This window comes from Panthera onca, chromosome B1 (genome assembly GCF_046562875.1).
Source record: "Panthera onca isolate mPanOnc1 chromosome B1, mPanOnc1 haplotype 2, whole genome shotgun sequence".
In the NCBI taxonomy this organism is placed as follows: Eukaryota; Metazoa; Chordata; class Mammalia; order Carnivora; family Felidae; genus Panthera; species Panthera onca.
Window position 1 is genome coordinate 30,792,412 of NC_138342.1, and position 576,716 is coordinate 31,369,127.

The 576,716-nt window shown below is 41.2% G+C and overlaps 3 protein-coding genes, 1 long non-coding RNA gene, 1 other non-coding gene and 1 pseudogene across 9 annotated transcripts; 2 read left to right on the plus strand and 4 right to left on the minus strand.

Moving 5' to 3' along the window:
• Positions 1–85,205: 85,205 nt before the first annotated feature.
• LOC132692622 (uncharacterized) lies at positions 85,206–117,987 on the minus strand. 2 transcript variants are annotated; one of them, XR_009616464.3, is made up of 4 exons: positions 117,728–117,987; positions 111,948–112,012; positions 90,742–90,891; positions 85,206–85,310 (listed from the first exon to the last, which is right to left on the minus strand). It is a non-coding gene; the product is annotated as an uncharacterized LOC132692622 (long non-coding RNA). The 2 variants fall into 2 exon arrangements; XR_009616465.3 differs by lacking the exon at positions 85,206–85,310 and having other exon boundaries at positions 90,733–90,891; positions 117,728–117,986.
• Positions 117,988–205,115: 87,128 nt separating this feature from the next.
• Positions 205,116–390,811, plus strand: NWD2 (NACHT and WD repeat domain containing 2). The gene is made up of 7 exons (XM_060655267.3): positions 205,116–207,856; positions 282,873–282,961; positions 299,280–299,396; positions 365,623–365,826; positions 374,257–374,401; positions 379,345–379,934; positions 384,612–390,811. Exons 1-7 carry the CDS (start codon positions 207,706–207,708, stop codon positions 388,542–388,544), a joined length of 5,229 nt encoding a protein of 1,742 aa, XP_060511250.1. The 5' UTR covers positions 205,116–207,705; the 3' UTR covers positions 388,545–390,811.
• Positions 227,359–227,465, minus strand: LOC132693387 (U6 spliceosomal RNA). The gene has a single exon (XR_009616773.2). It is a non-coding gene; the product is annotated as a U6 spliceosomal RNA (small nuclear RNA).
• A 4,715-nt stretch (positions 390,812–395,526) lies between the features above and the next one.
• On the plus strand, positions 395,527–482,549 carry PGCKA1 (PDCD10 and GCKIII kinases associated 1). 3 transcript variants are annotated; one of them, XM_060655265.3, is made up of 5 exons: positions 438,196–438,249; positions 441,005–441,056; positions 466,413–466,462; positions 479,753–479,806; positions 480,843–482,549. In XM_060655265.3, the coding sequence occupies exons 4-5, from the start codon at positions 479,775–479,777 to the stop codon at positions 481,768–481,770; spliced, it is 960 nt and encodes a 319-aa protein (XP_060511248.2). In that variant the 5' UTR covers positions 438,196–438,249; positions 441,005–441,056; positions 466,413–466,462; positions 479,753–479,774; the 3' UTR covers positions 481,771–482,549. The 3 variants fall into 3 exon arrangements, with proteins under 3 accessions (XP_081651630.1, XP_060511248.2, XP_060511247.2); XM_081795504.1 differs by lacking the exons at positions 438,196–438,249; positions 441,005–441,056 and adding an exon at positions 395,527–395,659 and having other exon boundaries at positions 466,419–466,462; XM_060655264.3 differs by lacking the exon at positions 441,005–441,056.
• On the minus strand, positions 426,702–427,066 carry LOC132675039 (small ribosomal subunit protein eS27 pseudogene; annotated as a pseudogene).
• A 13,085-nt stretch (positions 482,550–495,634) lies between the features above and the next one.
• RELL1 (RELT like 1) lies at positions 495,635–565,149 on the minus strand. Of its 2 annotated transcripts, none has more exons than XM_060655262.3 (7): positions 564,952–565,149; positions 531,775–531,999; positions 529,577–529,648; positions 522,304–522,361; positions 519,429–519,665; positions 514,595–514,733; positions 495,635–497,705 (listed from the first exon to the last, which is right to left on the minus strand). In XM_060655262.3, exons 1-6 carry the CDS (start codon positions 565,037–565,039, stop codon positions 514,598–514,600), a joined length of 816 nt encoding a protein of 271 aa, XP_060511245.2. In that variant the 5' UTR covers positions 565,040–565,149; the 3' UTR covers positions 495,635–497,705; positions 514,595–514,597. The 2 variants fall into 2 exon arrangements, with proteins under 2 accessions (XP_060511245.2, XP_060511246.2); XM_060655263.3 differs by lacking the exon at positions 495,635–497,705 and adding an exon at positions 505,135–514,121.
• Positions 565,150–576,716: the final 11,567 nt, after the last annotated feature.

The window sequence follows — 576,716 nt, forward strand, 5'->3', positions numbered from 1 at the left end:
ATTTTATTTACTACTCTTGAGAGAGAGAGCACCCCCGTGAGCAGGGGAGGGGCAGAGGAAGGCAAAGACAGAATCCCAACCAGGCTCCAAGCTGTTAGCACAAAGCCCAAAGCTCGGCTCAATCTCCCAAACCCTGAGATCATGACCAGAGCCTAACTCCTTCTCATCAAAGCCTCTATTTTATATGCATTTCCTGCTCCATTCATTTGTGTGGAACGTAATTGCATTCTGATTTTTATTTTTATTTCTGGAACTTATTGTATTTTTATTTACCAGCTCTGACTTTTATTCTAACTGACCTTTGTAATTTCTTATTTATTCAGATTCATATCATCCTGCTGTTGTAGGTACCTTTATGTATAGTGGAATTGCATTCCAATTTAGTCGGTGTTCCCAAACCAATAAATGTCATATCCCACTGTGAAAACAGAACTGATACAAAATGAGTCTGCATTAGAGAATGCAAAAGGTGGCAGGATAGAGGTTATATGTGAATTGAAAGTCAGGAATATTAAAAATAGAGTTAAAGGGGCAATTTTAACTGGAACAGCCAGCGCAAAGCCTTCCACACATGCAAGTTCAAGGCACTATGGATCTAAGTTGTATTCCTACAGAGTTCTCCAACCCTTCCCATTTGAATGTGTGTGCAACACACGCAGGTACACTTAAGCGTCATGAAACAATGATGAGGCACAGCAGCCTCATCATTAATGGTAAATTAATAGATGGTCCTCTTGCTCTGACCATTTCATGCTGATTATGTTTATGTGCACAAACATTTTGACTTTCCATAGACCATTTACTTTAACAAGTTGAATTATCAAGCTGCTCAGGGTAGTCACACTGATTTCAAAAAGTTTTTGAATGTCCTCAAGCGCTCTGCTGAACAAATTGTCTTGGATTGTTTTTATTTCCCCCCCAAATAACAACCTATGTGGTATAGTCCGTGGTAGTACATATTGTGTTCTAAAATGTTAATAAAAGGGAAAATATTTCTCAGAAATTATTAATGCTCCAGAGATCCTTCTAAGGATTTAAAGCATTTTAAGAAGTCCCTCTCCTTTTAAGCAAACAAAGCAACAATATTACATTTTGTCTGAATAATGACAAGAAATTCAAAAGTATTCTAACAATAGTAGAAACTCAGAAGAGAGAGCATTTGGCCACTTTGTATGTGGTGACTTTCTGCTAACATCACATTCTTTTTTATTATTATTATTATTTTTTAAAAATTTTTTGACATTTATTCATTTTTTGATAGAGAGACAGAGTGTGAGTGGGTAAGGGGCAGAGATGGAGGGAGACACAGAATCTGAAGCAGGCTCCAGGCTCTGAGCTGTCAGCACAGAGCCCGACACGGGGCTCGAACTCATGGACCATGAGATCATGACCTGAGCTGAAGTCGGACACTCAACCGACTGAGCCACCCAGAAGCCCCTAACATCACATTCTTGAAGAATTTTCTGGAGGCCCAAAATGATGCCAGATCCCACCAAATGACAATTTAGTTGTGAAATGTTTTCAAGTATTTTCATAAGATGCTCTAATTTCTTCAGGGTTTATAGAATTTTCTCTGTAGTAGCAGGGTAACAAAGTGCTGTGAGCATTAAATCAAGTTCTGAGACATACATTCTGTCCCTCATTCAACTGCTGATTTTTCCGACTGTTGATTTGCTCCTGTATTATCCATTTACCCATTTTCTGGTAGCCACTCCCTGATTTCTCTGTGGAGAAAACCCACTCCAGACTGAATCTTATAATAAATAGGATTCTTTATGTTGCAAATGAATGCCTATCCAAACTTCCTTCCCCTCTGTTGCTGTCAGGTACCATCAAGTACTTGGTAGCTTAGAAGGAATGTTCTGTATCTTTGGCCAGGTTACTATTGGGAAAGGTCATCAAAAAGATGTGACTGCCAGTTGACCTGTGAGCTGAATGAAGCAAGGTGATCAGAGGCTCCTCACATCCTCCCCTGTTTTTGGAGTGTGGGTTCCACTTGGCTTTCCTGATCTCAGAGGCTGCTGTAAGAAGTCTTGAGATAGTGATGTGGTGTTGAAAACACCTGCATGGTAGACATGACTGAACCCAGTTAACTTTTAAGATTTGGCGGGCAGACGCAGGGATAAGTCTTGCTGCGCAAGACAAGCCTCTTATGGAAGTTCCTTTTGTTTATTAAAACTGCCACTTACAACCTGGAGTGGCTTGCCCCTTTCTTTGGTCTCTCCGGCCCCCCTCTTATGGGATCTGGTTTCAGATTACACCTGAGAAGCTCTCAGGAGAGAGTCAAACCAACACTTACTAAGCTTCACTGCACTAAATTCACGTCTCTAGAAATTAATACATTTGTTTTCTTTGCACACTGTTACTTGTGCCTAATTTCCCTCCAGAGATTTGTCAGAAAGTGTGGCTTGGTGAGATACAGGATTTGGGTGTTTCTGGATCCCTGGGTATAATAGCATCCTAATGCCAAAACAAAAATTTCATCTTGTTTTCTAAAAGTTGGAGGTAAGGCTGACTTCCAACTTTTGGATACTGAAATACACAGTTTTCACCAAAAACAAAACAAAACATTTATCCAGGGATTGATTTCTCACCCAAATAGGTGAGAAATATTTTTGAGAATTCAGTTCTGAAACCAGAATGTCACTTATTTGTGTCACACTCCCTCTGAAGAGACTGCATAAATGCGTAAAGCACTAACACGATGCGGGAACAACGTTGGAATATGTTTGTAGAAAATAGCTTTGACATTGAAACTTGTTCTCGAAAGCCAGAAAAGTCACATTTAGAACATCACGGATGGATACAAGGACAGGCAGATGGAACACGCTAGCAAGTGTTTTATGGAAAGCAGAAAGCATGTTTGAGAAATGGGAGTCACTTCCAAAAAAATTAAAAACCAAATGTCCACCACTTTTTCAACTTCAGTCTGTGGGTAATTCATAAGCCTGTACATTTTCCCAAGGCTTCCTTACTTTGTGGTGTCTCACCCTCCATTTACTATCCCAAACAGAATGGTGAATTGTTTAAATCAACGATATGAGTTGTATTTTTGTGAAAATAAAAGTCTTTGTTATAGATGACTAACTCAGATAAAAAAAACTTTTTTCTTTGATGGTAGAATTCATTAATTACATAATGAGAATGAAATTCAGTCATTCTGTAGAGAGGAGAAATATTTCTGGATGTTAGAGAAACTCACTTTTAAAAAAATTTATACTATTGGAGCACCTGGGTGGCTCAGTCGGTTGAGCATCCGACTTCAGCTCAGGTCAAGATCTCATGGTTTGTGAGGTCGAGCCCTGCATCGGGCTCTGTGCAGACAGCTCAGAGCCTGGAGCCTGCTTTGAGTACTGTGTCTCCCTCTCTCTCTCCCCATTCCCACTCACACTCTGTGTCTCTCTCTCAAAAATGAATAAACATTAAAAAAATTTAAATAAAAAAACCCTTATACTAATATTTTACTCCCCACAATATAGCAAATATTATGGTTTCCCATTTAAAAAATAAAAATAAGTTTTAGTTGAAAACCAGGCTTATACACAGCCTTGAAAAATCAATTAACTCTATGAATTTTTTCAGAGGTGATGTATTAGGATTTTTGTTTCCCAATGGTATGAATCAAATGGCTTCCATTTCAAAATCACCGTTTTGATCTAGGAATACTAGGAATGTTTATCTGATTCTAAAAATACTTTATCTCAGCAAAGGCCTTGGAATAAATCCTCCAGTCTCAGTATATACTCAAAATTTGAGTGTGACTTAAGCCTGCTAAAATAATGATAGTTACCAGGTTATAACGTTCTGAAAAGTTGATTACTCTGCTATAAGGAGAAAGCTTTAAAGGCTGATATGTTCTAAGCTGTAAAAACTCTCCTAAAAAATATTGTGAATAAATCTAAGATCCATCAAGTTTCTTTGAGTTTTCTTAAGGAACATTTTAGGCATATATATCAAACGTTTCTCTGGATTAGGTCAGGTCACCTGAAAATGGCTTTGCTCTACCAAAGGTATCGCCCTTTCATATAATGATGCTCACCTAAATTAAGAAGTTGTATGAGGAAATGGCGTGTGAAAATTATTTTATTTGCTCTGGATATATTGTTGAGGGTACTTCTGACTTCATTAAACAGTCTTGTATTTTTGACACCTGCTAAAACTCACTCATCAAATGATAACAAGAGAACACCTGTACTCACAAAAATGTACAAAACACTTTTGTAAAAGTACAAATTACACAGTTGTTTCATTTAACCTATTATAACAAGGGAGAAGGCACCCAGGGGACCATTAGGAGAATCTCAGTTAAGGGAAAATGGGAGGGGCTTCTTAAAGAGTTTGAGCAAAGCTGGGCAATTCTGAGGACAGATTAGGAAAGTGGGTTGGATGCTATTCAGTGATTGGGTATTGCAATGATTTTTCTTTTTTGTTTTTCTTTTCTTTCCTTTTCTTTTCTTTTCTTTCCTTTCCTTTTCTTTTCTTTTCTTTTCTTTTCTTTTTTTTTTCCTGAGGCAGGACAACGAGAACTGGAGGAACAAGAACTATCCCGTTGTTGTAAGGAAGCAGACATAACACAAGAATGGGATATAATTCATTTCATGGTTGTAGTATAGTCTTGTGTATGTTTGCTTAGAAACTTTCCTCTGGCCTTGTCTGCAAGGGTGCTTGGTTCTGGTTAGGACCATCACTGATTGTAAATATGGCATATTCTTATTTCCACTGGGAAATTATTTGTTTTGTTTTATTTTTCCTACTAGAGATATTTTGTGTTTCTCCTTGACCACTGGTTTATTTTTCATCTTATGAGTACTGAAAATTGCATAGCGGACTATGGCTTGATCCTCTCAGTGATTGCTAGAAAGCTTAGAGATTGATTTTCAACCCCTACTCTGTCAATTTCATGAGCTAGCACAGCATAACACATGCATTTTACACCAATGTAAAACCTTATTTTTTTTACTCCTCCTTTCTTTTTATCCAATTTTCCGGCTTCTATTTTTTACTTCATACACATTGACCATCATGTCATTTTTTTTTAAGGTAGAGGCAAGGAGTAAATAAAAAATAACCTTTAAGTTTATATTGTCTTTAGTTTACTAACCCAGTTGTGGCAGGGAGAAGTCAGGAAGGTGCTAGGGGTATAAACGGGGTCAGCGAAGAATGCTCGAAGACAAAAGCCAGTATCCTGAACTGCACCCAACTCTAGCCTAGACTCCATTGTTAACTGGCCTTGTGATCCAGCGTCATGGAACTTCGTGGAACATTATTTTCCTCAACTGTTTTTTAAATTTTTTTAAACATTTATTCATTTTTGGGAGACAGAGACAAAGAGTGAGTGGGGGAGGGGCAGAGAGAGAGAGAGAGAGAGAGAGATTGAGAGACAGGATCTGAAGCAGGCTCCAAGCTCTGAGCTGTCAGCACAGAGCCCGACGCGGGGCTTGAACCCAAACTTCCAGATCAGGACTTTAGCTGAAGTTGGACGTTTAACCGACTGAGCCACCCAGGCGCCCCTCTTCAACTTTTAATGTAGAGATTATAGTGCCAATATAAAGATAAAATGAGAAAAGTCATCTGAAAGACTTCAGGTAATTTTACGCAACTCTATATGAATATTTTGTTAATGATTGAGAGCCAAATGCTTTGTGTACAGAGGCATATTTTTAACAAACTTATGTTTACTTATTTTAAATATTTCTGTTATTAACAACTTTAAAAAAAATTTGAGCTTATTTGTTTTGAGAGAGAGTACGAGTGAGTGCGAGCAGGGGAGTGGCAGAGAGAGGGGGAGAGAAAATCCTAAGCAGGCTCCATGCTGTCAGCACCAAGCCCAATGTGGGGCTTGAACCCACAAACTGTAAGATGACCTGAGCTGAAATCAAGAGCCCAACGCTCAACTGACTGAGCCGCCCAGGTGCCCCTATTATTAACAACCTTAAAACCATTTAACATAATATGTGAAAGTAGAAACAGAAAGAGTTTCTGAATTTTCTAAAAATAGTAATAGCCAGGAGTTCTTAAGACAAATGAAAAGCAATTAAGTTTTATGATGGACTTAAAATAGTCACAAAAGAAGGAATAAGAAAATGTACTTTTCCTTGAAGTTGACTATAATAAAATCTTTTACATTTCCTTCAACTTAGCAAAAATCATAATTTTGCAGTTATGTAAAATCTCCCATGCTCATACATGCTAATTTAATGAGCCCTAATTCCTATTCTAAATCAATTATATGTTACTTTACTTAGTCTCTTAAAAAAGACTTTACACTATTCTATTCATTTCTTGATCTTTGGACATATGGAATATAGGTTGATAAAAAGGACTACTGCTAAATTGTGTGCATGATTCTAATGAGAAAGCAAGCAAGCAGGTAAGCTAACACAGAACACTACACCCAACACATAGCATAAAAGTATCCGTAAAGTAATGGAATATACTTTTAGCATATACATCTAAATTATACTTTAAGTGTTGTCTCCTCGAAAGAGTAACTAGGGACATATTGTGCTCATTTCTACACTGCTATCAGTGATCAAAATTTACATGCACTTCATCTTTGGTATTTGCCTTCAGTGACAGTTTAGAAGCAAAATACGATAATCAGTTTTATATCAAACTTACTTCCATATCAGTCACACATAGTGTTCTTTTCCATGGTCACCTATCTTATTTAATTAAAATAGCTCTGAATGAATGACCTTTGGTTGTTTACAAATACCAAATCCCCCTTTATGATATTCAGCTTTTGTAACATTGGAGGCACGCGGAACTAGGCTCTGAAATATATTTCATCCAATGGCAGTATCGCTAGGGATGGCTATCCCACATGAGGCAATGGTCATCAGGAGGTACGTGTGCTCCTCTGGTTGGTAAACTGCCACCTTGCTTTAGAGTTACTGTGCAGCCACACGCCAGCAGACTCTAAGCCAAGAGTAGATGACGGTCCAGTGAGACTAAAGAAAAGACCCAGGGACAGTAATCAAGATACAGGTTTCTTGGCGGGGGACTTACCCACAAGGAGTCCAGGGGCAGCCAACTGGACAGAGCATCTGCTGCTGAGATCTATATGCAGCAAACTCTTATCATGTAGCAACTTAGCCTCGCAACCATCTGTAACCCTCCCAGCGTTGCAAGGAGATCAAGCCCTGCCAAGTGGACATTCTTCCTTATGAGGGAGATGTTCCCGGTTGGCCACGCCCACACCCCTGAACTTGACTGCCAAAAACATGTTCTTCCACACATTCTGCTTGGTGGGAACATAGCGGGAGGACAGGATCTCTGCATCCTCAAGACAGTGATTAATAGGGACATTCAGGTGTGCTTGAACAAACCATCCTTCAGCACATACCACACAGGCACCCTTTAAATATACTGTGTACGTTGTATACATAAAACTAAGGTGAAACATTTACAAAGACAACAGGCATTTTCTCTTCTGACTCAAAAATTTGACCCATTTTATGTTATTAAAAAATATTAAAATGCTAAGTTTGCAAAAGCCTGGCATTTCAATAGACTAATCTTCAACAGAAGCAAAGTGAAACAAGATGGGAAAAAGTAGTTTCCATTCCCATTCTCTGTTAAGCCAAGAGACTGCCGGCCTACCTAGAGGATTTCATTTTTTCCTAGTTAACCACTTTAGAAGGTGATTTAGACTAGTGTTTAGGTCTGTGTTTAACTTTTTGTTCAACCACCTTCAGCTTCTGTGAACATGATAAAGATGAGGAAAAGGGAAGATTGCTTCACAATCTGGCATATAAGGTCAAGGTCATTTAGATTGTATGATATCGACATGGAGTAGTTTGGAGTCTGGATATGGCCTGTTAGTTGTAGCACAGGATGAAATAGGGATCCCAAGGCAAGATAAATTATAAAAGTCTTTCTTTGGGCTCATTTTTTTTTAAAGGTATTATGTTGGTGATGGAAAGAGGAAGAATTGGGAGCAGACTAGAACATAATAAGATGATGGGCTTATGACATTTTTGTGAGATTCTCCCAGTCTGAGTCAGACCTTGTCAGGGACCTTGACAGACTCTCATGGCACTATGGATGCTAGGTGGTTAGTAAAACTAAAAACCTAGGAATAAAACTAAAAAAGTACCTGTAAGCCACAGCAGATTGCATCCTCCTGTAAGAAACATGGATTTTTTTTAATATTTATTTATTTTTGAGACAGGAAGAGACAGCATGAATGGGGGAGGGTCAGAGAGAGAGGGAGACACAGAATCTGAAACAGGCTCCAGGCTCTGAGCTGTCAGCACAGAGCCTGACGCGGGGCTCGAACTCACGGACTGTGAGATCATGACCTGAGCCAAAGTCAGATGCTTAACCAACTGAGCCACCCAGGCTCCCCAAGAAACATGGATTCTTGATGGGCCCTGGAGTCCTGCTACCACTGATACATCTTATGGCCAAGGCCATTTGGGGTATGTGCCTATAGGTGTGTGCATATGTGGTTCATTTTATCCCCTACAAAATGCTCAGTGAACATGAAAGTGACTTTTAGAATGTGAACCCAGAGTGTCAGCTAGGTTTATCAAAAATGTAATTAGAAAATAAAACATATATATTTATATATACACACATATATATGTGTGTGTATATATATATATATATATATACACACACACACATATCCCTGTTATGTGTTATGTGTTATATATGTATATATATATACATATATATAAAACATATGTATATACATATGTATAAAACATATGTACATAACATATATATATATATATATATATATATATATATATATATATATATCCATCCCTGTTTAATCTGTCTAGCAAAAAGCGACTAAGGTTTTTTGGTAGATTTGGTCTTTGTTGTCACTGTTGTTTTCTTTGTTTTACTTTTATTGTTAATTTCTATTCAATGTTAAACAATGTGCATGGACTGAAATGCTACACAGCTGTGTAGGCAATCTATGGGGAAACAAAGAACTGTCAGACCCCAGCCACCCAGTCCTGTGCTTCTCCCCCCTGCTACAAGAATATGTCTTAAAGACAGATCTGAGCTCATGACACAGTGCTGACACTTGATGCTACCTACCATCCAAAGTCCTTACTTAGCATGACAAGCACATCATGTCAACTGACCTCTCTAACTGCATTTCTTGCCTCTTTCCTATACAAGGTCTATGTTCCAACAATACTGAACTGCTGGATACCCTGAATTTGAATACTGCATAACACTTTCTTGCCTCACGGTACCCTCTGCCCAGAATCTTTTTTCTGGTTTCCTTCTTTGCCTAGGTAATATTATTTGTCTTCCCCACTCCTTACTCATATATCATTTTCTTTGGGAAGACTTCTCTGACTTAGCCTTATCCTGAGTTAGATGTCCCTTCTGGTGGACACCTATTGTTTGCTGACCAGCGTCCCTTATGCCTCCATTCTAAAAACAGTGTAATAATGGGCCACCAGAGTTGCTCGGTCAGTTGAACATCCAGCTTTGGCTCAGGTCATGACCTCGTGGTTCATGGATTCAAGCCTTGCGTTGGGCTCCGTGCTGATAGCTCAGAGCCTGGATCCTGCTTTGGATTTGGATTCTGTGTCTCCTGCTTTCTCTCTGCCTCTCCCCTGCTTGTGGGCTTTCTCAAAAATAAAGATTTCAAAAATAAATAAATAAAATTTTTTAAAAAATAAAAACAGAACACTGTTCGTCTTAAATAAATGGCTCCTGCCTCAAGCCTCAAGTTTACTGGGACCAAAGGGTTGCTGGATGTTCAATGTTAAAACCAGGACAGGATAAATCAAGGTGGTTGGTCAGCCTGCCAGAATGGGCTCTGACTCCCTATCTAGGCAGTTTTTAAAATTTGTCTGTTTCCCTCATTAAACTCTTAAATTCTTTGAAGGCAGCGTTTTGCTTCTGGTCCCTGCTATATAATACTTTTCCTGATGCTTAATACATATTCAATCAATGAATTCCTATTTTCACAGAGTTCATAAAAAGGAAAGTGATACAAGGTTTTGAGGTCCGAACACACATTCATTTAATGCATTGTTTCCTTGCTGTTAATAACAGCATTGTTAATAAGGTAAAAAAAAAATCTGAAAACAATCCAAATGCCCACTGAGCAGAGAATACATAAGCATATTGTGAATGGATAAATATACAATAGTATACTCACATGATGAAATATTCTACAAATGCAACAATTAAGGCATTATAGATGCACACAACAAATAAATCTTAGAATTATAATTTATATCATATTTGTTACATACAAACGAATAAATATAAAATATGTATCAAATAGATTTTAACACATTCTAAAGGGGAAAGAAAAAAAAAGACTTCTATTATCAATTCATCAATAGGTGAAGGGCTTTTAAGTCTTTTCACCACCAATACAAGTATTACTATCATTACTATCATGAGAAGCTATTGTTGTTGAACACTCATTTCATACTATATACTACATTAAACACTTTACATAAGTGATCTCATTTTATTTTAATTTTTCAATACTTCTCCCCACTTCATTGGTGAAGAAACCGAGATACAGAGAGGGTAAATGCCTTACTCAAAAGCACACAGCTAGTTAGTACTAAAGCCAAGTTTAAATCCTGGTCTTACCTAGTTGCAAAGCCATATATTTTTTTTTTTTAATGGACAATATTGATAGTCCATCTAGTGGTCTAAATTGTTTATTAATAGCAGTGGACAGAATCTAGTTTGGTCCCTCATGATCCTCGCTTCCTAGAGTTTGCGCTTTTGTGCAATCCTCTTACCCTTGAATGTGGACAGGATCTGTGACTAACCAATAGAATATGGCAAAGGTGATAGGTGCCATTTCTGTGATTGCATTGCATCGTATAAATTCTAACTCATGAACAGGATTGCTCTAGAGACTTTCTGTCTGGATTTCAGGTCCCTGTAACACCCTCTAGGAGTGGAGAATAGCCTCCAGCTGACTGCCAGTAAGAAGCCAGGGGTCTCAATCCTATGGATACAAGGAAATTAATTCTGTCAACAATCAAAGTGAGCTTGGAAGAGGTTCTTCCCAGTTGAGCTTCCAGATGAAAAACGAGCCCAGCCAACAGCTTACTTACAGCCTAGTAAGACCCTAACCAGAGGTGCCAGCTAAGCTGTGCCTGGACTCTTGACCAGCAAGTAATAAACATGTGTTGTTCTCAACTGCTATACTTGTGGTAATTTCCTAGGCAGCAATAGAACATTAACACACTATTCCTTTTTAGCTGTTTCTTTCCTTGAAGATAAGTTATGTAGCTCATTGCTGAAGATTTACTCTATAAGTTTACAGAAAACTTGACAGTTTGGAACTGAACTGTCTGACTGATTATGCGATTATACCGATAATATCTAAAAAATAATTAAGAATCTTTTGAAATGTCTGAGAGCAAAGGAAACATGATTAAGAAAGCAAAATGCCATCTTTCTACCTGGTGACCATCTTGAAGCTCAGTTTGTGGTACTTTGACTGGGCATGGTGTTATTGAAACATGGTGTTATTGAAATGTCATAGCCATACTGGAAAAGATGCATCTATGGGTCCTCATCAGAAACATAGCTGTACTAAACCTTGCTCTCTTCAAAAGCCAAGACATATGCATTCCTACATGAATAGCTTTTAAAGGTTAATTAAAAGCAGTGAGTCATAAAAATTTATAAGCTTCTGCTTATAATTTTTTAATGGTATCATTTCCAACCTTTTGATTATGATGCCACGTTGTGCCATCCAGACCCCGGCTGTTTACCACACCCATCCACTTAGAAACTCAAGAGACTGAACTGTCTTTGCCTTTTCCAGGAAAGATTTTTACAGGATTTGTTCTGGTAAGCACAACTTTCTTGAGCTGTTAGTAAATTTTCTGTTGTCAATAAAATGTCCTCCTCTCAAAGATTTACAATCTACATGAGCATTTCATAAACACCTAAAAGTTCCACAGCTAAGAAAAATAATTAGCTTTTTTTTTAAAGCTACATTACTTACATTCATTTGCCCTCAGAACCTTTCCCATTCTCCACACATTTTTCAATCTAAATAATTCCTTCTGGAGAAAGAGGGTATGAGAATGACCATCAATTTGCAATCTTTCTTCAAAGCAATACTTCCAGTAGCCTTGGTAATTGAATTTGAAGCAGCAAATCTATTAAATAATACATAATGTCAGACAAGTAAAGCTAAATGTTCACATGGGAAATTTTCATAATAAAACATTATTAGAGGTAAAATAGTGACGGATGACCAAGACTGGTCCAGATATAAACTTGGATACATTAATGTTACATTTTGCTTCTTAAATCTCAACTTTAGACTAAGGAAGTAGGAGATCAAGGTAAGGAAGAAGCAGTAAATACATGCCAATATATTTGTATCAACAACTTGAATATTTCTGTGCAATTTCAGTAAATGGTATCACTTTGAATTTTGAATCTAGTTGAATTGCCTTCTATCTTCAACTTTTACTTGAATGTATTAACACTGATAAGGGATGGGTTATGTCTCCACAGACTTACCCAGCAACAGTGATCTCTTTGTAGTTTTACAGACACGACAAACGCCTCCCACCTTAGCACTTACTGTTACTTCTGACTGAACTTCCCTTCCTCCAGATGTCCGAATGGCTTGCTGTCTCACTTTCTGCTGATATTTGCTCAAATGTCACATTGTAGGAGGGGTCTTTCCTCGTTCCTACTATAAAAAGAGCACACCAGCAGCCTCACTGCCGATATACTCATTCATGTATTCTTCTGTATTTTTCTTTTCTTCTTCTTCTTCTTTTTTTTTCAATTTGCATACAGCTGACACACACTGTTACATTTGTTTCAGGTGTACAGCTTAGTGATCTGAGAAGTTTATACGTTATGCTATGTTCACAAGTGTAGCCACTATCTGTCCCATTACCTTGTTATTACAGTTTCATTGACTGTGTTCCTCATGCTGTGCTTTTTATTCTCATGACTTACTCATTGCATAACTGAAGACCTATATCTCCCTCTTCCCTTCACCCATTTTTTCCCTATTCACTACCCCCATCCTCTCTGGCAACCATCAGTTGTCAGGCATGACTATATTCATAGTTCTGATTCTGCTTTTTGTTTATTCATTTTTTTATATTCCATTTATGAGTAGAGTGTTTGTATTTGTTTTTCTCAGGCTGACTTATTTCACTTAGCATAATACCCTCTAGGTCCATGCATGTCATATCAAATAGCATGATGATCTTATCCTTTTTTATGGCTATGTAATATTCCAGTGTGTGTGTGTGTGTGTGTGTGTGTGTGTGTGTGTGATCACATTTTCCTTATTCATTCATCTATTGATGGACACTTAGTTTGCTTCCATGCCTTGGCTATTGTAAATAATGTTGCAACAAACACAGGGGTGCATATGTCTTTTCAAGTTAGTGTTTTTGTTTTTCCTAGTGAATGAGAGAAGATATTTACAAGTGACATATCTGATAAGAGGTTAATATCCAAAATATATAGAAAATGTACACAAAAAATAAACATTCTGATTTTAAAAATGGGCAGAGGGCCTGAGTAGACATTTTCCAAAGAAGACATACAGATGGCCAACAGGCACATGAAAAGATGATCAACATCAGTCATCATCAGGGAAATGCAAATCAAAACCACAATGAGATATCAACTCACACCTGTCAAAATGGCTAGACTCAAGAAGAAACAAGAGTTGGGGAGGATGTGGAGAAAAAGGAACCCTCATGCACTGTTGGTGGGAATGTAAATTGGTAGAGTCACTGTGGAAAACAGTATGGTAGTTCTATTTTTTCTTAATAAAACTTACTAGTACTTTACATAGTGTATATCTGTATATTTGCTTGTCGACTATTTACCCAACTAGCATATGGGCTCCCTTATAGCAGAGACTTTGTTCTATCCTATTTATTGTCCACCCAAGCAACTAAAATCGTACATGATTCTCAAGGATGAACTAAATAGTATGTGAATTTTTTAAAAATATTTGTCATGTTTATTTATTTTTGAGGGAGAGAGCGCACTCGAGAGGGGAAGGGTCAGAGAGAGAGGGAGACACAGAATCTGAAGCAGTCTCCAGGCTCTGAGCTGTCAGCACAGAGCCCAATGTGGGGCTTGAACTCACAAACTGTGAGATTATGGCCTGAGCTGAAGCCGGATGCTTAACTGACTGAGCCACCCAGGTGCCCCAATAGTATGTGAATTAATGAAATAACAGATGTTCGCTCTTCAGCACAGAACTGCAAGCAATTTTTTAAGGCAAGTTTAACAACCTGTGAGGATCCATGTAATTCAGCATGCTAAAAGACTACCAAAGAAACCAAATATGATTATCTCAGTGGATGCAGAAAAACATTTGAAAAAAATCCAATATCCATTCCTAATGAAAACCCTCAGCAAACAAAAAATAGAAAGGAACATTTTCAACCTGATATTTGTATCTATAAAAAACCTACAGCTAATCTTCCCTTAATGGTTAAAAAAAACAAAAACAAAAAACCTGGATGCTTTTCCCTAAGATTGAAAGCAAGACAAAGATCTCCACTGCCAACACTTATATTCCACACACTAAAGGTTCTAGCCAGTACAGCAAGGTCAGAAAAAATAAATAAAAAGTATCCAGACTGGAAAAAGAACAAATAAAGCAGGTCTTGATTCAGAGATGACATGATTGTTTCTATAAGCATTCTATAGAATCTATTAAAATTCCATAGAACTAATATGTACGATTAGCAAGTTTGCAGGGTGAAAAATTAAATATACAAAATCAGCTGCATTTCTATAAACTAACAATGAGCAGTTGGAAACTTTTGAGGCTGATGAATATATTCATTTTTTATCATGATGGTGGCTTAACAAGTATGTGACATATGCTAAAACTTATCAAATTTTGCCCTTTAAATATGTACAGTTAATTGTGTATCTGTTATACTTCCACGAGGCTTCTAAAAGAGAAAAGCAGCAAATTTGAGGAGACAGGAGAAAGAATAAAATTGCTTTCGGCCTGCCGCTACCAAGTTGACCTCATTCAATATGCTGGTTATATTTCCTCATGGGTTTGTGTGGGATAGAATGAAAATATATATAAAGCGGTTAGCACATGTCTCCTTTTTCTTACTGCCTTGGCTGATTCACAATTATGCCTCTTGCTTTAAATGGTTCCTAGCCTGAAATCATTTACGGTTTTAGGAATTCTCAACCTTAACTATCTCCTCCTCAAAGAAACTCATTTGCAAATTTAGTTGGATTATTAAAAGTAATCTCAAAGGAGAGTTGCCTAGTAATGTCAATCACGATTCCTGTTTCTAGGCGACTAGTCACTAGATTCAAGGAACAGAGCTAGATGTTTCCAGTTTTCGGTTCATCTTAATCACTTAACAGGCATAAAGTCTATTTATAGTGCTGTTGCTTCCAACATATATTTCACAATGGATTAAACTCCAATTATGCCTTCTATAATGATCTTTAAGTGCTAACAAGCAATGAAACCAGTATATTGGGATTCTCATTTTCAACAGCCTTCTAAACATATGCACTTAGATGTCTTCTGAAATTGAAGATGCTTAAAAAATAATTATTGTATTTCCTCTCTAAAATTGTGTTCTCCTCTGACTTCCTTGTTTTTAAGTGTTTAATTACAAACCCAGAAGCATATACCAGGTACACTGTGGCAGAAAAGAGAAATGATCAAATTATTTTCAGGGCATCAAAGAGAGGGCATCAAAGAAAGCCTCAGTGAAGATGTTTGAACTTCATCTTGCATCAAGAGGAGGAGTTCTCCAGGTACACAGGAAGATTCAAACCAACGCCTAAAATAGATGCAATGGCATGATGGCTTGGGGAACTGCAAGGATTTCAGTATGGCTATTACAAAGCATAGCATAGGATCTGTATGTAGATGGAAGGCACCAAATCATGGGGAGGGATGGTGATATATTAGCCTACTTTAAAATAATTTATCATAGGGGCTCCTGGGTGGCTCAGGGTGTTAAGTGTCTGACTTCAGCTCAGGTTCACCGTTCATGGGTTTGAGCCCCACAGCAGTCTCTCTGCTCTCAGCAAAGAGCCTGCTTCAGATCCTCTGTCCCCTCTCTCTCTGCCCCTCCCTCGCTCATTCTTTCCCTCCTCTCTCTCTCTCTCTCAAAATAAATAAATAAATAAAATAATTCATTATAGATATTGGGATATATGTTTATCTACAACTTACTGCATATCTACCCTCTTGAGTAGTTTGTTAACATTGGAAAGCATTACTAATACTGTGGTTCCCCAAGAAACAGATTCTGAGACTCAGATTTCCTGCAAGAGGTTACTGTGGAATGTTCTTAACAACCACAGCTGAGAGAGGTGAGGAAATCACCCCTGTGATGTGGTTGCCACAGAGGCCTTATTCTATCCTACAGGGAACTCTGGATGTGGGATGATGCTTCAAAGTGACATTAATTGAGGCAAGCAGTCTGGACCAGGCTTTTGTGCTGCCCACATGGAGCAGTCATTGGATGCCAGCTACCTCTAGGGGACAGGTTTGGTCTTCTGTCATATGGTGTTACTATACTCTGTTGCAGCTTGGATTCTCTAGGAAGAAAACACTGAAACTGAGTGAAGAGGGCAGATTGATTTCTCCAAAAGGCAGGCCCTGAGGCCTTGTTAGAAGTACACAAAGTTCATTAGAGAGTAACCCCCGTAGAAAGAAAGAGACAGAAGCCAGCTTGAGCAAGAGGAGCCAGCAGATGGCCATGCAGGCTTATTTGGTCTCTGCCAGCCCAGTGGGGAGTTCCAGGGTGAAGATTATTCATTCCAGGAGTCCCATGATGGGTGGAAATGCCTTTGTACCACCACCTTGCTCAGTCATTGTCCCAAAGCCACCATGAGAAAGTGTAACTTCGGTCCAAAAACTAAAGCAAGAACAAACTGAGACTCAACAGCTGGAGACTGTCTGCAAACCACACTCCTTGCAAATGGACACCAGGGGCTTTCTTGAAGAAAGATCTGAGCTGCACACCTCCTAGTCTGCTACATCTTTCTATAGACATTTACCACATGTACCTGATTATCTCCTAAGATCCATGGTTTGCTTACAGAGCCTCACCTTTCTGTGTTTATCTCTGTGACTGGTTCATGGTGATATACACAAACACCTGTCATTTGACTAATCATTCCCTGAAGTTTCTTTCATGGATGGGATTCCTTTCTTTTGTTTAGGTTTTGCTGATATATTGCTAATGCAAATGCCAAATGATCATATAATAAAGTCACTATTTTACATTTTTTACATTTATTTTTTTATTTGAGAGAGAGAGAGAGAGAAAGTAGGGGAGAGGGGCAGAGGAAGAGAGAGAATCTTAAGCAGGCTCCACACTCATGAGGTCATGACCTGAGCCAAAATCAAGAGTCAGATGCTTAACCGACTGAGCCACCCAGACGCCCCTTAGATTTTTAAATACACACATCAGCATCTCTGAGGCTTTTGAACTGCTGACTAAGACCAACTTTTATGTTTCCAATTCTTGCTAATAAAGAAAAATAATTATCTCTATGTTAATGTTGGATTCTAAACTATATACTTGTTTTTAGACACTATTAAGTACATTTTAAGTTTTAAATTATATTTTATTTATCTTTTCCATTATGACCAAAAAAGGTATATTATAGGGAAATAAGTCTCCAATTTTTCTTTTACAGTTCAGTTTCATTAAAAAGAAATAACTACATCACTGAGAAGAAAAAGAAGCCCCATATGGAATCAGCACCATTTATGAAGTACTTTTTAAGTATCAAGCACAGCAGACTGCATTCCACTCTTAGGAACCCCTTCCAATGAGGAATAGAGGCCATGTAAACCAATCCCCATAATTTAAGGTGAGATGCTGGGGTAGCAATATGAACAAGGTGCTATGGGAATGGAGAAAGGAAGAATTTAACTGGAGCTGGGGAGTGCTGGAGTGTTCTAGGTTAGAGGAACAAATCAAAAAGACTGCAAACAGGCCATTTTGAATCACAGGCAGCCAGATAGGACGTAATCATCTTAAGATCTGCTCTGAAGGGGCACAGGTTCATTAAACGTGCAACTCACATGTTCTACTGCAGAACGCCAAAGATCGCATGGTTTACCTTTCTTTAACTCCTCTTTGTCAGGTGCTTGATATCTCAGGAATCATTTAGGAGGTAAGATTCACATGTATATGGCTCAGTAAGAGTTGGAGTCCTGTTCACAGATGTCAAATCTCTGTTATCTAATGTTAGCATTAATGAATCATGCTTAATCTAAGATGATTGCTGAAAATAATGCTGCAGATAAATACATGTATTAAACTCATGAAACAAGTTGAGGACCCAAGAACCAGCTCCAGGAACATGAGGTCAGGGGAGCTTGGACAATGTGCTCTAGTCGGAAGACATCCAGCCAAGCTTCTTGTGGACAAGGACAATTATGAAAGCTCATAAGCTCCTTAAAATTAGCTCAATTCTAATATCCTCAGGAGAGGCATAAAATAATGTATTCCTACTGATGGTTATTTGAGAATTTTCCTCAGGTTGAAAAAAGTGCTGGCTAAATTACTGGTTCTAACCGCCTTAAAGCAGCCAGAGATTCAATCTTAAGATTCAATCTCTAGGATGCCAAAGGAAGTAACTTATTTCTAGGTGCCACCAGGAAGCAAAATGGTGCACATCAAAAACGAGCCATTTGATGTATCTCACAGTTTCCAGGCACTTCATACTTGGGGAAAAAAAAGATGTGATATATCTTATACAATGGAATGGTATACAATGGAATACTACCCAGTGATGAAAAAGAATGAAATCTTGCCATTTGCAACAGTGTGGATGGAACTTGAGGGTATTATGCTAAGTGAAGTAAGTCAGTCAGAGAAAGACAGATATCATATGATTTCACTCATATGTGGAATTTCAGAAACAAAACAGATGAACATAGGGGAAGGGAAGGAAAAGTAAGATTAAAAACCCAGAAAGAAGCAAACCATAAGAGACTCTTAAATACAGAGAACAAACTGAGGGTTGCTAGAGAGGAGGTGGGTGGGGAGATGGGCTAAATGGGTGATGGGCACTAAGGAGGGCACTTGTTGGGATGAGCATTGGGCGTTATATGTACGTGATGAATCACTGGGTTCTACTCCTGAAGCCAAGACTACACTGTATGTTAACTAACTTATATTTAATTTTTTTTTAAAAAGCCATTTGATTTCTCTCCAAGTTTCCAAGCACTTCATACAATACACAGTCATAAAACTGTGTTCTTATTGCACTTGAGAAACTATTAAAATGCTAGGAAATTTTGTTTGTATAATTCCAACTCCAATATGAAATATACCTGCTGTTAAAAATCAAACCAGTAGAGACAGAAAGAATAGCCAATTATTAAGTTTTCCTTCTATTAGCCTTAGAGAATGGGAACATATCTTTTCAACTGTTTTTCTAAAATTTGTTAACAGTTAGAAGAAAATTCTGAATTTATATAGAAAGAGGTTCACAGGAATGATGTTAACTGTCCTGCCATAAGAAGGTGATTTAAGCCGTTGGATTACAGAAGGTTTAAGATGTTGCTCTTGTGGTAATGCAGTGTTTTAACTTAAGGGCCATTGTGAACATCAGTTTTCCCTTATGAAACAAATCACCCGCCAACCAAAACGTCTATTTCTTCTATATTTCCCGAAGGGCTCTTCCATTCCCAAATTGAATCGATGAATTGCAGCCTCATAAAGGTACTACAGAAGTGTGACAGTCTCATTTGGAGACACACTTTACAAAAGAAACAGGTTTCTGGACAGTGACTCAGAGCAATAGATTATTGAGATGAAGAAATGAAAGAGATATTGGAAATCATTCATTCCAAAGTCAATTAGGAAAAGCAGTTAATTGTCAATGGCCTGTACAGGAAAGCAGTAAAATTTCAAAAACTAAGAATGACTATCAGATTTTAGTAACAGCGTGAAATTCTGGGGACCCTGGGTTGGTTAAGCATCTGACTTCAGCTCAGGTCATGATCACACAGTTCATGAGTTCAAGCCCCACATCGGGCTCTCTGCTGTCAGCACGGAGCCCACTTCAGATCCTCTGTCCCCCCCACCCTGCCCCTTCCCTGCTCATTCTCTTTATCTCTCTCTCTCTCAAAAATACATAAACATAAAAAAATAGTGTGCATTTTATGATGCCCAAAAAGCTAGTGGAAAATTTACTATTTACTCTTTTAGTTTCTCTTTTTTGCATATTTGTTTGTTTGCTCTACTGAGTTGAATGTGTTAACTAGCATTTAAAATTATGCTCTTTAATGCATTAAAAGTTATGTTCCCATCGGAAGGGAAATCACCAACCAGACATAGGTAATATAGAATACAGTTGAGCAAATAATACAATTGTATCAAATTTATAACAAATTTAACTAACATATTAGCTAAAATGCATGCCCATCCTACAGTATCATATTAATCTTTGCCTCTCCAGTGTCTGTCTAGTACCATACTTAGTGTGCAGCAATATTTGAGCAAAACATAAGTGAACACCCTGGGAGCTGACAGAGAGCTAGTTAACATTATCATCAGATCCCAGGATATGACTATGACCTGTATTGGAGCAAAGGTTGAGTACTATTTTGCCATACACTATTGCAACCTATCCACTATCTAGTTCCTCATCCTACTTATTAATAAAACCTAGATTTTGATTGGATAAGGCATTCCAAATTGGGACAGCAGGATGTCCAGATGGAAAACTCGCTTTTCTAACCAACTTGTGTTGAGATACAAACACAAGTCAGTAAAGAGGGCATCCTTTCCAAATGAAAAGGCAAAGACCCTTTTGCCTTTTGTTTCTCCCCTTCTTCCTGCCCAAAATGCAGATACAATACCTGGTGATGGGCAGCCATATTGCAACCATGAGCGTGAAAGCTTCGTGCTTAGGATAGTAGAGCAAGAAGTTAGAAAGAGGCTAAAAATTTGATAACATAGCAGAGCTACAACTCCAGTCACTGACAGCTTACTTCTAGACTTCTCATTGGGTAGGATAAACAGACTCATTGTAAGCTGTGGTTTTCATTTGTTGGAAGTCAAATGTATTCTTTCTCTGTGTATCCTTTTGACAATGCCTTTAAACTAACAAATTACATAAAATATGACTCTTCACCTTTATTCTTTTGTAAATATCGAATTGGTACCAGAATGTTGAATTGAAGTAAATGAATGATTAATGTCTGAAACTTCCCTGAAGTTTCTTGCCTCTAACAAACACCAGAAGGAAGAATTATTTGCATATTATTTATATCTTTCTAAAAATTCTTCATATTTATTTTAAGAAATGACTTAAGGTAACTATGAGCACTATTAGCCTTGTTTAAATTATTTACCCATTTGGGTGAAATGTATTTATGATTTTGCAACACTGCCTAGAAGTCTGTTCTCTTGAGATCATTACCTATTATAATCACAGAAAAGAGCTGTTCAGAAGGGCATCCTGAACATTTTGGTAAACAACACACAAAATTAAATACAAACAAAGCATCACTTTTATTATTGGAATAACACATAAAATTATCATGCTGACTCACAGCTCCCTAAATGGAAGATACCCTATTTGTTTTTTTAATTTAAGGTGTGAGAGAATATATCATGCTCCTTAACTTATGCGAATTATGTGAATCAAAGATGTCTAAAATAATTTCAAATTGGGTGTATTTGGCAGAAAATTTTTTTAATAATAATGTTTGAAAAATTGAAATTATTTGCCATATCCTTCTGTTAATTGAAGTGTAATTGACATACATTAGTTTTAGGTGTACACCATAGTGATTGGATATTTGCATACATTGCAAAATGATTACCACAATAAGTCTAGTTACCACCTGTCACCAAAGTTAATACAATATTATTGACTATGTTCCCCATTCCACATTACCTCACCATGACTTATTTATTTTATAAATGGAAGTTTGTAAATCTTGATGGCCTTCATCCATTTTGTCCTCCTGAACCCCATTCCCACTGGCAGTAGGCAATCTGTCCTCTGTATCTATGAGTGTTGTTTTTGTTTTGTTTTGGTTTTTTAGATTTCATGTATAAGTGAAATCACACATTATTTGTCGTTATCTGTTTGACATTTCACTTAGCATAATAACCTCAAGATCCATCCATATTGTCACAAATGGCAAGATTTCATTCCTTTTTATGGCTGAGTAATATTCCATTACATACACACTCAATTGTGATATATAAATACATATATATGCATATATATATATATCATATACATATACACATATACATATCATACATATATATGTGTGTGTGTGTGTATCACAATCTTTTTATTCATTCATCCATCAATGTATTCTTAGGTTGTTTCCATATCTTGGCTTTTATAAATAATGCTGCAATGAACATGGAGGGCATATATCTTTTCCAAGTTATTGCTTTTATTTTCTTCAGATAAATATCCAGAAGTGGAATTACTGGATCACATGGTAGCTATATTTTTAATTTTTTGAAGAATCTTCGTAGTGTTCTCCATAGTAGCTGTGCTAATTTACACTCCTACCAACAGTGAACAAGGGTTTCCTTTTATATCCACATCCTTGTCAACACTCATTATTTCTATTTGATAATAGCCATTTTATAGGTGTAAGGCAGTTTGTAACTTCCTCATGATTAATTATGTAGAGCATCTTTTCACGTACCTGTTGGCCATTTTTGAGAAAAATGTCTATTCAAATCTTCTACCCATTTTTAATCAGATTACTTGTATTTTTGCTATTTAGTTGTATGAGTTCTTTATATATATTTTTAATATTAGCTCTTTATCAGGTATGTGATTTGAAGGTATTTTTACCATTCTGTAGTTGTCTTTTCATTTTATTGATGATTTCCTTTGCTGTTCAGAAGGTTTTTAGTTTGATGTAGTCCCACTTATTTATTTTTACCTTTGTTGCTTTCGCTTTTGGTGTCAGATAAATAAATAAATAAATAAATAAATAAATAAATAAAACAAAAACACATTGCCAAGACCTATGTCAAAGAGCTTACCACCTATGTGATTTTCTTCTAGGAGTTTCATGGCCTTAGATCCAACATTCAAGTCTTTAATTTTGAGTTAATTTTTGAGTCCATTTTGAGTTAATATTTGTTTAGGGTGTAAGATTATGGTCCAGTTTCATTGTTTTGCATGTGGCTGTTCAGTTTTCCCAACATCATTTATTGAGGAGACTCTCCTTTCCAATTGTATATTCTTGGCTTCTTTGTAATAAGTTAATTGACCACAGATGTGTGGGTTTATTACTGAACTCTCCATTCTGTTCCACTGATCTTGGTGTCTATTTTTATGCCAATACCATACTATTTTAATTACTATAGCTTTATAATATATTTTGAAGTCAGGGAGCATATGCCTTCAGCTTTGTTCTTTTTTCTTAAAAATTCTTTCTCTATTCAGGGTCTTTTGTGATTCCATAAAAATTTTAGGATAATTTACTCTATTTCTGTGAAAAATAACATTGGAATTTTTAAAGGAATTGCATTGAATCTGTAGATTGTTTTGAATCTGTAGTTGTTGGGTAGTAGGGATATTTTAACAATATCAATTCTTCCAATCTGTGAGCACAAAAAAATCTTTCCATTTATTTCTGTCTTCTTTAATTTATTTCATTAATATTATTAGTTTTGATATACAGATCTTTCACCTCATTGATTAAACTTATTCCTAGGTATTTTATTCTTTTTGATGCAATTATAAACTGGATTTTTTTTTAATTTATGTTTTGATAGCTTGTTATTAGTGTACAGAAATGCAACAGACTTTTGTGTGTTGATTTTATATTCTGTAACTTTAAGGGATTCATTTATTAGTTCTAACAGTTTTCCTATGTAGTCTTTAGGGTTTTCTGTATATAATTCATGTCATCCACAAATACTGCCAGTTTTACTCTTCCTTCCCAATTTGGGTGCCTTTTATTTCTTTTTCTTGTCTAATTGCTCTGGCTAGGAGTTCCAATACTATGTTGTATAAATGTAGCAAAAGTAGGCACGCTTCTCTTGTTTCTGATCTTAGAGGAAAAGCTTTTAGTTTTTCAGAGAAAAAGATTTGCACAGCAAAGAAAACCATCAACAAAACAAAAAAAAACCTACAAATGGGAGAAGATATTTGCAAATAATATATCCCATGAGGGGTTAATCAAAATATATAAAGAACTTATATAACTCAACACCAAAAAAAAAATTTTGATTAAAACATAACAGAGAACCTGAATAGACATTTTCCAAAGAAGACATAGATGGCCAACAGGCACATGAAAAGATGGTCAACACCACTCATCATCAGGAAAATGCAAATCAAAACCACATGAGATATCATCTCACACCTGTTAGAATGGCTAAAATGAAAATAACAAGAAATAACAAGTATTGGTGGGAATGTAGAGAAAAGAGAGCTGTCTTGCACTGTTGGTGGGAATGTAAATTGATACAGCCACTGTAGAAAACAGCGTGGAGGTTCCTCGAGGCATTAAAAATAGAAATGCCATATGATCCAATAATTCTAATATTGGATATTTACCCCCCAAAATGAAAACACTAATTTGAAATGGTAAATGAACCCCTATGTTTATGGCAGCATTATTTACAACAACCAAGATATGGGAACAACCTAAGAATCCATTGATGGATGAATGAATAAAAAACTTGTAAGATATATATATGTTATATGTACATATAATATTACTCAGCCATAAAAATATAATGAAATTTTGCCATTCATGACAACATGGATGGATCCTGAGGGTATTAAGCTAAGTGAAATAAGTCAGACTGAGAAAGACAAATAGCGTATGATTCCACTCATAAGTGAAATCTAATAAAAAATGAATAAACGAAGGGCAGAATCATACCTATTAATACAGAGAACAAACCAGTAGTTGCCAGCAGGGTTAGGGGTGGGTGGTTGGATAAAATAGGAGATGGGGAGAGAGAGATACAGGCCTCCAATTATGGGATGAGCAGGTCATGGGAATAAAAGGCACAGCATGAGGAACACATTCAGTGATATTATAATAGGAACATAACAGGACAGATAGTAGCTACACTTGTGGTAAACATAGCATACTGTATAAACCTGTCAAATCACCAAATCGTACACCTGAAACAAATGTAATTTTGTGTGTCAGCTAGACTGGAATAAAAATAAATAAATAAAATTTAAATATTTAATTTAATTTAATGTAATTTAATAAAATTTAATTTTAAAAGATATGAGAATTTAACCAGAAAAGAAGATGTGGGATCATTTTTAGAATGTTTATGATGAGGAAGGAAAAAATCCAATATTGAGTTAGAAGATTGTGATTTTAGGATGGGCTGTGTTGAATTAGTGGATACCTACCATTCCTGAGCCTCAAATTTCTTATTTGGAAAATGGGGATGAGAATGATTACCTCACTGCATTATAGTCAGGATTAAAGGAGACTGTATGAAAGTAGTTTGTGAAGCACAAGGATTACAAAAATGACTCAGAGTTCTTGAGTTCTTATTATGTCAGGCACTGGAATAATCATTTCATACAGATGATCCCTTTTAATCCTCAGAACAACCCAGAGGAAAAGGCATTAACCAGGTTTTAACATCAAAGGCAGAGAGCCCAGAGGGGGCTTGGGCTGGGGGCGGGTGGGAGGAGGGGAAGGAACAGATCTCAGTAAAGCATTGCCTTTCTTTCACAACCTGCTCTAACAATCGCCCTGACATTCACCTCTACCTGGGCTTATTTCACACTTGAACCAGGAGGATGACATCAAAACGTGTGGTCACCTGGTAAGACTCACACTAAGCACCTACTGCCGTGCTCTGGCAAAAAATACACATTCAAGACCTGGGGAGATTCCCTGATCTCCTTGGGGAGGAAAATGCATCCCTTAGAATTCATTTTTGAGGGTTAGGTGGTAAACTGTTAGTAATCCAAGTATATTTTAAAGGATAGATTTCTTCACCTGCCATCACATGCAAATTTCTAAGCAAGTTAGATTGCTGTCAAACATCTTCCAGAGACTTGGGGAACTCTTGCACAGAAAGAACATATACCATAAATTAGAAAATGCTAATAGAATTCTAAATATGCCAATCAGGATGTACCCAAGCGGTATACTTTGCCTCATATAAGTTATAGAAACTTAGGGATGTTGATTCACTACATACAGCCTCATTTTTTTCATATGTAAAATGGAAGTATAAACATGTCACTCGAGTGTTACTGTGCCAGTTAAATGAGATGATATGTATGAATCAAAGCATAGTGTGCTGCTCTGGGAAAGTACTGAGAATGGTAATTTTTTCTTTTTACTAATTTGTTAAGTTCTTCAATATTAAATGTTCATACTTGCTATTGAGAGTAAGTTCATGATATAACTTTAATACCCGAATATTAGCCCTTCAATAACGGTCTTTGCAGCATGAGTTGTCATTCAGTCCAAACCAAAATTAACAAAAATGCCGAATACTAGAATAAGTTTCCTTAAAAATTAGTTTTCTGGGGACTATATGATGTGTCTTATGGTTTGGTATCAACTCCCAAAATAGAGATATTACATGTGATCTCCTTTCCCAGAAAATCCCAGCAAAACCAACCATTTAATCCTATATAGTAAATGTATGCATTCAGTACATTTACATAAGTTCTAATCACATGGAATCATTAAGCCTCCATGCTCTCTTATTCTATATGTAGATTTTGTTTCAGTTCTCAAGAAGGATTACTTCAAAATCATCTGTGGATTCATTTCCTCATTTTCTTGAATCAATATATGCCAAAGGAGTTTCTCTCTTTACCAGAAAATTTGCATAATATATTATTCTTCTAATTTAGTGCCTGTGGGGAAATATCTTAAAAATTTAATATAATTGTTCTAAGGAAAAGACATTTCATGTTCATTACTCTTGCTTTCCTGTGGGTAATTTTAAGAGTGGAATTAGTCCCTTACTTAAGCTCTGAGATTTATTTACTCTCTCTTAAAGAGGGAGATGACTACTAATTGAAAATTAAAATTGCAACCTAGTGACTCACTCAACTACTTAGTAGTATTTGCAGTGTTCATTTTGAAACTTCCCTCCTCCATTGACAGAGTGAATTATAATCATATCTGTGTTATTATATTTTTAGTAGTTGTACTCATGGCTGTTTCCCCAACTTAGATTGTAAACACTTAGAGCATGGGCCATTTAGTTGATCTTGGGAACATCCACCTCTGCTCCCAGGTCATCTGTAATAGCAGATCCCCTCACACACTTAAAGCAGGTGAATGAACTTCATGATATGTAAATTATGCCCCAATGAAGCCATTTGAAAGCAAGTGTTCAGTTTAATTCAGTTGTTCTCCAATGTTCCCTGGTGTTGTCTGGATGGAATGAGTGTAGTGATGTGTCACCTAGTCAGTCCCTGGTCTGTGACAGGGAGGTATTGTCTAGATTAATAGGAATCTCCTCCACAGAAATCTCTTCACAGACAGCACAGCATACAACAAGTGTTAGGGTTTTTCTTATTTACAAAAGTATTATTATTATTAATGCATTCTATATCTGCCTTTAACCTTGGTGGGGGGATGAGAAAGAAAGTGAGCTTTGATCAGATAAAATTCTATTATGCTAAAATATTACCATTACAGAGAGTGTTATTTTGACTTCAATTACCAGAATACATCATTTTATCGTCCTTTTGTAACCATAGTAAGAAATCCATACAGTAAATAAATAAATAAATAAATAATAACTAAAAAATTCAAGTGGAAGAGTTTACAATCTATGGAGTAAATCTAATGTGTTTAAATATCCAGCTCTTCTGAGGAAACCAAATTTACTGCCAAACAGAAAATTTGCTTTTTCTTGTTTTATCCAATTTAGGTGATATCTACCAACGCTCCATTATGAAAGATGAGGAATTAGTTTATTTACAGCAGCCCCACCCCACTAGCCTCGTTGCGTTCCTCTGAAGCTCAGGGTGGTGATGGTGGTGGAGAGTGGATGATCTTAGCTCCCACTTCAGATGACTTACCGTATTCTTGTGGTTCCACTGACTGCAACTTTCCTGGTCATATTCTGTGTCTTTACTCCATACCACGGGAGTTGAGGAATACTGAATGAATATCTAATTGGTAAAATTAGGAAGAATAAACTTAGCATGGTTCTCTCCTGATGCTTTGCTTCTGTTTCTGGACTGCTCCAGAAGTTCTCTGCTGTTCTCTACTGTGAGGAAGGACCTGCCCCAGCCCTACACTGCAGGATGGTTAGTCTGTCCATCACTCAGGTTCGCTTAGCAAGCCTATTTAGACTATCCATTTTGTACCAGGAACCAAAGTGGTATTTTTCCTTCTCCCTGCCACTCATTTTTTTCTTCAGTCATTTAGGAACCTGGGTAAGGATGAGGAGTGTTATTTATTAAGCCCCCTTGAAAACAACAGTAATTCTATAATTTTTATTTTTCATTTTGGTAAACTTTCTGAATTAAAAAATACATTAACCCTCTATTTAATTCTGAGATTTTAATTAATTACTTGCCCCTTTCTATTGAGCCCTCACCTATACATCCCCTTTACCTTCTTACCTTCCATCAGGAAACATCATTATATAAGAATTATTAACACTAAGGTTTGGTTCTATAACCGTAATTAAATCTTCATGCTTTGTCTATAGAGGTGTTCTGAGAGTTGAACACTAACAGCCGTTATAACATAATGACTACATAAATATTCAGTGGAGAGCCAACTAATATGCAAAGATTCTATTTCCTTCACTGTAGGTCCAATATCATCACCCCTGTACTACTAATCAATGTGTAATGATCCTAAGCATTCAGGTCAAATGGACTCTCCATAATTATACTTTACTATTTGCTCAAAACCATGCCTTATGTAGTTTATCCCACATTTGGACAATGACTTTCTCAGACACATTTAGCTGTTATTTTTCCTGGACTTTCTATTTGTCTCATTTCTTATTTTTGAGAGAAGCAGCATATGCTTTCTTCGCTGTGTCACCACTATCATCCAGCTCATTTGTCATTGTGTTTATTGCTTGGATTCCCCATTCATCTTTTTGAGGGCACCCTTGAAGCTTACTTCATTCCAGTTCCAATTTGGCATTGATTTCTTTCTGGACCTGTTCCCCACCTGTTAAGCTGGGATTGCTTTCTACTGAATTCCTGGGTTAGTTCAGCTGGAGGCATTTGTTCAGCACCTATGTGTTTGTCAAATTCAAAGCAAATCAAAAATTTATCCTGTATCAAAAGAATTTACAAGCTAGGACTTGGACACACATATAAATAATCACAATGTAAAATAAAAACTGCACTGGGAGAGTAAAGTAGTAAAAGAAATGGAGATAGACCGTGAGAGAAAAGAATAAAAATGAATCAGATGGGAAGACATGGAGGAGAGAAGGGGCACAGTTGGAGATGGCCAAGGGAGGTCAGAGAAAGGAAGAGGATGTACCATGTGAAGTAATAACAATGCAAAAACATGGACATGCTTGTAGAAAAAAATGGTAATCCAAATTGTGGAACTTTCTTTTTTTTCTTGAAGTATAGTTGACACACAATGTTACATTAGTTTCAGGTGTACATCATAGGGATTCAACAGGTCCATATGATATGGTACGTTCACCAAAAATGCAGCTGGATCTGTCGCTATACAATGCTATTACAATAACATTGACTATATTTTCTATGCTATAACTTTCATCCTCATGACTTATTCATTTCATAACTGGAAACCTGTATCTCCCACTCCCCTTCACCCATTTTCCCCATTTCTCACCCCTCCTCTCTGGCAACCATCAATCTGTTCTCTGTATTTATGGGTCTGCTTCGGAGATTATTTTCTCAACTGGAAATTACCAAACATTTCCACTTGCGTTCCACAACCTTTTCCATTGGCTGAGCAGTGTCTTTACTTTGGTAGTCATGAACCCAGTGAAAAATCAGGGGGTTTACTACTGTGGAAGAATGGTTATATAGGGATAAATAGTATTCTCTGCACACAGTAGTATAGAGAATTATCAAAAACATTCTAACTTTTCATTATCTCTGGAAAAATTATTAGCTACTTGATTCCCTTAGGCATTGAAAAACCTGTTAATATAGTTTCTCAAGGCTTATTCTGACTGAGGTTTATATAATGTATACTCTTATTCAAATTACTGAATTCCTTTTCATTTCAGACATATCTCTGGCTACCCAATAACTCATGCTATCATGAATGAGAAGGTATGTATGCCTGCAATTTCAATGTTGTATCCAGTTCACAATCTTTGTTCTCACATGTCTCATCCAGTAGCAGTTTCTTCTTATTTTTGGCAACTGGTCTGTTCCAGGCTACAGAAACAACCTGGGGGGACCAAAGAAGTTCCCAGGTGTATACTGGTGCTAAATATATCACTGACATCCATGAGTGTCTGTACCATTTTTTCCCTCAATAGTCCAAGGTACAAAATTATGGATAATTTAGTTACCTGTGATTTGCCCAGTCCCACGCATAGTTAATAGCAAACAAAGACCTAGAACCCAAGTTGAATAATTTTCATTGTTTGTTACTAATATTCCAAGACAATAAGGAATGCAATTTTCACAATTCGTACATAAGGGAAATGCAATATATTTGTAAATGTTTTACGCTCTTCCCAAAAACTCTCATGAAAGAAAAACACATATCAAAGCAGAGTGAGAGCATATTTGTACCTCTTAAGTTCGTAAGTACAGCTATCACCAATTTCATTTGTCCTCTTTTGTCAGGCCACCTCAAAACTATTTGTTCTTCATTGCATCTCAGAGGGAGCAAATAGCATGCTGAAAGTTACACATCTAATAGGCAGCAAGGTTGTAATTGCAAATTTGTGTTTTCTTAGTTAAAAAACACATTTTTCACTACAAGGAGACCTGGATTTTTCCCCCATTTTCTTTAGCATATAGAAATTAAGAGTATTGTCACTGATTTCAGGCATACTTTTATTTACAAGGTATTAATTAAATTCCATCTTATTTACATTTAACTAAATTAGATGCCAAGGTATTGGGTTCAGGTGTGTATTTTTAAAAAATACTGCTCTTGTCACTTACTTATTCTTAATGTAGTTTTCATCACAGAATATTTAAAAATGGGCAATATCTAATCAAAAATTGGAATGCACATGACATGATACGCACATGTCCTAATCTATAACTGCTCTCAATTACAAAAAAGAAAGGGAATTAAGGGGACTGAATTATTCTGTCTATCTGACTGTGTGTCCCTGAGTGACTCCTAATTTTCTATATCATTGCACTTGGCAATGTTAGCAAGGAAGGATTAATACATTTTAATCCTCTAAGATTTAGACCTATTTTTCTTGTTCTTGTGGTTTGACTGTATTTTTTCAGTCTTCAATACTTTCTTTTGCCTTTGGTTAATTTAAACAAACCATGTATTCACAGAGCTTATACATCTTTTCCAGAGACTTTTTAAATCTCTTAATGCTATTTATTTTAAGATGTATTTTGACATGATGATAGTTTCTATGTTTATCTTTCCTTTCAATTGTATTTGCTTTTATACTAATCTGTTGAAGTGCAATTTGATCATGTTTTCTGATATAAAGTTGAAGGGGAAAGAGATATAAGAGAAGTCATATAAGACCTTTTAGTAATCTTTATGATTCCAGAATCATTTAAACAGATCAGTCAGGAAAAATATATTCAGTTCAATATTTATGTTACATTATGGCTCTATGAGAACTTCTAAAACAAGAAAATGTCATTTTTTAATCCAAAACTCTCAATTTTTTTTCTTATAGATAATTTTCGATTCATTTTAATTGCATTTCTACAGTTTTGTTATTTTCATAGACATTTTAGGAACACTGTAAAACACACTTACATTCCTGACTTCATTTTACAAGTGTAATTACTGAGACTTAGGTTCTGTGAACGGCCAAAGTCCCATAAATAATAAATAGTAAACAAGGCACTAAAATCAATGACAAACAAGGACCCAGAGAGCCCAATTCCCATTTATAGACTTTCTTTATAGTTTCTGACCTCCTTGTGCACATTAAGGCATAAGGAAATGCTAAGATTGGTGAATACAGAGTACCTTCCCGGTATAAATAATTCTCAGATAGACCTGGAGAGAATTTAAGCATTTCAGATCCTATCCACTCTCCCTACTTCCAACCACCACCATTTCAAAGGCATCTACTTCCTTTGAATCTCTGGGAGTAAGACTTAAAAATTAGTAACTTCACAAACCTATCTAGGTGATTACAAAACAGCTGTAACTATCCTAGAGAACCATATCCACCCACAGAATCATTGTCAAGATGAACAGTCCTATAGCATTACCTGCAATATACTAGCCATCCTTCCCAATCCCACATCCCGAGGCCAGGGGTCACATTTCTAAATGCTCACACAAGATCAGGTGAAGGGACATGTGAATACATTTATGAGTTGTTTAAAATGGGGCCAACAGGAAAGTTTCAATAACAAACAGCCCTGCTAAGCTATATGTTACTGATTTCCAAGATAATCTTGAATCAAGATTTTTGTGTTTAAAAATCCTGGTTTTTAACATTGGTCAAAATTTCAACGGCATGAATGACTATACGTCTTTATGGATATAGAATCCCATGAACTGCAGCTTATGATATATGCTTTTAATCTGAGAGACACCATCTTCTTTCTCATCTTCTATGTTTGGACCTGAACCATGTCTTCAGTTGCTCTAAACCTGAGTTAGTCTAAGTGATCCCAAAGCACACCCTATGTAGCCAGGGTACTGGGTTCTAACTGATGAATTTAGAGTTCTGTGGAGGAGGGATCTGCTTGATTTATACATAATCATGGTAATATTTTGTTTATGCCAGATCTGAAATTGATAGTTTGGTATACATTCATTAAGACCAATTGAACCCCATGTGAAAGGCTTATTAATAGCAAAGCCTCAAAAGGAGGCATAATTAATCTATACTAGTGTTTCTGAATTGTTTTATTCTGAAATAAGGTATATTAGTTTAGTTGAACACGTTGTCTTGGAGATTTTTTTCCCCCTTTCAAATGCATAAGAAAATTTGATGTCGGCTCAGTAATAGCACAGACACTTAGAAAGTTCAGTTTTTATTATTCCTTTTGTGAGATGGAAATGAGAGATCCCCAATCCAAAAAATGGACATCATTCTTTTTCCATCAAGTATGAGCTAGTTGATAAAGTGAAGAATGACAGATCAACACACAAAAAATCAGTCTCTTTTCTAAATTTGTCAGAGGTCGAGCTAAAATATCTCCCTCTGCTAGTTGATGGATGTCAGCACAAATGGAGTTTTAAACAAAATCAGAGCCCCAAAACTCATTGCCACTATTTACCATGGGTTCAGCAATATGTATGTCTCCAAAGATATTATAAAACAGGTTTTGGGGGTAAACTAGTCTCTAACTTAGATACACACTGCTCTCTAATTACACTAATAAAGACAAAGACACAGTAGCAGATGGCAAACACCAATACAAATAGCTCAGTCTGTCCTGGTCTTCATAATACTCCCAAACACTGATGAAAGTAAGATCATATCTTTCTGCGTTATTCAGAGAAAAAAAAGCAAAAGACATTTTTAAATGAGGTTAAATATTTTAATTTTTCAAATTTCCACTTGATTTTCTTTCTCAACAGCTAGTATACAAATTTCCTAAGTTTTTGTTTTTATTTGTTATGGAATCCTCTAAAGTCCCTAGCCTACAGCAGAAGTTACAACAAATATTTGCGGGCTAATCAGTTATTAGAAATGACAGAAGAAATGGCTCTAACTTAAAACTAATATAGGCCCTAAAGCAATATGCTTTTTGATTCACTTCTAAAGCTTTTCAACATATGCATGCAAGATCTTTTTAGAACTTTGTCCAATGCAGCAAAACTAGAAGGACACTGTCCTTGCTAAGTTAATGATATTTGTAACTAAAATAAAGAACAGAATATTATAAAATCATGGCCGCATGCAGACCCTCTATTGAAAATAATTAATATGTATTTTAGGCAAGCAAGAATCCAGCACTTATAATTTAACCATGGATTTTATTCCATGTGTCTTTCCTGAAGTGGGCAATGAATTTTACTTCAAATATCTATAAGTTTTCAAGTGGTTACATCCTCAAGCACAAGGTCTGAAAAAAGAATACAATAAGCAAAAATGGTCAAAATTTAGAAGATAAAATGAAAGCTGCAGGGGATAAAAACATCAAAAGTAGGAATGGTAAGTGGCTTATGGTTGAACCATGGAAGAAAAAGAACTTTTAAGAAGTGCATTACACAGAGGCCACCATAACGATTAGCTGGATGTCAGAGTCGAGGGGGAATAACAAACACGTCCACTAGTACAGTCCTCATGTGAGGCATAAAATCCTTCTCCAACAGCTTCTATGTAATTACCTACATTAATACATAAACACTTACAATTTTACAAACATCACAATTTCTTGAGGTCCCATTCCATGTTGACAGCTTAGAATATGAGAAAAATCTTAATTATAATGAATTAATATTTGCTTCTTTGAAATTACTACCTATCGGTCTTTGTTATGTCTTTGACAATCACACAGGCATAGTTTTCCTCCCACACATGGCAACTCCTCAAATATTGAAAGCTTGATACCACATCCATTACTAATTCTGGTCATTAGTCTATTCTACCTTCAGAACACACTATCTCACAGAAATAAAATGACCCAAGGAAAGTTTGGCGGGACTTCTGGGAAAGAACCTCCTTGTCTTGGAAGACTACCAAGAAATGACTCCCACCAACTAGATGTGAAAGAGAAATGTTACAACCTAGGACTTATTGGAAACCATCTTGCAACTCGGCATGAAGAACCTATCTGAGGAAGAAAAGTCAAGAAATAAGAAGCTATCCTGGCACCCCTGTAGTTCTGCGTACTCATCATGCACTCTTCCCAAAACACACACGTGTAGTCACACAATAATTTGTCATGTCCTTACACCCATCTGCAATACTCTTCTCTCCTCTTCCCAGAATTTACTTCTATCCTGCAATATCTCAGTTCTAGTGTCGCTTCTCCAGAAAAACTTTTCCTAACCTCCCTGACCAGGTCAAATCAGCACATTATCCTCCTTGTTGCCATGTGTGTCAGGAAAACTGTTCCTGTGTGATTGTCAGACATAACAAAGGCCAATAGGTAGTAATTTCAAAGAAACAAATTTTGACTCATTACAATAAAGATTCCTCCCTTACCAGGCCTATTTCCTATCTTCCCTGACCAGGTCAAATGGGCACACCTACTTTGTGTGTTTATCACAATAGCAATATTACATTTCTTTGTATGATGATTTGATGATTATCTTCTCCACTAGAATGTAAGCTCTTTGAGGTTGAGTATCTTATCCATCTTCTATATTACAGTACCCTCAGGGCTTATCAGTACATACTTTTTGAATAAATAATGAATGACTGACGTTAAAGACCACATGTCAAGGGAGATTTCCATATGGATGATGAGCTCATCCAGGATGGTGGCAACATGCAACTTGGTGGTACAGTTTGTTCTGAGCCATGTTCTCCCATAAATCAAAAGAAGTTGACAGATGGTATCTAATGAAGACACAGAAGCAAGTCAGAGGTTTTGAGTGCCAAATGCCATAAACCTCAAGGCAAGAGGGGTTTTAAATGAATGAAAGACTAATGGTTTAGAAATAAAATTAGGAAGTAAGGAGGCCTCTCCTCTCCAGACTCCATCTTCTTGGGGAAATGGTATTCCCTGACTGCTAGTTTAAGGCTGGAACATCTGGTGAGCATTCAAGGAATAGATTGATAATACAGGGGAATTTACTTCAGAGGGTGCACAAATTAGAAGGTGGAGGGAGAGATGGATGCAGGGGTTATATGGAATTTTAAAAACGAAGCATAAGGGGCTATGAGGAATGAGATGGAAATCACCTGAAAACTCAGACAAATGAAGTGACATTGTACACCATGAAGCTAATTCAGAGTAGAATCCATACTAAAATGCATGTCGTCTGCCTTCTTAGTCACCGCCCCCCCCTTTTTGGCTAACTATATAGCAAAGTTGGTGATAGAAAAACAGTGGTCTCAAAAATTAAGCTAATAATCACCTTGTCGTGGTGATTGGTTTTTAATGTGAGATTAGAACACAATCCAAAATACATGTAAGTATTGCAGTTATATATCATAGCTGCAAATATTGCTTTCTCTCTGGTAATCTAAACTTTTAAACTCTTCCAACTTTCTCCCATAGCCTCAATAAATACCAACTGAACAGGAATAAATTAACAAAAAGTAATTGAAAATGTCAACATTTCCAGAAGCTGATAGTCAGGCTAATGATGCCAATTAAGAAAAATGATCTTGAAAATAAGACAGTTGCCCTCATACATAGTCAGAGTATAACTCATGAAGCCTCAGGGCCCCAGAATAGAGAGAGGGGTTGGTACGATGAAGCAAATGTTTGATGAGTACAGCCAGGGACACATATATTACCATAGATAGAGTATAATGTGCTAGGACTAGAAAAGAAATGTATATAAAGTATTAACAGGACATAGAAAAAAGAGCTGCAAACTTTCACTAATGAGATACGTGAAGAATTCATTCATTCATTCTACAGATATTTACTAAGTGCCCATGAGGGACCAGGTACTGTTCACGGGCACTGGGGATACAATGGTGAGCAGCACAGTAGAACATTTCTGCCCTTTTAGCTGACATTCTAGTAGGGAGAAACAGAAAATATATATAATATGTCAAGTGGCAACAAGTGCTGTGTAAAATAAAAAAGTTGAGTAAGGAAATAAAAACCAGTATGGTTAAAGACCCCCTTGATAAGGTAATATTTAAGTAGGCTCTGATATTTGACTTGGTTTTAAAAGGATATATATATATATATAGGAAGTCATCAGAAAAAGAAGCAGAGAAGTAATTTCTAAATGTAGAAAATAAGGAATGAAAAGTCCCAGAGACAAAAAAAAAAAAAAAAAGAAAAGTCCCAGAGACACAAAAGAAATAAGTTTTGTTTCTTTGATTGTTTGCTTGCTTGTTTGTCTTACCACCTAATGCCCATTGTCTCTTCTGATGATACCTTGAAATTCCTTTAGAAAAACCTTTCTTCCCATTCTTCATCCATGTATGTCAGACTAGAAATGGAACATGTACCCTAAGCCTGACCAATTAAAGGTTCCTATTTCCATAGAGTAATAAGTAAATAACTCAAAATTATCCAATCATGGTATTTCCCTGGACTTGTGTAAAAATTATCAAAAAGAGATAGTCTCCTTTCTTCAGTGGGATTGCCAGTAGCTATGATAATGTGAGCCTAGAACTCTCGGAAGCCATTATGCAGAGCCTGGGTATGAAAACAATATAACACAAACAGAGCCAAAGACAACGAAAAGTAGAAAGCTGGTCTTTATTTTTGAACTCTTAGATAAAACCCTGTCTGAAGCTGACCTTAGTCAGGTGCTTATAAGCTACATGAGTCAATAAATTTCTCTTTGGCATTGAACTTGATATTCTATCACTTGCCAGCCAAAAAGTCTTTTTTATAAAGAATATATCGTGTTCAAGGAAAGAACTATCAGATATTATATTATAAATTATGATGGTACTTGGCAAGTGTCCCAAAAAGACTTCTACAAACTATATTCCAAAGCCACAGTAATCAAAACAGCCTAATACAGCCATAAACCCAGAACAATAAATTAATGGAACAGAATACATAGCCCAGAAATACTCACACATATACTGTGAATTAATTTATGACAAAGGAAGTAAAAATATACAATGACAAAAGGATAGTTAATTTTCAACTAACTGATGTTAGGACAACTGGACATCTACATGCAAAAGAATGAAAACAAACTGCTATTTTATCCCATATGCAAAAATCAACTCAAAATGAATTAAAGAAATGAACATAAGACCTGAAACCATAAAACTTCAAGAAGAAAGCATAGGGGGTAACCTTCTTGATATAAACCTTGGCAATGATTATTTTAATTTGACACCAAGAGAAAAGACTAGAAAAGCTAAAAATAAATAAACAATCAAGTAGGCAAATAAGTGGGACTATATCAAACTAAAAAGGTTTTTGCACAGCAAAGGAAACCGTCAACAAAATGAAGACATCTTGTAGAATGGGAAAAAAATATTTGCAAACCCGATATCTGATAAGGAGTTAATCTCCAAAATGTATAAAGAACTCATACAACTCATTTTCCAAAACAAGCAAACAAGCAACCCTGACTAAAAATAGGCAGAGTAACTATATATACACTTCTACAAAGACATACAATGGCAAAGGTACACGGAAAAGGTGCTCAACATCACTAATCATCAGGGAAATGAAAATCAAAATCACACTTGTTAGAATGGCTATCATCAAAAAGACAAGAGACATCAAGTGTTGGCAAAAATAAAGACAAAAGGGAACCCTTGTGCACTGTTGGTAGGAATGTAAATTGGTACATCCACTATGGAAAACAGTATGGAAGTTCCTCAAAATGGTAAAAATGTAACTATCGTATGATCCGGTAATCTTACTTCTGGGTATGTATCTAAAGGAAATGAAAACAGGATATCAAAGAGGTACCTACATCATCATGTTTATTGCAACATTATTCAAAATAGCCAAGATATGGAAGTACGGTAAGTGTCAGTCAAACAGATGAATGGATAAAGAAGTTGTGGAATACACACACACACACACACACACACACACACACACACACACACTGGAATATTATTCAGCCCTGAAAAAGAAGGAAATCCTGTCATTTGCAACAACATGGATAGACCTAGAGAGCATTATGCTAAGTGAAATAAGTCAAACAGAGAAACACAAATAATGCATGGTATCAATTGTATGTGGAAACTAAAAAGTCAAATTCAGGAGCAGGCAGCAGAAAAGTGGTTGCCAAGGGATGTGGAGTGAGGGACGCAGGGGAATGCGTTAAGAAAAAAAAAAAAAGACTTCTAGGAAAACTTTATTCTTGCCATTCAGAAGTGCTGAGATCATGGGGGAGGCAGTTTCAAAAAATAGAATTAAATGTTTTGAGGTGTTTTAAAATGCCCACACAGAATTCTGGAGAAGTCACCTTCTCTGGATTACTTACTCATAAAAATGTACACATGTGTTAAGCACAGTAGGTACTGTGGTGAGCAGCATTCTGTGGGTACAAAAATAGATTTAACATTTATATATTGTTAAAGAGAACCAGAGCTGAACAGTAGTTAAAGCAGTAAAAAAAAAAAAAAAAAAAAAGAAAGAAAGAAAGAAAGAAAAGAAAAGAAAGGAAAGGAAAGAAAGAAAAAAAACAGATTAGGAGAAAAGACACCTCAGTATAGAACCAAGCCCAGTTCTAAATACAAGGAAAAATAGGGATTTACAGCCAAGGAAAAGAGTGAGAGGTCAGTGGATAAAAAATTACCAAGAGGAGACATCAAGAATAGGGGAAATACTTGCTAAACAGGATTCTTGCTAAAGGCAGGCCAGGGTAACTAGGTTGGCTAGTATGGCTGTGTTTATATAACATGAGAGCTGGGGGAACACTTGTCACAGTAAAAATGACTGCACTTTAGAATCTTGAAAAACTGTCTATTGTTTTGAACTCAGCTAAACCCATACTTCTCCTTTTTCGCTACAGACTTATAACACGGTCACTGAACTGTAACCTACATAAAGTTAGTAATGCATTGCACCCTACACTACACATCCACCAGTCTGCCTAAATGGCTCTTGGGTAATGCCTTGGTTAAAATGTGGTCCAAGTGCACCTGCATCACAGTCACCCAGCAGACTCGTGAAACCAGAAAGCTAGGCCGTATAAACCATGCATCAAGAATATGCATTTTAGAAGAATTCAAGCCTACTCTTATGCACACTGAAGGTGAGAACTATTCGGTTATGGAGTAAATATTGGTTACATTTTAGATAAAACACGGAGACTAAAATTTATTGACACCTACTGTGTTCTTTATATGCTGTATATACCTGTCTCATTTAATAATCAAAACAGAACGCTGAAACAAATATTTTCCCTATTTCGCAGATGCTAAGATTAATCATGCACTCAAATCCACATGTCTGGGAAATGTCCACACTGAGAGAGAATCTGACACTAAAGCCCATGACCTATCCTAACTTCGCCAGGCTAGCTCCTTCTCCTGGTTCTTATTTCTTGAATTATTCCATGAGAATCTTCTATCCACAAAAACACTCGCTAAAATGTTGACAGTACTACTTTTGATTGGAAATACCAAACTACATACAACTGTATTGATTCCTAACCTCAAGAAAATGTCAGAAATGTTTCCCAGATTACCATTCCTTTATAAAAGCCAGCTAATATTATATATCTTTGGCCCATACCAGTCTCTCTCCCTGTGATTTCTGGAAGTCCTAAATCTCAATATCTGAGTCAGCTGACCATGTCCACCCTTGCCTTATTCTGACAGGTGGACTAAAAGACATTACAGTAAAGAATATCTAATTTCTTTAACATCTAATTTTACCCACATCCTTTTACCACTTGAAGAAAGTATGCTGTCTTGGCTCTTTAATGTGTTGAGTTAAGTAACCATTCTAATGATAATAAGTCTTTTATTATGAATCTAGCTTTTCTAGTACTGAACCAGACACAAAGGACTCCTGAGAAACCTCACTCTCCAGATGGCCTGAGAAACATTAAATAATTACAGTACAATGGATTACATATGCATATATATGAAAAGGTGTGTGCAAGAGGATGAATTGGTCCAGGGAAGTGAATGAATTAATACTTCACAGAGTTTTGTGCCAAGAGATCACAGAGCTGGGAAACAAAGGCCATCACAAGAATAGCATTATTCGGAGACCTGTAGCTCTACAGTGCTTGCCCCTTAAATACCTGCCCGGGTCTTTTCCATCTTTTTCACTCAGCTCATCAGGGACCCAGATAAATGACTTCATTTGCTGACTTTTTAGGGACCAAGAGGCAAACTCAACATTTTTTGCTTAGTTTATTGAATCACTACCATGAGTTATGCAGATTTTAAAGACTGGTCCCATAGTAAGCACTAAATCCGTCTAACTCCTTCCATATCCTGAAATGACACCAGAAAACTTTGAAACAGAATGGAAGAAGAATTTCTTATGAGGAAACAGGAAAATATTTGATAAATACTTGGGAATTTCCTAATAAAACTTTGAGAAAAAATCTAAAGTGCTAAGCCCAAAAACAGGAACATAAAAGTATATGATCTCTTGAGGGTTTATTAATCCATAAAGGAAGCTATGGACTTTATGTTAAACTGCCTTTGTTAAAAAGAACATTAGGGTAAGGACTCAAACATTTTTGGGTCAGCATGCTTAGTTTACTCTGGACATTTACCCATTATCTCCGAATTACCGTATTTCCATTTTGTATGGATACTCACTCCTATTCTTTCAACTACAATTGTAATTGCCTCCTCAAGACAGTATTTCCTGAATAAATACTGATGTTACTATTTAAATTAGAAAATGTTCTCAGTTTTAGCACTTCAACATGTTAATTTGTGGCTACATCACAAAACGAAATTGCTATCTCCATAACTTATAAATACTTGCTCTACTATTCCATAAAACAATGGAAAATGATTTCAAGTAAGTTAGAGCAGAAAATGGAAAAATATTTATTCAAAAGTTAATAATTCATCAGACAATCCATTCACCCTTGTTTCTGAAAGACTGTTGTTATAGCATATTACAAATTCAGAAACATTAAACTTCAATCTTGAAAAAGCATGTTTATTGGGATGCCTGGGTAGCTCAGTCAATTAAGCATCCCACTCTTGGTTTTGGCTCGGGTCATGAACTCACAGTTCGTGAGTTCCAGCCCCACATTGGGCTCTATGCTGGCATTGCAGAGCCTGCTTGAGATTCCCTCTTTTTCTCTCTCTCTCTGCCCCTCTCCTGCACTCTCTCAAAATAAATACTTAAAAAAAGAGAAAAAGCATATTTATTTATAAAATATCTGACCATCAAGATTCACATTATATTTCTCCCATTTTTCCCATTAATATAACCTTAATGATATGAATAAGTGAGGAACTAGACATTGAGACCCGTCTTCAGGAAAGTTACCAGTCCAGGACATAGTCTTAAACAACTGAAATCTAATCTGTAAAAACATAGTGAGATAGGATGCAACAGTAATGATGCATATTTCTTAGTTCACATGTCTGTTTCATTTCAGTTTTCTCCTCAAGACATCCTAAAAGATGTAGGGAATCCACATGTCAGTCATCCAAAGTCCCACCCTCTCTGTTTTTCGCTATACTAGACACTGTGAACTTCTCCTTCATGCCATTCCATTAACTCATTCCTTACTCACATCCTAGAACTTATCATCAACCAGGGTTACTATGCACCTTAAATACTAGCACTCCAGCCCCTCATGCTCAGGCCATGCATGGTCATTTTCCCATCCGTGTACCCCCTTATTTTTACTATGGCCACATAGAAATCTCAAGTCCCTTGATTCCACATTTGTTTTCAAATCAAAGAGCCCCTGTCTGACTCTACTTCTCTCCGAAAACATCACTTCAACAACTACCTGGACAACACCCTCAACCTGCTCACTCATTTTCCCTTCTCATGCAGAAGCCCTGGAAATCTCAAGCATTTTCCAATTTACAAAGCCTCAACTTAGGGCAGTATTTCTGGAAAATAATCGGGTCATCAGTGAAGAGTTGCCTATTGTGGTACTTTACAGATTCCTTTCAAATCAGATTGCTTTTCAGTTAACCAAAACGTCTGAATCAGTTAATATTTGTTGGTGGCAACAAGAGTCAGTGTCAACATATTCAACAACTAGCCAATTGAAACAGATCAGGTAAAAAAAATATATTGGCTGTTAAAACCAGCCGATAGCAATTCTAATAGCAAGCAATAGGAAACAACTCCAGAAAAAGAGGAGAGGGAAGAGGAAAAAAAATAAAATTAAGAGAAAATAAGGTAGCTCACAGCCAAGAAAATAAAACAAGTATTGAATGAGAAAGCCTTTGGAGAACCGGAACAAGGGCAGGTGTAGGAGTCATAGCAGCAAAAGATCTTCAAACTTCTCTCTGGGAATTGCCATAAGATGACTTCATTCTAACTGCTTTCTGCCTCTGTATATCATCTCTCAAGATTAAATTTTCCAAGGGCATATACCATATACCATGAACTACTCACTACAGCCAACAAGATGGATTTCTGTGATTGACTCAGTCTAGGACATAACTCCACCGATGCAGCCAGGCAGGCTGGCTTCCCAGAAGGAAAAGGGATGGGCAGACAAAAGCAAGAACCAGTATAGCATCCTTTGCCATCACTGAAAATTTCTTCTTCTGTTGACTTAAGGAACCTTCGTGTTATAAAGAGAGAGAATACTTTTTTGCTTTAGCCATAGAGTTCAAGTAAAACGCCAACCAAATTCCTTTAAATTCTCCTTTGATTACTTTTAGAGATAGCACTTTCTCCCGGTTTTTCTTCCCGGTTCTCTGGCCTTCCCATTCAGCTTGGGATGGAAATATTGGTACTTTCCAGTGCTCTGTCCTTATTCTTCTTTTATTATTACTCTAAAACCTCTCCTGACCATCCCATCCACACGTGTGGCTGCAGCTTCCACACATGTGCTGGCTGACCCTTCCCGCCATGGCACAGACTGACCCCAAGAGTTTCAGACTCATCAACCCAGCGACCTACATGGCCATTCCCCTTGTTGTAACAGGGGAAATCTTCCACACACAAAAAGCTTTAAATTGAATGTCTCCAAATAAAATCCATCATCTCTGTCCCCCCCTCCCCCATGGCATTCTGTCTTCCCCTATGTCATTCTGGCCTCCTGCGTGGCATCACCATGTGCTAGAAAATCCAGTTCTGAAATCTTGGAATCTCCCTGGACTCAAGCTTTCTCCCAACCTTCCATCCGTAATCCACCAGTGGGTCACAGCAGTTCTCATTTCTCTTGCCCCAGTAAAAGCCTTCATCACTTCTCTTAACACAATTTCCTGCTCATGCCTCAACCACCTCAACATAGCTTTCAAAAGGCTGCTAGAATAAACTGAAATGCTCATCTGTTCATGTCCCTTTAAAAGTTGCCTGCGGAATAACATCCAAACATAATGGCCTGAGAGGCAAGATCCTCCAAAGTCTATCAACTCACTTTGTGTTTAGCCTTCATCTTGCCACCAACACCCTGGAACAACAGCTGTAGCAAACGGTGGTGTTCGCAGAACGTGGCATGCTATGCGATCCCCTACAGAGAGACAAACCGTCCTCATGGTGCCCTGTCCGAATATCTGTCCGATTGAATCTATGAGTATAATAAAGCGTATACAGTTTTACACTACTCAGTTTGGACTTACATATTACACAGCAATATATAACTGGAAGAGGCCCTTTTCTGATTTGTGATTTTCCAATGATGACCATCTCCAGCATTAGCTGGAGAACAAATTTTATCTTTTAACTGAATCTTTGATTTTTCTTTTAGGGGCTATTCTGTAAAATAGTAGAAAATATATGAAATTTGAGAACAAACCTGGGTTCAAAAAATATTTGCTTCCCTTATTTACTTTTGTGACCTTAGGCAATTTTTTCCTCACGAAATACAGATAATACCCACCTTGCAAGTAGTTGTGGGGCCTAATTCAGCAAACGAGGGTGAAGCTCCTAACATCTCAGACAGAGTCAGAGTTTGGAAACCAAGAACTCTCTTTCCCCATGATACTTAGCAGTAAATTTATAAAACAAAATAGGTATGATAATAAAATACGGGACATTAATCTCTGAAGATCATGCCGTTGTGTATTTGGAAAACCCAAGAGAACCAAGTGAAAAAAATCACTGAAAACAGTAAGCAAGTGTATATGAGATAGCTAGCCACAAAATTAATATATAAAAGTCAATAGCTATCTTATGTTCCAGGAATAATCAAGTGTAAAATATAATGGAGAAAAGACTTCAATGACAACTAATCATAAAATACCCAAGAATATGAATCACAAGAAATGTGTATAAGTGTTTCAGAAAAAAATTCAGCTCATGTATATCAAATAAAAATTTAATATATGGTGTCCAGCAATGAATAATTGTTTCAATGAATATTAGATCCTTCCCTGTAGACTTCAGGGGTTATAGGTGCAAAGAAGACAGCTCTCCAGCTCCCCTTACACAGCCACCTTAGATCTTTTTTCCCAAAGCAGTTGGGGCAGATATCATCACTTGAGAGGTTAGAAAATGCCTGCAACTTCAGTGAATGAAAATTTCACATGGAAACCAATTAAAAGTCCTCTGGAGGCCATTTCTTACTGAAGACGATCAAAGGAAATCTAGAGATCAACCTCCTCAAACTGACTAGAGCCAACAATTAGAAGAGACATATATGAAGCCCTCGCTTATAACAGATTATTCTGCCCATGTTTAAAGACAGATAAGTAATTTACTTTTCTGAAAATGTAGTACGGGGAAAAAACAACCCAAACAAAGAGAAAGGTGTAGTGTTCTTTAGACTTACAGAAGAAAAACATGCACCTGTTGAGGGAGTGTTGGGTTCATTTTTAATTGTTTCCAAAGATTTATATTTGGTTTAATGATATGATCTTGATATTATTATGGTAATAAGATGCATTTGCTAAGTGTGCTGCACAAGATAATTATTGGTTGTTTTGAATCTAAAGTCTTAGAGAAAAATGTTTAATCATATGCTAACTTGATCATAATTGTGCATATTTTAGGAGGAGTTGTAATAACATAGATTTGGATTTACATTGAGTTTTAGATCGTAGAGATAATGATAAGGTGGCGGGACATTTGTCCAATTTTCAGGTCAATCACATTTTTACACTTTAATGGAAATTTTGTTTTTGTTCAGAGACTTTTGTGACATAGCCTGATATTCCTCTTCCAATATATGTTATCTCTTTCTTTCCCTAAAATCTGATTTTTAGCTAGTCATAACCAATTGAAAAAAGACATTTGCCAGCATCCCTTGAGTTAAGTATGTTTATATGACTAAGTTCTAGCTGATGCCGTTTATATAAACTTCTTGACTTTGACTTGACATAAACTTTGACTTTCTAGAAGAGGGTTTGCCTTCCTTTTCTTCTTCCCTCTTTCCTGCTAACCAGACTTATTTCACACACATGACAAAGAAATAAACTTTTACTTTATTTAGGCCACTGTCATTTTGAGTATTTACCATCAGTCAGGCTAACTTAGTTCCAACTAAAACAAAATTGAAGAAATAGATGGAAAAAAAATTATAAGTCTGCCTTCCCATTAGGTAAGAGAAATTATATAGAAGCAAAATTGTTTTAAATCTTGTTAAAAGGGTATTTTTTTGGATCCTATAATTCTCCCTTTTCTGGCTTATTATCTAAATTGCTTAAACTTGTTAGTCACTGCTGCTATGACTCAGTTAATAATTACAATAACATGATCAGAAACCTCATTTTTAATAACTACTGCAATGTGTGTTTGCTGCATTATTTAATAATTGCAGTTTTGACAGAGGATAAGGAAAACAAATGGGACAGATAAAACCCATAAGATATGCTAAGCACAATTAATGTAGGTTAATAGTACCTTGTAATGACAGGAAACATTCATAAAATGTGTTACGGATAATACACAGGTTTGAACTGTTCAGGTCCACTCATATGCAGATTTTTTTCAATAAATGTTTTCTCTTCCTTATAATTTTCTTAATAACACTTTCTTTTCCTAGCTTTCTTTACTGCCAGAATACAGTATGCAACACATACATCACACATAATACGCATTAATTGACTATTTATGTTATCGGTAAGGCTTCCTGTCAACAGTAGGCTGTTAGTAGTTAAGTTGTGGGGGAGTCAAAAGTTACATGCAGGGGCAGTCTGGGTGGCTCAGTCGGTTGGGCGGCCAACTACTGCTCAGGTCATGATCTCGCAGTCTGTGAGTTCAAGCCCCACATCAGGCTCTGTGCTGACAGCTCAGAGCCTGGAGCCTGCTTCCGATTCTGTGTCTCCCTCTCTCTCTGTCCCTTCCCTGCTTGCTCTTTGTCTCTCTCTCTCTCTCAAAAATAATAAACATTTAAAAAATTTAAAAAAAATAGTTACATGCAGATTTTTGACTGTGTGGGGTCGATGCCCTTAAACAAGTTAATAAACTAAGATGCACGTAGGACATAAATTTAGTGTTAAACTTCGAAAGGAGCAAGAGGCACTTAGTATTCAAAATAACTGAAGAAAAGTCTTGAAAGTAATTATTTGGATATTTTTTAACCCTCTGGTTACTCCTCATTTGTTAGTATTGAGACTTGATAGTTTAGTTGAACATTTTTTTCCCTACTTTTCAGAGAGAAAATGGTAAAAGCTTCACTACAGACAACAGTAGGCATCCTGAGATCATTATCATGCATTGACTAGTCAGATGTTCATCACTACCTTTGGAATTTGCTTACCGTTCATTTTGGAAAGTCTCCGTCCTCCCCTCACATCATGCCTAGGTTCCTTAGTCGGTTTATACACTGTCACTGCCTAATAATATACTGGGCGGTGTGTCCCAGTTCTATTTGCTTGCTCTGAATTCTGTTACAAAAATAGTCAAATTTTCAACTGATGCATCTGTGTTCCCATTTAACATGGCTGCCTGCTACAAACGTCAGGCTTCCAAAATGGTGTCTGATGAACTTACTGATCCTTGAGCTGAAGGAAGCATTGTAGGATTACTGGCTGCTTCTAATGAATGTGGCTGTCACCATCAACAGAACAATGAAATATTATAGCTATAGATCCACTCCTTCACAGCAAATAACAAAATGGATTAACTCTTCAGAAGAAAATAACAGCCACAGCCTGATATTTCATCATTTTATCATGCCATCAATTGAAATGGAAAAGGATCTAAAACCAAATTTATCAGTAGCTTGGTAGAAGAGATTAGTATCCTAGACATTAGTAAATTAAAAATAAATTTGGCTATTTTAATGATCCATGGATAGAAACAAAAAAATTTCTAAATGAACCCAACACACAGAGATATTAACATTATTGATTTTTTTAAAACGTGTATGTGTTTTTCCACTTAGAGAAAAATCTGTATTTGGTTATCTTTTCTATAATTTCTTTTTTAATTCAGAAAACTCAGTCATGTGTATACAAAAGGGCTGCCATGGTTAAAATACCTTAGATTTTTATCAATAGCCTGGTTTCCCTGCCTCTGGTCTTCCTTTTCTCCAAACTGTTCTCCGTCCTGCCACCAGATAGCTTCCCCCCACCCCGCTCCCGATCCAGCTTTATTGAGATATACTTGAAAAATAAAAATTGCCTATTTTTAAGGCATACAATTTGCTATTTTGATCTTCATACACATTGTGAAGTAATTACCACAGTCAAGCTAATGAACATATCCGTCTCCCCTGATAACTGTTTGAGGGGTCATCAGCTGGTGAGGACCCCCAACCAACGTAGCTCTAGGACTCGTACACCCTCCCTGCTTTAGGCGCTTCTGCCCAGCACTTCCCAGACAACAGCCTCACTCTCTGTCCACACTTGGAGCTTTGAGGCCTCTTGTGTTCCTGTTCCCCTTCCTCCTTATCTTGTTCTTTCTCACATCCCTCTATGGTCCTGTTTCACCAGCCACAAAACAAACAAAACAAAACAAAACAAAACATCAACAACAAAACGCACTTTAAACAAATCATTAGAATCAGAGGGATGAGACCTGGGTGGGGAGCTTTTCTAGAAAATAAATAGATAAGTACAATAATAACACACACGTACAGACACAGTTCTTCAATCTCCACGCCCTCGAGGGTAAGGATGGGGAGATAGGCAATACCTGCCTTGTAAATCAGCAAAGATTGAAATACGCATAGACAAATATGTGTGTATACGCATATGTGTGCATAAGTCCATTAAATATTTATATCTTGTTACAGAGGTAAAAATTGTGATACAATGGGAAATTTTACTTTGGTTCTTAAATAAAAAGACAAGAATGAATTAATGGCAACATACAACTTTTTTTCTGTCTCTGTTTCTGTCTCTCTCTGTCTCCCTCTATATATGTCTCTCTCCCTCCCATTCACATATTTGCAAAACATTTAGCAGTAAGCAGAAGACAGGCAAAATTCTTGCTGAATTTATGAACATAGAATTTATGTTTCAGAGGAAGACAGACAATACACAAAAATAAATGTAAAAAGTTGGTGACAAATTCCAAGCCATTAAATAAAGCAGGATAAAATGAGAGAGGATGACCATAGTAGGGGGGAGTAGGGAAGGACACAGCTATTTGAGGTATATCCCTCAGAAACCTCCCCAGATTTCAGCATTTGAGTCAAATCTGAAAGTTGCCTTTAACCTCCAGAGGACAGGCCTAATTAGTGCTTTTTTTTTTTTTTTTTAATTTCAGCATAGTGTTTCCATTTGTATATTTATAATGTGGTTATTTCAACATTTTGATGCAGTTTATCATATAACTGCCAAAATATCACTCAAAAAGTTGAATCCCAGGGGCGTCTGGGTGGCTCAGTCAGTTGAGCATCTGACTCTTGATTTCAGCTCAGGTCATGATCCCAGGGTCATAGGACTGAGCCCTGCATCAGGCTCTGCACTGGGCAGGGAGCTTGCTTGAGGTTCATTCTCTCTCTCTTTCTCTCTCTCTCTCTGCCCCTCTTCCTACTCCTGCTCTCTGTCTCTCTAAAAAAAAAAATTTTTTTTAAGGTTGAAGCCCATTAGTATAAACCCTAACATAAAAAAAACATAAGAGGGGCGCCTGGGTGGCAGTCGGTTAAGCGTCCGACTTCGGCTCAGGTCATGATCTCGCGGTCAGTGAGTTCGAGCTCCGCGTTGGGCTCTGTGCTGACAGCTCAGAGCCTGGAACCTGTTTCAGATTCTGTGTCTCCTCTCTCTGACCCTCCCCCGTTCATGCTCTGTCTCTGTCTCAAAAATAAATAAACGTTAAAAAAAAAAAAAAAATTAAAAAAAAAAATAAGAAGAAGAAAGGAGGTGGGGCTTTGAAAAAAGGTACTACCTCTTCTACCAGCCAAGCTGGGCTGAAGGGAAGTTTTGCAGTCTAACAAAGCTGACTCTAAATTGTCAAGGCAAAGAACACCAAAGGGCCACGGGGCTCTTCATGATGAAGTAAAGGAAGTCTAACAAATTTATTAGGTTTGTCGTTAGTAAAGCTAACCAAGCTCTTCCCTTGTTCTACAGTCTTAGGGAAATGCGTACATTTTTTAAATTAAACAGAATAAATGATATTCAGAAATCATCTCCTTAATCCATCCTCTGTTAGGGCTAAGAGTATAATATTTAGTTGCAGCCAGGTAAAGATCATGTGATAACTTGCTTTATGGAATTATTGGTTTTCTCGTTACATAAACATGCATTTAATAAAAAAATGACATATTTTAAACTTTTCATTTGAAAATAATTGTGAACGTGCAGAAAAGTTACAAGAATAGTATAAAGAACACTTGTTCTATTTTACACAGCTTCATCCATTGTTAGTATTTTACCCCATTTGCTTTACCTTTATTATTTGCTGTCTACATTTTTTGAGAACCACTTGAGTATAAGTTACATACAATATGACCATTTACCCCTCAATGTTCAATGTGTATTTTCTAAATATTAGAACATTCTCTGACATAATCATTATATAGTTTTTAACTTTTAGTGGTCTACCAACTATATTGCAACTTTACCAATAAATAGAACAAAGGCCTACGTAGCTTTTTTTTTTTTTTTCTTCAGTATAAGATCTAGTCTGGGATCACATAGTGAGTTTAATTCTCACACTTTGTGAGCCTCCTTTAATCTGAAATAGATTCTTGGCCTTTCTTTATCTTTTATGACATTGACATCTTTGGACAATACATCCTTTCCCTGCCCTTACTTAATAGATTATCATTTGGGGTTTATCTAATGGTGCTCTGTGATTAGATTAACATTCTTAGTATAAAGATTATGCAAGTAATTTTCTGTCTTTCTCAGGGTGTTACATGTAAAGGCACATTATGTCCATCTGTCCTTCATTCCTGATGTTAACTTCGATCACCTGGCAAAGATATGGTCCAGTTTCTCTATTGTGTACTTTTTTTTCCTCTTGTAATTAACAAGCAATCTATAAGGTGACACTTTAAGACTATGCATATATCCTGCTCTGCATCAAAATTTCCCCCTTGATTTATCATTCATTGATGACTCTTCTAATTTTTACTGTGATGGTTGCAAAATGATGATTTTTAAATTCCACAATTCTTTGCACAGTAGCCAATCATCACTCAGCCTTCTTCAGCAATCAAGAGCCTTCCTCCTCCTCCCTAATTATTTACTCACTTATTTACAATCAGTGTGTACTCATAGATTTCCATTTTGTTCAGTATTTCTGAACTTATTATTCTACTTAGTTATTTTGTGGTCAAATGTCTAAGATTTGGCCTTTGCCAATGCTTGAAGCTGGCATCTGGCTCCCGAGATGGTACATTCCTTAATGTTTTGTATGGTAGGACTATGGGCACAATGTTTTTCAGTATCTGGTCTCTCTATATCCTGCTCATATCATCTAGGTGCTTACAACTACAAATTCTTTGTTCAGTAAACCTACTAGATTAGCAAAGGTAGATGATTCTTATGAACAATAAAGATAGAAATCAGTGACATAGATAATGTAAAAGAAGAAAACAGACAAGGAAGACTTTATTCAAGACTATTGTAGTAGGGGTCAGGAGTAATATTTTAGGGGATAGAAATGGAACTCAGCTCCACTGAAGCAAAAGGCAGGGGTGAGCTCATGAAAAAGTACTATGGAAGATTAAGAAGGAGATTGGTTAATGTGATCAAGGCATCTGTGTTTGCTAATTGGCATTTATCCAAGTTAGGCGCTACCCTCCCACAGAAACTGGGAGAGAGAATTCTTTCTTGATGATTACGTTTCAAAGGGATGACCCCCAGCAACTTGAGAAAGATATTTCATGACTAGGTTTCATCTCAAAGGGGCAGAAAAAAATTTACTACTGCAAATTTTCTGAAATAAATGCTCTAATAAGGAAGGTCAGGAGCCTGTAGTTACAAAGAAATGTATCTAAAGTTTAGTCAGGCTGAGGACATGTTGGGGCCACCTTGGTAGATAATAATCTCCATGAAGGCAGGGACCAGACCTATTTTGTTCATGTCTGAATTGCCTCTGGCTAGCTCAATTTTTACCCTGCAGTAGGCTTTCGATAAATATATGTAAAATGTGTGAATAAATTAATCACTCACTTGATGACCAGAGTCATCAGAAAATTTTATTTTATTTATAGAAATTAGTTTGAGTTCTACAGGCATTCCTCTGTTTCTTTAGGCAGTGTCTTCTGAATCTGTTTGAAAAAATCTGACAATCACCTAGAGAGCTTCATAAAAATCTAATTCCAGAGCTGTACCTTAGATATTACTGAATCAAATGTCAGAGAGTGGAGGCTAAGTATCTATATTTCAATGCAATTTATAATGTGATCAAAGGAGATGATTTAAGTATCTGTGTCCTTAACATAGGATCCTACTTTTTTTTTTAGTCCCAACCCGTGTTTATCTTCATAAGATATCGGGTGACTCTTCTGAGCTCCAATTTAAAGAAAGGGTTCAGTTGCCATGGTCCGCAGTGTTATTGAGCACTGATCTTAATCATACCTTCTTCTATTATAGCCTTCAGGTTTTATGGGAAGCCTGAAAGCAAGCCCTGCTGAGATTTTAAATGCAGCCTCATCTACTGCTGTGTTTTGAAATCTAGAGGGGTTGAGCTATTAGCATTTGTATCAATTACTGTTAAAGTAAAAGTTTGGCCCACAAGACCTTCTTGAGGATGCCTGTGATTAAAAACAAAAAATTAAATGCTTTCCTGTAATGCAATCTGTATACTATCCTCAGGGTGGCGGGCAATATATCATCCTAGGGAGGCTTATGGCACGTGTCCCTTTCTGAAAATTAGTTAGAGAAAGTAATTGTCTATGTAATTATTTTAACTGGGATTAAAAAGAAAAAATATCCACTAATTAGTACCAATTATGTAACTTTCAGAGTTGGTGAGAAAACCTTTGCATCTTGTATTACTGTAAAAATTAAAGTTTTATTCAAAGGCTCTAGGGATTGGAATAAAAATAATCTCCAATGCTGGTTAAGGGCTTGCTATGTTCCCGGCACTCTTCTAAGTGGTTCTTGTGCATCATTTCATTTAATCCTGATAATGGTCTCATGAGGTAGGTCATTATTATCCTTATTTTCAGATGAAGACAGCGAGGCTCAGAGAAGTCAATTAACCTGGTCGGTAAGTGTAGAAGCAGGGTTTCAAATTTGGGAAGGGGGAGGTGTAGATTCACAGCCCTCTCTGGAACTTTCCTGTTGTAATCTGAAACCACCCTCCCTCCCCAGCCCACCCTTACATAGAGGGTAGGAAGGGAATAAAAGAGGCCACTCCAGATTGCTTAAGTGGCAGTTCTAATAGTAGAAAAGGGAATTTACGTTTGAGGCACGTCTTGGGCAGCAGCAAAAAAAATGGACCCCCACAGCAGCTCTCCAAATCTTAAAAGCTTGTAGAAGCCCTAACTGGGCCCAGTCACATATATATACCATGCAGATGTTTTCAAGATCACATCACTATTTCAAGGTTATGTCCTTGGAGCAGACTCTGAGTGTGGGAAAGGCAAGTGGAACCCACATTCCAAGGATGGGGAGGGGACAAGGAGCCAACAAGTGCCTGGGTCCAGGTCACTGGTCAGTCGGTGGTTACATCATTTTTATCACACTTCACAACAGAGGAGACTTCAAATTCGTATGTGTGCGAATACTCTGTCTTCAGAATTAGCACTACTGTAAATACTTTAAAAATGGTAGTTCTCAACGAGGGATAATTTTGCCTCCACCCTTCAGGGGACATTAACAATGTCTGGAGACATTTTTGTTTGTCACAGTGAGGGGCAAAGGGATGTGTGCTATTGGCCTCTTGAGGGCAGAGAGCCAGGGATGCTGCTAAATATTTACAAAGATATAGAGAATAGACCCTATAGCAAAGAGATATCAATATATATATATATATATATATATATATATATATATATATATATATATATATCTCAGTGGTATCAAGGTTGAGAGAACCTTTAACATAAACCTGAAATTCATTCAATAGCAAATCAGAGTGGAATGTTTGACATTACCAAGAATCCCTCAGGCCAGATGAGAGAAGATTTCTTCCCTGAAAGCTAAAATATAGAGAGCTGTAGAATCTTTTGGAAGACTAGTGGCAGGGTGGGCAGGGAACTGAGCATACCAGTAGCAACCATTCTCTTTGAGAAGGACTTTTTCATGTAAGCTAAAGAAACAAACTTAGCTCATTAGAAAACAAAACCTTGCGAGGCTGGTATTTTATGGGAAAAATATAGATATAGATATAGATATAGATATAGATATAGATAGATGCCTTAAGTCATTAAAGAGGAAAATTCATAGTTTCAATTTCTTGTAATTCACTTTGCAGTAATAGTAGCTTGGAGAGAACACTGAAAAAAAAGAAGAAAAAAAAAAAACCTCTATGGCCTATTGAAAATCTTTATTTTAGTCAGTGTTTCATCAAAACTGCTTGCCAGAACTGTTGATTATAAAGGTGTCTGTTTCCACAGAGAATCTCTGAGTCAGCTCCACCAGATGTTTTATTTCATCAATAATTGTTTTCTCCAAAGATATTTTCATTTCAGAGCACGACACATTGAAATGTTAATTTCCGTGAAAATGAAGTAATTTAGGTAACATATCTTCAATGTTATATTCATTAAGAGCTAAGATTCTATTTAATTGCAATTAAAGTTACTTCTCTGATTTAGAATTAAATTTGTATAAAAGTAAGCAATTCAAATATGGCGAAGTCTTAAAATGTTATTAAAAATCAACATAATTTTACATTTCCTCACTTGATTTTTTGAACACATGAACTAAAATATATTCCAATTGGAAAAGATTAAAAAAAAGTTAGTGAGAGTCTACCAGAAATTAAATTTAATCCTTCTTTTTAAGGACACAGCTGACAAACCTTGGGAAAATATCAAAGGAATATTTTATACTTCTTTAAGTTAATGGGCTAGATGAGTACTTCTTTCTTCAGTCATATTTCAAAGTCACTAAACCTAAGCAATAGGCATTTAATATAGATTTTAAGTGTTTGGATGATTCTTTTCTAAACCAGCATCTTTGAGGTCTTTGGAACAGATGACAATAAAATGAAATTTTCCTGATACTTCTGATAATTCAATCATTTTATAAGGAATCCAAATATTTTTAATTTTTTAATGTTTATTATATTTTTATTTTTGAGAGAGAGAGAGAGAAAGAGAGAGTACTAGGGAGAGGCAGAGAGAGAGGGAGGCAGAGAATCAAAGCAGGCTCCAGGCTCCAAGCTGTCAGCACAGCCCAATGCGGGGCTCGAACCCATGAATCATGAGATCATAACCTGAGCTGAAGTCACGATGCTTAACCAACTGAGTCACCCAGGTGCCCCAGGAATCCAAATATTTTTAAATATATCTTCCTAGTATAGTTGTTTTCAGTTGCTAACAATAATTTCTTGTCAAATGAAAAATGATACATGCAAAATATTTTTCAAACTTAAAACTGTTATGGATGAACAATCAAAGTGCATTTTCATTTGTAAAGAGTAACCGGAAGTTATTACCAAGCAAAGCAATTTTAGAGGAAGAAGAGTCTTGAGAGTTTACCAAGTACATTCCATTCCTTTCACAGCTGAGAACAGGGACATCAGAGAAGGTGACGTTTCCAAAGAGTAGAGCCAGAACTGGAAGTGGACCCTCGATTCCATGCAACCTCTTTCACTGCTTATGTCTCTATTCTTAGGAAATAAAATCTAGGTTTATTCCCATTCAACACCTAGTAGGCCATGCCTGGTGTAAAATACCCAACTAGCTTTTGTTGCCCACAGATGCAAAACAGTTAAATATCTAATTGGAGGGGAGCCTAGTTGGCTCAGTCGGTTAAGCATCCAACTTCGGCTCAGGTCATGATCTCACAGCTCGTGAGTTCGAGCCCCCCATTGAGCTCTGTGCTGACAACTCAGAGCCTGGAGCCTGCTTTGGATTCTTCCTCCCTCTCTCTCTGCCCCTCCCCCACTCACACGGGGGCAATCGCTCTCTCAAAAATAAATAAACGTTAAAAAATAATAAAATCTAATTGGAAAGGGAACAAATGGAATAGACAGTGAATGGTAAGTAATGCATAGCACATATAATAATAGAGGAGGATCATTTCCAGTTGGGAAGAACAGGGACATCTTTAAGGAAAATGGTTATTTTCAGCTCTTCAAGTGGGCATAGACTTCAGGAGAGGCCATCTGGCTGAAAGACCTATGTGAACAAACACAGAGGTAGGAAATCACAGGCATCGTTGGGAAAAAATGAAAAGACTAGTTTTGTCAGGGCATATGATTTGCATAGAAGATGCGGTGATAAAAGTTAAGAAAGATGCTGGAACCAAATGGATGTTGTTCATCACAAGCTCTTAAAGGTAGTAGAAAGATTGTATAGCACCAACTAGAAGCAAATGATGAACCGAATTCACAAGAATGGCTCTTTAAGTGACCCTGTCTAAGGCTGCTTTGTCACTAGAACACAAGCAAATAACAATATGAAGGAAATTTTTATAATATAAAGGAAATTTTAGTTTTTTCTATATCTAGGATTTTCAAAATTTTTTAATGTTTGTTTATTTAGAGAGAGAGAGAGAGAGTGCACACAAGCCGGGAAGGGGCAGACAGGAGGAGAGACAGAATCCCAAGCAGGTTCCACACCATTAGTGCAGAGCCCAACGCAGTGCTCAAATAATCTAATCTAAGCCAAGATCAAGAGTCAGACGCTCAACCGCCTAAGCCACCCAGATGCCCCTAGGATTTTTTTTTTTTTCGGTCAGATATTGTGGCTCCTAGGTGTGGCTCCAAGATGTAACTTTATGAACCTACTAAAATGGGTCCCCATAAACGTTTGAAGTCGAAATTTTAAAAATTTCCAGTGATTTTCTATATTAATTTTGCTGTAGCAGTATTTTGATACTTGTCAATAACGTTTGGAAAACTATAGAATTAATGAATTATGGTTATAGTTCCGCTGAAAGTTAAGTATTTTGCATTTAACAGTGAAGCTTTTTGTGGTAAAAGAAAATTGATAATTAAATGGCCAAGAAAATAAGTCATTAAAATAGAATTTTAATAAAGACCTGAGAGAGTATATTTGTTATTGCTATTTTTTATTAACATTTTTGTAAGAATCCAGGGGTACTGTTACTGTGCAGCTTGGATGCCCTCTTATAAAAAGTTTAGGATTCTTTTCTCTTGTTAGACAACTATTCTTTGAATGTGATGCTGACAAAGGAAATCATCTAGGTCAGTACATTTTTTAGTCGATTTCAGGATGCCAAGGGTATGAGCATAAAAAATGCTTGTTTTCATCAAAAATGAATATTTTCAAGTTTGGAGGCAATATTTCAGTTTGAACCCATGATTGCCTATCATAATGTAAACCATGTAGTTCCAAAATTAATGATAACTACTGTTTATTTAGCACTTAGAACTAAATATGACTCTGAGAGGTTTACATGCACTAAGCACCAATCCTATGAGGTACTTAATAGAGAGGGAAATGAAGCACAGATTGATAACTTGCCCAACAACGAAGCTGAAAAACAAATAGAGGGAGTTTGACTCCAGAGAACAGTTCTAAACTACTGTCCCATGTTGTTTTGTGGGGGGTGTGAGGAGTGTGAAGGAAATTCTGGATCAAAGAGAAAAATGGGAAGAGAGCAGGAAGGACTATTAGATTAATAAAGCCTCATATTAAAGCAAGACCAAAAGAAATTAAACCTAGTAAAGATAGGAGTAGATTAGAAATCATTATGTGAATGTACATTTTTATCATTCCCCCCCTAAGAGGAATCAGGACTCCTTGCAGAATAGCTGACTCAATTCAGGGCAGAAAATCTTGAGGTTAGTCTATCACATTTTGTTACTGCAAAGAAACATGGATTCTTCCACAGCTTTCTATGGCTAAACTAAGAATCTAGATCCAACGGGCTTCCATTGCTATACTATCACAACTAGAACACAGGGCGGTACCATGAGAAAACCTAACAAAGAGTTCAATTATTGGAACCAACTGACGTGGAGAACAACTATAAATTCATGATGAAGCTCAAAATGAATAAACAGTATAAACTATGCCAGAAAGTATGGGTTATTTTATGTTAAAAATTTTCAACAACATAAATATATGACCAGTGATGGCTGCAGAGGTGACCACATGACCTCTCCGTCCAAGTTTGAGTGTGATCTACAGTGAAATGGCTTGATGAGTGGGGTCCCAGGATTCAGTATCAGAAACCTCCCTAATAAAAGGGCATTAAATCAAAGTGAGGTGATTTGCGACAGAGAAATAGGTTTTCTGCAAGGACACAACCTTGTTGATCTGTATAGAAAGCAAGGACCAAAAAGTTCTTGGATGATATGTGTAAATATAGATGGTCAGAGGTATAGATTGTTCTAAGTTCTCTCTGAATGGTAATGTATGTCCTGATGATACAAGGTCTGGGCACAGCAAGAAAAAGATTTCTCATATCCCAATGTCTCCCTCCTTACTCATATAGTATTCACAGATACTGTGTACCCAGTAGAGATTTTGCCAGCCAAAAAAGGCTTTGCTGTGACACAGTGTATCACTTCCTTCTCTGAGTGGTCAACCCATTTCCAGTACTTTTTTTTTTTCTTTTTTTTTTTTTTTGCATCTCTGGCTAATCAAATAGTAAATGTGATCAAATACTACAATGAGTGTGTTTATGGTAACTTCTCTCCAACTTGCGTGGTTATCTAAAATAATATGATATTTACTACACCTTAGTTCCTTAAGACCTGGTAGTCTTTTTACATTGGTCATGTTACTTAACCTTCTGTATCTCCATTTCTTCATTTGGTAGATAGATACTTACATTCTGATTATATGTTTATAATAATACCAAATTCATAGGATTGTTGGAGACAATGCCTGGCACATGGTAAGTTCTCAAAAAAATGTTATGTATTACTACTACTACCATTGTCGCTATTGATTGTATCCTAAATAAGTGTTATATCAGATTTCACATGCCTGAAATGATAGTGTTTTCTTCTATGGTTATTCCTAGCCTTTCAGTACTTCTTCACTACCTAAGATTAGCTTATGTGACACAAAGCTGACTTCTAGCTAACAATTAAGGTTTTTAGGTATTTTTTGGCCATAGATGTGGCTAAATTTGAATAATATGAAGATATGTTTAGGGAGTAACATTTTTCTATTAGCTTCCATTACTTCTGAAATGTAGGCAGTTTTTAGCATGTATGCTATCTGTGTTTTCTGAAATTAGTAGAGTTAGTTGTTTGTTTTTTTAACGTTTATTTATCCTTGAGACAGAGAGAGACAGAGCATGAACAGGGGAGGGGCAGAGAGAGAGGGAGACACAGAATCTGAAACAGGCTCCAGGCTCTGAGCTGTCAGCACAGAGCCCGACGCGGGGCTCGAACTCACGGACCGCGAGATCATGACCTGAGCCGAAGTCGGACGCTTAACCGACCGAGCCACCCAGGCGCCCCGAGTTAGTTGTTTTGAATTTATAATACATCTTCCTCTAGCATTGAGGCAATAAATGAGAGATTCTCACCTTAGTATATTAGGGGGACAACAAAGAGGGTCAACTGCATACTTCTCCAGCCCCTTAAGAATGTAATTGATGTGAGTGTTGTAGGAAGAGTATCCCTAGCCCATGGTACTAGAAAATCCTTGTGCCCTAAGGTGCTGGAGTTTCTCCCAGCCTTAAAAAGCTGTTGCCCCCATTCAATCTCTCTCAGCAATTTCAAAGCTCATGAAGGAAAAGTCAAATGGCAGGAGAGAAGGAATAAATAAAAAAGAGAGGACATTTGAGCAGAGACTATAGGCAAGATGTAACCACTGAAAGATGGCCAAAGAAAATAAATTTAATTATTTGGAAATCATATTTAAATAATTGCAATGACCCAGAACTTTTCCTTCGGGTTTGAGACCTGGAAAAGGAAGGATAATATATTCTGCATTTTCATATGTCACTCCCCTTGATGTTCATTTGTACTACCTGTCATTCAAGAGAGCCCCCCCCCCCTGGTATCCAGGCCAGCCTGATTAAGTGTAATTTACTTAATTCATAACATATATATACTAAAAGTCCTGAGCTGCTCTGAAGACTGAACTCTCTTTCTCTCTCCAAGTTCTGAGAGGACAATGAGTAAAGAAGAACCACTTTGCAAGTTACCATCACCTAACACGTTGAGGTAAGAGAGAGGAGACAAAAAGCAGAAGCTCTCTGTATACCCATGGTGAAGGAAATCAGGGAGAGCAGATGGCAGCTGTTATTCATATTTGCAGGGTGTTTGGAAATCAAGAAATAGCACAGTTAGCTACACTAATAAACTCCAAAATTTACAGTGATTCAATAGGATAAAAGTTTATTCTTACACATTAAAATTTTAAATGGATATTATCTCTAATCAGTGAGTCAGGAATTTGGGCTCTTTACCTCATGTATCTCTATTGTCTTTAAGTTCTAATTTCTAAGGGCACTGTGCTGTCTGCCTCAATCCTAAAAGAGAAAGAAATCCTAAAAGATCAATCACCCATATAGGTTTTCGATATTCAGCACTGAATGTGGAGAATTAGGTCACATGACCACACCGAACTGCAAAGGAAACTGGGAAATGTAGTCTTGCTGTGTGCCTAGGAAGAAGGGAATGTACACTTGGTCAACTGTGAGCCACATACCTCTTAAGAAAATCATACTTTAAAATTCTAACTGTATCTTTGAGAAGCATTCTGCTTTTTTTTAATTATATAAAGCATAAATGTATTTTTTATATCTATATATACATATACATGCATATTTATGCATTTTTAACTTTCATAAATCGGGTTTTCTGCTGTCAGCATAAAAGCAGCTTCGAATCCTCTGTCGCCCTCTCTCTGCCCCTCCCCTGCTCATGCTCTCAGTTTCTCTCTCAGAAATAAAGAAAACATTAAAAAATAAGGACAGACATCAGCAGGGCCCCCATTAGAGACTGTTTTCATATGTATTTATATTGACCCTAAAGCTATAGGAGTGGCTAACTTGGGCAGAATTCTAGGTGTTCAGAAATGTAAAGTGAATTGCTACTTCAATTAATGCTTAAGAATAAATTGCCTTAAGAGAATATACAAGACAAGATCATCTGTCATAATAAAAAAAGGTTTCCCATATTTGCACAGTATGTGCAATCTAAACAAGTTCCTTCAGCAGATTTTAATTTTGTATTCATTTGTACCACTCAATAAACTTTCATGTGGGTGTTACGAGACCACGTATGCATGTACTACTTACTGGAAAAATGTGAATGATTTGTTGATCCGCTGTTATTACAACCTGCCTCATGAAGTGACTTTGGAAATACTATGTCATCCTGCCATCCCCGATTTTATAGCCCTGGTGTCCTTCCTTAATAAATGTATGGCTGAAGGGGACTGCAGAATAGGGAAACTACCTCAGAGTCTGGCTTTGGTGAAAAACTAAGTAGAGGAGGGAAGCTATTACCGAAAGTGGCCCCTTGCCAGCTGGGAAACATTTCAAATTTAAAGATAAAAGGCAGTCGCAACAACCCAAATCACATATCAGATGAGTGTGTTAAGGACCTGTCAACAATTACTCTAAAATTCCACTTCATCTGTTCTACAGGGAAAGAAATAAGTTGGGACACTGTTTCTTAATCGGCACGTTCATTAGGTATCTCTTCATGAAAGACATTCAAATGGCTTCTGTGAAGCAAAGATCAGTAAGAGCTGGCCCCTCCCTTAACAAACCAACCACCTGTTGAGAGCCACAGGAAAGCAGCATCAGGGAGAAAGACAACATCTCAAGTGCGAACGCCAGGAGAGATGGGCTGACTTGTTGTTTTCTTATGTCGTAGAATAAGATGGGCAAGAGTGTGGACACATAGTAAGTAGAGATGTATTTGCATATACTGTGCTGGAAATTAGCTTCACTGATACGTGCTTTTATAAAAGCAGGAGGGCAGGGGCATCTGGGTGGCTCAGTCGGTTAAGCCTCTGACTCTTGATTTCAGCTCAGGCCATGATCTCAACAGTTCATGGAACCATGGTACCAGCCTGCTTGGGATTCTCTCTTTCTCTCTCTCTCTGCTCCTCCCCTGCTCATGCACTCACTCTCTCTCTCTCTCTCTCTCTCAAAAATAAATAAGCTTTGGGGCACTTGGGTGGCTCAGTCGGTTAAGCGGCGACTTCAGCTCAGGACACGATCTTGCGGTCCGTGAGTTCGAGCCCCGCGTCGGGCTCTGGGCTGACGGCTCAGAGCCTGGAGCCTGCTTCCGATTCTGTGTCTCCCTCTCTCTCTCTCTGCCCCTCCCCCGTTCATGCTCTGTCTCTCTCTGTCTCAAAAATAATAAACATTAAAAAAAATTTTTTTTAAAAATAAGCTTTAACACAAAAAAGCAGGAGTGCAATTCAAAATATTTACCAACTAGTGCATTTTGGGTACAAACTCAGTAAGTTCTGAGTCTAAGCAACTGATCTGGCTTTAACAACGAGAGCCAGCAGCAGGCACCCTGCTCTCTTGTTAACACTGTGTAGCAAGAGAAAGTTGTGCTGGAACAGAAGCTACTGGAGGCTACCCAGGCCGACTGTTAGGGGAGAAATCGCCAAACCCTTGAAGACAATTTTTTTTTTTAATTTTTTTAACGTTTATTCATTTTTGAGATAGAGAGAGAGACAGAGCATGAATGGGGTAGGAGCAGAGAGAGAGGGAGACACAGAATCGGAAGCAGGCTCCAGGCTCTGAGCCATCAGCCCAGAGCCTGACGCGGGGCTCGAACTCACCGACCGTGAGATCGCGAGATCGTGACCTGAGCTGAAGTCGGACGCTCAACCGACTGAGCCACCCAGGCGCCCCAAGACAATTTGTGTCTTTGCTGTGCAAGACCACCCCTGTTGTTACATCAGAAGATGGGGGGTGGATAAAATAAAACCACTCACAGCAGTGGAGACTGTCACACTGCGATTTCTCCAGGCCCATCCAGAGGCTCCGTGTCATCTCCTGGTGGTTGATAGGTTTCTAAGACACTGGTGCTGGAATTGTAACCAAACTATTGCACGTATCCAAGATGGTTGTAATGGCTTCTTTGAAAAGAAAATGAAACTGGGGCAATGAGAAAAATGCTGGGTTATACCTGTTGAAATGTGTGCACATGGAACATGAGGTGTCCTTTAGCACTGTCATCACCCAGTTCTGTTCAAGTCAAACAGCATGACTGGGGACCCCCCCACACTCCCACACACACCCCCTTCTGCTTCACGCACACATGAAAACTTGCCTCAAATAAATAATGCCCTAACCTCTCCGATCTGTCTCTTTTTTTTTTTCCTACAGTGTGAATCATTATCTGAAATCACATTATTTTTCTCCTCCCCCACTAGATTATCAGCTTCATGAGATCAGGGTTTTATCAATATTGTTGTTCATCACTGTACCCTCCATGCCTAGAACAGTGTTTGGCACCTAATAGACTCTCAAAAAATACTATGGTATTTGTGAATGATTAATAACCATAACGATCATCCAGGAAGCAGTGAATCTGTTTCAGCAGCAGGCACTTTATACACATTATCTCATTTAATTTTTTGCAGCCTGAAATGTCCTTACGAGGTTTTGGACAGAAATGGGGTGAGGTCAGCAATAGCAACTTAAATCCCAACACTCCTCCACCCCCAAAAGTATTTTTCACAAGGTGCCTCCCATTTGCTCACAAACTGGTCCTAATCTCAAACCATCTTCCAGCAAGCTTCTCTGGCATTTTTGTTCCTCATGCCCCATCTCCATCTGATGGCCATCCACTGAGCCATGGGACAGTGCCTCCGACAACCACAGCAGCCATTCACCATGAAAACACTCACCGTTGCTTCTCTCAGAGCCGACAGTCCTCAAGGGGTGATAGTAGTTCTGTGGTCCATGCAGGAGGAGGAGAACGCCCTTTCTCTCTAATGGTGTCTCGCTGTAACCAGCACTCCGAGTGCGAATTTTTGTAGATGTCTAGCTCCCATCTCTGTCCACTGTGACCAAGATCAAACCAAGGGACTGAGAGGGTGACAAATGGCCTGACTCCCTCTCCATCTGCCTCCTCCAACTCATCTTCCTCTCCTTATGAAGCACCCCTGAAAATTTCTTTTTTCTGCTTTAAAAGAAAATCAAGCCCCGTGTGCATGAGTCACTAATTTACCAGCTCCGCAATCAACAATATTCTGGATCCCACTTGGAGTTCTATTCAGATATTTTAATACCCTACAATAACACTGTCACGTAGGCATTATTCTCATTTTACAGATGAAGAAATTGGCGTTTGTCCAGTTACAGTAACTTGCTTAGAAATCACAAAACTAGGGGGCACCTGGGTGGCTCAGTCGGTTAAGTGTCCGACTTTGGCTCAGGTCATGACCTCATGGTTTGTGAGTTTGAGCCCTGTGTGAGGCTCGTTGCTGTCAGTGGGGAGCCCACTTCAGATCCTCTGTCCCCCACTTTCTCCCTGCCCTTCCCCCATGCTCTCTCTCTCTCTCTCTCTAAAATAAAAAAAAAAATTACATAAAAAAATCACAAAACTAGGCAGTGATAAAAGATAAAAATGAAAATCCATCTCAGAATTTTTCTTTATTCTCAGGTCTACGCTCTGAAGGACTAAACCATGTTTGGTTAAAATAAACATTCTGAGAAACTTAACAGAAGACCATGGGGGCAGGGAAGGGGAAAAAATAGTTTTAAACAGAAAGGGAGGCAAACCCATAAGAGACTCTTGAATACAGAGAACAAACCAAGGGTTGATGGGCAGGGGAGCAGGGGAGGGGGGAAATGAGTGATGAGTGTTGAGGAGGGCACTTGGGATGAGCACTGGGTGTTGTCCATAAGCGATGAATCACCGGGATCTTCCCCCAAAACCAAGAGCACACTGTATACACTGTATGTTAGCTAACTTGACAATGAATTATATTTAAAAAATAAGCAAATAAACATTCTGAGCAGCATCACTGTTTTCATGAAACATACCAATAGGGAAAGAAGGAAGCAAACTTACTGGCTGCCAGAGTGAGGGGCTAAGGAAGCAGGAGATGGAGGCTCATAATGACTATGGGCGGAGCTGTAATCATCTCAATTGGGAGGAGGTAGATTCTGATTTCAGCTTCCACTCCACCCCTTCCTCAGTCTGCGGGGCAGTTAGCAAGGCCAGGGAACAGACAAGGCAGTGGTTCAGAAGGGGCCCACCAACTGGACCCTCCTCCTCCAACCCCCTCCCTAGTTAAAACATTTGGTCTCATTGCCAAACCAACTAAAAGCGATTTCGCCTCATTATGTTGAGGATCTGAGAATAAAGCCTGAATGATTTCCTAAATTGTTGTTAACTCAATTCTATAAATTGTGTGATGGCTCCTCTGAAAGTGTAAAACTGATTAGTAATTAGGGAATGCAAGGGGCTAACATAAAATTTGTGAAGCTATTAACCTAATCAGGATAAACAGTTAGACTTCACATCCCAGAGAGCCAATTCCTCTCCATCCCTATGAAGTGGAGAGGACTTCGAGGTGTTACATCTATTTACACAATGGACATCTTTACTTTGGAGTCTGAGCACAGTACTTTCAGCAGTTACAAATGTTTTTAATTAATTTCAAAGCAAACTTTAATCATCTCCTCCATCTTTCGGCCAGTAAAAGGTGGTCTCTGGGGTTATAATTCTTTTTGTCTTATAACTTTAAATTTCTCAAATTATGGGTAGCTTCACAATTTCCTTAGAAATTAAATTAGATGAAGGGAAAAAAAAGAGAAAGTCTATAAAATAATAATGAAGCTTAACTCCAGCCCAGTTCTTCATAAGTCTCCCAAAATACCTTGCAAATGCTATATTTCAGGCAAATTTAGAAAGCTACTTGTACCAGTGTCAAGGGAAAATGCAAATTTGCATGCCTGAGGCAGAGACTGTGCCAGAATGCACGGGGGCTACGGAGAAATGTTAAGCGTTAACAGATGCTAGATTGAGCACATTAGCATAGAGATTCTTCCCCCTGCGTGGAGAGGAGAGGGAGGAATGGGGCCTGGGAGTTTTCCTAGTTACCATTCAGTGAGTACATCTTCCTCTGCCATCCTCTTCCCCTGGCAACCCCTTCTCTGCCCTCTGACTCACCTCCATTCACTTCTCTCCCTCCCGTGGCTGGCTGCTTGCCTCTCTCAATCCACAAAGTATTACAAGGGCAGCAAGCAGGGGGAGATGGTAAAGGTCTTCAAGTGCCCTGCCTCAAACACCTGAGCAGGGCTCAGGACAGCCGACCCAGGTCAGGTAAGGCTGAGCCTTAAAACTGGAAGATGTAGATGGAAATACGAATCACTATCTGGGCAGTATTTATGTGATTTGTTCTTCTAAATTTGTTTTAGCCCTCTCGTTTAAGGTATAGCCTTTCATTTTTGTTTCCAAAGATGGTCAATATGAAGTCAGTCTCAGGCTTTCTGATTCGCTTACAATGACGTTCTTTAAAAAATTGAACATTTTTGGAGACAGGATCTGTGATGAAATGTAAGTGTCATGTCAAATGTTGTTGCTCAAAGTTTAGGATTATCAAAGAAGATCCATGTCTCCATTAGCAACCCATCAATAGGCTCAAAACGTGGCACTGAGAACAACGAGAGGGCCAGGCACTGGGTGTTGTTTATGTTATCTTATTTAGTCCGTACCGCAAAGATAGCCTCTTTTATTGGGGCAGAAGTTGGAGCCTAAAAGAGACTAAGCAATTTGCTTAAGCCAGATAATCAGGTCCAGGACTAAACTCATTACAGCTAAGCCATATTATCAACAATCATCTGAAATTTCCTCTTCCCAACATCTTCAAATGGTTTTCCTATTATCTTGTATACGTCTAACACCCCAGAGTGACCAGGCACTCGATTCCGCGTGGACCTCTCTCTCCTTTCTCCTCTTTTATCTAAGGTTGCTATTGTCTAGTCCGTTTAGATGACCTGCTGTGAGAGAGACAGAGGTAGCCATCAAGCACCCTGCCCCAGACAAGTGCCTCATGAGACTAATCTCTAAGGTAGAGATCCAGAGCAGGATCCAGGGTTCCAACTGGAAGGCAAGTCCTTTATTGCTTTATTGTAAACCAATCGCCAAGCAAAAAAAAAAAAACAAACAAAAAACATTGTAACTAGATTAACCACATGTAATCAAGTGACCAGTGGGAAGAATGATCAGCCAAACAGTTGGAGACATATCTTGATTAGTCCAATGGCCATTCAACAGGAACAAGAAATAGATGAGCTATGAGACTAGAGGACAAAATAACATTTGACTAATGACCTCTGCACCAGAGGCATGGAACTGACTTCGAGGAATTACAGTGGTGAAGGTAGATGACCCCGGCTTCATGTGCACAAGGAACCCTGGACCAGCTTCCTATGTAGGAGCAACTGTAGAGGATGCTGTAGCCCCAATTTACAGAGATCCCATTGTATTTATACCCACTCCACCAGGTGTAAACAAGGAAAACAGGGGTCATGCATGCTATGGACTGAATGTGTGTGTCCCCCTCAAATTCATAGATTGAAGCCCTACGCCCCAATGGGGTGGTATTTGGATGTAGGGCCTTTGGAGGGCAATTAAGTTTAGATGAGGTCATGGGGCTGGATCCCCCACAATGGGATTAGTATTCTTATGAGAAAAGGAAGAGACCAGTACTCCACCATGTGAGAACACAGCAAAATGCTATCTCCAAACCAGTAAGAGAGCTCTCACCAGACACCGAATCTACCAGCAGCTTGATCTTGGATTTCCCAGCCTCAAGAACTAGGAGAAAGAAATTTCTGTTGTTTAAGCCACCAAGTCTGAGGTATTTTGTTATAGCAGCTGAGTGGCCTGAGACAATGCCTGAAGTCTTTGGTAAAGACCAGCTCCAAGCACTGAACATTGTGGATATTTACAGACCTACTGACCCAGAAATCCTGGTATGATAGGATTATCAACATGATAGGTTATGATAGGTTAACATCAACAAACGCCTTAAGCATAGGGAAGAAGATGAACAGAGTTGGAGGGAGGCCCGTTTGGGAGAAACTCTGAGAGAATTTCGTTCCTGGTATCCCTGGATGGTAATAAGACAAATTAATTCTAATACCGGAGGAACAGAAATTCTCGCAACTGATAACGCTTCCTAGCCTGGTGTCCTTGGCCCCCAGCAGACAGGGTGGCACCAGACTGCAGGGTCACCAATGAGTCTGCAAACACAACAGCGGACAGACTCTCCAGTGTTGTTTCTCCCTGATGATAGGAACCAAAAATGGCACCTTAGATTGAGAATCCCTAAGGTTCACGGAGTTACCAAAGGAGCAAAGACTTCGCTGAGGGAAGGAAAACTATTTTTGCAATTGCCTTTTGCAACTGGGGAGACAGCATCGTTTAAATTGGCTATGAATAATGATTCGTGTTGTGCTCCAGACTATAGAAGCTCACACACACCTACCCAAGACTATCTTAGAGTTTCCAGGCTAGCATTCTAGGGTCCCATCTGCAAATTTATCTTCATTTATGGCAGACAAAACATTACAGAGACAGCAGGGTGCAATTCAGAGGTGCCTTGCTGGTAAGTGTACTCTATTTCTTTTCCTCCAACTTCTAACAAGGCATTCACAGGCAGAAAGTCTGTCCTTTACTGACCATGATGTCAATTTTTTTTTTAATTTTTTTTTTTACCTTCCTGGAAGTCAGGAGATTGAGCCAGTCCTTTTCCCACTGGATGAATTCCCTGAGACCCTCAACTGGGCTTTCCCAAACCCCCCGTTGCCCCCAAGGCACTTACAACAGAAGGGCAACCTTGGAGCTGACAATGCCCCCCGCATCTGGGGGTGCTCTAGTTGGCCACACTGTATACACAGAATGTCTCACAAAATATAAGGTTGAACAAGTGCCATATTTACATACTTTATTTAAACCCCCTCAAGATAAAGCATTTTTACACTGGTTAATAGTAAGTCACTTGATTTGTTAGCTTAGACCTTGTAGAATGAAAGGTCTGAAGTACCAAGAGAGCCCTGGGAACACAGGCCTCTTTCCTGGAAATGGTCAAGGCCCACTTTTCAGATGAAGCTCTGTAACTTAATCACTGCATTTCTTTGAGCAAGTTACCTCACTGCCCTCTTCTGTAAAAATGGGAATAATAAGCTAAATAGTTTAAAAGCTAATCGTTTTTTAGGATTGTTCTGAAGAGCGTATGAAAGGCTACTCCTGGCCACGGTGTCCAGCACATGGTGGAAATTCCACCAAAGCCATTGAGGAAGACAGGGGAGGGGCCGCCCAAGATCCCACGACAATTACCCAGGTGGACAAAGAGAGGAGGCCCCCCCGGGAGCAAGATGTCTAGCCTCCCGGTGAGACGCAGGCCTTCGGTGATGCTGGGTCACGGGCGGGGAGGGTGCAAATAAATGAGGATAAGGAGGCGGAGCCAGATCAAAGAAACCCAGCCCTTGGATGTCTCCTCTTCTCCCTCCCCTGAGAAGAAGAAGGATGGCCCCTGAAACTACTGCCAGTGACACAGGCAGCGGTCTCTTTCTTTAAAAGTTAACAAAAGGGGAAAGATCCCTTTCTGCATTTTGCTTATTAGCCAAAATAAAAATAACCCAACTATGCCACAGCTAAATTTGGATTTCGTTCTCTATCCTGCCTCTCTCTCTTGTTTACCCAGTCCCCATCCATCCTTCAGCTCCACCTTCAAAACTCCATGAGTAATTAACTGAACTTTGCCATTGCTTGGAAGGACAAAAAGAGCCTGTTCGAGCCCCTGCAGACACAGAAGGGCAGGACGACCCTGGATGGAGACAGAGCTGCGCAGGGCTCTGGGACCAGCTCTGACTTGGTACTTCTTGGCCAGGCCACTGGCATGCTGCCTTATTTGAGTTCCTTCACTTAGGATTCTTTTCTTCTTTTTTAATTTTTTTTAACGTTTATTTATTTTTGAGAGACAGAGAGCACGAGCAGGGGAGGGGCAGAGAGAGAGAGACACACAGAACCCGAAGCAGGCTCCAGGCTGTCAGCACAGAGCCCGACACGCCTGGAGATCACTAACCGTGAGATCATGACCTGAGCTGAAGTCAGGAGGACACTTGACCAACTGGGCCACCCAGGCGCCCCTCTTGGGATTCTTTATTTGTGATCCTTCTATTATCGCTCATAGTGCGCAGATTACCGCATGCATACGTAACAGGCGGGCAGGAGGAGGAGCGCCTACCACTGATAAGGTGCTTTTGTGCAAATCCCGGGAAAGCACTCACGGAGGCTGATGCAGCCCCACACCAGGGCCCATGGATTAGTTTGCAGAGCGAAAGTTGGAGTTTCAGCTCCCACCTACTCTCGCCGTCCCAGGCACCTTTGTGCAAACCAAAAAGTGCATCACCCTACCTGTCAGTCCTCCTGTTCAGTAAATATTTCTTGATGCGATGTGCCTCCTCGCTGATGTCTTTTAACTGTTTATGTGACAAGTAGGCTATGACTTATAGTAAGCATTTCAATGACCTCAAGAGTGGGGGTAACAACTTTATAATTACATTTCTAAGCTCAGGAAGGTCCAGTGGCAATAGAGTGCAGAAAACATAACGGTAACAGTTAATTTTTCCCGAAGATTTACTCATGCCGGTTAAAAGCTTTCTGTTTGCTATCACGCGAATATTCACCATTCAAATGAGGTACATTTCAGTTTACAAGTGAAAAAACTTTAATAGAAAAAGTTTATTAACTTGAGACTGTCGGAGCAAGGACATGAACTCATGTTGATTTATTTCCCAAATTTGTAGGCCAGAAGAATATGACGTATTTCAGGTTTTACTCGCTCACAGTTACGGCATTAAACACCACGGAATCGTCTGGTGAGATCAGCATTCTCTTTCAACCTTCTCTCGATCCTTGCGATTGTGCCTCATTCTAGTGCTGGCATGCCTTTAACACGCACCCTTGCTGTCTTCCTCTTCCAACCAATAGAAAATAGGTCTCAGGCTCAGAGCCTTCCACACACAATAGTATCCAAAAGAACAGTATACAGTTTTAATTATATTATCTTATGTCTATGGCAAGGGTTATGTGTTCTCCGTTTCCCAGCTATCGTACAAAATTTCCGTTCTAAATAAAATCAAGAACGTTGTAAGAGCAAAATCCTAAGCAAGTAACAATGTGGTATATTCACCATGAGAAAAATCATTACAGGGGTAGTTATAGGTGTGCAAATATAGCAAAACTCAGGGAGGTGTTGAACCAACAGCTAAGGATTCAGAAATGTGCTGATATATAACCTCCATATACAACTGGAGGGAGAATGCCAGGTAATTAAATATATCACTCTAGCCCTGAGGGTAGTGAATTAGACTAATAAGCATTTCATTCCACTATTTCTTCTTTGTCTGCCTAACCTTCTTAAGGGCTTCATTTTCTTTTTAATAATCTGGTCTCTGTTTTTAAGTCCCATGAGTGTACTTTGTTAAAATTCAGAAATTGGGGGTGCCTGGGTGGCTCAGTCAGTTAAGTGTCTGACTCTTGATTTCATCCCAAGGTTATGAGATGGGGCCCTGCATTGGTCTCTGCACTGAGCACGGAGCCTGCTTGGGATTCTCTCTCTTCCTCTCCCTTTGCCTCTCTCCAACTTGCATGTGCTCTCCTTCTCAAAAATAAAAATTCAAATTAAAAAAAAATTTTTTTAAAGAATTCAGGTATTGTTTTGGAATTTTTACTTAATTCACATTGGACTAGAATATTGTCAAGTACCCTGGTGCTTATGATGCATTTGGTTTTTTGTTTGTTTGTTTGTTTGTTTTGGGTTTTTTTCCTAGTATACCCTTTGCAGTACAACTTAATAGTAAGTCCATTAGGAAAAAAAAAATTATTTGCAGATAACATTTTAGCAATTCCTTATGTGAAACTATCAGGGCTTTTTATTTGTTTCTGCTTCCATTGTTAGTAAAATGAGTTGGAGATAACTTTCTAGGCAAAATGTTTGTCCATGACTAATCATGAAATTATTTTACAAATCGAATGAATGTCATTACTGATACTAATGAGGGAGAGCATCTACATGAATTGATTGAAATGTTAAAGTGTTATCAAAATATTATGATCATAGCTATTCATACTTAGCACGTGAGTTACCTAGAAGAGTAAGGAAGGTTAGACAAAATTGATCCCAATTATCACTAACCTATCCACATGAACTGATCACATTATTCTACTGCTGGATTATAACAGTGAATGAAACACTATTGAGCAAGATCACTGGTTAGCCTCTCTGGCTGATTGGATCCTCCAGCTGTACCCCACAGTTGTATGGGGCTAGAGACTATGTTCTGAGTTGGGGTGGGATGGTCACTGTCTGGGATACCAGGTCTGGTAGGGCTTCAAGCTATAGTCTGTGACTGGGCTTAATCATTGACTCAGCTCCCTGCCTGGGCATATCTACAGTCTCTGTTCACCAACTGGGCATGACTACATGCTGGGCTCTGCTGGTGGGTAGGGTAGTTGACTGGTCTCTGAGACTGCTCAGGGTCACTGGTCAAGCATCCTGGTTATCTGGGGCCAGAAGCTATGCTGAACAGTTGGGTGGGACTGTTGACTTGGCTCTCTTCCCAGGTGGGACACAGGATATGATCCTCAGCTGCTGGGCATCTGTGGCCATGCCTTCCAGTGGGGCAGAACTAAAGGCCATGCTGAACAGTTGTGTTGGACTATAAGTTTGCTTCCCTACTTGGGTAGGCCATAGGATGTGCTCCCCAGCCAGCAGGGCTCATTGGGTGGGGATCCAAATCAGGCAGAACTACTGAGACCCTGGCCAGACAAGACCACCAGCTCAGCTCTGTAGAATGGCTGCTGTCTGAGATCTCTGCTTGGGCACTGCTATAAATAGGAACATAGTCCACCAAGATCTCAGCACTGGTTGCTCTAAGCCCTGCTCCCCTTCTCCATCTCTATCTGGTCTGCAACATTGGAGCTCTGAAGTTTCCCCCAGTGATCCCATAAAGTGAGAGCTTAATAAACTTAATAAGCCTCCCAGGAAGCATCACCCAGCGCTGGGGATGCTGGATGACCACCCTGGGTTCTCTTTTACCAACTGGAGAAACTGTGGGCCCATGAAGGGCATCTTACTTTGGCTTCTTACTGCTCTGTGGCAAGGGTAATGCAGTCAAAGTGGTTGTTACCCTTCTAATACAGTCCTTTTTAGTCTCTGTGGTCCAGGGGATGCCTCAGTTCCACTCTCACATTCTGGGATTAACACAATAGTGTCTTGGCTCTGGATCATTGCTAGTTGATCTTCTTGTGATGGGGACTGAGTCATGAACAGCCTATGTCACCCGCTTGATAATGTCAACCCACTCAAGTTTGATTTTTTTTTAAATATTAATACATACATTAAAGAAACTTAATGAACGCCATGAAGGATAAACTTAAAGAGATCCACACCTAGACAAATCATAATCAAACTTTCAAAAGACAAGAATCTTACAAGCAGCAAGAGAGAAGTGACTCATCCTATACAAGGAATTCTCGCTAAGATTAACAGCTAGTTTGTCATCAGAAACTATGGAGACAAAAGTTGGTAGGATGACTTATTTAAAATGCTGAAAGAAACAAATTCTCCATCGATAATTCTGTATCCAGCAAAATTAATTTTTTTCATGAAGAAGAAATTAAGGCCTTCCTAGATAAACAAAAACTGAGATAATTTTTCTCTAGCAGGTCAGCCCTGTAAAAATATTAAAGTCTCTCAAGTGGAGTTGAAAAGATACTAGAATAAAGAAAAAATAAAATAAAGAAAAAATAAAGAGCGTTGGTAAAGGGAAATTACAGGTAAATGTGAGACAGGTTAAATGTATGTTTTTGTCAGCTCTTCTTTTTTTCCCCTCCATAAGATTTATTATTTGTTGGTTGGTTGGTTCGTTTACTGAGAGTGAGAGTACTTGAGCAGGGAAGAGAGGCAGAGGGAGAGAGAGAGAGAATCTCAAGCAGGCTCCAAAATGCTCTACGCTCAGCATGGAGCTCAACACAGGGCTTGATCTCACAACCACAAGATCATGACTTGAGTTGAAGTTCAGAGTTGGCCGTTTAACTGACTGAGCCACCCAGGTGCTCCTCCCTCCATATAATTTAAAAGACAACAGCATACAGCAATAATTATATATTGTGTTGCTAGGCATTTGATGTATAAAGATGTAATATGTACACCAGCAATAACACAAAGGAGGGGGAAAGGTTGGAGCTATATAGGAGCAAAGTTTTTATACACTGTTAAATTAAGTTGTTGAAAATCTGAACGATGGTTCAGAATTGAAACTGACAGTTTCAATTATAATCATCAGGAAGGGCTAAGAAAATGATTTTTAAAATATAGTAAAAGAAATGACAAAAGAATTAAAATGACACAATAGAAAATATCTATTTAATACAAAAGAACTCAGTAATAGAGCAACAGAGGTTGGGGAAAGGCATGACATAGAAAACAAATGATTAGAATTAGACAGATATGGGTTACATGTCACCTCTGCATCAGCTAGAAATTTCCTTGGAAAAATTTCCTTATACTATGTTCCTCAGTTCCCCATGTCCTATATATAGCATGGAAACAAGAACGTCTACATTACTGCCTTGCTGTGAGAAATAAAGCAAGTGAAATACATAAAATACTGAATTTGACATTTGGTAGATTCTCAGTGATTATTAACAATAATCATTGTAATAGATACCATATAAATTCTGAGAGGTCTTAACTTTCGAAAAGTAAAATGTATGCTCAAATATATTTAAAAAGCAATGGACGCAATATATAGAATATACACAGAAGTACTCTTTACGTTTTAAGTATCAAAATACTAACTTAATCTTGGAAGATTTTATTTTAATAAAGCAGCATAAAATACCACGCAAAGAAGCATTACCTATATTTCTAAGGTGTCAGTTTATTAGAAGTGGACTTTTGTTAGATAAGAATATATTGAGACTAAATGTGTAAAGGTCTGTACCACGTGCATTCAATATTTTTAGAAAACAAGCACGATATGCTTCAAACGATTTTGAGTTGAGTGAAAAACAATACTGAAAAAAATCACTCTGCTATTTAAAGCATATGAAACCAAACAACCATTTTTTGGGGACTTGATCTTGCTGGTTTACATGCTAAAAAGAAGTACTTCTCATGGTTCTTTCACGTGAGATAAAGTTAGCAAAAAATCTGGCGAAGCAAGGATACGCATAAGTTGAGATATTTGAACAGTTTTGCTGGCATATGTCAGAATCTTAAAAAAAAATGTTGGGGAGGCTAGAGTTGTCTTGGAATTAAAGGCAACCATGAAATAGGAAAAGAGTATTGGGTTGGGCATCAAGGAACAAACAGGGACCACATCCTGGACCCTGTACACTCTCAAGCCAGAAGATCTTGACAAGTTAACTCTTCTGTTTCTTAATTTCTTTCTTTCTAAAGAGTGAGCATTTTTTTTTTGGTGGGCTGTGTGATCCTTCTCCATTCTAATATTGTATGGTTCTGTGTAATATTTCCTCTTCTGGAAGAAAAATGCCAAGGCTCTACACAGGCTTTTTCTCTTTGAGTATTATTAACAAGGTAGACATGAATTCCAGAGTTTGGGTCAATTTGTCCTTAATGGGTGACTAGCAATTCTATGGTGCTTCTCTCTCCAGCTTGTTTTTTTCTTCTTTGCTGTTATGATTCTTCCTGTTATTTAAAAAAATGCAACTAGAATTCATGCTATGATCCTCTTATTATACCTAAAGTCAGAGGGGTATTCCAAACATATGGCAACTAGCATAGCACAGGCATGAAACAATCAACAGCTACGGATGCTGGCCATACAGACATGTATTAGCCCTGCATAAAACTAGGAGAGGAACTTGATCGATTTATTTTTTTGCTCTTCTCAAATTTTTATTTAAATTCTAGTTAGTGCACATACAGTGCAATATTGGCTTCAGGAGTAGAATTCAGTGATTTATCACTTAAAAACTCTACCCAGTGCTCATCATAAAAAGTGCCCTCCTTAGTACCCATCACCCATCTAACCTATCTCCCACCCACCTCTCTCCATCAACCCTTAAAACTTGATCAATTTAGATAAGGTTTACAAATATTTGTGTTCTTCAATCTGTGTGTATATATACACATGTATTAATGTGGGATCATATTCACTTCAAAATGCATTTAGTTTATAAATTGGATTATCCTTAGTTATGTCTAAGACGCTTAAAGAGATAAATAAAGGAATAATATTCACTAACACTGAACAAAAAGGTATTCACTAGAAAAGGAGATAGATGAAATAAAAAGAAGTAGATATGGGAAAATTAGAAAATTTGGGAGTTGAAAAATCATCATTGAAAAAAATTTAAATATGTAGTAGAGAAGATAAACTCGAAACGGGAAACAAAAAGTGAATTGGTGAATTGGCGTTCATAAGAATTTCACCTAGAATGCATCAAAAAGAGATGACAGGTGCAAAAGGTGCAAAAAGGTGCACCTATAATGCGTGCAAAAAATATGACAGGAGTTAGGAGTGAAGGAGGATAGGCAAGAAACTCTAACCTAAACCTAATGGCAGATCCAGAAGAGAATGTAGAGAGTAGAAAAAAACCACAATGTTTAACAAGACAAAAGACATTTTCACAGCTAAAGGGAGACATGAGTCCCCCAATCAAAAGTACAGTAGGATTACAGAGCAAGAATAATAATTAAAAAAAAAGACAAATAAAAATATATCTAGTCTTAGATTTTTCTTACCAAAGCTACAGAACATCAAGGGAACAGGGGTAGAGGAAGGGAAGACAGAGATTTTAAAAAGTGCCAGAGGGGAAAGCAAGATTAATTACAAAAATTTGACAGGCAGATTGACAACAGACTTTTCATGAACAACTATAGATCCTGGAAGGCAAAGAAGAAATATCTTCAACATGATGAAGAGAAAATTACTCTCAATATTGAATTTTATATCTAACCTCATAGTATTCAACAGCAAGAGCAAAATAAGGACATATTCAGCATGCAAAGAGAATTTACCTGCCAAGTACCTTTATAAAAAGAAATAATGAAGGAGACGATCTATTAAAAAAAATAAATCTGGGGCGCCTGGGTGGCTCAGTGGGTTAAGTGTCCGACTTCAGCTCAGGTCACGATCTCCCGGTCCGTGAGTTCGAGCCCCGCGTCGGGCTCTGGGCTGATGGCTCAGAGCCTGGAGCCTGCTTCTGATTCTGTGTCTCCCTCTCTCTCTGCCCCTCCCCCATTCATGCTCTGTCTCTCTCTGTCTCAAAAATAAATAAACGTTAAAAAAAAATTTTTAAAATAAATAAATAAATAAATAAATAAATAAATAAATAAATAAATCTGACCCAGAACAGGGATCAAAATTGAACCAGGGAAGACTGAGTTCATAAAATAGGCCAGTGAATTTAATTTTTGAATTCTCACTTTTTGTATTAAAAAGAAAAACAATAGAAAACAATATCACATGTTAGCAAGTGTTAAACGAACAGTTAAAGTGTCCTCAGAGATATACAAAAATGCAAAATTATTTTTAGTATGCGTTTTTGAAATGGAAGATATTCACCAAAAGAATAGAAATGCATTCTATGATTTACAAACCATAAAAGGGAAAGACAAATATATAAAAGTATTTATTATGCAACAGAAAACAATAAAGGAAATGAAAAAGAGAAGGGATGATCAACAGAAAATTTGAAGATGGTAGAAAATATCCCAATAGAAACATTTTTCTCCTAAAGTCAGTATCAGTCCTTAAAAGCAGATATTCCATGTAAAACACTAACCAGAAGCCTATCCTCCTTTGTTTTAAGGGCTAAAAAAATATGAATAGTACAGTTCAATTAAAAATTCTCAGTGGCGCCTGGGTGGCTCAGTCGGTTAAGCGTCCGACTTCAGCTCAGGTCATCATCTCGCTGTTTGTGGGTTTGAGCCCCGCGTCGGGCTCTGTGCTGACAGCTCAGAGCCTGGAGCCTGTTTCGGATTCTGTGTCTCCCTCTCCCTCTGCTCCTCCCCCACTCGTGCTCTGTCACTCTCTCTCTCAAAAATAAATAAACATTAAAAAAAGTTTAAAAAAAAATTCTCACCCAGTTTCAATTTTCTAAAATGAAACTATGACAAAGTAAAAAAAGCTTATTTGTATAAGTAACAAATTATAATGATAGGTGATGAAATGCTTAAAACATTGCTTCCTGATGATCAGTTAATATGGTTGTTAGCACACAGTTGCCTTATATCCAATGGCATGATCTCCCTCATTGCCAGGAACTCTGAGTCACATTTCCTTTTTGTGGACATTGGTGCACTTATCAAAATGTCCCCAAATAATTCTGAAATTCTATTCATTGCATTTAGAATATAACACAAGAGTTTTCTCATACGTCAATTTGTTGAAAATGTTAGTATTGGACTGGATGTAAACATAATTTCTTCATACGTAAACAGCAGCCAGAAGGCATAGTATTGCAAAATAGGAATGGTTTAAGAAGGCATTGTTAAGGAAATTGTTCTAGAAAAACATTGATACGAAAGATGTTCTGTGGAGTATAATTAAAACAAATTATAATCATTAAACATACCAATTAAAAGACAGAGACTATCAGAATGGATAAATAAAACAAAATCTAGTTATATAATGCAGAAAAGACACACCTAAAACAACCACACAGATGGTTGGAAGTAACAGGATAGAGAAGACTTACGTATTAGATAGGATTCTGCTATGAGTGACAGAAAAGCCAAAACGATAGTGACCAACCAAGTTCGAAGTTTGTCTCTCCCATAAATGGAGTCTGGAAGCCAGTTTTTAGGGCTGGCAAGACAGCTTCACTCCATGGAATTTCAGCAACCCAAACTCCTTGGTCTTCACAACTCTACCATTCTTAGGCTGGAGCCCTTGATTTTTGGTTCAATATGGTAGGAACTACATTCTAGGTGGCAGGACTGAATTAGGGATGAAAAAATAAAAGGAATGTGCCAGCCATCTTGAAGAATGCTCTTCGTTCATTTCACCTTCAAACTGAAAATTACCGCCATCATCACAGTGCAGAAGAGGCAACTGAGGCACAGAAAGATGAAGTGAGTTGCCCAAGTCATCACATGACCAGTAAGTGGTGCAGGCAGAACTGGACCCTAGAGGGTCTGTTCTTATACACCACACCATATTGATAAATAGCTTAACTTCTCTAGACCTGTATTTCTCCATCTGTAATATCAAAAAGATGGTCTGGATCTTTGTGGGCCAAATAAGGTCTACAAGTGGGTTTTGTTTGATGTAATTGCTTTTTTATTGTTGGTGGTGGTTTTTTGTTTTTGTCTTTTGTTTTTTGGGTCTTTTTGCAATTAGAATGTCTTTAGGTAGATTACACATCACCCAGTCATCCAAGACCCTACCACCTCCCCCTTGTTTTTCTCTTATATTAGCTTTTCACTTTATTTCCCTTCTGGCACCAGAAGACGTTTAGGCTGGGAACCCCTAGATAAGATGCTTCTCCTTTCAGCTCTGCAGGGCTACTGTCAAGGAAGGAAAACAATCTTCTGAGGGATGTTCACCAAAATTATCCAGGGTTCATTTGATTCAGGAGTACGTCATTGAAATAACTCAAATAACCAGAAACTTCATTAAAATGGAACGAGATAAGCAAGGTGTAAGCAGTTTGAATATCCTTTGCTAAATTTATGTATACTAAATATGTGTGGCAAACTCCAAACTCGAGAGATTAATGCAACACGCTAATCCTAGTTTTCAAGTCCTACTCATCACAATATAGGAGATCCAGGACAGAACTATTTAGTAAATAGTCCATCTAGTTGGGGGTTCTTTTTTCAAATTTTTATTGAAAGTCAATAAATTTTTAAAAGCAGTTTTAGGTTCACAGCAACATTGAGGGGAAGGTAGAGATTTCCAATATACCCTCTGCCCCCACACAAGTAAAGCTTCCCCATTACCCACATTCCCCACCAGAGCGGTACATTTGTGACAACTGATGAACTCACATTGACGTCATTATCACCCGAAGTCCATACTTGACATTACGGTTCACTCTTGACTCCACTTATTTCTATATCCATCTCCCGTTTCATCGCCTCGATTTCCTGTCCCTGACTTAACCCATCTGAATCTGTTCCCCAGTCAAGGTTACGCTGGCCCAGTTGGTTACCTGTTTCAATATCAATAGGCTAATGGAGGGGAATTCTCAACATCTCTAGCTGCGATAGTTGTGGTTGAGTGGGGCTTTAAAATCTAAAGCCACTGCTTCATGTACCATATCATGGTTCATGTTTCATTGTTTTAATACTGGCTGCTTTTCTCTTTTCCAGTGGCTATGGCACTCTGCTTCAGGAGCTGTTAGAGTGTCACTTTTGTGTGTCTGTGTGGTGGCTGAGCTGTCAAGTGTGACAAAAGGAAAAAGGAGCAAAGGAGTGAGAGCATCTTTATGGTGACAAATGTTAAGTCTACCCTGGCAAAGGGGGAAGTGAAAATGAAAGAAAGCCGCTGGAAAAGAACATATTGGGAACACATGCTCTGGGAAGTACATGTTACTTCCCAAAAAACCATTCAAATATTTGTGTTCTGTGTCTTGGAAATTCGGTTATGGGTGAGAGCATTGGAAGCTAAGCTCCCACAAGAAAAAATTATTTTAATTGATGCTACATTTGCTTTCAATAGGAATGTTGCAGTTGATTAATCCATAAATCAATAAAATGCTAAGGATGAAACTCACGTTGGAAAGAAATTAATTAGCAGACTTCAGATAGTTTAAAAATTAAACCATGATAAGGAAGGAGGTTGTCACTTCTCATTAAGCCTTTTCACAATTAAAAAAAAAAAAGCCTCTGTTTTTGGAGACAAGAATGTGCTGCTAGAATTCAATGCTTCATCAAGAGATGGGACATGAAAGAAAGCAGGCAAAAAGATAAAAGAAATGAAAAGAAATGAATGTTTTGTCTTGTTTAATCTTCCCCAAGTAGAGTCATATAATGATGGATGGTTCAATTTATTTAGCATGCTGCAAAACAGCAGAAGGCAGGTGACCTCGATGGATATTTGCATATTTAGAAACCTTTGGTCCATTACATAAATAACTCATCATCAAATATTTATTTCTTGTGAGAAAATGTGAATTGTGTATATGATATGAAAGAGAGAATACAAACATAGAAGGAAGTATAACATGTTCTAAGACTTTTCCATGATAAAAACTTCTATATATAAGGTACATGTGTAATCAAAGCACATGTATCTGGATAATAGTCTACGATATGAATAAGTGTTTCTCATACATCCCCAATCTGTTCTTAAGGCACCATCTTGGGGTACCTGATCCTTCCCCATTCAAACTAGATTGATATTTCCCTTGCCACAGGGTAGATTCTACCAGCTGAACAAAGATCACAAGGGAGTCATTTCTGTGATTTTTGAATAATCTACAGTCTCTTGAAATTTACGGCAGAGGCACTAGTTTGAAAGAAAAGATGTTTTGAGAATCAAAGTGAAGCCCTGAAGGATTCAAGACATAAAGTTTATGTCATAAAAAAATGCATTTGGGAGAATAGATAAAGGCCAGGGTAACCTTGTCCTCTGAATTCTATAAACTAGTGGGGGAGGAGTTGCCAGGGGAAAGAGGAAAGCTACTTCAGTGTGTCCCTGTTAAGGATCTTGTGTCTTACCTCTCACCTGAGGTCCAGAAGCAAGTGAGCCTCTCAAAAATTTATGCAAATCGCAGGTCTGTCATTCCAATTACACATAATATGCACTGGGAGTCTCAGATTCATTAAATCCTCATTTTTATGAGGATGCAGCTTTGGAGAATTGAAAGCAAAGGTTTGGAATCTGTACCTGGCCTTGCAGGTAAAGAAAAGACACCTTTGCTCCCCATCACTGGGGAACAGGCCAATGAAAATGGCCACAAAACACAGTCGGGCAGAGACACCTAAAGCAGTCTGATAGAGTCCTTCTGCTTTCCACTGTGGCACAGGAAGACACAGAAGTTTTCCTCGTGTAGTCAAGAGCGATAAGGGCATGGCCTTGGCTGCTGAAGGCCCTGAACCCCTGGAGATGTGACGGGTGAGACAGCAAGGGTACTGAAGTAATCCACAGAGACCGCCAACCATAAGCTGCTCAGGGCATCACCTATGAACTTGGGTTCTCTTTCCCAAGGTGTAATAGGTGTCTGCAAAGAAAGGTTCCATAATCATCTCACTCCTTTGGGTCACAAATGGGGTTAGAGAAGGAGTATGGAACAGAATAGAATGTGGCATGTAAGAGGATTTCTTTTTCCCATAATTCTAGGCATGCAAGCTTACAACATTCATTCAGGACACCTACGACCTCCAGAAAGTACAGGACAACAAAACAAGCAATTCAAGGTACCTGCTAGTTTGGTGAGGGGAAAAATGCATTTATACGTGTAGTTGATTCTTTTTTTTTTTAATTTTTTTTTAACGTTTATTTATTTTTGAGACAGAGAGAGACAGAGCATGAACGGCGGAGGGTCAGAGAGAGGGAGACACAGAATCTGAAACAGGCTCCAGGCTCTGAGCTGTCAGCACAGAGCCTGACGCGGGGCTCGAACTCACAGACCGCGAGATCATGACCTAAGCCAAAGTCGGCCGCTTAACCGACTGAGCCATCCAGGTGCCCCTGATTCTTATTATTCAGGGTGATTACGTTCTATAAAGTCACCATGAACACTGAATTAGCAAATACTGAACCATTACTTCTTGGGGAAATACGGGCTAAGTTCCTATATGCCTCTGGTCATAACACTTTCATCAGTCGATTAACACATAAACTTGCTTTATGTATGTTTCTGTTTAAAGACATTATTCAATATACGTGGTTACTTCAATAATCACAGCCAATAGCACTATAACTCTGCCTGAGGGAAGCTCATCTAACACAAGTATTTTCTCCAAGAGGCACATCACAGGCTTCTCCCTAGCATAGGAACACTAGACAGTATTTCAGCACTGTGCTTGGGGGCCACTTTAAACAGCAAAATCACCAACAAAAAGAAAAGACAAAATGTGCAAAAAAAACAAAACAAAACAAGAAAAAAACAACTAAACTAAATACACCATGAAAAGGACATTTGTTTTCAGTGCGAGAGCTGGAACACGAAGGCAGAATGTCACCTTGTTCAACCTCAGCTGGGAACGTCTGTGTCAGGCAACTCAAAGTTTTCATCACTCTGCACATATCTGGAAAGCCTGAAAGTGCTGGGAGCCCTGGCTTGGAGGTTACAAGAAATTTCAGGGAGAAGACAAGTGTGCAAGCAGGGTTTCTGCAAATAATGAGGACTGACCGCATTTAAGACGCATGGGTATTAAGATGTTAGTGGGTGCAAACCCGGGAGGCAATCTTCGCTTCATTGATGAGAGTGCACTGTTGAAAGCTCTTTTCATTCCTATTTGTACTCAGAATTAGGAAAGCTCCAAATGCTTGCAGGAATCCACACATCTTCTATCAGGGTATATTGCAGATGGTTCCCAGGAAACCAGCTCTGAACGGGTGATTTGCAGCCGGTTTACTGGGAAGTGTTCCTGGGATCAACCCCTGTAGGGAAATGAAGGCAGTGGATTTGAGTACAAGGGGACACTGAAGTGACTGAAATGAAGTCACAGTGAATCACGGCAGGGGTGGGGCTGAAGCTCAAATGACCTCAGAGTTGCCCCCACATTAAGGCCGAGGAGCTGGGCTTTCGTAACTCCCCCAATGGCAAGTCACTAGACGCAGGCTGTCCCTCAGAAGGCACAGTGACTTTACGTGCGATGATGATCTTCAACAGATGACAATTCCCAAAAAAGACCAAGCTGCATGAAGTCACCATGATCATTCCCAGGAGCTGGAGGGATGGGTTCCCCGTCATGGAAAGAGAATATAGGCAGCGCGTACCTCCCTATCACCCCCTAAACTGTGCCAAGCACAAGAGGGTGTTTCCAATGATGTATCTGGGGACAGCCTCAATGAGGTTTTAAAAAGGCATGGAACTAACTGTAGTGGCAGAATGACGGACCCCAAAGATGTCCACTCCCCATCCTCAGAACTTGGGACTGTGTTGCTTTACATGGCAAAAGAAACTGTGCACACAGGATTACAGTTAAGGACCTTGAGGTGAAGTGGTTTTCTTGAATTATGCAGGTATATCCAACGCATCCATATGAATTCTTAAGAGCAGAGAAACTTCACAGGCTGCACATATGCAGAGATATAACAATATGAGAAGCACTCCATCTGTTCTTGCTGACATTGAGGATGGAAGAAGGGGGCCACGAGCCAAGGAACGTGGGCAGGCTTCTAGAAGGTGGAAAAGCCAAAGAAATGGATTTCCATCTAGAGCCTCTAGACAGGACTCAGCCCCGAATTTTAGCCTAGAAGACGCACGTTGGACTTTTGACCTATAGAACTATGAGAGAGTGTATGTGCATTGTTTAAGCCACCAAGTATGCGGTGATTTGTTACAGCAGCAATAGAGAGCTAATTCACTACCTATCAATATAGTGACAGTGGCTCCACATACGGAGAGAAAAGGGAGGCATCTGAGTGTTCCAAGCGACTGACTGAATCTGCAAGGATTTCCCAGCCAGCGGCGGAAGCCATTACAACAGCTTCAACTACTGTTGATCACTTTCCAGGTGATGTCTTCTTTTTTTTCTTCACTGTTTTATCTCAGTGTATGCCTCTGGAGCCATTTGTTTCCTTTATGTTTTCACTCCTTGAATTGCTCACTACTGAACCTCACAACTGCACAATTGTACACAATTATAAATTAATCCTGTAGCCCCGAAATTCTGTGTGATTCACAACCAGGCAGCTTGGCCCAGCCTAACAGCTGTGCCTTCAGGAAGGCGAGAAAACCAAAACATCTTTTCTGTCACTCTTCATGCCCGTTCATTTCCCCTGAGAGGGAACATTTCCCCAAGTCCACTGGTAAAATACAAGCAAGCGTGCAATTCCATTACTTACCCAGGAACATGCCTACCTACTCTGGGTCTGACCTTGAACTTGGTGAAGGAGGGAAAATGGTGAACAAGAAAGATTCAGTCCTCACCTCAGAGAACTTGGAGTTTGGTGAGGAGTATAGCAAGAGTTCATTTTAATGCAGTGTATTTATGTTCATTGATAGACAAATACAGGCTCCTGTATGACTATATGGAAGAAACAGTGTTAGACCGTCAGGGAACGCTTCTCTGGAGAATTGGCTCTGAAACTGAGACCTGAAGAATGTATAGAAATTAGCTAGACAAATGGATTTAAGAACAAAGCATGCTCCAGATCAACAGAACGTGGACACTGCAGAGGCAACGGCGAAAATCACTGCCATTTACTGTACGTTTGCAATATGTGTGGTCTTACGCTGAAGTGCTTTACATACATGATTTCATTTCATCATCAGAACAACCCAGTGAGGTATTATCAATCGCATTTTCCAGATAGAAAAACTAAGGAACATTGAGTTTATAGATCTTGCCCGAAACAATGTTGGTAGTAAGTAGTTGAAAATAGACTTGCATCCAAAAAGTCTGGCCCTAGAATTCCTACAATTCCCTTAGAACCCTGCACCGTCTCTTGCTCAGTCCCAAGCAAGCGATCCAGTGACTCATTCCAGGAACTGAAAGAAGTTCCAGATGCTTGGAGCTAAGGTGACAGGGGCAGGCATTTAGATTTAGGGGCAGCAGAAAATGAAGTAGAACTTAGTATTTACCACCAGATCATAACGTATATGCCCAATATGCAAGATTTCATCAGTTTTGGATAAGGGTTCGGAAGCTGTGGGATTCCGTGAAAAGGGCATAGTCTTTGGTGTCAAACAGACCAAGTCCCAATTCTTCCACTTCTACTTCTACGCTGAGCAATTTAGGTTCCTTAAACTCCCTGTACATTTCCCCCTATGCTCCCATCTGTGACTTGGAGCTTATAATAGATACATGAAGGAGTTGTGAGGACTGCATGGTGTAAAGTACATAAGTGTCTGGCATATAGTGAGGAGGTACTTAAATGTTCAGTATTTCCCCTTCCTCATCCCTACGGGAAGGAGCAGAGCAGACTGTCTAAATACCTCTGAACGGTTCAGCCAACAAAGAGCGAGAAGTTGAACAAAAATGGATCCTGACCCACAAATTTTAAATTGCACTTGATTTGGGTCCAAACCTCATATTTTGTTGAACCAAACCGTAAACACCAAGGACAGTGTGGTATGGAGGCAGGCCAGTGGAGCAGAAATCAGAAATGTCAGTGTTTGTGTTCTCTCCACCCCAAGTGACTATGGTGCCCCCTTCTCTGAGCCTCAGCCTCCTCCTCTGAAACAAGAGCAGGTGGCTCTTGGTGGCCTCTGTGTACCATTCGGCCTGAGCTTCGAGCTCCCTCAGTGCTTCGAGCATCTGAGCAGGAACAGGACTAGAAAGTCAAATTGATCTCTGAAGTAGGCCAGGATTCCCAGGTTAAACAAACAAACAAAAGTTGTGTATGGATGGATGGATGGATGGATAGATGATAGATAGAAAGATAGATAGATAGATAGATAGATAGATGATAGATAGATAGATAGATAGATAGATGATAGATAGATAGATGATAGAGATAGAGATCTTAAATACCTTAACAAAAAAGGGGTATATAACAAATATCTTCTTGGGAGATACAGAGAAGCAATGTAGGAAGGATATAAAATGCTGGGGTTCTGATGTAAGACAGACATACATTCTAATTTTCTCTCTGTTGTTTGCTGAATCTGTCACCCAAAGTAAATAGTTACCTCTTTAACTTTGTCTCTTCATCTGTAAAATGGAAATGATAACCTTCTTTCATAGACTTGTATTCAAATTAAAGGGTGTTTACAGCTTCAGTTCACTTTTCATCCTCCATGAGAAAAATAAAAATCGACTCAGCCCATCACTCCACGGAAAGTTAAATACCCCTTCGTTTTTGCTCCCACTACACGGGGTGTACACAATGCCTCATCAAAGCATTTATTTTTCGAGCCACCTCCTATGTGAGCGCTGTCCTCCGTATTGGGCTTCTTGAGGACAGAGACTGTCATATTCACATGTATGTCTAAAGAGGGGCACTCAGATTGGCACTCAGCACGTGGTGATTTTTCAATGAATGTTGGTTATTCAAATAAATAAAATGAAAATTAAAACAATGAAATTGCACGTTTTGTCCACACTAGATGCTGAAGATTTCTAAGAGATATATACACTTAATGCAGGCAAGTGCACATGAGCTGAATCAACCTTTCTTGACATCAACTAAGTAATACATCTCAAGAGTCTTAAACCTCTACCCTTTGATCCAGTAGTTCTACTCTGAGGGCTCCAACCAGTGGAGATACTAGGCTATTGGCCAGGTAGAAGGCAATGGATGGGGAAAAGAGACTAAGTAAATACACCAAAGTATGAATAGCACCATTTCTGAGTGGTAGAGGGATTAAAAGTGATTTTAATTCTCCATTTGATACATTGCTGTATTTTCCAAGGCTTAATGGTCATGTAAAACTCTTATAGGAGGATTATAATGTACTTTTATAGTTCCAAGAGACATTTTTACAAATTTAAATATATAACCCTAAATATATTAAAAAGATGTTCATCTTCCTCAAATACATAAGCTGCTTTTATTTACCTTGATACTCAACATAGCGCCTTGCATCTTGTAGATACCCTACAAGTTCAATACACATATATATGATTTTACATGAGTGTATCTACTTGGGGCCTTAATTAATCTATCTTCACTCTCTAAATTTAGAAGTGTCACTTGTATTTTTCTTCTGGTCATTTAATTGCCAGAGACATGCAAGTGTCAGCAGATCTATCGTTCTCCAAAACAGGTTAATGCTCCAGTTAAATGCTGTCCAGATAGTTTTTATTAAAAAGTAGCACAGTTCTCCCCATGAGGTTTCAGCATCACATGCCAGGAGGAACAGAAAAGCTAACTAGGTTGCAAGGATTTGTTGGAGGGTCTGATCATTGCTGTGTTATTGCTGAGGTAGACACAAATGAAGTGCTTAAGTAAAACGTCATTATTGTGGCCCTTCTCTCTTAACGGAGTTCTTTGAGACCAAAACATCTGGCTATAGTTCTTTTCTTTGTTAAAAAAAAAAAAAAGGCCAGCGTTGGGGTGCCTGGGTGGCTCATTCGGTTGAGGGGCCAACTCTCGTTTTCAGCTCAGGTCATGATCTCACAGTTTGTGAGTTTAAGCCCCACGTTGAGCTCCACGCTGACAATGCAAAGCCTGTTTAGGATTCTCTCCCTCTCTCTCTGTCCCTCCCCCACTCATACTCTCTTTCTCCCTCTCTCTCAAAATAAATAAACTTAAAAAAAAAAGACCAGTGTTTACTTGGCCAAAATTTTTACTGGGTAAAGATGCCAGTCTCTCAATAGAATTGGCCATCATTGCATATTTTTCAATAGTCATGTTGTAAAACTTTTCCTGTGTCATCTCAAGACCTCCTCCTGGAGTTTATTACATCAAATACCCAAATTCTTATATTTCCATAAGACTTTGACTATATTCTTATCCCCCTCAGACCCCAATATGATAAAAATCATTCCTGCTCCATTATTCTTTTGGGCTGATTCTGCTTCTCTCATTTCCTAAAGTGTCAATGTCTTAAAACAGGTAGCTCACACTTGGCTGGAAAAATTTCGCACACTTCCTCCAGTCCCCCAGCATACTCCAACTTCTGATTTCTACTCTTGCTTTCTACTCTGATGAAATTATGTTCTTGAAAATCTCCCATGAATTCTTGCTACCAAAGCCGCGGCTCCTTTCCATTCTTCAACTTCCTCACCTTCTCTGTTTTCTGTTGTTTGTTCTATCTTATTAAAAATCACTTCTTTTCACTTCAATGCTTGGCAGGGTAGGATGTCAATGACCAAGGAACTGGGATTTTGCCCATGCCCCCAGTTCTTTATCAGTATCAAGCAATAGTTTGAAAGTGCATTTAACTTTGTAAAATGTTCACACAAGTTAAACGTAAGTATGTTTTTACTGAAATATGGAAAATGAAACACGTGCAGGAAAGTCTGTCTTTATACCCTGTCCTCCACACCAACTCATCCCATTCCTCCTCATGTAAATAACCTGGTGAATCTCTTCCAGTGCTTTTTCTGTGTATCCAAATCGATATATGGGTATGTAAACAGAAATAGACATCGTATAAACATAAACGATACACACATAGTTTTTGCCAACAAATGAGCTCATGTGTGTATTTTTTCTGAAACCCGTCTGTTGCTTTAAAAGTAAAAGGAAGAGATACTAAGGGTGGGAAGGAGAGTAGCATGAAGAGTAGGGAGACACAAAGGTGGACAGATGGCTTGCCTTTAGGCTGAAAATATCTCATGAATACACAGGCATATTTCATGTCCATGACACATAAAGCTTCTTAAATTTAGCAACGCAAGATTAAGAGCAGAATCTTGGATTTTGATTTCGTTTTTAACAGTCGTTTTGTTGCTAATGTTGAGAATGAAACCACAGAGAGCTTAATTTGAGGGCCATCAATAAAATTCAATTTCAGTTTTTATTAGGAACTTGGGAAAGAAGGAATTATTTCTACATGACTTAATTTTAATAGTTGGTTTTGGTTTTCAAAAGGTATGAGGTTGAAAGTAGTTACAGTCAAGGAATAGAAAGAGAGCAGCTTAATTTGAGTGTTTTTTTTTTTTTTTTTTTTTTCACATTCTGGCTACACTGAGCAAGGTGATTGGATTACACGGTCTACTCAGATGCTGTAAATATCTTTACATGAGGTAAGCCTTTCCCTAGCACAGTGGTAACATGCCTTAAACAAAGTATTAAAAGCTTTGAACAAGATGGCATCTGAGTATAATGAGGTTTACTAGTTTTCTAGAAAAATGAAACACCTTTTGAAGTGACTTTTAGAAGATGAAGAAAGATTTGTACTACACAGAAGAGGCTTTCAGTGTTTGGGTTAAAAAGAACTCCGGTTCAAAAGACTTCAGGGGATTTTTCTATGAACTAAATGGTTAGAGATTGGTATCTCGTCACGCACCCTGTTGAAAAAGGAAAAGGTTATAGAAGGGCAGATATTAGAAAGGGCAAGGGAATTTCAAACAAGAATAAGCAACATTCTATTATTGCAGATATAGTCATTGCCAAAGAACTGGAGGTATCATTAATCATGTTACATTGAAAGAAATGAGCAATTGATTTGGAGATGATTGGTAGCTATCACCTGTAAAGACTAGAAAAGAGAGATTTAAATAAAACACTTTACGATAAAGATCCAAAAGTGAAAAATACCTTAGAATTGAGGGACACTCAAGTTAGAGATAAAGAATGCATTAATACATGTTTATTGAGAGGTTGAGGACTTTGGTAAGGGCTTGAAGACTTTCGACAGCCTAACCTTCAGATGCATGCAGTGAAAAGATTACTTAAGCAAGACAGCATTGATTGATATTTTCTCACACTTATTCCTATTAATGGGGCTAAAAGACATTAGTAATTAATAACCTCAAGATTGATAATTCTCATTTTAATCATTGATGTTGGTCATCACACATACTGGGAGCATTAGAGAAACGTGGCAAACATTTACTTTGAGTTTTAATGATGGGCTGTTTGCAAGGTTTTACAAGGCAAGTGCTTGGGGGCTATTTATCTCTTCTCAGGTAAGGCCCCAGCTGCTGCATGAATACTAACACGAATTCTCAAAATGAACCGGTGGACTTTCCACAGGTGCGGTTACCTAAAGAAGAAATATGACACATACTCATTTTCTTTGAAATAAAAAGACAACATTTTTAAAACCAAGAAGCCTTACACTACCTAATCACTTATCACTGTCCAATTAAAATGCAATTCAGAAAACATTTTGAATAAATTAAAATACCTAAGTGCAAACAGACACCTCTTGAAACCTGGGATCCTACACATATATTGTCCCACCCACTCTCATCCAAGATTCTTACTATATCAGTCTAGGGCTTTATGCTGGTGAGCGTGTGCTTACATATTCTTCCAGGAGAGTTCAATATGGATGCATCTCATCACCACAACCAAATGAAAACTACTCTTTCAATGCTTCAGTAAAGGGTAATTGAAAAGAAATCAAAAGGCCTCAGTGTATGATCATGGTGCAGTTCACACACTTACCATCTATACTGATTTTTGTTTAGCCTTCTACAACCAGAAGCTCTCTTTCCAGGGGCAACCTCTTCCTCCCACTTTGTATGCCCTGAATCCTATTATTTCTTTATTCCTCTCCTCTTGGCCACAGGAGTGGTCACATGACCCAGCCCTGTCCAAGCGTTTATCCTATTCCTCTGGCCAAAGTGACTCAAAATGGGGCAGAGAAAGTACTCTCCAGGATTTTCTGCCCCAGCCGCTAAGACGAGCAAGTGTTCCTTTTTCCACTGCGGATGTTAAGCTGGTAGAATGTGTCCAACCTGCTATGTGATTGCTTAAATTCTTTGGCTTATTTTCTTCACCTATAGAATTGAAACAATGGCATCCACCATGTCTGTACACGAAAGCATTGAGACATAACATTTAAGCTCACATACATCCCTCCAAAATAAATATTTAATTCAGACAGTAAGTCATCCGAACTAATTATTTAGTATTATATAAAAATGTCTTAATTTCTTAATCCTTAAGGAGTTATTCCATTGTCATGTAAATAGTGCTCATCAGCAAACAAAGCAAAAACCTCAATCTATTTATAAACCAATAATTAATAACAATGAATAATTCATTCTTCAGCCACTGAATAGTTTAATCACGTTATTAGTTATATCTTAATAGCCCTTTCCTCCAATATTAAAATTATATTTTAAAACTTCTAATTTCCTGGTACAATGTGTATCAGTCACTCTCAAATTTATCAATCACCTGGTAATCATATAAAATGCAGATTAGGATTCAACAGGTCAGGGTGGGGCCTGAGATATGGTATCTCCTTTTTTTTCTGGCTTTATTGAGCTATAATTCATATATAACATTGTGTAACTTTAAGGTGAACAATGTAATATGATACACGTATATACTGTGGAATGATTACCACGACAGGGTTAGTTAACATCTTCATCACATAATTCACATAATTACCTTTGTGTGTAATTGTGTGTATGTGTGTGCATGTGTGTGGTGGTTAGAACACCCAGGGCACCTGGGTGGCTCAGTCAGTTAAGCTTCCAGCTTCGGCTCAGGTCATGATCTCACAGTTCACGAGTTCGAACTCCTGCATCGGGCTCCCTGCTGTCAGTGTGGAGCCTGCTTCAAATCCTCGGTCCCCCTCTCTCTCTGCCCCTTCTCCACATGTGCTCTCTTTTTCTCTCTCTCAAAAAATAAATAGACATTAAAAAAATAAGATTTACTCTTTTCAAGGGAGGCAACCCATAAAAGACTCTTAAATACAGAGAACAAACTGAGGGTTGCTGGAGGGGAGGCGGCAGGGGGGATGGGCTAGATGGGCGATGGCCATCAAGAAGGGTATTTGTTGGGATGAACACTGGGTGTTACATGTAAGTGATGAATCACTAAGTTGTAGTCCTGAAACTGATACTACATATATGTTAACTAACTTGAATTTAAATAAATTAAATAAATTAAATAAATAAATGATTTACTCTCTTAACACTTTTTTTTTGTTAATATACAGTGTAATATTAGTTTCAGGTGTATAATATAGTGATTCACCACGTCCATGCAACACCTGGTGCTCATCACAAGTGCCCTCCTTAACCCACATCACTGATTTCACCCATCCCCCCACCCACTTCCCCTCTGATAACCATCAGTTTGTTCCCTCTAGTTAAGAGTCTGTTTCTTAGTTTGCACCCCCCTCTCTTTTCTTCCCCTTTGCTCATTTGTTTCGTTTCTTAAATTCCACATCTGAGTGAAATCAGATGGTATTTGTCTTGTCATTAGTTTTGAGCAATTTGATTATGATGTGCTTTGATGTGGTTTTCTTTGTTTCTTCTGCTTGGGGTTTTTGAGATTCTTGGATCTGTGCTTCTATAATTTTCATCAAATATGGGAAGTTTTCATCCACAGTTTATTCAAATGATTTTTTTCTGATTTTTTTTCTGTTTTCTTTTTTTTTAATTTAAATCCAAGTTAGTTAACAATACTTTTTGAGTATATAATAGCATTTTTAACTGTTGTCACCATGCAGTACATTAGATTCCCAGAACTTATTCATCTTCTAATTGGAAGTCTGTGCCCTTTGATCAACATCTCCCCATTACCCCTACCCCCCAGCCCCAGCAATCAGTGTTCCGCTCTCTCTCCCCTTCTATGAATTTGACATTTTTAGGTTCTACATGAAAGCGAGATCATACAGTACTTGTCCTTCTCTGTCTGACTTATTTCATATATGCATATAACACAACTTCTTTATCCATTCACCCATTGATAGACACGTAGGTCGTTTCCGTGTCTTGGCTATTGTGAGTGACGCTGCAGTGACTATGGGGTTGCAGACATCTCTTCAAGATAGTGATTTCATTTCCTTCAGGTATATTCTCAGAAGTGCAATTGCTAGATCATGTGGTGGGCCTCTTTTTACATTTTTGAGGAACCTCCATACTAATTTCCATAGTAGCTGTAGCAATTTACACTCTCATCAATAGTGCACAAGGGCTCCCTATTCTCCACATTCTCCCCCAGTTCTTGTTATCTCTTGTCTTTTTGATAATAGATATCCAAACAGGTAGGAGGGGATGTCTCATTTTGATTTGCACTTCCCTCATGATTAGTGATGTCAAGCACCTTTTCATGTACCCGTTGGTGATTTTCATGTCTCCTTTGGAAAAAATATCTATTCAGGCCCTCTGCCCATTTTTCAATTAGATTATTTTGGGTTTTTGCTATTGAGTTGTAAAAGCTCATTATATATTTTGTACATTAACTTCTCATCAGATAGGTGGTTTACAAGTATTTCCAACAAACTCTAGATGACAGGTGTATATCTGGGCTGCAGACCAGCTTCGAGCATCAAGGAGCTAGAACAAAACCCTCAGATCAATATAAATACAAATTAAATTAGTTTAGTTGGGAGTTGAAGATTGAAGACATAGCCTTATTTTTCTTATTAAAAAAAATGTGATTATGACAAATGGTTCTCTGGGCTTTTGTCTCCTCATCTTAGATGAAAATATTGAAATCTGTTATACAAAAAAACATAAGCATACAGTGGGTACTTAAGAAATTATTGATTGACTGACATTGGAAAATACCATAGAATCACATCTTGGGATTTTTAAGGACTTACTATTCTAAGTGAAAAGGCTGGGCATTTTTTATTAGGTAATTATTGTAGAGCTTCCAGATTTATATTCAATCTTCATTTTCACATAATAGTCAATTTGACAAATATATATATATATAAGATCCTGTCATTTTTAATGAAGAATTGAGCCTATAATTAAATGTTGTTCACAGTTCAGTGACCTAGGGTTCATACTGAAAAGACAAGTTAAAATGGTAGGTAAACAATGAAACACATTTCTGACCAAGCGACTTCATGAAAATATACACTGGAATATGATTGTCAGTTAAGGTGGCTTCTTAAAGGCAGCCTGCATTAGAATAGGGTGTGCATTTCCTTCCCATGCCTTGCAGTGCTGGTGCAGAATAGTAAACATATCATTTTAATATAAAATAGACATCCTGGTTCAAAAGTTGCAGCATAGAGTTGACTCTTTAAGCCAGAAGACGTTGAAATATACTGAGAGGCAACATTTCACCAAGAAATGCACAAAGTTCATCAAATTTCAGTCATGAAATTTCAGCTAAGAATATTCCTTCTTAGCATAAAAGATTTTGACATTCTCTGTTTAACAGATTTTAAAGTGAGAGTAATTTAGTGTATCTCAGATAATATTAGAGTAATCGACGGATCGGGTTTCCTTGTTCCAAGGTAGAATACCAAGTATTCAGTTGAGTTGTTGATGATGGATTGATTTGACCCAGACTTAAGGATATCCCTAAAAAAGCAAAATAATAAGATCAACGTTTCCCAGGGTGGTTTCTTTTTTGTTGTTTTTTGTTGTTGGTTTTTTTTTGGTCATTCCTTGATCAACTAAGTCGATTTTGGCTTTTAGTTACTAATCAATATTCCACTAATGCCTGTTATAACAATTCAAAAAGACTTAACAGAACCTCATAAGAGTCAATTTGGTTAATTCCCACCCCCCCCCCCCCCACATAGGTAAATGTGACAAATGTATTTTTATTTAGTGACACCTGAGGTGGGTTAGGATTTTTTAAGTTTATGGGCAGGCTTTTTTAAGAGACCTGAGTGAGAATTTCAAGCTAACGGCAACATTTCCATGAAGTATATCTCTAAACAAAAGAAAAATCTGACAGTTGTTTTGAAATCAGCATACCATGTTAAGTTTAACACACATTCCAGCACAAAGCTGGTCATTCCATGACCAGTCTAGAAAGAATTACCCACATGGTATAGATGAACATTTGTCCATTCAGCTTCAAGATAGCTCTTAACGTCTGTAGAAATCATTTTTTTTTTCACTGAAAAAAAAAAAAACCATCAGGTGTTACATGGCACAATTATTTGTGACATTGTCGGGGATCCTTTTATTTTTGCTATATATTGCCTCATAATTGCAATTTTGAAAGTGGATTACTGAGTTGAAAGGGCAGAAAAGTTGAAGGAGTGAGTTTATGAGTTGAGCTCTGTGTGGAAACCTCCCTTGGGTAGCTCAGCATCCAGCAGTATATAGCATACATAGATTAATGATTTGAGTTAGAATAATATGACTTGTTATTTAAGTACAAGGATAAATAATGAACACTACCACGTTTCCCAATCCATAAAAAACCTAACCCTTTAAATTTTTTAAAGTAGCTATATAGCAGATAAAAACTTTTTTTTTTTTCTGTTCTTTTCTCAATCCTTTTACTGTTACGTTGTTGTCTAAAGGTTGGAAGTAGATTTCTGAATCTTTTGGAAGTTTCTTGGTTGAGGTTATCCCATGTAGAGTTTCATTATCTTGGCAGGAAAACAAACATAAGGCAGATAACATTTGAGGCATTTAGCACTACACCTGGCACATAGCATCCATTTAGCATTTGTAAAATTATGTATGGTATGCTACATAATTTCTTCATTTGATATTATACTAATCAGAGACATTTTTCATGTAAAATAAAATGTTTTTAATCACCAACACAGAAAAATGGGTCTTTAGGCCAAACTTCATGGTGATTGCAAAATATTTAGATTATTTAAAATACTGATGAAGAAGCTCAATCTTTTCCCCTTTTAGCAGATGTGAGATTTTCAAGATAGCTCTAGTGGTAAGAACTGGGGGCCTACTTCAACGCACATGTGCTGAAATGTTCTGTTTCCCAGCTTTATAATTAGAGATTATTTCACAGTGATTTTCAGCATAGATAAAATTTAGCTCACTTAAGATATGACAGCCATCATCTCTTATTTTCATTAAACATGCTCTAGAGCGGGTGGTTATAGAAATAAGATAGGAATTAGCATCTGAAAGTTTAAAGATGATTGCAAAATCTCTTCCTTAGAAAATTATGGGTTTCCCTTGGCTTAGCTTCCCTAAAATAAATCACGATTGCTCCAAGTGGCAGCCTCTGCTGCCTGATGTATCACATTCAAGCGTTCATCCACATCCACAAAATAGAAGTCTGACTTCAGTTGTTCCAAAATATAAGCTGTGTCTCGCTCTTGAGATGTAGGGACAATTGGCTGAGTGTGTCACCAAAGCCCATATGCCCCTGCATAATTTGCCCACTTTTCCTCTTCGAATGTGTCTTGGCATAAATGCATCTGCTCCACCATACATGCTCTTCAATGACATGCAATTTTCTTATGCCTGGGAGCAAACCTTTAAAGTGAAATTAAAAAAAAATAATAATTAAGAAACTATTTCTAGTTCTGTTTAAAAAACGAATAAAACTTTGTCTATGGAGGGCCATCAAACAAATCAACTTAGCTCTTCCACTGATGATCATTTCCTGTGGTGTCCATTTATCAAGGGGAAGAGTTCATGTTGGCTGGCTTCCACATTCAATGGTGGTTCTGTCAGCATTCAGGGACTATGAGAGTTGTTGCTCTATTTTTTTGGAACCAAACTCCGATGCTCTGGGAAAGACAGTCTGTGAAATGCTTAGGATAGGAAAATTTTCTAAGTCCTCTGTCTCCCACTTTCTACGTGAATTATTTTCATCTCTTCATTGCTGTGATATTCAAGGACATTCTTATTAGGAAGATGTTGCTGATGGGAGTGATCCTCAAAGGGACCTTAAGACAAAAACGACCTTGGATATTTCATCTGAGTGTCCCAGGTCCTTCAAATGCTTCTGAAAAAAACCTCAGGAGGAGTCATAGAAATAAGGGCATACATCTCACTGTTCTTCTTCACTAATTTCAGAATACAGGGCCACCAATTTATCCACTAATGTTTCTTTCTCACTACAGAAAACATAGGATTTAGTAAGTACTTATTACTTGGTATTGGACCAGTCAGTATGGAGGTCTTGTGGACTTAGGGCTTATTTGACACAGGTAAGACGAGAGAGTAAAGGGCAAAGAAAAACACATAAAGCAAGTGTGCAAAAGCAGACAGAAGACCATTTGGCCGCCACAAATGAAAGATGTGACCTGGGTTCTTGACTTTATAGTTTCTACTTCTGGTAGTGAGCGAGACTTTCTGTATTTCCTATGTAGATAGTCTGTGAGATACCACGGCTTTCTTCCAATAGATTCTCCAAAGCATTCAATCAACAAATATATATTGACTTTGTACTATGTGCCCAGGATTGTAGAAAGTTCTAATTAAACAACAGAGTATGAGATAGACATGGAAACTATCTTCAGAGATTGTATGGTTTGACAGGAAAATGAAACACTGAATAGATAATTCCACCAAAAAAACATATTGTGAGAGGGGAAATACAATCTGATATGAAAGCATGTAGTTTGGGTAGCATGAGTCATTATGCAGCATTAGTCTACCAGTCATTAGTCGGGTAGAGAGGGATACTGACACTGGTTAAACAGGGCCTCTTTGAGGAAGTAGCATGTCAAAAGAGACCTAAAGGATTATGGACAATTGACTAGGTGAATGGAGAGGGAAAAGTGAAAACATTCCAAGCAAAAGAAAAAGGTAAGAGCTCTGTGAAGCCTCAAGATAGGTAATTGGTATTCTGGGAAATGCCAGTATGAAGAAATCCAATACAGCCCCCAAAAATTGAAGAGGTAAGTAAAGGTTAAAACTTAGGAATGCTTTTATAATTAGTGTAGATTTATAATATATTTTAAAGTCAGAAAATTTAATGCCTCTAGCTTTGTTCTTCTTTCTCAAGATAGTTTGGGCTATTTGAGGTCTTTTGTAATTCCAATGAATTTTAGGATAATAAAATTTTTATGTTAAAAAATGCCTTTGTATTTTGATGGGCATAGCATTAAACCTTTGTATCTCTTTAGCTAATTAAAACAAAGTGGTATTAACATAAAGACAGACATATAAACAGTGGAACAGAATAGAGAGCCCAGAAATAGATTCACATGTATACACTCAATTGATCTTCAACAAAAGTGCCAAGAATATAAAATGGGGAGAGGATAGTCTCTTCAATAACAGGTGTTGAGAAAACTGGATAACCACATACAAAAGAATTTAAATTGGACTCATACTATACAAAAATCAATTCAATATACATTAAAAACTTAAAGGTAAGACCTGAAAATATAAAACTTCTAGAAGGAAACATATGAGAAAATCTTTTTTTTATGTTTATTTATTTTTGAGAAAGAGAGAGACAGAACATGAGCAGGGGAGTGGCAGAGAGAGAGGGAGACACAGAATCCAAATCAGGCTTCGGGCTCTAAGCCGTCAGCACAGAGCCCGACACAGGGCTCAAACTCACGGACCATGAGGTCATGACCTGAGCTGAAGTTGGATGCCTAACTGACTGAGCCACCCAGGTGCCCCAATAAAATTCTTGACAGGAATGTTTGCAATGATTTCTCCAAAAGAAAAAACAACAAAAGCAAAAATAAACAGGTGAGACTCTATCAAACTAAAACTCTTCTGCACAGCAAAGAAAACAATCACCAGAATGAAAATGCAGCCTATGGAATGGGAGAAAATATTTGCAAGGAGTTAATATTCAAAGTATATAAGGAACTCCTACAACTCAATAGCAAAAACTAAAAAAACCAACAACCATAAGAAACATGTGACTCAACTTAAAAATGGGCAAAGGGCTTGAACAGACATTTCTCCAAGGACACAAATGACCAACAGATACATGGAAAGCTGCTAAACATCTCTAATCATGAGGAAAATGAAAATCGGAACTATAATGAGATATCACCTCACACCAGGTTATTCTCAAAAAAAAACAAAACCAAAAAAAAAAAAAAATGTAAACAGGTTGTGGAAAAATGGGAATCCTTGTACACTACCAATGAGAATGAAAATGGTGCAGCCAAGATGTAAAACAGTATGGAGTTTCCTCGAGAAATTAAAAGTAGATCTACCATATGATCCACTAACCTACTTCTGGGTATTTATCCAAAGGAAATAAAAATCACTATCTCTAGGTGATATCTGTATTCCCATGTTCATTGCAGCATTATTCACAATAGCCAAAATACGGAAACAACTTAAATGTCCATCAACAGATGAATAGATAAAGAAAATGTGATATTATTCAACCTTAAAAGAAAGGAATAAATCCCATCATATGGGACTACGTGGATAAACGTGAAGGACATTATGCTAAGTAAAATACCAGTTGCTGAAGGATAACCACTGCATAACTCCACATATGTAAGGTACCTAAAATAGTCAAACTAACAAAAGCAGAGACTAGAATGGTGGTTGTCAGAGGCTAGCAGGGGAGCTGTTGTTCAACGGATGTAAAGTTCCAGTCATGCAAGGTGAAGAAGTTCTAGAGATCTACTGTACAACATAGTGCCTATATTGCGCACTCTTAAAAAAATTTAGTAAATCTCATGTTAAGTGTTCTTATCACAAAAGAAGAAAAAAGGGGGAGGCATAAGGAACTTTTGGAACTGATAGATAGGTTTATTATCTTGATTATGGTAATGGTTTCACAGGTATGCCTGTCGTACTCATCAAATTGTATATATTACATATGTGCAGTCTTTTGTATATAAATTATGCCTCAATAAATCTGTTAAAAAAGCACTTGAGAATGCTTTTAAGAACTCTGAATTTTATTCTAAAGTCATGGAAAAGCAAAATAAAGTTTTTTAAGAAGTTATGATAACATAATCAGATTTGCATCTTTCACCATTTCGGGCTGTTGCATTAAATAAGAAGGGAAATGATATTAACTGGGACTAAAGTCATGGTTCTCAACTGGAAGCATTATTGCTTCCCAGTGAACATTTTATAATGCATGGAGACATTTCTTATCATCAGGACCCAGGGGGAAGGAGGAAGAGTTGCTATTGGCATCTAGTTGGTAGAGGACAGGGATGCTGTTAAACATCCTACAATGCACAAGATGATCTAACACAACAAAGAATGATCTGGTCCAAGATGACAATGGTGTTGAGGTTGAGAAACCCTGGAGTAGGCTAAAGGCAATGGAAATGAAGAGAAGTTATGTATTAGATACTTAAGAGGTAAAATTAATACAATTTAGTGATTAGACAGAGGGGTCAGGCATAAAGAGCAAAAAAGTTTAACCCTCTGGTCAACTGCATCATATGCTGCTTTGACTTCAAGTAGATCAACAATCAACTTTTTTTCCAGATAAGTTGGGAGATGAGAAAGTCACCAGTGACTTGGGAAACGCTGGTTTGGTAAAGCAGTGGGGAGAGTTCAGAGTGGGTTGGGGAGTGAAGAGAAGAAATACAACCTTTTAACAATTCTTTTGAAAAGCTTGACTGCAAAGAGCAAGAGAAAAGAGCCATAGCTAAAACAATATACGGTTGATTTATTATTATTACCCATTACTGCTTAAGAAGGGAGAGATTTGGTATGTTTAAATATTAATATCAGGGTTAAATGTCAGTAGAAGAATACTAAAGATACAGGATACAAAGAGAATAATTGTTGGGGCAAGACCTCCAAGAAGGAAGAAAGGGAGCATGACAAATAAATAAGACGACTGATGGAGCCCACATAACAAACAACAGCTTACTGATGTAGTCATTTTCTTTCCATAGGTGGAGATAGTTGATGCAAACTACGGAGTGAAATCCCTAGGAAACTGAAGCAAGGGCATTGCCAAAGGGGTTCTTGTTTGTTTGCTTTTCTCACTTTGGTGGTATTTTGAATATTAAGGGAAAATAAAAGTCTCCTTTTAGGACTCTCTTCACAGGCAATGTTTATTTAAATTCACTTTATGAGCTGAAGGGATAATAATGTGTTCTAAATCAGTATCTTGTCTGTGGCCGTCAGAAAGAGAAATGACTCCTGCTCATAATTGCTAATATATTCCCAAATGTATTTGGACATGAAGAGAAGCATCACTTTGAAACTTTTCTTAGTGTACCAAAGGGCTTTACAAGGTATATGAGAAGGGGTTAGTGAAGAGGATCGAGAAATCATGGATAAATACCTTCACAGTCCCTTGTAACCTGTAGATTAGCTGTCGGGGAGGGAGAAGGTGGGGTAAAGGACAGGAAGTATGCCACCGACCAGCTACGTGATCCTGAGCAAGTTGTATAATACCTCTTTGTCTCAATTTCCTCATCTGAATAAGGGGAATTATAATACCACTTTCATATGGGTTACTTGGAGGATTAAATGAGATAATGCCTGTAATAATCGTCAAGAAATATTATCATCATTAGAGTGGACAATTTGCCCTTGCCAGTTCAGTGATGTAACCATTGGGTCAGTTTTATATTCACAACGGCATGGAGCTTTACTTCATTCTCTTAAACATCTAACGTTAATTCAAAATCCTGACAATGGGCTTTGATAGCTAGAATAACTGAGCAATAGAGCATTCTCACTTTTGCTCCATAGGGCATTGTCTATCTAAAAGCATCTGCTTAAATCCTAAAGATGAGAGAGAAATCATGCAGAAAGAGATAGAAACTGCCTTTGCCTGTTTGGAGGCCTTCCATTGACTGCCCTGATGCTCTGACCTCTCATTTATTATCTCTCTTTCAAGAAGACAGCATGGAGAGGGAAAAACAAAATGCTCTCGATGAAAATATCTGACAAAATGAAAACCTTAGCTTGGAAGTCATCGTCATACACTGAATAGCCACTGTCTTTTGATTACTCAGCTTGGCATTTTATGCCTTTGGGGGGGAAAATGGAGAAAAAGGCTCAGAAGCAGTAATGACAGAATTGGGGTGATCTCTGTTCAGAAGGACACGGACAGGGCAAATGCCATGATCCTTCATTGCTCCAGAACCAAAAACTAATGAGTCTGATTCACCTCTTTGCCTCAAACATGCCTTGGCTGAAGGTTAATCACATTAATTCCTGTGAGTCAACATTCTGCCATGTCATAGGGAAAAAAAAAACAAAAACAAAAACCTGTCAACCATTCCAATAGTTAAAGCCCCATGTGATGATTTTCAAACTTTCCTGAACCATAAGAATCCTGCCATCTTTATATGTCCTTTAGGTTAACTCTTTTCTATCAACAAATATTTGGCTGCTGAGAGTCTAGAAACTAGTGTTTTTGCAAATCATGGGTTTTTAAATTGAGGGGCACGAGCATTGTAAAAGGAAAGAGGAGAGCCGGAGGGGAGAAAGACTGGAGAAAAGGGATATCAGAATTGTGAATGGATGCTTTTGCAGACCAGTCATATCAAGTCTAGAATAAAATAAATCCCACGTCTTCCTCCCTGTTTTCCTCTCAAACTAGCCTTTTACCTAAAAAACATCAGGGCTTACAGGTGATGAGCTCATCTTTAGACCAAAACCATAAAAACCAAATGGGTGTTTATGGGAGTCAGCATCGCAAGCCATCACAATACTTAATTACTACAATGCTGACCTAGACCAGTGCTTTCTCAAATTGCGGTGTGCATACAAATTCCCTGAAGTTCTTATCAAAATGCAGATTCTGATTCAGTCACTTTGGAATGGGGCACAAGATTCTGTATCTCTAACAACGAATTCTATTGCATTCTATTGACTTTGAATGCCTACAAATTGCATTGATAGGTTCAAAATAAAATCACTTCTAATGATCCATTTCATTATTGCTTAACCTATGCCAGATTTTTGTGATTCAGAATCCATTCCACTATTTCAGGGCATCAGAATCATCCTAAAAGTAAGTTTTTCACAGTGTATTGATGACCAGCTTATGTCCAACCAACCATGAAGATTATTCAGCGCTCTCCAATAACCCAAGTCTTAATTATGAAAGGTTTGTTGAAATGGGTCATTATGATGTATACAGAATTTTTTTTTAATTGGACTCTTGATTTTTTTTTCTCAGATGTGAATCTTAACTTCTTAAATTATACAATAAAATTTAAGGTGTAAATTTAGGGTCTATTCACGTGAGTATAACATTAACATTTTTTAGTATGGAGTGACATAAGTGACGTAAAAGAAATCTGAAAGTAATCAATGATGTGCCCTTGTGACCAAAGTGGAATAAATGGGTAGGCTAGAGCAAAGGCATTTAAGTATCTTATGCACTGCTTTTAGACAAAATCTCTGGCACCAACAGCATTAATAGTATATAAACAGCAAAGTCCTAGTTTAAAATACCTAGCACACATCAGAGAGGCTAACAGATACTGAAGTTGCTGTAACAGTGTGTTGAATTTAACTGAACTGCAAGGCTATGATCTATTCACCAAAGTCTTTGCCAGAAAAGACCAGTGAGAGGAAAAATACTACCATAGTAGAAAGACTTTTGAATGAGAGGGATGTATTCCCAAAAGCCTCTTTCCTTATAGAATATTGCAGCCACCCTCACTCTCCATTGTCTTTTTGTCACTCTGCCACACCCGGTTAAGTCCTAACCTTAGGTAAACCGGACTGTCTGTCTTCCCAGTACCTGCATTCAAATAGCTGAAATGTTCTGGAACAAATCACATCACCAGGTTGATTGATGGCACTTTCAATTTGTAATTCCCAGTCTCAAGGTAGCTCTCAACATCCCTTATGATCTTATCACATTATTCCAATCAGTTTCTGCAGATTCTTTTTGCCCTTCACACTCCTCAGATGACCAACCCCTCCCGTATCCCCTTCACCATCTCTGGATGGCCTTAACAAAACATGGCTTGTTGTTCGGCCAGCTGTCTAAAAGCGAACTGTCCAGGCTTTTATTCAGCTTCCGGCAATTTATCTAAATGCAACTTTAGATATTAACTCCTTATCTGATGCATCATTTGCAAATACCTTCTCCCATTCAGTAGGCTGTCTTCTTGTTTTGCTGATGGTTTCCTTTGCTGTGCAAAAAGCTTTTCATCTTAGGGTAGTCTCAATAGCTTAATTTTATATGTTAATTATACTTGAGCAAATAAATAAATAAATAAATAAATAAATAAATGTTAAAAATTAATGTAACTTTAGGCATATATGTCCTAACAGTTCTGGGCTTCAGGTTTGTAGTAGTAAAATAGAGATAGTAATAGTTCCTCCCTCATAAGTAGTGAGTCAGTACATGTAAATGTTTTACACAGTATCGGCTGTCAATAAACCATCAGTAAAAGTTTTCCTATGATTCTAATTATATTTTCACAGGAAAGATGAAGCCACTGGATAGAAATTCCCTTAACTTCCCAACCTCATATCAACAAATCCATCTGCACTTTCATGGCCTCATCTAAACCGGATGTCTTCCAAAAGGCCCCACCTTCTGATGCCCTCGCATTGGGGTTAGGATTTCAACATAGGTATTTGGGGGAGAACATAAGAATTTAGTCTGTAACAGTAACCTACAACTAAATGACTCCTATTCCCTCCACCAAAAGCCCTCTAGGTAAAAGTTACAATAATTCCTATATTCCTAATTTCTTTTTTTTAATGTTTATTTATGTTTGTGAGAGAGAGAGAGGGAGAGAGAGAGAACGGAGGAGGGTCAGAGAGAGGGGAGGACAGAGGACCTGAAGCAGGCTCTGTGCTGACAGCAGCACAGAATAGTGAGATCATGACGCTCAGCCGACTGAGCCACCCAGGTGCCCCTGTGTTCCTAATTTCAATGATCATTTCGCTTGCGATCTTCTCGGCATTCAAACATTGACTACCTTTCTCTTTGACTTCCATGACGTTATACCCTCCTGATTTTGTTCCTCTTATACCGTAGCTCATGCCAGAAATGTCACAATATCCAATCACCAAGTCTGATGATTCTCCGCCCTAAATATTTTTAAATGCATCCACTTTTGCTCGTGGTTATTGAATAGACAAAATAATATTCCTCTACCTAACCATCTGAACTATCCTTTTTATTCTCCACATAGCATCTTAAAAACCGTATAGCTCTCCTTAAAGTCTTTCAATCACTATTCATTGTTTTTAGGTTGAAAAGAATACTTATTACATTTATTTTAACTGTATCATAAAAAAAACTCAAATATACTTCAAGGTAGGGAAAATACTATGATACATTCCCATATATCCATCACCTAGCCTTAATAATTGCAATTTTATCATATTTCCTTCCTCTATTTTCTCATTCGTTCAGTTGTTTTTTGATTGTGGTAAAAGACACATAACATGAAATTTACCATTTTAACTATTTTTAAGTGTACAATTCTATGGCATTGAGTACCATCAGCACTACCCGTCTCCTAAAGATTATATTTTTACTACACAACAAGGTTGAAAAGCATGAACTGCTCTCCATCCTAGGTCACTAGAGCCAAGTCACTTTGGCCTTTATATAGTTTCTTGTAAGTGCCAAACTTGTTCCTTGCTCAACACCTTCACACATGCTTTTCACCTTGCTTAAAATGCTTTTTCCCACCCATGTTGCTGGCCAAATCCTACTCACTATTGAATATTCAGTTTATTTTTTTTTAAATTTTTTTTTCAACGTTTTTTATTTATTTTTGGGACAGAGAGAGACAGAGCATGAACGGGGGAGGGTCAGAGAGAGAGGGAGACACAGAATCGGAAACAGGCTCCAGGCTCCGAGCCATTAGCCCAGAGCCTGACGCGGGGCTTGAACTCACGGACCGCAAGGTCGTGACCTGGCTGAAGTCGGACGCTTAACCGACTGCGCCACCCAGGCGCCCCCAGTTTATTTTTTTTTTAATGTTTATTTATTTTTGAGAGAGAGGGACACAGAGTGTGAGTGGAGGAGGGGCAGAGAGAGAGGGGGGGGGGGGGTACACAGAATCTGAAGCAGACTCCAGGCTCTGAGCTGTCAGCACAGAGCCTGATGTGAAGCTCGAACTCGCAAACCATGAGATCATAACCTGAACCGAACTCGGATGCTCACCCGACTGAGCCACCCAGGAGCCCCTGGAATATGCAGTTTAAACATTAGCTCTTTCCATGAAAATGCACACTAGGCAAGGTCTCCAGCCACATGATCTTGCTATACTCCCTTACTTCTATAGATGGAGGTAATACAACATAGGTCAAGCTCTAGAGCCAGACTGCCTCAGTTTTAATCTTGGCTCTGTATGACCTTGAGCAAGTCACTGTGTCCCTGTGTCTCAATTTCTATCTGCAGAATGGAGATAATAGGACCTTGTGTCTAGGTCATTTTGAGAATTATTTAACTGTTTAGAAAATGGCTTGGACTTAGGGTTGCATAAGCATTAGCAATTACCACTCTTCTTCAAAATACTTAAGGATTTTGTGAAAGTTTCGTTAAATGTCTGTCTGCCGCTATGAAGTCTCTCTTGGTTACCTCTGTATTTGAGAACCTAGTTCAGTGCCTGTTACATATTCCTCAACCAATACTGGTTGAATATTGGTCTTCTCAAATATTTTTGGCTCAGAATATTGTCGTTAAGATCAAATTAAAGGATTAAGAAAGAAAAGAAAAGAAAAGAAAAGAAAAGAAAAGAAAAGAAAAAGAAAAGAAAAGAACAAAAAAGAAAAGAAAAGAAAAGAAAGGAAGAAAGAAAGAAAGAACGAAAGAAAGAAACTCATGAAAACTTTCTAAGCTTTAAGCCCCAATGTGCATCACGATGCTGCTATTGGGAAGTTTAGGCATAAACAAATGATAGTAAAGTGTATTTGAGATGTTAAGGATGCATATATTAAATTGCCATGGTTCATAATATATATTAGTGTATCCCAAAATGAGTTCTTTGAAATGCTAGTTTATGAAGTAGTTAAAAGAAAAAAATAGGAACTTTTTACCCTGATTGATAAATTTGGGAAATGCTGCAAATAATTGTCCCCTCCCCCTTTGTAGTTTCACAATATACATTTCCCTGTGAAGCACTGGAAAATAAAATAATTCAACTTCTTTAACTCAGAATTTCACCAGCTTACTTTTTTTCTGTCAAAGAACTTTTTTTTTTTCAAGAAAACCTATTAATTAGCCATAGGAACCAAATTTCATTCATAGAATCCAGCTTGATAGAAACTGGGGAAGACGTGATATGATTGAAGCGAGAGCAAGGTGATTGCAGACTCAAGCGATCTAACAATGTTTCAGACACAAGTTGGAATATGAGCCTGGCAATATGGAAAATAGAATTTAGAAAGATAAAGAGAGGATAAAAGCATTTCACAGATAACAAAATGTTAGCCATAGAAATGGAATTAATCTGGTAAATATGGAGCTGAACTATGTCTTGGTATCAAATCTCAACGATCCTGCCAATTTTTCTTTAGGATGTTTAGTAAGAACTGCAGAAGTATCTTTCTTTAAAGTTTCACAGAGAAGTTGAGAATTTAACTAGCATTTGAGGAGGAGTTGGTTGGGTAGGTGGTGTGGAAAAGAGAAGGAAAAATGTAAAGGTTTCCGAGCCTTAGTGGGGGTGAGGGCGGGAGGGGTGGGGGATTGGACAGGCAGATTTGCATTCATTGAGAGTTCCCCACTCAGGCTTTTCTGTATATTTATTGTTAAATTCTAAATTCAGCAATCCTCTAAAGTGGTTATTACTATATCTCTTTTGCAAATAAGTAATCTGGGGTTCACAGAGCTTATGTAATGTGTCCAATAACACACAGCAGAGTTTCAATTGTAATCTAAATTACACACACTCTTCCCATTATACCACACTGCCTCTTAAATTCAATTGGAAATTAAGCACACACACACTTCTCTCTCTTTTGTTGTTTCCAGTCCTATCACCTCATTACATTCTCAATAAAGTCTCTCTCTCTCTCTCTCTCTCTCTCACACACACACACACACACACACACACACCCCACTCCTCTCCCATGCCTCATCTCCACACAGACACACAGACAATGTGCTCTTAATTTATCTGAATGTAATCATGCTGTCCTGTATGGTAGCCACAAGCCACATGCGGCTGTTGAGCACTTGAAAGGTAGCTATAGTCCAAACTGAGATGTGAGTGTAAAATACACATCAGATCTCAAAACCTTAGAACAAAAATAAGGTAATAATAATAATTAATAAATTTTATACAGATTATATTTTTAAGGATAATAATTTGAATATATTGGGTTAAATATATGATTCTTAAAGTTAACTTCACTTGTTCGTCTTTCCTTTCTCGAGAAACTGCTAGAAAATTTTGAATTACATGTGCAGGTTATATTTGTGGCTCAAGTTATATTTCCGTTGTACAGTCTGGTATATAATATCAACATTTTTTTTTTTTGTCCTTTTGAAATTCTCAAGATTCCTCCCACCATTAGGATTAATCCCCTGAAATGCAAGTCCTCGTAAATGTCTGACACATTAAGCCATTATCTTTTCTGAATGAATTTATCGGAAATTAGCCCAATCATCCGGAAAGGCCCTGAATGAATGGGGCTGAGGCAGGAGGGAAAAAAAAAAAAAAAAAAAGATTCAGATAAAATCAAGTCCAGGTAGAGAAGGTGGGGGAAATGAATGGCCTGCTGCATTTGGTGATACAGGAAGCTGGGCAGGTTACCAGAGAAGAAGGGGCTCAGGAAGTTGGAAAGACACTGCAAAATAAAAGAACTGCCAATGTGACAGTGTACCCAGGATGGGCCCTAAACATCCATCTTCATGAGTTCTCTTTTAAAAACTAAAGTTTGGAGGGGCGCTTGGGTGGCTCAATTGAGCATCCAACTCTTGGCTTCAGCTCAGGTCATGATCCCAGGGTCTTGGGATTGAGCCCTGCGTCCAATTCTCTCTCTCTCCCTTTGTCCCTCTGCCCAACTCTTGCTCTCTCTCTGAAACCTACATTTTGCTCTGTAAAAAGTATGATCTTTTTTTAAAAGAAACTTTCTTTTTTAATGTTTATTTATTGCTTTTGAGAGAACGACATTCCCAAGCAGGCTCCGCACTGTCAGCACAGAGCCCCGTGCAGGGCTCAAACTCACGAACCATGAGATCATGACCTGAGCTGACATCGAATGGGATGCTTAACCGTCTCAGCCACCCAGGCACCCCTCTAAAACTTATGATCTTAATGCCAAAGATAGACTCTGATCCCATAATTCCAAGGAAGATCTCAGTGCTGCAATCCAGCCAGGGCTTTCTGATGCCCCTCAGACTCATCAAGTGCCATTGATGTTGTTGGGGTTGGACTGGAAGGAGAGTTGTCATGCTTGTGCCCTTAACAAATTACCGGCCCAGTGAGGCTGGCTCAGAGTCTCAGGGCTTGGAAGAGAAAGGATGAATAACGAACAGCAAATAGTGGGGTTTTATTTACCTCAGTTATTTTGAAGAAAATGATCACTATTTCTGATAATAGAGCCTCCCTTGCCATCAGTTTTCAATTAGTTGTTTCATTACACCTATACGTTTATCCCTGATGTGGAAATAGTCTCTGAGGACATATTACAAGCACATACTTATTTAGGCAATTTGAATACTCTTCTGACTGGAGGTGAGAAATCGTGTGTGTGCTTCAATCACAGTTTTAAAATGTTAAAATGTGTAGCAAGTAGTGAAGAAAATGGCACTATTTTAGATTCTTTTGTTTTATGTAACTTAGCATTTAGATATCACTGTACATGACCTCTCAAGTCAGGACGATTTAGAAGACAAAATGCGATTTTTAAAAGCAGGTGAGGGTGGAATCTTATCTTTTGAAATACTGTGTTTATGTAAGTGACCGTATGTTTTGTATGTTGTAAAAATACAAAACTCCATTAAGTGGTGGGAAAATACTGGGAAAAGGGTCTCAGCCCAGTAATGATTAACTGTGTCACCTTGGGTCAATTACTTCATGAAATTTGTTTCTCTCCTCTAAATCGAGGATAATTAAATCTCCCTCTGGAGGTTGGGGTGAAAAAAGCAAATTCAATGGACTATAAGTTACAACTACCACCCTGGAACAGAACAGATGCTAACACCCTCAGTGTACTGCTGCCATTTTTTTTTAATGTTTATCTATTTATTTTGAGAAAGAGGGAAGAGAAAGAAAGAGAGAGAGAGAGAGAGCAGGGGAGGGACAGAGAGAAAGAGAGAGAGAGAATACCAACCAGCCTCCATGCTGTCAGTGCAGAGCCCGACATGGGGCTCGATCTCACAAATTGTGAGATCATGACCGGAACTGAAATCAAGTCAGATGCTTAACCAACGGAGCCACTCAGGCACTCTGTACTCCTTCCATTTTTAAAGGAAAGGCACTATCTCCTTCACTCAAGGAGCTTCAATCATGAATCAGAACATCTTAGAATGATTCAAACTTTCTTAGTAAATTCCTAAGTCTATTGTCACAGACACAGAGCACCTGTCTCTGGGAGGCCACTCCATCCCTGTTGCCCAGAGGTACTCCTTTCACCTCTCTTGCTTGTGTAGTAAGAAAACAACAATGTTCTCTATCTCAGACGAGTGATCAGTTTGACTCTTACAACATTTCTATCTCTATCCAGTAGCCCTTCCTTAAAAATGCCATCTTCATTTTGCACTGGAATCTTAACTAGAGAGCCTTTCCAAGACCGTAAGATGATGACAGGACTCGAGATTTTATCTCGGCCTCCAACACTGTGGAAACTTTCCAGCTCTCCTGGAAAGTTATAGGACCACTGATTTCTATTCATTCATCGGGAAAAGCTTTCAAACGGGCAGATCCTTCCAAAAATGGATCCAGTAGCCTCAGGGGATAATAAGTTTCCCATCATTGGAAGTGCTCTGGCAGGTGTTAAAAGACAACATGTTTATTCACTGAGTAATTATTTAATGAGTCTCTACCTTGTGCCTGTGATGGGGTCCTGTGGGTAGAAAGTGAGTAAGAAAGGTAAGCTCCCTGAGTCAGGGTGCTTTTGACCTAGTAGAGGAGACAAATACAAAGGCAAATAATGTTATATTTTGCTAAATGTGTCATAGCAATAATTGTTAGGTTTTAGAAACATGGAGGAGGGCAACTAATACCTAATGAAGACTTCCCATAGGAAAGAACATCCAAGTAAGATCTACAGGAAATATGAAGGTAGAAAGAACAGAAGAAAACATGCTTAGACAAAGAAATAGCATTAGAAAATCCCAGAGTGGAGAAAAAAATAAGGCTCCAATAAACAAACTGTAAGTATGAAGAGGACCAAGGAGGTGGGGGAGGGGGGGTGCGGGTGGCTGCGGAGGCACCTGTAAAGATAAACAGGAACCAGAACAAGGATATTTAAAGGGTCATATACACACATGGAAGAGCTTGGGCTTTATTTCCAGGGAAGCCAGGATGCACAGGTGTTTTTCCACAGATCCTGTGCCTGGGGGGTCTGGCTGCAGCCCTGACGTCAGAGGGCTGGAATGGAGACCTACCTGGCTCATGTCCTTATACCTCCAGTCCAGGGGAGGGCTCTCTCTGAGGTGTGGGCATCTCTGACCTGGGAGTGTGAAGGGAAAAAGGAAGTTGTTCCAAACTTTCTGAGTTTTGCTTCTTCCATTATCATTTCTCTTAAAAAGCCAGAGGAAAGGAAATTTTCCAAGGAGCCCTGACAGGACCCATAGGAAAATGAATGACTCATCAACCAGAGATCTATTTAGTGATTATCAATGTGCAAGGAATTCCTTTACAAAGAATCCATTGGCACTCCGATAAATAAATTTTATTTATTTAAATACTGGTAAAAGAAAAATAAGAAAAGAAATAAGAAAAGAAAAATAAAAAAGAACATTTGAAATAAGTACTACAGAAGAAAAAACTCCTATATTATGCACCTTTCCAGGAACAGATACATTCCTCCCCAGCCCCCCATCTTCATAGGCACAAAGACATAAAAAATTTCTAGTGGAAAGAATGACTCAATCTTTTTTCTGTAAATGACTAACTTCTCATTAGTATAAAAATAGCTAACAGTAGTTGAACATTTACTTTGAACCAGAAAGACATTAACTGTTTTACACACATTGCTTTATTTAATCCTCCCATGACTGACAGGTAGGTAGGTATCATCTTTATTCCCACTTCATAGATAGTAAAACTGAGGCTAAGAGGTTAAATGACTCACTCACCATCACAGAGCTCACAGTGATGGTACCAGGGATCCAGACTCAGAATCTCAACCACTACACAAGGGTTTCAACAGGCAGAATTCACACCTGCATCAACAACATCTAGGGTACTTGTTAAAAATACAAATTTCTTCAGGTCCACTCCAGGCCTATGGAATCAGAAATTCTCCATAGGGGTCAGGTCTAGGGACCATATTTTAATCAGGTACCCACGGCGATTCTTAGGGACACTGAAGTTTGGAGAAACACTCCACTCTCTACGCCATTCAGAAGGACTTTAATTGATAAAAGTAACTGTCCCAACCTTCCAGGGGGGAAAAATGATCTAAGGGAGGAACATTAGCTTTTGATATCTTTGAGTATGAATGCTCCCAGTAGTAAAACTGTCAGATTGGTAAAGTGAAATCTAGCTACCATCTGCCTCAGGGCTCTTGCTCTAATAAAAGTTGGGGCTCCTCCCCACAGTCGGCACCCTCTGGTACCCCTGCTCTTGAGCCTGGGGCAGCCTTTCCTGACTGCCATAACTGATGGCACTCAGATGAAGTAGAAGGAGAGGCATCCATTGGCCTCCACTCCCAGCTCTGTCCCTTACTAACTGTAAAAACGGAAGAGTTCCTTAAATTCTCTGGACCTGTTTTGTTATCTGTGAAATGGGAATAGTAACTCTTGGGAAACAGCTTTGCAACAAAGAGTAGGTTAAATTTTATCCGATACTTTATGTAAGATTTATCTAGTCTAAAGACCTGATGTCTAAGAGGTCCTCAATAAATGGTGGTGGTGATTTCTATAAATAGCCACTCTGGGATGGTCCTTCGATTTTGTGTCCAATTTCAGGACAATGGGCAAAGAGCCTTGGTCTTTTAATTGGACAGATGTGGGCTACGTCCGGGCTTGGTCAGTCCCTGGGAGACCCTGGGCAAGTTAATTAAACTCTCCAATGTTCATCTTCTCACTCCTTACACAGGAAGAGAGGTCTGCTTCTTAGTTCTTTAAAGAATTAAAAGAAAGTATGCAAAGTTCTCATACAAAGCAAGCCCTCAACATCTATTGTTTTCCCTCCCACTTCATAGCCAATGCACCTTGGTTTCTCAACAACCTCAAAACACGGTTTATTATCATTTTAGCTTTGTGTATTTTATTGAATTCTAATTCCTTTTAAGTCAGCAAGATAGAACTTCCGTAATTTCTCATTAGTTTATTGACTGGGACCCAAACATTATCCGAATATTAGATATGGACCATTTCCTAGCCCTTCCTTATCAGCCCAAAGGATTTGGCCAGACTTTGCTCCCTTAGAGACCATGTAGCTCAAGCTGTGTCTCTTCCAGGCAAGATATTGGCAGCCAACAGAGGGGAAGGGACAGAAAATCCAGGTCAGCTGCAAAGATGATCAAATAGTTGGAAAAAGGATTCGTGAAAAAATTGATTTTAAAAAATAGAAATTGTTTCTTCTGGAGATATTGAGGACAATTCAGTGTGGGTCGTCAGCACACCAATGTTTTATGCTCCAAGGAAAGGTGCTACTTGGTTACCTCCCATTGCCACAAAAGACAAGGGGCTCTGGGCCGAATCACAGCAGGAGAGATTTAGAGTAAATGTGAGAAAGATGATGGCAACAACAAAGCTGACAGTTCCTCTGATTTGTCTTCTATTAACCTTTGTAAACCTCCCAGAATCATGATTCAAACGTCAGGCTTTGGCCGCAGATGATTACTTCTCTAAGCCTCATTCATTCATTCACTCAACACACAACTGGGGAGATAGACAACACTGTATCTGCAGCAAGCACTGTACTAGCCTCATGTTCCCCGACTGTGTGGCATTACAGTCCGGCTGGAGTACATGTTACATACAGGGTCTGTAGAAAGGCATCTCTAGGGTGTAATGATCATTTATTTCCTTGTTCAGGAACTTTGGAAATTCCTACGCCACCCTATCGGTAAAGATACTAAGTTGCAAATTCCTTGGTATGCCATTCAAGTCCTTTCAAGGATCTCACCTTCCTTTCTAGTCTCATCTCTCAAGATTCCTATAAGATGTCTCAACTACACACAGTTCCCTAAATCTACTTTGGTGAAGACATGCTCTTCTACCTTAGGGATTTTGCACATGCTATTTCTTCTGTTTGGCATGTTCTGCTTCCCACCATCACTGAACCTCTGGAAGTAGAGCGGCCCTTGTAGTAAGTAATTGACACATTGTGAGTTCTGTGTATCAGCACCCCTGATAGATTGGGAGCCTCCAGAAACCAGGAATCATGGAACATCCTTATGGTCTACTGGTTAGCTAAGTAACTCACATTATGTCATCAATATGTGGATGATTGGTATAGTAAGGAAGGAAGGGATAGAGAGAGGGAGGTAGAAGGAAGGAAGGAAGGAAGGAAGGAAGGAAGGAAGGAAGGAAGGAAGGAAGGGAGGGAGGGAAGAAGGAAGGAAGGAAGGAAGGAAGGAAGGAAGGAAGGAAGGAACTTGATCCATATAATGGGATAATACTTCTGAATCTTAATTATAGTTCTCTCCAAAGGCCTCTTTTCACTTCCTCCACCATCCCTCCACCCCCACCTCTGCCTTGAACTTGTAACCCACTATAGAAACTGAAGCAAAAACAAAATCAGCTTGAGTCAGAACTCAGACACACATCTACAGAGTGAGTTTTTATGCTAGCAGGTATTAGCTAGATGACCCTGACTGAGAAAGAAGGGGAAAAGAAGGAGTAGCTCTCAGATCAGAGAGGAAGACACAGAATAATCTCAAGGTCAGTAGGACTAAGGTTTAGACCGGGAGGGTGAGGAAAGACCTTCCTTTGAGAGCACCTGGGAGTTACGTCAAGACAGACTTAGTTCTAAGTTGTCATGCTTCCTCCCATCCAAGGAGGACTAATTGCCCGGAGTCTACCTCCTGCCCAGGGAGCATCCCTCTGGAGATAACTGGTCAGGGCACTGGAGATGCTGCCCTAGCTTCTGCCCACCATGACAACCCTGGACTTCTACAACCCAGAGATCCTGTATGAGAGACATGGATGCTTGTGGCCTGAGAGTGGTATGAAACAATCCAACATGGTCCCTCCTGGGTTGAACTCAAAACACAATGAACAGGAACACGATTACTGAGACTGTCTGAAGGGCCACCACGGTCCCCTTCAGTGATTTCCTGCAACAGATTTTATGAAAAGTGGGAGTTCCAACCTATGGCCACCAGCACGGGCATCCAGAAAGTTCATTTGGAACCTGTGTTAGTTTCCTAGGGCTGCTCTAACAAATTAACACAAACTGGGTGGCTTAAAACAACAGTAAGAACTGGTATGAAATCTACTATCGCACCATTCCAGAGGGCAGAAATCTGAAACCAAGGTGCCAGCAGGGCCACGCTCTAGAGGCTCCAGGAAGAATGCTTCCTTGCCTCTTTGAGCTTTTTATCGTTGCTGGCAATTTTTAGGGTTTCATGATAGAGGCAACATAACTCCCATCTCAGCCTCCCTGTTACATGTGCCTTCCCTCTCCGTGTTGGCCTGTGTCTCCCTACACTAGTGATTGGATTTAGGGTCAATCCTAATCGATTATGACCTCAGCTTAATTTGCATCTTAATTACACGTGCAAAACCCTATATCCAAGGTCACATTCACAGGTACCAGGAGTTCAGACTAGACTATAACTTTGGGGGAACATAATTCAACCTACAACAGAATCTTGTTATTTCTTACCATAGCCTTCAGTGAAGTGGCAAATTAGATGCTATGTGATAACTTGCTCTGTACATGTTTTTACTCAACTATTGGAAAATCACATCCAAAAGATGACCCAACTACATTAGAATTTCCTAATTAGTGGGGGCGCCTGGGTGGCTCAGTCAGTTAAGCGGCCGACTTCGGCTCAGGTCACGATCTCGCGGTCCGTGAGTTTGAGCCCCGCGTCGGGCTCTGTGCTGACAGCTCAGAGCCTGGAGCCTGTTTCAGATTCTGTGTCTCCACCTCTCTCTGCCCCTCCCCTGTTCATGCTCTGTCTCTCTCTGTCTCAAAAATAAATAAACGTTAAAAAATAAAAATAAAAAAAAAAAAAAGAATTTCCTAATTAGTGTTTTGCAGAATACCATATCTGAAGATGTAATTAACTGTGCCAGGACTCAAGGGTTATGTATCTATTAGGGCCCCAATCAGAAGCAAAACCAAAAAATGATATATATTATATGTTATGTATCATAGACAAAGTATGATATATAGCATATATAATATATATATATATTGTCAAAAATTAAGAGATGGCTAAAGTAAAGTGCAATTAGTAACAGTTTATTGTGCACACACCTAAAAGGCACTTTGCAAACTGGGAGCATTCAAACTAAAACATGGAGTGAGGCTCAAGGGTACATTGTTACAGACCAGCTACTATAGTGAGAAAGTAGTGACTGTTTTTTCTTCCCAGTGATCTGTTGTAATAGTAAATTTTCTTAAATGATAGGGAATCGGTCAGTGGTTATTTCATATCAACCTTGGGAAACAGTTCAAGTTTTCCTCATGATTTCCAGAGGCATAAACAAGAAATGACCCTGGTTGAGTTAGACTTGCAAAATAAGCTAAATTAAGCTTTGTTTGTATGAATAAACTGGTTTTGTCTGCTCAGGGAATTTTCAAGATTAGTCTCCATTTGTTTCTGCTTTTAAAAATATCACATATCATATGGGGCGCCTGGGTGGCTCTGTCCGTTGAGCGACCGACTTCGGCTCAGGTCATGCTCTCACAGCTTGTGAGTTCGAGCCCCACGTCAGCTCAGAGCCTGGAGCCTGCTTCAGATTCTGTGTCTCCCTCTCTCTCTGCCCCTAACCCACTCGCATTCTGTCTCTGTCTCTCTCAAAAATAAATAAACATTTAAAAAAATTTTTTTTAATTTAAAAATATCATATAAATACACAAATTTTATATTATATAATTTGGGAACTTTTAAAGAAATCTCAGTAAAGCCGTTGTCTTTCTGTCTGTTGTTGGAGCTTGAAGTCCAATGAAGAAGGAAAGATGAATGTAAAGTGGGGGGGAATAAAGATACGCTAAAATCCAACGGCACAGCTAGAACCCAGGTCTCACTGCCTCTTACCACACTGGCATGGGCATCCTCCTGTAGGAGAAGCTGGTGCTCTGCACGTGGGAGTTAAACATACGCCTGGCTTCAGGGTTGGAGAAGCTGAGAGAGGATTCTTGGAAAGGTAGAGAAGTTGCCGGGGCAGCTGCTGCCCCACATCAGTAAGGTGGGTCAGCAGATAAGCAACCACGTGAGAGCTACAAACCGCTGCGCTCCATTTCCTCCATTTCCGCCTTGTAACTTGCGGCCTGCCCTAACTGGAAACACAGAGAGAAGGGAATTCTGGGAAATGTAGTTCAGCCTAGCCAAGCTGACACATTACAAAGCTACCATATATCCCATAGCCCACCGTTGAAAACCACAACATGCCCTATGTCTCGGAAAGACTCACAAGCACATTACTGTGTTAAAGGCTCAGCCAAGTCCTGAAGTTTAAAAATAAATATTTAACTCTGATCTAGGATTTCCCACACTTAGAATCACTGCTTTTGGAGATTATTAACTCATTGTAGAAACTCAATGATTACTTATTATTGTGATGTCTATTTGGGGGGAGGGGGGATAGTTCTACGAGTGAATTTCAGAAAAAAACTTTGTACTGAGGTGCTGTGTCTTTCAGAATGTCAGTATAAGTGCAGGGTACTAAGTGGAGAAGAGCTTCCTCAATTTACTCCTCAACGAATTCAGCCATTCCCAATTTCAAAGACAAATATATTGAATTTAGGCAGCAGTCTGAAGAAATGTAGAACTTTTCAAATAATACTAAGTAACCTATTTTAAATGTGGTAGCTCTATTTTATTTTCATTAAAGGCCTGATAAGGAAAGCTCAGTTGATTTCCTATTTGCAAGTAATATAACTTCCTACAGAAGCAACATGTACACGCACATCTGGTAACTTATAGTCATTGTATTAAACATTTTAAAAGTAGATTGAAAAATCGTTACCATTTGAGGCAGCATACTAACAGTAAAGAAAACAGACTCCAAAACCAGACTGCTTAAACTTGTAACTCAGGTCTGCCACTTATTAGCTGTGTGACATTGGCTAAATTACTCAACTACCCTGAGCCTGTTTTCCTATATGTAAAACGGGGATAGTAGTAATATTTCCCCCTCCATAAGTTATAACGAGTATTAAAGTAGGTAATATTTGCAAAGTGCAAACATTACAATGTGCTTGGCACGTTGTGAATGGTGTGTGTGTGTGTGTGTGTGTGTGTGTGTGTGTGTGTGTGTGTACAGCTCCTCACAGCAATCCCTGCAGGGTTTATACTATTATACCAATTTGATAGTTGAGGAAATCAAGTCCTCTTGAGGTGAAGCCATTCTCTCTCAGGTCACATGGCATGAGTCAGAGCCAGGACAAAACCCAAAATGACTGACTCTAAAACATGGTCTCATTCCACAAGGCCATGGCACCTCCCAAGCAAAGCTTAATGGCTCTCTGAGACTTCTTCCTGAAAGTCTCAAAAGACAAAATCAAATTGACTAGGTCCAGAAATGGAATTAGTCCCTCTCCCCAGGGGTACTAAAGTTGTTGCTGTCACTCATTCTTGACCTAGACTAGATATGAATGCAGAGCTTAGAATGCAAGGTTCCGTGGGTTTATTTTGCCCTGAGCTTACACGGTCCCTAGAAAGTTCTCTAAATACTTTCAATCAAGGGCTCAGAAAAATTTTTAAAAATAACCTTGCACATACAATTAGAAACTGGCATGTGGGGAATTAAATATAAGATGAAATTGTCTGTGATTTTCAGGGACTACTTGAAGGGAGGTGCTTTGAAGAAAATACCTCAGACTCTCAAAACCCACACAAGGGGTCCGACATGACTGTCCACAGCAGGGCTCACGTGAGCTCGAGGGCAGAGACTCTCAGCCAAGCGAGACCCTCCTCTCGCTGCCCGTCAGAGACGGAGAGAGACCAGGCTGGAAGGGTCTGAGGCAGGTGTAGCTGTGTTATCATGATTTTAATGACTATTACAGGAATGTGAGTCAGGAGAATATTTTAAAAGCAAGTCTGAAATAATCCCTTTCACATAAAAATCATGTACCTGTATGAGCATGGTTGAGAAACAGATCAAAAATAAATTTCCACACATGTCTATAATTGTTCAAGTAATTTGAAGGATGGATGCCTTCCGGACACCAGATCATGGTTTCTCTACAGGCTGTGAAATAGTGAAAAGGAGAAAAGAGGTTTGTTCGCAGTTCTCCAGGAAGCTTCTCTGATGCCTGCCGCCCGTACTGATTTCTTTTTTTTTTTATTTTTTTTATTTTTTTATTTTTTTATTTTTTAATATATGAAATTTACTGTCAAATTGGTTTCCATACTGATTTCGCACATCCCTGGACCCCTCCTGCCAATATAGTCAGCACAAAATGTTTTGAGTCTGTGATTTTTCTACTTATTCCCTGACTGACCTAAAGTAAACTTCCTAACTTCTCTCATCCTGTTTCCTCAATGTCAAAATGAGAAAACTAATCCCAGTCTCACAGGTTGCAATGAGAATGAACTTAGCCAACTACAAGGGCAGTTTCAGCAGTGTTTGGCACAGAGTAAGTGCTCAATAAATGGTAGTGTTTCTTGGGCTCTCCACGTCGCTGCCTCCTGCCTCGCAGGTCCTGGTCCTGGATATTAGCCATGGGAACTATTGTGAGACTCACGAGAACTTGAAAATATCTGTTTCTGAGATTTCAGCTCTAAAATCATCACAACGTTGGATCCAATCACGGAGTTAGCTTAAAGTTATAAAATGACCCTCAAGGCAGAATAAGGCCTGATTTAGATATTAATTTTGTAAAAGAATGAATGTGTGAGTATCTGTGAAAGGCACATTGGTGGCTTCCTCAGAACTCCTTTGGACACAAGTGACAGAAGCCAAATTCAAATAACAGTGATAATAATAATGGTAATTTATCACATCATTTAGCCGGAAATTCAGGAGAGCTCTTATTCCCAGTGCTAAAAAAAAAAAGACAAGTGCTCAAACAGTGTCATCAAAAGTGTTTCTCCATTTCTCAGGGTGCCTGGGTAGCTCAGTTGGTTAAGCGTCTGACTTCAGCTCAGGTCGTGATCTCACAGTTTGTGAGTTTGAGCCCCCTATGGGGCTCCAGGCCGATGGTTCAGAGCCTGCTTGGGATATACTCTCTCTTCCCTCTCTCTTTCTGCTCCTCCCCCACTCACACTTTCTCACTTTCTCAAATTAAAAAAAAAAAAAAAACTTTTTAAAGGAGCATTTCTCCATTTCTCTGTTTTGTTCTCCTCTGTGTTGGCTTCATTCTTAGGCAACCCCTCAAGTGAGGTTGACGTAGCTAACACTATTACTAGCCAAGGACTCTCAAAGTATTCGATTTGCTGATATGGAATCCCATACAATATGTCCAAGGAACCCATTTTACAGTCAAGCAGGCAATGCTGTGGGCACATAATAATGGGACACACTGGTCCTAGCACATACCACTGATAATTAGCAGCAGGGGTCCAGTAAGCAGTGATATGGCCATTTGAAGGCACTGCTGGGGCACTGGCTTGAGATGATACCTTGCAAAGATAAGAGGCCACCTTATGTACACTCCAAGATATCTCATATACATGATATTGGTGACCATTATGGGTGCTGGTGCAATATTCCTTGTCGGTAGAATATACGTACGTGGGAACCAGAGGGTGAAACTAGAAATGACCTCACTGACCATCGCTCTCAAGGATCCATGAGAACACCTGAAGGATCTGGTTCCCAGGGACTTCCATGCTTCCCATTTCCATACCTTTGTGCTGCATGAGCCTAAATGTCCTGGTTTCTAGAAGGCACAGAGCAAGGGTCCCATTAAACTTTAAGCTATAGCTTCTGCCAAGTTATTTCAAGGTGTTCATGCCAAGAGAACAGTGGAAAGGAGTCACCATTTTGGCAGAGCTGGGATTGTGATCACCCGGAGAAAGCTGTCACACACAGGAGGCAGAGAAAAACAGATTTAGCACCCCGATGGCCACAGGGGTGCTTCTTGGCACTCCCCTGCACCATTTTGATGGCTAACGGAAAAAGACAACAGCCTCGGCATGAGATGGGCATGGAGACTAGGAATGAAGACCCGGGTTGCCCACCAGCTATGCCACCTAGACCAAGTATGAGAGGGCTCTGGACATGTGGTAGAGGAGGGAGATGAGGAGTATGGCTCTGGCCTTGAGACAGCCACAGCAATGAGCACTGGAGTTTATTCCACCAATGTTCCTCTCATATCTTTACTATCGGAAGACTCCTGGATGAATCCTGGAGGCATTCATCCCAGACGGGACACATCCTCTGTGTGAAGTGGACCCAAGTGCTACATGGATGAGGTGGGGGTGGGGGAGCACTGTGGTGTGCTGCCTGACCCCGCGGGACTGAAACATGCCCACTTTCATAGATACTGGGAACGTGGGCGGACAATTTCTCCCCACCGAATCACTTTCAGGGGTTTTCTCTCAACAAAAGGACTTACCTTAACTCCACTCACCTCTGTTTTATGCAAGGGTAAAAGAGGTCCAATATCCTCACCTCAATCCAGGACAATCTGAATGGTCATCCCGGCACCAGATAACCCATGGGCCTCTGTGGCAACCCCACTTTCGACGTCCTCCTCTGCCCAGCTGTGCCTTCCTCATTTGTTTGTAGTGATGTTCCTGAGATCAAGCCTCAGAGCAGCTCCTGCACAAAAACCTTCAACTAGAGTCTGTTTCTCTAGGCCCCTTACCTGGGACAATAGCTGACATCTATGGAATGTTTACTGCGTGCCAAATACTTTGCAGATGTTGACTCATTCAATGCTCACTGAAAATAATATTATCCCCATATGACAGGTGAAAACTTTAGGTTTAAAAGAGGCTAAATGACATACGTGAAGCCTGATAGGATGATTTGAATATTAAACTTGGGACAACTATGTACTTTGATCAGGTCGGTCTCATTGAAATTTGGAATGCCACCAATGTCTTCATTATCGGCAAATGGCTCTGATGATCCGTGACATGTAGTACTCTGTACCCACAAAGGTTCCATTTACATCACACATATTCTGAGACAACTAGTGACAGTGCTTTGGAGTCTACCCAGTGGCCACGTCTCAATGGGGTTTTATTGTACCCTCACCAATTCCAAAGATCAATTTTATTTATTATGACCAAATCCCAGTATACAAGGCTGGCAAAAAGTAAAATAAAAAAGGAAAAGAAAGGAGCGCCTGGGTGGCTCAGTCAGTTGAGCAGCCAACTTCAGCTCAGGTCATGATCTCGCGGTCCGTGGGTTCAAGCCCCGCGTCGGGCTCTGTGCTGACAGCTCAGAGCCTGGAGCCTGCTTCAGATTCTGTGTCTCCCTCTTTCTCTGCCCCTCCTCTGCTCATGCTTTGTCTGTCTCTTTCTCAAAAATAAATAAACATTAAAAAAATTTAATAAAAAAAGGAAAGAAAGATGTTAATATTTATTGACTGCTTTGCCCTGTACTAGTGCTTTTCAAACTTCTTTTACCTCAACTTGTAGTAAGAAATACAGTTTTCATGGTAACTTGGTGTGTGTGTGTGTGTGTGTGTGTGTGTGTGTGTATGCACGAAACTGAAGCAAGAAAATGTCACTATCCAATACATACCTTCATTAATGTGACACACTCTGATATTTTCTATTCTACTTGAATGTTTTTAAGCCGGTCACTGTACACTATATTGATTTCATACTTAATGATCATGAAGTACACTTTAAAAAACACCACCCAATGCTAAGACTCTTCACATGTATTTACGAATTTAGCACCTCCCAAAGAAATTATTGTCATCCCCTTTATTAATCAAGTACATGATTTAACAACTCTCCATTCTACAATTCATAAATGACAGAGCTGGACTTTAAACTGATTAAACTACTAAATTATTGTTTTTCAACTTCTTGGTTGAAATAAATGCCAAATGTAAAAGGAGAGAGAGAGACACAGAGAGAGAGAGAGAACAGAAGAGAAAATAAAGAAATAGAGGTGTTCTCTGCATTCATTTTCTTTTGCCTCTTACAGCAGTTCCCTCTCTGTTCTCAGGAGGAGGTCAGAGCTAGCAAGATTCCCGGACCCCATGCAGATGGAGTAACTGAAGGCAAATGGTGACCACCTTGCCATTCCTCATGAGATTTCATGGAATTGAGCGTGTAGCTCAAGAAAACGTGTCTTCCTATCGAGGCGATGTGCTCTCCCACTCCGTGTACGGCAAGACATCCAAGTAAGGATGAGGTTGTTTCTCATCATCCTAGTTTTAAGCACCAATTTTTTTTTTTTTTTTTTTTTTTTTTTTTTGCTTCTTGAGGAGTAAAGGAACTGTCAAGTCAATCAATGCTCCTATGGACTTCTTTCTGGAAGTCAAAAAGTGAGAAAATTTGCCCTGTTGCAGCTTAAGCACGTTATTCACTCTGGACTCTTATGGGTAAATGAAAGTGAACTGTGATACATTTCCTGAGCTGCCCAAGTTTTAGTGTTTGTTAGCATTTGAGGAAAAGATGAATTTGAGGGATGAAATTCTCTTAATCTCTCCCCAGCTTCTTTAGCAGCACTGTCCTCACAACCAATACATTGATGTGAGGTACACAGAGCATCTTCCTCTCCATGCAATTTATTTTTGGTTTTCTACTGTTCCTCAAATACGTGTATACTACAATGAGAAATGTAGACCCTGGTGGTCAACAAGAGCTATAAATTTATGTCTTTTCTAGTGAAGTGGCGGGTCAGAAACCTATTTACGTGGATCATGTGAGGAAGAAGAAAGAGCAATTTCAGACAAGTGTTTACAAAACGATCTTCAGATTTAATGTTTTCCTCGTCTAAATCCCAACAGCAATCATATAAAACTGGCAAACAGACTTTAAAAATTAATTAAAAGTGAGAAGGGCAAAAATAGCTAAATCATTTCCCAAAAAAGAAAACATGTCTGCATGTTTTTAGTGAGTGGACAATTGTTCTTGAACATTTGGTGTGTATTTGATTATAAAGAACATAGAGGCCTTGGTGTGTTGAAGCAAGACCCAGGCCTCAGTATTTTTACCAAGATTCCCAGGTGATTTTGATATCCCCCAAGGTGTGATAACCACTTTCCCAGTAGGCAACAAGACAAATTACAAGACTATAGCAATTAAACAGAGTGGTACTCATGTAGGAAAAGATAAAGAGACCAATGGAACAGAAGAGAGAGCCTAGAAACTCATAGGGCTAGATGCATGAGTGATATATAATGGTGGCGGCTTACAGACACTGGAAAAGAAGAATACTCAAAAATAATGGTAACAAAGTGGTTTCCATAGTAAAATAAGGTTAGATTCCGAAGGTCAACAAAATCAAAGGTAATTAAAGACAAATATTAAAAAGCCAAAACTTTAGAACTTTTAAAGAAAAGCAAAGGAGAATAACTTTACCACCTATAGGACATAATGAAAACGATTTTATTTAGAATAAAAAGGATCTCTCAAGGAAAGCTTTATAAAGCACAAATGATAAGGAAAACATTGGTAAAATGTTTTCTTAAACGTCTTCCATTTAACTGTTTATCTATAAGAAATCACAAGTTTCTAGATTATTGCTTAACAAAAAACAAAAATATTGGAGGCTAAGGAATATAGTTGTCATTCCTAACAAGGGTTTAAAATGTTTATTTTTTAATTGTATAAATAAATGTCCCAAAGTTCAATATATATGATACGTTTATACTAATATGACACTGGTTGAATTTCTTTTCCATGGTTATGTTTCATATTAGATTTTATTTAAACAAAATGTCTTCCCTTAATTTAAGCCTCATGCTTAACAGACAGCAAACCCAAGTCCAAAGAGGTTACTTAGCTTGCCCAACATGATGGATTTAATTAGTCAAAATCAACTTTTCAGATGGAATGAAAACACTAAATAACTTTCTAGGATATTAGTTTTCCTTAAAGCCTTCTCTTTTATCATCTTAAAGTTGTTATTAATAACCTCAGCACTAAAAGCTTGAAAGTAAAATGACAAAGTCTTAAGTGGCAAATTTGGATTGTGAACATAGGTTTCATGGATAGGTACAGCCATTTAATTGCCAACGAAATAGATTAGTAGAAGTCATTAAGGTTTTGTGGCAAGAAATAAACCACCAATGTCTCCTTCCTTATTTACTTTCCTATATAAAATTTGATTATTATTAGTATTTAAAATGAGTCAAATCAATTACCTTTTCTTTCCCTCTAGATTCTGAACAAATTGATAACTATACACAGGCAACACTGAGCTCAAAATATCAACCTGATTGCTAGTAAAGCTGGACCAAAAAAGGCAACTTGGATATAAACTCCAAAACTGTGCCCCCCAAAATTGACCTTTCCCCAGTCACAGGCATCAGTAGGTCATAAAAACACTATTCCAGGGAGCTTCTCCAAGGAAGGAAGAAGAGAAAACACACAGATTGCTGGAAGGCAGGCTGATCCCAGAGCAAAGGCAAGATGCAAAACTATGATCCTGCACTGATATTTTCCCCACTCTTCCTTTTGTGCGGAAATAGAATACACATGGGCCCCCAAATATTTATCCACCACTTCTTTTGAGGAATAAAATTGAAGACCCTTCATGGAAGCACAAGGCTGATAAAATAAGGTGCCTTTTTATCAGTTGGGGCCATAGCAAAAATCCAATGACATAATTCAAATGGAGGATTGATTGTTTGAATCGATGGGCTGCTCACAACACTGTGGGTAGTGCTTCAGGAAAATGACAAAGGAGAGTGACGCTCTCCAAAGCTAGAAGCTCCTTGTGGCATACTCTTCTTTAAGACCTGAAGGGCAAAGGGAAGAGGGAAAAGAAGTGTCCAACAGAATATGGCAAAAGGTATGGCTATAGGAGAGAGGAATAAAGCAACTGCCAGGCCATGGCCAAGCAGAGAGGGAACCAGAAAAACAAATACCCCAACCTCCCCTTCTCTACTCACCCTCAGGTCTCTTCCAGATGCCACTCCTTCTCCCTAGGAAAGCATGGTTGATGCAGTCCAGAGAAGTCAGTCTTCCAGGATACAGGGAAGAGTGGACAGGGGTGGAAGGTACATCTGGAGTGTCAGAGAATATCAGCTCAGCCCCTAACATGTGCAACTACTAACCACTATAGGGGACTGAAGCTGTAATACCTACATAACATTATAGCAGCCTGTCTTCAGTACCTCAGTACTTGACCTGTCTTAAGTACTTCGGTGCTTCAGTGCTTTAGTACTCGACCTGTCTTCAGTGTTTCAGTGCTCAACCTGTCTGCAGTACTTATTAAGGGAAAATGTTTATGGATTCTTTAGTCTCCAATGAGGAGAGTGATCAGATTAATCACAAAAAAGCACTTTATTAAAAGGGTTTTTTAATTCTCAAAATACAGATATGATCAAGATTTCTGATAAATTTTTAACTTCATCACACATAAGATATCTTCTTGTATATATACCTGAGCATTTCTAAAATTCATGATACAGTCATGGAGGTATTTCAATGCAAATGAAACTAAATAAAAGTAGTACAGGAAACACTTTGTATCACACATATAAGTGTGTAAAACAGAGCTTCTTCCTGCAGAAGAAGATGATGGGGTAGTGGTCAGGGATAACCCTCAAACCATGGCATTGCCTTCCAAAGTTGAGGTCACTTTGACCCAGCTCAGTTTTCTTCTCAAAGAATGTCAAGATCACTTGGAAATACCACTACTTAGGCTTGGATTCCACCTTTTCATTCCACCACTTCAGAACTATTTAGCTAAAAGCTACACCTCTGCCAATATTTTACCAGCATTTCTCAATAGTTAAAATTTCCCTTTTAGGTGATTCACCCTTTAGAAAATATCAACTGAAGAAAACAAAATTTCCCCTAACATATCAGGAATAATAAAGGATCCAATTTTTCTCTCTTTTACATGAAGTCTACACAAACCTAAATTCCCAAGGAAGCACAGATCATTCCCATCATTTACCCTAGCAGCCATAGTCTATCTCATGAATCGCCAAAATGTCAACTGAAGCAGCAGCTGAATGGTCCACTATCCTTCTTTCTGTGATTCCCCAGCTGTTTCACCCTGTGGGCCATTTGTTCTCTTTGTGGCCCTGTCTAAAAGAACAATGCAGAATGTATTCGTTTTGGAACAATGTCTGAGTTGTGCTTCTGAAAGTTCCTACTTCAGTGATCATATAATTTTTTCAGGCACTGTGCATTTTTTCAGTCTCCAAAAGGACATCAAGTATTGTAGAAAGTGATTTCCAGGTAAATTTGAGCTGAGAATTTCAAAACCCAGCTTGAGATAAAAACAACAATAAATGCCTACGGTCTTAAAGCCAAAGGCAAGAATCACTGTGGTTCATTCATTAAATGTTTGCTGTTTCTGCAATATGCCAGGCAGAGTTCTGGTCGCAGTGTGTCAGGAGGAAGGATGGACAGGTAGGAAAAGACCCAATCTACCCAGGAAAGACAAACTTTTATAAATAATTAGAATACACTGGGTTGAACTCCATGTGTAGACCTACCTATTTAAAATACCTCTTTTCTTTTTTAATAAGAGACTCTTGATTTTCATTGCAATAGTAATGTGACCAACTAAAAAGGTTTGATTTCCTGGACTCCCCTGCACGCGATATAGTTCTGCCAATGAGATTAAGGCAGAAGTCCATGAAGAGGTTATTGCTTCCTGAATAAGAAGTCAAAAATCTCTCTAAAAATACAACTTAGCTCCTTTCCCCTTGGTTCATCCCTCTTCTTCTCAAGAACAGAAGATACCAGAAAGTGCAGCAGTCACCATGCAACTGTGAGGCAACAAGCATGAGGAGAAAATCCTACATCTAAGGATAGTAGAGTAGAAATATAGCAAATCCTTGAGTAACCCTGTGAGGCCTTCCCCTAGAATGTCTGTCACATAAGACAAACTAAACCTGTTTAAATCATGTGGGTTTTTTAAATGTTTATTTGTGTTGGAAAGAGAAAGGGGGCACAAGCAGGGAAGGGCAGAGAGAGAGAGGGAGACAAAGAATCCCAAGCAGGCTCTATGCTGTCGTGCAGAGCCGACTTCTGGCTCCATCTCATGAACTGTGAGATCATGACCTGAGCCAAAATCAAGAGTCAGACTCTTAACCAACTGAGCCCTGCAGGTGCCCCTAAACCATGTTTAACTGTGGTAGATGACGATAGAAGAATGCCTCATCCTATAAAATACAAAAGAAGGAGCAAAGAAAAGTTTTCACAAGACACACTGGCATTTGAAACGTGAGGTGTAAGGAAGGCAGAGGCAGTAAAGTCCAGGGGTTAAGGGGAACTGGACTCAGAATGCTTGAGTTTATAACAAGTTTCTGCAACATACCTACACTTGTGTATATTTCATCTCTCTGTACCTCAGTTTCCTCATTTGTGGGAGAAGGGGTAATTTACTTCTTAGCACAGTTTTAAGTATAAAACAGTTATCACTGGTGACGCTGCTAAACGATACTGGGCACACTGGCAGCAGACACATGAAAAGATGCTCAACATCACTCATCATCAGGGAAATGCAAACCAAAATTTCAATGAGATATTACCTCGCACCTGTCAGAATGGCTGAAACCAAAAACGCAATTAATAAGTGTTGGTGCAGATGTGGAGAGAAAGGAACCCTCTTGCACTATTGGTGGGAATGCAAACTGGTGCGGCCACTGTGGAAAACAGTATGGAGGTTTCCCGAAAAAGTTAAAAATAGAACTACCCTGTGATCCAGTAATGACCGTACTGGGTATTTACCCAAAAAATACAAAAACACTAATTCAAAGGGATACATGCACCCTTATGTTTATTCCAGCATTATTTACAACAGCCAAATTATGGAAGCAGCCCAGGTGCCTACTGGTTGATGAATGGATAAAGAAGATATATATATAGCGGAATATTATTCAGCCATAGAAAGAATGAAATCTTGCCATTTGCAACAACACGGGTAGAGCTAGAGAAAAACAAATACCATACACTTTTGCTACTGTGTGGAATTTGAGAAATGAAACAAACAAGCAAAGAAAAAAAGAGAAAGAGAGGCAAACCAAGAAACACTCTTAACTATAGAGAACAAACTGATAGTCGCCAAGGGGGAGGTGGGTGGGGAGATGGGTCAAATAGGTGATGGGGATTAAAGAGTACACTTATCATGATGAGCATTGGGTAATGTACAGAATTGCTGAAACACTATATTGTACACCTGACACTAACATACCTCTGTATGTTAACTCTACTGGAATTAAAATTAAAAACTTAATTAAAAAAAATACTGAACACATCATATGGCAGGTGCACGTAGATGTACAGGGGACTGAGCTGCTATCCTAATAGCTGAACACCCAAAAGCAGTTGTGCATTCTGCATACTGGCTGTCTGTTATCAAATATTTCCTAGATAGATCTGTATTATCAGTTAATTCACTTGGATTAAGAAAGGCTGATCAAAATATGTCCCTTTCTTGGGATGGGACTGAGCAATATGCAGGTTGAAAATTTTTACAGCTATCAGATATGGGCTCTAGATGGGTGCCTGAATAGACCTGCTTTTCAGTTTGACGATTATTTATCATCTACATGGAGCATTCCTCTCTGTCACCTCTATTTTGCCATCAGACTGTTCCTATTAGATTGTTCACTCCATATTCAATTATGCCCTCCACCTAACCAAAGGCGTTTCTAACTCACCCTAACTTCTGATTTCTTCCTGAAAATACTCCCAAGTTCCTGTGACTTTGTTTTGCGCAGGATTTTGTTTTTATTCAGATATAGTGAAGCCAACAGATCAGGAGACGACTGCCATTGAAAAGTGTTTTTCACAATTTCTAACAGAAAGGGACACACCACGCCATGCAGGGCTGCTTGGGGAAGCACCAGGGTCACTCAGGAAGTGGAAGGAGTGAGGCAAAAACATGGGCAAAAGCCTTTATTGTGGTTTTGTGGGAAGGAGTGGGTGAGGCAGAGTAAACAGTTTCGGATTGCATCGTTTAAATATTTTCTATGGGTTCTGGGCTCTAGAGGTTGTCCCTAATGGTCTGGTACTGGGCCTTGGGATGAAAAGGGCATGGGAATATTGCCTCCTGGAGTATAGGAGGTAGAGAAGCTTGTTCAGAGTGTGGGCTCTGGGATTGGTTGGTTTGCATATCAAGGGTGTGCTCATAGACAAGTCATTTCCTATCTCTAGGAGTTAGCTAGGCCTGAGAGGGGCATCCTTTTCCTGGTCTAGCTAATGTATTCATTATCTACATTAATTTGGTCAGTGAGGCCCCCAAGACATCAAGGTCTCATAAGATACAGAAAATAAAAACATGACTGATACAGTCTTGGGCTCCAGTTTTGTGTTTTTGATTTACAGTATTTCCATTGTATGTTAAATTTTCTTCCGTGCCATGTAAATGTTAAATTCTGGTAATCTTACAAATAAGTAAGCTACTCACGGTTAAAAACATATTTTTTTTTTTCAAAATGAAATTATACAAGTATTCAGATTGTTTTGGCTGGACCGTTCTGGTGTCTTTATTTTCCAGGTCATTGCTATGACTTTGGACTGTGAAGAGGCAGGCATAGTCAGTTAAGTCTCTGAATAAAGAGATACTTTCCAGTTTGCACTCAAACAAGATTAAACGTAGTGCCTCCACAATTACTACAATTAGTCTAATATATGTAATTATTCTGTATCATACACATACCCAAATAGCTATCATCTCAACATCTTGCTCCAAATAATTGCATCTTCTTTTAGAAACCATATTTGATTTTTGGAGGTTGGGGGAAGAGTACAGCAAATGCTAATAGGCAATACAAGGTTTTTTTGCAATAAAATGTCATAATTTTTTTTTCAAATGTCCTTTTGTCTTCATGTTCTCTAGACCTGTAAACACCCTGTGTATAGGAACATGTCTGACTTATGCTCGTCCATAGTATATAACCCAAGGCTGGCACATAACAGAAGCTCAATAAATATTTGTTATAACAATGAATAGTGAAGAAATTAATGTAGACAGTGAATACATTAGTGTACTGTAAAGTAATGTAAATTACAAACATGAGCGTATTTTCAGTCTGTGTGAAGAAATCTCTCTGGAAGTCTACTGAACTAAATTGTTAAAGTTCACTTCTCCATTTCCTGAAGGCACAGGAAGATATGTCAAGAACAGTCACATTAGCCAATATAGTACTATACAAATCACTGCCCTTAAAGTTTTCATACCCAAACTCAAAAAACTCCCAAATCACAAACTCTTATTGATTTGACCTTGCATTTGAATAACTCAGTAGAGTTTGCAAAGCTCTGTTAATACATGATCTCATTTACCCTTCATAACCACCTTGAGAGGAAATTAGGACGGGCCCATACTCCCATCAGCCCAGGTACTTACACAATCATGAGCTCCAGAGATTTTGAACCTAAAAAAAAAAAAAAAAAAAAAAAATCATCTTAGAGTGCGTGGGAATTGGGTACTTCATTAGGCTACTGCACTCAGAAATCTCAAAAACAGAAGAGGCAGATCAAATTATTGTGCCCACCACATCTTATATAAAAAAGAAGATGTCAGCTTTAAAGTTTAAATTATATACCCAAACAGCCAGTGACCAGACCAGTGACTGGAGTTCAAATTATCTTTTTGTTCAACCTGCCTGGTTGAAAGTGATCTGCTAGAATTATTTAATCCAGTAATGAAATTGCTGACCTTCAGTTCTTTGAAGTCATTGATATAAGTTTTTGCCTACTTTGTGTCCTCTCTCTATTTATCTCTCTCACATTAGGGGATTCCTTACAGGCCCATGCCCTCAGTTTTTCTCTACTTCCCATAACTTTTGAAAAGCAATCTAATAAACTCACTCACTGGCTCTCCAGTGATAAAAGCCTTCTTTTGTAGTATTTGCCAGTTTCTGTGATGTAAACAGTCCCTCCATTGTCAATTTCAAGGATGGCGGTTTTTAACAAGAAGATTACAAAATTCCTGAAAATTTAACAGTTAGTGACGAAATCAAGGATGAAGATTATTTACTGCCCTTCTGAAAGTCATTCGCAAAGCAATGCTACTTCCCAAAGTATACCTCAGCTCCCCAAAGTATGGAGTATCACCTCACCTGGAAGATGGTTGGAAATGTAAATTCTTGGGCCCCCCTCAAACCCAGATTGTAAACTCTGATTGTGGGGCTCCAGAATCTCTATTTTAATAAACACTGTGCATACTAAAGTTTGAGAAGCACTTTATTAGTTTGTTAGGCTGCCATAACAAGGTATACCATAGATTAGGCAGCTTAAAATATGGAAATTTATGTCCTCACAGATCTGGAAGCTAGAAGGCCATGATGAGGGTATCAGCCGGTTTGGTTCCATTCTGATGTCTCTTTCCTTGGCTTGCACGTGGCTGCCTTCTCCCTTTGTCTTCACAGCGTCTTTTCTCAGATTATGTCTGTGTCCTCATCTCTTCTTATAAGGACAATAGTTGTTTTGTATTAAGGCTTACACCAATGAACTCATTTAACTTTAATTACTTCCCACGTTCAGAGGCACTGGGGCTTAGAAATTCACCATACAAAACTGGAGGACAAAATTCAAACGTTAAGAGTGTCCAATAAATATTCGTTAAAATATTTGTTTCCATTAATGAATGAATGAATAACAATAATTCAGGAGGGAGATACAGAACCAATTTATTGAAAGGCTAGGATCTACAATGCTAATCTAATTACTCCCGAATATTGACTCCATCTATTTAGTTAGCAGGCAGAGAATGGTAGTTATTAGCAAAAGCACTCAGTAGTTACATGAAAAAAGTTGCATCATCAAGTGGCCTTGGTTTTTATTAACTAGTCTGTTGGCTATTCTTACAAAGTCTAGAGTGGGATATACCGCTTAGGACGCTTGGGCTGGGCAGGTCTAACTGACACTTGTCATTATTTTAGCGCTCAAATTCAGTAAGACAAGGTAATCTGGCTCCATTACAAAATGGAGGCTAAAAAGGGTCTCTTTCTGTTGCTGTCCTTCCTTTTATACAATCAGGCATTAACCACAGTTTCCCAAGGCCCATATGTACCCACTCACACAAATACATAAAATAAAAGTGGGACAATAATAATTCTTTCTTTTCTGATATAATGGAGTCTGCTATTTAGGGTTACTCAATTATTAAACTCCAATTTTGGAATATTTACTAATTCTACTTTGTCAGATTCATTAAATTGTGTCCATAGGGGCATTTGGGGTACTTTATATTAAAAGAAACGGTGTTGTAACAATGCTTAGACATAGTGTCACATTAGCAATCTCACATTCTAAAATGGTTCATGATAAAATTATAGTCTTAAACTTTTCTAACATATTCTTTAAAATTTTTGTTGTGAACATATATTGAATTCTTGCACATAGAGAATCATTCTGAGTCTTGCTGCCATTAATATCATGAATATTTTCTGTTTTATACGTGAGAAGGGCAAATATAAAAGGAACCATTTATTTTTAAATATTAAGGTGAAAGTAGCAAATATCACTCTCTGCTCCCAAAATTTGTCAGATGGCTTCAAGGAGAAAAAAAATAACACATCATCATTAGCAAACTCCCCAGGCAGAAGCGCTGACATATCGCCTTTGATTAAATCTAAAGTATCACATGTTTTTTGTAACTAGATCTGACAGATAGTTCCCCTGGCATATCAACCCAAAACTATTCAAATACTGCTTGCAGTGCAACTTGCTTTTCTGTATTTAGGGCACCAGTTTTCTCAAACAAGAAAGAAAAAAGGTTTTCTGATTCTTCCTAGGAATTCCTGAAAAAAAGGACCATAGAATCCCAGAGCTAGGAGGGACATTGGTGTTCACATAGTTCAATTTTCCATATAATTGGGAAATCCCTCTACACTAGTCCTAACAAACTGCCGCCAGCCTTTGCTTGTACACTTCCCATAACAATGAACCTGCTTCTTTTGCAGGATCCCACTGGCCCGATTCTGCACTATAGGGTGTCACTAAGTTGTTGACTTTCACAAATTATCAGTCAGATGTTTGAACTTTACTCTCAGAACCTTTTAATTCTTCTCAACTGAGTTAGAAAAGAAATCACCAAATACTCTCCAAATAACTTTTTAATGCCTCTTTACCCTCAATATGGATACATATTTATGATGCAGCAATTAAAACATTAAAATAAAAAATAACCAAAAAAATCCTTGCCTTGAACCTATGCTTTGTCAGACTGTTGCCTTAACTCTCTTCTTCCATAATATTAAGTTTCTAGAAAAGAATATTGTACACACTGTTTTACTTTCCTACTTTCCATGAACTTCAGAGGCAACTGGGCTTTCGCCCTTACTACATCACTAGAATCATTATTCTCAGTCTTTATCAGTGAACATTTCTAAAATATTTGAACACTCCTGATTGCACATTTCTTTGAAAACTTCCCTCTCTCTTGTTTTCTCTGACACAATTCTTTATTTATCCTCACCTATGTCTCCAGTCAATCCATTGTGGTTTTCTTCTTGGACTTATCTTACTTGCTCACTCCTTTATATTTACTTGAGTTTATCTTTTCTGTTTCTTTATTTTTACTCAAAAAAGAAAAAAGACAAATGTCCTTCTGGATATCTATGAATCCCAAAAAATTATATCCAAAATTTTGTATCTACATGTGTGTGCATACTTCTAGGACTTAAGAGTACTTATTGAGAGCTCAAAGGATTCTTTTACTTTTGTTTGTTTTTAATTTTATTTATTTTGAAAGAGAGAGCACACACACAAGTGGGGGAGGGACACAGACAGAGGGAAAGAGAGACTCCTAAGCAGGCTCCGTGATGTCAGAGCAGAGCCCCATGTGGGGCTGGGTCCCACAAACTGTGAGATTGTGACCTGAGCCAAAATCGAGTTGGACACTTAACTGACTGAGCCACGCATGTGCCCCAAGGGCTCAAAAGATTCTTGAAATGAAGTTCTACAATGTTCCCTGAGTAAGCACATCCACTCCTAAGACATCATCTGCCTCCTGTATACACCACTAGGTAGCTCCCCTGATATTTCACAAATGCCTCAAACACAACAGTACAAAAGCAAATCACTAATTTACCACCGCCACTAAATTTGTCTTTCATACATTATCTTCTGTCTTTATAAATTCCAACACTTTGGGGCACCTGGGTAGCTCCGTCGGTTAAGCATCCAACTTAAGGTCAGGTCGTGATCTCACGGTCCCTGAGTTTGATCCCCGCGTCGGGCTCTGTGCTGCCAGCTCAGAGCCTGGAGCCTGCTTTGGATTCTGTGTTTCCCTCTCTCTCTACCCCTCCCCCACTTGGGCTGTCTCTCTCTGTCTCTCAAAAATAAATAAATAAATGTAAAAAAAAAATTATAAATTCCAACACTATTCAGCCAGTTGTCCAAACCATAAATCAATAACGAATTCATAGCACCCCCTCCCACGCTCCAAATCCAGTCGGTGATGAATTCCTCTCAGTGTCACCTCTCTGACATCTTCAGATTCCATCCTCTCTTCTCCACACTGCTGCCTTAGTTCAGGGTGCCATCATTTCTCAACTCAATTAGTCTAACAGATTCCTAACTGGTCTTCCTTTTCCAAAAAGTTCTTCTCCCTAGGACATTTCTATACTTCTGCTAAGTATATGCCAAAGTCCAAATCTGATCCAGGTACTTAACTATTTAAATACCTTTTGTACTTTACAAGTGTCTTCAGAGTAAAGTCCATAGGTCTTAGAATAGTGAGCAATGTTTTTCATTGCTTCTGCCTGAATGTCCAGCTCATCTCTTGACTATCTCATCTTCCTACCTCTTGCATTCCTCCTTCTGGTGCCCCCTTCCCTCCAGTGTTCCCTGCTACCCTCTCCATCCCCACTCATATAGCTAACTGATACCCATTCTTCAAAACTCAGCTCAGACATCATATCATCAAATATTTTATTCATTCATTCAGCAAATGTTTCTTAGGAGCAATCTCTTTGCTCAACACCAGGTAGATGTGGAAGACGTAATATTGGTAAGACAAACATAATCCCTGCCTCCTAGAATTTACCTTCTCTTTACAAAAGAATTCATACCAATGAAGTTAAACCAATAAGCATATAACTAACTGTTTTATTAGAACTACAATAAGTGGTTTTAGAAGTAGATATAAATTATGCTGAGAACATGAATATGGTTCAGACCTAGACTGTGAGATCAAGGGAAACCTCCCATAGAAATCACATTTAAGCCGAAGCCTGGAAGATTTATGGGTGTTCCTGGGTGATGGAGGGGAAAGATTCCAGATGAAGGGAACAGCAGGTGCACTGTGCAGAGGGCTTAAAGCAAAAACGCTTGTGTTGTATTAGAGGAATTGAAGGAGGACCAGTATGGCTGTAAGCCAGGGTGCAAGACAGAGCAATACAGATTGAACCTAGAGATATAGGAGTGACCAGATCATACTGAGATCTTTGGCATCTTAGTAATGATTTAAGTCTAATTGTAAGAATAACAGGTAGCCCCCAAAGATTTTTTTAATAGGCAAGTGATTTGATTAGATATGACTTTTTATCACTCTGACTTCTGTATGCAGAACAAAGGGGCTAAGTGGAAAGAGTAGATGCAAAGGGAGCATTTACGAAATTAGTACAATAGTTTAGACAAGGTGTGATGGGGCCTTATACTAGCGTAGTGATGCTGCGATTAGAAAATAGAAAAATATGAGCATTTTTAGGAAGGTAAAAGCAATAGGACTTGACGAAGGATTTATATGGCAGTTAAAGAAGAAAGACATTAAGGGTGACACCTATGTTTCTACCTTGTACAAGTAGGAGGATGATTATGCTATTCATGAATACAAGCCACACTGAAAAAGGAGAAAATTTCAGGGTACAGTCCTTAGTATAATTTCTACTATTTTAAGCTTGGAGGTCACATTAAGTCTGGAGGTGACATTAAGTAAGCAAACCTGGAGGGCAAAAGTAGTAATCTCAAAGTTGAAGACATTAACATGAGTCAGTATATAAGTGGTAATTGAATTTGGAGATGTCATCATCCCAGAATATTAAAATGATAATAATAAAACTAATAATAATAGCTAGCATTTATCAAGATTTTACTCCATGCCTATCACTTTCTTAATGGCTTATCAGATACTAATTCATTAAATCTTCACAAAAGCCTATTGGTAAGTGTGACTATCATCCACATTTTCCAGATAAGAAATGTGAGGCTCAGACAGATGAGGTGAATTATTCAAGTCACACAATGAGTCAAGTGACAAACTATGGACTCAAACACAGGCAATGTCAGCTCTTTAGGTCCGCAAGGTGGTGGAATAGAAAATCCAACACCTCCTTCCCTGACAAAAACGTTGACTTGACAATCATATATGGGCCCTCATACCTTTACAAGAAGCCCAAAATCCAGTGAAGTTTCAGTAGCTTAGACAAGATCAAAGCCAAGAACAGCAGCACTGAAACGAGTAAGAAGGGCCATTTCACTTTAGTCGCATCTGTCCCTTCCGCAAGCCAGCACATCTCAGAGCTAAAAGGAATTGCTGCGACTGGCAAGGTTCTGATCAACTGGGAGAAGGTACCGAAGCTCGGGCTTCTCCCCCAGGAGGGAGAGAGAGGAGTGGAGCAGGCTTGCAAAGTCCCAACCTTTTGGTGCACCACCTAGGGGGCCAACTTCTGTCCCACCTCACTCAGAGTGCTGACACGATTGGCAGCAAAGTTGCAGGATACAAAACTCAATGTCCAAAAATCACTTGTTTTTCTGTATATAAACAACAAACTACCTGAGAAGGAAATTAAGAAAACAATACCACTCACAGTAGCACCGAAAAGAATCGAGTACTTAGGAATAGATTTAACTGAAAATGCAAAAGCCTTGCACGCTGAAAACTATAAAATATTGATGAAAGAAGTTAGAGAAAACATAATAAAAGGGAAGACACACCCTGTTCATGAATTGGAAGACTTAATATTGTTAAAAAGTCCATACTACCCAAAGTAATATAATCCTTATCAAATCCCAAATGCATTTTTCACAGGAATAGAAAAAACAATCCTAAAATTCATATGGAGGCACAAATGATCCAAAATAGCCAAAGCACTCTTAAGCACGAAGAGCAAAGATGGAGGCATCACGCTTCCTGATTTCAAAATATATTACAAACCTACCGTGATTAAAACAGTATGATATACTGGCATAAAAGTAGAAACGTAGACCAATGGAATCAAAGAGAGTTTAGAAATAAGCCCATACATATACAGCATATACAGTATACTGATCTTCAACAAGAGTACCGAGCACACACAATAGGGAAAAGATAGTCTCTTCATCATATCATGTTGAGAAAGCTAGATATCCATAAACCAAAAGAAGGAAACCAGACTCTTAACCTGACACCATACACCATAAACTAAAACTGGATTCAAGGGGCACCTGGGTGCCTCAGTCAGTTGAGCATCTGACTCTTGGTTTCAGCTCAGGTCATGATCTCATGGTTCACAGGATTGAGCCCCGCACTGGGCTCTGTGCTGATGGCACAGAGGCTGCTTGGGATTCTCCCCTCTTTCTGTGCGTCCCCCCACCCTCTCAAAATAAATAAATAAACTTTTAAAAAATGGACTCAAGACTCAAACATAAGAACAGAAAACGGTAAAACTCCTGAAAGAAAATGTAGGGGAAAATCTTCATGCCACTGGTCTTAGCAATGATTTCTTGGATACCTAAAGCCTATGGGAAAAAAAGCAAATGTAGAAAAGCAGGCCTATAGAAAACTAAAAAGCCTCTACACAGCAAAGGAAATAATCGATAGAGTAAAAAGGCAATCTGTGGAATGAAAAAATATTTTAAAACCATATATTTCACAAAGATTTAATATTTTAATGTTGTTTCTTCTTAGAGAGAGAGAGAGAGAGAGAGACAGAGACAGAGCATGAGCACGAGCATGAACATGAGCAGGGGAGGGGCAGAGAGAGAGGGAGACACAGATTCTGAAGCAGGCTCCAGGCTCCGAGTTGTCAGCACAGAGCTACCAGCTCAAATTCACAAGCCATGAGATCATGGCCTGGGCCCAAGTCAGACATTTAACCGACTGAGCCACCCAGGCACCCCAAGTGTTAATATTTTAAATACTTAAAGGACTCCTATAACGTAATAGCAAAAATAAGAATGATAACCCGATTAAAAAGTGGACAAAGGACTTTAATAGATATTTCTGCAAAGAAGACATAAAATGGCCAACAAGCACATGAAAAGACGCTGAACATGACTAGTCATCTGGGAAATGCAAATCATATCCACGATGAGGTATGACCTCACACCTGTAGGGGTGGCTATTATCAGACAAAAAAAAAATAGTAATCACTAGTTAAGTGTTGGCAAGGTTATAAAGAAAGGACCACCCTTGTACCATGTTGGTAGGGATATAAAATATGGTGCGGCTACTATTAAAAGCAGTATGGAAGCTCCTCAAAAAAATTAAAAATGCACCTACCATATGATCCAGCAATCCCACCCCTGAGTAGACAGGCAAAAGGATTGAAATCAAGATCTCAAAGAAGTATCTGCACTCCCCCGTTCATTGCCTTATTACTCACAAGAGCCAAGATATGGCAACAGCCTAAATACCCATATGTCTAGATATGGGTAGATACATATGGCAGAATACTGTTAAGTCATAAAAAAGAAGTAACCCCTGTCATGGGTAGAACACAGATAAACCTGGAGGACATTATGCTAAGTGAAATAAGCCCGTCACCAGGGGAAAAGTACTGCATGATTTACTTATATAAGGTATCTAAAATAGTCAGACTCATAGAAAAAGAATAGCATGGTCGTTGTTAGCAACTGGAGGAGAGAGAAATGGGGTGTTGCTGTTCAATGTGTATAGAGTTCCAGTCATGCAAGAGAAATAAGTTTCAGAGAGCTGCTGTATAGCTACTATTTTGTGTAGTAGTTTCCAATCACTGAATTTGTGATAAAATTAAACCTCTAAGTCTTTTTCACACAAAGACTTAGTTTTTGAACACGCCAGCGTTTCACCCTCCTGTATTTATCTAATTACAGATTTAACCCTTGAAGGCAATGTTAGGATTACAACCGTCAAGTTTCTTGGCCCTGCTTCTGCCCCGATGCCACATTACCAAGTTCACTTTGAATCTTTGTGACTGGTGGCATTAAAGGAGACCCAACCCATGCACCCCTATTTACTCTTCCTCCATTCTGATCCAAAGGAGGAGTTAAATTTGGAAAACTAACGCAGAGGGTAAATTAAGATAGTACTTTGATTTATGAGAAATTATAGTCAATGTGACTTAAGTATAGAGAAACAATGGCATCCTGATATTGTACCCCAGAATGACACAGTCAGCCACCCCATCCTAGGCAGCTCTCTGTAAAGGCGTCTGCCCTTGTAAAACTTCCAACACAGAGAAGCAGAGTTGAATACATCCTTCCAAAGGCATCTGAGTTGCTAACAGCAGAGGGAAGATCAGCAGTCTTCACAGAGAGGAATAAGGGGTGAACAAAAAAGAAAGCACAGAGTGCTACAAAATCTACAAAAAATCACTTTACAAAGAAGAGAAGACCTATAAGTGTAAAAATAGACAATAATTGCCCATAAATGGATAAATGATCATATTGGCTTAGTTTATCTTACAGGTTTGCTGTGACAATTAAATGAGAGAATGAAAGTAAAAATTCTTTGGAAAAGATAGGACATCGTTAGCTCGTAAGATAGATTTATCCTATTTATGCCCAGGCTATCCTGAGTTTGGGTCCCACCTCCACAAGCCATTAACCGTGACCTTGGGCAAGTTGCTTCACTTCTCAAGTCACTCATCTATAAAATAATAGTCATCTCAGAGAGTTTTTGAGACTTAAAAAAGCGGTACGTGTGAAATTTGACACGATGCTCATCACACAGAAAGCCAAAAAATTTTGTAGTAGTAGCAGCCCCCGGTCGTAGTAGTTTCTATTACTATAAAGAAAAGGTATTTATCATATCAGCGTGAAGTCTTCAGATTACAGAAACATTAGCAAAGGTTTCGTGCTCTTTAATGTCCGGCTATTTTCATTCAATACATCAAGGTGAGGATCTGTGCTATCTTTTCTGACCACTGCCTAATATTCTAATCGAGTGATAACATCATAATTTAATTATTATAACCTCATTTAAATGAATATAAATAAAGATATCACGAACCCACATGTACACACATCAATTATGTTTTTAATCAATTCCTAGGGAAAAAAAATCCATTTTTAAAGAAGTATTAAGGTAAGTGTTACAAGTCTTGTATTTTTGATACTTCCCATTGTTATACATAGATATGGAAAATATCCTGTATTTTTTCAAAGCCCAAACTGGGATCTCTCCCTTTTCATGAAGCTTTCTCTGATTGTAAGTCTTACAACCCTCCTTCCCTACAGTGTGGCATTCTCTCATTTATTATTCTGTGTTTTGTATCCTAACAGGTATAACATTCCAACTCTTTTACAAACTCCTGGAAGTTATATACATATTTTTCCTTTACATGATTCAAACACACTAAGGATATTAAACCAACATTAGTTTCAATTAGTCTAAAACCATTTCCCTGAACTGGTGCTATTTACCTCCCTGCCCTTTTACCTTGCTTATTCATGCCTTGTCTAAAAAAGAAAAGGTAAAGAAATTTTAAAACCTCGAAGACAAAAGGTTATTTTAAAGGTTAGCCAATCAATAACAGGCTGAAGTGCATTTACTGCAAGTTTATTCTCAGCTCTTTGGGGGAGAGATCTGTCCACACACCCACAGCAGATGTAAAGAGAACCAGATCACCCATGTAACCCTCCGGGGCGGCTGCTGGCCATTGTTGGCCAGATTAGCGGCCAGATAAATGTGCTCATGGCAGACTTGTGGGACCATGATGAGAGTGTCCTTCACTGTCAGCAGTATACACTTCCATATGGACAATTTTCAACATTGTACAGGAGCACAGGTTCTCAAATTTGACCAAAGTGCAAGATCATGATCCAAATTTACCCTGTTCTCCCGAATATGACGTAGAGCTACAATTAATTTACAGGTGGGGTCAATGCTACAGATTAAAATATCATGTCATAAGCTTTCAAAGATAACATTTTAAAATAGTTTTGCTGAAAGTAATGCTATGGTGTAGGCGAAATAAATGAAATTTAAATATTATGCCTAAACTAGATTATTCGCTATTTTAAGAGTTTCATGTGCAAGACCTTCGTTTGTATTGAAAATGCAGGAATCTAAATTATAGACTATCTTACTGGACCTATTTTTCAGTGTAAGAAGACCATGAGATATCTTTATTTTTGCCTCCAGTATAGTTTAAATAAGGTTTGTGGGCTTTTCAGTGGTACAAGTACCCTAGCTGATTGCTTCTATATTCAGGAAATCGTGTATTTAAAGCTGGTCCTTCTGTGGAGACAACTGCTGATAAGCAAAGCTGTTTCCTTGGAAACATCTAAGCAGCATCTGACAGCTTGCAGAACATTCGAAATTCACAACAATTGATCTTGGTAGCCTCTCCTTAGACAAACTGACTTATGAGGAGGGAGTGGAGGGCTGGGGCAAGGAGCCAAATTTGAATATTAATTGGACAGCGAATTTCTCACTGTCAGTCTTCTTCAAAGACTCTATTCTGGCTCATTTTATTATCTTAGAATTCATTCAGTGACCGCAGCATTGTATTTAAAATTCAACATGCAACAAAATTTTAATTTGGGATATGATATTTTCTGGTTTATACTTTGAAAACATAAATTGCTAGAATGCCTATTGAGGGCCTCATATCCCTTAAATGCAGAAGCCAACTAGAGGTCAATCAGGGCAGACCTTGGGCATCATTAAAAGAGACAGTGTTTAGCACTGTCACTTGTCTACCTTGTCCGAGAATAAAACCTGAGGAATTGTTGGAGCATAGAAAGAATCATAACAGCAAAGCAAGTTTTATGCATCAACATACTGCAAAAAGTGTATATTTAAACATGTTTAGGGGTGCCTGGGTGGCTCAGTGGGTTAAGCATCTGACTCCTGATTTCAGCTCAGGTCGTGATCCTAGGGTCATGGGATCAAGCCCCACCTTGGGCCTCGTGCTGAGTATGGAGCCTCCTTAAGATTTTCTCTCCCTCTCCCTCTCTCTCTCTCTCTCTCTCTCTCTGTCTCTCTCTCTCTCACACACACACACACACACACACACACACACAAATAGAAAAACACGTTCATCATATGTTTATATATATATAAAACTCTGGGATAGTGTCCAGCCGTTTGTGTTCTAACAAGCCCTTTAGGGAATTCTGATGTAAACTAAATTTTGAAAACCACTGTTCTAGCATATGAATTGTGGGATGGTTACATCCACCTGAAGATGGTCTTCATATGCTTCTGATAATGACCTACAGTACACATTATGAAGGTGCCAGAATTGCCTTGACAGAGGATTGAAAAAGGGGTCAGTAGGTTCACAGCAGTGGACAAACAGTGTGTTATTATGTAAGACCAGAGAACTACAGTCTGCCTGATCCCAAGAGAGTGAGAAAAAAAAACAAGTTACTTCACTAAATCAATAGGGAATTAATGAGGGAGCACTGGCACTGCTGAGAATCTGTCGAATGTCTATTCTCTGTAGCCAAGGTCGATGGGAGGATATGTTGCTATGGAGCCAGGCTCCCTCCTGTTGATGGGGTGATACAGATGATGGTATTCTGAAACATCAGAGGCCAAGTATTGCACACAATCATCAGAGGCAAAATGGATATAACTACTACAACAGGCAGAAGTTAGGATGGCAACAAGGGGTTAATAGACCATTGGGTCACTAAAAGAAAGATAAGCTGAGGAGGCAAGGAGGACGTAGCTTGGCTTATACAAATGAAAATGGTCGAGAGCTGATGAGCAGCTGCTACATGGAAAAGCCATGATCCCCCTTTCACCTCTCAGACCTGAGGCCGATTTTTCAGTTCCAGAGCCCATCCACTGAATTTGGAACATTAAAGAAGGATCTTGTGGGGCGCCTGGGTGGCTCAGTTGGTTGAGCGTCCAACTTCGGCTCAGGTCATGATCTCACAGTCTGTGAGTTCGAGCCCCGCGTCGGGCTCTGTGCTGACAGCTCAGAGCCTGGAGCCTGCTTCGGATTCTGTGTCTCCCTCTCTCTCTGCCCCTCCCCTGCTCATGCTCTGTCTCTGTCTGTCTCAAAAATAAAAAAATAAAAATAAAAATAAAAAAACATTAAAAAAAAAAAAAAAAGAGAAGAATCTTGCAATACCACAGAAGGTATATATGATTAGGATTCCCAAAAATCTTTCCCCAAACAACATACAGTTATGTACTAGATGAAGCAAGGTAGGGAAAGGAAAACAGCCAGTTCCTTCAAGGACTGCTGGATAGAGGGCCTGAGTGGTGACAACAAGAGAACAAAAAGTACATTGTGACCCATCTGTTAAAATGGAAACATACAGAGGGAGGCTATACATGGAATCTCAGCCCATGCCCACATCACAGTAGGTGCAATAGTCCCAAGGATGCATACTGTTGTCATATCCCTAGTCCCTGAGTGCGTACCTGAGATGGATAATTGTAGTTGCTATACAACTTCCCGTAGATCTCTGACCAGCAGAGTAAGATTCATCACGGTAGCAATGGCCAAACCCTACAATAGTCCCCTTTTATAGGCCAAGATAGTAAATCTGAAGCAATACCAAATACCAGGTGGATTATCAAAGATTAGTACCACTCAAAAATTTAAAAGACACACAGTAAAGCCCCTGCATAAACCCAGGAGATCAAGCAAATGATCAGACACTGCCATAAACTTAACCATGTGGTAGCCCTGACTGCAGCTGGTGTGCTGATGTGATATCTTCACTAGAACAGGCCATTGGCCTTAATTAATCTGGTAAATGCATTTTCTAAATATAATGCACTATTTTCAAATACTATCAGGAAGGAGAATCAAGAGTTCTCATTAGCATCAGTCCATAGCAGTTCACATTCATTCTCTTGCCTCAATTACATTCGCTCTTCACTGTCAAAATATAATCTGAAGAGAACTCCATCATCTCAACCCTGTGCAAAACATCACACTGGTCCACTATAATGTACCATTATACCTTTTTATTAGCTAAAATGTAATCAGAGCATAGTACTCGGGCCCTAAGTTCTTGGGACAATGACAAACTGATTCAAGAGAAGTAAATGAGTGAGGATATTGCAAAGAGACATTTGTGATTGACTCAACAATATTGGCTGCCCTGCCCTATGTGAGGATTCTTACTCTAGTAACCTTAGATGAGACCATTTGAGCTACGACTCTTCCACTGGAAACTTCAAGAGCCAGTAGGTGCTTCCCTATGTATTCTTTTCCCCCTGCCACAACAACTGGCACTGTTCCAGATAGAAGCTGATCCATCTTCTTGGATCCCAGAGTGAAGGTGATATGGAACAGAGTCGTAATGAACATTATCCATAATGAACATTGTTGATGCAAGCCAGAGAGATTTTCTATATTGTCTTTTATACTGCATAACCTAGCCTATCTTAGCCAAGCCAACATCCTTCTGTGATGAAGTTGACCAAGACCAACGCTGCTCCCCAACAGGAATGAAATGAGATGCCTACAAGAAAACTTCCCAACCCTAACTACTATATTATGTGATTAGTTCTGAAAAAATGAAGGACTTACCTGTATGCTAACTGAAGAGGTGATCAGTATAAAATGAATTATAATGTGCCAAGAAAGTCTGTTGAAATGATAGATGAGGTTGCAAAGTCATCACAAACAAAAAGGAGCAACACCCCTGGAATCTACAAAAAGTAGAGTTGAGAGGAGATATTGTTAGGTCTCCCTAAAACATGACTGGGAGGAAAAAGTTGTTTTATGTGGCTGACAAAGAACTTATGTCAATACTTTAAAGATTTTCCATTTAATAGGAAACTAATTCACTGGGCTCCTATACTCTGGTAAAAACAACACTTAAGGCCATCTTATTTTTGTCTCTCATTTTATATTTCCAACATTGTTTTCAAAATTAATATCTATGGTTTCTGTTGATTATTAGAGACAGAATACACTGACGAACCAACAAGAACATTCTGATCACTTGGCAGTCACATCTCATTACTAATTAATGATCAGCATTCTGACCAAAGTGGAGGCAAAGCTTCTTAAAAAATAATAAAACACATTACATATTAGTCTTTTACTCTTTCATTATCTCCAGCTTTGGCAATCTCATTGCAAACAATTTATCATACAATGAAAACACTCAAATTTGTGTCTCCAACATTGGCAACTTGTCAATACCCTAGTTCTGGTTGATGTCTTGTCAACACCTCAAATACATATAAGCAAATTTCATGAGATAAATAGAATCATTTATCTCCCCACCCAAAACCACTCCTACTCATCTTTCTTTATCTGTCATTGGCACTAACCAAATAGTAATCTTCTCTCTTCTTCCTCCCTATTTTGTTGTATCCAAAATGGTAATTACCTCTTTTCCCACGTTGATTGCCCATTTGGTTTGGCCTAGATTTTCACTCCCAAATCCCCAGATGTCCTCACCAATTCTATCATCAGTCTCAAAAGAGTTCAGAAATACGGTAATAGTCTCTAGCTACCTCTCCTTTTATAATATATTGGGTATTAAAATTAATACCGAGGGCCACTACCCAGGCATAATTGCTGAGTGTTTAGATTTCTTTACTGCCAGTCAGACCTAGGACTCAAATATACAATACCAAGCAAGCCCTGAACATATATGTGACCTACAGGTCAAGTCAAAGCACTTCTACTCTTCTCAGTGGTCTCACCATATAGGACTGGAGCCCTATCCTAACCTCAGTTCCAGTGAAATGGGTCCTAATACATCACTTGGGTCTTCTCTTCTCACTTCCCTTTTATGGGCCTCAGTTCTTTCCCCATTCCTCTACTATGTATTTGTAGATCTGCCAGAATCTCATCATTGCCCCTGCTATTTCTGGATTTCATAATGTTAGACCCAGTCCAAATGCTCAGATGTTCTGACAATAGACACCACTCCTAACATCATTTTTAAGACTATTGTTTCACCAAAATGATATGTCTCAAACGTCTCCAGTTTTTTACTATGTTGATTTCTATGGCTGCTGTAAGAAGTTACCATAAACTTAGTAGTCTAAAACAACAGCTGTGTATGACCTCACAGTTCTGTTGGTTTCAAGTCCAGGTTGGCTCAACTGGTTGCTCTGCTCTGAATTTCACAGGCCAAAATCAAAGTTTTGCCTGGCTAGACTCATCAGAAAATTCAGAGCAAAATCCACTACCTGGCTCATTCAGGATATTGGTACAACTCAGTTTCTTGAGGTTGTAGGAGCGAAGTCCCCATCTCCTTGCTGGCTGTTACCTGGGAGCCACCCTTAAATCAGAAGCTCCATGCATTCTTCCTCACGTTTCCCTCTCTGTCTTACCAGCAGTGGGACAGTGAGTACTTCTCACATCTCAGATCCCTCTGACCTCCCTTCTACCATATCTCTTGTGTCTCATTTTCTGCCTTCCTCTTGTGTATTCCTCTTCTGTTGATGAACCTGGAAAATCCAGAATAATTTCCTTACCTTAAAGTCAGCTATTAAGTATTCTTTTTTTTATTTATTTTAGAGAGAGGGAGAGAGGGAGAGAGTGAGAGCAGGGGAGGGACAGAGAGAGTGGGGAAAAGAGGAACTGAAGTGGGCTCTGTGCTGACAGCAGCAAGTCCGATGCAGGGCTCGAACTCATGAACCATGATATCATCATGACCTGAGCAGAAGTCAAATGCTCAACAGACTGAGCCACCCAGGTGTCCCAGCTAATAAGTATATTTAATTTAATTTATAAAGTCCCCTCACAGAAGTACCTAAACTAGGTACCAAACAGTGCATAGATTACTATATAATGGGATAGCCAAGCTGGGAATCCTGGGAGGACACCTCTAGAATTCTGCCTACCACCAATACTCTCCAGACACATGAACCAGAGAGACTCAGGAGCCTGTAAGTAAGCACAGCGATGGCAGGGAGAAAGCAGGAGACTGAAAACAAGGGGATTGTAAAGGTCTTCTCCTGAATGATCCAAGGCACCTCCGTCCACTCAGCTCCTAGAACACCGGAAGTTAAGCTTTGATACCCCAGGCAAAGGACTGGAGAATTTCTCCCTGGAGAAACTAATGGGCACAACAGAAAAGGTTTTTGATGAGGTTTGATGGGTGGGTCCCCAGTGAATTAGTTATTCCCCACCAATCACTCTACAGGGAAGCTCAACAGGGAACAGCCCTGGCCATGCATCCACAGTACCCAAACAACTTGGTAAGTCTCTCTGTCAAATATGATCCCAAGGAAAATTAAATTAAAAAATAAATTTTAAAAATAATATAACCGTTACAACCTAACTCAAATCTCTCTTTTCTTATAACAACCTTCCTGCCCTCTTTAGGTGCAAAGAATATCTCCCTGAATGCCACTAGCACTTTGTCTGTAATTCTCTTGTGATTTCCATCACGTCCTTTCTATCATTGCCATACCGCTCATTTTCATTTACTAAGCTATAAGCTTCTAAATATCCATTTAACTTATATAATCCAGAAATTTCTCATCCTGTTCTCTGAATAGTAACATCAAGAAATATTTCTAGAATCATATACTATAAGAAAAAAAAATCAACAATGTTTCTTTTATCCTGCATTAGATTGTGAGTTCCTTGGGTGCGAGCACTATCTTGCATGCATTTTCTCCCCAGCTTATGCTCAGTGGTTAGCACTCATGGAGTATCTGTAAATGAGTGAATTCATAAAAAAACATGTGTCTAGTGCTCTGTTGTTTCCCGGAGATTCACATTCAATCTCATTTGATCCTGACACCTCCATATGTGGGCAGTTCAGTTGTCATAATATCTGCTAACACTTATTGAACCCTGTTTTAAGCCCTCACGAAACACTACGATAGACACAAATTCATTACCATCCCATTTATAGTTAGGAACTCAGGCACAGAAAGGTTACGGCTAGGAAGAAGTAAATCGAGGCTTGAACATTGGCAGCCTGAACCCTGAGCTTTTGCTATTTACCAATATCCTCCACTGATTCACTATTCAAAAAACAAAACAAAACAAACCATTCCATTTTATGGGAAACTGAGATCAGTTGACAACTATTCTAACTCGAGATCTTGAGTCACCTCTATTGTCTTATTGTTTTCCAAAGATACTTAGTGTATTAATGAGAAAATAAAGATGAGATCCACGAAGACAGGGATTTCGTCTGTTGTGTTCATTGCTACAATCCACCACCTAAACCAGCACACTTTTTGGATATTTGTCAATGATTTGAATAAATGGTCATTTGATAGTGAATAAAATTGGTAAATATCTCTTGGGTCAAATCAACTCTGGATAAATTGGCCATCAAGTTTCCAGATCTTGTAAGGTGTGAAATATACTCTCAAAGCCCATAAAATTACAGCAACCCAGGATTCTTGGAATAAATAATTTCTTACCAATTCAGTGCAGTTTTCTGGGAAGAGGGTGAGCATAAAACCACTGAATCATCATCTTGCTGTAGTTATGATAAACGTTACACAAAGGAGGAAAAATTACATGCACGTATGTATATTACAAAGTGGGAAATAAGGTAATTATCTGGAAATTTAGAGGAAATGAAAAATCATTTGCCTTGAATATAGTGATTTTCTAGGGAAAAGCCCTTTCATTACTTTTTAAAATTGTTTGATTGGGAGCACCTGGGGAGCTCAGTCAGTTGAACATCTTACTCTCTGTTTCCACTCAGATGGTGATTCCAGAGTAGTGGGATCAACCCCACTCGGGCTCCATGCTGAGCATGGAACTGCTTAAGATTCACTCTCTCTCTCTCTCTCTCTCTCTCTCTCTCTCTCTCTCTCTCTCTGTCGGTCTCCCTATGCCCTCTCCCTCCCCAGACACTCTAAAATTTAAAAAAAAAAATCTGTTTGGTTTATCATTCCTTTTCTGTGTGTGTAGAAGAGTTCAGCTGTAGGTTTACTCTCCCTCAGGGTTCTTTCCTTCTCTGCGTCACCCCCTCCCATGCAAATGATGACTGACTTCAACACATTCTATTCTCCTTACAGCTTCTACAACGGGTCTTCTCTCATTGTTCCTATGGAAAGGATCTGACCTGTACCTGATGCCCACATACTATTGGCATGGTCTCCCTCTACATCCTATTTCTGATTTTTGAGTCCTACAGTAGTAGAATCTGATTCTTTTGCAGCACTAAATCATACCTAATCAGATAGGGGATCTGTTTTACAACACAAATAGTAAGTGTATGAAATAGCTTCACCCTTCAAGGTGAGCTGACTTTTATACAATGCTTCCCAGCTTCTCCATCAAGACAGAAATCTCCATTCAGCAACTTATTGAGAGAGAATGGCCACCATGCTTCATACTGTTAAAGTTACTGAAGCTTCTTATGTTCTCTCTTACCTAGAGCACATTCTTTAAAGGTCTGTGCTAACCAATTGCCAGGCTGTCAGCAGGCTGCCGGGCTAAGATGAATTTTGTAGGCTTAGCCACTAACCTGAATCTCTTTCTCTTATCAGCCAGCCCTACTACAAAATTCTTTTTAACTGATAAACAATATATATCTAAATTTTTCAAAAAGGCTTCTATTTCATTATCTTTATGATGAAGAAATATATGGAAATATACAAATACAAACATTTTTAAAATCATGGCCAATTAAATAATTTCCCAATGACGCATGGCCTTTACCTGCCAGAATATTTTTGTTTTTATTTATTCTATTGATGGAGGGAAGACATAACTGCATTGATGCCCTTTACTCCCCCTAAGGGAAATGCGATGCCCAAGTAAGAAAAAAAAAATTCTGTGAGAAGAGAAATTCTGTATCAGAAGCTCAGATGTAATTTAAGGTTCACCAAAATGCTCACATATTTTTGAAACCTTATTGATAAAAGTGGGGACTAGATCTAACAAAGAAACTCCCACATACTTTTAAATCTTTATCCTTATTTTGTTCAGCTTAATCATTTCTGGGTTTTGCAAGGGGCATTTGTTATTTCTAGTTTATATTTAAATATTTAGAGGGAATAGAATGCAAACTGCAAAGCTCTTGGATATTTTTTCTTCCATTTCTCAAGTTCTCCCACAAGTGAGAAAACAGGGAGGATCTAAATTTTTTGAAAGGCATTACATCACCAGAAAAACAGAAGTTCACCATTCATGAAAGACCAGCTATGTGCCAGACACTGGGTTGAGCTCTGGGTTGGCATATAAAACTGAGGGCAACATGGTCCCTCTGAATGATCTAGCAGAAAATATGCAACTAGGCTCTGACACTGTGCAAGGAATACCCTAGCATCATTTCCAAAGTCTTGTAGGAACACGGAAAGAACAGCTTTTATTCTTCCCAGATGGTCAAGAGGCAAAGAAGCAGTGTGGCTCTTGCCCTGGAGAAGGAGTATAATTTTACCAAGCAGTGGACAGTCCTCCCCAAACCCAAATCCAAAAAGAAAAGAAGTTAAGAAGGAATGAATGAAAGGAAGGAAGAATGGAGAGAGGGGGAAGAAAATAGTTTGATTTAATCTAAATTGCCTAATCATTGAAGGCTGATTTTCTCATAAGAAAATGATTAGAATTTGGAAAATATTTTGTCACACTGAGCATTTACTATCACCTAATCAACAGAAAATGATACTGAAGAAAAAAATCTTAAAGTCTTATTTTGATCTCCAGCGAATGCAATCAACCTACTATTTGATATATTTTTGATAAAGCTGCCCTTACAGAACGATCTGGCCAGATATTCCAATGATGTCACAAGATGAGTGGTCCCAGTGAAACAAGATGATGGCCGGGGTTCATCTCCCCACCCCAGAGGTTCTAATGATTCTCTGACAACTCTTCTGACTCATATGACCAAAATAATTCAAGCTTCGATATTTATTTATAACCTCAAAAATACCTTGAAGACTCATAACCCAGACTACTTCATTATTCTAGTGATTATGGCAATCAAAATCAACCTTAAATGCCCAGGATAGCACAGCATCTCAAAACTTTGCTATCTACAAGACAAGAGGAAAGTCATAAAGGGGAAAAAAATGGTCAAGTTTGGCTTTTTACCAACTCTGATTATGCTACTGCCTCCGTCAGATCTTGTGACATCAGGGATTGCAAAAGTAGAAAAGTCAGTCATACAGTGACCTAGTTAACAACCTCACTAGACCAGGTTAAATGAGAAGGTTGTGTTATGATGGTGACTTCCACGTTCCCACAAACTTTCCAGGGTTATCACTTGGATAAATACAAACAATAGCCCTCACAGAAGCTACTGGACATTAATTATTTACATCAACATTTTGGTCATTGTGAAAATAATATACGATCATTGAAGAAAATTTGAAATGTATATATAGTAAACAAGAAAAAAATATCCCAAGATACTAAAGGAAACTGCAGAAAGGCTGGTATCCTGTTGTTTTATGACAAGGAAATATTATTTGAAAATGTAATTTTAATGATTATTATGTGTCATTCCATAATCTACATTAATATTCTCTTAATTTTAAAAATTAAGATGATTTCCAACTTTCTCTATAATAATTTGTGCTAAAATGAATGTCCTAACTGTAACCTATATATTGATCTTTGCCCGCATCTCTACTTAGTTCTTTGTGATAGATTCCTAGAAGTAAAATTAACTAATTAAAACAACAGAAAACGTTTTCTTAATACATATGGCCAAATGGCTTTTCAAACACCATGTACCAGTTAATACTTCAACTAACATAATACAACGTCCACAAACCCTCACCAGCATTAAGTAATACCATTTTGTTGTTGTTGTTGATCTGATAAATGAAAATTTGTAACTTTTTACATATTCATTGCCACGATGAAGAGTGAATTGAAAATTTTCTTGGGGCACTGCGTGGCTCAGTCGGTTAAGTGGCCGACTTCCACTCAGGTCACGATCTGGCGGTTTGTGGGTTTGAGCTCTAAGTAGGGCTCTGTCTGACAGCTCGGAGCCTGGAGCCTGCTTCGGATTCTCCCTCTCTCTATGCCCCTTCCCTGCACATGCTGTTTCTCTCTCCCAAAAAATGAATAAGAACACTTAACAATTTTTTGTTAATGAAAAATTTCTTGTAGTTATTCAACATTAGCATTTCTATCATATTTTTTTGCCCATATTTTAGGACCTTTGTATTTTAATCATCGATTTGTAAAAATTCCAAAAATTAGGAATTGTAACATTCATATGTGTAACAGGTATCTCACTTCATAATTTGTCTTTCATTTTGGCTACTATGAAATGTGAAGTGTAGGATAATTTTATGTAAAAAATCAAAATGTTGATTTTTTAAAATCAATTTTTCCAATGCTTTTATGAATGGAAAGTCTTTCCCTATCTTGAAATCAGGCTAAAAAATTAGGGGGGGAAAACCATAAATAAAAATCTTCTTTACAATTAACTCTTTTATCTAGTGAGACTGAGAATCTTAGCCATTTAATAGGATTTTAATACATAACCCTTATCATAATTTAAATATTTGGTCTTCAGATATCTCATTTTATGCTCTTATTTTCTATGCTTTATTGCTACTCTTTTGTTTCTGTAGAATGTTTTTCTACTTCAATCATTTGAAAGTTACAAATTGTGCTTATTTTTTGCTTACAGACTTTTCCCACTAAGGTATTCCCAAACTTTCTTTGGCCGTTATTCCAAGGTTAACACCATCAAAAATGAAATAGCACTTTTTACTATCCACTCTAAAAACTAGGGATTTTAGCCTACTAAAACTTCCCTCCCCACCCCATCTAAATTTCCAGTATACTTTAAAACAACTTGACGGGGGCACCTGGGTGGCTCAGTAGGTTAAGCATCCAACTCTGGCTCAAGTCCTGATCTCACGTTTCCTGAGTTCAAACCCCGCATTGGGCTCTATGTTGACAGCTTGGAGCCTAGAGCCTGTTTTCGATTCTGTCTCCCTCTTTCTCTGCCATTCCCCCACTCGCACTCTTTCTCTCTCTCCCTCAAAATAAATAAACATTAAACAATTTTAAAAGAAAACACTTGACATTGAAATTGTTTTTTTTTTAATATTATATAACTTTTGTTTCAGTTTGCATTCAATTTTGCAACCTTAATCTAAAGTATGAGAATTCACGGAATGATTATGACAAGAAGTTTTGCTGATTAGAGAGACTTTACCGTATTGATTAGATATTCCATGTATTTTTAAGTATCATTTATTCAGATTGACTACATATTCTTTTTTAAATCTTTTTTTTTTTTTTTAATGTTTTCTCTCATTGATTCACAAGCACTTCTCAATAGGCAATGAAGCGTAGACGGGCCAGCTGTGCTGCTGATGGTTTAGGATATGTTCCTTGTGTCATCTGAATGTGAGACATGAAGGGGGGAAGCCTGGAACCAAGATGGGCACAGTTAGAATGTTATGTCTCTCCATTCAGGTGTGAAACTCTCAATGTCCACAACAACATAATCCCTTCCTAAGATTTAACACTTGCTATTTTTAGAAATTATTTAAAGTTATGTTTTCATTGTACTCTTTCTGAATTCTCTTAGCTCTGTATATCTTTGCTTCTCAATAAAAGGTGCTAGCAATCTGCAAGTCATAAAATTTATTGCATTGGTTCCTCAAGGGGAAAATCAGTTTTGTGTCATTAAATAAAAAGCAAGCTATGGAAAGAGTGATTCTGTGTTCAAATATAATTTCAGATGTATCGTGCTTTACTTAATAGATTCACTTCTAGCCAGTAGTTTCTTAATAAATCAAGTTACGTATTAAACGTACTGAAGACGTTTGCTATTTTATCACACGATGAATCCTTTTGTATAAGTATAGTCAATCCCTTTGTAACCTGTTTTTATGTATGTGAACTCTCTAATGTCAAGATAATTTAGTTAAAATTTTTTTTAATGTTTATGTATTATTGAGAGAGAGTTCAAGTGGGGGAGCAAGCAGGGGAGGGGCATGGAGAGAGGGGGATTGCACTGACAGCAGAGAGCCCAATGTGGAGCTCAAACTCATGAACCCTGGGGTCACGACCTGAGCTGAAGTCTTATGTTTAACCAACTGAGCCACCTAGGTGCCCCAAGAAAACTTAGCTTTAAACCAGTATGTTCTTCCTCTTATATATATATTACATATTATAAATGAAAAGCATAGTAATTCCCCTAAACCAGAGGAAGAAACAATTGCATCATATCCTCAAGTCTTCTCTTGGCAAAATAAGTCTTTAACTGTCAAGGTGGGAATAAAGTGAGTATTACCTTAAATACATGAGATAAAAAGAATCCGGAAGGTAGGCTCTTGGAGAAACGGGCAAGATGAGAGATGGGGTAGAACATCTTACCCAAGCAATGCATGAGACAAATACAACAAGTCTTGAAGAGGTACCAAAGGCACAGCTATGAACCGTATTTCAAATCAGAGGTCATACATATCAAACAAGGAGGTAGAGAAGTATAGAAGATAAAATATAGAGCCAAAATGACATTAGGACCAAAAAACAAGCAAAAAACGAACAAGAAGAGAGATAAACAATAGGAGAAGAGAGAGGTGTATTTTGGGTTAGTCAAACAGTGCAGCGAATGAACTACAGCTATGCAAATGGAAATGAGGGAATCACAAAATAATGTTCAATGAGAAAAGCCTATAAGTAGTATAGCTCCATTGATATATGCAAAATATACAAAAATTAAGAATATACATGGTGAGAGTATTTACACCATGGAAATAAACAAATGCTACCTCCCCAAGAAAGAAATTTTTTTCTTCATTGTTTGAAAGTCAGATGTTAAACATTTGCTAACATATCAATGCATCCATCCACACGGAGATGGAATGTTCATCAGTTGGAATGGCATCTCAATCTCCACATGTCTAAAACCAAACTTATTATCTCCTCTCCTCAAGTTTGTGTATCCAGTATCCATTTTCCAGTTAATGGCATCACCAACCATCTGCTTGCACAACTCCAGAACTGTTACACTTCCTTTTCTTCACTTACACACTTACTTCAAAATGTGTCTCACATTTGTTCTCTCATATCCTTTCCTCATGCTGTTTCTATAGGCAAAATAATCTGTGATCTGTACATATGTTTCCAGGGTTGCTATTCAAAATATTTAAAAATGAATTATGACGACTTGACCAATCAGAACAGAAGTCAGCTGTAATGCAGGACAGGCTCTGGAAATGTGCTAGCTGCTAAATCAGGAGAAGGTCCTGAGTCCCTAGAGGTGCAGCAGGTGGCCAGAGCTCTAGGCAGGTGGGGGGGGGGGGTACTCAGGAGCTCAGCGCAGTCACTGTTTAACAACTGGTAAGGTGGCATTTCAATATTTTAACAACTTAAAAGCCACATCAGTGTATGCCAGCTGAATTTTTGTCATGAGTATGGCCTGTGTATTGTGAAGATACACAGGATAAAGAGGTGCATATACAAACTTTTTAAAAATAAAAGATGTATTTTTATTACATTTTAAAAAATATAATACACTAAGGCCAAATTTTGAAATATACTTAGTATAAACCAGATAGATAGATAAGACTGATAGATGATAGAGATAGATGATGGATAGATAGATAGATAGATAGATAGATGATAGATAGATAGATAGAACACTTAATAAAATTTAGATGGGTAACAGGAATTTGGAAATTAAAAAAAAATTTGTTAATGTTTATTCATTTTTAGGAGACAGAGAGAGACAGAGTGTGAGCAGAAGAGGGGCAGAAAGAGGGGGAGACACAGAATCTGAAGGAGGCTCCAAGCTCTGAGCTGTCAGCACGGAGCCTAATGAGTATGCAGGGCTTGACCCCCCACAAATTGTGAGATCATGACCTGAGCCAAAGTCGGGATGTTCAACATACTGAGCCACCCAGGTGCCCCAGGAATTTGGAAACTATGATGCCTTGCCTCCACTTTCTCCCCACTTCAGCTTTTCTCTTTCAGAGCTGCCAGAGTATTTTTTCTCAACAAAGATTTGATCCTTTCAACTCCATAATTTAAGTTGACACTTTTTGTTTAATCTAACAAAGACCAAATTCCTTAAAGCATACGGTAGTCTTGCAAATATGGCTTCATAAAATTACTTTAGGCATCTCACCAGAACCTTTACATACTTAGCCACATTTGTCCAAGTTTTGCTTCAGATTCTCCCAGCTGGTAAACCCCAAATGATCATTCAAACTTCAGTGTAATGCCATTTTTTTTCCGTGAGGCTTTCCCCAATGCTTTAAATAGAAGTAATGGCATCTTTTCCTTCCTTCCAACACGTTTCATTCACATCACCATTTAGAAGGGACTGTACACTACTTCTTCCAATTGCCTGTTGAGAACATTTGATTGCTCATTGACAACTCTCTCCCAAAGAATGGGCGCAAAATAATAGAATTCTATGTTAATTGTGGCACAACCTAAGCTCTTAAAGCAAAGAGAGTTCAGCAAAATAGAAGTTTATTTCTTTCTCTTGCAATAGCCCAGGAATGGTAGACAAAGTGTGGGAGGGTGGATCCATGGTTCTCAACCTCCAGTCTCCATCCCTGTTTCCAAAGTGTCTGCTCCACTCCCAACATCATGCATGTAAGTAGCAAGCAGGAGAGGCCATGTCCAAGCCTGCTTCTTCACTCATAGGGCATTTAGTAGAAGTTGCACATATCACATCTGTTCACACTTCCTTGACCAAAACTTAGCCAAATGGTCCCATCAAATCACACCAGAGGCTCCCTGGTATCTCCCAGTATAACTCCCAGTATCCTACTGGGGGGTAGTCATTACCTGGTCAGCAATGTGCCCAGTCAAAATCTGAGAGGTTCTATTACTAAAGGGAAATGGGGAGAAATTGAGACAGAACATAAATTAACACTTGGTACCTCGAACATGAAACACAAATTTCTCCATTTTACTTACATATGAAGCATGAAGATAAAAGGTTTTATGGGAAAACTGTCGGATTATTGGTCACAGCCAGGTTCCTGGTTACTCTGGCATTTTAGTCATTTATGGTCTCCTTTTATTATTGCTCCATTTATTATCTCCTGTTATTATTGCTTCAGCTTCCTCCATAAAACCAAGCATATATATGATCACAATCCCTCAGCCCACGTGTAAATTTTGTTATTTTATGGGACCACTAAATTCTGGGCCAGCTTGTGTACATCCCTTATTTACAGAGATGGTAAAGTAAATTAAGTCAACCTTATTTTCCGTATTTTCTACTTCAATAGTATAAATCTTGCTTCCTAAAAATAAACCTTCTTCCAAAAATACAGTTATCATATTCTTTTTTTTAAATTGCATACCTGACTCTAGAATTATCTAGCAGTTCTTATCTTGAATTTTTTAGCTGACTCAAAGTTTTTGCAACTTGACCACAGTTCAGAAAATAATGCACTAAATAATGCACTAAACCTGAGTAGGAAAGTACCCGCACTCAAAGTCTGCATACAATTTGCTAGACACCAATTATATTTTTCAAACAGTGCTCTTTTGGGCATAATAGTAAAATCTATGAAGCTTTTCATCTGCCCTCGAATTAATAAACATTTGCCTTCTTCACTGAGCAAGACTGTAGTGAAGTGAGGGTTAAGGAACCATAATGAGATACAATTATCAACTGTAGGTGTTTGGCTTGAAGCAGTAATACATTTTGTTTTTGTATGGTAGAAAGATACTCTCATTTATCCTACTGGGGGTTCTTCTTTCTGGACTACTGAGTATGAATTACTTCTAGAGGCCAAACATGTCCCTCATTGAATATTTCAGCATAATTGAGAGCTGCCTCGGTGAGCCTGCCCACATTAACAGTGTTCTCCAGTGCCAAATTAAATTTAAACTAATAGCTTTTCATGACCCTCTGGATAATCTGAAACCGAGGGCCTGCATGTCAAAGACGGCAAACTGGTCTACCTAGTACCACCACAATGCTTTCTATGCCATATGTGAAAACAGCTGCCCTACCCACCCTCTCCCCCTACCTTAAGAGTTGGTGGTCAGCAAATGCTTGCACTATGGGACAAAAGTTAACTAATGTAAGAGTGTCTGTCTCCAGGCTTCCTCCTCAGACAGCCTACTGCTGAGGATTTGATTTTGACCCTCTTACTATTTGGGTCTTCCACCATGAGAAGAGGAGCTTTATGATGCAGGAAAAGAGTTAAGAGGGAAGGGACATGAGCTTGTAGACATAGACTAGAAGGGACCTCTCAGAGGGAATTTTGAAGCAAGACATATGGGGACAGCTGCAGTATTTGAATGCAGTGGATAGAACAGAAAATTGGAAATACTTAGAATTGAGTGGATAGTCTAAGAATCATGGTGCTTAGGAAATATAAGAATACATATGAAACACCTGGGTTGCTTTGAAATTACGTTTGGTTGCTGGAATTTTGTCCATCAACTATGAGATTTCCCTGGGATTGAATAGAGTGGGTACTAGTTTTAAGACATTACCCATATATTCCCTCAACACCCTCTATTGCAAGAAGAAAGGAAGAAACCAATTCTGATATTATATTTCTCAAATACTGTCAACTCCTGATCTCGGCTTTCATCACTTTTAAAATCACATTTATGAGCAACTAAAGGAGAAGTCTCTGTTGGTTATATTGAATGTAGGGGAGGCATCTGTGCTCAACCAAAGTAGACAAACAGGGAGCAAAAAAGACAGGACCAAGGAAGAGCTCGAGATGTCTCCATGTTGATGACTTAAACTGTCAGCTACAAGGCAATTTCATCTTCCTCACATAATCTACTAAAACTCTCCAATAACTACTCCCTCTCATAACTATTTTACTTCATTTCTTTGCCTTCTCATGTCTGATCTCTGCAACCTCATTGATATGGAGACAGTATAGCAAAGCAGGGGAGAAGAAACAGAATTCACAATCAAGCAGCACCGAGTTCAAATTGTGATTTGACCATTTACTTCCTTGGCAAAGATACTTGAAATTGGTAAGCTGTAGTTTTCTTGTCTATAAAGTAGGGGTAATGATATAAATCATTATATGGGGTTATTTTGAAGATTAGATGAGATAGAAATTATAAAGTACTAAGCCTGACACCCAGCCTATAAGTTCTAAGTAAACACCAGCCATTTTTTATTATCATTAACACATTACCATGCTGTAGGTCACTATTTATTAGCAATAATTGTCACTATTGCCATCTATATCACCTTCTTTCTCTCTGCACACTTGTGTTCCTCAAGGCCATATACTGAACCTAATCTGCCTGGTTATATGTATGTTATTGCAGTTAGGAGTGGTCAGAACCCATTACAACCACCATCTGAGGATTTCAAGATGTTATCCTATCTAGTATCCATCCTGACCAGCCAACAGTGTCTCACCTGTGTCTCCCTGGTGTCTGCATCTGGCCTGAACTCATCCCTCTTCCCTGACACCAGTGAATCTAGCCTCCAATAGACAAAGCAAGGCCAGAGTTTAATCAAAACATTTCCCCCTGTATTCTAACCTTGCATTGGGACACCTCCACTCAAAAACAACAACAAAAAAAAACCCAAAAACCAAAAAACAAAAAACAAAACTAATATGAGGCATGCCTGGGTGGTTCAGTTGGTTAAGCATATGACTCTTGATTTCAGCTCAGGTCATGATCTCATGGTCATGAGATCAGGTCGTCTGTCGGGCTCCACACTAGGCATGGCACCTGCTTGAGATTCTCTCTTTCCCTCTCTTCCTTTCTGCCATTCCCCTGCTCATGCTCATGGTCACTCTCTGAAAGAAAGAAAGAAAGAAAGAAAGAAAGAAAGAAAGAAAGAAGAAAGAAAAAAAGAAAGAAGAAAGGAAGAAGGAAGGAAGGAAGGAAGGAAGGAAGGAAGGAAGAAAAAAAGAAAGGTAATTTGAATGCTAATTTTTATCACATAATTTTCTAAGGACTTCTGAGAAGAAAGGAACTGGATTTTTCCTATTACGTTTGAAGTATTTTAATGAAATATAATACTTTAAAAAGAGAACTTTTAGGTGAGAACTTTAAAAGACCTATTCTGATCTTAAAAAAAAATCTAAATCATGGGTGCCTGGATGGCTCTGTCAGTTGAGCTTCCAACTCTAGATTTGGGCTCAGGTCATGATCTCACAGTTAATGCGATCCAGCCCCACATCGGGCTCTGTACTGCTTGTAATTCTCTCTCCTTTTCTCTCTACCCTTCCTCTGCAAGCACTCTCACTCTCTCTCAAAATAAATAAATCAACTCAAAATAATTTAAACCAACTAACCCATAATTATTTTCTCTCTACTGAGAAAAAAGAAACGCACAGGGGACAGGAGAAAGCAATGAAACAGTAAATCAAATAAATCTCAATTTCCTTACAATTGTCTATCTTCCCAGATATTTTGTGAGATAGGCGGTATCATCTCCATTATACAGATAAGCAACTAAGGTTTAAAGAGAGGATGTGACTAAGGCACTCAAACCAGAAAGAGTCAAGGCTGGCATAGAAGCCCCAAGTATCTGACTTCAAAGATCATCACAGTGCGAAACACTGTACCCAGGAGTAGACCCAACCCTGTGAGAGAGACCTTCCCCCCACACACTTCCTCATTCCCTCTCCACTCCCCAAATGTCCATGATAACACAACAGGGCACTATTTTAAAAAGGCACATTTTATTGGCTGATGCTTGCACAGTGTGAGCCATTTATCCTGTCTACAGCGTACGGACGACTTCTGCATTGAGTCCACGTGAGAGCCTGGTGCTCTGAATCATGATTCAACTCAGTTCTGTTACCAAACTTCCAGACACTTTTAAAAATCACTTTACTGGAGTTACCATGATGAGAAAACAAACTACCCAGAAGCACCTGCTGAGAGGGCAGCTGGAAGGTGTCCTGAGCAATTACAGGTCAGCAGCATTTCCTCCTATTTCATCTTTACAATCACAACAGATTCAACATTTGGAGGAGAAAAATAAGAAAGCTCTCAGAAAATCGCCAGTGAGTGAATGAGAATATTTCTGAGTTCTACTGCATTGTGTTTGTACTGTGAGCATCACACCTCCTTCCATGCCAGTTACTAGCAAAGGCCCACCGGGAAACAACACCATGGAGGAAAGATAAGAGGGTTGTATTATTTTCTATACTAGACCTGAGGGATCTTGCTCTCAACACTTATTTTATCAAGCCATCTTTACATCTTTGCCCTGTTATTGTTTTCAACATCACTTCCTCAGTTTGCAACTGATAATGAAATGGTAGACATTTGATGTGTGTGGAAGACATCAGGGCTGCTCACCCATAGTTATAGGTTCTTCTTTCCAGGTATGCAAGGATATCTTGTTCTCTACACTCTTGAGATTAGTCCTGGCCAGGTGATTTGGTTTGGCCAGGGAAATATGTGCAGATATGAAGTGTGTCACTTTTGGCCAGATTAATTAACTGTACTTGACTGAATCAATCTTTCCCCTGCTGCGGTGTTCATGGTAGCATGTGTTGACATGGAATTGCCATAATACCTGCAATGCTGAGCTGACTCATGGATATCACCTAAACCACAGCAAGCATACCAGAAGCAGGAAATAAACTCTTTTTGTAGGAAGCCACTGAAATTTCCAGGTTGTTCATATATTGTAGCATAAACCAGCCTAACCGATTGCAACATGTATCAGTTGTGTTTGTCTTTGGTTGACAGAAGCAGAAAACTCCATTGCAATGGCTAGAACAAACAAGGGTAATTAGCTCACAGCATTAGAATGCCCAAGGAAGTAATGCAGGGCTTGTTGGGTGGTTCAATAGTATATTCCACGCCAAATCTGTTTCCATCTTCCTACCCTATTATCTCTGGTTGTGGCATTAGTCCTCATGGTATCATATGGCTCCTGCTCCTATCGGCATCATGTCCGGGTTGCAAGCAGGAAGAAGAGGTGAGCCCTTGTCTTTTACTTTGGGGAAGGAAGGCATCCTTGGAGATTTCTGCCTTTGTCTCATTGGCTAGATATGCATGCTATGATCAGTGCTAGCTGCAGGGAGATCTCGGAAGATGTTTCAGCTTTGTACTCTCCAAAGTAGAGGAAGATAAGGGAAAGGAGGTTTGGGGGTAGCTAATTCACAGTTTCTGTTACTATGTGATTTTTAAGAATATCAGGTTTTTGCAAATTGTTTGTTTTGTCTTTTATGCATCATAGAATGACTATCACATCCATTCTCTCTTTTCCCCTTTTTTAAAATTGAGGAAGAATTGACATGTAACATTAAAGTGTACAATGTGTTGATTGGATACATTTGTATACTGCAATGATTACTATCATAGTGTTAGCCAATACCTCTACCATATCACATAATTCCCATTTCTTTTTTTTTTTTTTTTTTTTTTTGTGGTAAGAACAAGATCTCATCTCTTAGCAACTTTGAAGTTTATTATTTTTTTTAATGTTTATTTATTTTTGACAGAGAGAGAGAGAGGCAGAGCATGAGTGGGGGAGGGGCAGAGACAGAGGGAGACACAGAATCTGAAACAGGCTCCAGGCTCTGAGCTGTCAGCACAGAGCCTGACACGGGGCTCAAACTCACAGACAGCGAGATCGTGACCTGAGCTGAAGTTGGACGCTCAACCGACTGAGCCACCCAGGCGCCCCTTTGAAGTTTATGATACAGTATTATTGACTATAATCACTATGTTGTTCATTAGATCTCCAGAACCTATTTATCTACCAGTTGCAAGTTTATACCCTTAACATCTCCCCAGTTCCTTCACCCTCCAACCCCTGGTAACCACCATTCTACTCTGTTTCTATGAGTTCAGCTTCTTTAGATTCCACATAAAAGTAAACAACATACAGTGTTTGCTTTTCTCTGTCTGACTTATGTCACTTAGAACAATGACTTCAACGTTCATCCATGTTGTCTCCAATGACAGGTTTATTTCTTTCTCATGGCTGAATACTATTCTATTAATATAATGATGGACACTTAGGTTGTTTCCTTATCTTAGCTATTGTGAGTAATGCTGCAATGAACGTGGGCATGCAGACAGACAAATTGTTTCCAAAAATCTAATAGTTCACCAAAGGTAGTATTAAGGAGGATACTATATAATAATAAATGTTATTTTATAGCAAAGTATATGTATTTCCTCCACTTTTGTATGGCTTACTATCCATTGACCTAGACTCAGGGACAGTTATCACAGAATTACAGATTTCCCCAAAAGGATTAGCAGGATTGGGCGTTCCACCAAACCAATAATTGCAGTCTTTATAATCTGAGTCTTTAACATCCCGAGTCTCCAGAGATACATCATCTAATTTCCATGTAAACCCAAAGCCTGATCAGGTCACAGAATGGGAGATGCTTGTTCATTCATTCCACAGATGTTTACTGAGCCACTACTCTGGAATAGGCAACTTGCTATGTCCAAGATCTATAATTATGATAAGTGAGGCACCAACTCCACCTTCCAGAAACTCACACCATAGGAAGAAATCTGTACTGATCAACAAGTATCTAAGTGCAATGGGACAAGAGCAATGACAGTGATACTTACAAACTATAGTTATTGCTCTGAGGAGGAAACACTCAGAGTGTGGAATGCAGAGAGGATGGGAGATTGGAGAACATATTTGAACTGGGTATTGCAGGATTGAGTAGGATCTTGCCAGGATAAAAGGGTTGGGAGAGAAATCCTTATAATCAAATGAAAGAAATATCCATAGTATTTAAGATCTGAAGATTTTCCAAGCTTTATATGTTTCATCAACCCTTATTTAATACATTTAAAGATATGTATTGCATCAATATCATGGGGGCATTATATAAGCCTACTATCACTAGATTTTTCCCCAATAAATTTCCCCCAGAGAAATGGGGCATAAGGGGAGATAATTAGGGCATAAGAATAGATTCAACCTTCACTTGCAAGACATATTGAGTTCAAACGCCTGCCGTCTAAAACATGCTGCTATGGTTAGGAAAGACAAATGTACTATTTTTATATGTGATTCCATAAAACAGAATAAAAAATTACAGATTTTCCCACAGGGGCCAAGAAGGGCTTTTGCGAGAGCATCCAATGTTACTGAAAATATATTTGGTGGTCTTTATGTGCCTCAATTTAAAAGTATCCCAAGCAACTGAATCCATATATCAGACCTCCCTTCTATTTCCTCTTACCTTTTTGTATATGAGACCCTGGAATATAGGGGGAAAACCTTACATAATGTAAGACTTATCAAATTGCCTACTTACATCCAATTAAATCATGAATGGGTAAAAATGGGCCTTTTTCCCACTGCAACTATACACATTTTATTCATTTGTACCAAGTATGATAGAAAGTCTTGGCTTCAGACTCCTTGGGTGAGTGAAAATTCTGAATAAGACAAGTGTCTTGTGAGCTCCGTGAAAACATAAACCATGTTGGCTTTGCTTTTATATGCCACTGTAATAATATAATGTAATAATATAGTACATGTACCAGCCGCATCATAAAAACTGTTTGGCTACTTGGTTGAATGAGTTCATAAAAAAGAAGAGAGGCTGTGAAGTTTAATATAAAATAGCAGAATGTCATTTATCCCAATGATTTGTATTACTGCAAGATCTTGTAGCAATTACTTACAAACAAAGAAAATATTGGCCTGTGTAACAACAAAATTTATTAAGGACCAGGAAGGCATTGTTCTCAGTGCTTTGCATATGCTAACTCACTTAGCTTTCCCAACACCCTATGCAAGTATCCTTGATGCTGGCAGAGATTAATCAACCCAAATCACATGTCTGAGAGCAAGAGAACTTTGAATTTCACAAAGAGAAATTAGGGCTCTGAGTAATAGATGCTTGGGTGGAATCCAGAAGTGCCCACCACGGTCCCAGGATGAGTAACATCACCAAGACTGAGCCCACATCTTCTGCCTCAGACTAATGAGCCCTCACTACACCCTGCAATCCACTTCCCAGAACAAAAACATATATGATGACTCATTAATATATGAATATTCTTTCTTATTCATACAATAAATATTTCATTCATTCAACCAACATTTATTGAGCAGGATTTGTATTGCTTTCTTTACGTACATAAGGAAACTGTGTCTCAGAGACGTTTCTGACTAAGGTACCCCATTCAGCAGAGAGTCTTTTGGAAGAAATTCTTCAACTTGCCAGAAGCTTCATCTTCTCTCCACGCAATACTTTGAAGTTAATCCAGTTTCACCTCAAAAGGCATGTGGCACATGTTTACAAATGTGGGATCGATGTTTGTGAAAGAAATTATTAGAAAAGGCCCACCACAGCTGAGGATTCGTAATCATCTGCTACATTAAGCTGCATTCAGCTTAGAGGATAGGAACCTCCTGAAGGCTACCTCAAAATAAAGGAGCTGTGCAGACTTCCTCTTACTATTCCATGGAAAGCAGCCCTTCCTGGGAACCTCTATGAGCTATTTTAACTCACCACACCATCTGCAGGGGGGACTCCAAGTTTCAAGCCATGAGCTCAAAGGAGTGGTCCTATGCTCTCTCCTCTTCTTTATACACATTTTACAATTCTATTTCCAGGTAAAGAAAAGTGCAGTGAGACAAGAATAAATGGGAATGGAATAAACAGCCCGTTAAAGAAGGCTCACATCTTTCTCTCTTATTTTTAGATCCTGTCCCTTCAACAATTATTCATCACATGCTTAACATGGGGTAAGCCCTGTTTGGCACAGGTGAAAAAAAAAAAAAAACAAAAAACACATAGGCAATTTTTGCCCCTGGGAAACCTGTGTTCTAGTGGACTTTATATTCTAACACTATTTGAGGAAAACTGGCTAGGGCACAGAAAATAATTGAAAAGTTTAAGTCTTTTGTGAAGTCAAACTCAAATTGTCAACTATGCGTCTTCAGTCTCAAAGTACCGTGAACAAGACCCTTCCCCCACCCACACCAGCATCCGAATGATAATCTCAGAGAATGGCAACTGTCATCAATGCTGACATAAAGATGTGCCTTAAGTGTTAGGAACTTTAAACTTAGGTGAAAGTAAACTTGGGAAGGAGTCAGCTTTTTAGTCAACACTATGTCACCTCGAGAATTAGGCAAAAAAAGAAAAAAATCTGAAGACAGCAAGTCAAACTTGAAGTGGTTTAGAGGAGAAAAAGATGGGGTCAGAGACCCCCATAGAAAGATATCATCCAATACAGGAAAACTGGGTAGTGCCTTATATTATGTATAAATAACATTTGATGAATTAGATTTCAGGGAAGTTTTTGGCTCGCTGTCTGTTAATGCTCCCTAACAGCCTCTGTCTAGACATGGAGAGCTGGTCAATTGTCCAGACTCTGTCAGAATCTTATTGTTATTCTGAACAGATGCTTCATCATGCAGGGTAATTTGGCATCATCAATGAAGGAATTAACCAGATGACTCACAGAATTTATAATGAGCTCAGGAGCTCTCACCTGTTACACCTACAAACAAGACCTCAAGTTGGGGTTCAGGTTTACTAATGACCACATATTAATTAATCACAGGAGACATATTTTCCTGGCTTTAGACCTGAAAGATTAAGAAATAATAATGATAATTATAATAATTTTTTTTAAAAAAGCTCTGTAATTTCTGTGAAACAAAAGGGTAATATCTACTGTGATTCATTAAATACGGTCTCAAAGTAACAGCAGCAATTGAGTAGTGCACCATCTGCTGAAAAGTTATTGTCATTTGAATACAGTGAATCTCTGGTGCTGTATATCCAGGAACATGTAAATCCAAATAAATAGAAGTTGTTAGGTGTTTCAGTTTTCCCAACAAGTTTCCAAAAAGTAAGAAGGAGAAGACTTCTAACATTTACGAAGTGACTCTCATCTGATACGTCTCTTATCACACTTAATCTTGCAGAAATCCTGAGTTCTATATTATTACAAATCTACTTTGTAAATAAGGAAACTGAGACTCAGAGAGGTATGGTAACTTGAGTAACTTTCCCTTGGTCACACAGTGAAAAAAAAGTAGAAAAACCAAGTCTGAGCTTTCCAGGTGCTTACAGCTGTGCATAAAACTGCTCAGCACTATGAGGGTTCCCCTACGGGTAGCAGCCATAATCCCTACCTTTGTGGATTTATGGTTCAGTTAAGAAGATGAAGCACATAGATATAGAAGTTAAAGAACAAGATCATAGAACACATCAGCACAAAAGTGTAATAATGCCTTACACCCACACAGGGCTTTACACTTTCCAAGATGCATCCATTTACGTTCAAAAAGCTCCTGACACATATGTTTCAAGCAAAAAAGTATCCCCATGTCTTTGTTTAGGATTTGTATTTGAAGGAAATCGGGACTAATCTTCACACTTGTAAAATTTAATCTTTCTAAATATACTGTACGTGAATATATTCATGAGTATCATGCCGAATACACCGGCCTAGACCGTTAGTTTTCACGTAAGTTCAGCAGGCAGAGCATCCAGGAGCCATAGAGACCACTTTGAAGAGGGCTATCAAATATGGTTCCATAAAGCCAAAATATTAAAAATAAAACACATTGTGTGTGACACTGGATATCATATTACATTGGTATAGTCAAGTGACAGCCAGTGCTGAAGGTCTAAGGAAAATGCAGAGAGGTAGGCAAACTTAACATTAAGAATGACTCTTCCATATACGCTAACTAACTTGGATGTAAATTTTAAAAAATAAAATTAATTTAAAAAAAAAGAAAAAAAAAAGAATGGCTCTTCCAATGCTTTTGGTTGACATTTCAGTAAACTGTAAAAGTTTCTTCTGCAATAATGGATTATCATGATCCCCTTCCTGGAACTCCAAAGGGGAACCCTGAGAACATCCAAGATGGTGGGCCAGGACTTCTGGTCCATAAACCTCCCAATGAATGCTGTATATGCATTCATGAGACTATAACAACACATTTTATATCCATTGATGAGTGTTTCATCAATGGCCTCTTTAGGGTCATACTTCCATTTAAAGAATAGGAAGATGTGGACAGTGATCTCCCCAGAGCCTATAGCCACACAGTCAATAAATAATAACACCTCACTTTGTAATAGCAGTCCTGCCAACCTCATAGAATTCTATTAAGGATCAAAGGAGGGGGCATCTGGGTGGTTCAGTCAGTTAAGTGTCCGACCCTTGCCTTAGGCTTGGATCATGTTCTCATGGTTCATGGGCTCGAGCCCTGTGTCAGGCTCTGTGCTGACAGCGTGGAGCCTGCTGGGGATTCTGTCTCCTTCTCTCTCTGCCCTCTTCATCTCTCTCTCAAAATAGATAAAAATAAACTTAAAAAAATGAAACAAAATAAAAGACAATAGCCTTTCAATTAAAAAAAAAAAAGGATCAACTGAGGTAACACACAAAAGAATAACTTTGAAAATTTTAAACTTTCACCTAACTTCACTGTATCATCATCGCTATAATCATAATGATCATCAACATCACCATCAGTCATTATCATCAGTGGGTCACTTTTTTAACGAGTGGCAGTAAATCTGTTATGTGATAACAAGTATTAGCATCGGAATTATTTTTCTTGACTTATGGATAATTTTCATCAAGATGGTTTTAAAACTAAAACAGCATATCCAATGAAGACTGAACAGTACGGTTTCATTTTGCCTGAAAAGAGAAAAATAAATGAAGACCTAATAACTATTCAGTGATTCAGTTCCAAAAGCAACCTAATGAGAAAGCAAGAATGGTAGCCAATAGAAGAAATATCACACTTAGCCCAAGCATGCTAACACATCATTGCTCTCTCCAGATTTTAATATTCATTTTCTACATAGCTACATTCAGTGGACATATAGATATAGACCCTGTTTTTAATTCACAAACATATCTCATAGTCATTTTAAAGGGTTATTACATGATCTTTATAAACCCTTATTTACAACAGCTCCATAATAGGCCACATTGTATATTATTTAACAACAGCCTTACTGGTGATTTCTAATCTTTTCATGACTACTTATGATCCTGTGATTTAACGAAAATACTTTGTACACGTATTTTATCATTTGGATTTTTTTAGGAGACACTAGCAAAACTTTCTGTAAGAACAATCTGTAGTTCCAGATTCATTCTAATAAATATGTTTCCCTGAAGTCTTAACCAATATACACATGTCAACAACAATTAGCACTGGCCTCACCAGATACTTGTTACAACTGTTTTATTATTATTTAAATTTACTTTTTTTGCTGATTAATGAGAGGAAAATTTCACCTTTTTATTCTAAAATATGCTTCTTTGCTAGTAGTGAAAATAAATGCTTTCCAATATGCTTGCTAGTTGTGTTTGTTCCTTTTTTAATTGAGATAAAATTGACCTATAATATTGTTTAAGATGTACAGTGCATTGATTTGATACATTTATATATTGCAATATGATTATCACCTTACCATTAGCTAACACCTCCACCAGGTCCAATAATTATTATATTTTGTGCTGAGAACGTTTTATGAATTCTCCCATGAAGGCCTTTACACACTGAGCTATTACATTCTTTTTTTCAACGTTTTTTTTTTTTTTTTTTTTAATTTATTTTTGGGACAGAGAGAGACAGAGCATGAACGGGGGAGGGGCAGAGAGAGAGGGAGACACAGAATCGGAAACAGGCTCCAGGCTCCTAGCCATCAGCCCAGAGCCCGACGCGGGGCTCGAACTCACGGACCGCGAGATCGTGACCTGGCTGAAGTCGGACGCTTAACCGACTGCGCCACCCAGGCGCCCCTGAGCTATTACATTCTTAATGGTATTTCCTTAATTTATATGAAGACTTTTTCTAAAGACGCTATTTCCCTGACCATCAGTATTTGCAAACATTTTTTCTCAATTTGATGTTTGCCTTTTTGTTTTGTCTTTTGTATTTTTTTTAATGTTTATTTATTTTTGAGAGAGAGGGACTAAGCGTGAGTAGGGCAGGGGCAGAGAGAGAGAGACAGAATCTGAAGCAGGCTCCAGGCCAGATGCGGGGCTCGAACTCACAAACCATGAGATCACGACCTGAGCCGAAGTCGGTCACTTAACTGACTGAGCCACCCAGGGGCCCCTGCCTTTTTGTTTTGATTGCTAACATTCAAAAATGGTAGCTCTGTGTTCACGTAAACCTCTTTATTTCAATGTGAATGTTTTTATTTTCTTTTTTCTTTCTTTTTTTTTTTTTCTTTTTGCCACTTCTATGCTTAGAAATTTAGTGCATCTGCAGAGGTTTAACAAATATTTATTTCTTGTTTCTTCAAGTTTTGATAAATTTTAAAATACCACTCATTGGTCCAGTACAGCTTAGAGTTCAGTGGCACAGGCCTCCCTCAGGTCTTATCACTGACTTGGCTCACATTCTCTGCATTAGGCCTTGATCTCAAGTTTCTTTACACTCCTCTTGCTCCACCCAACCCTTAAATGCTGGGACTTCTCAGACATCGGCGCTGGCCATCTCCTCTTTTTCCTCTGTACGGTACAGCTCCCTGGCCATCCTACCCATGCCCATTATTTCAGCTCCTCCCAGTATGGCTTTGACCTCCAGATCTGTATCTCCAGACCCAATTGTCTGAGTCAGAAACCCAGCCATTATCCTTGACTCTTTCCTCCCTCACATCCTTGGCAATCAGATTCTGTAGGTTCTGCCTCCTGATGTAGCTCCTCTCCCCCTGCCTCCACTCCAGCCGCACGGCCATTCTCTTAGTACTGGCCTTCCTCTGGAAGGCTGCAACTGCCTCCTTACCAGCATTCTCGCCTCCATTCTTGTCCCTTCTGACGCTGCCTCTTCACAGATCCAGGGGATCTCGTTACCAAGCACATACCACACTCTCACCTCCCCGTCCAACATGATCTGTTCATCCACAGACCAGTAAACAATTACCGACCAGGAATTATAGTGAAGTTACACGAAGGAAATCTGGAAAGAGGGGTGTTAACCAAGACTGAGATCAGGGGTCAAACACAGGTGAAAGAGTTGATGGTGACTATGGATTTAAAACAAAACAAAACAACAACAAAAAACACGCAGAAGGAGAGAAGGCAGTTCTTCACAGAGGAAGCTATGGGGGTGGATTCTGCCATCTAACATGTATGGAAAGCCTGACTCTGTGCAGGCATTTCACCTGTAATTCCCTATTCAGTCTTCCAACACCCATCTGAAGCAAGTACTATCATTAACCCCATCTTATAGATGAGGACCTGTAGCAACAGGATGGCAAAGATACTGTCTTTAGTCACAGTGCCAGAGAGTAGAAGAGCCAGGCATTTGAATCTCTAGGCCAATGCTCTTAGCTATTATGCAAAACTGCCTTTTATGGGGGGAGCAGGGAGGAAGGGACGGAGGGAGGGAGACAGAAATGGTTGAAAATTGACAGAAGTATGGCATTAGGGATCCTGGTTAGGTAGGCCATGAGTCTATTGTGTTCACTTCAGAATAGTAATTAAAATGTATGCACCTTAATTTCAGTATTTATAAAATTCAGTTACTGGTACTTCCCCTTCTAGTTTGTCACCATCAAAAATCATTTTACATATACCCTTGGAGTATTACTAAAATTAAGTGTTATCAGATCTATTACATGAGAAAAACTCCTCATCTTGACAAACATTCCCAACATTGTTCTATCTCAAAATGGGTGAAGGAAGCTTAATTTTCAATGCCCTTGACCTCTGCATTTCTTGGAATCTTATGCGACATCACTCAGGTCTGAAGTGTGCTTGCCTTCTTCCCCCAGCTTTTAGACCTAGTGAAGAACTTCTTAGAGCTTGTGAACCTCATTGTCAAGTACTCTATACAACTTAAAAAAGAGGTATCTTTGGGGAGTACAGGTTCCTAAAAGCAAGACAGGCATCTCAAAGAGAAGGTGTTCCTAATTGGCCTCCTTGCCTGTCACCTTAGTTCTTCCAGTGTAAGGCTTGGATCTGGACTTTACTGGAGACAAACACTGCTCATAAGTTATTCTGGGGATGAAATTCTATATGACCTTTGCCTCCAAGAGCATCAATTTAATCCACGTTGTCTCCCAAGCATTAAACTTGTTCTCTTAATGGAAAGAGAAGTTTGTTGAGGAACTTTGCCTCAGTGGCAAAGTTAATCTAAAGGTGTGAGGATTTTCTTTCCTTCTTCAGGAAGGTATCTTTTAACTAAATTGACACTCAGCCACCTACACTGTTTCTATAGTAATCCCTTACAAACCAGGGTCTCAATTCCAGAAAATAAAAAGCCTAGACCGTGAGCCACAGGAAACATTGAAAATTATTATATTATATGTAAAGCCTTATTTTTTTTTTCTTGTTCCCTTGCCCTTATAATTTAAAATTATTGCACAGTGACTCAGTGTTTCTCCTTCTAAACCTATTTTCCAGAAAGAACTACAATATCTACTGTGGCTAAGGATAATATATCAACATTTGGGAAGAATGAAAGTACAGATTTGGCAATTTCTGTGCATATTTTGGGAACCCATGTGTAGCTCTAAGGAATGTTAATATAACCTATCCCTGTATCCTTTTAGATTTTTGTTTTCCATTGATTGCTACACACAAAAGAGGCCTAAGCAATTTGCAGAAAGTCAGTGTCAATAATCCAAAGACAAAATGTCCTAAACACTTGAATGACAGCTGAAAATTAGCTGCATTATGTAATGGATCAATATGGATTATAAAAGCAAAATAAGTCTGACATTTAGACAAGAAGTCAAAAACATTTGCGGCACCCGGGTGACTCAGTTGGTTAAGCCTCCAACTCTTGGTTTCGGCTCAGGTCATGATCTCATGGTTCATGGGATCAAGTCCTGCATCAGGCTCTGCTTGGAATTCTCTCTCTCCCTATCTCCTCTGCCCTTCCCCAGCTCGTTCTCTCCCTCTCCATCTCTCTCTCTTTCTCTTAAAATAAATAAATAAATAAACATCTTTTTTAAAAAAAAAAAGAGTCTGTAAAAACAAAGCATTTAAGAGATGAGAACGTAATTTTTCACCGTAAAACTGTTATGTAATTCAGTTCTTAAAAATGTAAGGGACTCCTGAAATCATTGTTGCGCTAATTTGGTGCAACTAATGCTAACTAATTTGGATGTAAATTTAAAAGTAAAATAAGATAAAATAATAAAATAATAAAAAGAAAGAAAGAAAGAAAGAAAGAAAGAAAGAAAGAAAGAAAGAAAGAAAAAGAAAGAAAAATACAACAAGCAAGTGTTAATGAAATAAGCCTCTTCTCAGGATGAGATGTTATACAAAGAAAGAGGAAATAAGCAGTTAGAAATCTGTTTTGTCATCACCTCCTTTCCAAACCAAACATAAGCTGCAAGTGCTGTAGACTCAGTCCCAATGCCTCTAATTTTCCTAAAGCCAGGAAGGCAGAAGAGTTATCTTAAGATTCCAACTGAGTGGCAGTGTCACCTGTGGAGCTGGATTGCAAAGAAGGGTGATGGGGCACCTGGGTGGTTCCATCGGTTGAGCCTAGAACTTAGGCTCAGCTCATGATCTCATAGTTAGTGAGTTCCAGCCTCAGATCAGGCTTGCTGCTGTCAGTGCAGAGCCTGCCTCGGGTGCCCTGTCTGCCCCGCCTCCCTGCTCCTCCCCTGCTAATGCACATGCACAAGCTCTCTCTCAAAAATAAATAAACATTAAAAAAAAAAAAAAAAAAAAAAAAAGAACTGTGAGGTTAAGACTGAACTCAGCAGGAAAGATATCTGACATGGATTAGTGATGTCTGCCATAGACACTGAAGGATGGGGGAGGAGGTGGTAAAAAAGGTACTATGTACCCACCTTAACTCTCACGGCATTTTTGTGGGACACAAGTGACATATATCAACATCCTTTGGCATGCCCCTTAGTATACATCAGTAAGCTATCACTGGGTTGTGGAGAATGCAAATATTCAACTTTACAAGCTGACACCAAATTGCTTTTTCAGAGTGGTTGTACTAGTTCACATTTCCACTAAAAATGAGGAATCTCCGCTACAGAGAAATGTTCCCATGGTTTCCTATCTATAAGTGATGGACACAGATTTGGATACAGACATAGTACCTCCAGAATCTTCTCTGTTTGCAACTGCATTAACCACAGAGGTATATATGAAGGCCTAAGGAAAAGAAACCTGCTGAGGAAGTGTTGAGCAGAATTCAGGATATACTGGATTTCCAAGGAAAGTTCTGGTGGCAATAGAGCAATTTTGATCAATATGGAGATTTTGGTCATAGAAAGAATGACACAACAAAATGGAGATTCCTGTCTGACACATGTCACAGAAAGAATCACCATTCTGGATTTGAGGGGGAAAAAAAAAACTGAGCTCGAAATCCAGTTAGAGTGGAATGAATCCAGTTTTGCAGAGCAAATTATACTCCTTGACCATTAATTACCAGTTTCCACCTTAAAGATTATTTGCCTTGAATAAAAGGGGCTTTGCATGCTTCAGTATTTTGTGGGCAGGCTGAAATTAAGTAGTCCTCAGAAGAGAAAGGTAAAACATGTTTCCAAAATCCTGCTCCAGAAGGACATTTCTGATTTGTGGCTCAGTAGAGAGTTTCCTCTATTTGGGAATATACTGGTTGATGGGGTCATAGTTAGAAGTCACATCGTTTTAGATGTATTAGATATGGTTTTTAGCTAGGTCTGCAACAAAGAAGTGAGCTAAGAACATCTAAAAATGTTTGATCTTGAAGCATATTAATAACAAAAATGGGAAGGTTATAAGTTAAATTAATTGCCTCTCATTTATACCTTATATTTATAAATGTCTGTTTTTAAGCTGAATCAGGACTTCACCATCACTTGACACGGGAATAAAAATAAAAGCAAACTCTTTCCAAGCCATGCTGGATGTGCAGCATTTTCTAAGTTGCTCCTTTTGTGTTGGCTTGACTTTTTAAATATTGTAACATAAAGAATTAGAAGTAAACCTAAGGTTTATTCACTTCTCAAACACATAAATTGAGTTCTGGGTTTTGAAAGGAAACCTCCAGACTCTTTCTAATTCTCAGCTTCAGAACAACTTTTTAAAATCTGTTCTTTCACTGAATTTATTTCTTTTTTTAATATTCAATGCAATTCAAGTTTATATTAGAATTTGATGTTTATGAAATACCTTACTTCTTATGAAGAATTCTTGACCCTCTTGTATAGTTTCTATTTTTTCAAGTTTTATATAGTTTCTATTTTTAATTAATATATACAGGATAGTTTCCCATAGGTTATTAAGCACTGAATGTAAATTTTTTAGGTTACAAAAATAACAAAATTCCCTTGATCATTGCTCCTTAAAAGGTAATGTCGGGCTGAGGGCCACAATTTGAAGATCTGTTTCCAAAGAAGAATCTATAGTTTTGCTGACCTTTATGGTATCACATTCCCTTTGTGTTCAGCCAGTAACTTACTATTTGGTCCAGGGTTGCTTTTGTTTTGCTTTAAATGTCATCATGGGTTTCATCTTGTTTTAACCCAGCATCAACAACTTCTATATCCCCTCGACAGCTCCTTCTATTCTTAGGGTTCATGTGTGGGTATATGTGTGTGAATGGCTATAAGGCATCTCTTTCAGATTTCAAGTTACCGTTGAGGACAGGGTCATTAGCCACGCGCCCAAGTAGCTAACAAGACCCAAAACGTGGAGACAGGCATGCATGTGGACCCTTGTCAAGCAAGTCCTGCATCGCAGGCTGCCTGATGTCCACCGCTCACCCATGTGGGTCATTACAGAGATGCCTCTTCCTCTCGCACTGCCAATGCATGGATTAATCTGCCCCCAGTGCTTTGAGGCTGCGGTTGAATTCAGTTTTGGCTTCATACAATTGCATAAATAGGTTCTGTTCAGGCGCGTTAGTCAGTGAAGTGCTTTTTTCTCACATATCCCTTCACACAGCCCCAATTCCCTTAGCCATACAATACAGTCTTTTCTGTTATAAAGAAAACACAAAACAAAAGGAGATGAGAAGAAATCCCAAGTAAATGCAAAGTATAGACCTTTTCAATAGTTTTGATTCTGATTCTAGTGGCACTCCACTCCAGAGCTGGTGATAAATGAGATAAGGTGCCCATCTGGAATGTAGTCATTTATCACCCATTAGGTAAAACGTCTGTTGGAAGTGTTATCACGAAAGGTTGCAGTAATCAGGAGGACGTGTAATGCTGCCCAGCCTCCCTTTCTAACTTTACCAGGAGCCTTGTGCTGCGATTCTGAGCGGTAAGGGTTGCTTACCAATTAGCAAAGCAAACCACACTCTGAAATGTGTAAACGATCCTTTAAGTTGGGCAGAAAGCCCAGGAATAAAGCTTCTCTGACCTGTTATAACTAATGTTACCACCGTTACCTCTTGCCTTCAATTATTCAGGCTTCCCCCATGCCTGGACTGGATTCCTGCTGACAGTAACGTGGAGTGCATTCATTAATCATTTTCTTGTCATTGTACTCTGGCAGGGGGGAAGGGAGGGATGCTCACAACCAAAAATAGAATGCCTTCTCTCTCTGATAAATAGGGGGAAACTGTAATGAACATGTTATCTTGTCAGGAGCAATTCCTTCTTCAATTGTTTTGAGAAGAAGCATATAATGATGGTGCTGTATATCTATAATCATAGGCACCCAATACTGAAGATGTAAATAGATATTAAATTCAAGTAACTGCCTTAAAAAATAACTATGTAAACATAAACTCTCAGTTATGCTAATCATTTCCAAGTCATGGAACACTGAAGTTTCTCAGCAATAAATGTCAGTGCGTGAAGACTGACGTTTGAGTTTTTTATCATTCATATACATGAAAAAGCCCCATTCGTGTGTGTGTGTTTATGCATAAAGAAATATTTTCATCACCTGACATGTGTTTGCAAAACCTCTCATGCTGGGTCACAGCTTTCAAGGGTTTCTAGAAGATTGCCATTGCACACAAATCCAATGTCATGATGATGTCATAAAGTCTAACATTTGTTAGAACTAGAATTGCTGTTAAGAGCCATTGTGTCCCGTCTCTTCACTTTATTTTTTTTTATTTTTTTTAAAGTTTATTTATTTTTGAGAGAGACAGAGTGTGAGTGGGGCAGGAGCAGAGAGAGAGAGGGAGACACAGAATCCGAAGCAGACTCCAGGCTGCGAGTCGTAAGCACAGAGCCCCAAGTGGGGCTCGAACTCATGAACCATGAGATCATGACCCGAGCTGAAGTCAGACGCTTACCAACTGAGCCACCCAGGCGCCCCCCTCCCCCCCCACCCCCGTCTCTTCACTTTATAAGTCAGGAGATGGAAGCTCAGAAAATTCTTTTTTTTTATATAATTTTTTTAACATGTATTCACTTTTGAGAGAGACAGAGCATGAGCAGGGGACGGGCAGAGAGAGAAGGAAACACAGAATTAGAAGCAGGCTCCAGGCTCTGAGCTGTCAGCACAGAGCCCGATGTGGGGCTTGAACCCACAAACCATGAGATCATAACCTGAGACAAAGTCAGACGCTTAACCGACTGAGCCACCCAGGTGCCCCATGACAATTCTTATTCAAGAGGCTGGAGGTCCTCTCTGACCCTTGTTCCCAGTGTGAATTTTCCTTAACCCTTTGTATCAGTTCATCCATGTTCCCATTCTGGCTTAATGTGAGGTCTCATGAGGCAAGCAGGGGAGAGACTCAGTGCTCCCTGACCACCCTTTCAAAGGCCGCTCTATCATACTTTGACTTTAATTTAAAAAGAGTTGCCCCATTTTTCAGTTGAGAAAGCAGAGTTAAAAAAGTCAAGTTGAGCAAATTAGTGACAGAAGGACTAGTTAGTTGGAGCTAGGCAGAGTAGGGATTAGTATCCAGGTTGCCTAATACCTAACATCCAAATGCGAGCAGTATTCTTGTCATCAAGTCCCTGGTATTTAACTACATTTTTCTTCTTTTACTCAGAAAAAAAAGTACCTTTCTTTTTCTTGTTTCTTTCTTTCTTTCTTTTTTTTTTTTTTTTTTTTTTTGGTGTATCTATAAAAATGACTATGTTTGCCTTCATACAGGTATAAAATTTGGGCTGTGAGGGCATTGGAGAGGCATGACTCCAAACATGCCACTTGGAACACTCTCCCAGACGTCACGCCAACAGTGTCCCAGGAAGTCCTTGAGAGACATTCTTGGGCTGGATGCTTCGAAGGATGGTTCTAGAACCACTGCAATTAACTTTGAGTTTCATCCATCACCATCTCTCATCTCTACAAAATAACCTAATGAAAGCAAATTAACACTTATGGTTTTCGACATATTGGCCTGTGGAGGAAAAATGTCGGCTAATCAGTTTAGTTGATATATTGTAGAGGAAATTGGCCCCACCCACTGTCATATAGCAAAGTCAAGCAGGAGAGACGAGTTGATTACCCGCTGTTTAAAAGGCACCATCTGTTTCACAAGTTGTTTTTTTCCTTTTGTCTTCCCTTCATCCACAACTTTTCTTCATCCGTGACTTTTCTTTTCTCCTACTCAATATTATCTTTCACAAAGCAGAGAAACCAAAACCTATTTGTTCTATCATGGTGCCTAAAAGCATCATTTCCCATTGATGAGATGAGCTACAGGTTGACAAACATGGAAATATCATCAGCCAGAGTAATGGCAGGATATTAAGGAGACTATACGTGACTGTTCTTAGTAAATTAATTCCCATGTAAATATTATTTTTAGCCCCCTCACATTTTAATTAGGTTCCCATCTTGTTTCACCTGACAAGGTAAAATCAGTGACTATTGCTATAGATCGCACCATCAGATTTGTACTTCCAAATTTCTACAACATAATTTGAGACAGGAAATTCTAGCCAACGTAACTTGAGAGAGCATTTGATACCTAAGCCAAATGTTAATAAAATAAATCACCGTAGCATGTAACTCAATTCCCATCTCAGCTGAATAGTTTGATCCAGAGCTGCTGTTTGTATGGAAGCAAGACCTGCCAGCAGAATCAAAGTGAAGATTAGAGGGCAAAATGGGCCCAAGTGTAAATTGTATTTATAAAGTTTATCTGCCATCCAAACCATCAAAACTTCAACTAAAATTTATAGCACTCGGGGTTATACCATCTCATCAGCGCTCCCAGCCACATGGGGTATTCTTATCTTTGTGTGTCTTATCTGATTGACCGGAGAGGAAACAGAAATTCTGTCCTACTTCCTGCTGTCCTATCTTTCTGAGCTAAGAATGTCTGGCCCAGGATTGCCACCAAAAGTGAGCCCAGACATTTGTCAAAAACATTAGAGTGCCTTTATTGTGCAGAGGTATCCTCAAGAGTTTCTCCTGAATCCATCTTCAATGAGTTTACAATTTTTGATAGAGAATATTCTGGAATAGCAGGATGTCAACAGAAGTCAATGATAGCACACCCTTGTACGGGAATAACAGTGAAATGTCAAACATCACTGAAAAGTAGATTACAAATTCGGCAGTAAGAGCAGTATTTGAAAAGGTAGGTTAACGGAGGTAGTGAAAATGAAGTTTGTGAAGAGGAAAAGGAAACACTTTGAATATTGTTCATGTTAAATAGAGCTTCCAAAATGTTTTTCATAACTTTCAGTGACTCCCTCCTTACCCTCACAGTAAATTTCAAACCCCTACACAAAGCATGATTCATTCAAGTAGTTATGGAATATTTATTCTCAGCCAAGTAGGAGGGAGAACACAGCAAACACTAAGCTTCGGGGATCAGTTCTCTACACCTTTCCCACAGACTGACCTACAAACTCCATACATCTATACAAGTCCACAACTATCCACTAATCTTTCTGCTTCTTTACCTTTGCTCATCAAAGAAGAGTCTTCCCCTTCCTTTGCAACTTTTTTCATCATTCAAGGTTTAGCTCAAAGTCACTGCCTTTAGAAAGCCTTGGATAATCCATGAGGCCAACTTTCAAAGCACTCGATTATACCTCTGTCTTAGTCCATTCAAGCAGCTACAACACAAATACCATAGACTGGGTCTTCTCAGCAACAAAAATTGATTTATCACAGTTTCGGAGGCTGAGAAATTGAAGATCAGGACACGAGCAGATTCAGTGTCTGGTAAGATCCCACTTCCTGGTTCATAGATGGCCATGTTCTTCCTGTGTCACCACAAGGCAGAAGGGGCGAGGGAACTCTCTAGAGCCTCTTTCACAAGGACACAAATTTATTCATGAAGGCACCACCCTCATGACTTAATCACATCCCAAAGGCCCCATTCTTAAAACTGTCACATTAAAGGTTAGGTTTCAACATCTGAATTGTAGAGTATACAAACATTCGGTCTATAGCAACCACTATGGTCAATTAATAATGAACTAATTAATGAACTAATCCATCAGGGAGTGTGTCATACGTAACGGGAAAGTACACTTTGGATACATGTCCACAGAAGATGCCACACGAAGCCGTTCGCAAGCGTATAAAGCACCTCCTCACTCCTGGCCCTGAATCCTCCCAAGGAGATTGTATCACAGGTTTGCTCCATGGCAGTTATCAGTAAGGCTGGCATCCACTGCACTGTTGAGAAGTGAGGTGGAGGAGTAAGGAAAATGAAGACAAAATCGTAAGACTTCAGTTCTGTTCACAATCTAGTTATAAAGCCAAGTGTGTAAAATAAGTGTTTCTCGTTGATAAATGGATGTGAGTTCCTGAAACACTTTACACGGAAGGCAACCTGACTCCGTTGGATACTACTTCTTAAAAATGGCTCCAAGAGGAAGACTTTGGACAGCGGTAATCTGATCGGGGAGGTGGAGGCAGTTCCTTTCTTCTTTTGTGGCCTAAGGGAAATCCAGTCCCAAGGCCTTGGCTAATCATCACAGTGAAGTTAGACCCCTGGAGGAGGGAGCAACCGACTGAAACGATACAACCTGCATCTGAAATTCAGATTTATCGTACCTTTTCGATTTTCTGAGAAAAATCTATTTAGAAGTCATGAATAATTAAGGTTAATATTAAAAAGCACACTCGTAAATCTTGTTAAAGTCTTTCTCAATTTTTTCTCTATTATTTCCTTGTAATTTGTAAGGAACAACCATCCCAGACCCTGGAAGTTGGGAGCTCGGGGTATATTTTAAGCTTATTATTCACTAGAATTCTTCACAAGGGGTCATTGGTAGGATTTTTCTCACTTGTGTGTGTGTGATTTCCAATTGTAGTGAGAAAATTGCTTACAAATATTTCTGATGATTCAGAAACTACACATTCTCTGGTAATATCGACGAGGAGCCAAGTATTAAGTGAATACTACCATTTGCAAAATGATTTCTGTGAAAAAGTCCAAAACTAAGGCTACTGGTTTTCATTTGCCCTGTCCATTTCATGGGAAATTGCTTTCACTAACAGGTAGGGCTTATCTGCCCAGTTTGTAGCCCACTGACAAATTTCACTTTGCCTTGTCTTATATATAGTCAGTACATTAGGCATGTTAAACAGCTCTCAGGTTTTATTTTGTAATGGGAAGGGGGAAATGTTGCGGAACCTGTAGGCAAGCTGGGTCAGGAGAGAGTCTTTTGAAACTATAGCCCTTAACCTTGATGAGGAGTCTCTCTCCTTTGACTTTTCCACCACGAAATTGCATTCTATCAGAAAATGGAGGTACCGGTCATGGTTCCTAAGTAGTCAAAAGAAAGAACCAATTGATTTAAGCAGAAAAGAAATGAATTGAGGATACTGGGTAGATTTGGCATCTCTGGGAGGAGGGAGAACCAGGCTTGAGGCTTTGTGGCCAAATATAATGTTAACTCTCCACAGCAATGGCCCCAACAGACATGCAGCACTATATCTGGCATCAGCAACACGAGGGCCTGCATACACTTTCAGAGGCTTCTGTTCCACTGGCCCTAGAAACTGCGCATCTCTCTAGGGCTGTCTTCACCACAGATTCTTCCCAGGGCCTGCTTCCCTCCATCACTCCCTTCCAAATCTATGACCTACACACAGATCTCTGGATGGGAGCACCTAGATCACATGCTTGTGCATAACTGCAGAAAGTCTGGAAAAATTAGTTTCTAATACCTTCCACAGGGACGTGCTGACACAGTAGGGAACTCCCTATTGTAGATATGTTCAAAGGTGCCAGACTGCCATGGAGAATGACAAACGTCCATTGTCTTGATTTCTTGGCCAAGCTGGAATATCAGCCAACATTCCAGGTCAGGGAGAACGTGAGCATAAGCAGGAAATGGTGTGTTTCCATTCAACTCCTCTATTCTGGCTAACCCCGTCTCACTTGGGCCTGATTTACCAGCTGAGTGTCTTTGAGTAAATTACTCAACATTTCTAATCCAAGCCATCCATCCATTTGGAGTCCCTCTGGTTCCACTCTTGCTGTCCAATAGCTCATTTTTATACCCAGTTGAGCTTTTTACAACATATATGTGATGATGTTATTTCCAGCCTTTAGATCCTCAAATGGTTTCCACAGCCTGCAAGACCCTAAAAGAACTGATTGCTGCTTATATTCACTTCAAGGCATCTAGAACCATCCTTCCTCTCATTAATTGTTCCTCTATCCCACTTTCTTCTAACACAAGCAAGCTTGTTTTGACTCAGGGCACCTGCACTCGTGGTTTTCCCTACCTGTAATATTCTTCTCCCAAATCAGTGCATAGATGGATCCTTTTGATCATTCAGGTCATAGTTCAAATACCATTTTCTCAGAGACCTTCCCTGACCACCCTATCTAAACTGGACACCCCTCCCAAACCCTTTCTACCATACCCTCTTTTAAAAACATATTTCTTGGGGCACCTGGGTAGCTCAGTGGCTGAGCCTGTGGCTCAGGTCCTGATCTCACAGTTCCTGGGTTTGAGTCCCACGTTGGGCTCTGTGCTGTCCGTTTGGAGCCTGGAGCCTACTTTGGATTCTGTGTCTCCCTCTCTCTCTGCCCCTCCCCTGCTCACACTCTCTCTCCATCTCTCCAAAATAAACATTAAAAAAATTAAAAATCATATTTCTTTAAAAAATGAATTTAAACTTAAAAATAAAATAAAAATAAAAATCAACTCTTACCCATGCCTAGATTATCTTTGATCTGTTTATTAAACTATTTTCTATTTGCTCTACTAAAAGATGAGGTTCATGTTTATCTAGATCTCTAGTGCCTAAAACCATTCCTAGACAATTAACAAGTGTCAAATTCCTGAGCCTCTGGCTTAATTCTTTCCACACTCTGCTTCATTCCAGGCTTCCCTTTGCCCCACTTCCTCGCACCCTAACTGAGTTCCCCGTCATGTGTTTGAGCAGATGGGACCTCCCACTTCCCTCGAAACAGATGGCACCCTCCGTGGCTAGTGTAGGCAGGGTATCAGTAGCCTGGGAGTTGAGCACGTGATCAGAGTGTGCAAGGCTGTGGAATTTGGAAGAAATTGAGTGGGAGGGTGAGGAAGAAGGATTGGAGATGTCAGGCGGGCCGGAAGTTAAGTGGGCAAATATGTGACAAAGGTGGCTATGGATACAGGGTTGATATCCAACGTCAGTTGACTTGCTCTCTGGCCAGGGCCTAGCCTCAGTCATCATTTCTTCCTGGATGAGCACAGCAGAGAGAAGCGGACGACACATACAAACCATGCGTCTCATCAAAGATCTGTTTCTTAGAGACACAAAGACGACAGGATTAGCTCAAACATCCATATGCTTATTAATGCCTCTTGTTAATACAAAGTCCCAAGACCCAGAGTATTCCAAACGGAAGAGGAGTACATTTGGGTTTGAATTATCCCAGTGATGTGTGAGTTATCTGTGCTTTCTCAGCTACAGGTTCGAAGGAAGGATGGCACTTTTTCCCTTCAAATAAAGTCCTATGTTAATTATGTTTCCTCTTAACATTGAGCTAAACTGATTTCAGGTATAGCTGCAAACAAACATGTCCTCAAATGGAAAACAGGCATCCACTGAGAATCTCTCCATCATAGACCTTGACCTGAATGTTGTGATGAGTTGATTAATACTTTTCAGTCACAACTACTTTCCTTTTAAGTATCTGAAATATTGAGATAATCATTCACGCTAATGGAGAAATAGCCATGATGTGGTGAACTGCAATTTGTATGAGGTACAACCTTTCACAGTTGTGAAATTTGTCACAGTCGTGATAACATAATGCAATCCAAAATGCAATCCAAACTCTGACAAAGGTCCAAATCTCCCCCTCTTTCATCAGAGGACTTACCAGGGCCCAGGACTATTGGATGGTAGGTGATGAGTGAGCAGGCAGGAAAGTGTTCATCCTCTTGGTTCTTCCATTCTGCTCTTGATTCTCCTGACTGAAGGTTTTCACTTTGTTCCTCTAAACCATCCTTCCTCTTCCACTGATTGTTAGACGGGTTTCTGTCCCCTCTCTCCCTTCCCCATGGGCAGTGACATCTAATCTCTTCAAGTGGGAGTGGAGAAATGGACCATCAGGCAGCTTCTTAACGGTCACTTCAATAGAAGATTGTTTGAATCCTTGTTTCTACTTTGCTGTGAGGTAGTAGAGGGAGAAAGTTTCTTCTGGATCAAGTGAGAGGCTAGAGGGCAAATAAATGCCCAGAAACAACTACATTATTGCTTGGAGATACAGTAAAATCTTGGTTTGCTTGAACATAATTCGTTTAGGAAACATGCTTGTAATCCAAAGCACTTGTATATCAAAGTGAATTTCCCCATAAGAAATAATGGAAACTCAGATAATTTGTTCTACACCCCCAAAATATGCATATAAAAATGATTACAATACTGTAATATAATACAAAATAATAAAGAAAATACAAAATATAAAGAAAAATAAACAAACTAACCTGCACTTACCTTTGAAAACCTTCCTGGCTGGTTTGAGAGAGACAAAAGAGGGGAGGGTTATCGTGTAGCACAACCTTCACTATCACTAACGGAATCACTGCTGTCTATGGGCTCAATGGAATCTTTTTCTCTTCATGCAGCTTTAACAAGAAACCTATCCCATGACACTTGCTTTTGCCTCCTTTTGAAGAGTTCATGGAAATGTGACATTGCATTGTCGTTAAACAGATCCATCACTCACACCGCTACAGCCTTCTTTGGATGGTGCTTTTCTACAAAGTTTTGCACTGCTTCCCACATTTTAGACATCTCCCTCATCTCATTTGAAGTGAGGGATTCCTCTGCCTTTTTTCTCCCCCTCTGCGGACGAGATGCAGACGTAGACGTCTTATAAAATCTTGAAGTTTTGGCCACTCGCATACCCTGTTCATACTTCTCAATGATTTCCTTCTTAACTTCCACCCTAATCATCTCCTTCTTCTTAGCGCCTTTGTTTTCAGCCTTTTTCTGCATGGGGGCCATTGTATATGCTTACACAGATATTGGCCACGGTACAGTATTAATAAACTCTTGTCATATACTGTATTTAATGTAACTGGCAATAAGGCAGCAGAGGAAGGGGTTTACATCTGCAGGCAGCCTGACCTACAATGAAGCAAAGCATTCCTAAGCTTACTCACATATGGAAAAGCAAAGAACTGTCCATAGATGCTTTTAAGTGCCAGTTGTGGGCACCTTCCAACGTTATGAAAAATCATTGATTTCTGCAAAACACCACAGCCTGAGACTGAGCATCTGAGCATAGAAGACAATCACCCACAGTCCAGCAGCGAGAGAAAGAGAGAGAGAGAGAGAGAGAGAGAGAGAGAAAAGAACCGAAAAGAACCATTGGTTCAGCTGTGATCATGTGACATTTGGGGTCATGCACTACTCTTATTGCAAGACATTGCTCATTTGTCAAGTTAAAATTCATTAGAAATATTTGTGTCTTGCAGAACAAACTTCTTGCAATCCAAGGTTTTACTAAATAACAGGGACAAGGTTGCAAGTAGAAACCATTTGAGGAACTCAGAAAGGGGGACTTTATTGTAGAGGAAGTGTTTCCCACGAAGCCGTATCTGGACCCATTTTCTGCCTGTTGTCTCCGTGTCTGTTGCCTCTCACTCCCTCTCACTCTTCTCTCTTTCCAGGTCTTTCTCTCCTTCTGGTGCTTATTATAGTTCCCCTTACCCTACTCTAAATTTCTGACTAGACCAGCTTCCTCTGCTTCTCTAGTGCACGTGGAAAAGAAACATGCCTCTTGGATTTACTTGTTACAGATCCAGCCACTGAAATTCCCAGGGAAAGTCACCCAAGTTTTGACGGGTCTACCCTTGGAGTATCAATAGGAGAGGTGCTAAGTCAATGTCACATGAACATGGCAGAGTCCTGTAACCATGTGACAGGAAGTCATGGAGTGGGAGAGCAAGGAACAAAAAATAAACACCACATATAATGGATATCTACTATACAGTTTACTTATAATGCATGGCAAATTGTCTTCCTGATTTATGAGTATCATACCAGTTGCCTAGTGTATTTCATCTCACTTGAGAACAAAGAAAAGCACTCAGCCCTTAGAAACATTTGCAAACATGCCTATCCATATAGTAGAGATCTTTGAGAAATCTGCATGAGCTATCCTTAACCGGAAATGGGATGCGGCTCTTATCATTTCAGTTGTGAGAAATTTCTTGGTGTTCTGTGTGGTTGCCCACAAGATCAAGTGCTTTATGCTACATTTTTAACAGATGGAGAGCTTTCTTTACTTACTATAATTTTCATGTCATTGAGCCAGATGGGAGTAAGGGAATTGGAAAATAACAATAGATACAACAAATATCAGTTGCTGCTCCTTCTTTTTTTAAGACAAAAATTTTAATGTCATTTTCTTCCTTCCTCTTTCCTCAAGATCCTACTTCAATACTCTATATCCTGTGGTGACATATATCCCCTTCACGGTACAAAAAAGGTAATAGGTGCTCCATAAGTTCTTTCTGAAATAAACTGGGTTTATCCAACATGCGCGCGGTCACATGACTGACTTCGCCATCTCCCCTCTGATGGACCCAGCAAATAGGGAGGAGATCAATGTTTAAGCATTCATCAGTACACATCAGAAGTCCTTTATGGATATTTCAGAAGTATTATTCTTTATTGTCTTTGCAGTGTTAGGCTGTGAAGGGTTTTTTGTTTTTTTTTTTTTTTTTTTCTCTTTTTTCAGAATTAGCAGTAGGTGTGGTTCCCTTAGGGAGGGACTAAAAATATTCTGCTCCACATATGGCTTTCTTGGTGTTACTGCAGGTATTTGTGCTTTGCTAGATGCAACTGACTGTCTGCTACTTTGAATATATTCCAAGATCATTTGCCAGGGTGTGGGCAATTCATTGCAGAAGCCTTTATTAAGCACCTCCTCTGTGCTAAGTGCTGTGTAATTCCAATAAATAAAAAGCTAACATAATTGGTGATGGTAAGGAAATGATTTATTCACTTTTTCTGTTGTTAAATGATTCACAATCCCTTATTCTTCCTATAATCATAAGAGTAGTTTTCAAAAACTGAGATCTGCTCCCATATTCGTATTTATTTTCTCTCATTTTAAAATAGTTTACACAAAGATTTACATGTGCTAGTGCTCAGTGCCTTTTTTTTTTTTCTTTCCTGGCTTTTTAACTGAAATTTTTATTGTTCCCTTCTCTTGGCAGAAGGAAAGAAATATTTTTAACTGAAATTAAAAAAAAAAAAACAATAAGGACTCTTCGTAAGAATAGAGTAAGTGTTCTCTCTGTTCAGAGTTGTCTGCCAGCCAGAAAGTAGAGTGTGGCCGCTATTAGGTTATTTGGTCCCTATAACAACCAATACTGATAATGGACACATTAAAAAGGCTTCTTAAGGGAAAAGTCTCTTTCCCAAAGAACCGAAATTAATGAAGATACATGTTTAATAGGAATGTGAAGGAAGTAGAGATTTTGACTTCTGCCAGCTAATACAGTGCTCAACTTTGGGTTAAGAGTCCATATATAATGACAGAATTAGCAATGCCTTGAAACCACACTCAGGATTCCTTTTCATTTAACAGCCTCTTCATAATGTAAAAATGACTCAAGTTATGTATAACTGTAGCGCCTAATGAATTTCTGGAAAGAAGGGGGTCTTCGTTCAAGCACTGCTGTGAAAACTCTGAATTCAGCAGCATACAGAGTTGACCTCCACACTGACCAGTCAGGCTCTGACATAGTCAACATTCCAGATCTATGAAGTACCATTTGCTTTCTGATAGATTTTGCACACAATATTCACAGCATCTTTTATCACAGGGCTTTCAAGTGTTCTATGGCCGCAGTTTACAGCCTTGATTTGCAAATGGAGATTCAGAAAGGTGAAGTGATTCCAGATCCTATTCTTTGCTGCCCTCATTAAGCTCGTAGGGCTCTGTCCAAGCCGTATCTGAGAAGAAAACAGTGACACAGATAACACCGTCCATCTGGGTCACTGCGGCAGCCCCCAGTGATCCATCTGTACTGATACAAGAGACACGGGGTTGGGAACATGGATGGCCATGCTGCTGCCACCTCAACTCACCTTGAGCTCCTCTCTTCTGAACTCCTGCTACACTCATCCTTAATTCACACATCGGGCTCTTAATCATTCACGACTCTGCACTGTGCTTAATCATTTCATGTTCATTGATTCATCTGGCACACAATGATGAAACATTTGCAGTAAAGAAAGCACTATTCTGGATGTGCACGTATGTGTGTTTTCTTTTTAATCTTACTCAGGCAAATACCTCCATGTTATTCAAAAATTAAAAAAAGAATTGAAGGAGACTTAGTCTTCCATTGCAGTGAGGAAATACAGAGTCACTGTTCTCTGGAATTCAAACCTAGAAAAAGAAGTTAGGCCTTACATGTTGTTCATTAGGACGCTCCATAAATATCCTAGCTCTTCTTTTCTCCTAGATATATGGTTGAATTGAAATGACTCACCTCTCAAGCGGAATGTGACCATAAGACTTCTTTGGGCCAATGACACATGAGTTGAACTGATGTGTATAACTTCCTGGTGAAAATTTAAGGGCCAATGGGCGATTCACCATATTCCTTTGGTCCTACCTAGTGATCATAGAAGTATATGATAATGCGAAGCCTCCATCAGCCAGGGTCTTAAGAGTATCCACTCTGATCAGAGCCCCTCTCCCAGCCCTCACTGAGTGTGTAGCATGAGTGAGGGAATACATTTTCATTGTATTCAATTACTATGATTTTGTAACAGCTTCATTAAGATAGAATTTATACACTGCAAAATTCTCCCATTTAAAATGTGTGGCTTGATGTTTTTTAGTACATTTATAAAACTACACAACCATCACCATAACCTAATTTTAGAATGCTTTCATCAAAACAACACCATTTCGATTTCATCAACAAGAAATCCTAAACCCATCAGCAATCACTTGCCATTTCACTCTCATCTTCACAGCCCTAGGCAATCACTAATCTGCCCCTGTCCCTATAAATGTACGTATTCTGGACATTTTAAGTAAATTGACTTGTACAAAATGCAGTTGTTTATGACTATTTACTTTCACCACCCATGAAGTTTTGGAGGTTCATGTGGGTTGTGGTATCCCAGTGACATGTTCCCTTTTAGTGCTGAATACGTTCTATGTGGTTACCACATTTTGTGTGTCCATTCGTTGTGCGGTAGACATTGGGGTTTTTCCCACTTTTCGGTGTTTATGAATAATGCTGCTACAAACATTTCTCTAGGAGTGAAATTGCTGGATCATACGATAACGTGTTCACCAGTTTAAGGTACCGCCAAAGTATCTGCCAAAGTGAATACACCATTTTGCATTCACGTCAGCAATGTGTAAAACTTTTTATCTCTTTACCTCCTTACCAACAATTCTTATCGTCTGACATTTTTATTAGAGTCAATTCAAGTGGGTGTGCAGTGGTACCTTGCATGGTTTTGATTTGCATCTCCCTATTAAGTGATGATGTTGTACATCCTTCCATGCACCTACTCATCATTTGTAAATCTTTTTTGGAGAAAATGCCTACTAAATACTTTGATCACTTTATAATAGGTGTATATGTCTTATTATTGAGTTTAAAGAGTTCACTGTATAAGCCATATACAAATCCCTTGTTAGATATATAGTTCATGGATATTTTACCCATTCTGTGGGTTGTCTTTTTGCTTTCCTGATAATAGGTTTGCAAGACAAAGCTTTTTTTAATTTTTATAAGGTTTAATTTTTTCTTTTGTCACTCATGATTTTTGTGTTATGTCTATGAAAGCATTGCCTAAGCCAAGGTTCCAGAGATTTACTCCTATGACTTCTTGCTAAGAATCTGATAGTATTAGCTCTTACCTTTAGAGCTATGATCCATTTCAAGTACATTTTTTAAGTCTTTTTTTTTGAAAGAGAGAAAGAGTGAGTAGGGGCAGACCAGAGAGAGGGAGGGACAGAATCTTAAGCAGGCTCCACACCCAACATGGAGACGGAGCCTGACATGGCGCTCAGTCTCATGACCATGAAATTATGACCTGAGCCGAAATCAAGAGTAGGACATTTAACTGACTGAGCCACCCAGATGCCCCTCAAGTACATTTTTATGCATGGTGTGAGGTAATGGTCCAAATTCATTCTTTTGTGTGTTTATATCCAATTGTCTCAGAACCACTTGTTGAAAGGATTCCTATTTCTCCTGCTGAGTTATCTTGGTACCTCCGTTAAGAAGCAACCAACCATTCTACACATTCAATGCAATCCCAATCAAAATTGCACCAGCATTCTTCTCGAAACTAGAACAAGCAATCCTAAAATTCATATGGAACCACAAAAGGCCCCGAATAGCCAAAGTAATTTTGAAGAAGAAGACCAAAGCAGGAGGCATCACAATCCCAGACTTTAGCCTCTACTACAAAGCTGTCATCATCAAGTCAGCATGGTATTGGCATAAAAACAGACACATAGACCAATGGAATAGAATAGAAACCCCAGAACTAGACCCACAAACGTATGGCCAACTCATCTTTGACAAAGCAGGAAAGAACATCCAATGGAAAAAAGACAGTCTCTTTAACAAATGGTGCTGGGAGAACTGGACAGCAACATGCAGAAGGTTGAAACTAGACCACTTTCTCACACCATTCACAAAAATAAACTCAAAATGGATAAAGGACCTGAATGTGAGACAGGAAACCATCAAAACCTTAGAGGAGAAAGCAGGAAAAGACCTCTCTGACCTCAGCCGTAGCAATCTCTTACTCGGCACATCCCCAAAGGCAAGGGAATTAAAAGCAAAAGTGAATTACTGGGACCTTATGAAGATAAAAAGCTTCTGCACAGCAAAGGAAACAACCAACAAAACTAAAAGGCAACCAACGGAATGGGAAAAGATATTTGCAAATGACACATCGGACAAAGGGCTAGTATCCAAAATCTATAAAGAGCTCATCAAACTCCACACCCGAAAAACAAATAACCCAGTGAAGAAATGGGCAGAAAACATGAATAGACACTTCTCTAAAGAAGACATCCGGATGGCCAACAGGCACATGAAAAGATGTTCAACGTCGCTCCTTATCAGGGAAATACAAATCAAAACCACACTCAGATATCACCTCACGCCAGTCAGAGTGGCCAAAATGAAGAAATCAGGAGACTACAGATGCTGGAGAGGATGTGGAGAAACAGGAACCCTCTTGCACTGTTGGTGGGAATGCAAATTGGTGCAGCCGCTCTGGAAAGCAGTGTGGAGGTTCCTCAGAAAATTAAAAATAGACCTACCCTATGACCCAGCAATAGCACTGCTAGGAATTTACCCAAGGGATACAGGAGTACTGATGCATAGGGGCACCTGTACCCCAATGTTTATAGCGGCACTCTCAACAATAGCCAAATTATGGAAAGAGCCTAAATGTCCATCAACTGATGAATGGATAAAGAAATTGTGGTTTATATACACAATGGAATACTACGTGGCAATGAGAAAGAATGAAATATGGCCTTTTGTAGCAACATGGATGGAACTGGAGAGTGTGATGCTAAGTGAAATAAGCCATACAGAGAAAGACAGATACCATATGGTTTCACTCTTAGGTGGATCCTGAGAAACATAACAGAAACCCATGGGGGAGGGGAAGGAAAAAAAAAAAAAAAAAAAGAGGCTAGAGTGGGAGAGAGCCAAAGCATAAGAGACTGTTAAAAACTGAGAACAAACTGAGGGTTGATGGGGGGTGGGAGGGAGGGCAGGGTGGGTGATGGGTATTGAGGAGGGCACCTTTTGGGATGAGCACTGGGTGTTGTATGGAAACCAATTTGACAGTAAATTTCATATATTAAAAAATAAAAAAAATAAAAAAAAAATAAAAAAAAAAAAAGAAGCAACCGACCATAAACATAAGAGCTGATTTCTGGTCTCTTAATTCTATTCTTCCAATTCTGTTCTCCATGTGTCTATCCTATGCCAATACCACACTGTACTAGTTATTGTAGCTTTGTAATAGGTTTTAAAATCTGGTAGTGTAAGTCCTTCAACCTCATCATTCTTATTTCAAAATTTCTTTGGGTAATCTAGATTATTGCATTTCCATGAGTTTTAGGATCAACTTGTCAATTGCTTAAAAACAGGAGAGAGAAAAAAATCCCAGTTGGAATTTCAGTGGGGATTGCATTACATTTGTAGATCAATTTGGGAAGTTTTGCCATTGTGATGATATTGAGTCTTCTGATCCATGAACATAGGGTGTCTTTTCATTTATTTAGATCTTTAAATTTTTCAACAATGTTTTGTAGTTTTTGGTATACAAGTCTTACACTTTTTGGCCAAGTGTATTTTTAATAAGTTTTAATATTTGAATGCTATTGTAAATGAAATTGTTTCCTTAATTTCTTTTTTTGCATTGTTCATTTCTAGTATATAGAAATGCAGTTGATTTTTTAATATCGGTCTTGTGTCCTGCAAATTCGATTAATTCATTCATTAGTTCTAGTATTTTTGTAGTGGATTCCTAGGGCTTATCTACATAGAAGGTCATATTGTTTGCAAATAAAGATAGTTTTGCTTCTCCCTTTCCAATTTCATGCCTTTTGTTTCTTTCTGCCTTTTGTCTAATTGCCCTATCTAGAACCTCCAGTATGATGCTGAAGAAAAGAATCCCTGGGATTTTGACATTGGTTGTTAGGAAAGACTTCTAAGAATGACTTGGAGAGGCTAAGCCTTGAAGGACTGAAGTGAAACCGTTCAATATGAAAAAATACAATATTGAGTTCTCTGCCTTTACTTAGAGTAAATCTGTACTGGAAGAGAGGAGAGAAGACAGGAAATATAAGTTGGGAAGAGAATCTTTGCGAAAAGCTGTACTGGAGAACTGAGAATGAAGATAGAAAGATCAATTGGAGATTCCTGCAAAAGCCTAGCGAGGAAATAGCAAGTGTCATAGCTAGTTAGCGCTGCCTGTTCCAAGATCTCTCCAGTGCTCACACTTAGAGCTCCAACAGTAGCTAGACTCCACCTCCTCAGGCTTCCAGAACCCCCCAGCTCCAAACTAGAGGATATTTACTAGCTACTGAGTATGAATCTAATGGTGAACCTTGTCCCTGACTCTATCTTCTATTCTGGACCCCTATATCAGGAACAGCATGGGTTTTCCACTTTCAAATTGCAAGAATGCCTTTCCATTTTGTGATCTTTCTGCTTTACCAGAGGCCTAGGAATCAGTGTGCTTCACCTGTGTTTTTCACATTGCTCTAGCTCATTCCTCACCTAGGTGTTCTCATCTAGCTAGACTGCCTGTGGAGTAAAACCCAATGTCCTCAGCTGCTACTGATAGCCCTGCAACCCTTGTCCCCATCCACACAAAAACAAGACACAAAAGGGCCAAAATTCCTCAAATGAAGTTTTGTTAATTGGTTGGTTTGATTTTGTTTTTACTCCAACCTATGGATATAAACAAGAAATAACAAACTATAAAGTTTTAGAAATCTGGCAGAGTTTTGCTGTCATGATCTTTTGAATTAAAAAAAATTTTTTTTTAAGTTAACTTATTTATTTTGAGAGAGAGAGCACAAGGGGAGGGGCAACAAAGAGAGAATCCAAGCGGGTCCACACTGCCAGCCCAGAGCTCATCATAGGGCTAGATCTCAGGAACGGCAAGATCATGACCTGAGCAGAAGTCAGACTCCCAACCGAGCCACCCACACACCCCACGATCTTCTTTTAAAGCAATAATTGTGAGTCAAAGCGGGCCTCTCTTCTAACAATAATTACCACCAGTGAGTACCAGGCAATGTGCTGGTCCTTTAACATGCTTACCATTCACCATTGCAAAGTAGGCATCTTACTGCCTTTTCACAGAGGATGCTAAGGCTTAGAGAAGAAGATTTACTACTACAGCCACAATTAGTGTCGGAGCCAGTACTGGAACCCACATTAATTAATTTGTCTCCAAAACTCACATCCTAATATTATACCCTACTGCCTTTTTGAGTAGAGTTCATCAAACCCCTTTTAGATTCCTGTTCTTGCATTGTTGTGACACTCTTTCATTGTGACCCTCCTTTTCCCTTCAATCCTTTTTTCTAGAGTGTTAACCAATGTCTTTTCAGGGATGTACTTGTCTTCATGGTTTTATTTGTATTTGAGAAACCTCTAAACTGATTGATGGTCATTTCATTAGAGTCTTGCCCCACACAGGCACAATCATTTTTAGAGTCCCATATTAGATTCAATTTCCTGAGAACAAGGCTGAGCTCAGAGCAAAGAAGTGCTTAACAAATGATGAATAAATAAAAAAATAAATGAAATAGATGAATTTATGAATGCACAAATTTAACAGATCATTCTTGCAACTGGCATTTGCACTGTTTAGAGGCAATGTTACCCTTTAGCAAAAACGGCAGAGTCCATCATGGAAACTGAATCCCAGCTTCATCACTTACAAGCTCTGTAAAGATGGATGTATTACTTAACCTTTCTAAGCCTCAGATTGTTCATTTGTAAAATGAATAATAATCGTACAGCATATGGAAGGCCATATGAACACAACACAGAGTAAACATTCATTGAGCATTATTTCCCTTCCCTTCCCTTCTCTTTCCTTTAAGACAGATGTTGCAACCTGAGTTTCCTTGTCTTAAGCTAGTTTTCTTTTGCCTGGTATGCTACCTAGCATCTACATATGGAGTATATCAATGTTTGAAACTCAGATTCTGGAGCCTGACTACCTGCATTAAAGTCTATGCCCCACCGCACCCCACCTGTGTGATTTAGGCAAGTACCTTCACATTACTTTGCCTCCGTCTCTTCATCTGGAAAATGGGAATAATAGCTCCTCCTCCTCAGAGATTCCAACTTGGAATTAAGTAATATCTATAATTCCCATAAAAGTCATATTATTGTTACTGATAATAAGAATAATACCACTACTTTAGGCACTTAAGTAAAAGACACCTACAATGTTCTTGTTGGAAATACAGTTCTAACTGAATCTCTGCCTACTTCATTTGCTGTTTACCTTCACCTCCTTGATGTTTACTACTGGATATCATGAATGCTAATTATCGTGGGTTGTCTGCTGCTGAAAATTGCCCCTAAGTACTTGCAACACTTTAAAGTTAGTCTGTCTCAACTTCAGGATTTATTGATTTTTTTTCTGTCCCATTTGGGATATATAGAATTCTACCGTTCCAAAATTAAATGGCCTCTGGATCATGATGTAGTGTGTGTGTGTGTGTGTGTGTGTGTGTGTGTTTGAATACCTGTCTCCTCTGCTGTCATATGTTATCTGACTCTTCACTGTGAGCAGTCATTTCTTCCAGATAGCAGCTGTTCATTGTCTCTAATCTGCTGTGGTTTTGCCAACCAGGAAAAGCCACCTTGTTTGAATTTTGTACATAGTAAGTGTGAAAAGACCCTGACAGAGAGCCTCTGGAGATTTCCCACTGAGTCCAGTAAGTGAGGGTCAGTGTGTGTTAACATTGTAACATGCTGTCTAGCTGCTTAGAGAATTCTTTTTAGCTCACTTTCTTATTTTTGGTTGTGGTCCAAGAGAGGTGAGCTTTGCCAGGCATCTGAGTCTTAGAGAGGTGGAGCATGATTATTCTAATTTTCTTACAAGAAATGCAAAAAGCATTAAATTCACCTCTTATCCATAGCATCCAAAGTTCTGGGCCACTTACGAGCACAGGAAGTATATTTTGCTGGTTTGAGCTGAGTAATGGTCTGACAATCTAACCTCTAAACCTCTTTCTAGTGTTTAGAGAATTCTACACAGCCTAAGTCTAAATACAGGGCAGACAGTATCTCTTCCTAGGTTCCCAGTCCCAGAAGCCAGAGTAAAGAACTGTACAGAACGATAGTGATGGCAATGGAGCCATGGTGGGATCCAGTAAATGGTACTCGTGGCGGCAATGGTGTAAATGCTCTCCTGGATGTCTGTTCCTGTAGCACTTTGAGTGTGGATCCAATGGGCTGACCTCTTCAATCTGCTCCCATTTTACAAGCCTGGTTCTCCTGCCCTCCCGCAATAATGCAATAATTTTCCAGTAAATTGCTTGTATGCTTAAACCTATCAGCACTAGTTCTGGTATTTTTTTTTTTTTCAGCCAAGAACCCTGTGTAGGACATGTGGGTAATTTCTTGTATTTCTATCTAAATCATAATATAAGGCAATCACTTGATTTCAAACCATAGTTTAGCTATATATTTGATTATGGTCAGTAAATTTAACTGTTCACATTCTTATTAACACACTCAGAGAAAGTGTCAAAATTCTGTTTTGACTTACCACTTCCTGTTTAGTTTTACTCTTCTCAGTACCTGAGAAACTAGCAAGTAGCATTTAGATCATTTTTAGAAAAAATCACTTTTTCCAGGGTTCCTGGGTGGTTCAGGCTGTTAACATCAGACTCTTGATTTTGGCTGAAGTCATGATCCCAGGGTCATGGGATCAAGCTCTGTGTCCAGCTCCACACTGAGCATGGAGCCTGCTTAAGACTCTCTCTCCCAGGGCTCAGTTGGTTAAGTGTCTAACTCCGGCTCAGGTCATGATCTCACTGCTTGTGAGCTCGAGTCCCTCATCAGGCTCTGTACTGATAGCTTGAAGCCTGGAGACTGCTTTGAATTCTGTGTCTCTGGCTCTCTCTGCCCCTGCCCTGCTTGCACTCTGTCTCTCTCAAAAATAAACAAACATTAAAAAAAAAAAAAAAAAAGACTCTCTCTCCCTCTCCCTGCCCCCCCAGCCCACACTCACATGCTTGCTCTCTCCCTCTCAAAATAAAATTAAAAATTAAAAATCATTTTTCCTCCCATATTTTCTTCTACAATTTTTATGGTTTCACATCTTACATTTAAGTCTTTAATCCATTTTGAGTTGGTTTTTGTGTATAACGCAAGGTAAGTTACAACTTTCCTTTTTTTTTTTTTTTTGCATGATATCTAGTTTTTCTAACAACATTTATTGAAGAGACTATCTTTCCCCCTTTTTGTCTCCTTGGTACCCTTGTTAAAGATTAGTTGACTGTATATGCATGGGTCTATTTCTGGGCTCTCTATTCTGTTCTATTGCTCTGTTTTTTTGTTTTTGTTTTTTTTAATTTTTTTTTTTAACGTTTATTTATTTTTGAGACCGAGAGAGAGCATGAACGGGGGAGGGGCAGAGAGAGAGGGAGACACAGAATCTGAAACAGGCTCCAGGCTCTGAGCTGTCAGCACAGAGCCCGACTCGGGGCTCGAACTCACGGACCGCGAGATCATGACCTGAGCCGAAGTCGGCGGCTTAACCGACTGAGCCACCCAGGTGCCCCATCTATTGCTCTGTTTTTATGCCAGGACCATACTATTTGATTACTGTAGCTTTGCAACATAATTTGAAATCAAGAAGTGTGATACTTCCATCTTTGTTCTTGCTCAAGACTACTTTGGCCATTTGGCGTTTTTGTGAATTTCAGGATTCTTTTTTCTATTAGTTTTGGCAATCATGTTTTGGATATGACTCCAAAAGCACAGGCAATAACTGAGTGAGATTACATCAAACTAAAGAGCTTCTGTAAAGCAAAGGAAACCAACAAACCTACAAAATGGAAGAAAATGCTTGTAAAACATGTATCTGATAAGGGGTTAACATCAAAATAGGGGCATCTGGGTAGCTCAGTCGGTTAAGCATCTGACTTTGGCTCAGGTCATGATCTCGTGGTTCGTAAGTTTCAGCCCTGTGTCAGGCTCTGTGCTGACAGCTCAGAGCCTGGAGCCTGCTTTGGATTCTGTGTCTCCCTCTCTCTCTGCCCCTCCCCTGGTAGTGCTCTGTCTGTTTCTCTCTCAAAAATAAATAAATATTAAAAAAAATTTTTAACAATCAAAATACGTAAGGAACTCATACAACTTAAAAGCAAAAACAAAACAAAAAGAAAAAATCCACAAATAATCTGACTAAAACATGGGTAAAGGAACTGAATAGATAGTTCTCCAGAGAAGACACACAAATGGCCAACAGATACATGAAAAAATGCTCAACAGCACTAATCATCAGGGAAACACAAATCAAAACTACAATGAGATATCACCTCACACCTATTAGGAAGGTTGTTCTCTAAAAAACAAAAGATAACAAGTGTTGGCAAGGATGTAAAGAGAATCTTTGTACACTGTTGGTGGGAAGGTATATTGGTATAGCTTTTATGGAAAACAATTTGGAAGTTTCTCAAAAAATTAAAAATAGAACTACCATATGATCCAACAATCTTACTTCTGGGTAGATATCCAAAGGAATTGACATCAGGATCTCAAAGAAATAGCTGTACTCCCATGTTTATTACAGCACTGTTCACAATAGCCAAGATAGGGTGTGGTCCTTACACATACTGGAATATGATATTCTGTCTTAAAAAAAAAAAAAAATCCTACCATCTGCAACAACATGGATGGACCTGGAAGACATTATACTGAATTAGATAAGCCAGACACAGAAAGACAAATGAAAGCATGATTTCACTTAAATATGGAATCTAAAATAGTCAAACTTATAGATAGAGTAGGGTGGTGGGTTTCCAGGGGCTAGGAGAAGGGGGAAACGGGGAGAGGATGACGAAAGGGCACAAAATTTCAGTTATGCAAGAGAAATAAGTTTGGAGATCTCCTATACAGCATAGTGCCTACCGTTAACAATACTGTATTGTACACTTAAAATTTGCTTGTTAGACAATCTACCACAATTTGACATTAGTATTTGTGTTGAGGTATGGTAACTTCTTAAAAGAGTGGGAAGATCTACACTTAAATATCAACTCAAAATGAGTACAATCACTTTGTGTCCATTAACTTCTAAAAAGATTTCAAAAAAGATTCGGTTACTCTTTCCATGACCTAAGGCCTGAGATGAGGCTTGACCATACCCAGAATGAGTATTAGATGCCAAAAAAATGTGGAAGGGGGGAGGGAAGGGGGGGGACAGAGGGGGGGGGGTGGGGAGAGAGAGAGAGAATATTCATGATGCTAAGCAAGAACCAGAGATGAAATGTGGAAAAATAATATCTTTTTTCCTAAGCACATTTCCAATTCTAGGTTCCAGTTTTTCCTGAGATTCATTTACACTTCTGCCCGTGCAGTCTGTATAGGATCCTATATTCTTTTTTTTTTTTTTTAAGATCCTATATTCTTAAAAACAAACAAACAAAAAACAAAACAAATCCTCCTATATATATGTTTTTTTAATTTTAAATATTTATTTTTGAGAGATAGGGAGAGACAGAGCCTGAGTGGAGGAGGGGCAGAGAAAGGAGACACAGAATCCCAAGCAGGCTCCAGGCTCCCAGCACAGAGCCGAACACAGGGCTGGAACCTACAAGCCGTGAGATCATGACCTGAGCACAAGTTGGACCCTCAAATGACTGAGCCACCCAGGCCCCCTAAACCTCCTATTCTTGAAAGAAATTCCTCCTTAGTTTCAGTTATTTACCACTAAAAAAATTTTGTCTAATGCAGAATTAGATTTGTATTCACTGTCTTTTAAAAATGCCACACATACTTATATTTTTACAATAAAAATATATATTATAGTTATAAATAAATATATAAATATAATAGATATATTTCTACACCATATTTATTTTGAGAGGAAGAAAATAAGTCCCCTAAATTTTAAATCTGTTCCAAAGACTCCAAATGATGGCCAAATGATCTTTTGGCCCCATACTTTTCAAGTGATAGGAGTACAGAATTTAAACCTGTTTGTGAATCATTTGATTTGTAAATGTTTCTCAAAACCTCAAAGCAATCATAAATAACTGCCTACTCTTTACCCTGACTAAATGTAAATAACCTGTCAATTTCTGCCTATTGTTTTCTAAATTTAGTCAGTAGGATCATTTACATTATGTGACCCAAGCAGAAACATGGTGTAACTCTGTCACTAATTCAGGCTAAAGGACTGTGATGGGGACCATTATTTTGTGAAGAAGTAATGTCAATCAAATAACAAATATAAAGCAGAACTGCAAGAGTATTTTTTTAGAAAATAGAATCCATAGAATTATGTTTAGAGACACTGTGATAGAATTATCATCTATGCTTAATTTTTACAGGAAAAATATCCAGGAAAAGAACACTTGGTCCCATTAAAACTTTGGGGGACCAAAAGTAAAATTAGCATACATTCAAGTTTAATACTCTTCTAGTTAAGTACAAGCATTTAAACAATAAGATGATTGACCCGGGCAGTACATTTAAGATATTGGGGCCATGTCAGTATGGAATACTATAAAGAGAATATTTTTTGTATCTTATTCATGTGGATTCAGTCTTCTGTGGTAGAAAGATCTCATTTAGTAACACAGGGAAAGAAATCTGGTTCACATTCTAGATTTGCTATTTACTAGCTACCTGAATTTGGACAAATTATTTAAACTTTCGGAACCTCTTGTTACTTGTTACTGTAAAACTGAGCTGTTAATAGAATTAAAGGATATGGAACCTAGCTTTTGCTCAATAAAAAATACGGAAACCAATGTAAATAAGCCATGTAGGTAACACTGCAATCCAGGTGGAGTGTTTTATACCCTGTATGATTTGGCTTGCCTAACAACCCATATAAATTTCATAGAGAGGTACAAATGATGTCCATCAATTTGGCCAGATGGATCTTGTTATATATTGGTAGTCATGTGATACTTTGTAATTAAATCCATGGTTTGGTGGTCAGAGATTTAGTTTTAATACTGGCTCTGCCAACCACTAACTGAATGAACTTGGACATGCCACTTAAATCTCTTGATCGACTTTTTCATATTAAAAAAAAGGGGGGGAGGGGAGAAGGGTAGTATAGTTAATGCAGAAACTACCTCTCAGGGTTAGAATCAAAATGTGTTAACATGTGTGAAAGAGCTTTGTAAAAAGCAATTCTCCAAACCAGTATCAGATAAAGGGACAAGAGAGGAGAAGGTACTGTGTTTAAGATTAATGGCATGGGGGGAAAATATTTGGCAATCATATAATGAAAATGAAATATCTGACTGAGAAATATGAAATAAACTACAAATTTTTAAACAACTCACCTTACTTTCTTCTACTTTATGTGGTATGCCCAGTGCTTACAAAACAATGTGAGTATTTAGAAGGTTGTAAGAGGCAGACTGATCAAAAAATACATTAAACAGATTTGGAAGGGGGTGGATATAAAGTTAGAATTTCTGAGTCATGAAAACATCAGATAGCAATTTCAGAAAGGTGTAACTTTATTTAAAACCAAGCTGCTGTGAATTCTATTATGTCACAGACACCTCTGAATCAACCCTCTCTGTTGGCAAATTGTTATGCTGACAAATTCTCACATACACCGAAAATTTCCACTTTGTAAACAAGTAAGTGGGTTCCTGATGGCCCAGCTTTCCTCCTGAGCTGGAACCTTGGAAAGCAGAGTCCTCATCTGAGTGGACCTGTATAATCTACTCCTCACATCCCCAAAGCAGATTCAAACCTTTATCATTCACATCCAAGGGCCACCATGAACATTAATGTAATATTAAATTTGACATTCTTGTTCAAGTCTGGGAAATACAAAAACACATCATTGGCTTCATTGGCTAGATTTCCTGAGATAGTTAGAATAGGGTGTGATAATTTGGTCATTTTTATAACACCAGGGGCTCTATTTCCACTTCTGTCCATGTGGACAAATACAGAACACTGGTCCAGAAGAACCCAGGATATTTGACATGCAGAAAAGTGAGTGTACATGTAGGTAAATATAGCTTGAGGGGTAGCCCTTCCTTCTGCTGGGTCAGAGTCAGCAGCAGGGGCTCTGGTTGTGTGCTTTATGATCACCAGCCCTGTCATCTCAGCAGGATGACCTGGCCAAGGGATAGAGCCATGCAGTTGGGTGAAAAACCACTGCCAGGGCAGGGAAGGGGAGTAGGTGAGGTATATTTCCATAACATGGACCTTAGACAGGGGAACCTGCACATACATCGCCAAAGATGATGTGTGCACATCATAAAAGGTATTCAAGGGACAACAGTGTCCAAAATGGGATATCAAGTGGGGATATTAGAGGTGTTGGGCCCTGGCCCCAGATACAGTGCGATTTAAAGAATCTATCACAGTGTCTAGCTTACAAGTGCTCAGTATATCAATATATTAGTTTAGGTTTCCTTCCTCCTGTTTTATAAAACTACCTTGTGAGAGGGGCATTATCATATATCAAGGGGAGTTGGAGTCCATGAGCACACCGTTCCTCCTAGCTCTATGAGTAGGAAGAACCTAGCAGTAATTGAACCTTTGAACAGTCCTGTTTTTATCAAGGGCTGCGACCATTGTTGCCTAAAGACCATGCCTCTCTGTGGCCCTCCGTCCTGTTAACTGGGGTGTGTGGGAGGATGAAGAGGGGAATACCTGTCCTTGGTCACAAGCTAGGTTCCCAACCCATTTTTCCTGTACTTTTATCTTCCAATTTCTAAACGCTTTAAACTTTCCAGCCAGCTGCAAGGGTTTACCTGTGGTCTTATGAGGAAACAACAGGAATACAAGGCATTCTGCAATTACATTGGGAGAGTCTAGTCTAGTGTGATCTTGTAGACAGACCTTCTCTGCCACACGGAAGCAGAGGTGATAACCAGCCTTCCACACCTGTGAACACAGACCTGAACATCTATTTTCCAGGTTACTAAAGATGTCAGCCAGGGCCAGACCCAGGCAAAATTAGAATATAGAAGAGGTTTGTTGCAAAGAGTGCTAAGACTGGGGCCACAATACCTAGATCCCATAGTTATATGACCTTGGACAAGCCCCTTCTCTTTTTTGAACGTTGGTTTTCTCATGTGTAAAATGGAAGGAATAATAACATGTTCAATATTTGATGAAGAGGAGAAAATGTTTGTAAAGTGTTTCAAATGGATATAAAAACAAAACAGTCTCCCAGCTAGAAGTCAGGGCCTGCCTTCCACATTCAAACCAGCTCCTTCCCTTCCGTTTTCAGTTCTTTTCTCTTTTCTTTCTCTCTCCACTAGTATAGTCACAAGTGCCTTGGGGTGGGAAATAAATCTAGTTAATTCCTAACAGTGTTAGTGCCAAGGGTGACATTTCCCTTATGCCATTTCCACACTAATGAATGAATCTCTGGTTTTAGGAGATCATACGTTAGCAAGAGACAGAAGACTTCGAAGAAGATAGGAGAGAGATGTATGTGTGTATGTGTATGGAGGAGGGAGGTGGTTGATTGGGTGTCCTAAGGTAGACAGCTCCCTGATAACCCAAAGACAGCGCTGGCTCTACCTATGTGAAGCTGGCTGTGCAGGGAGCCCTTTAAAACGCCGCCGCACAAAAAATGTGAAAGTCTCTCTCCTCTGCATCCTTGGTCTGCAGTGACACTGGCAGATGCTAAACTTCGGCCTGTCTAGAACAGTTAATTAGGTTATAGAGGCTGCCAAAAATCCCAAAGTCATCTTAAGAAAGTGCAACACTTTGAGATGTGAAGCAAAGGTCAGAAGACACAAACACTAATCTGATTTTTAAGAGAGAAACCACCAAATAAGTAGGGGGAAACGAAAGAAAGGAAGGCAGGTACCTGACAATCCGGCAACTTCTTATCAGTTTCTTATAAACAGCATTGAGATTAGGCATAAAGTGGTCCTGGCTCTTTTCTCCAGTAATAAATACTGTATATTCATAAAGGCTGGTACTGTAACGGACACTGTATATTCATGACCTGTTCCAGAACTCTCAGTCCATACCTCCTGGGATATCAGGAAATCTTTCAGAGACCTCCTTCCTGCTGGAGAATGTTCCCACCTGGGAGTAATAAAGCTGGAGAGGGAAGGAGATAATTTGCTAAACGGAATCAGTTGAACAAATGCCTGGGTATGTTCAACGTTTCTTTACTGGTTGCATCAAATTATTACAGAGTACGAACGGTTGACTGCCCCCTGGTTCCCAGTAGTGGAGAGGCAGCCTTAAAAACCCAGAGACCCAATTCCTCCGAAAGGTTACCCCAGAAAGCATGTTTTGGGAACGGGGTGGGGTCAGAAAATAAACAGCAGTGCATAGGACTTCACTGCCACCAGCAGGACCTAGGAGAAGTGCAGGCCAGGAGGAGGCCAGGAGAAGCCCCAGGTGAGAAGATAAAATTTGCAGCTGAGCTGCCCGCACCCTGTGCCCAAGCACCCCCTTTCCAATCCCAAAGGTTTGGAAAAGCCGTTCTTCCTCTCTAAGAGCCAGGAGTTCCTGCCCCAAAGCTCACAATGAGAGGTTTGGACGCCAAACTCCAATTAAGGCTCCAGACACACCTCCTCCCTTCCCCCACCCCAAGTACAATCACACTTTTAATTCTACGAGGTCTTCTTCCTGTCCTGGAATTTGCAGTACTTGGCAAGAGCAGTGAGCGTGCACCGGAGACGGTGATTTTACGTTGGGGTCCCTCGGCATCTTACGTCACCCCGCCGTAGACCAGACCCCTAGAGCTACGACTCCCAACCCCAGGGTAGCAGAGTTCCGCGACCGCTCTGGCCCCGTCGGATCAGCGTCAGGCGAAGCCTGCAGGGACTTGGAAAAGCGGCCAAAAGCCAACTCTGATCTCTCGCACCCCGCCCCAATCCGTGGCCACCTGCACTTTGCGGGCTCTTGCGCCAAACAGCGCTCCCCGGAGCCCCCAAAGGCCTGCCGGGCCCAGGCGCGCACCGGGCGGCACGGGGCTCCTGGAGCCGCCCAGCTCGCGGAGTGGCCCAGGAATGCTCCAGGGCGGGGGCAGGAAGGACCCCTCTGGAGCCTTCCAGACCTCGGGAAGGCTTCCCGCGGAGACCCACTCTTGGAAAGGTTCCGCGACCACGCGGCGAGGAGCACGTGAGCGGCGCGGCTTCTCTATAAAAACCCCCGGCTCTGCCGAGCGTGAGGCTAGCGGAGCGGCAAGACAGTCACCTGCGCCACCTGAGGCCGGGCTACGGTGACAGCCCCTCCAGGACGCTCAAAAGGGTGCCGAGTTTTGATGCTTTGGACCCTCGGGGGCCGGGCTCAGTGCGTGAGTCTAACTTTGAGGCCGGAATTGGCGGCACGTAGGCAAAGAGGCGCCGGCGCCGGTAGGCGTGCGTTCCCCAAAATGCTGAGGGCTTGTTTGACCTTTAGGAGAGTTGGAGGAGTCAGAGGGATCTCGGGCTAGTTTCTTTCATGTTCTCCACCAAGGAGACAGCCACGAGCGCTCGGGATCGTCCTCAGAGAAGCCCGGGAGGCCCACGGGCAGCCCGCGGCCCCCGCGCCCCCGCCCCTGCCGCCCATTAAGCCGCGGGTGAGTTCACCGCCCCGCGGAAGGACGTTCCCATAAAGTCGGACGCCTTTAGCAGATAAAGTTCGAGCAGCTCTCCTCCGCTCGGTCCCCGTCACCTCGGCGACCCCTCTTCCCGCGGCAGGCGCGGACGGGGAGATGGCCGCGGGCTGGGCGGCCGGCGCGGGCGCTTCCCGGCGCAAAGAGGCGCCGCGCGCGTAGCCGCCGCCGCCGCCACCGCCACGCTGACCTCCCGCCGGCTGCTGTGCTGAGCCCCCGGCGGCGGGCGAAGGCTGACGCCCAGAGGGCCGGGAGGCGGCGGCGTCAGCGGCCCGAGGGTCCGTATGGCCGCCCCGCGCCTGCCGGTGGTGTGCGCCGCGGAGCTCGCCGGCGGCGCCTCGGGCTCGGGGCGGCTCTGAGCCGCGCCGCCTGCGGGGATCGACCTAGCTGCTCCGCGGAGCCGCGGGCAGGAACCGAGGACCAGGAGGCGGCGGCGGCGGCTATTCCTCCCAGAGGGCGATGTGGCCGGCCGGCGCGGGCACCAGGCTGCCCTGTCCCCGGGACTCTGCGCTCCGGCGGGCGGCTTTCTCCGGGAACCTCAACGCCCTGCCTTCTCACCTCGTGCCCGCCGGGCGAAGCGTGCGGGTCTTCATCAGCGCCAACCCTGAAGGTAAGTCCTTCGCCCGGATTTGCCCGTCAGTCCTTCCGTCCGTCCGCGCGCGCCGGGAGCCGGAGAGTTTCCGCAGCACAGCCGGGCGCGCCGTGCGTGCCCCAATCTCCCTTCCTCCAGCTGAAAGCGTGGATGGTCTGAGCGCGTGGGAATTTCATTTGAATCACTTTTATTCTCCCTTCGCTCATCCCCTCTGCCCGCTGGCTTCCCCTGGGACCCCCATTCTCGCGCCCCTCGCCCGGGTTACTAATTCAGATCGAGCTAAGAAACGTCCGAGGCATTAGACGCTTCTGGAAGCGCCAACCTGCTTCCACTACCACCTTTTCTTTTAGCGGTGTCTTCTCCGGGGTCGTCGCGAACGCAAATAGTAGTTCGTCTCGCTCCCGGCTCAGCTGCGGGGTCCTGAAGGAGGGCTTCCTCCCTTGCTACTTGTTCGCGCCGAGCGGGGTGAGCATATGGGGTTCCCTGAGACTAGCCTCTTGTGAGTGCGACGGTGCCCTTCGCTTTGGAGGGCGGAAGAATCCTCTGTGAATCGAAGGCCCGCGGCGATTGCAGAGGAAACGCGCTGTGGGGCCCCGGGATAGATGGGCGTTCATCCCGGCGCTGGTTTCGTGGCGAGCGCTCAGGAGTTCATCTCCACAGCTGGACCCCGGGCTTGATTTCCCGGTTTGGAACCTGACCTACTCAGGCCTGTTTCTGCTCAAGGCTGGGCACCTGATAGGCGCCAAACGCAAACTTGTTGATTTCTCGCATTCGCAAATCACAGCGGCTGAGCGCTGGATGGTTCATTTCTTTTTTTGCTCAACACTGCCTTTGAGTTTTAGGACCTGAATATTAACTTTCCTTACTAGTAAGTGAAGAAGTAGGAAGCATTTGACTTAAGCTGGATAAAACTGCAGGAATTGCTCTTTTCTAGAAAAAGTAAATGTGTGGCCATAAGATAAGTTTTGCAGGAGCCTTTTTCATGCACTCTAACAAGCTTTGAGTCTGACAAAAAGTAAGCGTTAACAATCACTAGATATAATCTTTTTAACCCAAGAGTCTGGTTGCTTTTGAAAAGCATTTTGAGAGAACCAACAAAAATAACTTTCTAAAGAAGTTGTAAAAAACAAAACAAAAATCTCAGGGAAACTTTACATTATGCCAGGGCATTGGGGAAAGACTCAAATAGGTAACTCACAGTTCTATAATAATAGAATGTATACTTTTTGAGACAGAGGCACAACTGTGCTAATAAAGTTTGCAGCTCATTTTCACAAAATTTAATAATTGAGGCATTTAGGAAATTACTGTCCACCCTTTTAAAACCTTTTAAAATCTCAGATATGTCTTCCAGGATTCTTACTTAAGTCTGAATAAAGGAAAACATGGAGATATGCAGCCTGTTTAAAGACTACTGGTAATCTGCAATTTAAGTATTCAAGGTTGTTTTTTTTTTTTTCTTTTAATGCTAAAACATTTTTTTAAGTGGTTGGGAGAATTGTGTTAGAAAATGTTGTCTTAAAATTTTCACTTCTCCTAAGCTTGAAAGAAATTTCATGAGAAGTGTTTAAGTCTGCTGATGTAGAACCAGCAAAATTACTGTTTTTCTTTAAACATGTTCCTTCAAAAATACTGTGAAAATGTTAATATCAGTAGTTTGTTTTTCCTTTAAGTTTGTAATTTCTAAAATAAAAATCAATGATCATGAATGTGTGTTAAGTCAGGTTAATAATGAATTAATATTTAAGATTAATGTCATTTTTTTCATAAGCTTGTCCATATGATTCTTCAAATTTTCTAGTTTCTTAAAAGCTTTGCCATATGTTACTCTTAGGAAAGCAAACAGAAGGGAGGCTTTCGTGTCTCCTGCTTACTGTTTGAGCTAAGCTTGTACATTGATCTTGAAGGACCAGAAATGTGACTTCTATGTGAGAAGTTGTAACAGTGTTAGCACCCAGATTTGATCAAATTGGAGAGTCGAGGGTATATTAAATAGAAGAGACAGAAACGGGTATTTTTGGGGGGCCTGTGCGTGAAACCTTGCAATCTTGGTAAATGCTCTATCAGAGGCAGCACTCCACCACGAAATTTTTGTGGATGCAATTCAGGAAGCAAATGGTTGTGTTTTGGTTCCATCCAATATTAGATTCTTGGCCAATACTCAAGAGTTTCTCCACTGTCCAATTAAGACAAAGAACATTGTCTCATGCTTTTCTCTACAAGTGGAAATCAATTCATGCTCTAGATAAAAGCTGCTTTGTGTTGAACTCCTAGCAGTATGTTTAAGAATTCAGCTAGGGTCTCCCTTAGGTTATTGTGTTAATACGTATTGCTTTAAAAGGCTTGTATGGACTTTACTTATCAATAATAAAGGTAATACATAAAAATTACTTTCCCATGTGTTAGCTCATTCAGTATTTTAATTTTGATTTCCATCCCCAAATCCTGTCAGGATGATGGACCAGGGGCTGTTCTCCCTGTTTCACAGATAAGGAAACTAAGGTTGTGCCAGGTTAAGCTACTTGCCTGAACCTGTATAGCAAAATAACGTGGAGCTTTCAGGGGACTCAAAACATCTCTCTTGGTACTCTGTGGCCCAGCCTAGGTTTATGCCAGATTTCTGTGAAATCTCTTCCACCCACATGGACAAGACAATCAGCTGGATATATAGTGGATAAGTGTTATCCTTACTCTTGAATCCTGACAGCCAGCCAGAAGCTGACTAACAGAGAGGGAACATGGCTGCTCTGACCTACTTCACTTACACCAGAGGGGTAGCCTCAAGGGCATTCAAGGAAATTTCAGAATGTTCTGGACTCTAATGGACCTGTTTCGGTCCAAAAGTATATCTGCATACGACCAGTCCACGCCACATTAAGGACACTGGAGAAGAACCAGTGTGGGGGAGACAATAGCATTGTCCCAGATTCTCTTACATGAATAAGCCTTGGACTTCATCTAGTCCCACCTTCCACCCAAGGTAGAAATTCCATTTGTGGCTTCTGTATTAATCCTTGGGAGTCTTCTAGTTATTTAGCCATGTTTCTCTGCCAGAATGGCACATACACCTTCTTGGAACAGTGATTCTAAAACGTGTATAAAATCTTCCACTGTGATGAGCCTGAATTGTCCATGAATATGTGGAGGAGAAGAGCCAGCATAATTCTCTCCCTGTATTGAAATTCATGGGAGCCTAATAAATAATCCTCTTTGCCTCAATTCCTGTTGGTTTTTTTTGTTCGTTTGGTTTTTTTTGTTGTTTTTTTTTTTGTTTTTTTTTTTGAGAGAGAGAAAGAGGGAGAGAGGGAGAGGAAGGGAGGGGAGAGGCAGAGAGAGAGAGGAGAGAATCCCAGGCAGGTTCCATGCTGTCAGTGCAGAGCCTGATGTCAGGCTTGATTCCATGAGTTGAGAGATTGTGACCTATGCTGAAACCAAGAGTAGAATACTTAACCAACTGAGCCACCCAGGCACCCCTGCCTTAACTCTTAATCAGTTTAGAGCACAGTAATGTCTTACTTAGCTCAGGCTGCTGCAACAAAATACCATAGACTGAGTGGCTTCAACAACAGACCTTTTATTTCTCACAGTTCTGGGGGCTGGAAAGTCCAAGATCAGGGTGCTGGCAAGTGTGATTCCTGGTGCGGGACCTCCTTGTGATTTTCCAATGACCATCTTCTCACTGTGTCCTTACATGACAGAGAGCACAAGCCCTGGTCTTTCTTCTTTTTCTTTAATAAGGATGCTGATCCCATAATGGAGGCCCCACCCTAATAACTTCATCTAAATCTGATTACCTCCCAAAGGGTCTACCTCTAAATACCCTGACATTAGGGGTGCCCGAGTGGCTTAGTCAGTTAAGCATGCTTAACTCTTGATATCCACTCAGGTCATGATCTCACCATTCTAGAGATTGAGTCCCTAAGTCAGGCTCTGTGCTGACAGCTCAGAACCTGCTTGGGATTCTCTCTCTCTCCTCTCTGTCTGCCCATCCCCTGTGCAGTGTCTGTCTCTCAAAATAAAATACCATCACATTAGCTGTTAGGGCTTCAACATACGAATGGGGGAGGGGCAGAAATATTAAGGCCATAACATTCTGTCCCTGCACCTCCCCAAATTCATGTCCTTGTTGCATACAAATGATATTCATTCCATACCAACAACTCCAAAAGTCTCGACCTGCTCCAGCATCAGTTCTAAAGTCTACAGCCCCAAGTGTCGTCTAAATACAACCTAAATCAGATATGGGTGAAATTCCAGATATGATTTATCCAGAGGCAGGAATCCTTTCCTGCTATGAGCGTGTGAAACGAGAAAAGTCGTGTGCTTGCAAAATGGAATGGTGGGAGAGGCATAGGATTGACTCTGTCATTCTAAAAGGAAGAAATTGGAATGAAAAAAGGGATGAAGGGTCCCAAGTAAGTTCAAAAACTAGCAAGGCAAATACCATTAGGTCTTGAAGCGCTAGAATAATGGTCTTTGGTTTGATGCTCTGCTTTCCATACCCCCTGGGGGTGGCAGTGCTACATCTGTAACTCTGTGGAAGGGAGTTACCCACCAAGACTCCAGGAGGCGCTGCCCTCAAGGCTTTGGACGACGCCATCTGCCCTGTTGAAGTCCAGGTGATGCCTTCCCCTACCTTTGAACCAAGATGCAACCCTGATGATCTCCAAATCTCCTTTGAGGTCATTCTCCCTTTGTGTTGAAGAACCACAGCTGAATCGCCTTACGGCTCAGTCCTGCAGCATCTCGGTCCACCTATCTTCCTTGCAACCCCTGTCTTCCTCAGTTCCAGCTGAACCTTGCCTCTGCTGGGGTGGTCCGTGATTTATACCCGTATCAAAGGGTTGCTCGACCACACTCTTGGTTTTCAGAGCAAAAACTTTCGGTTTGTCCTTTGGTGTGATACGGATAAGCTGAGACTTTTCCAGATCCTAAAGTTCTGGTTCCTTTTTGTTTTAACAATTCCTTTCTCGGTTCCTCCTTTTTTTTTTGTTTTTTTTGTTTTTTTTTTTTTCCTCCGCACGCAGGAAGAACCAAGCCACCCCTTCATCCAGTTTCCTGGCTTACCAGTGCTACCTTCCACAAAACACTAGAACACAGTTCAGCGACATCGTTGACCACTTTACAGCACTTGCCTCTGCTCTCTTGGGCAATAACATGTTCCTGGTTTCAGTCTTAGGTGTCGCCCGGATGGCCAGTTCAGCAGAATGGCCATATTCTGTTCACAATTTCTGGATTCTCTAAGAATCTTTCTCCACAGCTCTCCTCTTTCCTTTCTGAGCTCTTCCCAGAATTGCCAGTAACCGTCTCTTTGTGGCAGTCGTGGCTTTTTCTAGCATGTACCTCCCAAACTCTTCTAGTCTCTACCCATTACCTAGTTCCAAAGCTGTTTCCCCATGTTTTAGGTGTTTGTTACAGCAGCACCTGCCTCTTGGTAGCAAACTCTGTCTTCGTTTCCTAGAGTTGCCATGACATTGGCCCCAAACTGGGTTTTAAAGTACAGGAACTTTCATGATTCTGGAGGCCGGAAGTCCCAAATCAAGGTGTCAGCAGGACTGCACTCCCACTGAAGGCTCTAGGCAAGGGTCCTTCCTTGACTCTTCCTAGCTTCAGGTGGCTCCTGGTGGTCCATGCTGTGTGGTCCATTGGCTTGCAGCTTTATCCCTCCAGCCTCTGCCTCCATGGTCAACGGCAAGAAGGTCATGTCCTCATGTGGTGGAGAGAGAACTATTGTGTCTCTTCCTCCTCTTATAAATAGGACAGTAATCCCATCATAGGGCACCTTCATGACCTCATCTATACCTAATTACCTCCCAAAGGTCTCACCCCACAATACCATCACTTTTGGGCTTGGGGCTTCAACATATGAATTTGGGGGGACACAACCATTTAGTCCGTAACTGGTAATGTCTAAAGCAAATAGAAGGTCAAGATATTGCTTTTATTACTGGTAAAAACTGATGTGGGCCCATGCTCCTTTATCATCTTTTGGGCCAGATACGATTTTGGAATTTCATATTTTTTAGGTTTAGGAAGAAAATGGTATATATGCTATTTATTATGTAGGGTCTGGGTCATATCCCGTAAGCAAGTATGAATGTGTGTATAAGGAAACATGCCTTCACTCTAAGCTGTACTTTCTGCAGTGCTGGAAGGTTTTCATCTGCCTTGTCCTGTGTGGTAGTACTAGTTAAATATAGCTGTTATTGAGCTTTTGAAATGTGGCTGGTAGGACTGAGAAGCTATTGTAACTTAGTTTAAATTTAAATAGGCACATGGGGCTGTTGGCTACGACATGCAACACAATGCTCTAAGGGGAAAAATGAGGATTTAAGTAGTTTCATGTCTGTTAGGGTCACGTTTTGCCACTGGTGACTCAGGTCACTTAAGGTTTTGCTGCCAGATGAATCGGGGAAAAATTTTTTGTTTTCATTACTTTGTGGATTCTGGAAGTGCAGGTAAGGACTGTGGACCTTTTGGGGGAAATATGGCTTTGGACTCGAGCCAAGTAGGGTTTTCCAGTGCTGAACCTCAGAACTGCATAAACTTATCCTCCCAGGCAGTGTCAGCAATGGACCAGGGCATAAACCTGCCCCTTCCCCCCGCTGGTGGACAGAGTTGGCCCTTTGAAAATTTAAGACATGGAAGAACAGAGAAGAATGACAGGTTCACTTACAAGAGAGAACAAAGGGGACAGACTGTTTGTGCTCAGATTTTCCTTCCAAATGCATCCATCTGATTAAGACACTTCTGCCCTGAATAGTAAGTAATGGTCCTGTCCAGGGCTACTCTGCTAGTGGATCTCCCTATGTGTGTTGGGAGACATCAGGATTGGAGAAAAAGCTTCTCCAACACCTATTTTTGTCCCTTTTCACACCCGCTCCGATTTATCCACTGGTCGACTTTGAGAGTCGTGCACGTTTGTCCATAGTATTCGTGATCAGCTGCTTTGTCCATTTCCACGTGGACTTTGTATGTCTTTGCATGTTCCCGTGCTCTCTCTTCCATGTTTTTGAGGTCTTAGTAGAAACGTTTGTTCTCCGTTCTGGCAGAAGCCACAGTAAAGAGAGAAATATTTTCCCTACAGTTGTTGCAACCAGTGTTTATTTGACTTTTACTTTATCTTGTGCTCCCAGGCAAGAGGCAGAAAGATGTGCATCAAGAAATTCAAATGAAAGCTACGAATATTCTTCACTGTGGTTCTTCTTACCTTCCCTGAAATGTCAATTATTTCTGAGGCTCCCTGGTTTTTCTTTTTTCTTTTTAATGTTTATTTTTTATTTTAGAGAGAGAGAGAGAGAGAGAGAGAGAGAGAGAGTGGGGGAGGGGCAGAGAGAAAGGGAGACACAGAATCTGAAGCAGGCTCCAGGCTCTGAGCTGTCAGCACAGATCCCAACATGGGACTTGAACTCATGAACCATGAGACCATGACCTGAGCCAGTCAGACGCTTAACCAACTGGGCCACCCAGGCGCCCCATCTAAGGCTTCCTGTTTTTTCATTGTTTTTGCGAGTAATCAGAAAAAAATAAAGTTAAGGGGCGCCTGGGTGGCTCAGTTGGTTAAGCGGCCAACTTCGGCTCAGGTCATGATCTTGTGGTCCTTGAGTTCAAGCCCCGCATCAGGCTCTGTGCTGACAGCTCAAAGCCTGGAGCCTGCTTCAGATTCTGCATCTCCCTCTCTCTCTGCCCCTCCCCCATTTGTGCTCTGTCTCTCTCTGCCTTTCAAAAATGAATACATGCTAAAAAAAAAAAAAAAAACCTGTGTGTGTGTGTGTGTGTGTGCGCGCACGTATACACACAGCTATTTGAACCACAAAGTTAATAGTCTTAAAGGAGAACATACTGAACTGCTACTTTATGGTAAATGCACATAGAGCATTTATACCGCATTCTCAACTTCTAGTGGTTGTATCTTCATGTCCTGGAGCAAGTATCATTCAGACAGGGGAAGATGTTAGATGCAGGTACAAGACCAGAGAGCCGGACTGCCCGGGCTTGCCTCCACGGTCCACCTTTTAATGCTGTGATTCTTAAGCACGTTGCTTAACTACTTTGTTCTCAGTTTCCTAATCTGTAGAAAGAGGACAGTAATAGTGCCTGCCTTGCAGGGTTACTGAATAAATAACTTACAACAGGGCTGGGCCCATAGTAAACATGAAATAAATGTTTGCCATGGTCACCCTTATTCTCTTTATCACTATTAGTTTCCACTGTGATCCAGATCCTGTGCAGGCCTGGGTATGGAAGGATAAGCCCTCCCCTCCTTATAGAAATGGAGTCTATGGAAGCATATTAGTTAGAATTCCACAGGAAAACAAGAAGCACTCCAGATACTTCAGGGAACTCAGCAGTCCCAAAAGTCATTGTTAAGAGTCTGAGGAGTGAAAGGGATACCGCTAGGCAGTTTCCAAAAGCCATCACCTAGAGGGCAGGAAACCGTAGAAGCCACTGCCAGTTGTCCTAGCTGCGAGCCGTGTAGCTGGCCAGTTTGTACAAACACGCCCATCTGCTGAAACCTCGTATCAGCCGCCACAACTCAAGGCAGAAGAACTTATCCTGTTCCCTTGTCCTCCATATCTCATGCAGGCGCGCCCCCCCCCCCCGACCCCCCCCCCCCCCCCCCCCCCCGCCCCGCTCCCTGGCAGAGTCAGAATTGCACTTGGACCCTCGCAGTGAGTAAGTCTAGGCACTTCCAGGCTTCCAGCACAAGAGAGAGAATTAAAGGAAGCGGTGGGGCGCCTGGGTGGCGCAGTCGGTTAAGCGTCCGACTTCAGCCAGGTCACGATCTCGCGGTCTGTGAGTTCGAGCCCCACGTCAGGCTCTGGGCTGATGGCTCGGAGCCTGGAGCCTGTTTCCAATTCTGTGTCTCCCTCTTTCTCTGCCCCTCCCCCGTTCATGCTCTGTCTCTCTCTGTCTCAAAAATAAATAAAAACGTTGAAAAAAAAAATTAAAAAAAAATAAAATAAAAATAAAGGAAGCGGTGATGGACACTCACCACCAACACGCAGGGTCTAGTCCGGGGGGAAGCAGGCGCATTGACTTATTCAACCAGGAGACATTCATGGAATACTTACTCCACATGGAGGGCTGTTCTGGTGCCTAGAATACAGCAGTAACAAAACAGGCAGGTCTCTGTTCTCATGCAGTTTATGTAAATAATATATGCGATGAGCACCGTGCTAAAGATATGAGCAGAGCAGTAGAGAGACGCTGAGGAGGAGTAAGCCAGCCTAGAGCTCAGAATGAGGGTTGGGAGGGCTCCCCAGAGGAGCCAACGGAGCCAGGGTGTAAACACTATCCTACATGGTAATCAAATACGAGGCAAAGCGATGATGAGCTCTCTGGAGGGAATAGAAAGAGATTATTATTCAATGAAGAGCTTTTATCCCTTTCAGCAAGAGAGTGGAGCTGATGTCTTGAGGTCATAACTATGGTTTGTCCCTTAAAGGTGGCCCATTTAGAAAGCCACTTAAAAGAGTGCTACTTAGAGTATATAGGGCCGGCTACAAAGACATTGTGACTTTATGGTTTAGTCAATCATCTACAGCTCTTTTAAGATTCTTGTCACGCCGTAGCAATGACACCACTTACTGTTTTAAAGGGTGTGTGTATATATGCGTTTTATTTTTTTCAGTTGTCTGCTGCCATGTATCATGATGCCCACGCTGAAATTTAGTGACTTAAACAATGATTTATGGTTTCCCACAGTTCTGTGCCTGCCGGGGAATCCAGGTAGGGCTTGGCCTGAAGAAGACAGGTAGGTACCTTCTGCCGAGCATTGGCTGGAGTCACTCACTTGACTGCACTCAGCTAAGCCTGGGTGGAACTGGGCTGTGGAAGGTCCAGGAAGGCCTCACTTCTGTGCCTGGCTTCTCAGTGCTCCTCCACGAGGGCTTGCTCTCCAGCCTTTCTCCTCACTCAGAGGTCTAGCCCAGGATTCATTGTAGGGGATTGGCTACCCGAGAGAAGGGAAATGGCAGCCACCAGGCCTCTTAAGGCCCTGGAAGTCCCAGGATGTCATTTTCACTGTGTTCTGTCCATGCAAGTCCTAGGCTAGCCTAAATTCAGAGGGAGAGGAAATAGACCCTCTCTCTCAGATGAGCAGAGGTAGATGCACGTGGTGGGGGGAGGGGTAGGAGTTAATGGTGACCAACTTCAAAAGCTACCAAAACCCCAGTTGTATTGTGAAGTTTCTTTGGCCTGTTGTTGTCCTAATTAGGTTAAGTGAGTAAATGCTTGCAAAGTGAGTAAACTGGTGGCCTGGCACGTAGCACGTGCCCAACAGGTGTTAACAGTTGTGCTGATCAGTGAGTTGTTGAGCACTGATGGGGACTCCGTGCACAGTGCCCTTGTAGAACCTTCCAAATTCTAAACTGAGAAAAACGGAGCCTGCAAATAGATTAAAATACCACCATTGTTACTGAAAAGGTAATAACGGAGAATGCTTTTGTGCTTCTTGATACTAAACTCCAGAATTAGACATTCTTCTACCCACACACTGGCACCGGAGGGTCTGCCCCACAAAACACTGAGCCTGGAGAAGAGAGCATGACCTCTGTGTGGACAGGTCAATTCCTGGGGGAAGGAGTGAGCGGGTGGACTGAGCTTGCCTGGTTTATTTTTTCCCACATTTTCAGTCAAATGAGTCACCCCTTAAACCTTCCCACCCCTGTTCCGGGAAGTAAGGAAGGAGGTAAAAGGAACCCAGGAGTCCCATGCTCCAGAAGAAGCCTCCAGTTAGGGGAAGAAGGGCTTCTCCCCTAACCCAGATACTTACCTCTTTCAGTTTTAACATTTGTACACAGGATCACTTATATCGGATGTCTAGTTTGAAATAGCCCAAATTCTATCCCGGCCGGTATCTAACACATGATGCTAAGCTATAAGGTATGACATGCTTTGTATGTAATAGCAGTAACTATATCAGCTGTCTGTATCAGATACTTTCATAAGGTAAGTGCTTCAAGTGGTCCAGGTGGCCTTGGGGTAAGTCACTTCATCTCTCTAGAAACCACTACATTTTGGGGTAGATTGATAGGCAGCAATAGACAACCAAAAAAAAAAAAAAAAAACAAACAAACAAACTCACAAACACCTTTTAAAATGGCAAATGATACAGTTCCTGTAGTGTGACAGGAATTCATCTACAGGGTAATTGGGTTTGATAAAGGCTTAGAGTTCTTTGCAACTCAAAAAAATTCTTACATGTTTTGCCCTTACTGGTCATGTGATTTAAATCAATGTAAAACCCCTAGGAGGTGGTTCAAAAGTATATGTATATGCTGAGTTATGGACAATCTAAAAGAAAGTCTGGTGCTACTAACTTAAAGACCGATTCCTTCCTGTTGCTGTTTCAAAGCTTTATCTTTCATATTTTTTACTGAAATCAAACAGGATTCCTTCTGCAAATTAAAGTAAGTAGGCTAATGTATAATTAGGAAAAGGATACGTGATAGAAAGTTAATAAAGAGATTGAATGGCATCCAAAGCTGTAGTTTCTAAGAGAATAATACCCACTTCTAATGAAATGCTTCCTTGAAATCTCATTTTCAATCCAAAATATTTGCTAGGCTTTGACATGAGTACAATCAAAACAAAGAGCAAAGCCCAGATGTCAGGTGTCTTATTCCAAGAGTGATTACAGAATCTAACTCAGAAATGAAACCACAAAATTAAAAAGCTATCTTTCATAAAGTTTAATCTGATCCATTATGGATAGTGTCAGATTCTTGCCACTGAATAGATTTCCTTCAGAGTTTATTCTAAGTGTCACCTGCAGTATTTATTAGATACCCATTGTGTACAGCCAAACTCCTAACTGGTTGGTGTGGAGAGTTACAGAGGAAGTAAGAGATACATAGTGTCTTCATTCTTGAGACTCCTGCAGCTAGGAGGCAATACAGGCATAACTACCAAAAGTATACTGTGCTTAGGGCGCCCTGATGGCTCAGTAGGTTAAGTGTCCGACTCGACTCTTGGTTTCAGCTCAGGTCATGATCTCATGGTTCATGGGTTCAAGCTACTTGTCGGGCTCTGTGCTGATGGCATGGAGCCTGCTTGGCATTCTCTCTCTCTCTCTCTCTCTCTCTCTCTCTCTCTGTCTCTGTCTCTGTCTCTCTGTCCCTCCCCCTTACACACACACTCTCTCTCTCTCTCTCCCCCCACCCAAATAAACAAACAAAACACCATGCTTGTGAGGTATTTCACACAAAGGGCACTTGGAAAAATTGGGATCAACCCGTGGTGTCTGATATCGCAGTCAGGCATGAGCTCATCAAATTTAGTCAAAAGGGAAAGACCAGGATGTGTCAAATCTAAGAAATGGACCTCTCTGCTGTAGAGGAGTGGCCAGTGGGGAACTGGGTCAGTTGTAGGTGATGAGAGTAAGTCTAGATCCAAGAGAAAGGCACTGTTTTTGAAGAGAAAGCATTTGTTACCAAAGAGGCGTAGTGAGCACATATATGTTGAAATTTGTTTCATTTCCTTGAGTGTCAGAATAACTTCAGAGTTTACTCGGATAATAATTGGAGGGGTTCGGGCACAAGATAGGGATTCTGGGGAAGACAGAGGGGATAGTAAGAAGCATCTGGCAAAATCAAGGCAGGATCCCAGCCCCTCATCTTTAGGTGGGACCCAGGTCCTGAGAAAGGTGCCGGCTGCTGTCAGGACTGAAATCCAAGGCCAGGGCCGCAGCTGCTGTCTGAGTGATCTGACCCTGAGTCTCAGGAGAGTTGGGAAAACAGGAACTAGGAAAGTAATAGGAAACATTTCCTGGCTGAGAATAGACAGCACTGCAGGTGGCAGGAAGTGTGGTTCTGGATATTTCACAGAGTACATGCTGGGGCTGGGCAGCAGGAAGCCTTATTCAATACAAACAAGGAATTCAGAGCACTGAGAGATTAGAAAGACTTGATTGGCCTAGTTGAAGATGACGAAGCATTACAGAGACACAGAATAGTATATACCCTGGAAGGCAAGCTATTCTCATTGCTATAATCATTAGTGGTTGACTGAAATGTTTTGCAGCCACAAATGCGTTGGGGCCACATCCCATGCTCAGGGATTGATTAGTAATGTCTCCTGTGGGTAAGAAATGGGGTGTATCCTTCTTTGTGCAGTGAATTTGCAACTGTGAACCCTGAGTGGGGAAGGGGTAAGCAACAAACAGAAGGGTTTAGTTTTGGTTCATTTGGCCAAAGCAAGGAGAACAAGCCAGAGTGAAATAGGAAAAAAAAATGCCCAAGAAATAACCGGTGAGAAATGTTCTTGCCCAAGTGACAGAACTGGTAAAATCACCACTTTTTAAAGGAGGAAAAATGTGTTAGCTGTAAAAGAGACTGAAAACCTACTTGCATGTGGTAGGACCTGCATGCTCGTTAGTTGCTAAGCAAAGGGTGTATCTTCAAGCAGAAGACCGTGCTCGGTTGACAGTGTTCTAGAAAATTCTGGAATTAAAATAGAATTCAGAAACTACTGAGGTCAGTGATTAAAAAGCAACAGAGTTAATCAAAGATATTACATATTAAAGGAAAAAAGAAAATCTGAGAACACTAAAAAGAAGATGTGAAAATTAAAGTTCCCTTTTAAGCCTAGGGTCCCTATTCAGAAGCCTGAATAATCTACATAGAGAGAATATGTAAAAAAAAAAAAAAAAAAAAAAAAAAGGGAAAAGACCCAGACCTTCCCACCTTGGAGGAGTTGCCTTTGGGGGCATTCATCTGCAAAGTCATGCAGGATGAAAGCATTCATAAAAGAGGAGTCTCACAATTTAACAAAATCACCATTGAACCTGAAGTCTTAGAAGGTGTGGGGGTTTTGTTACACGGCCCCCAATTTTTTTTTTTTTGGCATGCATCCCACTGAGAGGTAGAATCTATGACTTTTCTCCTTGAATCTGGGCTCTCCCAACTGGTTTTGGCCAATAGAATATGGAACAAATGGCACCGCACCAGTTTCTGGGCCCAGGCTTCTGGAAATCAGCCACCTTGCGGTCAAGGAAAATGCGCCCCCTTGAAAGTGCATCTCCGCCCACAGGCACTGAGCTTTCCCAGTTCAGCTGAAGCCATGTGAGGCAAACGGCAGCCTTCCTTGCTGAACCCTGCCGAAATTGCAGATGTGAGGGGAAGATGAATGTTGTCTTAAGCCAGTGATTTTGATATGTTTTGCAGCAATAGAGAAATTAGTAAAATAAAATAAATGCATTATAGTACGTACTGGGTAAGATGAAAGAACTTGGAGGTTACAGTTGGTTTTGAATCCCAAGATTTGTTGTAAATTTGTGTATTTAGTTTCCTCAGACTTCATTCTCCCTTCTGAAGGTTGGTCACAATAACTACCTGGCAAGATCATTGTGGGAAAGAAGTGAAATACGCAAGCACCTAACACAATGCCTGAAAGATATCAAGGACTCAAAAGTTCTAGATCCGAATTTGCTAAAAGCCCTAGGAGATTAGAGAAAAGAACGAGGGATAAAGGTTTCAAAGGAATGACAGTTGCTTGAGTAACTTACTTTTTTGTAAATTGCAGCATGAAATGGTCCCTTTTCCCAGTATGCCACCCATGTAATCACGTATGCTTTTAGCTAGAGGCAACTACATAAAAACACCGTTTTTAAATGATGGTTTTAACACATAAATATGAATTCAGCCCAAATTACAAGGTATTAAATTACTAAGTTCCATCTCTAAATAATAGAGCAGATCTACTTAAAACCTGCTTTTAAAAATTAGCCCCAACTCTCTTTTTAAAGCCATGGATAACAAGCAGATTTCAATAAAATGACATTCAGAAAGAATAAAAAGATAGCACTTCCACCTTTTAATGTAGGGTGTGCTATAATCTTAAACTAAAAACCATAATTTCTTTCACACATAAAGAATCCTTTTAATGTTGCTTTAATCTACATAAAGTCTTGTCTTTTTTCTAACCTCTGTTAATCTTTTAGACCTTGATGCGCAGTTTGCTACAATGTTCAAAGCGTATTTGGTGCCCACATTCATGTGAGAAGGACCACTCTTCACAAAAAGGAACATCCCTCTTTAGGGAGGATTTCAATACAGACCTAACATATGTTTGAAAACTATTTCATTCTGTGTGGCCATTATGGTAGAATGACCCCATGGTTACGTCAGTTGATAATTCTTAAAAAAATTTTTTTTTAATGTTTATTTTTTTATTTTTGAGAGAGAGAGAATGAGAGTGGTGGGAGGGGCAGAGAGAGAGAGGGAGACACAGAATCCAAAGCAGGCTCCAGGCTCTGAGCTGTCAGCACAGAGCCATACATGGGGCTCAGACCCATGAACCATGAGATCGTGACCCGAGCCAGAGTCAGACACTTAAATCACTGAGCCACCCAGGGGCCCCACATCAGCTGATAATTCTTATTGTATGCGTGTAATGGTCATTGTAAGCCCCCGTTATACTAAGCAAATGATCTAGATATTCCTGTGTGTTGATGTTTGGGGTGGAGGAGGGGAGAGAGGAGATGGGAAGGGGAGGGAGGAGATGGGTCTCTTGACTGAGTCAGTGCAAGGTCCAGGGACAGGCGGATGCTAACTTCAATCTGGAGAGTGCTTATCATTCATTTCTTTGTTGATTCTGCTCTGCAGATTTCAGACTAGAATGAAATGAAGGAGAAGGCTCCAGAATCTAGAAGTCTTGAAACCAAAATAGTTTTGTTTCTCAAGTTTGGAGTTGGGTTATACTAGAAAAGGGCTAGCTATTTAATCTGGTCCCTCTCGGGACAGGGGAGCCAGAGTGCTTGGTGGAGGAAGGCTAGGAGCCTGCCACCCTTTATGTGCCCCATAGGATTATCTGAAGAAAACAAAATTTAGGGCTTAGCCAAGTGCTTTCATTCTTTTACTGAGATTGTAAAAATCTATTTGAAACTCTTTTTTTTTTTTTGGATTCAGTACTTGCTGTGTAATGTTTTGTTTTTCCTTCTTTTTATCCTTTCAGAAATTAGTCTGTGTCAACCTTGTCAGGGAGGAAAAAACAGGTTTCACTTTTGCAAATCCCATGAGCAGTATCAAAGCAGACCTCTGCTCTGGGGGGCAGCCCCAGCGGGTATGTAAGCAGGTGGGTGTATAAGCTGACCTCACATGGGTATGCAGATTTCTCTCTGCCAGCACCTGCGTCTGCCAGGGGGATGGCCATGCAAACTGGTAGGTTGTGAGTTTCATGTGAGTCCGGGCATCCAGGAATCATAACCCCAGAGTTCTCGATTCAGTACTGCCCACTATCTACCAGCGCTGTGACCTGAGGCGGTTTCTAGAACCATGAGTCCCCATCTTCCTTCCTTTTTTTTTAACTTGTTTTATTTTTTATTTTTTTAAATTCACATCCAAATTAGTTAGCATATAGTGCAACAATGATTTCAGGAGTAGATTCCTTTGTGCCCCTTACCCATTTGGCCCATCCCCCCTCCCACAACCCCTCCAGCAACCCTCAGTTTGTTCTCCATATTTATGAGTCTCTTCTGTTTTGTCCCCCTCCCTGTTTTTATATTATTTTCTTTTCCCTTCCCTTATGTTCATCTGTTTTGTCTCTTAAAGTCCTCATGTGAGTGAAGTCCTATGATTGTCTTTCTCTGACTAATTTCACTTAGCATAATACCCTCCAGTTCCATCCACATAGTTGCAAATGGCAAGATTTCATTCTTTTTGATTGCCGAGTAATACTCCATTGTGTGTGTGTGTGTGTGTGTGTGTGTGTGTGTGTGTGTGTGTGTATACATATACATATATATGTATATGTGTGTGTATATATATGTATATATATGTATATGTGTGTGTATATATATATATATATACATATATATATATACATGCATACCACATCTTCTTTATCCATTCATCCATCGAGGGACATTTGGGCTCTTTCCATATTTTGGCTATTGTCAATAGTGCTGCTATAAACATGGGGGTGCATGTATCCCTTCAAAACAGCACACCTGTATCCCTTGGATAAATACCTAGTAGTGCAATTGCTGGGTCGTAGGGTAGTTCTGTTTTTAGTTTTATGAGGAACCTTCATACTGTTTTCCAGAGTGGCTGCACCAGCTTGCATTGCCGCCCGGTCTTCCTTTCTACAGAAACAAAACCCCTCCATTGTCTCTTTTCTGGAGTTCTGAGCATTAAATTCTGTTGTAGTATATAAACAGTGAGCCCGATGCAGAAACAAAGAATCATCCTTTTTAAAAAAAAAAAAAAAAAAAAAAAAACAAAAACTCTTTCAAATACATGAGTTAGAAACTGACTCTTAAGTGACTGTGTTAACAGTAGTGCTCACATAGTATGTACTCAAGAAATGCTTGTTGAATTTAAAGACCCCTGAAGAGAAATGGAAGTGGAGAGGGCAGTGAGGTGGGGGCAGTCTTCCTCATGCCCCGGCCATGCTGGGTGTTTCTGCAGGTCCGGCTGTTGCCAGGACCACCTTTGGTTCCCAAATCCCATACCTCCTGTGGTGGTTCTGTCCCTGTTGTCTCCAGTCCCTCCTCCGTGAAGTAACCCTCCATCACTATACCCAAACTCCTCATGCCTGTATGGCTCCCCTACTCCTTCACCCCAGGGCTGATAGGGCCTCACCCACAGGCCAGCTAGGTGCCCACTGGGCTGGCCATGGAGGCCCAGCCCTAGCGTCCCCAAGCCCTGAGGCCCAAGTTCCCAGTAAGCCACATTCCACGCATATAGCTCCCCATCTCCTGCTGTAGCCACTGAGGAGGAAGTGGGGGGAGACGGGTGCCTTCCCACCGGGAGATCAGGGACTGGGGGTGAGGTAAAGAGAGGTCCGTCGTGAACCCGGACTGTGGCCGTGCAGCTTTACGTGCCCGTGCATTTCTCACAAGAACAGTGAGAAGGCAATAGTGCCAGTGGTATGGGCTAGCGACATTGTGTCTTTGAGGACCAGTTAGGCACCTTGCCGCTTTCTGAAACATCCTTTTTATGGCAAATTTCATTTTATGTTCCATTTAAATCATGTGCCATCAGGCTTGCGTAACAGCCCTTTAGAAGTTGGAGAGCTGTGTTTTCACCAGAGACCTTCTCCTCGCCTTCTGATGGCCTTGTGTGCGCATATGGGAGAATGTTCTTGTCCTGGAGACATTGCGAGGTGGTAAGGGGTGGGGGGCAGAACAGGGACTGAAATGTCTGGTTTGGACGGTATAGCTCTGTGACCTTGGGCATCCTCTCTGGGACACTTGCCTCATCTGCAGAATGAAGTGGCTGAGAAACAGGACCTTCTGGGACATCTTCCAGCTCCAGTATTACATTATCCCACTTCTTTGAAACTCCCCAGCAATTCCGTCTTGTTTTATTTCTGTGCAAGGAGAGGGAGTGTGGGGTCTAATAGCCCTTTTTCCTGACTCGGTGACCATGTCCATTCCATCTCCTGAAGAAGAGGGATAATAGTGCCTGTTCTCCTTCTGAACCTACTGCATGAATGTGCCCTGTTGATTTGAATGTGGAAAGTAAAACAAAGGGCACAAGTCAGTGGACGACATGGGCGGGATTTAGGAACTCTGACCAAAGTTTCAGTAGGAAGATGGGGAGCATGAGCAGGATGAAATACGCAGAAAGGGCCCCTTCCTTAGGCCAACAGATGAGACTTTAGGATGATAAAATCATTGGGCTTTGGGGTCAGATGGTTGTGTGTGAACTCCTGGGTGGAAGGGATTGGCTCTCTACCCTGAATTTTGTGGTGGAATGCATTGTGTGTACACGTACAGCACACAACGCTTACCGGGGCTAGTAATAGAGGGTAAGGGGTCGGAATCGGGAGTCGGAAACACTTGGGTTGGAGCACTTGCGGTGTGCCATTTTCTGACTGCCGTTTTCCGACTCCGTGACCTTAAAGCAGTCCGTTCCTCTAATCCTAGATTTGCCTATCTCTAAAATTGAAAATATGCTGGGATTTTTATGAGGCTCAAATGAGGTAAAGCTTGTGAAATGCTTATCACATGCCTGGAACCTCATAAGCTTTCATTGAATGTTAACTAGGATTGTTACCATTATTAGCTCCATTATCTGTTTACCTGGGAGTTGCTGACACCTCAGCGGGTAAAGAAGTGACATCAAGCCTGGCTCAACTAGCTGGCAGTCATTCAAAAAAAAAAAAACAAAAACAACTCATCCACCATGGTACCTTTGTTGCCCACTCAGTAGGAGAAGGAAGATGTGTCCCATGATGACACAATTAGGAAGCATTTATATTCTGTTTGTATTAAGCCAGAATGTTTATTTCCAGCTGCCTATCAAGGTTGACATCTTACGAGGCCATAGCTATTATAAACGTTTTATTTTTTTTAATATGAGATTTATTGTCAAATTGGTTTCCATACAACACCCAGTGCTCATCCTAACAGGTGCCCTCCTCAATGCCCATCGCCCGCTTTCCCCTCCACCCCACCTCCATCAACCCTCAGTTTATTCTCAGTTTTTAAGAGCCTCTTATTTTTTTTGGCTCCCTCCTTCTCTAACCTTTTTTTTTCTTCCCCTCCCCCAGGGTCTTCTGTTAAGTTTCTCAAAAATATGGAACGCTTCACGAATTTGCATGTCATCCTTGTGCAGGGGCCATGCTAATCTTCTCTGTATCATTCCAATTTTAGTATATGTGGTGCCAAAGCCAGCACTATTATAAACGTTTTAAAAAGTGCTTTCATAGAATTATCACCAGAAGGAAGTTTAGAGCCACAAGAATCGGCATGCCTTCTTCCTTTTACTCTCAGACCCCATTTTTAATCAGAGTCACAATAGTCATTTAACAAGTGTTTGTTGATGGCTTTCTGCATACAAGCCACCCTTCTAAGCCTTGAGGATAGAATTTAGCAATGCTAAATAACTACACATTACCCCTACCCCTTGTGGTTGTCACATTTAGATGGAGGGACCATGACATAAAAAGGCAAATACATTTGTTTGTAAAGTTTATGGAGGTGATGGTATGTATTATGAGGAAAAGTAGAGTGAGATAAAGAGGAAGCATTTGGGCAGGGACTGTCTCCCAGTAATGAGTGGTCAGAGAAAGTCTGTCTGAAGAGATAATATTTGAAGGGAAACATGAATGGTGGAAGGGAGCCAAGCACTTCTGCCAAGAAGTGGAAGGAGGAAGCAGTAAGTGGAAGGAGGAAGCAGTAAGTAGAAGGAGGAAGCAGTAAGTGCAAAGGTCCTGTGGCAAGGCATGCCTTTGGAGACCCAAGGAGCAGCAAGATCAGTGTGGTGGGGAATAGATGGAGGCAGTGCAGTTTTCACAAAAGTGTGTACCCCATATTGGTAGGTACCAACCAACCAGGACAGATGCCATCTATAAGCAACCAGTAAGCTGTGCTTAGTGCATCTCTGTTGAACATCAGTCTTTGGAGGGAACTTAGGGAGGCCAGATCACATGGGGCCACCATGTTCTTTTAGCATAATTTCTAGGCTTAGCTCCAGAAACCAACTTTATCCATAAAAGATAAGGATTACTGTCTATTTGGGGGGGGAGTACATTTATTATTGACTCGGGTTATTTTTAAAAGTGAGTGTAAGAAAATTTCAAGGCACATTTGTTACAAATCTGATCTGTACTTGTTTGTTTTTCATTCGGCAGTTCCTTCAGCATCCTATTAGAGTAAAAAGACGTGGAACCTAACTTTCATCCCCTGCCTACTCTGGCTTCTAGGAATTAAAAGAGAAGGGGATAAGAGACACAGTTACTGGATCTTTTGAGTTAGCAGGTGACAGAGTGCCCTAAACCATGGGAATAAGACTCTTAAAAGAAGAAGCCACCTCCTCACATGTGACCTGGGCAGATCGGAAGTCCTCTGTGAGGTGGCAGAGGGTGGGGTCCGTCTTAGTCTCTGGGTGCTGGAAAGCGTCCCAGGCTGCTTTGCTTCTCGGTATATCTCCAGGTGGATCCCTGCCATGTGTTTGAACTAAAGCCCTGAGGAACCCTGTTGAAAATTCTTTGAGAGTAGAAACCAGGGAAGTCATTCAGGAGCCCATGATAAAGTTGATGGGGCAAGGACCATCAACACTACCACGTCGGCCTCGGTGAGGGCAGTAGCAGCCATGAGAGTGATGGCCGTCAACATTAGAGGCCTGAGTGAGTGTCGCCTAGGGCCTCTGGCAGCCCAGCAGCAGCAGCTGTGATGTGACCCCCATCAGGGACAACCAGGGGCTACATGGTGCAGCTTTCACAGCTACTAGGATCCCAGGGCGTTTTGTATCTACTAGACCTATACCTGAGGCCAGAAAACGGAACAGTCCACAAAGGAGAACACATAAGCCACATGTTTCATAGCAGATCCCCAAGGTGACCAAGAGTCTCATTCGTGGATTCATTCATTAGAGAAATCCTGCATGGCTGGAGCTGTCTGCTTCTTTCCCTTCTCCAGTCTGGTTTGGAGGCTGAGGCAGCGCGGGTTGTGAAAATTTCAAGATGTTAACCATGACAGAGAATTGTGTGGCTTCAGGTTCTGGAATCCGAAAGCACTAGGTCTGGTATCTGGGCTCCGCCACTTTGTGGCAGTGCGTCTTCCTCCTCAACCTTCCCGAGCATTGGTTTCCTCATCACTGAACCGGGCTGAAAATAGCATTTGACTTAAAGTTCCTGTGAGGTTTAATGAGATAATGTATGGAAATCACTTAGCACTGTGCCTGGTGTAGTGGACACACTAATGCTAGTTGTTGGTTTGATAATTCAGAACGGAAGTAGAATGAGTGTGTGTGTGTGTGTGTGTGTGTGTGTGTGTGTGTGTACGTACATGTACGTGGTGGGGGTGGCATGGCATCAGGGGTGGGAAAGAAGGGGAAAAGAGGAAAAAGCAGAGAGGGAAGGAGGAGGGGAGAATATTCAGGAAGAATACAGCAGAGGAAAAAAATCAGAGGTGTGCCAAGGTGTGTGAAGATAAAATATTTGAGACCCTTGAATGATAGGCTGGAATGGGCCCTAAATTATTTAAAATAAAAAAAGAAGAAATGATTTTACCAGTAGGGCTTTGGATGATCATCGGAATTAATTAAAAATTGCTTTTATTCCTGAATGTTTACTGAGTTCCTGTACACTGTGAGATGACGAACAACCACTTTCTGAGCATTCCTGAAACAAGATAGCAATTAAAGAGAGTGCTAGGGTTGTATCCGATCGTTATTATGATGGAGATTCCAGACTATGGCAGCAGGGCAGTTAACTGGACATTCTATTCATTTCTGATGGAAATAACACCAACAGACCCAGGGAGGTTGTGGACTCCTTCAATCTGTCTATCCACTCCCAAAGCTAACAGATAACTGTCAATTTTAATTTAGTGCCTGGCTGAATTCAGATGGGATAGGTGATGATTTTTTATCAGCCCCTTCCTATGATATAGGAAGACATGGAGAATTTGAGTGGCTCACTGAAGGTGAAATCGCTGGCATAAACCTCGTATCTTCCCAGAACTTCAGAAGAGTTTGCTTTGCTTTTGGTGGATGTGTGGTCTGTATCGTTTCTCTCCCTTAGGTAAAATGAGGTTTCTCTATCCTCCCCCATCCTGGAGTTGCGTTGTTCATCATTTTGATTTTTTATAATCAGCTGACCTTTTCTCTAAATAGGTCATTTTGCTGTACAGTCAGTAAACTCAGCGTTCTGGAGATTTTTGCCCAAGGAGGCTGCATATATTTATATCTGGACGTGTCCATATGTCAAGCAGGTATTTCAGTCTATATTTGAAAGCTGGTGAGGTGGTAGCATTTAAAATTCCCTGCCCTAACAGAACAAAATGAAAACAAATACCCTTAACATATAACCAGACATTTTCAAATGTTCAAAAGATGAAAAATGAGACTTCATTAAATAAGAAATAAAATAAGCAAAATATGCAGGATCTAGCCCTGTATCATTGATGCATCTATATTCTATGCACACATAAAAATGTTTAATTCCCGTTTAAGTTCTAAAGACGAATCACATTTAGATGTGTATAGTATATGTTTTTTTAATGTTTGTTTATCTTCAGAGAGAAAGTGTGAGTGGGGGATGGTGCGGAGATAGGGGAAGTGGGGGAGGGTGAGAGGATCCCAAGCAGACTCCATGCTGTCAGCACAGAGCCTGATGCAGGGCTTGATCCCATGAACCGTGAGATCGTGACCTAAACCAAAACCAGGAGTTGGACACTTAACCAACTGAGCTACTCAGGCACCCCTAGATGTGTATAGTATATTTTAAAATACTCTAGTCCTCTAATACCATCTTTCAATCATCAAGAGTTAAAAAAAAATACATTTGTTTTGGGCACAATATTTCTGCCATAAGAATTATACTATCAAAATATGCAGGAGTGTTTACTGCAGAATCTGTAGGGTAGAATGAATCTCAAAATAGGTCTCCCTGCCATTAAATACTCAATACAAATTTCAAGAATATTAAAATCCGATCCAAGCAAGTTATTACCTCTCAAGCCCAGTCCAGCCTCTTCTGTGACTTGATTGTAAGCTTTTCTACCTTCCAAAAAAAGTGGAGCTGTGGAAGGAGAAAAAAAAAAAAAAAAAAAAAAAAAGGAATACTTTGTGATAATCAAGTATTGAATAATTCTTTTTCAAAAGGAGAGTAATGGGGTGCCTGGGTGGCTCAGTCAGCTAGGTGCCTCTTGATTTCAGCTCAGGTCATGTGCTCCTGGTTTGTGAGATTGAACCATACATCAAGTTCTGTGCTAACAACACAGCCTGCTTGAGATTCATTCTACCTCTCCCTCTCCCTCCCCCTCTCCCTCCCTCTCCCTCCCCCTCTCCCCCTCCCTCCCTCGCCCTCCCCCCCCCCCCCCCCCCCGGCACACACATGCATCCTCTGTCTCTCAAAATAAATATTTTAAAAAAGAGAGTAAGTCCTCAAGATCCAGATTATCAAATGCTGTAGTTCAAACAGGGTCAGCTGCTGTGAATTATACAAACTCCTGAGATTTAATTGACCCAGCTCTGAACAGTCTCTGTGTAAAGACACACAGAAGTATGTGACATGGGATTTATATCCAGGAGCTTACAGTGTAGTTACTGACAATGACATCTGAAGTTAGAAAGTATCTAACAAACATAAAAGATTGGAATTCATTTTCTGTTGCTTTCTTAACAGGTTACTACAAATTTAGTGGCTTATAACGATACAAATATATTATCTTAAAGTTCTGGAGATCAGAAATCTGAACTCAGACTTTCTGGGCTAAAGTCAAGGTGTTGACAAGGTCTGCATTCTTTTTAGAAGTTGTAGGGGAGAGTCTGTTTCCTTGTCTTTTCCAGCTTCTGGAGTCTGCCTGTATTTGTTGCCTCGTGGCCCCTTCCAGCTTCAAAGCTAGTAGTGTAGCACCTTCAGGTCTCTGTTTCTGACCTCTGCTCCCATTGTCACACCTCTGCCTCTGACTCTGTTTTTATGGTCACACTTCCTCCTCTCACCAGACCTTTCTGTCCGCCTCTTATAAGGACACTTGTGATTACTGGGTCCTCTCAGATAACCCAAAATAATCTCCCCATTTCAAGTTCTTGCGTTTATTCACACCTGCAAAGTCCCCTTTGTCATGTCAGGTAATGGTTACAGGTTCTAGGGATTAAAATCTGAATGTTCTGGGGGAGGGGCCTTACTTAGCCTACCACAACTTGAAGCCACCAAAAAACCACCCTTGCGGCCAAGATTTGAAGATGCTATAATAACAGTCTTTGCCTTCAGCTTCATTTCCCACCAAACTCCCTAAGTGCGTTGTTTCTGGCCACAGCCCTGCCCTTTCTCTCCTCTCTGCCTTTGTTTGTGAATCCTCCTGTCTCTTGTTCACCTTTTGGAGTCCTACCCATCCTTCAAGAGTGGTCTTGAATGCAGTGTTCTCCCTTCAGTACTTGTGACTTTCCCAGGTTAGCCAGCACACTTTGTCTGCAGGGGACAGAAGCCTATCTCAAACTAATTTAAGCCAGAACTGGAGTTGTATTAATGCCAGCAATTTAATGGTGTAGGGGCAAGTCAGGGGTGGATCTGACCTCAGAAATAGGTAGGATCGGTGTCTTAGTTTGGGCAGCTGCAACAGAATACTATAGGCGTGGGTGGTTTAAACCAACAAACATTCATTTCTCAAAGTTCTGGAGGCTGGGAAATCCAAGATCAATGTGCCAGTACATTCAGTTTTTATTTTTTTTTAATTTTTTTTAACGTTTATTTATTTTTGAGACAGAGGGAGACAGAGCATGAACGGGGGAGGGGCAGAGAGAGAGGGAGACACAGGATCGGAAGCAGGCTCCAGGCTCTGAGCCGTCAGCGCAGAGCCCGACGCGGGGCTCGAACTCACGGAGTGTGAGATCGTGACCTGAGCCGAAGTCGGACGCTTAACCGACTGAGCCACCCAGGCGCCCCACATTCAGTTTTTAGTGAGAGCCCTCATCTTGGCTTGCAGAAGGATGCCTTCTCATTCTGTCCTCACATGGCTGGGAAAGAGGGCTGTGGTCTCCCTTTCCCTTCTTAGAAGAGCACTAATCCCAATATGGGTTCCACCTTCTTGACTTCATGATTACCTCACAGAGACCCTACCTCCAGCACATTTAGGGATTAGGATTTTAACATGGATTTCGGGGGACACAGGTATTCAGTTTGTAACAGTCAGGAGCTTGAACATGATTAGGACTGTGTGCTGCTGCTTTTTGCTTCTCTCCACACGCCTACCAAATTATCTCAGACCAGCACTTCTGACTTTGGTGGAAGTAGATGTGGCCACAGGCTACTTTGGTCTCACAGTTTTACAACTTTTAACTAGGAAAGAAAAAAAAAAAAAAAGCAGTCTCCTTCAGCTAGAGTTTGAAAACACTTGGGTGGGAAGGACTTCGATTGGCTTGGCTTTGGTCACATGTTCAGCCTTTAGACCAATCACTGTGTCCAGATGGTCACCTATTGAAGCTGGAGAATGGAAATGGGGAAAAGATTCTCACAAGAGGTGAAAGAAGGAAAAAGGTGTTGGAAAAAAAAATACTTGCTGTAGCCTCCAACCTGGTGTTACTTCTCAAACCCCACTTTATATATCTTAATTTATATTGCTGTTACTTACACCACCTCTATCTTCTTTTTCATGACATTGATCATACATTACTCTGGATCGTTATACCAACACACTGAATCCTTAGAGGAAGTGCATATGTCTTTCTCATTGTCACCCCACCCCTCCCACCTGGCACCTAGTACTGTGCAATACTGATAGTAAATGTATAGTCAGTGTGTTAAATGCAGTTGAAAATAACATGGTAAAAGAAGAGATATCTTGAGGCAGCTCCAGGTTAATTAAAATAAGTGCTAAAAATTCAGAGAAATTAAGTATACAAAAGAGCTTGATGACTTGAAAAATGTCATCACTTGAGCTGGAACTTGGAAGATGAGTAGAATTCAGGGTAGAAAAAGACCTATAGCAAAGAGTATGAATTGTTACAGAATGCATATGACCATAAAGGAAACAGAAACAGAAAACTAAATTTTAGGTGGAGACTGTCTCCTGATTCTGAGACCACTTCTTGTGACTGTGTTGCTATAAATCATAAATATTTCATGTTCACATTAATTAGAAATTGTCATTGCAGAATAGGAGTTTTTCCATAACTTGCTATGATTCATACAAGCAGTCATCCAATTAATTACTTACTGAGGGTTTACTATGATTATGTATGCATAGTAGGAGCTGTCACTCATGTTAAGGAACCTATTGCCGTTTCACTGAGGGAGGTAAGGAGCTGCAGGAAAAATGCTGAGGAAAAGGAGAAAAGCATTGCAGCCCTTGACAGTATCAACTCCATCAGAGCCTGTGGCTTTTAAGAATTCTTATGAATCTATTAATCAGAACAAAAGGAAGGTCTTACCCTCTAGTGTAGACATCAAGGGGTTCTGTCCATTTTTTTTTTTTATATGCCTTTTCTCTAGAAAATGTAGATGACAAGACTCTTCCTTTGAATTGAGCACCTCACCTAGGGATGCATCTAGCCACAATCTATAGACCTACAAAAGTTAAAGACTTTAAGTTTGGAGTGATAAAGATCCTGGAACCAGGGTCCTGCAATCATACCTCTCGCTCTTAATGTGTTCATTATAAATTTGTTTAAAGTTTATTCTGAGAGAGAGAAAGCAAGCAAAGGGGGGAGGGACAGAGAGAGAGGGAGGGAGAGAAAGAGAGAGAATCCCAAGCAGGTTCCACCCTGTCAGTGCAGAGCCCCACATAGGGCTCAAACTCACAAACCATAAGGTCATAACCTTAGCTGAAGTCAAGAACAGACCCTTAACCAACTGAGCCACCCAGGCACCCCAATGTGTTCTTTAAAACAAGAGTTGAGTCCCTACTATATGCCAGGAATTAATATTGTAACAATAATGGAAAGCATTATAACAAGTAATAATAAATTGATTCTGCCTCCAAGGATTTTGTGTCTAATGAGGGAGAGAAACAAAGAAATAGAAAGTAATAATTGCATGTAATAAGAACTGTGAAAGCCATTTGACCCCAGTGTCATAGGTTGTCTACTCTTCTTTATCTGCTTTTACCCTTACCTGTTCCTATGACCTGTGCTACTTCCTGTAGGAGTCCTCTGTACAAAGACGATAGCTTTGTATTCAAGAAACTATTTCCATATGCTTGCGCCTTCTCAACTTGGAAACCTCTAAATTACCCCTCACCACCTCTGGAATAAAGTCTGAACTTAAGAATCTGAGTTGCTAGGCTTTCATATTTTGGCATCATCATACCAGCTAGCTGATTTCTTCCTGTACTCTACCCTCACATATTCCCCCAAATGAAGCATTTGTGTTTCAGTTTTTTTTTTTTTAAATAGGAACACACCTTTTTATTTATTTTTGAGACAGAGAGAGACAGAGCATGAATGGGGGAGGGGCAGAGAGAGAGGGAGACACAGAATCGGAAGCAGGCTCCAGGCTCTGAGCCATCAGCCCAGAGCCCGACGCGGGGCTCGAACTCACGGACCACGAGATCGTGACCTGAGCTGAAGTCGGACGCTCAACCGGCTGAGCCACCCAGGTGCCCCTGTGGTTCAGTTTTAAGGTCTACTTGCAGGAAACCATTCTGAATGAACTCCTGGGAAAATTATTGCTTAAATGCTGATTTTTAAATCATAGACATTTCACATTATTGCTTCACTTTATCTAGTGTCTATGCCTTGTTTCCCAAATTCATTGTTAACTTATAAAGAACTGGGATTTTTCTATGCATGTGTTGATTCTTAGTACCTTGCCAGAAAGTCATCCAATGAATATGCAGTATTACAAAACGTAGCTTGAATGTTGATAAGACAATTACAAAACTAGGTTGATATATGATATTTTTATGCAGTAAGGTCACTCATCAGCATTAGTGATGTGTCCTGTAATTGGTAAGAGCTTGTAAAAGGCTATTTGGTAATATTTAAAGGAGAAGGCAGACTGTTGGTATGAGGAAATCCATTTTTAAGAAAATTATTCTGGTAGCAATATGAATGGTGAGTTGATGAGGTGAGAGAGACTGGAGGCAAATAGAGGAGCCACAAGACAGGTGTACTATGCAATATATTAAGCATAAGAGGCAAGTTAGGGGGCGCCTGGATGGCTCAGTGGGTTGAGCTTTTGACTTCTGCTTAGGTCATGATCTCACGGCTTGTGAGTTGAAGCCCGCATCAGGCTTTGTGCTGGCAGTGCACAGCCTGCTTGGGATGCTCTCTCCCTCTCTACCTGCCCCTCCCCCACTTGTGCATGCACGTGTTCTCTTTTTCTTTCTCTCTCAGTAAATAAAGTTAAAAAAAATTTTTTTAAAAAGCGGCAAATTAGTATCTGCGCCAGGATTCTCCCAAAAACCCAGCATAACCAATTGCATCCATAATTATTTAAATGTTGTTAAAGCATAAATCCTCAGGATTTATTTCCATTAATCGTTAAGAAAGAAAGAAAGAAAGAAAGAAAAAGTCTGTTTTTAGCCAAGTAAGGATCAGTTAGAGTGCATTCCAGATTTATTAGTATTACACAGTTGTGAGCATGGATGATTTTATAGGAATTAAATATAATAGCCTGTATCTGGGGCTAAAATAAATAACATGTAAGTGTTTTACAATCACAAATAAGTTTTTAACAAAAGGAGTATACTGAAATTGATGATGCCAGTCACAATTTGGTTTGATCCTGGACATCCAGATGCTGTCTCCTCTTGTGCTGCTCTTAATGGTTGATTGTACTTTTTAATTAAGGAGAATCTGAGCTACACAAGACTGAGGTCTAGAATATTAAACTAAAAAGTGGAAGTTTAATCTACAGTCTTATCTATGAATGATCCAGTAATCCTTTGTGAAATTTATATGCATTAAGATATGTAGATCTTAAGGGTACAATTTAATGAGTTTTAACAATGTATTGCCTTGTGTATCCATACCCTAATGGAGCTGTACATATCCCTTGCCCCCAGAAGCTCTTCATGGACTCCTCACCCGTCAGTTTCCACCCTTCATGAGCACTACTCCTCTTAATCCCTTTGCCAGTGATTAGTTTTGTTTATTTTTGAGCTTCATTCAAGTGGAATCATACAATAGGTACTCTTTCATCTGGGTTCTGTCACTCAGCATAAGGTTTTGGAGATTCATCATTGTGTGGTATAGTTCACTCAGCTAAGTACTATTCTGTCTTATAAACATATTATTGTTATTCTTTTGATGACATTGAGGTTTCCAGTGTTTTTTTTTTCTCTTATGAATTGAGGTGTTAGCATTTTTTGAGAGTCTTTCATTGTATATATTTTCATTTGTTGATTAAATACCCAAGAGTGGAATTGCTGACTCAAAGGCTGTCAATTTGTAAAAACTGGTTGTGATTTAGGTACTTTACATCAGTCAATATTGTCAGTCTTCTAGTGAGTGTGATGTGGTATCACATTAAGGCTTTAATTTGTATCCCTCTGAGGAATACTAATATTCAGCACATTTTCCTACGCATATTGGCCATTCGTACATATTTTTTTGTGAGGTGTATTCCAAGTCTTTAACAGCTTGGGTTTTTGTCTTTTTATTAATTGTAAAATTATTTATATATTCTGGATACAAGTCCTTTGTCAGATATATATCAAATATATATATATCAAATATATATATAGCAAATATTTATTCACAGTCTATAACATGTACCTTTCATTTTCTAAATATCTTTTGATGAGCAGATGTTTTTAATTTTGGTGAAAAATTACCAATTTTATATTTAGTGCTTTTTTTTGTCCAAATAAACCTTTTCCTATTCCAGGATAGCAATTATTCTCTTACAGTTTTTTTTTCTGAAAACTGTAATTTTTGCTTTTAGGTTTCAGTCTCTGATGCAGGTTGAATCAATTTTTATATAAGGTATGGGACCAAGGTTAGCATTCATTTTCTATACATTATCCAGTGATCCTGTGCCATTTGTCTAAAACATGTTCTTTACCCCCACTGAAATGCTCTAACAGCTTTGTTGAAAATCAGTTGACCCCATGTGTGTGGATATGTTTCTAGACTATGTTCTGGTTTGTTGGTCACTTTGTCCTTATTCCAGTATCACACTATGTGTTCATATTGTCTTGAAATAAGGTAATGTAAGTTTTCCATCATGGTTTTCTCTTTTGGGATTCTTTTGGCCATTTCAGATCTTTCTAACTTCCATGTATATATTAAAATCAGTCCATTTTTATAAGACAGCCCACTGAGATTTTGATTGGGTTTCCATTGAATCTACAGATGAATTTAAAGATAATTGATATCCTAACAATATTAAGTCTACCAATCTATGAACATGGATATTTGAACAGTGCGTTATAGATTTCAGTGAACAGGTCTTACACATTTTTATTTCTTTTTTTTTTTTTTTTTTTTTTAATGTTTAAGAAAGAGTGTGAGTGGGGAGGCACAAAGAGAAGGGGAGAGAGAGAATCCCAGGAAGGCTCCATGCTGTCAGCACAGAGCCTGACTTGGGGCTCAATTTCACAAAATGAGATCATGACCTGAGCTAAAATCAAGAGCCAGAGGCTTAACCAACTGAGCCACCCAGGTGCCCCTAGGTCTTATACATTTTTAAAATTTCTTTCCTAAGTACTTAAAAAATTTAATATGTCATTTTAAGTGGAACTATTTTATATAATTTTCTAATTGCTGCTAGTATACAAAAATACAGTTGATTTTTATGTTAACCTTATATGCCCTATGATTATGCCAAGTTCGTTTATGAGTTCAAATAATTCTTTTGTAAATTCCTTAGCATTCTCTAGATACGTAATCATGTCATTTGGAAATAAAAAGTTACAATTCTGCCTTTCAGGTCTTTACACATTTTATTTCTATTTCTTTATTGCACTAGCCTATTATACTTCAGAGTAACTTCTTGAACAGAAATGGTAAGAGAAGATATTTTTTCCTTGTTCCCAATTTTATGAGAAAATGTTCAATATTTCACTATAAAGTGTGATGTTAGATGTAGGTTTTTGGCAGTTGTTCTTTTTCAGATTTAAAATTTTCTAATCAATTCCTAATTTTATGAGGGTTTTTATTATGAATGGGTTTGCATTTTATTAGAGACTTTTCTGCATCATTTAAAATCTTATGGGTTCTCGGTCCTTAATTCTGTTGTTGTGGTTAATTGCATGTTTATTTTCAAATGTTAAATTAGTCTTTTCCTTTCTGGGATAAACCTAACTTGGTCATCATATATTACCTTTTAATATTTATGGCTGAGTTTGATTTACTGATATTTTCAGGACCTTTAGTCTGTGCTCATGAAGGATAGTGATCTGTAGCTTTCTTTTCCTGCATTGTATTTGTCTGATTTGAATATCAGTACTGTTGGCCTCAAAAAGAATTGAGAATTATTCCCGTCACCTCTATTTATTTATAATAGTTATATAAGATTGATACTATTTCTTCATTAAGTGGGTGTGACGGAATATGTTACTGAAGTCATGTGAGCCAGTGTTTTCTTTGTGAGAATATTTTATAATTCAACTATTGAAAAGATACAGGACAATTTAGGTTTTCTGTCTTTTGTCAGTCCTGGTAGACTGAGGTTTGCAAGGAATTTGTTTTACTGAAGTTGTTGAATTTATTAGCATAAGGTGCCTAGTGGTATGACCTTTATTTTTATACTAATAATTTGAGTTTCCCTTCTTTTTATCCTTAATCAGTTTTGCTAATATAATCATTTTAGTATTATTTATTTATCTTACTAATCTTTTTAGACATCCATCTTTTGGCTATGTTAATTTTCTCTGTTTGCTTTCTATTTTATTCCTTTCTGTTCTTATTTTCTATACTCTATTTACTTGGGATTTAATTTACCCTTTATATATCTGCTTACAGTGAAACTGAAGTTATTGATTTTAAACCACTTTTCTAATCCAAGCATTTATGGCATAGTGTATGGTCTGTTTCAGAGAATGTTCCATGTAAGCTCAAAAAGAATGTATATTTTGTATACATTGGGCAAAGTGTTCTGTCGGCTGACTTGCTGTTCTTCCCAGTTGTCTTATCAATTACTGAAATCTACTGGTTTTCCCTTTAATTCTGTTAATTTTTGCCCTGTTTTAGGTACACACTTTAGGTACATATTTATCATTGTTAAGTCCTCTAGATGTATTGACCCTTTTATTCAAAGTATCTCTTTGTATCTAGTAAAAGTTCTAGAGCTGATTTTGCCTGATGTTACTATAGCCATTCCAGGCCAGTCATGGCATTCATACCTGTTTTCATGCTTCCACGTTCAACGTAGTTGTATCCTTGAATCTAGAGTATGTCTCTTGTAGACGGCATGCAGTTGGTTGAGTCTTGTTTTTTTAATCAAGTCTGACAACTGCCTTTTAATTAGAGTTTTTGGACCGTTGATATATAATAATAATAAATGTAGTTGAATTAACATAATTCAGATTTCCATTTTGCTACTTGTTTTCTATGTGCCTTCTGTCTTTTTATGCCTCTGTTCCTCCTTGACTACCTTCTTTTGTCTTAAGTAAATATTGTAGTATGCCATTTTAATTCCTCCATTGATTTTTAAACTATATTTGAAAAATTGTTTACTTTGCATTTGTTCTAGGGATCATAAGATAAATCTATTTTTTCACAATCTCTTTAGATTACTATTAACTTTGTTCCACTAAAATGTAGAAAATGTACTTGAAAATAATTCTGTTCCCTCCCCTTTTGCATTAATATTGCCATATGTAGTTATAGTTCTATAAGTAATAAGCTCAGTAAAAGTTTTTTGATTCTTGCTTTATATAACATATCTTTTAACGTAGGTAGATACAAAATGAAAAAATACACCTATAGAGTATTTTCTATTAACACACATGTTTACCATTTCTAGTGTTTTCCATTTTATTCAGTGGATTCTAGTCACCTTCTAGACTTATTTCATTTTTTTTCACTTTAAAATTTTTTAATCTGTTTTTTAAATTTCAGCATAATTAACATGCAGTGTTATATTAATTCCAAGTGTACAATAAGTGATTCAGCAATTTTATACAGTACTCAGTGCTCATCCCTTATTTCACCAATCCTTCACCTCTCCTCTGGCAATCACCAGTTCTCTATATTTGAGTGTGGTTTTTTCTTTTTTTAATTTTATTTTAAAGAAAAAAAATTTTTTAACGTTTATTCATTTTTGAGACAGAGAGAGACAGAGCATGAATGGGGGAAGGTCAGAGAGAGAGGGAGACACAGAATCTGAAACAGGCTCCAGGCTCTGAGCTGTCAGCAGAAAGCCCGACGCAGGACTCGAACTCACAGACCACAAGATCATGACCTGAGCCAAAGTCAGATGCCCAACCGACTGAGCCACCCAGGCGCCCCTTGAGTGTGGTTTTTTTGCTGGTCTCTTATTTATTTTTGTTTCTGAAATTCCACACATGAGTGAAATTGTACAGTATTTGTCATTCTCTGGTTATTTCACTTATATCATTACACCTTCTAGATTCATCCATGTTGTTTCAAAGAGCAATATTCTTTTTATGGTTGTGTTATTCCATTGGATATATATGTTACAGTTTCTTTATCCATTTATCTATGAATGTATGGATGAACACTTGATGACTTCCATATCTTGGCTATTATAAATAATGCTGCAATAAACATAAGAGTACATAATATCTTTTTGAATTAGTATTTTCATTTGCTTTTGGTAAATACCCAGTAGTGGAATTACTGGAACATATGGTAATTCTAATTTTCGAGGAAACTTCATACTGTTTTCCACATTGGCTGCACCAGTTTTCAGTCCCATCGGCAATACATGAGGGTTCCTTTTTTTCCACATCCTCACCAACACTTGTTGTTTCTTATGGTTTTGATTTTAGCTATTCTGACAGTTGTGAGGTAATACCTCATTGTGGTTTTGATTTGAATTTCTCTGATGATGAGTAATGTTGAGCCTCTTTTCATGTGTCTGTTGGCCATCTGCATGTATTCTTTGGAAAAGTGTCTGTTCATGTCTTCTACCCATTTTTAATTGCATTTTTTTTTTTTTTGGTTTTGTTTTTTGGAGTTGAGTTGTATAAAGACTTTATATACATTGGGTATTAACTCCTTATTGGATATATCATTTATAAATATCTTTTCCATCAGGTAGATTGTCTTTTTGATGGTGGTTTCCTTTGTTTTGCAAAAGCTTTGTATTTTCATGTAATCCAAATAGTTTAATTTTGCTTTTGTTTCCCTTACCAAAGTAGATACATCTAGGAAAATTTTTCTGCAGCTGATGTCAGATTACTGCCTTTGTTTTCTTCTGGGAGTTTTATGGATTCAGCTCTCACATTTAGGTATCTAATCCATTTTGAGTTTATTTTTGTGTATTGTGTTAGAAAGTGGTCCAGTTTCATTGTTTTCCAGGTAGCTGTCCAGTTTTCCCAACACCATTGGTTGAAGAGACTGTCTTCAACCGATACCTGTCTTCAGTTTATACCTCCTTTGTTGTAGATTAATTGACCGCATACACATGGGTTTATTTCTAGTCTCTCTGTTCTGTTGATGCGTGTCTTTTTTAGCACCGCTGCCATTCTGTTTCTATCACTACAGCTTTGTAGTGTATCTTGAAATCTGGAATTGGGATACCCTCAGTTTTGTTCTTTTTCAAGATCACTTTGGTTATTCTGGGTCTTCTTTGGTTCCACATAAATGTTAGGATTGTTCTAGTTCTCTGAAAAATATTGTTGGTATTTTGGTAGGGATGGCATTGAATATATAGCTTGCTTTGGGTAGGATGGGTATTTCAGCAATATTCATCTAATCCATGAGTATAGTGTATCTTCTTATTTGTGTGTTCTTCAGTTTCTTTTGTCACCATCTTATAGTTTTCACATTACAGGTCTCTTTTACCTCCTTGGTTGAATTTATTCCTAGGTATTCTTTTTGATGTAATTGTAAGTGGGATTGTTTCCACCATTGTCTGAAAACTCTTTATCTCTCCTTAAGTTTTTAAATGGTAACCTTCCCAGGTGGAGTGTTCTTGGTTGTAGGGTTGTTTTTTTTTTTTCTTTCAGAAGTTTGATTATATTCCCACTACCTTATGGCCTGCAAAAGTTTTTGTTGAAAAATTAGCTGATAGCCTTATGGAGTTTCCCTTGTACATAACTAGTTGCTTCTCCTCTGCCTTTAAGATTCTCTCTTTATCTTTAATCTTGGGACATTTTAATTATTATGTGTCTTGGTGTGGACATCCTTGAATTCATCTTGTTTTGGACTCCCTTTGCTTCCTGGACCTGGATGGTAGTTTTATTCCTCAGGTTAGGGAAGTTTTTAGTTATTCTTCAAATAATTTTTCTGTTCCTTGTTTTTTCTCTTTCTGGGATTTCTGTTGTATGAATGTTCACATGCTTGATGTTGTCTCACAGGTTCCTTAACCTATCCTAATTTTTTTTTAATTCTTTTTTCTTTTTTCTGCTCAGCTTGAGTGCTTTCCATTACCCTGTCTTCTAAATCACTGATCCATTCTGCATCCTCCAATCTGCTCTTGATTCACTGTTGTGTATTTTTTATTTCAGTTATTGTATTTTTCCAACTCTGATTGGTTCTCTTTTATATTTTATATCTTTTTGTGGAAGTTCTCAGTGAGTTCATCACTTTTAAGTCTTATGAGCACCTTTCTAGCCATTACTTTGAGCTCTTTATCAGGAAGACTGTTTTTCTGTGTTTCATTTAGTTATTTTGCCTGGTTCTTTCATTTGGGACACAATCCTCTGTCTCCTCATTTTGTTGGTCTTCCTGTTTCTATGAATTGGGCAAAACAGTTATCTCTCCTGGTCTTAAAGGGGAGTGGCCTTGTGTAGTAATGTCCCTTGTATAGACTGTGTATACCTGACAGCTTTAGTTGGCTGGCTTGAGTTGTAGTGGGCACAGGCTGGGCTTTCAGGGCAGTCTGCCCCAGAACCACCCTGGCAAGATGGCTGAGACTAAAGCAGGCACAGACTTAGAGGGTTCCAGGGTGTTCTATGCAGGGCATGCCTGGCAGGATGGCAAAAACTGAGGCAGTGCAGACTAGGGGGTTCCGGGCACTCCACACGGGAGCAACTGTGGCAAGATGGATGAAGCTGAGGCAGGCACAGGCCAAGGGATCTCAGGAAGCTCTACATAGGGGTGAGGGGGTACCTACTGGGACAACTGGAGCTGAAGCAGGTGCAGGCTAGAGGGTCCTGGAATTGCTTTGTACCTGTGCTGCCTTGATGAGATTACTTATGCTATAGTGGGCTCTGTCCTGGAATGTCCCAGTCAGTGCCATACTATGGCCACCTTGGTGAGAGAGGTGGAACTTGGGTGGCACAGGTTGGGGGCGACCTTGAGGAGCAGCTAGGGCTGGTGTGGGCTATGGACCCAGCGTTCACTGGGGCAGTAGGCAGGTTGGGGCACCCAGACTCTGCTTCCATCTATTATCAAGGTGCAGGGGCAATGTAAACAGTGGTGTTCACCAGCACCACTGACCCCTGGAAAGTGTTCTAGCAGCTCCTCTGCTGTTTGGCAGACTCTCTAAGGTTAGTTCACTTTTCTGTGGCCCAGGATGGTGAATCTACTGATGGTCCCTTAGTCTTATCCCTCCTTACTGCAGGTCACAGTGCTAGGTGTGAGTTTACCCATCATTCCCTTGTGTCATCTCTTCTGTTATTTTCTGTGTGGTCACTCTCTTCCTTGTTGTGCAGAAGCTGTTCAGTCATCTCTCTGTTCTTCAGGAGCTATTGCTTTATTTGTGCATGTAGATTTAGTCACCCAGTGGAGGATGTAAGTCCATGGTGTTCCTGTGTCACCATTTTGGACCCCCCCCCCCCCTCCATCATGCATTTCTGTAATTCATTAACTGTGGTTTCCTTTACTACTTGGGACTTCTTTCTAAGAGCTTCTTTGAAGCTTTTGTCTGCCCTAGTATTAGGGGATGTTCGAACTTTACTAATGACTACTTTTTTTTCCTGAGTACGAGTCACTCTTTCCAGTTTCTTTGCATGTCTCACAATATTTTTGTTGAAGACTGGAGATTTAGATAATATTAGCAACTCTGTATTTAGATATTTCCACTGATAATAATAACAATAATAATCTGAAGATTGTTATTGTCACTGGGTTTTATTTCATTGTGTAGTAATTTACTGGATCTAATTTTGTGAAATTTGTCTCCTCTGTCATACGCTTCCACTGATACCACTGCTCAGTTTGTATGTATACATAGACCATAGATATTCTCTTGTTTTAATTTTTAGGTCTGCTTTTCTGGGGGTTTTCCCATGTATCTCTGTAGCTTGGTGGTGCGAAGTTATGCTCAACCACCTTGCCAGTAAGTCCTCTGTCCATGATCCGTGCATCTGTGTGTGGTGTAAGTAATGCATTCAAAGCTCAGGCTATTTTAAATTCTGCTCTGACCTTTACTTTTTCTAGGCCCTTTGAGGTTTTTTATGTACATTTGCTTAACCTTAGGTTTGGTTAGGAGTATGTGAATAGCTTGGGTCCTGTCTGGTATTCCCTGGATGCACATGTAGCTGTAGCCATAATTTTGCTTTCTTCAGCCATGACTTTCCCTAACCGTTGGCCCTTCCCACTTGTCTGTTGTTGAGATGATCATTTCCATCAAACATGCCACTGGGAATGAGCCATACCCATCCATCACTCAGTATTCCAAAACAAGCGATCCCCTTTACCTGCAGCAGATAAAATGTCACCCCCACGGCCTGCCCTGCCCTGGCACAACCTCCATGGCCACCTTGCTGGTCAACAGCAATTGTGAGACACCAGTAATTTTAAGTGACCTTTTTCATCAAATGTGCGACTTAAAATTGATGAAACATGGCCACATGGGTTGGGAAAAGTGCACTTAAGTGAATCGTCATATGCATTGCTGCCTTTGGGAGGGTTTCGATCATTCTGACATCCTCTGAATCTTTGTGGAAACTAGCACTCACTTCCTTGACCATTCATATGTATAGTGAAATTGACCCAGCCATGGCACAAGAGAAATGGGCTATTTTCCAAAACACATACACCTACAAGATGAATAGCCCATTTTCTGATTTAACTGGCATCCTCACCCATCCCATTATGTACAATTGGCTTTATAGCCCTCTCACCCAAAATAGGAGGGCACGTTCTTGGTAAGTTAAGTGCAGCTTATTATTATTAAGATTTCAGCTTCCTGAATCTTCTGTTGTTGTCAATTCTGTCCAAACATTAGGACAAACCAGACTAATTTAGTATAGGCACTTATTTCCATTGCATTTGGCTCTTTTATATGATATCAAGAATAACAGTCAAAAAAGGAAGACAGAATGCAAAGCAAGATGAAAATAATAAGGAGAAATACACATGGTTAATATCAGACTATATGTTTAAATAGAGAAGATGTAGAATTCACTGCTAGACTTTTCTGGGTTTTAGATCTATTTGTGCAAGGAACTTCAGTATGATTTGTTTTACAGATTTCCAGCTCTATGTTTCTCTGCTTTCCTTTTGAATATCCATCCCTTTGGAAGTCAAAATAAATAGAAATAGGACAAAACCTTTGCTGGAAAATGATCCTCACCAAATGGGAGGGTTGATTTACCAACAACAAAAAAAGAATTCTGTAATACTAAGACTGTACCTGCAGAAGGAAAAAGTTAACATAGTAATTAGCTGTTCATTTCACAATTCAGCAGTAGAATTTCCCAAAATGGTATGTAGAGACAGAATTTTATTGTAACTAAATATCTGTTGATTATTCTCAAATACGTTTTAAACTTGCTGTAATATCTGGACTAGATTGAAAAAAAAATGAAGTGAAAAGTAGAAGCATCTCTGTTGTATCTGAATTATCTCAAAAATAGTTTATTTTATATTACATTTCTTGTTAATGGAATGTTTGTGAGTTTATTTAAAACTCTTACTATTCACTGAAAAAATTCAGCTATTAAGAGCAGAATTTATCTTGAAAAACTTACCGCTTTCCATTCAGATTATATTATCACCCGTAGCTAAATTTAAACATGGACAGCAGAGTATAATCATCAAGTGAAATGATGCCTCTAAAAAGTACACAACAAAACTAAAACTAAAACTAAGATATGGAAAATTATTCCGAAGTTATAGCAAAGATTGTTTCTCTCAAAAGAATTTCCTAAAGGAAGAAAAAGAATGGAGAAGTCTTGATCATTTTAGAATTCACGGAAGTATTTGTAGGAATAGGTGGTAAGCAGCAAGGGGGAAGTACCTGGGTCCTAAATAGGAATTAAGAGAGGAAACATTGCTGTCTAGCTGCCTAGTGGGAGGAAAGAAGATGGTTGTTTTATGGCTCTCTGTGTGTATACCTAGAGTACTGTATCAGTCAGGGCTCCAGCAGAAAACAGATGGCACACACTAGATCCTTTCTTGGGGGGCTTACAAAAGGCACTTTTAACAAAGCTTTGGGAGGAGTGGAGAGAAATTACAAGGGGTGGTGCAGCCCCCTGGGGCCAATAATAATAGAGCTGTACCCACCCCTTGTCCAAAGGATCCTGGAGAAGCATGTTTACAGGATCATGCAAAAAGAAGGCCCCCTCCTGAGGGGACTTTACAGGGCAGGACCCTGCGAAATAAAGACATGACTTCTCTCTCTCCTTTCTCCCCCTGGCCTCTTGCTGTGGCTCCCAGGGTCCACAAATCACAGGAAGCTGGAGGGGAACCAAGGGACCAATTGACAACTCTCTACAGATCGACCTCCTGGCTTGGGAAAAAATGAGGGGGGACATTGGAGGACGGTGGAGGAAAGCTGACCCACATGCTATTTCAGAACGCTGCTCCTGTGGAGCTTCCAGTCCAGTGAAAGGATGTGGGTAAAAACAACCTCAGCGTAGTTAAATATGAACGCAAAAGAGAAAAGCAGAAATGCCTATTGCAGGACTCTGATTAAACGTTTTTACGAAGGATTTCCTTCCTGTTTACCTGGGACAGTGGCTGTCCCATGGGGCAGTCTTGGCCTCCTCTCTTCTGCACCACACCAAGTATTTCTGGGACCAGTTGAGGGGGTTGGTAGATTTTACCTTTTTTTTCTTTTAAAGCTGCTCTGTTCCAGACATTTTGTTAAAAGTTGATAATATAAAGTTGGCAAAATAAAGACTCCCTCAAAGTCCTGATGGGAGGAGAAGAAAGAAAGGCATCTGTAAGCCATGTCCGGATGACCCTCAAGGGAGACTAGAGCAGCCATGCGGGGGTTTGGGGGCAGGGGGGGAGGACAGAGACCCATTTCTCCTCTTAAGCTCTTTATTTATTAAAGTACTATTGTATTAAATCATGATTTCTTTGCCTGCACCTATGGGATTCATTCTGTTATCATCCCCGAAGTTAAGTAACACAGAAGGTCACACAGTAAACAAGGAAGGTGCGATTTGAGCTGGGTGGTGCTGCCCCAGCCCCTCCCCACATTCTGACCTTGACAAGGCCCTCCCGCCCACTCAAGGCTGAAAGGTCACAGAGGAAAAGAGGAAGAGTGGTAGGAGTGTCCTTAATGATGATGATAGCTCCCAGGATGTAAGGAGGAACCCAAGCTGACTTCTTGAATAACATGGGCTTGAACAGTGCAGGTCTACTTGTATGTGGATTTTTTTTTCAATAAATACAGGGCCAGTACTGTAAATATACTTTGTTTTCCTTCTGATTTTCCTAACATTTTCTTTTCACTACCTTACTTTAAGAATACAGTATATGATACGTGTATAAAATTCTGTGTTAATCATCTTGTTTCTTTTCAGTAAGGTTCCCCCCAGTCAACACTAGGCTAAGAGCAAAGTTTGGGGGAAGTCAAAAGTTAAATGCAGATTTTTTACAGTGCAGGGAAGGTGGGGGCACAGCATCCCTAACCTCCAAGTTGATCAAAGGTCAGCTGTAGTATGCCCCCAGCATTGTGGTAACCACTTTTACGCTTTGTAACTCAACAAGAACTTTCAGTGCCAAATAATCAATGTTTGTTTAATCTTGTCAAACCACCTATGTAATAAAAAGGTCAAAAGCATGAAGTAATGATTCACTCATCTTCCCCTAAATCTCTGTGAATACTTTGCATTGGGTACCTTTTATCCATCATATTTGATGATACAAGGAGATTCATCACTGCTTAACAATAGAAACACTAGTAATAAAATACTAAGGTTAATATAAAAACCATCAACTTTTTTTAAACTTTTTTAATATTTATTTGTGAGAGAGACACAGTGTGAGTTGGAGAGGGGCAGAGAGAGGGAGACACAGAATCCAAAGCAGGCTCCAGGCTCTGACCTGTCAGCACAGAGCCCAATGCGGGGCTCAAACCCATGAGACATGGGATCATGACCTGAGCCAAAGTCAGACACTTAACCGACTGAGCCACCTGGGTGCCCCAAAACTGCCAACTTCTTACACAGTTTTGGTCTGTTCTGTTATCTCCTATGTAATCATCACAGTTCATGTGAGAAAGAAACCCACTGACCCAGTCAAAGGGACGCGGAGGCTCAGAGCACAGTGAAGCAAGGCTTTAATCAACTTTCTTGGAAGACTGGGTGTCTGAAGGACCGACATACTCAGGACAGTTACAGCAGGCAATTTATCTCCTTGCACGCAGGACCTTCCCCCGGTTCCTCATTGGCTGGGTCCTACAGAGGTTCCAGCCTTTTCCGGACGTCACCTATGCCCACGTAAGTCAAAAAGTAGTCTAATTGGAACAAATGTACATTCCCTGAGGTGACACAGAGACTTTCAGTCCCTCCTCCCTTTATTCCATGGCGCATGCTCATTGCAAAGCCCATGAAAATAAGCCCGCGAAACAGAGAGGGGAAGAAGAACCAGAAAGTGAAGTGTCTAAAGGTTTGGGACTCCATCATGTGGGTGGGGGTGCGGGGGGTTGTACATATTTCTAGTGGGCTGGGGACTACTGTGAACTCGACAGCACAATTTTTTTTTATTTACTATTTCTGAAAATCATCTCCCTTCTCAGAGTTTATATGAAGATATTTTTATTATTTCTTAAAGTTTATTTGTTTATTTTGAGAGAGAGAAAGCATGGGAGGGTCAGAGAGGGAGAGGCAGAGAATCCCAAGCAAGCTCTGTGCTGTCAGCACAGAGCCCAATGCAGGGCTCGAACTCAAGGAACCCGCAAGATCATGATCTGAGTGGAAATCAAGTCAGATGCCTAACTGACTGAGCCACCCAGGCACCCCTGAAGATATTTTTATTTTAAAGGGATTTATGGATGTAAAAATAATAACAGAAATTACCTCCTTTACACACACACAGTAGCATTCCAGTAGCTAAATCAAAGTAGTTGACTAAATGTAGCTTCCTAAAGTCTCCACAATGCTTATAATTCCCTAGGGAGAAATAGAAAGATCTGTCTTCATATCTACACTGTCTTCAGGGTTTCTCTGCATTACAGTGAGTATAATATTGCTTTTCTCGGGCAAGATTTTAGAGCAGCTGTGTATAGACCTTTAGTGGTCAATAACATAAGTTAATCGTCTCTCAATTTAAAATCATTAGCACGTCTCTTGTAGAAATCACAGTTCTTTCAGTGGAAGACTGTTAAAAATGAAAAGCAAAACAAAAACCCCAAACATTCCCAAGACCCCAAGTATAGGGTATGCAATCTATTGCCTAGACTGAAAAAAAAAATTACTGCTTATAAACTGCATACAGTGTAGCCATATTTTATTTCTAAGGTAGGAAGAAAATTATAGAATAACAATGTTTTTTCTCCACTGAGCTTGCTTTATTTCCTGGACTTGAAGTAATTTAGGTGCTTAGGAAGGCACATTAAGACTTTAGTCTACTTGGATACTGTTTGCTGCGCAGCGAATGCAGTTTGGGGCTGTAAAAATAGTAAGCCCTCTCCCTGTTAAGCATCGGTAATTCAGTAAGTCAGACCCACTGACCTTCCAGTCAGTCTAAATCCTTGTACAATCTGAGTTGTAAAAATATTCAAGTGCCATTCCATCATCCATACTCACCACTTAACTGGACTTGTATTTGGCTCCAGCTATCGTGCTAGGCATGTTCCCGTAACTTATCTCTCTTTTTGGTTTTGAGGCACAAGCTTTTCTTTCCCTGGGTCTCCTTATTTAGCATTTACTAAATATTGTGGGTAAAGTTACACCATGAGCATCCTTGGAGAAATTACTTAATCTCTCAACATTCCCATTGTCATAACTTTCAATGTTGTATTACAGTTTCTCTTTTAGGGTTGTGAGAAATTAAGTGACACATGTCAGTAATGTCATTACAGTGGGTACTGTTTAATTAAATCCCAGGACATTACATGATTACTAAGTTATTCACGGAGTATTAGAAAGACACTACTGTTAACCCTGTTAACTCTGAAAGCTCAGAGAGGTTCAGTAACTCGCCCAAAGTCACACAGTTAAGGTGTGGTGAAAGTAGGACTCACATACTCCGTATGTATTCATAGTAGGACTCTGAAGCTCCAGGCTCCTTGTTGGACTGGGACATTGTAGAATCATCTGCTGATCTTGCCTCAGATCCAGCCTTCTGCAATCAGTGAAGAGGCTTCCCTTACCTAAAATGTGTTTTCGGAATTCTTATTGGTAATATTGTAATAGGCAGAAATCTGTTTTACACCATTCTGGAGGAATATTTGGCTCAGTACATAATGGATTTAGGAAAAAATTCTCTGTGAGGACCAATCCACTTTTTTGACAAAATAATTTCTGAAATATGGCACTTATGTTCTCTTGAATGTGTTTGCTTAATTTTTTTACTAATTCAGTGTGCTTGTATACGTCAGCTAAGAGCTCTTAATGATACTGGAAGATTTGAGTTCTGTCTTCTGGTAATTGTGGCAGTCAGTGTTTTAATCAATTACAAATGTAGAGTTGTATCATTAGTGCGGTTTATTGAAATCCTAAGCTTCCTGAGCCTAGGATATCCCATCTTTCTAAGAAACCTTGCACATTTAGCAGAGTGACTTTACACTTAACAGAATGAGACTCGGTAACGCACAGGTCTTACAATTTGGATAATACTTATAAAGAATTGGAACTTAAATTTCATTAATGTGAATCATGTGGAAATTTACATGTAGTAGGGCAAGCCAGATAATTTGACGGAGATTTCTCTTGATATATCTCAAGAGCGCCTGAGAGGTATAAAGTGATGAAGAGAACTGTCATCTCTGGAAAGTATATTTAGCACCCTTCTGTGTGCTTTATTGGTATGTGCTCAGGAGATCAAGATTCTGGAGAATGCCCCCAAAGCTCTTGGGTTTCAGTGTTTTCACTTAAACTAAGTGGTTGGCTCTTGGTTAGTTTACTGTATATACAGTATAAAAGTGAAGGAACAATGCAAGTGTTTTATTTAAATTCCTTCAAGAAACATTTTGGCATTCTCCCCTGGAAGGTCATTAGCATTGAGTTACCGTGAATCAGTAGAGCGCCTGTATTCCAGGAGCAAGAGCCCACAGCCCATCTTGAGGAGCTCTCCACTTCTTCACTCCTCCAGTTCCCATTGGACTCCCTTAGAGGGCCCCAGACCTCCAGATTCTCCTTTGGCCTGAGTAACCCTGTGCATCCGATGGCCCTATCTCTACAGCCCATTTTCAGGAAACTTTCTCTTAGCATGAATCCTGTAAAATTAGGGAATAAAGGAAGACATTCAGTTGGAAACACAGAATGTAGATGTGGTACACGTACCTCTGTGCCCGGCCCCGATGCGTATCGGGTCCCCAGGATGCTGTGATAGCCCTTGTGTTGACTTGGCTCCAGAAACGAGGCTGCAGGTATATGTCTTTGCAGCTGTGTACTTGCCTCATGTCCCTTCAGTGACTGGAGACCGGCTGGCTGGGATATCAGAGAGGGATGCGGAGGAAATGCTGGTAGCCTGTTTGCCTTCAGGAATGATATTCTTAGTAGTTGTGTCACTAATGAAGTACCTCTCTTTCAGCCAGTTCTACGGGTAGACGTTTACTTCAGTATCTACAGATGGATAGGACTGATTTAAAAAAATCTTGGAATGGTATACGACCTTGGATGCCATAACATTCCTTCTTGCATGTACTACCCTCAAACCTTCCCCCCCCTCCCCCCCACTGTGCCAATGCTCTCCCTTTACCAGTGGGGAACAGAAGTCTGATCAAGCTACAGTAATTATTGGCAGAACTTGAACTGTGTCTCCCTTTCTGGCCAACTTTATAGCGTACTATGTAACTTTTAAGAAGGTAGACTTTTTATTTTGTGTGTCTTTTTAATGATCTCAGATATGTGTTCCCTGTAATTCAAAAACCTTTGGTTATTTTTCTAAATCTCTGGAATGTTAGAAAAAAAAAAAAAAAAAACCACTGGCCTTCCTAAAACAATTTGTAAATAATTATCCTAAAAGTGTCTCCTGTATTTTGAAATACGGTTTCATTGGCTGATCTCCCGGACTTTCTGGTAATGAGCAATGCGCAATATAATAATATCTTTATGGTAACATACAAGAGTATAGGACCATTCTGATTTATAATTTTTATAAGTACCCAAAAATTAAATGAAAAATAGGCATTGTTTTCACACATTCATCTTCATTAACACATGAAGGATGCTATTTCCTAACGGTTTTCTTTGAGAAAATGTATAGATCTTGGTTTCATTTGGACTGGACAGTGTTTTCTAAAATATTTTTTGTTAACAATACATTATCACTTGGCATTCTGATTTCTAATATATGTGTATGTGTTTATCTTTATTCTGTTGGAAGTTATATGCAGAAGTTTGCAGTAAGCTGATTTTTCTCATCCAAAATTTTATGTGCAGAAAATTCTCTTTAATGCTCAGAATACAGGGTATAATTCTGTTCAGTGGTGTCACTGTCTATGTTATTCAAGTGATAGCAATTTTTTTAAATTAGATTTTAGTATCAAACTGATCTGGAAAGGAATTTCACTCCAATTTTTTGGAAGCTCATCAGATGCATGTAAGGATTTTGGAGCTGCTTGGTGTTAGGATCATGTCACCCATTGGCCTTAGGCCATATGTGTGGAAGCAAGTCATTTAAAGGTATTGCCAACAGAAATCTACAGAGAACAATTTTCTGCATATAGTGACTGAACAAATAGGATATAGCATCGCAGAGTATCATTTAATGCAGAATGGTTATTTTCAAATAAAACTTTTATTGCCATCTGTGAAAAAAATTAACTTTCTAATATGATTGGACAAGTTAATCATTTTTATGTAGTGTTGTCTTATCTAGCATCCACTTTAGAGGGTTTTCTTCACGTAGCACTTTTGTTAACAATAACAGCTGTGATGATGAAATCCCCAAGATAGTCTAGTGTTGAAATATCATCCAAATTAGACTGTGCTTATTGGGTCAGGCTTCCCCCACTGTCTGAAATGGAGAAGGGCCTTAACTCTTCCTTATTGTGAATGGGTCCTCGCGCCCTAGAATGTGAAATTACCTACGTAAGATCTAACGTAGGGATTAATCAGATAGAAGGCCAGTTCACACTGTAGTACGCATGTGCCAAGACAATTACATGGGGTAGAAAGGATAAAGAATTCGAATCCATTTGTGGGCAATAGAAAGAACGTGGACTCCGGAGTTGAGACCCTGGAAAAAAACCACGAATTGACCAACACTGAATTGACCAACACAACTAGTGTGTGCTTGGTCAAGTTGATGAGCAACTTTGAGTCTCTTCATTGTGAAATACAGATCATGATACATCTTTCATATGATTACTGTGAGGTTTATGTCCTAGAACCTGGAGCAGTCACCGAGGAGATCTTAATAAATATTGGTTGAATCGTGACTGCTCGTATTCTCACACAGCTTAACTTAAATGACACTGAAAGAAAAAAAAAATCAGTACAAAGAAGATAGGATATTTTCTAGTGTGTACTGTGTTACGTGGATCCTTTATGTCAACAGGAATAAAGCCACTGCGAGGAAAATTAATTTCACACGCTAGCCTTCTGCAAATGTCTCGTGTTCCAGGATCATTTAAACCAGTATCACTTAACCCCAAGGTGAAAGTGAATATACCAAGAGGGAGAAACAGTTGTTCAATTTATTACAATAGCTGAGCTATCAAATTAAACATGTTATTTATAGCATTTCTAATTGTCACCCTGATTTATGTAACAGTTTTTCAAGATCACATGTGCAGAAATTTAATCAGCAACCTGTTATTTCCATGGAGGTTTAGTGGTTATATTCTGGAATAGAGTTCAGGCATTGTAGTCTCTTCTGCTGCCTCTGGCAGAGTCTGGAGGCATAGCCATGGAATGTGTAGAAAAGTAGAAATCTCTGTGAGCTGGCCATTTGTTACACAAGGCTTAACAATAGAAGTAAATTAGTGGTTGGTTTTTATGGGATTAATGGAACCCAATTGCTGTAGGAACATACAGGAATGGGCCTGATGATACTGGATGAATCGTTTGTTATTTAAATAAAACAGCTTTAGGGGAAAAAAAGGTTATAAATTTGTGCTGAATTATTAATAATGATCTTTTATATTGTGTTTGTTAATTCCATATGTGGTTTACATCAGCATTTTAGTCTCACCTGATTTTCTTTTTTCATCGCTAAAGTTTCCCGTGATTTTTCATGATAAATCTCTTAACCTAGAATTCAAGCTGGTGCTCAAATGTTGATGGATATTTGGACAAATACCTCCAACATGGTTGCAGTGTTCCAGTTTTACTACTCCAGAGAATAATCTAGCTTGGGATGATATAAATTAGAAATTTCCACATGACTTCTGTATTTTTTCATGAGTCCCCTGCAGTCTCAGTTGTAATGTGCTTATACCCCATATCTGCGCAGAAGCCCTATTTTTCAAAAATAAGCATTTTACTGACAAATTAATATTTTGATTTAATTCACTTAGTAATTTCAGAAAGTACAATACTAGTGATTATAGTTTCCTAACTAAATAGGGTCACTTCACCCATTTCCCCCCCAATATATTGTTCTGTATGAAGGAATACTTTTTTGTAAATGAATCCTTAAAGAAAAAAAAAAACCTTTATTTACAATGTTATTTTGACAGTTGCATATTCCTTTCTTTTTTTTCACCTCCCTTACCCCCAAAGTGCCTTCCAGAATACCCCTAAAGTGCATTCCAGAAAACCCCATATAGTGTTGTTAGTTGATATCATTGGTACTCCCATTTTAATTTATCAACTTTTTTCTTTAATTATGACATTTTTAATTCTGAGACATTTTAAACATAAAGAAAATGTACCACCCAGATTTAATAAATGTCTTGCCACATAAGCTTCAGATGTTTTTTAAAGAAATAAATCATCAATGTGGCTAAAATACTGACCACTACTCTCTGCCTCCTTCCCTTGAGGGAGCAGAACGTGAGTCTGTATAATATGCAGTTATGTCTAGATTTAGAAGGTTGCAACACATAGCTTTCTCTATATTGTACATGATACGTTCTTCCAGGGCCAACTATAACAGGAGTTAAGAAAATGAAAGACCCTGATTCTTTCTACTTTGGAAGGCATGCTAATTTACCACTGTGAACGAAAAGGTGGTCTCACGTGGAAGTGTTATTACCCTCAGTGGATTGCCAGTACATTCCAGATCACAATGCCTCTATCCATTTAATGTCCTTGTGTGGTAGTATTCCCTGCAGAGGGTAGTCAGGACTGAAACAGGAACAGAAATGCCCCCTTGTCTGCAGCTAAGCCCCTGCCCCTCCCCCAGTTTTCTCCCCATCTTTGGAGGGGATCCCCTTGAAATCATGATGAAAATCGCAACTCCCAAGAAGATCCAAATTTTTGTCTCTTCAGTGTGTCTAAAACAGTTTCTGGTGCATACTAGGAGTCCCATAAATATTTATTGAATGAATGAATGAGTCCATCGGTCACAGATAATAAGAACTTTTCCTATTTTCCTGAGACTTTTAGAATTTCTTCATTATCCATCTTAACCTTTCATCCATGACCTTAATTTCTGACTACATAGCTGAAGGACTCCCTGAAGACAACTCAGTACTTTTGGGTGCTAATGTACCTGCATCTAAATGAGGCCAAAGAACCATTTTCCCAAGCATTTTTTAATGAAAATTTTCAAACGTACAGGGATGCTGAATTATATACTAAAAATACAATATACCTACCATCCGGTTCCTACAATTACAGTTTTACATATTCGCTTTCTCATATGTTTCTCTGTCCATCTTTCCTGTTACACGCATTTCAAAGTAAATTGCCATCATGCGGGTACTCCACCCTTAGTGTATCACGTCTGGTGTGCCATTAAATAGAGTTCGGTATGAGGCACCTGGGTGGCTCAGTACGTTGAGCACCGACTTCAGCTCAGGTCATGATCTCATGGTTTGTGAGTTTCAGCCCCGGGTTGGGTTCTAGATGCTGACAGCTCAGAGCGTGGAGCCTCCTTCAGATCCTGTGTCTCCCTCTTTCTCTCTCTGCTCTTTCTCTGCCTTATGCTCTCTGTCTCTCAAAAATAAAATAAAAATCTTAAAAAAATAGAGTTCAATATTGACCTTATGTTTGTTTTTTTGAGGTAAAATTAACACACAGTGGAATGTACACATCCTAAGTGCACCACTTAATGAGTTTTGACAAATGGCTGCCATCAGTATGGGAGAAATCCATCGCCACCCCCTGGAAGTGCTCTCGTACGCCTTCCTAGTTAGTCCCCATACTCACCCCCAGAGGCCACCACTGTTCTGATTTATTCCGCTGTAGATTAACTTCAAGCAACCAGTTAGTAACAAATGCTTTTTCCCTCGTTAAAAAAAAAACCAAAAACCAAAACTTTGGTTAGATTTGGCCAGCATACACAGGTACCCTGGCTGAAGGTTGAATGAACAATCCATTTTCCATTTTCACATTGGTCTAATTTTTGAGTCTCTTATTTCCACTCTCCTGATGTCTCACTTGCCCTTCTCCCTAATAATCCAACTGTCTTCCAATTCCTTCCTCCTAGTTCACGGGTAAGCGAAGGGAAGAGGAAAGTTCTTAGGAAGTCCAAAACACCATTTCACCTTTTATTTATTTATTTGTCTATTTATTTATTAAATGTTTATTTTTGAGAGAGACTAATAGTGGGGGAGGGGCAGAGAGAGACACACACACAGAATCCGAAGCAGGCTCCAGGCTCTGAGCTGTCAGCACAGAGCCCAGAGCCCGACACAGGGCTCGAACCCACAAACTATGAGATCATGACCTGAGCCGAAGTCAGATGCTCAACCGACTGAGCCACCCAGGTGCCCGTCTCAAGACACCATTTCAGAAATAAATTCAACCAGTATATACTAAGGGCTTGCTTTGTGCCAGGTACGGGCTAGACAGAGCAGATACCAAGATGAATAAAACATGAAGAACTCACAGTACAGGGAAACTATTATTCACTTACTGTGTTCAGAAGATACTTACTAAATCTCTCCTGTGTGTCAGGCAATGGGGATACCACCCTAGACAAGATAAACTTGGTTCTGCTCTCCAGAGCTTTAGGCTGGAGTCAAAGGCAATCCTTAGTGATTCCAAGTGTGCCGAGTGTCAAAATCAGAAGTGCAGCGTGTTGCGCGAGCTTACAGTAGGCAGAGATAGCCTCCTAGGCCCTCTGGGAGGATGCAGATAGTCAGAAAAGGCTTTCTGGAAGAAATTGACTTTAAGCTGATCTTTAAAGGACAAGCACGAATAAACTAGGGGAAAGGGCTGTGCAGAAGTTTGATCACAGACATGTGGAAACAGCATTGGCATGTTGGAAAAGTGGAAGTCGAGGGTAAGAGCAAGGAGGAAAGGGACAGAAAGTAGAGGCTGGAGAAGGAGATGGGGCAAATCCAGTAGATTCTTAACGATGTTCATCACGAGAAGGTGTGAGTTGAGCCATCATCATTTTCACTGTTCGTACCCCAGATCAATTACCAATACATTGGATTAGCTTCTGAGCATCATCTACAACTGGTTGTACGGTTTGAGAAAAAAGCAACGCTTAGAAGGATTGCTAAAGAGTTCTGGAACTAAGGAATGATAGGACAAGATTTTGGTTTAATCAGACTTCTTAAAATAAGCTGCTGTGTGTTGAGTCCGGAACCCTGAGAGCAAAGTAAGGGACAGCAGGAATCCTTCAACCAGAGCCCTTGAGTTTAGCCTTCTCCTTCCGAGGCCCAGAATCCGCCCAGGGCATAGGGCAGTGATCCCCACTTTGTTAGCAGGTCTTCCCTGGGGAGTTAGTTCAGCAGTTTGAAAATAACATGGCCAAGTTCTTACCTTCGGATCACTTTGATTTTCTTGCGTTACTTAATACCTTATAATAAAATTAAGTTCCCATAACAAAAATAATAGTCCAATATAAGGATTGTCGTGAGGCTTTTAAAAAATACCTTAAATGCGATGTTTTGTTCACATGGTGAGATTCTGTAGGAAAAACTCCACAGTCATTGAGCTGCTGCATTGAATTGTGTGCCATTCCTGATAAAATCTCCATTACCTTTTTGTGAATTTAATGTTAATTACATCAGCCTAGTGGGCTCCATGAAGATATTTACTTTTAGTATAATGGATTTTTAAGGGAAAATGCTCCATGAAAGCATTGAGTGTTGAATATTTTATTTGAAAGCAAATGGCAAAAATATTTTTGTAACATTCAATATTGATACTCTGGAGAAAAGTAAAGTGAAAACATCCTTTAATGGATTACGAGGAAACCTTTGCAACCTCTAGCTGTGAGGAGTAGTTTGAAGTTCACACTAATAATAATATATTATTTATAAATGCACTGGAGTGAGGGGGTAACTTTACAAAGACGTTGTTTTGCTGTTTCCTTCCACGTAAACGTTAATTAATGTGCTTCGTGTGGTGTGATAGGACCAAGAAAGCACACCCTTTTAGTGATGAGACCAGATAAACACATCCGTAAATAAGTAACGATCAAGGTAATTTAAACTTACCAAGGAAAACCTGGGTGGCTCAGTTGGCTGAGCATCTGACTCTTGATGTCAGCTCAGGTTTTGATCTCAGGGTCATGGGATCGAGCCCTGCACTGGGCTCTGCACTGAGCAGAACCTTCTTGGGATTCTCTCTCCCCGTCTCTGTCTGCTTCTCCCCCCACATCTGCACACGCTCTTTCTCTCAAAATAAGTAAACTTAAGACAAAATAAACTTACAATCCTTTAACTGCTTTTGATAGTTTAGAATGGAGAAGAATGTTCACTAACAGGCTTCCTCCAGGTTTTCTGAAGTCCGAATCTTTTTTAATGACCTTGTAGGATTCATTTCATGGTTGGAAGGATGTGGCCCAGGCCCCAGATGTCCACCTCGCCATTTGCCCATTCATAAGATAGCAAACTGAGGGACAAGGTGGACAGCTTGGTTAAGATGTGGCTGCTGCCTTTTTCTCTGTGTTCCAGATATTCCAGTGAGATGGATTATGGTTTTGTCTGTGATAAAAAATTGTTTTGCTTAACTTGATAGGCTTGGCTATTTTTAAGGATGTCAGACCTGCTTCATGATTGATCAAGTATGGGAATCCTTTGTATAAAAACCAGAGGGTCAGCAAAAAAAAAATTAGTCACTGAAAGCTAGAATTACACAGGTCTTAATGATGATCCCAAGTACTACATAGATGCTTCGATTGCAGTCAGTGATCCTGAACCCTGTGAATACTGCCAGTAGGAACAAGTCCATCTTCTAAAGCAGCCTGGGTGGCTCATTCAGTTAAGCATCTGACTCCTGATTTCGACTCAGGTCATGCTCTCACAGTTTGTGGGATTGAGCCCCATGTTGTGCTCTGTGCTGACAGGGAAGAGCCTGTTTGGGATCCTCTCCCTCTCCCTCTCCCTCTCCCTCTCCCTCTCCCTCTCCCTCTCCCTCTCCCTCCTACCCCCTACCCCCTACCCCTTCCCCTTCCTTGCTCGGGCACACACACTTTCTCTTTCTCTCAAGATAAACTTAAAATGAGTAAAGCAGCCCATTTGGCCTGGAAAGCTCTAACTAGACAAATTTTTCTCTCTCTTTGGATTGGAACACTCTCACTGAAACCTGCCTGCCATTCCTTATTCAGTGTGCGTATTTTAATAACTTATGTACAACAAAGCAGGCATCACTGTGTGCCCCATTCCTGATACATTAGCCTTGATTCTGCCTGCCTTATTATATAATCCTCATCTGTGTTACTGGTTAGGCACATAATCTGGCTTTTCCCTTGCTCATGGCATCAATTATCTCTACTCTGACCAATAATTCCCATAAACTTCATCTCCTACCCTTTCTCGGCCTTCCTCAATTGCTGGATTTCCAAATGTCCCTAAGGCATTGGGGGTCAACCTTCCAGACCTATCCTATCCTGAATTAAATAGTATCTTCCCTCCCAGAACAATTCCCCAGCCCAGTGGTCATAAATTCATTTTATTATACCACCATGTTTCTAGTTTTCCAGGTTGAAAGTATATATTCTGAATTTTTTATTTTGATATGTAGGTAGTCTCCATTATTGAAAGATTCCACATTTGCAAATTCATTCACTTACTAAAATTTATTTGTAACCCCAGAACCAATACTTGCAGGGCTTTGGTGACCATTGTAGACCCGTGTGGAGCAGTGAAGGATCTGCGTCCCCTAGTGTGCCCCATTCCCCGCTGAGGTTGACCAAGGCAACGCCGTGCTTTCCTGTTTCAGCGCTCCTGTAAGCAAGGATTCCTTCCACAGTTCGTTTAGTGCCACAGTTCCACATTTTTGTGTTTTTTCTCGCTGGCATCACTATGTAAAAGGGCCCCAAATTACAGTGCTGATGGCTATGTAGTGTTACTAAGCACAGGAGGGCTGTGAAGTGCCTTAGGGAGAACACTTATGAGCCAGATAAGCTTCTTTCAGACAAGAGTTCTAGTGCTGTTGGCCAGCATGAATGAATCAACAATAGATCTTAAATAAGGTGTCTTTAAAGAGAACACCCATAAAACAAGGTTTTGTATTGATTGGTTGATGAAAATACTGTGACCAGCAGCTCCCAGGAACCTGACCCCGTGTTTCTCTTAGGGGCAGTGCTTTGGTATTCGCTAATTTGGGGTTCATAAAACTACTGCAAATAATGAGAATCAGCTAAAATTTCAGGCTTTAAGAAGAGTAAAAAGAATTTCTGTATACCCTTCACCTATGTGCCCCAGATACTAATATTTTACAACATTCACTTTACACATCTGTCTCTGTGTGTGTGTATATGTGTGTATATATACACATAAAATTACAACATAGATGTATATCCTCCACACCAAAATGCTTCAGTGTGTATTTTCTAAAAATAAGCACATTGTCTTCTATAGCCACTATATTTATCAAAATCAGAAAATGAACATGAATTCACTAGTATCTAATCTACAGATCTTAGTAGGATTTACCAGTTGTCCCAGTAATACCAGATCATGTGTTGCATTCAACCGTTATGTCTCTCCAGCCATCATTGATTTAGTCCAGTTCCTTAGCCCTTTATGTGAGTATATCATCAGTTGTTTTGTAGACTGTCTTCAGTGTGATTTGATGTTTCTTCGTGATTAAATTTATATTGTGCTTTTTTGGCAGAAATGTTACAAAAGTGAGTGTTCTCCTCAGCATGCCATATCGGGAGGAATATGACGTTGATTGGTTCCATGTCTGGTAATGCTAATTGATTGCTTGGTTAAGGTGGTGTCTTCCAGGTGTCTCCACTACAGAATTATTGCTGATGCCCTCCAGCCAAACACCCCCAGGAATACAGCTGTGTTTGAACACACCTGGGTCTGTTGGCTTCAAACCAACCTCCCAGTAAGAGGGAGAGCCCATACCATGAGGAACTTTGGGACATCTCAGTAAAAGGGTCTCAAGGAGTGCTTATTACCAGGTTTAGACTTACAATTGATTATTTGGGGGTGGTTTCAGGGAAGTGAGGTCTTACTCTAGAATGGATGCTTTCAGAAAAAGGTGGTTTGTAGCCAAAGTATGGAGAGAACCCAGATGTCCACGGACTGATGAATAGATAAATAAGATGTGGGGTGTGTGTGTGTGTGTGTGTGTGTGTGTGTGTGTGTGTGTATACACACATATAAATAGTGGAATATTACTAACCCATCAAAAAGAATGAAATCTTGCCATTTGCAACAATGTCAATGGAGCTAGAATGTATTGTGTTAAAGCAAACAACAAATACACATGATTTCACTCCTATGTGGAATTTAAGAAACAAAACCGATGAACATATGGGAAGGAAGAAGAGAAGAGAAGGAAACAAACCGCAAGTGACTCTTTCCTATAGAGAACAAACTGAAGGTTGATGGAGGGAAGTGAGTAGGAGGATGGGCTAGATGGATGCCGGGTATTAAGGAGGGCACTTGGGCACTTGTGATGAGCACTGGGTGTTGTATGTAAGTGACGAATCATGAATTCTACTCCTGAAACCAATATTGCACTGTATGTTAACTAACTGAAATTTAAATAAAAATTTTTAAAAATTAAAAAAAACTAAGAAAAGAAACAGGTAGTTTCCTTCTTGGTTAATAATCTGTATCTAGAAGGCAAGAGAAATAGAGCAAAGCTAAACCTGTATTTGATAAGCAACAGTCAGTCAAGTCAGTGGCAGAGGATGGATATTGGTCATTTTTTATAATTTGCACAGTATTGTTTTTCTTCTCCTGTGTCCATCTATGTTTATAGACTGGTTTTATTTCTCTTTTATTCCATCACAGTCACAGAGTAACCGTGTCTAATACTGGTGTTAGGTGAAATTATTTACATTCACCAATCGAACACCATCATTTAGCTGTGAGAACTAGGTCAGCTCCTATTTGATAACAGTTTCAGGGGTAGTTTTTTTTTTTCTTATTACTATTTTTTTCTCTTTTTGATTAATGTAAGTATCCCTTCTGAAGTGGGTAGATAGATGGGTAGATGGAGTGGGTGTCACAGACTTTGAGTCTGGAGTTCTCTCTTGTCCAGCAAGAGAGCAAATGCAGAATTGAATACGAGAGAGGCTAATGTTCGGGAGGAGACAAGAGCCCCGAGTAAGGGTTCTTGCTCCATATTTATTAGGATCAGAGGATCAGAGGCTTACAAACGTGATGGACATGCAGAAAAAGACAATGAAACAGTGATCATTAACTCGTGTGTGAGAGAGAGGGAGTTTCTAGCATATGCGGGTCAATACAAAACAAAATCCCAGCCCCAAGCAGATGTCTCTTTATGGCAGGCACCAGGCACCTGTCTGTTTATCTTAACTTGCCTAGGGAATAAGAGCATGCTACCTCAGGGTCAACAAGGCACCTTTCTTTTGCTAATTAGCTCCACTCCAGACAATTTCCAGGCGGTGGTCTATCATCCTGTTTACCTGTTTACCTATTCTGGATGCTTCCATCTTGTGAAAGCAGCTTCCCACTCTTATGCTTTTGTTCTATGCTGGGGGCACTTTTGCCCTGTTAACCTATTCTGGATGCTTTCGTCCTAAGCCTTGTTCACCCACTGATGCAAGCTCAGGGAATTCTTAAACTTATTCCTCACAGATGGGTGAATGAAAGGATGGATGGATGGGAAGGGGGAGAGTTCTTCCTTACAATATAAGGGTAAATGTGAAAGAAGATGGAAATAGAAAATCATTATTTACCAACTATAACAATTTATTCAGGCAGGGATCTTCATTGGATGCTCTGGTGGGTGAAAGGTTGAGGAGCGAATAGGACAGTTATATAGTCTCAAAGTATTGCCCCCACAAGATACTTATCAATTACAAGAAAAATTTTTAATCACTCTAATATGATGAAGATGGTGGTGGTGGAGCCAACTTTTACTGAGAAGTTAAACACTGATTGAATCCTGATGCAGTAGACAGTATGGACATTCCCTTAGGTTTGTAAGGGCTTATGAACTAGCCCTTAGACATGCACTTTATGTTTAACCAAGCCAGTACTCAAACCCAGGATTTTTCTTAAAGAACAGCCATATTATGCCATCTCCTTTTTATTTATCTAATCTATCTTGCACTCCTTCTTTTCCTCCTGAAATCAAGGTATAAACTCTCTTCACCTCATGCATGGATTACTGTACCTGTTTCCAGTAGTCCCCCCAACTCTGATTTCTTCTTTGTCACATCTGCTACACGATTGTTTCCTTTTGTACCTTTCCATGAGATCACATTTACCGCATCCTCGCCCTGCCCCTTCATCGAATCCGGGCCCATCAGTAACTTGGTCTCAATGCCATAACTTCTTCTTCCTATTCCATTCAGAAGTTTTGTTCACTCACTCCCCTCTTCCTATAATAAGCTCTAGGTCTTTTTCTCCATTAGTAAAGCTCTCTTTTCTACCCTACTTATTCTGAATTCTACTTATTTTCAAGTCATAGCTACCCTAAAGGCTTCACTAACTTGGCCTTCAGTGTCAGTCTTGGGTCTAGAATACATTCTATCTGGTTTAACGTGGAGTCATTTTTTGGTTTTCTACGGGTACCTTAGTTGTAACTCTGTCTAAAATACAAGTTCCTTTGCACTGGGGACTACATGGTGTTCCTGTTGATTCCTTGACACCCGGTAGAGTGCTGGGTACAGGATGGAGTCTGGGCAGATGGAGGACTGCTGATTGATAAATTACTCTCAGCAGACAGATCTGCCAGGTGTAGGTGGACCCCTTTCAGAAATGGAACAGCTGCGTTTTGGACGTGGTATGAAAGACATTTTTCTCATAGTTGACTGGAATATGTAATAAATTACTTTTTTTTCCTTATGTTCCTCTGCATGTATTACTTTCTTTCCCATTTGATTATGAGAAAGAATAGCTGTCACATTCCCAAATTTCCAGCACACAGAAGAACCTCAAAAGATTCGTAATAGACTAATGTAATGCCTGTACCTTGTACTACAGGAAACTGTGCTGCCTGATGTTCCTCAGACACACGTGCTTTTTAAGCCTTCCTCATTTGCTCCTGCTGCCGCCTCTTCTAGAAGATATTTCTCCTTTCTGCCTGGGAAAATCTTGTCCATATTTCAAGGCCTAATATAATGGTTGTCTGCTCTGTTAAACGGTCTCTGATAATCCGAAAAAAATTCTTCTGCCCTTCAACATTTTGCTTGTATGTCGAATCTAGAACTTCCTGTACATTATTAGGAATCCCATTCTAGTGGGCTGTCTGCATCCAATATGTGAGTGCTGAGAGCAAGGCTGTGCCTTCCCTCTTTTATTTTGAAAGAAACAACATAGCAGTAAATTTCAATGTGGCAAGCCCTTGTCGAGAACTACATTTGAGTGAAGTCTAGTGGAGTATGAAATTCAAATTATGTATTATTTGAGTAGATCTGAGATGCCACATATAGTTCTTACTGAATGTTCTTTAAATAGACTTTGGCATGAAAGGAAGAGAATAATTAGAGATGAATTATGCCAATTTGAGGAATTTTTTTTTAATTACAAAGAAACTGACAACTCCAAGCCACCAATTTTGCAGTAACTCTGTTTACTACGGAGTTACTAGGGAATCATTTTGTAATAAATATGAACTATTTTTGAAAAGAAAAAAAATCTTACTTTGTTATAATAAACCACAAAGAGGTATTTAAGCTTTTCAACAACATGCATGGTTTTAACTTTAATATTCAGTTTAATGGCTCTCCTAGAAATTTTAACAAACAGACTAAACAAAGTATAGAGACACTCAGAAAACATGGGGAGGGAATGAAGAAGGTTTTAATTTTCACCATCTCTGATTTACATGCTAGCTTAAGATCATAATTCTTTTTAACTCCATAAATTAAACATTATTTTATGCAACGAATTTTTTAGGCTTAGTTATACATGTACCACTTTCTTTGCACACCAACATTTTTTGCATCTCAAACTGAACATTTGGGACAGTTTTGGTTTGTTTTTTTCTTTTCTACCTGAAATATATTCTTTTTAATTTCCTTCTAAAGGAAGATGGCAGAAACTCCCTTTCTGTTATTCTAAAAGCATTCCCCTTTTGCCCTTTTTCTTGAAAGATAGTATTGTTGGTTACTTCATTCCAGGCGGACAGTTGATTTTTCTCTCTGCAGAGTGAAGAAAATATTCCACAGTCTTTTGGCTTCAGTACTGTTGCTGGTGTCATGTCAGCTACAAATATAATTGTCATTATGTTGTACGTAACCTGTCTGTCTTCCTCTGGCTGTTTTTCAGATCTTCTCTTGTTGTTGGTGTTCTGCATTTTCACTATGATATGGAATTCTTTATACTTATCATGCCTAGGATTTGTTCGCCTTCCTGAGGACTGGTATCTTTTCAACAAATCTGGCAAATACCTAACCGTGATCTCTGCAAGGACTGCTTGATCTCTCTTGTCTGTCCTTCTGGGACTTGAGAGATGCCTGTTAGATTTCAGTATTTCACCCTTATCTGCTAATCTCCCGTATTTTTCTTTTCTTTATATCTCTGTACTGCATTCTGGATGATTTATTCATACTTTTTTGCTCACTTACCTTTCTTCAGTTGTTTAACTATTCTATTAAATTTTAAATTTAAATATTTTTTAATTTTTATTTTTATTTATTTTTAATTTTTTTTAGTTAATTTTTTGAAAGAAAGAGAGAGAAGCAGGGGAGGGGCAGAGAGAGGGAATTCCAAGCAGACCCTGCACTGTCAGCATAGAGCCCGATGCGAGGCTCAGACTCTCAAACTATGAGATCATGACCTGAGCCGAAATCAACAATAGGATGCTTAACCAACTGAGCCACCCAGGCACCCCAAATATTTTTCATTTTTAGAGATTCTTTCTTCAATATTACTGTTTTTCTTGGTTTCATACTCTTATTTTATTCAACACCTACTTTTCTTTCTTTAAATACATTAAGTACTTATTTTGTGTTCCAGATACTTTTGTAGTGCTGTGTGGATCTGATTCACCTGGGTTGTTTGTTTCAATTCATGGTGCGTTATTTCTTCGTGTTTTTATTGATTTTTGTTTGCATATGTGTTGATAGGAAATGGGTAAGGCTTAATATTCCTTAGAACATTTAATTTTCTGGATTTCATTAAGACATTGTTAAAAAGTATGCTTCTCAGGCACCAGGGGTCAATATCAGAGTGGGACTATTTAAAAATAAATTATAGACTTAAGATTTATTAGACTGTAAATAAGATGAATTTGCACTACCTACCTGTAGGAAGCCCAGCTTGTGATTACATGCATCAGGGAGATTGCTTTTTCTTTCACCTTACGCAGATATGATGGTCACAGGTTTTCTTGCTGATTTATTTTTGAGTCATCCTCACATTGAAGATACAGGTCTGTGGGGTCATAGCCTTTTGCATAGTTATCCTGTTATACCCATCACTTTGGGGCTCTGTGCTTTGACCGAATACCCAACAGTAGAGATGACTGTGATTTAACAGCAAATAACTAAAAGCTGACCTCAGGGAGCTCCTAATTTCTGAGATTCACTATGTCTTGGACCTCTGTGCATTGCTTAGTTTTTTCCATCTGTGTGACACATATAAAAATATTTTTAAATATTTTATGCTGCATTTAGTTGTGTTTAGTGTGATATTTGTACAGGTTTCTTTTATTAAACATTATCAGAAACAAGTCCAGCATTATTACCTTTTATGATTTCTTTTTTCCTAAAATGTATTTAGGTATAGAAATAATACTGAATTCCTACTGGAAGTTTTTAAGAGTATTTTCATAAACTGATAATTAGAAGAATAAGTGTATATATTTTTAAAACTAAATTTGTATTTTAAAAAAATCTTAGATTTAAAAAATATATATTTTCTCCTTATCAGGGAAATACAAATCAAAACCACACTCAGATATCACCTCACACCAGTCAGAGTGGCCAAAACGAACAAATCAGGAGACTATAGATGCTGGAGAGGATGTGGAGAAATGGGAACCCTCTTGTACTGTTGGTGGGAATGCAAATTGGTGCAGCCATTCTGGAAAAGAGTGTGGAGGTTCCTCAGAAAATTAAAAATAGACCTACCCTATGACCCAGCAATAGCACTGCTAGGAATTTACCCAAGGGATACGGGAGTGCTGATGCATAGGGGCACTTGGACCCCAATGTTTATAGCAGCACTCTCAACAATAGCCAAATTATGGAAAGAGCCGAAATGTCCATCAACTGATGAATGGATAAAGAAATTGTGGTTTATATACACAATGGAGTACTACGTGGCAATGAGAAAGAATGAAATATGGCCCTTTGTAGCAACGTGGATGGAACTGGAGAGTGTGATGCTAAGTGAAATAAGCCATGCAGAGAAAGACAGATACCATATGTTTTCACTCTTATGTGGATCCTGAGAAACTTAACAGAAACCCATGGGGGAGGGGAAGAAGAAAAAAAAAAAGAGGTTAGAGTGGGAGAGAGCCAAAGCATAAGAGACTCTTAAAAACTGAGAACAGATTGAGGGTTGATGGGGGGTGGGAGGGAGGGAAGGGTAGGTGATGGGCATTGAAGAGGGCATCTTTTGGGATGAGCACTGGGTGTTGTATGGAAACCAATTTGACAATAAATTTCATATATTGAAAAAATAAAAAAATAAGAAAATATATATTTTAATGGTTTTCTCTAAGGCTTTAAAAAATATCTAGATAATTTAATCTTTTTTTTTTTTTTTTTTTTGAGAGAGAGGGAGGGAGCACACATGAGCAAGGTAGAGGCAGAGGAAGGGGGAGAGAGAGAATCTCAAGCAGGCTCCATGCAGAGCCCAACAAAGGGCTGGATCTCGCGACTGCAAGATCATGACTTGAGCTAAAATCAAGAGACAGATGCTCAACCAAATGAGCCCCGCAGGAATCATGATCTGAGGCAAAATTAATAGATACTTGGGCGACTGGGTGGCTCAGTCAGTTGGACAGCCGATTTCAGCTCAGGTCATGATCTCGCAGTCTGTGGGTTTGACTCCCGCATCGGGTCTGCTTCAGATTGTGTGTGTGTGTCTCTACGCCTCCCCAGCTCATGCTCTGTCTCTCTCAAAAATAAATAAACATTAAAAAAATTAAAAAAAAGAGTTAGATACTTAACTGACTAAGCCACCCAGGCACCCTGAAAATTCAATCATTTTGAGTAAGATGATGTGGGACAAGATATCATGATTGTTGTGGCTACCTTACCGTTACTCTTTCAGTACTGAAAACTGTCATAAGTTTAAAAAAAACGCTTTAGGGGCGCCTGGGTGGCTCAGTCCGTTAAGCATCCGACTTTAGCTCAGGTCACGATCTCGCGGTCCGTGAGTTCGAGCCCCGCGTCGGGCTCTGGGCTGATGGCTCAGAGCCTGGAGCCTGCTTCCGATTCTGTGTCTCCCTCTCTCTCTGCCCCTCCCCCATTCATGCTCTGTCTCTCTCTGTCTCAAAAATAAATAAAGGTTAAAAAATTAAAAACAAAAAAAAAGGAAAAAAAACGCTTTAATAAATATTTGACCCTCGAATTGTGTGATAAAGTAATTGCAAACATTTATTGAGCATTTATCATACACCAGGTGTGTTTAAGCACTCCCAACACCTCGTAAGGCTGATATTAGTAATGTTGATTGCATGTGACAAGTGAAAAATAAACGGAAACCCAGAAAGATTTAGTAATTCGGCAGAGATCATACAGCTGGTGCATGAAGGAGCTGGAATTCAGACCTAGGAAGTTTGGCTCCAGAACCACACTCAGTCTGTCCACTGTCCTCTCTGATACCTCTCTGTTGGTGTACCTTCCAGAGCAGGTAATGGGCAAGATCGACTAAGGTGTACCTTTTATTTCATGTTAATGATGGTACTCGAAAAATAGTTGCAAAATGTGCTGGGATTTTGATAGGGATTGTGTAGGATCTGTAGATGATTTTAGAGAATCTCAGGCCAGTATTTGGTAAGGATTGTCATTCTGACAATTTTGAGTCTTCCAACTCTTGAAGATGAAATGTCTATTTAGATCTTTCTCTCAGCAAGGTTTTATAGTTTATAAACGCGATATGTCTTGCATTTCTTTTGTTATATTTATTTTTCAGTGTTTTGTTATTTTAATGCTACTGTAAGTGCAGTTTTTATATTTCATTTATGGATTGGGGTGAGTATAAAAAAATATGATTGATTTCATATGGAATATCCAGCAACTTTGCTGAACTCGTTTATCAGTTACTGAAATTTTTCCTCTGGATTCCTGACTTTCCATATAGAAGATCTGGTCATTTGAGAATAAAAATGGTTATATTTGTTTATTTCCAATGTTATTGCCTTTCTTTTTTATTATTATTTTATTTTTTATTTTTTATTGTTTTTCACTGCACTGACTGGAACCAGTAAAATGCTGAATAGATGTGACAAGGAAGTGTTCCTGATCACAGGTAGAAGCCATTCAGTTTTTACACCATGAAGCGTGGTGCTAGCTGTAGAGTTTTGTGCAGATGCCCTTTACCAGAATGAGGAAGATTCCTCTCTGTTCCTGTAGCCAAGTTTTTGTCCTGAATGGGTATTCAATTTTGTCAAATGATTTTTTTTTTTTCTGCATCTGTGGAGTGATCATATGGTCATGTCCTCGTGTAATGTAATGGCATGTTCCATTAATGATTTTCAGATATTAAAACTAACCTCTCCTTCTTGTAACAAACCCCCGTTGGACATGATATATAGGTTGCTGAACTAAGGTTGCTAGTATTTTGAAAAGGATTTTTGCATTTATGTTCATGAGGGTTATATTAGTCTGTAATTTTTGTTTTGTGTTTTTTTCCTTTCGATATCTTTGGCTTTGGGTTTAGGATAATACAGCAGACTTAAAAAAGGAATTGAAAACTATTTTCCTTCCTCTGTTTTCTGAAAGTGTTTGTAAAGGATTATTTCTTCTTTATTGATATAATTTACCATTTAAACACTCCAGAATGGTGATTTTCTTCATGAGACGATTTTTAAAAGTTCCGTAGTGTCAGTATGCCATATGGTTTCTCCTTCATTCCTATTTTGATCATTTGTTTTTTTTTGTCTTAGTCAACCTAGCCAAAAGTTCATAAATATTACTGATCTTTTAAAGAACCAGCTTTTGACTTTACTGATTCTCTGGTGGGGAGGGGGGGGTGTTTTGTTTTCCTGATTTCTATTTCATTGATTTTCATGCTTAATTTTTTCCCCTATTCTTTGATTTGGGTTGAGTTTGCTCTTCTTTTTCTGGGAAGGTGGACTTTTGAGTTATTGATTTGAGACCTTTCATTTTTGTTATAGGTATTTAAAGATAGAGATTTCTTTCTCACCACTACATTTCATGGCTTTTAACATGTGTTTTTATTCACTTCAAAACATTTGTTTCTCTTGTTGCATTGATCTTTGGTACATGAGTATTTTAGAAGTGTGTTGTTCAATTTCCAAATATCTGGAGGTTTCCAGGGGTGCCTGTGTGGCTCACTCCATTAAGCATCTGACTCAGTTTTGGCTCAGGTCATGATCTCTAAGATCAAGCCCCACATCAAACCCCACATCAGGCTCAGTGCTGACAGCACAGAGCCTGCTTGAGATTCTCTCTTTCCTCTCTCTCTACCCCTAAACCCCACCTCTCTCTCAGAATAAATAAATAAACTTAAAAAAAAAAAACCTGAGAGTTTCCCAAAAATCTTTGTTATTGATTTTTTATTCTATTATAGTAGATCATATTTGTTACAATTTTAGTACTGTTAAATTTACAAGACTTGTTTGTGGTTTAGCATATGACCTATCAGAGCACTAGAAAAAATGTGTTTTGCTGTCTTTTGGGGGGGATAGTTCTACAAATGTCAATTAGGTCAAGTTGTTTGATAGTGTTGTTGAAATCTTCTGTATCCTTGTTGATTTTCTGTTTTGTAGTTTTATCCGTTATTAAGAATGGACCATAGAAATCATTAGCTGTTGTTGAAATGTCTATTTCTCTTTCTACTTCTGTCAATTTTTGCTTTATATATTTTTCATCTCTGTTTATAATTGTTATATCATGGCTCTTTTTTTTCTCTAGTATTGTTTCTTAAAATCTGTCTTGTCTGATTTTATATATTCAGTCTGCTTTTGGTTACTGTTTTCGTGTTATTTTTTTCTATCCTTCTACTTTCAACTTCTTGTGTTTTTTTTCTTTTAAAAAAATTCTTATTTATTTTGAAAGAGAGAGAGGAAGTGATCAGGGGAGAGGGGCAGAGGGAGAAAGAGAGAGAGAATCTTAAGCAGGCTCCAGGCTAAGCTGGAGCCTGACACAGGGCTTGATCCCATGAATTGTGAGGTCATGATCTGAGCTGAAATCAAGAGTTGGGCATTTAACCAACTGAGCCGCCCAGGTGTCCCTCAACCTATTGGTGTTTTTAAACCTAGTGTGTCACTTGTAGATAGCATATAATTGAATATGGTTTCATTATCCATAGATAATATCCATATCCAGGAGACTGACAGTCTTTTTCCATCTGAGCGTTTATTCTTACTTAAAGTAATCATTGATGCGTTTGGGTTTATTTCTCCTTTTGCTATTTGTTTTCTACATAACTCGTGTCATTCTTCTTCATCTGTTCCCACTCTACACTCTTCTTTGTAAAATATTTGAGTGTATCTTTTTATTTTTTTTAAATTTACTTATTTTGAGCGAGAGCACATAGGGGAGGGACAGAAAGAGAGGAAGAGAGAGAATCGCAAGCAGGCTCCATGCTGTCAGTGTAGAGCCCAACGCAGGGCTCGGTCTCACCAGCCAGGAGTCATATCCTGAACCGAAATCAAGAGTTTGATGCTTAACCAACTGAGCTACAGGCGCCCCTTTTAGTGTGTCATTTTAATTCCTTTGTTATATTGTTTTTATTTACTTTTTTAATGCTCTAGGGATTATAAAATCTATCTTAACTTATTACACTTTAGGTGAATACTAACTTAATTCTGGTAAAACATACTTTGTGCCACTATAGCTCCATTTTCTCCTCCCTGTTTTGTGTTACTATTGGCATGTGTTATATATATATGTATGTTTGTTAAAACTGAACAGTGCAGTGTTACAGTCTTTTTTTTCAAGAAGCATGTAAAAGAGGTAACCAACTAAATAGAAGATATTTGCAAATGACATATCAGATAAAGAGTTTGTTTCCAAAATATATAAAGAGCTGTTACAACTCAATACCCAAAAAAAAAAATAATTCCATTTAAATGGTCATAAGACATGAACAGATATTTATCCAAAGAAGACATCCACATGGCCAACAGACACATGAAAAGATGTTCAACATCACTCATCATCAGGGAAATACAAATCAAAACCACAATAAGATACTACCTCACATCCTTCAGAATGGCTAAAATCAAAAACACAGGAAACAACAAGTGTTGGCAATGACGTGGAGAAAAAGGAATCCTCTTGCACCATTGGTGGGAATGCAAACTGATGCAGCCGTTCTGGAAAACAGTATGGAAGTTCCTTTAAAAATTAACAGAACTACTTTACAATCCGGTAATCACATCACCGAGTATTTACCCAAAATATACAAAAACACTAATTCAGAGGGATACATGCACTCCTATTGGTATTGCTGCATTTTTTACAATGGCCGAACTATGGAAGCAGCCCAAATGTTCATTGATTGATGAATGGATAAAGGAACTGTGATATATATTCACAATGGAATATTGTTCATCCACAAAAAAGAATGAAATCTTGCCATTTGCAACAATATGGATGGAGCTAAAGAATATAATGCTAAGCAAAATAAGTCAGTCAGAGAAAGACATGTACCATATGATCTCACTCATGTGTAGAATTTAAGAAACAAAACAAAGGAAAGAGAGACAAACCAAGAAACAGACTCTTAACTGTGAAGAACAAACCAATGTTTACCAGGGGGAGATGGATGGGAGGATGGGGGAAATGGGGGATAGGGATTAAAGAGTACACTTATCGTGATTAAAGAAGATAAAACGACGGGCGCCTGGGTGGCTCAGTCGGTTAAGCGTCCGACTTTGGCTCAGGTCATGATCTCGCGGTCCGTGAGTTCGAGCCCCGCGTCGGGCTCTGTGCTGACAGCTCAGAGCCTGGAGCTTGCTTCGGATTCTGTGTCTCCCTCTCTCTCTGACCCTCCCACATTCATGCTTTGTCTCTCCCTGCCTCAAAAATAAATAAACGTTAAAAAAATTTTTTTAAAAAGAAGATAAAATGATTAAAAATTTGTAAAAAGTATATAAAGGAATACAGAAAAAAAAATACATAATTATGTAATCTTTTTTTTACATGCTTATTTACCTTTTCACAGTGCTTTTCATTCTTTGTATGGATTTGTTAACGTCTGATGCCATTTCTTTTCAGTTTGGAGGATTTTCTTTATTTTTAATATTTTTAATATTAAATTAATATTTTTAAATTTTTAATGTTTACTTATTTGAGAGAGAGAGAAAGTGCAAGCAGGGGAGGGACAGAGAGAGAAACATAGAATCTGAAGCAGGCTCCAGGCTCTGAGCTGTCAGCACAGAGCCTGATACGGGGCTTGAGCTGACAAACTGCATGATCGTGACCTGAGCCGAAGTTGGACACTTAACCGACTGAGCCACTTGGCTGCCCCTCTTTTGTAAATTCTTAATGCAGATCTGCTAGCCGCAGCGTTTCTCAATCTGTTTAAATTTGTTAATGTTCTTATTTCACTTTCTTTTCTCAAGTTTATGGAGGTACAATTGACAAAAATAAGTTGTAAATATTTAAGATGTACAACTTGATGTTTTGACACACACTGTGAATTAATCACAATCAAGCCAATTAATATATTCATCACTTCACATAGCCTTTTTTTCCTTTTTTTTTTTTTTTTTTTTTTTTTTTTGGTGATCATGCTTAGGATCTTGGCAAATTTAAAGCCTAAAATACAGTATTGTTAACTATATTCACATTTCTCTCTATATATTAGATCCACTTTTTCATCTTGCCTAAATGCAACTTTACACCCTTTGACCAACCCCTTCCCATGTCTCCCTTCAGCCCCTGGCACCGATCATTCTATTCTCTGCTGCTGTGAGTTTGACTATTTTAGATTCTACCTGTAAGTGGAATCATTTTCTGTGTCTTATTTCATTAACATCATGTCCTCCGGGTCTTTTTTTCTTTATACATAGTTTTATTAGATATGGAACTCTTGGTTGACCTTTTTCCCCCATTATTTGAGTATGTCATTCCATTGCCTTCTGGTTTCCATGCCTTCTCATGAGAAGTCAGCCCTTATTGTATTGTTTCCCTTAGTGTGATGAGTCATTTTTTGCTTGCTGTTTTCAAGATTTGCTCTTTATCTTTGGTTTCAACTGTTTGACTAGGTGTCTAACTGTGGATCTCTTAGTCATTACACATTTGGGTTCTTTGAACTTCACGGATGTGTAGATTACTGTTTTCCATTAAATTTGGGACATTTGCACAATTATTTCTTCAAAATTATCTTCCTCCTTTCTCTTACTCCTGTCCTTCTGGGACTCCCTTTACAACTATGTACCACTCCAGCAGATGCTGCCCACAGGTTTCTGGGAACTTGTTTATTTTTCTTTCTTCCTTAAACATGGTGACCTGAAGTTCTCTGAATACATCTTTAATAGCTGTTTTGCAGTCTTTGTTCTCTAAATCTCACATAGGAACCACCCACAGCTCATTTCTGTTGACTACTTTTTTATCCTGAATAGGTGTCACATTTTTCTGTTTCTTTATATACCTCAAGATTTTTTGTTAAAAAGTAGACGTTTTGGGTAATACACTGTAACAAATCTGGATTCTGATTTTTACTTCTGAGTGGTGTTTTTTAATTTGTTGGCATTTTTTGTTTGTCTGTTTAGTTACTTGCCTGGACTAAATCCGTGGCATCGGTTCCCCACAGTGCAGGCTGCTGCTGTCTCTGCCCAGTTATTTGATGGTGATGGTGGTGATGATGAAGATATGCCTGACTTCCCAGGGATCACCCACTTTTCCCTGTAGCTTAATGTCTGTCAATGACTTCAAGAGTTTCTTCTCAAATGCCTCAAGCCAGTAGGGCTTCTGTTCTCTGCCAGTTTGTGTGGGCTGGGGAACACATGCAAAGCTTAGCCAGTGTTTAAGTCTATCCCAACTTTTACTTTCCACCCAGGCTTATGTTTACACTGCCTATGTACACAGGCTCAAAGTCAGCCACAAACACGGGGGTAGCTTTCAGTCTCTCTTGTGTTTGTGGGTAGCCTTCCCATCAGCTAGGAATTTGCAGAGAACTTAACAAGGCCTTCCATGACTGTTCATTTCCTTGGTCTCCTTTTTACATTTGGGTGAAACTATAGGTTGGCTGAGCCACAGAGGTCTCTCTACCTCTGAGACCACGGCTGCTGCCAACAACACGGATGGCCGTGGAGCGTTCCCATGCTCCGCTCCAGATCAAGCAAGCGCTCTCTGGCAATGAAGTTGTTGATACTCACAGCTTGACCTTCTCTGACATGGGAAGGGGTGTGGCAGTTAAAGAGGAATGGGACAGTCCCATAGATTCTCACTGTTCTCACCCAGAGTTGAGTGGTTTTTCGTGAAAGTCATTTCCCAGTTTGCTTTATGCCTTTGGTCTTTGGTGAATTACTTGAAAACGATATTGCCTTTTGATTTGTGTTAGCTTTGTGGAGACACATTCTTTAGTTGGGATTAATCAATGTTTTCATTGTAGATAGCATCTATTTGCCCATTCACTTATTGACTGTGTACTGGGGTCTGCTTTAATTTCCACATTGCAGAGGTGAATGAGAAAGTCCCAGCATGTCATGAACTCACAAGTCTATTAGGGGAGACAAATTAAAAATTAAAACATAGTATACGATGATACATAGGAGAGAGCACAGTGCTGTGGGATGAGCTAGACAGAGCATGCCAGCCTCTGAGTAGTAAGAAATCACTAAGTATACTACCTTTGATTGGGCCTAAGAAAGGTCAAAGTCTGCCAGGCAAAGGGGATGCAAGGATAAAGAATTCTGAGCATGGAAAGCAGTATGTATTAAGGACAAGGGTTGGGTTCAAGTAATAGCTGAAAATGGACCCAGGAGGGTCCATGGTAGAGAGCAGTAGAACATGGAACTTAGCTAGAAAACACATTTACGTCTACTGAACTTTACAGCCTTTATCTTCTGGGCCACCAGATTCCAGCCAAGACCTGCATTGATCAAACTAGTTATTGCTTTTCTTTTGTCTTGGATTTCTCTCCGTCTGTTCTCTGGAGTATAAGACTGCAATGAGGAGGGACAGATAACAGGTCAGTCAAATAGGAGACTTGGGGACCCTTCGGGTTGAGAGATGGTGAGTACAAAACTAGAGAGTGGCCAGATTCAAAAGATGTTTGTGATCAAATTGACAGGATTTGGTGATACGTATAAGGGTAAGCGTGGCTGGTTGGGCACAGAGGGCTTGGAGGGTGTAGAGAGGAGCCAACCTCTGGAAGCCATCAGACAAGAAATCAACCCAAACAAAAACACAGAAGCCAGGTAGGGTGTCCAGAGGAATCACTGGCTGACAGGCCAGGGGAAGAAAGAGAACCCAGGCAAGAGCAGATGTACAGAAATCTGGGAGGCTGGGCTGGAACAACAGTTGTAGCAGAGGGTGTGGGCTGGATCCTAAATGAATTTTCTGAGCTGCCTGGATGGAAGCGACTTAATCAAATGCCCCTGGCCTTAAGTTTGGGTGAGGCAGGGACAGTAAGAAGTCCCAGTGCAACATGGTCGTGTTGGCATTTTTATTTCTTTCTTTTTAATGTTTATTTTTGAGAGACAGAGAACGAGTTGGGGAGGGGCAGGGAGACAGGGAGACAGAGAATCCGAGGCAGGCTCCTTGCTGTCACTGCAAAGCCCGGTGCAGGGTCGAACTCACGAGCTGTGAGATCATGACCTGAGCTGAAGTCGGACGCTCGACCGACTGAGCCACCCAGGGCGCGGCCCTTGGCACTTTTATTTTTGATAGAAATTTGGCATTAATCTAAATCCCTCATGAAGTGGGATACATGGTATTGATTAATAATACTCCCTCAACTAAGGCTTTTCCTGTGGGTAACTCAGACACGGCATTAAAAACGATCATTAACTCTGAGATCATTGAGGAATTGTAGAAAACAACTTCTTAAAATCCTAGTAGTGCTGCCCAAGTGTTAATGTATCTTTTCAAAGAGCTAAGGAGCTGGGCAGATACAAATGGATGCAGTGACTATGTAGAAAGAGTAAATGATGACATACCTTGTGTTTGACCTACACTTTTTAAAGAGGTCTCTTTTTATGTGTGACATTTTGTAACTTAATTTTTCCTGTTTATGACATTCTAATGTTTTTTTAATTGCCAACCATCCGGATTTGCTGTTAGTATGAATTAGGTTTTTTAATATAATTAAGCCAGCTTATCTGCCACCCATTATAACTAATCCATTCTGTCTTAATTACTTTTCCATTTCCAGAGCCATTCATCACCTATTAATACAAATATAGGAAAATCTGAGACTTTTTTGTAACATAAGTAACACAAAATGTCTGTGAGATATGTGCATATGTTTTCTTCCTATTTTTAGGAAAGGTCAACATGACTTGGTAAAATGTATTAGCATTCTGCCAGAAACACAGAAACCAAAAAAGAAACCAGTATTTCAGCCCATTCACTTACCTCATGAAACCAACTTTATAAGCCACATCGTTTATTTCCCAGAATTTCCCCTAGTCTTGATTCTGGGTCCATCCAGTGACAAATTGTGATGTAGGAAGCCCTTCTGTTTCCGGAGGTAATTACAAGGAAGCATTGCCTGTCAGCTCATTTTGGTCACTGGTGCATGTGTGGGTTTTTTTTTTTTCATTCACTCATTTCTTAATCGAGCACAACTCTGATCACTGGCGATGTCGCAGTAAACGAGACAGCAGAAGGGTTCTGACTCTTTGAGCTCACATTGCAGTAGGAGAGACAAACAGTAACTGAATAGCAACAGTAAAGTGATGAGTAATGTGCAAAAGACTTGAGAGGTGATGTGACAGAGAGTGGTTCGTAGATGGAGGGCTCAAAGAGGCCTCTCTGAGGAGGTGGCTGTAAAACTGACACTTGAATGACAGGAGATGCCTTGAGATGATCACAGGACTAACCATTACAGGAGGAAGTCACAGCTAGCGTGAAGGCCGTGAGTAGGCGTGTAATCCAGTAGTGGTAAGAGATCCCTTTGGGGGAGGGAGAACATTCAAGGTAAGAGGCATGGATGTCATTCCCAGTGCCTTGCAGAGCCCCTGGAGGGCTTTCTGTGATCTGATTGGCATTTGTAAAAGAGGAGTCTGGCTTCTCTGTGGAGAATGGTTTGAAGGGGGCAAGAATGAGAACAGAGAGGCAGAGTCCAGATGAGAGGTGAGTTCAGCATTCCTTAACCATTCTATGAAGTTAGTCTATGTGTCATTTTCAAAGATTGTTTCTTTGCACCGTTGCATATTTCCTCTGGTTAGAGTGAACTATATAGCATACGGCTCTCTAGATTCAAATCCAGCTTCTCTAACTTAGTGGTCATATGACTCAGGCAAGTCTCTTAACTTCTCTGTATTTCACTTTCCTCTTGTAAAAAAAATGGAATAATAATTTTACCCATTTCAGAGAGTTGTTGTCAGAGGGACTAAGAAAATACACATAGAAATACTTAATACACGACTACAGTAAGCATTTGGTAAATATTAGAGATTAGAGACTATATTTCTGTCTTATCCTCATAATATGGCACGTTCAGATGGCTGTACCTAGTAATGAGTTACAATAACATATTAAAGAAATAATTTCTGCTCCTTCCATCATTTCATAGTTTCTCATGTTATTTTGATACTACGTTAGTATGCCTTAATAGCCCTTGTTTACTTAATTATGTAATAATATAATCATATTATGCATGTTATTTCCAGCTTCCACATCTGGTAGTAGTTAATTTTAATGTTAATTTTTAAATGTTTGTTTATTTTGAGAGAGAGAGACCACGTGCACATGTGCGCACTAGTAGGGGAAGGGCAGAAAGAGAGGAGGAGAGAATCCCAAGCAGGCTCCACACTGTCAGTGCAGAGCACAGGACTTGATCCCATAAACCATGAGATCATAATCTGAGCTGAAACCAAGAGTTGGACACTCAACTGACTGAGCCACCCAGGCACCCCAATATTTGTTTATTTTTAAAGTGACTTTTGTTACTTGTGTTTTAAACATGTACAGCCTTTTAGAGAGATTGGTTGAATATTAATCAGCTTTACTGCAAAGTTAGTGTTTTCAGCCCTTAAAATGGGGTGAAGGGGATGGGGCTCTGATCCTGAGATGATATAAACCCTGTAAAAGCTTAGCATACTGCCTCCACTAGTGCCTTAACAGCCCGAGGGCACTGCTCAAATGTACCACTCGGTCCTCCAGCTTTCCCTTTAAACTGAGGGTCCATGCTGGATCTACGGTTAGAAAAGACTCTGACCATTTGGACCATATGGTGATTTAGAAGGCTTGTATTGAGTTTCTGGTTTCCCTGTAAATACGGGTTTCTGTCACTTTGTCAGCCTCCAGCTGCATTTCAGACTCTTGAGATTGGTTATTTACATCTCAAAATAGTCTTGAGAATAGTAGGAAAGTAGAGTAGGTCAGCACGTCATATGGTTGAATTTGCATGGACAGATGAACTTGAGAATAATAAGGCAAGTCTTTTAAACTGGCTCTTAGTTATAAATGCAGTATGCAAATGTTTTGTAGTTATGGCTGGGATTGAGGTACATTTGGCAAATGGTAATTTTTATGAGATAAGACATTAACCTAATTTTTAAAATCTCTGTTCTCCTCTTTCACTGAAGTTAGTTGGGCAGGGAACAGCCTGTCTTTGCTGTAAGCATTTTACAGCGTCATCATCGATGCAGATAATCACCCAGCACAGGTGGCTTTGGAAAGCCCTTTCTGTGCAAAACACTTGACATTAAATACATACATATTCTGTGGTTCTTCCGGTTTCAAGTTCTCTGTTTCTTCTTGTATGTTTTTTTTTTTTAATGACGTAAATTGTAACATGATTTTGAAGTTTTTACGTGGTGTGGAACATGTGACACAATTCCCCTCTCTGATAAACAGGCAGTCCCTGTGCCCAGGGTGGCAGGCGTTACTCTGCTAAACCATTGGCCAGTGGAATCTACCAAATTTGGATGTTGGCTCCCACAATTTGTCCCTCCTCACTGTTGCGTTGATTGCATGGATGCCGTACTGAATTTTGTAAAAGTCTAATTAGTTCTAAGTACTATCGGCATGATGATAGAGATTGAATGTTTTTGGAAATTGGTAACTAAATTAATGTGTGTGTGTGAGTGATTTTGTAACTTTTACACTTAATGGGGCTAAAACACGTCATAGCCAATAGCCCTATGATTTTTTCTTCTGTCTCTTCCAAAGACAGCACATCTGGCTATTTAAGAGATTCATGTGAGGGTCCGCGTGGGCATAAAGGCTCAAATATGAATTCCCAGCCCTGTCACATACACGGAACTGACCAGTGAGACTCCCATCCATTCCTCAGGCTTCCTGTGCGTGTCTGGAAGAGGGGTCACTACTCCCCATCCCCTATTAGGAACAGGGCTCCCCAGCTTGTCAGATATCCCATCATTTCACAGTTGGCACCCAATCTGGTTATATTAATGTTAATATTAATTGTAAGTTTACCTTGTTTTTCCAGAAATACATATGTGTGGACATAACTCCCTCTCTATGTGTTTGTTTTTCTACCACAGACACAGGAGCAGAAAGACAGGCACTAAGAGAAAATGTGTATCCTAAATTGAGAGAATTCTGCAGAGAAAACTATGGATTAGAATTTCAGGTAACTCTGACATTAATTTCATTTTTAATAATGTTAGCTAAATAATGTTTGTGTTTATTTATTGTCACAGCTTCGGTGTTACAAACCAAGTTTTAAGCGCCCCCCCAAAATTTTACTTCTTTAAGCATGGGTAAAAAGAACAGTGGAAAATGGAAATAAAATATTTAGTTATTTTTGATGCTTTGCACTTTTATGCTGTTTGTTGGACCCTGCCTGGTATTGGCTCACCTTTTCCCTGTAACCATGTTTATTTGCCTCTTGGCAATCTCCTCTATTTTCAAAAAGGTGAAGGTTGCTGAGTACCTGTCTTAGGCTGTGGTCTCTGGAAAGGTTTTACATCTAAAAATTGGGACCAGCTTTCTCACAGGTGGTTGTTTTCTTTGTTCAGTTTTGTTTTGTTTTGAGCAACTGGCCAGTCCTTGCCTTCTATCTTGCCTTTTAGTTGTTGTTCACATTGTAGAATGTCCTTTTTCCTATTTCAGGGATTTGCCATTTAAAAAAAAAAAATTACATCAACCTTTCAAGAGACAGTAACTCTTCATGTCATTGCTAAAGTTCATGAACACCCTGGCATTTATAGATACCACGGATTTTGCCACCTAATAAAAAGTATTAGAAAACATTGGGCGTATCTTGAATATCCAGAAATTTAAAAAGTAAATGCCTCCTGCAACAGATAATTTTTCAACCTCATTTACAATGGACATCTTATTTCTCCAGTGCTATCTTAACTACATGTTTCCACTGTTAAGTGAGGAATAAAATGTACCAGAGGTTTGTGGTATAAGAGTGCAAAATGCATCTTTGTTAGTGGAAGAAAACTTCACCCTTCATTTATTTCCTCCTGAATATTTTATCTTGGTACACTTAATGATGCTTTCTCATCTGATGGATAAATTAGTTGGTCTCAAAATGACTCCATTCTCTGTGCATACTGTAAGTCAGCAACAGGCCATTATGACACACATATTGAACAGTTACTCACAAGTCACGAATTGCTAGATAAATTGTGAGCCTAAATTAAATCCCTTGTTGTGAATTCAGCACTGCCTTCCCTGGGGAATCTGGTTCTACTGATAACAGGATCTCAACTGTTACAAAAAATTCTGATCTGTCAAGATTCCCAAAGACTTAGACACTCCTTGGGGACTCAGTTACTATAGAGAAAAAGATGTGGCCAAGCACGTTAATCCCATATTTGAGTTTGTTTGGATTTGCATTATTTTTTTTTTTTTTTTTAGTAGAGGGAGGGAGTTGTTGAGCTACAGACCAGCCTGCATACAACATGGTATTAAGATTAGCTGAGAGGAAAACGAAGAAAAATATATTTTTCTAAATTATAAGTAGTCCCAGGAAAAGAGAAATAAAGCCAAAGGAAAACTGTAGAAGGCAGGGTCCATAGAATAAATTGACAGCAAGGATCATTGAACGAGTCAGGTGCATTGAACGAGTCTTTGAGATGCCAGGAAGCAGTGGAAACCACACTGGGCAAAAAAGAGCTGGAACTGAAGCCCGGCTTTCCACTGTGACTCCTTTAGTCCGGTGTCTGAAACACGGGGGTGGTGACCACTTCTGTGTCTGAGGCTGTGTTTGGAACGAAAGTTTGCTAGTTCGCATTTGCTTCCCACCTTCTGAGCTTAGCAGGAATTCAAATATATAATACCTGAATCTTCTAAAAATATACTTCTTAGTATAGTCTCTTCTAGTAAGTTGTTTATAGATCTCCCTAAGGATATGTTTTCTAGTGAGATGGTTTTCTTCCCTCAAGTGCAACAAAATATGATGCTGGAAGATTCGTGAAGAAAACAAACAAACAAAAACAACTTCTCTATATATTACTCTGGATTTCATCATTGGCTGTGCATTGAACCCAGAAGAAGTGAATTTCCTAGGTTTACTTAAATATGCACCGATCTGTTTTATGCTTCCTTGCCTTTGTTTATGCTGTCCTTTCCACCTGCAGTGCTCTGCAGCCTGCTTCCCTCCCTGAATAAGTCCTACTTATTCAGTTATATACATTAAAAAATGTTTAATGTATATTTATTTTTGAGAGAGGGAGACACAGAGTGCGAGTGGGGGAGGGGCAGAGAGAGAGAGGGAGACACAAAATCTGAAGTGAGCGCCAAGCTGTGAGCTGTCAGCACAGAGCCCGATGCGGGTCTCAAACGGTGAGATCAGACCGGAGACAGAGTCGGACACTTAACCGACGGAGCCCCCAGGTGCCCCTAAGTCCTACTCATTCTTAAGACTATGCCTATAGATCTTAAGTCATGCCCCTCTCCTCACCACCGCCCAGTAGCTATGTGTCCTCCGTGTGGTTCCTTGAATACTTCAAGCCTGTTCCCGTTTCAGGGTTTTGCCCTGGCTGCACTTTCTCTGTAAGCATGTTCACCCCCCTCATCTTCACGTGGGAGTTTCCTTATTATTCTCCAGGTCTCCACAAAAATGCCACTTCCTAGAGATACTTCCCTAGCGACCCAGTCTAAAGTGAGCACCTAGGAGACTTCTTTTACGTCACCCTATTTTAGTTATTTGCATAGCATGTCTCAACACTGGATATTTGCCTTTTTTCACATATTGGCTTGCTTATTATCTCTCTCCCACTAGATTGTAAGTTTCACAAGAATAAGGACTTCTCTGCCTTCTTGACAGCTCCCCTCCGAGTTCTAGAACAGTGCCTGACACATAGTAAAACTCTGTAGGAATGTGTTGAACAAGTGAATGCCTTTCTGAGCATATGAATGAATGAAGTCTAAGTCCAGCATTACTTGCTTAAGGAAGTTTTCTCTGATCCTCTGGCCCCTCCTGGGATATGCCATGTACCCTCCTCTTGGCTCCCCTATAATCCTAGGCATAACTCAACAGTGCATCCAGTTTGTTCAAGAAGTGTTTGTTAACCAATGAACACATGCCAGCCAAGTGCTGGGAACACAAAAACAAACCAATCAGACCCTCTTCTTGTGGAGCTTCCAGTATTGTTGGGGGTGGCAGACAATAAACAATATATCCCAGTGGTTATGGATGCATTTTCTTGAGTAAATGCTTTTAAGAAAAGTAAGACAGGATAAGGGGGTTAGGGAATGCCAGGTAGTCAGAGAAGGACTCCTTAATAAGACCTTTGGACAGAGGTCTGTAGAAAATGAAGGAGCAAGTCTTACAGATGCCTTGGTAGGAGAATTCCAGGCATAGGCAACAAGGAAAAGGGTCTGAGGACCCTTGTGGGAGAGGACATCAGGTTCAGATCATATGGGACCTTGTGGGCCAAGATTAAGGACTTTGTACGGTTAAGAAGGGAAAGGAGGACGTTATAGGATTTACATTTAAGAGAGTCATTCAAGGGGCGCCTGGGTGGCTCAGGTGGTTAAGCGTCCGACTTTGGCTCAGTTCATGATCTCACGGTTCATGCGTTCGAGACCCACGTTTGGCTCTGTGCTGACAGCTCAGAGCCTGGAGCTTGCTTCAAATTCTGTCCCTCCCTCTCTCTCTGCCCCTCCCCTTCTCATTCTCTGTCTCTCTCTATTTCTTAAAAATGAATTAATGTTAAAAAAAAAAAAAAAGACATGTAAGAGAGTCACTCAAGCTCTGTGAGGAGACTGGAATGGGGTGCAGGAAAAGGTAGAAGCAGGAGAACAGTGCAAGTTAAGAAATGATCACGGCATGGACTAGAATGAGCGACGGAGAGAACGAGACATCTGGTGAGGTCAAGTTTTCATCACCTGTCTCTAAGGTCTGCAAGTTCTCAGGATTGGAATTGTCTTACTCATCTTATCCCAGTGATGAGTCCTGTGTCTGGCACATAGTAGGCTGTTGAGTTAAATATTTATTAAATTGGTAGAATATACAGTTATGTTTTACACAAGGCCTTAAAACACTCTCTCTCTCTCTCTCTCTCTCTCTCTCTCTCTTATATATATATGCCTGTTGGTCAGGCTTTTTTCTCTGTTTCCTTAATCTTTTCATTTAAACTAAGATATTCATTCATTCATTCTTGGAGTATGCACTAAGAATATATAAATCTGCCCCGCCCAGCACCCACTGTTACTCTGAACTAGGAGTAAGCCAGGTTAGGGCAGGAACCTCTAAAGGGAGTGCTTGACTCATGGGCACTTAGGACACCTCCATTTTGAAAGTGATTTTCGTGTGAGTCCAGCCACTCAACTCGGTATCATTCCTGAAGAATATCTTCTCTCCTGGGTGGCTCGGTCAGTTAAGCATCCGACTTAGGCTCAGGCCAGGATCTCACTGTTTACGAGTTCAAGCCCTGCCTCGGGGTCTCTGTTGTCAGCACAGAGCCTGCTTCAGATTCTCTGTTCCCCTCTCTCTCTGCCCCTTCCCCACTTGTGTGCATGCTTGTCAAAAATAAAATTAAAAAAAGAAAAAAAACTGATAGCCAGCTTCTTCAGTGGCATCTAGTATTTATCTCACTTCATCTTATTCCCCAATGTTCATAAACCTGTTCCTTTTCTTCACCTTTAACATCCAGTACACCCCGGGTGTTTTTAATCCTTAGACCCCCAGTAAGAGTGCTGTCTTCCCCCTAAGCTGGTGCCTCTGAGTGATCCCCATGTCCTCATATCTGGCTCTCTTCCCTCCAGAGTTACATGAAGATAAGTCTCTATTTTTGGAATGTTAATATATGTGAAATGGAAGCCATCCCTCTCCTTTTGTCCAGTTTCTCAATTGCTATTGTTTTCTAGTCTTCAAAACTTCAAGATCTTAGCTTCCAGCACATTCTTCACCTTTTATAATCTACAAACTGCCCCTATTCTTGTTGATTCACCTGCCACAGCATTTCTTAGAAATTCACCTTTTTCTTCCCATTTCACAAGGCTCTGTCTTTATTCAGCCTTCTGTTTCTTAGATGCTGAATGACTATGGCATTTTCCAATTCTCTCCCAGCACTGGACATTTTGTCTTCTGGTCCAGACTGTCCACAGCTGCTCAGATCATCTTCCTTAAACAGTATTTATCAGATTTAATTCATTGTAAGATGGTTTTTTTTTCACATTTTTACTTCTCAGAAATCAGAATTCATCTTACAAATAGCACATCCTGATGTAATTGGCAGTGCATTTCTGTTTTTAGTGGAACATACAGTATTGGAGCAGCCTACAACTCCTGATGTTTTGGATTCAGTGAAATACAGTGAATTATGTCATTTATGGAGTGTAGTAGAAACAGCATGAATTTTTCTGTTAGAAAGACTAGGATTCAAATGCTGGGTCTGCAAATTACCAGTTCTGTGAGTCTGAACAAATTGCTTGATTTTTTTGACATTAGTTGACCGTTCTGTAAAATGAATGGGGGGTAGTGTTTATCTTCCCAGATTGTTTTGCGAAGGCACGAGATGACACGAAGCCCCTGGCACGTGGAAGGCACTCCGCCAATGTTCATTTGTTACTGCCTCTCGCCTTTTTAAGTCTCCTCTCCTGATTAAGAACCCGGTGTAATGAAATGATTTATGTGCATTTTCTTTTGCCTTTCTAAGTACAGCAGGAGACTTCTGACCAGAGGCATCTATCTGTCTGAGGGGTGCTCAATGTCTGGTACAGAAGGAATACAAACGGGAAGAATGGTTAGGAAATACTGTGCCGCATACAAGAAAGACCAGAACCTTAAAGGTCAGGCTGTTGGCTTGAGAGAAGATTTTGGTAAATTCGTTTAATCCTTTAGCACATCGACCAGTACTGTAGGACTCTGAGCCTGGAGGTCTAAAGTGTAGAGAAAAGGGCCGAGTTTGTCCATAAGGCAGAACCAGAACCCTCCCCCTGTAGCCTCCTGGAAAGTGATAGAAGGAGAGAGAAAGGCAGAGTCAGCACGTATACCTTTCCTTTCCTTCCTCTGAGTTCTGCTTCAGAGAAGGGGCCATGGGTTAGATAAGTGAAAATGAGTGGGAAAATAGGTAGCACTAAGGGCACCTTGCCTGTGCTCTCTACTTGGGACTCTGGAAAGAGATGGCCAGACAGTAACCACCCTTCCCCGACCCCACCCCAACCCTGCAAACAGACCTGGGCTTGGCCACATCATGCCCGTGGCAGCAAGTGACGACTAGGCTTAACTTTCCCAGGCTGCTCTCAGTTATCGTGTGTCGTATATTCTGAGTTAAGAGCCAGTGCTAGTCTCCACGACCGGAAGAGGTGGCCGCACAAAAGGCCGTGGTGAAGAAACTGGACGGAGCATGGGCCCATGGCTTGGGGCAGCTCATCCACAGCAGGGGAAGCTGGCCTGGCTTGGCTGGAGAGCAACACGAGGCTCTGACCCAGCTGAGAGGGAAAGACCAGTCCCTGGGTGACTGATGCCAGCAGCCAGTGGGCATCACCTGGGGGCCACACCCAAGCACTCTCATGTTTTCCCTTCAGGATATGAGGTCACCTGGATATCATCTTAGGGAAAAGAAGCAGGGGAACAGGGAAGCCATGTCGTTTGAGAAACTCGGCATTTTGATCCAAGAGAGAATAAGCACCTAACAGAGTCCTGGAGAACATCAGTTTACACTAAGGTTTAAATTGGGTAAAACTGAAAGTTCACGGTCTCGTGCTAGCCAGAGGGTGGAGACTTGGACAGGAGGCACAAACTGGTCTTAGAATTAAGAAGCTGCGCTGTCTGTATGTATCCGAGTTGTAGGTTGAGTGAAAGTCCATGTGTCTTACACTACCTTCACCTTGCTAACGATTACCAAGTTGAACAATCGCTTGGTCTCACACTGAGGGTCCATCCGCGGTTGCCCCCACCCACTCTTCCTCCGCCACAGCCCTCCTGCTCTGTCGAGCCCAGCCTCCTGCTCTATGCTGATTTTTTTCCTTGCAGCCGTCTGCCTGCTCACAAATCTCAAAATGCCTTTGCCTCCTGAGTTGCCAGAATACATCATTGGCTTCATAATTGACAGGCTGTGTTGTGATGCCCTTGGTTTTTTCTCCACATTGTCAACCGATGGACTTTTCCATTTCCTGTTAATCAAATGCGTGCTTAAGTGAAATGTATATCCTCTTATGGAATCACAGGTTGTTTCACGCAGGCAAGCACTTTAATTTGTCTAGCTCACTTCACATTTCAGTTCTGCCCATCAGTGCCTGGACAGGTCTTACCAACTTGATATTCCGTAGAAGTATTATAAGTGTGTGACATCATCTTTCTCCCATCCATGAGCCCATTGGTTACAAGAGGGAAGGAAGATTAATAGAGATGAGAAAGAGAAGGAAAGCAGTATGTCATAATTGACCTTCATTGTTCTAGTGTGATTGTAAGTGTTGGCTCACCATTTCTGCAGCACGGAGCGGCTCTTCTGGAATTCTCCTGCCTGACCTCCCAAGACAGTATTCTTGTTCCTCCTTTACCTGGTGTGCACAGACAATCTTCTGCCTAATATTTCTCCTAAATATAGAGCAGTGGCACTGTGGGGAGCTCCAGAATTTACTGGAGGAGCTATATACTTTGCTGAACATTTAATTCTGCTAAATTGTGGCTGGCTGATTACCCCAACGCTGAAAATCACCCAAGATTAGTCCTCCAGTAAGCAGAATGAGAGATCCTCATTTGCAGGTGACATTTACGTGTCCCAGTTGGGTACAATCACCGTGAAGCCTTTCTCAGATTCTTAACACAAGGCACCTATTTCTTCCTCTCCTCATTTTTTATTTCTTATAGTAGAGAGAGGAGACCTTTTAACAAGACTGCGCCGTAGAAAGAGCACTCTTATTTAAGAGATCTGATTTGTCAATAATTAGTTGTAAACCATCGAAAAAGTAACTTCAGCTCAGTTTTCTTGTTTCTTCTACTTGATCTGTATTTTCTTTTGGCTCCCACAGTTAATTATGCTGTGACCTCATCATCTCTTTACGGACAGGCTGTCACATTTCTGTCTTTGGGGAGCTTCTATCTAGAAGTCCCTCTTCTCCGAAGAACAGCCTCCTGTACATTTAACCTTCAAGTCCAGACTTCCTCAATAATGTCTCACCCTCAAGTCCTCAGGGCAGATTTAGGTCATTGGTCCCATGGGCCTCATGTATTTATTCACAGACATTGACTGAGCTCTTGCTCTGCACGAGGCAGAGTTGTGGGTGCAGCAGATACCACAGTATTGGAAACGAACCTAGTCCCTGCCTTCGTGGAGTCGTGAACGGTGGTGACCAGAGTGATGCTGCCTGCAAAGGGAACACAGGGTGCTCTGGGCGTGCGCAGTGGGAGGCTTCCTCAAACTTTGAGGCCTCAGGACGGCTGAGGAACTGATGTCTAAGCTGAATCCTGAAGGATGGGTAGATGCAGATGCCCACGTTGAAAAGAAAAGTTCAGGCAGGAAAAACATATTTGCATAGGCAAGTTTGGAAAAGAACTTGAACATTATGCTGTACTCACTGCCTACCAGGCACTTACCCTGAGTGCTGTGTGTACTTTAACGTGTTTAATCATTGCTGTGAGCCTAGCCGGTAAATTCCATCTTCTCCATTTTATTGCCTGGGGACGCTTAGAAATACAGAAGTAAATAACTGCTAGAGCTCTCATAGCTAGTAAACCGCAGAGTCAGATTTGACCCAAGGCAGTTTGGCCCCAGTGTCCATGCTCTTCAATCATTGCACCAAAAAGCCTCTTATGTTCACATGTTCACAAAAATGTGTATGGCTAGGTACAGGTATGTAAATATAAACATCTATGTAAATATATGTGTACATTTCAATATATATTTATACACTTGTACAAACACGTGTGAAGGGCATATACGTAGCTAGAACATGAACAGTGAGGGGGGAACGTGATAGGAAATGAGGGTAGGGAGTTGGGTAGGGACTAGATCATGGAGGATCTCATAGAGCAAGTCAGGGATTCTAGATCCGATCTTCAGGCTGATAGGAAGCATGGGAAGTACATAAAGTAAACAGCCCAGGTTCAAATCCCACCTCCATACTTGCGACCTCCGGGGCTTTGCACAGGTTACTTCTCTCTGCCTCAGCTTTTTCATTTACAGAAGAGAGACAGTATTCTTGTCTGTCTCATAAGTTTAAGGAGTAAATAAGTTACTCTGTGTAGTATCTGGTAGAGTAGGAGGAAATCTTAGTTCTGGTGATCAGATCTGCATTCTAAAAAGCTCCCTCTGCCCGCCATGTCGTGAATAGATTAGGAGCAAGGATGAAGGTAATGCAGGGAGTCGGAGTAGCAAGACAGGCACAGGTGCACTCCGATGCGGTGCTTGCTGAAATCCCAGCGACGAGAACAGAGCCAACTTTGGGTCTTTCACTCGGGCACCTGCTCTGTGGACCTGCCACCAAAGGAAGCCAGTCCCTGGTTGCTGCCTAGCTGCTGTTCCTTCATGGAGTGGGCTTCTCCAGCTTCTACTCCATGGACACTGGCTTCTAGCTTGTGGTTCTTTTTTCTGCCTCCAACAACAACTGCTCCCTTCCCTCTGCCTCCACGTTTATTAGGCCTGAAAAGTCCAAGGTGCTGCCTTACTCCATGGTTTAGTTTTCTTCACTATCACATCATAATTGTTAGGGCTGTCCAGAGGCTAAATCTCCAAGACATAGAGGCCTCAGGTATGAGCAGTTCGTCATCCTCATGAGTCTTTGGCTGAGGCATCACCCTACGTCATACTCTTGGAGCCTTCTGGTGATTGTGTATGACCACTTGTCTCAGCCAGTCCTCCCTGGACTTGATTTAGCACTTGACTTTCCCAGAAAAGTCCCATCTTAGTCATGTCCCCATATATCTTTGTCCTATATGTCATGACCAAGAGAATAATTGCGAGGTAACCTAAAGTCAAGATTTGCTATAGTTCTAGTAAAAGGGTGGCCGTGGATGATGTGGAGCTGAAGAGGGTTGTTTTTCTTATATCCTATGCATCTTAGGGAAGTCATTCTAACCAGGGCGAGAATTACCATACCTGTAAACCGTACCTCCCCAGTTTCTGGCGAACCTAGTCTGAGGTTTAAGACTCCTCCCTGTTTACATTCTCCTGCAAGGTGAACATTCTAGTAACAAGACACAACTAAATCAAAATCAAACGAGTGCTGTATTGACCTTGGAAGTTATGTCCATATGACCATAACGTTGCCCTTGTTCAAAACTTTCTGACCTGCTGTGTGTTCTTTTGAATATTTTTAGTGGTGGCAGATTTTAATCCCTTTAAGAATAGGTCTGATTTTTTTGAAAGAGCTTAAGGCCTTTTCAAAGCCATGTCTTACAATGTAAAGGCCAGTAAGGCTGGGAAAATACCATTTTTAATAAAAACAAATCTAACAATAGAGTGACAAGAGGTTTTTTCAATACAAAATAAGATAATTCCTGCAGAGGAAATGCCCTGGGCAGTGGCAGAATCATTGGCATGAACAGGTAGCCTCCCATTATAATAACTTTGAGAAACAGCCTTCATTTCAGTACTGTGTCTATTCGAAACCAAAATCGGCCGTACTGTCTCTGTAGTTACACTTTTGTCTTGCATTCAGGTAGCGTCATATGATAGCATGGGAAAATCGAGAAGGAACCTATTTTGGAAAATATTTCAACTCAAAGGCTGTTTCTGAAGAAATGATAGTGTGAAGCCATGGTAAATGCCAATTTGACCTTTTTTCTGGTAAATCATAAGGTTATGTTTGGTTTCTTACAGGCTGCTTTGTGTTTGCTGGGCAGTCTTGGTATTTAAATGGTTATGTCTGATTCGAGTGGCCAAATTTGTTAGGGCCTTTATTTGCTGGCTTTTTGTTTTCAGACCAATTCAGCACATTATAATCATGATAAATTAGCTTTCCTAGGAATATTTTAAAGCAAGTTAGATGGCTTTAAGTACAAAAAGATAAAATCAAATTACTTTCCTGAGTGTTTATATTTCATGATGAAATAAGTAAAGGCACATAAAATGTGCTGTCAACAAGTTAGTATTCCAATAAATAGTAAATTAGATTCAGTGTCTGCAGTGCTTGGGCATTAGGCTAAAAGCTAAACTAATTTTTGTAAGTATATAATAAATCTTGTCTTGTTGGGCACTTTGGATTCCAACCACTTTTTGCCAGCTATTGATCATGCGAATAGACGGCAGATTTGCCTGCCTAAAATGGTGTTTTGTGTTGCATAAGTTGGATGTTTCCTTTATTTATTTCCTCTCTGCCTTCATGGTTGCTTGATTTTATCTTTTTTCATCATTTTCTGCCCATAAAGACGTTTGAGAAAGAATAACGTAAGGGAGAAAAGCTGGAAGCAGGAGAACATTTAAACAAAGTGACCAAAGTAAGGAGACGTGGCATTAGACAGCCCTGGATGAGGGCCATGGTGGCCAAACTTGAAGAAAGTAACAGGTGCAAAACTTATTACAAAAGACTTCCATTGGTGGCAGATAAATCATGCGTCCCTTAGGCTTCTATTTGAAAATACAAGTGAAATCCTTGTTTTGACTCATACCCTGGTCATTTGTTCCACATATGTTTATTTAGATTTTATTGTTGACTCTTAAAATCGTAGGCGCTTGATTTAAACATATGTTGTTGCACTCAGTTCTGCTGTGAGTAGGGGACGGAAGACCTGTAGAAAATCACAGTACTAAATGGATGCACAGAGTGTCGTTGAGATGACAACCACAGAATCGTCCCCCTTAAAGTGTGTGATTCAGTACTTTTTAGTATAGTCAAAGTTGTGTAAGCATTATGATTTTAGAACCTTGTCATCACCTCAAACAGAAGTCCTGTGCCCTTTAGCTGTCACTCTCAAATTGGCCTGTTCCCCTCCCTCCCTGCTCTAGCCAACCATTAAACTGTTGTTTGTCTCTGTAGATTTGCATGTGCTAGACATTTCATATACATGGAATCATACAGCGGATTCCTTTGTGACTTTTTACTTAGAATAATGTTTTCAGGTCTCATCCATGTTGTAGCATCAGTATTTCACTACTTTTTATTGCCAAATAATATTCCATTTACAGATATACCACATTATATTTCCCCATTGATCGCTTGATGGACATTTGGACTGTTTCCACGTTTTATCTATTATGAATAATGTTGCTACGAATATTAGTTTTTGTGTGGACGTATGTTTTCATTTCTCCGGGAGAACTGCTCGATCGTGTGGTAACTCTGTGTAACTGTTTGAGGAACTGCCAGGCTCTTTTCCAAAGTGGTGGCACCATTTTATATTCCCACTAGCAACGTAGGACACTGCTCCACATTTTCATTAACACTTGTTATTATCAGTCTTTTTAATGGCAGCCACCCTAGTGGGTGTGAGGCGTTATCTCATTGTGGTTTTGATTTGTGTTTCCCTGATGACTGATGATGTTGAGTATCTTTTCATGTGCTTATTGACAATCTATAAATTCTGTGAAGAAACGTCTACTCAGATCTTTCGTCCATTTTCGATCAGCTTGTCATTGATGGAGCTGTAGGAGTTCCTTATGTTTTCTAACTGCAATTCCATTATCATAAAGGGTCCTCTTTCTCTTTTTTTAATGTTTAATTTTGAGAGAGAGAGAAAGTGCACACGAGCAGGGGAGGACAGAGAGAGAGAGAGAGAATGAATCCCAAGCAGGCTGCATGCTGAGTGGAGCCCCACACAGGGCTCGATCCCACAACTGCAAGATCACGACCTGAGCCCATATCAAGAGTTGGACACTTCACTGAGAGACCCAAGTGCCCCTCTTTTTACTTTCTTGACAGCATCTTTTGAAGCACAAAACTTTGATTTTGAGGAAGTCCAACTTCTCACCTTTTTTCTTTGGTTACTTGTACTTTGCTATCATCTCTAAGAAAGCATTGTCAAATCCCAGTTCACAAAAATATACTCCTGTGTTTTCTATAAAACTAGTTTTAATTCTAAAACTAATGTCTGTGATCTATTTCAAGTTAATTGTTGTATATGATGTGAGGTAGGGTGTCAAACTTCATTCTTTTGTATGTGGATCTCCAGTTGTCCCAGTACCTTTTGTTGAAAATATCATACATTCCTCATTGGATTATTTTGGCACCCATGTTGAAATCTGTTGACCAGAAGTGTGAGGATTTATTTTATTCCATTGAATATCCTTATGCCAGTATCACACTGTCTTAATTATTGCACCTTTGTAGTAAGTTTGAATCTGGAAGTGAGAATCCTCTAACTTTGTTCTTCCTTTACAAGTTGTTTTAGCTATTCTGGAATAGCTAAATAGCTCTTGCATAGCTAAATTGCTAATAGCTCTTGAATATTCTGGGTTTTAGGATCAACATGTCAACTTCTGTAGGTAAGCCAGCTTGGGTTTTATAGTGATTGCTGTGAATCTAAATATTAATTTGGGGAGTATTGCCATCTTAAGTCTCCCAGTTCATTTACTTGGGGTGTCTTCCAGTTTGTTCAGATCATCTTTCATTTCTTTCAGTAGTGTTTTATAATTTTGAGAGTGTAAATTTTACATTTCTTTTGTTAAATCTATCCCCCTAAGTTTTTTATTCTTTCTGTTGCTGTTTTGTTTGCTCATTGCTGGTGTACAGAAGTACATTTGGTTTTTGTACGTTGATCTTGTATCCTACAACCTTGCTCAACTCAATGGTTCCAACACTTTTAGTGGTTTTCTTAGGATTTTAATATATAAGATCGTGTTATCTATGAATAAAGCTAGATCTACTTCTTCCTTTCCTCTTTTTCTTGCCTAATTGCCCTGACTGGAACATCCAGGAAAGTGTTGAATAGAAGTGGTGAGAATGGATATCCTTCCCTTGTTCCTAATCTTAAGGGCAGAGTTTTCATTATTAAGTATGCTATTATTATATGCCCTTTATTCGGGTTAAGGTAGTTAATTTCTATTCCTAGTTTTTTGTGTGTTTTATCATAATGGGGTGTTAGGTTTTGTCAAATGTTTTTTCTGTATCTGTTAAGATTGATCATTTGATTTTTTTCCCTTTATTCTATTGGTATAAAGTGCATCACCTTAGTTAATTTACTGGTGCTCAGCCAACTTTGCATTCCTGGGATAAATACCACCTAGTTGTGTTGTGTAATACTTTGTACATGCTGCCGGATTAGGTTTTCAAGTGTTCTTGAATATATTTGAGTATTCTAGAATCTTCTCCTTTTATTTTACATTCATGAGATACTGCTCTGTCATTTTCTTATATGTTTGTCTGCCTTTAGTACAAGGGTCACACTGGTCTCATAGAATAAGTTGGGAAGTGTTCTCTCTTCTAATTTTTGGAAGACTGTGAAGAATTGATAGAATTCACAACAGTTCATCCATCTGAACCTATGCTTTTCTTTCAAATTCCTACTTAATCTCTTTTCACATTTCTGTTCATATTTTGTTTGTCTTGAGTCTGTGTGATTTGTCTCTCTAGGTATTTGTCCATTTAAGTAATCTAATTCATTGGCATATGGTTGTTCATCATATCCTCTAATAATCCTTTTTCTATTTCTATAAGGTCAGTACTAATGCCTCTCTTTCACTTGTGATTTTGGTAATTTTGAGTATTTTTTTTAATGCAGCTAAAGTTTTGTTCCACTGTGTTCAGAGAACAAACTTTTGGTTTCACTGATTTTCTCTATTGGTTTAATATTTTCTTTAATAATTTTTTTCACTATATTTGTTACTCATAGTTATTTTAAGACCCATCTTCTCAGAAACTATGTATGATTTATACCAACTTAATTTCATTGAGCTAGCATACTTCTTTATAACTCTATTCCCTTTTTGGACTGTTTTTATATAGGTTACATATCCAATTATATTTTATATAATTTTATGTCATTTAAAGAGGAGAGGAGAGCAGGTATATATTGATAGCATTTGTTATATCAACCTTTATATTTACCATTTCTTTTTCTATTCATTTGTTCTAAATCAGACCTTTCCTCACATATGTCCAAACAGTGTCAGCCAAAAGGATGGAAAGCAGGCTCTCTGAATGACTGTTAATCTGTGCGTGGTACAACTAAGTGTCAGCATTCACATTGCAGATCTGTGCGTTTGACAAGTTATTGGTAGATGGCCAAAAATGTCTTGTTCTAATAATCTCAGTAACTTACAGTTATGCCAAATTAAAGTTTCTGTTATGGTGAAGTAGTCTGTATCTGTGCTTTCAAACATGAGAGTCAGTAGCCACATGTGGCTATTGAGTATTCAGACTGAATTAATTTTAATTTATATTTAATTTTAAATAGCCAAAGTTATAGGCTCTCATACGGGACACCGAAGTTATCATCTCAGATGACTCCTTCCTTAATACTGTGATTAAACTTTGTAAGGTAGATTAAAGGGAAGAACCCCCAAAATATATGATATTCATCATTTGTCATAAAACATAAGGATATTTTTTAAGAAGTTGTTATATCTTTGTCAGCCATCTAAAAACTCATATGCACATAGACAAAGAACTGGTGCAGACACACCCATGCAGGGCCATGGCCAGGAGACGGGAGGTACGCGAGCCCTTGAGGTCCGCTTGGGGCACCATGGAGGACACACGCTCTGTGCCTGCGTCTCCGTGAATGCCATACAAACAGCCAGTAAGGAGGGGAGGTTCTTTTTCTGCTTGTGGGAAACAAGAAAAAGGAAATCTTCAAAGCTACAATTGGAAACATTTACCTTATGTATGCAGAACATCAGTTGAGTAAAGGGAAGGAAACCCATAATGCTCTTCATAGATTTTTCAAAGAGTGTGCTTGCGGAAGTTTTCACAGACTCTCAGCATCTTCCCTCATACTCTTTGAAGTAAGGAAATAGAGGATCCTATTATCCTCACTTCTCATTAAGGCATACCGCCTTTCATTGTTTCCAATACATGTTTCTCAGACATATATTGATGAAAGCCAAACTGCTCTCAGATGAAACAGACATAAACAAAATATGTATTCCCGTGGGATAAAGCATGATAAAAATAAATACATAAAACCTAAAAACACCTGTTAAGAAATGTAGATGTTTCCCTCTAGGTCAGTATATATTAATGCCCATTATGGTTTTCCCTTCTCATATTAAGATGCACAGCACCATTATACACTATTGTTTAATTGTCTCAAATAACGTGGTTGCCATATCCCAGTTGCTTCCAGACATGTTTTTGAACTCCTGTTACCATTTCAATATAAGGAAAAGTTGGTTCCACAAAACCTCTGCTGACAGTTAACATTTCATTCTTCTCTGGACCTATGTCAACAGTATAATAAAGAACAAAAGACATTACAGTGTGCACACCTATCATGGGGTAAAACAGTATGTCTGTTTGGATCTTAAATATAATTTTCCCTCTTAAGGGAAAACGTGCTGCAAAGAGGAAAGTTAAAAGTCATGTTAGCTTAACACTGTAAGTAAGAATAAAGGTAAATTAAGTTTTCCTGCAGGTAAACTAATGTTGCCTCGTCCATTGGTTCCCAGGTCATAGATCTCTACTGGGGCATCGATGAGGACGAGTGGGACAGCCCCGAGCTCCAGAAGACACGCATGAAGCAGCTGGAGGAGTGTTTGAAAACTTCCGCAGGTCCATGTTTTGTTGTGGGTATAAAAACACTAATGCTTTATATTAAATTGTAGATGACTGTGAGAATTGTTGTTGGTTTGTGATTCTTAAGGGATCTTAGTTATTTTGAATGAGGAACAAATCCTGGCTTTTCTCTACCTATTGAAAAACTATAAACTGTCTCCTTGCCCTAAATGTGTGAGAACAAAACCTTCAGCTTCTCCATAAGCAGCACTGCAAATTCACGGTGAATAATTCGCAGTGGTAATCGAAGGGGTGACTTGGGTCTGACAGCAGTTTCCCCCACACCTTGTGATTAGCAGTAAGGATTACTGTGTCCGTGTACAGTAAGTAGCCCGATTTTCCTTACAGGGTATAATGTATTACATCAGTGTCTCCCTTTCTTGACACTGGAATTGTTGGCAGGTTGTTTTTTTTTTTTTTTTTTTTTTTTTTTTTTTTTTTTTTTTAACACACTGACTGAAACATTTGTTAAAGTAAACCAATGTAGGACGTCAAATCCACCAATAGAAAGTGATGCCCTATGGGAGGAAAAAATTCTTCAGAGTGATTTTCAGCTAGATGCTCATTAAAGGCTACAAATGCACAGGTTTTTCAAGTGAGACATATTTTCCAAAGAATACATACTCTTCTATGTATACACAGTGGTAGTATGATATGCAGGTCACTCTCTGGCAGGTGATTGTGTCAAATCACTGCCTTAATTTAGCTTAAGAAAGAATTAGCTTATCCTGAATCCAGACAGATTTTAGCAATTGATATGGAAGTTACCCCTCTCAACACAGAGATGTTGAGGCTGATAGATGAATCTGAAACTAGTGAATGCTTCGAAGAAAATATCATACAGTTAAAAGCCTAGAGTTAGTGTGTCAGCAAGAGTTTTTAATATTTATTTGCATTTCTATTTATATTCAGTTCCACAAAGGGTTAGGAAGACAGAGATGATATCAGATATCCAGCCACGCAATAGTGAAGTTCTTCCTGAGGATAATAAAGTGCATAAAGGTTCTGCAGCATTTTTAGTATCAGTATATAAATTATTTACTTATTTGCCAACTACTTAATGCTTCTCTGCCAGGCCTTGCTCTTAGTGCTGGGAATATGGTGGGTTGACCCATATGAAATGGTTATTTTGTCTGCCACTTATGATTTAACCTTAGTTTTGAACTAAGAAGGTAAAACTCCCTGCCCTTAAGCAAAAACAGTATAAAAATAGAGAGGGGGACAAAATAGAGGAGACTCTTAACTATAGAGCACAAACTAAGGGTTGCTGGAGGGGTTGTGGGTATAGGGATGGGCTAAATAGGAAGGGGCATTAAGGAAGACACTTATTGGGATGAACACCGGGTGTTCGCAGAAGACTGATAAAACTAACCACTTTCAAAAGTTTTAATAATTATTGGGCACATACAAATAAAATAAAGAATAAATTGCCAAAATAAATAAATAAATCAGACAAAAAAACCCAAAAAACTCCTTGCCCTTTCGAGAGCTTAATGTCCTTAAGTGGGCCCAAAGGGAGAAGGTAGGCAAAAATGAAGAAAATAAGGAAAATAATAAGTGCTATGGAGAAGAATACAAAAAGGAAGGAGAAGAGGGAAGACCCATGAGGGGAGAGATTTGTTATTTTCGGTAGAGTGGTTGGAGATAGGCCTTACTGCTAAGGTGTGGGTAGTGCCTGTGAGGGGAGATAGGAGGAAGGATGGGAAAGAACCAGGTATATTTCCAGAGCAGAGTGTTCCAGGGAAAGGAGTTGGGACCATGCTTGGAATGTTCAGGGAACAGTATGAGCAAGATGGGGGAGGACAGGATGATCTTGGGCTTGCTCATCTTGAAGTTGGCTGCAGAGATCTTGCTTCCAATGACCTGAGAAGCCACAGAGTATTTTGAGAAGACTGAAGGGACCTAACCTCTCTTAAGGCCCACCACGGCTGCCAGGTGTAGCATAGAGGGCAGAGCGGGGAGCCCCCTTAGAGCGCTAATGCAGGAAGCCAAACGAAAATACATGACTTAAGGGGTTGAAGAGTGGACATCTAACAACAGTGTCCTGTGGTCTGAACAGAACAAGACAGTCCTGAAAGCCATGTAAGATATCTGAAGATTTAGTAGGGAAAGAGGAATTAAGACCTTTTCCATGGGTCTTGAGAGGACAAAATTAGGACCGGCAGCTGGAAGGAACAAGAAGACAGGCTTCAGCTCCAGGTGAAGAAGTTGGAAGATACAGCACTCACTGGTTTGGGGGGGTCGCATATCCCTGGGCTCTGACATTTCATAGCTGCCTGACAGTGGAGGAGTTTCTTTACTACCCTCAGCCTCAGTTTCTTTATCTGTGAAATGGAGATGATGATGATGATAATAGTTCTCTGTCTCCTGGGGTCCCTCTGAGGATGAAATGACATTCCAGAGCACTTTGTAGTGTCTCATATCCGGAATCCGCAGTAAGTGTTGTATCACTGTTACCTCTCAAAACTGTCTAAAGATGAAATCATCCGGCCCAGACTGCAATGAGTGCATCGTTAAGAAAGTTGTCATCAAAGGAGAAGTAGGGGTGCTGTACAGGAGACTCAGTGGAAGACAAGTTAGACCAGGTTCCGTGATGCTTGGAAAGCCCAACTGGGGAGGTCCGCCCTGGGGAATCACAGTTGTTATGCTGTCCTGATTCAGCCTCAGAAAAGTCAGGAATGAGAGGGACATTCTCCACACGCCCCCCCCCCCCTTTTTTGTCTCCCTGTAGAGCATCATACCCAAACTACTAAAATTAGCCACGGCCATTAAGTCTCACAATTTGCTGGTAGGGGAGTGAATAAAGACTGCCAGCTTCAGCAGGTTCTGAGAATAAAGGTTAAATGAGAGAACATAAGAACAGCTTCATTGAATGTAAACAAATGATTTACCCCTTCTCCTGTTCCATGTTGAAACTCAGGAGAACCAGGATGAAACCCTGTGGATACAGCCAGGATTACTCACCCCAGTGATCCTAAACCAGGCAAGACTTCTCTCCCTGCTTATAAGAAATATAGTACGTCTCTTATGGCCTTTCTTGTTGTAACTATGGTAACAGCAGGCGTGCATGTGTCGCCTTTGAGCTCCAGTTTCCTTGCCCAATGCTTCCTTGCGTTACTTCTAGAAGTCATCATGACCCCTGTGGCTTGCAGCCCATGGCATATTATTCCCCCTAGTGCTAAAGTCTTTGGCAGGAAAATTCGCTATTGCTGAATGACAAAGTTTGTGTATTTTCAAAGGCTTCACAAATACTAGCCTTATGTTAGATGCAGATAAATTCCGCAACCAAACAAAGCTCATTTTAAGTACCCAGGGAACTGAGACCCAAAGGGAACTTGGACCTAAACGTTCTATGTGCTTGGCTCTTTCCAGCATCCTTTCCCAAAAGCGGTCCTTTGGGATATGGCCTGAGGTCGTACAGTCAAGAAGGCTAATCCTCCACACCTGTCTGTGCACATGTTTGATCACAGGATGGGATGGCATCAGGTGCCTACACACGTGTCCAGTTTCTCAGAGGATCCACTCAGGAGACCTGTCATACTGAGAATACATCATTTTCTTGTAGGAAAGCACACGCAGTGGGAAAAAGCCACACTTTGTATTTCGCAACCTGAGTTAGAGCCCTGGTTCTGACAGAGCCGTTAACTAACCTCACCCTGCTTTGATTACCACATCCATAAAATGGGGAAATAACCGTGAGCTACAGCAAACGTAGAACAAATATCAAAGGTTTGTTGTAGGAACCAAATGTGATAGTTCTTGATAAAGGGATGCACAACCATTAGTTATTATTAAAGTGGGATTTATTTTCAAGTGAGAATAAAACGCTTTTACCCGTAATGGACATTTATGCGATACTGGACATTTTTCCCTTTGAAAATGGTGATGATAGTCTAAATGTAGAAAAGCAGTAAGACTCGATTCACACCGTCAGATAATAGAGTCAAATGTTATAGGGGTTTTGAGTTCATTCTTAACAAACGTTGTAAAACGTAGAGTATATATTCATTTGCTGGATAGGAATTTGCTGGAATTTACTTAGACCTTGACCTGCTCCCAAGGAGGGGTGTTGACCAGGACCGCACTGTTTACAGGAAGACAGCTTACACCGGAGTCCAGAGTCCTCATCTTCAGAGAGTTGCCTCAGCCCCCACCAAGTGTGGGAAGCTTAGCAGAATCTTCCCCACAACCTGTCCCACCCACTTAGTCCAGAAAAACCTCTTATGAAGGGGGAGCGGGGATGCCCTTGAGCAGAGTTCCCGTATCCGTGGCCTCTTCATGATGCGTGTTTATGGAGAGGAAGCATTTTGTTCTTGTCATCCTTCCAAATTTGGAGTACCCCAAAAGAATTGCTTGTGACATTTCAGCATTGACCCTGGACCTTAGGTGAAGGCCTATGTCTTGGCCAAAGTTCATTAAAGCAACTGTTGGCTTGAGGAACTGGGAGTTTGAGAAGCTTCCTTATAGGATTAGAAGAGCTTCCGCCAAGGGTGTCAGAGCCGTGGGAGATGCAGACAGCGTCTCGCTACGTTCCCTCAGTCCAGAGTGGGTGATGTGGAGATTTACTGAGGGAGAGGCATTGGCAGGCTACCCTAGGGGATTCGAGCCAGGCCTGTGCAGCCAATACAGGCAGCTCCGGTTACCACGGACTGAGACAGGTAAGAGGTGATTCCATGACTTCACATTCAGAGGGCCATTCCCCGTATCTTAAGAGTCGGGACAAAGAGAATGCGGCGTGCTTTGTCAATTTCCAGAAGTCTCAGGGAGCCATAGTCCATATAGCATCCTCACTGGGGTACCAGACGTAAACAGACATAATCTGTCAGCATTGGATAGAGAAGCATTCCAAAAGAACGGAACTACTGCCATCATTCTGACCTGAGCGTAAGTGGATGCCACACCCATCTTCCACCCCACCCCACCCACCCCTACACACACACACACACACACACACACACACACACACACACACACACTACCGTCACTGGCACCAGTGGTACTTGCAGAGAGCACTCTTGCCGACCACAGACGGCTCCTGGCAGCTGCACTTGAGACTATGCACAAAGTGGGAAGAAGGAAGCTCGGAAATAGACATTTTCAACTGGGCTAAATTTCAAAACAGAAATACGAAAACAGAAAGAAAGGGTTGGACCAAGAAATCGATCATTATTGAGCAATTTAAAGTTTTTCCACTAGGCAGAAGAATAAAGATGAGACAGCAAGGTCCGTAGTTGTTACCGGTAAAAATGAAACCTTTCCATATTTGCACATCACAGAGGGACACTACTGAATGGAGCCTACAGCACACGGATCCGATCCGTTCCTTGTCACCTGCCCCCACTCTCCTCCAGCTGCCATGATGCTTCAGATTTGGGATCGTTTTGGTTTTTTAATAATTTTCAGTGAAGGAAAACTATACAGTGAGAGTTCTGAAATCACTGAATTTGAAAGATGTGTTCGCACAACATTTTAGCTTTGCAAAATATTTCATTTTATCCACATTCCAGTATATGATTGATTTACCGTTTTAGGTATACTAAATTAAATAGAAACATGAAAAAAGAATACAAGTGCTTAGTCTCAGCTTGTACTTTAAAAAAATATGCAGGGGTTGTGTATGATTTAGTTCTTACATTTATAGGTATAGGCTTACTAGCCAAAACATATGAAAAATAGAAAAATAGTCATTGATCTGAGCTGGAAAACCATTTAATCAATCTAGATTTTTTTTTTATGTCCTTCCCTAAAAAAATTAAAACTTAATCTGAAGCCTTAGATTTTCAACACAAAGTCTTATTTTATAGGGGCACCTGGGTGGCTCAGTTGGTTGAACGTCTGATTTTGGTTTCGGCTCAGGTCATGATCCCAGGGTCATGGGATTGAGCCCCGTGTGGGGCTCTGCGCTGAGCATGGAGCCTGCTTGAGATCTGTTCTCTCTCCCCCACTCCTCTGCTCCTCACCCTGAATTGCATACTCCCTCTAGAAAAAACAAATTTTTAAAGACATTTTTATAAAATTAAGCTTGTCCAGTTGAAACCAACTAGTTACCATAGCTCTAAAATAGGTTCCAGTTGGGTTCCAATAAATTACCTGGTTATCACCCAAGTAATGATAGAATGAGCAAACACTGAAAATTATTATTGAAAAGGAAGCTAGTTATCTTGTTTGTAGAATCCAAGAGATTCCTTTAGTTCATTTTTGCTAATATATATAGTTTAAGCACAGTTTCACATTAAGAAGAATTATGGACAGAAGAGAGAACAGGAGAGCAGTCAACCTCTGTATAACTTAACTGGTAAGAAAAAGTGTTCATTGGAAACTGTAGTCCAAAGGACTTATGTTTCCAAGTGGGATTTCAACCACTTAAAAAATTATAAATATCCTGCTTTTACAGAGATAGTAGAGCCTTGAAGACATCGATGATTAGACAAGTTCCATGTCCAGAGAGAAAAGTCCTTTCTTGTTGAGCTGGCGTTACATTTGGAGGAGGGCCAAAAGTATCCACAGTTTTCTCCATGGGACATGTGCTGCTCAGTGGGCAACATGGAATAATGGAAAGCTGGGATGGAAAAGCAGAGTGGTCTTCTTCCACAATCTCTTACTGTTTAGAAAAACAAAGTCCACTGAAACCTAACATGAATATTCAAGTCTTGCCACTGACACATTTGAATTCAAAGTCAACTGAATCCAACTAAACCTACAACCTAGTTGTACCCATTTCAAAAACTGCGACTGACGTGATCAGCCTCTCCTCCTAACAGGAAAAGGAACCCATAAATAACAGCTCTTCTAAATACAATACCCAGACAAAAATAGACACATAAATAAATGGAACAGAGTAGGGAGCCCAAAAATAAACCCACTCTTATATGGTCAATTAATCTATGACATAGGAGCCAAGAATATACGATGGGGAAAAGATAGTCTTTTCAAAAAACGGTGTCCAGAAAACTGGACCACTTTCTTTACACCATATGCAAAAAATCAAAATGGATTAAAGAACTAAATGTGAGACCTGGAACCCTAAAACTCCTATTAAAAAACAAAACAACAACAACAACAACAACAACAAAAACATAGGCAGTAATTTCTTGGATATCAGCTTAGCAACATTTTCCTAGATATGTGCCCCAGGCAAGGGAAACAAAAGCAAAAATAAACTATTGGGACTACACCGAAATAAGGTTTTGCACAGCAAAGGAAACCATCAACAAAGTAGGCAACCCACTGGGAGAAGGTATATGCATATATCTGATAAAGCATTAATATCCAAAATATATGAAGATTTTTAAAAAAATAGCAAAAAGCAATAGGATTTAAAAATGGGCAGAAGAGGGGCACCTGGGTGGCCTAGTTGGTTGAGCAGCCGACTTCAGCTCAGGTCATGACCTTGTGGTTCATGAGTTTGAGCCCCACATCAGGCTTACTGCTGTAAGCACAGAACCCACTACATATCCTGTGTCCCCCTCTCTCTGCCCCTGTCCTGCTTGTACCCTATCAAAAATAAATAAACATTAAAAATGGGCAGAAGATATGTAGCAGAAGAACCATATAATCCAGTAATCCCACTGGGTAGTTAGCCAAAGAAAACAAAAACACTAATTCAGAAAGTTACATGTATCCCTGTATTTTATTGCAGCATTATTTATAGCAGCCAAGATATACAGTCACCACAAGTGTCCATTAATGAATGGATAAAGACTCTGTGAAATATATATAGAGATATATAGATATCACAATGGGATATGAACCATAAAAAATGAGATCTTGCCATTTGCAACAACATAGATGTACCTAGAGGGCATTATGCTAAGTGAAATAAGTCAGGGAAAACAAATACTATATGATTTTCCTTTTTTTGTAGTTCCAGATTTTTACTTAAATTCCAGTTAACATACAGTGTAATATTAGTTTCAGGTGTAGAATTTAATGATTCATCACTTACATACAGCACCCAGTGCTCATCACAACGTATTAAGTGCTCCTTAATACCCACCACCCACTTAACCCATCCCCTCACCAACATCCCCTCCAACCCAGCAACCCTCAGTGTGTTCTTTTCAGTTGAGTCTGTTTTATGGTTTGCCTCTTTTATCCCCCCTTGTTCATCTGTCACTTTTCCTAAATTCCACTTATGAGTGAAATCATGTTGTCATTCTTGGACTTATTTCACTTAGCATAAAACTCTCTATCTATTTATCTATTTATAATATCATCCACATCATTGCAAATGGCAAGATTTCATTGTTTTTGATGGCTGATATTTCATTTTGTGTGTGTGTGTGTGTCCATCCCACATCTTCTTTATCCATTCATCAGTCAGTGGACATTTGGGACCTTTCCATAATTTGGCTATTGTTGATAATGCTGTCATAAACATCAGGGTGCATGTTTCCTTTGAATAGGTATTTTTGTATCCCTTGGGTAAATACCTAATAAGTACAATTTCTGGATCCTAGGGTAGTTCTATTTTTAACTTTTTGAGGAAACTCCATACTGTTTTCCAAAGTGGCTACACCAGTTTGAATTTCCACCAACAGTGTGAGAGGGTTCTCCTTTCTTAAGCCATTCTGACAGGTGTGAGGTGATATCTCATCATGGTTTTGATTTGTATTTCCCTGGTGATGAGAGATGCTGAGCCTCTTTTCACGTGTCGGTTAGCCATCTGGATATCTTCCTTGGAAAAATGTCTGTTCATGTCTTCAGCCCATTTTTTAACTGGATACTTGTTTTTGTGTGTTCCATTTTATAAGTTCTTTATAGATTTTGGATACTATTTGTCATAGGTGTATTTTGAAAATATCTTCTCTATATGATTTCACTTACATGTGGAATCTAAAATAAATTTGAACGGGGCGTCTGGGTAGCTCAATTGGTTGAGCATCTGACTTTGGCTCAGGTCATGATCTCACAGCTCATGAGTTCGAGCCCCGTGTTGGGCTCTGTGCTGACAGCTCGGAGCCTGGAGCCTGCTTCAGATTCTGTGTCTCCCTCTCTCTGCCTGTAACCCACTCACATTCTGTCTCTGTCTCTCTCAAAAATAAATAAATGTTAAAAAAATTTTAAATAAATGTGAACAAGCAAATCAGCAAAACAAAACAAAAAAACCCAAAAAACAAAAACAGACAAACAAAACAGACTCTTAAAATACAGAGAACTGGTAGTTTCCAGAGGGGAGGTAGGTGCAGGAGTGGGTGAAATAGATAAAGGGGATTAAGAGGTATAAAATTCCAGTTATAAAATAAATAAGTCACAGAGATGAAAAGTACAGCACAGAGATGAAAAGTACAGCTCTCAAAATTTTAAGAGCATTTGGTGACAAATAGTGACTACACTTATTGTGGGAGCACCAAGTATAGAATTGTTGAATCCGTATGTTGTACACCTAAAAATCCTATAATATTGTATGTTAATTATGCTTCAGTAAGAAAATAATAAATGTAATGTGCAGAATACAATGTAAATTACAAGCCATGCAAAGAATCAAGAAAATATGATTAATAAGCAAGAAAAAGTAGATAATAGAAGTCAGACCCCCAGATGACTAGATAGAGTTGACAGGCAAAAGCTGTTGGATAACTATTTTTAAATGTTAATGAAAATAGATGAAAAGGTAAAATGAATGAGAAGATGGATAATTTCAACAAAGACATGGAATCTATAAAAAATATGAAAGAATCAAATGAATATTTTAGAATTAAAATATATACAGTGTCTAAAAGTTGAAACTTACTTGATGGGCCTAATAGTAGACTCAACACAGTAGAAGGCAGGATTAGTGAACTCAAAGAGAAGTCAGTTAAAATATATGTAAATTGAAGCATAGATTTTCTTCAATAGAGTAAAAGAAACAGAATAAAATAGACGAGACATGTGAGGTACAAATCGTCTCACAGAAGTATAACTGGTGTCTCAGAAAAAGACACCGAGAAAAAAGATGTGAAGTAACAAGTGAGAATTTTCCAAAACTATTTGAAGACATCAACCCACACAGATTCAAGAAGCTCAGTAAACTCCAAGGAAATTGCACCTGATCACATTTTAGTAAACTGCTGAAAAGCAAAAATAAAGAGGAAAAAAAAACACCTTAAAATCCATCAGAGAGGAAAAAATTATTACCTTCAGAAAAACAACAGAGAGCCTATCAGTTGACTTTTTAATAGAGAAATTCTTGAAGTCAAAAGACAATGAAATAACATCTTTAAAGAGCTAAAGGAAAAAAAAAAAAAAAACAGCCAAGCTAGATGGCTATACCTAGTGAAAGTATCCTGCAAACACAATAAATTAAGAGGTTTTCAGACAAAAACAGAAAGACCTTGTCATCCACATTCAAAGGAAAACTAAAAGATGGTTTTCTGCCTTAGAGAAAATGACCACAAGAAGTTCAAATCCATAAAAAGGAATTAAGAGCACTGAAAAGGATAATGTCAAAGAGTATTGACTGTATTAAGCAACTAATAATGCTGTGTAGGGATGGTAACATGAAAGGCAGATATAAGCCCATTATAGCTCAAAGGGCAAAAGGGACAAATGTGGGTAACCTCTTTTAAAGGTAGTCTTGCATTACTTGGGAAGTGATAAAGTAAAACTTAGAGCTTATCTGTATTTAGTGAAGGATGAATATTATACCTATATAGGTTCTCCTAAACATAGGTATAATATTCATTCATTATAATGAATGATATAAAAATTTCATGTAAGAGATTAAATAGAATAATAACTCCTCTAAAAGAGGGCTAGAAAAGAATAAAGCATGGATGCAATAAATAGAAAGGTGGAAGCCTTAACCCCAACTATTTCATTAAATTTAAAATAGACTAAACACTCCAACTAAGATACAGATGCAACTATGTGCTGTCCACTAGCAAAAACAAAGTTTTGTCAGGCTTTAAGCTAAGGCTTTAAGCTTAGAAGACATAGGGACATAGGGACATTTCATAAGATAAAAAGTTCAATTCAGTGCGAAGATGTAATATTCCTTTAAGCACCTAATAATACGGCTTCAAAATACAGGCACACCTCGAGATATTGCAGGTTCGGTTCCAGGCCACCACAATAAAGTGAATATCAAAATAAGGTGAATCAAATGAATTTTCTGGTTTCCACTGCATGTAAAAGTTATGTTTACACTGTATTGTAGTCTATTCATAATAGCATTAGGTCTTAAAAATAAAACAGCATATAATTGTATAAATGTAAATTGTCAATTTAAAAATACTTTATTTGGCTAAAAAATTCTAACCATCATCTGAACTTTCACTAAGTCATAATCTTTCTGCTGTTGGAGGGTCCTGCCTCGATGTGGATGGCTGCTGACCCGTCAGGAAGGTGGTTGCTGAAGGTTAGGGTGGCTGTGGCAATTTCTTAATAGAAGACAATGAAGTTTGCCCTATCAAGTGACCCTTCTGTGTAGCATCAGGTGCTGTTTGGTAGCATTCTAACCCTAGTAGAACTTTTTTCAAAATTGGAGTCCCTCCTCTCAAACCCTGCCAGTGTTTCATCAACTTAGTTTATGTCATATGCTAAACACTTTGTTGTCATTTCAGTAACCTTCATAGCATCTTCAGGAGTAGATTCCATTTCACTCCATTTGCTCATCCATAAGAAGGAACTCATCATCTGTTCAAGTTTGATCATGAGATTGCAGCAATCCAGTCACGTTTTCAGGCTGCACTTCTAATTCTGGTTCTCTAGTTATTTCCACCACACCTGCAGTGACTTCCTCCACCGAAGTCTTGAACCCCTCAAAGTTTTCCATGAGGGGTGGAATCAATTTCTTCCAAACTCCTGTTAGTGTTATTTATATACTTATGCTTAATTTCCCCATGAATCATAAATGTTCTTAATGGCACCTCAGACCATGAATCCTTTCCAAAAAGCTTTCAGTTTACTTTGCCCAGATTCATCAGAAGAATCACTATCTATGGCACTATGGCTTTACAAAATGTATTTCTTTAATAAGACTGCAAGTTGAAAAGACCCCTTGATCCAGGGGCTGCAGAATGGTTGTGTTATCAGGCATAAAGAGGACATTAATCTCGTTGTCCATCTCCATCAGAGCTGTTGGGTGACCAGGTACATGGTCAACATGCAGTCATATCTTCAAAGGAATCTTTTTGAGCAGTAGGCCCCAACAGTTAGCCTAAAACATTCAGTAAAACATTCAGTAAACATTCATGTAAACAGATGTGCTGTCATCCAGGCTTTGTTGTTCCCTTTACAGAGCAAAAGCAGAGTAGATTTAGCATCATTCTTAAGGGCCCAAGGATTTTTGAAATGGTAAATGAGCAATGGCTTCAACATGAAGTCACCAGCTGCCTTGGCTCCTAACAAGAGAGCCAGCCTGCCCTTTGAAGCCAGGCATTGACTTGTCCTCTTTAGCTATGAAAGTCCCAGATGGCCTCTTTTTCCAATAGAAGACTGTTTTGTCTGCATCGAAGATCCGTTTTGTGTAGCCACCTTTGTTAGTTATCTTACCTAAATCTTCCGGATAACGTGATGCAGCTTCTACATTAGCACTTGCTTCTTCCCCTTGAGCTCTCATGTTCTAGAGACAGCTTCCTTCCCTAAACCTCTTGAGCCAGACTCTGTTAGCTTCAGACTTTTCTTCTGCAGCTTCCTCTCCTCTCTCAGCCCTCACAGTATTGAAGAGAGTTAGGGGCTTTCTCTGGGCTAGGCTTTGGGTTAAGGGAATGTTGTAGCTGGTTTGATCTTCTATCCAGACCCCTCAAATGTTCTCCGTCAGCAGTAAGGCTGTCTTATCATTCGTGTGTTCATTTAAGTAGCGCCTTTAATTTCCTTCAAGAACTTTTCCTTCGCATTCACGATTTGGCTAACTGGTGCAAGGGCCCTAGCTTTTAGCCTGTCTCGACTTTTGACACGCCTTCCTCACTAAGCTGAGAGAGCCTTCCTCACCAAGCTGAATCATTTCTAGCTTTTGATTTAAAGTGAGAGACATGTGACTCTTTAACTTGAACACCTAGAAGCCATTGTAAAGTTATTAATCGGCCTAATTTCAATATTTTTTCTGTCTCAGGGAATAGGGAGAGACAGGGAAAGGCCTGTTAGTGGGACAGTCTGGAACACACAGCATATATCAATTAGGTTCAGTCTTCTTTGGGTAGGGTTTGTGGCACCCCAAAACAATTACAATAGTAACATCAAACATCGCAGATCACCGTAACAAATATAATAATGAAAAAGTTTGAAATATTTCAAGAATTACAAAAATGTGACTGAGAGACACAAAAAATGAGCAAATGCCATTGGCTAAAGGGCACCAGTAGGTTTGCTGCCATGAATCTTCAATTTGTAAAAAACAGTTATCTGCAATAAAGTGAGGTATGCAGGACTTGACAGAACTAAAAGAGAAATAGCTGGAAATTTTTATAAACTTCTTTTTAAAAAAAAATTTTTTAATGTTTATTTATTTTTGAGAGAGAGAGAGAGAGACAGACAGAGCATGAGCGGGGGAGGGTCAGAGAGAGAGGGAGACACAGAATCCAAAGCAGGCTCCAGGCTCTGAGCTATCAGCACAGAGCCCGATACAGGGCTCAAACTCACAGGCCATGAGATCACGACCTAAGCCCATAAACTTCTTCTAGTATCGGAGTTAATAAGTAGAAAACAAAAATCAGTAAGTATATACATTTGAATAACGTGACCAGCAGTGACCTAATTAACATTTATATCCTAGCTGTTATAACCAATAATGACAGAATGTACCTTTTTTCAGTGACACAGAAAATGTTTGCTGAAGTGGAAAGTGTGATTCATCCATATGATGGGTAATAACACAAATCAACAAATTTCAAAGGACTGAAATTCCACTAAATGTGTGCACTCACCTCAGTGGAATTAAAAACTAAGAAATAAAATCACTGAAAGAGAACTGCAAAATCTCTAAATACACAGAAATTAAGCAACATAGTTCTAAGTGAACCAGGGAAAAAAGATGAAACATCACAAGGGAAATTTTATAATATTCTTAACCAATTAAAATGAAAACACAACATAACTAAACGTGTGGGGTTCAGCTAAAGCAGTGCTTGCAGGAACAAAGGAGGAAATGCACAGAAATGTGTTTATTTGAAGAGAGTTTGGCAATTAATGATTTAATTGTCCATCTCAAAGAAGCTCGAAGAAGAGAAAATTAAACCTAAGGAAATCCAAAGACAGCAGCACATTCATCAGAATGTGTCAGCTTTTGGGTGCCTGGGGGGCTCAGTTGGTTAAGTGTCCAACTCTTGATTTAGGCTCAGGTCATGATTTCACGGTTTGTGAGTTCAAGCCCCACATCAGGCTCCGCACTGACCTTGCAGAGCCTGCTTGGGATTTGCTCTCTCCCCTCTCTCTCTCTGCCCTTACCCCATTTGCTCTCTCCCTCAAAATAAATAAGCTTAAAAAAATTTTTTTTAAAGAATTCATCAGCTTTGAAACCACTTTCAAAGGTTCTCAGTACTGTTCACACCTCTAAAGATAAAAGGGTGATGTGACTTTAGAACTGGAAAGAGCCTTGAGATCATCAAGTAACTAAGTGGTTAAAAAAAAAAAACGTTTTTACACACAGGTAAAAATTGAGACCCAAAGAAATGAAGGAATCCAGTATTTCCTGCATGCCTAAAATATGCCAGGTTCTATTCTGAGCACGTTTCATCTACTAGTTCTTACACTAACCCATTGCAACCGTTATTTTTCCAGTTCTGTCCGTGAGGATGCTGAGACACAGGCAGTTTCTTTAATTTGCCTGAAGTCTTCCAGCTCATAAGAGATGGGTCCAGGATTCCAGCCAGGTCTGCAACTCCAAAGGCCACACTCTCCCTCCAAGCCCCTAGGTGGCTTACTTGGAGGATATAGTGAGCTCTAGAAATGACATCCCTTCCTCTCGGTCTCTTCTCACGCTATAAAAGCACGGAAATTGTACCATAGTACTCTGTTTCTATTGTGTGGAATTGTTTCACACACCGTTGAGCGGGTCAGGTACAGTAATCGCTGATCTAGTGTGCAATATACTTTCCAGTGTGCAATAGAATGTCCAGTGGGGAATGTAGCTGTTTTGCCCAAGGCTTTATTAAAATTGCTTAAGCTAACCATGAAATTCTGTAATAAACTTTGACTTGTTAACCGAATTTCCCTGGACAGAGGACCTGGAAGCTGCCAAAGTCTGTGCTTGGAAATGCCATACATGCACACTGTCAAAACAACACAATGATTTCTTAGATTTCTTTTCCCCTTACACTTACCCAGTGTCTATCTACTCACAGTACAAGGTCCAGGTCGGCTATACCAAACCAGCCTAAAGTCCCCATGTGGTTCTAGAAATGCACAGTGTTGCTCAGTAAAAGCAATTCCTGGAGTGTCTATCATGTATAAGACTCTGTGCTTTGTTCTCTGAATAACATATTAATAGCTTAATATTCTGTGCTCAGAGATAGAAAAATAAGGAATATACTATCTCTGTCCTAAGCATTCGCCTAAACAGAAAGAGATGTGTCTGCAGTTACATATGATCCAGTTTGACAAACACGTCAATATGGTGTTAGACAAGTGTTATGAGAGCCAAAGGGAGAAGGGGGCTTGTTCTGACTCTCTGGGTCGGAAGAGGTCTACAGAGGAAGGGATGTTTGCAAAGAAGCTAGAAGGACTTTCCATCTCTAGATCTAGCGCAGGGAATGGGAGGGTGCCTTGATCGTCCAGAGAGCAATAGTTCCTGAATGCAGTTAGAATACAGGCAGCATGACAGAGCCGTGGGGAACACGAGGCAAGAAATGTCGTCTGAGGCCAGACCTTATAAATAAGTTGCAGCTTACACTTGTTAGCAGTGAGGGGGGACATTCTCTGCAGATATGTAGCTCTGAAGGTAGTGTTGGGAAAAAGCTAGAGACACTGGAGCCCAGCTAACGTCATGCAGCTGACGTGATCCAGGTGGAGGATTATCTGGTGTGGTGAGAGGTGAAATAGAGGGGTGGGTATAGACTAGAGACATTTAAGAAATAGAATGGGGGGAGGGGTTGAAGAAGGATGAAGAGCCAAAGGTGCTTATGCTAATACCCAGGGTATTGCCTCTTCCATCCATTCCACTGTGACAGACACTGAAATGACACACGTTATAGAATAACCTATAATCCAGCTTTACAAAAGCTAATTATCTGCTGAAAATAACACCTAAGACCGGCAAGAATGTATAATACGTATTCCAATCTGTTTTCTTCCTGATTCTTCCCTATCTTGGGCCATGTTGGGGGCAGGGGGCAGTAAAACCAGTAACCAAGAGTGAATAAGGAGCAAATGGAATCACAAAATCAGTGTGGACCATCAGAGTTCTATGAACACTTCTCATACTGGTTTTTACTTCTTTAAATCAGCAAGAAAGGAGCAATTTTTTAAACATCTCTTATGGGTCAAATGCGAAGAAAACTCTGTGGTTGGAGGTCAAAGTAGGTGCTCTCCTAGCTTGGAAATCTGTACAAACATGGGACAGCCTTGTGGGCCTTCTCTGTTTTATGGCCCCTTTATTCTCAGCTGTCTGTAGCAGCGCCTGAAATATCAGGACGTCCTTCCCTTTTTCCTGTTTTGTCTTCATTCTTTAGCACCTGAGATGCTAGAAAAAATACAGATCTAGTCATAGGATCATCGTTGCTCTCCTCCCCTCCCTGCTTCGCTAGGACAAGTTGACAAACCATCTTCCCAGCCATCCTGCAGAACTGAACTGAATGGTTTGAGGCAATTTAAATATTTTAACATTTTCATTTATTTACATATAACGTCTCTGATTATGGAAGAGGTGATGGCTTTAACTTTTTATTGGAGAGAATCTCTGCTTATTTTTACTTAGTTCAGCATTTCCACTGAATTGTCTACTATTTTAAAAAAAAGGCATAAATGAATGCTCCAAGTTTTCCAACCCTGCCATTAAGATTAGTGTTTCTGAACTAGAATCAAATACTCATATACCACTCTCATTATTATACATAATTTTAAAGGTATCTTTTCATGCTGTGGATGAACCATGGTACTTTTTTTTAACTATAAAATTATTTTCTTGTCCAAACATGGGTGTGGACTTGGGGATTTTTACCTGGCTTTGTAAGAGGCAGCTGAGTAAGCATTTGGATGAGTCTTTGAATTGAATTGAAAATGGATATTAATTGATCTCCAACTTGAACCAGTTATAAATATAGAGGTGACCCCGATTAACCAACTGGGAAGCATTTGTATTTAATTGCCTACACCAGTCTCATGAGATGCTGGACTCAACTTTTTCCAAAATGGAGCAGAGAAGTATAAAAAAGAATCTATCGCAGTCATTACATCCATCTCTCTACCTCATTTCTTCAAGACCAGAATCATAATGAGACTAGAGCTTAATTATAAAATGTTCAGCCCAGCCTTAGTTTTTACTAGATTTGTAACTGTGTTACCTACAGTTACCTACAGATGTGAACACACCTACCAATTAGAGGGCTTGGTTTTTAGTTTGTCTGTAGGACCTCTACAGTGTGAGCTGGGGGTCTTGCTACCCACATGGAACCACCTATGTTCCTTTACTTTCTTATTAATCATAATCACTGTGTTTTTGAATTTCCTCTTAATACACGGCCAAAACGGTTTTTTAATAAAGTTTAGGACGGAAGGCTTTCCTTGTTAATTTTTATCAATGATGTGATCATGATTTCTGCTTTTATTCTAGTTAAATATGTTGACGTTTCTCAGGAAGTGAGGCAAGAGGCTTCCCTTTCCTCACTTTATCGTGTACAAGCAATAATTGTGGCTGACACACACTGGCTCTTGTTTACTTGAGGGCACCAGGTATGTCGCCTAATTCTCTTTCTTTGACATTACAAACAAATCAACTGAATACATGTTCCACTTTGTTGTTCCCCTGGAGAAAACGTTGAAATACGTATTCCTATTCTATCTTCTTTCACCCTATAGTGCAGAATAATTGTTCCTTTCTTAGAAGTCTTTCTAATGCACAGAAATGAATTCTTACAATGGAAAACTTTCTGTATTTTAACAGTGTTCTTCTAGAATGAAGCAGAACTGTGTTCATGGTAATAACATTCATAAAGTGTGAAGAAAAAAATGCACTAAATTTTAGGGAATCAAAAAATCCCCAAATACTGTGTTTTTAAGAAGAAAATTGGTATTATACTCCTGTAGCATACTGAAAAGCTGGTGCAAGGAAGTCCTTTCAAATCATTGTTCGGTGAAATTATAAGTTTTATATGAATAATAATTGTACGTTTAATAACTATTTGTATCTTCTTTTACCTACTACTTAATTATCTCTACCTCAACACTATTATTTAAAACTAAGCACACACTTGTTTGACTCATATTCTTCATTTTTTAGAAATGTCCAGATTATATTTACAGATTTATGAATCACATAAACATGTAAAACATTAGTGGGACACTTTTTCCGGGCTGTACTATGAGTAAATTGGTGGGTTAGTTCATTTACTCTTCCCAATAATTTATGAGGAAATTGCTCCTGTTACAACCATTGTACAGATGAGGTAACCCCAGGGGGAGTAGAGGGTTCCTGATCCACTAGCACACCTGCTGGTGAAGGAACAACGCAGGGCACAAACTCAGTTGGTCTGACCTAACCACCCCACAGTCTTGCTCCTCAGTCTTTGCTCAGCTTGTGTTTCCCCTGAATTAACGTGTGTTTTTAGTCTAAGGAACCAAGTCCGTCTTTATCAATGGGTCTTAATCTCCCCTTGGAGCACAGTTGTCTACTAGTAACACCTTTTCAGTATACTCCAGTTCATATAGATCCAGGTTAAAGAAAAGCATTCCTGACTTCACCCTTCTCAAAGTTCCAGTCCATAGTTTTCATTCTGTTTTAAGACACATCCATCCATGTGCCATTGTGCTGTGCAGCACAGAAAACTGCTCATTTCTAAATGTGATTAGTTCACATTTCCTTATCTCCCACAGAAGCCATCATCCCTCTAATCCTTGGCAAGAAAGGGAGTGAAAGAATGCAGACTTACATCATAAATACCTCCTGACTGTCCCAGCTTTACAGCGAACTTTGAGGATCCAAGGCAAAGATAAAAATCTACAATGCTAAAACCAAGACAAATCAAGGAGGAAATTCAACTAGTTATAAGACATGGAGAGCTAAATTAAGAGGCACAAAATGTGGGTAATAAAGAATGATAGCAGCAAGCATTTACTTGGCATTATTTATGTAGTTACATATAGTAATTTGTGTAACCTCACAACAGCAGTAATGACGTAGGTACTGTTATCCCCATTTTACAGATAAGGAAATGGGCACACAGAGTTGGGATTTGAAGCCAGACAGACAGACTCTGAGGTTCATAGTCTAAACATTTCTCCTGCCACTTGGTCTGAGATACTTCATTCATTCTGACCTCACTATCTACCCTTTGCCTCAAAATCCGGGTCAGTTACATGAAATGCACTGAGCAGCCATTCATGGTTATGTATATATACTTTCCAGAAAGGTTGTCAAAGTTCGATCAGCAAAAATTCAGGAGCTGCAAATCATTATCAACAAGGAACATGATAGAGATTTGGTAGCTTACTGTAATTTGGCATAGATATTCCCAATAGACCAGTTGCTGCTTGGAAACACCTTAGCAGCACTGCATTCTGAGAATTCTAAATACCTATATACCCCATCACTTAAGACACTGAGAGAATAAGCAACAGTGGTAGATAGAAGATCCAGCTCAATCTACTAAATGCCTATTAGACACTGGTTTCTGAATTAGGAGAAAGGGCATCAATTTGTCCTCCCACAACAGATGGAGAGGAAGAGTTGACCAACACCCAGATGGACAGAGATCAGGACAAGAGAACAAGCCAGACATTCTGTATATTCATCAAGTTTCCGAAAAAGCTTTTGAAAATGATTTTATGGATAAAGGGAAATAGACTAAGAAGAAGGGTAATATATCTGTAAATAATTTGCCCCAGGAAACCAAAGACTTTAAAAAACATGTTGGCATCTCATGCAAAGGACTCTCTTGAGGCTGAAAGTTGTATGATATGAACAGAGTAATGTAAAAACAACAACCAACCAGCTAAATGGTAGGAATGGGTGATTTGCGAGGAAAACAAAGAATGGAATTAACACAGTAAAAATCAAGTCGGTGATGCAAAACATCAATATAATTTCTTGAAAGAAGAAAAAAACAATAAGAAGGAAAAAGAAAAAAAGCAGAGAATGGACTCCTCCCCCCCCCCCCAAAATAAGTAGTACAGGCATTTTCAGGGAAAAACACAAGGGTCAGAAAGCCATAATCAGAGACAAAATTGAAGAAAAAAATGGGCACAAATGATTTTGAGTAGCAGTAAAAACAGACCTTTGGCAAATCTAATAAAATAGAGCAAATACGTACAAGCAAAATTAGAAATAAAAAAGGTAATTTAGCCACATGTATAGAAATAACAGAATACTAATAGAGTGCTAAGTGCCATAAGTCTAAGGATTATATATACAAGGTTTTAAACATATCACAAGAAAACTTTTAAAATTGAAATACTGTGTAAAACTCAATGCTGAGAAAGTTTCAAAGCTGAATGATACGAACACTTTTCTGGAAAGTGTAAATTACTAAAATAGATTCAAGACTTGGACAAACTGGTAGTTGTAAAAGAAATTGAAAGCTGATCAAAGCAGAAGTTCCAAAAATAAGCTTCCTTTTGCTTCCAAAAACTCAGAAAAGAAAGTTGTTTTACCTGTATGTTCTTACAGGCTTTCGAGGAACATGTTCCCCTGCTAATTGTTCCACTGTGAAGGCAGGATGCAAAGCTATCCTGTTCACTTTCTAACTTGCCCAGCCCTGACCCCAAACCTGAAAGACCACAAAAATTAATGTCCCTCATTAATTTTAATGTAGATCCAAGAATTCTTTATAAATTACTAAATTCAAAAGTAAGTTTAGGAAAGTATATCTACCATAGTTATCCAGGAAATTTAAGATTATGAGAAAGCCCATCGATAAGTAAATCAATGCAAAAATGTTAATTTATGCCAAATAAAGCATTTAATAAAATTCAAGACCCATTTCTAACAAGTAATGAATTCTATAAATCTATCGATAGGAAGATTCTTTTTTCATATTTTAAGAGTATCATCTATTAATAACCAGCTTTGTGATGACTATAGGAATACCTATTATATAAAAAAATTTAATATTTATTTATTTTATATTAAAATATAATTTATTGTCAAATTGGTTTCTATACAACACCCAGTGCTCATCTTAACAGGTGCCCTCCTCAATGCTCATCACCAACTTTCCCCTCTCCCCCACCCCCAATGTTTATTTATTTTTGAGAGAAAGAGCATGAGCTGGGGAGGGGCAGAGAGGGAGACACAGAATCCGAAGGAGGCTCCAGGCTCTGAGCTATCAGCACAGAGCCCAGCATGGGCCTTCAACCCACGAACCATGAGATCATGACCTGAGCTGAAGTCGGACACTTAACCAACAGAGCCACCCAGGCGCCCCCAGGAATGCCTATTATAAACTCAATGCTTATTGACAGGAATTTGCAGATGATTAGAAAGAAAGAAAATATAAGTCACCCATAATCTCACCATCCAGAGATACTCACCATTAATATTTTAACTAATATTTTTAATATGTACCAGGCCCTATTCTAAGTGCTGGCATGTTTCCATTTAATTCTACCAGTCTTCTGCCAGAGGTATTATTTTTGTAGTCCCCATTCTCCTGATGATGAGACTGATGCTTACAACAGTTGTATAGTTTGTCAAGGTTGCCGATCAAGCAGTAACACAGTGAAGGTATGACCTCTGGGAATGTTACTCTAGAATTCACTCCCTCAATTCATTGCCTTATACCGTCTCTTTAGAGAAATTTTTTCCAATATTTTTGCATAAGCCTTTTTCAATGCTAGGTTTTAAAATTAGGATTTTAATAATTGTATAACATTCTAGCATATGAATGAACTGTTACGTATTTTTAAATTGCCTATTTTTAAATATATAGGTCATTTCTATTATTATAAATATTAATGCATTTAACATTTTCATATCAATTCAGGCTACCAAATTGCTTCTTTGAGGATAAACCCCAAGATGCAGAATTACTAGGTGAAAAGTATTAATATTTATGAACTGTCCTGAGTTTTTGCTTGTTTTCCAAAAAGAATGTGCAATTTGTGTTTCTACCCAGAGAAGCTGAGAATGTCCATCTCTGAATAGTACCACCGTGTTTAAAACTTTTGCAAATTCAATAAGTGAAAAAGGGGAATCTTACTTTATTCCACATCTTTGCCAACTAGTAAGCGTGTTTTCATACGTTAATTGGCCACTGGAATATTGTTTTCTAATTTACCTGTTTATTTCTGCCCCTGAAAAAAGCAGCATAGCTCATGGTTAAGAATGGTCATTTTTGTCAGCCTCTAGATCAAGATGCTTTCAACTTCTAAGAAACAGAACATCACTAGACTAGATAAATTGTTTTCACACAAAGGCTGGCATGAAAAATTCATACAGGTATTCCTGGAAATCTAACTTAATCCTGATCCCACAAACTTTAATCTCACTGAACCTCATTTCCTCCTCTTTAAAGTGGGGATAATACTTCATTTCGTTTATTATCAATATTAAATAATACAAAGTTCTTAGTGTACAAAGTGTTTAGTGTTTAGTGTAGAGCAGCCTACAAATGGTAACTATTTTAAAACATTGTTCTGTGCTTTCATGTCACTTACGTGGAGCTCTATTTAGACTTGAATTACAGTTTTATATATACTTATCAATAGATTATGGAATTTCAGGAATTATCTTTGTCCTGTGTCTCCCGTACTGACATGAAGTGGGGTATATATTGAAATACGTATCTACTATATTGGGCTGAATATGAAATTACTGTGTCTCCAAAGGACAATTTGTGAATAAATGTCATGATTCCATCTAGCTAGCCTCTAAAACATTTTATTGTTATCCTGTTGCAGAATTTTTAAAAATAGAAGCAATCAAGTTTAAGTTCTTAAAGGCAGCTTTTATAGTTTTAACTACTTGCTAACTACTTTCCTTAGGGCAAACTCAATGACAGGCCAGTGCCATATGGGCCATACTCTAGGGCATAGTGACCACCATAGTGTAATTTGATGAAAAGAGATGTGGTGGTCACAGTGTGGACCGCAGCAAACGGAGAAGTGCTCACCTCACCCCCTTCTTCCTCTTTCCATTCAAAGTGAAATGTTTTCAAAAATAGCTCACAATGTTTGGCATAGTAAAGCACACACACACGACGAATCTCACTGCTAAGTTTTCATAAAGACCTGCAAAAGTCAACATGATTTTTAAAATTATTTTCACTGACAGACCAAAGTCATTAGAAAAGTTCAGGGGGAAACTTTTCAGAATAAAATAACTTAAAGCCTATTTTAGCTTAGGCGGCCATCTTTTTCATAATAAAAAATATAAATTCATAAGCATACTTTTGGTTATGATAATTAAGAAAACAAATGTTGGCTCTCTGTGCCCCTTATGCATCCCCAACCCTCCCTCTTCAACTTAAGGGCCCGTTTGCTTAACATCCCTGTTAATAATTATCTTTTTTTTTTTTTTAATGTTTATTTATTTTTGAGACAGAGAGAGACACAGCATGAACGGGGGAGGGTCAGAGAGAGAGGGAGACACAGAATCCGAAGCAGGCTCCAGGCTCTGAGCTGTCAGCACAGAGCCCGACGCGGGGCTCGAACTCATGAACCATGAGATCATGACCTGAGCCAAAGTTGGACACTCAACTGACTGAGCCACTCAGGCGCCCCCCTGTTAATAATCCTCTTACAAAATACTAACAACAGCTTTGGTTTGGAGAACTTCAAATGTTCTATCATTATGTGCTTCTATACTGATGTCTGAATTGAAACAAAGGACATACACAACAATCATCTTTATAGACAGGTTTAAGTTCAATTTTATTATCCAAGCTTTCTCAAAGAGAAAAGTGAAACACAAGCCAAAAAATAATGATGAGGCTCTTGGTTAAGAAGTGAGCAGTGTGACAGGGTGTCATTTAGTTCATCCTCTAGCTGTCATTCATCTTGGATGACAGCCCACAATTTCAGGAAAGTTAGGAGGGGACTCCATTTTCCCTTGGAACCATGGCTGATGCTAGCCAGACTCTAGCCTGGTTGTGCCAGGATCTTGGGACAATTCCTTGGCCTGGTATGCAATTGCCTTCCTCCTGCTGACCCTTACGTTTTGCCTTATTTTCCTGATTTTTTTATTTTTTTGAGTGACCTTTGAGTCAGAGGGACTTATAATTTGGTGACTGTTATAAAAGTGTTTCTTTCAATACACCCCCCCCCCATGTGTCCTCTCTAAATGTAATTCTGTAAATCATTTTTTTTAAACTGCTTTCTCTGTAATGCTGGGCTCAACAGCAGATTTCTTTAAAAAATAAGAAGTTTAAAGAATTGGGCATTTTGCTGAAATTCACAAGGACTTGTGTGTTGTGTTGTTTTAAAGCTGCTGAGGGAATGAACATTTGCTTTTATAGGTTTTCAATTAGAAACTCTAACGCTAGTGGAATAGTTTTATTTCCTTTGTACCGGGGCTATAAAACTGGCTACAATTTCAATTCCCATTTTATAACTCAACTTTCAGATTAATTGTATAAAGGAAAGCCAAAGCTTAGCAAACGCTTGCTAATATGCATTCCTCTGTGTGCCCGGGCCCAAAGCTTCTTTTACTGCAGTTATCTGATCCTTCGGTGGAAAACCATGACCGTTCATGAATCCACCCAATGTTGTTATATTTGAGGTTCGGAAAAGGGCGGCATTTTAGGATGTGTTTTGCAGGGTGTTCACAGGAATTGTGATGGATGGAGCTACTACAGTTAGTCAACCTCGAAGGATAAGGACAGCGATCACTACGTTGTACACCTGAAACTAATAGAACACCCTGTGTCAGCTGCACTCAAAAAAATGCCCCCCCCAAAAAAGAATAAATAATAACAAAATACTTGTGGAGTAGGTTTCTGTACTTTCAATCATTTAGTCCTTCCAACAGCATGATGAGGAAGGTACTCTTGTTACCTTCACTTCACAGAACAAACCAAGGCACAGAGAAGTTGAATAGATGCCCAAGGTCACACAGTAAGAAAGGGAGCCGGAATTCAAAACCTGACAGTCCAGCTCCAGGGTCCGCTTATTCCTGTGCCATGTTCTTGTGTTTGACAAAACAAGTATGATGTTTTTTCACTGACTCTTCTTAATAGCTCCAGGAGATATTAAGGGTTTTTTTTATTCTGCTTCTTCACTTGAATAAACTGAGACCTAGAATCGTGAAGCAGGACTGACCAAGGCCACACACGAGCAAATGTGAAGCCGTCTCAATCCCAGGCATCCTGACCACAAGCCTCCTACTCTTCTCTCATTTTGTTTTTGTTTTCCTAAGGAACAATTTCATTCAATGAAAAGTTAAACTATCTCTTTATAGAAGACCAATAAAGGCAGAACTGTCCTGTTGAAGCAGAATGACCAGGTGCTTAGACTTCTCTCCTACCTCTACCTGTTTCCATGCCAACCCCAGAAACCCCTAGAAGGGCTCTATAGAAGTGAGCTGGGAACCCATGGTCTTGTTCTGTGTTATCTTTCAAACAGGTAAGGACTGGTTTTGTTCTCCCCTGGATGGACTGAAAGGTATAAGGAGAAATTCGTTCTGGAGAGGCCAGAAATTACTTGCAACAGGAATAACATCTAGGAAAAAGCAAGCTGCTTCCGTTGGAGAAGTCAGGACTTGAACTTAGCACTTGTAAGCTTCGGTCTGTTCATCGGTAAAGTGAGAAGAATTTCTGCCCTCCATTCAGTGATCCTAGCAGGCCAAGTACTAAGCACTCTTTCATTTAATCCTTCCAGCAAATCTATGAGGCGTAGGTATTGTTATCCTCCATTTACAGATGAAAACTTGAGGTTCAAAGAGATTAGCTATCTTCCCCCAGTTTACTAAGGCATAAAATGGCAGAATAGTTCAAAACTACATTTTTTTACTATAAAGTCTGTGTTCTTAACCTACACAGGATTGTGGACATTATGAGATAAAGATCCCGGTATATGCCACACACATTTCAGGCAACCAGTAAATGGCAGGTATTATTTTAGAGAGACAGTATGTTATTGAACAGTATAGACTCTGAACTCAGAATGTCAGGATTCAAATATCTCCTCTACTATTCACATAATGTGCGACCTCGGACAAATTTCTCAATCTTTCTAGGTTCCAAGTTACCTCGTGTATAAAACTGGAATAATATTAGCGCCTACTACAGTTTTTGTGACAATCAGACGAAACACTGTGTTTACTTAGCACAGGGTGTTACCCATATCGTGTGTTAAATAAATGCTAGCTGTGATTATTAGTTGGAACTGCATGCTAAGGAATCAGGGATAGGAGACCAAAAAAAGCAGATTTTATAAATAATCTAAATATCTCACTTTGTTTTCACCAAAACATATATGAAGTGGGTGCTACATTATTTCCATTTTGCAAATGTTAATTTTTTTTTTCCTCAAATGTTCATAGCCAGTAAGCACTGGAGCCAGAATGTGAGCCCAGGCAGAGGGGACTCCGAGACCTCATCGCCAATCTTTGATTCTGACAAACCAGTTGAGATCGACTTCTCCTAGTCTAGATGGAGCCCAAGCGTTAGGGCTGTAGCAGGTTAGGAAAAATGCCCGTATTTTCCTGCTTAGCCAGTACTAGTTAAGAGGTGGTTGCAGGAATCAGGCAGATCACCTTTTACGGGATAAAGCTGTTAAGGAACATGACTTCGATTTGATGCCAGTGACTAAATCTTTCATGAGACAGAATGACCTCCCTCCTGGCCATCCTAACACCTCAAGTCCCACATCCACCCCATGGAGCCCGCCCTGGGGAGGAGTGGAGCTGGGTGAGAATTTGCTGCAGGCAGATCCCAGAGAGAGAAGGCCAGGTCATTCCAATTCCATCCTTTCTCCCACGTGACCAATCAGATAAGTGTAAGTGACGTCTCTCCTGGATGGAGTGGGTGAGGGTGGAGACAGGCCAGGGGCATCAACACTCATGGAGCTCCTCCAAATAGAAACACGTGGAATGGGGGCATGGGAATCACACTTAACATTCCCGGATTTGTGTTCTCTCAGCTTCTCCGGGTTCAACCTTTAAGGCTGGGGGTCATCCAGGCCTGTGACTACACCTCTCAGGTGAGGAGATTAACGTCTGTCTGGGCAGGACTGCTCCCGGGCATCGTGAGGCCACTCACCTAGATCAGCTGCTGCTGCTTTGGGTTTTCTCCCTGGACCGTAGCCAGACAGTGTTCTTTTCCCTCAAAAGTCCCAAAACAGGTCCGAAACGTGTAATTATTAAATTAATGCCAAGGCTACTCTGTACCTAAATCCAGAATTCGGTCTATATTCCCAAATTCTGGGAAGGGAACATAGCCCTTCATCCAACTTGGCCCTTGGGCTGTGATGGCATTAAAAGGTGGCAAATAGCCACTCCAGTGATGAAATGCTAACAGACACTTGTATTTATTAACATAAATCTCATGCCATTATGAATTCTAAAAGGAGAAATTAAAGGTAAAAGATGAGCGTCCAAAAAATTAAAGTGCAAAATAGTTAAGTCAAATATCAAAATAATTGGAAATGCTCTTGCTTTTGTAGGATAAAATTTTGTAAAGTTTAGAACTGATCTCCTTTAACGTCCTATTCTGCTCAGTCTCATTCATAGACAGTCTTGATGCCTGGGACAAGCTTGGGCTGTCCTCCTCTGGATGGGTGTTATTACTTCAGCATCTCAGAAATGAACTATTATTCTGTGTTTCCAAGGAGATGATAGAACATAACCAGCCGTTTTAGTACTGTCCCCACGCCCATGACATTTAGAAAACAAGCCAACCCCAGGCTCTGGAGAAGTTAGCCTGGGAACCCTGACGTTGCCAGAAACCATAGCAGGGATTTAGTGGTTGCCAGCGAAAGAGACACAATAGGAAAGTCCTGTTTTCCACCTCACCAGGATGCCAGCTGGTCCGTGCATGCACTCCAGTGACTATGACCTGCATTCATTTGGGAGAAAATTCCCATCCAGAGACTAATTTTGGCACTCTGTCTACTATAGTCAGAAAAACATTTCTCCTTGCACATACCGTCTCCCCTCACGGGACGGAACATTGACGGGCTCCTCCCTTGCCAATTGACATCTCCGATGGTGGCAAGCCCCGGACGTCAAGCTCTATGTGAGAGGTGTCATTCTTCCCCAGTGGCACTATAAATGGGGAAAATGGTGCTCTTCCCCACCTCTCCCTCCCCTGCTCCCCTTTGAGCTCCATGTTTCTGACATGCCAGTGATGCACTAAGGGTATGGAGTCAGTGACATAACCAAAGCCTCTGTGAAACTCTATTGACAAATGTCTATTATGATCTCTTACCATGGCATCACTTCCACCTATGAAGCATGCTGCCTGAAGAGGATTTTCGCTGCATCCACACATCTGTTTCAACTGGAGAACTACCCTAAGAAGATTCCTGAGCTGGAGATGTTATGGAAGTCTTAGGAACCTATTGAGAACCATTTCTTCCATCATATTCTCCTTAAAGTACTCCCCTCAGATTTTGACTATTTGAAGCATCAGGAGCATTTCTCTGTGTAATCTTTCTCTGCAGTAGCATCATCTAGTATTGTAGAAAGGCTCAGGGTGGCGTCTGGGTGGCTCAGTCAGTTAAGCTTCCAACTTCGGCTCAGGTCATGATCTCACAGCTTGTGGGTTTGAGCCCTGCATCAGGCTCTGTGCTGACAGCTCAGAGCCTAGAGCCGCTTCAGATTCCGTATCTCTCTCTCTCTCTCTCTCTCTCTCTCTCTCTCTTCCCCTCCGCCACTTGTGCATGCAGGAGTGCGTTCTCTCTCTCACTTGCTCTAAAATAAAAACTTCAAAAAAAAAAAAAAAAAAAGCTCAGGGAAGTTTCTAACAGTTCAACCTAATCCTTGGCTTCCTTCCCTGTCCTAACATGCTTAGGACTAGCCTTGTTTACTGAATTTGACAGCCTCCCCCCACCTTTAATTTATAGCCAAAACAACTGATTTTCTAAGATCTTTCTTTAGATTCATCATGTGAGAAATATGAAATTATGAGTTCTCGATAACCAGAGGCTTCTGCTTCTCAAATCATGCCTATCTGGCCCTCGCTGAGTTGGACAGTTCCACGTAGGTGATTTTCTCCCATCAGATCAGCATAGAGTCTGACGTGGACTTGTTCTGTTGCTGCACTGGCTGTTCACACATAGCGGGTCTCGCCTCTGTCTCTGAGTTCTGATCTCACAAGCTTCTCAAGCAAGTCCCTAGAGCACATGAAACACCCACATGCCTCCCACAGTGGCTCTATCACCTGAAAATTCACCCAGGCATTCTTTTCTGCATTCCCCAGACTACATATCCAATCTGTCCACATATGTACCCACTTTCCACACCAACCCCGTAACCAGAATGTGGGTCCTCAGTGACTTTTAACTTTGGACTTTGCAGGGCTCTTAAGTGTTTGCAAAAGTGTTCTGGATTCCAGCGCCCTCTAGGGGAGTAATTTCAAGTTTTGTTTCAGTTTATTTTGAGGGAGAGAGAGAATCCCAAACAGACTCCACACAGTCAGCCCAGAGCCCAACGCGGGGCTTGAACTCACTAACCATGAGATCATAACTTCAGCTGAAATCAAGAGTTGGACGCTTAACCGACTGAGCCAGCCAGGTGCCCTGATTTCAGGTTGTTTTCTGGGATCTCGCCTTCTGTTCTCTTCACTGGGCTTGAGTCACTCGTTCTGATCAGCTTAAAGGTATCTCCTGTTTTAGAAGCAGACAGACTTAGGCCCATCTCATGTTTGAGAGCTGTCTTTTTAGGCCTTCAAAGATTTTCATACCTATTTAGTTTTAGATGTCAGACTTTCCTTCAAGAAAATCTTTTTGTCCTTCATCCTTTAATCAGCTGGTCTTATTTTTTCAATCTTCCATTGATCCTGGAGGGATTGTCAACCTGGAGCACATTTTCCAAAGCACTTGAGTTCTTCCTGCATTCCCTGATTCCTGGTGATGGGACTCTGTGTCTGCAGTAATATTGAGTTCTCTACTTCAACCCAAGAAGATGGCATGTTCTGTTTATTCTGAATATACTGCCTTTCACAGGTGACCTTTGAGAGCCTTTGGCAAGCGCATAATCACCAGACATTAGCCATACTAATTCCCTCTTTGGGTCCTGAATGTAGTTCATGGATTCTGAGACCGCCAGAATAATGCCGCCTCCCTGGGCCTGACACTAATAATTTAAAGCTAGAACTTACCAGTCTTCTTAGTGCACACGGAGCTCAGCTAGCTCTACTCTTACAAGTCCCGGCCAGTAGGCACAGCTGAGAAATCACAGCAAAAAGCCATTTAGCTCATGAATATCTAAAAGGCCTGTACCTGTTTGCACACTTGCCCCATCTCGACTCCATCGTGACTGCTTTTCAAGGTGGGCAACTACACTCCTGCCAACATAAAATTATTTTCTTACCCCTACAAAAATAGCCACTCACCTGCAGATAAAGCCATCCTAAGCCACTGCAGGAATCCCACAAGAGCCACATTTGCCAAAGCCTGAAGGCTTCTGGCTCAGCCGTACCAGTTAAAAACCAACAGTGAGGGGTGCCTGGGTGGCTCATGATCTCGACTCGGGTCATGGTCTCAGTTTGTGAGTTTGAGCCCTGCATCAGGCTCTGTGCTGATGATGCAGAGCCTGCTTGGGATTCTGTCTCTCCTCTCTGCCCCCCAACCCCGCTTGTGCTCCCTCTCTCTAAATAAAATAAGTAAATAAATAAATAAGATTTAAAAAAAACTGCTGAAAAACAGCTGCATGTCACAATATAGATACCAAGTCCCAACATTAACATGCATGATCCCTCCCTGCCCACCCTAGAGGCCTGAAGCCGTGTGCCTTGGCTCCACAAAAGCCCTCTCTACTCTTGGTCGATTTCTCAAAGTTCCCAGCTGAAGGTACCAGACCCTGGGGATTTAGGGAGATAAGTAAGTGACAGTCCCATTACCCATGCTTAAATTCTGAACCGACTGAGACAGACACAGGAATCACGTATCATTTTAAAACCTCACCTTTCCTGTGAATCTAGCCGTTTGGGATTTCCAGGTAGGCGGGCTTGTCAGATTTCACAATCATTACCTTCCACGCGCCACCGGACAGCCTCGGGCCTCCCTCAGGGGCCCCTGTCCTCATGCCACTAGCTGCTCAGAGGAGCAGAGCCGAACGTGATCTCTGCCAACAGGTGGATTCCAAAAAGAGATGCCCGGCTGTATCCCCCAAAGCCTCCAGAGAGTCCTTCCCCCACCCTGGGAGGCATGATTGGAGGAGGGCGAGAAATGAGGGTCCCTCCGCGTGGAAACAACAGCAGCACAAAGTCCTACCTTAACACCAAGTGGAGGCACACACCCACCAAGAAAGCACACGCTGTATCTCAGAACAAGGGTGGGAAACCCATAAACTGCTTTGATATATGTGATCTATTTATTTTATAGGACATATGTACACATACAATCTTCTTAACAGGATAGGAATTAACAGGGGGCAATGCAGAAGCATTTCCGGTCTTAGGAACAAGAACGATAATGATAACGTTTACCTAAAGTGTTCACTGCAGGCCAGGAATTCAGCTGAGGGTGTTCACGAACTCAGATGGGCCCGAGCACAAAGCTGGGGCTCTTAACTGCACGATCATTAGTTGTTATCTAAAACGAAGTTCTCTAAAGAACTGCTTTGCTTTGGAGATTAACTGGTTTTTTAAAATCTCCAAAAACGTGTTCCTCTCTCAACAAGCACACCAACCACCCTACCAAGGTGCTCACCAGAAAGCAGTTGTCATTCAAGAGTTCAGGGAGTTTCTTCCTTTGATGTTGGATATTTAGGGATTTTGTGAGATTTCTCTATGGCACTTGTTCATCATACTGAGTTTTGTTATTTCTGTATAAAGAAAGCTTTCCAAGGATTTCTGCTGCTACACTGTACTAATGTAGTCTAAAAAATGAAAAGCACTCCTAGTGTGTGCATTGAAATAAACTGCTGTTCACACACAAAAAAAAAACATGAATTCTAGACAAAAGTACATGACATTAACATTGAAACCTATGGTTTCATGTAGGTATTTTTTTATTTTATTTTATTAGTGTTTATTGAGAGAGAGAGTGCAAGGGAGGCAGGGCGGTAGAGAGAGAGGGAGAGACAGAATGTGAGGCAGGCTCCAGGCTCTGAGCTGTCAGCACAAACCTCGACACGGGGCTCAAACCCACAAACCGTGAGATCATGACCCGAGTCGAAGTCAGACGCTCAACCTACGGAGCCACCCAGGTGCCCCAAATTTGTAGGTATTTTCTTAGGCTAGAAAATTGAACATAGAAATGTGGTATCATTTCTGCAATATCTAGTGAGGTATTTCTGCCCAACCCCTAAATGTTGAAGTGTCTCAGGGGTTGGTCCTGGGTCCTTACTGGGCGCTCTCCTACATACAGGCTTTCCAGAAGGGGTCCCCTACTCTCACTCGGCTCTCCGTGTTGGCTCTGTCCTGCTCTTACTTGGCTCTCAGTGTTATTATCTACAGGCTGGTGACATCCAAATGTGCAGTGCCAGCCAGCTTTGACCTCTGCTTCAAGCCCCAGGCACCCCATCTCCACCTGGATATCTCGCAAACATTGCAAACTTTCTATGTCCTGAACATAATGTATTTCCACTCTTAAGCCCCTTCTGCATCTTTTCCAGTTGAGTAAATGGATCACCATTAATTACATTATTCAAGCAAGAAACTAGGGCATTATCCTAAACCGGCACCTTCAGGAGAAATACAATGTGAGCCACATAAGTCATTTTATATTTTCTAGTAATCCCATTTTAAAACAATTAAATTTATTAATAATATAATGTATCTAGTCAATATATCAAAAATATTGCCACTGCTACCTCAATATAAAAATCGTTAACATCTCACAGGAAAGTAAACCCTCTGGAATCCCAAATGTATTCTGTGCCCATCAGTACACTTCATTTGATTTTTTTAATATAAATATTTTTAATAGATGGCTTCATTGAACATCAGAAGGATTAATTATCATTAACACTCACCAGAGACCCTGAAATTAGATCAGTTATCTGCATCTCTCTTTTTTAAGTTTATTTACTTTGAGAGAGAAAGAGAGCAGGAGCTGGGGAGAGGCAGAGAGAGAGAATCCCAAGCAGGCTCTGCACTTCCAGCACAGGGTCCGATGCAGGGTCAAACCCACGAACCATAAGATCACGACCTGAGCCAAAGTCAAGAGTTGGAAGCTTAACTGACTGAGCCACCCAGACACCCCTCTGCATCTTTTTTTTTTTAATTAAGTTGTTTAATTCCAGTAAACATAATGACACCTCATGTCTTACCAGCCACATTTCAGGTGCTCAGTAGGTACATGGGGCTGATGGCTGCCATATTGGACAGTGCAATCTTGATCTCAGCTTCATGTTTACATTAGCATATCCTGTTGTCTCTGTCTTAAAATATATGTAAACTGTTCACTTGTCTGTACCTCCGGGGCCTTCACATCTTTCACCTACAGACTTCCTACCATCACCACCCCCACCGCCAAGTTCTTCACCCCTCCACGCCTCTTCTCCACCGAGCAACCAAAGGAAGCGTTTGGAAGTATTTGCTCTTGAAGTGAATATTTATTAAATGATTACAGGCCAGACTCTATTCTAGGTATTAGATACAGCAGCAGTGTAATTGTTAAAAGCAACCTATCCAAGTGTAAATCCTGCCTCTAGACCCGCTGAGTGACCCTGGGCAAATTGCTAAACCGGTCTGTGCCTTAGTTTCCTCATCTGTAAATGGGAACAATAATAGTATCTACCTTATGGGGTTGCTGCAAGGATCCACTTAGCTAACACATGTAAAGTGCCTGATACACAGAATGCAAGCACTCCATAAGTGATAGCGAGATTTTTTTTAAGTCACCCTGCAGGTTTCAATTTGGGGTTACTAGTGATTTTGATTTTATTTTTATTGTGGTAAGATATAAACAACATTAAATTTGCCATTTTAACCGTTGCACGATTCTGTGGCAGTAACTGATTTACTGTGCTGTGCAACTGTCACCCCAGTTAGAAACTCTAGACGCAGGAAGCAACAACTCCCCTTTTCCCCAACGTCTGAGTTCTCCACTTTCCATCTTCCATCACGGAGCCCACCTCTACCTGAAGAGAGGCAGCAAGAAGATATTTAACCTGATGTCTGCTAAAGCTAAAGGCTAGTGAGAACAAGAAAGCCTCATGAGGGGGTGGACGACAGGAATGCTTTGGTGATCAGGAAAAGCCTGAGGAAAAGGTGTGTGCCCAGAGAGAGGAATGATCCCACCAAGTTCTTTCCCTGCCAGAACCCTGCAGTGGGATTTCCATGCACTTTGAATAAAACCATTAAGTGCTGCCTGAACCTGAGCCTGTGCCTCAGGCCACTCTGCTGCCCCCTGTGGTGCTTGCTGTTTTTTCCCCTTTTCTGGAAATGTGTGTGCTTTGAAGCCTAGATGCCCAGGAAAGAATCCAGTGTGCTCCCATTTTGTACGAATTTAACCTATGTATTGATGTTATCAGCCTTAACTCCCTTACCTTTTATCACAGATGCCCAACACGTTTGGACTTACATTCTGCTTCTCTCTGTAACTTTGTGACTAGATTTCAAACCCTTCTCTCCCCTCTGCTCATTCCTCATACACAAAGGCTGCCATTTTTCGAGTGCTGATCACGTTAGTTAAGCTTTCTGGTTCTCAGTGCCCTCGACTGGGAAAGGGACAGAATCTTGACCTCGTCAGGTGGTTGTGGGTAAAAACAGCCAGAAAGCACTCCACACAGGGTCTCATTATTCATCAGTGTTACCTGTTAACATAACTCATTTTCCAACAGCAATGCTCCTTTTAGTACAAAATATATTTTTGTCTGGATGTGAAATATTCAATCATAGGGATGTTTGTTTTCACTTTGCAGAGTTCAGAGTGTGGATTTGTGCTTTCCTTTCTTTAAATGTGAGGGTTCCATCTAGTGGCTAAATTGTAGGACCTAGCCTGTGGGTAGGGCAGTGTTTTTCAATTTGCAGGTCATGAAATTTTTTTTAATTGCTTAATTTATACAATAAGAAATGTCAGAGTGCATGAAAATGGCTTTATAGAATTTGACACATTCCACAAAATTTTGTTAATCTTAAAACATATTCATGTGGGTACTTAGGCACAACATGAAATGCTTTTTCTGACAATGGGCCATTTTTAAAACGTTCAGACAGGGTGCCTGGGTGGCTCAGTTGGTTAGGTGACTGACTTCGGCTCAGGTCATGGTCTTGCAGTTTGTGGGTTTGAGCCCCACATCAGGCCTGTGCTGACAGCTCAGAGCCTGGAGCCTGCTTCAGATTCTGTGTCTCCCCCTCCCTCTACCCCTCCCCTGCTCACACTCTGTGTTTCTATTTCAATAATAAATAAACATTAAAAAAAAATTTTTTTAAAAAAACAACGTCCAGAACGTCACCAATCTAAGAGATTTGGTTTGTCATAAGTCAGGGATGAACATTGGCCCTACTTGGACAGAACATTCGGAATTACCTGGGGAGTTTTAAAAATACCGTTGCTTTGGGGCACCTGGGTGGCTCAAGTTGGTTGATCGTCCAACACTTGGTTTCGGCTCAGGTCATGATCTCATGGTTCGTGGGTTCAAGCCCCACGTTCAAGCCTCTGTCAGCACAGAGCCCGCTTGGGATTCTCTGTCTCCCTCTCTCTTTGCCCCTCCCCCTCTTACACATGCACACTCTCTCAACGATAAACTTTAAAAATACATAAAATAGAAATACTGTTGCTTTGTTCTACCCTCCAGAGATGGATTTATTTGGTCTGGGGGGGTCTCACCTGGGCGTCGGGATTTTTTTTTTAAGCGATTCAGGTGATTCCCTGTGCAGCCAGGGTTGGCACCTGTAGTCTTTAGAACCATCAAAAATGTGTTCTGCCCGTGAGAGAACTGCAGTGTGGAGAGTTTCAATGACTTGCCAAAAGTCACACTTGTAACTGGTAGAGAAACTTTAGGAAGGACCTTGATACCTTGGAATCTGGCAGAAGTTCAGGAAAGGTTTCATTTTGGGGAGGGCTTTTAGAAAAAGAGAAGGAAATAAAATGGAGAATGGGTGTAATTTGTTTTCCAAGTTTTAAACTGATTTGTATATTTCAATACATTTGTGGGATTCATCTGTAAATTTTCATTTACAGAGTTAATTCAAATTAGAGTTGTGTGTTAATACCATCTACATTACTGATGCTTTGGTTTCACAACATCCAGCTTGAGGTCATTTGCCACCTACAGCCCTGAATTCAGTAAGATAGCTTCACCTTTCTGTTGCTTTTCTCTCAGAAACTGTTGGTGTTGGTGATGCCTTGTCTCTTACTAATAAGTAGGAAAGCACTTGGGAAAATCATCAAGAAAACTTCACACCCTATAAATTACAATGATTAAATGTGGTAGCGCTCGTATTCCAGAGTTCTGTGATGTGTGGAAAGAGAAGACAGATTTTTTTAGAATTAAAAGGATGTGGAAAACAGTGTTAGACCATAACCCGAGCATGCTTGTTATATGTTAAAGGTGCTCACAGCCAGCAGATAGGACATAATATGCACATATCGGAGCAATGGGGGTGGTGTGGGGGGCAGAGGAGGCTTCAAGAAGAAGAATTTTGAGTGGGGAGGAAGTGAGGGGTTTAGACTTAAGTCTTCAAATAGCAAATAATTGTCTTAAGTTGGAGTAAGAAAAATATTTTCTAATAGAAAAGGGGAGTATTTGGGAAGGTGTTTTGGTAGGTGGGGGAGATGGAAAGAGAAATATTTATGAAGACATACGAAGAAGGGAAATGGGTATACAGGTTTCAGTCACCAGGAGGTGTTTGTTTTTTTGTTTTTTTGAAAGCACACACACGCATGAGCAGAGGGGGAGAGAGAGAGAATCTTAGCGAGACTCGGATCATGACCTGAGCAGAAATCAAGAGTCAGAGGCTCAACCGACTGAGCCACCCAGATGCCGCATCATCACCAGGAGTTTTTAGTGGTAGAATGCTAGAGCCCGAACGTGGAGCTAAAGCTCATCCTTATCATCCACAGGAGGAAGTGGAAATATGAAGACCTCAACAATGTGGCCCCACCTCCCCCAACCCCAAGTTCTTCCTCCTGCTCCAGTGTCTTCCCTCAGCTACAGTACATGACCTCACCTCACCAAATTTGAACAATAATTAAGAATCTGTATGTTCTGAGGCAGCTGAGTGGCTCAGTCAGTTAAGGGTCTGACTCTTGATTTCGGCTCAGGTCAGGATCTCACAGTTGAGGACATTAAGCCCTGCATCAGGCTCTGCACTGACAGCTACGGAGCCTGCCTGGGATTCTCTCTCTCCCTCTGCCCCTCCCCAGCTCTCTTTCTCTCTCTCTCAAAATCAATAAACTTAAAAGAATCTGTATGTTCTGTGCCTATCTTCATCAAAAATACTCATTTGATAAAGTATGAATACATAAAGGCAAGAACAAGCTCTTAAATCCATATGCCCGTTAAAAGTTTTTAAAACGTCAAGAGTTTATTTGAGCAAAAATAAAATTCAATTGGGCAACATCCAGTCTAGCAGACTGGAGCTCCAAGTAGCTATACACAACAAAGGCTTTTAAAGCAAAAGGAAACAGGAGCAAGAAAGTCTAGTGAGCAAAAAATCAGGTTGGCTGCTTTCCTTCAGGGGATGGCAGGAGTCTGTCAGGCAGATTCCCTAAGTAATGCTGATCAGACAAGTCCTGACCAGTTTAAGATTCCATTTCTGGGACAGCTGAAACTGTAAGTGTCAGTTTGGTGAGGCGGGGCTTAGCATAAGCAACTCCATTTTGGGTCTGTCATTTTTAACATGCCTGAGAATGCATTACACAGGCTCGAGCCTAATCATCTCCCATAAAAAAAATAAAGACTAGAGGATTGATAATAAAACAATCATGAACAGCTTAGACCAGACCATTGAGATCAGGGTTTCTGAACCTCAGCTCTATTGACATTTTAGGTCAAGGGTCAATCGGGTATATTGTAGGATGTTTAGCAGCGTTCTTGACCATTCCTGATTAGATACTGGTAACAACCCTCCACCACCACCACCCCCAGGTTGTAACAACCAAAAGTGTCTCCTGGGGGCAGAATCCCTACCCACCCCCATTAAGAACTATTGATATAGATGTGAGAGATATCTAGATATCTGAGGGCACAGTTCTATCAGCATTCCTGATTAGAAGTGGGCAGAGAGTAGCCAGCAGGGTGCCTCGCTGAACGATGATGTCTCAGTTTTGGACAGCTTGAGCTCTCGCCACTGCTCCTACAGAGCTCTGCACTCTGCAGGGTCCTCCATAACCCTCTCTGTGAATGAAGAGAGACTCGGCGGTTGGCAATTTATTCACCTTAACATGGTCTCCACCAGTCGGAGTCGTCTGACCCTTCTAGAATCTCCCCCTTACAGAATTTCCAAGCACCACGGAATTCTCTCGTTCACTGAGATGTTTATGAATGTTGTGGATGCTTCAGAATTCTGCTGGCCCCAATCTCGGTCGGTCATAAAATCATTTCTGGTCACGGTCAAGTGAGTGGCAGACCTGGAGCAGGCAGTCTTTCGGTTCCCCTCTCTGGGAACCACTGGCCCCACACCACTGAGCCACAGAAAGTGGGAAGCAGCAGGCAGTAAGGCCAAACAGAGACTGGCTTTAGGCTAGCAGGAAACCTTCTGGAGGGTGGAGATGTGGGGGTGGGGATTGACCTTGATTATATTCAAAGATGGGATTCAGGAAAAACTGTCTTTCATGCCACGGGTAAGTGTCGTTTTGTTGGGCCTTTTAATCCTATCATTTCTGTTAGAACCATCAACATTACTGAATTTACAAGAGAAGCAATTGACCCTTTTCAAAGCAAATTTTTGGAAGAGGTTCTCCAGGAACTTTAGTAATTTTTATATTTTTAATCAAGACTCTATTATTTCCTGGGCTCTGTGTTATAAAAAATGCCTAAGCATCATAAAGAGTAGAGAAAATTGGGGCACCTGGGTGGCCCAGTCAGTTAAGTGTCCAGCTCAGGTCATGATCACATGGTTCACGGGATCAAGTCCCCCATCAGGTTCCATGCTGACAGCATGGAGCCTGCTTGGGATTCTCTCTCCCCTTCTCTCTCTGCCTCTTCCGCTGCTTGTAGGTACACACCCCACCACCCCCCCACACATGCTCTCGTTCTCTCACTTTCTCTCAAAATACACTTTAAGAGTACAGAAAATTCATAAAAACCCAGTACAACTTGGAAATGTCCAGAGAAGATAGCCCTGGCATATTTTAAAAATGCAAAGGGATGCTATTACTACCCTAGACACGTTAATGGACCACAGTGTCTTAGTAGAAACCACTATTTTAGTCTCTTTTTTTTAATACATTGGAAAGCTGAACCCTGCACAGCAGCTAGCACTCTGTTGTTTGAACTTGGAGTTACTGGAGTTCCCTTCTGTCTACACTCCTCCCAGCTCCTGATGTAACATGAGGTTTATCAAGTCCTACCTCTGTGGTTTTCCTCTTAACCAACATCCCTCTCTCCTATCACAACTTTCTCCTCCTTAAGGCTTAAAGCCACGCCTTGGGCTACTTGAGTTGGTCTGATTCCTTTGTTCCCCAGGCTGGGAATATAAGGTTAACCTTTGAAAAATAATTCCTTACTTCATTAAAGAATTGCAAAATGAATTATCCTCCAATTACAAAGAAAAGCCTCCAAATAAGAGTATTCGTTATTTTAGACATCTTCTAAGAAAAATAGAGGAAGAGAAACATTTCAGGTGAATATGGAAGTCTTTACTTCTCTAATCTGCCTAGTACTTTTCATCCCCTAACATAACCCACCCTAAGTCCTGCAGTAAATGATCATCTCACCTCACTGTTCCCTGGTTAGCCTTTGTTTTTATTCTGAGATCTTTGCCAGGGTTTTCCTTCTTCATTTGTCTATTATTGTCACATGATTAAACAAGAAGCCTCAAAAGGGGCAGGAGCAGGAGACCAAGGTTTTGCAGGGGAGATAGTAAAATCTGTTAACACCAGATGCCTCAGAACAGAAGTTGGACATAAATAAGTTATTGATTCACATAAGCTAAAAAAAAAAAAAAAAAAAAATCAACCTATTGTTTTGAATAGGGTCTAGCACAGCCCGTGACAGAGTGATCCCCATAAATAGGCATTTAAGTACTTGCTGACAGTACTCCTCAATTAGGGGCAGACCCCTCCCGTTTAATTAAAAGAGTGGTGGGGCACCTGGTTGGCTCAGTCAGTTAACCAAACGACTCTGGACTTCAGCTCAGGTCATGATCTCATAGTTCGTGGCTTTGAGCCCATGTTAGGCTCTGTGCAGATAGTATGCAGCCTGCTTGAGATTCTCTCTCTCCACCCCACCCCTGGTCATACTCTGTCTCTCTCAAAATAAACATTAGGGTGGGGGGTGGGGGGGAGAAGAGGGACTACAGATAAGCCGTGGCACTAGTAATCTATGTGTCCTGCAGTCACATCTAATTCCTTCTCTCTCGCCGACCTGAAAGCTAGCCCAACCCTACAGGAACAGGAAGCTTATAAGTTAGTGTTTGCAGTAGAGACACATGGGAACTTTGTCCCTGATTGGCTCATGTAGCTGAAACAGCGTACAAATTGGCCCATGTTCCTCTCGTGGGAGCCTTTCATTCTTGACCCGGACCTCACCCTCCTCCTAGTCCTCAGTTGGCAGAGATGTAGTGCCCAGACACGTGGAGGGTTAGAAAGCATTCCAAAGCGTGTGCTAAACCAGGACAGTGGCCGCACCTACTAAGCCCAGGTGGGGCCGAGTCTTTTTAAGAGTGTACAACCAGTGTCTTCAGAGGGCTGAACACAATTAAGGACACATGAGAGAATTTTCTTGCATCACTGCCTCCAAATGCACTTTGCAGGATTCCTTCCCTGCCCTGGAAGCTTTCTCAGCCGGACACTATCAAGACTCACTTTCGAGTACTAAAAAGTCCAGGTCAATCTAACTAAAAGTGTCTACTTCTCTACTAGATTAGTGTTTTCTTCTCTTCGGGTCAGCTTCTCAGGTCGGGAAAAGAGAAGGGGCTGGGTCGGTTCTTACACCAATCCTCCTCAGCCTTCATTCCACACCAGCCTTGTGGCGCTCAGAATATGGCTTCTGGGTCCTTCAGGTCGAAGGAAGGGGGAAGGGAGAAAAAGGAGCAAAAACTAAAACTTCTTCAACCCTGCCTGCCGTCTTGCACTCCCTCATGTCTAGTGTCTACCAGATGGCTCTTCCCTGGAGCTCACTGTGAGGAAGCCTTCAGTGGGACCTCCACACTGACATGAGTGGCATTATCTGATTGCCCTCTTAGGACTTCAGCCCAGTTCCCACCATTGCCGTCCACCTCATTTTCTCTTACTCGTGGTTTCGTCACCTTGGCATATAGCCCTCTTGGATGAAGTTTTATCAAAATGGCTAGAGCCCAGCTATTTGCTATGATTCCACTTCGTTTATGGGAAACTCACACATCCCTACCCCTCACCTGCCAGTCTCTGGGGGCCCAGGCTGCCCTGTGTGTGCTCTGCTGTCATGGGCAGCTCCCATCAGGCTGTGTTCACTTCTCTTAGATGGAAGGAGCCCATCTTGATACTTGTGAATCTTCAAAAGCTTCTGGGGCCACATCTTGGGTTCTCTCAAGAAATATTTAAGTGTGTTGCATTCCCCAATGTTCACTGGAGAGGATTTTATGGCTGCTCTAGCTCAGCAGGTCTGAGAGAGGAGAATGTGGTCTCCCCAGTCTATAGATAGAACTTTCCTCACTTTGTGGGGATGTGGATAGGGGAAGCAGCATTCAGTCTGAAAATAGAAAAAAAGCAGAGAAGACTCTACTCCAGTTTCCTCCAAAGAATCTTTCTAGTCTCCTGTTCTCGGTTATGTAGACTGGAGGTGGGTGATTGAAACAAGGGTCATAGGAACAAGAACACCACTTTTCAGTCAGCCCAGAGGTATGTCCAGCAACTCCTTTCTACATTGTTGGCAATGGCCTACTGCTCTTGCTTTGGGTTTCAGTGAAAATTCTAAGTTTCAGGCAGAGACCTTGTGATGGTTCATTTTGTGTGTCAAATTGACTCTAGAACCCAGATATTTGGCCAAACACCAGTCTAGAGGTCACTGTGAGGGTATTTTTAGTTACATTGAAATCAGCACATTGAGTAAAGCAGATTGCCCTTCATATCGTTGGGTGGGTTGAAGGCCTTTAATAGAGAAAGACTGAGGTCCTCCGGGGAGGAGGAATTCTGCCTACAGACTGTAATGTGGACTTCTGTCTGAGTCTCCAGCTTGCCCTACAGATCTCAGACTGTGTGCCAGCCCACACATCATATAAGCCAATTCCTAAAAATGGAGATACACACACTCACATACCCTGTTTGTCTGTTTCTCTAGAGAACCCTAATCAATACAGCCCTAGTCAACATTTTATAACAGCTCTGCAAAGACTTACAACTTGTTTTGCTCACTCTGGACACCATAACCTTACTCTCCTCTCCAGTAGTCCGTGTATTCTATTCTGTCAGCATCTGTTTACCAGTACCTGGAAGCGTTTTTCAACTCGGAACTTTATGAAGATATCACAAGGATATATCTAGATATCTTAGAAGGGGGACAACCCATATGATAAAGTAAGAATAGTACTTAATTGTCTGGCATATAACTTGGTACAGCCACATATACTAACCATCTAATTGGGACATTTGGTTCCAAATTGTTCTCTCAGAAACAGGGAATTAAATCTATCATGCTCAGTTCCAGATTTTCTCTGGTGCCACCCAGACCCTCACTGTCTTCTCGTGTGCCCACATTGTTCTTGCCATAAAGTAGCCCGTGCCAAAGTGAGGGTGATTTCAGAACCCTTATTTCTAATTCCCTAACATTCTCTGGTTCGCTTGCTTAAGGTTCACTGTAAGTACAGAGCATTTTCATTAGACGTGGTTCAAAGAAACTGCATTTCTCTGGTGCCCTTTGCCAAATGCTTACCCCTAGCAACCTGTTTCCCTGGGAACGGTCTCCCCCTCTCTGCTGAGCTGCATCTTTCTGTGGCTCTCTGTCCACTGCCTGTGGGTTTGGCACTCGCCACACCGCGGCCATAGACATTTCTCATAATAAGCGCTCACTGAGTGGAAGCGGATCTTTCAAATTAAGTCCAAATTAAAACCACAGCTCCTGTTGCCCAGAAACATGAACCCGTGATTGAAATGATACCATTTAACTCCGCAATTGAGGGAGTTACACAATCTCATCACCACTGTGTCTAATTGAAATAGCTAACGTTTACTAAATATTTAACTATGCTCCGGGCACTGTTCAAAGCACTTTATTCAAAGCACTAAATCATCCTTGCAGGAACCTATGGTGGTTGGTACTGTAACTGAGGCTATTTTACAGATGAGAGACCTGAGGCTCCTGAAGGTTAAACAACATATCTAGGGTCACACAGCCAATGGGGCAGGGACAGATTTCAAATCCCAGAGATAGGTCTTCAAAGCCTATGTTTTTTATTACAACGCTGTGGCCCCCAAAAGAATATCCTACTGCAGGGTCAGCCTGGTCTTTTTAAACAAAGACTTTTATATATTTTATAAGTATTTATGACTAAGTTGGATCATATATTTTTAAGTTCATTATGTGTAACCATATCGACACCAAGAAGGTTTTGATAAGAATTTACATTCAGAGAACAGTAAGTTTTTCTTTCCTAATGTGAAAGAAAGAAAGAAAGAAAGAAAGAAAGAAGAAAGAAAAAGGAAAGAAAAGAAAGAAAAAGAAATTACTTGCTAAGAAAGAAGAAGCTAGGGAAAGGCAACAATATCAGAAAAGCATTTCGGGGGAGCTACCAGACTTGAACAGAAAACTTAGCTCTGAGGTTCCTGGCTGCTGTGACCAAAAGAGGAACAGTAAATTTCGCATCTTTCCTCATGTGATAAAGCAAGCATGGAAGTTCATGGGAAAAGGTATACATCTGAGAACACTGAATTGTGAAAGAAACTTATCCTAGGTCTTTTTTGTTTTTGTGGGGCTTTTTTACCCAGCAATAGTTGTGTTGTCAGTTGAAATTTTAAGACAAAGCAGAAGATGTCCACATATGAAGGTCAATGAAAAGTTTAAGTCTCTGTAATTTCCCTACTCAACCCCTCAAGAAAACTTCAGGCAGACTTTCTCTCACAGGTCGGGCCAATCACATTTTCAGCTAATAAGGGGCTCAGGCGAATGGATTCACTATTTAAGCCTCTCTGGCTGGCTGTCATCTGGCTCTAGGAAGACACTAGGAAAAGACTTGGATTCAGCCAACACAAACTTCTTGTGCCAAATTCTATTTTTTTTTTTTAGTTCCAAATGTCTTGGCTAAAATAATTTTTATTTTTTTGCCTTTTTGAATGCACTTGTTTCATGAGCTACAAGTCTTAAAGTTGGTAGTTTTGGATTAAAATGATGGTTTCCCTTTTAGGTCACTCATTTGAAGAATCCATCATGTAACTCTGGTGGCCCAATATTTCCCATATACCCAACCTTATAATAGATCTCCTTGCCCCTTAGACCACTTCCTCCTATTCTGTCTGTTGTTGACATGAACTCAATTTCCGATCTGGTCCTTCCAGTTGGTGACCTGGTTTTCTTCTTCATCCTCTTTTTCCAAAATAAAGTTAAATTTCTTTAGCCTTTCAGTCAAGTCCAGTCTTCAGGCTTACGGTCAGGACTAACTTTACTGCTGCTTCTTCGGGTATGATCTCATACCAGCTGCAACCAACTCTCACCTGAGAGTTGCTTCAAAACAGATTCTCTGGACCCACCCCAGACCTACAGAATCAGAAACTTGTGGGGGGTGGGGCAGTGACCGGTGTTTGAACAACCTCTCCAAGTGATTCTGAAGCAGGCTCAAGTTGAACACCACAGCACCCCGTTTTCCTCACTCGAGGTTTTAAGCCTTTCCTTTTTGTCCCCTATTTTCTAAATCAGTAAGTAGCAGGTAACAAGAGCTAATGCAGACTGTAGACTCTTCACCCCCCAACGATCTTGAGACTTGAGAGCTTCAACAACCTTGGAAATTGACTGAATCTAAACAGATACACCCATGGGTAAATTGCTACTTTTAAAATCCCTTATTTGTTTGCCTTTCCAACTGATCTAATATTCCTCGTATAGTCTCCAAATGAGTTCCGTCTGTCCTATATAACTTAAGAAATGAAGATGTGCAGAGGGAACAGCTCAGTTCCCCCCCATCAAATCTTCCATTGGGAAAATAAACAGAAATTGCCTTCCTGAATTGTGTTTTAGGGTATCGGGCTTGCTATTCGGCATGGATTTTTTTTCCATCTGTCTGTGGCTGTTAGCCAAACTGAAGTAGGGAGCAATTTCCCATCCTTAATCAGAAAGTTGGGAGTGATGGCATGCATTCCCTCCTCACATGAGGCAGAATTCCTAGCCATCGTCAATCAATTCACCTAGAATGGAGTGCCATTTTTCACATAGAAGTTGTCTTGATTCTTGCCAAGGTTTAGAAAGCTGATGAACGATTCTCAGACACTTCATTTCAACTTTGTGACTAATTGCCTTATACACTTTCTCTTGAGGAGTGGCTGGCAGATGGCCATTCCATTGAAGCCACGATGGAGTGCTTTGTTTTGTTTTAGTGTTTATTGTGAGAACGTGCACGAGTGGGGGAGGGGCAGAGAGAGAGAGGAAAAAGAGAAGCCCAAGCAGGCTCTGCACTGTCAGCACAGAATCTGACAGGGGGCTCGATCGCATGAACCATAGGATCATGACCTGAGCAGAAATCAAGAGTAAGAGGCTCAACTGACTGAGCCACCCAAGTGCCCCTAGAATGCTTTGCTTTTATTGTTACTACTGATGCATTATAAACAAAATGCAAAATGTATACATTTTAATCTCAATTTGCATTTCTTGAAATGAAGTTTGGAGAAGCCAGATAGCCTTTCCTTAAAGGAATGATAGCTGTATAAATTTTTTGTTGTTACAGTTGCAACAGTTATGCTTAAAAGGGAACTTCAACAGGATTTATTTAGCAAAGTGGAACATTAAGGATTCAGTGACCTGTGCTGTCATTAATGGATATCGTGTAGTCCTTTTGTACGAGGCGCTGACAATTGCCAAGCAGAACAAGTGAGAAGAACGCTCATGTAAAATGCACATATATAAGTAAATAGCAGTAAACCACTTCCTAAATTAGGGATCATGTCTCCTGGAAGAGCCCATAATGTTTATTTTGTCTAGTAGCTCTTTCACTTACCAGTTACAAAACCTACCTCTTCAACTTAGCTCATTTCCCTCTTCGCTGAGAAACACGGGAGATCACCGTGAACCCCCTGAAGGCCCAACTCCCTCCACCTCAGAATCTCTCTCCTCCATTGGGCCCAGTTGGCAGACTGAGTCAGCAAGAAGAGCTGTTCTCCAAAGATTCACCTGAATCTGCCTCAGCTGCCCCCAGATCCCCTCTGCCAGTTTGCTCTTGCTGTCGGCTGGAACCTCAGCATGGCTCACGTACTCCCTTTCTCCCCATTCCAGTACTTTGGACACCGCCCTGCTTTAGACCTTCATCTTCTCTCACCTGGACCCTTGACTAGTCCCTCCAGTGGTGGCTTCTTTTTCTCAGCATTTTATACCATAATTACTTGATTGTTACAAGGTGGATGTGATTATGTTAGTCCCCTCTTCAAAAACTCCATGGTATCCAAAAAAAAAAAAAAATTCTTAAGGAATCTCCAGGTCCTCCACAATCCACCTCCGAGTGCTTGGTTTTCCATTCCAGAAAAACTGTCTTCCACACCTCTTTTTCCAGCCTCATAAGGCAACCTGCAGTTCTCCGAGCTGCCCACCTTCAGACCCCTTGCCTTTTCCCCATCTGCAGTGTCTTCTCTGTGCTTGTTGAAATTCTTCTCCTTGGTGTGCTTCTAGTGAAAACCTAGGACACCCACCTCCGTACACATTTTATACTTCTATTACAACACAGCCTTCCACTGGGGTTGTCTATGCCCGAGACCAGGAACAAGGTCCTTTGCATTTTTTTTTTTTTAACTTCCCCATTGAGAAACGTGGGGTTTTACCATAATTAGATGTTTAAGCACTGAATTCAATTGTGTGCTGTTAATCCCAGGGACGTAATACGGAAGTATTATAGAGAAGAATGTTAGCTCATTTTTTTTTTTTTTTTTCAACTTTTTTTTTTTTTTTTTTTTTTTTTTTGGGACAGAGAGAGACAGAGCATGAACCGGGGAGGGGCAGAGAGAGAGGGAGACACAGAATCGGAAACAGGCTCCAGGCTCCGAGCCATCAGCCCAGAGCCTGATGCGGGGCTCGAACTCACGGACCGCGAGATCGTGACCTGGCTGAAGTCGGACGCTTAACCGACTGCGCCACCCAGGCGCCCCAGTGTTACCTCATTTTGAATCAGACATTTTCTTCCTTTGCAATATTACTTCAAAGTAATGAAATGTATTCCACCCCTATCTAGAATATGCATCTATTGTAATCAGTTAAATTCTCATTTGAAGAAAGCGTTATGGAAGTTCTGTGTAAAGTGGAAGGAAGGTAAGGCCGGGATTGGAGATTCTAAGCTCTGCTCCCAGCTCTGTCTGCTAATCCGGCTGCCTAGGTTCTGGCATGTCATTTCAACTTTTGGAAAGATTCAGTTTCCTTATCTGTAAAGTGAAGAGTTGGAACTACACTCTCCCTAAGGTTCCTACCAAGTCTAAGATTATTAGCCATTACCATTACCTTTTGTCAGCTGCTGTTATGCAAAACCTACTGGTTATTAACTTTGATGAACCATTTTCACAGCATAAGCAAATCCACTTTAAACGCCATGAGGATTTTTTTTTTTAATGTTTATTTTTGAGAGAGAGCCAGAGTGTGAGCAGGGGAGGGGCAGAGAGAGATGGAGACACAGAATCCGAAGCAGGATCTAGGCTCCAAGCTGTCAGCACAGAGCCCGACACGGGGCTCGAACCCACGAACCATGAGATCATGACCTGAGCTGAAGTTGGACGCTCAACCAGCTGAGCCACCCAGGTGCCCCAAGGAGGATTTCTTGATGGTAAAAGGTCTCAACCCAAGTCAGTTAGCCCCCTGGGAGAAAGGATTAGGCTGTTGACTTCTTCCTGATCTTTCCGTGGAATCACCAACAACAAAGTCTACTGGAAAAAAAGCACTAGGAAGACTGCAAAACCACAGCACACTACTCTCAGGAGCTGCCTTCTAATCACCCGCCGAGATTTCCTGAACTTCTGTTATATGCCAGACCCTATTCTAGGCATGAGAATATGGTAATGAGCAAGACAGATAAGGATGCTGCGTTCTCGGAGCTTATAACAGAGAAACTATAATGAACAAGAAAATAAAGGCGTTTTCAAAACGTAAGGCACAATGAGAAATGATATGGCAAGGTGTAGTGGGTACTTGAAAGGCTAATGTAGCACAAATGGATAGAGCAGCTTTAGCTGAGGGAGTGACATCTGAGCAGAGACTAGAATGACTCCCATCAGTCTACTCCTGCAGAATCTGGGGCACCTGGCAATCTACCCAACTGTAAGAGTTTCAGTGGGTCTGATCCACGAGGAAACTCCTGGGAGTCAGATCCATTTTGCCCAGTGGAGAAGACCTTCCTTAGGTTGAGGCACCTTCAGACCCAATGCAAAGCTCACATCCTCTCTAAGGCAAAGCTAAAATGTATAGATCTTTGACACCCTACAACAGCAACTCTCCACTTGTTTTTCTCATACATACACTTCAAGATGGGGTTTATGTCTATGCAGCCCTCCTGGGAGCAGACCCAGGTATAGTTATGACCTGTGGTGTAAAAGAGATTGGCTTCAGGTCATGGGCAATTTGTGGTACTCTGCCCCTTTAGTCCCATTCAGGAATGTACACCAGATTGGAAATCAGTAAGACCGTTTCTGTTAGTAGACCAAATAATATTTCATTCACCAACTTTAGTAATTCCTTTTCAGTGATATTTGACCTCTCATAGCTGATCAAGTCATAGTAATCAGAGACCTGTAGAATTAGGCCCACATTCCGCAGCCAATCCACACTTGAACTACCCATCCCTTAAATGTCATTACATCCCACCACGTGCTGGCTCTTAATGGGAGTTCTGTCCCAGTCATACTACAGAACACAAGGACAGGACTGTGAACTTGGGAGTTCTGTAGACCTGAGCTCAGATCCTTATTCTGTCCCACACTTGCTCTGTGACCACGTTCATCAGACTTTCTCAACCTTGAGAATAATAGTACCGAACTCGTAACTTCATAGTAATCGCTGTTCTTATTGATAGAAATAAAAGCTTTGCTGTTATTGTTGCCAGGCTTCTAGTTGTCTCATTTATAGCCGCAAGCATCTAGAAGGTATTTCCCCACCCTCACCCCAGTTTGGCCTTTTTTTGTCTAGCAGGGGCTGGTTCAAGTTCTGCTTCCTTCCTCATCCACAGTCAACCTCTCATTAGTTCAATCTTCTCTGAGGTCTGTGAGTCCTGACCGACCCAACCATGCTGTCCCTTCCTGTCTCCTGTCTTGTTTTCTTTCCCATCTGGCCTATAACCAGGGAAAGAATCTTGTCCTTCACTCATTGTGCCTTCCTGTTCATTTATGAATAAATGAATAAAGTTTTATCCTCGGCATAAGACCTTCCTTGTGACTCAAGGACACAAGGTGCCATTCGAATAAATGGCACCCACCTGTGAATTCATTTTTTGCTTTTCTCTTTTATTAGCAGCACCACCTTACTGTGTGTGCCTGAGATCAGGGGCACTTCTATTCAATAGACAACCAAAGAAGAATGAAGCAGTCTTGGGGGAGAGGAGTTTAGAACTATGGAGAAGAGGTTTTTCTTTAAAGGATTACACATTTTCTTTTTAAATGTGGGTTATTATCTAAGAGTGGGCCAGGAAATCATTCTAATCTAGTTTCTAATATAGCGGGTTACCACCAGCAATCTTTCATAGAGTGGGATAAAATAGAACTGGAATGAAATAGAAAGCGTCGGGATGCATTGCATGTAATGTAATTATTTGATGAAACAGATTACCGGAGATGTTCTCCGTTTCTGATTCCATAGGCCTGGGGTGGACACAGATGGTTCCACTTCCAAAGTATGGGTGTGAGAGAGAGGGAGAGAACAGGGTCGTAATATAAAACTGTTTCTTTCTGTAGGTCTCTGTCAAAAAAGGCTTGAGAAATGTTGCTCTGTCTCATAGGTTAAATGAGTCAGATCTAAGAGTCACATATTTATGATTTCACCCAAAGTACTCTGGCATTACCTCAGGAGATCTTAAAATTCTTATCAGGCAGGTAGGAACAGGTGATACTGGCATCACGGCATACAGAGTACTGAGGCATCCAAACACTGGTCTAAGTACATTTTGCTTGAGCAGCACATGTGGCTGTGCACAGGTACACAGGCAGACTGTAATTGACTCAAAACCAGAGACCATATTCAAAACTGTTACGTTGTTATCATTTCTTCACTAATGAGTGGTTTCTGAGCAAATGCAAATCAGGGGTCTGCGATGGATTGTCCTAAGAGTCATCCAAAAAGTCATGATTTTTTTTAAATCTGCGAACAACGAGTTACGTTGATTCCTGCTGCTTTTAAACTGTAACTGCGCCATGGAGGTGGCCATAGTCCCAAGTAAGCAACAACAACAAAGGGCTGAAAGTGATTCATAAACGCAGGACAGACACTAGACATCATCTCACCATCCCAAAGGAAATAGTAAGTCTAGACGACACTTCTCAATGGTTGATACAATTATTCAGGAAAGCAGGCATCAGGCAGGCGCCACACAGGCTCTGGAAGTCTCAGTGCTACTCTGCTCGTGCTGGGTCAGAGGTCTTGCGAGCCTCATGGTTGATGCAGCAGAAAAGCACAGCATAATCAGTGGGGAAAAAAAAAGATTGAATCTGACTATAATCAAGGTTCTAAATCTAATTGCCAGCTGATTGGAAATATGAAGGCTAATTAGAGATAAATGGCAACAAGAGGTGGCAATCGGCCAAATCTCCTACCAACCACTGTTGTTGACTAGCCCACATCAAGATCCTGGAGGGCTTGTTAAAGCAAACGGCTAAGCTGCATTCTCGGAGTTTCTGCCTCGGGATGGATGGGGCCTGGGAACAGAATTAGCATTGCTACTGCGTTCCCAGGGGTTGCTGAAGCCACTTGTCCAGGGCCCGCACTTTGAAAACTGGTCTATGGGACAAATAACCTGCTACTCAACCAACCAATGACCTGCCTGAGAGAAGGCAGCTATTATAGAATAAATTTAAAAGGCATGCAAACCCAATGCAATATATGGGCTGTATTCAGATCTCGATTTTCAAAACCTGCGACTACAAAAAGGTTTTGAAACAACTGGGGAAATCTAAATATGGGCTGGAGGAGGCATTAATAAATTATACTTCATTCTTTGGAGGATAATAACAGCACCATGATGACATTTAAAACTTTCTGCAAGTTAAAAATACATGCTGAGGGTTTTTTGTTTTGTTTTTGTTTGATAAAATGATGGGATTGCCAAAGATGGATAAAACAAGATTATTAAAGTATTGGTAATTATTGAACCTTGAAATAGGTTTGTGGGCTCATTATGTTGGTCTCTCTACTTTGGGGGATGTTTCAAAGTCTTCGTAAGGTTTATTTGTAAATGACCGGTGCCTGCACTGTACTTCTTCACATTATAGAGAATTACATTTTTCTCATCTGGAGATCAGTCTTTCAGTGGCCTCAACACTTCAAAAAATAAAAATCTGACACTCCAAAATAAAGATAAATTAGCTTTATGCTCCAGAAGTAGCTGTAATGAAACTATACCAAAGTCACCAATAATCTGTCTTCTTCAAATGTCAGTCAGACTCACTTTAATATACAGTTCTATAAAAGGTTGGCTGGTACAGTTTCTCATTCCCCATTAGATCTAGTAAAGGAAGTCTGCTGGAAATGGGTATTGTGACAGCTGGAAAAAGGAGAGCTCGCAGCCTGACATTTACAGAATAAAAATGTATAAAAGAATTTGATCAACGTAGTACACAGTGATAGGTTATTGACTGGTTCATCAATTAAAATGTAGCCTTGACTGAGCATTTATGCTTATGATCAGTTACCCTTCTAATTCCCTTAAATTAATACTCTTAATCCACATGGCAACCCATGGAGATTAGCACTGTTGTCATCTACAGTTTACAGATAAAGAAACTGGAGCACAGAGAGGCTAAGTAACTTCCCTGAGGTCACACAGCAGGAGACTGTGTTCTTAACCACTCTCAGTACCACCTCATCAATAAAAGTTAAATTGCACCCATTGTCTTCTGTTTAAGATCTACATCAAGGTGAAATAAAAGTATAAAATACAGCTGAGACTTTTTTCCTATTGAAATTTATTTTAAAGAGTTTTTAAGATGCCTAAGGGATAAACTAGCCATTTGGAAGTCTCCCTAAAGAAAGCATGATACGGTAGAAAGATTATGGACTTGCATTAGGAAGACGTGGGCTCAGAGTTGAACTCCATCTTTAACCAGCTGTGGGATCTTAGGGAAGTTACTTGACCTTTCTGATTTTCCAGTTTCTCGGCTTCAACATGGAAGCAAGAATTCACAATGGTGTTACAAGGATCAGATAAGTTAATGGCATGTGATTGGTTCGTATTTCTCCCTCTCATGTGGAAGAGCTAGTGGTGCTGGATCAATCAGTTACTGTACAATAGGCACAATCACTGAAATTACTGGAAGACGAACCCTAGAATGAGTCTAAGAAACTGCCCTGACTCGAGAATTCAAACAAGTTAGCAGCGATGAGAGGAATGGTGGAGGGTCCCTTCAAAAATGGTTACATCGAAAAGCCTCCAGATATTTCTCATCCAGGAAGGGTAAAACCAGACGTAGGAGTTTGGTCCCAGGGAAAAAGGCCATCATGGAAGGGAGGGGTGGGTCTAAGTACAGCCCACGTCCTCAGATTGGGAAAGGAGAAAAGAGGATGGTCAGAGCAAATGGAGCTGTGGACAGCTAAGAACTCAGGATGGCAGGAGCTCAGGCATCTGCAGTGACCACAGACAGCAACACTGGCATCTGTGGGGGATGGGAGGAGAGAGGGACACCTGCTCTTTAACACCTGCTTTGACATCAGTCACCAGTACCCTTGGCATGAAGGTCTTCAGGCATCAGCTCTAGCATTATGGTCCATGGTGGGTACTGGCTGCCGTAGCAGTGTTGATTAGGCCCCCACAACCCAGCTGTTGCTCTTTCCCACTGCTTCTGGAGACACTGGAAGGCTTTGCAAAGGCAAAACGGCAGAGTAGCATGACCACTAAACCCCAGGGCAAATCTGAAATCCCCCCTGCCTGAGTCTCCCAGAACTCTTGTGGAGGAACTCAGGATTCTGAGCTCCATGGAGGGTAGATAGAAAGCCAGGTCAATCCTATTTTGTGGCAATAATTTTGACTCTAGTTTATCACCAGTTGCTAGAGCCTAGGAAATATGGATGGCCATAAATAATTCCATATTTAACTCAATATTTTCCATCAGGAAAGAAAAAGGATAATATTCAAATGTACATTCCTTTTACTGAAAACCACTTAAATGCATTTGAAAATACTGGGTCAACAAAAAGAAAATACTGGCTCAATTTACTACCATCTAAGAGGAGAGATTATTATGCAAGATATTAGGAGAACCTCAAAATGTAAAACATCAGTTATGAATTAGGCAAATACTGAGGGGGACACTTGTAAGTCGCCATAGACCTTCATGAGCCCAGGCCTTATTTATTAATGGGGACCCGTTAATAATGCTGCCATTTAGACAGTTAACACTCAAGCCAGCTTTCCTTCTGTCCAGCCCTCGGGCCCATGGTGCAGATGCCAGGCTTCCTTCTAGGCCTCTCTTCTCTAACCCCAGTTCAAAAGAAGAAACTTTGCTTGGAACTGTGGACCAGAGGCATGCATCGGCAATTCAGCTCTTTTGGGAAGGCTTTCAAAGCAGTGCTGAAAAGCCTCACAGGATCTGCACACGGATGGGCAGTTCTAAAAGAACCTTAGACACACTGACCGGGGCTGACCCTTGCAGGGCAGCAGGAAGAGAAGGGAGAGCCCCCTGTGGACGAGGTGTTGTGCGATGTATCCAAGCCGGGATACAGACCCAGCCAGCTGGACAATGGCTGCAAGAACCAGGCTCCACAGGCACTAAAACATGACTGGACTCCATTCATTCATCTATCTATGTAACTATATTTAGAGAAGGCAGAGGCAAGTGCAAGCAGGGGAGGGACAGAGAGAGAGGGAGACCAAGGATCCCAAGCAGGTTCTGCTCTGTCAGCACAAAGCCCAACACGGAGCTTCATCCCACAGACCGTGAGATCATGACCTGAGCCAAGATCAAGAATCAGACACTTGACCGACTGAGCCACCCAGGCACCCCTTGAATCCACATTTTTAAGTATGAAGGTAGCAATCTGGTCTGAGTGTGGGACTTTCGATATGTTAAATATAAACGGATGTCATTTCCATGAACATAATGCCCTCAGTATCTACTAACTTAATGGTAGGATATTTAGTATGGTATTATTTGTATTTTAAAAAATGGAAGAGTCTATTCATCAGTACGAAAAGCCTATTTTTAAAAAGTCACTTGAAAATATGACCAAATGTTGAGTGGCCAAGCTAGGCTGTGGAGGCATAGTTGTTTATTTTATGTTTTGTGTTTCTCTAGTTTTTAAATTCTCAGAGTTAGAAAAATAGAAACTCAAGCAGAATTCTGTCCCACACCTTAGGTGAATTGATTTTGATGGGAAATTTGTTTCTGTTTTCTTGTTTACACAAACACTGGTATATTTAATATATCTTCTAGAATAAAACCAAAATATAAGCTAAAAATTGCTGAACATCTTAGTAAACAAATCTTTATGCAGAGTAGAATGGATTTCTCAAAGTAGAATCTTCTACCTACTGCCAGATTACATCCTCAGCAGGGTTATACCCATTTGTACTGGTTCTCTGTGTCAGAGTGCCTGTTTCCTTCTGCCTCTGCACTATTAGGTATTAGTTTGATTAGCAAAAAGCCTTAATCACATGTGTTTGCGTTTACAGTTCTGTGATCATTCATAAAGCTAGAGTTGAGCACTGTTCTCTCTCATGCTCACTGGCCCTTGCTTTTCTGCCTCTATGAATTACCAGTTCATGTCCTTTATGCATTTTCCCATGGCTTTATGAGAACTCTGTATGAATGTTTTCAGCAGCATCGTTCCCTTCCCTCTGGACTTCTGTGACACTGTTCCACTCTTCCTCCTCCTGCCCTGTGCCCACACTCAAACGTGGTGGTCCTCAGCCCTGTTCTCTTTCCACTCTGTAATTCTCCCTTAAAGTACCTAATTCATACAGATAGCAGAGTGCTCTCTTTAAAAGCTCAAAGGAGCAAGGACCATGAGTGCCTACATGTCACCAATGGTCTCAGGTTGCCTGGGACTTTCACTTCTCAAACTGGGACAGTCATGAGCAAACCGAAATGGTTGGTCACCCTGCAAGTTAGATGCTCAATATTTGCTGAATGAATACATGATGACTTCCAGGACTACTTTTCCAGCCAGATTAGTCCTGGGACTTACAGATCCTTATTTGTGACTGCTTCATGGACAGCACCACTGAAATAACAGCATCTCACTTCTGTGTCCAGAACGCTCTCCCCACTCCTTTTTACACCACCCCCCCCAAACACCCTGGCTCTTTTGTATCCACTTTTTCAATGAATTACTCCTTTAGCATTTTAGAATTTCAGTAATCCTTACACATTTCTTAGTTCTCAGTTTTGTGAGGCAACGGGCCACAGTTAGGGTTACGATCTGTACTTTGAAACTGATGCGAATTAACCACCAGCTCCAGGATGGCTGTGTTTCCTGTGGTTCTATTACCCAATCCTCTCACACTTACGCTTGCTTCCCTTGCTTGGGTGTTTCTAAAGAGCAAGAGTTGTGTCCAATATTTTCTAGGTAATGGAACTTCCTACACACAGAAGCACATCATAATAAGTAAAAGGTAGCAGAATTATTATTGATATGTTATTATTAATGAGTTCAGCAGTGGGTTTCAGTATGTAAATAGCCATAGTTAAACCATAAAAGAAAAAAGGTAAAATTATAATTTGATTATGAGCTGAGACTCTCAAACTAGATGGAAGCATTAACTTATTCTGTTGCATACTTTATGTAATTGGTAAATCATTTAATCTATGAATTTACCCCCTCAGGACATTTAGTGATGAATTGCCAGAAATACCAGATCTTACACTGACAAAATCTGCTTCGTTTTGTTCATTAGGTTTATATTAATCAGCTTGGGCTAGAATAACAAAATACCATAGACTGGGAGGCTTCAGAAAAAATAAGACAAAAACAGAGAGGGAGGCAAACCATAAGACGCTTAAATACAGAGAACAAACTGGAGGGGTGTTGGGTGGGGGGATGGGCTAGATGGGTAATGGGTATTAAGGAGGGCACTTTTGTGATGAGCGCTGGGTGTTATATGTAAGTGATGACTCACTCAACTCTACTCCTAAAACCATTATTACACTATATGTTAACTAAGTTGCATTTAAATAAAATTTTTTAAAAAAGGAAAAAAAGACAGGTCTTTTCTCACAGTTCTGGAGTTTACAAGTCCAAGTTCAGGGTGCCAAGATGGTCAGATCCTGTTGAAACCACTTCCTGGCTCAAAGACAGCTTCCTTCTGGCTGTGTCCCTGTAAGGCAAGGAGAATGCTTGTGTCTCTTTCTCTCTTATAAGGGCACCAGTTCCGTTGGAACAAAACTCCACCCTGATGACCTTATTCAACCTTAATCACCTCCTTAAGGCCCTACCTGAATCACATGGGGGAGTTAGGGCTTCAACATATGAATTTCAGGGGACACAGTTCAGTCCAAAGCAATGCTGGACTTCTTTGGTAGAATGATTGAACCTAAGTAACTCAATTCCTCCAAACATGGTTAGGAACACACTGATGACACAAACTGCTCCATTTTTTTAGAACTTATTTGACGTGAGGGTTGTCAGCTGTCCCTAAAGCACTGCTTGAATTCTCCACAAAGGTTAACTCCGTGCATCTGTGTACTCTGACTAGCTAATATGGTGAACCCCACATAGTTTACTGAAACCTCTTTTCCTCCCCTGCTCAAGAACAGAGGAGTTTGTCCTTACAGGACTACGTATTTTCTTTTTTTCAATTCTCTTAATGTTTATTTTTGAGATCGGGGAGGGCAGAGAGAGAGGGAAACACAGGATCTGAAGCGGGCTCTGCACTGACAGCAGTGAGCCGATGCAGAGTTTGAACTTGCAAACAGTGAGATCATGACCTGAGCCGAAGTCAGATGCTTAACCGACTGAACCACCCAGGTGCCCCAGGGCTATATATTTTCTTACCATCTTACACCTGTAAGCAACTAGCTACCCACTCTTTTCCTCCTTGCTATCTTCTGTTTTCCTTTTTGCAATCAAGAGGTATTTTATTCCTTTATCTACCTATCCAGTAGTACTTCTCAGGATTTATTCCCGTTACATGTATGTTTGAGTGTATTGCGTACGTATGTTTCTCTATAAACTACGAGTAAAGTAGTGGTGCCTTATATATATATTGCCAAGTGTGCCAAGCATTCTGTGAAATGTAAAGCATTTCATCTGTAGCAGCCGTTTGATTCTCACAATAAACCAGAGTGGATGTGCTGCTAGACAAATACACAAAGCCTCAAGTATTACCTCCGTTTACAGATGTGAAAGCTGAGACTCAGAGAAAGAAGGTCATTCTTAACATCTGCCTTTCCTAATTTCAAAATATTCTTTATTGACATGCAGGTTATTTGCGTGCAAGAGTGTATCTTTTTGTCGGTCGTATTTCAGAAATTCATTTTTGTGGTATGTGAAACACGGGCTCACTATGTACAAATGGTGGGAGGTGGATAGATCCTTTTGCCCATAGACAGATGCCAGTAAATGTCTAATGAGAATATACTGTTAATTCCAACATGGGTATCTGGATAATTAAGTGCTTTATGTGCTAAACATATCTGCTAACACCCACTTTTGGCAACCCCGTATGCAAGAGTGCACCTTTAATGACCAAGAGAAGCCCAGTTTTCTGAAGATATTACCTTTCTGTCTTTTGGCGCCAAAAGATAAACCTTTCTTGCAGATCTTATCCAGATCGTCTTTAGTGTGGACATAATTTAATTCTAACAGATAAGTTAGAAGTCTCACAATCTGCCGTCGGCAAGCTGGAGACCCAGCACTACCACTGATGGAAGTCCCAGGCAGAGGGCGGAAGACCAATGTCCCTGCTCAGATAGGCAGGGAGAGTAAATTCTCTCCTCCTCCACCTTTTTGTTTTATTCAGTCTGCTGATTCGAATGCTAATCTCATCCAGAAATACCCTTAAGGACACACCCAGAAATAACATTTGGTCAAACACCTGGGCACCTCACGGTCCAGTCAAGTTGACACATAAAATTAATCGTCACATTCTCTTCTCTGCATTTACTCTTGCCTCTTATGGCATATGAAATGTCATGTTTGAGTAATTTGAGTTGCAATTCATTTCTAAATAAAGTACTTTATATTACGTTTATATTCAAAATGTAAAAGTCAGTTGTAAAGTTGCCTGTTGACTTCAAAGAAACATTGAGAAAATACTATTAAGTATGGAAAGCAGGTACTGACCCTTTGGTTTTGGGGCCCCACTCAACAGCAGAGCTCTCTGAAGGTTGGCTATGAGCTCCTTGTCATAGGTCCATCGCGACCGTGCTTGTCCCTCCACCCAACAATACATCCGATAAAAAGAATGCCAACAGCCAGGGCCATAACACTGAACATGCTGCCGTCCTTGTGAACAGTGCCCCCTGGGGGTGTGCTGCACACAGACTGCGTGCCCGTGGATGGTGGCCCTGCCAAGGGCACTGGCTGGAAGAGCCATCACGGGCAAATCAGCCACTGGAAGGCACTGTTAGGAGGGAGCATAGCACAGTAACCTGATGAAGTAGAAAGACTGAAAAGCCCCATGTTCGACTGCCGGTACGTGAACGTCTTCTTAGAGAGGTGGTCGTGGGCAAGCCAGTGGAGGTCTGTGAGATGGGGTTTTCTTCTGCGATTCTACCTACCTCACAGAATCCTGAGGGGAAATTGTGTATATGAATGTGGGTTTTATTTTAAGAAATAAAAGGGAATCTTACAGAAGGAAGGAAGAGTCGCACCTGCCTTACATTAGTGACTGGGTTAGTCACAGGGCATTTATGAGTATTGCTTCAGCCTGTGATAGCGCCAGTGTGGGGAAGATCTCTCCTTTCCCTTCCAGTTGCCCCCATGAGTTTTGGCTCATAAATAGCAGCCCAGAGCAGTCGTCCACCTGCCTACAAGGCATCTCACCCATAACCCCAAAAAGACTGCCTTCACATGCCTTTCCTGGCACCCCACAACAGAGTAAAAGACACACTGAGCTTACTGACACCTTTACCAATATTTCAATCCCTCTGTTCTTTCCATTACAACATAAGCTGCATACCATCAGACTCAGAGCCCAAGGATTCTCAGTTGCAAGCCCAGGGAGAACCAAGTGCACCTGAAGAGCAGAGAGAGGTGGGGGTGGGGATCAGTGTTTGCCCAGTAGAAAAGAAACATCAACAAAAAGGAAAGAAAATGTTCTAAGCCTTTAAAAGCAATGGGATTAGATGTATCTATATCAGCGTATAAAGAAAGGGAGCTACAAAAAGTAGAGTCCTTTTACATTCAAGTTCCTGTTGCAAAGAACTGAAAAATTCAGAAAGCATTCCTTTTTTCACTTGAGGTGAAATTCACAGAACATAAAATTAACCACTTTAATGTGAACGATTCAGTGGAACGATTTAGTACATTTACAGTGTTGTGCAGCCATCACCTCTATCTAGTTCTAAAGCATCTGTCTTGAAGCATTTCTTATGCTAGGATTTTACATGCAGAAACTACCTTGAAAATAGTAGAAGATTATCTTAGGCTGTTCAGACAAATGAACTTAACTCCCAGATTCTATTTGACAACTCAACTGGATTGTTTCCACCTACCTATCTTCAGTGTTGAAGAATGGGCAATTTAAATGTATTCACATTTGATTAGGGGGTGGGAGAGGTGATTATGGTGATTCTGCAGACAGGAGAAATTCCATAGATTTATGTTCATATGTATATTGACAGTGTGTTAAGCAATTCAATAAAAAGTTAAAAATTATTTCAGACATGATGCGTTTCTTCCATACAGGGTCACACAGGTAGATTGATCTATATAGTGTAGTTAAAAAAAATGGACCTCAATGCAAAAAATGTAGTCCCTCAACTTGCCACCAAATTTCTCCCACACATGGGCAAATTTGATTTAACTAAGCAAAAAATGAGCTTTTGAGCACTGGGGCCAGAAGGATATGGACGAGTTAGTGAATATTCTATTGCCGGTGGACTCTTGCTCATAGTTTCTGAAGTCATTCATGGATACTGCCTGTGACTACAGAACTAAGGAATCATCGAATTAGAAAACCAAGATGGACTCCATCTTGCCACCTCAAATCTGACTGCTAGCCTCCTAAGTATGGTCCTGTATCTCTACCCCCACTCTGAGCCATCAACCATATGTACTGGACTTTGCAACCAGGTTAACCGACTCTAAATTGATTGTGTCCATCCCTGGTAGATATAGGCATGCTTTGTGAGTTACCTTGAAACTATAGCCACATAGAACCCCATAAAGTCTTCCTGAAAAATGTGGTGGCAAAATTCTCTTTTGCTATTTCTCTTTTTGCTATTTCTGAAATAGCAAGATAAGACTAAGACAGAATCCTGTCCTGGACTCCTGAAAAGTAACTGCTTCATGATTTATGAGCATTCCACCTAAAGGAAGAATCAATAGAAGGAAAAGACTTGGGGAGAACAATCCAATAAGAAACTCTAAGCCTGTAGCACATCATTACTTTTCTGAAGTTCTGTATTACCACTTTATAAAGAGTAGGTGCTCGATATACATTTGCTATTTGAATTGGATGAGGATATTTTTTCTTCTTTAGTATCTCTCCTCTAAAAAACATTTTGCCTTACGATATCGATCCAATAATTGTAGTATTTGGTGCCAGCTGTTCCACTCAAATAATTATTTTTGAATAGCCTTCGATTTTTATGTTGACCTGCCGTGTTCCCCATCCTGCCCCTTCGGTGCTTGCTAACCATTACTCATATGCATTGCCCGTAGAAGTGGTTCTCAAATTCTAGATTCATTTGCGATCTCATTTGAGAATGCATATATTCCTGGGCTGCCAACCACAGTGTTCTTCAGGTCTGAGAAGTGATCTTGAAACGTACATTTTAACAAGCACCCTGAGTGATCCAGGTGTGGGTAATCCATGGCACACATTTTAGAAACCGATCCATAGATTTGACCCGGCCCTAGGCTCTGGAACCAGCCTTAGTTAGGGCAGAAAGATAAAGAGCCAGGAGTTAGTTCACTGCTAGTGCAGTGATGATGGTCCTGTGCTAGGATACCATCTTGCTTTGCTAAGCCATTATTTTGTCCTCTTCCTGACTCCATATCCCAGATCCAGCCAGTCCTGCCCTGGACCTTGATAGCTGGGTCCATGGTATTGGACTTCATTGACCGCTAGCTGGAGAAGGGTCAATTAACCCCATATTTAATTTTCTGGCTGTCCTCCATATCCTCCATCCATGGCCAGACTCCACTGAATGCCTTTTTGGATTCCTCCAGTGGCTACTACTTAGAAGTCTGCGTATTCCCTATTTTGCCCATATGGGTTTTCTAGGTAGCTCATCCCAGCACTAAAACCTCACTCCTCATGATAGAGAGCCCTGACTAAAAATGGTGACTACCCTTATCCAGACTAGCCAACAGGAATAGGATAATCCTCAGGCTGGTTAGCCTTAAAAATGTCATCTCCTTCTGTATCTGTGGCAGAATGAGAAGTCATACGTGCTCATTTATCCAAGTTTAACATACGAGATTTTAGAAGAGGAATCCTGAAAGTGAGAATAAAATGATGGTGGCCAGAGGGGAGGGAGATGAGGGGGTAGATGAAATGGGTGAAGGGGATTGAGACGTATAAGCTACCAGGTATAAAATAAATAAGACACGGGGATATAATGTACAACACAGGGAACACAGTCAATAATATTCTACCAACTTTGTATGGTGGCAGATGGTAACCAGACTTATTGTGGTGACCATTTGTAATGTGTACAAATATTGAATCACTATGCTGTACAGCCGAAACTACTGCAACATTGTATGTCAATTATTCCTTCACAAAATAGAAAGTGAGAAGCAACTCAAAATAACATTATTTTTGTTGCCTACAGCCTGTTGTCAAGAATAGCCCAAAACAAATGCAGATTATAATGAAAGTGTTCCCACGTGGCCTTCAAGCTGATACAGTGAGTCGAAGTTAGAACACCCTTATGTCAACAGAACCCTCCAAAGACCCTTGTTTACCATGCTAAAATAATAAAGTGGTGGTGTCCCTCCATTCAAGGCCCTTCCAAAGGACCTTTATGCAGCCAAAGAGGACGAGTGGGTTGTATCTTCCTCCTCTCTGTTCTTTGAGGCTAGTACTGAGAAAACCTGAGCTTGAAAAGGTGAGTTCAGTTAGCCACAATCAGCTTGAGTAAGCCAATTAGATGAGACAGATTATGTCCCAAGGAGACAGGGCATGGCCCAACCAGGAATGTGGGTAGACAGGAATTATTAAAAGATCACAGGCTGAAACAAAGGTTGCAGACAAGACTGGTACCTTCCCAAATTGTTAGTCCCCCTGTTAAGAGCTGAAATATTACCTCTGAACACAAGAAGAAGCTTCAGCTGAGAAGAGAGCAAAGTCTAAAGATTTCTTTCTCTACCTTGGTTCATTCATTTATTCAATAAATAGGGTTTTAAAAATACATATGTTTTCTATGTGCTAGGAAGCAACACCTCGGGACTCAGTCCTTATGGGGCTTACTATCTTGTAACAGAGTTTAGGTTAGGAATTTAGTTGGGACTTTGATGTACCAGGACTTGAATTCTCTCACCTGCCTGTATGAGATGACACTCTGGATACTGCAGTGATAAGCAGTAGAGGTAGTTCAGAAGTGGACCAAGGTCAGAAGCCAAACCACAGTTCACATTCCAATGGGTAAACGAGGCTTGAAGTTCAGGGTTAAGGTACTATTCAACAGGAGGAAAGGATGACGGTGCCCACGGATTAAGGAGAAATCTTTCCATGGATTCTATAAAGCAGACAAACTTGTCTTGGATAGCATAGATTTGTCGTGGAGTTTCATTATGTTCCTTCCTTGTTGCTACTAGATAAGACCGAAAAGTAATTGGAACACCAGATGCTAGAGAAGCTAACATTTTTACTAGCTTAAGCCAGTGGTTCATGCACCTGGAGGGCCTGCGAAGACACAGACTGCTCGGCCCTACCCCCAGAGTTTCTGACGAGCAGGTCTGGGATGGGACGTGAGAATTTGCAGGCCTAGTCAGTCCCCAGGTGTTGCCAAGGCTACTTGTCTGAGGACCACACTGCAAGAACCGCAAGCTTAAGCAGACATTTAGAGGAGCTTGGAAGTATGGTTCCACAAAGCAGGATAGACCGCATCACTAGGTTTAAGAACTTTTTAAAATTTTTTTAATGTTTATTATTCATTTTTGAGAGACAGAGAGAGAGAGCATGAGAAGGGGAGAGGCAGAGAGAGAGAGAGAGAAAGACAGAGAGAGAGTGACAGAATTTGAAGCAGGCTCCAGGCTCTGAGCTGTCGGCATAGAGCACGACACAGGACTCGAACTCACGAACTGCTAGATGATGACCTGAGCCGGAGTCGGACGTTCAACCAACTGAGCCACCCAGGCGCCTCAAGAATTTTTAATCCTTGTTGTTTTTCTCATTACAAAGTGATAATGTGTACACAAATTCTTAATAAAAAAGCAGTAAGTTCAGGGGTGCCTGGATGGCTCAGTTGGTGGAGCATGCAACTCTTGATCTCAAGGTTGTGAGTTCGAGCCCCATGTTGGGTGTAGAGATCACTACAAAATATAAATAAACTTTAAAAAAAAACCAAGAAGTTCATAAAAGAATCTAAGTAAATTTAAAGCCACCCAAAGATAATAATTGATAATACTTCTGTGCATTCTTATAAAACCTTTCTTACATGTATATGTATGTTTGTACATACATATATACACAATCTTCTCTTGTATATATATGTAATATATATATATATAAAACATTAGAATCATACATACTGTTTTGTAACTTCCCTTTTCACTTAATAATATATTATAAACATCTTCTACAATTCAGCAATTGCACTACTAGGTATTTACCCACAGGATACAAAAGTACTGATTCGAAGGGATACATGCACCCCAACGTTTATAGCAGCACCATCAAAAATAGCCAAATTATGGAAGAGCCCAAGTGTCCATCGACTGATGAATGGATAAAGAATACGTGGTACATATATACAATGGAATATTGCTCAGTCATAAAAAAGAATGAAGTCTTGCCATTTGCAATGATGTGGATGGAGCTAGAATATTTTATGCTAAGTGAAATAAGCCAGTCAGAGAAAGACAAATACCATATGATTTCACTCAAAAGTGGAACTGAAGAAACAAAACAGATGAACATAGGGGAAAAAAGAAAAAAGAGAGGCAAATCAGAAAACAGACTCTTAACTGTAGAGAACAAACCGGGGGTTATTGGAGGGGAGGGGGGACGGGGGGGGATACATTAAATGGGTGATGGGCATTAAGGAGGGCTCTTGTGATAAGCACTGGGTGTTATGTAAGTGATGAATCACTAAATTCTACACATGAAACTAACATTACCCTGTATGTTAACTAACTGGAATTTAAACAAAAACTTGAAAAAGAAAAAATAATCTTTTTACATCAATACAGTTCTAGAATATGACTTGCTGCATCCTTTGAACAGAGGTCCCAGAGTTTATTTAAATGTTCCCATGGGCAGGACACTTAGGTTGTTATGCCAGTTCTTTCCTGTTAAAACAGTATCAGCATAAATATTCTGGTAAGTCTTTATATGTACAACCTTAATTATCTTCTAAAGATAATTTTGCAGAAGAAAAATTGCCAAGATGAAAGTTATATAGATTTTTAAGGCTTTTAATACAGTCTGCCTGAATCAAATATTTCAGTGAAATAATTGTATCAATTTATACCCCTGTCAAGGCTATGTGGGTATCTTCTCACACCTTTTTTTTTTTAATGTTTATTATTTATTTTTGAGAGAGGGAGACAGAGTGAAAGCAGGGAAGGGCAGAGAGAGAGACATAGAACCTGAAGCAGGCTCCAAGCTCTGAGCTATCAGCACAGAACTCAAAGCAAGCCTCAAACTCATGAACCAAACTGTGAGATCATGACCTGAGCCAAAGTTGGACACTTAACCAACTGAGCCACCCAGGCGTCCCTCACACCTTCACATAACACTGAGCATGTTTTTCTTTGGGAATTTCATAAGGAGAAAATTGTGTCCTGTTTACATTTTGAATTGTTTTTAGTTATACTGGGGTCCACAGTAGCATTGCATTCAATGATTTCCTACTTGCATTTGTAGCCGTGTTAATCTGGGGCTTGGAATCATATACTGTTTACTCTTCACAAGGCAATTTTTTTGTTTGGGAGTTTACATGTTTGATATTTCATAGAGTGCAGCATGTCATTTTTCTTTGTCATGAACAAACAAAAAACGTCAGAATAGAACAACTTTTGCTGTATCATGTAAACTTTGGGAAAATAAATTTGCGACAAAATTCTGTATGTTGAATTTGCCTAATATGATATGCAATCTCAATTCTCAGTATATGAATTTATTATGATTACAATATAAACGATCTGATTTTACTTATTAAATAATCCATGGGGAAAAAAGTATATGCTGTGATTAAAAGAAAACAACTGATGGAACAATGTACCTGGTGTCTATTTATTATTTATCAAGTAGCTACAGGATGTGAATACGACAGAAGGAATTTTCTTGGTGATACACTAACCTGAACTTTTTTGTGGATACACAGGGACTATTAGGAGAAAAATATGGGAACATCCGAATCCCCGGAGAAGTCGAAGCCTCGGAGTTTGAAATGATCTTGGATGCTGCCATAGAGGCGAAGCTGGAGACGAAGCTCCTGGAAGAGTGGTACTGTCGCGATGAGAACTCGGTGCCAGCGGCTTATTACCTCAGACCTAAGTCAGAAATGCTGCAAAGCAATAAAAATGCAGTGAGTTATCTTTCTCTCCAAAGTATATATGTGTCCATTACTCTCCACTGTTCATCATCCAGAGATGCTTCCCTCCACAGAAAAGGCACAGTAGACAGAAAATTATTCTGCCCTTGACCCTACATTTCTTTTGAACAACACAATCCAAAGCTAAGAAACTTTCCAATTTTTTTAAGTTTATTTTATTTGAGAGAGAGAGAGAAAGAGAGAATCCCAAGCAGGCTCCATACTGTCAGTGCAGAGCCTGACACAGGGATCGAACCCACAAACTGTGAGATCATAACCGAGCCGAAAGCAACAGTTGGATGCTTAATGGACTGAGCCACTCAGGCACCCTGAAACTTTCCAGTTTTTACTTACCTTTCTTTTTTGGCCTCTCAGACTTTCCTCCTGGGGGTTCTTTCTCAAGTATACCTTCAGAAGTTCCATTAATGGAGGTCTCTTAGTGATAAACTCTGTTCATCTGAAAATATTTTTATTTTTCCCATTTTGCCATAATGTACCTATGTTATTCTGAATGATATATGTCATACATCCTCTATGTGTGAATTTATGTATTTTATCTGTTCTTGAAACTTCTCAGCTACCATCTTATCAAATAATGTTTTTCCTCTATTTCCTCTGTTCTTTCGGTTTTACTCTATAATTGGATTTACACTGGACCACTTCAGTCTAGGTTCCACGTCTCTTGATTCTCTTTTACATTATCAATTCCCTTAGCTGTCCATGCTGCTTTCCAGATTATTTTAGGTCTTTTCCAACTCAGTAATTTTTTTCTTCAGCTGTGTCCACTCTGTTCATGCATAAAATTTTCAAGTTTAACAGTTGTATTTTCGATTTGTGGAAGTTTCTTTGGGGGGGTGTCTTTTTAAAGTCTGCCTAGCTATTATAGTCTCTCATTGATTAATTCAGTAACTGTCCTTAAACATTTCATACATAACTTATATTCTTGTATATCGTGTAGAATCTTCAAGTGAGGTTGATTCATGATGCAAACAGTTATCATTGTCTCCTCTCCAGTTTGGCTCCTAAATGTATCTACTATGTGTCCCCTGAAACAATAAAGGAGGAAGAGAAAATGGATGGGCCTATTCCTTATTAAGGATTCCTAGACAGATTGAAAAGAAGGCATGGTGGTGCCCACCTGGCTCAGTCAGTAAAGCATGCAACTCTTGATCTCAGGGTCACGAGTTCAAGCCCCGCATTAGGTGTGGGGCCTACTTAATTAAAAAAACACATTGTTTTCAATTTAAAGAAGGCATAGATATCCATCCCTCTTCCGAAGAGAACATCCTTGATATATTTGGTGCTCAGGCATCTCTGAGAGGACAACAGCCCTGGCTTAGCGACAATTCTTCATTCAAGAACCGTATGTATTTGTCATCCTGGTATTTAACATAAAGCATTTTCTCCATGCAATATGAAATCATGTCAGGATCCTTCATTTTTCTTCGTCCCCTTCCATGCATTATTCAAAGTAATTATCTGCAAGATTCTTGCTTCTATGGATGGGAGTATTAGGACATATCCAAGCCATTCCTCAGTTAAATATATATGCCAGGAGGAAATGTAGTTGCTGGTAAATGTAGATATCAAAAGACATAATACCTCAGGAAACCAGGTTTACATAGTGGTTTGGGAGCACTTGCTCATATGTTACTATTTAATTGGCTTTAGATGCTCCTTTGTCATTTGATTTTAAGATCCTCCAGGGGAACTTAAGTTATTCTCTAAACCCCACCCATGCAGGTATTTCTGCATAAATTTTTGTTAAATTAATGAAGGTGTGAATAAGATTATCACCAAGACTCTATAAATGTTACTTGTTTGGTAGGCAGTCCTCCCATTCGATTGCCTAGAGAATCATAAAAACAAACGAAGAAGAAACAACTAAAGACGAATGGAAACATATGAGCACCTCTCTTTTAACTTTCGGTTCTCTTTAGAGGATATTGAAGGGATCATTTTTTTATGAAATTTGTATCAAAACCCAAGAGACACTTGCTGCCTAACCTGCTAGCAGTGCACCATACCCATGAGTCCTGAGGACTGGCCCACTAGCCTCACCTTGAGCTCAGGGAAAATTTTGTTAAAACCAAGTTCTGCACACCCTGCCGCTGCCTGGCCCACAGCTGCCATTATGCCATGCCCAGCCATGTGCCCTCAGCCGCCCTCTAGCACCAGACCCAGACGTGCCTCGCCGTCACCACACCCCCCACCCAGCCTCCCATCCCCGGCCACCCTGCGGCACAGCCCCGACTGCCTTAGCACTTCAAGGATCTGACGTAAGCCCAGGGGCCCAGCACAAATTTTGCTAGCACTGACGCCCCATCCCAAGTTCCCTGGCGGGCACACCCCCTCAGAGATGGCCTATCTGGTTTCCACTAACACCACAGAGCGAAAGAACAGCCCACAACAGGCAGAGAGTCAGTACAGATGACTGCACTAAAAGAAAAAGTGACTCAGACACCACAACAGGGTATAAGCAACACACACAGGATACTCTTCTGAAGGTCCAGGTTCTGGTAAACAGGAGACACTGCACTGCAGGGCACTCCAGGACCTCTTCTTGCGGTCACTACTTTCAAGAATAGAAGACACAGGTGACTTGCTTAATACAGAGAAACAGACACAAAGAGACAGACAAAATGAGGAGACAGAGAAATTTATACCAAGTGAAAGAAGAGAACAAGGCCACAGCCAGAGATCTAAGTGAAATAGACATAAGTAATCCGACTAATAGAGAATTTAAAGCGATGATCATAAGGATACTCACTGGACTTAAGAGAAGAGTGGAGGACATGAGTGAAACCCATAACACAGAGATAAAGAATAACATAGCGGAGGGGCGCCTGGGTGGCGCAGTCGGTTAAGCGTCCGACTTCAGCCAGGTCACGATCTCGCGGTCCGTGAGTTCGAGCCCCGCGTCAGGCTCTGGGCTGATGGCTCGGAGCCTGGAGCCTGTTTCCGATTCTGTGTCTCCCTCTCTCTCTGCCCTTCCCCCGTTCATGCTCTGTCTCTCTCTGTCCCAAAAATAAATAAAAAAACGTTGAAAAAAAAAAAAAAAAGAATAACATAGCGGAGATAAAGGGCTCAATAAACAAAATAAGAAACACACTTGATGGAATGAACAGCAGGCTGGAAGAAACAGAGGAATGAATTAGTGACCTAGATGACAGAGCAATGGAAAGTAATCAAGCTGAACAAAAGAAAGAAAAAAAGAATTATGCAAAACAAGAAGAGACTTAGGGAACTAGTCCCAGAAGAAGAAGAGAGAAAGGGGATAAAAACTTTATTTGCAGAAATAATAGCTGAAAACTCCCCTATTCTGGAGAAGAAAATACATCCAGATCCAGTAGGCACAGAGAACTCCCATCAAAATCAACAAAAGCAGACCCACGCCAAGATATATTGTAATTAAATTGATAAAATCTAGTGATAAAAATTTTTTTTTTTTTTTAGCAGCAAGACCAAAGAAGTCAGTTACTTACAAGGGAAAACCCATAAGTCTAGCAGGAGGTTTTTCAATAGGAACTTTGCAAGCCAGAAGGGAGTGGCATGATATATTCAAAGTGCTGAATGGGAAAAACCTGCAGCCAAGAATACTCTATCCAGAAAGGTTATCATTCAGAATGAGAGAAGAGACAGTTTCCCAGACAAATAAAAATTAAGGACTTCATAACCACTAACCCAGGTCTGTAAGAAATAGTAAAGGGGTCTCTTTAAGTGGGAAGGAAAGACTAAAAGTGACAGAGCAGTAAAAGTGAATATTTCTGTAAAAAAAAATCAATCAAGGAATTCACAAAAAAATGGGTATAAAATACAACATATACCTAAAACATGGGGAAGAGAGGAGAAAAGAATGTGTTCAGACTTAAATGATGATCAACTTAATATAGACTGCTATATGCAGAAGAGGTTATATACAAACCTAATGGTAACCACAAATCAAAAATTACTAATAAATACGCAAGGAATAAACAGAAAGGAATACAAATTGGCAAACATAATAGAAGACAAGAAAGGATCATAGAAAATCTTCAGAAACAACCATAAAACAAGTAATAAAATTGCAATAAATATATACTATCAGTAATTGCTTTGAATGTAAATGGACTAAATGCTCCAATCAAAAGACATAGAGTGACAGAATGGATAAAAAGACAAGACATATCTGTATGCTGCCTACAAGAGATTCACTTTAGACCTAAATCACCTGCAGATTCAAAGTGAGAGAATGGAGAAATGCTTATCATGCAAACAAATGTCAAAAGAAAGCCAGACTAGCAATACTTACATTGGACAAAACAGACGTTAAAAAAAAAAGACTGTAACAAGAGTCAAAGGTCACCATGTAATAATAAAGAGGACAATCTAACGAGAAGATATAACAATTGTAAATACTTATGCACCCAACATAGAACACCCAAATACACAAAACAGTTAATAACAAACATAAAGGAACTAATAAATAATACAATAATAGGGGACTTTAATAACCCATTTACATCAATAGATCATCTAAACAGAAAATCAAAAAGGAAACAATGGCTTTGAATGGATTTAACAGATATATTAAGAACATCCCATTCTAAAACAGCAGAATACACGTTTTCAAGTGCACATGGAACATTCTCCAGAATAGATCATATATTAGCCCACAAAACAAACCTCAAAAAATACAAGAAGATCAAAGTCATACCATGCAACTTTTCTGACCACAATGCTATAAAACTAGAAGTCAACCACAAGAAAAAATTTGGAAAGACCACAAACACATGGAGGTTAAATAACATGCTAGTAAATAATGAATGGTTCAGTCAAGAACTCAAAGAGGAAATAAAAAAATATATGGAGACAATGAAAATGAAAACATAATGATCCAAAACCTTTGGTATGCAGTAAAGGCAGTTCTAAGAGAGAAGTTTATAGCAATACAGGCATACTCAAGAAGCAAAAAAAAAATCTCAAATAAACAACCTAACCTTACACCTGAAGGAGCTAGAAAAAGAACAACAAATGAAACCTAAAACCAGCATAAGGAAGGAAATAATGAAGATTAGAGCAGAAATAAATGATATAAAAACCAAAACAAATAAATACACACACACACACACACACACACACACACACACACACACGAAGCTAATTCTTTGAAAAAAATCAATAAAATTGATAAACCTGTATCCAAACTTATCAAGGAAAAAGAGAAAGGACTCAAATAAATAAAATCACAAATGAGAGAGAAATAACTGACACTACAGAAATACAATTATAAGAGAATATTATGAAAAAATATATGCCAACAAATCGAACCACCTAAAAGAAATGGATAAATTCCTAGAAGCATATAAACTACGAAAACTGAAACAAGAACTAGAAAATTTGAAGAGACTGATAACCAGAAAATAAATTAAATCAATAATCAAAAATCTCCCAACAAACAAAAGTCCAGGGCCAGAAGTCTTCACAAGGGATTTCTACCAAACATATAAAGAAGAGGTTAATACCTATTCTTCTCAAACTATCCCAAAAAATAGAAATGGAAGGAAAACTTCCAAATTCATCCTATCAGGCCAGCATTATCCTGATACCAAAAGCAGATAAAGACACCACTTAAAACTGTAAGCCAATATCCCTGATGAACAAAGATGCAAAAATCCTCAATAAAATATTAGCAAACTGAATTCAATAATACATTTAAAAAATCATTCACCACATTCAAGTGGGATTTATTCCTGGGTTGCAAGGGTGGTTCAATATTCATAAATCAATCAGTGTGATACATCACATTAACAAGAGAAAGGATAAGAACTATATGATCATTTCAATAAACACAGAAAAAGCATTTGACAAAGTGCAACATCCATTCATGATAACAAAGTAGGCTTAGAGGGAAAATACCTCAACATAATAAAGTCTATATATGAAAAACCCACAGCTAATATCCTCAGTGAGGGACAAACTGAGATCCTTTCCCCTAAGATCAGGAACAAGACAAGGATATCCACTCCCACTACTTTTATTCAACATAGTACTGGAAGTCCTAGCCATACGAATCAGAGAACAAAAAGAAATAAAAGGCATCCAAATCAGTAAGGAAGAAGTAAGACTTTCACTATTTGCAGATGACATGATACTATATTTGGAAAACTTGAAAGACTCCACCAAAACCCTGCTAGAACTGATACACAAATTCAGTAAAGTTACAGGATACAAAATCAATGTAGGAAAATCGGTTGCATTTCTATATACCAATTATGAGACAGCAGAAAGAGAAATTAAGAAAACAATCCCATTTACAACTGCATCAAAAATAGTAAGATACCTAAAAATAAACCTAACCAAAGAGGTGAAAGACCTGTACTCTGAAAACTATAAATAACCAATGAAAGAAACTGAATATGACACAAAGAAAAGGAAAGACATTCCATACTCATGGATTAGAAGAACAAATATTGTTAAAATGTCTACACTACCCAAAGCAATCTACACATTTAATGCAATCCCTATCAAAATGCCAACAGCATTTTTCACAAAACTAGAACAAACAATTCTAAAATTTGTATGGAACCACAAAAGACCCCCAATAACCAAATCAACCTTGAAAAAGAAAAGCAAAGCTAGAGGCATCACAATTCTGGACTTCAGATTATATTACAAAGCTGTAGTGATCAAAACAGTATGGTACTGGCACAAAAACACACCCATGGATCAATTGAACAGAACAGAAACCCCAGATATAAACCTACAACTATATTTAATTTTCAACAAAGCAGGAAAGAATATCCAGTGGGAAAAGGACGGTCTCTTCAACAAATTATGTTGGGAAAACTGGACAGCAACATGCAAAAGAAAGAAACTGGACCACTTTTTTTTGCACCATACACAAAAATAAATTCAAAATGGATTAAAGACCTAACTTGAGAACTGAAACCATAAAAATCCTAGAACATAGCACAGAGAATAATTTCTCTGACACTGGCTATACCACATTTTCTAGATAGGTCCCCTGAGGTGAGGTAAACAAAAGGAAAAACAAACTATTGGGACTCTATCAAAACAAAAAGCTTCTACACAGGGAAGGAAACAATCAACAAAACTAATAGGTGACCTACTGAATGGGAGAAGATATTTGCAAATGACTTATCCAATAAAGGGCTGGTATCCAAAGTATATAAAGAACTTATAAAACTCAACCCCCAGAAAACAAGTAATCTAGTTAAGTAATGGGCAGAAGACCTGCACAGACATTTTTCTGAAGAAGACATCCAGATGGCCAATAGACACATGAAAAGATGCTCAACATCATGGATCATCAGGGAAATGCAAATCAAAACCAATATGAGATATTCACACCTGTTGGTGTTAATGGTTAAAATCACCAACACAAGAAACAGCAGGTGTTGTCGGTTAAAAGAGAAGGGAAACTTCTTATGCTGTTGGTGGAAATGCAAACTGGTACAGCCACTGTGGAATACAGTATGGAGGTTCCTCATAAAGTTAAAAATAGAACCACTCTACTATCCAGCAATCGCATTACTGGGTATTTACCCAAAGAATACAAAAACATGAATTTGGAGGGATACATGCATCCCTATGTTTACTGAAGCATTATTTATAATAGCCAAACTATGGAAGTAGCCCAAGTGTCTATTGATTGATGAATGGATAAAGAAGTTGGACAGTGGAATACTACTCAGCCATAAAAATGGAATATACACAATGGAATATTACTCAGCCATAAAAATGAAATCTTGCCTCTAGCAACAACATGGCTAGAGGTAGAGAGTATAATGCTAAGTGAAGTCAGAGAAATACAAAATACCATAATATTTTACTCAGGTGGAATTTAGGAAGAAAAATGAGCAAAGGGAAAAAGAGAGGGTGGGAAGGAGGGGGAAAGACAGGGAGGGAGGGAGGGTGGGAGAGAGAGGAAGAGTGAAAGAGAGAGAGAGAGAGAAACCAAGAAACAGACTCTTAACTATAGAGAACTGATGATTACCAGAAGGGAGGTGGGTGGGGGGATGGGTTAAATAGATGATGGGGATTAAGGAGTGCACTTGTGATGAGCACCAGGTGATGTATGGAAGTGTTGAATCACTCTACCATACGTGTAAAACTAATATAACACTGTGTTAACTCAATGTAATTAAAATAAATATGTAAAAAAGAAAAAAGGAAATACCTGTTATAATAAGAAAGCACAACAAACAAATTCTGTGTAATTCGGGTAAATTCACACATAACATGAACATCATTTCTAACTTTCAGGGTTATAGGGGGACTCAATGAGATATGGCCCGTTAGGCACCTATCATAATATCGGCACATAGTAGGCCTTCAAATAATAGTGCTTTTCTTGCACTTAAATAGTGACTTATCTTTTGATGATTTTAAGACTAATATCTCCCTTTTACAATTCCATAGATGCAGCCTTCTGCCAAAGCCAACAATGAGAAGACCTGGCAAGAGATATCAGATGAGATCAAGAAGATATTCAAGGCTGCTGTAAAACTGTTACATGAAAAGGGGAAAATGAAATATAGCCAAGCTAAGAGGTACCTGTTCTCAGGTAACTGTCACACATCTTTGGTAAACTAAAGAAGAGATCAGTAAGAGATGTGTTCATGGCTTCCCTTTTATGGGTCTACGAATTTCATTTCATTTACTGCCTGATGAAATCTAACTTTTCTAAATGTTTCCTTTTTCTGGAGAGGCAAGTGTTTTTTTCTTTTAAGCCACAGATGGGCCTTTATTTAATTTGATGACTTCTCCAGAAAATGTGATTTTAAAAGAAGTCAGAGGAGGCTGCAGAGAATAGAGCAAACTCTGCCAGTGTTCTCAGTTCATTCATTCATTCTGTTCATTGATTCATGCACTCACTCACTCACTCACTCAGCAAACATTGAGAGCCTGCTATGTGCCAGGCACTGAGGATACAACAATGAATAAGAAGGCAGATCCGTCTCTCCTGGAACTTATTTTTTTTAGTGTGGGGAAAATAAATGACAGGCAAGTTATCAAGTAAATGAACAGGATCATTTTGGAAAGGATACATAGGATGAATAAACAAGACACAGTAACTGGGTCTGGTTAAGGAAGTCGCCTTTTAGTTTTGTTGAACGATGTGGGGGTTCAGATGTCGACAGAGTGGGCAGTAAGGAAAGGACTTTGAGCTGAATGATGGGATTCAGAGCCAGCTGTACTCTAAGAGAATTCCGGGCAGAGGGATTACCAGATTCAAGATCCCTGAGAGAGGAATGTGCTTAGTAAGTTCTGGGAGCAGGAAGAAGGTAAAGGTAGCCGGGCCTGGGGAGGCAGAGGTGAAGCATAATAAGAACCTTATGCTTTCTTCTGGGTAAGCGGGTAAGCCATTAGAGGTTGAGAAATAAAGAAGGCGGTGGCAGGATCTCATTTAACTTTAAAATAAAATAAAAATCTAAAATGAAAACCTTAAAATAAAAATGAGCAGAGACCCACTTGTCAGCCTTTCTCAGCCACAGAAAGGAGGCTTTATTTAAAAAAAAAAATTTTTTTTTTAACATTTATTTATTATTAAGGGACAGAGACAGAGCATGAACAGGGGAGGGGCAGAGAAAGAGGGAGGCACAGAATCCGAAGCAGGCCCCAGGCTCCGAGCTGTCAGCACAGAGCCCGACACGGGGCTTGAACATGCGAACCGTGTGATCATGACCTGAGCCGAAGTTGGACGCTTAACCGACTGAGCCACCCAGGCGCCCCAGGAGACTTTATTTTTAAAGGATGCGCAGGAAGCCACAGATCGAAGGAATATGTCAGCTGTAGTTTCCAGGGGACAAACACAACTGGGTAAAAATAATCAGATATAGAACATTTATTTTTAAAACTGATAATGAAGAATTATTGAGGAAAAAGCAACGGCAGATGCGTTTGCAGGTTGGTTTTGTGAATGACGTGACAAAGAATCTATGAAAACCTAAAAGGCACTTGAAACCATTCTCTCTGTATACGTGTATTTCAAGCTTAGGGAAATTATAAGTATTTTTGAGAAATGCATTCTCTGGAAGCTATCAAAAATTAGGTCTGATTTTAGGTCTCTCTGAAAATATTTAAATTGGCCAGAATAAGTACTATCTTTAGAATGCACAGATTGACAAATATCCTTGTTCCTCTGGGATCTTTTTGATCCAATTTTGAGGCTCCAGTTCTTCATGTTTATCAAGAACAAAACCTGGTCCTAAAAATGTGCTGTAATGGAAGAAAATGCCCAGAGCAAAAGCCTTCCTATTCGTGATGTAAGAGATGCCAATTTGGGGAAGGCTTCCTCTTATTTAGGATCATACAGTTCAAGTATTTCAGCAACAAAAACTGTCCCCTAATTTTCTCTAAAGAACGCTGTCCATGTGGCCAACCATAGGAAGATGAATAACTTCATATTCATACTATGTAGTACAAACACTCCTTGTGGACTGTTCTCTGCTTGGAAGACATCTCTTAAAGATATGCATGCTTCTAACAATTTTATTTGTTTTACATTTCAAGCTCATTTTAAGACCATGTCTACACAAATAAGAATGGCCGGGGAAGTGTCGGTGTTTTGAAGGGGATATAGTAGATTAATATTTTCAGAAATGTTGGAATATGAATACTTGGTAGCATCTGGGAAGGTGAACTCTTTATATCTGAATGTAATTTTTCACACTCCCACTTTCTCCTTCATAAAATAACAGCAGAGGAAGAGAGATAAACTAGACCCCAACACAGTGTCCAACTATGAACATTAAAACTGAGTGGTCTCAGGGACAGTAGTTTTGGGGATTTATATCTCGTGAATGACAGTTGCCAGGGCTGGAACTCTCCTAACGTTATCTTCATCAAGTGCTGTGGCCAGTTAAACTTTAGGATATTTAGAAAAATGCAAAGACAGAAAACAAATATGGTGTTCCGGGAAGAATTTTCTGGGGAAATTTATAATATTTATAGGCAAATAAATATCAATAATTATTAATAAAAGTCCCCCCAAATCACAAGAATACACTTGGTTTCTAGAAATATATCTATGGAGTTTTCTTTGTCTCACGTGACTCACTTATTCAGGTATATTTAGTAAGTCTATACCATCAACCAGGCATTCTTATGTACAGCCTCTTTTTTCCCCCCTGAGCCAAGCTTAGATGGGTTCTACCAACTTGGTTTGTCTCTATCTCTTCTTACAATCCCTTTATAATCAACACTCCAGATTGAAACATTCTTTCCATAGGAATGATAACAATGTCAGGTTACAGTTGATTTGTTTTCTGGGCCTCAGAGGTAACAGTGCATATCTCTGGTTATCATCTGTTAGGTATACGTGCTATAGGTTGACATCTCCTTCCTCCTCATGACGCACAGAAGGTAGCACCTGGTTGATCCAGGGTGCCCCCCGGCATGTTACACAGATGGCCGGAAAAGAGGAGCCAAAGGCTCCTTCTGTAGGTTTCTTACAGCCTTCCTCATCTACATTACAGTAAGTTCTTACTCCCATAAAAAGAAGAGTAGATGTAGATTGTATAAGGTCCTTTAACAGGCCTCATTAACCAACTTGCTTGATCAAAACCCTTTGTATTATGTACTGAGGACCATAGCACAGCTCACTCCACACTGCTGGCTATAAACATATCTTTTTTACTTGAGTCATCGCTTCTGATTGATTGCTATCATTACTGAAAAAATTATCATGAGAGTTCCACAAAAAGGCACCACTTAAAAATACAGTTCCCGACTTCCTTCATAGTTACTGTATAGAATACATGTATGTTCTGGGTTTTGTTTGATGTTGGAGTTGTGGCCAGCAAGCACATTGAAATGTTTTCAGTTTCTTTCTTTTTTTTTTTTTTTTTTAGGTTTATCTATTTATTTTGAAAGAGAGAGAAAGCATGAGTGGGAGAGGGACAGAGGGAGAATCCCAAGCAGTCTCCACACTGTCAGTGCAGAGCCTGATGCAGGGCTCAAACTCATGAACTGTGAGAGATCATGACCTGAGCCAAAGTCAGATGCTTAATCAACTGAGCCACCAAGGCGTCCCAGAATATTTTCAGCTTCTGGCCACCCGCACCCTGCATATTCATGGCCCACCCCAAACCCCAATTCTTCCATCAGATCATAGCCTAGTAGTCATCTCCTTAAGGAAGGCTTCCCTGATTCTCTAAGTAGGGTAGCCCTCCTAATGGTTTGCTCTTATTGTACCATATTATTCTCCTTCACAAGACTAAAAAAGTCATAAAACATTTCTTTGTGGGATTCAATGATTCAAGTCCACCAACCTCTACTAGACTGTAAACGCCATAATGGCTTTTTCTCTCATCATTGTCTATTTTCTCTCAACACTGTATCCTGAGCAGTTAGCAGCATACCTGGCACATAGTAGACACTCAGTTAAGACCAACTGGATGAAGGAAAGCAGAGGAGGGTGGGGAGGGAGCCAGTTTTAAAAGATTACTTGCCTCAAAGTTCATTGCCATTGGTTTAATTATTTCATTTCTTTTTATTTTTCCTCCCTAAAATCATGCACAAGTGATGTTTTTGTTACTAATGCTCCAGTTTCAAATGTTGCTATGGGGCCTCAGTGATTTATAATGTGTATTTACTTGTAAGCATATTGTAAGCCATAACCCGGTTTATTTTCAAATAAATAAATGTACACACTAAGTCCCTTTTCTGTACCTGCTCCAATGGATATAATGGAATTTACAGTGATATGGGTAATTCATATTGATCAATAATCAGAACATGATTATATGCTGAACATGCTCTTATACTAGTATTTACACATACCTGTCTGGGGTACAATGCACCCCAAACACAATGGTGAAGCCACATTGTAAAGGAGACACTGACAAGCAAAAAGTAAACTGGATGTGTCATTTGGCCTCTTCCTCATTCCTGCCTGGCTCCAGCAGGTCCCTGCTCTTCGCTATTAGAACCCCTGAGGTCAGAGAAGCTGAACAGGAACTTAAAAGAATCAACCATAAACTTGGTACCCTTTCTTTTTCATGCTTATGTTCAACTTCTCTGGGAAGGCAATTAAATAATTTTCAGTAAAACCCACAGTGTCCTGGTTTCCTGGCTGGTTTTTTTTTTCCCCCCAGGTTTATTTATTTACTTATTTTTGAGAGAGAGAGAGAGAGAGTGAGCACATGCACATGTGTGTGCGTGGAAGGGGGAGGGGCAAAGAGAGGGAGAGAAAGGAGCTGAAGCAGGCTCCACACTGCCAGCGCAGAGCCCGATGCAGGGCTTGAACTCACAGACTGTGAGACCATGGCCTGAGCTGAAGTCGGACGCTTAACCGACAGAGCCATCCAGGCGCCCCTAGGTTCCCAGCTGTTTAGGAAAAGGCAGATAGGAAATTAAGGAGTCAAGAGAGTAATCTACAGACAACTCTGCTCCACACTGCAAGCTAAACAGTCTCCCCCAGCGACTAGAGAGATAAGTACTGGGGGTGCAGGCCCACCGCTCCTTTGCTGTAGACAATAAACCCCGTGCCATGTTTTCTTTCAGCGATAGAGGACGAGTTTGACTTTGCTCTAGGAAAGCAAACTCCAGCATTCCTAAAGAAGTGTGTCTGCTACATTCGGAAAATTGCGAACATTGAACGTTTTGTGAAAATCCCAGAGATGGGAAAGTACATGGATATAACTGGAGCAGAACCAAGGATTATGCGGGACGCAGAAGCCCAAGAGAAGCTGATAAAACTCAGGGATGAATTTATTCCTACTATTGTTGCGTCATCTAATCTGAGAGTGTACACGTCGGTTACTCATTGCGACATGAAACTGGGATATTCCCAAGAAATAGAAAATCATTACATAGAAGGACTCGGTAAGCAATTTTATGAGGACATGATCGATATAATTCAGGCAACCGTTCAACAGAATTTTGACACCGAAACTGACACGCTCTACGATGAAATCCTCCAGCATTCGTCATTATGTAAGACATACGCCTCCTTCTACGAGTACAAATGTGAGTCTCTCAACATAGTGCATAAATATGTTCTTCCGAGCAAAACTGGGCCCATCAACCCTCTCGTCATATACGGTGGACCATGCACCGGGAAGACCCTCCTGCTGGCTGAGGTGGCAAAGAAGGTAAAAGCCTATTCTTTCACCTGCTTGTTTGTAACAATCTTTTACTTTGCAGAGAAGATGAGTTGGTCACAGTCATTTCCATTTTCTGTGAATTTTTATTCGTCTTTGTGGAATGGATACTTCAGTGTCTCTCTTATGCTGGTGTAACAGTCAGAGTGAAAGAATAAGGCACATCGGGTGCAGTTAGGCAACAGCTTTATTTTTTTCTCTCTTTGGTCAAACTCATGTTGTGGGGCTCATTCCCATTTGGATGGAAACCAGGGCAGATCTCACAGCTCCTCTCAGCTCTATCACCACAGACAAGCCCTCCAGTCACTCTGGACACTGAGTCATTCTCAGTTCAGAAATTAAATATGTCCAGTCTAAGGTGATAATTAAAACTTGAGTTTATATTTCTCTCCCGCAGCTGGGGCTCACTGTAAGCATGGCACCTGCTGTGGGAAGTGGGGATGTGATTGTCTTCTCCTTCTTTCACCACATAGTACTTCTTCCCCTCCATCCCGAACCTCAAGCACTAGACCCTTGTAGGGCTGTGACTCCTATAGGGTTGTGGCTTCGGGGATATAGGAAAGGTAAGGTGGCCAGAAAGTTCTTACGTGAACAGTAGTGTTCTGAATATTGGGTTCCACCCTCTCTAGTCTTGGCAGGTGCTTACAAAGCTGCCTCCTATTTCTTCTGAGGCCTTTTTCTAGTTTCCTGGATGTCCTTTCCCTCCCACATCCCTTGACCTGTACTCACTGAGCATCTTACCTACAGTTCCCTAAACACAGGATGATGCATTTTTTTTTCCAGCTGGTCACTTCCATGGCTCCTGGACATGCAGCCACACTTCTAATACCTTTCTGCCAAGGTCCATGGCCCAGTAAGCTCCCTTGGACAGGACCTGGGGCAAACAGAACCAACCAAAACTTCAGTCAGCTCAGTCTTGCCAGTGGCCCATATCTGACCCATGGGGGACATGCAGGTACTTTTTGCCCTGTGAAACTCCAGTTGCAATACAGCAGCTCTCCATCACTCCTCCATCCCAGCAGCTAGCCAGTCTTGTCGGTCAACCTCCATATTTCTCAGGCATCTGATGACATCTGTCTCCCCAGCTCTGGGGGACACCCCATAAGTGGTCCATCACTGCCCCTTTCCCTGGGCGAGAAGTGGGGACATCTCTCAGCCCTCCCCTTTGGGACTGAGTGGTCATAGATATGCCCCCCAGCACCCTAACCTCCAGTGTTTTTCTTGGCCTCTTGAAACGCCTCTTTAGGCTGAAGGTGAGTAGTCCACTAAAGGCAGCAAAACTGGTTTTCACAAGTCCCTTACAAATCTTGCATGATGGTCTGGAACCTCACTCTGGAATGCGGTGTCTATTGTCTTGGCATGTCAGTCTAAACTGGATGAAACTAGTTCCATTTTGAGCTCCTGTGCACTTGCTCTCCAAGCCTGATGGTCTACATTATCCTGGCATTACTTCAGCGTCCCTATACTGTCGTTCCTGTGGTTACTCTCCCGAGAACACAGCTTCCTTCACCTTCACAAAACACCCTTGTCATCTGTCACATGCTACACAATCTCAGGCAGGTCATCTTGAGGACAAGAGCGGGGACAGTTGTGTTCCAACTTATATCGAGATTAGGTTCCTGAGTAAGCACACTGGCAAAAATCAGGTGCATGAGCTTACTCTTAAAAAGTCCTCAGGAGGAGCGCCTGGGTGGCTCAGTGGTTTAAGTGTCCAACTCTTGACTTGGGCTCAGGACATGATCTCAGATGAGATCGAGCCCTGAGTCAGGCTCCCGCTCACAGCATGGCACCTGCTAAGGGTTCTCTTTCTCCCTCTCCCAGCTCATCCGCACGCGCCCTCTCAATCTCTCTCTCTTAAAATAAATGAACATTTTTTTAAAAGCCCTTAGGGAAGTTAATTTGCCATTTCTTAATATGCCAAGCCCAGCTGCTGGTTTTTCCTCTAGCGTTAAATAACATAGTTCTTTTCTAATTGAATACCAAAAGCAGTGGCAGGCTTGCATTTAAGACCCATGCTGTGTCAAAGTAAGTTTTGTGTGCGTGTATGTTTGAATACTAATTTGTATGTGAACCTTCAAACTTTAGAGTTGTTCCAAGTAAGCAAGACAGCAACGCTACGAGGAGCACATAGGAGCTGAAATCCAAGGAGAAAACAACCATGCACACCATTTCACGTTCACTTGAGGGCTCTTTTACTCTGGAAGAGGGAAGGGTGAGGTGGTTGAAGGGACAAATGTTGTTGGACTCGACTATATTAAATGTGCATGGGATGCAACTGTGCGTGCTGTAGCCCAGGAGGTAAAGAACTGTGAAGGATGTGCTGATGAGCCTGTAGAGATAAACAGTCCCCCCAGGGGCAGAGGGTGGTGACAGTTGAGTTGGTCAACTTGAGAAATGTCTTGTTTTGTTTTTAATGTTTATTTATTTTTGAGAGAGAGAGAGAGAGCAAGTAGGGGAGGGGCAGAAAGAGAGGAGACACAGAATCCAAAGCAGGCTCCAGGCTCTGAGCTGTCAGCACAGAGCACGATGCAAGACTTGAACCCACGAACCACAAGACCATGACCTGAGCCAAAGTTGGACACTAAACCAACTGCACCACCCAGGTGCCCCGAGAAATGGTTTTCTGAGCTCTCATTCTTCTGGACGTTTTGTTCAGCCACCAGTGTGTCTACTCACAGTCCAGGACCCTGGTGCCACAAGAAGCCTTACCTGTTTCTACGTCCACTGCCTCTGCTCCACTCGCCTCTCTCCTGGGGAATGTCTGTCCCGCCGATGACAACCTGTGCTCTCTTTGTGACTTCATGTCCCTTGTCAGGATGCAGACAGACATCTTGTGTTTATCTTGAGATTATCTCCTACATGCCTAACATTTCCATGGACACAAGCTCATGATCAGAGAGGCACTCTCTACAGATATCATACTCTCAACAACGCATGACTAGCAGGAGAGAGGACAATGCACATAATCATCATAAGCAATCCACGGAGGGACAAAATACTGCGTTCTCTGATTTGCCACTGAAGGACAGTTGTAGTAGGACGGCAGGATTATCTTCTTCCATATCAACCTCAAAGGTTGGGGGTAAACAATAAGCTGCTTCTTTTCCTGAATAGCTCATGCTGAAACTGACATCCTTACTTTTTTCCAAACTTACTCATACCTTAACCTGAACTAGATCTTTTTTTTCCCCCCTAAATTTATTTATTTATTTTGAGACAGAGAAAGAGAGCGCAAGTAGGGGAGGGGCAGAGAGAGAGGGAGAGGGAGAGAATCCCAAGCAGGCTCCGCACTATCACTGCACAGCCCACAGAGCTGGGTGTGGGGCTCAAACTCATGAGATCATGACCTGGAGCTGAAGTCGGACGCTTAACTGACTGAACCACCCAGGTGCCTTGAACTATATATCTTGAGGAACCAAGTTTCATACACTTACTTACTCATTTATAAAATATGTTTCCTAAGGAGTATCCTTGGTAAATTCCAAGGGTTACTAAAAGACATTATTTCCCTAAAAATAGACTTTGGAATCTGTTTTACACTTTGATCATATCCCTTCTTGTCTTTGCCTTTCCAGACAGAGAAATACTAAACTTAGCAGCCCCTTTATATATGTTATCTCCTTAACTCTACAATTTCAAGAGAAAAAGAATAAATAACTCCAGCTTTGTCTCTTGGTAACCATTTAACTCTGAGCAAGTCATTTCTACAGTCTGGGCCTCAGTTTACTCTGCTGTAAAATGATACTATAATCCATCTATCCTACAGTGACAGAATGCTAGGGCTGATAACTGTTTATATATATGGTAAGCTGTCTGTTATAAAAATGCAAAATTTAACAAAATTTTAGCCAGCATTATATAGATTTGTTTTAATGTTTATTATTTGAGAAAGAGACAGAGAGCAAGCAAGGGAGGGGCAGAGAGGGAGGGAGACACAGAATCGGAAGCAGGCTCCAGGCTCTGAGCTGCCAACACAGAGCCTGACACGGGGCTCAAACCCACAGACCGCGAGATCATGACCTGAGCTGAAGCCAGCCGCCCAACTGACTGAGCCACCCAGGCGCCCCTATATAGATTTTTATGACAGTGATAAATAATCATAAAGATGACCCTGTATCTCTGAATCATACAAGATTATATTCAGTATCTTAGTATTATTTTTACTGCATTCTAATTAACTAGGAATTTGATCAGCCATACGTGATCTCAATTAATGAAAATATCTGATGCAATATAATGTGCAAATCACTACTTAATCTATTCATTGAACAAATACTAAGCACCTACTGTGTGCCAACAACCATTCCAGGAAATAGGATTCAGTGATGAAAAACTGACCATACTGGATATGCAGATTTTGTTTGTGAAATACTTTGTAACTTTTAGAATACAAGCTAAGTGCTGCCTTGTGATTGAATAATACTTTTATCACTATTTTATTACCTTCGGTACAGTGATCCTGAGGGTCTCACCTATAGATTTTAGTGCATGAGCTTTGTGATAGCTCTTTGATCTTCTCAGAAGGTTTCCTGGTTCTAAGCCACTCTCTGCATGGTCAGGGTTACCAGCAGTCTGACCTCTGGAGAGAGGAAATGCTGTTGTACGTGTTATACGTGTACATATATGTGAATATATATTACCATTCTAAACACTACCTTTACGTTTTAGGCTTATGGCTGGCTACATGAAGACACAGGACCAGAATCTGACCCAGTAGTCGTCGTGAGATTTCTAGGAACCACAGACATGAGTACTGACCTTAAGACTCTCCTTCTAAGCGTTTGTGAACAATTGGCAGTTAACTACCGGTGTCTGGTTCAAAGCTATCCTAAGAAAATCCATGACCTTCGTGACTTATTTATAAACCTTTTGAATGAGTCTTCATTGCAGAGACCTCTAGTAATAATATTCGATGCCCTAGAGCAGCTCTCAGAGGGTGATGAGGCCAGGAAGCTTTGGTGGCTCCCAGCTCACCTTCCCCGCTTTGTTCGAATAGTCCTGTCCACACTGCCCAACAGACATGGAATCTTACAGAAACTGAGGTGCCTTATCCACGAAGAAGCCAACTACATCGAGCTGATTCCCCGGGACAGGAAGATGTGCAGCCAGGTCCTCAAACACCAGCTGCTGCGGGTCAAAAGGAAGGTCACATCAGGCCAGCAGATTTATGTGAACAACGCATTCTCCAAGTGCACGCTGCCCATGTTTGTGAACCTGACCTTCAGGGAGGTGAGGCATTGGAGATCTCATAAAGACGTCGATGAATCCTCCCTCTGTGTCACCGTTCATGAAAGTATTGAGCAGCTATTCTGGTCCTTGGAAAAGAAGTGTGGTCAGAAACTGGTCTCTAGGGCTCTTGGTTACATCACCATGGCCAAAATGGGTTTGAGTGAAATGGAACTGGAGGATGTGTTGGCCCTAGACAACAGTGTCATGAATGAGCTCAATGAGAACGCTAGGCCCAGCAATCCCCTGAGAGTACCTTATCTGTACATCGCGAGGCTCAAGGAAGGTCTCAGCGGATACTTGATAGAAAGACACGTGAAGAACGTCACACTCCTGGTCTGGGCCAACAGACACCTGCACCTCATAGCCCAGAAGTTGTATCTGCAGGACGACAGTGACCTGCGTGAGATGCACACCATCCTGGCAGACTACTTCCTGGGAGTCTGGTCAGGGGGCAGGAGGAAAGCTTTCTGCCTCGAAGACCCCTACTTGAATGGCTGCCTTGACTTGGAGAGCAGAAGCCTGCTGGAGGAAGAAAAGCACTTCATGGAACAGGCCTCCTTTGACAGACAGGCTCCAGACCAGCCCTGGGTTTTCCAGTGTAATCCCCTGGAGCCGGACATCTTTTTCGTCAATCATCGGAAAATGTCTGAGCTCTTGCACCACCTGACAAGGTGTGGAAAAACCGAAGACCTGCTTTACGGAATCATCATGAACTTCAGCTGGCTTTACACCATGATCAAAATCGGCCAGTTCGACAAAGTGCTTTCAGACATCGAGCTGGCTTACACCTACTCTCAAGAGAAGGAGCTGAAGTTCCTGGCGAGCACTCTCCGTGGCATCAAAAACAAGGTCACTGCATTTCCGGGCTCCCTTTCAGCAGAGCTTCAGCAAAGACTGCTGCCTGTCGTGAGTTCCCTGCCCAAACTTAGACACCTCCTTTTAGAATGTGACAAAGACGGGCCCAAATATTGCTCCATTGTGCCGTTACATTCATCCATGGACGTGACATATAGCCCGGAGCGTCTTCCTTTGTCATCTAGTCACCTGCATGTCACCGAGATTCTGCCCACCTGTAACCCGAGTACTGTCCTTGCAGCTTTAGAAAATGGTTCCATCAGCACGTGGGATGTGGAAACTCGTCAGCTGCTCAGGCAAATCACCACAGCCCAGTCTGTCATCCTGGGCATGAAACTCACCAGTGACGAGAAGTATCTTGTGGTGGCTACGACAAATAACACCTTGTTGGTTTATGACAATGTGAATTCTTGTCTTCTGTCTGAAGTGGAAATCAAAGGGACCAAGCACGGAAGCGGCTCCACCTACATCAATGGATTTACCCTGTCGGTCAACCACGCCCTTGCGTGGCTTGAAGCCAGCAAAGATGTCACTGTCATCGATCTGCTCTACGGATGGCCCCTTTACCAGTTCCACTGCTGGTACGAAGTGACCTGTGTCCAGTGCTCTCTGGATGGCATGTATGCTTTCTGTGGACAGTACCTGAACACCACTACCATATTTCATTTAGGGAGTGGAGAAAAGTTATGTACAGTGACATCTGAATTTTCGGGTGGGTTTGTGAAGTTTCTTCTTATCTTGGACACGGCTCAAGAAATGGTAATGGTAGATAGTGAGGGAAGCCTTTCTGTTTGGAATACTGAGGACATTTCCAGTCCCCAGCTGACTGACGACTTTGACTGCAGAAGAGAAGACAGCGAGGTGGTCAGCATTGAACTTTCAGAGGACCAAAACGCAATTCTGATCTGTAAAGCCCTCAGCATCGAGCTCTTAGATACTGGCATGTGGAAGGTGGCTGAAAAGTTCAGAGCTAAGCACAATGAACGCTTTATATCTGCCGTGCTGTCCAAGAATGGAGACTGCATCATCGCGACCATGGAAAATACCTCAGCTGTGTTTTTTTGGAGGCGGGACACGGGACAATGTATGGCAAGCTTACAGGAAATCTCAGGGACCATCGTCAAGTTGGTGAAATCTAGTCACCACAACATGCTGCTATCTTTATCAACCAGTGGTGTTCTTTCCATCTGGGATATAGATATAATCACGGCTATGTCCAACATAGATAAGACTGGGAAGCCCATCCAAAGCCTGGTGTTACCTGCTAGAGGGGAAATCATTTATTCCCTCGATGGCTCTGATTGTGTCCATAAGTGGAATTTCAGCAGTGGGTTCCTTGAAGCAGTGTTTAAGCATGAAGGAATAGTTGAACACTGCGTGTTGACATCCTCTGGAGATGTAATGGTGACCTCAGATGACAAAAGCAGCCAGTATGTCTGGCACACCAGCAGTGGCGAAAACCTCTTCCGAATTAACGGGCAGAGAATATCTCAGCTGCTAATTACACACAATGACCAGTTTGTGGTCTCTCTGTGTGAGGAAAATGCCTCCAGGGTTTGGAGACTGGCCACAGGCCACAGGGTCTGCAACATTTTGACCACTTTGCAGAATGCCTTTATCACCTCAGCGAATACCTTCGTGGTGGGAATGACCAAAAGCAAAGTGCTGGCGGTCAGTCTCTGGACCGGAAGCATCACCAAGAAATTTTGTTGTGAAGACGGCACGACCATTGTAAGTTTTAAATTGATCCCTGACTGTCCTGACATCATTGTGTTTATCACATCGGCCGAGACCGTGAATATCTGGAGTCTGACCGATGAGGTGATCTGTCGCCGTGTGCAGCTTCCCAACAACTTCTTGAAAAATCTGGAGGATTTCGAAATTTCTCCCAACGGAAAGCTAGGCATTATATCCAGGGGAGACGATAATATCAACGTACTGGATTTGCACAGCGGTAAGTTACGGGTGGTTCACGCCTCTGGGGTCATCTGGCGGCAAAGGCTGTCTCGAGATGGTCGCTACCTGGTATACATTTGTTTCCGAAACGGGGAGGAAGAGGACGAGAACGGCGTGATATCCAGTTTGATTGTAATGAGGCTGGCTGACGGCAAAATTATCGGTGCTTGTTCCCTTTACAAAACGCCAACTTTTCTTGCCCTCTCACAGAGGCACCTGAACATCATAGTGGGTTTTGACGATGGCAGTATAGGGATATACACGGTGGTCGACCGTGTGGATGCTGCACTGAAAATCAAGATCGCCACGTCAAATAGCAGGCAGATTTTCAACAACGCGACACAGGCCTCCCGGCCGAAGTGTAGCAGTTACTGTTTCAAAGTGTCTGTGGATTGCTTATGGAGAGAGTCTACTGAGGTCTTTGCCAGAGACAGTCCCATCACGGTGAGCGACTCCACTGAGCCCAGTGAGGCGACACCCTCCAAGAAACACAATCCCTGCTGTGACCGCGGGTGCTCCGCCCTGGAATCCAGGGGCCACAGCTATGCCCCCGACAACTGACAGAACGCTTTTCCTGCTCAGCAGACATGAACGATACACATACAAAAGGGGGGGGGAAAAGTATCTTCTGTATCCCAAATGATAAACTACTCATTTCTTGAAAGACAGGACAGATACTGAAGTTCCAGTGTTAACGTGCTTGACAAAGGCACAGAAATGTGGAACTGGTTTGGAGTTTGCTCTTCTTTTTGGGGGGGGGGGGTGTCAAAATTAATCCGGGAATGAAGTCTTGACCGAGAATGTCTCAAAATGGTGTTTAATCGGCTACATCAACTGAAAGTCAGGGGAATATTTTTTAAATCAGCTGTGTGGGAAGCAGCCGCAGAACCCACACCACGGGTTCAGATGACAGAGGCTAGAACTATAAACAGACTGCTCGGACTGGGGTTAGTTCTACAGAAATCACTGGGAGCTGTGAACGTTAACGATTGTGTGGCCGTAAGTAAACAGAGCCTTAATCTCTCCTTACATTTTACCAGCCTGACAACTGTGTAAACCCAGTCTATGGATGGGAGGTCAGAGGTGCAAAATAACGTAACAAAACGCCCCCAGTGTACTCCCAGTGTCCCAAGGGAAAGGCCGTGAAACGTGGGGCCACAAATTGTACTGAGCACGAGCGCTAAGTTAACCACTATCCTAGGGCTACCGAACACGCAGAGTCGGTCTTCGTTAAGACACAGCTGGGACAGTTGCACGCAAGGGCTTCCCTGTCATGGAACATTAACGATTTTTAAACGACTTCCTGGGCTGCAGGAGAACACACTGAATACGAACACGCCATCTTCTCGTGTCTTTTTGGAATGACTATTTGTGCCAGGTGTAAAGAGGAATTACAGAGAGGGCATCACAGATTGGGTCAAGACATCTGTTCATTTCCATCCTTGTACTAACACAAGCCTGTGCTGCTCGGTTAGTTCAATGGAAGCATACACTAGTTCCTAAATCCCTGCAGTAAATCCTACCAGAAAGAAAGCTTTCTCGACACGCCGTCTTATGAAACACTGATGACATTTGCCTTATTCTTACTCCTCCTCTTTCCTGTGTAAAACGCAGATAGATGACCAAATACTCGGGGACAACTGAATATGCCTGTCTTTGTGCTAAAATATTCCATAAATCTTAAGGGTGTCCAGAAGTTCCTGATTGTCCCTGTTTGTAATCACTTTCTTACTTCCCCACACTCTGTGTATGCTTCTCCCTCTGTCAGCCTTTTTCTGCTCAAGGGCTCTTTGGGGCTCTTTTATAATCGCACCCATTCAAAGCAGAAGCTGTGAAATGGTATCAAACACTTTTTAAACACGACTGCACTTATTTAAAAGAAAATAATCACGTCTCCAAAGAGGGAAAGTGATTTTCTTCCTTCCATATCCTCCACGTGGCATGTCCTTGGACAACTGTGCGAAGGGTGTCTGTCAGTAGCGGGGGTCTGGTTTGGCTCGGAAGTGACAGCAGTGACGCGTGTCAGCAGGATAATGGCCAAGGAAACGATGCGCTGTCAGCCCAGCTCTACCAGGAACTCGCCGAGTATGCCTAGACAGATCTTTAGCCTCTCTGCTATACCGTTTTTGTAAACGGCAAAACAAAGGTAGTGATAGCTTCTGCTCTAGTCGTTATATAAGGAATGGTGAGGACCAGTGTGAGAAAAAAAGGTAGGGACGTCTTGACTGTTTTTGCTAGTGGGAGAAGCAGTGATCTGATCCACAGGGAATCCAAGCTCATTGCATTTCACTTTGGAAAGCAGTTTGACACATAAGCATACAGAGATGGGATTCAGATATAAACACCCTACTCCGTGGTGAAAGACTTTTTTTCAGTATATTCCTCCTGGTCTAGCTACCAGCCAGAAAGGGGGTAGCCCAGAGAAGGCCCAGTCCACGTAGAAATCACCTGAAGTTGATTATATGAGTCAATTGCCTTCTGAGGCAACACATTCCTATTCCTGTCATGATCAGTTGGACCGCCATGCCACACATTTCTAAGAATTAAATGCCTAGATGGATTAAATGTAGTGTGTGAATATTCTATGTAACAGCCAATAGAGTTTAACAAGTGACTTGAATGATTTTTCCTACCTTGTTTGCAACTGATAGCTCATATTGAATGTTTTTATGTAAACTTTGTATTGTTGGGAAGAATTACCCAATCAGAGATTTATATTTTCATAAATGTTACATTTAGTTAAATTTTATTACAGAGTTGTTACACTAGAAAATTATTGCGGTCTTCAAACAATGTACAGTCTTGTGTATGTATTGTTTGTATGAATAAAAAGATAAACTACTTAGATTTGTGTGGAGTTTTTCTTCCCCAACTTTGGCAAGGGTAGAAATTGTCAGTAATTTTTTTAAACTTTTTTTTATGTTTATTTATTTTTGAGAGTGAGAGAGAGAGCAAGAGAGAGAGTGCAGGTGGGGGAGGGGCAGAGAGAGAGGGAGACACAGAATCTGAAGCAGGCTCCAGGCTCTGAGCTGTCAGCACAGACTTGGGGCTCGACTCTGAGCCCGACGCAGGGCTTGAACTCACGAACCGTGAGATCATGACCTGAGCCAAAGTCAGACGCTTAACCGACTGAGCCACCCAGGCGCCCCCAGTAGTAATTTTTCATGGTTACTGTATACCAGATGCTATTTTTGGAGCTCGGTATGTACTAAGCCATCTCCACAATGGCCTTATGATGTAGGTAGAGTTACTATTCTAAATTCACAGATGTAAAAACCTAGAAACAGAGATCCAGGGGGAATAGCTGAATAGGATGTCAATATAACATCAATGTTTACTTTTCCAAAGCACACAAAGTATAGCATTGAGTATCCAGTAGGCACTGACGGATTATGACCTATAACATATTTTCTGACTTGCAGATTAGAGACCAGGCTAGGCTCTGAAGGTCACTGGAAGTTTCTGAAAACTCCCAGGACTTTCAGGTATACCACAATTGTTGATGTACTCATTCAGCAAATAGTTATTCGGTCATGGCATTTTGCAAAGGTTAGTAAAGTAGCCTGTGCCTTCTAAGATTTCACAGTCTTAACAGAAAAACAAAAAGATTCTATGGGCAAGTGCAAGGACAGTGTGCTTCCTCCTGGGGCCTGGAGCAGAGGTGGGAAGAAGGATAACTAAGGAGTTGTCCCACTCATAAACTGCCTCCAGGTGAGAGGGCGGGACCAAGGGGGAGCCTTCCCAAATGTACCTTTTTCCGTTTCTTGCCTCTTGGAACTGAGAATCCCCTCTCGCACACACACAGACACACACAAAAATTTTTCTAAACAAGTTAGCAATGATGAGCTTAAGTGATGATAAGTAGGGAATAATCAGATGAAACTCTGTGTCTAGTTTCATGAAACAATCATTCTTAGAGAAACTTAAAATCAAGGCATTAGGGAAAAAATTAAGAAATTACCTATTGGGTTTCATCTTCATGTAGCTTAGACATTTCTGTTTAGAATTTAGCCGCCTCGAGGGGCACCTGGGTGGCTCAGTCAGTTAAGCATCCCACTCTTGATTTCTGCTCAGGTGGTGGTCTTGTGGTTTGTGAGATCGAGCCCCACGTCAGCCTCTGTGCGGAGCATGGAGCCCACTTGGGATTCTCTCTCTCCCTCTCTCTCTGCCTCTCCCCTGCTTGTGGTCTCTCTCTCTCAAAATAAATAAGTAAACATTAAAAAAAAATTGCCCCCTTCAAAAACTCTCCCAATTCCACTACCCATGGTGGGAATTCTTTCTTGGATTCTGATCTAAATCCTTTAAGTTGAAGATTACACCTGTTCTTTCAGTTTTGAGAAAATGTACAGGAGTTGGCTATCGTTTTCATAAAAGCATTTCATATACATGCAGTTTGCTGTTCAACAAACTGAAGCATCTTCTTTCCCAGGGTCAAGGACACAACAAATATTGTGTGTTCGCTTTGTCCAAGACATTATGCTTATGCCCCAGGATGATTTGAAAATGAGTCCTGCACAACCCCTGCCCTCCAGAATCCTACAATCTAAAGGAGACACAACTAAATTAGATGTAAGACAGACTGTGATAAAGTGAATGGCAGGTGTTGAGAACACACTGCAGAGGAGCAATGAACTTGAACTGGGAACTTGAAAAAGGATGGCTGAGAGGAGGTGACAGCGGAGGCTTGAAGGATAAACAGGACTTAGCTGTCAGAATGTCAAAAAGACATTTCAGGGGAGGGAATCTGTGTGAGCAAAAAAAGGAAGACAGGAAGAGTCAACATATACTGTGGGTGACTTCAGATGCTACGTTGGCTTTTTAAACTTTACTCTGGAGGTGCCTGGCTGGCTCATTGGGTAGGGCATGCAACTCTTAATCTTGGGGTTGGGAGTTCAAGCCCCATGTTGGGCACAGAGCTTATTTAAATAAAAACATACATCCACCAAATTGAACTTTATTCTGTAGCTCATAGGGAATTGTGGAAAAGGTTCTGAGACAGGGATAGGCCTGGATGAAATGGTATTTTAGAATGACTCAGGCAGTACGATGTCAGGTGTATCAGAGATGGAAGAGACCAGAAGCTGGGGACCAGTAAAGAAACTACTGCAATAATCTGGCAGAAAGTAGAAGATCTCGATCTTAGGACAGCAGCAGTGAGGACGCTAAGAGGAGGCATGATTTCAGGGCTTAACTGACAGAGCTACGTGACAGACAACGGAGAACACACATAATTCCAGCTCCAACTGAAACTGGGTGGACAGTAGAATTACAGATGTAAAATGAATAGGTTAGGAGACAAAAATGAAGGAAATACTAAAATAAAGGTGGACCTAGAGAGTTCAAAAGTAAAGACATCCATGCAGGCAACTGGAAAAGTGCTTTCCACCCAGTGGAGACACCAGAGCTAAAGGGAAAGAATCCAACCGTGACCTCTTTCCCAAAAGTCTAAAATGCATAAATATGGTGCTGTTCTGGGTTATAATGTAAGCCAATACCATAAACTTTTTTAAATTCTGGCTTTTTTTTAGAACAATGCTGACAAATTTAGAACTATATTGACAAATCCACTCAAATCAGTTTTTCCTTCTTTTTCTTTAAAATTTTTTGAATGTTTTTTATTTTTGAGAGAGAGAGGGAGACAGAGCGTGAACAGGGGAGGGGCAGAGAGAGACAGAGACAGAATCCGAAGCAGGCTCCAGGCTCTGTGCTGAGCTCTGAGCTGTCAGTACAGAGCCTGACGCAGCCTATGAACCATGAGATCATGACCTGAGCCACAGTCGGACACTTAGCCGACTGAGCCAGCCAGGCACCCCTGGTTTTTCTATCTTTCGCGACTCATCGGTTCGGAAGGATTTCTATGCCAGTGGAAACATGAACACACCTAAAATACTAACTGAATCATGGTATTTCACTTCCACAGACATCAAGAAACCAGAGGTTTTTCGCCTGTGTTTTTCACACGGATCCCCTCAGGCCTCCTCCATGAGGCATTCTACATGATCTGCATGGAGTACAGACGACTCGTGTATAGACACATGGGAGGGCTTTGTCTCAGTGTATCAATAGGACAAATTATGTAACACTGAATTAAGACAATCAATAACACCACCACTTCTGACTGTATAGAATCCCAGCCTGATAGATGAAGGTACCTGAGTCCCTTAGTGCAGTGGTTCTCAAACTAGAACATCCATCATTTGTTAAAAGAAGATTTGTTTAAAAAAAAAAAAAAAAAAAGGTTACTTCTTCACCCTCCCTATCCCCACCTATTTCAGAATCAGTATGTCTGGGGTGGAGCCCCAAAATTTGCATTTTTACTAGATTCCTCCAGATGAAGCTGATTCTGCTAGTCTGGGAACCAATCACACTCTGAAACCGAAGATAAATACCAATGGCTTTTTGGTCAGAACAAATTAACTGAGACATGTACCAATATTCTGTGGACAGTAAAGCGTCCACTAGACGTTGGGCATGAGGGGCCTCTATTATGACAACGCGTTTTATCAGAAAATAATGCAAAAGAGCATAGAACTTCTCTCTACATCTATCATTTTAAAGCATGTAGGTACTAGACAACTGGCAAGATTTTTAAAAATGAGCTTTCTCCCACAAATCCTGACATACGTGTAAATGGGGCAGGAATCACTGCAGTGGACACATTAACAACTAAGGACAGCATGTCCGTCTTTAAATAGTATTCCGTCCCGCTGCTTCTCCAGCATCCTATTGTATCCTGGCTCTCCCTGGACGGTTGGAAGAGGAGAGAAGAGGGTGAGCTAGGTGGCGCAGTTGCTTAACGCATTTTCCTGTCAAACCCAACTCCACTAGGGAGCACAGGTGAAAAGAATCTCCAAAACCTAAGTAGTTACTATTTTAAGGAAGAGCCCCCAGCTCTCCACCCACCTTAGGTGCACGCACTGCAACAAAGTACCGCGTGGAGCTCAGCAGGTGTGCACGCAGGGCTGCGGCCGCGGTGCCAAGAGCCCGGGAAAAGACAGGGAAGGGGGAAAGCGTGGCCTCGCCCAACTCCCACTTTGGTGTCCAGGGTGCAGGCGAGTGTGTTCAGCTTCCCTAGGAGTTACGTCGTGGCAGCGTCCGCGCTGTGTGTCAGCCCATCATCTCTGATGGTGCAGGCAGGCGATAGTGCACACAGCGAGTCTCAGCGGATGAACCAGAACTGAGAAGGAAACAAACACACAAAAACACCGGGGTGAGGGGTACAGGTCTGTTTGCCAGGGGGTGCGCTTACGTGCACGTACGGATTCACAGGGGGCTCCCTTCTCTGTCCAGCGCGACAGAAAAGTAGGCACCGAGACGTTTCCCGGCACCGGCAGGCGGTGGGCACGCGCCCGGATCGTCGCGAGCGCCCGGGTTTGCTGCTTCCGCGCGCGGGGAGGGAGGGCCAGCCCGGCTCCGGGGGTCGGGGGGTCGAGCCGCCGGGGCCCCGCGCGGTCCGGGGCGCGCAGGTAAAGGGTTACGCGTGCCGGGGAGGCTCGCCCGCCGGCCGCGCCACGTGACGCGCCGGCCCAATGACGGCGCCGGGGCGGCCGCTGCGAGCGCGGCGGGCTCCGGGCGGCGCTGAGCCTCTGGCGTTTCCCGGCGCCGCCGCCCGAGGCCGGCGAAGCCATGGGCGCCCCGACCCCGACCCCGCCGCCGCCGCCGCCGTCCGGCCCCAGGTAGGGACGGTCCCCCGCCCCGCGTGTCGGGCCCCGCCGCGGGCTTGCCTCCTGCCGACCTCGGCTTGGGGGCATTATTTCCCCGACTTCTCTCGCAGGTCGTTTTTATTTCTTTACTTCCTTCTGCCAGGGTGGAAAAAAAAAAAAATGGGGTGAGGCAATTCTCAGTTTGATTACTTCGGAAAAGTCACAGAATTCAACAAAGGCACGGGGAGGGAGGCGAAATCCAGCCCCGGGGGTCGGGGAGGAGGAGGGAGAAGGGGAGGGGGCGGGAGCCGGCGGGACTTGAAAAAGTCCCCAAACTAAAGACCAGGACAGTTTGGAAAGCTTGGCATCTCGTTGGTGTATGAAACACTTTTGTTTTTAAATCCCTAACTAATGAACTTTCTACGGCGCCTGAGAACTTGAGTTGGAAAAACTGCAAGCGATTTTCCCCTTATTTCTAAGTGTCCCCTTCCCCCATTTTTAAGCATCGGAGCGTTTTCGAATAAAACGGAAATGGAGTGTTGGCCGCCGCTGTTTCTTTGAAACGTCCTTGGGTCCCAGGATTTGCTCCGGTTGGGGTGCTGGCGCCCTGGGCGGCGGTGAGAAGGGGTGGAGCGGGGAGGGTGCAGCTCTAGGAAGCCGCACGCTGTAAGAGCGTGCCAGGTGCAAACTGTTAAATGGTCACAAACTGTTTGCTGAATATTTAATAATTAGGCAGGCATCTCCCAGGGCGATGGCTTGGGTCTCACTTGACCTTGGCAGCCCTGATGAGGTGAGATTTTCACAAACCACCACTGAATAAGTTTTTTCAGTGATAGAAGACAAATTTCAAAATCAGTGGGACTTTTTTTTTTTTTTTTTTACAGTCCCTTCAGGACTGTAATTAACCTTAAAAACAAAACAAAAACTCTCCTTAGTACATTTTATTTTCTCCTCAGTAACAGTACATTTTATTTTCCACTGTGGTATAGACTTTTGCCCAGTAGATTTGGAAGAAGTCAGTGTTCCATGAGGTGGTTCAGATCATTAAAGAAGGTGTTTTAATTATCTGCCTGTCACTGGGAGAGAATTACGTTGCTTCTCACCCTGGCTTAGGAAAGTCCTGAGTGGTTGTACCCAAGCTGTTATGGTAATTGCTGTAGAAAAGATGAGAAACCTTTGAGAGTTGAACTAGAAATGGAAAGTAGAAATGGAAATGGAAAGTGATCACTGCTTTTAAACACAATAAATTCTATTTATTCTCTCTCTCTCTCACACACACACACACACAAAATTCCACTTATTCCCACATCTAATCCTCCAGTTAATACTATTTTTAGGAGACATGTTAAAGGTTCTGAGGCTAAACAGCAGTGTCTCTAGAATACCCCAGCAGTCACAAGGCAGGTCATTGAAACAGTGTTTTGAAGCTCTAAAGGGTCAGTATAATTCCGGGGTTATTTGTATTTTCCTAACGTGTAAAGAATCAGTTACAAGAAGCTGCCTTGATCACAGAACAGGAATGGAGCAGACATGAATACGGGAAGGCGGGGTTGGGTTTATGTCTCTTCTCTGCTCACTCTGTGTCCATCCTGGTACCGTTCTTTCTGTTCAGCAAGTATGTGATGAGTGCATGTCTCGTGGCATCTGGCCCCACGGCTGGTCCTTAACGGTTCTGAAGATTTCGATATCCAATGACATCTAAACATAAATATGACCAATCTTAGCTGTGTTCTAAGAGCTTTTGCATATCTGGATTTAGAACAGGGGCGCCTGGGTGGCTCAGTGGGTTAAGCGTCCAACTCTTGATTTCAGCTTAGGTCATGCTCTCACGGTTGTGAGATTGAGCTCTGCATCCAGCTCTGTGCTGAGTGTGGAGCCTGCTTGGGATTCTCCCTCTCTTCCTCTCTCTCTCCTCCCCCGTCCTTTCAAAATAAATAAACACTTAAAAATAACAAAAACAAAAACTTGCATGTCAACTAAATATGTTCCATAGCCTGAAGCTGGAATGATCCCCCTGACTTCCCACCTACCATCTCTCTGAGCCTGGAAACACAACCTAGCTGAGTTCTGGCCAGAATTGAGTCCAGCCCAAGGGCGGAGCAGGTACTGCTGTCCTTGCTCCTGGAACTGCCCTGCCTTTGGTGCAAAAGCCCACTCGCTGTGCTTCTTGGAATGGACTCCCGTTTGCAAGACAGTGATTGAATACCAATTCAGTATTCAATCCCAGTACCTGGGTTTCTTCACCAGGACTTGCAAATTCCCCTAGTTTAACAATGTTTCCAAAAATCCTGAATCTTGGGCTCTTTTGGGATCTTCATTAAATAGTACCTAGCTGCTGCCTGCCCCGCCCCCCTTTTTTGTCATTATCTGGTTTGCAGGTAGACTTTCTATCTAGACAACTCAGAAGACGCGGTAGCCTCTCCTAGGGGAGGGTAGATCTCAGCCTTCACCTGTCTGCAGGTCAGATGGGTCACCGAGGTGTAGCCTTTCTTAGCGTGTTTACCACCTGAGTGGTGTTTTAAGAGAATAACGTGACAGTGAAATCTGTTATCTGCTCACCTTTTTCACCTGAGAATATTCTGATCCCACAGAAATTGGAATCTTCAGAAGGACTATATATCATCAAGATGACCCTATCCTCAAACACAACATAGCCATCAGATGAATGTGTGTCCTGAAGTAGATACTTAATAGAACTGAAGGGACACCTGGTGGCTTATTCAGTTGAGTGTCTGGCTCTTGATTTGAGTTCTAGTCAGGTCATGATCCCAGAATCCTGGGATCTAGCCCCCCATTAGGCTCCCCACTTGGTGTGGAGCCAGCTTGGGGTTGGTTCCTTCTCTCTCTCTCTCTCCCTCTCCCCCCCCCCCCCTTCCCCTTCCCCTTCCCAGGCTTGTACTCCCTCTTTCTCTCTCTCTCAAAAACAAAACAAAACAAAAAAACTCAAAATATGCAATCAGTGTCATCAAGCATCTTAGAAAGGATGACCCTGAGCTACAGTGAATATTAAAAGACAAAAGGAAGGAGCACCTGGACGGCTCAGTCAGTTGAGGGTCCAACTTCAGCTCAGGTCATGATCTTGCAGCTTGTGAGTTCAAGCCCCAAGTCAGTCTCTGTGCTGACAGCTCAGAGCCTAGAGCCTGCTTTGGATTCTGTGTCTCCCTTGCTCTTGGCCCCTCCCCCACTCGTGCTCTGTGTCTCTCTCTCTCTCTCTCAACAATTAATAAACATTAAAACTTTTTAAATAAAAAAGAAAAGGGGTATGTCTCAAATTTTACCGTGAGCAGCAAATTCTATTCTGTGTACAAGTGGCTCTCTAAAATTAAATGAAACCTTTCCTCGACCTTGGAGACAGGATGCTTGTAAACCTAGAGATATCAGGCACTACACTGAGCAAAGTGCCCGGGACACAGTCCTAGCCTTAGGGGATCTTACAGCCTTCAGAGAAGCCACTGAAGGATTTTAAGCAGATCTGTGTTTTAGAAAGTTCTCTCTGGCTATAAGAAGAAGAATGAAATGGGAAAGATACCAGCAAGGTAGCTGCTATAAAAATCCACACGAGAAGAGTGCGAGGTGAATTGATTCTAAAGATATGTAGCAGGACAAAGGTATTTAGGCTATTAAGTCAGAGAAAATACTGGATGACTCGTCTCTAAAGTTCATTTCCATGTCATTTCAAACTGCATTTTTTCCAGGCAGGTAGCAGTGAGCCGTGTTTCATTGCGGTGTTTTCCCTACTGACTACTGCTTCTCTCCAGCTGCACATCATTTGTTTCCATCACGGAGAAAGGTTTTGATAAAGAATGAGCCAAATAGATTTCACACTTTCCACAACCCAGTGCTTCTTCATGTACACTTGTATATGTAGATCTGAAGGCTAAGTTAGAATAGACTATTGCCCTTGTAGTGTATGCACTCTGATTTAGCTTAACTCCTTCTGGGAATAAAAATACCCTGACTTGAGAGGCAGCTGGGTTGGCTCAGTGGGTTAAGCATCTGACTTTTGTTCAGGTCATGATCTCACAGTTGTGAGTTCGAGTCCTGCATCAGACCCTCGGTTCTCAGCGCAGAGCCCACACACGATCACTCTCTCAAAAATAAGTAAACAAACAAGCAAATACCCTAACTTGATTGCATGACAGTTGTAGAAGTGGACAGTAGAACAGCCTTTTTTTTTTTTTTTTTTTTTTGGCCGCTGTGTCTGCAGAGGAGGCTCTGTTGCATTTGCAGAAGTACGGTGTCCGAGCATGTGCGACCAGTACACAGGTGGGACCCCGTACTTGGGAGGAGGTGTCCTTAGCATCTGCCACATGCATAGCTTTGTCATACAACATGTATTTGGGTGTATTTGTGATTCACATGTTTCTTAGGCCCATAGTCAGCCTCTACACCCAAGAGTTTTGACATTTCTTCTGATTTGGGTGTTAAATCTTCCTTCCATTTGATAATTGAGTACATACCTTGGGTCATTTATGTGTGATAAAGATTGGATCTGTACTTCATGGCTTTGAAGCATTATCCCCCTTCTTTGGTGGTCAGATAGCCAACAGCATCAGTCCTCCAGACTAGTGCAACCGAAAAATGAATTAAAGAAGTCTTCCTGCACCCATGAAGAATTGTTAAGAGCCACATACTTAGATTGTCACCAGAACGTAGATGGCATTATTTCTCTTTAGACTCCTAACGAGCTTGGCCATGTGGCTTCCTGGTCCACGGCAAGGAGGCCCACCTCACAGATTCAGGACAAGGCTATTACGATAAGTGTGAAATGTCACAACCAACTGCTGTAAACAGCAAAGCTGATACCATCAAGGTTGTCTGTGATTACATTCTGAGTCTACAAGACAAGAAAAATTGAGTTCAGAACTATCTCGTAGCAAGGAAATGAGTATGGCATTCTGGAAAAATGCACCCTCAGACCTTTTTAGAACCAGAAAAGAACCTTAAAAATTATTGGTTCTAAGCACCTTAATTTACAGTTGAGGAAACTGAGGCTCAAAGAGGTTAAATGATGTGCCTCGGGTCATATGGCTGTCCAGTGGAAAAGCTGCTGGGACTAGAATCTGAGCATCCCAATTCCCAGCCTGGTCACCGTCCTACTACTACTATTGGCCAAAAAGTACAAATTTTGGTGCTATGGGAAATTCATCTTCTGTTAAGTACCTTCTTCCCCAACCATTACATATGGAGAAATTACTTCTGTAGACTATTAATTATGCATTGCTGCAGAACAAGCCACCCCAAAATGTAATGGCTTAAAATGACTACTGTTTAGTTTATGACTTTGTGGACCAGGAGTTTGGACCTGGTGAATCCACTGGTCTTGTCCAGGCTCCCTTATGGCTACTGTGTGGTCACCAAGGCAACCCTGCCCTTGAATATTGGCTGACCATTAGCTAAAGCAACCGGGGAGTAGCTGGGCTGCACAGCTCTACTGAGTCGTCGGGCTTGATCACATGTTGGCTCAGCATGATTGTAAAAGGAGGCCTAGTTACTTCTCCTCCAGTCCCCTTTATTTTTTTTTTAAGTTTATTTATTTAAGAGACAGTCGGGGAGGGAGGGAGAGTCAGTAAGAGAGATTCTGGAGCAGGCTCTGCACAGGTCAGCACAGAGCCTGACATGGGACTTGAACCCACAAACTGAACCCTGAGAATCTTGACCTGAGCCAAAGTCAGAAGCTCCTGACTGAGCCACCCAGGAGCCGCCTCCTCCAGTTCCCTTTAAAAGCCAGTGAAGAGGCCAGCCCAGATTCAAAGGGTAGAGAAGTAGACTCTGCCTTTCAATGGGAGGAGCTTCAGGGTCGCCTTAGAAAACGGGAAGGATTCTGGGAGGAGTGGGGAAATGGGGTCATTTTTGTAATCAATCACATTAGGTAAGGATTTTGCGTAACTTAACCAAGTTAATTCTCCCAACAACCCTTGAGTTTAAGGCAGAAATCCTATTTTACAGGTGAAGACACCGGACCCCAGGCATGTCAGTCTGAGTTAGGCAGGAAGTGCAGCTGGCACTCAGATCTGACCCAAAGCACGTTTTTGTAACCACCAAAAAAAAAAAAAAAATACAGCTTTGCCTCCCTGCCCCTACATGATGCACCAGGAAACAATAGTATTACTGTACAACTCAGAATTTTGTATGAACAAAATTTAACTTTAAGAATGCTTTTTATTGATTTCTGTACTAAAATAAAATCAGATATGATCATGCCCTCAAAGAATGTATGGTGTGTGTGCATGTGCACACAAGCTACTTAATAAGATTCAGAGTAAAGAGAAATAAGCCAACTGGATCATCAGAGAAGAGTGATGGGGGACAAGATAATGAGCTTAGGAGAGCCAAGGGAAAGACTAATTTGAAAAGAACTGTGTCTGTTTATTAATATCTCAAAGGATCCTCCAATCACTTATAGAATAGATACTAATCCCACTATACAGATAAAGTTATTCACCCAAGATCACACAGCTAAGACCTGATAAAGGTAGCATTCGAACCCGTGTCTGCATGTCTCCAAAAACAACCATCCACCATTTTTTTTTTTTCCAGTAAGCCAATAGCTTTGCTACTCAAGGTGGTGTCCATGGACCAGCAGCAGAGCGGTCACCTGGGAGATGGTTAGAAAGGCAGGCTAGATTCTACTTAAAGATCTGTTGAATCAGAATCTGCATTTTAACAAGATCCCCAGATGATTCGTAAGTACAGTAGTCTGAGAAGCAAAGCACATCCCTCAAGACTTGATGCCAACTTGGATTCCGAGGAAAGAAAAAAAAAAGGAAGTGAAGATGGTTCTGGACGGCCAAGTTCTGAACTGTTTCCCAACCTTTAGGCTGGGATGTTCCCTTTGCATTCTTTACTGCTGAAAAAGAAGATACTTTTTGGCGGTAATGAACGATAGTTTGGATTTTCTGTTTGCTTGCTTTCAGGCTGCGTCTGCCTTAGAGAATTTTATTGTATATTTAATTTTCTTTTTCTTTTAGAGAGAGAGAGCGAGAGCAGGGGAGAGGGGCAGAGGGAGAGAGCAAGCGAATCTTAAGCAGACTCCAGGCTCAATCCCACGACCCTGGGATCATGACGGTAGCCGAAATCAAGAGTCAGACGCTCAATGGACTGAGCTACTGAGGCGCCCCTCCCATTCCTTTGAATTGTAGCAGTGTTTCAACTTTTGCTAAGAAGCAGTTCAAACAGAGTTCCAAATCTGAATGCCCTTGTCAATTTCCTGTATCTCCTGAAAGAATTTTTTTGGAAGGGGAGTTAGTCCTAATGAAACAGTTCTTCATATAAAGTAGTTCTTCAGTTATTAGATCTTCCCTAGGACATCTGTAGAGACAGGATTATTATGTCCCTTTCATAGTTCAGGACAGTGAGAGGTTGTAATGTCAGCCAAAACTTAAACTCAGGTCTCCTAACTCCAAAGCTCAGTCTTCTGACCTACCAGTGAAGCACTCTGCAGGTTTTGTAATTAATTGGGCTTTGAAGGAAATTATTAAATCAATCGATTTTTGCTTGGGGTTTTTTGATGCGCTTTTTTTTTTTCATATACACCGTGCCACACTCAGAAAGATGCTTGAAAATTTAAATTGGTGATTTTGAAGTAATTATTTCATGGAAACTTAAAAACACCTCATAAAAATATTTCCTCCCTTACCTGGTTTTCTTATCGCATTGAATCCCTATGTTGGTTCCAGTGGCAACAAACCACACTTTATACTTCAAATGACATAATTTTACAACCTTTTCCTTGGGATTCTTTTCATGATAAAAGATTTTTATTTTTTCCAAATAAATTTTTAAGCCCATTTCTTAATCAACTAAACTAAGGCTCTGAAAATACCTGTAGTTTACAGAATCATGACCTGGAAAGGGGCCTCACTGATCCACACACCTGGCTTTATGGATAAGAAAACCGAGGCTGGGGAGAGAAAGCAACTTGTTCAAAAATACTCGGCAAGTCCCTGGCAAAATGAGGGTGGGAACCCTTGTCTCCACCCCCAAGCCCTGTACTCTTTGACTAAAAGACTTCAAAGCAATTCCTTTGCCTGTTGTGTTTCCCAGCCTCTGCTAGGCATTGTGGGGAAATTGAGAGAGCTCCCGTTTTAAAGTCAAGTTGACCTGGGTTTGAATTGTGGTTTGCTGGCCATCTACCGTGTGACAAGATGCATTTACTGCTGCAGTCGTTTCTAAAAAGAATCATAAAACAGAGTTTATTGGCTAGACAGTCAAGATTTAGTTTACAAAGTCCAATTTATCTGCATTCTCTTTTGAACTTGACAGGACAGGTTTTATATCCTCACTGGGACTTGGTTTTGGTGAAGGAAGCCAAATGTTCTAGAAGTGGACATAGTAAAAACTTCAGTGACACACTGTAACCGAGGCAGAGGTCCAGCTTCAGAAGCTCACTGCCTGAGGCCTGATCCCTCCTGCCCTTCAGTTAGTTCAGTCTCTATTGACGCTTTCTCTTTTCAAAGCTAAGTGTTTCCTGGTGCTCTAGTACTGGGCTAAGCAGTGGTTCTGGGGAGGTGAGCCCGAAAACAAAGGCAGATGTAGAGAAGTCACAGCCCGCTGGTGTGGAGAAGCCTAGGGGGTTGTTTTTTTTAATACCCTGCCTAAATTCAGAGATTTAATGGAGCAAGAGGAGTGTGCCTTCTTTGTAATCAAAAAAAAAAAAAAACAAAACAAAAAAAAAAAAGCTAAAGTATCTTTAGAGAAAGTTAAATTACTGAAATTGCACCCTTGACAGACAGTTGCCCTGTAAGAGTTAATTAGACGAACAGAAAGCCAAACAAGCAAACAAACAAAAACTCAGGAATTTGCCACCCTAGCACTTTGCAGGGCCCCTAATGGCAGGTGTGACCCATTAAGGCACACGTATACGCATGCCTGTAAGTCAGAAATCCTCAGAATCATCCTCTCAGACACAGATGACAGCATCATGTGCATGATTTGGTCCCATTAAACGTCTTTACTTACTTCTGTTTACAAGTGCTTACCATCTACTTAGTTTATGCGAGCCCTTTAAGAAACTGGGAGCGGGGTTGTATTTTCTCCCATCACTGAGTCATTTGACCCACTCTCCCAGGAGAGACTAGAATGAGGGCTGGACTGTCATCAGCCTCAAATCCCCACTCGGCCATCTGATGTGGGACCTCAGGAATTTCACTTCATCTCCCTGGATTTCAGCTTCCTTCTCCGTAACACCCGGAAACTGAGCATTTCCCCCAGCATGTGTCTGCATGTAGTGAATGTTTGATAAATCTGAGTCTCAGCTTGTGGCCTTCAGTTTTCTCAAATGCAGAATGAGAAGTTTGGACCAGAGCAGCAGCACGGAGTGTGGAATGGAAGGAAAGGATGGGGCTAGGGGAGGTGACCAGGCGACCCACTTCTCCCCAAAGCTCACTCCACCTTTACCTTCCATGAGAGCCACATGAAATAACAGCAGGCATCAGACTTAAACACATGGCGTTTCCGCTGAATTTCTGACCAGATATATAATTTTCCTTATTATACAATCATCTACTAAAATGTCTGTCCAGGGTCTGTTTTAAATGCTCTCTGTACCTCAAGCATAGAAAGAACCTTGGGGGGCAGGGAATGTAGTTACAATCCCATGTTTGTATTAGTGGGAAGTAGGGAGGATAACATGGACTTCATTTGAGGAGACAAAAGTGGAGTTCTTTAAGAAGGCAGAACTTAGGGGCGCCTGGGTGGCGCAGTCGGTTAAGCGTCCGACTTCAGCCAGGTCACGATCTCGCGGTCCGTGAGTTCGAGCCCCGCGTCAGGCTCTGGGCTGATGGCTCGGAGCCTGGAGCCTGTTTCCGATTCTGCGTCTCCCTCTCTCTCTGCCCCTCTCCCGTTCATGCTCTGTCTCTCTCTGTCCCAAAAATAAATAAAAAACATTGAAAAAAAAATTAAAAAAAAAAAAAAAAAGGCAGAACTTAGTACACAGGAAAGGAAAGAAAAATAAGATAAAAATAGGGAGGCAAACCATAAGAGACTCTTAACTGTAGAGAACAAACTGAGGGTTGCGGGGGGGGGGGGGGGGGGCGGGTGGGGGGGGCAGGTGGTGGGGGGATGGGCTGAATGGGTGATGGGTGTCAAGGAGCTCAGTTGTTGGGATGAGCCCTGGGTGGGGTGTTGTATATAAGTGATGAATCACTAAATTCTCCTCCTGAAACCATTATTACACTATATGTTAACTAACTTGGATTAAAAAAAAAAAAAGTGGAAGGGCGCCTGGGTGGCTCATTCAATTAAGCATCCGACTCTTGGTTTCAGCTCAGGTCAGGATCTCATGGTTTGTGAGTTCGAGGCCTATGTGGGGCTCTGCACTGACAGTGCAGACCCTGCTTGGGATTCTCTCTCTCTCCATCTCTGCCCTTCGCCTGCTCGCATACACTTTCTCCCTCTCTAAATAAACTTAAATTTTTTTTTTAACTAAAAAAATTAGACTTCTTTGAGAAAGCAGAATTTAGTTACATGCTGAAATGATCATTCTGTAAGTGCTGAGACTAAAGAAATCTATAAAATAGGGAGAAATGAGACATGAAGAAGATGACTTTTTCACAGTCCTCATTTCCATGAAGGATTTTCATAATAACCAACTTGGCATTTATATAAGTATTTAAAAGAGAAAGCCATTTTGCCTCACCATTGGTATTTTGTATATTCTTCATCCTTTACTTTGTGAGTTTGATCGGATTGTTTTAAGAACTTCATTGTCAGCTTTTTCACTGTGGAGGGCCCACTCTAGTTGGTAAACCTAATGGCATAAAAAGCTTCCCTGCCCCTCCCCCCCACCACTAATGCTGTGTGGACTAAAACCTAAATGCCCTTCTGTTGAGCAATTGTCTGTGGAGGCCATGCCAGCCGGTGGGGATACAATGGTGAACAGAACAGACCTGGACACAGTCTCATAGGTGTCAATGTGATAAGCATACAGACATATCACTCTACGTTCCTGTGTGGACTGCGGGGAGAAAGGTCCCCTGCACCACCGGGGGTGGCATGGGGGCTGTGACCTGGACTGAAAGGCAGAAAGGGCTTCCCTGAGGAAGGGATGTCCAGATGAGACCAGGAGGTGAGATTTCTGGAGGCACAGGAGCCGCAGGGATGGGAGAGGGAACAGCGTGGTCACACGTCCGGACGGAGCAGTGTTCCCAAAAATGTCCTGAGCCGGGGGAGTACCAGGAGAGGCAGGCAGGAGGTAGATTGTGCCTAGGCCACGTGCTATGCATAATCTGGCCTCCACCGACGTGATCCTTCCTGTTTATTTAGGGGTTTTTTTGGTGGATGTTGAAACCTCCAGTATCTAGAGTTGAGTGAGGGTAAAGGTCTTCTTCACGGCCTCACACGTGGTCCCAAAGCAAATCTCAGGCTCAATTCAGCCCCACCTTCCAACACTGATCAGTGAGCAGGAATCAAGACAGTCCTGCAGCCCGTGGTGCAGGCTTAGTGAAGTCTCTCCTTCCCTTCCTTTAGTTTCTCCAACTATCTCTCGTGGGGAGTTCAGTAGAAGCAAACGTGACACTCTTCTAGAGGCAGGGTTGAGCTAACCGAAGAGTTTAACTTTAGCAGCAAGCCTCCTTTGTGCTGGTCACTGGTCAGGCGTTTTTCAGAAACAAGTACTGGGATCCACTGGGAGGGTGCAGGGAACTCGATGGCTACCATCTACCGTGCTGGTGTGAGAGTGAATGGCTCTACGCTATTTCTAACCAGTCTGTACATCTCATATGAAAGTGATTCCCTAATGGGAAATAGCTTCCAACATCCATATGCTAATTAATAAAGTCCTTTCTGTTGACTGAAGATAAAGAATCGAACTTACCTTCAGGCAACCACCTCTGGATTGCGGCCTTGCGCTAACATTCTTACTAAAGATCTCTGAGGTGCATATTCCTGACTGGGGCAGCTAATTTAGTGTACATCCTAGAGTGCAGATTAAAAACATACTCCTGTATCCCAGAGCCTATGCCAATGTATCTTAAGGCAAATTGTAGACAGCACGAGCACTGCTAAGTCAGTGGCCTTAAGAATCGTGAGAAGCTATTGGAAGTTTTGAACTTGGGGGTGGGGGGATGCCTGGGTGGCTCAGTCGGTTAAGTGTCCAACATCAGCTCAGGTCATGATCTCACTGTTTGTGGGCTTGAGCCCTGCATCCAGCTCTGCATTGGCAGCATGGAGCCTGCTTGGGATTCTCTCTGCCCCTTCCCCTCTCACTCTCACTCTCTCTCTCTCTCTCTCTCTCTGTCTCTCAAAATAAATAAGTAAAAAAATCTTTTTAAATAATAAAGATTTTGAACTTGGAAGTAATCAGATTTGCTTCCCTGGCTGCAGAGTTGGGGAGAGAGAAGACCAGTGAAGGAGCTATTGTCGCATGAGATGTTGCCGAACCTACCCTTGAATGAAATGGGGGTAATTAGACAGTGAGAAGGGCACAGCTTCCTGAGATACTAGGTGACAACACTAGGACCCGGTGATGGGTGGAAATGGGAAGTGAGGCAGGAAATGTCAAAGATTGGATTTGAGGGCACTTTGTCACGGTGTTGTTCATAATCAAAAAGAAAAAAATTTCATAGGTTGTCAATAGACATTGGTCAAATGAAGTACAGCTTATGGACCTGATGCGACACCCAACACTGATAAAAATAATGAGATGTGCAAGATGACATGGTGGAAAGATGTCCAGGATACAGTTTTAAATTCATAAAAATGTGGTGAGGAAACATACACTCGGTGCTCCATATGAATACAGATGGTAATGATGATAATTAGCACTTAACCTAGCAATAGTAATGGTTGTAAGCAGCACTTGTAATTAAAACATCTGGAAGAAAAAAATTCCAAACAGTTAACAGTATTTATCTGTGAGGCAAAGATTACTAGGGACATCTGCAATCTGTATTTTGACAATTTCTGTACTCTGGGGTTTCTGCAGCAGGGAAATCAGACTTTGTAGAAAAAGAGCAAACTACTCTACTTCTATTCTGAAAACTCCTGATCCTTCTATCCCAGAATGATTACCCCTCTTCTGAACACACAGGCCATATTCATTCCAGAGCAGTAGATCCAAAAAGGGCCTTATCAGTCATTTGATTCAATATCTCCATTTCACCTCTGAGGCCACTGAGGCCCGGACAGGTTAATGGCTTGGCCAAAATCACATGACCCTAAATCAATAGGGCCAAGACTGGAATCCAGGGATATGCTAACTCTTAGTCTAGAATTCTTTCTACTACAGCAAGCGACGTCTTCTCTAGCACTCGCTGTTATCTGTGAATAACTTGGCTTTTATTGGACTGTCAAGTAAATAAATCTTTGTCTGCCAGTGAGTGATGTGCTTAGACTCAGTCAGTGTCCAGGGCTGTGCTCAACACTCTGTAAAACACTCACTGAAGCAATGGATAGACTTTAGAGTTCAGATCTAAGAAGCAAGACTAAAATTTGGGGAGGAGGACACCCTCAAACCCCCTATCTCTGCTCCCCCACTGTCTCTCTCTCACACACACACACAGTGAGAAAAAATTAGGGACATTCGGCTACGTTGCCTAATTGGTTATGCTGGGAAAATGGACTTTGGATTGGCGGGGGGGGGGGCGGGGGGGGGGGTGTCACTGAGTACATTTCTCCCCTGTGACAATACTCCAGTATCCTGAACTTTCCAAAGGAGAAATCCCTATTCAAGGATTCCTTCAATTAGTTGATAATGTCAGTGATTTCCCACAGCTGGCTTCTGAACTCTCCCTTCCTAAGGCTGTCATAGACCCTTTTCACAGAGTGGGTTTCAGGGACTGTCTCTTACCTTACAGAAATGCAGCTGACCCTGGCCTGACTTGAGTGCAGATTGTCCACAGTGCGTGGTGGTGACCCATAGAATCGGGTGCTTGGATTCACTGACCAGAAGCGGGATAGAGAACTACTTTGTCCTTAGACCAGGAGTTACCCAGAGGCAACTGGGGAGCCACACGCAGCGGTCTGTTGAGGGCTGTGTTTGGCTTTCCCCCATTTGGTGCCTGATTCTTTTCTCCTTCTCCCCTGAAGCTAATCAGAATACTTTTGTCTATAATGAACTACACTTGGCATCTGGCGTTCATCACCTAAATGAGCCACTGTCTTTCGGAAGCTGTTCTGCTCCCATTAGAAAAATTTGGTGAGCTTGTTTCCAGTGTTTTATTAATTTATTTTAACTCAGCTTTTTCCATATCTTAAACATTTCCATTTTTTAATTACCATGTTTTATGATTTTTTTTAGACTCTATACACTCACCCATGTTTATATACAGTTTTAATCTCTTCCAAATCAGTTTTTGCCCCCTGTTGTTAATCTAGAAAAGGATGCTGTGTCTTTAAATTTGGAGATATTTTATAATTGTCCTTTAAGTTTCTCTTTTCATTTGTTTGCTTTGGGTGGGACATGGAAAAATATTTGCCTACCATATGGTACTAACCTTCATGCGTGTGTTCGCAAATTTCCTTCCGTGAGAAGGGTGGCAGACAATTCATTGGTGATACTTTCTGTTTTTAAATGTTTGCAAATGCATGAATTTCTGCACTAAAATTTGGTAAATTCATTTAGTATCAGGGTGGGATCTAAGAAGATGTCTCTGAGACACTTCAAAAGTGTGAAACTTCAAAAATTAAACCTGGGTTTTCTAGTTCTATATTATCCCAGGAGCTGCCTTATCATATGATCAGTATTTTTATTAGAAGTTAGGTTGTAACAAAGTACTGATGAACTCTAATGTTTATTCTGAGTGACATTGTTTGGAAATTTTGAATTTGTTTATTCTTAAACAAGTTTTTTCATGTTCAGGTAATATCTTTAAATTATTTTTGAGTGGCTTGGAGGCAGCTATGTTTTGCTTGTTTCCTTAAGGGAATTAAAATTCCAATAGTGCAAAAAGTCTTAATCACTCATCAGATATGTATTGAGCATTACCCAGACGCCAGACCTACAGAGAAAGTGTAAGTCAGCCTTCCTGGGACCCCCACAGTGTGCATTTTTCACAAATGTATGGCTTTAATGGGCAAATGGAGTTCTCGAATCCCATGCTCCCACACCATACACTTGGAATATAAATTCATTCATCATATATATTGAGCGCTAACTACATGCTAGCCGTTAAGCTGTGTGCTGACCAGGATACAGAGGTGAACAATAGAGTCCCTGTCCTCATGACGCTTGTGATATCAGCTGGGAAAGAGGAACATGAAATAATCACATAAATAACTCTAGAATTTCAGCCTGTGGTGCAGCAAAGGAAGGGTGAAAAGGATGGATAGCAGGCTTTGTGGGGATCTGATTTAGGCAGGAGGGGAGAGGGGTCAGGGAAGGTTTCTCAGAGAAAGTGACGTGCTGAGACAGGGAGAGCGTGATTCTGGGAGCCAAGAAACCCAGTTTCTAGTTTAAGAGACGCTGGTGACTACTCTTGAGCACGTCTTAACCTCTGGTCTCATTTTCTTTAACACAGAAACCTCTGGGGTTTTGTCTCTGATCTGTGATTAATATGAACTGTTCCCTTACCCGGAAGCTCTGATGGCTCCCGTTGGGCCACTTCTGGAGTTGTCACCATCCCAGCCCGGATTCAGTCTGTTCCCAGAAACTGTGTGCTGCCTGTGTCCCTGCCAGGCTGGGGCCACGGGGGCCAGATTCGGGCAGTTCAGCCCAGCTGCCCAGCTTCCTGCCCCGCCCAGGCCGCACAGCTATCTATCTCCCTATCAATTCTTTCCTCATTCCCTCCATTCTCAGAGGATAAGGTGTTCCTTTTCCTGTTCAAGGTCAGCCTTTCACATGGACTCCTTCACTTTTAGCCAGGATCCTCTGAGACACTGCTCACCAGGTAGTAATGTTGCCTCTATCCCAAATCTTCAAGCTGTCGGTACCCCTCCTTCCTCAAAAAAGGAATCAACTCTCTCTTCAGTGAACAAACTTTGTTTTTAATGTTTATTTATTTTTGAGAGACGCAAGACCCGGGGAGGGGGGGGGGAGGGCGGGGGGCAAAGAGAGAGAGATGTGAAGCAGGCTCTGTGCTGACAGCAGAGAGCCCAATGCAGGGCTTGAACTCATGAGCTGTGAGATCATGACCTGAGCCTAAGTCGGACACTTTACCAACTAAGCCACCCAGGTGCTCCATCAAACCTTTTTTTTTTTTTTCTTTTTTCTTTTTTAATTAAAATAAAACACAGAACAGACCTCTCTTCCTTTGAGCCTCATTCCTCTCCTTTTTGGTCACCCACCCCCTGGCCTCAGTTTCCTTTATTAAAATATTAAGTGAAATTTAAGTCTTAAAGAATTCTTGACTCGTTGCTGCCTTTAAATGCAGTTCCCAGTTTCTCACTTCCTAGTTCACTTTTAATTTATAGTTATTTTCTATCCACTTTGTGTAATGAAAATTTCACTGATACAGTTTAAATCTTAGATTTATGACCATTAAGACTAACGGTCGTATTTCATCCCCTTAGCTTATAAACTTCCCTGTGGCATTTTAAACTGACATCGATGATGACTTCCCTTTTGAAATTCTCTCCTTCCTTTGCCTTCCCTTATACTATTACACTTCTTACTCCTGGTTTCTCATCTACTCCATGACTCGTCCCTGCCTGCCATCTACTATCAAGCGTGACCCTGGGATTTGATGATGCAGGATCCAGTCACAGGTCCTATGCATACCTAGGAACTCTGACCCTGTCAGCAGGGAAGGGTGTACAAAGAATTCAGAGTACTGTCAAGTGGTGCCTGGATTCATCAGTGTGGGTCAATGGCAGATTGTGTGGGAGGCAGAAGAATCAGAGGGCTTAAGAGTTAGGTAACTTGTAATTTGAATCTTGGGGACAGAGCGGAGAAAACTGAGAGCCCTTTGTAAGGTACAGATTCCATGTTAAAGCAGATTATTTTCTTATGAGATATTGTTTTAACCCTGGGAAGGTTTAGAATCAAGCATAGATATGATGAACTAAGTACAACTCGCAAGCATTTATATTTTTAGATAAGTTTGTGGAAGAGTTTGTGTTCCATGTTCTGACTACATACAGTATTCACAACGTGTAAGCTGACTTCGTTAATTAGCATGTTAAATCTCGTGATTCCACTTTAAACTGTCATGTCATTAGCTGATTGATTTAGACTTGGGATCTTTAAGTTGAAACTTTTCAGATTTGCTTTGTTTTCTACTGGATTGAAATGTTTAAGGCAACTGAAGATTTATGTTATTTACGAGTTTACTCGTTTTATAAAATGACCTAAGTACCGCAAAAGGGTTTGTTTATTGGTCAGTGGGACACTTTTTAAAAATCAAATATGTTACATTTGTAAGTAAGACATTTAAACTGTCCGTTCCTTTGATTACCAAGTTGAAAAAACTGCTCTTAAAAGGATTGACCGGATTTAGAGAACAGTAAATAGAAGATTTGTAGATAACTCAAGAGAAAGCTACCTTTTTAGCTATGTTATATTAATTTAAAAAACCTAGATAGCCCCACGTCGTGTTAGCTGGGGCCCTAGGAAATTCCCCAGCGCCCCTGTTGCCACCTCCACCCCAAGCATTGGTGTGCCCCTGGGCTCCTTCCTCATCGCCGTCTTCTGGCTCCCTGACCGACCTCTGGCAGCATCAAAGTGTGTGCGCCGCTCATGGCTCAGAAGGCACATGGCACCGAATGCCCTATCTGCAGCCCCCCCCCCCCCATACACACAGCTACAGACCCCCTGGTAACAGCTGCCTGCAGGGAAGGTCCACTAGCAGATCCCCAGAGCCCTTTAAACTTAACCCATCAGAAACCGCATTCACCGCTGCCTCACAGCCAACCCCCCGCCAATTGACTCTCTTTCTCTCCCTCCCTCCTGTTACTCTCAGCTGATGACATCACCTTGTTTTCCTTCCCATCAAGTGCAAGGACTGTGGGTCAGGCATCTTTTGCTCCTCAAAGCCCACTACCTGACAACAGTAGGCACTCAAACCCCAATCCGTGAATGCGGAGGCCAAATAAAATATAGATGGCATGATATGTGTCTTAGGATGAGTGGAGGGGTAAAGTCCCATATCGTGTTGATAATAGTTAAAAATCTCTTTGTCAGAAGGGCTAGTATCCAAAATCTATAAAGAGCTCACCAAACTCCACACCCGAAAAACAAATAACCCAGTGAAGAAATGGGCAGAAAATATGAATAGACACTTCTCTAAAGAAGACATCCGGATGGCCAACAGACACATGAAAAGATGCTCAGTGTCGCTCCTTATCAGGGAAATACAAATCAAAACCACACTCAGATATCACCTCACGCCAGTCAGAGTGGCCAAAATGAACACATCAGGAGACTATAGATGCTGGAGAGGATGTGGAGAAACGGGAACCCTCTTGCACTGTTGGTGGGAATGCAAATTGGTGCAGCCGCTCTGGAAAGCAGTGTGGAGGTTCCTCAGAAAATTAAAAATAGACCTACCCTATGACCCAGCAATAGCACTGCTAAGAATTTATCCAAGGGATACAGGAGTACTGATGCATAGGGGCCCTTGTACCCCAATGTTTGTAGCAGCACTCTCAACAATAGCCAAATTATGGAAAGAGCCTAAATGTCCATCAACTGATGAATGGATAAAGAAACTGTGGTTTATATACACAATGGAGTACTACGTGGCAATGAGAAAGAATGAAATATGGCCCTTTGTAGCAACGTGGATGGAACTGGAGAGTGTGATGCTAAGTGAAATAAGCCATGCAGAGAAAGACAGATACCATATGTTTCACTTTTATGTGGATCCTGAGAAACTTAACAGAAACCCATGGGGGAGGGGAAGGAAAAAAAAAAAAAAGGTTAGAGTGGGAGAGAGCCAAAGCATAAGAGACTCTTAAAAACTGAGAACAAACTGAGGGTTGATGGGGGGTGGGAGGGAGAGGAGGGTGGGTGATGGGTATTGAGGAGGGCACCTTTTGGGATGAGCACTGGGTGTTTTATGGAAACCACTTTGACAATAAATTTCATAAATTGAAAAAAAAAAATCTCTTTGTCAGGTGAGCCCAATAGCTAACATTTATCGAGCGCCTCCTATGTGCCCGGCACTCAAAGTGATTTACAGCATCTAACTTAAAGGGGTGGCTCAGAGCGGTTAAGCAAGTTGTTCAAGGTGACTCCATCAAGTTCACCAGCTCTTTCCTCAGTGTTAGCCACCACCCTTCAGAGCGGCTGCTTCCACATTAGGTGAGATGTCCCTGATTTTTATGCAGTAGCCTTACTGATGTAACTGTAAAGGTCAAATGACCCCTGGAAACCGAGAAATTAGTTGACAATCATCTCGTAGTTTTTCATTTCCTTATAAGAGAATTCACTTCACTTTTGTCGACGGATCAAAATACCAAAGTTTAATGATTTCAAAAATCAATACTGTCACTTATTGAAGATCCATCAGTGGAATCCGTTCTCCCAGCTCTCCTGCTTGACCTTCTGCTGATTCAGGAAAAATCCTTCTTTCCAAAAAGGATGCATTTCACTCAAAGTGGACACCAAATGCTGGGTTTAGAGGAAATGCAGCCTCAAGGGCACCTTTTAAGAAATAAAAATTGAGAAATCATCCTTCTAACATTTCCTCCTTCCCTCTCCTTTATACAGTCCATAGAAACAATGCTCCTTTTTTTCCCTCCTGCCGAGCACTTCAACCCTAGCACAAAATTCATAAGAGTGATAAAACTGGAATTGCTATCTTATCTGCATCCACCCCACCCATAGCCCCACCCCTTCACCCCCTGGGAGGATAAACCCTCTAAACACAGACTGCCAAGTACAAGCCAAAGATTGGGACAACGAGTATCCTTTGCTCAAAATATACATCTTTAAAATAAAAAAAGTTCTAGTCTATAGTTCTTATTCCTGAATTAACTCTGCCCCACCCCAAACCAGCGTGTTTCTTGTGCTAAGATTCTTGAAGTTGGAGGAACTTTTGTCTAGTTCTCTTCAGGAAATTATGTATAAAAATATGCCACCTTTAGCAGTGTTTATGCGTTAGTTTTTTAGAAGATCAGTTCCCTTAAAATCTTCTGTTTGAGGGGCGCCTGGGTGGCTCAGTCGGTTAAGCGGCCGACTTCGGCTTAGGTCATGATCTTGCGGTCCATGAGTTCGAGCCCCGCGTCGGGCTCTGTGCTGACAGCTCAGAGCCTGGAGCCTGTTTCAGATTCTGTGTCTCCCTCTCTCTGACCCTCCCCTGTTCATGCTCTGTCTCTCCCTGTCTCAAAAATAAATAAAACGTTAAAAAAAAATTTTTTTTTTTTAAATCTTCTGTTTGAGTCACATACGCAAATTTGGAAACTGGAAAGAGTCTAGATAAAGACATAATAATTATATGTGTAGTGCTGCAGAATAAATTTCCAGAAAAGGGGTTGTAGTGAGCGGGAACTTTAGTAATGTTTAACTAGAGCATGAGGAATTTTAATTTCTAGAATTGCTTGCGATTGTGGCCAAAACTCAAAACAACTTTAATTGTAGCAAAATAATTTTTCCTCAACTCCAAAGAGTAAAAGAAAGGAGCTGTTTTGTGTAAGGTGGAAAATAATCACAAAACCAAAATAAGGTTATCCTGCTGCATTCAGATAATACAGGGATTCAAGAGAAACCGGCCTCATTCTCTCAAGTGCACAGACCAAAGGTGAACACATTTAGCACATGTTTTGGTGCTATTTATCACCATAACCGTAGGATGATTAATGTCCTCATTCTCCAGATGGGATGATAAGAGACCATAGTTTATCCTAACTAATGCGATACTCCTTAATCTCAGGTCTTCTTTAAATTTCTCTGTGGTCACAGAAATCCCTGCTCTGTTCCTTAATCTCTCAACAGATAACAAACATGTTGCCTGTTTCTGTAATCCAAAAGCCATGTCCCGTCAACATCTTACTCTCCAGTACTAGATGCTGTAAATTCGTAAAGTTCACTTCATTATCCCATTTGATCTCCATGTGTTTATGTATGCACATAGCAGCCATGAAAACAGGCTAACGCTGTGGTGAAAAGCACCTGGGTACAATCCCAGCTTTAGAACTTCTTAACATCCCTGAGCCTCCCATCTCTTTGTAAAATGAGGATCATAATTGTGCCAACACGTAACTGGTATTATTTTTGGCCTAGAAGCTGGGAATCAAATCATCACATGCACATGAAGAAATTGTGACTGTTAGCTTGTATGACTTCTGTAATCAGAAAACAATTCTTAAAAGCACATGTCAAAAATAATGAAGTGTACCGCTTTATAATCGCCACTGGTGAGAATGGCTACATAATCAAGAAGATGGGCAATAACAGGTGTTTGCAAGGATACAGACAAATGAGAACCTTCATATACCGCTGGTGGGAATGTGAAATGACGCATCCAGTTTGGAAAACAGTCTGGCACTTCCTCTTTTAAGGAACATAGAATTAACTGTATTACCCAGAAATTCCATTCCTAGGCATACACCCAAGAAAAATGAAAACCTAAGTCCACGCAAAAACTTGAACATGAATGCTCATAGCAGCATTATTCGTAATAGCTGAGAAGTAGAAACAACCCAAATGTCCATTGACTGATGAATGGGCAAATAAAATGGGAGACATCCATTTAGCAGACTAAAGGAATGAAGAACTGATACATGCTACAGATGGATGAACCTTGAAAATATCAAGGGAAGTGAAGGAAGCCAGACAGAAAAGGCCACATATTATACAATTCCATTTATGTGAAAGGTCCAGAATAAACAAAAGCGGATTAGTGATTGCCTCGGGTTGAGGAAAATAGTGGATTGGGAGTTCATGACCAAAGGGTACAGAATGTCCTGAAATCAATTGCCGCGATGGCTGTACAGGTCTGTGAATATACTAAAAATGATTGAATTGTACACAACAAGTAGGAGAATGGTAAGGTATGTGAATTATATCTCAACACAACGGTTAAAGGGTAATAAAGTAACAGACTTCTAAGTCATTTCAGTAAGCTTGGACGTTTGAAAGTTTTTAGAGTACAGGTAGTGGACATGTGTTAAGTACCCCCATCAGAGATGTGTCCAGCAATCCATGGGCTTTGACTTGCCAGTAGCTTTTGATAATCTTTCTAGCCCACAGCAGCAGTTTAAAAGTGAGAAGCTTCAACTTTGGTCTTTGTTTAAGAAATAGTTTTGTTTATCTCCGGATTGTAAAACGGATATATACACACTGAGGAAAAACTCAGAAAAGAAGGAGGTGAAAGCATAAATTAAAGAAAACAGGTAACCTTGTGACTCTGAGAGCAATATTCCTTCCTGAGTCCTTTCCAGGTTGGAAAATGTAATCTAGAACTTAGGTTTTAGAGGTCCCAGTTCTCACACCATGTACTTACATGAACGACGTTTTGACAGAACCTTCTCGAAAATGATCACTTGAACCTGAAAACCCTATCCTTCTGAAGGTGAATTTCCAGTCTACGTTACACGGTGCCCAAATGCAGTGACCGTCTGTATTAATTTAAAAACACACCCCGCTAACTTTGCACAGCCATTAGAGAGCTCCCCCACCCCACCCCACCATTCATACAGTGTTTTTCTTTGTATATTATTAACATTTGTACCAGGTTGTGATCTTACTCCGTATTTACTTGCTTCTGATTTCTCTAAGCCCTAGATGCAGACCTCTGGAAATAATGGGCTCTTAGGGAAATACTGCTGAGATCTCCAGGCCTAGGAGACACTGGGAATTATGCCGTCCCCACAGCAGGCTCTTGGCATGGGGCTGACCTAATACATCAGGGGAATATAGTAGCCCATTCTTTGTCAGGAGGGAAGAATGGGTTAATTATTTGCCTTAAGTCCACCAAACTAAGGTTAGCCCTTCGTGGAACAAATAACTTCCCCTAGCTTTGAATCGTCCTTCCAGTAAAGACCTAAAATAATTGTAAATATTGTTCAGATAAGGCATCAGCCCTCTTACACTTCTGTTTGTTCACAGTAGAACAGAACAAATAAGTATTTGTAATACTTATTTGTAATTTACCTTACGAAATTACTATCCTGAGTTGGTCTTTTAGTATGAGGAAATTAACTGATCGTAAGATGTGCTGCTTTCCATAGGGAATCCATTTCCACGAAGAAACATAACTAGAAACAATCTTATCCTAACTCTGTCAGCACTTTCTATGTCCCCCTCACTCAAGGCTTATCTAATATTTTTATTGCTGGTTATTCTTTTACAGGAAAGTGCTTTATTTTCTCAAATGGTTATAAATTTTTTTCTTAAAGTTATATCCCATAAATGTCTTTTTATCTCTCATAGCACTTTATTTAAGGTCAAGCCCTAAATATTTCTTGATGAATTATCTGCCAGTGGGCCTGGGGGGGATGTTCCTGCACTGTGGGCATTTGTGATCCAATCATGCAGTCCTTCCTATCTTCCTGGAGGCACGGTCAGGATCACCCTGTCCACAGGAAAGCAAGAAAAAGCAGCTTGTTTAGAGCGAAACCAAAACACGAGGCAGGCTGCTGAAAGGTGGTGAGGTGGCTGTTCATTTGTAGCAGTCTTCCAGGCCTTCTACAGATTTGAAACATTTCAAAATCAAAAGTTTAAGAACAAAAAGCTCCGCACCTAGTGGATATATGTGAATTTTCCGATATCGTGAAACTTCCCTGTGGGCTACACCTGCACACAGTTGTGAGAGATCCAGTCGTTAAGGGGTAGTAAGCCAACAGATCTTCTGGCCTGTTTTCTCCACAAGGAGTAGTTATGACACGCTCCTCCTGTTGGGCTGTTTGTGTCGCTTCAAAGGCCATTTAGGCCGAGGCATGAGTTCGGTCCTTCGTTGGCATCACGCGCCCCTGGGATGGTTTCTGTTCATGGCTGTTCTACATGTATTGGGATGAGTCAGTTCATATTTGCCCATTTTTTACCGAGTTCGTCATCTTATTGAATGCAAGAGCTCTAGGTACAAATGTTTGGTTCGTTAGATGATATGCGTATGCTGTTTTTTAAGAGAAAACTTTTTTTTAACATTTATTTATTTTTGAGAGGCAGAGAGAGACAGCACAAGTGGGGGAAGGGCAGAGAGAGAGACAGAGCACAAGTGGGGGAGGGGCAGAGAGAGAGGGAGACACAGAATCCAAAGCAGGCTCCAGGCTCTGAGCTGTCAGCACAGAACCCGACACAGGGCTCGAACTCATGAACCGTGAGATCGCGACCTGAGCTGAAGTGGGACACTTAACCGACTGAGCCACCCAGGTGCCCTGATATGTGTGTGTTCTAAATACAAATCTTTTGTTACAAAATTTTAAAAAGTTACACACTTATGTGTATCTCCAGAACTTAGCCCCAATGTCATATCCTCTCTATATTCAGCTTCTCCAATGATTTATTTCAAAGGATGCTAAATTTCAGCAAATAACTACATGTTTCTAAGGACCCAAGACTTCTGTCTGTAACCCTGCTCACTTTCTGCATAAAAGTTCCTGCCACAGAATTTCAGATATGTACTTCCCAAACCTTGATCAATAAACTAACTGGATATTTCACAAAGGATGTTCCACAAATTCAGAGTTTGTAGTTTAGAAGAGGGAGATTCAGGTATTAACCAAGTAATCACACAAATGTAAACTTTCAATAGTGACAAGTGCAGTGTAACTCAGTAGTAGAGGGATTTGATCCAATAAAGGAGGGAAGTGAAAGAAGCTTCTGGAGGAAGATAAGGGGAGTTGGCCAGGAAGAAGGTACAGCAGGAGCAAAATAATGTGGGTCTAAAAGAAGAGCTGTGAATATGGAACCCAGAAAGGAAGATGGTTCAAGAGAAGCTTGAAGATATGAGTAGGAATTTAGTCCTCTCTCATCTTAAGAACAATGGGAAGCTACCCAAACATCTTTAAAATCAGGGAGCTGGCATGATCCAGCCTGTGCTTGGCATGGACTACTCTGGTGGGATTTGTGGAGAACACGTGAGAGAGTACCCTCCAGTGTGGGCAGACCAGTCAGGAAGGCTTTACAGTGGACTGAGCAAGAGACCTGGGAAGTTTGGTCCAGGCTTCAGTGGCAGTTCAGTAGAGAGAAGTGAACTAGTTCAAGAAATATTTCTGTTCAGGATACAGTCATCGGGAATTGGCGATGGATTGGAAATCAAATGTGGGGGAAAGACAGGTGTCGAGGATGACACACAGATCGAATGAATCCTACCAATGTGTAAATCAGCACATGAAAGGCTCTGAGAAGTTCTGCAACAGTTCTGCAGAGTTCTGCAACTAAGCCAGCATGTCCCACATTCATCTGAGCTCAGAATCCCCCTGTTCAGTTACTAAACTTCCTAGGAATGTAGTTCAGACAATTGAGTTAGCCTACGTGGGCTTTTACTTTGAACAATTCCAAATATTCTTCACATTTTTTTTTTTGAAACCCCTGTATTAGACTTCTAGGGCTGCCAGAATAAAACATCACAGACTGAGTGATTTAAGTGACAGATTTCTCAGGGTTCTGGAGGCTGGAAGTCAGAGATCAGGTTGTGGGCAGCTTTGCTCCTCCTGATGCCTCTGCGGCAGCCTGTTGCTGCCTCTGCACAGGCTCATCCCTCAGTCGGCTTGTCTGTGTCCCAGTCTCTTCTAATAAGGACACCAGTCTGATTGGATTAAGGCCCACCCTAAGCATCTCATTTTACCTTAATCACCTCTCTAAAGGTCTGTTTTCCCAATACAGTTGCATTCTGCGGCACTGAGGGTTATAGATGTAACATACAAATTGCCCACATACGAATTGGCCCACAACAACCCCAGAGGCTTAAAGTTCTCTTCTAGAGCTCGAACCACCATTGAGCATCCACCCCTACACCACGTCCAAGGTCTGGTGTTCCTGTGTCATGAAGAGTCATCCTGAAATGTTTCCGTCATCAGCTCTCTCCCAGTACACCCAGTGGCAAGATTTTTGTTACTCAGACTTATTAGTAACCCTATAAAAAAAAAAAAAAAAAAACCAAAAGTAAGCAAAAATGCAACATTCAGCATTCCTCTGATCAACCCCATACCCAGATACCAAAGACGGAGATGTTAGCGGAGAAGAGAGTTTCTGGATTTTTCTTCTAACCCGGTGAGACCAGCATTTCACCTTGAAGGCACAGAGCACACCAGGGCGGGTGAGCAGTGTCCTGCTCAGCTGGACTGTGCCCGCAGCCCGTGGTCAGGCATCTGTGAGGGCAGGTCTTTTGTGTGTGTGGGGAGGGGGGGGGCGGGGGGGGGGAGGAGTACGCAAGCAGTTTGGGAGATGCTCCCTCTCTGCTCAGATGGTGAGTCATTCAACGTTTTTGTTTCTTCTCCTGGGAGAATGGCCGAGAAGTTGGTGCCAAAAGATGGTTCTGTTTTTAAGAAACAAAAAAACAGGGGCACCTGGGCAGCTCAGTTGATTAAATGTCCAGCTGCAACTCAGGTCACGATATCACGGTTTGTGAGTTCAAGCCCCATGTCGGGCTCTGTGCTGACAGCTAGGAGCCTGGAGCCTGCTTGGGATTTTGTGCCTCCCTCCCCCACCCATGCGCTCACGCTCACTCTCTTTCTCAAAAATAAATATTAAAAAAATTTTTGTTTTTAAACAGAACACTGTGCATGTAAAAGTAAGACAAAAAAGTCACTAGTATAGGTGGTCAAAACTGTACAGATGTATTGAATCAGCAACTCATAAAAGCCACCTGAGAAGTGAATATTTTATTATTTCGTATACTATCTTATATTTTATATTCTCCACCAAAGTCACCTTCAGTTTTCCTGTGTATCTAGTTTCATCCACGCTTTTAAATGTCATCACATCATCTTTATTGGAATTAAGTCCCAAATGAATTGTAAACCAATGAAAACTCCCTGCTTATTTGCTGATTATATACAATTTGTGTTAGGGAATGAGCCAAAATTTCTTTTCCTCCTCAGTCCTCTTAAGTCTCAAAGTCTATCTGCTGCTTTTTGGAACCTGGATATCACTAATTGAGTTGTTTTCTGAAATGCTTCTGTATTAGTCCAACAAGACGGGCAGAAAATGCTTGGTTTACACTTCAGTCAAGAATAGATTGTTTGGTTGGGGCGCCTGGGTGGCTCAGTCCGTTGAGCGTCCAACTCCGGCTCAGGTCATGATCTCGCGGTCTGTGAGTTTGAGCCCCGCGTCAGGGTCTGTGCTGACAGCTCTGAGCCTGGAGCCTGCTTCGGATTCTGTGTCTCCCCCACTCATGCTCTGTCTCTCTCTCTCTCTGTCAAAAATAAATAAACATTAAAAAAATTTAAAAACAAAAAAGAATAGATTGTTTGGCCTGGCTTTACAAAGAACCGTGCCTCTCTCCGTAATGACAGCACTGGAGGGTCCACGAAAATGAAAGGAATGGAACAGATCTACCTGAAGTGGTTCAGCATGGGGTTGCTCTCTCTAGTCCAATTCTGATGTGTTCCCCCTACACGTGGCCAGTTTTCATGGGCACCGTTTCATGGATCAGGTTTGAATATGGCCTCTAACCATGGCTCAGAATAAAGGAGATCAGAGATTGGCCTGTCTTGGTTCAAGGCTTGTTTATTGTTTTGTTCCTAATACATACCAGTTTCATAGATTCTTTTTAGTGCTATCACAACTGCTCCAGGGTTCCTAAGGTCTCGTTAGTTCAAATCCAGCTTCTGCCACGTTAGTGCCTTGGCCTTTCGTCAGTCTTAGTTGAAGTTAACAGCCCTGCCCTCTCCTCACATGGGTGGCTCTGCAGGTATCAGGAGTCACGAGGACTAGGCAGCCTGGTAATTACATTGTTTATTTACCAGTTTCACACAAAACCAAAACAATCCCAGGCCCGCCACCAAGCAGCCTTTAGGGAAGTAGATTCCAAAAAGCTTCACTGAAACTTAGTGACACTCAGAGACGTTGAATCACTCTACTGAGCGAGAAACACTTAGACCAAACAACCAGAAATGCGACCTTTGTCAAAGGTTTATTGAGAAAGGAAAGCCACAGAAGAGCTGGAGGCGTCCAATCCAGGCGGCTTTTGTCACACCACTTTGCCAGGTGACGATATCCTATGACATCGGGAATGAGCTTAAGAAAAAAAACGAAAAGGAAGAAGGTTTGTTTCTCTGTCGAAATTGGATTAAAGCTACTGTTCCTTTTTATGACTTACACTGTGCATCTTCTCCCACTTGAGCTCACTATACCCAAACATACACACACACATCGTGCCATGGCTTCGTAACATATTTAAATAATACATTCTCCTAAAAATACCTGCCGTCACAGATGTTATCCTCCTCTCGGACATCTGCTTGTTCTAGTCCAAGGCTGTCTGCAGCTTCTGAGGATGTGACTCAGCCCAGAGCTTTTTGTTAAGCAGTCAAGGGCGCCCTTAGCATCTCTACGTGAAGAGAACAAGTGTAAAGTGATTAGTGCAGCACCTGGAACAGCCCTCGTGAGCCCTGGTGGCCATGTAGTAGAGATCGAAGCTGCTTGTCACTGGATGGACCCGATGTCTGTTACATTCTAGGATCCATTTGTTGAAGTAGGGCAAGAACCAAATGAAATGCTTTGCTTGTTTCAAAGTACTTTCCTTGGGGCGCCTGGGTGGCTTGGTCGGTTAAGCGTCCGACTTCGGCTCAGGTCACGATCTCGCGGTCCGTGAGTTCGAGCCCCGCGTCGGGCTCTGTGCCGACAGCTCAGAGCCTGGAGCCTGTTTCGGATTCTGTGTCTCCCTCTCTCTGACCCTCCCCCGTTCACGCTCTGTCTCTCTCTGTCTCAAAAATAAATAAATGTTAAAAAAAATTAAAAAAAAAGAGAGAAAAAAAAAAAAGTACTTTCCTTGCACAAAGATGAATGAAATACTTCAGAAGGCAAAAAGAGGTTTACCTACACACCTTCACGTCCTTCAGAATGAGAATTTTTCAAGCTGCAGAAAAGCTGGAAGAATCGCGCACGAACCACACTCACCGCCTAGAATCTGCAGTTAGCTTTTCTGTTTGAACCACCTCATTATCCATCAATCCATTTTTTTTAACTGCACACTTTAAACTCTATTTCAGAGTATTGTAGACATCAGTTCATTTTAAACATTGTAGCATGTATTTCATTACCATGAGTTCAATTTTTACTTACAGTTCTCTTTTTTTCTTTTCCCGCTTCCCAACCTGTCCCTCTAGTATCATTTACATACGGTGAAATACACAAGTCTGTGTGCGCAATTTGGTGAGTTTGGGCAGCTGCATACAACCGTGTGCCCCAACTCCCCATCAGGAGAGAGAACATTATCATCACCCCAGGAAAATCTCCTTCTCCCCTTAATCCTCTTCCTCACCCCCATCAAGTCAGACACTATTCTGATTTTTTTTAATCACTCTATTTTGTTCAAAACTCCAAATAAACGAATCATACAATCCGTAGGTCCACCTTTGTGTAAGGCTTTTATTCAGCATGTTTTTGAGTTTCATTCATGCTGCTGCATATTCTTTTTTATTGCTCAGTAATATTTCATTTATAGTATTCCAGCGTATTCTACTGTTGGTGGACATTGGAATCCTTTCCAGTTTGGGGCTATTATGAATAAAGCTGCTATCAATACTCTTGGACAAGTCTTTATGTGGATATATATATATATGTGTGTGTGTATATATATATTTTTTCATTTCTCTTGGGTAAATATCTAGGGGTGAAATTGCCGAATCAAGGGTGCTTCCTATCCTTCGTATCCATGCCTACTGGGCTCAGATTTTCTCAGAATAGCAGCTCCTTCATGCATTCAAATCCAGAATATTCTCTTCTACATACAGTAGCAGAACAAAGGGCAATAACAGTTATTTTTAGGCTCTAAACATTCTCATTATCCTTTTGTCTGGACATGGTGTATATCCCAACCGTTGTGTTGACATGTTGGTGTAGGGGGCACTGATGGGAGAAACAGTTCTTTGGACATTGTGTAGGTGGCTCTCATTTTTAAGTAGCCTCTACTGCGCAAATACTGTTAATGCTACACTCTCTGTCTTTGAATCCTATTCATCGGGTATGTCAAGCAGAAAAGAGCAAATAGAGAACCTCCTTCTCTCATCTGTGGGCTAGCTGCCGAATTCACCTGGTCGGTCAGCATCGCTCCACTTACACATTTCTTTTGTCAGATGCCTCTGCCATCCTCTGTTGCCTCCGTTTTAAACCCTCTGATCAGATCTCCGACCCAGTCACCTTCCACCTCTCGCTCCTAGCACTACTTCACGCTAGCGGTTCTTGGCCAGGGTCACTTTTGCCCCCCAAGTGACAATGCTTTTGACTGTCACGCAGTCAGGATAGAAGCTACTAGCATACAGCGGGACAAGGTTGCTGACCATCCTACGATGCAAAGACTGTTCCCCATATGGAGGAATTATCCATCCTAAAATGCCAACAGTGCTGAAGTTTAGAGACCCTGCTTCTAAAATAGAAGACATTAGAACGGGCTTCTTAGCATGTTTTTTGCTATGGGCTGTTTTTTTAGTCTGTTGAACCCTATGAACCCCTTCTCAGAATAATTTTTTTTAGAGTTTATTTATTTAGAGAGAGAGAGAGAGAGAGAGAGAGAATCCCAAGCAGGCTCCGTGCTGTCAGCACAGAGCCACCGACACAGGGCTTGACTCGCAACCCTGGAATCACACCTTGAGCCAAGATCAAGAGTCAGACGCTCAACCTACTGAGCCACCCAGGTATCCCCACAATGATATTTTTAAATACACAAAATAAAATACACAGGATTACAACAGAAATGTAATTTTCAATTTAAAAAAATTATGATATAGGAACACCTGCTCCTTTATAAATGCGTTAAAAAGGAAGGTCTAACAGCAAGCCTAATAACTACCATAGTTACAAGGATAAACGATATTTTGAAATCTACAACAACTCTTTTTTTAATTTTTTTATGTCTTTATTTTTGAGAGAGAGGGGGGCAGAGCATGAGCCGGGGAGAGGCAGAGAGAAGAGAGGGAGACACATAATCTGAAACAGGCTCCAGGCTCTGAGCTGTCAGCACAGAGCCCCATGCGGGGCCCGAACTCATGACCTGTGAGATCGTGACATGAGCCGAAGTCGGACACTCAACCAACTGAGCCACCCAGGCGCCCCTTTAAAAAATGTTTTTAATGTTTTTATTTATTACAACTCTTTTTTTTTTTTAATCCAAAATCTGTTTATTGGGGGAGTTCCCCACTCATGTTGACTCAGGGTGCGTTTAGTGCTGCTTCCGTCTGAAGGAGCATCCTTCTGTGAGCCTTGCTTTTCCTCCTGTTGGCTGGCACAGGACAGTGGAGCAGCCCACACACAGCACCACCGTCTGCGCGTGGCTGAACACGGTGGTGATTTTGTAGCACCCCGGGCACTTCACGTCCATGAAGTAGGAGTTGGGGCTCTGCACCAGGCACTTCTTCTTGTGCTTCCTCTTCGCCTCCTCTGGGGACGGGTGCAGGAGGTCCTTCACGAGGGGCATGTTCTCGTGGGCAGGTCGTCACCGCCGAAAGGTATTTATTACAACTCTTAATGTAATGTGAAAACATCTGTGATTTCTATTAGAGACAAAGTCACAGGAACTGCTGATGATGCTGTAGTTTGATGGCCTGCATTAGAATAAAAGAAAATGCCTAATTTTAGTGGTTCGTGAAGAGGAGATGGGATTTTTTTCTCATTTAAGTTCACAGATGCCCTGAATCCTATCCAAGAACCCCTTGCGGCTCTGCACACCCCAGCTTACAAACTCCTACCTTCAAGGAGATTACCAAAAAAACGAATTTATCTATATCTACACCCAGCTTCTCTGCCTTCCCTCTTCGAGCAAGAATACATGTCCCTCGCTGTCAGAGTGCACTTGCAGAAAACAGAAATTACATTACCTGTTTCAAGCAAAATGAAATCTAATACCAGGAACCGGATGCTCAAAATATCCCTGGAAGGACTGGACTGGCAAGCTTCGTAACACTAAGAAGACCACCACAGAACTAACCCTCCCAGGAAACTTCTTCCTTTTACACAATCAAAACAGAGGGGGATTGGAAATGGACAATGGGACTCTTGGTCCCAGGAGCACTGCCTTAGCTGGTATTAGCCAGTAGGCTGTCACAGGCGGTGGCCACAGGGTCATGCCATGCCTAATGGATCCACCTAGGAACAACAACAACAACAAAACAGTGCCCGGTTCTGCGCAACAGTTCTGCCTTTTGCTATCAGCCAAGCACCTGGACACTGGAACAGTGTCAGAGAAAAACATCCGCGTGTCCACTAAGGACTCGCCAACAGGAAAAGCAGAAGTAGCGTTGGCACAATCTCGGCCTCACTTCCTTCCACTTTCTCATCTTGCGGAGGATTGTCTGGGTCTAAGTCTGTATGGGAACCCTACTGCGAGAGAGTCTGGGAAATCTTCCCTTTTTTCCGTCTAGACTCTGCAGAACTGGAAGACACAGATGAAGACACTGAGCCCCTGAAGGTCCACCTTATTCCTTACCCTTCTCCTATCTAAGGCTCGTTAATTCTTTGCTCTTCCCTCCTGCCTGCTAATAGACCTTAATTAATTATGCTCTTTCCTCCATCTTCAGCTCCTTTCTTTCCACTGTCTCTTACAACATATCCAAATAACTTGAAAGCTTTCCTGACTTAAGCAATCCTCCCCTTTTTTTTTTTTTTTATTTTTTTTATTTTTTAATATATGAAATTTACTGTCAAATTGGTTTCCATACAACACCCAGTGCTCATCCCAAAAAGTGCCCTCCTCAATACCCATCACCCACCCTACCCTCCCTCCCACCCCCCATCAACCCTCAGTTTGTTCTCAGTTTTTAACAGTCTCTAATGCTTTGGCTCTCTCCCACTCTAACCTCTTTTTTTTTTTTTTTTTTTCCTTCCCCTCCCCCATGGGTTTCTGTTATGTTTCTCAGGATCCACATAAGAGTGAAACCATATGGTATCTGTCTTTCTCTGTATGGCTTATTTCACTTAGCATCACACTCTCCAGTTCCATCCATGTTGCTACAAAAGGCCATATTTCATTTTTTCTCATTGCCACGTAGTATTCCATTGTGTATATAAACCACAATTTCTTTATCCATTCATCAGTTGATGGACAAAGCAATCCTCCCCTTAATCCTACTTCCTTCTTCCTAGTTCTTTCATTCACAGCCAGTTTGCTTCTAAGGATTGTTACGCTTGCGTTCCACTTCCTCACCTCCTCCTACTGGTTAACCTGTAACAATCTAGCTTCCAGAGTCACTATTCCAGGAAAACCCCTATTCCAAGTTACCAATTACTTCCTTGGTGCTAAATCTAAGAGACATCTACAGGCATACCTTGCTTTACTGCACTTCTCTTTATTACACTTTGCAGATACTGTGGGGTTTTGTTTTGTTTTGTTTGTTTTGTTTCTACAAATTAAGGGGCTGTGGCAACCCTATGTCGAGCAAGCCTATTGGCATCATTTTTCCAACAGCATTTTCTCACTTCGTGTCTCTGTGTCATATTTTGGTAATTCTCACATTATTTCAGACTTTTTTATTATTACTGTATTTGTTATGGTGATCTGTGATCAGTGATTGTGACTTGCTGAAAGGTCAGGTAATGGTTAGCACTTTGTAGCAATAAAGTATTCTTAAGATATGCATATGGGTTTTTTAGACATAATGCTATTGCATGCACACTTAGTAGGCTATAATAGGGGGTAAATATAACTTTTATATGCACTGAGAAACTAAAAACTTCATTTGACTCACTTTATTGCAATATTCACTTTATTGAGGTGTTCTGGAACCAAACCTGCAATATCTTGGAGATATTCCTGTACAGTCCTTTTCTTACTTGACCCTTGAATGTCATTTAAAACTGCTGGCAAATTCTTAATCCCTAAAGCTCTTTACCTGCTTCCATTACTATACTTACTTCTCCTTAATTGTTTGCAAACAAAAGAACTCACATATTTGTTACTGAACCAATCTACTAGTACAGAGGCATAAAAACAAAGAGAAAAAATCATTTTCCCAATAAGACTTATCCAACTGCCCATATAGTGGTGATGTTTTCAGCTTGATATGGAAAGACAGATGCTAGCAACCTTGATAACAGCATAAATACACATGCAATTCTTAGAAACCTACATGGGTTCTTCTCCAATGTCTCCTCTTGGAGTTATACCAGATTTTCTTACCAGGTTTCATCCAAATCCATTACAGAATGGGACAGTCCTTTTTTTGTTTGTTTCTTGGCCAAAATCACTGGATCCTGAAAGTTTTGTGAGAAGACACAGCAAGAAATGGAGTCAAACCCCTCCCCCTTTTTTTTCCTACTCTTCTGACTGCAATTTGTGATTTTCCTTTGTAATTCTTTTGTGTTTTTTGTTTGTTTTAGTTTGGGGGGCTCTTTTTTTTAAACATTAAGTGGTATTCTTCAGGAATCAGTTTTTTCTTTAACTCTGTGTACCTACTGCCTCTATTTTCTTATTCAGTTTCATGGCCCTATTTATTAGCTGTGTTTTTGATAACTGTGAAATCTTTACATCACGCCCACAGTTCTTTCCTAAGCTTTTGGCCAGTGTATACAACTGTCAACAAACACCTACCTTTGAATGCTTGTCAGTCCCTTTAGATACAGAATATACCAAAGTGAAATCTTCTATTCACTCCCAAGCCTGCACTTCCTTATTCCTATCACCCAGAGACAGAGTGAATCGCAGTTCTTGTTTACCTAAGATGCTTCCGATGGACCCTTGTCCCTGCATAATTCACGTAAGTTCTGCCTTTATCCTCAAAAGTGACCCAGTTAGTGCTGCATTTGAAAGCTTGCATTAAAATTACATTTGGGGACCCCTTTATGTGCATAACTCTTTTTAAAGAAGAGGATAAAAAGAATGTTTTATCTCAGGAGAATTTTTAAAACACAACTTATACTTTGCAGTGTGCTGGAGAAAATTAAATACAAAGCAAAAATTAAAAGTAGCCTGAAGTCCAGGGGCGCCTGGGTGACTCATTCGGTTAAGCATCCAACTCTTGATTTCAGCTCAGGTCACGATCTCGCAGTTAGTGAGTTCGAGCCTTGCACCAGGCTCCATGCTGACAGTGCAGAGCCCGCTTGGGATCCTCTCTCTCCCTGTCTCTCTGCCCCTACCCTGCTCTCTCACTCAATCTCTCTCAAAATAAATAAATAAACCTAAAAAAAAAAAAAAAGTAGTCTGAAGTTTGAAAATAAAAGAAACAACTAGAAGTCATTTAAAAAATGGTAAAATAAAATAACAAAAGAGAGATTCAGTGTATAGTATAAATATAAATGGTTTAAACTTCTCTATTAAAAGGCAGAGACTTGGAGTGCCTGCGTGGCTGAGTCAGTTAAGCATTCAACTCTTGGTTATGGCTCAGGTCATGATCTTGCAGTTCCTGATCTCGAGCCTTGTATCGGGCTCTGTGCCGACAGTGCGGATCCTGCTTGGGATTCTCTCTCTTTCTCTCTCCCTCTCCCTCCCTTGCTTATGCTCTGTCTCAAAATAAATAAACATTTTAAAAAAATAAACAAAAATCCAAGACTTTTAGCTTGGGTCAGAAAGGAGTAATGCCAATTGCCGTTCACCTAGAATAATGTGACGAAGAAAATAAACACTAAGAGGGAGGCAAAGATAAGGCAAATAAGTACAGCAAAAAGAAATTAGGGACTGCATGTTAATATCAGAAGAAATGCATTTAAGGAGAAAGAAAGCATACATATTCTTTTAATTTTTGATCAAAATAAAATTATGGTTTTGTATATGTCAAATAACTCTGTTTCAAATACAAGCCAAAAAGAGTAATAAAGAAGGAATTGAAAAAAAAACATGTGGAGGGAGAATTTAGCACAACTCTCCCAGTATTCCAAGATATTCCTGAATCTGTGGGATAGACAGGTATTTTAAAAATCATGTTTATTAATTCTTCCCAAAATGTGCTTTAGAAGAATATTCTCAACCAGCATCATATGATACATGCTATCTTTATATAGAGACTGACAATAAAGATATTTCATGGTTAAAAAAAAAAAATGAGTCAATTTGCACAAAAATTACGAGTTCATCCTATCTATCCTAAAGTGGCTTTTTGTTTTCATTTGGGTATATTCTCCTTGATTATTTACATATGTCTTTATATTCACATTTATTAATTGTTAAAAAAAACAATTGAAGTTACATTTTATATAAAGTCCTGCTTTATTTTCACCTAGTGGTATTTTTTCTTTCTCTAATTTCTGAATATGTCATTATTTAATTAAAGATACTTTTATTTTTGAGCATTAAAGTTGTTTAAAATATCTGATAGTATTAAAAATAAAAACTAAGTGGACCACCCCTTTTCAGAGATTTTTGTTCACCTCTCTGATTCTCTGATTATGTTTTTTTTTTTTTTTTTTAGACTGTAATAATTGGAATTTTGGAGCAAAAGTTATTGACATGTTAAAGGTTCTTTAACACTAGCTTTTATAAAAAAATAAAAATGCCAATTTATTAGACAAAAGTGTTATCCATTGATTTACATTTATTTATATCTATAGTTGAATGATTTTTCATATTCATTGGCTGTTATTTTAGTCTTTTGTTAATTGATCATGTCCTTTGTTTTTTGTTTGTTTTATATTGGTGTCTTTAATAAATATGCTATTGCACTAAGTATCCTTTTAAAGTTAAGGATGGTAACCCTTTATTGTCTGTGTCAAATATTGTTTCATTTGGTCTTTGCATTTTTATAAAGTGTCTTTTAAGGTGAATAATGTTTACTTCTTATGTAATCTATTAATCTTTTAATATTAATCTTGATGTTTCTTCCAGACCTTTAGTAACTGAAAGGCCCTCTATTCCTAAATTAGATAGTCGCTTATATTTTTCTCCAATAGTTTTTTTTTTTGTTCTCATATAATGTAATTCAGGATCTAAGTTCTTCTGAATAACCTGTTGTCCCAGCACCACTTATGAAGCAATTATAAAAATTCACAGGATCTTATATGTAGAGAAGCCTAAAGATTCCACCAGAAAGTAAGCAGGCAAACAAAAACCTGTTAGAACTAATAAATTCAGTAAAGTTGCAGGATACAAAATCAATATATAAAAATCAGCTGTGCTAACAACAAACTATCTAAAAAGGAAATTAAGAAAATAATTCCATTTACAGTAGCATCAAAATAATAAAATACTGAATAAACTTAACCAAGGAAGTGAAAGACTTCTACACTGAAAACTACAAAATATTGATGAAGGAAATTAAGACATGAATAAATGGAAAGATATCCCATGTTCATGGATCAGAATAATTAATATTGTTGAAATGTTCATACTACCTAAAGTGATCTATAAATTCATTGCAGTCCCTATCAAAATCCCAGTGGGATTTTTTATAGGAAAAAGAAAAACAATTCTAACATTTGTATGGAACCACAAAAGGCCCAGAATAGAGCAATCTTGAAAAAGGAAAACAAAGCTGGAGGCATTACACTTCCTGGTATCAAAATATATCACCAAGCTACAGTCATTAAGCTAGTGTGGTACTGGCATGAAAACAGAAAAATAGACTAATGGAACAGAATAGAAAGCCCATAAATAAATTCATGCATGTGGGGTGTCACAAACACAAACATTCAGTCCATAGAATATGGTCAACTTATCTTTGACAAGGGAGCTGAGAATACACAGTGATGAAAGAGTAGTCTCTTCAGCAAATAGTGTTGGGAAAACTGGATATCCATATGGAAAAGAGTGAAATTGGACCCTTATCTTACACCATACACAAAAATCAACTCAAAATGAGATACAGATATAAGACCTGAAACTGTAATAATCCAAGAAGAAAGCATTTGTCTTAGCAATGATTTCTTGGATATGACACCAAAAGCACAAGCATCAAAAGCAAAAATAGACAAATGGGACTGTATCAGACAAAAAAGATTCTCCACACTAAAGGAAACAATGAACTGAGTGGACAGTCAACTGACAGAATGGAAAAAATATTTGCAAACCATATATCTGATTAGGAGTTAATATCCAAAATATATAAGGAATTCCTACAACTCCATAGCAAAAAACAAAAACAAAAACGGGCAAAGGACTTGAATGGACATTTCTTCAGAAAAACATACAAATGGCCACCTAGGTATATGGATGCTTAAAGATGCTTAACACCACTAATCATCAGGGAAATGCAAATGAAAACCACAGTAGGATGTCCATTCACGCTTATTAGGCTGACTGTTCTAAAAAAAAAGTAAAATATAACGAGTGTTAGGATGATAGAAATTGGAATCTTGTGTACTTGGTGGAAATGTAAAATGGTGTAGCCACTATGGAAAACAGTATGGATGTTCCCCAAAAACTTAAAAATAGAACTACCATATGATCCAGCAATCCCACTTCTGGGCATTTATCCAAAAGAATTGAAATCTGGATCTCGAAGAGATATCTGCACCCCCATGTTCTTTGTAACATTATTCATAATCACCAAGATGTAGAAACAACCTGAATGTTCATTGATGAATGAATAGACAAAGTATACATAGCTGTACGTACAATTGAATCCTCTTCTGCCTTAAAAAAAGACTGCCATAATTTGACCACATGAATGAGCCTGGAGGACATTATGCTCAGCGAAATAAGCCAGTCACAGAAGGACAAATGTAGCATGGTTGCACTAACATGAGATATCTAAAACAGCCAAATTCATAGAATCGTGAAGTAGAGTGGTGACTGCCAAAGGCCGGGGTGAGGGGGACCTCCAGAGTTGTTGAATTGGTATAAAATTTTAGTTTTCCAAGATGAATAACTTTTAGAGATCTATATAGTTAACAATACTGTGCTATTCTCTTAAAAATTTGCTAAGAGGGTAGATCTCATACTGTGTTCTTATAGTAAGTAAGTAAATAAAATCCATGATTTAATTCTGCACGTTTTATACACTAAATGCTTATATACCTTATGATCTCACTTTAGGGGAGGGGAGAAATGTTTATTTTATATTATTTTTATGTCTGATTTTTACCATAGCTCTTTGGGAGTTTTTAGGCAAAAATAGCTCACCACTTAAGAGTACCACTTCTCTAGGGTGACAATTTTCTTTATTTTTTAGTGCACGTTATACACACTGTGCTGTGATATGGTTAAGGTTCAATTAAAATAGGGGTTAGCCTATATAAGTTTTAGTGCAAACAAAAATGTGAATGAGAAGAATAAGGCTACACTTTTCGATGAAAGAATTGTGGGTGACTGTGAGGTATGGTTACATAATTGTTGACTCTGAGAGGCACACCGATGTGTTTTTCCATTTTTAACTCAACAAACATTTATTGGGCATCTTCTCTGTGTGTGAAATATTATCAAAGACCCAGGATAACCAAAAAGAATGAAAGGACGTCCCTAAAGCAACCATTGGGCCCTCCTGGGCTCAGAACTAGCACAGAGTTTGTTCAGTGAATCCAGGGTGCCAAGTACATCTGGCAACCAAAGGAAAGCTTTAGTGTCAGATCCAAAACGTCAGTGCACATGAGTAATCTGAGATTTTACCAAACAGGATTATTATAGTCAGTGAACAATACGTTCCTTGACTTCTTGAGATTGACTTTACCAAATTTGTCATGAGACCTTCTCTCCTCCTAGGTCTTCTTTTATTCTAAGACCAGGTTACATATCTTTAAAAAAGAGACAGAGAGAGAGAGGATGCCATGAATCTAAGGCCCTTGTGAATCTTTTATGTTCTTTGCATCTATTTTGAGGGAAGGTAAATATCAAGGCACTGTTTTCAGTACTCTCCAGGTGTTAACACATAAAATTGCCCTAACAACCATATGAAATGGTATTACCATTTGCAGTTTATGGATGAAGAACCCAAGGCAGAGACAGATTGGGTGATTAACCAACCAAAGCTAGGAAGTAATGGGAGGTTTGGAAGGGGCAGTCTTCATTTTTCTCTTTAATTCAGAGCCCTCTACCCCCCGCTCCCCATGTTAATGTCAGTATTGTCTGTAGTCCTAGCCACGCTCTTCTTTGGCATGTACTAGAGAGGATGTGACTGACTTGGCTCTGCTACCAAGATTAACGTTGGTCTTAGTACAAATCTCTAAGCGGCTTTGTAGGGCTTCTCTCCCCCCCCCCCCCCCGCCCCCACCAAGTTCTCAAGCTGACTTTAACCAACTACGATGGATAAATATTAACTTTTAGGTCAGCACCACCATGCGTCACAGGCCAGAGTCTAAATACCAGGGAACTTTAGTCTCTTCCTGTGTTCTCTCACATGGGCAGAGGAAGACAGAAATGCAGCCTCAGATGTTTCCCTGCAAATCAGCTAGATGGTTGTGCCACTTTGTTCATTCAGTATGATCACATTGTGTCTTTGTAGATATGTGGATGATACATTTTTAATAACCACGATAATCAGAGGAATTCCACTGTTGGTCATCAGATCTCTATGCGTTTGGGTTCACAAGTACAGATACATGTTCAAAGAAATACAAAATACAAACACACACACACACACACACACACACACTAAAGGTCAAGGGATCTTATAAATTATTTAATGCAAGCCTTTCAATTTATAAAAAAAAAAAAAAAGGAAAATGAAGGGGTGCCTGGGTGGCTCAGTCGGTTAAGCGTCCGACTTCAGCTTGGGTCATGATCTCATGGTTCATGAGTTCGAGCCCCACATCGGGCTCTGTGCTGACAGCTCAGAGCCTGGAAAGTGCTTCAGATTCTGTGTCTCCTTCTCTCCCTGCCCCTCCTCTGCTTGCGCTCTGTCTCTCTCTCAAAAATAAATAAACATTTAAAAAAATTTTTTTTAAAAAGGAAAATCAATACCCAAAATATTATTTACCAAAATCACATAGATGTTATTTTTGAAAAAGCAGTCCCATGTTAGCTCTCTATGTACTACTGCACTTTAAATTGTTTTAATTTTTCATCACAGCTATGTAGTAGGGTACAGTTAGAAGATCTCCTAGTTCTGCAAGGGTTCTCAGGAAAAAGAACAGGTCCCAGTTCTCCTGCTCCTTAGTTCCTCTTCCCCAGAGAAACCATTTTCAACTCTTAGCCTGGTATCATCTCCACATACCTTCATGGCAAGCAAGTATTGCCACCTCCTGATTGTGTTAGTTTGGGACATTGTACATGGACTCTCTCTAATGGATGATGAGAACTTAAGCTCTTTCTTCTTCTTATCCACACCATGCACAATCTGTTTCTATCCTCACGGTATAATTCTGTCTTGGTTTTAATTAGAAAAATATGCAAGGTTTACACTGACTGTATAGTTGACCCTTGATCAACATGAGTTTGAACTGTGCATGTCTACTTGTATGCAGATTTTTTTCATGAATAGAGTACTGTAGATGTATTTTCTGTTCCCAGTGATTTTCTTAAATTTTTTTTTTAATGTTCATTTACTTTTGAGAGAGAGAGACAGAGCATGAGCGAGGGAGGGGCAGAGAGAGAGAGGGAGATACAGAACATGAAGCAGGCTCCAGGTTCCAAACTGTCAGCACAGACCCCGACGCAGGGCTGCGAACTCACAAACTATGAGATCATGACCTGAGCCGAAGTCGGACATTTAACTGACTGAGCCACCCAGGCACCCCTTCCAGTGATTTTCTTAATAGCATTCTCTTTTCTCTAGCTTACTTTATTATAAACATACAGAATACAATACATATATATAACATGTGTTAATCAACAGTTTAAGTTGTCAGTAAGGCTTCAGGTAAACAGTAAGCTATTAGTAGTTAAGTTTTGGGGGAGTCAAAAGTTATACATGGATTTTCAACTGTACAGGGGAGCCAATGCCCCTAATCACTGCATTGCTCAAGGGTCAATTGTATATGCTATTCAGAAATGGGGCATATACTAAACTTTTTTTTTCTTGCACAACTTATCCCTGGAGTTAATAATTTCCTTTTTACTTGTTTATTTTTGTATGTTTGTGTTTCTTGAGTGTGTGGGTTTTTTTTATGTTTATTTATTTTTGAGAGAGAGCACATGCCTGAGCTGGGGAGGGGCAGAGAGAGAGAGAGAGAGAGAGAGAGAGAGAGAGAGACGTTATCTGAAGCAGGCTCCGGGCTCTGAGCTGTCAGCACAGAGCCCAATGCGGGACTTGAACTCATGAACAGAGAGATCATGACCTCAGCAGAAGTGGGACGCCTAACTGAGCCACACAAGTGCCCTTTGAGTATGTGTTTTTTACGTATTTAACTATCCATACAGTACTTAAATATTTACCAGTTGTCTAAATACTCTCTCAAGATGTTCCATGATTCTGTCAGTTTCATATGAGGTGTTGGGTAGAAGTCTCTCTCGGGGACTTCGGACCTGCTCATCTGGACTGGTTGTCCTCTCAGCCTGGTTATGCCGAGATCTCTTGCCATCACCATCTGAAAGAGTCCCTTCCCTTCTCTCCTGTGGTGGAGCTCCTATTTCCTAGATGTCATGCCTTACTTTTGTTTGTTTTATTCCCTCAACATTCATGGACCACGTCCTACAATAGCTTTCTAAGAAAAAGTATATGGAGGAAAAGATTATTTAAGGACTTGCCTGTCTAAAAATGTCTGTATTCTACTTCCCCGCTTGAATGATAGATTGCATAGAGACTTCTATGTTGGAAATCATTTTCGCTCAAAACTTTTTTTTTTCCTTTAGAATTTTGAAGACACTGCTCCGTTGTCTCCTTATTCACAATATGGCTGTTGAAAGGTATACCACCATTTCAATTCTCAGTCCTTTATATATAACTGTATTTTCTTTTTGGATGTTGGTTGAATATTCTTTATCCTAGTATTATGAAAGTTCACAGTAATATACCTCAGGTGTGGATTTATTTTCATTGTGCTGGGTATTTGGTGAGCCCTTTGAATCTAGAAAATCTACCCTCTAATTTTGAGGAATTTCCTTGAATCATTTTATTAATGTTTTCTTCTCCTGTGGGTGTTTTACTTCACTTTCTAGATCTCCTGGAATTCCTTGATTATTTATCTGCTTTTCTTATCCTTTTTCAACATAGATTCCTTCAACTGAGGTTCTTATATATGTGGTTATGTTTTTCATTTCTTAGAGTTATTTTGGGGGGGGGGTTGCTTTTTGAATGCCTTTTTTTTACAGCATCATTTTCTTGCTTCATGATGCCCTGTACTCTCTTATATCCATGAGTTTTTGAATAATAATTTTTGAAATTTTCTTTTGTCTCATAGTTCCCAGCTCCCTCTAGATTGTTTCCGGTTTTCCTCCGGCTATTTGATAGTCACTGATGTTCTGCTCACATGTAAGAGCAGGAAAGTAAAAACTGAAGTTCAGAATATGAAGGGGAGTGGGAGGGAACACTCACTGAGGGTCACTTGTAATAATGATCTGGCCGAGCCAGTTGCTGGGGAACTTCTAGTGTCAGTATCTTCAGGGCTTTCCCCATGGATTGGTCACATCCTCTAAGAAAACTCCTCTAAGCTCTTGCCTGGAGGGTAAGAGCCTGTCTGCCAGTGTGCGTTTGGGAGATGAGCGTGGGGAGTAGACTGTAAGAATCCTCCTATCTTGGTGGGATGTCCCACCCTGAACATTGCCCAGTACACCACCCCCCTCCCCAGTTCAGAGACCTTCTGGTTTTGCCCCCTCTGCAGGATAAACTTCCAGGCTCCTGCTGAGGTGCTGTCACGCGGGTGACAGTAGGGGAAGGAAGGGAGTGTCAGCTGCTTCTTAAACAGAGTTCAACCACTACCACTGCTCTGGCCCCAGCTTCCCCGCTGCCTGAGGCACCTGCTGCCTCCAGTCACCACCAATCGCTGAGCCTTTTGATGACCCTGCAGTGTAAACAGTGGTGCTCATCTGTCCACTTGCAGCTTCTGGCCTAGCTTTCTCAGGTCCACCGGATGAGTGGTCACTGTCCTCCTGCTTCCTAGCTTTCAAAATGCTGTCATTGTCACCTCTCCTGGTTCTGTTGTTAAAAAGATACATGTACATACACACATATAATTATTTTAGTTTTAATAAGATTTAGGAGTAGCCCAAAATTGAATAGTATTTTTTTTAACGTTTATTTTTGAGAGAGAGAGACAGACAGACAGACAGCACACAAGCAGGGAAGGCGCAGAGAGAGGGGGACAGAGGATCTGAAGGGGGCTCTGCACTGACAACTGTGAGCCCGATGAGGGGCTTGAACTCACAAGCTGCAAGATCATGACCCAAGCCGAAGTCGGCCACTCAACCAATTGAGCCGCCCAGGTGCCCAAGTGAGTATGTTGGATCCACTGTCTTTACCTGATGTCCTACCAACACATATTTAAATACAGATAGTATTTACCAACATATTACACCACAGAGGTCCAAGAACATGTAATTATCCACTCTAATTTGTGATAAATGACAGGATTCCAAATAAAAGATTTTTTAAATTGTTTGTCAGGAAACACAAAAACCTAATTCACCTGTGAACATAAATTCTTCTCTCTCACTGTTTAACATATAACTTAAAAATCATTCTAGGCGTTTTCAACAAACAACTACTTTATTGCATATCTGCTTGGTCCATGGCACTGTGACCCGTTCTGTAGAGCTTATAACCCTCTCTTTGCCCCTACCCCTCGACTGAGATTTATCATGCCACAAATGATTAAAGTTTAAGACTGTATTTCATTTATAAAATGGCTTGGGGACTTTTTGCAGGTAAGAGAAACTATTCCTTAAACTACAGATAGTGCCAAGAAAGTGAATGTTGGCATCTATTATCTGCCGTGCAGTCACTTTATCATTTTTTCTCTTTCCCCAGTGGGGTGCCACTGGCATTTTGAATGAGAAAAAATTCTGTTACGCTGGACAAGCCCAAGCGTCACAGTCTGGTCAGCACATAAACATTAAATGCCATTCGTGCCCTGTCACTGAGACACTAAAACACTAATCGCCCCATGTATTTCCAGATGTCCTTCCCGTATAGCCAAGTGTCCCCAAGGGGCAGTAACCTCCCTCCCCAGAAAGTCACGGATTTTTCACACAGTTCTTTGAAATGGATCCCGTTATGTTTTATAACATAGATCACAAAGCCTCTGATAGGTTAAATAAGTTCTTTATGTTCACCATAAGCCAGCACCTGGTTTGAAAATGAAGTCTAATTCCAAAGGTTGCTCTGTCTGTTAGCAGTTGCTGAAAGAGTTCACGGAGGTTGTATTAGCTTGGGCTGCCATGACAAAATATCAGAGACTGAGTGGCTTAAAAAATAGAAATTTGTGGGGCACCTGGGTGGCTCAACTGGTTAAGCACCCAACTTCGGCTCGGGTCATGATCTCACGGTCCTTGAGTTCGAGCCCCGTGTTGGGCTCTGTGCTGACAGCTCGGAGCCTGGAGCCTGCTTGGGATTCTGTGTCTTCCTCTTTTTTTGGCCCTCCCCTGTTCATGCTCTGTCTCTGTCTCAAAAATAAATAAACATTAAGAAAAAAAAAATTTTTAATACAAATTTGTGTTTTCACAGTTTAGGAGGCTAGAAAGTCCAAGATCAAGGGCCCAGGGAGGTTCAATTTCTGGTAAGAACTTTATTCCTGATGTGCTGTGGCTGTCTTGTTGCTCTAACCTCATGTGGCCCTAAGCTTGTGCATGGAGAGAGAGAGGAGAGCTCTCTGGGTGTCTCTTCTTATAAAGGCATGAATCCTATCAGACCAGGATCCTACTCTCATTTAACCTTAATTACTTCCTTAGCTGCTCTTTTTCCAAAGGTAGCCAAAATGGGGGGTTAGGGCTTTAACATATGAATTTAGAGGGAACACATTCAGTCCATAACAGAAGTTGAGGACTGAAAATACATCATTTGATTGGTGCTTGAACACCGGATGACCTCTGTACCGACAATTTTGGTATAGAGGTAAGGCCAGAGACCATATAGCAAGAAGCAGATACTCCAGGAAAATGTGGTGATGATCTGTATCTTAGGGCAGAGAGAGATGGGAGAGTGAGTGAGCAACACTCAAAGTTGAGAACCTGGTGTATAGTAGAGACCAAAAGGAGAGGTATATGCCGTCTATGTTTTCCTCCACAAATGGAAATTACGCACTCGTGTGTTAATGTGCACACATACGTAGCATTCCTGTCTTAATTGGGGCTGCTATAATAAATCACCATGGACAGGGTGGCTTAAACAACAAACATTTCTTTCTCGTGGTTCTAGAGGCTGGAAATGCAAGATCAAGATCCCAGCTTGGTCAGGTTCTTGGTGAGGGTCCCCTTCTGGGTTATGTGCTCACATGGCCGTTCTTTGGTTCCTGCACAAGACAGAGTGAGAGAGTGATCAATCTCCCATCTCTTCCTTTTACAAGGACACTCATTCTTTTTCTTTTTTTTTTTTAACTATTGATTTATTTGAATTTTTTTTCTTTGAATAGAAAGAGAGACAATGCAGGCAAGGGGCAGAGAGAGAGGGAGACAGAGGATCAGAAGTGGGCTCTGCGCTGACAGCAGAGAGCCCGAAGTAGGACTCAAACTGATGAACCCACGAGACCATGAGCTAAGCTGAAGTCAGACAGTGCCCCACGAGGGCACTCATTCTGCCATGCAGCTTCGCACTCCTGACTTTATCTAACCCTAATCACCTCCCAGAGACCCCCACCTCCAGATACCGTCATAGTGAGGATTAGGACTTGAACATATGAACGTGGGACACAAATATTCAGCCCATAGCACTTCCCTCACAGCTGAATTAGCACTGACATTTCAAAAAAGAGGAAGTGGCAGAAAGAGTAAAGATGAGGGACAAAGTGGGTTCTTGCTTGAAAATACTTCACCTGCATTGGATTATGTCCATCATGAGGCCATTTGAGAACAGGAAATGCATTCTTAATGTATCAGTTATCTATTGCTGCACAGTAAGGTATCCCCAAAGTAGTGGTTTAAAACAACAGTAAACATCATCTTCAATGGTTTCAGTGGATCAGGAATTAGAGAGTGGCCCCAGTGGGCATTTTTGGCTCAGGGTATATCATAAGGTTGCAGTCAGTTGTCAGCCATGGTTTTAGTCACTAAGGATTGACTGTTACACTTCCAAGATGGCACAAGTCCTCCTCAAGGGGCCTCTTTACTGCTTGTGTCCTCACAGCATAGCATCTGGCTTCCCTCAGAGTGAACAACAGGAGAGAACATCACAGAAGCCGTAAGGCCTTTCCTAACCTAGCCTTGACTTAATCATGTACCATCATTCCCGCCATATTCCTTTCATCCCACAGGACAGCCCCAGATCAGTGTGGGAAGGGAACTACGCAGGGACGCAGACCAGGAGGCACAGGCCACTGTGGGCCAGTGGGCAGGCTGACTACCCCACCTAATAACCGTTCTGCTGTAGTTTCTCACCTTTTACTGCTTAGTGAAGAAAGGACTTGTTTAAGAAGTGAAGGTTAACTAGATACCCTCTTCCCACGTGTGTCTAAGGCAGATGACTGAGGTCATGTTGACAGAGGCCAAAGCAGTAGTCACTCTTGGAGAGTCCAAGAAGTGTGAAGGAGCAGAATTTGGTGCCAGGAGGGTAAAGAAGGACGCTTGGTCCCAGAAAAGAGAAGAGAAGGTAGAGGCCCAAGGACTCCAGCCTCTCTGCTGATTCAAGACATCCAGATTTAAGATGGAATAGTTACAGGTGCCAAACTAACAGTTCCAACATTTGTTCAGTCCAAAGGCACTAAAATTGGACAATAGAAAGAGGTTATTCATTTCAATTCTGCAAACATTTGTATGTTTCCTCTAGGACAGGAAAAGAATAGCGATGGGACAGTAACACAGAGGAGGGAAGCTACCAAAGAGTAGCTAACTCGGCTGGGTACACAATTGCTTTGAGTTTTTATGGGAACCCAGTGAGGTCACTGCTGTTGTTTTCATTTAGTGGGGGTAAAATTGAACCTAGAAGATTTATGGTCAGCCACATAACCTGTTAGTAGGGGCCAAAATTGCACTTAACTTTAAAATAGGCCTTCCCAGCCTCTAAAAATCAAACTGAATTAGTTCGAGTATAGGTAAGAGCAGCCACAGGAAAGCTTAAGGTGGGTGAGAACTAGCCTCTCTCCAACATCTCCCCTCCCAAGATACAATGAGAGCAAGTCTCAGACCAAATTCCCCACACATGTATTTTTTTAATGTTTATTTATTTTTTTATTTATAAATAATATTTTAGATTATTTGTTCTTTCTTTATTTATTTTTATTAGGGAGAGAGAGAGAGCACAAGCAGGGAAGGGGCAAAGAGAGAGGGAGAGAGAACAGGGGAGGGGCAGAGAAAGCAGGGAGAGAGAGAATCCCAAGCAGGCTCTGCACACTGACAGCACAGATCCTGATGCAGGGCTTGAACTCATGAACCATGAGGTTATAACCTGAGCCAAAATCAAAGAGTCCAAAGCTTAACCAACTGAGCCACACAGGTGCCTCCCCAACACGCATGTATTTTTAAGCCACATTTACTAGCAAGCAGCCGCAAAGCAATACGTGTATCTGTTTTGTAAACTTGAAATGCTGGTTGTCTAACTTTTTAGGTTATTGTCCCACCACCCTGCAGAAAAGATCCTTGATGACCTGACAGTATTCCAGACATAGTATTCGGTTACTATCCTAGTCAGCACCAGGCAGCAGAAATTAGGGAATCCAATGGTGTGGGTCACAGGACCAGGAATCTGGCTTCAGACAACACGCCCAAGGGTGCAGAGTGTAGGCTTCTCTAGAGTCAGGCTCCCTGTTCATAAGGGGCCAGGGAAGCCCACCTGCAAACCTCAAGTCACCCAGCTGGTGTCTGTTTTTAACATTTCATTCCCTGATTGATAAGCCACAAATTTCACAAATGAAAACCCATTTATGCCATTCACTCACTCATATCTTAATCGGGGGCAGCTGGAGTTGCATTTGGGGTGGTCTTCCCGATTAGATACTAGTTGATCACCCCTGAAGTGTGAAATTTTTACTACCGCTAGGGTTTAATAAACGAAACATTTACATCATACTGTTTAGGGTGAAGTAAGCTATAGACATCAAAGCAAAAAGACCTGTAAATTCTCAGCCCAGAGAGTGGACACAGGCAGAGAGCTACATTGAGGACCGACACATACTATCCCGTTGGAATCCAGTACCGAATTCGATGTACAGTTACCTTCATATTGCTTCATGTGAAGCTTCTTAATCAGATTATAAAATTCTTGGAAAGGGTGGGTCATACACATACTTTTTTTATTTTTCCACAATGGCTATCACAGTGCTAGATACATACAGGTACATAGAGGTGTAGAATGTATACTTTTCCATTGTTAAAATCTATGGCAATATCTTACAAATGTTTGGGCCTGAGGATTCTGTATTTGCTTTGAAATTCTAAAGTGCCTCAATGGACCAAAAACCCGGAGACATCAAAACACCACCTGGCTCACTTGAAATGATCCAGTGCAATTTAGGACTGCAACGAATAATGGAAATGTTATACATTTTGTGTGGTTTTCTTTTTTTTTTTTTTTTTTTTTTTAATGTTTATTTATTTTTGAGAGACAGAGAGAGAGAGACAGAGACAGAGCCACAGAGAGGGAGACACAGAATCCGAAGCTGGCTCCAGGCTCTGAGCTGTCAGCACAGAGCCTGATGTGGGGCTCGAACTCACGAACTGTGAGACCATGACCTAAGTTGAAATCGGATGCTTAACTGACTGTGCCACCCAGGCGCCCCACTTTTTGTGTGGTTTTCTTTTCATGTCAATTCACAGCCTTGGTTCCAAGATATATTAAGCTTCATCAGGCGATAAGCATAACGTATGAATCCTAATATCTAAATGTAAGTGGCAATACCTGGCTTCGCTTCAGAATTTTTTTAGTTGAGTTTGTCCATTTCCACCAAATGTAATCCTGTCGATCATCAGCTCTGGGGAGACAGAAGTTAGTACTTGGTTTGTTTTTATTCCAGGTGTTGCTCGAATGCTAATAGTTGAAAAGCACTGTACTATTTGACCCGGAAGAGCTTTGACTAAAGGGATTTCCACGTTTTCACTCCTGTCCCCAGGGAGGAAAGGTATCTAGGTCCTTCTGTTTAACAGGTAATCACTGCACCTGGCAGCAGTTAGTGCTGAGTGTTTGGTTTTGTTAGGCAATAGCCCTCAGCCTCACGGCCAGGCCAGCCCGCAGCCACACCCCAGCCAGCAGGGCCCAGGCCTGGGTTTTCTGTTTGGTTTTTAACCATTGCACAACTGTGTAAAGTCCTTAGAACCTGCTAGGATTTTAGCCGTGGGATGTGAGCTTTTGGGGCGCCTCTGGCACAAAGAAAGGAGAACGGGCAGAACAGCCGCACTGTAGGTCTGATGAGGTCAAAAGCCTGGTGAGAAAATGCTTCAGGAAGAAAATGGTTTTTTGCAATGGCTCAGAGAGAGGAGGAAGCCCTTATAGATTCACTGAAGCGGTCTCCTAGGCAGGAAAGCTGCTGATGAGTTTAGGAAAGGAAGAGTTTGAGATTGAATTAGAAAGACTGATCCCGTAAATGTACTTTGCATTCCTTCCAAATTCACATAAAAGGACACAGGAGTATGTATGCAGTATTTAAAAATGCTGCCGTTGAAGGAACTATTCTCGTGAACAGTTTTAGCCCTGGTGTATATTATATAAACTCCACCAGAAGGGGAAAGCTTCCTCCTTGGTTCCAGCTTCAGTTTGCACATATAAATACACACACACACACACACACACACACACACTCATTTTAATATTATTAATTTCAAAAATTCAGTGTAGGTAATTTTGAATTTTCAAAAATTCAGTGTAGGTAATCTGGTTCAGTGCTCATGGTTTGAGATTTTAATTCTGACATATTTGGTTTATCACATTTTGAAATTTTTTCGTATTTGGTTTATCACATTTTGAGATTTTTTTCCATTTAGGATCTTTTCTACCCAGGAACCTAGCTTGAGTTTTTATGAAACAAGATGACATAGCAGCTCAGATTGAAATCACTGAGTTTGAGTAATGCTGAATTTAACAGGATGTTATCTAAAAACCTTATACCTTCAAGTGTTTCTAGACTAAATTCTGTGATTTCCCCAGAAACACATTATCAAATAGTCTTCAATAATGTGCCACATAAGTATATTTATTACAGATGTAGGTACTTTACATTACAGCCACTCTTTTTTAATATGTCTTGCTTTGAGACTCACATATTCCTTCCTTTGTGTGTTCTCCCCAACCATATGATTGTGTATTACTGATGCTATAAATATCTTCTATCTTTTTTAAAAATTTTTTTTAATCTTTATTTATTTTTAGAGAGAGACAGTGTGAGCAGGGGAGGAACAGAGAAAGAGAGGGAGACACAGAATCTGAAGCAGGCTTCAGGCTCTGAGCTGTCAGCACAGAGCCTGACGTGGGGGTCGAACCCACAAACTGTGAGATCATGACCTGAGCCGAAGTCTGACGCTTGAACGACTGAGCCACCCAGGTGCCCCTAAATATCTTCTGTCTTAAGGCGAGACTGACTCCTGGTTGTTCCCTTATGATCTCTGTGTGCAAAACGCTTAGTGTTTGCTGAAATTGCCTGTGGCTTGTCAATTAATCCTAGGTGTCCCTGAAATCTGAATAAAGAATAGTGTTTATAAATCTACATAAAATAACAGGACAAGTGAGATTTTAGAATCTCTGACTTCCTTGAGATTTGATCTAGTTAATAACCATCGCGACAGGGCCGTCCTTTTATTCTTGGAAGAAAATACTGTCTTCTAGAGAGGGAAAAATGGAACCAATTCAACCTGCTTATCCAACCACGTAGAAGACAGGAGGAAGGTGACCTCTTCATAGCTGTTTTGTCTGGACCCTATCCTTCAACTCCTCCTCCTAACCCCCGCCCCACCTGTTAACCTTGAGTTGATTTTGAAAGGAGGAAAGAATGCCTTGGGCTACATACAACATTTCCCTTTGAGTGTATGCCCCCTCACCCCCCATATACCACATCATACGTGCCATGCACTAAGTCCTTTAGTTCACTGAGCACAACAAACCTGTAAGATAGGTATTATTACCCCAATTCCTTATATTCAAAAGGTAAGCTAAGCCTTTTTATATTTATATTGTTTCACTTTGTTTTTTTAAAATGCTTTAAGGGGGAAAAAAAAGAAAGGATCTGAAGAGGCCCGAGTCTCAAAAGTAAGGATAAATGGTCTAGAGCACCACATTTTTCAGAGTATCAAAAACTCTTTAAAAGATTTTATCCTTTATCTAAACAGGATGCTCCCAAAACTGCTGCTGTCTGTGCTGATTTCACAGGAGGCAAATGAGTCTCCCTAACTTCTAGCCCATGATTCTGACGTAAAATATTGACTGCCAGAAGTTACCCCTTGGGTCCTTGCTAAAAGTCTCTGGTTACAAATTTGCCCTCACTTCCCCCCCCCCCCCCCCCCATATTTCTGGAGAAGAGATGGAAATGGTGATCCTGGGAAGCCAGGTGACAATCTTCCACAGACTCAAGAAATCTGAGCATGACTGGACTTGTTCTCAAACTCGCTTTTCGCTCAATCATATTTGGAAATTGCTTCTCTATGGGAAAGGAAGCAGCTTGCCTGACGGACTCATGTGTGTCCAGAAAAGAAAGGTTTGTTACGGAGATTCTGCCCTCATCTTAATGATCAACACGTAGTTATTACACATCTGCTGTAGTTGAGGCATTACTCAGGAGCCTTGCACGCAGTTAGCTCTATTCCTTAGGACAACCCTGGTAACAGTGTTGTTCCCATTCCACAGGTGAGGAAAATGCGTACTGCCTCAAAGTCATGTCACTTTCCTGAAGTCGTGTTCTCCCTCCCAAAATGTTAATATTCTACTGAGAACTTAAGGCCAGACATCCACCTCTTGAGACTGATTAACTCACAGCAGGGGAAATTGGGTCTTAGGGTGACTGTTAATTGGAGGTTATTGGTGTGTGGCTGAGAGAAAACGGCCTATGAAAAGCATTTGCCCTACGGGCTCAGGACCCTGAAACCTTGTGCTGGAGCCAGCCGGGACTGGCTGTAGAATTTTGGAATTTCAAAACTCTTGTGAGATGATATTCAAAATTAAATTGTATTAAAGTATAATTATATTGAAAACAAAAAAAAAAACTTCTATTGAAAACAAAATTAACAAATACTCAAAGCTCATCAGTTGCGAATTATTTTTCTGTTTTCTGTGCTGTTGAGGATATTTACATCTATTGTGTCTGTGTGGTAGAAATACCGTAAAATGGTTTACAGCTGTACGTCTCTTCCCAACTTTGAGTTGGGTGACTTAACCTCTGTCTCGAAATCAGACACAGGAGCATTTACACCATAGAATTAGCAAATACTGTAAGTCAGAGCTCAACTTAAGGTTTTGTTGCTCAACTACACTTAAGAATATGATAAAGGGGGCGCCTGGGTGGCTCAGTCTGTTGAGCGGCCGACTTCAGCTCAGGTCATGATCTCGCGGTCTGTGAGTTGGAGCCCCGCGTCGGGCTCTGTGCTGACAGCTCGGAGCCTGGAGCCTGTTTCGGATTCTGTGTCTCCCTCTCTCTAACCCTCTCCCACTCATGCTCTGTCTCTCTCTGTCTCAAAAATAAATAAACGTTAAAAAAAAATTTAAAAAAAAGAATATGATAAAGAGGGGCACCTGGGTGGCTTAGTCAGTTAAGCATCCAACTCTTGGTTTCAGCTCATGTTATGATCTCCCTGTTCTTGAGTTCCAGCCCCGCACTGGACTTCACATGGACAGTGCAGAGCCCACTTGGGATTCTCTGTCTCTCCTTGCTCTCTGCCCCTTCCCCACTCATGTGCGCACGTGCACGCACAATCTCTCTCAAAATAAATAAAATTTATTTTAAAAAATATGATAAAATGTTAACTCAATATGCAACATGGAACTTTGCTGAGTCTGTAATTGTTACATGGGAATAGCACAAAAAAACCCTGAAGAAATTTTTTCTTCCGGTGTTCAAAAGACTATTATTCTCTGATTCAGAAAAGAATTTGCTTGTGTCATTAACAGACATGAAATTCCAACACATGTGTTCATTGTTTCACTTTCGTCTACCTTGCTAAACAATGCTATCAACTAACATTCATGTCAGGACTATACTCGTTGTAGCCGCGAGTAAATTACTGATGGAAGAGTCTGGCAAAACCTTGTGAAAGCATTCTGTGAAAACCAGTTGCCTACGTGGAATTTATAATAAAAAGAATGTATTTTATTATTATATACAAACAGTGTTCCACACAGCCTTTATTTATGATAGACATGTTTTTCTATAGAACCAGTTGTTAAATACTTGCCAGAATAACACTGCCTGCAGGGCATAACTGGTCTGCCCCCTGCACCTGCCAGAACCACAGGGCAAGATTCAGGCCTTTCCCCTCCCGCCCCGAACACGGACACCATTTTAGAACATAATTGAAATAGTTACACAGCTTTTTATCCTGTTGTTAAAAAAGAGAAGCTAACAAGCATGCCGACTGCTCCTGGTATTGAATTTTCTGCAATAGTCTCCCAGCGAAAGGGAACACTGTCGAGAAATCTCTAAATACCCAAAACTAGGTTACAGATAAGCGTCTCCTGAAATGTCATGCATTGTTGCTGAGTGTACATGTACCTTTTTTTGCTAATGAAGATTATAGGACTCATTTCCAGCGGCCTCTGGCTTATGCAATAGGATATTTACCCCCTGAAGACAATAAGCTAATATACATTACGTGTTAGTATATCAAACTAAGGAAACATTAAGGATGGAAAAAAAATAATTTAAGCCAGTCTCACATTTACAGAGTCGAGTGAATTAAAAGCAGGTTAAGAGCTTATCAGTTTCTGATTCTGTTTTACTTCTACCCTCTACCACCCTCTAGAAATGCGCTAGAAATCTGTGGATTGTCACGAATATTTTTATTTCTCAGTTACTTAAACCAACTTTAATTGGTTTTGGACTGTTTCTACAAAGTGTGTTTCTGCATAACATCTCACACGATACAAGGTGGGGCTGCCCTGTTGATTTTAGCTTCCGAAGAAGCAAGTTTTCTTTGACCGAACTTTATTTTCTTTGAGCAAACTTTAATATGCGAAATTTAGAGAACTACCGTCCTTTTCACCTTACTATTATGAACATCTAATATTTACTAATGAAAAAAAGATGAAGTAAAGTAGGTAGGAAGGAAGGAAAAACAACAACTAGGGCCCTTCCAATATCTTGTGGAAATTGCTTAGATAGGATGAGGAATGCTTAAGTAGAGGGATAAAAATGGCTGCAATATAAATTTGACTTAGGTTTGAATGATCATCTTAATGGAGACAGAACAAGTCTGCAGAGTTCTTTGGTTCTCTTAGAAAAGTAGGTGGATTGCCAAGTAAGGGTGGGAAATACTTACAGTGCACATTTTCCTGGTGATTATTAGACAGAATTGTTTTTCTGGTTTTATGATTAAGACTATGTCAGGTTCTTTGTTTTCTTGGGATGTACATTTTACCTAATTCATCACAAATAATGCTGAAAGGAAACCCTGACAAAGTGTTTGTCTCTTTGGATTTTGTCGGTTGGTGGAAAGCAGTGTTGATTGATGTTTGCTTGTTTGTTGGTTGGTTGGTTTTTGGTGACATTTAAGGAAGCAAGATGAAATAAGTCCATAGAGAAGTAACAGTCTTTTTTCTTTATTGGAAATCACTGCTCCAAGAAACATACAATTTAAATCCTAAATCATTGGCTGCAGTCCACACGGAATAGATAGAGAATCCTTTTCCTGCCACACTGGCGATTTGACATCATCAAGAATTTAAGTCCCAGGAACTGATGTTCAGGAATATTCTGGGCATCCATTCTAGTATGGCCACAGTTGGGGCCTTGACCGGAGTCAGGTGTCTTCTTAACCTTGAAACCCTTCTTTGAACTCTACTTTTTTTAAACCGATGACACTGCCCTGAATGTAATAGCATGAGGCCAGATTTTTAGGGTCATTTGACAAATATTTATTGAATACCTGCTACTTTATGGCATTTACATTCTAGCATAGAACAGCATAGAAGCAGGTAAAAATCCGTTCCTTTATTCATCAAAAAAAGTTTGAATGCCTTTTGTATTTCAGGCACTCTTCCACATACCAAAGGCTCAACTGTGAAAAATTCAGACTTTTGTATGAGATGTGCAGAGCCTGCAGTGAGAGCTAAACCAGCCTAGAGGGATCCAGCACTCTTTCCTTTCTAGAAGAGGCCGAGATGGAGTGAGAAGTCACAGTCAGCCATTTAATATAAATACAAATATCTATAAATATAAATATCTCTTTCCAGGGAAGACTGTTCATATGCAGTCTCAGTTAAAATTCCCACAGTGTAGGGGCGCCTGGGTGGCTCAGTCGGTTAAGTGTCCGACTTTGGCTCAGGCCGTGATCTCATGGTTCGTGGGTTCGAGCCCTGTGTCCGGCTCTGTGCTGACAGCTCAGAGCCTGGAGCTTGCTTTGGATTCTGTGTCTCCCCTTCTCTCTGCCCCTCCCATGCTCATGCTCTGTCTCTCTGTCTCTCAATAAGAAATAAACATTAAAAAAAATTTTTTTTTTTTAAATTCCCACAGTGTAGGGGCACCTCTGTGGCTCAGTCTGTTAAGTGTCCAACTCTTAATTTCAGCTGAGGTCATGATCTCATGTTTCCTGGGTTCCAGCCCTGCTTCAGGCTCTGCTTGGAATTCTGTCTTTTCCTCTCTCTCTCTGCCCCTCACCCACTCACACTGACTGTCTCTGTCTTTCAAAAAAAATTAATAAACTTAAAAAAAAAAACTCCCACAGCATAAACGCATGAGCTGTGTTTGAAATAATTGAGGATTTCTTCTCATTAACCTGACAACCTCCACCCACCGTTGTTTCGGGGATTTTTGCAGATGGGGCCAGGAGCCATAGTGATGCCAAGAGCAGGACAGGGAAGAACAGGAAGTGGAGAAAGGGTAGGAAATGGATTTCAGTGGCCCTTTGCCCTTCCCTCAGGCTCTTCCCTTAAATACCCTCTGCTTGTTTTCCTCTTCTTTCAGGTCTGCCCCAACTAAGGTGTGTTTGGTCAAAAGATCAGTAAGTCACTTTATTTTGATTCCACATTTACCGTGAACTTAAAAAAAATCACTATTTTAGGACATATGCCCTGAGAGATAGGAAAGGGGCATCATCATCATCATCACCACCACTTTATGGGTGAGGAAATTGGTTTCCTCTCCATGAGCGACTTTGCCGAGTCCACGGTTAACTGTGGCAGTACCATGACTAGAACCATGTATCTGGGGACCCAGAATCCCAGTAGAGTGTGGCCCCTTCAGGGTCTGTCAGAGCTCAAGTCCTGGCTCTACTGCTTGCTTGTCAGCCAGTATAAGGCAAGTTCCTTAACGTATGTAATTTTTGCCTTTCCCCCTGTTAAATGGGCTTAAAAATAGTACTACCTCCCAGGGTTGTTAAAAGGGTAAAATGAGACAATGGACATAAAGTGCTTGACACACAGTAAGCACTCAATGAATATGTATTATTATTATTCTATCATGATTACTAGGCGCTAAATCAGATTCTGTGATTACAAAACTGAGTAAGACACAGCATCAGACAGACAGACATCTTAACTGACCACGTGGCCATGAGATAGACTTACAGTGACCAGTTGGCACGGTGCACTGATGTGCCAACTCCATTTGGAGTTGGGGACCAAGGGTCCAACAGTCCTCACAGAGCAGATCACGATGAGACTTTGATCTCAGAGATAGAATTTTGCTCACCTTGAAAGGTTGAGCCCAACTCAACAGATGCGCTTATATTAGTTATCCATTGGCTGCGTAATCATCCCCAAATTAGCACCTTAAAACAAGAAACGTTTGTTTCTTGTTTCTGTGGGTCAGGAACCCAGGCACCGCTTAACGGGGCATCTCTGGCTGAAGGTCTGTCATGAGGTTGCAGGCAAGCCGTCGGCCAGGCCCGTGGTCATCTCCAGGCTGGACAAGACCAGGAGAATCTGTTTCCACGCTCACTCAGGTGCCTGTTGGCAGGCCTCCAAAGATCCACTTCCAAGTTTGCTCGCATGGTTGCCGGCACCCTTTGGTTCCTCCTCACAGACTTTGTTCATCCTGGAAAGCTGGAGTCAGCATTTTTTCTATAGAGGGCCAGATAGTAAATATGTTAGACTTCGCGGGTCGTTCGACGTCCGTCGCAAGTATCGGCCCTACTGTGTGGCACAAAAGCAGCCGTGGACAAGTCATGAATGAATGGGTAGAGCTGTATTCCAATAAAATTTGATTTACCAACAAAAGTGGCCTAAACCCTGCTCTGGATCTCTACAAGGACAGCAGCATGATTTAGCAAAAATTATACTGATGGCCACTTAGCTTCTCAGGACCTCAGTTCCTAATCTGTTAATACAACTGGGTTAGATTAATATTTTTTCTTGGGGACTTCCCAACTCACAAATGCTGTGATTTTAACTTTAATTTTTATTCATAGCCATTTAATAGTCATTCGGTTGTTCTCTCTGTCTCTGTCTCTCTGCTAAAATCAGTTGCTTAACCAGAGTGTCAAAATCCTTTACAAATGTCGCTTTAGAATGGAAGAAATTTAAAGGACAACTTCACTGACATGTTCAAGTTCCTCCTATTACCGCAGGTAGTCGCTGTGACTCATGGTATGGCAGGCCAGCTTTGGAGCAGAGAGTGATAGGCTCTCGGCTGCACGGCTCTTGCCTCCCTACATGAGAAAGAAAAGCCCAGAAGCTGGAGGTCCAGTAGCATCATTGCTACTGGTGATTGATTGTTTACCTGTGCCCATTTGAAGTCTGTAATCCAGGGGCACCCAGGTGGCTTAGTCGGTTAAGTGTCCGACTTTGACTCAGGTCCCGATCTCACAGTTTGTGGGTTCGACCCTCGCGTCAGGCTCTGTGCGGACAGCTCAGAGCCTGGAGCCTGCTTTGGATTCTGTGTCTCCTTCTCTCTTTGCCCCTTCCCTGCTCACGTTGTCTCTCTCTCTCAAAAATAAACATTAAAAAAAAATAAAAATAAAGTGTATAATCCATAAGATATCAGTTATTAAGGTTCTTAAGATACAGATACTTAAGGAATCACAAATAGTGAAATCTCTACAAGAGGTGAGAGTTGACCCCCAACCCAAGAATTTCTCTTAAGGTAATTCTTCAGAAATCTGTCCCTGATGTTTACTTTTGCATTATACTTAATGGTTAACTTACAACCTGGTTTTTCTGGAAGTATAGTATAGGATCATCATCTCTCAGGCAATGAAAGGGACCCGGTTACTTAATTTTTGTTGTTTTTGAGGCTTTCAGTATATTAAAGTAGTAAAATAATAACAAAGCAAGATTATAAATATTAATATTTTAAATGCTTACATGTACAAATGTGATCTTGCACACAATCATAAAGGTGATAGAATTTTCCTATTCTCAAGATTAAGTATTAATTCATAGGGAACTACAAGTGAATTGTTACAGCAAAATAAGACTGAAGTTCAAAGCTGTGTGATGAACATTCTTTCAAGCCTGTGAATATAGTTCTGGGTGTGTCCTTGGAGATACTTGTCAAGAGTCTACACTTGAGGCCCTTTGTGAATGGGAAGGCCAAGTTCGTTGACCTCCTGTATCCCATATTCCCTGCCTACCCCCACAATAACAGGCTTGGTTGCGTACATCCTGTCATGTTAAAGACTCCATGGTGTTAATGAAAAAAGCTTAAACTCTGAACCCTTGCCTACCATTTACAGTTATGAAACTTACGTGAATTAGTTAAGCTTGCTATTCATGAAATGGAGGTAGTAGTACGTACTACACAGTGTTGCTGGGAAGAAAATGGGGGTAGTGAGTATATAGTATCAAACACATAATGGATGCTCCAGTGTCAGCGCCCCCGCCCCTTTCTTTCTCTTTCTTTCTCTCTTTCTCATGCATCAGATCCAGAGTCCCAAGTTGAGTTTGGAAATGTGTTGAGGGTAATGCCTGCCAGAGCCCAGTGAAGAGTCTTGTGGCTCCCACGGCCCTGAGCTCCTGTTCGCACATGTACCGACAGTGCTACAGCTGCAGGGACTTGGCCCCGGGGCTCTGCCCCCCTCATCCTCTCCTGTTCCCCTCACCTGCCCTTGGTAGAGGAACACATGCGAGGCAGTTTGCACATCTGACACAAATCTCTTATGCCACGTAGGTGAGCAAACTGAGACAGAATGAGACTTTATAAATAGAAAACATAATATTCAAAGGGCACTGGAGCGCCTACCCACGGATACATCCGTGGGATGACTGTGCCCCATTCTGGGGCCCCTGCTGCCAAGAGAGCCATACCTTGCTGCCTCCACCGGAAAGAGCTTGTGCCACAGAGAAAGAGAGAAAAGATGAACTCAGTAGGAGTTACAATCCGGGTCTGATTCTTGGGAATCTGTTGTGTGCAGTGTCTCTAATTATTGGGGAAAGGAGAATTTTTGCCTGGGACAGGTCATTGCTAGGCTAATTTTTCTTGCTCTTTTCCTGCACTTCTGAATCGGAACAGTCGTGATGCTGATGCCTCTCAGAGCCAGCATTTCCTGGTTTGTGATGAAGAGGCTGTCCTCTAACTGCTGGGTCCTATAGGTCCTCTTTACTTCGTGTCAGAAGAAAATTTTAAAAAGGAGTGGCAAGGAAAATCAAAATCCTTTCACCCAGTATAATTATGTCATGTTTATAGTCAGCACTGTAGACTTTGAACTTGGAAACTGCAAGGAGGGTGACTTTTACCAAAAATGGAAAGTTCTAGAAATATGAAGCGTTGGCGAGGAATGGTTAATTATCTGGCTGAGGTTCACTTTTGGAATAATTTACACCATTTGTAACAATCATTGTGGACCTTATGTATTGTCACGGGAAAGGCTAGAAACAAAATGTTCAGTGAGAGAAAGCATGGCGTGAACTTATTTATATTACGTACTGTGTAAAATCTCTGTATAGATGGACATAAACCACAACAAATCTGGGGAAAAAATGAACACATAGCACATGGGTAGGTTGCTATGATCATTGCTGACATTTTTTTTGCACTCTTTTCCCAAACTTTGTGTGCTGATACATATGTGTGCATGTGTGTGTAGCATTATATCTAGTTTTATATATGTACGTTATATGAATATGTATACATACAAATATTTGTACATATCATTTTTTAATGAAAAATTTCTTTAAGCATTTGGAAAAGATTGGGGATATTTGTGAACAAAACAGATGCAAAAGCAAACAAAAAAAGTTTGAATGCTTAAATACAGGACTTAGAATTTGTACTGAGGACTAAACTTTAAAATCCATCAATACACGAACTAGCTAATGATACATTCTATACTGCAGATGATTGTGCTTTACTGACGTAACTCAGATCTTTCTTTTTTTTTCTGTAGAGATTCTAGATATAAATCATGGTTTTGGTGTGGGGTTTTATTTTTGTGGGTTTGTTTTGGTGGGGTTTTTTGTTGTTGTTTTTTGGGTTTGGGTTTCAATGATATTCCTCTTTGATCACGGCTTCACACAAGGAAAAGATACTTCCTTGTGCGAAATCCTGGTTAACTTCTCATAAGCTCAGACCACAAAGGGCCCCTGTGTGAGGACGCAGGAATTCCTCTGGAATACAGGGAAGGCCCCCAGCTGAATCGTATCCAAGGAAGATGTTGCAAAGCTTGCAAAGCTTGTTGGAAGAAAGGAGCCCAGCTGGGGATCTTTTCTCTCTATTCAGATATTGGCCCTGCCTGGGGGTGGGGGTGGGGGAAACCCATAAAAGAGAACCCGAAAAAAAAACAAGCCTGAATGCACTTACAAATTACAAGGAAAAGTTACTTCTTGCACCCGGGTGTTGATGCCAACTTGGGCTTATCATATTTCGAATTTAACTCCACTTGGAAACTTTGTTTTCCTTCTCATGGAAGTTGAAGAAGGTAACAGAGATGGAGACTGTCCACCAGTCTAACTTAGGGTTAGTGTAAACCCTAAGCAAACACCTGTGGAGAAGTGAAGGGCTGGCTCAGGTCACCCAGGCCACCTCTGCTCACTACCACTGGCCTGGGCCCACCCATGAGACCCACACACTGCCCCCAGCTGTCATCATGAACTGCGTGTTTCATCCCATGGGGCCCTGGTGTGGCATTCCCCATGGAACTCTGGCCCGTCCCCGTGGGTCTGTGTCCCACCATGCTGTCTCTCCACCACCCACAAACCTTCCTGCCAGCCGCCTTCCTCCCGTCCTTCCACTTCTCTTAGACCCTGGGAGGATTTATAGGACATACAGTACTTGCCGGTGGGTCTGGCATGTCCTGGGCTTTCGGCAAATCTCATTGCCCTTCCTGTTCCTTCCCTTTGCCCCGCTTTGAACACAAATCCCCCAGGGTGCCTGGGTGGCCCAGTGGGTTAAGCCATTAAGCATCTGACTGGATTTTGGCTCAGGTCATGATCTCATAGTTCGTGAGTTCAAGCCCTGCATCTCTGCGCTGACAGCATGAAGTCTGCTTAGGATTCTCTCTCATCCTCTCTCTCTTCCCCTCCCCTGCTCTCTCTTTCTCTCTCAAAAAAAAAAAATAAATAAATAAACTAAAAAAAAAAAAAAATTCCCATGCTGTTGTAGGTACTTCATTTCCTGGTCAATGATAGATCCTTTAACAAAAGCCAGGAAACCGGGTCGTGATGAGAAGTGAGGAGGGCCAGCCCTCTCCTTCACATGGGGCCCTTCCTGACCAGTGTGCTTATTGCCTGTTGGGGATGAAGGACAGCGAGAAGAATGACAGCCGCCATTTTTGTGTTTCTGCCACCTGCTTAGCCTGATCCGTGCTTTACCTGTGCCCCTCACATCTAAAAACCACATAAAGGCCCAGAGAGGTTGAGAGATTTGCTCGAGGCCACAGAGCTAACGAGTAGTGGCACCAAAATTCAAACTCAGGAGTTTCGGAGTTCTGCAGAGCTCTTTCTTCCCTCCTCCCACTGTGCAAAAGTGCTTTCCCAATGACTCACAGAGTCTGGTCACCAGTAGCATTTGCTCTCCAACATCTGTGCGTGGTCAAACAGTATCAGGAGATGCAAGAAATACCCCTTCCTCGCTCCCCAAGTGGCTCCAGATGAAAACAAAACCTGTAACAGAGTAAAAATTCCTTTCCATGGACAGATAACTTAGCTGGTTAAATATCAAGCTCTTCAAAGCTCTATTTACTAATAGACCCATGGAATGTGATCCCTTCAGGGGTTTAATGTACTTGAAAAGCACTGTAGGAATCACCATTTAAGAACCTCCAGACCAGCACCATCCAATAGAACTTTCTGCCACAAGGAACATGTTTTAGGTCTTACGTTGCCCAGTATGGTAGCCACTAGCCACAGGTGGCCAGTGGTTACCATGTGGACAGCACAACTCTAGAAAATTCTGAAAGGCTCATTGCTGGTGCCCACATTTTCATAATACTTTGCTTATAAGCTCTATTATATCACTGGATCATAATTATTTGTTTACGTTTTGCCTACCTCACTAGGTTATAAGCTTTACGTCTTATTCATTCTGCTGTGATCATCTACTGGCACATGGCCTGGCCCACAGTACGAGATGTTGAATAATTAATGTAGGTTAAGAAAATGGATGTGACTCAGCTCTTTCAAAAGCATCTTTGTTACTTCTTGCTCTCGTCTGGTGTACCCTTTCTCGAGATTTTGCTCTTTACGACTAGATCGGTTCCCACATCTTCATACGTGGGAGCCCTGACTGCTCACTTGTGAGCACATTTTTTCTTTCCTCCAAGGAAAACACTTTTTTTTTTTTTGAAAAAGCACTTTTTTTTTTAGCTGATTATTTTGGTTATTTGTTTCTCTCAATGAATGTTTCTAGCACCATGTCTTGATATTCTCTCAGTTTTAGACGTTATTCCGCTATGGAAGATGATTCGGCTTCTACCCTCTGCCCTACCGCACACCAGAAATGTTCCCAGTCCCTGCTGCGCACCCCCTCCAGTCTTAGTTTGGTGAATACCAAGTATCTGTTACAACTCTGTAAATGTTCTTCCCAGCCAGTCCAGGTGGAAAAGTATAATTCCATTTTCTCTGGGGTAACAAATGGCTCATTTTTTCATGTGTTAAATATTCTGCATACTTATCCTGATTCAACCCCAAATTCTTTTCTTTTTTTTAATGTTTATTTATTTTTGAGAGAGAAAGAAAGAAAGAAAGAAAGAAAGCAAGCAAGCAAGGTGGGGAGAGAGAGAGAGGGAGAGGATCCAAAGCAGGCTCCATGATCGGCAGCAGAGAGCCCAATGCTGGACTTGAACTCATGAACTGCAAGATCATGACTCAAAGTCAGGTACTTAACAACTGAGCCACCCAGGTGTCCCACCCCAAGTTCTTTTCTTATCGTATATATCTTTCTCTTTGGGATCCTTCAGGGATTCTATCAATTTCCTCTCTTAAAACTGCCCAGGGGCGCCTGGGTGGCGCAGTCGGTTAAGCGTCCGACTTCAGCCAGGTCACGATCTCACGGTCCGTGAGTTCGAGCCCCGCGTCAGGCTCTGGGCTGATGGCTCGGAGCCTGGAGCCTGTTTCCGATTCTGTGTCTCCCTCTCTCTCTGCCCCTCCCCCGTTCATGCTCTGTGTCTCTCTGTCCCAAAAATAAATAAAAAACGTTGAAAAAAAAATTAAAAAAAAAAAAAAAAAAAAAAAAAACTGCCCAGAGCCTTCTTGCCTTGTCCAGTCCAAATGAGCCATCCCTGTGACTGTGTCCACTGCTGGCATTCTGGGATCTTGGCCACTCTCATCCTGGGGGACACTTTGTCCCTCTCCTGTGTTTAATGTCCTGTTTTCTGTATCCCTTGCTTCCCCCTCTTGGTTTACTCCTCCATTTGTTTGTGACATTTTCCAATAGCTTCCTTTCCGGGAAGGGAAGGTTGTGTGAATGGTAAGTTTTTTGAGAACTTTCATATCTGAAAAGATCTTTATCTACCTTCTCACTTAACTGGTCATTTGGCCTGGCTTAGAATGAGGGTTGTGTGTGCGCACGCGCACTTGTGTGTATGTGTGTGTGTGTTTAAGGAGTCTACAACCGTTCTGATCCCCAACTCTTTGGATACGACCTGATTTTCTCTTTCTAGAAGCTTATAGCATCCCAGTTCTGAAATACCACAATGCTGTGTCTTGGCATTGAGTCTGTTTTTATTTATTGTGGTGGGCACTTGGTGACTGCTTTCATTTAGAAACTCATGTCCTTCAGTTACATGAAATTTTCTCAAATAATTTTGTCGATGAATTCCTCCCTTCCTTTTATTCTCTCTTTTTCAAGTTTCTGTTGCTTGGACGTTGGATCTTCTGGACTGATCCTCTAGATTTATTTTATCTCTTCCATTTGATTTTCTGTATCTTTTTTTTTTCCTACTTCTATAAGATTTCCTCTTTTTCTTCTAGACTCTTTATTGAAATTCTGTGAAATATTTTTTGTTGTCTTGATTTCGTTTCCAAGAGCTTTTCGTTGTTTTTGTTGTTCTCTGATTTTTTTTTTTTTTTTAAAGATCCCCTGTTCTTTTTGGATACAGGTGACATGGTGAGGATATTATTGTCAATCGTTTTGTTTTAGCTTTAGTTTTCTTCTCCCTACTTTTTGTTTTAAGTGCTTTTTGGTTGGTCGGTTGGTTGGTTTCGATCTCTGTCTTTCGTATTAGAGACTTCCTTAGATGTCTGGAGAACAACTTGAGGGTGACTGCCAGCATTCCCAGAGCCAAGGAGGGGAGCAGGCTGAGGCTCTCAGCACTCCACGTGCACACGTTCACTTAATCCCCAGTTTTGGATTCAGAACCCCTGCCCTCTGCTGTGTGTTCTCTACTATATTCCTAGTCCAGAGATCCTGCTTTACCCTTTCCAGACACTAAACTTACATTCTTTAGGTGAGATAAAGAGCAGAAACCACTCCAAAAGCTGGGAGTGCAGAAAGGGATTTAGGAACCTGCTTTTTTTTTTTTTTTTTTTTTTTGTAATTGTTTTTTAATGTTTGCTTATTTTTGAGACAGACAGAGACAGAGCACAAGCGTGAGAAGGGCAGAGAGAGAGGGAGACACAGAATCTGAAGCAGGCTCCAGGCTCCTAACTTGTCAGCACAGAGCCTGACGTAGGGCTCGAACCCATGAACTGCGAGATCATGACCTGAGCCGAAGTCAGACACTTAACTGAATGAGTCACCCGGTGCCCCCTAACTGCTTTTTTTTTTTTTTTTTTTTGATGTTTATTTATTTTTGAGACAGAGAAAGAGCATGAACGAGGGAGGGTCAGAGAGAGGGAGACACAGAATCTGAAGCAGGCTCCAGGCTCTGAGCTGTCAGCACAGAGCCCGATGCAGGGCTCAAACTCACAGAGTGTGAGATCATGACCTGAGCCAAAGTCAGACGCTCAACCGACTGAGCCACCCAGGCGCCCCCCTAACTGCTTCTTAAACACCTTCCAAATCATGCTGATTCTAGCCCTCCCTTCTTTTTCCCTTCTGTCCTAAAGCCTTTAAGGATTCTGCTAAATTGGGCTGATTCTTGGCTTCCCACCCTACTAACTTGCTAGTTAACTTCACATCCATGGGCTTTCTGTTTTTATGGACCTTTGCTCTCTCTGTGAGCTATGCATGCCTCTTCCTTTGTAATGGGAATTGGCTGGCTTCATTTGTTCTGTCTGCCACCTTTCCCTTAACCATCTCCCCACCCATCACTCCAACTCAGAAGGCTAAATGCTGAACTCAGGCACTCTCAAATACTGCACTCAAATACAGGTTCTCCTTCCACCTGTTCTGTGTATGGAACCACCATTCTTTCCATCTGCCAGCCTCCAAGAATGAGAATAATTTCAGTAACTCCTTTTGCCATGCAAATCCTTTCTTTCATGGAGATCTGGCTTTTTATTTTTCATAAAACTCAGTACATATTTGTGGAAGTCCTACTTTGTATTCCTTGTTGAAGAAACAAAGATAATGAGATGTGACCATTGGACTCAAGAAATTTCCAGTGAGTGGGAGGGAGAAAAACAGAAACTGACTGATTGGTGATGATGATGATGGTGTTGGTCATGGTGATGGTGACAATGACAGTGGATGAAAAATCATAGCTAATGTTAAGATTATGGTTTGTACCAACCCCTGTGCTCAATACTCTACTGTTTTCTTTCACTTAGCCCTAACTGCTCTCTGAAAAAGGTACTATATAATTGTTATTTTACTCACAGTGAAATGGGTAGTGAGGCAACACAACTTTCCCAAGACACTATACGTAGTAAGTGTATACACCAAACCGCTAAGAGAAACCAGGGACAGTAGAAATCAATGCCTAACTCAAAAACCAAAGAAAGCTTGAAAAGCTAGTTTTCCACATTTGCTCTTTCCTTTGGATTTCTCTTTGATACCACCACATACCAGGCTCGTCCCATCTCCTCACTTAATTCAAAGGATCAACTCTTAGCAAGTCTCTGCACAAAACTCTTGCGGTGTTCCTTGTTTGTTGCCAGCAAGGGAGGCTTTTTGATGTATTGCTGCCATTCTGCCACTTGCTGCTCGGGAACCTACCCGCATCACCAGTCAGGTCACATTAGGTCTTCTGTGCCTACTTTCAGAGGCCCCGGTAACCTCAGAGATGCCATTTTCATCTCCAAATCCATAGCATGGGCCTCCCCACTGTCTTTTGCACGAGTCCCATATTCTCTCCTACCCCTGCCCTCTCTAATTTCTGCCACCTCCCATGTCTGCATTTCTCCATCAAGCCTTTCCTGGCAGTTCGACCACACTAGGATTTCTTCTTCTCCCAAACTCTCATAATACTTAGGCCTGATTGGTTTTACCAGCCATTGGGTCCTCACCACGGACAACCCAAGGTAATGTCAATGCTATCTTGCCCAACAAATAAATTAGCCAATAAGCACCAACAAAGCAGGTGTACCAAAATATTTTCTTTGGAAAGAATTTGTTTCAAAAAGTCATTCTGGGAAAAAAAATAGAATTCATTTGAAGGGTCTTATTTCTGGTTATTGTTTTTGCTTTGATACATGATCTTTATGTAGTGCTTAGAAGTAAAATTCTTAAGCCCATCTCTGGATATTGTTAGTTTTCATCTTAGAAGGTTCTTGGGTTAGGGGTGCCTGGCTGCCTCAGTCAGTAGAACATGGGACTCTTGGCCTCTGGGTTGTAAGTTTGAGCCCCACATTGGGTGTAAAAATTACTTAAAAATAAAATCTTTAGTTACAAACAGAGAGGGAGGGAGGGAGCCAAACCATAAGAGACTCTTAAATACAGAGAACAAATGAGGGTTGATGGGGGGGGGGGGGGGGGGTGTGTGTGAAAATGGGTGATGGGCATTGAGGAGGGCGCTTGTTGGGATGAGCATTAGGTGTTGTATGTAAGCGATGAATCATGGGAATCTACCCCCAAAACTAAGAGCACACTGTATACACTGTATGTTAGCCAACTTGAAAATAAATTATATTAAATAAATAAATAAATATAGCAAATAAATTAAATTAATTAATTAAATGAAGATTCTTGGGTAAATGGACCATGTCTTATATAATATTCATCTAATTGTGTTCCAGGTAGACACTTATTTAACATAGGATATATTTAGTAAATATACACATAATATAGTCCTGAGATAACAAATTATGGTATTAAAATGCCACATTTCAGTGAATATTTGATGTCACAGATTATAACATGTACTGTTATATACCACAAAAATAGAAAATAATGCCTCAAATTTAACCATGATGTGCCAGTGAATGTAAGTTGCATTTCAGTTTCAGAAGTGTTAAAAAGTGAATGAATACATGTGCATCTTAGATCTGATTAAATATGTACACTGTTGTTTTATAATAAAATACATTGGTATTAAGCATCTTAAAGTTCCCAGTGATACTTATAACTCATATTTTCAGAAGTCATGCCGTGTACCTCTATATGCAAGTCACCGCGTCAGAAGACACAACATGTGCGTGAACAATGGTGAAGCCGTGACCCCTCCCTACTAAACGTTTACAGGCCAGTGGAGGGAACGTTATATAAACCAATCACTGTAATAATGAAGGCAAAAAGTGATTGGAGCCGTCCAAGAAGATAAGATTCCACAGAAATGAAAATAGTGGAGTAATTACTTAGGTTTAAAAAAAAAAAATCTCATGGAGGAGGTGGTGTGCAATGAGGTTTGAAGGATCAGTAGAATTTTGCAAGCCAGCTGGGAGAAATAATATGTGCAAAGGCATAGAAACAGGAAAAATGTAAGCCTGTTTAGAAAAGAGTGGAAAATCCAGATTGGCTGGGAGTAGGGGTGGCTAGAGAAGCTTCAGAACTAATCTAGCAGAGCCACTGGTGCCATATTGTGGAAGGTCCCGAATGCTGAGCTGAGGACGTTAAAGGACATTGGCTGGCAATGCAGAACCACTTAAGGCTTCTTAACAAGGGCATGGCTTGTTGAGAGCTCCTTCTCATTCTGTGGATCTCAGTTTAAATGCTCCCTCTTCAAGGTCCATTCTTTACTCTTAAGTAGGGTCTTAACTGTAACTCCAAACTGCCATATCCATCTGGTTTCCTTCAATGCACTTGGCACATGGCAAGTCTACCAACCGCATGGCAGATTCCAAGTTCCTTAAACACCGAGAAATCCAGAATACTCACTCTTTTGCAGCTAGGGCTGTCATTTTATAGGGTACACCCCATGTGGGTGTACCATTCCCTGCAGTTTCCTGGAGCCTGGCACACAGTAGGAATTCAGTGATTTCACTAAATAATAACTCCCATCATTTCCTGTCCTCTGTTTGCCACGTTCCCTCTACCCGAAAGGCCCTCCCACCACATCTCACCATCGTTATTTTTCCATCTGCCACAGTTTCTCTCAAATGTCAGCAAATGCCTGCCAGCCCAGTGACACAACCTCGCAGTCCTGAGATTTTGTTTGTTCCTCTGATGGCATTATTTGTACCCTGCATAGTATTTTAGTGACTTGTAAACTCTCGTTGTCTCCGTGCCCTCCCCAGCCAGATGGCTAGCTCCCTGAGGCCGTGGACTTTGCCTTTCTCATGTCTTTCTTACCAAATAATATTTGAGTTGAATTATGAACACTGTGTCAAAATTAAGAATAGAATCACCTGACCTTTCAGCAATGTATTCGATATTAAGGAATAATTAAACGATAAGAAATAATACTGAGTGAAAAGACATTACAGGACAATGAAAGTGAATTACCAAAAGGGTGAAACCATTCCACTATTGTGGAATTCAGTATCTCACAAAGTAATTTACCTGGGAGCAGACTTAGAGCATTTCCTGAAAATGTCGTGTCTTGATGTCGGTGAATTATTCTTATAGTCACAGAGAAGTTGGTAAAAATCTGAACACTAGCTTTACTTTCTCAAATCTTACACACCATTATTTTCACTAAGCAATGCTATTTTCTCAATTATGTATTTTATTAAGATACTGCATATGTATTCATTGAAACTTTGATTATTTGATAGGTCTACAGGAAGAAAATTCCTTGATTTTTTTTTTTTCTGTTTAGTCGAAACTTTACCCATCAGAGAAGAAGTGCATTGTCATGTGGTATTTACCAACAGTAATAAATAACAACAGTAGCTTTTGGTTATTGAAAAATCCCAGCATGCCCAGCATGTGATAAACTACTTACATGTTGTGCCATTTAAATGTCACTACAACCTTTTTATAGAGGAAAACACTGAAGTTGGGTGGTTGTTAATTGATTGCTGATTCAGCAGCTAGGCTGCAAACCAAGGCGTGGCAAGTCCCAAGACACTAGTCTCCCAGGCAAGGGAATTCCGTTCCCCCACCTGACTGCCTCGCACCCCCTCAGGACATGCTGTCTGCTGTCACTTTCAAGATACAACTTGGCTGTGAACAGGAGGCAACTTGCAGACTCAATCTGCAACGTTTTTGTTGTTGCAGGAAGAGAAGTTAAACTTCCAGAGAAACCCAATGGACAATCTCCACAACAGGTAAGCCATTTTCTTTTCCTTTTTATGCTTTGGAGGGAAAAGTCTGTACTTCCCATTTTCCAGTAAATTTTCTATTACTTGGTCTTTCACTGCAGTTTTTATTACCTGACACACGAAAGCCAGTAGACAGAGCAATCCCCGAAGTCTGTTTCTTTCTGGCTTCGTTCAGGTTTGCGTAGAATTTTGTTATTTCCTTTCTAGTTGTGTGGGTCTGGGATGCAGTTCTAAAACATGTGAGATGAGCATGACCCAACTGAGTCTTGACACTGAAAGCTTTACGATATGAGGAACTGAAACAAGATGGCAGAATGTTGCCTTGTTTGAGCTTAGCGAGAAATGTGCACGTCAGACCACTCCAATAACACTCAGCTCTTGTCCACAAATGACTGCAAAAGCACACTGAGTATTCATTTTGGGGTTGCAGATAAATTTTTGCAAGTTAGAGGATTTCACAAATACGAAATCCACAAATAATGAGGATCAATTATACCCATAAAGCACGAAGGTGAACACCAGGTACATAGGAAGCTCTGTGTAAGTTTGATATTTTTATCATCATCATTGTTGTTAAATGTTATTAAATATCCTGAGGGCATCGGGCACCTTTGAGAAGTCTTAGGTATGAGGGATGATGTGATTCAAATGTGTGTCCTAAAAAGATCACATGGCTTCCATGTGGCGAATGTATCGGGTGGATGCAGGTGGCCGGAGGAACTGCAGTAATTCAAATAAGAAAGAGGTGATTTTGGGGAGCCTGGGTGGCTCATTCAGTTAAGTATCTGACTCTTGATTTTGGCTCGGGTCATGATCTTGGGGTTCGTGGGTTCGAGTCCCGTGTCTGGCTCCATACGGACAGTGTGGAGCCTGCTTGGGATTCCCTCTTCCTTTCTCTCTCTCTGCCCCTCCCCTGCTCACCTTCTCTGTGTCTCAAAGTAAATAAACTTAAAAAAAAAAAGAGGTGATAATGTTGTAGGATGGGGGCAATGGCAGTGCACGAGGAGAGAAAAGGATGGGTCTAAGACAGTATAAGGGATAGCATTCCTGCCTTCACGTTGCATTCACCCTGGAATGTGGTTCTGAACTCCACCAGCACCATTATCTGCTCACCTCTGCCCACAAGCTCTTCCTAATCTTCCTAAGATTACTCAGGTGCTCCTTATGTAACATAGTATGACGTCTTTCAATCTCATAACACTAGACTAGTCATCTGCTTGGATATTATTTATGTATTTTTCCCTTGCTAGACTGTAAACTCTCTCCAGATCCCTGGAATTGAGTTCAGTAGTTGGCACATAATAGGTGCTCAGAAAATGTATGTTGCATGAATGGGTGGTGAGCCCTTTAGCAAAATGGCAGAGGTCCTCTGCCTCTTTGTGTCCTAATAACTAGCAGAGTGGCCCCCAGTTACATGCCTCGGGATTATTGAGGCCTTAGAACCATGTTCAATCTTTTCAAGTGCACAAGCTGTTTTCACTATACTTCCAAGAAACATTGGGGATTCAATTCTGCATGTGCAGGGTCATCTATAAGTATGGGACAATCTGTTTTTTCTTATCCTATGACCAGTTCATGCTTCTAACCTTGAGTCCTGAGCACCTTTATAAAATGAGGTGATTGAGCGGGATGTTCTCTAAGATTCTTTGTGGTTTGGGCACTCTAGGATACTGGGATTTACTCAGAACTAGGTGATGCCAAGCACCTAGCCCTGAGCTATGCTTCATTATTGGGGCGCCTGGCTGGCTCGGTCAGTTAAGCATCTGGCTCTTGATCTCAGCTCAGGTCTTGATCTCAGGGTTGTGAGTTCAAGCCTCGTGTTGGGTTTCACATTGAGCGTGAAGCCTATTTAAAAAATAAGTAAAAGAAAAAAGAAAGCTGTCATTATTTGTAGCCTTACAAGACTGCGTTGTATAAACTTCTGTCCACATTGCCTCCTCTAAGTCTTCCTCATCCTTTCCAAAACTTGGCTTTTTCTAAATGCTTCAAGTTTCATGCAGACTTCTTCCACCTGCCAGATAAAGCTACTTACCAATTAAGAGGCATACCGTGTGTTGGAGATGCACCCTGATTCCCATGGCTTTCCAGGGAGGATTTGGTCAGAACAATGCTTGTTTGTATTCACAGTATCTAAAATTCAGTAGCGTCCAGTGGTTAAAGAATATTTTCATGGATGATGACGGTGAACATGACAGCAGTCAACATTTAAGAACCTACTACTTGCCAGGCACACTTTGCCAGGCCTAGCACACGATCTAATCATGTGATCTTTTTTTTTTTTTTTTTAATTTTTTTTAACGTTTATTTACTTTTGAGACAGAGAGAGACAGAGCATGAACAGGGGAGGGGCAGAGAGAGAGGGAGACACAGAATCTGAAACAGGCTCCAGGCTCTGAGCCGTCAGCACAGAGCCTGATGCGGGGCTCGAACTCACGGACTGTGAGATCATGACCTGAGCCGAAGTCGGACGCTTAACCGACTGAGCCACCCAGGCGCCCCTAATCATGTGATCTTAATAGGAACTCTGCGAGATTAGGTGTTACTATTTCCCCCCACTTAGTGGTTGGCAAAACTGAGAAGTGAAATGACTTACTCAAGGTCACCTGGCTTCTAAACAGGCCAATCCAGATTTTGATGCCAGGGCCCATCCCCTCATTACATTATGTACTGGATATTCAGTTTTTCCTCCTCTTCTCCTAGACCCCCTCTGTGATTTCATACATGTTCTGTGACTGGTTTCTGATAAAATGGCCAGAAAAATGAAAGTGATCATGTGCTAATGCCAAGGGTGTCTCTTAGGTTTCTGAGCAGATGCCCTACTAAAGATTGCATAGCTTCCTCTGCCGCTTGGACCGAAGTCAGTAGGGCAACCCAACAAACTGAGTCGAGATGAGTTTTGTCAGATGATACTGTTACCATGGTGGTCAAGGGTATGACAGAAGGGGGTCCACTGATCCCCGTGAAAAAGACAGAGAACTGCACGTGTTAAGTAAAAATACATCATCTTCACTTCAGATTTTAAAGATCTTCCCAAAGAAACTATATTTCTGTTGTCTAAAGATTCTCCAAAACGTGCTGTTCATGTTCCCAGAAGATGGGTCCCCACGGCCAGCTCACACATGGGCGGCCATGGGGTCTAGGTAGAGCGCAAGGATGGCCAGGAGGAGCAGCCAAATGGACAGGCCCAGCAGCATCATATCTAACCCCCGGGAGGAAGGGTAACTGCACACCTCACATGCGTCTTCCTCCACAGCAACGTCCACAGAATCACTGTCTGAGCATACTAGAAGGGAGCGAGGCCGACTCTCCAATCTCGGGTTCCGACGGGCAGTCATTGTGTCAACAGTGCTCTCTGTAGAACTGTGGGAGCCTTTTGACTCCACCATGATCTACCCAGATGACAGAACTAACCTCATGTCCCGCCAGAGCTAGAAGAGGCCCTGGCGTGTATGGTGGTGCCATGGCCACCAAGACTTAAAGGTGACCGTCACTGTCTGAAATATTTACCACATCACCTACTCCCTAACTTTGCCACATGGCAAAGCACCTACACTATTTGTGCCCTAATTTTCGTTTCAGAGGCCTTTCCCACACCAAGTCCCTTCCTCTAATTTAAATTAAATGACCGATGTATACTGCCATCTGGTGGTCATAGAAGCAAGCACACCTACCAAATTCTGTCAGAGCCCAGATCAAGAGGATCCAGTTCCCTTGTGCAAAAAGTTACGGGATCCCAAACTGCTGCTTGTTGTGTAATCCAGTGGACTCAGAAATCAACAGGACCCACCAAGACAGATGCCAGGAAATATTAATGTTAGTGAAAACTAGAACAACAGCATTGACAGCTACATCGTACCATTTTCTAACTTAGATCCATTTACTTATCTGTAAAACAGCAGTTCGCACCTTAAAGGTTGCTGTAAAGTTAAAATAAATGAGTACATGAAAGTTCCCCAAAACAGTACTTGATGAGTAGAGAACACCCAAATGTGATCTACTTATTCTGAGTGTCAAAGACTACTGGTAGTCCCCCAGACACCATAGTAAATGCCTTACAAACTCCTAGCTCATTCCATTTTCAGAAGACTCTTCACAAGCAGAAACAGCTATCATTCCCATTACACAGATTAGACAACTGAAGCTCGTAGATGCTAAGAAATCTGCCCGGAGGTCACAAAACTAGTAAGTGCAGACGTAGATGGAAACCCACAGCTCTGACCCTAAATTACTCCTTTAACCACGATGCTGAAATGCTGGTGCGGTGTGGTGAACCTTCCCGAATGTTTGCATACATCCCACCCCACCCCACACGTATACTCCCCCCTCCCCACCACCACACACACATTCAAGACTATAAGTTCTAACGGGGAGCACCTGGAATGCCATTATTTCCCCAGAACCTGGTACAGTGCCTGATACAACACCATGGATTCAATGGAGAGTCGTATCAGTGGAGACACTATGTGATGACTGTGACCACTCATAAAACACCTGTCTTAAGGACAGCAGATTAATGACGACATCTGAAAAGAAAAAAATGATATTAGATTTTGAATAGAAGAAAAGGTCATAGAAATGTTTGTAAATCGATTGGGGTGCCTGGGTGGCTCAGTCGGTTAAGCGTCTGACTTCGGCTCAGGTCATGATCTCATAGTTTGTGGGTTCGAGCCCCACGTCAGCCTCTGTGCTGACAGCTCGGAGCCTGGAGCCTGTTTAGGATTCTGTGTCTCCCTCTCTCACGCGCCCTCCCCCACTTGTGCTGTCTCTCTCTCTCTCTCTCTCTCTCTCGAAAATAAATAACTGTTAAAAAATTTTTAATAAAAAAAGAAATGTTATTAAGATCAAAAAGATTGTGATATACAAGTATATGGACCACAAGAACAGAAAAATGGAGTGACATTCTCACTGTTGTAAAAGTCTTTTGTTTTTCCACATATAATACAGACACCGAGGACCCTGTGACTCCAGCAGCAGTAAAGTTATGGGACGGGGAATGGAAGCACCACAGAAACCATGTAGACACCCTCATCGGGTGCATATACTGGCAAGATCAGCCTTGGGAGAGACCAGGCAGGCAGTGCTTTCAATAGCACGATTTGAGTGGGCCCAGGGCAGTCTTTCATCAAGAAATACCAATTTCGCGGCACCTGGGTGGCTCAGTCAGTTGGGCCTCTGACTTCAGCTCAGGTCGTGATCTCGGGCCCGTGAGTTTGACCCCCGTGTCGGGCTCTGTGCTGACAGCTCGGAGCCTGGAGCCTGTTTCAGATTCTGTGTCTCCGTCTCTCTCTGCCCCTCCCCTGCTGGCACTCTGTCTCTTTCTCTCTCTGAAAAATAAACAAACATTAAAAAAATATATTCAGAAAAAAAAAAAAAGAAATACCAATTTCAACCCTGACATCTCACCCGCAGAGACCAGTTTGTTCCTTTGGCTCCCGAGACCCTAATCTCCAGACCGGTAGCCTGCGTCTCCCCCAGCCCACTCCAGTGGAAAAGGGGGTCCGACAGTGCACATCTTCCAGCCTCACAGGGTCCCCGTGATCTGCGGCCTCGGCCCTCCCAGGGGCTTTGCTGTTACACACACTGTCTCCCGCGGTACTCCCTGGAAAGAGGCTGAGGAGACCCCTACCACAGAGCTGCAGACCTGAAATGAGCCAGGGGACACGGAGGAGAAGCTTTTTATGTTAAGTCAGGATCATGTGCTGGGTGAATGTGGCCCCGGGACCCAGACACATGTCGGCGGAATGACCGTGGGGTGGTTGACAAGCCCTGGAGAGAAACCTCACCCGCACGAGGGTCCTGTTGGTGCCTGCCTTGCCTCGGCACTCACCGGACTATCAGTGTGTCAACCAAGATGAATAGAGGGTCTATGGGGGACATTCCTGTTCTTCACTGATTCCCCTTTCAGGTTGTCAGATTTGGAAGAGACCTTTGACCTCGCGGACTCAAGCGATCACACGACCCTCCCACGCATGAGCAGTTGGTGATGGAGCCACTGCCAACACGTGACTCCTGGCGCACACTTTGCCTGGCTCGGGTCGCCCAAACAGTATACTACACTTGTCACTTGAGGCACAACACTCCCCCCAGATGATTAGGACTGTCATTTCAACTGTGGTTTTTCCCAAAACATTTCACAAAACCGAAGTTTCGTGGTTAGGAAGTCTTTTATGGGGAAAAAAAAATTCTGTGTTCACATAATTTGGGTAACTGCAGAGCTAAACAAGGTGAAGTGGCTCTTTTTCATAACCATGAACATGTTCATCTTTAATCTCTGCTGTTCCAAACCTTTGTGACCAGGGACCCGTTTCAGGGGGGAAACCTACAAAACACATCTCTGCACATAAATATCCCATCAAGCCCAGCTCTAGGTGATGCTAACACGTATCGTAGCCTAAAATAGGTGATTGACGGTGATAATAAAGGTCCTCATATAGGCTTTCAGGCTCTCCACCATCACTGAAGCTCAGCCTCTTTAGGAGAAAAGGAAACTCACCGAGAGTTTTCAAGGGCTGTCCAGGAAGGAGGCAGTGGTTCTGCTGAGAAAGTGGATTGAGCAGTCTAAGAATGTCTCTTCTTGTCCCTTTCCGGTTACGAATCCAGCGCCCGTGCTGAAGCTGGGCAGACCATCTCTTATTTATTGTATAAAGCACCTGGTAATTTTCTTCAGCACCTGGCAACTATTTTCACTCATTCCTCGGTTCCAGAAACGACTCACTAAATGTCTGTCAGCTTCACCTGCTGACCACATGACATGAAATCACAGCTCTTCTCCGAACACACAGCTGGTTTTCCAAAACGGAGCTGAAATTCAAGTGTTTGATTTTATGGTGTCTGTCTTCCAAGTATTCCAACTTCTGTAAACTCAGACCACTTCCTGGCTGCCTCTAAAGCTCCTTGACTAGAACCCTTGCAGCAGAACGCCCTTGACCCTGGGAATTGCACAAAGGGTGGTGGGTGCTGTTTCCCGAGCCCGGAGGGAGGAACGCAGTCCTTCCCATCTCTCAGCTCCTGCGCTTGGCTTTTTGTTCTGGACCACTGGGTAGTGCGATCACGGGAAGAGGCAGGCCCCCGAATGGAGTGACTGGTAAAATCCCATAGTCCCCTCTTATTCACTCACAGCTGTCACTCACCAGTCATCCCTTTGTTTGAATGTCAAGTGTGTAGGGCTCCGTGTGAGCTGGACGCCGCCCTGAGTTAGGTGTTGCCTGAGGGGCGCCTGGGATTAGAAGGGGAGGCAGACAGCTGATGGACCCCCAAGCACCAGGCTGTAAGTCCCTCTCGAAGGCGGGGCAGCTGAGGACAGGAACCAGACCTTCTTTGCCTTCAGAGGCTGGGACTGGCTATTGAGTAAAGGTCTTCAGGATGCACTCAGGATCACAGCTACGTCCAGAGAAATCGGGGGGCTTTTGGTGAGCTCCTTTCTACAACCTTTCCCCCTGTGCTGCTTTGTAGGGAATATGATTATCAGTGATTTCCCACACCTGCTAGGTCCTAGCCCAGGGACAGACAGAACAACAATTAACAGTAGATTGGTGCTTTTTTTTTTAATTTCCCACTTTTTTTTCTTTTTTCATTTTGACATTACATCAGGTTTACTGAGAAGTTGTAAGAAAAGTGCAAAGAATTTTCAAATACCCTCCTCTCACTGTGCCCAAAAGTCAACATTTACCAGATTTGCTTTATTCTTCTCTTTCCTACACACACACACACACGCACGCGCACGTGTGCATTTTTGCTGAATCATTTTAGTAAATTACAGATATCATACCCTTCCTCCTTAATACTTCCCCGTGTATTTCCTAAGGACAAGGTCATTCTCCTATATACCCCAGTGCACTGATCAAAATCAGGAAATTAACATTGATTTAATACTGTTACGTAATCGACAGGCCTTATTCAGATTTCAACAATTTTGTCAGTAAGGACCTTTTAGCCAAAAGCTTATACATTTCATTCGGCTGTCCTATCCCCTTAGTCTTCTTTAGTCTGGACTAGCTCCGCAGTCTTTGGTTTTCACAACAGTCGTGCATTTCGTTAAGAGTACAGACCAGTTTGTTTTGCAGAATATCCCCCCATTTGGGTTTGACTGACATGGCTTCAGGCTTCCACCCAGGTTACATTCTCATGGCAGGAAAACCAGAGAAGTGATGCTGAGTTCCCAGTGCCTCCCATCAGGGGCCCCTGGAGCTGGTCAGTCTCATTGCGGGCAATGTCACCTTTGGGTATCGGGTGCAGGTGCTGCGTGTATGGTTCCTCCACCGTACCGATACTGTTGTACCCGTAAGCAGGTGGCGTGCTTAGAGATGAACCGTTCTGTTCTCCCCGAACCCTTGCCCGCTAATGTCAGCATCCACTGATGACCCTTGCTTGAATCAGTTACTGTTATGATGGAGATTTTTCTAGTGCCATGATTCCTTGTGTGCGGGTTAGCTGGCTTTCTACTTATAAGGCAGAGCTTTCCCTGAATTTATATCCACGTGGACACACAGATCCTCGTTTTATTCAGGGGGCTCTAACGCTTTGTATCGGTAGTATTTATTTTGATGCTCCAATAGTTCCAGATCTGACCAGTAGAACCTTTACAAGCTGGTTCCTGTGCCCTTTGACCTGCCTCCGTCACTCTTCGGGACGATCACTGTTCAAAGGCAGCCCTTGGCAGCCGGCTTGAGCCTTTTTCTGTATGTCTTGTCTTCCTGATGAATACTCCATTTCTCTGCCTGGTTGGAAAACGCCTGACTCTGTGGTCTTCCTGTTCCATGCCCCTCCCCCACCCCGCCTCCCCCACGATCCCCCCTGTGGAACAGGATTTTCCAGCAACTGAGACTTGATTAGTAACTGACAGAGCATTCGAATGTCCATCTTCAAACACAGGACTGTTTAACTTCAACATAAAACACAGGGCAGAGTTAACCCCCAACACAGGACTCCAGAAGCAGGTGGGCACCCCCGGTGGGTGGACATACCCTCCTAATGGTATTTGCTTTTCCTCCTGTATAAACCAGCCGATGGTTGCAAGGGATTTGCCCTTTGCCTCTCGACTGATTTTTTATACTCCAAAGACAAAGCAAATTTTGATTCTACTAAGTAATACGAGGCACCTGACAGCTAAGTTCTAACCTCCAAGTTAGCCATTGTCCAAGTGGGGCGGGAGAGCAGGGAGAAGGCAGGTAGACTGAAGGTGAAGGTGTTAATTAAGAGCGTGTGCCCCACCCTCCCCTGTCCCCATGTCCAGGTGTCACACTGGACAAGGAGTATTTCCTTTTCGCTCTTGGAAATGGGAGAGCTCCTTGCCAAAAGCAAGATGTGGACACTAAAGTGACATATGAAAAGAGGAATAAATTGAATGTGACATTAGGAATCCTCATAGAAGGAAGGAAGTCGTGGATATGGGCAGGCAGAGGTTGGATGTGAATACATTAGTCCCCACCCTTTCCGCCAGCAGTCACGCAGTTACACAGCCGTGGACACTGGAGCCACCTCAGTGAGAGAAGGAATGTCCCTGGGGAGGGAAAACTCCGGGCAGGTGGGAGAAGGCAGAGCCTGTGACCAGGAAGAGGCCGTCTCCACTGGCAGAGAGAGGCGGGAGAGGCCCGGAGCAGGGCCCTCAGGTGAGGGACCAGGCCAGGCAGAAACCCGGGTGCTGTGCCCCAAAGGCCAGTGGGGGCTGGGCTGAGAAGCCAAACCAGAAACTTGATCCTGAAAGGGGAAAACCTTTACAACATCCTTTCTATTACATGGCTCTGAAGGAAAATATAGATCCTGTGGTTTTTCTGGGGGAGGAGGAGGGGAGCCTAAAGCCACAGATGACTTATAAATTCTATAAGAAACAGGGAAGTGGTGGCTCTCCAGTTGGCCTGTTAAAGCTCTGCAGTCATTTCAGTGCAGAACGTGTTGCTCACGTGGCCCTGGCCACAGCGGCACAGGGTGGGGACTGTGGCTGGGCCAGGGTTCCCCAGGGTCCTGTCAGCCTCTGAGATGCTGGGAACACAAGGTGTGGCTCAAGGCCTGATGCTTCCTAGCTTCCTCCCTCCCTCCCCTCACTTCCTTCCTTCCTTCCTTCCTTCTTTCCTTCCTTCCTTCTTCCCTTCTTCCTCCCTTCTTTCCTTCCTTCTTCCCTTCCTTCCTTCCTTCCTTCCTCCTTTCTTCCCTCCTTCCTTCTTCCCTTCCTTCCTTCCTCCTTCCTTCCCTCCTTCCTTCTTCCCTTCCTTCCTTCCTTCTTCCCTTCCTTCCTTCCTCCTTCCTTCCCTCCTTCCTTCTTCCCTTCTTTCCCTTTTTCTTCTTCCCTCCCTTCCTTCCTTCCTTCCTTCCCTCCCTCCCTCCTTCCTTCTTCCCTTCCTTCCCTTTTTCTTCTTCCCTCCCTCCCTCCCTTCCTTCCTTCCTTCCTTCCTTCCCTCCCTCCTTCCTTCTTCCCTTCCTTCCCTTTTTCTTCTTCCCTTCCTTCCTTCCTTCCTTCCTTCCCTCCCTCCCTCCCTCCCTCCCTCCCTCCCTCATTCCTTCTTCCCTCCCTTCCTTCCTTCCTTCCTTCCTTCCTTCCTTCCTTCCTTCCTGAAACCTTCCCCTGCTATTCCTCTTAACTTGCCATCCTAAAATTGACCGACCAGATATTTTACAGTGATCACCATGGCTTCAATTACATTATGATGACCCACAGTCTGCCCTCTCAAAAACCTCAAAGCCAGGTTTTTCTTTCCTTTGACTTTTTTTTCCTCCTATCCTCCAGACTGATTGTGTTTTTAAATAGAGTCCAAGATAAATAAAGGTACTGTGAGCATGTAGAGGGGCAGAGTTTTAGAGCAGGATGGTGGGGAGGGGAGGGTGAAGGAGAGGGGCTGATGGAGGCGGGGGAGGTGCACATCGTCCTTGTTTCTTGGTCCTGTTTTTCCAGCTGATTTATGAATTGCTAGCAGAAAATAGGCGTAAGTGGGAGCAGAGGCTGGGAACAAAATTCTGGCCTCTGGACATGGGATCATTTAACGGAGAGTGCCTTGAAACAGTAAGTGGTTGTGCACACTGACCGCTGGCCAAGCTCCCAATGATTTCTCCCTCTGAGGAACCTTTGTGGCACTCGGGTTTTGTGGCACTTGACTTTCAGTTGGTGCCACAGTTAATAGAAATATACCATTTGGCCCTTAACCCAGAAAACAAGTATTACTTGGTATTCACAATGCTTTTGTTCCTGTGTGTATGTTGTGGTAACTACATTACATCTTTCTTAGGTGCAAGGCCTCCATACTTTTTTTTTTTTTTAACATGTCGGGGCTCCTGGGTGCTTCAGTTGGTTAAGTGTCCAACTCTTGATTTTGGCTCAGGTCATGATCTCATGGTTCATGGGTTTGAGCTGACAGTGTGGAGCCTGCTTGGGATTGTCTCTCTCCTTCTCTCTCTGTCTCTTCCCTGCTCATATGTGAAAGAAACAAGGAAGGAAGGAAGGAAGGAAGGAAGGAAGGAAGGAAGGAAGGAAGGAAGGAGAAAGAAAGAAAGAAAGAAAGAAAGAAAGAAAGAAAGAAAGAAAGAAAAGAAGGAAGGAAAGAAGAAAGGAGAGAGAGAGAGGGAGGGAGGGAGTGAGGAAGAAGGGGAAGGGAAGGGAAGAAAGGAAGGAAAGGAAAGAGAAATTTTTTTTTAACGTGCTATGTCCAAACAGATCTGAGTAATAAGTATATGCTTATTGTGAATGTTAACTTATATAATCCCCAACGACACCGTATGGTAGACATACCATTATCCCCATTTACAGATGAAATAGCCGAGGCCCCAAGTCATACAGCCAAGTAAGAAGCAGAGCTGGGCTCTGAACCATATAATCCAAGTAAATCTCCCCATCTCGAATCTGTAATCACATCTGCAAAGACCTTTTTTGTTTCTTTGTTACATGCAAATTCCAGAGATTAGGTTGGGGATATCTTTTGGAGACCATTCTTCAGCCCCCCCATAGGAGGTTGTTTGTAGACTTTATTTATCGGTATAAACCCATAACCTGCCAGTCCATAACCTCTTAAAGAGCACCGGTCATTTTCCGTGTGGGTAAAAGTTTCTGTGGTGGCATCCTGGGAGTTCAATTACAATTGAAGGAAGACAGAAGACAGGCCAGGGAGGCAGCGACACCGCCAACAGTGAATGATCTCTCCCTCTTCCTCGTGCACACGTCTTACGGAGACGGAGGGACTGGGGCTCTAGATTCTCTTACTGGTTTGTCACTTTAAAGGTTGTTCCTATTAGAAAAGGGAAATGATTTAGAGATTCTTCCACACCAGTTTTTAGGATCTTCAGAAGAAAGATCAGAACAACCCGGTGAGTTCCACGTGAAGGGAAGATTTCAGTGGGAGAGCACGCATCAGGAAACACGAAACTTGGGAAGGGGCAGGTAGGAGAAAAGAAGCAGCTGAACCCATCTGCTGCCAGGACGCCCCAAGGGCCATGTCCTTGAGCTGCAAGAGTGGAGCCCCTGGGGAATTGCCAGGGTTGGCCAGTCACGGGAGAGGCGCAACAGATGCCGATTAGTCCCGTAAAGCTTGGAATGATGACCACAGCCATCACCTCCTTGGGTCTGTGTTGTGGAGCATGCAGGTCGGCCACCTTACCCAGATGTCCCTTTCTTTTTAATGATTGAAAAAAATGTTTTAATGTTTATTTATTTTTGAGAGAGAGCAAGCATGTGTGGGGGAGGGGCAGAGAGCGAGGGAGACCCAGAATCGGGAGCAGGCTCCAGGCTCTGAGCTGTCAGCACAGAGCCCCACACGGGGCTTGAACTCACAAACTGCAAGATCATGACCTGAGCAGAAGTCAGACGGTTAACCCACTGAGCCACCCAGGCGCCCCAACCCAGATGTCCTTTCATACTTGAGTAGCTAATCCCCTGGTAAGGAGTCCTCTCTTACGCCCCCCCCCCCCCCCCCGGAGCAGCACAATGGCTGCGCCCTGGTTAGGCTCCTGAGCCCCCAGCATAAGGCCATTGATTGACGTGGAAATGGCAAGGATCCTTTTCAATCCCGAAGGTCTCTCCCTAGCATTCTTCAGCCTGTGTTTCCTCCTTCACCAAATGGAGACAACCTACCTATCGCCCCGGGATGGGGAAAGGGCCTGGCACAGAGACGAGCGTCGGTAAATGTTTGAGAACTCTGAATTGGTGATTTTAGGAACGTGAAGGTGTTCCTGGTAACCATGGTCTCCCTGCCTCACGTGTTCTGCTTTTGCCAAAAATTGTGACCTTCCCAACTTGGAGTATCTGGGAAGGAAAGAGCAAACTTAGTTCCTGTTCAGATGTCATTCACTATGTTCTGTCCTTTCTCTCTTTTCCAGATGGTAACAAAAACTCATCCAGATGGGGTGCAAGTGCTGTAAAATGATACAAAGGTAAAGTTGGAAAAGTACCCTGAGTGGAGGAGGACTTTGGGACTACCGTGGAGGCCCCCCTAAAGACCCCGCATGGGTTCGCTGCATTTATCCGACCTCAAGCGTGACCAGCATTGCCAAGAAATTATGCATTTGGAACTGCTCGGATATCATTTCAGAGGACATGTGGCCCAGATTTAAACTTTTTTGTTGTTGTTGCTCACTGCTCCGAGCACATTGGGAATGCCGTCGTGCTCTGAGACGGAATTTGGTTTAGGTGGACCTTGCAGTTCTCCAGAGACCTTCAGTGCAAAGACAAGCTGGGGTTGCAGAGATGATGCCTGACCTGGCATCACTGAAAATAAATCACCCCAGTCACATACAGGGTTTTAATTCTGTCCAGATTCTATTTCAGAAAAATTTGGATAACCTGACTAGAACTCCACACAAAATAAAGGGGAAAAAGTTAACTAATTTGCTCCCTTAACAAATAGCACTTTTTTGATTATTCTAGATCTCCATTATAGCTATACACCTACATCCATTTATTCATACGTGTGTGTATGTTTTATTCCATTGTACTCACAGTGTGATGGTAGGGCATGATTCAAAAACCATTTATTATCATAAATATTTGTTGTAAGTGTCTTTCGTGCTAGTCCAGACTTCATATTTATTTATCGTGTTAATGACTGCATACTATTCTGTGGAGGAGATGTGCCATCAGTGTTTAACCACCTATTCCCCTGTTATTGGACATTTATTTACTTTTTGGTTGTTTTCAATTCCATCAACCACTTTGCATCCTGTTCTGTGGTCTCTTCGATCTCTTCCTGAGACCTATTTCCAGTGGTAAAACAGGTTTATACCTACTAGATCTATTTGGTTTAGACATACACAGAGGCTTCACGGAATAATCGCAGAAATTAACAGGAATGGTAGAAGGAAGCAGAAGGTAGAAGCATAGAGTGTTGATAATGGAAGCTATTCATAGAGGGATTCGTGAATAACCTTAGTTAATGTCTAACTGACTGATCTTCATTCTTGTCGCCGCCAGCTATCTCTTCGATCCAGTTCAAGTGCCCTCCTCTGGCTACGTCAACGAGGTGAACAGCTGCAAGGTGGATGAAGGGGGCGCTGGTAAATGGAAAGGCAAACAGGGCAGCCAAGTCCCGGGGCATCAAAACGAGCTGCAGAGCGAGGGCCTGAAGAGGACCGCCAGCAGGGGCAGAGCTGGCAGCGGGCAGGAGCCCCGCTGGCCTCCCCCGGGATCGCCCCCTCTGGGGGACACGGTGGGGGGACACTGCGCGGACAAGGCTGGCAGTGCGGTCAACGGCATCGGCCCCGCCGCCCCCCCGCAGCCCACTGGGGACCGTGGGCCCCACCAGGGCGAGAGGGGCTCCTGCGTCAGTACCGCCAACAGCGCCCCCCCGACTGCACCCTTCCGGGAAGGCGGGAGCCCCGGCAGACGGGACAGTGTGCTGCTGCCAGCCCTGCGAGAGACCCACGTCGTCCAAAGTGGGGACCCCAGAGCTGCTCTCAGGGCAGAAGGTCCTGCCTTGGAAGTACAAGACCACGACTTCCAGATGCCGGCCCCGGATTACCCTCCCTTTCGGGGCTCGGCTGGAGACACAGTTGACGGGGAAGAAAAGGACGGTCTTCCCGAGAGCCACCCTGAGGAGGGACCCCCGGCGGGCCTTCACCCCAGGGCCGGGGGGCATGGCTTGAATATGCCCTTCCCCTTGAAGAGAAGCTGGGATTCCTTAAATGAGGCCGTAGCAACAGAAGCCCTAAGTGTCGGCTTCAAAGAAGAGGACGCTGCTCAGGCCGTGCCCGGGGTCGATTCGAGAACTGGGTGGGAGGATGCACCCGGCTCCACCGCAGACAGGAGTGGGGATGCGGTGGACGAGGACGCGGCGGTGGCCGAAGCCCTTGCGGCTTTGGAAGCGGCCACCGCAGGAGAAGACGCGGAAGAGGCAGATTAGGGCCCCCGAGCTGGTGTCGCGCCGCGCATGCCCGGTGCGCGTGCTCCTTGCGCGCAGCTGACGTCCTGCAGCCTTAACGGGTAGCCTCGCCGACTGTTTGCAACAGCGTCCGTTCTGGCGATTGGCAGTGCCTGCGCCAGGCCGCTTGTTGCGAAGCATCGGAAGCCCCGCTGTGTAGACGGGGTGTCACTCAGGAGGCCGGAATAAAAATCAGAGGGGACGATGCGCCGGTGCCCACAGCACAGGCAGAAATTAAACAGCCTGCTCATCAACCCACAAACCCCCCTCTGAGAACGCTCGGAAATCCCAGTGCTGAATCCCAAGAGTGCATAATCACAGAACGTTCTGTTGGTAAATTCACGGTCTCGCTTCTGAGAGCCAGACGTTGTACCCAACCCGGAAAAGGTAACTACCCCCGCTGAAAGTGCCTCGTGTGTCCCCAGAGCGTGGCTTACCTTCAGGGACGGTCTCCCAGGGAACTAATAACTAACCACTTGTTTGATATCCAGTTAAGCTCAGCAGCTTTCAGGATGGGGCAGAAGCCACTAGTGAACAAATGGTTAGTTGTTAGCTGTGATATGAAGACACCTTGACCTTAACTTTTTTTACATTATTACTTTTTAATCTCCTCTGGGATTGGGGAAGCCGGTCAAAATAATTCTTAAACCTGCTTGTGACCATTTGACTTGTAAATTCATGAGATTGGGAACAGCGAAGAGATCAGATGGAGTGTTCTATGCCACTTTAATGTCTGATTCCGATTAAAACATAACAACATGTGAGTGTGTCTGTCGTAACTCAAAGGCGGTTCTAATGTGCCAGCCTTGAGTGTCAGTAAGCCTTGACGTTTGCTTCCATGTAAAGAGCTGCGCTAAGTTAACAGGTGAGGAGGAGAGCAAGTCAGTTTGCTGAGAACGGCTTTGGCTGGCTGTCCCTGCCTGGAAACACGTGACAGCGTGACCGCACGCGCGGATCTCCCCTTAAGGAGGAACAACAGCCCCCTCTGCATTTCCGCCTTGTAATGTATAGGAAGGAGAACTGCCGTTCTGACATGGCCCAGTGGAGAATTTAAAGCACGGTCAAGTCCATCTAGAGAAACGGGAACCCAGAAGAGCTTTAGGATGGCATTTCATAACACAGGCTCTGAAATCCGACTGACCTTGGTCTGGTTTCCAGCTTTGCCATGCGACCTTAGACAAGTAATTGATCCCTTCTCCTTTCCCATCTGTTAAGTCAGAGTAATAATGGTGTGTGTTTGTAGAGATTAAACGAGATGATGCAGGTGTTTATCACAGTGCCTGGCACAGAAGATGCACTCAATAAAATGATAAGTCTTATTAGCTAAAAACAAATCCTTTAAAAATGGCTTTATGTCCTCACAACTGAAATGTCTGTAACGTCATCACTGCGTATTGGTAATTATTTAATAGAAAACATGATTTCCCAGCATCTTTAAGGACGGCACCCTGACAAATGCCTAACAGGCATACATTACCCTGGGTTTGTTTGGGGACATACCATCTGTACCTACAAGGTCACACAGAGCCCCTAAAATAGAAACTGTTGTCCTTGTTACATGCGTTGTATGTGTGTTTGTTATTTTACTTCGTACACCCAATGCTTCATATTTGAGAATGAGTCCTTCAGTTCCCCAAGTGTATCTATTGGGATTAGATTCGGCTGCATGTGATAAATGGCTTATACAATAGAGACGTATTTACCTCTTGTGTAAAAGGAGGCCGGAAGTAGCAGTCCAGGGTGCTAGAGTGTCCCATTCTGTCAGCAACCAGTGCTCCTATCATCTTGGCTTCCTTCTCAAGATCACTGTGTAGTCCAATCATTACATTTGCTTTCCACGCAGAAAAAACAATAAAGGAAGGGGCGCTGGGGTGGCTCAGTTAAGTGTCCGTCTCTCGATCTCAGCTCAGGTCTTGGTCTCAGGGTCGTGAGTTCAAGCCCCGCGTTGGGCTCCACGCTGAGACATTGAGTGTTGAGGTGGTCAGCTTACAGCCTCAGAATAGAGCTCAGAATAGAGCCAGTTTGCTAAAGGTCGAAAGGCCGTATTTTACATTTAGTATAACCCCAAAGGGGATTCAACCTTCGGTCCGGTGGGAGGAGGACTGGACAGCTACGGGCATCTCGACTTCCCCTGCTGTCTCTAAAACAGAAGAAGGAAAGAAGGAAATTCAGACAGAAGGAGGGTAAGGTGAGGAGTTAGTGCAGACGGGTCTCTGTACCTTGCACAGAAACCCACTCCTGCACTTGGAACGTGTGCACGATTTTACATCCTGAGACGGCTGCATATTCACCATGATCAGCAGTTCTCCTAAGTTTTAAAGATTGTTTTTTGTGTGAATAACTGCTTCAAAAAGGTTAGCAGATGGCCAAGGTTTTCAAGGTTTTTTGTTTTTGTTTTTGTTTTTGTTTTTACGTTTGTTTGTTTTTAAAGCTATCGTGGCTCCTTTTGTCTAACCCCACATCCAGGCTCTACCAAAGGATGTCAGAGGAAGTCAGAATCTAAAGAATGAAAAGAAATTCCAGACTGTAGCTTTAGCCACCAGGTTGTCTAGCAACTGACTAAGCGTCCCACCCCGTGCAGCGTGTCTTCTTTCTGCAGTCGGGTGCACCCCCCTATCAGAAATGTGATGCTTGCCAATAGTAAACTTTTCAAATATTCTGAACGCCCCCAAAGCGCCAATGCGCCCTGAACGTGAGGCACTGGCTGTGGTCAGGAGTGGACATCCTGGTCTTCCATGAACTTAGCAAACTGCGTCATGTGGGTATTTACCACGTTAAATCTCGACTGTGATTGTGATATAAGATTATTACTATATTACATGTATGTGTATATATGTGTATATGCACACACACGTTCTTTACTGGCAGAAGTTGAACTGTCATATAAATATGAAAGTAGATATTTTTCCTCTGGTTTCCAAGGCCATTAGTAGCAAGTTGTTATAACTGTCAAACCCGATCTTCAAAGGAACAAAGAGAATTTGAGGTTGCTTAACACACACCCATTTGTCCACGCTCAGCAACTGCTGGCCAGACGCCATTTCTCCCTTTCTGCTTCACTCTGCCTCTGACCCAAAGGATAAGACTCACTCTTCCTAAGTTTTCCATCAGCATCTGCAAGCAGGAGGCCCTCGGAAGAGTAAAGGAGGCACAAAATCCAAGTATGTGAGCAAAGATCTGACTCCCTTAGTTTTGTCTGTGTGGTCACGGGAACCAAGCCTCCAGTCTTGGACTTACTTAGACTTTCAGATGAAAATGTGGAAATCCTTGCTTTCTGTTTGTTTATTTTTAACTCCAGAGTAAACCTCAGTTATTTTCAAATCCTCTATTTGGGAACTAGTGATAATTAAACAGAGACAAGCTGACATTTGTTTTTCATGGTAAATGCTTTTCCTGTGAATATGTGGGAAAAATATGTCGTACATTTGTATACTAAATTTGTCAGTTTCTCCAACACATGAGATTATAGTAGACATCTGTAAACAGTCTGACCTTCCAAGCACTCTTGGCCACTTGAAGAAACAACACTTGAGGCGCACCGATTACATATGCTGATTCCAGATGATTCTCACCTGCCACATTAAATCAGTTGCCTGGAGTCGACTGCTAGCAATTTTTTTTCAACTAAAACAACTATAACAAGTGCCTTTAAAAAAAAATTTTTTTTCATGTTTATTCATTATTGAGAGACAGAGAGAGAGACAGAGCACGAGCATGGGAGGGGCAGAGAGAGGGGGAGACAGAGGATCTGAAGCGGGCTCCAGGCTCTGAGCTGTCAGCACAGAGCCCAACGTGGGGCTCAGACTCAACAAACCGCGAGATCATGACCTGAGCTGAAGTTGGATGCTTAACTGATTGAGCCGCCCGGGTGCCCCATGAACAAGTGCCTTTTGCCTCGATCTAGGATGGCCTGTGGCGTAAGGTGAGGACTCAACACATTATTGGGGGGGGCGGGTGAACCCATAAAAACTCCTCACACTATAGTTGAGGAGACCTCACACAGCTGAGACTCTGGATGCTAATTAGGAGATGGTGACAGGTGTCATAAAGGTATAAATGCAGGGCCGTGGAAGAACAAGTCCATATCAGTTTGAGAGAAGAGAACTGGCATTTATTCATGCTTTTCACTCTCAGACTGGCCTGCTCTGTTTGAACAACGGGCCTTTACAGTGGTCTCTGGAAAGGCAGGCAGAGAGTAGAATTTGAACAGCCAGAGAAGGTTCGGTCTCTCGAATGAGGCCGTGTTACTCTGAGGACCTTAATCCCAAATTGAGAACAAAGCCTCAAGAAAACCAATGTTTGGGACGAAGCAATGGGAAACTTGGCTGACCACATTTTTCACTCATTTTGAACCTAATCTTTAAAATCCTGAGGGAGAAAGAAAGGATGTGTATTTGTATAACAAGACTCAGATGTCACTTTTCTCTTGGCGTCTAGCAATGGAGAAAGCCCATGGGGTTCGGCTCTTCAGTTAACCACCTGCAGCCATGCATCATGACCTTCAGGTCTCAGAGGTTATGATCATGTGGCATGTACCAAACACTCATGCACCCCTGTAATCCTAAAAAAATGGGGGTGGAATCAGCCGACGCCTCTTGCTCGCTGTATGACGTTGGGTTTAAATTTCTGGACTTTCCGGAGCCTGTTTCCCCATCTGTAAAATGGGAGTGACTCCTACCTCCCAAGTTGAAAGCAGACACTCTCAAATTTTCAGTGTGCTTGTTTCCAAACAGCCGATTTCTGAGTCTTACCTCCCAGAGATTTGAACTCAGTAGGTCTTGGGTGGGGACCTGGCATATGTATAGGTTGATGCGGGTGACTTTCCAGCCACACATGGAGAAGCACTAAGACTATATACTAGGAATTGCCACATCTTCTTGATCTTGCAGCAGTTGCCAGTAAAAAAAGTTTGCGTTCATACCCCTAATAGGAGCACATTTACAATTAAATCTACTGTCAGGGCAAAGCAATATTAAGATGGGATAACAATTAAATATAAAAGTTTTTTTTCTTTGGTTTTGGTTTGGGTTTTTTTTTTTTTTTTTTAAGAGAGAGTGTGTGTGCAAACAGAGGAGAGGGGCAGAGAGAGAGAGAGAGAGAGAGAGAGAGAGAGAATCCCAAGCAGGTTCCGCACTCAGCATGGAACCCAACACGGGGCTCAACCCTAGGGTCATGACCATGATCCCACGACCCTGGGATCATGACCTGAGCCGAAATCAAGAGTCAGACGCTCAACCGTCTGAGTCCCCCAGGTGCCCTAACTATCCAAGTTTTAATATTTTCTTCCCATACCCCTGGGTTATGTAAAATCCACTTTGAAAACCACTGATTTAGAAGCCCAAATGAACTATCTGTAAAAACACTTTGTAAATAGACAAAATTGGAGTAAGATTTTTGACAATATATACAGCATACACATGCATATGATCACACACCTAGAATGCACACTCAGCCATATGAAGCAGATGTGAAAACATACACCATCAATACCACTCATCTGCTACCATTCGTCCTCACCTTTTGAGCCTGATTTTGAGGAAATTCTGTATTTTCTGCTTTTAAGCATTTTGGAGTAGTTAATATAAAACTAGGGTAAAATATGACCTAGAGGCCAGAAAGCGGACAAAGTATTTTACTCATCTACCTTATCAAAACTATACGTTCCCAACCAATATGAGCAAGCCAGCTGGGGGACAGGCCAATTAGAGTATTTGTTTTGTCAGGATCTCACTATTTGGAGAGCAGAACCATAACATTTTCTCTAGACATCAGTTACCAACTTTAAAAAACATCACAAAAATAATTTCATTTTCAGCTCCTACTCACCCTCTCCCATTCCCCCAAAATAGTCCTAAAGCTGTGGATAATGGCGCATGTAAACCTTGGCACTTATATAAAAAAGGACAATCTCACAGGCCAAAGAGGGTTGTTGGTCTCTTCCCATTAATGAATGTGCTCTCCCTGTCTTAAATTTCAATGCTTAGAAAGGAATCCAAAGTTTTAAATTATCCATTTACAAAGCCACACGATCGTAGGCTCTCAGATCTTCCTGACCTCAGCCATTAGCTGGGAGACAAACCAAGGAGTGTTACAGTATTTAAAATGTTATAGAGAAAAAAATTCATATCAAGGAAAGTTTATCAGCAAAGACACCATTTCAAAATAATTTGCCAAATCATATAATTATTGATACAGAAATCCTATTCAGTGCTGATTTATGGGAGCCATCAAGTTACAGGTATTGGTTTTTTATAGGTGCAAATATGACTTAACTTTTTTTCAAAATGACCATTTATTAAGCATTCAGTCCAATCTAAGATCTGCGTATGCATCATCGTGTTTAGGTCCACCGTGACCTCATGAGTTGGAGGTATGATTATCCCCCATTTCACAGATGAGGAAATGGAGGCTCAAAAAGCTGTGTAATTCGTCCATGGTCACACAGAATCTCAACTGAATCCAGATTGAACAAGCTGGTCCTTTTAAGGAATACAAAATACAGCCTCCTTGTGGAGACAGCCATGTTGCCGTCAAACGAACAAACAAAAGACTAAATCAAAATATGAAATTTCTAGGAAAACAAAGCCTTAGGTCTCCATGATCTCAAGGAACACAACAATCACAGCAATGAAATGAATCTGAGATCTGAAAAGTGAGGAAACTTTCAAACAAAATGGTGGAGAGAAAGACAATGCCATTTCGAAAAAGTAAAATTATATGGATTGCCAGTTGCTCAAGAAAGGTTATTTTCTGGTTCTGAGGAAGATTTTAATAAAGAATTGAAAAATTAGTCAAGGCCTTAATAAATTATAGTCTTTAAGACTGTCTACTGTCAATGATACTTGTTTTTAAATGATCACAGGACCATAAGCTTCTTATCCTACAAAGTATGAGGTGGACCCATGGCCCTGCATGTCTGCCTCATGAACGGCCAGTACAATGTGTGTTGAGATTCCTGTCCTCAGTTTGTCTCCCTCTGGGCCCTAATGAGACTTACGTTGAGATAAAGTGCTTCCACTTTATCAGCATGAAGTAAGTAATAAATATTAGATGTGATTTTATTACCCAGTGCATGTCATCTCACACCGACCACCCTTTCTTTGTAACACCCAACACTTTGATTGCTGTGAACCACTTGTTTTTGCTTTTTTTTTTAGGATTTTCTTTTATTTTTGTAAGTAATCTCTACGCGCAATGTGGGGGCTCGAACTTCCAACCCCCGAGATCAAGATTTGTTTGCTCTACTGCCTGAGCCAGCCAGATGTTCCAACCACTTCTAATAATTTTAGACACTTTCTAAACTGAGTAAATCCTTTTCTGCCTACATCATGAATGATCACCTCAAGGCAAAAATGCACCTGAGGGCACTTCACATTTAGTGTATTTTTTATTCTCATGATTATTCTTTATTTTCATCATTTAACTATTGTAGGACACAGTAATAATTTATGCTGGGTTAACGAATTTAAGTCATACTGTGTTTGAAGTGAATATTTATGACATTAAAACTGACCTATTTCTTTTATCTTTCCTTCCCCTAAGTTTTTATAAAATAAAATGCACTTAATGCAACACAGAAACCTGGGGAGGCTTGGTAAGGGTCGGTTTGTTATTTCAGAGGATTTGTTTGGTTTGGGTTTTGTTGGATTTCATCAACATTAAGATATTGATTCATAGTCAGCAAACCCATAAATTTTGTGATTTGGGTGTAATGTTATGGATCCCAAACACATGTTAACCTATCATTTCTCAGCTAGATCCACTTGCAAATAAGAAGAAATCACGTTCTTTTTAAACTCGCCGGGATGACCACAGTACATTCAGGTCTTATCGGAAGAGCGATAAGATTAAATGACAGCCTGAATAAACACAGAAAGAACAAACCCTTGTGTATCTGCGGCCATTCAATATCAGGGCAAAGAGACTGGTATTTAACTCAAGGTATTTAACCTGGTGTCAAGAGAATGTCAGGACCAAGAGATATCATGGCTCCCTCTTCGACCGGGGTCCTCCTACCCCCCTAACCCAACCCCCACCCCAAGTTCATCTTAAAATGTTGAGCAAAGTGAATAGGAAGAAACGTCAAGAACCGACTCTCAAATGGCCTAACTCTTCATCATTCCGTCACTTATTTCACTGAAGAGAGTCTGAACTTGGCAATTCTGAGGCAGCTCACTGAGTCAGCACTGGCTGTACCTGGCCCTGGGCTAAGTGCATCATACCCCCGCGTTCACAGAATCCTTGCAACCACCCTAAAAGGCACATGTTATCTTCGCTCTACAGTGAGAAGATTGAGGTCCAAAGAATTTAAGGTCACAGATGGCCAGAGGGATCCGAAGGCCAAACCTGTGCTCTTAAGGGAGGTTATCCTAAAGCAATCAAGGGCAGAGGGTTGCAAGGGCATTTCGGAACAGAAACCCCCACACGATGGCCAGGCCGCCTGGCCACGGATCCAAGGCAGCTCTGGGAAATCTCAGTTTTAGGGCTGGATGCCAGGGCCTCACTAGCCATGTGGCTCTATAACTCCTCCTGTATCTATTTTTCTGTGAATAAGTGCATTAGTCATGGGGTTTTGTTGTTGTTGCGATAGAAACTCAACCCAAACGAGGTAAGACGAAAGAGGAATGTCTTTGGAATGTCCATAAAACCCAGAAGGGCAGCTGATCTTCAGGGACAACGGAGCCCGGCGCTTGAGAGCAAACAGGACGGCCTCTCTTTCCTCTGCATGTGTGAACGTGGCACAACTGGAATGTCTCTTCCTTTCCCCAGACCTGTGTCCACATGGCAGGACACATGGCCTCCACCAGCCCCTGAGCCCACAGCTTTCAGCCCCCAGAAAAATAAGCCACCTTCTCCAGCTCCATTTGGCAAACATCCCAGAGGGCCTGCATTTGTCCAGGTCACCGATGAGGGTCCTGTGCCCACCTCAGCCGCGTCCGGCTGCGGTCAGAGGCGTCAGGCACGTGGCTAGCTTCTAACAGGGAGACGAAGGGTTCTGCAAAGGGGGAGGCATCATTCCCAGAGAGGAGAGGTGCTGGGCTGACAGAGTCTCAGCTGTCCCCGCACACGCTGCCTCGTCATCCTCAGATCCTTTTCCTCCCCCTGTACCCCTGCCTCCTCAGAACCTGGACCCTTCTCTATTCTGTGGCTCTTCTGTGAGGCTTCGAACTCTAACCGTGGTTCAGCTTCCGAGCAAGACACTTCCTGCTCCAGCTCCACTCTTGGACAAAGCTGTGTGCTGGGCCACTTCCTAGGCCACGTTAATCAGCTGTGGTGGGACAGAGGCACCCAGATGCTTTACCCAGTGACCGCGTGTGGTGGCTCACAACGGCAGCGCCCGCAGTCAGGGTGGACACGAGGCCGTGGCAGGCGCTTTGTATACTTCATCTACCTCTTTAATAAGTGACCTGCGAGATAGGTCATTTACCAGATGAGGAAATTGCGGCTCAGAAAGGTAAGGCAGCTTTCCCAATGTCACACAGCAGTGAGTAGCAGAGCCAGCCTTGAAACTCAACAGCAGGGGCGCCTGGGTGGCTCAGTCAGTTAAGCGTCCGACTTCAACTCAGGTCATGATCTCGCGGTCCCTGAGTTCGAGCCCCGTGTCGGGCTCTGGGCTGATGGCTCGGAGCCTGGAGCCTGCTTCGGATTCTGTGTCTCCCTCTCTCTCTGCCCCTCCCCCGTTCATGCTTTCTCTGTCTCAAAAAAAAAAATAAATAAATAAATAAACGTTAAAAAAAAAAGTAAAAAAAAAAAGAAACTCAACAGCAAAGCCTGGGCTACCTCTCCCCGGCCACACTGCTTCAAGTCACACCACTTCCCCGACGGGACTCAGGGCATGGGGTTTCTTCCAAATTGGAACTCAGTTATTCCTGGCAGCACTCGAGCTCACACATGCAGGGACGTGAGATCCCGGGTTTCTGATGAGAAAGAAAATAAGGACAAGCTGGCAGAGTCAGAAAATGGGTTAGGCCAAACCCAAACTTGAATTTTTATTCCCATAAAATAGCTAATGGCCTTCTTGCATTTTTAAAGGTGGACTTTTGTTTGTTTATTCAGTAAGCAAATGATCATGCACGCCTTCTCTGCACCAGGCCCTGGAAGAGGACAGACCAACACATGGCCTTAGGAACCAGGCTCCCTGCAGTTCTCCCATGTGGCCAGCAGGGGGGGCGGGTGCCAGCTCTGCGCCAGGCAGAAACCCGGCAGGTCTGGACTTCCGGCCGATTGGAGTAGGGCTCCAATCAGCTGGGCTGCCACAGAATGCCAGAGACAGAGAAGTCCCGGCTGTCCTTTCAGGTCTTTGGAGCTACAATGGGGGTGCCCCGGGAAGACCTAAGAGCAGTCCTGAAGAACGGTTCTGGGAAGGTGAGGAATGAACAAGGGAAGCCCTAGGTAGAAACAACCTGTTCCATAAACTTTCCAGGGGGATCAGAGGATCCGGGAAGCGGCAGGACCTCAGGTGCAAAACAGCCCCCCTCTGACCACAGCCGAGCCCCCCCCCAGCCCCCAGTGACCAGGACTGAATCGTGGGACCCCACCTCCAAGCCAACATTGTGCTGTCCTCAGTGGAAAGAAGGAAGGTCCCTAACCTTTCTCTTACACCAGAGTAGGGTGGAAGGCGCCTGAGATATCCGGATAGATTCGCAGGAGCGAACAAGGCCGCGGACAGTTGGCAAATCCACCCAGGACCCGGGACTGGGACCGAGCTGAACGAACCGTTCAAGGTGGAACTGCCAGCTTGGTGCTCTGTCTCCACGTCCCACAGACGGGCCACAGGGGCCGCACGTCCGCATGCTCGTCGCTCCCCTGATGCGGAGAAAGACACGAAAGCCGGGTGACTGGGCCGGGCCATTTTGCGCTGCACTGTGCTGGAGAATCAAAGGCTGACCAGCCAAGAACAAAAACCATCATCCCCAGTGACCCCTTTCGACTATAAGATGAGGAATTTGGAGGCGCCAACCGGGGTGGGGGGTGGGGGGGGCTCAGTCGGTTAAGCATCTCTCGGTTTGGGCTTCGGTGGTGGTCTCACGGTTTGTGACATCGGGCCCCGCGTTGGGCTCTGCGCTGACAGTGTGGGGTCAGCTTGGGATTCTGTCTCTCTCTCTCTCTCTCTCTCTCTCTCCTCCCCCTCCCCAGTTCATGCCTGTTCTCTCTCTCACCCACAAAATAAATAAAAATACACTTAAAAAAAAAAAAGAAAACTTGGAGGAAATTTCTCACATTCTCCCTAGTGCATACATTCTGGAGTTCTTGGTTTGGGGGAAGTGAAAACGATGAAACCAGCTTTTCCACTTTCGTAACCTAAGCCACTATTGGTCATCTTGTTTTCAAGGCAACAACAAAATCCCATGAAAATTCAAAATCCAAACCCAATGAGGCACCACAGTGAACTCTGCTGCATTATTAATTTTAAAAATTCTAACCAGGACGTAAAGGAAAGACGGAACACAGACGATGACAAGTGACTCTGTGCTAAAACTGAATCGCGTGACCACGCTGAGGGGTGGGGGACAAAGGAGCCGACCTAAGCACCTGTGCACAGGGCTGGAGGCTGTAAGGCTAAACACTAAGTGAGCTGTCCACACACACTGTGCTCTAGATGGCAATTTGTTCCTCCCAGGGCTATATATTCAGACTACCTTATATGTATGCTAGGATTGAACAACTATAGACATTTCATAGTTTGTTTATTTATTTTTGAGCAAGGGACAGGGAGAGAGAGAATCCCAAGCAGACTCCATGCTGTCAGCACAGAGCCCAGTGCGGGCTCGAACTCCTGAACCGTGAGATCGCTACCTGAGCCAAAATCAAGAATCAGATGCTTAACCGACTGAGCCACCCAGGCACCCCCTGGGTACAAATATTTTAGACAGTAAGAGCCAGGTTTCCTCCCTGGAGGAGGAGAGCAGGACGTTTGGAATGAGCTCTTAGAGCTAGGCTGCAGTCAGAATGCCGGTCCCAGCTTATGCTTGTTCTAAAGATATATACAGAAAGGAACAGAAGTGGGTGTGGGTGTGGGTGTGGGTGTGGGTGTGGGTGTGGGTGTGTTATACACATAGAAGCCTAGAAGCAGGGATGCCTCTGCTTCAGTGAGCACACCCACTGTCCTGAGCTTTATTTCTACACCCAATTGTACAGTAAGAGGAACCAGGGCTCCTTGATTGCTGGTCAATTCTGGGGCTGAGACAAGGGAAATACAAGGTGACAGGATGAGTCTGGAGCCTCTTGTGGTTCCACCAGTGAGAATGGGCCAAAGGGTAAAAGAAAAAGGAAGGGATCAAGAGAGGAGGGAGGCAGAAGGGGGGGGGGGGGAGTAGGAAGGGAGGAAGGAAGGAAGGAAGAAAGGGAGGAAGGAAGGAAGGAAGGGAAGAAGGAAGTAAGGAAAAGAGGGAAGGAGGGAGAGAGGAAGGAAGGGAGAGAGAGAAAGAGGGAGGGATGCAGGGAGGAAGGAAGGGAAGAAGGAAGGAGGGAGGGAGGAAGGGTAGAGGGAAAGGAGGGAAGAAGGGAGAAATAAAGAGCATGGAACCCTATCAAAAGGACACAGGTACCAACCTGAAAGAGCCCCCGATCACAGTAATAACCACTGGATGGTGTAGTGGCTTGAATTGTGTTTCCTAAAAAACGTGTTGAAGTCCTGACACCCGATGCCTGCGAATGTGATCTTATTTGAAATCAGGGTTTTGCAAACGTAATCAAGTTAAAATGAAGCACACAGGACTATGGTGGGTCCTAAATCCAATGACTGGCGTCCTCATGAGAAGAGCGGACAGGCACACACACAGGAAAGACGGCCATGGAAAGACAGAGGTAGAGATTGGAGGGGAGCAGCCACAGAGCAAGGGACACTGAGGATTGCTAGCAACCAGCAGCAGCTAGGAGCGAGGCATGGAACACACTCTCTCGGCTTCGGAAAGAAGGAGCGCTGCAGACCCCACAGTCTCAGCCTTCTGGACTTCTAAACGGGGAAAGAATAAATTTCTGTGGTTTCAGGCCACCCAGTTTGTGGCAATTTGTTACACGAGCCCTAAGAAACTAATACAGATGGCAGAACTAATGGGTGAAACCTTAAGTGGAAATAGGATACCTGCCTCATCTCAAAGGCTCTCCTCTCAAATGTTAATTGCGACAGGGAAAAAATGGTGACTTTACCAAAGTGAAAGCTGATGGCCGTCGCCTTGACCAAAGGATGGAAGTTAACATCACTAGTAACCTGTACGGACATCACGCCCCCCTGCTGTGATGCAGTGGGAAAGGCACATCGGATCCTTCCCGGAACACGGACCCTCAATCCAGTCGGGAGAAACAACTGGCCAACTTACACTGAAGGGCATCCTGCAAAATAACAGAATGGTACAGAGTAAAGCATCAAGATCATAAATCCCAAGAAAAGAGATGAGGGACGATCACAGCTCAGAGGAGACCGGACGACCAAAGGCAGTGAGTGATCCCAGGACACTATTGGAACGACTGGTGTGGCTTCACCAGTAGCATTGTACCCGCGTTAATGTCTTAGTCTGGATCACTGGTCTCCAGTGACGTAAGATGCTGACATAGAGGGAAACGGGGTGAAGGGCACACAGAAACTCTTTGCACCGACACTGCAACTCTTCTATATATTCAGAGTGATCTCTACATCTTAAAAGGAATCAAGGGTTGGGGAGGGCTGTTGCTGGGGAGAAGCAGGGGTTGAAATCCAGCGGGGAGAGTCAGGCAAATCATCACGGGTCAATTCGGACCCAAGAAATCACGCACGGCGCTAGCCGAGCACCACAGGAGCCTTACCGCTCCCATCACATTCTCAGGGCCCCCGGGGCACCGACAGCTCGGTCGTTCAAACACCACACAATGTGTTCAACGTTTTTATTTTTAACTCTGTTTTGGTAGTACAAAAGTCGTAAAAGTACAAACCAGACAGTTAAAAATACATCTGACACTCAAAATGGTGCAAAATTTCCTTTACAAATTTTTACATCAAGGTCGTAGCCAACTCACGCGTTACACCAGAAGTTAGCCCATCGTTAGTGTTTTGTACAGGAAGTTTGTTGTGGACCCCGATCCTTCTAAAGAAGGAAGAAAAACACAAGCCCTGTAAACATCAGTTGCTTTGGGAACACTTAAGAATTATTAGTAAAAAGCTTATGTGTTAACACATTGAACGCATAACTTTTGGCATATTTGGAAGCCGGCCAGACAAAAACTGCTCAAGTATTAGAAAATATTTAAAACGTACTCTTGGTATAAACACAATTTTAAATATGTTTGAGTATTCTCTTGCCTGCTGTATTGCTATAAAAAAAGTGCTCTGACCTGAATAAAATTAAAAAATAATTAAAGCTGAAGAATATCTGACATTTTATTCCTCACCACTTGAGGGCGTGATATTTTTAAAGCCAAAAACGGTGCTTTATTTTTAAAAACTAAAACTATTGGCCTAGACCGCACATAGAGTATTTACACTAATACACACCCCCAGAATTCCTATATCGCTCCTTGCTGGACCTCAGTGGAATCTTTTTTCCATACTGACCTCCTCTAGTCCACTGTGTGTTACATACGCACACACAGCTCGTATTAGTTGTCAGTTAAAAAAAAAAAAAAAAAAATCACATGAAATCGAACCTACCATTCATCTCAAAGGTTGGGAATTTTTAATTTCGATGCCAGAAACAGAATGGAATGAGTATATTTATGGGGAATAGTTTACACTACATTTTTATGGAAATCCTCCTCTTGGGAGTGAAGTGAGAAAGATGCTCTTTCTCCCCGAGATGAAAGAAGTGCCCCGGGGCATCCATCACCCCAACACTGACGGCAGGTCTCTGGGCTCCTGGCCCCGGGCCCCCGCCTATCATAAATGTGCTACTAACTCCGCCCCGGTTCTTTCAGGTGTTTCATAAACTACAAAGCTAAAAATAATAATAATAATAAATAAAAGTGAGGTTTTCCAGGCTTACAGGGGAAATGCAACCATTAAGAGTCTTTTAAATAACACGCATTGGTTAGAAGATGGAAAATAGGAAAAGCCCAAGGAAAACGTGCCAGAGGAAGGTACGGGCCCATCCTGCCTCAGAAGTCAGGTGTTTTTGTGTTATTTTGTCCCCAGGTTGTCAAAACAAGCATTTTTGTGTTTTGTTTTTAGACACTTTAAACTATTTCCCCCCTTTATTCGACGGACTAAATAAGAATTGCTTAGTGCAAGTTAAAAAAAAAAAAAAAAAACGCCCTCAATATTTTGTAAGTGACCTGGGAGTGGCACGGTGGTGGCAGGAGTCAATGCAGAGTCCTTGGTCCAGGAATCCAAAGTCTGGCATCTGGTGCCATCTGACTCCATGATGTCTCGGGGGGCCAGTTTCTCAGGACGAGGCCAGATGATCTGCAAGGACCTTTCACCACCAAAGCCTCATCTTTATCTCTTGTAACAGTGAAGCTCTCAGAGGATCTTCTTGTAACCAGTTGCAAAATGAGATCCACGGGTGGCGACAAGAGTGTGCGTGTGCACAGATGTGCATGTGTGCATGCGCACATGCACACACATACACACGGAAACACCCCCAAGCATCGGCTCGATTGCACACGAATAGTTCCCCTACACACAGTGATCATACAGGAAAAACTGCAAAATGTACACCAAGGCCAGTAATGGGAGATGGGGAGGTATGGTGGTTGGGAAAGTTCTTAAATGAGCTCTTTTCTTCACTGGAAATGCAATACATTTTCCATCAGACTTTTAAACCCAAAACTTGATTCAAAGCAAACTGAATTCTGTATCCAGCACAGCACAATATTCCCTTGGAGCTTCTATCCACATGCCTGCAGACTCCACAATAGAAACTTTATAGAAATTTTAAAAACCTCCCCAAGCAATTTCTTATCTTGTAAGTCCTCAGTGTCTTAAAACTCTTCAAATAAAGTCACCCCTGCAAGAGAAAACAAAAAGGTAAGGCTTTACGGAAGGTAAACATCCTATCACATATTAACCTGTGTGGATATTTAAAAACACAGAGGAATTGTAATCAATCCTGACCCCATCCCACCCCACCCCACTGTGTTCCTTCCTGGGACCATTATTACATTTCTTCTAGAATCCAGTCTAAAGAAATATAAGTACCACAATTTCAAAAGGACCTCATTATCGAGGTTTTATAAACCAAGAAAGAAGAGAATTTGAGAACCACAGTAGACTAAGGGTACCAGTCTGTTTCAACAGGAGTTTCTACGGTGAAGGACTGGTCGGGCATTCTCCCCCAAGTCGTGTATCACTTCTTCTCAGGACCGTGCTCTTTAACTCCCCAGCCACATTCTGCCAAGTACGAGCAGTAGGACGAATGTGTTCAGTCACAACGAAACTTCTATGTATCAGATAAGGTGTCTTTCCCAAGCGGCACCAGACAGGGTTAACTCTGGGTCTCTACTGGGCACACAAGGCATCTTGGCTGGGATTTCACTGGGCAAATAAGAACACAATGATGAGAGGGCCCAATCCTAGGTGTTCATTGTAGCTCGAGGGCTGCATTGTGTCTTTAAGTTCTAACAACTGGTCCGTCCGTGTCAATGTCTACATTTATATTACAGATGAAGCCCCTGATAAACTTGTAAAACAGTTTTCTATTTTTCAAGGCTGTTTTCTGTTGTTGTTTTTACAAACATCTCCAAGTGACAGACAGTTATATGCCCGTGTACGTTCCGGTTTTGCAGGCTGGGAAAACTTAGGACATGACTGAGATTCTAGTTCTGCCTGTGTGTGTTGAAACACACATATCACATAGGCCAACGTATACCAGGTTAGGGAATGAAGCATTCTCCCCTCTGCCTGCAAACACCAAAAAAACAAAAAACAAACAAACAAACAAAAAAAAAAACCACCCAGATGAAACCAACTTGCAGAAATAGGAAGAATAAAACTAAAGAGGCATCTTAATTTAAATGTTACTTTGTACTTATAGCTCCTTCTTCAAGATCTAACATTATCCATATTATCCTCTTCTGTAATACTGTCATTTACAGTATTCATAATAATTATGAGAGAGAGAGAGAGAGAGAAGAAGAAGAGAAAGAAAAAGAGAGAGAGATTGCCCAAATGAAAAGATTTGGGTAAAGGATCCTTCTCTCCTTAGCTAAAAAGGAAGTAAAACACTGTCCCCTAGAGGGTTTTTTGGGTTTTTGTTTTTTTGGTTTTTTTTTAGTGTTTTATTTATTTTTGAGAGAGAGAGCATGAGCGGGGTAGGACAGAGAGAGAAGGGGACAGAGGATCTGAAGCAGGCTACACACTGACAGCAGTGAGCCCATGTGGGGCTCAAACTCACAGACCGCAAGATCATGACCTGGGACGAAGTCAAGCGCTCAACTGACCGAGCCACCCAGGTGCCCCTGCCTTTTTTTCTTATGTTTTATTTTATTTATTGTTTGAGAGGGGAGGGAGGGGCAGAGAGAGAGAGAGAGAGAGAGAGAGAGAATCTTAAGCAGGCTCCACATTCAGGGCAGAGCAGGACTCGGGGCTCAATCATACAACCAACCATGAGATCCTGACCTGAGCGAAAATCAAGAGGCAGACGCTTAACTGACTGAGCCACCCAGGCACCTCTGGAGTTTTTGATTATACATGAAAACAAGAATTCCCTACCCTGCATAGCTATAGCCTAGCACGGCCAAACCATGGATCTGTACCGTAGCACTGAACAAAGGCAAGCGTGGGAATACTTGCATTTGAGAGTTGATGAATATGAAAGATGTTAGCAAGGGAAAAGGTAGAAAAGGCAAAGATGGAGAAATAGAAAAATGGTCCTAAAAGACAAAACAGTAAAAAGTAGGAGCGAAATTTCGAAACTAAACTACAAACTAGGTCATTGTCTACAATATAGGGAGTCAACTATTTTTATGTCTCCTCCTTTTATCTTCTGCTCCCTTAGACCTAAATTTTTTTGCATCAAGGGAAACAAGGAGGTCAAGGGCAAGGAATGCAAGGGCCTGGAATGCAACGTTTCATCACAGTAAGCGTTTTCGATCCAATATAGGAAAACTTCCAACTTAGAATTCTTTGTACGATGTCACCGACTGTGAACAAACAGTGGGCACGACTGAGGGCTGGGCTAAGGCAGGATCTGGAGCCGGAGGCCTGGATTTGAATCCAGACCCCTAGACTCTAATCCAGCCCCCTGTGACTACCTGGGGAACCCTGGGCCGCTCTGGAGCATTTCCTCAAAGGGTTGTTGGTGGTTTTGCAAAAGCACACGACGCTTAACACAGGGCCAGCAGTCAGTACGCTCCCCAAGACTAGCTAGTATGATCGTTACCGTCATCCAAATGCCCTAAACTATCATGCTGGCTTCAACGGCTGCATTTTGTGGCTGGTTAAAATTGTACCAGATGCAGTCTGAGAGACGAAGCGGAAGATACAATTTGCTGCTTAACGGCCTCACGACTAGTAGCCGACACTAAACCGGAAAAGGAAAGTTAACCTTTCTAAAAACTCTATTAAAGCTACCCGGCACTGATACGCGCTTCTGGGCTCTCCCTCTTCAAAAACTCGTGTTTATCGAAAGACGGCACTCTACCAGTACAGAGGCTCTCCATTTCCAGGTAAAGACCTCTTCTATCAGAATGACCATCTCGGGCAAAGAAGACGCCACCCCCTCTAGGGCTTGTACATTTCCAGCTGTGAACTCACGTGTGGGGCTGTGTCACGGGCGCATTTCCACATCGCTAAATTTCTTCTCACCGCATCCTCCAGTCGTGAATACATTCGCGTGGAGAAACAAACACATACTTTTAAATGCTATTTCTCCGACACAGCACATTAACATTAAAAGGTGCCTTCCTTGAGGTCTCACAGCGGTCAGACACCATGGGTGGGCCAGCAGCAGTCAGTGGACTGTGAGAAAACCCTCCGCCCACCCATTATTCTCCGTTCCCATCACCAGGGGACCCTACCACAGTAACAAGCCAGACTTTTCTCTCTCTCGGGATAATTTGGTGATTACTGTCTCACATACGAGTGCTCAAGCTGAAAGAAGTTCAGCAAAACTTCCTTACAATGAAAAGACGATTGGGAAATCCCAAGCGTGACCATGTCCCCTCATAAAACAAGCCTGATGGAGAGAGATCAGAAAAGGTTTATCTGGAAAGAAGGAAGAGGTCATTCTGATTATAAAGATAAAGCCCTAATTCCATTATTATATTATGGTTCCACGGAAGCCACAATACAGCACATCTTCGATTAGGACGTACATGTACCTTGTTAAAAAAGGACTCTCCAGAAAAACAATAGCTGGTCCCTTTAAAAAATAGAAACATGTTTTAAAAAACATGGACACTGAACACTAAGACCTCCAAGGACAGGGAGTTAAGGAAGGAAAACACAATCTGATTAATAATAACAGTAGCTGACATTTACAGAGTGTTTTCCATGTGCCAGGCACTGCCACGCTTGGTATTCTAGAATCGTTAACTCAATCTTTCCAATGACTCCACGAGTCAAGGACGATCCCCATTTTCATAGGAAGAAACGGAGGCTTCCAAGTTCAATAACTTGCCCACAGCCACACAATTAAGAATGGTGAGGTAGCAGTTGTACGCCATGCAGCCAGACCTGGAAGCCCACCCACTCACCCCCACGCGCACTGGCACACCAGTCCCCACGGGAACAGCCACAGCTGAGTCACTGAGATCTTCCGGTTCCTTCGCTTCCTGTTCCCCACCTGTGTGGGGGGCAACAGACGGGAAACGCAGAAACTGGAAACCTGGCCCGGCCACTCTCTAGGGAGAGGGCGGCTCTTCTAGTTCATCGTAGCTACACAGGAACCCGCAGAGGCTCAGACCCTGAGAACATCAAAAGTGCACCTGGAACATGGCACGACATGAATAGATACAAGGCTCCGGCATCGCAGAGCTGGATTAAGACTTTCCTAGAACACATTTCAATGAAATGGAGAGGGCAAGTTGTTTATAGAAGCAGAGCTAAGATTAGAACAGTAATATTCATACTCAAAGTCCTACAGCAACACATACGTGATCTTTCACCAGTAATCTGTGACCCTTCGAGACTCTAACTTCCTAATTATTTTTTTTTTAACGTTTATTTATTTTTGAGACAGAGAGAGACAGAGCATGAACGGGGGAGGGGCAGAGAGAGAGGGAGACACAGAATCCGAAGCAGGCTCCAGGCTCCAAGCCATCAGCCCAGAGCCCGACGCGGGGCTCAAACTCAGGGACCGCGAGATCATGACCTGAGCTTAAGTCAGACGCCTAACCGACTGAGCCACCCAGGCGCCCCTCTAACTTCCTAATTAAAGGATTACCTTCTACTAGGCTCTCCTGAACACTCTGTGGTTATATGCCCACAGGTCATTTTGCTGAAAATGTGAAGGCGGTACTGCCTGCATCGAGGGGCACCTTAGCCGGTGCGGGGAAATGGATGATACCAGAAGGTACTTGGTGTTTGCAGTCCTTTAAATCTTGCTCTGGTCTAAATTGTGTGTTACATTTTATAAATTAATATTAATGCCTTCCTATTTTTTAAACGTTCATTTACTTTTGAGAGAGAGACAGAGAGAGAGAGCTAGTGCAAGCAGGGGGAGGGCAGAGAGACAAGGAGAGAGAGACAATCCCAAGTAGGCTCCACACTGTCAGTGAAGAGCCCAATGCGGGGCTCGAACTCACAGACCTTGAGATCATGACCTGAGCCGAAACCAAGGGTCGAACGCTTAACACACTGAGCCACCCAGGTGCCCCAGTGCCTTCCTATTTTAATAAAGTCTCCACATTTAATAAAAAGCTAATGCAGGCTAATGGATAGATCTATGGTACACTAGCTAATCAGTGACGTCTCTTTAAGTCAGCCGTTCCTCAGGATGATACGCAGCACCTTCTTTAGAAGCAACTCAAATGCTACTTAAAAAACTGCCAATTCTTTGGACTGCACCCATGACCTACGAAGTCAGGATTGAGGGGACTGGAGCCCAGGACTCCCCTTTCTTACCAGGTGCCTTAATGCACATAGAAAGGTTTAAGCCAGGAGATAAAACCCAGTACTGTTTGTCAACTGATAAAAACCACAAGAATTAAGTTCACTTCCAAAGGGCAAAGCCTACAAACACAACCCTACAAAGTCAGCTGAGGACAAAAACTGTATCAAAGAAATGGAGGAGGAAACAGATATGAAGCATTTCAAGACTCAACTATTAATAACAATCTCGGCAACTCAATCTGAATTACAACATTTTATAGCTCAGAAATCTTACACTGAACTATTAACTACAAAAATTTGACGCAGTCTCAACTACAAAATTGTGGGATTACAGAATCATTTTTCTAAAGTTTATTTTGAGAGAGTGAGCAAGCAGGGGAGGAGCAGAGAGAGAGAGAGACAGAGAGAATCCCAAGCAGGCTCTGCGCTGTCAACGTGGAACCCAACGCAGGGCTCGAACCCACGGACAGTGAGATCGTGACCTGAGCCAAACCCAAGAGTCGGACACTTAACCAACTGAGCTACCCAGATGCCCCAGGATCATTTTTTAACTTCTTTCATAATAGTTTGGAACTAGAGTTCAGCTCATTTGCGGACGTCTCTTTTAATGATCAGATGAGTGTGCTAGCATCACACCTGTTAAGAAACCACTGAGCGCCAGCTGTGTACATATGGCCACCTGCAGGCGTGACAGAAGGTAAGACACGGTCTAAAATCTCAAAGAGCTTGGTGTTTATACAAGGAAGTGTTAAGTGATCAGCTTCAACCCAAGACAAAACGAGAGACATTGTGTATCATTTCTTAAACAAAACTGGAGTAATTTATAACTTGCTTTTTCAGCTAATGATAGAGAGTAAATGCTCTACTGTACCAAGGAAGCAGCTCCACTCAGGGATGCGACAGTGCCCATCCCCCTCCACCCTCTTCAACATCAAGTGCTAACCAGGGAAACCACGTGAACCAGCTGGCCTGGAGGTCTCGGTTTACTTATGTTTATTCTTTGAATGCATGTGAGTAATTATTTACAGTGTCCCTTTCACTCTCAGAAGAGTTCCATTTTGAATATAAGTTATATCATCATTGCTAGTATTAACATTCATCTTCGCCAACAGAAAACCAAAAAGCAATCTCATTATTTTAGTTTGTATTTATTTGAGTATTAGGAAGTTTGGGCATTTCCCATTGACCATTGTGTCCTTTTGTGCATTGCAAGGGTTCTGCAACCAACTCCAGTGTGTGTGTGTGTGTGTGTGTGTGTGTGTGTGTGTGTGTGTAGGCAGGGTTTCTCCCACACCACAAAGTAATGTTCAAGACAACTGATGGGTGTCCTACAATTCAACTCAATCCTACCTCTGATCTGATGATAGCATCAGATCCCACAGGTTAAGGCTTCAATCCCACCAGCGGACTGCCCTCTGCTTCAGATACTAATTTCAAATCCAGATTGGTACCTGTACTTCTGACCAACTGGCTATAGTCAGAGATTCCCACAAACCCCTCCATGGATTCAACTAATTTTCTAGATTGGCTCACAGGGCCTAGAAAGTGAGTTTATTCACTAGATTACCAGTTTATTACAAAGGATATTAAAGGACATAAATCAACAGCCAGATGAAGAGATACATAGGCCAAGGCCCCGAACAAAGGAGTTTCTGTAGAGTTAGGATCTTGGACACGCACGGGGCCCGGCACAATGGCATGTGTTAGTGTTCTGGTTCACAAACCTGGAAGCTCTCCGAACCCTCCCTTTTTGAGTTTTTAGGGAGGCTTCATTACAGAAGGATGGCGCATTAAATCACTAACCATTGGTTGCCCTCCAGCCCCTCTCCCTTCTCTGGAGGTGGGGGGTGCAGTGGGAGTACTAAGAGTTCCACCCCTCTAATCAGACGGTTGGCTCCCTAGCAAAGCCCTCCCCATCCTTTGGTTACCTGGGGGCTTTTCAAAGTCACTTCATTAACATAAAACAAAAGACATTTTATAGTTCTCATCCCGTAGGAAATTTCAAGAGTTTTATTAGCTCTGTACAAGAAATGAGGATCAACTATATATTTCTTATTATAAAATTTTTTTAATGTTTACTTATTTTTGAGAGAGAGAGAGACAGAACGCGACCAAGGAAGGGGCAGAGAGAGGGACATGCAGAATCTGAAGCAGCTCCAGGCTCTGAGCTGTCAGCACAGAGCCCAACGCAGGGTTCGAACTCGGGAACAGCGAGATCATGACCTGAGCTGAAGTGGGATGCTTAACGGACTGAGCCACCCAGGTGCCCCTAGCTTTTTGTTATCAACTGTGAGCAACTTTTTAATGTATGGGGGCCAATTCAGGAGAAATAAAAATGCTTATAGGTATTTTCCATTCAAAATTTAAATAGCTTTTTTTCAACGTTTTTTTTTTTTTTTTTTTTTTTTTTATTTATTTGTGGGACAGAGAGAGACAGAGCATGAACGGGGGAGGGACAGAGAGAGGGAGACACAGAATCGGAAACAGGCTCCAGGCTCTGAGCCATCGGCCCAGAGCCTGACGCGGGGCTCGAACTCACGGACCGTGAGATCGTGACCTGGCTGAAGTCGGACGCTTAACCGACTGCGCCACCCAGGCGCCCCTTAAATAGCTTTTTTAAGTAGCATAGAGAAGAAATACATATTCCTACAAATTATATTATCTTCTTTATTGAATGAATAGAACCAGTAACAAATTTTTCACTCCTTATAGCTTTGAAACTTCTGACATTAGATTTGGATCTTAGTGAAAAGTCTGAAGGCTGCTCTTTACTAAGTTCTTATATTCGCAGCAATTTAAATGTGTTCATATATTTGGCAACAATGGGTTTCCCAAGTGACAATAACTGAACACTTGTGACTTACCAGCCCTTTGGGATGGTGAGATTCAGAGCACTTTATTCCAAATAAAATGTACCTGACATCAAAAGTTATTCTGTATCTAACGGGGGCACCTGAGTGGCTCAGTTGGTTAGGCATCCAACTTTTAATAAATCAACTCAGGTCATGATCGCATGGTTCGTGCGATCGAGTCCCACATTGGGTTTGGTGCAGACAGTGTGGAGCCTGCTTGGGATTCTTTCTCTCCCTCTTTCTCTGTTCCTCCCTCGTTCATATTCTTCTCTCTCTCTCTTTCTTTCTCTCTCTTTCAAGATAAACAAAATAAACTTAAAAAAAAGTTATTCTGTATCTGGAAAAACAAGGGTTCACTAGGGAATTATTTAAATGCAATTCAGCAGTTCCCTATTAGTCTCAATACATCTATGATTCAACAGGTATACTGGCTACAGGTAGCTTTCTAAAAAGGAAAGCCAAACTAGTTAGACATTGCCTCTCCTGGCTTGTGAGCCAGAGGTTCAGCCCACTGGCTCTCGGTAAGCCGCTTCATGAGAATCAAGTGAAACACTACAACACCTATGTCTAACCTGGCCTCTCGGCACCTCAGGAAAAATTTTAAACCTCAAAAACTGTAATTTTTTACACGTTAGTTTGCTAAGTGTTTAAATAAGGCTTGCCTGATACAGTAATAATATCTAGCATTTGCAGGTTTTGCACTTACTAAGTGCCAGGGAATGACATCCCTATGAGGTAGGTGATATTATTACTATTATCCCCACTTTACAGGTGGAGAAGCTGAGGCATCAGAGGCAGAAGTTGTCCAGGGTTACACAGCTAACAAGTGACAGACCAGAACTTGAGCACGAGGAGCCTGATTCCAGAACCTACGCTGTGGGGTTCCTTCAGCATCCTATGTCCTGCTACCTCTAGCAAACAGGCACTATTACTTACTTAAGCTATTTAATGTTAGTAGATTCAAAGCCTCAAGTTACAAATTAAGAAAACTAAAACTCCCAGTTACAACCATTAATTCCCTTTTCCTTCTAGTTCTAGGCAAAAATGTCTCCAAAAGCCTTTCATTTTCTGCCTCTGTCAAGCCCCCACAGGCCTGTGTCCGGATGGGCCAGTCTCCAGGAGCCTCCAATGCTGAGTTTCTGTGTTGAAAAGGACAGAGGTCACAGCCCCCTCTTTCTTAAGTCCTGTCAAAGGACTGACAGGCTACAGAGGAAGAGGAGCTGAGTTCTCTTGAGGGGTCAGTGGGTTAACTTCCGGTCAAAAAACAGGAGGGGCCCTGGAACAGACACTGCGGAGGGAGAAGCACACAGGGGACACACAGACAGACAGCTTGCTTTAGTGGCAACTGGAAGTCAACCAACACGAAAAACCTCTGGGCCGCCACACTGTCTGAATCCTGAGAATACTCAAGAATACGTTTCAGTCTCTTCTGTCCACACAGCTGGGGAAGGAGAGCTCTGAAAGAATGTCATCGTTGACCAGCGAAGTATGTTTGCAGGTCCACCAAAACCCTCACATTATCTCCATACATGTCTTGGAGCAACTCCCAGTAACAAACAGGGCACATCACTTGTAAACAGTGTGCCCAGCACTTGCACTCGGCAGGGCTCAACCAATGGGGGAGAGTAAAAAGTCAACAGTCCCCGGGACCTATTAGCCATCAACCTCAACAGCAAGCAAGGTGCAGACAAATATCTACGTTCATCTTCCTCCTTGGAGGAAGGGGCAAAAGAGGGAGCTGTACATACACGTGTGTTGCATACACGCGTATATGCATAGAATACTCCTGAAAGGACAGAAGATACCAGTAATCATGGCTCCCTGCCGGGAAGACTTCATTGCAGTGAGGAGGAAGGGCTGCAAATTGGGTGAAGAATTCACGGTTTTCAAAGACTTATTTTTCACCCTGCAGCCTTTTATGCTGCTTGAATATTTTATTGTGTGCATGTCTTATTTCTCAATTCTTAAAAAATAATTCAAGTTCGGGGCTACTGGGTGGCTCAGTCGGTTAAGCATCCGACTTCGGCTCAGGTCATGATCTCACGGTTCGGGAGTTCAAGCCCCGTGTCGGGCTCCACGCTGACAGCTCAGAGCCTGGAGCCTGCTTCAGATTCTGTGTGTGTGTGTGTGTGTGTGTGTGTGTGTGTGTGTGTGTGTGTCTCCTCTGCCCCTCCCCCACTCATGCTCGGTCTCTCTCTCTCTCTCTCTTAAAAATAAATAAAACATTAGTAAACAAAATCTTTAAAAATAATAATAATAATTCAAGTTCAAACTCTTGTAAAAACCAATTCACCAGAGACAATGAGGGAAATGAATTGCCAGAAAGTCCAGGCTCTGGAATCCATCACCGGCATGACCTTGAACAATATACATAACCTCTTAGGAGCTCCCTCCTCTGACAGGAGGGGACGAGGAGGCATGGGGAGAAAAGTCCTACATAAAAACTAGAACCGAAGCTCCGAGAAAGCATGGCCTTTGTCTGTCCACCTTCCACATTTCTATGTCCCTAAGGCCTGGCACAGAGCCTCACACATAGTAGCGGCTCAATAAATACTGTTAAAAAATCTAACTGTACCTGAATTGACCTGAATTGGCAATCACAGCTCCTCTGAGAACTCAAAGTCTATGATCTTAGCGAATCTGTAAGAAAACAGAATTGCTCACGACCTGAACCTGATGCAGGCACAGCTCTAACAGCCAAATGCCATCAGAGGGTCCCCATAGGAGACAAAAGGAGGCCATGCCTGGTGAAGGCGGATAATGTGACATGATCGCTGCTTTGACGCACAGGGCTGAGAGACTGAAGGAGGACTTTTTTTTTTTCCTCAGAGAAAGCAAAGCTCCCTCAAACTCCAAAGCCACTGAACATGTTAGCATCAAATGTGGATTTCTACCCCTCCAAGCCCTGTCACTGCCTGAACCTGGGAGCTGGGCAAAAGTAATCGCTCTGAGCCTGGTTCTTCATCTGTAGTGTGGAGAGATTATCACCCATAAGGTTGCATCTAAATCTCTGTCCCTCACTCAGCTTTTCTCCTCATCTGGCCAGTTCCACCTGCCTGTTCTTCCCACTGAAAGGTCCCGGGCAGGTGTTAGCTTCCCTCCACTTCCACGTTTCAGGTGGGCTCAGCAGGGACTTTCAGGCTCTTCCACACAGGGACACAGGCACCCACCCAAGTACTGCTTTTGCCCTTTAGAAATGTGCTCAGCAGCTAACAATCGAGGCAGGTGTTCCTATCTATGCCTACTTAAGTACAGTTTCTTCTCATGTATTTCTAGGCATGGCCTCTTTAAAGCCAGCGAGTCAAATGAAGGGACTTTCATCAAACCTAAGATAACTCTGGGGCACCTGGGTGGCTCAGTCAGTTAAGCATCCGACTTCAGCTCAGGTCATGATCTCACGGGTTGTGGGTTCAAGCCCCGTGTTGGGCCCTGGCTGACAGCTCAGAGCCTGGAGCCTGCTTTGGATTCTGTGTCTCCCTTTCTCTCTGCTCCTCCCCTGCTCATTCTCTCTCTCTCTCTCTCTCTCTCTCAAGAATAAACATTAAAAAACCTGAGATAACTTTTTTTGCTTTCTAAAAAAGTGTATATTTTGCCCTGAAAAAATTACAAGCTCTGGATAAAAATATTAGCTAACAGGCAGTGCCTTAAGTCTCTCATCATCCTCTCCTTGCCTGGAGAGTTAACAAAAGACCAGCAACGCAAAGGACTACAAATAATGCAGCCTGACCTCATCAGGGAGGCCCCCAGGGGACCCTTCACTACACCCCAGTCATAGAGTTCAAAAGGAAGGAGGAGGAAAGGAAGGCACCAAAGGTCAGGCAAGCTGACCTTGTGATTGGCCCTGATGCTCAGGAGGCAGGGAGCACGATCCATGAAAGAGCCTTGTCAGAAAGAAGACTTTTATCCCAGAACAGAGCCCCAGCACAGCAGTTTTGCACAGAAAACTCGGTCCACACCACTACCTCTTAATTTAACCCGCCCTCTGATCTGTAGGATACGAAGAACTAAAGCCGGGAAAACCTTCTAACTGCCTTGTTCCTAATTCTGATTCCACCTCCAATAGGAGGGGATAGTTATTTCTAAATCCTCTTTAACACAGACAAGAAAATGGCCCAAATTCCGGAGAGACTTGCCAAACATTAACTGTTAAAATGTCGTGAGAGTCCAATGCTCTAATATTCTTTAGATTAAAATGTCACGAGTGTCCAACGCTCTAATATTCTTTAGAAGTAAGAAGGGATTCACAGAGCCTCAAGCTGATGCTTGAGAAATGGGCGAATAAATAAGACCAACCAAGAATGGGATGAAAATTATTGATGATAGTGAATATTTCGTAAATACTAACTCTGTGCCAAGGACAGACTGAGGAACAATATGTTACCTCACTGAAGTCCAACAACAACCCCGTTATAAAGATGAGGAACCTGAAGCCCATAGGGGTTAAGCAGTCAGAAGCAGCACTGTTCAAATTAAGTCTAAAAACAGTTTAAAACTCAGCTTTTGGGGCACCTGGGTGGTTCAGTCGGTTGAGCGTCCAACTTTGGCTCGGGTCATGATCTCGCAGTCTGTGAGTTCGAGCCCCGTGTCGAGCTCTGTGCTGACAGGTGGGAGCCCGGAGCCTGCTTCTGATTCTGTGTCCCCTCTCTCTCTGTCCCTCCCCTGCTAATGCTGGGACTCTCTCTCTCAAAAATAAGTAATAATAAAACATTTTTTTAAATAATAAAAATAAATAAAACTCAGCATTTAATCACTAAAATAAATTCCTGAAATAATCAACAGAACCACTCCAATAATAAAAGAGCTTAAAAAATAAAAAGCCATGTGTAATATTATGAATTTTTGTTTTGATAAAAAAGTGTTACGTACACTTTCCAAATCAATGTTTCAATAAGATCCTACCGTAAGATGCAAAAAGGAACACAAACGTCAGAAATGTGTGATATCAAACGCTTACGACAGCCTCACTTTTAAAAAGCAAAAGAACAGTGATAATGAAGACAAGGCAGTGGCATTTGGAGGCTGAAAGCAATTTGATTTATTTAACTTCAAAGAACAAAAGCTTATTCTTCTAAGAAATCAAAACACATTTTCTGTGAAAAAAAAGAGACCATTTTAACCGCATTGCCAAAATAAATCAGGCAGAGAGCAAGTTAGATCTCACTACAAAAAAGACCTCAGGCCAGTGAAACAGGGGGAAAAAAATAAGGGGAAGAAGAAATGCCAACAACAGATTTTGTTTTTTAAAAAGAGAAGGAGAGAGAGAGAGAAATATAAGTCTAGTTTCTAGTATCAATCCCTAATTTTAAAAAAAGGAACCAAGCCAAGGAGTAGATATGATTTCACATGTGAATATTTAAATCAATTTCTTCACTAAAAATCCAAATTTAAACAAAAGCATTTTTCAGGAAAAAACAAAACATTCAAAACTGTATACGAGGCTGTATGAAAGGTGCGTAACACTCCTGTCTTACTTTATTAGCTATATTCTGGCAAACCTTCCGATTCAGTCCTGAACCAGAGATTTGGGGCCCAAATGGAAAAATGTCAGGATTTCTCTAGCTGGAAAATCAAGTGATGTTAAATACCCAAAACATACCCTTTGGGGGTGGGGGGTGGAGCAGGGGGCGTGAGAAATATTAAAATACCTAGCAAGAAAAATTTTAATGAATAAATTTTTTACATGTCAATGACTATTCCTTTCCCTTCTTTTTCAGAATCCATTTTCATCAGACTTGGCCACTCAGCAGGCCCCAACTCCAGGAGGCTCTGACCACAGGGTCCACTTTCCCCAGACCCAGATGGGAGGTCAGGCCTGTGACTCCAGAACCCTGGCAGGGGGGCGGGGCTCTAAACTCCACCTTCTTCTTCCTGGTGACTCTGAACACGTCGCTTAAACTCTGTGCTTTCATTTGCAGAATCGGGCACTAACTAGCACCTACCTACTGCTGTTGTGAGGATTAAATCAGTGAATATGTGCGATGTGCCTTTCAAAGCATGTCAGGTACATAGTAAATACTGGATATACAACAGGTATTTAAGTTACTCAATGGCTCATGAGCATTCATGATATAATTCTCTCCACTTTTGTGTTTGTTTGAAAATTTCCATAATAAAACTTTTTATTTTTAATTTCAAAACTAATTACAATAGAAGGCTCGGAAAACACATCCCCTTTCTAAGGTCATTCATGAGCTCGTTGTTGATTTTGAACGGCTTAGTCCAATATGATTACCCTCTACTAAGAAGAGCCAACTACACACCAGACTCTGTGTTGCGCTTGCCTTAAATCAATGAATTTAATGTCCTTATGTCATATTCAAGGCAAGTGGGTTTACGTGGGAGTTAAGTACAATTTCCACGAGGTGAAGCTAGGACGTGAGACCACGTCTGCTGGTCAAATCCAATGTTCTCTTACGAAATCCTGGTGGATGATTGTGCACTTTGAAGAGAATATCAAACTGTAAATCAGATGTGGTCAGGACTTCAGATGATTGGACCAAATTCTCATGGTCAGATACAGGCAGAATTTGGGCCAAGAAAACCATCTGAGCAATCCTAATTCTTGAAACCTTCTCACATCTCAAGTGCCCCTCTCTCCAGGCAGTCGGGCCAAGACTGAGCCTGACACGGGATCACACTGCACTTCCTGCCTCAGGGAGACCAGTGTCTTCTTACACGGGGTCTGCTCCAAGTGTCGACACATGGCCAGGCTGAGGACTCAAGGGCAAACTGTCGTCACGACCCATAGCTTTCTGTGCTGCTGAGAGGGCTGGGCCTTCCTCACCTTACACGTGGACAGCCAGGTGCTTCTCTTCTCAGGATTAAAGTCCTCACGACTTTAATCAGATTTACCTCTTATTTACCAAAGTCACTCACATTCCAACTCGAATACCGAGAATACCATCCACTCTGTTCAATAAAACTTTCCGTGACGACAGAAGTATTCCGGATCTGCACTGTCCAGTATGGCAGCCCTAGCTGGCCAACTGTGGCTACTGAACATGAGACGTGGACGAGTGCAACCGCAAAACTACATTTTTAATTTTGATTAGTTTAGATTTAAGTAGCAACAGGTGATTAGTGGCTACCATATTAGGACACAAGGTTCTGGATCACTATGGAAATGCCCTCCATTCATGGGTCTAGGGGTGCCTCTTAGTAAAAGCATCTTAGGACAGTAGAAGAATATAGTTGGTCTTGTAGTCAGAGCCTAGGTTCAAATCAGCTCCTCCTTCCAGTTAAGTGACCCTTAACATGTAACTTACCCTTTCCATTCACTGGCTCTCTCGTCTATAAAACTGGGAAAATGATGTCCATCCCATTAGAGATGTTTATAATGGTGACATGTGAGATCTGTATCAGTCAATACAATGTCCAGACGACTAGAATACTGAATCGACATCAGCTGCTTTTACTGTCTTCATCATTCTCTTCCTTTTCTTAAATCCCTCTTGGTTCCCTCCCCAAGGCACCAGTAACTGGCTGAGAAGTCAGAGATAGACTTTTCTGCTCTTCTTTCTTTATTTTTAAAGTTTGTTTGTTTATTTATTTATTTATTTATTTATTTACTGAGAGAGAGAGAGAGAGAGAGAGAGAGCGCATGCACACATGCACCCACCAGCAGGGGAGGGGCAGAGAGAGAGGCAGAAAGAGAATCCCAAGCAGGTTCTGCACTGTTAGTGCAGAGGCCAACTCGGGGCTTGAATCCACAAACTGTGAGATCATGACCTGAGCCAAAATCAAGAGTCAGATGTAACATACTGAGCACCCCCCGTCACCCTTGTTCCTCTTCTTTAAAGAAAGCCCTATTGGCTTCTAAACTCAGGGGAAGGGGCCAGATCGTTCCCAAATGCAAGACTGCGAGAACGAACATTGGCAGCTCTCAGAGCCCCTGTGTCTTAGAGATTTCAAGAGCACTACTCTTCCAGATCATCCTCAACCCCTCCGAGCCTGGGCAGATTAGCGGAGAAACTTCACTTGCAAGGCACTTCTCTCCCCAACTCGGCCGCGCCAGCCACATCCCCGCTTGACTCCTGGGCTCAGGTTCAACCTTGCCTCTCTCCTGCACCTTCAAGACCCCAGCCAGCCTACCTCCCCACGCCCCACCCTCCCCTCCCTTTGCCAGTGTGACCTCTTCTGCCTTCCCATCCAGGTCTGGAAGTTTGACTGGAGTTTCCAGAGCATAATCACTCCAGAGTCTGTGCACTCGCCTTCTTACACATAATAAGAAACGTGAAAGGGGTGAATGCTACCCAAGCCAGAACAGAAAGAAAAGAGTCAGATGAAAGCTAAGCCAATAGCAAGTTATCACAAGCCTTTTTTCTTTTCTGAGCACTATCATTCAAAATGAAGATTGCCCAGCCAAGAAGCATCCACTTTTGCTTTATAAATCACTTCAAAATATTTACTTGGAAGAGTAATACTCCTACTGGGGCACATCAAAGAAAACTGGTTTCCAACTCAATTGAAGGAAAAAACATAGGTTTGTTTGCTCCAGGCTTTTTCAAATCACAGTTTACCTAGAAATGACGACAAGACTATATTTCATTTCGCCGGCATGGGTTGTTAAAGGATATTTAATAAGCTGCCAACATTAAAAACCTGTGGTGATTTCACATTTTAAAAGTCTAGATTTCTGCCTTTTTTTTTTTTTTTTTTTTTTTGCAGAAGAACTAGCAACACTTAAGTGCCTTCTGCCTTGTGGTGATAGAAGTCCTGTGGCTGGGTTTGCCGCAATCCCGGCCATTCCACATTGCTTCTGAAGGAACCCTCTCTCCCCATTACCATGCAGGCCAGGCCCCTGGAGGCAGCCAAGCTCGTGGTCTCTTTACAAGAAGCTCTGAAAAGGCAAATAATCCCATTCCATCCCCGACAGTCCTACAGGTTGTCACTTCCCTGCCAAGTCATTCCCACACTCCCACACACCCCAGGAGGCTCCAGCACCTTCTCCCCACCGTGCCCCGCCCCCCATGTCACCCCAGCTGCAACTCACCTGCTACTCTGTGTCACTCCGTTCTCCCCTCACAGGTGTCACAGGCACCTCCCCATTGACGCCGTCAGTCCCACTAACTGACATCAAACTTCTCCGCTCCTTCTGGTTTGACTTGTGTTCCACTTTTGTCACTCTAAACCTGAGGAGGCAAAGAGCAGACGTGATGGGTGTTGCTTTTTTAGTAAAAAAGAATCAAGAGTGAATCAAAAATCTAGAGGATCCTGGGGCACCTGGGGGGCTCAGTCTGTTAAGCATCCAACTCTTGATACGGGCTCAGGTCATGATCTCCCGGTCTGTGGGTTTGAGTCCCATGTGGAACTCTGTGCTGACAGGGCAGAACCTGCTTGGGATTGTCTCTGCCCCTCCCCGGCTCATGCACACTCTGTCTCTCAAAATAAATAAATAAACTTTTACTTTTTTTTTTTTTTTTTAAATCTAGAGGATCCCAAAGGATCTCAGTCAAAAGTTGGGACATCAACGAAAAAAGCCCTAGTCAATAGGAGGGGCGTTCCCACCCAGCAAATGCCCCTGTCCCCTGCCAAACTTTCCAGCTGATTTTCACTCAACACATCACACACAATGCTGGATACTTTACAGAGCATTAAAAATGCATTAAAAAGTTTGGGTACCCAAATTTTAAACAGCCTCAGGGTTGTGGTTTCTAACAAGGACACGAGATTATCATCAGTTGTTTTAACCACAGAAGGCTGGAGAAAAGCACAACTAGTTTTCAGTTAAACTGATGTAACCAAAATGTTCACTCAAGAACTGCCTCAGAGGGCACCCCTCAGAGAGACTTATCTCTGCACACACTTGGCCAGAGGAGCCCCAACCATGAATTTTATCAGGATCAGTTGGTGGTAGTCTCTGTGTGTGTTCCGTTTTTGACGGTTTTTTTTTTTTTTTAAGGCAAATTTAGCTTTTCGTTAAGGGTTAAGGAAAAAGTGAAGGGAATAAGGAGGAGATTTTCACTGAGAATTAGAGTCTGCTCGGCTTCCCCTCTCCTCTGAAGAGAACAATCACCAGGCTCACGGCAGGGATTTTGTGCTCTGTAGTTCAGAGGCCCCCGCACAGCCTCCAAGTTTGGCCCTCACCTGCAGATCATGAAAAACATGGTGGCGATCCACAGCACCCTCAAAAACTACATATTGTTACCAGAAAAACAAGTACAAGAATATGTCCATATGGGAAAAAGATAGAATAAAGATGCTCAGATTAGAAACAACACGTACTCCTGCAGTTCACAAGAGTATCCCTCCAGCGAATGCAAAACTGAAAGTGGTTAAACATTTGATAAGAATCAAGCCCCTGAAGCTGCCACAAGGACTTCCGGCAGAGGAGGACATATCTGGCACACGGCTCGGCTCGAGAGTGCTGGGGAGTCAGTGGCGTGGTGGCATCTCAATCCCGTACATCAGGAAGCACATATGTCCTGATGCCAGAACAGCTTGGTATTAAAAAATGAACATCAGGGGCGCCTGGGTGGCTCAGTCATGACCTCACCGTTCGTGGGTTCAAGCCCCGCGGCGGGCTCTGTGCTGACAGCTCAGAGCCTGGAGCCTGCTTCGGATTCTGTGTCTCCCTCTCTCTCTGCCCCTCCCCTGCTTGTACTCTGTCTCTCTCTCTCTCTCTCTCTCTCTCTCAAAAATAAATAAACATTAAAAAAATTTTTTTTAATTAAATCATTTTTGTTTAAAGATAATGAGAAAGTGTTTTCATTAAAATATATCTTAGGGGTGCCTGGATGGCTCAGTCAGTTAAGCGTCAGACTCTTGATTTCTGCTCAGGTTATGACCTCATAGTTCATGAGATCGAGCCCTGTGTTGGGCTCTGCACTGACATGGAGCCTGCTTGGGATTCTCTCTCTCTTTCCTCTCTCTGCCTTTCTCTGCTTGTGCTCTTTCTTTCTCTCTCTCTCTCTCTCAAAAATAAACATGAAAAAAAAATTTTTAATTAAAAAAATAAAATATATTTTAAATGTTTATCTATTTTTGAGAGAGGGAGAGAGACAGACAGAGCATGAGTGGGGGAGGGGCAGAGAGAGTGGGAGACACAGACTCAGAAGCAGGCTCCAGGCTCTGAGCTGTCAGCACAGAGCCCAACATGGGGTTTGAACCCACAAACTTCGAGATCACAACCTGAGCCAAAGTGAGGTGCTTAACCAACTGAGCCACCCAGGTGCCCCAAAACATGAAATATTTAAAAAAAAAAAAATTTTTTTTTAACATTTATTCATTTTTAAGAGACAGAGTGTGAGTGGCGGAGGGGCAGAGCGAGAGGGAGACACAGAATCCAAAGCAGGCTCCAGACTCTGAGCTGTCAGTCCAGAGCCCAATGTGGAGCTCAAACTCATGGACCACAAGATCATGACCTGAGCCAAAGTCGGACACTTAACCGACTGAGCCACCCAGGTGGCCCTAAAATATATTTTAAATAATAGTCATTTCCACTGGCAAAAAAAAAAAAAAAAGAATTAAGAGAAGTTAAGGAAATTTACTCAGTCTGACTGTTTTTCTAGTTCATCGTGTATCGAAATCACAAAGTTTTTCATAATAGTTTCTCTCTAGTTCTGGTTTTAAATTTCCTTAAAACCACCTAAAACAAAATACATCCTCCTTCTTTGTCCAAATGAGATTACCAACCACAGGGAGGAGGGAGACTCTGAGGAAGTAAAAGAAGAATCAGAGAAAAGTTGTAACTACAGATCTGCTCGGTGGAAATGTAAGAGCCCCTCTAAGCAACACGAGAGGCCAGTAATGATTAAACGCTCCCGGCATTCTACATCCAAGAAAGAGAGCTGCATTTGGGGCATTTATAAGAGCCATGCTGAATCTCAGTTGAAAATTTCAGCAGATTTTTTTTTTTAAAGCAAACAAAATACGCTTTGTCTAAACAAGCCACAGGTTCTCATCACATTCCACATTCACAGACTCCCATGACTCTGCTTCTTAATAAAACAGTGTGGTCATGAGTTGTACTCTTTTGCTGTAAGCGGGCAAACAGCCCTGCAGTTTTCTCGTTTCTTGCGCATAATAAAAACCAAACCGAATCAAAATAATAGTAACAGCCAACATCCGAATGAGTAAAAAGTGCGAAAACCGGTCGAAGTTACGTAAGTCATCGTATTTAATCATCACAGAACCCAGTGAGCTGAGCACTACTGCTGTCCTCATTTTATAGAGGGGGAAACTGAGGCACGGAGAAAAGTGAGTTTGTAAGCAGTCGTGCCTGCACTCCAACCAGGTAGAGGCAACGAGTTCAGGCTACTCTGTCTGGGGTTTGTTCTCAGAGAAACAAGGAGCGTGGGCACAGCACTGTCAGCTTTGGCTTCCCCCGTCTGCCTCCAGCACACATACTCTTTTTATTTTATTTTATTTTTATAGGTTTTTTTCTTAAGTATATTTATTTATTTTGAGGTGGGGGAGGGGAAGAGAGAGAGGGAGACAGAGACTCCCAAGCAGGCTCTGTGCTGTCAGCGCAGAGCCCGCGACTCGGGGCTCGAATTCACGAAACGTGAGATGGTGACCTGAGCCGAAATCAAGAGTCAGATGTCTAACCGACTGAGCCACCAGGGCACTCCCAACCGGTGCACATAACTCAACCATTACTTTCTACTGCCTTTCCATGTGCAGCCTTGACAAGGCGGTTCCCGCATGAGACTCAACATGGAAACAGCAGACGCCGCAAAAGCATCCTCCGTGCCGTCAGACCGATTCCCCGCTGAGCTGCAAGAGCTCCCCATCACATGCGGGTCGCAAGGAAATGGTACCGGAGGGCTGGGAAGGCCAGGACACAAGGAAAGTGGCCTCAAAGAAGGCAGCCCTGGAATCCACATGCAACTTACGTGGCAGACACTGCAGAGCAGGGGACCAGCCCCACCACTTCTCTCCTCCCCTCGAGCTGGCACGGAGGGATGGCTGAGTGTCGGGGTCTGGACAGCAGCACGTGAGCGAAAATGAAACGTGCGGCTTCCGGGCCTGGCTCAGCAAACCTACGAACAATCTTCCTCGTACGTTTGCCTTCTACTTGCAAAGCTGACAGGGCCGCAGGGTGGAAAGCACCTGGCAGGCTGATCCTGCACTCTGTACCAGTGAAATAGAAACTTCTGTTCTGTGTTGAGTTGAAATTTGGGCTTTATCTATTAGAGCAAGGCTGCTAGTGAATTTTGTGTGTTCGCTTGACTCGACTCACGGATCCCAAGGAGCTGGTATGATGTTATTTCTGGGGGTGCCTATGAGGGTGTTTCCAGAAGAGATTAATTAGCACTCGAATCCATAGATCGAGTAAAGAAGAGTAAAGCTCTCTCACCGATGAGGGTGTGCATCATCAAACCCCATAAGAGACTAAATAGAACAAAAAGGCCCAGGCAGGAAGAATTTGTTTTTTTTCTCTTCCTGCCCCGGAACATCAGCCTTGTGGTTCTCAGGCCTTTGGAATGGGGCTGAATTACATCATCAGCTTTCCTGGTCTCCAGCTTGCAGAGGGCAGACTGTGGGACCTCTCGGCCTCCATAATCATGCAAGCCAATTCCTATATTAAATTTCCTCCTATATATATCCTATGAGCTGTTTGTCCAGAGAACCCTAATACAGCAAGGAATTAATTTTTTTTACCTTAATTAATACACCTGACCTCTAACCTAGCAATAGCCACCTCTTAGGATTCCTCTGCTGTTGGAAAAATGTAGGACTCACAGCTGAAAACATTTAAAAAGTCCAGCGATATGACCCGAGCCAGGCTTAGGAGGTCATTCTCTAGATTTAACAGGTACGCGCCAATCCACACACCATAGAAAGCATGTCACACAAACCCAAAGCATCCACAGGGATCTTACCTGCCAACAGAGAGGACGGTGACCTCTCCCTGACGCCTCGCGTGGCCCTGTTTGGATTTGTTGGTAGGTCTTATGAAGTGCCACCGTTTGTGCCTACACCGATGACACACGTCCCTCTCGACAGCACCGCCCACTGTGTGCAGATGGTGGCCACAGATGTGCTTCCCGGGGGTGCCTCCTGGCGACAAGGGCCCGGGACTCACAGGTGGGCTCCCAGGAGTGCTGGGTGTCACAGGGCTAAGGGGGGGGGGGGGGGGGGGAGGAAACAGTAGAAGCGGTTACTTACAAAAAGTACTAGCTAAGGCGATCTCTCCCTTGCAATTCAAATAGCAGGTTTAAATCACAGCCAAGTGTCTGCCTAGATCTCTCAACAAAGAGATCCCCCGGACACATGTGCGTTGAAGGAGAGACACACGTGAATTCCCAACAAATTATCAAATGACTTAAAATAGAATGTTTGATCCAGACTGACTACTGCATCAAAGGAAGAAAGCTTTTAGGTCAAGATATCAAAAGTAATGTTCCAGCGATGTTGATAGTGTCGACAGTAGTAACAAAAAGAGCTAACAGTATTCTAAGCATTTGATATGTGTTAATTCAGTTAAAAAACCTTCCAAGGTTGGTATTATGAACTTCCTCATTTTAAAAATGAGAAGTTGGGGCGCCTGGGTGGCTCAATCGGTTAAGCGTCCGACTTCGGCTCAGGTCACGATCTCACAGTCTGTGAGTTCGAGCCCCGCGTCGGGCTCTGGGCCGATGGCTCAGAGCCTGGAGCCTGCTTCCGATTCTGTGTCTCCCTCTCTCTCTGCCCCTCCCCCATTCATGCTCTGTCTCTCTCTGTCTCAAAAATAAAAATAAAAACGTTAAAAAAAATTTTTTTTTAAAAAAATAAAAATGAGAAGTTAAGGAACTTGCCAAAGACACACAGCTAATAAATGATGGATCTGAGATCCAGATCTGGAAAGTCTAATTCTAGAAACCATGCACTTAACCACCATGCTACAGTGCTTCAAAAAAACAAGGGAGCCCACATTCTTTGATAGCCCGGGGAAAAAAGTCCAGGCAAAACATAAAAAGGAGAAGTATATAGGTCAGATGTTGGCAACTTTCAAAAGACACGTCAAGACTCTGGTCCACTAGAAAAGGAGGACTTAAAACAGGACAGGGCCAGCCCGACCAGGCATCAGCCCTGTGTCATGGTAGAGGCGGGCAAGGTGGGGTGGCATGTCACCGCACAGGCTGACACCTGAGCCCGTCCTAGAGCCCCAGAGGCACGTGGATGTCTTATGACAGCATGAACCAGACTTTCTGCTGCTGAGAACCATCCCACTTGCACTTTTAAAAAGAAGTGTGCATGGTTGAGGAGAGTCTCAAACACCACGGACAGCCAAAAGCTTTCTGGTGTTCGTTAGGGATGCTCTTTAGGTTGTTAAAATAAAAACACGCAGCAGCAGCTTTCTGAGATAAAACAATGTCAAATTAACACCACATAGTGGAAAGTAGAATTCAAAATTTTTGTTTAACGACATCCGTTCGACAAACGTTCATCGAGTACCCGCGGTGCATAAAAGCCAATGGCAGGCACTATATACCATGCCCAAAAATAACCGAGGCAACACGCCGTGAGCCAACATGGTCCAAACACCACAGTCAGGGCTGGAACGTGGGAGAAATCCCAGCTCATATGTCTCTATGTAGCTCTATGAACTACACCACCAGGACTTCCTAAACAGAGCTTCCTGCATGAGCTTCCTGGTGAAAATGCAAGCCTAACACACCAGTCTGACAAACACAAGATATCCAAGATATGCCAGAAGCACCGCCCCACAGAGTAAGCAGGAAAAAGGTGCCAAACTCCTTGCCCTGTCCCTCGGTCCCAACTTGCCCTCCTGGCCCTTCTTCCTACTGTCCACAGTGCGTTCTCTGGCCTCCCTGGACTGAACCTTTGGGGCTTTCTCCACCTACAAGCAAGCAGCCCCTGCCTCTTGTCTCTGCCTGTCGAACCTGGGTCAGATGGCATTTCCGTGGACCTTCTATGAACCTTCCGTCACCTCCCACTGGCCCCATGGAGTTTGCACAGCATCCAGTCTTTGCTTCTCCCACGGCACAGTCATGCACATCCCCATCGTAAGTCCTCACACCCACGCCTCCATTCCCCACTAGACCGAGTCTCCGTGCCAACAATCTGTGAATGCCCAGCTCCAGCACTGTGCCCAGCACTGAGCAGGCATTCAATAAATGCTCCTAGCTGATGAAATAAAAAATTATATAGAAATATAGTTATCTGTAATTCTTTAGGAAGGACTATAATGCTCCACGACCAAACCAGCCTGATTTTTGCTGAATCGTCGTTACTCATGGAGGTCTCTCAATGCCCCAGGCCACTTGTCTTCCTTATAATAACCCAAGAAAGTGGATACAATGGCCATCTCCATTTATAAATGATGGAACTTGAGCTCAGAGTGGTTAGTTAACTTGTCCACAAAGAGGTGGCCAATAAGTGGTGCCCAATTCCAAGGCTGTTAACTTCTTCAGCATATCTCCAACACTGCAGTTCTCAACCAGGGCTGAGTTCTCCCCAGTGGACGCTGATGCTGTGTGGGGACATTCTGGGTTGTCACATGGGGGACCGGGGGGGGGGGGGGGGGGGGGAGGGGAGGGGACGGTGGAGGGCGGGGAGAAGACACCAGAATCTAGTAAGCAGAGACCAGGAACACCGATAAACATCCCAGGATGCACAGGATGGTTCCCCACAGCAAAGAATTATCTGGCCCAAATGTCAACAGTACCAAAGCTGGGAAACCTGCTCTAATAGATAAGCAAAAAAAAAAAAAAAAAAAGTCCCACTGAAGGGAGTGGGGGGAGAAGCGCTCACCTTTCAGGGTCACCCAGGCTGTTATCTGCTACCATTGCCTTTAAAACATCAACGTTTGCTAAGGAAAAAAAAAGTAAGTAAAGGATTACAATGGGATGAATCACATTAGCAATCCTAGAATTATTACATCAGAAAAGCTGTTGGTAGAAAAATAAGGAAGAAAAGAAAAGCTGTTGGGAAAACATCCGAGTTCCTTCAGTTCACAGGACCCTGGGGTCCCAGAGAAGGGAGAGTTTTTCCCAAGGCAACCCCTCGAAATGGCACCATCGACAGATAACTCACCATGCTGGAATTTAGTATGAGTGCCAGACGTCTACACAAAGGAAAGCAGATTATTGCAGTGCTGTGCTTCTGACACGCCATTCCAACATAACATAGAAACATACACTTCCTCCTCCCTCCCAAACCACAGGGAAATTTACGTGTTGCTATTCCACTGCATTCAACTCCCTTTGCTAAATATGCATGACATGCATGTCTTAAGAGACCTGTATTCTAAGTAACTAACTTGAATCTAAAAAAATTAATTAAAAAAAATAAAATAAACCGGTTAAAAAAAAAAAAAGATCCGTATTCTAACAAGTTACACGTGTCCAAATCATAAGGCTTCACCTCTGGATCCACATGTATTATCAGGTCTGTCTCACATATAATCAGGGATGGGAGACAATTTTCCAGGTGGGCCATTTGGCTTAGCTCAGCTTCAGGACCATATAAGACCTTAACTCTGGCCAGATGCTTTAAATTTCCAAGAGGTGGTCACAAATATAAGTTACCTAATATGGACTGAATTAAATTGGACTTCTAATATTAATTTTTCAAAAAATCCAATTTTTAGGTGGAGGGTGTAGGCTATCAACAAAAACAAACTGTATCTAAGCTTCTTGGGTCCCCACTCCCCCTCCCCCTCCCGCCTCCACAAACACACATCTTTAAGCCTCTTACAGAGCAGTTAGACTCTCAAGGATGGAAGACTGAATGTTCAAGTTCCTTTTGGATATTTAATTGGCAAGGCCAAATGTTATTACTGACTCCTACCCTTTTCATTGATTTTTAAAGTGCTGTTCTCATGAGTGACCACAAATTCTCCAGAGATGAAATAAAAAATCACTATTTATCATGTGAGCCAACACCAACATTTAACATTTAACATTTCAAATGACATCCCTAGGGGAAGAAAATTCAACACTACTGATTTTAAGTATTAACAGTGAAGGGTTTATCCAGTGATTCTCAACTTTTTAAAAACTAAATTTATCTGGGCACCTGGGTGGCCCAGTTAAGCACCTGCTTCTTGATTTCTGCTCAGGTCATGATATCACTGTTTGTGAGTTTGAGCCCCACATCAGACTCCACACTGAGTATGGAGCTTGCTTGAGATTCTCTCTCTCTCCCTCTCTCTCTGCCCCTCCCCAACTTCTCTCAAATAAATTAAATTTTTTAATTGAAATAATTATTGGCTCACCCAGGAGCCTTTTGCAACATCTTTTTCCTAATCACCCTCTCATGAAATTCTAATCTTGAAGATGCATACCTGTTTACATAGTAGATGCAAATCTGTGTTTTATATATAAAATAATTAGGGGTTTTTGCTCCCATGATCCATTTCCCCCCTTTACAACCCTTACAAATAAACAGATTTTTTTAAAAGAAATATTAACACAACATGCCATCTTTTCTTTCTTTTTTTTTTTTTTATAAGTTTATTTATTTATTTTGAGAGAGAGAGAGAGAGAGCGTGCAAACAGGGGAAGGGCAGAGAAAGGAGGAGACAGAATTCGAAGCAGGCTCCGCACCATCAGCACAGAGCCCAGTTGGGAGCTTGAACTCATGAACCGTGAGATCATGACCGGAGCCGAAATCAAGACTTGGACACTTAACTGACTGAGCCCCCCAGGTGCAACCATTAACACAGCAGGCCATCTTTTCTAAAAGAAATATCCTCTTTGCCCTTCATGACTATCTGTGAGGATGGCCAAATGCATTCCCTAACACACGTTTCGACCTAAGTAAGACTCTTGTCGTTACTGAAAACGTACTGAAATGGATCGCCAGCTTGTATGTTCTCCCACACAACAAAGAAGACACGTTACCTTCTGTGACACAAACTCCAACACAGTCTAGTGATGTCACTCATTTTCCTTTTGACTAATAATGAGGATGCACAAAATTAATTTCTGTGTAGTCAAGGGGTTTAGGGAATACCCACAGTAATTTGCCAGTTGACGCTTATTCTCTGCCATCTAAACTTCAAGACTACAAACATTAAAGAGGGAAAACAACAACAACAAAAAAGGTATGAAAATAAAGATAGCACTAACGGCACTCACTTACAAGAAAGGGCTTTTTAAAAACAAAAGTTTAAATTAGTTGCCGGAGAAAATTTACCACCTCCTTAGAAACATGGAGTCAGAAAATGATCGAGGAAGATTATTAAAATACATTAAAATCATTCCTAAAACTGTTCTTTTATAAACTTGTGTTATTTTTTCTATATTTATGTGCTCCTGTACCTCGCCCTTATCTCTGATAAAAATTAATAAATAGCCCCATTGTTTGCTATGAGTGAATTCTTTAAGAGTGGACTCAAGTTTCTGTGTAAACATGACCCACACCCTCCCTGTCCGAGGAGGTTCAGTGTGTGAGGTCATGTGGTTTCCCGGGATGAGAAAACTTTCTAACATAACCTCACCATTAGGACTCAAACACATGCTTGAATTTGGCTGTAAAATTACTATGAAGGAGCAATCATCTGATTAAGTTCTTTTGAATATGTATCCCCTCCTTGATTGTGACTCATAACTCCAATAAGCCATAAAAGATGGCTCCCCTGCTCTTGTCAACATTCTGTCAACTATACTTCCCTTCATGGGTATCCAGAGAATGGGAGGGGTCAGTTACAGGGAAAGGAAAGCCTGTCAGGAACAGGAGACATTTTCTAGAGGGTAGTAATTTCATGAAATGCTTCCTCTCTTCTGTCCTGAATTTCTGCCTGATCTTAGGTATAAAGCAGTGAAAATCAGGCAGGAGAAATGCCCTATTTCCGCTACCAGTCTTTTCTGCAAACATTCCCTTGCAATCAAGGCAAATCCCCCAGGCCAGAACTATTGTCACCGGCCAAATCTGAGTGCCTGCCATGTGCCAGCCACTGACCGAAAGCTTTAGAGACTTTACCATGTTTGACTCTCCTGACAAGTCCAGAATAGACAGAATCATCATGCCCATTTTACAGATACAGAGGCTGAGGCACTAAAGATCATAACTGACTGGCCGGAGTCACACAGCTAGCGTGACAGAGCTGGACACAAACCCTGGTCCATCTGACTTTGGGTGGGTGCTTTTGACCCCATGTTATCCTTTACATTCTTCGATGTCCAAGTCCCTACCCAAATGATCAATAGTTTAATGCTTCATAGGGCATTTGCATAATCATTAAAGCAATTTTCAGAGACCTACTCGGTAATGATAATTTGTAACGGAATCCCTCCTGCCATAGTATCAGTTGAACCCCAAGGTAAGAATTTCACAAAAGGATATCCCTGCCTAGTGTGAGTAACTAGGGGCACTTGGAGAATAATCACAATATCTTCATTGTTACCAGATCGGGCAGTTTAAGGGCCTGCAAGAGAGCTATAAACGTGCAAGCATTTTCCAAATTCCCATAGAACCCAAGAAAACCCCAATGACCACCCACACACTCTTCAATTCAATCTATTTACAAAGATAAATTAAGGGTAGCACTGTGGTTAATCCAAGCCTTGAGATTAGCAGGACAGTGATCAGTATGCAGGTCAGCTGATAAATGTATCCCTCAAAAGATTTACCTAAACGAACCTGATTTGCAACATTCGAGACACGATATGTTTAAACCATAAGCAAGAATGTCACCATGAGTACAGGTGAAATATTACCCCATTAGTCAAATTAAAAATGCAAAGCAGAAGACTATTCATAAATCATGATAGCAAATGTTTTAAAATATGTAAGTACAGGCAAAGAAAACCTAAATAAACATGGCAAATGGTAATGGATGGGTTGTATTTAATTGTGTTCCTTTTTTTTTTTTTTTCAATTTTAAAGGAAAAGTTACGTTATGGTGTGCTTACAATTAAAGAAATGGAAAACTGAATTAACATCAATAGGCAGGTCTAAATTGATATTAAGTCCAGAGACTACTAAAGACATAGACAAAAGATTAAAAATGTATTTGTTCTCTAGAGAATTGAAGTCTCAAAGCAAACCAAAGAAGCTAGGATATAAACTGGTAAGAGACCCAACTATGGATCTAATTCCCTAGCTGTGGTTTGGGCACAGGCTGGAAGGAAGCTAGAGATGGCCATGTCTGGAAAAGGGATGTCCAGTGAGGTCAGATGTCTCCTGGTGGCCAAGGAGAACCAAGGGCCACCCAAAGGATCCGAACCACCACTCATGCTCACAGGTCACTGGAGAAATCACAGGAGACAAATGAAGGCACGGACCGGGGTAGAGGGGAAAAACCAGGGAGCAGAGGAGAAAGAAGGAAAACAGTACCTTAGCTGTTACTTTCATGTACCTACCGGTAATTAACACAGAGGAAACAAAAAGGTTTCTTCCCAAAAGGAAAAGGACATCGTTAAAAAAGAAAAGGACAGATCTGTTTGCCCATGAGTGTGGGAGGTAGGAAACTACACAGCAAGCTTGTTCCAGAAAGTCAAACGCTTTTCCTCTGCTGTAATGAAGCAGAGTGCCACTGTTGGCCCATCCTGCCATATGCTGCTTGTCGTATGAGCTCTGGGCCACTTTCCTCATCTGCAAGATGTGATGGTAAAAGGGCCTACCTCCATAAGGTAGTTTTGAGAATTTAATGACTTAATGCTTAAGAGTTTTATAAACTATCCCAGCTGTACACTTTATCTCTTTGAAAGGAAGACACTTCCCATCCCTCCTTCCTGCTACCAGGAAAGAGGCAGTAATAGCAAGTGGTTAAGTACAGACTCTGAAGTCAGATGCTACAGTTCAAATCTCAGCTCTGCCACTTGCCAGCCATGTGATGTTGGCAAGCTAGTTAAGCACTGTGGGCCTTTTGGTTTCTCAACTGTAAATTGGGAATGAAGTATCTGAATCAAAAGGTTGTTAGTCCCTAGAAAGCCCTCAGGGCCACCATATGGCAAACACTCAGCTCATACAAGGAAGTTGTACATAAGAACTTCAGCCCTTGCAATGTTTTCACAATTTATTTATTTCTGATCCAACAGTCAGTCCCCCACATCCCATACTAACTAATTTGGCAGCTGCCCCAGCTCTCAGAAGCCCCAGTCCCAAAGGCCCCCAAGATCCCAAAGCCATGTGAGGTAGTTTCCAATGCACAAGGCACTCCATGCCTCACTGTGTGAACCTCCATAGGCCTGAAGTTTCCATGCCAAGAACATATTTGTGTATTTCTTGTGCAAATTAAAAATGATTTCTTATGTAGAAATGTGCACCATTGGGTATTAATGAATAACATCACCAAATATCGTTCCCTGAAGGAAGGTCTCTGGAAGGCAGAGATCAAAATCCAAGTGTTCTGGTCATTTTTGTTCTTACTTTAAATGCCATTCTAATAAGATTGATTATGTGGTTTTACATCCTGTAGAAACTGAAACCACAAATTATAAGAGGAGAGGTAATGCTGTGTAGTTGAAAGAGACCCAGCTAGGGCTAAGCTGTTCACTGACCATGTGAACTCAACTACTTGAAGCCTTCGTTTCTGCACCCGTAAAATGGGTATAACAATACTAATTTTAGAGGTGCCTGGGTGGCTCAGCCAGTTAAGTATCTGACTCTTAATTCTGGCTCAGGTCATGATCTCATGGTCGTGGGATCCAGCCCCGAGTCGGACTCTGCACTATAACAGTGTGGGGTCTGCTTGGGATTCTTTCTCTCTCTGCCCCTCCCCCACTCATGCTCTTTTCTCTCTCTCTCTCTCAAATAAATAAATGTTTTAAGAAAAACAATACCAACTTTAGAGGGATAGTGTGAGGATTAAATGAGATTACATACGAAAAGCACACTGTAAAGAATAATGAAAATGATGCGGAACCAGCTGAAACTGCTGTTTCTCTAAGTCAAAAGGCTGACCCACACCCAGGGCTGGGCAGGTGCTCTCCTTGACAGTGAGGCTGTGGGGGTGGGGCTCCCCAGGGAAGGGCTGGAGGCAGAGCAGCAGCATCTACTTAGCAGTACAGCTAGTTTCCCCTTCGGACGAATGGCTCGGCTGCATCGGTGTGCCCTGCAGCACCGCTGTGACTGGAGCCAGGACAGAGCCCAAGGAAAAGGTTTTCTTTTCGATTCTCCTGAGAACTCAAAGTACGGCAATCTGCAGCTATTGGAGATGTGGCCAATGAGTTCCACATGCCCCAAAAGTCACTGAGAGCCTCACCCTGTGCACCCCTGTAATGGTATCCTACAGAAATAATAACCAGTGTTCTGAACAAGAACCCTGATTTATCAAATCAAGATTCAGTTCATCCTCCACTTCAGAAGAGAGGAGTTAAGAGCACATTTCCGAGGGGGGAAATTGCTTATGTCCACAAAGGTTAAACTTTTTAAAAATTGGAACACTTGAGAATAGATCCCAGAAGAGGCAAATCCATGGAGACAGAAGCAGAGAGGTCGCCGGAGGGTGGCCGGGGGAGGGCGGTGGGGTGTGGACGGTGACTGTTTAATGGGTACAGAGTTTCAGTTTGGGATGATGAAAACATTCTGGAACAAGGCAGTAGTGACGGCTTACATCATTATGAATGTACTTAATGCTACCGAACTGTACCTTTAATGGTAACTTTTTATGTTTTGTCTATTTTACCACAGTTTTTTTTAATACAAAAAAAAAAAAAAAAGGAACAGACGATGTTTGAGCGCCTACTATACTAATAAGCATTTTACATGCAGGATGTCACAACAATGCTACCATATAAATATTATTTATTATCCTCCTTTTAAAAACAGGTGGAAATGGAGACTCCATGAGGTAATGTGACTTCCCTCAAATCAAAGTGAGGCCAGGACTAGAAGGTGAGCCTCCAGGGCGGGCTTTATGCACTACTCACACCCACTGACTCTCTGAAAACACACTTATGTGAAACTCTTATGGTTGGATAACCTGAAAGCTTAATGGATTAATGAGCTTAGGTAAAAGGTGCTGCCAATGACCAGAAATATTGACAGGAGAGTTCATACAAATTCTGACTCTCTGAAGCAGATTCAATAAAACATACGAATATTGAATTGTTCTGGAATACTAAAACATCCATACCTTCATTTTTCATGATGTAGTGAACAATCTGCCCAACGGTGTCACTGTTTTCATTTACACTGTCATTCAACTCTGAAAGAGAAGGCAGAGGAGGGTATGGGTTAAATTGGTCACTTCTGTGGATTCCATGACACCTCACTGAACAGTCTCAAGAAAGCTCTTGCCGTGGCACTAAGGGTCTAGGCTTTCTTCCTTCAGCCCCAAACTGCCTGGGGCACAGTCCATGGTGATTTCGTTGGCATATATAACAGACATAACGAGTACCAGAATTATCCATCAACTGTCTTCCCAAGTCCAAACACCCACTCACTTTCATGCATCTGTATCAGTCATTACTACTATATTTCTCTCCCATCATTTCCTTAAACCCTTAGGGGAAATGGGAAGAAGATAGTTAATTAAAAGAAAAAAATTCTCCTTGGATTTATTTATTTATTTATTTATTTATTTTGCATGCAAGCGAGTAGGGGAGGGACAGAGAGAGAGGGAGACACAGAATCCGAAGCAGACCCCATGCTCAGTTCAGAGTCTGATGCGGAGCTCAATCTCACAACTGCAGATCACAACGTGAGCCGATGATATCAAGAGTCTGACACTTAACCAACTGAGCCACCCAGGCAACCCCCGCCTTGGATTTTCTTTTAATTGCAGGTGTACTACATTAGTTTAGAGTATGAATTTGTTTTGGGGCAATTATTCATCCATGTTTATAAGCCTCTCCTTTTTTTTAAATACACTTGCAACTGACCTAAATTTCAGCCGTGGTTATTCGCCCACAAACCGTTAACTTTATGAGACTCTGTATATGTGACAGTGTTTGAAGAAAAATCAAACCTCCACTCTGAAACTGTGTGATTTCAGGGAGGAAGGAAAAAGGAGGGTTGAAATACACCATCTTAGTTCACAGAGAATGAATCAAGGTGTGCAGTGTCCTACTCGTGTACCTGGGAAGGGGTCTTCTCTATCCATAGTCGGCTTCCCCCTCTGTGAAAACACACGTCTGGCCGGATGGTGCAAATGTTGACCTGCTAAGCCGGCCTACAGAGCATCTTTGAAGGAGGGGAGGAGGAGGCTTGCTTTCTATTGACAAACACTCAGCTTTGGTTTGCTCACAGCTACACATGACTCATCCTGCAACCGGGTTCTCTCTCTGCCTCAAAGGTCAGTGGGGGTGGGAAAAACCAACAGGCCAGCAGGCTGGCAAGGAATGAGGAAGCTCTCCCCAGTCCGCCCTTTGGACTTTCTCGAAAGGTGACCTACTCCAAATGTCCCCCTCTGCAAAAACTGACCTTTGAGGAGCTGAAAGGGATAAGGAAGGTTAGCTACTACTCCCCAACTCCAAGTCTGGAAACGTCCCTGAAGGATGGTTGAAAAAAAACATCTATGAAGAAAGAAAATCTCATTCTCTTGGGTTTTTCTGAACACTGCCTAACACTCCACGTTAAGAGGAAAAGGTAAGATATCCTCAAGTTAATCTAAGGCATCATTTCTTGCCACACTTTTATCGCAGTGTTGACACAATTATTTTACTTAATAAATATAAATTTCAGTCACACAGATTTAAGATCAAATTCCCCCAGCAAGAGTAATACCATACAAGTGGTGAGAGCTATTTATATTTCACATTATCCTTATTAGAATCTCTTTTAATAATAATAGTAAGGATTCATATTTACTGAGTGGGCTTATGCGCCAAATACCAAATGCATCATCTCTCTAAATTCCACAATAATCCTACAAAGTGGAGATCACTGCCCTCATTTAAATTAAATTAAATTGGCATGAAATTAACTAAGATTAAATTCTAGTTAAATTATACATAGTAGGGATTTAGAGCATATGTGACTTGCCCAAGGTCACAAGGAATGAGCTGGTAGGTGTTTCGTAAAGGACAGGCAGGTTTCAAGCTCTAGGTGGGGTTACTACGAAATCTACACGGACACTCCGCCATACCACCTACTGTGAAGATGGACCATTTTGCCTCATAGAGATGGAAAATACATATGACTGGTTACTTATTTCAAAATTGCCCCCACTTGGGGCACCTGGCTGGCTCAGTCAGTACAGCATGTGACTCTTGATCTCAGAGTGGTGGGTTCGAGCTCCACACTAGGTGTAGAGATTAATAATAAAATAAAATCGTAAAAAAAAAAAATTGTCCCTATCCACATCTCCATAAAGAGAATGCAGGTATTTACCTATCTTTTCAACCTTTTCCTCTTCCACATCTTGCTCAGCTTCTGTTGTACAACGATAGCCTTTCTTCTTCAGCAGGTGGCAGATGAGGACGCCGAAGAGACCCATGATGAAGAACACAGGGACGAGGGCATATGCGATATACTCTGGGTGTCCATTGCCAGTATTGTTAGTGGGCAACGGTGTCGTCTCCGTTTTGGAGTGCAACGTGCGGCTGCCACCATTGTCTACAGGAAGAAATACACACGGCCACGTCAGACGTCTGTCGGAGGCAAGAAAAACCTGACAACACTGGGGAACGTGCACGTTAAATCCGAGTCTCCTCCCCAAACTGTGGGCCACGCGGAGACTGGTGGGTCTGGCAGCACAGAACACAGGCTGAGGGCCGGGCTTGGCTCAAAGTCTGAGTCCCCTTCCTGTCCCTGCTCTTCATAAACTAGGTCCCACCCTGGGAATTTCTTTCAAAACCTCCCAAGCTAGTGTGTGCCTCTTCAGCTGTGGCAGCACCCACACAGGGCAGAAAGCATGTACAGAGTTCCGGTGAAACATAAGCACAAAGCAAACACGCTATCGTTCGGTGGCATTATAGCGGGATGCTTAGTGGTTAAGAGCATGGACCCAGGAGACCTGGGTTCAAGTCCTAGCTGTACCACCTAGCAGCTGGGTGACACTGGGCAATAACTTAGCATCTCCATGCCTCAGTTTCTCGTGAAACAGGCACACTAATAGAAGTGTCCCACCCTTCTAGGGCGTTATGAAGGTGAAATAAATTATCCATGTAAAACATTTCCAACCTTTTTGACAACATACTAAATGCTCAACTACGGCAGTCACCATGCTAGGCGCGTGTGATATATCACTGAGTAAAACAAAGACCCTTGTCCTCACGGAGCTTATGTTCTAGAAGGGTTTAGTAAGCTGACAGACCTAAAATATGCAAAAGAGAAAAATCCAGAATGGCATCAGTCCCTAAACAAAACACATGGGCAGGTCACAGGTTGAGAGAAATGCCGTGGAAGGCATATACATGGGTAAACAGAAGAAAGAATAACAGCAGGGACCTGTTTTATGACAACAAAAATAGGGCGGCTGGGAAGGAGGTATCTTTCAGAGAAAAGGAGAAATTTGCCTGTGGGCATGTCAAAGCATCACGTGGACTTATTACCAGAGGTGGCAGACATCCAAGCCTGCAGGGATACCACACGTAGGCTCCCAAGAGGCCCATGCGCATGGGGATCTGAATCTCCTCTATGAAGGACAGTGAGAGGCAGAGAGCCTGGTGCAGTCATGAGACATGGCCAGTGAAGATACCAGAGAAAGAGCAAATTACATAGAAAACCAGCAAAGTACCAACTCACAGACACAAAATGAGAAGAGAATTATGAAACGAAGGAGGGAGTCAGGTAGGATGAGAAGTAAAGGGAAATGTGAGATTTGATTGAAATGAAGCCTCGTTATTTGGAATACTCAGATTCTGAAGTGCTAAAATGAAGTTCTCTACATCAGGGAGATTCACAGTGCTGCTTAAGAAACCCAGAAATAGGAGGATGCCAGGGTGGCTCAGTTGGTTAAGCATCCAAGTCTTGATTTTGGCTCAGGTCATGATCTCGTGATTTGTGAACTTGAGCCTTGCATCAGACTCTGCACTGACAGCGTGGGGCCTGCTTGGGATTCTCTCTCTCTCTCTCTCTCTCTCTCTCTCTCTCTCTCTCCCTCTCTGCCTTAAAAAAATTAAAAAAGAAAAAAACAGAAAAGAAACTCAGAAATTGGAAAACTAAATACACTTAACTATAAGCTCTCTCAAAGAGTGTTTTGATAAAAAAGAATCCATGTGGCAATGATTGAATGGGACAAATATCAGGTGTGAAATAACCACATTGCATTATTGCAGCAAACAGAAGCCCAATTTGCAAACCAGAGGCCATACAAAGGGCGATCAATCTTTCACATGGAAATATCCATTACCTTTGAACATGAAAGGAAATTGCTGGTTTCTTAGGTTTGTAAAAGGCTGCTTTCATTATTTTATCAGACGATCTCTAGAATTGGGGATAACCTATTTTTTTTTTCTGATTTATCTTCCAGGAATCAATATAATAAATGAATAAACAAATAAATGGAAGTACACGCACACACACACTTCCCTAAACATGCACAAATATATCCTCTAAATCAGGATTTAACTTCCAGCCTTTCAGTAAAAACCAGAAACATTTCTTTAACTCCTTTTATAATTCTAAGTAAGTCTTATTTAAAAATTCCTTTTTTTAAGTTTATTTATTTATTTTGAGAGAGAGAGAAAGCAGGGGAGGGGTAGAGAGAGGGAGACAGAATCCCAAGCAGGCTCTGTGCTATCAGCACAGAGTCCGAAATGGGACTCAGACCAATGAAACCACAAGATAGTGACCTGAGCCAAAATAAAGAGACGGACGCTTAACCGACTGAGGCATCCAGGTGTCCCTATTAATTCCTTTTTAGTAATATATATTCCATGTAACAGGAATAGGTGAAGCAGGCAACATGCTAAGACCGAGAGAGTTTTACTCAGAATCATGGTCTGTTTCAATCTGGAAGTGACAACCAATTCTCTTTGGAGGGCAGTAGGAATAGGGACAAAAACGGAGGGGCTCAAAATTGGAGCCAACAGCTCCTCCTGAATCAGGGGGTTGAGAATGTGTCTTCATCATCCATTTGGTATGCAGCAAACCCCTGCAAATACTACATTATTTAGAGTCTGTGATTTACAAACAAGTATCAGTCACTTAATCTTGTAATTATTCTACCATGGAAAAACTGAAGAAGATATGAATCTAAATTAGTGAAACATGAATTACAGAGAGACACGATATAGCACTGGGGTTACAAGGTCAGAACGCCTGACATGAATAACAGCTTCGCCATCTATTAGGCATGTCACCTTGGGCAAGTTACTTCATTGTTCTATGTTCAGTTGCCTCATTATTAAATAAAATCAAAATGATTATATCTTTCTAGGATGATTTTAAAACATGGCCCCAAATCCTTTGGTACTGCTCCAACCGAGAAGTCTGTACCTCCTACCCTTGAATATATACTCTGAGGTTTGCCTGATCAATAGAATACGTTGGAGTGACACTTTGTCAGTTTCCACCTCCTGTCTCTTGGGGCACTTGCTTTTGGAAACTAATCACCATGCCATGCAGAAACCGAAGGTTCCTCAAGAAAAGAACCCAATAACAGTCATCAACTTGCCAACTCTGTAACTGAGTATCTTACAAGTAGACCCGTGAGCCCCAGCTAGTGATGCATGGAACAAACATGAGCTGCTTCTGAATCCTGACAAGTTGTAGATTTCTAAGCAAAATGAGTGACTGTTGTTGTTTTGAGCCACGAAGCTTTGAGGTAAATTGTTACACACCAAATAGAAATAGAAGACTACTTCATGGAGTCATCGTAAGGATTAAATACATTAATATGTAAAGCACTTAGAAGAGTGTTTAGGAAGACGTACGCATTGTAAAAGTGTTTACTCACCACCTTGATAGAACTGTACTATCCAACATGGTGGCCACTAGCCACAAGTAGCTATTTAAATTTAAGTCAATTAAGGGGCGCCTGGGTGGCTCAGTTGGTTAAGCGTCTGACTCTTGACTTCTGCTGAGGTCATGATCCATGGTTTATGAGATGGAACCCTGCGTTGAGCTCTGCACTTGACAGCATGGAGCCTGCTTGGGATTCTCTCTCTCCCTGTCTCTTTGCCCCTCCCTTGCTCACATGCATGATCTTTTTCTCTCTCACTTTCAAAAATAAACATTTTAAATGTAAGCCAATAAAAATGATGTAAAATTAAAAATCCAGTTCTTGAGTTGCATTAATCACATACTAAGCATTCAGTAGTCACATGGGACTAATTGCTACCATACTGGGCAGGTCAGATAAAAAACATTTTTGGGGCCCCCCCAGGTGGCTCTGTCGGTTAAGCATCAGACTTCAGCTCAGGTCATGATCTCATGGTTTGTGAGTTTGAGCCCCACATCAGGCTCTGTCCTGACAGCTCAGAGCCTTGAGCCTGCTTCGGATTCTGTGTCTCCTGCTCTTTGTCCCTCTGTTGCTTGCACTCTCTCTCTCTCTCTCTCAAAAGTAAATAAATAAACATTAAAAAAAATTTTAAGAACATTTTCATCATCTCCAAAAGTTGTTGGACAGCCCTGTTATAGACTACAAAGAACTGCTAAAAAGCAGTTGACTTGAGAATCTACTGTGACCTACCATAGCAATTCCATAAAAATAACTTTAAAATTAAAGTAACTATTCACAAATAATGCCTTAAAACATTGTTAACTTAGGCAAATTTAGTTTTCCTTCAGTTTACACTAAAGACTTGTTTAGAGACATTGACCATCTTTCTCTTTCTCCCCAGCTGAGTTATATCTGAATTACAAACAAATTATCTGAATCCAATTGAATAGCAAAAGTGGTCGCCACACTCTCTATAAAACAAAAAATGGCAACAATATGAATTTTGATCATGGGATAGTAAGAAAATATCTAAGTCAATCATTATCCACCCATTTGATGGAATAATATGCATCATTTAAAACTATAAATACTTCATGAAGACATGAGAAAACACTTAAGATACAATGTTGAATATAAAAGGCTTGATTCAACATCTTACATACAGTATGGTCCAACTAGTTTTTTAAAAATGCAAGAAGGCATAAAATGTACAAAGCAGTGACCAAAATATTAAGTGATTTCAGGTAACTGAATAATAGAATAATTTTAAATTTTATTTTTATACTTATCTATAATTTTCTAAAATTCATATGTACGTATTACTTTTGTACTAAAGTGGTAGACACCTTAGGAAAAAAAAAAAAAAGATACAAAACAGAGGTGGTCAGCCATTTGGGAATCACAGACCCCTCTGGGAAACTGTTGGATGCTATGAAGGTTCCTCTTCCAAAATTTTGCCTTCAAGTTCTACAAGCTCTGAATCCCAAGTTCATATAAGGGCAAGTGACTCGATAAGGATGATGCCCAAGTTTCTGCTTGATAACATAGTGGACATTGATGTCGCAGCCGCTCTGGAAAGCAGTGTGGAGGTTCCTCAGAAAATTAAAAATAGACCCTATGACCCTATGACCCAGCAATAGCACTGCTAGGAATTTACCCAAGGGATACAGGAGTACTGATGCATAGGGGCACTTGGACCCCAATGTTTATAGCAGTACTCTCAATAATAGCCAAATTATGGAAAGAGCCTAAATGTCCATCAACTGATGAATAGATAAAGAACTTGTGGTTTATATACACAATGGAATACTACGTGGCAATGAGAAAGAATGAAATATGGCCTTTTGTAGCAACGTGGATGGAACTGGAGAGTGTGATGCTAAGTGAAATAAGCCATACAGAGAAAGACAGATACCATATGGTTTCACTCTTATGTGGATCCTGAGAAACTTAACAGAAACCCATGGGGGAGGGGAAGGAAAAAAAAAAAAAAAAAGAGGTTAGAGTGGGAGAGAGCCAAAGCATAAGAGACTGTTAAAAACTGAGAACAAACTGAGGGTTGATGGGGGGTGGGAGGGAGGGGAGGGTGGGGGATGGGTATTGAGGAGGGCACCTTTTGGGATGAGCACTGGGTGTTGTATGGAAACCAATTTGACAATAAACTTCATATATTGGAAAAAAAAAAAAAAAGAAAAGATGCTCTGAAAAAAAAAAAAAAAAAGATGGGAAATAACTTTAAAGAAAAGGAAGCTTGCTTGGTGTGATGTGTTGAATTTTACCTCCCTCCCAATTCAAATGTTGAAGTATCCCAAGTACTTCAGAATGTGACCTTATTAAAATACAGGGTCTTTACAAAGGTAATCAAATTAAAATGAGGTCATTACAGTGGACTCAAATCCCACATGTCCTTATCAAAGGAGCAATGTGGAGCCAGACAGGTACAAAGGGAAAACACAATGTGGAGATACAGGCAGAGATGGGGTGATGCTTCTAAAGGCCAAAGACTTCCATGAAACCACCAGAAGCTAGGAGAGAGGCATGAAATAGATTCTTCTTCACAGCCCTCAGAAGGAAGCAACTCTGCCGGTCTTGATCTTGGAATTCCAGCCTCCAGAACTGTGAGGCTTTTTTAAGCCACCCAGTTTGTGGTACTTTGCGACAGCAGCCCAAGAAAACTAATATACTCGGCATGGAGAGGACGCTATCACGAGTTCAGTTTTGAACATGGGGACAACCAGATGGAAATATCCAGTGAGAAACCGGATCCACTCCATGAGGAAGCTGAGGGAGAGAAGCCAGGGTTCTACCCTAGAACAGAGGATAGAGTTTCCAAAAGGAATGAGCAGTCAGCAAGGTCAGAAGCTGCAAGAGAGAGCAACTAAAATAGGAAGGAAATGGAAAATTGGTGCAGCCACTATGTAAAACAATAAGTTCCTCAAAAAGTTAAAAATAGAACTACCATATGATCCAGCAGTCCAACTTATCCTATTTACCCAAAAGGACTGAAATCAGGATCTTAAAGAGATAACTGCTTCCCATATTCACTGCAAGTATTATTTACAATAGCCAAGATATGGAATCAACCTAAGTGTTCACCAATGGCTAAATAGATAAAGAAAAGATGGTGTACATATACAACCAAATCCCTTTCAGCCTTAAAAAAGAAGGAAATCCAGGGGCGCCTGGGTGGCTCAGTTGGTTAAGCGTCTGACTTCAGCTCGGGTCACAATCTCACGGTCCATGAGTTCGAGCCCCATGTCGGGCTCTGTGCTGACAGCTCGGAGCCTAGAGCCTGCTTCGGATTCTGTGTCTTGCTCTCTCTCTGCTCCTCCCCCGCTCACTCTTACCCCCCCCCCCCCCACAAATAAATAAACATTAAAAAAAAATTAAAAAAAAAAAAAAAAAAAAGGAAATCCTGCCATAGACAACAGTATAAATGGTCCAGGAGGGCATTAGTGAAAAAATGTACCTAAGTGAAAAAAGCCAGTCACAGAAGGACAAACACTGCATAATTCCACTTTATGAGCAATCTAAAATAGTCAAATTTATAGAAACAGAGAGTAGAATGGTGATTGCCTGGAGTGGGGGGAGGAGAAAATGGGTAGCTGCTATTGAATGGGTATAATGTTTCTATCCTGCCGCACAGCATTGTTCCTGCTGTTAACAATACTGTATCATGCACTTAAAACTTTGTTAAGAGGGCTGATCTCATGTTAAATGTTCTTAACACACTTTAAAAAAAGAAACAAGAAACAACCTGAGAAGACTCTTTAGAAAAAGAATTGAGAAGAACTGAGACAAGTCAGGCAACATAGAAGTTTCTAAGGACTCATGGGAAACCATTAGTTTCTAATTTAAGAAGCTGCTTGGAATTTTTTAAACTTTCTCCTTGTACTTTACTTCCTGTTTTTCTGTAGTTTCTTGAAGTAAACTTCAAAATCCCAAAATAAATAAATACATACATACAATGAAAAAATAAATTAAATTGGAAGGAAAATAGATCTTCGTGGCCTTGGACAGCAGTTTTTCAGTAGACCAGAATGTAAGACTCGATTTCCTGGGTTGAAGAAGAGAGACTGAGCTCAGTGTACCCCTTCTAAAAGCCCAGTAGAAGCACAAAAAGGGTAGGGTAGTTCACCTTCAGGGTGAGAGGAAGAAATTTCTGTTTGGAGTTTTGTTTTGTTTTTAAGCGGCTGAAACCAATGTATTTACATACGAAAAGGGCAAAAGGAAGAGACTGAGAGGGAATAAGGAGTGATAGCCTTGAGGAGATTTCCATAGGCAGACAGATTAAATACTGGAATAGGGGGAAAAAAAATTCACTTCTTCCTGAATCAGGGGGTCTGTGAGTTAGAGACCTCAATAGTGGGCTGAAGGAAGTTGAGGGCACAAGGTGCATGACACCTCCATTTTCTCTCAGAATAAATAGGAAGAGATGACATCTGTTGAGATCTGGGGGCAGCAGGTGGGCCTGGCGGAGAGACTGAGCGAACAGGAGAGGAACAGGAGAGGGCTGTGCACAGGCACTCAGGGCACAGCCGAGAGGAGCACCCCAAATCTCCAGCAAGGCTAACCCATGTGGAGAGGTCCACACAAGCTGGAAAGCCCAGCACAGTAAGGGACCAGTGATCAGAGTCAGAACCAAAAGCATACAGGGCCATAGTAAACTAGGAAGGGAACTGTTTTGGGGGAGATGGTGTTCCAGAAGAGATGGAAGTGTGGCTCAGAGTGGTTTATTTCTCTGTTACCACTGACAACAATAACTACCACATTTACAGAGCATTTAGGAGCCAACGCTAAGCTAAGCATCAAATCTTCACGACAAACTTAGGGCCGAGTTAGAGGTCTATCCCCACATTACAGATGGGGAAAGGAGGCACAGAAACGTACAGCAACCATCCCAAGGTCACCCCGCTACTTGGTGGCCGTGCCTCAATTCAAACCAGTCCGTCTGGATGCTGCTTGCCTTTCTATTGTTTCCTCTTACCTTCTGGAAGCCTGGGTCTCCACATACGTAAAACCGCCCCTATATGTAACTGGGCACCATCCAAGTACAAATGCCTGTTTAAGGTATATTTTAATTAGTTCTCTTTCAACAATATTTTATCATTTAGCTACGTCTCTGTCAAAATGCTAAATGCTGGTTTGCTCTCCTATTTCACAACTTAGAGTAAAGACTCCCCAAACTTCAAAACCGTGGTTTCCAATTATCGCAGCAGGAAGTAGGATAGGTTTTAAAAATGCCCAGCACTAATGAACAAATACGAAACTGCTTTTTGTCCCCGTCTCTGACCTCCCTCCCCACTCCAAAATCTGACCCAGGCCACAACCCAGGTCCACTCAGCCTCTTCAAAAAGAAGCCCATCGCCTCATCTGGAGTTTGTCTTGCACACAGCAAGCCCACCAAAGCAGGGAGTTCTTGGCTCTCAATGAGGAATGTGATTCCCTTCAGCAACATCGCAAGTAAAAAAATGTTTAACAAAAGCCAGTGTTTATCAAAATCCTTTGGATTTTGCCTAGACCCAGCCAGGTTTGGTTTCTTCATTGCATTTTGAGGACCCACTATGTATTGTGACTTGCCAACATCTCATTAAGAAGGTCACAAAAGAAGACGTGATAAAAAAAAAAAAAAAAAAAAAAAAAAGCCTGCAGATGGCAAGGAACTGAGGAAGAGCTCTGAAGAAATGGCTCCAAGTCAATCCCCAAAATCAAAAGCAGATTTTTAGCTTGTTTCTAAATAATACTTGTATTTCCAACTGACCTCGGTGGTCAGAGGAGCTGAGAAGCCTGGAAATGGCATTCCTCAAACCCAGTGGGCATTGCTCGAGGTTGCTAAACAATGGGGAAGACGAAGCTAATAACCAGAGACTACAGATAAGGAGGTCCTTGTGACCTCTCCCAAGCAGCTTTGCTCCAACCAAGGGACATTTTGATGGTTCTGATAGGTATCCTTCCACTTTTATCAGGAAAGGGTACACATTCTCAGAATCTAGGGTTTCCCAGCAGGGTGACCTGACAGCTCAGTGATGGAAAAGGCACTGGCCGGTATATAGATAACCCACACGAAGCCTGGCTGGAAAATCACTTTTAAACACACACACGCCCTATTTTGTTTTTAGTGAAGATTCAAATCACGGTGCCCAAGAGCAGTCTATTTTTGGTCTAGATTATGAAGATCAATAGACGTACATTTCCCTAAAAGGGTTTTTCCTCATTCAGCTTTGCCACTGGCTACCTCTGTGATCTGAACAAGTCGCTTTACCTCTGTGGACCTCAGTCTGCTCAGCTGAAAAATTATGAGCTGCAGCCAACGGTTCTCCATGGCTCTCCACGTTCCCAACCTTCTCCAGCCCCATCCGCAAAGCGTGACTGGAGATAAAAAACAAAAGCTGACCCTGTTGTGTCCATCAGGCAAAATCCAAAAAGCCCTGAGAACAAAAACTTTTATGCTTCACTTCATAGCAAAACCAAAACTGAGAAGCACATTGGTGGCCACACCTGTTCTGCTCTGATGTGAAGCTATATATGACCTCTATTCCGGTGAGTGTGCTGCATAAGCATTGATGTATTTGATCAGATTTCTTTTTTTTTTTTAAGTTTATTTATTTTGAAAGGGACAAAGATAGCATTGGCTGGGGGAGGGGCAGAGGGAGAAGGAGAGAGAATCCCAGGCAGTTTCCATGCTGCCAGCACAGAGCCCGACGTGGGGCTCGAACTCATGAAACCATGAGATCGTGACCTGAGCCAAAATCATGAGTCGGACGCCTAACCGACTGAGCCACATGGGCAGGAGCCCCTTGATTCGGCTTCTGAAGCAGTGGATTACATTTGTAAAGTTTCAGCCTTGGGCCCCAAGGGTTTCAAATCTCTACGAGGTGGGTACTATCCTTTTATAGAAGGGGAATCGCAGATTCGGGGAGTCCAAAGTCACACAGTTAAAAACTGGTAAGAGCCTGCGTGAAAACCAGGCAGGTGCTCGCGACCAGCCCACATGCAGCTTCTCAAAAACCACTTTAGCATGATTGATCTACGAGCTTCTGCAAAACGACCTGCTTTATTAAGTTAATTGTCGAAACACAGTTTAAATCAATTACATACACTAATGATAGGGGCAAATACATAACAAATTCTACAAAACTAAATCATCCCCAAATTATTTCTATTTTTGGCTACAGAGATAAAACCAAAGTCACAGAGCTTTTAAGACCATCCCCGACAGTGCCAGTTATTGAGACAGAGCATCTATGCAGACACATTTTTAAAAAGCTTAGAATGAATGGGGAGAACAAATGAGCTCAAAGGGAAACTGGAAAGACAATGGAAGTCAGTATATAAATAAGTGCTAAACTTTGTAGTGAAACTTCAGGCCACCGCCAGCTTCTATACAACTTCCAGATAAACAGTTGCTACAGCCCTCCCCACCCCCACTCTGAATCTGTGACCAGGCAGGGAGGGGACATCCAGATAGGATCCCGCCGCCCAGAGTCTACCCACCCATGACAGTGCACCCAGTCACTCAGTTACCATTATTTTGTCAAAGTCCTTGAAATGTTCCATGACACTGGAGCACAGAACTCTGATTCGGGACAATGAAGACCACTCTGGGAATAGACAGGGGCCGAGACACCTTCCCCAGCAAATCGTGCATAAATCAGCAATGCCCAGCTATGAATCCCTGGTTTTCAGAAGCCTTCCGCTAAGACGTCCCTTGGAAAACGCAGCTGTCCCTGAGGCTTCTGCTAATACCTGTGTGAGATCAGCGGTACCTTGGAGGATGCCAAAACGGAGAGCTCAGCAGCACCCCAGACCTGTGGGAGAGGGAAACAGGGAGGGACGAGTAGCCAAAGATTTCAAAATATTGCCTGTGGCCAAGAAAGTTTCTTCCCTTCCCCAGTCCTTGGCCAAATGTTCGCTTTTGTTAGAAACGAATATAACCAAATACACAATAAGTAAACCTTGACTGGAGCCTGGCTCAGAAATTTAATCAATAAAAAAATTTCAAAACAGCTATAAAGTATATTTTGAGGACAACTGAGGAAACTGGGTTAAGGCAGGATTAGAGATGCATTGTTTATTTTCTCAGGTATAATGATGGTACTGTGGCTATGTAGAAGGAAGTCCTAAATCCCACAAGATGAATGATACAGGTATTTAGGGAGAAATGTAACAATGTCTGCATCTTGATCTCAAATGGTCCAGCAAGGAAGTATGGATAGCTAGCTAGATAGGATCAGCTAGCGGATATGGCAAAATGTTGGATCCAAGTGGTTAATATACAGGTGCCCACTTTACGATTCTTTCAATTTGGATATTAAAAGTTTGCAAAGGGGGGCGCCTGGGTGGCTCGGTTGAGCGTCCGACTTCATTCAGCTCAAGTCATGATCTCACAGTTCGTGAGTTTGAGCCCCACATCAGGCTCACTGCTGTCAGCACAGAGCCTGTTTTGGATCATCTGTCCCTCTCTCTCTGCCCTTCCCCCACTCATGCTCGCTCTCTCTCTCTCTCTCTCTCTCTCCCTCAAAAATAAAAGGGAGTGTAATAAAAAAAAAAGAGTAAAATGTTCCATATTAAGAAAAAAAAATGGGGCACCTGAGTGGCTCATTTGGTTGAGTGTCCAACTCTTGGTTTCAGCTCAGGTCATGATCTCACGGTTGGTAGGTTCGAACTCCATCAGGCTCCAGGCTGACAGTGTGGAGCCTGCTTGGGATTGTCTCTCTCCCTCTCTCTCTCTACCTCCTTCCTGCTCTCTCTCTCTCTCAAACATAAATAAACATTAAAAAAAAAAAAAAAGAAAAGCTCACAAAATCCCACTTAATCATTTTTAAATACCCTTTGTGGGAGCCTATTATTATTTTTTAATGGGAAAATACATTTGAATCTCCAACCCAATTACTCAAAAAGGAATGTTTGGAGCACAACCCATCCTTAAGCTTCACTTTCTTTGTATATGTACTACAGGTGTGGGAAGGGAAGTAATTCGTGTGATCCAGGAAGAAAAGGGACTTTACATTAGGCTTCAAAAGAAAAACTGAATTTGGCTGGATAAAAAGGGAACAAACATTCCTGACAGGCAGGAGAATGGGGGACAAAACTGAATCACTCCTGAACCCAAGCTAGTTACCAGAACAAAGGGCTGAAACTAGGGTGAGGTCAATATAAAGACACGAAGATGTTTAAAATAATGATGGAAATTATAAACATTTATCATCATAGATTTCAAATGAAACTAGAAGAGAAAAACTGCAGAGTCAGAGAAAGTCCCCAACATTCTCCAAAACTGTCAGATTTACCATTTGAAGTTACTTCTGAAGGCTACAGAACTCCCTGACCAAACACAATTCCCCAAGGGCATCAAAAGATTGAACACAGACAACAGCCACAACCCCACAGCTGCTCCTTGGGAGAGGATTAACTTTAGGATCCCAGTGTTTAGAGAAGCCAAGGAACTCAACTTCTGGACTCTTCCTGAACCTTCCAGAGTCCTTCAAACAATGGTCTGCATTCAGAATACAACAGAAGGTTCATCTGACCTGGCCTCACCCCAGACCGGAGCAAGGTCAACTCACCAGCATCTGCCCTGGGACACAGGCGAGGAAGCCACCACACATGGCCCCAAGGCAGAGAAGGCTGAAGCGATGCCAGTGGGCCCTGAGCTGAAGGACACATCTTGGGGTCCTCAGAGAGGGGTGTAAGCAAGGGCAATGCTCGTGATTGCTACAGGGACAGGAGGGCTCCACAGTGCAGGCCCCCGCTGAATCCTCTCCTCCTCTTTTTCCGTCTCCCCATTCCCCTGCCCCTCCTCGTCTTTTGCTATTTTCAAGTGTCACCAGTCTGGGGATTTTTAAAATTTAAAAGTCTTTACCTACTGAGAGCACTGTCTGTTTTCTGGGGAGGAGCTAGATGGCTGGAGAACAAGTTTAGAGAGACACTTTTTTTTTTTTTTCTTCCCCTTTCTGCACCTTTTAAATTGTAAATTCTGTCCAAACAAGAAAGCAATGGAATTTTTAAAAAGTCATCTGTTTCAAGTGACTTTAAAGCAACAAAACTTCAGAAATCTAATCTTCACTTTGGATCCTTTTTGACAAGTGGTATGTTATGAGAAATGAGCTGCTACATTAAAATAACTGTGATGGCAGCATTTACTGAGTGTTCACAGTATGGCAGGCACTGTTCCGGAAGCCTCATGTACAAAGTCATTTCATTTCCACAACATCTGTAAGGTAGGTCCTCTCATTACCCTCCAGGCCCCTCACTCTTAGCCACTAATAGTGCCTGTAAGAGGGGAGGTGGCCTTCAGTTTTAGCTAGTGACACACACCTCCCAGTAAACAGGCAGGTTAAACCATCATCAACTGAAGGCAGAGCCGGGCTGGGGCCCAGGTCCACATCCATCCACTGTAATGCCCTGAAACCCTAAAAGGCTGCCTCTCTTAAAATGATCCTAGTATATATAATAAATACTGAAATCTTCATGCATCTTTTTCTAATGTAAAAATCTTCTTCATGAAAGAATAATTAAAGCCAGTTATAGCAAGGTGAAATTTGTAATCAATTAATTTTTTTAAAAAAACATCCCAGCAGCATAAAAATTACCCAATATTAACTTTTAACTACAAAGGCCAAAGACCACTCTAAAGTATAACTGTTTTACCCCTCCACAACTGTGAAAAGGAAAGGAAATTTTTTTCCTGTCTGTTGAAAATCGTCTTGTTCACATACGTATGTTTTCACATTATTATCCCAAAGTATTGTACTTAGAAGCAATTCAATACTTGGCACAAACATAATTTGTTCTAACAGTGTTAGTTCCGTGGCATCTAAAAATCTTTCAGATAAAGAAGGCAGGAAGGGAAAGAAAGCAAAGGACAAGAGGAGGAAAATCTTCAATCATACACATCAGCTAGAGACACCATACAAGATATAAAATTTCCTATCCAAATAACACTCGATACTTTTATATTCGTTATTTTATCAAAACCTCTGTGGGTTTTTAACTGGGTGGTTCAGTCGGTTAAGTGTGCGACATCCATTCAGGTCATTTATGGTTCATGGGTTCAAGCCCTGCATCAGGGCCCTGTGCAGACAGCTCAGAGCCTGGAATCTGCTTCAGACTCGGTGTCTCCCTCTCTCTCTCTGTCCCTCCCCAGCTCGTGCTCATTCTTCCTCTCTCTCTCTCTCTCTCTCTTTCTCTCAAAAATAAATAAATATTTTTTAAAAAGAAAAGAAATCCCTAATCCCAAGGAGATAGCCAAGAGGGTGGGTGAGATCCTCATTTTGCAAGTAAACCCACAGTGGCCTAACATGACATCACTGGGTAGAGGCAGAGAAAAGAGCCAGAAAGAAGAACCACGACTCACACCTGCTGACATCTTCCCCAAGCCCTTCACACAGCACACGTCACCCGGCCACAGGACTGTGGTCCAAGCTAGGAAACCCAAATGTGAAATAGAACTCACAGGAAAACCCCGGTTTAAGTCACACACACTTGTCTCCCCAGCTGGAGGGGCCGGTGTCCTGCCTCCTACCTATCACACCTCCCGGGATAGGGTGTGAGCACCTTAACCATTTGTCAGGTGGTCCCTGCAAAACTGGGAAAGCAGATTCTACCCCCTCCCAGAAGGGCTCCTGGGTAACTGAGTGTCCACTCTCCCTGTAACCTGACCAGCAGTTTTGTCAAGATGCTATTTGTAGGACAGAATGTCCAGTGTACTTACACACCCATTTGCCAAATACTGACAGTTTGTTAAAAAAATATAAATATTTTCAGAGCTGGACAACTGATATACCCTGTAGTTTTACACACTTGTTGGGTCAGCCCTTTCTGAACGATGTTAATCTACCAGCAAGCCCCCGGGCTCATTGGAATCAACAGAAGGTTCCAGTTAGCAGACATTCCAAAGGAGGCCACAAACAGCACATTCCTAACCCCAGCCTGGGGAACTGGCGCTGAAGGAGATTTTCACAGGACTCCATTCCATTCCAAATTAATAGATCGGTAAAGGGACGGTACACAGGAGAGGAGTTTACATACCCTTTCCAAAGCCACTGCCCGCTTCTCACAGGGTTGCAATTCCTAACAGATCTGTTGGTGTATATTCCTTGCAAAAGGCCAAGCAGGGACTAGGTTAGAAATTATTTAGGGGCACGTGGGTGGCTCAGTCGGTTGAGTGTCCGACTTCGGTTTGGGTCATGATCTCACGGTTCGTGAGTTTGAGACCCCGCGTCGGGCTCTGTGCTGACAGCATAGAGCCTGGAGCCTGCTTCTAATTCTGTGTCTCCCTCTCTCTCTCTGCTCCTCCCCAGCTCATGCTCTGTCTCTCTCTCTCTCCTTCAAAAATAAGTGAAAAAAACATTAAAAAAAAAAAAAAACAAGAAAGAAATTATTTAAACTGTGGGAGAAAGCGAACGGCAAGTGTCAGGACAAAACCACCGAACAGGCAGAAGAGGACAAGCCCAGGTAGCCTGTTTCCACCAGAAAAACAGCAAGAGTGGGGGTGAGGGAAGGGGGTCCCTTAGGAACCCGCGGCTCTTCCAGAGCTCTACAGACAGGGAGCTGGCACAGAGGACCAGGCCTCTGGGACCTTCTAGGTCCCTGGTTTCTGGCACAATCTGTCCCTGCCAGGGTCGGAGTTCAGCCAAGCAGTTTCCACCCAGAAGATGACACAAACTAACCACGTGGGAAAACAACAGGTGTCACTGAACCGGCAGGAGCCACGCAAGGGCTTCACGGAGGAAGAATGGCAGAGGCAGAGAGGCAGAGAGATTGATTCTCCTGTGGAGTGTTTGGGTTCACCAATCCCACATTCAAGGCCTCAGGGAAGTTCATCCACTCTACCACCAGCCGCTAACAGCACGGAAGCTTTACCGAGTACTTATTTATGTGCCTGGCATTTCTACTCACATTTTTTTTTTTTTACTTGTCATGATTCTGAGGCAGGTGTTATTATCAAACCCATCTTAGAAATGAGGACATGTTAAAGAACAAAATATTGAAGTCAAGGTCACTCATCCGGGGAATGGCCAGGATTCGAACCGAGGTCCGCGGCAGGGCCCAAGCTCTGCACCGAAGCTGCTCCTGCTAAGAAAGAGGCAAAAGCGGAAGCCAGCTTGTTCTTAGCTGCACTGAGTTCCTGCACCTTGCTTCTTAGCTCCGGGACCACAGCTAAGTCAGTTCACTTCCCTGTGCCTCAGTTTCCTCATCCCTAAAACGCAGAGAACAACAGAATTGGTTCTGAGCATGAAATGAGATGAACTCGGGTTTACCCAAGTGACCAGCACAGAGTAAGCGCCTAATAAATGTTTGTTTTTATTGCTGCGATGATTGTTATCCATGGTAGTCAGTGTAAAGGCCGCGAGCCTCTCCAAGCTTACGTCTCAGCCGGGGATAAAAACCAACACACAGGAAAAGACAGTGAACCACAGGAGCCACACCGGAGGAAGCGGTGTTAAATGTGTGGGACAAAAATCACTGCATAAGGCCTTCAGGTGAGGGAGCGGCTGCCCTAACGGGGCTCCCAAGGCAGCACCGTGGGGCCGTGGCCGCTGCAACCCCCACCCTGGCCCAGCAAGCGCTTCTCTTCCTTCCAGGAACAGGAAAAGGAGCATAATTAAACAGAAAGCTACAAAAGTCCTAAACACAGGATTTTCCCATTAGTCACACTTGGGCAGGCAAGGTTCTTGCAACAGAGGCACGCGGCCTGCCTTCTGGGAATACAGGAACCGGGACGCCGAGATGAGTAAAGGTGGAGGATGAGGCCCCGGCCCAGTTGAAATGCTCTGATGTGAAGCCACCTCTCATGCGGTGAGAGAAGCAGCAAAGCAAAAGAGGGCCTAAGGGAGAGAAAATAAGATCACTCTGGAAAAGGCAGATGAGGTGAAGTTTAAACAGAAGTAATCAGGAAAACCCTAGACAGAGAGAAGCTGAATTTCAAGGGAAGAAATAAACATGAAGGTCACTAGTACGACACTCAAATAAGAACTCTCAAAACAAGTAGCAAGGGTAAGACCCAGAGAAAAATACTATTAATGATAGTCACGTGTTGATGCGTACTTTCTATAAATACCGTTCCAAGAACTTTACAGGTATGAACTCATGTAACCCTTACAATAACCCTAGGAAGTAGGTACTATTTGTTTCAACCCCATTTCACAGATATGAAAACTAGAGCACAGAGAGGTCAGGTAACCTGCATCAGATCACACAGCTAGCAAGTAGCAGACATAATATTTAATCAAGGCAGCCTGGTTCCAGAACACCATTCTCTGTGCTCTAGGGCCTCTGAAGTGTGAGAGTTAACAGTTCTGATGTTCAGTAAAGTTCCACGAAATAGGATTACCCATAGCTCATCTCTGGTTGAGTTAGAGTCTTAAGTAGCAAATCTATGGGTAATTATTATTCATCTAATTCAAAAATAAATCTAGAATGACAGAATGGTTTTTCCTAGTGAGCCAATCATTGGGAAGGAACGATGCATTTAAGTTTATTCTCTAAGTCAATCTACCTATTTTTTTTTTTTTGGTATCAAGTACTAATTAAAAAAAAATCCTGCTACCATTTATAAGAAGCAAAATCAGAAAGCCATCCTGATCTACATTTAACACTTATAATTGTTGGTTACTCAGAAATCCTAAACCTTCTTTTGACTCTTTTAATTTTTTTATTTTATTTTTTATATTTATTTTTGAGAGACAGGGAGACAGAGTGTGAGCAGGCGAGGGGCAAAGAGAGAGGGAGACACAGAATCCAAAGCAGGCTCCAGGCTCTGAGCTGTCAGCACAGAGCCCGACGTGGGGCTCGAACTCACGAACCTCGAGATCATGACCTGAGCCGAAGTCGGACCACTTAACCCACTGAGCCACCCAGGCACCACCCCCTTCGACTATTAAAACAATAGAAACAATTTGTGTGAAGGGATCAAATTTGCCATACAAGCTTTTGTCTAGAATCTCAGTTGTAAATGAAAAATGTTAAGTGAAAAAAATAAACACAAAGTAGGATTTTGAGCAAATATGATCCCAGTTTTATTGAAGAAAAAGATAGCAAAATGGTAACACTAGTTATCTCTGTGTGGTAAGACTGTAAGTTATTTTAATTTTTAGTGTTTTGTATCTTTTCCTGGTGGAACCTGGGAGTACTTTTTTTCTTTTCCTACTTGCATTTTCTAAAATGTCTTGATGGTAACCAGTACAGTTTTGTTTTTTTTTTTTAAACTGAAGATAAAAGGCCAATTAAGAAACCTGCATTACTATTAGGTTCAATCATATGAAACTGTTGTCACTGTAGGTCAAAAACAGTCAAATATTGGTTATTTCATATGGTTCAACCTAAAAGTAATATTAATAAGGTAGAGAGAAACCATAATACTGGAAATCTCTTAGTAAGGAGACTACTTATAACTGCAATCCATAACATTTACATACTAGATATTTCCACAACTAGAGGCAGACACAATGCACCACAGGAGAGGAGGTCAAAGAAAGCCACAGAGTCATGTAACTTCTACTTTATTACACCGTAAAACACAATGTAAGTACATAAACAATAAGGCACTGACCTGGCGATTTCTTTTCTTTCCCACTGTTATTTTTTTAATAATTTTTTTTAACTTTATTTATTTATTTTGAGAGAGAAAGAGTAAGCACAAGTGGGGTGGGGGTAGAGAGAAAAGGAGAAAGAATTCTAAGCAGGCTCCGCACTATCAGCACAGAGCCCGATTCGGGGGCTCAAACTCAGGAACCGTCAGATCAAGACCTGAGCTGAAGTCAAGAGTCAGATGCTTGGGGCGCCTGGGTGGCGCAGTTGGTTAAGCGTCCGACTTCAGCCAGGTCACGATCTCGCGGTCCGTGAGTTCGAGCCCCGCGTCAGGCTCTGGGCTGATGGCTCAGAGCCTGGAGCCTGTTTCCGATTCTGTGTCTCCCTCTCTCTCTGCCCCTCCCCCGTTCATGCTCTGTCTCTCTCTGTCCCAAAAATAAATAAAAAACTTTGAAAAAAAAAATTAAAAAAAAAAAAAGAGTCAGATGCTTAACCAACTGAGCCACCCAGGCGCCCCTCCCACTATTATTTTTTTTAATGCCTTTCGAATCCTTATCTAAGAGATTCCTCCAGGCATAATGTTTTAACATTATGAGTTGGTTTTTCCAAAGAGGAAAGATTTGACTTTCACTTTTCCAACAACCAATCCTCCATCACTAACTGTGTGTCCTGCAATTCAATTCAATTTCTGACTCCAACCACATGGAGTTAGTGCAAACCCCACAGGCTTAAGGGCTCCGTCCCACAAGACTGCCCCCACTTCAGCCGCCGGCTGCAAATGGTGTCCCCAGGTTAACCAGTTACAAATTCAAGATTTTTCATGATCTTCTCAGGTTCAACAATTTGCTAGAATAATTCACAGAATTCAGGAAAATGCTAATACTTAGGATTACAGTTCTACTATAAAGGATATAGGATTTAGGAACAAATGAAAGAGATGCATAAGGAAAAGTATGGGGAGGGGTGGTAAGCTGGTGTACACAGAGCTCCCACACTTTCTCTAGACACACCACCCTCCCAGCACATCCATGAGTTCTGAGTTTTTATGGAAGTTTCTCACATAGGCATGACCGATTAAGTCACTGCCATTGTTGATTAATTCAATCACCAACCCCTCTCCCTTTCCTGAGATGAGAGGAAGGGACTGAAAGTTCCAACCCTCCAATCCTGTTGTCGGTTCTTCTGGCAACCAGCCCCCATCCGGAAGCTATCTAGACGCCCACCAAGAGCCATTCATTAGCATAAACTCAGGTAAGGGCTAAAGGGCTCATTATGAATAACAAAAGACACTCCTATCTCTGAAAAAATTCTAAGGGTTTTAGGAGCTCTGTGCCAGGAACGGGGGACAAAGACAAATACACATACGTTTTATTATTCCACATTGACTCAAAGTCTAGAGTCCTTACTCATTTACATATCAAGATGCAGCACTGAACAGTGTGGAAAAGATAAACTATTTTGTCAATTCCAGCAAAAGAATTCTTTCTCTTTGTCGTCCCCCTTCCCACTCCCACCTAGGAACTGAGGCACACCACATCCAGCACCTAGGTAACTACTACTTCCACAATGTGTATTCGCCTAATGTATATTAGCACTTCCAAGCAGATTATTTTCCTCTCCCAAAATCAATTTGGTCACATTATTATAAAAAATCAAGGGACATAAGAAAACGGACTTGCCAGAAATGACGGGGAGATGAAGCCCTTAGCCAAGCAAGGTTTCATAAATCACCCCAGTGCTGATCTGCATGTTTTATTTAAAGAGACTGCTCTATACATCGATGGGCCAACACTGCCCTCCTGACCTGGAGAGAAAACAATGAGAACTTGACCAACAATAGGGGGAAAGAAATAGAAATCACAACAGTCTTCTGAAAATAAATGCTTAACGATGAAAAATTCAGAAGTTAAGCAGATTTGCACAATTTCAGAGGATTTACTCGAGCATAAGACAAATACACAATTAGCTAGCTTTTACTGTTAATGAACACTTCCTGGCCTTCACACCATCAAGACAGTACACTGATCTTACTTTAGGATTCCAATCTCCCAGCACACCTTAAACTTAGAAAAATTGTTTCTGTGTGTCATATGTATTATATTAAACCTATACACTATGTGCCATATTTCTATTACTTACAAAGGACTACAATATTTGATACTCCTAACCACTCTGAGATGTATAAAGAACAGATATTCTCCTTATCCCTGCTCCCCACCCCCACCCCCATCCTCCTCCTCCTCTCTCTCTCTCTCTCTCTCTCTCCATCTCTGTCTCTCTAAAGAAGCAACTTAGAAACAACAACAAGAGGGGGCACCTGGGTGGCTCAGTCGGTTAAGCATCTGACTTCAGCTCAGGTTGTGATCTCGTAGTCTGTGAGTTTGAGCCCTGTGTTGGGCTCTGTGCTGACAGCTCAGAGCCTGGAGCCTGCTTCTGAGTCTGTGTCTCCCACTCTCTCTGCCCCTCCCCCACTCATGCTCTGTCTGTCTCACTCTCAAAAATGAATAAATGTTAAAAAAAAAAAAAAACTGTGAAAGAAACAAGAAGAAAGAACAGCAATATCAATTGCTGAAGTACTGGGGCCATGTCTGAAACTGCGGGCTTACTGAGCTCAGCATCTAGGGCTCTGCCACTACATCACAGTGCCTGGGGACTGCCTACACAATAAAGTGCAGAGTTTCAGGAGCTCCAGAGCCTAGCCTCAGCCTCCCCTCCCCCCAGTCTCATCATGTGATTTTCACTGAGGAACCCTGCACTGACTTTTCCTGTCCTACCTCTCTACCTTCTCACAGGCTATTCCTCTTGCTGGACATGCCTCCCCTACACTCCCTTTAAGGTCTACTTATGCCAAGCTTTAGGCATGTTGAAGTCCTTTCCACCTCTCCCAACAGAAGGAAAGTCCCTCTTCTGTGATCCCACGCAGCACTTTGTAGTTCTTGGATTATACCAAAATCATTCTCCATTATTCTACAATGGTTTGCATTCATCGCTTATCACTCCCTTCTCAGTCACAAGTTTGTGGAGGGCAGGAACCAAGTTTGTTTTTCATTTTTCATACCTACACAACAACTAATAGTATCTCAAATAAGGCCCTTTGTCTTTTAATGAACTGTATGGTGGGAATATCTACACGCTTTACCTGCAAAGACTATTAAGATGCTAACCTGGCAATCAGGCATGTGAAAGAGATTTTACCCTCAAAACTCAGCTTCCTGGGGGCCTGGGTGGTTTAATTGGTTAAGTGTCCGACTTCGGCTCAGGTCATGATGTCATGGTTCGTGGGTTCAAGCCCCATGTCAGGCTCTGTGAGGACAGCTCAGAGCCTGGAGCCTGCTTCGGAGTCTGTGTTTCCCCTCCCCCATTTACGCGCGCACGTGTGTGTGTGTGTGTGTGTGTGTGTGCGCGCGCGTGTGTGCGTGTGTGCGCACTTTCTCTCTCAAAAGTAAATAAACATTTAAAAAAATTAAACAACAACAAAAAAACCAACCCAGCTTCCTGGCTCTATCACCTAGCTTCCAGCAATCTTCAATGCCTCTTTTTTCTGCCCATGCTTGTTTTGTGCTTTGCCTTTAGTAGGGGAGGAGGAACTGGGAAAGAAGTGAGGAAGCAGCAAAGGAATTAAGGCTCTACAAGCATATAGCACAAACGTGTAAAGAAAAATGAAGGAATGCCTGTTCATTAGCCATCTGCCACTTTACCAATGCCAGGAAATTCCGGGCTGCTGTTTTTATACTGTAGTTAATTCACATGATTGTGTTGGAGACTTCCAGCTATGAAGCGCTGTTAGAACACTGAAGATTGGTGCTATATTGTGAGACAGAAAGCCCAGTGAATTCTTCAAGCTTCCACCCCTTACAGGAATCTCAGAGAGCCACGTTATGTTTGTATGTATGCACGGGGGAGGAAGGCATGTTACCGATGTTGAAAAGGATTTTTGTTCGTTGTTTGTTTTTTTTAACGCTACCTATCATGTGACATTTTATGCATAGGTTCTTTATAAATCTTCAACCACTCGGCTAAACTTATCTGGCCAATTAAGAAGGGTAATGGCATAACTGTCTACTGTGTGTCTTTTTAGGAAACCAAAATCCATTTTTCCTTAATATCTCCCTCATGCCAAAACTTTTAAAAATTCATTTTTAAACTTAATGACATGTAAATTGAATTACTCTGTTCAAAGAGTCACTCTAAAAGCAAAAGGATGATTCCTAAAGAATTTCTTGGAAAACAGCCCATTTGAAAGGGGCGCCTGGGTGGCTCAGTCAGTTGGGCATCTGACTTCAGCTCAGGTCATGATTTCACAGTTTGTGAGCTCAAGCCCTGCACCAGGCTCTGTGCTGACAGCTCAGAGCCTGGAACCTGCTTCAGATTCTGTGTCTCCCCTCTCTCTCCACTCTCTCCCGCTCGCGCTCTCCCTCTCTCTATCAAAAATAAATAAACATTTTTAAAAAAAGAAAACAGCCCATTTCCCACTAAAAGTAAAGCCTATATTCAATTTATGATGCCTTTGTTTCCTCTGTAAGTAGATGGACCTCCAGTGAAAAAGTTAAAAAAAAAAAAAAAAAAGAAAAGATTAAATACAAAACCTTCCTTTTACCTGTGGTCCTGAGCATGCAGGACATGCAATTTCACATAATGACAAAGGACATTTGCGAGCAAGGAACACCCATCTAGCAGTGGCTTCTCCTCATCTGTGCCGTGAGCGGGAGACACATCTCACTTCTCTCTCCATCTCGGTGACTCCTCAGTAAATCTCAAATCTCCATTTACTCCTCTCTGCGAAACAGAGAAGACGGCAGCCCGCTCCCCAGACTGGTGGCAAGAATCTGGTCCCGCAGTGAAATATCTGAGCATGTCTTCTATGCTCAAGGAGCTCCGGTCAGAGAAACACAGCGAAAACAACTGCTTATAATTTAAGGTCCAATAACATGGAATGGATGCAACGTGTGCTCAGGGACTCTCGTGTCTACTGACAGGATGGAACATCGGTGCGAAAACCCGGGAAAGGTTTCTGAGGAGTATTACCCTTGATCTCAGCTTGAAGGACAGGTGGAGAACAAGATATGGACAGCGCACCAAGCGTACCCCCAGCGCACCAAGAGGGGGGGATCTCCCGGTTAAGAGAAACGCAGCCCCCTAGCTCTTCCACCTCCTACCTCCCCACTCACGAGTGATACTCCAGCAGCATCACCTGGGAAATGTGTTGGGAAACAAATTCTCCAGCTCCTTCCCACATCTGCCGACGCGCACACTCTGGGGTGGGGCCCGGTGACCCACCTGTGTTTGAACCGGACCTCTCACCCCCTCTCTTCTGTGACCACTAGTTCTCTTCACCTCACCGATACCAACATTTTTACAAGTATAAGCTTTAGCTTCATTTCCTTGCTCGAGGAAAGTCTGGCTCAACCTGTACTGGCCTCTCATCCCACCCCCAGCCCCAGGTTAGGTACTCGGGCTGGAGCCATACTTACTAAGGACACTTTATCGTGACTGCCTGTTTCATCATCTTTCCTGATAAGCTGCTAGCTCCGGAAAGGCGCCCACTGAGCCTCGTTTGTTCACATCACTTTATCCCCAGTTCCTCCCAAGCCAGAAGGCCCTCCTTGACCAACATTTGCTGAATTAAGAAACCTAGCAGGGAATTAACTCGGGAAACAAAGGTATTAAGGAAAGATATAAAGTACCATGGAACATGATAGATAGACATTAATAGATGCATTTGAAGTGCTGGTTGTAGAGACACAACCGAATTCAGTTTACCTCTGAAAAGAGTTTCACGAATCGATTTGGGTTTTGAAAACTTTCGCTCTGAAAATTTTCACTAACCCTTCCAAACGTATCAATGTCCTACCATACTCGTCTGATAAAGCAGGACTTAACTACTTTTATTGCCATTCTTTTTTTTTCTCAATGACCAGATTTTTCCACCTCAGGTTGTTGGAACAATGTGGCCCATTGAGGCTGACAGACAAAACAGCCTCTTATTAATTCAAGAAGGGACGGCGCGGGGAGACGACAGCTAATATTTGTGGGTGAATACTGGAAAGCCTAACCCTTCACTTTATTGTAAACAAAAAGCCTTGGGCTGAGTCAGAACACCTGGATTCCAACTCTGGCTTCCTTCCTTCCAGTATTTAAGTATCTGCTCTGTTAGAGATCCTGTGCTTGGATCTTAGCCGGGGACAGTGACCAAGACACGAACACAGGCCCTCCCCTCACCAAACCTAATGGTCTGCTCCTCCACTACAGGCTAAGGCTGTTCCTGACTCCCACAGGCCACTGAACTTCCGAGGGCTCAGTTTCCCCATCTGCAAAGAGAGGCGTTAGTTACAAGATGACCACCAAAGTCCCCTCTGACTCTAAAACTGCACGACTAAGAACACCACAATCACTTCATGAGTCAGTTAGCCAGGTCATGCTTCTTAAGTCCTGCTCACCCAGATCCAGAGAGTTGGGAAACCAGAATCTGGAGCCTGAGGACCAAGGGCAAATGTGGACCAAGGAGCCTTGCCAGAAGCAGCAGAGCCAGGGTCACTGCATGGAAAGCCAGCTTTAATGCAATGGGAAGAGTCCTAGACCCAGGAAAGGAACCCGCTTCGGCCCTGCCTAGGCCAACTCAGTGTCCCCATCTGCTAAATAAGCTCTGAGGAGATGGTCAAGGTCCCTTCCAGCCCTAATGCTACAGGATTCTACCTTCTCATTCCAGTATGTGTTTTTCCCGGCACTACCAAGCAACAATTCTGTTCTGAGGCTATTTACCCGATAGAGCATCAGATCCCACAAGTTAAGGGATAGGTCCTACAAGAATGTCCCTCCCCCTACCTTGGATGCCAATTCCAAGTCGAGGTTGTCACCTTGTGCTTCTGACCCACAGGCTATAAATCGGAGGTTCTCACACCCTCCTGCTTGGGTGTGATTAATCTGCTAAAGCAGCTAACAACACTAAGAAATATTTCACTTCCTAGATCACCGGTTTATTATAAAAGATCTAACTCAGGAACAACCAGATAGGAAAGACTCCTACAGTAAGGTATAGTGAAAGCAGGCAGAGCTCCCATGCTCTCTGGGTGCGCTATTCTCCGCATATCTCCAGGCAATTCACAAACCCAGAAGCTCATCAAGTCTTGTTCAACAGTTTGGGGTTTGTTGTTGTTGTTTTTAAAGTTTATCTATTTGTTTTGAGAGAGAGGGAGAGGGAAAGAGACAGAGAGAGGGAGCGGGGAGGGGCAGAGAGAGGGAATCCCAAGCAGGCTATGTGCTGTCAGTGCAGAGCCCAACACTGGGCTCGAACTCACGAACCGTGAGACCATGACCTGAGCCAAAATCAAGAGTCAGACTCTTAACCAACTGAGCCACCCAGGTGCCCCCAAAAGTTTTTTAAAGCATTTAATCAGAAGCTTTCCCCCTAACTCTTCCCCTTCCCAGAAATTGGTGGGTGAGGTTGAAAGTCCCAATCCTCAATCACATGGTCTTTCAGATGACCAGCCCCATCCTGAGGCTATCTAGGGTACCACCCTAAGTCACCTACCTAGCATTCACAAGAGCATTCACATTCGCTCCAAGGGGCTTATAATGAATGACAGAAGACATTCCTACTATTTAGGAACTCCTAAGGGTTTGAGGAGCTTTGTGCCAGGAACTGGGGGCAAAGACTAAATATTTTCTTATTTGCCCGTATCCATGGGGCACCTGGGTGACTCAGTCGGTTAAGTGTCCAACTCTTCATTTTGGCACAGGCCGTGATCTCAGGTTTCATGGTTTCGTTCCTTTTTTCTTTCTCTCCTTCCTTGCCTAATATTGGTAGCTAAAGGCTCAGCCCCACATCTCCCCTGCGTCCCAAAAGAACTCCCCACCAAGCCCACTGGCCCCTACTCCTCCTCTCCTGGGGCCTCAAGCACTGCCCACCCCTGCCTCCTCAACCCCTACCCCTGCCATTACACAACCAGCCTCATCAGGAGCTAGGAGATGCCTCGGGCAATGGCAGAGGACCTGAAAGGTAAATTCTATAGCACTTGGAAACTTTGTCCCACCTGACAGCTGTGATGGGTTAATATTTGGTTCAGGACAAAATAACAATAATATACTCTTTCAGTATTTACTATGTGCCAAACACCGTCCAATGAACTCTCCTGTTTTAGCTCATATAATAGTCACAGCAACCCCAGGAGGCAACTCTGCCATGTTTTCTCCATGATACAGATGAGGAAAGTAGTTCAAAGCCTTCTTTCCCTCAGTACAATGGCACTTTACTTAATGGCTGGAATGCATATACACCGGAATGGGGCGGGGAGAGTCGGTACAGTGGGCAAGTGCTTAGAATCCTGGGCTGAGCAAAGACAAGAGGGTGGAGGCCTTGGGGTATTGATTGCTAAGGAGCAATAGAAAACCAGTTCCCGGGTTCAACAGAGTTTGGCAAAAGGATTCTCAAGGTGAGCTGACTGGCACAGGATGGCACAGAAACAGTCTGCCTGGGGTATCTGCCACCCTCTATCCATCCCTCCCTCCCCACAAAGTCCCCTGGGTAGATTCTGGTTGTTTTCTTTTTCCTCCATTACAAAGAGATCCATTTGCTCTCCATGGCAGAGGAGACCAGAAGAGAAATTGAGCCCAACTTCTCCATAAAGCTCCCATTATAATGGGCATCCATCCCCAAAGCCACCTGGAAGAAACAAAACCTCAGCGTTTCCCAGGTATCTTCATTTTATTAGATTCCACACTAGAATACCAAAGAAGTGCTTCTTTTTGTGAAGTGCCACTTGTTTGAGGAGTTATTTCTCTCCATAGGATATTTGACTATTTTAAGCAGTTTTACGTTTGGCTGCCCACAGACAAGAACAAATGAGTCATGGCAGAAGAAGTGCAGGACCATAATCCTTTATCTGAAAACCTGGAGGTCAGCTGTGCCTTGAAATTCAGACTTTGTGATTCTAGAAAGGTAATGCAATGCATTTAGCACACGTTATGTAACATTCAGAAATCAAATTCATTGAGATTACTGCAGCAAAATTTAGCAATCTTCAAACGAAGTGAGATAAATACACACTATAGAATCTCACAGTGCTTCAGGTGAGGTTTTACTGCCAATGGAGTATGCAAAAAAGCCTCAAAAAACTTCTGGTTTTCAGAGCTTTTCAGACCTCAGAATTGTCCAGAAAGGATGACAGCCGTATGCAAATGACTCAAATAGTAGAAGAAACAGTCAACCTGCCAGTAATCAAAGACATCCGAATTAAAACAATCAAGATACCAATATCTGCCTTACAAATTAGCAAATGTGTTTTGCAGAGAAAATGCCAACAGTGTGAAAAGTGAGTCTTTCCACCACTGCTGTGAAAAGTAAACTGGGACAATCTTCAGATCACTAATACTTGGGTCATCAAGGGCCTCAAAAACATGAACACTTTTGACGCCAACACTGCCTTAACCAAGAATCCATTTTCTGTGGAAGTCATCGATATCCAGACAAAGCGTCACCCATACATGTTCACTGAAACCATTCATATGAAAATTCAAATCCATTTAACAATAATCAGTAATAACAGTAATCTTTTAAACGGAGGCACACTGAGGTGAAAATCAGTGAATCCATATAATAAACTACTATGCAGCTATTCTTTGAGTAGGTAGGGAAATGAGAAACCTTCATGTATAACATTAAATGAAAAATGCAGGATACAAAATTATATTTGCATTATGATCCTACCCAACTGAAAAATAGAGAGAGGTCTAGGAGGAAATACACTAACAGTGGCAAGTACCTTGGAGTGATGAGATCAAAAGGTGATTCTTTCCCCTTCCCTCCAAACTTTAAATACTTGGGAGAACTGGGACGCCTGAATGGCTCAGTCGATTGAGCATCTGACTTCAAGCTCAGGTCATGATCTCACAGCGTGTGAGTTTCAGCCCCGTGTCCGGCTCTGTGCTGACAGCTCAGAGCCTAGAGCCTGTTTCAGATTGTCTCTCTCTCTGCCCCTCCCCCATTCATGCTCTGTCTCTCTCTCTCTCTCTCTCAAGAATAAATAAACATTAAAAAAAAAAAACTTTAAATACTTGGGAGAATTTTCTGAAACGGAAATGGGAAAAGAAGGCCTGTCTACATAACTCCCAGTCAATGGCAGCAAATTCATGAACCTAAGGTGTTGTCACTCTGGGCTTTCATAAATGTACAATGAATCTATCTTTGCAAAACCATCACTACCTCCAGAATGAAAACCTAACAGTACATGTGGTCTACATTTATTAAATAACTTGGCTAAATTATAAGTTCAGCCTAATGGGCACTTTGGGGAAGAAACACAGAAAAAAATCACACATAGGATAAAAGAGATATGTCACTTTACCACTTGCAAAGACTTTTCAGAGACAACAACTCATTTGATCCTCACTGGCAGCCGGGAAGGCAGACAAAGGTACGAGCTGGCCACACACCCATTTTACAGGTAAGAACATGGAGTTCTAGACAGAGCAGAGGCTCTTCCTGACTTCAATTGCAAGGCTATGTCAGAGCCTGGGGCTCTTTCCGCTGTATCTTGCCATTACCCTATCACTTAGTGATTCTTTACAAATATCTTAGAATACAAAAGAAATTTCTCACTTGAAAGAAAGAAAAGAAAGAAATGATTTACTAATAATAAGAATAGGCTTCAGAATTGAAGAGATCTGACTCAAGGTCAAAACCCAGCTCACACATTTGAGTGACTTTTTCAAGTTAACTTCTCAGATACTCAATTTTCTCACCTATAAATACAGAAATAAAATTACACAGCTGACAATGTGTTCTAAAAATTAAGTGATCTGAGTACTCAGACCAGAACCTGCCACAAAACAGGTATAACAAACACCGCATTCCTTCCTCCGAAAAAGAGTGAAGCATCTCCAATGAACCAACTCCAATGAACCAACTCCAAATTCCAATTTTAGTCATTGTTGGCACACCAGACGCATTATTCTGCCTGCTATCAGGAGCCCACCAAATCTTTACCAATTACTGAAGTGCTCTCGAAAATAATTAGAAACCACCCAACATAATAGTTTTAACCAATGACAATTTAAATCATTTTTTGTCAGTTTTAAATAGTTTCTCCTTTGTCCTAACACGTAAGTAAACTTCAGCATGAGAGCCAAATTCTTTAAAAAGTAACAATGAAATTGTTGTTTCTATTGCCTGGGCCTTTGGCCTGACTCTTTTGAACTCAACTACTGAAACTCCCAAATCATCTGTTTGATTAATTTCTTTTAGCTGAGTAAGGGCAGGAGAGGGAGAATGGCAGGCACTTCTCAAATTTTTCATTTCCTCTTGAAATTAGATTTGGGCATGGAAGCCCACGCTCCAAGACTGCTTTTTCCAAACAGTCTGTCCACTGATTAAGTATTATGTGGATACACAGCTCGGTACCTACCTGGCCAAAGGAGAACCCAGAATTTAATAAAGCTTATCTCTGGCATCAAATGAGAAGTCAGGAGGCTGGATGGAAGCACACAAAACCCAAGGAGAGTGCCCTTCTCATTTCACTAGCCCTGGAACCTTTTCCACCCACTCCTTACTAGAAGGCCATGCCCATTATCTGGTAGAGAAACTAATAAGCCCAAAGGTTGAGTAACCAGAGACCTTAAGGACATAAATAAGCCAAGATGTGGAAAATCATCCCTTCTGGTGCCTGTGGTCTATAGTTTCAAACGCTGCTTCTAAGAGACAGAAGTTTAATGAGATTCTTCTACTAGGCAAGAAGAGAAAGAGACAATGTCACTACCCACTGTGAAGTTACCTGTCCTTCTTTTCTCTGCTTCCCAACTTCTGCTAACCACATGCTTACAATTTTAGGATGTCCTACACTCCCTATCTTAGAATCTCAACAAGCCTGCTGAGGTTGATTTCTGTTCTATTTTCTCTCCAGGGACAAGTGGGGTACAGTAGAGAGGACGGACTCTGGAATCAGGCAGGCTAGTGTTGTCAAAGATCCATATAAAGATACATAGACACACACACATACCTCCTAGTGGTTCTGCTCCTCTGACTGAATGCTGATACATCAGTTATGTGACTGAAACAATTATTTAAGGGCTCTGGGCCTCAGTTACCTCACCGTAAATAAGAACTTCATAGAGCTATGAGAAATAAGTGTGCAAAATGCATATGAAGTACCCGAGTCAAAGCCTGGCATATAGCAAGCACTCGACATTACTTCGTAGCTCTTTCTCCTTACCTTCCTAAAACATTCCCTACAAACAATACTGTCTTAGATCCCAAGAGGACCAGATGTTAGCTGGTCAGGACATCGTTTCTTCATATAGGCCTCAAGTCACACTGGCACATTGGTACTCTGTACTCTTTCCTTTTTAGATATTTCATTCTTTTTTTAAATTTTTTAATGTTTATTTATTTTTTAAGAGAGAGTGCAAGCAGGGGAGAGGCAGAGAGAGAGACAGAGACACAGAATCTGAAGCAGCCTCCAGGCTCTGAGCTGTCAGCAGAGAGCCCGATGTGGGGCTCAAACTCAAAAACCCTGAGATCATGGCCTGAACCGAAGACAGATGCTTAACTGACTGAGCCACCCAGGCACCTCTAGATATTTCATTCTTCTTAAATATTAAACTTCCATTAAAATGTTGCTACACAATTACATGAGAACTTTTTTCATCACCTTCCAGACCTGAGAGCTGAGCGTTGCTCAGAGATCCATCGAAACCCAAACTTAGTCCAGGAATAGACTTCCCCAGCTGATGGCTGATTACATGCATCCATGCTGAAGTTTTAACAATTTTACTCCCAGGTTAAGCTATTCAAATTCTGGGCCAACTGACTCTAGAGTGCTCTCTAAGTTTCTGTCTATGACCCCGAGTCCAATTTGAACCTGATTATGCACCTATTCATTCTCAGCAATGAAACCCAGGGTAAAACGAAAATCTCTCATCCAATAATACATGTCACTAGCTGTCATTTCCCCAGGGTGGGGGGGGGATGACTGAAGGAAATACAGATCTGCTAATAAAGGCTCAGGAGACATATTTGCCATCCTGTTCCCTTCTTAACATGATCTGTGTTCTACAAAAAAGTGAAGACCAAAGTGATAAGCCAGTTTACAAGCTGTAAGCGATTGGAATCTTCTCAGGAGTGAAGAGCAGTGTACGTGTTTTCATGGATGAGAGTTACGATTGGAAGGCTTCCAGATGCTTATTATTTGGACGTGAAAAGAAGCTGCTCAAGCTTGGAAGAGCTTGCTGACGTAAGATTCCAGGCTGTGGTAACCCCAGACGGCCACGAAGAGATATATTTATTAGTGTTTTTTTAACTACTGCTCTAAAGTGACAACTAAGAGGGAAAACGGTGGCAAGGGATCCCTGGGGTCTATAGCCATAAAAACAAAAGAGCGTGAGACCTGACTTCCATAAAAGTTACACCTCCTTTTAGATTTCAATTAAAAACTCCTGCTCCAAATTCGTCATTGGGGACACACTTTACGGTCTCTGCTGGTGGCTTCCTGTTCCGACCACAGAAGGTTCCTTTTGTGGTGACAGGAATTGACTCAAAAAAGAAAAAAAAAAAATGTAAGTTTGCAAATGAGCCTTCCCTTTTTCCAAGACTGATTTGTCCAGGATATGTGGGTAAGACATCTGAAATCCCCAACCTGTTACAAGAATCCATCAACCGCTACACAATTAATGAAAACTTGGAAAGGAAAGAAATGGAACTCCCCAAGGTCTTAAAATATAAAACAAAGGTGGGCGGGGGGAGGCGACGACCGCGCACCCGGCCCCTTGTGTCACGATCTTCCGCTCGCGGGGCCTTTGAGGACAAGCGCGTAAGGAAAGGGGTCCGCGGGGCTCGAAGATGCTCAGCCCGGCCAGAAGCGCACCCGAAGAAGCTAGGCCAGCTCCCTACACCCAAGACAGCTCAGAGGGGCGCGCCAGGGGTAACAGGTCCTCAGAGGAGCCGGCGAGAGGAGGGAAGGCGAGTCCCGGGCAGGCGGGAAGGGAGGGACGGGAGCCGTCGCCCCGCGCCGCACCCGGCCCGGGCCACCCTCCAACAGCCAGATGTTCAGTGTCGGGATCCCCGCGGCGGTGCCAGGGCGAGGGCAGCTCGGGGTGCTGCCGGGCTGCCGTCCGGACCCCTCGCCTCCTCCCGAGCGCCCAGGCCCCGGCGGGGCACTCACCCGGGGCCACTAGCGGCGAACTCATGGCGCCTCCCACGAAGACAGCGGCGGCCAGGACCGCGGACCCCAAGAGTTCCCGTGGGGCCATCGCCGCGTTCCTCCGCCTTCCTTCCCCGGGGCGCCGCGTCTGGGGCTCCTGCAGGCAGTGCTGCTAGACAGCCGGCGGCTGACGGGGGAGCAGGACTCTGCCCCCGCGCGCTGTAAGCCCCGCCCCGTCAAGCACCCTCCTCTCCGGCCCCACCCACCCGGCTCGGCCAGGCCTCACCCCGCCAAACCCGGGGCTCCGCCCTGGTCCCCACCCACGGCAGCCTGGCCCCGCCTCCGCCCGCGGCGCCTGCTTCCTCTCTAATTTCAACCGCGGCCTGGGCCGCCGGGATAAGGCTGTGACCCCGCCTCTCCTGCCCCGCCCACCACTGCTCGACCACGCCTCCATCCGCCGGTTTCCCCCCCCCCCCCCCCGGCCACGCCCACCTCTGCCCGGTCCCACCTCTTCTCGCGGCGCCCGCTTGGTTTCCCAGTCTGGCTTCAGCGCAGATGTGTGGATTGAGCGGGAGCCGGGCGCGGGGGCAGGGTCTCCGCGGTTCATCCTCTCCCGCGCAGAGAGCAGGCGGGCATAAGAAGAGGAAGAGGGAGAGCTGGACAGGAAGCTCTAGACGGGCTGACTTGGCCATCATCGAAGTGGGCACGATCTTAATTCTTTGTTGGCATTTCTATCCAACTGGCTTTCCCCTCCGTGACTGGTCCGGAGAGGGGCGCTGCACGTGAAGTTCCACTGTTTGAAAATTGAAAAGAAAAGGCCATACATTTAAATTTCTTCCTATCTCTGCTTCCATTTAAACTGTTTCTACATACCTCTACATACCTGCAGGAATGGCAGAAGTTGAATCATCACATGCATTGCATTGATTAGCCTGGAGCCCTTCTGAGTACTTCCCTGCTTACTGCACTGTAGAGACTCCTGAAGCAACACGGTCAGCCCTTTTTTAATCGTGTGCCCACACTGCACCTTGCAAATAGTTTAACGAAATAGCTCTTTAAGTGCCTAGTCACTTATGATCTTGTATGCTCACTTAAGCTCTGTGAGGTGAGTAGTATTCCCATTTCACAGGCCCTTGAGTAAACCCACCAGCCACTGTGATAAACTGGAATTAACTTGTCTTCATTGTGTTTGCTCACTGCTATGCCCTCAGTGCCCAGCTCAATGACAGTACACATTAAATAAAAGGTCAAAAGTGGTTTTGAAATTGAATCATCACATGCATTTCATTGATTAGCCTAGAGCCTTTCTGAGTAGTTCCCTCTTTACTGCGCTTTAGACACTCCTGAGGCAACACAATCAGCCCTTCAGCAATGCTCAAGATCACAGGCATCATGAGGCAGGTGAGGGCTGGGGCTTTTCACAGAATGAGGCTCTTCCTTGGCTTGACTAGCATCCTCCAATTTTCAAAAAAGGACTTTTTATCTTCTTGTTAAGTCCTCGGAACAGTCTACTATAGACTCTTATCTGTAAGTCCATTTTGGCAGGAATCCCCAGCAACAGAAGCTCAGACCACTACAGATAGCTGGGACTGGAGGATGGGAGTCGCTGTCCTCTGAAGCCAAGGACAGGCGCTATGTGTCCCGTGCACAGTTGCAGACACATCCTGTAGTCGGGCGGGTGAAGCAGTTTTATACTACCCTAAAAACTGAGAATGGCTGCAGAGGAAAAAGTTTCGTGTAGGTTTCTAACAACAACAAAAAAAAGAGTCCTAAGCCTGGAAATTAAACGGCAAACTATCAGTTGTAGCTAGAAACAGCTATATAATTTGCAGAGCCTAGTGTAAAATGAAAATCCAGGTCCTTTTGTTCAAAAATTAAGAATTCCAAGGTGGCCGGGTACCTGAGTGGCTCAGTAGGTTCAGCCTCCAACTCTTGATTTTGGCTCAGGTCATGATCTCATGGTTTGTGAGATCCAGCCCTGCACCAGGCTCTGCATGGACAGCAAGGAGCCTGCCTGGGATTCTCTATCTCCCTCTTTCACTGCCCCTTCTCCACTCACGCTCTCTCTCAAAATAAATAAATAAACATTAAAAAAAAAAAAAAGACTTTTACAATGGCAATAGCAGAGCATTAAATCAATTATGGAGCCCTTCTAAGCATGCAGACCTGTGTAAAGGTTGTACGTCCATAAAGCCAGCTCTGGTTTTGGCACTCAGAATGCAGCAAAATGCTTGAACCAAGATATCTATGCAAAATGCAAAATATCATTTGAGGGGTACCTGGGTGGCTCAGTCGGTTAGGCGTCTGACTGGCTCAGGTCATGATCTCACAGTTCATGTGTTCAAGCCCTGCATCGGGCTTGCTGCTGTCATCCCAGAGCCCACTTCAGATCCTCTGTCCCCCTCTCTCTCTGCCCCTCCCCTGCTTCCTCTCTCTCTCTCTGTGTCTCAAAAGTAAATTAAAGAAAAATTTTAAATAAAAAAATATCACTAGAAAAATGAATAATGTTTCACTCTTTTTCCATATATTGAATTTACTATTAAAAAGACAGGACCATTTTTTTAAAGTAATCTCTATACCCTACCTGGGGCTTAAACCCACAACCCTAAAACCAAGCGTTATACGCACCACCAACTGAACCAACCTGGGTCCCCAAGACAGGACCGTTTTAAACAACATATTTGAGTTGGATGTCTGCTCATGGCTCTCCAGAAGTAAAAATACAACACTGTAATTAAAGCTGGAGAAAACCTTAGTAACCATCTACTAAGCCCCTTACTTTAGAGATGAGAGATAGTTAAGTGGCTTGCCAGATACCTCATACCTCGTATGAGCCAGGGTTGGAAACCAAGGCTCTGAAATTTCCCTTCTCAGACTTTTTTGGTAACACTTAGCTGCTTGACAGTCTCAATAGAGACCTTACTGTCACATAACCCCATATATGTGCATTTGCACATCTCATTGAAGGGAAGAAGGGAAGGAGAAAGGGATGAAGGGAGGGAGGGAGGAAGGAGGGAGAGAAAATCAAGTTTAAATTATTCTCCGGGTACACTACAGATTTGCTTGCACGATTTAAAAAGCACCACAAACACACATCTAAAAGCCATCACTTGTTTTATTTTAAACATGAAGACTCCAATATGATGGAAGTTCTCTTTCATATTAGGAAGGGGATGTTACGTTTCTCCTGGAGAAATAAAAATAAAAATAGTCTCATGACTAGTGATCTTCCCATTTTTTTTTCAGAAATAAAATTAAAAGATAGTAGGTAAAAATGGTTATAACAATAGCATTCATTACTTCATCCCTTAGATTTAACCCCATCCCATGGTGAGGGTTTCCTTCACCAAATCCTCACAAATTTTTATTTTAAGAAGTATTGTTACTGACTTTCCCTTCAAAGCTGAGAAGACTAGCCTTTGAGGATTAAGGAATCTACCCAAGTCACACAGCCTCTCCATGGTGTCACTGGGACTCAAATCAGGATCAGCTCACTGCAGGCCTGCACTTGAACTTCTGCCTATACTGCTCTGCCTCTGAAATGAAGAATACTAGCCACGCAGCTCCCCTTTTCCAATATGAAGTCTTATTCTGTCTTTGCATGCTTATCCTAGCCTTCTTGAGCTCCACGTCAACAATTACGTGTCTTTTCTTCAAGGAGAATATTTGTTTATAGAGATAGGTTATAAACAAGAGTTTGGAGGAATCAAATTTACAAACTTATGCAATGTGCTGTCCTGTTTTTTGTTGGGTTTTGTTTTGTTTTGTTTTGTTTCCAGTGTCTCTGCAAGAATTCAGTTAATCATTCCCCTTAGTAGAAACCTTTCCTGTTTTCCTAAAGTGGTCATTTTCATCACCATCATTTAAATGCGTAAGACTCAGTTGGCTGGTATTTATTTTAATTAATGTTGAAAACACTTCCGCAGAAGATCTCTGTAGAATTTCTTCTCCCTGTGATTTAGATGTAGTCATCTTTCCTTTTGAGACGTTATATCTAGGAGAAAAGCTTACAATTTTACATATATATACACATATATATATGTGTGTGTGTATACACACACACATATATATACATAGCAGGGGAATAAAATGATATTTTATAAAACCTACAGTTATTTTGGTCTGATAGCAAGTATATACCATGTTCCTAGTACTGGGCTGAGGGTAGGCAGTTGGAAGGGAGAGTCACTGCACATTTAATAAAACATCCTAACCTTACTTAAAGAAACTCTTCGGGGCGCCTGGGTGGCTCAGTTGGTTGAGCGTCCGACTTCGGCTCAGGTCAGGGTCTGTCAGCTCTGTGAGTTCGACCCCTGCGTCGGGCTCTGTGCTGGCAGCTCAGAGCCTGGAGACTGCTTCGGATTCTGTGTCTCCCTCTCTCTGCCCCTTCCCCACTCATGCTCTGTCTCTCTCTGTCTCTCAAAAATGAATAAATGTTAAAAAAAAAAATTTTTTTAAAGAAAAAAGAAACTTCACTATACCTGGAAAAAAGGAAACAACAGCATGGCAGAGTGGAAATGGTCAAAGGTTTGGGGGAGAGTGTAGAGTCCTGCCAGTAACTCACTCTGACTTTCAGCAGCTTCTCTTTGGTTAGTCTTCTTACCCATAAAATTCAGGGGGGGTGATAGGCTGGTTCCTGAAGGTTGCCATCCAGCCCGAAGACTCTATGCCATAATAAGTAATCAACTGATAGGTTGCAGGGTGCCAAAGTCAGGCTAGACTGAAGCGTTTCTCAAAATTATGAAAACATTATGGGCCAGATAATTCTTCATTGGGTGGCTGTTTTGCATATTGTAGGATATTTAGCGGCATCCTCTGCCTCTACGAACTAAATGCCAGAAGAACTCTTCCCTCCAAAACCCTGAGTTGTGACGACCCAGAATATCTCCAGATAGTGCCAAATGTTTCCTGGGGGACAAAATCACCCCCGGTTGAGAACCACTAGGCTAGAGAAAAATTCCAAGAAGACCAAAAGGATTGCAGCCGGAAGCTCTGAGCAAGGCTTTGCAGAGAAGGAACAATTCGGGCTGAGTCCTGGGGATTATCGCAGAGGTGAGGGAAGTGTATGAGCAAGTGCTCTGTGAGAGAATTTGCATGGTGTTGGCTGCACAGTGATGAGTATGCAGGAGGGAAAGAAGGAGAAAACGGGTTGACAAAACTGTGGGTCATAGCTGAGCATAATAGTCCGTAAAAGAAGAATCAAGAACTTCAAATACCCTGAAATTGTCATAAATTATAATAAATTATTCTATCACTAAAACAGTTGTGCGTTTTTTTTCTTTTTAGGGATGGTGAGAAGAATTTCCATTGTTCAGTTAGATCTTTTTCATCCTAAGTCAGGAGCTACACATACCAAAGTCCTAATTTTGCAACATGCTCAGTAGATGTCAGTGAAATCTGATGGATAGGTTAGCAATGGTGTCCATAGTCCCTGCCTCCTTTCCTGGACATGATGTTGTGTTTTGTTGCATGGGCACACGTTCTTCTGAAAATTGTGTGTGAGTGACTCAGGCCATGTGGTGGTAGAGCCTCAAAGCCAGGTGGATATACGTTGGCATGGCTGTTCTCAGTAAAGAACAAGAGAAAATTATAGGGGGGAACCGCATGGCTTGGGCCCAGTAAAACCCACAATGCACATTTCAAAGGACATGCTCTATAGGGTACAAGGTATCTGTTTTAGTCAAGCTTCCTTTTGACTGCAATCAACAGAAATTTAAACACTAGCTCAGTAAATACTAAATGTATTATAAGGGTAAACTCTCTCATGGATATAAAAAGGGCCAGGCCTCAAGTCCTCAAGCAAATTAGAACCAGGAGCAATAAAGAGTAAATGTAAGAAGTGAGGGGCCTTCTCCAGCTCTCTGGGCTGCCACATCATTCTCACTTCTACCTCTTAGCAAGTATATGCTTCCTCTCTGTCTTTCTGTCTTTCTGCCCGTGTCTCCCTTCTATATCTCTCTTTCTTCCTCTGTCTCTCTCTCTCTCTGTTTCTCTGCCCATGTCTTTCTCTGTCTCCTCCCTTCTCTCTGTCTCTGTTTTCTCTTTGTCTCTATCTCTGTCTTTGTCTATCTGTCTTTCTCTCCGACTCTCTCTGCCATATGCTGCTTATTTACTACTTATTTATCTTGGCCGGGGCCTCCCAGAGCTTCCTCACACCCAGACCCCGTGCAGCATGACCTCCACGGTTTGGCTGTGGATCGATTTCCCGTGTCTCAGGAGAACACAGGATTGCCCAGCTGAGCACAGCTGGTCCTCTAGATAGAGATGTTGGGCATGGTCCTCACCCTAACACACAGAAGCCAACCAAGGCAAGGTTTTCCTGAAGATAGAAGTGATCATCAGTGTCAAATGGACGAAACAGTCCAGCAAAATAAGGGCTGAAAAGTTATCCAGCAAATCAGGCACCATGGAGGTACCAGAGGCCCTGTGAAAAAACACTGAGGGGGAAGCCAGAGCACAGTGGATGAAGAAGTAAAAATAGTCCCAGAGAGTTCTCTTTCCAGAGCGTGGCTGAGAGAGAAAAGAAAAGGAGTGGTAGAGGGGCCTTGGGCGCCAGGAGAATGCTTTTATGAAATGGAGTTGATTTTATGGGACAACTGGAAAGCAGAAAGGAAGATGTGATGAGGGGGACAGCTAACGCAGCAAGGTTTAGGGAAGGCTCCTGATGGGATCAATAACGTAGGATATGTTGGCCGTGAACAAAAGGCAGATACCTTTTGCTCTGTAATTGAAGGGAAATGGCAAAAGAAAAGTGCAGATGTGAATATACTTTCAGGTAGGAAATAAAAAATTGAGGAGGTTCACATTAACAGACGCAAAGCCATCCTCTGACAATGGAAGGGAAGGAAACGATACAAGGGTGTTGAAGAGACCATGGTCAGAGCCATCAGTACAGGCATCTGTGTTGTGTACTGCACAAGGGCATCATTTACTAACTCATCCCAGGACACGAAGGCAAGAGATTCTGGCTTTCTGGTCAAGTCTTGGAAAAGCAGAGGAGAGCCTCCCCTGCTTATGAGCTCGCACTGCCCATGAGGCTGTGTACTCGCATGGAAGAGCACACATGTACACTCTCACCAGTGCTCACACACACATGCACACTCAAGCGTGACTGTGTCCTGTGTCAATAGTGATCTGGGCATTGCTTGAGATTTTTCTCTCCCTCCCACAGAAGCCTGAGTCATACCAACCAAGATCCAACCTTGTTTTTCTTTCCCTGGGTAGGGGTAGAGTTAGTCCCGAATGTGCTGACTGCTGACACCGTGGAGACCCAAAGTCAGGGGTTGGTGACAGGGGAGGGGGACAGGTTTTAAGCACTGGGGTGTGTTGCCTTATTGTGTGCTGCCAGGTACACTTCCCCCTGGGACTCTGCAAGTCCCGTTTCCTCCTATCCTGAGGACAGAGCTCTCCAGATTGCACGGTATCAGAATAAACTCACTGGAGGGAAAGGCACTTTTTGCCAATGCTTAGAGATTCTGAGAGTGATGAAGGTTTGCACGGTCGCTGAAGGGACCAGGAGAGGGGACTGGTGTAGGCAGTGCTGTGTGTCACTGAGGGAACAGCTGGAGCTGAAGCCCATGAATTTTTCATGGGCCAATCTGCTCAGTTGAATGATGCTCTGTTACGGTGCCTGGCAGCGGGGGGTGGGAATAAAGAAGGCAGCCTAGGAGATGTAGCCAGGTTTAGGGTTTTTCCAGGAAAAAGCCTGGCATCCTAGAGGTTTTTCAAGTCATTTAGCAGTTTGGAAGGCTAAGGGGTCCAGGAGACAACTCACGTGTGGGCTGGCACGGGGAGAACTTGAGGGGTCTGGTGGAGCATGAAGTGCATGAATCAGGGCGGCGGGACAGAAGATATGAGACGACAAGGGCCCTCTTGCCACATAATCCAGATGCTGCCAATGTCTTTGGAGCTCTGAGAATCCCATATGGGCCATTCGGTTGCCAAGACCATACATAGCCACGCGTACCGTAGAGACCTGGCTTGAGCCCCTAATTCCTCTCTCAGGTGGTAACTGAAAAGCCTCTTGGACTCCTACCCTCTGCTTTTACTCCGAAGGGTCGTGCTTTCCAAGATTTCTCCATCTTTCTGAGCCTGCAGGAGGCCCTGGGGACCTGTGCCTCCCTTAGTGCCTCTGTGCCCCCTGTGTCTGCAAACCCCGTGAAGTCACAACAGTACAAATGAATGACAGCTCATGCATGGTATGCACTAAATAGAGCTTTAAGGTTCTGCCCCGGGGCTCGGCACTCATGCAGAACTGTATCACCAGAAACATGCTTGGCCGAAGGTGAGATTCAGTGCGGTGAACATCCCTCCCCCACCCAGCAGCGCACTCCCGTCTCACTCCCCACCGTGAGACTCAATGAAGAACTTTTTATTTATTTATTTATTTATTTATTAAGGTTTATTTATTTATTTTGAGACAGACAGAGAAAGCATGAGTGGGGGAGGGGCAGAGAGAGAGAGAGAGAGAGAAAGAGAGAGAATCCCGTAAGCTTCCCGAGGTGCACAGCCCAACGTAGGGCTCGAACTCACCAAACCATGACATCATGACCTGAGCCGAAATCAAGAGTCGGAAGCTTAACTGACTGGGCCACCCAGGCACCCCTTGATGAAGAACTTTGATGCTGAAATTCTAATCAATCCTTTCTTCTGTAACTACACAAGAAGACAGACGGAGGAACTGGGTAAGCCAGTTGCATCTACTTCAAAGCAATCACCCAAGTTCTTTTCTTGCTGAAACCACCTCGCGTTTGATTTTGGAAAGGCAAGCTATGTCCTAAAAGGCATGATTCTAAGGGTCTCATATTCCTTTTGTGTTCCTGGTCATGCAGTTGCCTCTCAAACAGAATCTGTGTCTAGCCTGTCCCCCCTGACCCCACCAGCACCGCCCCTCCCACAGCCCACCATTCCTCTGCTAGAGTGTTCTTTCCAAAAGCCTGATTATAGCAGACACTCCCTGGCTCAACACTCCTCCAGGAGCAAGCCCTTTGTTGCCTACGGGGTCACGGTAAAACCTTTAGCCTGATACAACATAAATGTCTGCCCTCTGGGTAGCTCCTCTCCTTGCAGGCACGATCCAGCTCTTCCCTCACCATCCAGGCTCACTTACCTTTCACATATTTGAGTTGAGGTAGGTTGGTCTCTTGGCCTTTCTGACTCAGTTCACACTGCCAGCTGCTTATTCATGGTCAACTGGCTCCTAACGGTTCTCTAGGTACGATTCTAGGATGGCCACTCTGACCTGTAGGAATGGCTGCCATTCCCTTCTTTGCCCCCTCCCCTAACATGGCTGCTGCCTACTCTTTTCCCCCCACAACATGCTAATATAAAGGTGCTGAACATGACAGACTTTTCCTGAAAGTTTGGCAAATGTCATCTGTGGATCCAGCACAGACAGAAGAAGGAAAGGGGCAGTTCTCATCACTCTCTCAGCCATGATGGCCATGGAAAATTTCTTATGGCAAGCACACCACACTCCTTGGGCCCTCACTTACCTCTTCAATATTAGGATTAGTGAAGGTCTCCTTTTCCAGAATTCCAAGACCTTCAACACAGTCCACTGCCAGCTTACCCTCCCACAAAAAGATCCTAAAAATTCTCATTACTTTATGATGTAGAGGATTGCCTGGTCTTATTCCAGATTGCAAGGGTTCTAGTCTAGAATCCATGGGCCCCCAAGGGGTCTGTATAAATAGAATTCAGGGGTTTTGTGGATTTGGGTGGGGAAAAATTACATCTTTATTAATCTTGCAATTCTTCATTACATTAATCTTAAATTATCATGCAATAATTATTCACTATTTTCAATAATATCGAAGTGAAATTTAGCATCGCCTTGAGTTATGGACGTAGGTAGCACCCCACAGTGCCTGCAACACTGGCAACAATAGAAATCACAGGTATTTTCATATTTATTACAGATGTGCAGATATTTCAAAATGCTGCGTATACCCATTATTATTGTAGAATCACTTTGAAATGTAACATTTCAAAGATTTAAAATAAAACTTTATTATTTAATGTGTGCAGGGGCACATATCAAGCTACCACAATTTTTTTAACTTTTCTAAAATTTTTTTTCAACGTTTATTTATTTTTGAGACAGAGAGAGACAGAGCATGAATGGGGGAGGGTCAAAGAGAGGGAGACACAGAATCTGAAACAGGCTCCAGGCTCTGAGCTGTAAGCACAGAGCCCGACGCGGGGCTCGAACTCACGGACCATGAGATCATGACCTGAGCCGAAGTCGGCCGCTTAACCGACTGAGCCACCCAGGCGCCCCTTTTTTTAACTTTTCAATAACAATATTTCAATGGAATTGGTTTCTTTGTAATACTTTGTAATACTATGTATTTTATTTCATATATTTAAAAGTAGGATTTGAAGGGGCTCCTGGTTTCAGCTCAGGTCATGATCTCACAGTTTCATGAGACTCTGACAGCACGGAACCTGCTTGGGATTCTCTCTCCCTCTCTCCCTGCCCCTCCCCGACTCACACTGTCTCTGTCTCTCTCAAAATAAGTAAATAAACTTAAAACAATTTTTTAATAAAAAAATAGGATTTGGCTAAGAGATTCCACAGGCTATGCCAGACTGCTGAAGGAATCATATACAAAAGCACACACAGGGTCGTCTGGGGGGGCTCAGTCAGTCAAGCATCTGTCCGACTCATGATTTCACCTCAGGTCATGATCTTAGGGTTCATGAGATCGAGCCCTGCATCTAACACTACACTGACAGCATGGAGCCTGCTTGGGATTCCCTCTCTTCCTGTTTCTCTCTCAAAAAAAATAAACTTAAAAAAAAAAAAAAAAGCACACACCAAAAAGGTATGAAACCCCAGCTCCAGGGACTGCCTTTGCATAATCCCCGCCCCCCCCCCCCCTCGCTACCCCGGAATCTTCTGATGTAAAAGTTATCTTCCCTGATGCTGCTTCTCTAGAAACTGCTGCACTCATAACCAAGGTTTGGGGGGTGTAAGTTTATTTAGCTAGTTAGCTAGATACACATTTCCATAAATTTATTTTGTGGGGATATCTCTGTCTTGGCCCATGGATGAAATGTAGAGCAAGCCTTATGATTTTCCTGGTTCCTTTAAGGCTTTGAGAGCTACTCTGGAGCTAACTGGAAGTTCAGTCCGCCGTGATGGTTACAAACTCCTCTCTCTCCTGTGCCCATGCCTGCACAAGACAAGGTGCCTGCACTGGGAAGTTTGTGTCGTCCGTTTACTGAAGCATGATGTGCCATCCGCGGGCAGGCTTGAACTGTCCCTCGGCTGCTGGAAGATGGGTCCTGAAGGTTCTCCACGGAGAGGATCTCTGGAAATTGGCCTCAGCGAAAGAGAGCTACCTCTTCCCCAGAGACACCCCTTACCCAGGCACTGACCAATGGGGGCAAGGAAGTATAGAGAACCCTCTTCCAAGGAGGGACGACTTGAGAAGAGCTGCCCAGCTCTAGAACTACCCCAGGGAAAAGCCTAGAGCCTGTGTAGCAACTACATCCCGGTCCAATGCCTTCCTCTGCCCAATCCTGATCACACGCTCTTCCCCCCCCCCCCCCCCCACGCACAGTGTTGATCTGAGGGGTACTCCCTAATGCACCCCTTGTGTGCAAATCCCCAACCAAGTCTGTATGCTGGGGACTCAGTCTTTGCCTCTCCTTCCCCGCCAGGTCCTCTGCTTGCCATTCTCCTTCCTGCTGACCAGTTTTTTGTCTTCACAGACTTGGGCTGTGAGGGAGAGGAAGAAGGGCAAGGAAATTCTACTTCGGTACTCTCATTGGAGCTA

What these genes read in the sequence shown, in the direction of transcription:
- PGCKA1 (XM_081795504.1), top strand. Translation starts at nt 479,775, where the DNA reads ATGGGGTGCAAGTGCTGTAAAATGATACAAAG. An exon ending in TGCTGTAAAATGATACAAAG is followed by an intron (nt 479,807 to 480,842) that starts GTAAAGTTGGAA and finishes TGTCGCCGCCAG; the next exon opens with CTATCTCTTCGATCCAGTTC.
- RELL1 (XM_060655262.3), bottom strand. Translation starts at nt 565,039, where the DNA reads ATGGCCCCACGGGAACTCTTGGGGTCCGCGGTCCTGGCCGCCGCTGTC. An exon ending in TTCGCCGCTAGTGGCCCCGG is followed by an intron (nt 532,000 to 564,951) that starts GTGAGTGCCCCG and finishes TTCTTCCTGTAG; the next exon opens with ACAATGGTGGCAGCCGCACG. An exon ending in CTACATCATGAAAAATGAAG is followed by an intron (nt 522,362 to 529,576) that starts GTATGGATGTTT and finishes TTTTTTCCTTAG; the next exon opens with CAAACGTTGATGTTTTAAAG.
- NWD2 (XM_060655267.3), top strand. Translation starts at nt 207,706, where the DNA reads ATGTGGCCGGCCGGCGCGGGCACCAGGCTGCCCTGTCCCCGGGACTCT. An exon ending in ACTATGGATTAGAATTTCAG is followed by an intron (nt 282,962 to 299,279) that starts GTAACTCTGACA and finishes ATTGGTTCCCAG; the next exon opens with GTCATAGATCTCTACTGGGG. An exon ending in TAAGAGGTACCTGTTCTCAG is followed by an intron (nt 374,402 to 379,344) that starts GTAACTGTCACA and finishes GTTTTCTTTCAG; the next exon opens with CGATAGAGGACGAGTTTGAC.